The 555,290-nt window shown below is 40.4% G+C and overlaps 1 protein-coding gene and 1 non-coding gene across 4 annotated transcripts; both read right to left on the reverse strand.

Annotated features, from left to right (window-relative positions):
* Window positions 1-21,272: 21,272 nt before the first annotated feature.
* Window positions 21,273-478,407, reverse strand: st6galnac3 (ST6 N-acetylgalactosaminide alpha-2,6-sialyltransferase 3). 3 transcript variants are annotated; one of them, XM_008114114.3, is made up of 5 exons: window positions 478,138-478,402; window positions 287,590-287,784; window positions 201,326-201,735; window positions 37,988-38,095; window positions 21,273-35,499 (listed from the first exon to the last, which is right to left on the reverse strand). In XM_008114114.3, the coding sequence occupies exons 1-5, from the start codon at window positions 478,153-478,155 to the stop codon at window positions 35,313-35,315; spliced, it is 918 nt and encodes a 305-aa protein (XP_008112321.1). In that variant the 5' UTR covers window positions 478,156-478,402; the 3' UTR covers window positions 21,273-35,312. The 3 variants fall into 3 exon arrangements, with proteins under 3 accessions (XP_008112321.1, XP_062834204.1, XP_062834203.1); XM_062978134.1 differs by lacking the exon at window positions 287,590-287,784 and having other exon boundaries at window positions 478,138-478,407; XM_062978133.1 differs by lacking the exons at window positions 21,273-35,499; window positions 37,988-38,095; window positions 201,326-201,735; window positions 478,138-478,402 and adding an exon at window positions 272,858-284,558 and having other exon boundaries at window positions 287,590-287,710.
* Window positions 288,836-288,936, reverse strand: mir5428 (microRNA mir-5428). The gene has a single exon (NR_130028.1). It is a non-coding gene; the product is annotated as a microRNA mir-5428 (primary transcript).
* Window positions 478,408-555,290: the final 76,883 nt, after the last annotated feature.

Below are 555,290 nucleotides of genomic sequence, written 5' to 3' on the forward strand. Positions count from 1 at the left end.
ACTCGCTGGGATTTCTGGGAGTTAAAGTCCAAAACAACTGGAGGATCAAAGGCTGGGAATCACTGCTCTAGAGGGTAGGGGGCATTTTACCTGTTTTTGGCCTCACTCCCCCCCCACCCCCACCCCAGTATAAAGTGGCCCATAAAGTCCACAAAGTATAGTAAAATGCACCCCATACATCCAAGTCAACATTTTGGAGCAGTTCATGGCAAAAAATGGTAAAATGTTGCAGCTATTATTTTTTATCCTGACAACCCAGAGAGAGCCCAAATGTAGTGAGAATGCTATTCACACCCCCTAAAAAGGATTTGGGGCCAGTTTGGATCACAACAATGGAGAATCACAAAAATGGCCCAGGTGATGCATGTGATTTATAGGTTGCATTTTGTCCACCCCTATCCAACATCCTAGGACATCCATAGCATCCTGCCAGGACTCACCAGCACAGATATATAACCTAGTCACTCCCATACTAGTCAATTGAGACTCCAGACAGACTATAGACTTGTCTACACTGGCCAGAAATCCCATTTTGGCCCAGAAGTTTCTCTTGGATGTCCACACAACATCCATGGACTTCAAACCTATAATGTGGGGTACAACTGGTTAACCTTATTTTATTCTGTTTTAGCAGAAGTCAGAGAATGTTCCAGAATTTTGCCAAAATTCTAGAGTGGTCCTGGACTTAGGGGTTGGTGTGGACATCAGGGTCAGTTCCAGCTTGAACCCATCTAGTATCTACATGGCCCAATGCCACCATTTATTTTTCCTTGATACTCCCCTCCTTTCCCCAGGTTGTGCAGGCATGTTAGCTAATGTTAGCAAAGGCATCTGGTTATGGCCTCGAGTTCTTAGGAAGTTTTTGAGTAACTGTTGCAGCAGGAAAAGATGAACCTAGGAAAGGGAGACAATCAATGAAGACAAACCAGGTTTGGTCTGACTGGATAGTCTGGAGACCTTGGAGAGCCACATCTGCCCCTCCCACCATTCTTCTAGAGCAGTGGTTCCCAATCTTTGGCCCTCCAGGTGATTTGGACTTCACGTTAGCCCCATAGGAGACCTTGGAGAGCTACATCTGCCCCTCCCACCATTCTTCTAGAGCAGTGGTTCCCAATCTTTGGCCCTCCAGGTGATTTGGACTTCATGTTAGCCCCATAGGAGACCTTGGAGAGCCACATCTGCCCCTCCCACCATTCTTCTAGAGCAGTGGTTCCCAATCTTTGGCCCTCCAGGTGATTTGGACTTCAGCTCCAACAATTACTAACAGCTGGTAAACTCGCTAGGATTTCTGGTCTGACTGGATAGTCTGGACTCTGGTTCTGCCAGCTGGGGTGATCCAAAACAACAGTGTTCCAGAATGGCCTTAGATTTTGTGGCTTATGTAGATGAGCCCTATGTCAGATATGGACAAAATATTCTGGAGCATTGTGGGAAATTACAATGCTCACACGTACTTGCCATGAAAATGCTACTGCTATCAGTTAAGCATATGATCTAATGGTGCAGAGTTGGGTTCCCAGGATGTCTAATTTCCCTGTAAATCTCAAACCTGAAATGTGTCCTACATGTTAATAAAGCAATTTTCCTGAAGATAAATGTTCTGGATCTTGCCAGCATGAAATAAGAGATCTCTTGGGAATCTATTAATTTCACCCTGAACAAAGGAAAGATAGAGCATATACATTATGTTTTTAGTTCTATATTTTGACATTTAACTCTAATCCATTAATATGATAGTTACTATATTGCTAGTAACTGAGGAATGCTGACCAAAATTCGTCTTCTGATGTGGCTCCAGTGGCTTAATATCTCCATCACTGAGGGGGGTGGGAATCCTCTTCCAAGTGCCTCTATATATTCTAAATCAACACATAAAACACAATCATGACTTTTGTAAATTCAAGGAACAAATGATACTAGCAAGCAGTGGTGAGGTACAATCATACTATAATCACAATGCAATTGTACAAGTGTATTCAATGTGCGAGGAATGAGTCATCTTGCCCTGGTGCCCAATGATAGTATCAAGCATACAAATATGTCTTTTTAAATTGTGTGCAAATGACCTCCTATTATTGTCAGCAACCTTACCTCAAAAGAAGGGCAGAGCCACCTAGGGAAGGCCTTCTGAGAAAGGCAGAATAAACAAGATGGTAAGTTAATGAGATATGAAAAACATACTCTTCATTCAATATATTTCTATTTAAAAATCAGAATTTTTTTATTAACACCTGGAAACAAAATGGAAGTCTTTGCAGAACTTCCAGAACAGGAGATATGCATTAAATGAAAACATTTACATTCTCAATTATGTTGGGAATTTTCTAATAGAAAAGGTTATCTTTATTGAATTCAAATTATTTTTAACTAAAGGAATTGAAATATATTGGATTGTCGGGATTAATTTAATTCAAAATTTAGTAATTAAGTATACAAATGAGAGAATTCTAAAGAGCAGATGTATTTTAGTTTCTGGATGATTCTTTACTCAAACTATTGTTCTTTTGGATTTATTTTTTCTTTGTTTTTGTTTAATCAGTTCCCAGGTTTGCAGAATTACAGTGTTTAGGTTACAAGAGTTAAACCACATGCTTAAGAATAGTTCCAGTGAGATGAATTGTGGAAATGGCTTTTCCATTTAGCAGTTTCAGTAACGGATCCTCCCCTATCATGCCCCTTTTCTAACAATTAAAAAGGAACCATTTTACTGAAACCAGGCACTTCTTTGTGTCTGAAAAAATCTGGATGACTTTGCAAAGTAACAGAAATACTTGAAATCCATGTGAAGTAAAGGCTAGAGAAAAAAAAGCCAAAACCACAAGAAAATTTTAACAACTTTCTCCTCCAGTTAAGAAAACACTTTAGGGTTGGAATCAACCTACTAGAGAAGACTGATTGATGACCTTAAACCACACTAAATTTCCCCCAATTTCTTACGCTTGTATAACGGAGGTCTTCCCATGATGCACAGCCACTTTCGGTAGCTGTGCATGCAAATCTGTCTCACCAACATCTGAAGACGGAGAGAAAAGTCTATTTTCAGGAGTCGGTGTTCCCCTGCCCCCTGACTGAGGACAGTGGCAAGAAGCGGAGGAAAGCCAGAAGAGGATGGAGAAATGTCATGGGATGGTCCCTGAAGATGGATCTTGCTGGGCTAGGTCCATTATTAAGGATGCTTTCTCCTGCTTTCCTCCACTTCCCTTCTGCCTGTGGGATCCTGAATCAGAAACGTCCTGAATCAATTTCTATAAATCAGGGATGAGCAAAGTTTGTGCCTCTGGGGCCACATGAAACTCTTAAGGATGTCTTTGTGGCCCCCAGCCTCCCCTGCACGTTACCCAAAGTGAGCCTCCCTAAAAGCGAACTGACTCATCTGGGAGTCTCCAAAAGTAGGAATTCATATAGGTTGCAAGGCTTCTCAAAATATGTCATACAAAAATGCCTGTTTTTCAAAAGATTTCTCCCTACTTTGGGTTTTGATTGTTTTCCTTTTAGGTAATTTTCGGCAATCTATGCTGACCTCAAAGCCTCTTAGGAACAAAGAACAGGCCCTGGGTCCACTGCATTTGCTCACCCCTGTTGTAAGTCAGTAGTTATGTACTATTGATTCTACTGTATTTGGGATTAGCATATCTGCAAGAAGTAACAATTGTCTAATCATAATGAATCATTAAATTTTAGTGCTGTAAATACAAGAGAGTTTTACATTTTTCTAAAGTTGCAGTCAATACTAATTTAAATATTCCTGAATTATTAAAGTATGTTAATTTAACAGTTAGGCCTCTGTGTCAGAACCCTGCTACTAGAGCCTGTATGTGGCTCTGAGTTTCAGGGTCACTGACATTGATAAGACACCTGCGTCTCAGGACTCGGAGAAGAAACGGCTGCTGGACTTGGCGGGGAATTTGCGCGGGTTTTACTGAGCGGGAAGAGACTTTTCAAATGAGGGGGAGGGTATATAAAGGAGGGTTGGCCGGAGTCTCCCATTCTTGGCTTTTCTGATGTTTATGTTTCCTGCAGTAAAGTTTCTGGTGATATCACAGAGAGTCTCGTGTGTTCATTCAGGAGCGGCTGTGGTGAGCTGACACTAAGCCAAGAATATAGACACCATCCCGCTGTAGCGGTGAGGTGTAACATGCAAGTGGAGGATGAAGAGCTCTTGGGCGCAGGAGGAGGAAGGTCGGGAAGGGCCACTCCCGAGCCGGACGCTGAGTTCCACCAGCTGGCGGCCCTGGCGTCATCCACCGCTTATGCCCAGCCAAATGGGGTAACCCAGAGGCGTGGAGTGGTGCGGGGAGATAGCACCGGAGGAGAGGAAGGTTCACCTTCCCCAGGCCCACAAAGGATGGTGTTTCTGGAGGAGAGGATGTCGGCGATGGAGACCACCCTGGCAGTGATGTCGAGGGCGATGGAGCGCCTGGCGTTTTTGGCGGAGCCAGAGAGAGGAAGGGAACTTCGGGCTGGCTCAATGTGGGACGTGAGCGTGGGAAGCAGCCAGGGCTTTGCAGACCTTCCAGCACCGAAGGGAAGGGAAATGCGAAAGGAGCCCGGCGCCCGGCCCAAGACCCAAACAAGCCTGACGCGGGTGGAGGAGAGTGACGACGAAGGGGAAAAGCCTCCGAGAATCCCGGCTACGCTCCCAGCTGAGACCCTAGTGCCCCTGGCGAATGCCGGGCGTGGCACAGGGCAAAGAGAAACAGCAGCGGGGCCCACTGGTCCGCAAGGGGGCTTGCGACGGGCGGAGAATTGGGGATTGCCACCACAGGGACCCCTACCGAGACGAGAGGAACTAAGGATCGAGTTTGGGGGAGAGTCCTCTGAACTGGATTTTTTCCTTACCACGGTGAGGGGCTATATGGAGGACAATGCTCACACTTTTAGAACGGAATCCAGCCGGATACGGGCCATTGGTGCAGTGTTGAAGAGGGGAGCGGCTAGCTGGTACGTTCAGCTGCACGCGCGGCGCGACCCATGTCTGGGGTCAGTCCGACGCTTTATGGGGGCCCTGGAGACCCGTTTCCGAGATCCATTGGAGCAGATCCGGGCGAGGGAGAAATTGAAGACCGTCTCCCAGGGGCAGAGGTCGGTATCTGAGTATGCGGAGGAATTCCAATGCCTCGCCGAAAAGGTGCCGGAATGGTCTGCAGTGACAAAGATGGAACTCTTCAAGGAGGGGCTCAGGCGGGAGATCCTCTCCTGGGCGGTGCATCGTGATGAGCCTGACACACTGCGCGGATGGATTCAGCTGGCGGGGCGCGTCGAGACATCGCTGGCCCAGGCGAGGAGGCACCGAGGAGCGCTACAGCAACGGCCGCAGATGAAAGAGGGGAGCCGGAAGGAGGGATCAGCCCCAGCCGGGAGGAGAGCGGAGCCGACAGGGAACGTGAGCGCCAGCAGGAGTGGCTGCTTTGTGTGCGGCCGGTTGGGCCACAGAGCTGCCGAGTGCTGGCAGAGAAAAGGGGAAAGCGGAGGCCAGCCCAAACCCAGAGCCGTGGCAGGAAAACGCGCCGAGGAAGAACCACCGATGAGGCACCACTCGGGGGGGTTGGTAAGTCAGGACAAAGCTATGATAGTGGTCCCCATTCAGCTTGAAAATGGCAGCAAACAAGCAACCTGCAAAGCGTTTGTGGATTGTGGATGTTCCAGGAACATCATTTCCCCTGAATTAGCCGAGGGATTGGGATGCGAAAGAACGAACCTAGAATCCCCAATAGCATTTTCGCAGTTGGACGGATCCACAGCATCAGGATCGTTAGCTAGGTACAGTGCCGAAGATGTAAAGTGTAAGATAGGGAGTTGGGAAGGAAAGGTGTCATTTGTGATATCACAAATAGCCAGCTATAATGTTATACTAGGCATGCCGTGGCTGGGGCAGGCCAACCCGCAAATCAACTGGGAGGATAAGAGCATGATTTTCGGGATGAATTTGGAAGAAGGGAGCCAGGAAGTTGAGAGGGAGCCGGGGAAAAGGGGGGAGGAAGACTCTATCAGAATAGCAGAACTGGCAGATAAATTACCCCCAGAGTATCGGGATTTTGTGGACGTGTTTGACGAGAAGGAAGCAGACAATTTCCCACCGAAGCGGAGAGTTGAAGTGAAAATAGAGCTAGTCCCAGGAGCAGAGCTTCCCAAGGCAAAGATATACCCGATGTCGGCTAGGGAAAAGGAGGAACTGAGAAAGTACATTGATAAAAACCTAGCGAGGGGTTTCATAGAACCTTCGAACTCCCCTTTAGGGGCACCTGTGTTGTTTAGGCGGAAAAAGGACCAAACGCTGAGGCTCTGCATTGACTACAGGGGCCTGAATGCAAACAGTACTGTAAATAAATACCCCCTACCCTTAGTGAAGGACTTGATCGCCCAGTTATCGGAGGGACAGATATTCACTAAATTGGATTTAATTGAGGCTTACCATAAATTGCAGATCAAACCAGAGGACAGGTGGAAGACGGCCTTCTCCTGCGCCTTCGGATTATTCAATTATTGTGTGCTCCCATTCGGTTTATGCGGGGGAGGGGCCGCGTTCATGCAATTAATCAACGAAGTGTTGCATCCATAATTGTACAAGGGAGTCTTTATTTTTTTAGATGACATATTGATAATGTCTCGGACTAAGGAGCAACACGTAGAACTAGTCAGGGAAGTCCTACAAAAGTTGAGGGAAGCGAAGCTGTATGCGAAGCTTGCCAAGTGCGAGTTCAATAAAGACCAGATAGACTTTCTGGGGTATAGGATTTCCTCCCAGGGAGTGGCGATGGACCCTGCGAAGGTGGAAGACGTGAGGGGGTGGGAAGCCCCCAGAACACGGAAGCAGCTGCAATCCTTCCTGGGGTTCGCAAACTTCTATAGAACATTTATCAAGGACTTTGCGCGCCTCACTTTGCCGTTAACGGATTTGTTAAAGACTAAAGGCAGGGGAGAAACAGCCAAAGTGAAGGCCCCAGGGGCCAAACTGACCTGGACAATAGAATGCCAGGAAGCTTTCGAAGCCCTTAAAAAGCGTTTTACTGAGGAGCCTGTCCTACAGCACCCTGATATGTCTAAGGCCTTTGTACTACATTGCGATGCGTCAGACCGGGCATATGGGGCAGTTCTGCTGCAGAAAGACGAGGGGGGGAACCTGAAGCCATGTGGCTATCTGTCAAAAAAGTTTAGCGATACAGAAAAAAACTGGCCGATTTGGGAGAGAGAAGCCTTAGCGATTCTGAAAGCACTAGAGTGCTGGAGACACTTTCTGGAAGGAAGTGGAACACCGTTTGAGGTGTGGACTGATCATAGAAATTTACAGTATCTAAGATCCCCTCGTAAACTATCAGCGAAGCAGATTAGATGGGCCCAATATTTCAGCCGTTTTGATTTCAGACTCAAGTTCTTCCAGGGGAAACACAACATACTCGCTGACGCTCTCTCTCGGATGCCTCAGCACGGGGGAGGAATTCAGGAATCTGAGGGGAGCCTTTTCCTAGATAAGCAATGGGGCCTGGCAGTACTGACTCGAGCACAAGCGGCCAAAGAAAACAAACGTACTGCCATTTCCACGGGGGGAGGAGAAATATGGGAGGAAGAGTTGAAGCGAGCATATGGAATGGACAAATGGTTACAAACGAACAAAGAACAGGGAGAACTGTGTGGGGATTTGGTGTTTGTAAATAAGAAATTGTATATTCCTGAATGTTTAAGACAAGAAATGTTAAGGAAGTGCCACGATAACAAGGGTGCAGGTCATCTAGGCCCCACCAGGACTATTAAACTGTTGGCCAAACAATGCTGGTGGCCCGGAATGAGGAAAGACGCCAGGGGGTACGTCACGCAGTGTGAATTATGTGCAGAGGGAAAAACACCACCTGGGAAGCCCCAGGGGCTATTGCAGAAGGTGGTGGAGCCCATGAGGCCATGGGAATGCGTGGCAATGGATTTTGTAGGCGAACTACCCCCCAGCAGAGGCCACAGATACATTTGGACAATATTGGACCTATTCTCAAAACAGGCACACTTTGTGGCCCTGCCAAAGCTCCCCTCGGCTGAAAAGCTCGCTGATTTGTATGTGAAGCATGTATATCGCCTACATGGGTGTCCCGACAAAATAATTAGCGACCGGGGAGTCCAATTCACTGCAAAATTTTGGGGAAAATTCTTACAGCTGTTAGGAGCGGAAAGGAATCTGAGCTCGGCTTTTCATCCCGCAACCAACGGGGGGGTCGAACGTACCCAACAGACACTGTGCCAATTCTTGAGGATGTACACCAATTATAGACAGGACGATTGGGCGGACCTTCTTCCGTTTGCTGAGATGGCTTTTAACGGGGCCGTACATTCGGCCACAGGTCGTGCCCCATTCGAAATAGTATACGGACAGGAGGTGGCACCTTTCCCCCGGCTACCCGAGTGGAAGGAAGGAGAGGGCCAGACCGACAAGGAATGGCCGGCCAAAATTAAGCAAGGGTGGCAGACCGTGGTGGAGGCATTGCGGGAAACACAAAAGAAGTACAAGCTCTTTGCAGATCGTAGGCGCCGAGAGGGGGACAAATTGGGCGAAGGAGATCTGGTTTGGCTGAGCACAAAAAACCTGAAATTGGGGTTCCCATCTAAGAAATTGGCTCCACGCTATATAGGACCGTTCAGGGTAGCGAAAAGAATAAACGAAGTGACCTATGAGCTGAGGCTACCCAAGGACCTAGGAAAGGTACACCCGGTATTCCATTGCAGCCTGTTAAAAAAGTATAAAGGAACTCTGGACAGCGGAGAACAATAGTTGTGTTTAATCTTTTCCTTCCAGGACGAAGGGGAGGAGGACGCCATGTCAGAACCCTGCTACTAGAGCCTGTATGTGGCTCTGAGTTTCAGGGTCACTGACATTGATAAGACACCTGCGTCTCAGGACTCGGAGAAGAAACGGCTGCTGGACTTGGCGGGGAATTTGCGCGGGGTTTTACTGAGCGGGAAGAGACTTTTCAAATGAGGGGGAGGGTATATAAAGGAGGGTTGGCCGGAGTCTCCCATTCTTGGCTTTTCTGATGTTTATGTTTCCTGCAGTAAAGTTTCTGGTGATATCACAGAGAGTCTCGTGTGTTCATTCAGGAGCGGCTGTGGTGAGCTGACACCTCTGTATCCACAGATTCTTTGACCAAACATTCAAGCATCCATGGCTTCAAAATACTTAAATAAATAATCCAAAAGCAAATCTTGATTTTGCCATTTTGTATAAAGGACACAATTTTACTATGCCATCGTATGAAATGGGTGATGAACACCCACAGATTTTGGTATCCGCAGGTGTCCTGAAACAAAACCCTAACAGATACCAAGGTCTCACTGTACTTACTTTCCAAATAGTTTAATTAAACTATTGCAAGAAACTAATGTCAATAGGTATTGTTCAATATAAAAGTTCACAGAAGCTACATGATGTTGAACTTCTATAAAAATAGACCAAATATCAATATGCTGTATATCATCGAAGGTGCATGGTGTAAGACACACCTCTCTTTTAGAAGCTTCAAAAAGGGTGTGTGTGTGTGCACCTTACCTCCTCCTCTCTTGGAGGTAAGACTGTTTAAAGAAATCCCCAAAACCGGAGCCATTTGGGTTTGGCCCCCCCCCTTCTCTTCCTGCTCCTCCTTTTTTGGAGGTAAGACTATTTAACCCCCACTCCCCATCCTCAAAAACTGGATCCATTTTTGGGACTGAGACTCTTGCTCCTCCTCTTCTCTTGGAAGTTATACAGTTTGTTTTTAAAAAAATCCCAAAACTGGCTAATGTAAGGCGCGTTCAAATATAAGATGCACCATGTTTTTTGAGCCCCTAAAACAGGAAAAATGCACCTTACATTTGGTAAAATATGGTAATTAACATAAACTAACATCCTGCTTTACAGATGTCCACTTTACCTAACATTTTTTCTTGGAAGAATCTGAGGTGTTGCTCAGCTGAGACTTAATCATGTTATGTTTTTCTAAGTCTGATTGATAAAACCAGTGTAGCATTTACAGTTCCTCTATATTGTCAAGTGTTTCTAAGGAAGTCTGGTGATGCATGAACAACTAGTTTAAATTCGCAAGTAAAAATCACTGAGGATAGATTTTCATGCATAAGCATTGTAAGTTAGGCAGAGTGTTTGCAAAGATATCCATATTAATTCAAATATTTTCTTATTAAGGGGTTTTAGTGCCCCCATTAACACTTAACAGAGTGGAAGAAAAAGCTTTCATTAAGATACGATTCAGCAACAAAGAGACAAATACTCTGCAGAGATAAATGTTTCCAGAGTTTCACTACTACAAAGCTATATGCCTTTCCAGATCTTTATTTATTTATTTACAGTATTTATATCCCACCCTTCCCACCCCAAAGGGGACTCAGAGCAGCTTACAAGCAGGTAACAATTCAATGCTGCATAAACAAACAAAAATAAAATGAACATATACATTAAAAACCATAAGGTTAAAAACATCCAAACATTAAAAACAATTATTAAAACCACACAATCAAAAATCATAATCCAGACCCATTCCGGTCGTAATTGCACTTATTCTGTATCACTTATTGCACTGAAGTTTATTTTTATATAAAGTCTGATGACAAGTCATAAACTATACTGCAAATTGTATATCAATAATGCATAACTTTGTAAACTATTACTGTGTTCTAAGTCTAACCATTGGTCAACTTATAACTAACTTAGTTAATTTTTATTTCGTGTCAAAAGCATTAGCTAATGAAACAGTACTAGTTAAGCATAGTGTCTATGTTGGAATCACAGGGCCAGACTTAAAAGTGTCTTCAAAACAGAGTTTATTGAAACAAAAGAAAAAGAACGCAGGGATACTTAAATGCAGTTCCACTGGTCAAAAACTCAAAAACCAAACTAGACCTGGTCAAAAAGGTAAACAGATATGTAATCCAGATCAACTGGACACAAAAAGCCACAAGACAAACAAAGTGCTCTAAGGCAAAGCAAAAAGGCACAGTACACAAATGGTTAACAGAGGGAGTTGCAAGAAGAGAAGCGTTGTCAGCCGAAGTCCAAGGTCAAAGCAGGAGGAATCCAAGCAGCGTTGCTCCAATGACCGCAGAAGCAGAGTCTCCAGCCAAACCGTTTCAGGGCCAAACTGCAGATCTGAGTCCAACGCCGAACATGAAACAGGCAGTAGCAAGACTACAAGAAACTTTCCCAAAACACAGCACCCTGCACATGAACGTAAATCAACACCTTGCCTTCTGCAAAGACCCCTCACCCCTGGACCCACTTTTATCTACAAACCATCATCAGAAGATGGACTGACCACCGCCCCATCACCATCCCCCGCAGCTGCTCCCAGCTCTTCACGTGAATTCCCTTGACTCTCCCTCCAATTTCTCCATCTCCTGTCAAGAGTTAGATCCCCCAAGAATCAGTTGGATCCCCTGATTGCCAGTCTTCACTTCCAGAGAACCCCATAAAGGTATCACTAGTTGTTGGTGCCTCACAAATAGCTTCACTTCTCTTATCTTAGTCCAATCCACGGTGTCTCCTTCTCCTTCACTCATTGACCCATCATCCCCTGAGAATCCCTCAAACAACTCTTCATCTGTAGGTGCTGTAAGTATGTCCCGGATCCTCTTTCTCTGCTGCTCATCATCAGATTCCTGCTCCTGAGTAGCCCTTTTCTCCCTTCTGACACCCATGCTACTGTCTGCAACACCATCATCTCCAGAGAATCCTTCAAACGACTCCTCATCTGTAGATGCTGTAAGTATGTCCTGGATCCTCTTTCTCTGCTGCTCATCATCGCATTCCTGTTCCCAAGTAACCCTTTTTCCCCTTCTGGCACCCATACTACTGTTTGTAATGTTACTCACAGGCTATACTACAACACTCTAAGAGGCATTACTTCAGACTGCAGACTTTAGAGGGAGCCTTTTAGGTCATTTTGTCCAACTCCGTGCTTTATATATGTAAAGGAAACTAAGATCACCTTCAACGTATGTTCAACCTCTAACCAATGACACATTTGTGAGAACCTACAACTTTCCTGAGAAAGTAATTAAATCGTTAAATTTCCAAATTACACTGTCAAGAAGCTTCCCCTAGTGTTGCACTTAAGATTTATTTCTTCTCTGTAGAGAACAAACAGTACCCTCTTTTGTATTATAGTCTTGCGTGTATATGAAATCACTGTTGTGGACTCTGTTTTCTCTTCCGCAGGCTACACCATACATAAATAATGGCTAATTATTAACTAATACTATAAACAAAATAGAAGAACAACAAAAAACCATGTCCGTATCCATTCTCATGTCCATCTTTGTTGCCTCCCATCTGAACTTGTTTCAACTTGTATTCATCCTTTTTAGCATGTAGTGTCCATGACTGGATAAGTACTTTAGGAAGTCTTAGACTAGTGTGGAGTTGAAATGAAATTAAAGCTTTTTGTGATACAGAGTGCATCTTGACATGGCAGAAAAGGCAATGCAAATTGGGCATGATGACACTACACTCAAATCCCTGAGCCGTCTTGGGAGCTGGATGAAGGCTAAATTCCATGCCCCAAATCTATCTTGGTGGCTGGATGGTGACTGCACAACTGAGTAATGGTGGAACAGGTTTAACACTACTTGCCCATGACCCTTACCTTGCCTTGTTCCCCTTGATCTGTCATTTGTGGTACCCACTGGGAATGAAAATACACCTGGGCACTGCTTGGTCCAGAGTGATATGGCGATGCAAAAGAGGGAAGGAGCAATTGTTCCCCCCTCTCTCCACCCTTTCTTTGATCACCTTGGTGCTCTGGATATTGCCATTCCAGGCACGAAGCTGTGTTCAGCTCAATTTTTGTAGACAATGACTGATCGAGGAGGCAAAGTAGGTGCAATCCCCTGTCCCCAGACTTCCTGAGACTGGGGAAAGCCAACCAACTGTTGCCCAGATCAAGGGCTTCACAAAGTGTTTCCCCCTTACCGTAGGTGGAAGCCTTTATAGATTTTTTTCCATTGTGGTACAGACATGCTTGATTTCCTCTCAGAAAAGGTAGCAGAATGTATTATTAAGGGAGTAGAACTAGTTCAGACTTTTCCTTCAGTTATTGTCATTGCAATTAACAGCCTTTTGTGGTTAGCAAATAAAGTGAATGTGAATTAAATATGTAAATATCTATTAAAGTGTTCCTATATAAAACATAGCAACCCTTAGCAGGTTTTTTTTTCCTATTCCTGTATCAGTGTTCACCAACAGTATAGTCTCCATTTATGAATCTATATCTTTTTCCTGTCATTTTTATTCTCATGCATACAGTCTATGCATGTTTGTTAATTTGGAATATGTACCTCCCATCCCCTTCCAATACAGAAATCCGTTTCAATATGCTTTGTATAATACAACAGGAATCTGGCCTTGTGCCCTAAAACTACCTTTGCCCTCATGAGAATAGAGTATGTCAGTGATCCTTCCCAAAGACTATAATGCAAAACATGGCGGCCGCATTTTTTCTGACTTTAGCATATATAATTTAGAAGTATATTTATTAATTTTCTTCTTCTTTGCTCTTTCTTCTTTCTTTCTTTCTTTCTTTCTTTCTTTCTTTCTTTCTTTCTTTCTTTCTTTCTTTCTTCCTTCTTCCCTTAGAGGATATGCAGAAAAGACACACAGGCAAACTTCAAACTTCAAAGTGATGTCATGGAAAGACAAGTATAATCTTGACTTTGATGGTTTTTTTTTTTTTGCAAGCTTACATGGAAGGCATATTCACCAAATGGGACAGATGAGATCCTCCCCCCCCTCCCATGCATCTCATTGCCTGTTCTCTGAATTCATATTTAGGTTCTTCTTTAATAAGATATTATTCTGAGCTTGCGCTGGGGTGTGGCACTAGGGAGCATAAGTGGTTCCTTTTATGTCTGTTCAGCAAATACCTTTTTATCTGGTGCGTTTCCAGACTGATTGCAAGAGCGGAGTTTTTAATGCTTAGTGATGGTGAACACCAATGCCTTCAGCCACTCAGAAGAAGAGTAGATTATGTTGAGAGAGTTGCTGCTGTTTAATTATGCATTTTGTTTCGTGATGCATATAATCAGTCACCCTCCTCACCACAAATTCAATATTTCCCCCATGGCAAAAGTATTAAAGATTGGAATTTCTTTTTTTATTGCTTTCCTTCCTTATCAAAATGGAAGCACAAAGAGCAGTGATTTCAGCAGCAAATAGCCTGGGAAACATAATTGAGATCTGAGCACGCTTTCCCTGAAATTGTACAGCTGCATGTAGGAAATAGTTTACCTTCACAAACTGGCACCAGATTGGCTGCCTGGTGGCTAATTTTGTAACATCCAAGTGCATCAGGAAAGGGCAGGATAGCAATTGGAAGGGAATAGCTGGTGATAGACTTTAGTTCAGTACCTCAAGGTTTTTGCTTCTTGGCCCCAAAGCTTCCCAAAGCTGCTCCCTCAGTCTGGATGTCCGGTACATCCATTTCACAACATTACAATCGACTTCCATGAAGCCAGTGCTCAGCTGACAGGTATGCCTCTGTCCCTACTAATGGAGAGCACATAATAATACCTATGGTTAAGCTGGAAAGTTTAATAGACCAGAGGAGTGGAAGGAAGCAACCAACACCACAACCACAACCACCTCCATCTCAATCTCCTCCTCTTATTAAATAAGGGGCAGTATAGTGCTTTTATACCATCACATTTCAAAGTACTCATTACTTTAGAATATACAGCCTGGGGATATTTATATTAGTCACATAAATGTTTGCCTTAAAGCACTTTCATAAGGAGAATGGAAATCTCATTGTAAGATAATATTTTTTAATGAGGACTTAGATAAAATCTGAATCCATCTTCTCTGTGAATTTAGTTTTTTATGTAGAATAGAAAGGCTGATAGAAGGGTTTGTCTTGTAGGACCAATGGGAATAAACATCATTTTTATCTACAGAATCTTTGTAATAGGCTTGTATTAAATTTAATTCAAGGTACAGCCACTCTGAAATTTACACAGGATACCAATATTTGCATGTAAATACACTACTCAGTTAAAGGAAAGGAGGTGCAACAGAGCAAAAAATGAGATTGGCACATGGAAATAAGTACAACCCCCTTATCCACTGGGGAGATGTTCCATGGTGCATCCCCCCCCCATGGATACCTGTAACTGTGGATAATAGGTATTTTTGATGTATGTGTGTCTGACGTGAACATAGCCCTGTAGATATGGGAATATGTAGAGATGAATATATATATTTTAAAAATCTGATTTTCCAGTAAACCATCTCAAAATCAATTCAGTTATCATAGCAAAATTATACTTCATATCAGCAAAATTAATAAAGATGTTTTAGATAGCATCCATATAATAGAAATAAGCAATACCCATAATACATCCTTACATTTTCCCCTCTTTTTAGACTTTTGCAAGTATCCTGTCAAATCATTAAATACAGAAATATCCCTAATTACACCTGATGTTAGCATAATATAGAAATTATGCCTATAGAAATATAGAAATTGAAATATTTGTATTGATTATATCATGTGTTTTAGTTTTCTCAGAGAGACAGGGTGGGATATATACATATATGGAGTTCCCGGTGGCGCAGTGGGTTAAACCGCCAAGCTGCTGAACTTGCTGACCGAAAAGTTGGCGGTTCAAATATGGGGAGCGGGGTGGGCTCCACCTGTTTGCCGCAGCTTCTGCCAATCTAGCAGTTCGAAAACATACAAATGTGAGTAGATCAAGGTACTGCTCCGGTGGGAAGATAATGATGCTCCATGCAGTTATGCCGACCAAATGATCTTGCAGGTGTCTATGGACAACGCCGGCTCTTCAGCTTAGAAATGGTGATGAGCACCAACCCCCAGAGTCAGACATGACTAGACTTAATATCAGCGGAAAACCTAAACCTTTACGTATATATATATAGAACAAACTTTAAAAAATAATATATTACATATGTACTTAGTGTAGGGTATTTTCACTTAGCATTTCATCACCATCTAGTCTGAAGACTGCAACTCAGGGAGTACTACTTAGTGCATGGAGAAATCTGTTTAGAAAGAAAGCTTTTAAAACTGACAGAAAGGTCAAATCTCCATTGGGATAATTATATTGTTTTTCAATCTATGGCAATTGATGCTGAAAAGCACTTTTGTTCTATCATTCCTGTTCCTTGAGTCATCATGATAGATATTTGCTTCCCCTGACATTTAGGTAAATACTGTTCTCCTAGAAGGTGGGGGGGGGGGGGGGGGAAGAAGGATCCATGAAATGGTGGGAAACCAAACATAGTGCCCAGCATGGATCCACACCTCCTGCCAATTCGCAGATTGACAGTCTCTCTCCAGCCTAATTTACATTACATTAGATATTAGTAATCTAGTAAAGCAACCGGAGGATGTGTGTCATTTTTTTCAAGCACAGTAGGTTGTACAGCATGTTATGTAAGGGACTTGATCATCCACAGGTTTTGATGCTATGGGGAGTCCTAGAACCAAATTGCTCACTGGGCCAACTGTATATGCTCAGATATAATAGAAGTTCCATATATTTGCTCCAGCAGTGCTGATATTTAAATAAAACTAAAACACAAACATGTGAAATACGACATTTGAAGGCTGTTGCATCTATCCACCTTATCATTCTGATACCAGTCCTGAAATCCAAGCTGAGACAGAGAAATGTAATGAGCAGTATTTCTTTAAAACACATTAAATAACACTGTCAAAATGCATAATTTTTCATTAAGAATAAATGAGAGTGTTAAATATTCATGAATTGTTGCTCGCGATATATAATTAATCCCATGGTCTGTGTGTCCAAAAGCATTTAGAAGATAAAGAGTTGAGAAAATGCTGCGCCAGAATGATAATATTTTTAAAAGATGCTGTTCAAAGCCCTTCAGATCCCAAACTATTGCAGCAGCTTATAAAAACAATTATTTCTATATATACACACACTTGCATAAAATACTTCCAGGATGTGGATCCCCAGACTTGGTATATATGCAGTCCAGTTCCAGTTTATGCACAAATATAAAACTTAATTGTGGCATCAATGATAAACTTCTCTAAGGCTGCTCTGATGATAAAATGGGGAAACTTCACACATACACACAAAACTGTTGTGCTTTTGGAAGAAAGGTAGGTATATACACTAGATAAATAAAACTGGGCAGCATGACAATTAGAAATAGTTCTGCACCCACAACTGTGACTGAATTCCTATCAAGAAAGGACACTGATGCTGCCTTTGACTGTTGTTGATGACAATCTTATTATTTTGTATCTTTAACTATATTAAACTGTCAAACAGATTCCTCTTCAAACAAGTGTGACTCACAGAGAAATAGTAGCGTTTATTGTGTTATGGAGAGATAGTAACAACTTTTTTCTTTTATGTTTGGTGAACTTAGATTTCCCATCTTGAAGGTGAATATATTTTCTTCTGGGCTCATGCCTACATGCAGTGTTTGGACACAGTTCCTCGACTGTAATTAGGCCTCAACTAGCCTTAATATCAATTAATTTGGGGTCAGTTCTCATATTGTCAAGTAGTTGAGCTGGTACTTTTTGCAGAGGCAGATTCCCACAGAAAGGACAGAATTCTGCATTAACTGAAGTAAAGCATGTACTATCTTCTGTTCTATGATGCCACCTCATAAAAGAAGGTTGTATACACAATTACAGTGTTTTAAAAATATACGCATTTCAGTTAGACACACCGCTGGGGCCGTGATGGTGCAGCAGGTTAAACCACTAAGCGCTGAACTTGCTGATCTTGAAGCTTGGTGGTTCGAATCTTTGGGACGGGGTGAGGTCCCATTGTTAGCTCTAGCAGTTCGAAAACATGAAAATGTGAGTAGATCAATGGGTACCGTTTGGCAGGAAGGTAACGGTCCTCCATGCAGTCATGCCAGCCACATGACCTTGGAGGTGTTTATGGACAATGCTGGCTCTTCGTCTTAGAAATGGAGATGAGCACCAACCCCCAGAGCCGAAAACGACTAGATTTAATGTCAAGGGGAAACCTTTACCTTTACCTTTTACCACCTAACAATGATACAATATATTCCCAAATACCAATGAGGCACCAATGTGGGACTTTCTTGCAGAATTCTTCTAGATGTGTAGGTCAGTGGTTGCTGAAAGTCGAAGCTTAAATTCCTAAATCAAGATGAGAAGGGGATATTTTTTAGACCAGAGCAATCATAGCTCCTTCCTTCCCAACTCTTCTTCTCTTCCTGAAATGAAATTTGTATAAAAGGTAAAGGTAAAGGTTTCCCCCTGACATTAAGTCCAGTCATGTCTGACTCTGGGGGTTGGTGCTCATCTCCATTTCTAAGCCAAAGAGCCGGCATTATCCATAGACACCTCCAAGGTCATGTGGCTGGCATGACTGCATGCAGCGCTGTTACCTTCCCGCCGGAGTGGTACCTATTGATCTACTCACATTGGCATGTTTTCGAACTGCTAGGTTGGCAGGAGCTGGAGCTAACAGTGGCCGCTCCCGCCGCTCCCGGGGTTTGAACCTGGGAGTTTGAACCTTTCGGTCTCCAGCTCAGTGCTTTAACGCACTTCGCCACCCTTAAGGTTTACTCAACCTTTGGGACCTAACCAGCAACTTATATTGGTTACATTAATCAAGACCCCTATTGCTTTTGCAGCCTCATGGATAACCAGCAGAATAGTCCTCAATTGGTTAGCACAGCTGCTGATTGTTTAAGATGGTGGCAAAACTGCCACAATTGTTAATATGCAATGCAGTATCACCCCATTCCCCATGGATACATAATCTGTGGACCCTATATTTTGACTATGCATAGAATAGCACTGGAGGACCTAGAGAGCCCCCAACACTTCCAGGATGGTGTTTGAATCTGTGAGACGGAGTGAGCTCCCGTTGTTAGCCCCAGCTTCTGCCAACCTAGCAGAAAATTGGGAAATTGAAACCCTGGATATCAAGATTACACTACATTAGTGAATATGGAAGAATTATAACACTTAAATACCAGTTGAACTGCTATGGTTCTCCCATGGTCCCTTGGGATTTCAAAATTTGGTACTACAATTCTCTGGCAGAGAAGTCTGAATAGCTCACAAAATGATTCCATAGGCTGTAGCCATGGCAATTAAACTGGCATGATGAAATTGCTATCAATGAACCTGTTCTTCTTCATGTTCTGTTTCAGAAACTGAGCCTCCACTTATTATCTAGGATAATACCCTCCATAAAACAAATCACTGCAATGCTATCTAGAGCCCTGAGCAATTACAGTCAAACAGTTTGTGGGACGATGGATGAGAAAATGTGCCCAAATTCCTGAGCAGCACAAAAATGTTCAGGACCAACACGTTAAAAATGGAGGCTTTAATGCATGGTCATTATTCATGCACTTGAAATCCCGTGCCTGCTTGTATGATGGTTGCATTTCTGCCAGCTTGAATTTCTTTCAATAATTATTTCATTAATCTTTCTTATACAAATAATATGTGGATCCATATGGTATGATGGCCTATATCAACATTTATTCTCTTGTGTGCAGAAACTGCACAGATGAGGGAAGAAGACACCAAACTCACAGATAAACTTGGAAATGGTGAATATATAACTGAGCTGGAAAAGGATTAGTCTTCTCACATTCTTCCTGATACACTAATGATCTTGGAGGGAACTTAGAGAAAAAAAACTTTGAAAAACAATCCATATTTTTAATAGATTAACTGGCACACTAGAGCATGAAGAATCCTCAGAGTTGGGGTAATACATAAGCATGTCTAGAGAGTGGTTTACATTGCATTAAAGCAGTCAATAGATTGTTATATATTATTTATTTGAGACTCTATATTTTCTTTTGGAAGAATAGTTCCCATAGTTGTGTTACCCAGAAATAGCTTCACTGTTGAGCATTTAGTGCATAGCAAATGATGCTATTCTTCCATCAAGGATGAAATATATGAAAATGTCACTGTAAATGCATAGGAAAGCTGCATTTCAATGAGTGCTACACCTTTTAGTAGAAGCATGAAAAACCCATTGAGTGGAAGATTTTTGATAAAAGTGACATTCAGGATTCTTAAATTCTTCTAAGGAAACTTCAGTATTTTCCAAACTATTATGAACATTAACAATCCTATTTGCCTTCTTGAATAGCTTCACCTTGGCCACCATAGGAAATCCACAAGTCCACATGAGTTGCAAAGCAAGTTTTAAAAAAAACCAAACCAGTATATGGTTTTTGGGGTGCACTAGGTGACTAACTATATTCACTCATAATTTAAAGTCCTGCTGGCTTCATGAAATCAGTGGGTGAGTTAGCAGTGTTCTTGACATTTGCCTCGTTTCCTAACCGTTTTTGCTTTGAGGAATCCACATCAGCTTCAGAGCTGCCACAGATTTGCGGCTGTGGTTCTGCCTGAGTCTAGTACAGCTCTGAATCATATGGGACTTCCCTATCATACTCATTTCTACATAAAAGATCCAGGGATGAAGTTTTGTTTGGTGGCTGGGAAAGTGTTTCTGAGAACAGCTCTCTTTTACTAAAGTTGAAATTCTTTAAGATTGCTTTCCAAGGTTGCCTTAGAGGGCACGTTCGGTTATATCCTATGACGAGAGATTGGTAAATTTACTATTTTGGACTATAAGATCAGAAACCCATACCGTAGTGACCAAGTCTGTTGGCTGAAAGATCTTAGAAGCCAAAATCCGGAACCTACCTTTTTTTAATCTTCTGCTTTTGACCTTGGAATATCATCTCAGGCATCACAGTAGTATTAATAATCTCCCAACGTAACTGTTAATACATTCTTCATTGAGGGAACAGGCAGGGTATATTTGTTTGGTCATTGGAGTAGATCAGTGGTTCTCAACCTGTGGGCCCCCAGATGTTTTGTCCTTCAACTCCCAGAAATCGTAACAGCTGGTAAACTGGCTGGGATTTCTAGGAGTTGTAGGCCAAAACACCTGTGGACCCAAAGTTTGAGAACCACTGGCATAGATGAAGTAGTTTAGACCCATGTAATAGTGGCTTGAGCATTGGACTATGAGTCTAGAGATCAAAGCACATGGCCCTACTCAGCCCCTATAGAAACCCCCTGGGTGACCCCGGGCAAGTCATAGTTAGCATCAGAAGAAGGCAAATGTAAACTTCCTTTGAATATACCTTGCCAAGAAAATCCTGTGATATGTTTGCCTTAGGGTCACTAGAAATCAGAAAAGGGCTTGAAGGCGCACAACAACACCAAGTTCTTCATAACATTGCTTACAGAGAACAGAAAAAGGGAACTTCAGACACAAAATGGTAAACCTTGATTATTTAATCTTTAAAATATCCCAGGCACATTTTTTAAAAAATAAAATGAAAAACCAAACAAAAATTCATTAAAATCTTGAAATGGAAAGTGAAAGGCAAAACAACATACAGACAGAAAACAGTCAAATGGCAAAATGTCAATAATACATTTTAAAATGCCGATGGAATGTGACTTGAAACTCTGAAGGGAAATCTATTATGCGTACATCTGTCAGCACTATCAAAACTTCAAAGAAATGTAGGAACATAATTGAGACTTGTAAATAATTTCTGTTAACAATGCAGATTAGCAATTTAAAACACACACACATTGGGTTGCATATATAATGTATACACAAACAAAAGAAAGAAAATGGGATAGTAATAAACCCCAGAAATTAATGAGAGTTAAAATGACTATTACACAGTGTAGCTAAAAGGGCAATCTAATTTTCTGAAGTCACATGAATCTCTTTGAGTTCAACAGTAAGTATTTGCATGGGAAAGACAATAGACCTGCAGCATATCAGTAAAATCATCCCTCCCTTATTCGTTTCAACTGACTTTAACACCTGTTGCCTCAATTCAGTTATGACTACAGAGAGCCATTGTGGTGTAGTGGTTTTTGAGTACTGGACTAGTCAAACGCCCACTCCACCACGGAAACCCACTGGGTGACCTTGGATGAGTCAGATTCTTTTATTCTCCCCCACCCAAACCTCCACAACAGATTCACCTTAGTGTCACAATAAATTGGAAATTTAAAGGCACATGACATTGACAACAACATAGCTCCACATATTAAAAAGAAACTATTTTCCACTGTGTGAGAATGTTTAGCCACATTGAGTCTCTATATTGGGAGAAAGCTGGAATAAAAATATTTTTTAATATCATTTCTAGATTGAAATTGTCTATCTGTCCACCTTTCTTGGATGCACTTCCTTTTGATACAGCCACATGATGGAACCACCATGGCCTGTGCTATAAGTGTGATGAAGATGTGAGCAAGAGTGAGTCATGTATATCTCTGTTCTCTTGATCTTATGAGCTGTCTCCATTACCACTGCTTCCTCCTTACCTAGATCTAAGGTCCAAGAATCTAACTTTGGTGCTGGAGTAGAGTCGGAATAAAACATAAGGGCAGGTTTTAATGTTAAGGATGGGACAAAAAACAGTATCAAAAACAAGAAGGGAAAGCAAACATGGATTTTCATATCCATGGGGTGTATTGGAACCAAACCACAGCAGATACCAAGGGCCTACTGTGATGCTCACCATGAGGGAGACTCAGGATTTTTGCCCTTTCTGCCTAAAACAACCTTTTCTATATTGATGGATTACAGAGATGAAAGGCAAGGGAGAGGAGGAATTTTGGCTCCATCAGTTAAAATCTGATGCACCTGCTATATCTATGCATGGGGGTCACCATCTCCCACATTTTGTGAGACAATTACAGCAAAGGGCAACACCACCCCAGGGAAAGATGGCTTCATGGATAGCATTAGATGAGCCATCCAATCATAAGGCTCCTTCTCCTTGGAAAACATCATATTAATGCATGGTAAATGCCATTAGTTCTCCAGCTGCTGCTTCACATTTGTTTAGCACTGTGTTGGAAAAAGGCAAGGACAGATGGAAAGAAGATAAAAGCAGGCAACAGGGCTTCATGGAGCACCAGGGATAGGGTGGAAACAAATAGAGTCTAGCTATTTATTCATCAAGACCATCTTCAGGATGTTTAGAAGTCATATTAGCTTTGGATCCTTCAAGAAATAAAAGAGCAGAAAAAGATCTGCTGAAAAGGCAACACTTCCAGCTGTGACATCAAACTGTAGGGAGGATTTTTGTTCAAAAAAAGTCATGTCCATCTGTTACACCTCTTAATTAATTCATGGGGCAAAATAAGATAACATTTTAACCCAGGCTGGAATAGGTGGAACACTTTTAGCATCAAAGGTGCTTTATCTACAGGATAACAGTAATATATATATATTTAACTGAAGATTGGTTTTATAAATTCCTTTTGAGATTTATTTTCTTAAGAAAGGTCCACTTTATAATTTATAGGAGGCCTCTTTCTCTCGCCCTCCCCAAGTTTAAAAGCCATTCCTTTTTGATAAGCATCAATACCTTCTCATTTGTTTTATAGTTTTTTTCACAGTTCTCTCTGACTGTACTTAGGTCACAATCCAAAACAAATTCAAACAAAAGGGCAGAAATGTGCTCTTCTTCGTGTGTGATATGTAGCCAAAACCCTAAATAGACTTCCTTGGGAGAGGCATTGTCTTGGAAAAAGGGAAGCAATTTTGCCTTTTTTATCAGAATAAACCTTCACATAGCCATGCTATAAGCATCTGTATTGTCATATATTGGGAATTAGCAATAAGGAATGGTGTGGCCCTCATATCATGCTTGGAAATTTCCTATTCATGCTTGGAAAGTGAATACCTGTTGAATCAAATTAAATCCTCAAACCCTAAAATACAATCACATATTTGGTCATCTAGATATTTTGGATGGCATCTTTCACAATCCCTTCCCATTTGGTAATGTTAGTTAAGACTTCTGGTTATCTAGAAAGTGAAAGATGTTCTATCCTGCACTTCCCTCCCCAAACTGCTCATTTGCTATCAAATTTATTGCCACATTTAAAAGTAATCTAAGGAACAAGTTACTAATTAAAGACAGAGATGGGTGATTCAAACATTAAGCAGCAGCACAAAAAAGATATCGTTGGCTTCCATCAAAAGCAAGGATGTGAAAAGCTCTCAGACTTGATTATCCCTACATATCTTCTTGTTATGTACCTGGTAGTACGACTTCCCCTCTCCCTTACTTGGAAATCTGTGCATATTTTAGTAGTTATTTTTCCTTCTATGCCTTGCATATTATTTCATTTTTTTCCATGCCAGGAACGATTTGAGAAATTGCAAATTGCTTCTGGTGTGAGGAAATTGGCTGTCTGCAAGAACGTAGGCCAAGGGACGGCCGGATGTCTGATGTTTTACCTTCCTTATGGGAGGCTTCTCTCATGTCCTCAGGTGGGGATCTGGAGTGACAGAGGAAGCTCATCCACGCTCTCCCTGGATTCTAAAGGGCAACCTTCAGGTCAGCAACCCAACCTTCAAGTCAGCAGTCCTGCCAGCACAAGAGTTTAACCTATTGCACCACCGGGGGCATAATTTCATATTATTGCCATTAAACAAAACCTTATGAGCACATTTTTCACAAATGCGAATTTTAAGTGATGCACATGCATTTATCTGTGATTCAGAAAGGGGGGGGGGGCAGGAGAGGGAAAAAATATATGATGAGAGACCAAAAGCATTGTGAACACTTTAGTTTGAAGTCTCATTGATAACAAATTGAATGCATTTAAGAAAAATCAGTTCATATAATTTCCTCTTGTCTTTAGTCATTATTGGAATTGGAATGGGTGGGAGGAAAGAAGCAAAAGACACAAGGGCATTTTCCCAAGCAGCAGCCATCAGTGTGCAGCGAGCTTTCTTCCGTGGTATGCTTCAAAAAAGCACAGACACCAATGAAGCTAATCAGCTTTCATCCTAGGATCAAGCCAGGAAAGAACTTTAAGTTCATCCTCCACCATATTGATTTGGGGTTTTGGGATGCTTAAAAACTATGCCAGGACCCTTAAACCAGGGGCCAGGAATGTGGCCAGCTATGCTTTTCTCCTTCAGATATAATGCCCTGTGCTCTTTCTAAGGAGCAGCAGGTGACACTGTATGAAACCTGCAATCATAGATCCCCAGGAGTGTAGTTCTCATTTGCTGTACAATATTCATCCCCAGAATGCATTAAACATCATGCCCTGTATTTTTGAATCGGGATTTGTCTCTGTAGGAAGCCCTAGATGTGTGATTTTGCATATGCAACTCATATGCATAAATATACTATGCAGAATAGACCTACTGAGTCTTTCTGGAATAAGATAGGGAGGCAATAAAATCTTCTGTTGCAATCATACTATGTTATCCTGTCCCGCATTCTACTGCAGATTAACAACACACCTGCTGCCATACACAAAGCAATTGTTTTATTAAATCATTACACACACACGCCCACAACACACTTCTTTGTTCAGGTGCTATGAAAATCTATGCCGAATTTATGCTAAAGATGGACTAACTTAAAATAAGGGCACTGGCATACATTTCTTCCCTTGTGAAAAGAGCTTGGGGTTAGGTTTCTAAATGTAGCTTGCCTTCAGTTGGTATGAAAAACCTATGGGAAGGCAGCAAAATTCATTCATAGTTATACAGTGTTCACAGTTCAACTGCTACTTTCCCTCTTATTCATTTGTGTAGCTTTTAAAGAAAAAGAAACTGTTGCATCAGGATATTTTTAGTAATAGGTCATTGGAGGCATTACAATTTAACCACATTCCCATTTATTAGAAAGGGTTAAAGTTTCCAATCATTCTGTAATATGTGTATTTATTATATTATATTATATTATATTATATTATATTATATTATATTATATTACTAGCTGTGCCCGGCCACGCGTTGCTGTGGCAAAGTATGGTGGTATGGGAAATAAAGTACAGTAGAGTCTCACTTATCCAATGCTCACTTATCCAACGTTCTGGATTATCCAACGCATTTTTGTAGTCAATGTTTTCAATATATCGTGATATTTTAGTGCTAAATTCGTAAATACAATAATTACTACATAGCATTACTGCATATTGAACTACTTTTTCTGTCAAATTTGTTGTATAACATGATGTTTGGTGCTTAATTTGTAAAATCATAACCTATTTTGATGTTTAATAGGCTTTTTCTTAATCTCTCCTTATTATCCAACATATTTGCTTATCCAACATTCTGTCGGCCCGTTTAAGTTGGATAAGTGAGACTCTACTGTATTGAGGTATTGGTGGTAGTTAAGGTAAAGGGTAAAGGTTTCCCCCTAACGGAGCTTAGCCTTCTAACTGGCAGGAATTGGATAAAAACAATTATTCCTCTCCCTCTAATTAGGACTTTATTTTTTTCTTTTTGTTGTATGAACATAGAGGCATGGATGAGGGGTTGTGCTGCCAAGTTTAGTGTTTCTGGGATGTGTAGTTTTGTTGTTTTGTCCTAGGCCTAAATTTCATTACCCTTTTATATATATAGATATTATATAGGAGCCCACGGTGCTACTTTGAGTCTTGTGTGAGAGAAAAGCGGGTTATAAATAAAGATTTATTATTATTATTATTATTATTATTATTATTATTATTATTATTATCGAGCCCCTGATGGCGCAGTGGATTAAACCGCTGAGCTGTTGAACTTGCTGACCGAAAGGTTGGATGGTTCGAATACAGGAAGCGTAGTGAGCTCCCGCTGTCAGCCCCAGCCCCAATAGGTACTGCTCCAGTGAGAAGGTAATGGCACGCCATGAAGTCATGCCGGCCACATGACCTTGAAGACGTCTACGGACAACGTCAGCTCTTCGGCTCAGAAATGGAGATGAGCACCAACCCCCAGAGTCGGACTAGACTTAATGTTGGGAAACCTTTACCCTACACACACACACACACACATACACAGTTACTCTTATGCTGCTTTGAAATAATCCTCTGGTGCATTCTGTAATTTATTAATAACTGACTAGCATAAAATAGTATGATATCTCTCCTTAACAAGCATAGATAACACTAAACATTATACGATGCCTTAAAGACCGTAATCAGGTTCAGCAGTTGCAGAGCCAATATAGCTCAAGCAAATGTAAAACTTATAGACAGAACTGTCTCTTGCAAAAATTCCACCAGGAAATTTTGTAAAATGTTCATTACTTGAGTTTACATCAGTGTTATGCTCCTCAGCATAAATCAACTACCTTTTGTCCTTACTTGGATAGGCATAAAAGCAATCTTACCATCCTTTTTATTGAAGCCATTTAAAATTATCCCAACATCTCTCAACTCATTTCCTTCCTACTATTGCGAACTCTTGATGGCAATTGTGGTTCACCTGCGAGCTTTGGGGTTTGTTAACAATTTAAACAAAAGTCAGCAGCAGCCAGAGATGTTAGATACAGTGCATTTTCTATTTTGAGTTTCTCTGTTTGTGACAAAGACTGTATCTACAGCGGCAAAACAGTTTGATGCCATCTTAACTATTATAGCTCCAGCTTTCAGAATCCTGGGATTTGTAGTTTAGTGGTAAGAATTATCTCCTTTTTTCTGTCAGGAGCTACTTGAGAAATTGCAAATTGCTTCTGGTGTGAAGCTCCTTGTGGGAGACTTCTCTCATGTCCCCGCATGGAGCTGGAGCTGATAGAGGGAGCTAATCCGCACTCTCCCCGAGCTGGATTCGAACTGGCAATCTTCAGGTCAGAGTTTAACCCACTGCACCACCAGGGGCTCCTAGAGAGCTCTAGTGCTCTAATTCAGGGAATAGACCAGAGGATTCAAGGAAATAATTCTAAGTACCCCAATAAACTAAGGTCCTAAAACTATCCCAACAAACTAAAAATACTGCATTAAGTGCTATAAGGAATCTGCAATGGTCATAGCAAAATAACTTAGAACAATAGTAAAATAACAGAACAATCTTTTTCATATGTGTGTGTGTTACTGTTATTAGTGACAGATAAAATTCTTAAAACAGAGAAACACTACAACTGTGGCACTTACTTTGTAGTGGACTAAAATGGTAAGTGTTTAAAAATAACAACAAATCTTAAAAGAAACACTGTCTTAGCATCTAGTAGACTGTGATGCTTCAGTCCTCATTAGCATAGGATTGAGCAGAAAGCATAGTGGTATCTATTGATTAATATTCTGAATGATTTCCAGTGAATCACCAAGCATTTCTGAATCCCACTTTTTATTCTACTGCAGTATAGTCAACATGGATTTATCAAAAACAAGTCATGCCAGACTAATCTGATCTCTTTTTTTCAATAGAGTTACAGGCTGAGTAGATACAGAGAATGCCATGGATGTAGATTTCAGTAAGGCCTTCAACAAGGTCCCCTATGACCTTCTGGCAAACAAACTACTGTGGGCTAGGCAAAACTACCATTTAGGTGGATCTGTAATTGGTTAAGTGAACGAACCCAAAGGCTGCTCACCAATCTTCTTCTTCATCCTAGAAAGAAGTCATGAGTGGAGTGCTGCAGGGTTCCGCCCGGTTCTGCGCAACATCTTTATTAATGACTTAGACGAAGGGTTAGAAGGCACGATCAAGTTTGCAGATGACATCAAACTGGGATGGATAGCCAATACTCCAGAAGACAGGAGCAGAATCCAAAATTATCTTAACAGATTAGAGAGATGGGCCGAAACTAACAAAATGAAGTTCAACAGGGACAAATACAAGATACTCCACTTAGGCAGGAAAAATGGAATGCAAAGATACAGAATGGGGGACGCCTGGCTCGACAGCAGTATGCGTGAAAAAGATCTTGGGAGTCCTCGTGGACAACAAGTTAAACATAAGCCAATAATGTCATGTGGTGGCTAAAAAAGCCATTGGGATTTTGGCCTGCATCAATAGGAGTATACTGTTTAGATCCAGGGAAGTCATGCTACCTCTCTATTCTGCCTTAGTGAGACCACACCTGGAATACTGTATCCAATTCCGGGCACCACAATTGAGGGGACACAAGCTGGAATGTGTCCAGAGGATGGCAACTAAAATGATCAAGGGTTTGGAGAACAAGCCCTATGAGGAGTGGCTTAAAGAGTTGAGCATGTTTAGCCTGCAGAAAAGAAGGCTGAGAGGAGACATAATGTCTATGTATAAATATGTGAGGGGAATTCATAGGGAGGAGGGAGCAGGCTTGTTTTCTGCTGCCCTGGAGATTAGGACATAGAACAATGGCTTTGAACTACAGGAAAGGAGATTCCACCTGAACATTAGGAAGAACTATCTGTGAGAGCTGTTCAGTAGTGGAACTCTCTGCCCCAGACTGTGGTGGAGGCTCCTCTTTGGAGTCTTTTAAGCAGAGGCTCAATGACCATCTATCGGGGTGCTTTGAATGCGTTTTTCCTGCTTCTTGGCAGGGGGTTGGACTGGATGGCCCATGAGGTCTCTTCCAACTCTATAATTTTATGAGTCTATGACTAAGTTCTGATCGGAGGCACTCATTTCCCTCAGTTCCAAGGACATGTTGTTATCTCCTAGCCACTATTTTGTGATTGGACCTCAACGTTTTCACAAACTGAAGACTTCCAGCCTGCACCTTTTCTCTTGCATACATACCATAATGCAGGCATGTGGAGGATATACCGAATAGAACTACAATAGAAATGAAGAATCTGTTCATCATATAATTCCCATATGATGAAGCCATGACTATTAAAGTGGTATCAAATTGCTATAACTCTATAACTAAACACTACTCTTCTCAAGAGAAGCATATGCATAGACTTGCTCTTACATCTTAGAATTTTTTCTGCCTCATAGTAATTGGAAGTATTAGAAAGCTGAAGAGCATGCACAATTTCAATAATAGCTTCTTAACCATACTACCTTTAGTTACAAGGATCAAATTCCCTTTGCTTCACACATTGCTGATCTCAATTTTCATTGGAAGTTCCACATTTATTCTAAGAAATATAAAATTCCTAGATTAACTCTATGGCCTGAATTATTTAACTACCCTTTACAAGCTTCATGGGAGAAACTAATTAATACATAGTACCAATGTATTGATAGCACACCCTAGGCACAAATATTTGTACATAGTTTAACTAACAAAAGAGCATATTGACAACTATGGTCTCATCTACACTGCATTGAACTGCATTATATAAGTCTACACTGGTCATATAATGCAGTTTCAAAGTGCACTATATGGCCGTGTAGATGGGGCATATGTCCTATTTCTCCTCATTTAGGGAAGATGTTTCCCATCCAGGTAGCTGGCCATTTGTTATAACCTTCACAGATATAAACAATAGAATTGATTAATCAAAGTTCATCCCTCAACCAAATTTTCAGTGCTTTAAGAAATCTCATTTATTCATATCAAATGCTTTCTCAGCATCCACAATGAAAACAATTATAATTTTACAGTATTTCCCCTATAATAACAATAAACGTTCAGTTCTTACTCAACAATAATCTTGATCTATAGGATCCTGTTTGTAAGTCTCACTGAACAAGCTTACTTTGAGTATACAGTATTTATATAGAATTTCATTGTTAACAATTATCTTCTGCTTCATAAACTTTGCTTGTTCTGTTTCTTATTTTCCTACTATAGATTAACATTTTTATTTTAAGACAACTGAACTAATCATTTTTCAAGAATATTTCTGTATAATAATATTGTTTTAAGTATAACTACTGGAATTCTGTATCGCCTCTTACTAAACACAACTTCATGCACTCTCAGCAAAGTGGCAGAGGCATTAAGAAACACTGTTAGAGAATTGCAAAGATATGTATGGCTGCCCGATAGTCGTTGGTGCCATAGGAGCCCGCGGTGGCACAGTGGGCTAAACCCTTGTGCCGGAAGGACTGATGACTTGAAGGTTGGGTTGCTGACCTGAAGGTTGCCTGTTTGAATCCAACCTGGGGAGAGCATGGATGAGCTTCCTCTGTCAGCTCCAGCTCCATGCGGGGACATGAGAGAAGCCTCCCACAAGGATGGTAAAAACATTCAAAACATCTGGGCGTCCCCTGGGCAACATCCTTGCAGACGGGCAATTCTCTCACACCAGAAGTGACTTGCAGTTTCTCAAGTCGCTCCTGACATGAAAAAAAAAAATGGTGCCAATGCATATCAGTCCCATTGTACATTGGTGTTGTGCATCAGTCCCATTGCACAATGGTCACATTCCAGGCTTTGATACATAGTAATGTCAAAGTTGTTCTCTACTAGATCTGGAAATTACAAAACGCCCTATTTCACTTCCTGTATATGTGAATTGACTAACAAATACATAACTTCCATACGAAATCCAACCAATATTCTTCTAATATTTGTTTTATGTATAATGTTGATGTTGCTGTAGGTATCAGTTAGTTTTACATTAGCCTTGACGTTGTCCAATTTGTGTTTTAAAGTTTTCTATTATTTTTATCTCCTTTCCAGTTCTTGTATTTCTACTTCCAATTTCTGTAATTTAGTTTCTTTCTTTTCTCTCCCTAATGTCCACTTGCACTTAAAATTGCTTTTTCCTTTAAACTGTAAGTGTGCCCTAAATTAGTTTTGGTTGTCTCATTGATAGAAAAAAAGGAAAAGACAATGTCTTTATCTTTTCCATTTGTTCATTAAACAAAACAAAACAAAAAATGAAACTACTGAATTCCAACTTTAACCCTTGTCAGAAAAGATCTGTGTGTAGCTACACAGAGGTAACCCACTATGTTGACTGGGACTTCTTTCTAGGTAAGCGTGAATCTCAATTCCAAAGAGAGGTTATGGTTAGTGGTTTCTTAGGACCCTGTTATTTTATCTACAAACCAAGAGACACATTAATCCAAGAACACAATTGGTTCCTCCTTGAATACATAATAAAAGATTAGACCTAAGATCGTGTTTCCATAAATGGAAAGGCTCCTTCTATCTATTTTTAATCTAGCACAGCATTTTCTGCAATGGAAGGGTGGGGGGAAAGGGTTACAAATCCCCACAGATTTGTTCCCCTGCAGTCAACAACCCTCCCTTGAAAAGTTACTTTTAAAAGTAACTGGTAATAATCACTGCAGTTCACAGTCTCCCAAAGTGATTTATGTTTCAGTTATTAAAAGGAACACAATACTTTCTCATTTCCCAAAAGTAGAAAGTTCTATATATAGTAGTTACTTCTAAACCCATCATGATGCTGCAACCCATTGACCTGTGGCACAAATCATTCCTAAATAGTGAGTCACACATTTCACACAGCTATAAAATAATTGAAGTCATGGAACTGAGAGGACAGAAAAAGATTTTGTAAATGCACAGAGTTATAGACATCACAAAATAACAATAGCAAAATTACTGACTAAACCATGAGAAAGATCCAAGATGCACAAATCACATGTGGTCTCTGCTAATTTTTCGGTAACTAACCCACAATTGGGGAATCTTTTTATGTTGTAGTGTAGTCTGTTGAGTACTGCATGTTTCCAGGTGATAGTGGTAAATCCACTGGAATAAAGGAAGGACCAAAACTGATGCAGTTAGTTCTCCATATTCGTGGATTCTGCAGCAACAGATTCAATCATTTATAGAAATTCCAAAAAGTAAATCTTGATTTTGCCATTTTATATAAGAAACATCATTTTGCTATGCCATTGTATATACTGGGACTTGAGCATCCATAGATTTTGGTATCCATCAGGGTTCTGGAACCAAACCTCAGTGGATACCAAGGTCCTACTGTAATGCCTCACCCTTTTTAGTTAACCCATCTTCCCCTCCTTATCTTCTATCTCCATGACAGGCCTTTCACCCTCCCTACCTCCTTTCAATCACAGGAAGGGACAAAATACTCTTACTGAAAGATGGAGCCAATAATCTTTAAAGGGATTTTGAAATCAGGTGGATAAGAATACAATATTGGGCCAAAGGCTGCGTACAATCCTAGGACTGCAAGTTGTCAATTTCTGAATAAGATGAAATAGAAAATCAGACAACTAGTAAAATTAGGTAAATTTGTGGGACATCAAAATACATTTTATTTTATAAATGCCATTTATTTCGTGAGTACCAGTGAATGAACTACTGATTTAATACTGAAATGTCAAATTGGAGCTTTGGAAGCTTCAGATTCAAGGATTTTGCACTCTGTCGGCTAGAGAGTGATTTAACAGTCAGTCTTTCATCCCAAGACATTCAGGAAAGGTCAGCCAGGTTTTCTAAGGACCCTTCTACACTGCCATGTAAGATCCATATTATCTGCTTTGAACTGGATTATATGGCAGTGTAGAAGGGGCCTGTGAAAGCTTTCTTAGCATCCTGACCAAACTATAAGTTGACAGTCATGAACCCAAATCAGTATAAAATAGATATATGTTTGTTCTGTACATTTACCCCTATTTTGCTAAATCCCAGTGTGGTATCTTAATGGTATTCTTGGTCTGAGTGTCTTTCTACCAAGTGCAAGGCATACCTAGGTGGGGCTGAATCAGGAATAAAGAACAAAATGCCATTCTCTGGAAAGACCAGCAGAAATAGAGAACAATTCTAGAACTGACAAGCAAGAGAACTGTCTCAGAAGAAAGAACAGTGACTAATATATGGAACAGCAACAACAATAACAAAAGTAGAAAATTCAATCACACTGCTGGTGAGCGATGTTTTCCTTCCAAGGTTTGTGCATACTTTCTGTTATAACTCTTGCTTGCTGAACAAAGAAGAACTTTTGTGTTGGTTGTGAGGTAGTTATAAGCCCATAAATAAAAGAGAAGAGATAAGCAAGAACCTACTGGGGAGAAACGAGAGCTTACCTCTATTATATCTGCTTGGTGGTAAAGTGATATAACAGTACGTTGTGCACAAATCCATTCTAGAGGAAGGTGGCACTTAAATATGGTGGTGATGGAATGAAAATGTATACACTGTGAACATATAAAATATAGACCTCTATATACAAATATACAATATGAAATACAATCCTTATACAAATACTTACATGTAAAAATAGGATTTTGCTACTACCATTTCATGATTCAGTTGAGCAATGCAAAATGTCTGGTGGCTGTTCAGGCTCTTTGACAGTTGCACATTTGTAAGAGTCAATGAACGTATTTTCAAGTTTTAGCAGTATTGTTACAGTGTTTTAATTTTGATGTCCCATTTTCAAGGACCCCTTTGACATGATATAGAACAATATATCATTTATACTCTAAGCTTTGGACAATTGGTTTGAATATTAAGTTCTTCTGCTGTACTTCTTCTGATAGTTCAGAAGGACAGCAGAAATCTCATTTTCCAAACTTGTATTTGATACCTTTATTAGCCTTTCTCCTTAAATTTTTGTTCTTTTTCTTCATTGCAAACCTTACTGACCTCATTATCTAATGTTTCATAAGGTCCTGGTGTTGACTGAATCATGGATACTTTAGTTAGAAATGGGCCAGTACAAAATATTCCAGAGCTCTATTCACAGAAGGGATAATTTGGTGAGAAGAACCTTCAGAAGAAGTCTGTGAACGTGGAGTAGGAGTGAAGATAGTCAGTATTTGAAAGCACAAATTTCACACCATGGGTTCAAGGCTCCTCAAGTACAAAACACAAAGGGGGTGTCAGAATCCCATGAATAGGTACATGCAAAGGATCACGTATTGAAAAAGCACTGCAGATGCATTCCAACACCCTTGTGAGGTAGATGTAATCTCCATTTTTAAGCATGGAAAATTTGAGGCAGAGAATTGCGCCAAATTACTCTAGACCACACAGGATTCAGTGTTCAATACCAACTGAGAGGTATGAGGTTCTGGGCCTCTATTTCCAATCACACCTACACAGCAGCTAATAAAGGTTCTGCTCCAAAAACAGAGGGTGACTGAATACATCATTGGCATAATCTGAATTCTTCACTGCTATGGAAGCAGGTTGTCATTCACAGCATCTGAATCACCCCTGGGTTTCAGACATACACAGTCCTCTTATATAGAAATTAAGTGGAGTTCAGGAATCTTTCTTAGCCCATCTCTAATCTTTCCATGATGAATTTGTACAAATGCATACTTAAAAAAACAAAATCACACATGGAGCTGGTTCTTACAAACTAAATTCAAGTATTTATAGATATTCCCCAAGTATTTAGAATGTTAAGTCTGAATGGGGTTGTGTTTCCCCCCTCAAGAACATTTCCATCTAAAATTTAAACTGCTGTCATGTGGAATTAAAAAAGAATTATGCTGAGAAGAAAAATGCATTTTTCTATCTTAATCATAAAAGGCAGAATAAGCATTTTATATGTCTTCTGCATGTTGGTAGGTTTGTCCTAGATTGGAATCATGTGTTTATTTTCTGTGCCAGTGCCTAAGTTCAGAAAGTCAAGTCAGTTGCAAACATCACTGTAAACGAAGGTTTGCCTTGCATGGAACATGACACCACGAATGGCGGCCTGTGACAACCAACATCAAGACAATGTCCAGTTGGGATGTGTAAATATTATCGAATGCTTCTTAGCCCATTCTGCAAATACTTTCTTTTCTGTGATAAACCTGTGGCCTCCATAGGGTGCGTTTTCATGTAGGAAGTACTCGTCACATTCATCTCTTCCAGGCTCATAGTAGTGATAAGGAACCTTCCTAAAGCCTTCTGACCTAGAGCAAAGACAAAATTATGAAAATGAAATACATTGTTGGTAATGTCTAAATGAATTCATCACAGATTGGAAATTACTTTGCAGGGCCGCAATTCCTATAACCTCTCAGCATGTATGGCCAGTGATATTAAAACTACAATAACATTTTTGGAACAAAAAAAGAAAGCCAGGGGAACGATGGAGGAGAGAAAAGATGGAATGAGAGTAAAGGCTGTATTGTCAAAAATCAGGAAAATATTCAGAATATAACAATGAAGTTTAAGCCTACATAGTCACAGAACTCTTTTGAACATAACCTATAACTATATAGTTTTATGCACCACACTCAGGATATCTAACACATTTCATGTGTACAATCAGAGCTTGTGGTGGGGATCACTTGTTTGGACTCCTCCAAGAACCAGTACAGACTGATATCCATAGCAACTGTAATCCAAACAGGTTTTCCTCCCAAAAGTTCTGAACATAAATAAATGCAGAGAATAAAGGTGTGGGATGAGCTTCCTTTATCTAAAATGGTTTGCAGTAGAAGTGGTTAGATTTTTTGAAATGCCTGTATTTGTATATATGTGCATAATGAAATATCTTGGTGATGGGATGCAATTTTAAAGATAAAATTTATTTATGCTTCATATACACCTTGTGCTCATAGCCAAAAGATAACTTTATACACAGTATTTTAATTTTTTTTCATGAAACAAAGGTCGTGTTCACTGTTCCATCAAAAAGCAAAGGTGTCATTATCTCAGTCGCCCATGTGGACACTTTTGGATCTTGGAGGATTCTGATCTTTGGAATTCGGGATAAGGAATGCTTAATCTGCATCACATTGGAAAAATGGGTTATCAGATGGGTATATCACAGGCATGGGCTGTTAGGAATTGTGGGAAGTCCAAAACACCTGGAGGGCCCAAGTTTGCCCATTCCTGTGATACCATCAAGGTTTGTTGTCACATAATATGGGATTGTTGAGAACGTTTACAGCATAAGTGTACAGAACACAATGACGCCTTACCTAGCTTTTGCTACATAGAGTCGGTGTTATGAATTATACCTACAAACAACCACTTGATTGTGTTTTCCACAGTTAGTATCCATTCTATTACTCATGAATATTAAATGATTCAGATGCCCAGATTGTGGGGGTTGGACTGGATGGTCCATGAGGTCTCTTCCAACTCTATTATTTTGTGATTTGTTTCCTGCTTCTCCTGTCATTTTGTGTTACTTTTAGGCTACAAATCTCAGAAATCTCCAGCCCCCATGCTGCTGGAGATTTGTAGCTCAAAAATAATTCTAAGCTTTTTCTGAAACCCCCATGTTGTAAACCCATCAGGCTCTGGCTTTTGACTGGAAAGCTGAAAATACTGATTCCAATGGCTAGATCTGCTCCCTTATTTAGATCTGTCATTACCAAACTACAAGCAGAGAAATTTTTCAATATATTTTGGTATTTTTTTATTTGGGGAAATTTAAAATGCATACTGATGTATAAGTCTACATCATGTATACATCAAGGGTCAATCTGCGAAGAGGGCAAAAAACCTAATGCCACTTTAGCGGAGACAGTTGCCCCAGCTGTTGTATTCAAAAAGCCGCAGGGGATAAAAGTGGTTGGTGCTTCTTTTATGTTTACCAGGGATGGAATAAGCTCTCTCCTTTCACCACTCTACTTAGAGAAGAGTATAGTTCCCTCTGGGATAAGAGTTAAGTTCAGGAGATATGTCAGCCCATATTTGGGGTTGGATTTTTTTCTAAAATTTCTAGATTTATACATGAGTATATGGGGTAATTGCAGGCAGATATCTTCAGACAATTGCCCTGAGTCAGCACCCATTGACATTTTTCAAAAAAAAGTATTTCATCACTTGTGATAAACAGTGTCCAAATTGTGAGGCATCCAGTGGAAAGCAAAGCAATGCAATGCAAATGGAAAGTATTCACACTTGGGTGTTCATTCCAATGTGCATTTTAATATGCATCTGATTTATGCCTGTGGTTCTTGATCTTCTAAGTGATACAGTACATCAATAGAAGTCTGTCTGCTTATAGGGGTGGATGTGCTGAGCTGAATCAGGGCAAATCAGTTCATATTATTCTCATTTGTTTGCTGGATTCTGGGAGAAAATAAATTTGTTCTTCTTAGGTGGAACACTCTAGTAGTGCAAGAGGTATTCAAAAGCAAACAGGTAGGTTTTCTGTTTCCCCATTTCATTCCTCTTTGGCAGAAAGTCTTTGATTTTAAACGTTATTTGTGACATTTGACATTCAACTTTGCTAAATGCTTTTATTTAATCAATACCACATGCCACTGGGGAACTAAATACACTGACAATAAAGTGCCACATCAGTACCGATTACTGGGGTGCAGTGTGGGAAATGCTGTCCTAATCCATTTCTTGGATTTATGACATTAAAATGAATTGTGAAATTTTGACAAGGCATTCGAATTGTAGATGCGTGAAAATAATTTCCTGTGATCTTACTTGCAGTAGGTGTCATTTATCATCCCATAGACATGTATTCTGTAGCAAGCATCCATGGCCAGAATTAAGGTAAACCAACCGGTGCTGAGATAGGATCCTGACTGAATTCTGTAAAAGACACAGCAGACTGCATTGAGAAATTGCACCCGCTTTTTAAAAAAAAACACGTTGTCTGTGGCATGACACAAAATAGCATTCAGCAGCTTGAGAAATCAACAAAAATGTTATTTTGCATTATCTACATATGTTCTCTCACGCTGGCATGCACAGGCTCCCTGGGTTAGTTAGTTAGTAAAGAAATATCATATGCTACTTCTGTGGTCTTATTTAATATTCTGCATTTCTGCCATAACTGGTACTTGATGCCTCTAGCAGAAACAAAACTGAAATACAAGTAGAAATATAATTAAAATATAAGCACATGATTAAAATACATCAACAAACCTAGAGAACAATATCCAGCCAGCTAAAGCTTTTTTACTTCAGCCTGTAACTTCTCCCAAAGGTTTCATGCATATACAGGTATATAAAATGCCATGGAAGACAAGGAGGGATGCTGAAAGACACCATAAGCCCATGCTATTATCCTTGAATAGGAGTTTCCAAGCACCACTTTTTAAACCAGTGGTTCTCAACCTAGGGTCCTCAGATGTTTTTGGCCTACAGTTCTCAGAAATCCCAGCCAGTTTACCAGCTTCAAGGATTTCTGGGAGCTGAAGGCCAAAAACATCTGGGGACCCCAAGTTGAGCATTATTGTTGTAAATTGACCCCTCCAGGACAGACTGGAGTTTTTGAGGGGCCTAATATTTTTTCAAACAATAAAGTTTAGCACCTTAGATAGGTCCTTTGCACGTGCACTGCCCTCAATATGTAGCTGCCAACATTAGTATAAAAGGGCTCCTTTTATCTGCTTAGAGCAGTGGTTTTAAACCGGTCCCCAGATGTTTTGGCTGGTAAACTGGCTGGGATTTCTGGGATATTTATTTATTTATTTATGACATTTCTACCTTGCCTTTCTCAACCCCGGAGGGGACTCAAGGGGGCTTTACACATAGGCAACTATTTGATGCCTTAAAAACAGTATATCAAAACACCTGGGGACCCACAGGTTGAAGAAACACTGGCTTAGAGAATATTTCTTTTACAGGCAGTTCCCAAGTTACGAACAAGATCGGTTCTATAGGTTTGTTCTTAAATTTAATTTGTATGTAAGTTGAAAGAGGTACATTTTAAAGTGTAACTCCAGTAAAAAAAGTTTTTGATAGCAGAGGGAAGGGTTAATACCCCTGTTGTGTTTGTTTTGCTATCTGTGCCCCTGTTCAGAAGATTTCACCTCACCTTCTGTCTATGTGAGAATTGAAAAGTTTGGCTTGTTGTGGAAACAAGGATTGGTGAGAAAGCTTCAGTGAAGACACCTTTCCCCCATGATAACTCTTTCAAGAGTGAATTCCCCTTCCTAGAGGTAGATTTATATTACTTCCTGTTGCCTCACCTCTGTTCTTAACTATGGGTCATCTGTAAGTCAGATGTTTGTAACTTGGGGACTGCCTATACATGGGAGCAGTGTTGTGATTATAGATACACCCATTAGGATAAATCCTGTAGATTGAATCCTGAACTATGTTCCTAGACTCCCTCCTGATACTCCTTCTCCATCCGTATGATTGTTAGCAGTGTTTGTGAAATCAGGGCTATTACAACCCCAACCGAGAAGCCGCTGATGTGTATGGTGGTGTATCTGTGGCATGGCTTGCTTCCAGTACAGTACAAATAGGAAAACATTCCTTGAACCTTCTTTTTCATTGATTCAGATGACCCACAGTACATGCTTGAATATGGGCAGAAGTGGGATGGAAGAAATCAGAAGACTTGAACAAAGACAATTAGCATGGGCAGGATCAATTTTACCTTAGAAACTATAGCCTGATTTAGGGATTCCAATTTGCTTTAGGCAGTGAAGAACATAAGGATCACCATGATGGAGAAAAGTATCTGCAACACCGTAACTGGAGTATTAAAAACTATCTGCTTCAGCACTCTGTTCTCAGGGGACCAACTTGATGATTGTGGAAAGTTTACAACTAGAATATCAACCAAACAGCATCCTCCTGTTCAGGCCTTCTAGTAGTCAGTATTCAAAAGGATTAGAGACACAGAGCAGTGAGAAAACTTCACTGAATAGGTTGTAAAATGACAGCCCATTTTAGGACATCTTTTCCCAACCTGAGAGATGTATTGGGCCCATGCCATGCCTGGGTAACAATCATATTTTGGGTTTTGTATCTATCTGGAGGAGAAAAATTCAGTCTGGAAGAAGGTAAATTTGAAACGACAAAAAGAACACATTAGAAGGAATCCATACTAAAATGTAACCCTAAGACTCAATTGTGGAAACTGCCTTGCCATTCTCTGAAAAGAACTAACACCTTCGATAATGAGTTAATCAATGTTAGCTCAATGAATTAAACAAATTCAGATATTAGTGCTATTTCACAAATAAATTTCCATATCTTTGACATTCAGAATAATTGAATTCATTTGCAAAGCGAACATTTCAAGATCCGTAAAATATGGTAATTTGTACTTACCACCATACTGATCTTGATATAATCCATCTGTTATTGCCATGTTTCATTTTTAAAGCTATGCCTTGTTTCATGCTAAATTCTTGAATATGTATTTTTAGTTTCTTTGCCCACTCTAAAAATGTAGCTGTTCCTACAATCCTGCACCATCCTATCAAGAAGTACATCCTACTGAACACAATGGGGCTTACCTCCATGAAAACCTATAAAAGATTAGACTGCAGTGTCCTTCACTTTGATGTGAAAACTCTTAATAAAGTCACACGGAGGCTAAAATTTTCCTTAGTGCTTACAACTGCCAGCTTTGCACCATTCCTTTGATCCTCCTCTTTATTTATCCCTCCATTCCAGTTTCAATGGACACTCCGAAAAGCATTTCTGTCAGCCACCTGGAATACTTACTCCTAATTACATTTATAGTTCCTGGTTCATAGCTACTGCTTGACACAACTATATTTAAAGATATGATCTTAACCAGTTTCCATCCTTGGGAAGAGAAATATGCTACTATGGACTTTTAAAGCTACCAGTTTAGGATGGTAATAGGCATTTCCCCCCGGTACTATGGAGAAAGCAGATTCTTCTGATAATGGAGGTTTATTGGAAAGTGTTCTATTGACAATACCATCTAAAAACTGCTATACTTGGGAGCAAACTGGAATTTATAAAAAGAATTAATCATTATTTTATGTCTTGTTTTAACAGCATCTGACTTTAGTTCTCTCATCAATATACTTCATGGCAAGATAAATAGAAACCGACAACCAAATTCTCAGATATCTTCCCTGGGAAATGGAACTCTGGACAGAATACAAATTTTGTAGTTTAAAGCAAGTATTCCGCTTTCTATTACTTTACCTTTTTTCTAAAGATATTCCGCTAATGAAGGAATACAACAAAAGTAGGATGGTTTTTAACACCTTACAATACAATCTAATACTGAAAACTTGTTTATGACAAGCTAATGAAGGCTGTGCTGGAAGTGTGAAAACAATTTTAAACTCCCCCAAAAGATAATAAAGCCTCTAAGTATCATTGACTGCATCCTCCAAAAAACATATTATGAAATGGATAAGCAATAGATCTGCCACTCTTCAAAGCTATAATAATACTAGCACTGCTTATGATAGCACCGACCACTTTCATGAGACAATTTCCTCTAAGGACGACATGCCATCATAAGAAACTGTATTAAAACCAAGCCATGAGGGGGGGAAATGGCATGCACATCTATAATTGTGAGCGCATTCATGTCACCTGAAAATACCGTTATGTCGGATTCATGTGATCGCCCTGAATGGAAATATCTGTGCCATCTTCAAAGAAGTTCTTATCAGTGTGCACTGAAATTGTTTTTCCATGCATTTCTGCCCATCTAACTGCATGTGTATGACGTGACTGAAAATATGAGTAAGGTTGCATTTATATGACCATATACCCCAAGGTTGATCTGGAGTGGATTACTGCCAGCCTCTGTGCCATTGCAGTGGGAAGTCCACATTGTCCATTGGAGTTGAACCTGCTTCACTGTCCGGAGACATGGGATGGCACATACCAGGCCCATAGCCAGTTTTTTGATTCAAGAGGGGCTGGGATCTTGGTTTGGGGTGGGGGGTGGGGGGCTGAGTCTGAGTGGGAGAGGATCTACCCTAGCAAATATTTTGTATTGTTGTCCCAATACCCCCATGCATATGGGATATATTGAGCATGGTGATCAGATCATGATATGAATAAACATAACAGTTTAAATAATAAATGTAAGGCCTTCTTACGGACCACCTTGAGAATTTCGGGGGGGGGCTCAAACCCCTCAAGCCCCCCTCCCCCGTCTCCATGCCTGGCACATACGATCCCTCATTTCCCCCCTCCCGTCTCCAAGTCACACTAGTGCAAGTGCTGGCAAAGATGACGGGAAATGACTAGGAGTACTTTGGAGCTCTGTGGCCATTGCTGTGACAAGACAACAAACATTTGATGGCCATGAAAACAGTGCTGATAGTTTCTGAATTGGAACTGATCCAACTATTAACCCTGACACAAAATGTGGAGAAGGACTGGAGCCTAAGAAAAGTTCTCAGGCATTTCCCAACTTTGGCAAACATAGGAAAGACCCAAAGTCATGTCCTCCGTCCTGAACCAAAGCATAAATTATAACAGCAAACACTGCAATGAAAGAAAATAATCTAAATTGCTAAAAGTAAAAAAATGGAAATTTGAAGGGGATTACTGATGTTAAACATGTATCATGACAAAATTAAATAATAATCCCTCCCATGACCAATCAGAATCCATAGCATACAACTAGTGGCCAATTAATACACTGAATTGTGAAGTTGCAGCAGAACAACAATATGTGGGGTGGAAAGTAAGAAGTTTTATTATGAACAGATTCAAAGTGCAACCCTCAGTAGGAAGCCACGTGGCCTCCTTTCCACATGACAGTTCACTATAAGGGTTGTTTAATTTACTTAACTTTAAAGATAAAGAACCCTAAGGAGAGACAAAATAAACTGGAAGCTTCTGATCAGCAATTAGTACCTGAAAAGCAAACCTGGGGTCCTTTCACATTACAAAGTCAGTTCACTATGATTTCATTTTACTGTCACATCAATAACCTAGGGAATCATGGGGTATGTAGTTTGGGGCTCTTTTGCATGGTATAATTATAGTGCTATATTTCACTGTAACTGTCATGGCAGCATCCTATGGAATCCTCTGTTTGTAGTTCGTTGAGGCACTTCTCCTTACAGAATGGAATTACAGTATGGCCGTTAAAGTGAAATCATAACTGGGAACCATGGTCATAGCCTTCCACACTATGGCAAGATGTAAATTACAGCAATTATATGCATGTTGCAATATGCATATTTTAAGGAAATATATCCTGGCTTGCAAATAAATGTGTGTGTGATGCATTCTCTCTTTCAGTAATGAAGAAGTGGCTAGTCTAGGGTATAGTTACCCAACGCGGGCAGCAGTTTAACTGAAGGGATGAATCCCTTATACCAGCATCCTAATACTACTGCAAGTATGGATTAGTGGACAAAGCTAAGCCACATGGACTAGCAACCACCAATATCCAGGCCCCTTGGGCTACCTAGGCTAATGCTACAGACACCTCCTGTTTTCCCAGAATTTTAAATCTAAAGCATAATCTGACTTGGACATAGGAACCAGATCCAATGGATTGCAGAATCAGAAAGGTAATGAGCAATAGTGCTAATTGCTAGTTGCTCTGGTCTTATATGTAATAGCCCAGGAACTGAAACTCTTGTCAAATTATAAAGCATCTGAGGAAAGAAGAAGACTGAATGTGGAATCTATTTCCAGAAAGAGTACTAAAAATCACAATCTCACCACAGATTCCCGTTCTGATGGTTCCTCTTGAGAACTGTTAACTGTACATATGGAAGGACTGAAGGCACCATCCTACTGCTGCTATTGCCAACTATTATTAGTTTACTCAAAAAGGCAGAGTTAGAAACAGCAAGACTGCTTCAAGACATTGCTATAGGCATATCTTAGCCTGACCCATGCAAACAGGACAAACAAAAGGAGAAATGGGCACACATCTGACATCAGAACTGGGAATATTAAAACCAACAGGAAGACATTTCAGTTGTTCTGGACACTTTGTCACAATTGATCTTGAAATACTCCTGCTCCACCTGGAATTAATCCTTGGATGCCTCTACACTGTGGAATTAATAAAGTTCGACACCATTTTCATCGCCATGGCTCCATACTATGGAATCCTTGGTGAGGCACTAGCACTCTTTGGCAGAGAAGGCTAAAGATCTTGCACAACCACAATTCCTATGATTCTGTTGCACTGAACCATGGCAGTTAAAGTAGTGTCAAGCTGTATTAATTCTGCTGTGTAGATGCACTCACTGTAGAGGAAAGAAACTTTAAAAGATCATCTCACATTAGGAAGTTCTAGTTTATCAGCAGAGGTTATAATCAGGATAACAGGTTCTTATCATTATCTCATTATTATGTGTTACTCCTATGAACCTTTTATCAATTCCATATTAATATAGTTGTCATTGTCAGCAGTTTCTGCATTTAATTTTCCTCTGATCTCATTGTTTGCAGTCCAATGTTCAGCCATATGAACATGTGTTTTAGTGGCAATGAAGAAACAGTCATTTCTAGCAAGTTGACAGTGTTGGTTTACTCAAAGAATCCCCCCCCAAGCTCAAACACAAATACAGTTAAAATGTACTAGAAAAAAACTATTACAGGAGGAATAAACTGTAACAATGAGGAAAATACGGATTTGTCAAGATTAACTTGCCAAAGATCCACAGGCATAGCTGTCACAATATACAGTAGCATTTTACCAGCAACAATAGCTCAGAGTTTGAGAACAGAGATATTCTGTTCTGAAATAAATGAAACTCTATATTTATTGAAGAAAATATCTCAACATAACAAAAGAAAACAGTGTGCATTTTTTCAAAAGCTTTTTTCTCCCAATTCTCTTGAGACTTAGAACTCCACAAAGAAATGAATTTAGCTGACTCTAAAGCCTTTCATTTAACAAAAAGCTAAAGTACCTTCCCAAAGCAGAAGAAGCAATGTAATCACATCATGAAAGCAGATCTTACAAAAAGTCTGAGGAAACTGCAGCTAGGGTTGAGTGACTTATTTCATAGAAAATTTAGAAAAGTGCTTTCCTTGGAGTATAACTCCCAGAACTCGCTGGCCAACATGGTCACTATAGTCCAAAGACTGATGTTTCTTAACCTAGAGAAGTTTCAATACTGTGGAAGGAAAACATCTTTTATCTACTATTCTCAGAATCTCTGAGATAGCAAGGTTACGTGACCAGTTTAACTGGAGAGATTCCAAAAATTGCTTGGAGTACAACTCCCAGAACTCTGGCTATTTTTTTTCCGCATCAGGCATGACCTGAGAAACTGCAAGTCGCTTCTGGTGTGAGAGAATTGGCCATCTGCAAGGACATTGTCCAGGGGATGCCCAGATTTTTTTTTAATGTTTTTACCATCCTTGTGGGAGGCTTCTCTCATGTCCCTGCATGGAACTGGAACTGATAGAGGGACTCATCTGGGTTGGAATCGAACCAGCAGTCTTCAGGTCAGCAACCCAACCTTCAAGTCATTAGTCCTGCCAGCACAAGGGTTTAACCACGGCACTACCAGAGGCTGCTTCTGGCCAACATGGTCACTATAGTCCAAACAGTAATGTTTCATCACCTAGGGAAATTTCAATATTATGGAAGGAAAACACCTACTATTCTCTGAATCCCTGATTCTGAAAATTGCTGAAAAATTACTTTCCTGAGCTTCACTTTTGCCCAAGACACAGTTTCAAAACTTCATTTACTTGTCATGAAGACTTGTTCCATGTTAGCTGCTCACTGAAAAGCACTACTATACCGCCCTCTCAAAAGTGCCCTAAGCATTTCCCTAATCATTTCAGGCCCGCTGTGTGTAGCAGCTTAATCATGGATGTCATCCTATTAAATAAATTCTACAGATGTACTATTTGCAAACACTGGGAAATATTTATTAAAAACTTTGTAACAATTGTATGTACACTCTACCTTTTAAATGGTCAATATTTATACAAATCCTAGAATAAGAAATTGGTTAATTATTTATGTCGAATGCTTCCTTTTTCAGGAGAAGCAAAGGCTGTCATCAATGATGTGTGTGTGTGTGTATGAGAGAGAGAGAGAGAGAGAGAGAGAGAGAGAGAGAGAGAGAGAGAGAGAGAAATAACAGAAGTTTAAAGTTAGGCATGGTGTATGAGGGATATCTTTCCTTCCTAAATGGCAAATATTGAAAAATTCATCCATTCATCCAAAAATGACAAATATTGAAAAATTCAGGGCAGCACATCTTTCAGTGGAATTAATTACAATAACACATAGTAACTGCTACCGTCTTTGAGATTTTTAAAAGATCATTCAATGAATTCACAGATGAGAATGCTCTACCAATAACTGTTAGTCATCATGATAGTTATATGTAATATCCAGTATTTTATTGGGCTTGCATCTCAATATCAGTTCCCGGAGAACATAAGCAGGAGATAATTATTACATTCTCATCCTACTCAGGGTTTCCTATAGAACATAGTTAGTCAATACAGAAGAATACAAGACTAAGAAACTTATCAGACCGAAGTATTGAGAGGCATTGCTAAGCTAAGTAAAGAAAGGATTAGGAGCTGATCTTACCTTCCAGTCCTCCCTCCCTCATTTTCATTCATTCTCTTCTCATCAGACTTTTAGTGCTTCCCTGTAGGCACCTGGTATCTTCTACATCATACATAGGCAATAAGTCTCCACTTCCAGCTTTTTTTTCTTCATGCAAATCTGCCAGAATCGCTTTCTATGGGATGCAATAGTTCTGCAGCTAAGCCCACTTGACCCATGAGACAGGGATGCTGTTTTAAAACACTGCTTTCCATGGGATCCAATAGATCTGCAACTAAGCCCGTTGGGCTCTTGAGACAGGGATGCTATTTTAAACCATTGTTTTCCATGGGATCCAACTGTTCTGCATCAAAACCCATTGGTCCCTTGAAACAGGGATGCTGTTTTAAACCACTTTGTTCCATAGGAAATCATGCATTTCTATAAACAGGGGCAGCACACTGCTAAGTATAATACTATAATTAAAACAAACCAGCAAAGGAAAACTGCCTGTTCTCTGTTCTACAATGCCTCTATTACACTATATCTATCATTAATAATTTTAAAAAGAAATTTGCAAAGGGAAGGAGTTATTATGCACTTCTGTAAGGAGGGATGACAGCTCGCTGCTAAGGATCGCCCATCGGAACGCCCCTTTTCACCATGGCAAGCTCTGAAACAGAACGGAGACTGCCATGGACCCCATCACATGTTGTTTTGAGCCATAATAACGGGTCCTTAGTGCTATTTTGGCTCAATTCATGATTGCTCCTCATGATTACAGATCTGCCCAATTTCACTATTGCTCTGTAGTTCTGTGATCGGAAGCAGGAGCAATGACCGGAAGTCACCTGATGGAAGCCATGACTCCCAGTAAGTTTATGTGGCTGCTGCCCATAAAATTGGGGAAGGGGATTGTAACTGTGATGAGGTGGTAAATTGGTCTTTGATGTAATCTAGCTCAGATCTTGTTATGAAATGTTCCCTCACCTGCTTGGCTTAAAATAATAAGAGAAGCATAGACATTTTAAAGTTGACTTTTTATAAATAGATTCTAAAAGCAAGTTTATACCTTAACTGCAGATCCTGGAAAGAACATATCAAATGCTATTTAACTATGTATACTGTGAAAACCAATATCAGGCAAAACAGCTTCAACTACAGTCAGTTTCTGACAATCACAAGTAATAATTCCTTGGCCAAAGAAGAATTCAAGATGCATTTTCTTTTCCTTTCTTATTTTACCCCTCTGAGTCCTCTTAAAAAGGCATATTATAACAATTCTAAAAATAAATATTGATATTGTTAAATATTAAACAGCATCTTTAGGAACCTGCAAAAATATTGGTAATCTGAAATAGCTTAGAAGACAGAAACCATAAACTCTAAAACATGTGGAAATACCTCAATGTTGCCATTTTGTATAGATTTTTTTGCTGTTCTTTTACATAAAGTTGAGTTGACTTTTTTGTATTGAATACAATGTGAGTTTGTGTTTTGATTCCCCAGGCTGTGCAGCAAGGGAGAAAGCAAGCAACCAACCACAAATCAAAGTCAAGGGACTGGCTTCTGCTCCATATGGTTGCAGTTTCCCTTGTTTCTGATTCCTTGACCTGACTTTGAAGCATCCCTCTTCACTCATGAACTAAAACGACAAGAGGACACAATTATTTTAACCAGGTAAGTGGAGCAGAACACTTACCTGGTTAGAACAAATGCATAATGCTCAAACAGGAGGAAGAAGAAGAAACAATCAGAAAGGGCAAAAGAGACAGGGACAGAGAGAGAGCACTACCTTTTAAAAATCAAGAATAGCAACAGAGACCTGCTTTAAAAGCATAACACAAAGGAAGCAGTAAGAACATAATTCTTCATTCGTTTTTCCCAAAGAGAGTGACGAGTAAATTTAGAATTTTCTTTCTCCACATTTTTCAAAGCCTAGTTGCACTTACTTTGATACTTATTCTGTGCAAATTTCACACAAAATTCACCAAGATTATTGTCAGACCAGTAGGTCAGCTTATGAGGGTTCCTTGACACTTAAAATAAATTCAAATATTCTTTCCCTCCCTAGAAAGGAAGGCCGAAGCCATCTGATAAGCAGAAGTCTAGCATTTTATGGGGAAATTAAGAACAAAAAATGCAATCATTTGAATTTATTATGAGTAAAACAGAAGTTTCAGTTCAGGCATCCCATTGGTCCTCAGATATTTGTTACCATAGCCATGGAACATCTGTACTTTTTTTTTGCATTTTCAAATATAAATACTAAATTATAAGAACATGGGGACTTCATCTTTTTGATATAGATAAGATGTCTGTGCTTCTTATTTCCACATGGAGAGACTTTCGTGCTAACTATCTTTAATACAAAGTCTTCCTTATTTATCTCCTCCTCCCCCCTCTCTTTTACCCACTGTACCAGACAGAAGAAGACTATGAGAAGGTCACATGTCAGCATTTTGCATGTTTGAAATGATAAGCAAAAATCAGGCATATTCACTCTGAAGTAAGTTCTTTTGTGTTGGATGGACTTACTCCTAAGCAAGTGTCCACAGAGATCCTGGTTTAGTGAATGAAGTAAAAAAGCACTGATATGGAGTACACTAATGCTGCATAATAATTACTAAAAAAGAGAATTTCTTTGACCAACCCAAACACTGAATCAATTAATCATAGAGGGAATGGAATAAAAGTAATCCGGAGGGCATCCGCATCTTATTTCAGATAAAGTATGCAGAATGCTGTAATTGCTATTAGAAAATGTACTCCATGCATTCAAATGAGTTCCAAATCTTCATAAGTATGGCCAAATATAAAATAGGACAGGTTTCCTGTGCTTTTAATAACTGCGTAGAAGGCGATATTCAACAGGGGTTGACTTATTAAAGGAAAAGGAGTGTCTTTTGCTTCTGGCTGCACTATATGCTCTATATGGAAGACAATAAAGGATAGAAGGAAATTTCCTTTGAAACAAAGTTTGTGGGGAGTTCAGAATCAAAGAGGATAGTTCCACCTGGCAGGTATTTGGATCAAATAATGTATTTAGATGTAATCTTATATTTGTATCTAATTTTGCTGACAGATCAAAAGTACAATGTAGGTCCATATGTACTTACTATTGTAGGTACAATATCAAATGGTAACTTGTTTGCAAAAATAATGCACCTCAGATATAGAACTACATATAGAACTTTCATACTATTTCCAGATTTGTTTCAGTTATGATAAGCCCTCTATTTTTATGGGGCTGAGGAACACACAAAGTAAAAAATAGCCCGCAATAGTAAAAAAACAAAAACAAAACAAAAACAAATAAAAACCATTTTTTCATCTGAGAGAACACATCTCTAAGAATCTCTAGGGACTTCATCCCATGCAATAAAACCAGCATTTAAGAATCAGCAACCCACGGAGCCTATCACATGGTGCAAGCTTCAGCTGTGGGTTCTAGGTATTTTGCCCTTTCTAAAGTGTGTGTTTTTCTGATGATTCCTAAATTGATTGGTAATCGACTTCTTTTTCAATTCCCCACATGGAGCTGGGCAAAATGGCCAGTTTCCCCGTGTGATGTTAATCCCTGTTGCCCGCTTATAAATAAAACAAGGACGCCGTGCGTGGTAGGAGCTGAAATGCCAATTTCCCCAATTTTAAACCACTTTCTACAATCGCAAGTGTAGAGGCTTGGGGAAACATCAGGGTTAATTTAAAATCACTTCCTTCCTAGGTGGGAAGGAAAGCATCCCAAAGAAATATCTTAATACAGGGACCTGGGAAGGAAAACATCCCATAGAAATGTCTTAAGATTGAGACCTGCGAAGGAATGCAGCCCAATGCAGAGACTTGCTTAAACATGAGGGTTAATTTAAAACCACTTTCTATAATCTGGAGTTATTTTTTTAAAATATATTTAATCAAAATTGTACATTGGGAGGAAACAAAACCTCTACCGTGTGATGGCATATCAAATGGATACGTCTTAAAGAGACTGGAGGAAAGGAGATGTGATGGGGATAGGAATATCATCAGTTTAATTTAAAGACAGAACCCCATGAAACTCCACCCTTTCCCTGATTTCCCTCATTTTCTCCAGCTGAATGTGATGAAGTCCTAGGTCTTCCAGTGTAACTCTGTGGTCAATTTCCAGTAGAAGTTGACCTCAGAGAGTTGCCCTGTAGTACCTAGAGATTCCTAGAGATAACATATTAATCAAATCTGCAAGTAATCAAATCAGCAAATGATAAACATGCAAATGTGGAGGGCCAACAGTACTCAGTATATATACTGTTGTCACTGACAGTTGTCAAGTGCTGAGAAATTAAGGTGTAATGTGTAAACTGGCTCTCTGTAATCTGCCCCCATAAACTAACTGGGCAAAATGGGTATATATTAACCATGGTTGGCTTATGTGGCTTGCATGTTGATTGTATATTCGGTATCCACCAGTCTGGATAAAACTGCATGTAGGGTAATGTTTCTGGTAGGATAATATGGAGAATATTTAAATTCAGTAACCATGTCCATCCAAAAAAAAAAAGGGGGGGGGATGGGAAATGCTGAGAGTGTAAATGAAGCTCCTACACTACATTGGATTAGTTCACAAAATGCGATAAGGCAAAGTACTGTGAAGAGCCTGGCTGATGGATTACAAGCAACATGTTGGTGCATGTTGCCCTACTACTTCTGTTTACAGTGGGGTCAGCTAAATAATCCTCAAAGCTTTGTTCCATATTTTTATATATTGTCTGAATCTGAGCACAGTTGCTGCTTTGTTTGTTCTCACCAATAAACCAGAGAAGATCCACAGTTTGTTTTATATTTGTATCTAGACTCTTTTTCTAATGGATCATTTCTAAAGCTCTTCTCTGTTTTTTTGAGAGATAAGCAGATCAGAGCAGCAGCTGCCCAGCGATACTTGTGCTCAGATGATTCACTAAACCATGTAGCAAAGCAACATGGTTGCTTAGCCACTTATGCTGGAAGGAAGCAATTCAAGCCATAGGAATGGTCACACTCTTATCCATGGATAAGACACAATTATGTGAACTCTACGTTTACTGTTTCATTTGACCTTGTCTCAGTACTGATCATATGTACACTACATGTAGCACCATTGAAAGAAAATTATGCTAGATGTATGTACGTATTGAAATGCTGTAAAGGATAGATTTTTTCAAATATCTTTTGTAATCAATATATTAAAGCCTGTATTCAAAGTTGTATTAAGATGTGAAAGCATCACACACACACACACACAAATGTAATGTTTTCTTCAAATATATATTCAAGTCAATGCTTGCTTTTTTCGTGTCTTCTTGGGAATGTAAACTGAATAAAGCGCAGGTTAATCCAGGATCCCTTGAGAAAATTAATTAGGCATCTTTCCTCATGCACTCTTCCCACTCTTGTTTTTCCCTTCAAAATGAGAAGGACACTCACTGTACAGTTGCTAAGAGCATATTTTATTGAAAGCTATGGTACACAACCACAGGAGAAACATACCAGCTAACTCTTAACTGTGTCAAGGCTAGCTGTTGAAAAGGGTTCATATTCTCATGGGTAAAAGCCCGGAACTGTATTCATCATTCTTTTTCTTTCCCCATGAAGTAAGTTAATTAAATAAGTGAACAAATGAACAGGAAAGAGACAAATCTCTAGAGATACTCTGCTCATCTTTATAAAATAGTGTAGCTATAGAGAATGAAGAAACAGCTGAAATGTTCAGAAAAGGCAACAGTTATAAGAATGTATGTAGCAGAGTTTGTGCAGCAAAAAGTGTGTACATACATTAAATAAATATACACCTGTGTCAGAACACTATTGTTAAATTATTATGGTTGGAATTCTTGTGGTTAGTCCCAAACACAATATACCGACAGCTGAATGGTAAATTCATACATTGGCTAACCCAGATGAGTCAATGGCTGGACTCTACACAAGAAGATACAGAATGGTGGATGCCTGGTTCAACAGCAGTACGTGTGAAAAAGATCTTGGAGTCCTTGTGGACAATAAATTAAACATGCGCCAACAATGTGATGTGGCAGCTAAAAAAGCCAATGGGATTTTGGCCTGCATAAATAGGAGTATAGTATCTAGATCCAGAGAAGTTATACTACCCCTCTATTCTGCCTTGGTCAGACCACACCTGGAATACTGTGTCCAATTCTGGGCACCGCAATTGAAAGGAGATGTTGACAAGCTGGAATGTGTCCAGAGAATGGTGACTAAAATGATCAAGTGCTTGGAGAAAAAGCCCTATGAGGAGCAGCTTAAAGAACTGGGCAGGTTTAGCCTGCAGAAGAGAAGGCTGAGAGGAGACATGATGAGGGCCATGTATAAATATGTGAGGGGAAGTCATAGGGAGGAGGGAGCAAGCTTGTTTTTGGCTGCCTTGCAGACTAGGACGCGGAACAATGGCTTCAAACTACAGGAAAAGAGATTCCACCTGAACATTAGAAAGAACCTCCTCATTGTGAGAACTCTTCGGCAGTGTAACTCTCTGCCTCAGAGTGTGGTGGAGGCTCCTTCTTTGGAGGCTTTTAAGCAGAGGCTGGATGGCCATCTGTTGTTTTGACAGAAGCAGGAAAATCGCTTTGAATGCAATTTTTCTGCTTCTTGGCAGTGGGTTGGACTGGATGGCCCATGAGGTCTCTTCCAACTCTGATTTTATTATTCTAAGAAGGGCTAACAATAGGTTTCAAGTCGTAAATTTGTTTTATGCTTCCAAGATGCTAAGGCTGGATGTCTATCAAGACAATGATAAACTTTTCATGCAGTGGATCTACTCTGGCTGGGAGTAGAAGTTGAGTCCCACTGTTAGCTCCAGCTTCTGCCAACCTAGCAGTTTGAAAACATGCAAATGTGAATAGATCAATAGGTATTGCTCTGGTGGGAAGATAATGATGCTCCATGCAGTCATGCCGGCTATATGATCTTGGAGACATCTACAGACAACGCTGGATCTTTGTCTTAGAATTGGAGATGGGCATCAGTCCCCAGAGTCGAACATGACTAGACTTAATGTCAGGGGAAAACCTTTACCTTTACTTTACTTATCCCGCCCTTCTCACCCTGAAGGGTACTTAAGGCGGCTTATAACAAGGGCACAATTAAACGCCTTGAACACATGTCAACATAAACAACATATACTTTAAAATCACATCATTAAAATTTGTCAATTAAAACAACTGCTTAAAATCACACTATCTGAAAACATATGTCAGGAGACATTCCAATTGTCATCTGTAATTGTTCATTATTGCATTATTGCACTGTGCAAATGTTTGGTCCCACAACCAGGATTTAACTCTCTTCCTGAAGGTCAGGAGGGAGGGGGCTGATATAATTTCCCTGGGGAGGGAGTTCCATAGCTGAGGAGTCACCACCAAAAAGGCCCTGTCTCTTGTCCCCACCAGTAGCGCTTGCAAAGGGGATGGGATTGAGAGCAGAGCCTCCCCGGACAATCTTAATCTCCAAAATGGTTCATAGAAGGAGATACGTTCATAGTAGGAGATATGTTAGCCTCTTTTTGTCAAGAATAGGGCCATTGAATCATCTGGGTTAACCAATGTGTGAATTTACCATTCAACAATTTAATCAGTGGAGCAAGACACCATTTCTCATTGAGATCAACATTTCCAAAAATAATCCTGCACGTCTCTATTTCATGCACGCACGCACACGCACGCACACACACACACACACACACACACACACAAAAGTTCTCTTCTGGACACTGAAGAGCAGTGGAAAAAGCATTGTCATGGAAGTTGGATTTGCAGGGTCTGAATGTAGGCATTTTTTGATGAAAACAGATGGGAATATAATCCCCTCCACCCCCATTTATTCTGAATCAAGCAGAGACTTTCCAACAAAAATGTAAGAGGTGGTTGGTCTTGAATGGGCAAATGATGCTATTATATTGTACAAGGACCATTCTCTGTGGAGGCGAATGTTGCTACAATTTCTTTGTTGATATGAATGGACATTGTTTCCTGCAATTTTGGAGTTTACCTGTGGCCAGTTATAGTGGAACTATTATGATGATAAATGTTGCATCTAAGCAGAACAAATTATATGCACAAGTACAGACTGGAAAGTAGTACATGTGGAAAGGATTTAGGGATCTTAGTAAACCACAGTCTAAATTTGCAATGAGTACCTCTGCAAAAGAATAAATAGCCAATGAGATTCTAGACTGCATCAATAGAAGCAAAGTGTCCAGATCAACGGAAACCAGAGTACCATTCTATTCCACTTTAATCAGATCACACCTGAAAAACTGTGTCCAACCAGAACACAGTTTTAGAAGGATATTAACAAGCTCAAATGTTTAAAGGATGGTGACCAAGATGACCAAAGGTCTGGAAACAATGTCTTATGAGAAATGACTTCATGAGTAGTGTATGTTTAGCTTGTAGAAGAAAAGCTTAAGGATGGCATAATAGCCATCTTTAAATGTTTGAAGGGATATCATGTAGGTAAGTTAACTTGTTTTCTACTGCTTCAGAGATGAGAATGAGTACCAATGGATTTAAATAACAAGAAAATAAATCCCAACTCACATTAGGAAGAACCTCAGTACTACAAGTGACAGTGCAATAGACTGCCTTGGAAAGGGGAAGACTTTAACTCCTGGATACCTTTAAACAAAGATTGGATGGGCACCTTTAAGAGTGATATACAGTAGAGTCTCACTTATCCAACACTCGCTTATCCAACGTTCTGGATTATCCAACGCATTTTTGTATTCAATGTTTTCAATATATCATGATATTTTGGTGCTAAGTTTGTAAATACAGTAATTACTACATAGCATTACTGTGTATTGAACTACTTTTTCTGTAAAATGTGTTGTATAACATGATGTTTTGGTGCTTAATTTGTAAAATCATAACCTAATTTGATGTTTAATAGGCTTTTCCTTAATCTCTCCTTATTATCCAACATATTCGCTTATCCAACGTTCTGCCTGCCCGTTTACGTTGGATAAGTGAGACTCTACTGTAGTTTTGTTTTTCTGCATGGTAGGAAGTTAGACAAGATGGACCCAGAGATCCTTTCCAACTCTAGCATTCCGCGTTTCAATGAAAGCAAAAGAAAAACACTACATCAATTGCTACTTCAAAAAAGCTGTTGATAAGGGGCACTGTAGGCTACATGAGCATAGATCAGAGCCTGAAAATGTCATTTTTCTATCTACAGCTACTAGAATGATCCAGCCAGTATGACCTCTGTCTATGCCAGCTTTCAGTGGTAGAAAATAACATAAACCTTTTCAGTTTGCCTCGGATCTGAATTTAGCAGTCCTGACCATGTAGACAAAGCGATACCTACAAGAGCTGAATGGGAAACATTCACTGAAACAGGGTATCAAATTGACTTAATTCTAACATCCATTTTAGGATATATCTTTACTAGGCTAAGTCTCATGGGATTGTATGCAAATGTTTGGGTTATCCAGAGCACTTCCTCAAGAAAAGAAAAGGAAGAGGGAGGAAGATGGAAAAACAGTATGGTGATGTTGAAACCATGAAGTATGTAGTCACAGTCTTAGGATGGGATGTGGAAGGTTTTACTGTAACAATGATACACACTGCTATTTTTTTCTTTTTGAATAGAGTAAATCCAGGGTAAAATTTTATTCTTTTGCAAGCAATAGGGAATCAGGGTGTCCAAAAGATAAGAGAAGACATCCTAGATCAAACTAGTTTGTTTAGGATTATTTTCATTGCTTTATTGTATCTTATCCAGTGGGAGGACAGAATATGGCCCCCTTCCTTCAACAGGTTGATATAACATGAATCCAACCTAAAGTCACTGAATTCAGTGTAGCTTAATGTTGTTGCAACTAACAAATCCCATTCATTTTAATATGTCTACTCTAAATACGCTAACTCTGGATTGAGTCCTGAATGCGTAAATCAGAATGAGGTGATGCATTTTCAAATCCCAAAGCTAAACTACTACAGCTATTGTCGAATACTTACATCAAAAAGCTTTCTTCAGCTTTAGAATCCTTATCTACAGAGGGAAAGAGATGAAAGGGAATGCGTTTTCCAACAGAAGCTCAGAAAAAGGCAATTCCTGCTGGATATTATAAGTGGCATATAATGTTTCCCATGCTGTTTCAAACTTCAATCCAAACTTCATTGCCTTACTGACATGGGAGCCACTAGCTATCACTAGTTATTGGTTCAACATGAAGGACATATTGAACTCACTAGAAAACAACATTATGATTGGCAAGATAGGAGGTAGTAGGAAAAGAAGAAGGTCCTATTACTGGTAGCTAGACTCAACAAAGGAAGCCAAGGAAACCTGAGTTTGCAAGACCTGAGAAGGACTGTTGTTGACTGGGTGGACTGAAAGCCTCTCCATGAGGTCACTTGTAGAAGTCTAAGTCAACCTGATGACAGTTAACAACACAAAAATGAAAATCTTATTACAACTATCTTAATACATTTGAAAACCTTCAACTATGATCACATACAACTCTAATGGCAGAGTCTTTCATATATTTCTTTAAATTTCTGTTGTTTTTTTGTCTCTTTACATCAACTTTGCTGTATGGCAATCTATTGTATGGCGGGGTTTTGGCAAAATTTTCTTCAGTGCAGGTTTCCCATTGCCTTCTCTGAGGCTGAGTGAGTGTGAATTGGCCAAAATTACCCAGTGGATTTCCATGGCTGAGCGCTGATTTGATCCCCGGTCTCCTAGAGTTTTAGGGTGAATCTACACTGTAGATTTAATGCTGTTTGACACCAATTTAACTCAAAGTTATGGAATCCTTGGAGCTGTAGTTTGGCAAGGTACTGACCCTTTTTGGCAGAGAAGACTGAAGACCTTGACAAACTACAACTCTGAGGATTCAATAGCATTGATCCATGGCAGTTAAAGTGGTGCATTAATTCTACAGTGTGGGTGCACCATTAGTCCAACATTGAAATTGCCAAACCATTTATTTAAGTATATGTCTCTCAATTTCTTTAAGTAAATATTCATATGTACTTAGGTATATATTCATATATTTTTAAATGCATAATTTTAAAGACATATGGATACACACACATAGCGAGATTGTCAATTAATTTTTAAGGACAGTGAGGTGAAATCAGGATAGATAGCTGAAATGTGAAAGAGGCAGAATGCAGGCTAGAATCCTAATTCAGAAACTGAGAGCTTTAATGCAAATCATCAGTCACTCCCTTCAGAGGAGCCATTGACTCACTTAGCTAATATATGGCCATGCATCTTTTCTGCTCCTATAACTTTCCTCAGATTATTTATTTTAAAGTAGAAAAGAAATAGAACAAGGAGAACAGTTTCTGCCTCTCTCCACCCAAGTATTTGTAACTCAGTTTCTCAGCAGATATTGCTTCTTAATGGGGCAGCTTCATTTATCATAATCACAGAGCCATAAAGTTTGTGATAGTCAGTGCAGACATGCAGGGAGAAACACAACTTAACCTTTGCAGGGCTGTATCAGTTGAGATTGTGTTGTGCAGTGTTGTTTTCTGTCTATGTATGTAAGAAGGAGTGAGAAAAATACTTCTCAAATGGTGCAGCTACACTGTAGAATTAATACAGTTTGACACCACCATAAAATGCCATGGCTCAATGCTATGGAATAATGGGAGTCAAATTAATATTGCTATGAATGTGAAATAATATGGCACAAAAATTGTTCTGCTGAGAAAAAGAAAACCCCTGCCACTCTTCCACATCAGATTGTTTGAGAAGCAATGAGTTGGAATTTTCCTTCAGTTTATTTTTTACCCGAATTTATCAAAATTCAAATACAAGTGGAAGCTAACCTGACAAATATGTCTATCCTTACTCGAGATGGATGGAAATTTCTTTTCAGTTCATTTTTGATCAAAACTTAATGTCATTCATACAATTTGAATATGGGAGCTAGAGAAAATTCCCCATCTTGCCCTATATTATGTAGAAAGCTAGAAGTTCAGGCTTGAAATGTTTCCTCTGCACATTAAACACCTCAAAGAATATGATGAGAGGAAACATTCAAACATACAATTCCCAGGCTGCTTTCTGAAATGAAACATTTTTGTGCCATACAAACTATTCTGAATCATACTCTAATGGACCACTTCTCCAGGCATTCAGGGAATGTGCAACAACAACAACAAAAATGCAAGGAAAAATTACATATGAGAACTGCAACCAGAGCTTGAAAAGTTATCTGTGAATGAAGAAAGTTCCCTGTTATCAGGCCACATAGAGACATGGCTTACAGATTACAGTATTGAAAGGGAGTCATGGATGGTGAGATCAAACACTCCATTGGGGAAACAAAAAACACAATTTTACCCATGGAAGTAGGAGAATATTGGCCTGGCATTTGACCTGGATCCAGTGACTGGATAAAATGTTTGTCAACTGATGACTTATCTGGCCCCCATTCTTGTATGTCAAGGGTCAGCCAGAAAGGCATTGATGGAATTCATGTAGGTGAACAGCTACTATGTTGTACTCTATATGGGAAAGAGCAATGTATTCCAAGGTAGATTTGAACTCAGCCCCTTTCTCCTTTTTCTTGGTCATTTCTGCTGATTTCAGCATAGGGTCCTATGAAGGCCTGGAGTTCACAGTGACTGAGAGTGGCAACTCAGGCCCCTTCTACACTGCCATATTATCCAGATTATCAAAACAGATAATCCACCATTATCTGCTTTGAATTAGATTATATGAGTCTACATTGTCATATACTTCCGTTCGAAGCAGCTAATCTGGATTTTATATGGCAGTATAGAAGGAGCCTCAGAAGGTGAGATGATGGTCCAGTGGGCCAATACAGTTTTAGCTTGGCTGGACCACGTAGATGCCATCCAATCACAGTGGGTTTTGGAGGTGTGTGTGACTCTCTTTGTCCTCAGTCTGAGCCCCCGATGGCGTAGTGGACTAAAGCCTTATGACTTGAAGGTTGGGTTGCTGACCTGAAAGTTGCCAGGTTCGAATCCCACCCGGGGAGAGTGCGGATGAGCTCCCTCTATCAGCTCCAGCTCCATGCGGGGATAGGAGAGAAGCCTCCCACAAGGATGGTAAAAACATCAAAAACATCCAGGCGTCCCCCTGGGCAACATCCTTGCAGACAGCCAATTCTCTCACTCCAGAAGTGACTCAAGTTGCTCCTGACATGAAAAAAAAGTCTGAAGCATTTCTAGACTGATCCAGATTTATGGGACAGGACTACATATTTCTAAATAAATAGATAATGTAGGGTTGGCCATTGCAATTAGTCAATAACCCGTCTTTAATGAATTTATTGTAGCAAGGCCTCCCACATAGTGGTTACTCAGTAACTGTGTACAAGGTACACACACAGCAGGGGAACTGAACTTGAAAAAGACCTATCTTGCTGGTAGCCTTCAGAACCTTGGATAGCTCCTTTGAAGTCTGAAAATGTGAAACAGATTCATCATCTCTGTTGACATCAGAGCTGCCACCCAGAATACTAGGAACAGAACACTGTCCTTTAAGGTTGTTTGCATTCCCACTCTTCTAAAAAAATTGACCCAGAATGATCAACAGGACCATCTTTCTTGAGCCCTATCAAAAAAAGCCAATTATCTCACTGAATCCATCAATGAATTTGTTTAAATAGCTCAATACTTTAAATGACCGAAAGGCATTAGAACATAATGAAGCAGTGACACGTGTTGTAATACTGGAGAAGGGGAGTCTTTCATTTCTTGCAAAGAATAAATTCAATGGACACAAGTTTCTGTTAAGCAGAATAACCTGCACTAGGGCAATATGCAGATTTTTAAAATGTTCTATTGTGGGAGTATGTTTGCTGAAGTCTTTTAAAAAATATCTATAAAGAGATAATTACATCAAGACTGATGCACTATTTGTACTGTTCATGGACAAAGAGTGGACAGATGTTGGACAGATCTAGATGTGTTCCACATTATGGAAACAACCTATTAGAAGATCTGGAAGGAGGCAATTTCTTCATGTCTGTGAAGAACTTACATTTTTGAAATGAGATATTGTCCTTCTCCGAACCCCCACACTTTTACATATAACTGACACTTGGTTCTTTAAAGCTTCACAAAACTCCAAAGAGGATACTCATGGTGCACAAAGACAGGGATGGAACAGGGAATTTACTTCCTCAGAGATTTCCTGGTAGCCTTTACCTATCAGGGCAATTAGATTCTGGTCTAATTTATTAAACACTAGTGATAGATGTGGCTTTTTAAATTATTTATGGATTGTTTTCTACATCAGTGAGAAACAGCAGACACCGTGATTTATGGAGATGGAAATAACATTAATGCATTTATTTGTTTCCAGAATTAAAAAATGGGTTAAAACACCCATCCCAATACCGGCCCAGTGAGACTTTAGTATGCATTTCTCCTGGTATCTGATGTCCTGACATGTTGCAAAGGAGTTATGTGAAAAACACATGTTTTTGTGCAAAGGAGTGCACTGGACAGTAAACCCATTTTCTCAGTAGAAAATAGAATATTTGTACAAAAAGACTTATTTTTATCTGCAGTATAAGTGTTCATGTGCGGTACTGCAGCAAAGTTGCATTCATTTTTTCCAGCAGTTGAAAGAAACTACTTAAATTATTTGGTTATCCACAGGAGGATGAAATAGCCAGGGAAATAAATCCCTAGGGGCTTTGTTCTCAACTTCCTCTTCTGTTCATGTAAGGAAGCAATTTCTAACAACTCCTACTTCAATTGGCACCTCCTGCTGCATCAGCTCCTACTTCACTGCAAAGTTTTCTCACAGTCCTCAGGAGGAGATCAAGTGATGCTGGAGGGAGCTGCAGAGAGACAGGAGATTTTTGTGAATGTGAATGTTAATGTATGGAATATTAAGGCTGAAGCAAAAACTGGGAATACATTACATGTCCTGTGCACCGTGAGTATCTTCTTTGTAAACATTCTGATGAACTAAGTTCACGATGGCCAGAATCTACTAAGGTAGATTTAAATGCATAACTTGGAGCGATACATTGTTGACTTTTCATGTTCACAATCCCTAGTTTAAGGAACATCTAGGGACTTGGAAGATCCCCTAATCCTCTGTTATTTGGATCCTATCCTCCAGGCTACCAGGGACAGTATTGCCACTACTAGCCCTCAAGCCCACTAAGGCAATTCTGCCACTGAGAGCTAGAGGAGAAATATGCTGTTGCTGTCACTGTTAGGGCTGGAAGAGGAGTTGGAATTGGACTTTGAGCATGGGGCCCTACAGCAATTGTAGCACCAGCAATGGGTGAACTAGGAGGTGGCCTGAGCAATGTGGTGGTGATTGGGAGAGTGATCGTCCACTTGCTTCCTCATGAGCAAACCATCCCCTTTCCACACTGAGCAACCTAGAAGGTAAGGATCTTAGTCCATCCCAGAAGGAAAAACAGCAGCAATGAGAAAGAGCATCAAGGAAAAACAAAGTAAGTAATCAATATCTAGCATTATATCAGACCTTTTTGAATTTCTGGGTGGGAAAATGATGGTGGTGGCAACTAACAACAGCTGGCCCCTTTAGACAGCATTGGTGTTTTCCCTTCTCCTTGGAATCACCCTTGACTTTTATCCACAAGTAATATTAACATCCATAATTTTTACTCCCAAAACGGTCCTCGACTTACACATGAGGCTGACTTATAAACAAATATTTACAGTATTTATTAGAAGTGTTGTTCAAAGTAATATTGGACATGCTGCAGAACTGCCAACCATGAAAGCGATTTTTTCTGTATGTTCAGAATTAAGATGCTGAACTGAACTGGCAGAAAAACAAAGTTGGCTTTGGACGTCTACTTTTTCTTCATCTTTTTTCTTTTAAATTAAGCCTACATTTTGCTTTTAATTTTTTCCGCTCTAATGTAAAATGCCTGGTTTTTGTGAAATATCTTCAAAGAGCTTCTCAACCATAATCAAGCCTGCTAAATTCCAAAGTGAAAACTATTGCCCCCATAATTTAGTACTCAATGTTTTTGATAGATAGTCAAGGGAAGCACTAATGCAGACACCAGATTAAATATTAACCATTCAGTCACACAGGATACAAGCAGGGGCATCACAATTGACATTACGTAAACCCATTATTGTTTAGGTAGCTTTTTCCTAGTTTTCAAATCCTGTTTGCCTGATAAGCTTGTGCCAACAAAGGGATTGTGATAATTACAATTTACTACACAAACTGGAACAACAGATAAATTATTTATTGATTTCACCTTGTAGAAACAATCCTTCAATTTGTGTCTCAAACATACAGTTAAAGAAAACAACAAATGGAAGCCCAGGGCAGAGCATGGACATTTTCATGCAAAATTGTGCATTTACAAAGATGATGAAAACACCTACTCAAAAAAATGAGTAAAATTTTCAGTGCAGTTTTGAAATATATTCATCTCTTAAAATCTAGATCCCACTGAGCAAATATTCAATAGAACAAAAAGAAATACACCCATTACAAAATGAATGTAATACTATATGAAACTGCAATATCAACTTGCAAGTATAGAAGGGTTTTAATGAAAGGGTCTTTCAAAGGGTGCTATACTGGTTCAACTGTTCCAGTTTTGTACCAAACGTACCAATTTAAATTGTGTTTTATTATTTTAATTATATATTTTATTGGTTAATAACTTAATATTTTACTAGGGTAATTCAATGTTGATCTTACAGAAATTTCAGTTAGATATTATACTCATTTAATTTATAACATGACTTCACCTCAATTTTTAGTAAAAGCTGGGGTTCAAATAACTATGACGACGACAATCGCAACCATGTAAATAGCCACTAATTTGATTGCTTGTAGATTATTAACAACTACAATCAAGTACAGAAGAGTTACAATCTTTCTTTCTCTCATCTCTCATGCATACAGGCATTGATTAGAGCCAATTAACTATGAGCAAATTCAAATAAAATACTATGTGGGCTGGCATGTGGAGAATTTTGCTCTATGTAAGACTACCATCTATTAAAATGTGCCTGGGTCCAACTGCAAATTCTAGTGAAAGAGCAGATTGAAAACTATTGATAATTAGTGGTTGCAGTGCAGTTCATGTCACACTGACTTGGAAATTAACTTTGGAATTCTTAAAGGCCCATCTTGACTTTTAAGCACATGCCCAGCTTACCTTATTGCAGAGTGCTAAAAATAAAACAACCCCAAAATAAATAAATGGACCTTAAAGCAAATGAAGGCCCGGTTCTCACTGGAAATGAAGATGATCAAACTGTGGGTGCTATGCTTTAGAGAGATCACAAGATGATGAGACTCAATGGAAAAGGCAATCATGCTTGGTAATGTGGAAGGCAGGAGGAAAAGAGGAAGACTGTGTTGCAGGTGGAGTTGTTCAACCAAGGATGCTGTGGCCCAAAATTTGCAAGATCTGACCAGGGGTCTTGGAGGTATTTCATTCATAGAATAGCCAAAGGTCGGAGTTGAATTGACAGAAAATAACTACAATACAATCTGCATAGCTCCATTTCAATTTTGGATCAAAACTCTGAGTGGGAGCAAGATCCTGAGGTCCTTTCTCTTCCATCTCACCTGCCCTTCAACATCCATCTTACATCTCCCTGTCTTTCACTCTGAGGGCTTGCTCATTGATTATGCATGCTCAGTACACTCACCCGCCTAACATAGTTCACATGTTACGTCTCCTCATCTTCCCTGGCTGCCTCCTTCTGAAAGGTATCGCTTTTGTCCTAGGGACCTCAGAGGCTCTGACATGTTAATGTGGGAAGGAAAAGAAGAGAAATGAGATTTTGCATTCCCTCCAATGTAGGTGTCACAATTTGCATTGCAGACTGATTTAAGGAAAAGTCAATTTAAGCTTCTGATGTGTAAATGTCCTTAGTTTCCATAAAGAGGTTTTGAACAGTGTCTGATGGGGCAAGGTGTGCTGTGGTTTTGCAATAGGCAGAAGACAGAGCCCGATATACTTTTCACTTGGTACGAATAAATTTATTTTGACATTTGTGCCAGCCTCTGTTTATCAGGAATAATTTTTCTCACCTGACGAAACTAAAGCTAGTGACCTGGTTTGTGTAAGTGTTGCACAAACAGTTATTTTTGTTTGTTGTGACAAACATTGTTTTGTATTTTGTTTTACCCCTGTCCTATATTTTTAGTTTAAAAAAAGACAGGAGGCATGCAAACGTACCTGTGGTTTGTTGATCCGATGTGGTCTGACTGCCTTCTTGAACTATTACTATGCCTTCTGGAAAAATGTGGCATGCTTTTGTGTTAGGCTTCAAGGCTCTTAGTTTCAGTTTATCGGCTGCTTTTGTTCAAATGCATGTTCCCTTGCCTGATTACAGGTTCCTGAAAGCAGGAACTTCCCTAAACATGAATATGAACTGAGTTATGTAGAAACTAGGAAAATGTGGTCTCTCACAAAGAGAGCCATATGCCAAAATAGGCATACAATGCATTTGGACTACTCCTACACATCTCTTTCCCTTTTTGTACAAGACAACACCACATCTGGTATTGGATCTTGACTGGAGAAATTTGCAATTCTTACTAACATCTTCCCTTTGCTGGAAAACAATGGAACCCACATCCACGTGGAAGTCCATTTTCCATCTTGCCAAGCTAAAACTCAATTGATCTTCTGCCATCACTTTTAGTTCTGCCCTTGAAGAGCTGCAGCCATGTCCTTGAAGGCATATCTCAAGCTATATTAAGGCCACAGTGCTTCTGATTTTTTTAAATTGATACAATTTTAATTTTTGAACTGACATAACTGTTTGCCACTGAAAATTTGGTGGCTATCCACCAAAATTTCACTAAGAAAAGAATTTTATGATGTGATATTGACTATTTTGTTGGCTTTGATGTGCTCAGCTGTAAATGGCATAGCCAATTCTCATACTCAATATAATAGTCAATTGTCAATATCATTGCCAATACAATAATAAAGTCAATTTAAGTAATTTTAAAGTATATTGCGGTGGGCAGCCACATTGGAGTCAGTGTAATCCCTAACCTTGGGGGTCACATCACCACTGGAGGTGATGCAATTTCACTTTTGGTTTTGCCAAACCTTGAGCTTGTTTTCTTTGTATTTTGGGGTTTTTTTTTTATCGTATCAGAAGCGACTTGAGAACCTACTGCAAGTTGCTTCTGGTGTGAGAGAATTGGCCATCTACAGAGACGTTGCCCAGGAAATGCCTGGATGTGTTACCATCCCGTTGGGAGGCTTCTCTCATGTCCCCACAAGCTAGAGCTGACAGACGGGAGTTCACCCCATCTTCCAGATTCTAACTGGCAACCTTCAGGTCCGCAACCCAACCTTCAGGTCAGCAGTCCAGCCACCACAGGAGTTTAACCTTTTGCACCACCATGGGTCTTTGGGTAAAGGTTGGGGACAGAAACAAAATTTGCCAAATTTTACAATGATTTTGAGTATTCTTTTGACAATTTTGAGTCAAAATCATCAGATATATTTTTAAATGGTAGGGGAGTCTAATGGGAGGGCATCAACAGCCACAAAATGGAAAGGAGGGGCACATGATACAGTTTGGACCTTTTCACTTCTGAGATATATCTAAATATAAATTTAATCATAAATTAATTAAGGAAGAGTGGGGGATTTCCTCTATGTAAGAGGAAAATGCTCAATTACACACACACACACACACACACACACACATTTTGAAAAATTGCTAAGCTCCACTCCTTTTTATTAGGCTGCACATCTTATTTAACTATATGGTCATTGAGAACTTTACTCAGACAGAAAAATGCTCCTGGGTTCAGATACTACCTGTCTGGTGTTTCTAATAAATTGTAATACAACAACGTTTGGTTCCAGTGCAAGTTAGTTTGCATTGAGTCCCCTGTCTCAGATCTTCTCTGCTTCACAGCTCTGGAATTGGGTTTGGTCAACAAGTCTTCAATAGACACAAACTTTTGAATATTTCTTTGATGAGCAAAACTACAGTACAAAAATTATGAGAATGTCTTCTACCTTTATATCAGCATTTAAGTGTATACAACATGGGGTAAATAAACCATGCCTGAAGGAATCTCTCTTCTTAAATCAACCTGCCCATGTCTTAAGATCCTCTGTAAATCTTTTACTAAAGTTCAACTCCAAATGAAGAACCACTGCTTATTGGATCATAGAAATACAAAATATAAGATATTCTTGGTGGTGGTACCCTAACTTTGCCATGCTCTATCTAGAGAGATATACTTAACTCACAATTGATTTTTATTTGTTTGGCCTTTTTGTGTATAGAACCCTTCATTTTGTCTTGTAATATTTCTTTCCTAGATTATATTTTGCCCCATTTCTGTTAACATTTGGTTGCACTGTATTGTTTTTAAAAATAATTTATGGTCTTCAATTTTGTATACGATCTTGAAGTCTAATTTGATAAAGAACAGCTGGTTCTTCCCCCTCTCTGTGCTCACTTTCCTGGCAGGCAAATATCTTGTTGTTTAAGCAGGTTTTTAATGAGTAATTTCTTGCAGGGAGCCCTTTTAAGGCTGTGAGTGGGTACTCTAGTTTTAACTTTTGTCTGTTCTTGACACCATTTTATATTATTTTATGAATTGTTTTAACATGGCAATGTTTCAATTGTGTTTAATTCCATTACTATGTATTTACTTAATTTTGTTATTTTGTTTGTGACTTGCCTTGGATCCCACACTGGTAGAAAGTAGCATATACATTCTATAAATATATAAATAATAACACGAGTCCATCAGTTAATTAGCCAATTACTATCAGTTGAGACTGAAGTACAGAAGAGCTTTTAAAAGAACAAGATGTGGTACTAGCTCTATTAACAGAACCTGCAAGTACTTGCCTTTTCAAAAATTAATATTTTCAAGAAGCAAGATTTTTATACTGAAAATTGGATTTTTTTTCTTGTGTTTCACAAGCTAGTATTATCTGGATGGATTTTTTTCCCTGTGACTTCTTCAGGATTCAGACAGAGTGGAAAATATTTCTAATGATAATCCACAAGAACCATACTTCATATCTTGTACCTGGTGTGCATCTAACAGAAATCTTTTCATTTTTGTATTAAAGTATTCTTCATTCTACAAGCTGTCTGCTGGCTGACACACAATCTAACCCAAAGGCTATGGATCTTCAAGTAAATGCTGAAATTCTATTAGTTTTCAGACCTGTAGTTTACGCCTTTCATTTCAAATAAAATCAAAATCCTATACATGAGTAGGGAAAGCCTAGAGTACAGATCCTTTCCTATAACTTTCTAGTTACCTATTACCAGAACACAAAGAAGAAAGTGTTTTTGGCATTTTGCAGACAGCATATTTCCTGTGCTCAATGATTCTGCCAAGGAGAGCAAATACAAAACATAAAAGACATCTACTTGGAAGAAAAATTAAAAGCATAACAAATGGTATGCTAGAAATGAAAGTGCAGAGGTACAAATGACAGACACTAAACAACAGTGCTTTAATATTAACTCTATATATGAAGTGTGTAGTCATCTGAATTCCTTTTGTACCGCTGCCTTTAAAGGAGCAAGGACACCTGTTGGAAGACTTGAAGTTTTAATACCTCAAAAATAAGGGATTAGATAAGTGAGTGGCTTTTTCAAAAGACAGGAAAGCCCAGAAATGTCTACTGAAACAGTATACTTTCTCTAAGAAGATCCCTATTGAAGTTACAATCTTCTAAATTTTTGCAGTATAGGAAGTAAAGCCAATATCAGAGACCCCAGGAAGGAAGGAATAAACAGGATTTTGGAGCACTTCTTTATATTTTTAGGTAAAATAGGCATAGACTTGTTGCCTCTCCCTATCAGTGAATACACAATTGTTGTTTGGATTTCTATTTGCTACCAATATCCAGGTCAAATCCAATGCTATGAACTTTATTGCATAAAGCAAAACAGCATGCTGCCATGCCTGCATTTTCCCCATTATTATCCCATTCCTTGCTATTGATGAGTAAAACCTGTCAATAGCTCTCAATTCTGCAACATTCCCAACATCTATCTTTGTGTGATGGGTCCTTTCTGTTCCTCTGCCAATATGCTAACAGTAAAGTGATGTCACAGGGTAGAATTCTCTTCCTCTCCCTACTCCCTTTTGCTATTCTCAAATTAGCCAGACTTTTTTCTTTTATACTTTATAGCCCTTGTGTTTGGTTTTTAAATGCTGGAGTAGTACAATTGCACACATCATAATAATAATAATAATAATAATAATAATAATAATAATAATAATAATAATAATAATCACCAGTTGTGTATGAAGGCAGGGTTAGGAGGATGTATGAGAACATGATCTCAGAACCACAAACTGGTGATGATGAAGGATGAAAAAATTTCAAACTGCTTCCCCTAACATGTTCAAAAGTGCATTTGTTAGCTTTGTGTATGTTCGACCTTTTACCTTGAAGGACACATTGCTGAGTACTGGAAGACTGTCATTCTCTGATTGTTCTCAGCTTTTGAGCTAAAACTGTTTGTCATCATAGCAATATGATGTGGCAGGAATGTAAGGAGGACAGTGTGCTCATATGAGGCATCTGTCACCAGGCTGGATGACGGTTTCTGTCCTGACTTAAAAAGAATGTCACCTATTGAACTGTTTCCAAAAAGCATCCTGCATTTCCCTTGAGGATCTCTTATCCAAGTATTGACCAGGCTTGAAATGCTTTGCTTGCAAGATCTGATGAGATATGTAGGAAAAGTGAAGCACTGCATGCTTGTGATAAGCGTGTCGCTTAAAAGGAACTGAACAGTGTGCAGAATGAAGAAACAATTGAGTCATAAACACAAGGCTTATTACTTATACAGAACATCCAACTATATTGAAAAGGAATATGAACATTCTGCAATACGCGAGCTGTGCTTTGAACGTACTTTCCCTACCTTGAGAATAAAGCCATCTGATTATAGATAATAGCTATTTAGATCACTGTCCCAAAAGTGAAAAGCTTTCTCTGGTTTGACTCCTAATAAATCTTAGAACTCTGCTGTAAATTCCATATTGTAGAAGACACATAAATGAATGGGTATAAAGCATTTATGAACTTATGCTATACTACACAAGATTTAACCCATGTCTGCTATATTTAGACTAATTTTAGAAACAAGACTGACTATATCGTTGCAAGAATGAGCTCGGGCAAGCTTCAGGCTAACCCATGTCTCCCCTCTCCTCTTTCAGCACAGCTATGAGCCTACTATAAGCTTTTGCTTTGATTTTTGACTCACCAAAGGTTACTGAACCCTAAACTAATGACCATGAAAGCTTTATTTACTGCTTTATCCATCCACAGCTATTGAAAAAAAATCCAGACAAGCAGCTGTATTACTCTGCTGCAGATAAAACACACACACATGAAACAATTTAGTAAAATTGTAAAACTTAATATATTAATTATGGCATAAACTAGAATGCACTTGGTTAGGTATGTGCTGTTGGACATAGTTGGTAGAGATATGTATGCATCAGTGGAAAAGAAGAAGTAACATTGGGAGAACATTCTTTTTGATCCTATTAAAGGCCTAACTTGTCAGAGTTTTATATTATTTAGGTCATTTCTTATGTGAAAATGGATAAGTGTTTGTAAGAATCATGTCCTATCCATGTTTGACCAGCAGCAATCAAGACACCTGGTAAAGACTGAATGCTATTAATAGAGACTGAGTAAATCTTGAGTTAGTGAATGTGAATGTGAATGTGATGGTGTTGCTGTTGGAAAGCTGTTGGAGTGGAGCTGAAGAAAGCTTGAAGATAACATTTTGTTTCACCAGTTGAAAGCTGTTGATAAAAGCCAAGGACTGTTATGTTTGTATATATTTTCATATAAATCTTTCTTTACTAAAAGACAGTTTGTTTTGGGGTTTTCTCCTTGGACGAAGGGTGCAACTTCCGCAGAAGGGGTTGAATGTTTGGAATCCCAGTTTGATAGCTGCGACATAACTTACCTATAAATTAAATCAGCATCTACACATAAAACACAGGCCACAGCACAGGTCATAAGAAATATGTCTGCATTTATCTGATTTCTACTGATTAAGGCCTTGCCATTTTACTGATAGAGTATACATCATCCAGATACAATTATTATTAAACAACCTGATTTTCTATCATTTCAAGATGTCCTCTCCTCTTTTTATGGTATGAAACTAATGTAGCAGCTCTTGAATATTTTATTTAAAGACCCTAAAAATCCATTACCTAGATGACCCTTACTCAAAAATCTTGTTTTTCCATGAAAGTGTGAACAGGACATGTTCTGCCTGACATTTGCTCTTTGCTCACAATATAAGGTCATGCAAACTGCAGTAATGATTTGGCTGCCTGGATGATGTATACGTGGGATGAACTATGAACATGTCACCTGAGGATAGTGCATACGTGGAGCAAACTATGGACACTTCACCTGATGTGATGAGTAATAAGTTATGTAAGTTACAAGGCAACTACGCATGTCCAAAAGGATTATAATAGTCAGCAAATTCCATTGTCAGTTAGCTTTCTGCGCATGCTCTGTAAAATTGTATAAATTGGAAAGCCACTACAGGCAAGGTGTGGCATTGTGTTTTCTGGGCATTAGCTAACATTGTCACCTGCTCTTGGCCAAAAGTAAACTATCTTGAAGACAACTTTTGCTGTCAGTCTGCTTTCTTCACCCGCGTCCAAACGAAATTCCACAACAAAACAAGAAGCACAAGAAGCATATCATGACTGAGTATCCCTTATTCGAAATGCTTGGGACCAGGGCTTTTGGAGGGTGGGGTGGGGTGGGGTTTGGAATACCCATATTTCCATATACAGTAGAATCTCACTTATCCAACATAAACGGGCTGGCAGAACGTTGGATAAGCGAATATGTTGGATAATAAGGAGGGATTAAGGAAAAGCATATTAACATCAAATTAGGTTATAATTTTACAAATTAAGCACCAAAACATCATGTTTAACAAGAAATTTGACAGAAAAAGTAGTTCAATATGCAGTAATGCTACGTAGTAATTACTGTATTTACAATTTTAGTACCAAAACATCACAATGTATTGAAAACATTGACTACAAAAACATTGACCACTAAAAGGCAGACTGCGTTGGATAATCCAGAATGTTGGATAAGCAAATGTTGGATAAGTGAGACTCTATTGTACTTAGATAATACTTACAAAAATCTTGGAGATGAGATCCAAGCAGAAACACAAACTTCTTTTATGGTTCATGTACCTTTACACACAATGTGAAGGTAATTTTATACAATAACAGTGTTGTGCATTAAACAAAATTGGAATACAGTGAACCATCAGAAAGCAAGGGTGTCACTATCTCAGCCACCCATGTGGGCAGTTTTGGATTATTTCAGATTTTGGAATTTTAGATAAGGGATGCACAACCTTTGTTCTTTCAGGATAACTTTGCCTCAGGTTGTCTTATTTTTTCTAATTCCTTACACAAAATATATTTACATTTGTTTAAAAATGGTTTTCAAATGTCTTTTAATACAACATTCTGTTTCCTTTAGGGAGCCCCTGGTGACTCAGCAGGTTAAACTGCTGAGCTGCTGACCTTGTTGATCGAAAGGTTGGCGGTTCAAATCTGGGGAGCGGGGTAAGCTCCTGCTGTTAGCCCCAGCTTCTGCCAACCTAGCAGTTTGAAAACATGCAAATGTGAGTGGATCAATAGGTACCACTCCAGCGGGAAAGTAACAGAACTCCATGAAGTCATGGCAGCCACATGACCTTGGAGACATCTATGGACAATGCTGCCTCTTCTGCTTAGAAATGGAGATGAGCACCAATCCCCAGAATGAGACATGACTAGACTTAATGTCAGGGGAAAACTTTTACCTTTACCTTTACTATATGCTTTTAGATACACTCCTTGGAGATGCTATTAGCCTAAGGTATATAAATTCCTCTTTTAAAAAAGGAACACATATGTTTAATTTCAGTAGGAAATGATACGGTTGTAGCTCCCCCTCACCATACACAAGAAGGAAAAGGAAGAAACTGTAGAGAAAAAGAGAGGATAAAACAATGAATTATAAAAGGAAAGCAAAAAAAGTGTAAAACACTGCATTATATTTAAAATACAAGACAGTGACAGAAAGATGTTGTCCATGTATAGTCAATACTAGATGTCTGAAAGTAGATAGTACAAGTATACAGAGAAAAACAGCATGACCACGAAGAATCTAATCATCTGAAAGTCCTTATAAACAGACTGTGAATCAAAGTATTGTCAACAGCCTGTCTGCTCATTGGAAAATAAACAGCAACCGTGTGCTTGTGTTGTCTTTTCACAATTTTCTTCATTAAGTACCAGCTGCTGGGTTGACAATGTTGGTCTATGTGACAAATTTGCAGAAGGATATATCCTTGCAAAAGCATTTGTAAAATAACAGACCATCTAAATAAGAAGGGACCACCTAAAGGGAATTCTAGTCTCTAGTGAAAAAGCCTTGATAGAACTCATTTTGGAAACAAATACACCTTTTGGTGGTTTGAAAATTGTGCATGACTTGTGCAGGATGGCCAAACCACAATGTAGAACATGCTGGATTATTTCCATGCAATAATGTAGATTCTCAGACAAGTATGTATACAATTGTTATTATGCTTCAGAGGTGAGTGAAATGCAGACCTCTGTATTTTATAGTAATACAGTTTCCATCATCTGCTATCATAGGCTAATGGGAGTAGCGCTCCAACATCACACGGAGAGCCATATGTTCCCTGCACTGCTATAGACATTTCAGTAGAATATGCCTCCTAATGCAATTTACTATGTGAAGGCAAAAACGAATCTATTCCCTGACACACTTTACTACCCAAATGTGAGAGCAAATATATTGTTTCCGTTCCATGGTACAGAATTTCCAACTTGATGACACTTTACTCTTTTTTCTAACATTGAGCTTCACCGAAAAGCAGTTAAGCAGCCATCCAGAAAAACATAGCTCTCTAGCTTGAATACAAGTTTGAAATATTAGGAGGCTGAACACTCAGAATAGCATGTTTTATTTGACTCTATTCTTCAGAGAGCTGGCTTCTCTGTCATACATGGGCACCCGTCTCACAGTTGTTATTTATTTGTGTGTCTGCTTGGAAATAAATTTCAGAACAGTTGTCATCATGTCAGTGGACTATGAGATGGAATAGACCAATTAGGCCCATGCTTAGGCCTTTGCTCAAGCCAATTTCTTCACCGTTGCCTATTTCCCTCTGCTCTGTCCACTTCAATATTTCACATCCCCTGACTTGTCTAAAAGTTCCTTTTCCATAAAATGAACAAGAAATAAAATAAAAACCACAGCAGTCTAAATCAATAGCTGTAGCAAGGAGAAGTCTCTTACTTCCAAGGGCTGAAAAGGAACATTTTTCATTATATGATTATATCTATAAAATTTTAATGTTTTAATTTGGGCCAACATGGTATGAATTAGTTATCTGTGGGTTGTTTCAGTCCTACCTGTCATAGCTGAGTTCCTGTGAGAGGACAATGATCACATGCTTATATTTCCCATGCCATTTAAAAGAGAAGATTTATGGCCCAAGCCTGCCACAAGTTAATTTAATACCACTTGTGTTTCTTGGGCTTTGAACAGAGGTTCTTCAAGGCCTTTGCTATTAACTCTTTTAAAAAACTTTTTGGTTAAACCCCCAAAGGAAGAACCCAACTGAGCATTTCCCCTGCTGTATAGGCCTAATTTAAATGAAATTACACCGGCAAAGATCCATTCAATTGCTATTCCTACTGCACTCTAAAAAGGAACAATGATGGTAGCATATCTGAGAATACCAATGAATATAAAGTGGATGTCAGTAAGAGGGACCCAAATTTCCTTCTATGATATAGTATTCTCGTTTTGAAAAACAAATACAGGCAGTCCCCAAGTTATGAACCAGATAGGTTATGTAGGTTTGTTCTTAAGTTGAAATTGTTTGTATTTTAAAGTGTAGTGCCATCCAAATGTATAGGCTTTAGATAGTCCAGGGGAGTGTTAACACCCCTGTGTCATTAGTTTTGCTGTCTGTGCTCCTATTCAGAATACTTCACCTCATTTTCTGTTCCTATGATATTTGGATTTTGAAAAATGTGGTTTGTTGTGGAAACAAAGATGGGTGATAAATCTTCTGTGGAGACCCCTTTTCCCCATGATAACTGTTTCAGGAGTGAATTTCCCGTCCTAGGGGTAGATTTCTCTCACTCTCTGTTGCCTCACCCTCATTCTTAACCATTTGTAAGTTGGATGTTTGCAACTCAGGGACTGGCTGTAATGGCTGGTGTCTTCTTAATGATGTATGCACTAATGCATGTGAATAAATGTTTTGTGGCACTCTTGACCATCGCCTGCCCCACAGGATTCATTTTTTTGCTGTAATAACCCTCTCAAATGCTGGAATTTCTGTGTGTGGATATACTCACATGCATATGTGGCACTGGAGAACTATCTGGTTATGCACCATAGCCAGATCCATACCAAAGACATAATTTGTCAAGAACTTACCAGATCACAATAGAAGCTCTTGGTTGGAGTTTGGTAATGATGTCCCAACTGCCATTGCTTTGGTCATTAAGAGAAAAGAAGAGCAGAAAGGAATATCTCCATCATGTCTTAGCCCTGCACTGGAAGAGAAACTGAATTCCAACTGCCATTGCTGTAGCCTTTGAGAGATAAGAGTAGCCTGGATGGCCTCATCATGGCCGAAGAAAGATCCTCCATATTCTAATGTGGCACAGCTCCATCATACCCAGCCCTAGTAGCTGGTGAGGGCCCTTGCCTCCATTTGCCAACTGCCATTGCTCTGTCCTCTGAGAAAGGACAACAGCTAACATCTGATAAACTTAATCCCTTTGCCCACTCCCTTTCCTTGGATGTCTTGTCTTATTGAGGTACTAAGCATGAAAGCAGGTACCTGTCAAATTAATTATTTGGAAGCTGCATTGGCAGCCTTTTAAAAAATAAAGGGCAGGATATGAGTACTGTAACAAACAAACAAACAGCTTTCTTTTTTCAGGCAATATATATACACAGAGGCTTTTAATACACCCTAAAATAGTGTGGTAACCTGCGGGCTGCGGGCCGCATGCGGCCCACCAATTCATTTTTGTTGACCCTTGCCCTTCTTACTGGAAAAATATTTTAATTTAACATTTAAAAATTTTTTTTTACCCTTCTTACTGCTTTACGTTTTTGAATACAATATGTAATCCATTTTCTTTCTGAAATGTCTCTGGCCCTCACATTCCTATACTAAAATTTGATTGGCCCTTGTGTAACTAAAAGTTGGACCACACTGCCCTAAAACATAACTGTATGTTAAATCAAATGCATATCATTCCATATACATAAATACATATACACATACACACACACACACACACACACACATATGATTTGCTTGATGCAGAGATCTTGATAAATCTTGATATCTCAGGACATTTCAAAACCTATATTTCTAATATTTTATTAAACTGAGAAGAACTGGGGAAACGTTCTTGAACATTCGGCACTGTTATTAACTTAATTTTGAAGTGCAAGTACGATTATAATGAAATGACTAGGAAATCACTGAATAAAAAGAAATAGCAGGTAGGAACAGATTAAACGAATGCTAACCCATTCTCTTTTTTCAGTGTCACCTGCTACACCAGACACCACAAAGTTTCCATTGAACTGCTTAGCTATAATTCATAGTAAAATTATTATCCTCTTTCGAGAGTTGCTCCTGCTGGAGTTTCAGTGGGTGATAATTCAGTCCTAGAGAACTTTTGTCATGCTGAATGCAAAGCTGATTTGGAGTTGATTTTATTATTTTTTCCACTAACCATTTATCAATAACCAGGTGCTCTCCAAAGGTTTTGGACTACAATTTACAGCATTCCTGACCCCTGGGCATGCTGTCTGGGGGTGAGAGGGACTGAAGTTCCAAACCTCTTAAGGGTGACGTTTTGAAAAATACCATTTAGGGCTGCAATCTTATGCAGACTTACATGGGCATTAAGTCTCACTATATTCCATGGGGAATACTTCTGACACGTAGACATATTGCAGTGTTGTATCTTGTTTTCTGAAACAGGAAATGTGATCCTGTTGAGTGCGGTCTGACTTAAGACCTAAATTATGTTCCTGCTCACTATTTGGATCTTGATGCTCTACACTGTGTTCCTATTTACCATTTGTATAGGGCTTCAGCATCCTAAGTTTTTTTTTAATCAAAAAAGCCTGACATGAGAAGAAAGAGGAAAAATAGGTTTTACACTCTTCATTATAATGATAAAAGGATTCTCAGAGTCACTTGAATGGTTGTTATATATGATCAGGGGGTTAAGTGCTTCCAGATGGCATGGGACAGTCTTAAGCAGTGCCATGTGTAACGGAAAGCCTTATTTTATTGGGGATTTTTTGTCTATGTTATTTAATGTTGGTTTAATGGTAAAGATAGGTAGGAGTTAGCTACTTGTGATTGGCTGTGAGTTGCCATGGTAATGTAGCTGCTTCTGTAGAAATGTAACTATTTGGAGGTTAGCAAGAAAGGGGCGGAACCAGCTGGATGAAAAAGGAGGGAATGTTTTAAAAAGAGTTCAGTTATGAGAGTTTTCTAGTCGATGAGCTAGAAAGAAGATGTCTATAGTTCAGTCAGTTCAGTTGTGTGAAGTTCTAGTGAGGGAAGCTAGAAGAAAGACTTCTATGTGTTTAGCTTAGTTTCTAGCCTGTGTGCTAAAGGGTTGCTTTGCACCATGTATCTCTCTCTCTCTCTCTCCCTCTCTCCCTCTCCCTCTCCCCCCCCCCCCCCCATAATGGTAATCACTGTGGGTTAATGTATGCTTGATATTTACAAAATTGCTCAGAATAAATTCTAAATAGGATGTTATTATGAGTTCTTAAAATGGGTTAAGAACCCATTGGGGGACACAGTGACTTACCGGCTTCAACATTTCTGCTTGTTACTCTTGAATCTTTGTAACTAGAAGCCTGGCACATGGGGAGCACAGAACTGCACTCCTCAGAGACACCTGAATCCTGTTACCTCGGAAAAATGGAGTGTGGACTCCAATGCAGGGTTGCCTAGGAAAATTACTGAAATGATTGAGGTGATGGTGGCAGCCACAGAAATGCTAGCAGAGGCTTGTATGCTGGATGGTATTAGTAGTGGGGACAGGAGAAATGATAGTGCAAGAAACACTGCAAATATTTCCCAAACTTTATATTGCTGTTTCCTTGAAAAGTTCCTGCCTTAAGCAAACAAGTATCATCAGCAAGAAAGAAAAATGAGGAGGGGAAATTGATTAGACACCAGTGACAAGTAATTACTTTTACAAGAAACATTTCAAAAGAGAGATATATTCTTCAATCTATACTCAGTCACCCTAAAAGCCAGGGTAAGAACAATGCCCTTTTTCTTTATCTTTGATTTTTTTTTTTTACTTTATCACATCGAAACTACTCCAATGTGTTCCTAAGGCTTATAGCTCCCAATCATCCAAATGGCTTCTGGATCTCAGACAGCTTGGGATAATCCTAAAGGTGGAATAGCTTCCAAGTCAGGGTGAAAGTTATCCTACACCAAATTTTATTGGAATTGTTGAAGGTCCTAGTCCCTACTCCAAAAATTTGTTCAGAGCTTTGGATTGTTTCTTTAAAGTCTTACATAAATCCCAGCAGAGACACACTGCACTCATTACCCTTGTCTAAAGAAGATTTGCCATCCTATTGATATAGAAGCCAAGCCATCTGCCAACACGTTTTGCATCGCAACGCTTTAAAAAAAATGCTGGACAGCAGTTTGGGAAAACAGGCACTAGATCAGTGGTTCTCAGCCTGGGATCCCCAGATGTTTTTGGCCTACAACTCCAAGAAATCCCAGCCAGTTTATCAGCTGTTAGGATTTCTGGGAGTCAAAGGCTAAAAACATCTGGGGACCCCGGGTTGAGAACCATTGCACTAGATGAATTAGTTAGAGTTTGAGCAAGACCAAACCATTTGGGGGAAATATGGTAAGTCTATATATGATTCTACAGCAAATAGGGTGAGATGATATTGTAATTAAATTACATTTTTAAAAATGTTATTCATATTTCCACCTCCACCAAACTGCCTTACTGAAACTTCATAAGAATTGTCTGGGAGTTCAGAATATTGTTGTGATGGATGCAGCAAAGAAAGAAGAGCATTTTCACACTGCTGTTGGTCAATAAATATTAGTTTGTATTATCTGGCAATAGGATAAACATTCAGTTTGAAAATAACTTGACGAACACAGGAGATATGACACCAATTTTTTCAGCCATACTTCCTGCTTATTATGAGCAATTTTATGGAGGGGAGGCCTTCATTTAGCAATAGAAAACATAACAACAGAAGACTTATTTTCTACGAGTTTTCTTCTACAATAATACCCAAATTGTGAATAAACTTTAAAATGTACAGATGAAGAAAAATCACAGTACTATTATTTGTGAAGCTTACATTATATTGTAAATTTTACTTTTAAAGAAAGCTTACTTCATGTGGAAAAGTTTACTTCAAAAAACTTACTGTAATATTTAATAGCTAACTGAAAGCCTCTCCTCCTTACTCCAGAAACCAAAGAAATAATGTAAAACATGCCTGAATAAATTATATGGGAAAACTTGTTTTTAGTTGTGTATCCTTAGTTTATTGTCACTGAAATCTGCAGTGACGTTAATAACTGTATTTTATTTAGACAAATACCAAAGTGAAAATTCAAAAGCGAACCCTTTTTTTGATAATAGAAGGTAGAACAAAGCTGTTTTGAAAAAGGTTTCACTATTTAAGGCAACTATTAGGAACTGTGAAATGTTGTCATAAACCTGATCATAATAGCAGAATATCTATTCTTAAAGAAAAGGATAAAGGAAGATTTCATTTCTTTCAAGCTCGATGTCATGACATTAGAAGTAATTCTAAAAAACTGACATTGGGGAAAACAAATCTGCATTAAACTATATCCATCTATCCTCTCCCACGCTGAGCATTTGCAAGTGAAATTCAATACAATATTTCTCACTAGAAAATGCATTTGAGTTGGCGTGGCAAATGTATTTTTCTGACTTGGGAACCAAAAGGGTGGGGAAGACAGGCAAAAATCCCTACTGGGTTTCAGAAGATGTGCTCAGTCTTCATGAATACCACATTTCTAACATTTCATAACTGGTACAGGATGACTGATATTTTAAACAAGTACGTAAGCCCATGTAGAGAGGTGTACACCAAAACCACAAATCTTTTTAATTCAGGTGTCTGCTTGTGATGATTTCATATGCTGCTGTGCCTATCATTTGCAAATACTATATATATTCGAGTATAAGCCAACCCGAATATAAGCTGAGGCACCTAATTTTACCACAAAAAACTGGGCAAACTTATTGATCTGAGTATAAGACGAGGATGGGAAATGCAGCAGCTACTGGTAAATTTGAAAAATGAAAATAAAAATAGGTACCAATAAAATTACATAAATTGAGGCATCAGCAGGTTAAATGTTTTTGAATGTTTACATAAAACTGTAATTTAAAATAATAATAATATGACTTTAGTAAAATAACACTGTCAACTCTGATTACCTATATTCCCGAGTATAAACTGACCTGAATATAAGCCAGCCAGGACCCTCACTCAAATATACGCTGAGGGGGCTTTTTCAGCCCTAAAAAGGGCTAAAACCTGGCTTATACTCAAGTATATATAGTAAGTATCAAAGCTGCTTTTAAACCTATGTAAAAGGTTTGCATTATGCTAGGGAAATTAAACTTGATATATTTCACTCTTGAACAGAAGAATGAACATTCTCATAATTTTTCTCCTTGTTGGATGCAATTATAACAGTGCTTGCATTTTTTTTTAAAAAAAGAAAATGACTGCTCACACTGGAGACTTTTAAATGAACATTCCATTTGCATTCTTTTGTAAAAACTGCATTTTTCAGAAACACTACCTTTTGGATGATATGCAAAATTCTCTCTCTCTTTGTGCAGAAAACTGCCAATATCAAAAAACAAAAATAGTTTTTGCATTTTCCCTTAAGTATAACATCTCATGACAGCTGAATTGGTATTAATGAGATGCTCAGCATGAATTAAGAATGAGAAAAAAATATAAATATATTTCCAATATCATCATATTTATTTATATGGAATCATGAAGTTGTTGTTCAATAAGACACAAACAAAGAAAGCACTGTACTAGCAAGGAGAGTGTGTCAGGGGACATTGTGTGTCATCTTTACATTCACCGAAAAGAGGCTTAATTTTACACCCTTGCTTGCTAAGTTGATCATATGATCTAATTAGTTTGATAATAGGGGACACAGGAAGAGCCTTCTCGAAGATTGAGCAATCCAGTTGGGTGTCCCCTGGGCAACGTTTCTTGTAAACGGCCAATCTTTCCAACCCAAAAGCATTGCATCGCTTTTAAACATTTTTTTAACATTTTGAATGTGCTTTATCTCTCCACAAATTGATGAATACCAAAGGTCTTTATCAAGACCATTGCTAACGATTATGTCTATTAATATAGAAGGTTTGTCACTTGCTAAGGAAGAACTATTAGCCAAAATGTCCGAGGACATCTCGTGTGACATCTTACGTATACAGGAAACACACAGAGACATCACAATGAGAAAACCAAAAATTCTTGGAATGCAACTGGCAGTGGAACAACCTGACAGACAATATGGTAGTGCCATTTTTGTACGATCTGGTATAGCAATATCTGCAACCTCTCTCACAGAAGTGAACAAATTGAAATTCTATCTGTGGAACTGGATAGTTGCAGTGTATCATCACTCTATAAACCACATGGGGTTGATTTCTATTTTACGCCCCCAACCAATTGCCACAATAATGAAGCCCATTTTATTGTGGGAGATTTTAATAGCCATAGCTGTGTTTGGGGCTATGTTGAAGATGATAGAAATGGTGAAGCAGTTCTAACATGGGCTGACAATAGTAGAATGAGCCTCCTTCATGACAGTAAATTACCACCATCTTTTAATAGCGGCCAATGGAAGCGGGGTTATAACCCTGATCTGATTTTTGTAAATGAAAGAATAATCCATCAATGCATTAAAAGAGTATTAAACCTGATACCCAATACTCAACACAGACCAATATGCCGCGTACCATATGCAGCTGTAAGACCAAAAAGTGTCCCATTCCGCAGAAGATATAACTTCAATAAAGCTAACTGGACAAAGTTTATAGAGACCTTGGAAGCAGCTATTTCTGATATAGAACCTTCTATAGAAGGCTATGATATGTTTGTAGAAGCTATGAAAAGATCCTCGAGGCTCTCAATCCCTAGAGGCTGTCGCACAAGCTACCTATCAGGCCTAAATGAAGAATCGCTAAAACAGCTACAGGAATATCTCAGACTATTTCAAGATAATCCATAAAGCGATGAGACTATAGTAGCAGGCCAAAAACTATCTACAGCCATAGCTAATGCTAAGAAAGACTGCTGGATAGAGCTGCTTGAGAACCTTGATATGTCCAAGAGTAGCTGAAAAGCCTGGCAATTGCTGAGACGCCTGGATAGTCACCCTCTGGTCAACTATGGACAAGCAAATGTGACACCAGACTGGATAGCTCACCAGCTACTTCAGAATGGGAAAACCAACCGCAGTAAAGATGAAAATCAACAGGGTACCAGAACTTGAAACCCACTAGTTGTCAGCTTCTCTACATCTGACAGAACTCAGAGAAGCTATCAAGTGATGTAAAACTGGTTAAGCACCTGGCCTAGATGACTTAATGATGGAGAAAATCAAACATTTGGGGCCCAAAGCTGGAAAATGGCTTTTGAAATTCTACAATCAATGCTTGGCACACAAACAGATTCCCAGAGTATGGAGGAAAACTAAGATCATTGCCATTTTAAAACATGGTAAAGATGCCTCCAATGCCAGGAACTACCGACCAATCTCCCTCTTATGTCATCTATATAAAGTCTATGAGAGGATGCTATTAAATCAATTAGGACCTGTCATCGATCCTAAGCTTATTGCACAACAAGCAGGTTTCAGACCAGGGAAAAACTGTACAGGTCAAATTCTTCATCTGACTGAGCATATCGAGGAAGGCTATGAGAAAGGCTGCATTACGGGAACAGTTTTTGTGGACCTTACGGTAGCCTATGACACGGTGCAACGTAGAAAAATGCTGCATAAAGTCTACCATATTACCCGGGACTTTGACTTTACATAAACTGTCCAGACCCTCCTGGAAAACCGCAGCAAAAGGCAAAATAATGGTTTACCCCATGGAAGCGTTCTTGCACCGACCTTGTTTAACATCTTCACAAATGATCAGCCACTACCACCACTCACAAAGAGCTTTATATATGCTGATGACCTTGGCCTAACAACACAAGCAAAGGATTTTGAAACAGTTGAAAGCCAACTCACTAATGCCTTGAAAGATCTCTCCAGCTACTACAAAGATAACCATCTGAAGCCTAACCCTGCCAAGACACAAGTGTGTGCTTTCCACCTACATAACCGTGAAGCCAACAGGAAACTGAAAGTTACCTGGGAAGACCAAGAGCTCGAACACTGTTTCCATCCTAAATATCTTGGTGTCACCTTAGATTGAACACTAACATATAGGAAATACTGCATGAACACCAAGTACAAAGTAGCTGAACGCAATAACATCCTGTGGAAACTGACTGGCAGCTCATGGGGTGCAGACCCACAATTAATAAGAACATCAGCCCTGGCCTTGTCTTTCTCAACTGCAGAGTACGCCTGTCCTGTCTGGCACAAGTCTGTCCATGCGAAGCAGGTGGACACAGCACTGAATGAAACATGTAGAATAATCACAGGATGCCTTAAACCTACACCTGTTGATAAACTCTATAAGCTAGCTGGCATTGCCCCCCCCCCCAAATGTGTGACGGGAAGTTGCTGCTAACGGTGAGAGAAATAAGGTCGAACTTTGTGAAAGCCACCCACTGCATAACTATTAGCCTCCTCCCAGTAGACTCAGGTCAAGAAGGGGCTTCATGAGAACCACCACTCCTCTTGATGTTCCCCCAGCAACAGCAAGGGTGTTCCTCTGGGCAGCTAAACAAGGCAATCCCAACTGGATGCCCCCCCCATGAAGGTCTGCCTCCAGGGGCAAACCAAGAATGGGCAACTTGGAAGTCCTTAAATAGACTGAGAAGCGGAGTGGGCAGATCAAAAGACAACCTGGTAAGATGGCACTACCTGGAGGAATCCTCCACCTTGTGTGACTGTGGAGCACAACTCCTCATATGTATGCTTGCCCCAATGCCCTGCCTCATGCACGGAGGAGTTGTTGTTTAAAGCTACAGGCAATGCGATTGCTATTGCCCACTTTTGGTCTAAGACTATTTAGCTGTTTGTGATTCCTTTATTTTATCGCTTTTAAACTTATTTATTATGCAATGCTTTTGACACAAAATAAATAATTTTTTATAATATTTCATTTATAGTTTTTTCATTGCCTACAAGGTAGTTATTTTGTTAACTGCTTTCATTGTAATTTTTTATCATTGATGGAATTTGCCATCATGTTAGGTTCAATTTATATAGAAGAGAGGTTATCCAAGACACTCAATAATCAACCATCTTTCTCTAGTGTTAAAAAATCAGGGTCATGATTTCCTTTATAGAATCCATTCATCTGTAATGTAGTTTTTCTCTTTCCCTACTATCTTCTTCTTTACTGCATATTAGTGAGAGTTTCAATGATTTGTGTTATCTAAGAATGTGTCTGAAGTATGATAGCCTCAGTGCAGTCATTTTTGTTTTTAGTGACTGTTGAGGCTTAATTTGCTCTTAGACCCATGTATTTATCTCTTTGGTATCAGCTTTTTTTTTTTACAGTAGAGTCTCACTTATCCAACATAAACGGGCCAGCAGAATGTTGGATAAGTGAATATGTTGGATAATAAGGAGAGATTAAGAAAAAGCCTATTAAACATCAAAGTAGGTTATGATTTTACAAATTAAGCACCAAAACATCATGTTATACAACAAATTTGACAGAAAAAGTAGTTCATTACACATTAATGCTATGTAGTAATTACTGTACTTACGAATTTAGCACCAAAATATCATGATATATTGAAAACATTGACTACAAAAATGCGTTGAATAATCCAGAACGTTGGATAAGTGAGACTCTACTGTACTTCTAAAGATTTCAACCATACATAGAAATTGGAAATATGATGGCATGGATCATTCTGAATTTGGTACTAAACATTATATTTTTGTTGTCATCACTTTATCTAACTCATAATGTGCACCTTGCTTATCCACTATTGCAACCTCATTGTTTTTAAATTGATGTTTTAATACCACGTTGTGTTTTTTCGGTTGCTGTGTATATTATTATTGGTTTTTGTTATTGTTCTTTGATGTTTCATATTTTATTTTATCATTGTTTTGTATCTGATTTTGCTGTAAGCTGTCCTGAGTCCCCTTCGGGGGAGATGGAGGTGGGATATAAATAAACAACTTCTTCCTCTTCTTCTTCTTCTTCTTCTTCTTCTTCTTCTTCTTCTTCTTCTTCTTATTATTATTATTATTATTATTATTATTGTGTTGTGATATGTCTTGAAATTGTTTCCAACTTATGCTGACCCTAAGATCAATTTGTCATGTGGTTTTCCTGAAAATATTTGTTGAGAAGAGGTTTGCCTTTTCCTTCCACTGAGGCTGAGAGTTTTTAACTTGTCCAATGTCTCCCAGTAAATTTCCATGGCTGAATAGAGATTTAAACCCCAGTTTACCAGATTTCTTGTCCAACACTCAAACTGCTGTACTACAATATCTGTATCTACAGCATTTTATTTGTTAACTGAATCAAAGGCTAAAAAGTCTTTATTTTGATGCCTTTATCACTCCCTTTTAAGTTGTGAAAATCATCTCTTTTTTGTCTTTTATTACTATTCAACTGTAACCCTCCTTTTGCCCTTTCTTCTTTAACTTCTTTAACTTCTTTAATAATTGTTCTTTAACAATTGTCCTTGCAATTTTCTGGAAATAATACGGTGTTATTCAAGTCATGACATTGAATGGTGACATTCACTGATGAATGATGTCATTGAAAGATGGTATTCAGTTGATATGTAATCATTGTTATTATAATTATCTTTAATTATTGTTCTTATTTTAATGTAGTGTCTTCTAGGGTTTTTCTACTGTTTAATAAAAATGAACCCATGGGTGGGAGAAAACATATTTGCCAGTTTTGAACACCTCCTCGTCTTAAAACATTTCTGGATCTCCGATTGAACATGAATACTTCAGGTCAGATGCATCAAGTGTTAGAATGCTTGGTCAGCAGCAGAGAGTTCAGAAACTAACTGTAGCTATGTGGCAAATGAGCAAAAGTTTAGCTAAGTATAAGGCAGGTTTGCAGAGCTTAGATCAGTGGTTCTCAATCTTTCATCCTCCAATTTTTTTTTAATTTTACTTGTTAGAATCTGTGATCATTGGTCAAAAGAATCACTGATCTAGATCAGGGTTTCTCAAGAGCAGCCCCCCTCCCCCCCGAAATTACGCCTCCCCACCCCAAACTTACCTGCGGCGGCGGTGACCATTGGGTCACTCGCTGCTGAACAAGGAAGTACTTGATATTCTTGTGAGATTTCGCGAGATTTCTGTGAGGTCTTGCGATATTTTGCGAGATTTCTGCAAGATCTTGTGGTATTTCGCGAGATCTCGCGAAATCTTGTGAGAATACAAAATACTTCCTTGTTCCGCGGCGAGCGATCCAATGGTTGCCGCCGCTACCACTGCCGCCACCGCCGCTTCGAGTGCGCCCAAGAAGGGCTGCGCCCAAAGCAGCGGCCTCATGAGCCTCAACGAAGAACCGGGCCTGGGGTTTCTTAATCCTTTCCCACTGCAATCCTATTCCGCCCAATAAATGTTTACCCAACTCAAGACATATACCTATATAAAATAGGTATAAAAATCAAACATTTATTGGTAATAAATCAGCACTTGTGAGGCTTGCTAAACAGATTGATTTTTCTTTTTATGGAGTACAGTTGAAGCATTTTCTGTAGAGTCCACTCTAAAAACACTGCATGTTCTAGCTAACAGATTTGTGTAAATGTCTAAATCAGCCACTAGATTTACTGTTCCCAAACAAGCTAAAGGGACCCCATTTGGGGTCAATACCCACACTTTAAGTTGTAGTTGTATTATGGACACTGTTCCTTTAGCCCTTTAAAAAAAAACCCCACTGAATTCTTCACTTGCTCAAATATCATGTGTCCATGGTACTTAAGGGAATGTAAATCTTTTATGCGATATTGATTTATCACCGCACATAAGAATTCTAGAATTAAAAAAAACCTTTCAAACTAAGGATAAAATCATTAGTCAATGCTGGTTAATCACTACAGTCAATTAATCTGGAATTAAGTTAGGATTTACATACATTTTAACAAGACTTTCTCCTTAAAGAAATGTTTAGTGTAGTCTTCTTTTAAAAAATATCTAATACACCGTATGAAAAATAAATTGTCTGCTTTATTTAGTTTAAAAACCTATCATCATTAAATGGCTGCAAAATAGCAATTATATTTACATCAATCATTTAATAAAGCAATTAATCAGTTTAAAAGCAATGGATCGATTGAAAGCATCCAGAAAGAAGATAACTTCACTCATATTCTTATTCTGGGCATTTCCATAATCTTCTTACTAAAGTTAAACAACATTTTCTTACAGACGTAACCAATTACACTTTCCAAGAATTTTAAAGGTATTCAAGTTAGGAAGTTTTAGCTCAACTGCTGGATGCATTTAAGTAGATTCCATTTCAGTTCTGCTTGAATAAACTGTCTGAAAGATTCATTACTCATAGTTCAAAGCTCTGAACAAATCTGCATTAACTTAGGGAGTTCATTTTCCTAGGACAGATGTAGGGGGGGTTGCACACAGTTTTAATTTAAACTTATCACAGATAAGAATGTTTTGATTTGGATGGATTATAGGGAATACTAGGAAATTATAAAGCTATTTTAAAACAGTGTGGTCTCAATGCCCAGCAGCCTTCCCAGCATGGACTTGGGTAGAGGAGGACTGCAAAAGCTGATCCTTCTTTCTTATGATGTTTCTGCTGTACAGTGTTATGAGATTAGAGAGTTTCCTAGTCTATTTCTCTTCTGATACCAAGATTAGCATCTGGATTAGCACTTTTGAGTAAGTATCTCAGGACGCTCACTGCTACAGCTGGGTTGCAAGTTCCAGATATGAGCAGTAAGCTCAGGAAAGCTCACATACCCCACATTTAAGAAACATTGGCTTATATTTAAAATCTTTGAATAAATATGCATATAGATAGTGTAGTATAGCAGAACTTGAAAGAGGCCTCAGAACCATGAGTTTATTGCAGTGAAGAGGAGTCATATGACACATCTCAAGAGAATTGGAATTAATACCATATCACTTTAAGTTTCATTTTAAGTGAAGATCAGCTATTTGGGAGTTGGAGGGCCAATTTCGTCAATTGTCCTATTCTACAGCAATTTTGTGGTGATTGAGCTATTTTAAGGTGCAAAAAATGAGGGTTCTTTTGTAAAACCTTTTGGCACACAATATTTTCCTCTATTTTTTTGCTGATGCCAATGAAAAAGAAAACCAACTGGTCTTTTCAAGTAAAGACAAACAATTTCCCAAGGATGACAAAAAAGGGAATTAGAGAATAAGTAAATGTAGGAACATTCCTTCCATCTCTTGAGTTGTGATCCAGGTACTGTACTATTATCTGGGCAGAGGCCACAAGGGTGTGCTGAACAGCGAAGGAAATTCCATTTTACGAGGGAAAGTGGGTTGAAGGAGTTTCCCCTGTTTTCCTGTTATTCCCCTTACTCATGTTGCCATCGTCATCAAAACAACCATCATTTGTGATTTGGGAAGGGGGGGGGGATAACCAGCAAAAATGGTTCAACTCCCCCCCACACACAATAAAATGGACTATCCTTCTCTGTCTAGGCCCCCTTTTGGAGTCCGCCCAGATATTGGAATAGTACCATGATTCATAAAGATAACATTAATGATTAAGCTCTGGATCTTTCAGAACTGCCCCCTTCCTTTAAGAAAATATGCCATAGCTAATCTTTGTAAAAATCCTAGAAGTGATGAACATGGACAGATTGACTCAACTCTTAACAAGACATCAGGGATGACCTAAGAAGGTGATGGATTGGCAACCATTTAAAACATACATGAAGAGAGAAAACAAGACTTTAATCATATAATTAATATGAAGAAGACACGCTAATGGACTAAGACATAAATAGAAAGAGATGAGGAGGAAAAAGACTATCAAAAGATAAGAAGAATAAAAAACCCGGCAAAGAAGAAGAATGGAAGTTCAAAACCTTTTCCCCCTCCCTTCCTTTTTTTCTCTTTTTCTTCTTTTTCTCTTAACAATTATCTATATAAAATCTCAATAAATTATATATACATATATACAGTAGAGTCTCACTTATCCAACATAAACGGGCTGGCAGAATGTTGGATAAGTGAAAATGTTGGATAATAAGGAGGGATTAAGGAAAAACCTATTAAACGTCAAATTACATTATGATTTTAGAAATTAGGCATCAAAACATCATGTTTTACAAGAAACCTGACACTTGTTTGGGAGTGTGGCTGCACCTCTGTGGTTGTTGGGTGTGTTGGCCTGCTGTGTGTTCCTGCCTAGAGAAACAGCTGTGGATCCAGGCAGGAGGCAGACTGCGTTGGATAATACAGAATGTTGGATAAGTAAAGGTTGGATAAGCGAGTCTCTACTGTATAAGAAAATATGCCATAGATTGAAGCTGCCACTTGGAACATACAGAGTTTGTGCTCTGCCACTAAGATAGGTAGGTATCTCTGGCAGATTAGTGCACCAGACATGGGTAGCTATCCCTCAGCTGGCATTTGACAACCTTTTAAAGTGACAATCTGGATTTCCATCACATTGTTAGATATGTCATAGTATAGAAACACCATTAGCTTCTACATAAGACAGTAATGAATGCTGCAACAAGTATAATTATTGCTATTTTTTCTGCCAAATAGATTAATAGCATAATCTCTAGCCACATATAATACAAATAGGGTGAGGTTTGTGTGTGTGTGTGTTTTGGTCAGGTAATGAAGGAACGCTTTAATGACAAAGCTTCTTAACATGTCCCTCTGATGGTAGGATTGTTAGTTTTAAGTTCTCGGAAGAGTTGATTCCAGGTTTTAGTTGAAAGCAATTGGGGGCTGTAGTCTCTGGCAGCCATATTCATAAAGCGCTCTTGCTTGTCAAAACTTGACATTAATAAAGCTGCATTTGGTAAAGGAGGCAGCCTTTCAAGAAAAGAAAGGGAAAAAAGGGCAGGAGGGAGGAGAGCATTAGCATGCTTTTGTTTTGAACTTGTCATTTTGATTTCCATTGGTGCCTCTTTTGGATGTCCTGATGGGAGGGATGGCAGGAGGTCCCTCAGCAAAGCCTGGTTTCTGTGGGAGGCCGTGTCACACACAGATGTCTCCTGACCCTGATCTCAGCTTGCAGGGTGACCTGCCCCGCTTTGCTTCTGCCGCTTGCCCACTTAAGCCATTTTCAAGCTAATGATCAGCCGTATTGCTTTCCTCTCTTTTGCCTTGATGTGAATTGATATAGCATATTGTATACAAGACTCACACTACTTGTCAAAGAACAGACAAGCAACTAAGAGAAATAAACAAACGAAATAAGAGAGTGAGAAAGAGAAAAAATCTGTCATTTAATGTCATTCCCCCCCCCCCCCCAGTTCAATTGAAATGTATATCTGAGAGTAGTGTGGTGCCTCAAGCATTTCAAAAGAGAGTCTGTTTGAGAAACTCACAGCAACCTGTTATTTAATGCAGCAAGTTGGCAGGAATGATCCCTGACAAGAAGCCACTCATTAAAAGAACATCCGCTGGCTTAAGGAAGAGCCTTGCTTACTTCGGTAGTAAGCCAGGCCCTTGGAGAGATTTAAAAATCATTTGTTCTGGAAACGTGGCCATCCGGTCATTATTAAAGAAACCATGATGCATACATAAGCCTTTTATTGTAGGCTAGCGGAAATATCGGGTTGAGATACTTAAATACTCTTCTCAGTGAGATGTTCTATCTATTTTGTCTTGTCAAAGGTCAGGGAGTACCACTGTCAGCAAAGCTGGAGTTTGAGGTAAATGGCTCATTAATGCAGCTGCACACTAAGGCCAAATCACTGAGGTAGTAACCTGTATCCCAGGACACACCTACGGTGCCATATAATGCCATTTGAAACTGTAGATTCATATAATGCAGTTTAACCGAATTGAACTACATTACGAGTCTACACTGACCATATGAGGTTCATTCAAATGGCATTACGGGACACTGTAGATAGGGCCCGGGACTCAGCATGGGTGGAACCCATGTATACAGATCAAATGATGTGTAACTGTGTCAATTTACCTATGGAATAATTGGGCTACACTGTGACTGCTATGTCTCCTTCGGGATGAGAAGGGCAGAATATAAATACAGTAAATAGATAAATAAATAAATAAAAAACATTTTTTCCAAAGACTGCGGAAATCCTGACAATAATCCTGGGTTACAAGAATCTTTGCTCTTCAGAACTGTTTCCTATGGTTAATTTGGACAGAAGACAATATTTTCTGCACAAGAAACACCTTGTTCTGTGCAGCAAAATATTATTTCTGCATGAGAACGTTATTTTCTATGTGGAGAAAGTGATTTACAGTGCAGAAAATATTTCAGTTGTGAGGACATTCATGCAAAATTCCTACATGGTTGATTTGCACTGAAAAAAGCATTTTCTCCACAGGAAGCATACTTTTCTGTTCAGCAGAAACTATTGCCACACAGAATATGTTATCTTCTGCACACACCAACCACATGTGAGTTTTGCAGAGAATGACTCTCAAATTGCAAATAAGCTTGAAAAACTGTGTGGCTTTTGGAGCCTTTCTTTTTTGCAGCTGGAACAAAATTGCCTATTTAACTCATTGCTGCCTTCATTTTCTCTGAGTTTGGAAATAGTCATGTGGTTATTTGCCACCCACACTCTGAAATAATCAAGCTCCAATTAACATGAGAATGAGACCTAGGTAGGTAATATGGCTTTGTATCATTCTTTTGTGTACTGTTATGTTCCCTATGCTCCCCTTGTATACATCTGATCCTTTCATTTATCTGTAGTCTATCACCATCAAACTAAAAGAAAAGAATATTCTGGGCAGCTAGGTAAGTTACACACACACACACACACACACACACACACACACACACACACACACACAGGTTTGAAGCCATCTGATGATATGAGTTTGTCTTCCTGCAGAGAGATCCAAATTATGATGCAGTTTCAGCAAGTTTATAGACTCTGCTCATGCTGGGCAGGAGATGGACTGAGCAACTGAGCACACAAAACAGAGCAGTGCTCTTAATATAGCATATTTCCTCTGAATTTTACCTGACTGAACATACCTTACGGGCATTTTTGCCCCATCAGTCAATATGCCACAACCACACACTTTAGCCTTTGCACAGTAGCCTTGCAAGTCCCTTTGAGCAACAACATCCCACTGGTAAAATGAAAAAGAAAGACTAGCTTTGTTTTATGGAATACCTTTGCTGTCATTTCCTTCTTTTGCAGAAGAGGAAAACATTATATATAATCAAAGCACAGCACTGATCACTGTCTTTGAGATTAAAAACAACAACAGCAGCAATGCCAGAGAGAAGAGCCTCAAAATGGCCAGGCTTTGCTTGGGGCTTATCTTTGATCATGTTTGTTTCCCCCAAAATAAGGCCAGATAAATGGCTAGATAAATTTTATAGCTTGAAGTCTTTAGGAAAGGAGAGATAAATTGGGCACCTTGAAACCTACAAGGGTGGGCAGGAGGGATTAAAGTTTTCCAAACTGCTAGCCTTACGAATAAGCTATACCAAGAGGATACTGGAGAGAGAAAAATAAGAAAGTATCTTGTAGCAACCTAAAGCCTAACAAATATACTTTGACACAAGCTTTCATACAGACATCATTTCTGTGTGATACGGCAGTGAGAAGAAATGTTTTTCTAGGCACATATATTCCCCAGAAAGTTTACTGGAAAATTTGAGAGCTTCAGAAAAGAAGTACAAGCTTAAGGGGAGATGTGCAAGAGGGCTTTCACTTGGTCTTAGTGAAAATGATGAGGAGACATAGCTGGGATCGACAATAAAACCCTCCACACATGTATCCTATGCACTTTGATTTCCCCCATTATTGAGCAGCAAAGGTAAGGAAAATAATAGAGTTGTATATGGATCCATTTTAGCTATTTTACTTCGGCCAAACCGGGTTCTTTGGCTCTATCGAATAGCAAGGTCCCAGCAAGGACCCAGTTGGCATGCTTTCTCACCCATAACAGGACCATGTGGCAGCCGATGATGGCTTCTCCTCCCCTATTAGGCATCACAGTTATGTCCTGGCTTCAGTGTATTTTTTGGCTTGGCTTCTGGCTTGGCCTCTCTCTTGAATCTTTTGATTTTCCTTTATTTTCTTGATTCTTTTTATATAGTGGGACTGACTGTAGGCTTGTCCGATCGATGGAAAAAATGTTTCAATTCTCATTTATAAAGTAAGGGGTGCCGGCTCTTCGATGTAGAAATTATTTCTTAATGTTTCACCCAAAATTTTCGGATATTTCCGAAAATTCGTAATGTTTCTAAAATGTTTCTAAAATGGTGGACGCGCATGCGCAATCGCCAAAAAACAGGAAACCGGGGGGACTTTTCTGGGGGTCTCCCACCCTCATTTCTTGAGCTATTCTCATCAAATTTGGTACAGTGGGAGAACACATTCCACACTCTTTGCTCAACAAATTGCAGAATGTTTCCTGTCTCCTATGATTTTTGGTGAATTTTCATAACTTTTTATAATACACTATTTTTCAATATTTGAAGAAACCTGTTCCTGGTTTGAAAGTCTTATTTCCTGTTCAATTGGGTTCTTATCACTGTAAAAGTCCCTCTTCTACTTGTGTAGACTTTGGATTAGAAATGCAGCACACGCCAAGCAATGCCTTGGCAGGAGTGCCACTGTCCTTTGGAAACTATAAATTGCCTTTGAACCTTTTGATCAATGGTGCCACTGGCTGACCTTGTGATTGCAAAAATGAATTGCAGGATTGCAAAGAAGGGCTGATGTGGTGATTGCTAAATTCCAAAAAAGAAAACAGAAAGGCAAAAGGTCTCCCTCAGGAGTAGATGGAAAGCACCCCAAGCTCAGCACTAGCAGGGACGCAGATGTCCTTTGGAAAAAAAAAGTTTCCTAAAGCCAGCCACAGCAAGGACTCTGCCCCAAGCCCCCAGCCAATTTCCCCCCCCCCCAAAAAACACAATATTGAACCAGCAACAACAGAAACACTCTACCCCCGTCACTTAGCCCTCTCTCCCCCAAGCAAGCAAGCAGCTTCCCAGCGCGCGTGAAACACCCTCTCTCCTCGGTATCCCAACCCAGAATGGCTTGGCTCAGTTGGGGAGGGGATTTTTTTAGAGATCCTCCACGTGGATGTGGAGGACGCTAGCCCCCACCTTTTTCTGCCATCGTGGAAGTCTCTGATTGGCCAGGGAGCGGTAGCCATGTTAGGCTGCGCTAGGCTCCCATTGATGTTAGGTTGCAGAAACAAAAAAATATTTTAAAAAATATTTTAAAAAAATATTTAAAAAAATTTGGAAGGAAAAAATTTAACGAAAATTTTAAGAAACAATTAGAGAATGGGCCAACGATGGTTCGAATTACATTGCCAGTTGCGCCCAGGGAAAACGTTTCAATACTCGTTTAAAAAAACGAGAACAATCCGAAATAATTGCGAAACGAGAAACATAACGAATATTTGGACAACCCTAACTGACTGGGAGTTGGGAACATGCGGGACAGGTGGGTGGGGTGCACACATGCGTTTGGGCACTTGGAGAGTCAATCTCTTAGTATCTTTTCCTCCTCCCCTCCTCTCCTTCAGAAAATACTTCTAAAAGATAATAATAATAAATAATAGTAATCCCAGCAAACAAAAAGAAAAGCCTAATTCTCAGAAAACTACTACCATTTTGTTACCTTTACTCTAGAGTAGAAAGTAGAAACAGCTTTAAGGAAGCATTAAACCCAAAGCAGAAAGGCATGAGGGGGGAAAAGGCACCAGTCCAGAAGATACGAGCTAGTGGTACACCTTCTAGCATATTTGGTGTAGAATGTGTGTTTGGAACTGCTCCTATGTATCATGTGAACTTGAGGTTGGGGGAAAATCTCCTGTCTTTGGGTCTTTGTCCTCACCAGGAGCCATGTGGCTTGGGGGCTGGCACCTTCTGGCCAACCTTCCGGGTTATTAACTGGACCTAGGAGTCATCCTGCGTTTCAGAGATTCCTTTCAGGAGCTATTCTTGCAGCAAGTTGCTTCCTTCTATTAGTTCCCTTATCAACAAAAAATGGGAATTTGGATTATTATTGTCAAATAAAGCATCAGTATACAATTTAAAACATAAAAATATACAGATATTAAAACAGAATTAATCACAAATAGAACTAAAAAAAAATCAGTATCTTTAGTGTAGAAAAGAGACAAGATTCCAGGTTTGGAATTAAAAGAATTGCAGCCACCTCATGAACAGGCATGGCAGACACAGCAATATTCCAGAAACTTGAACAGGCCTGGTTAGAATGGAGAGAGAGGGAAGGAAATGAATATGAACTTTCAAACTTGGGATAAAATGGCTCCTATAAATTTAGTCAGATCGGCTTCAAAGAAGGATTATCAAGCTTTCTTTGCAGCTTGAGGCATACATAAACTAGATACACGGCAGGGGTTGAGAAGCATTTGGCTCTCCACATCTTTTGGCTCTAGGGGCTGTTGGAGTTCTATTGGTTCCTCTTGACTTCTCCTGCAAGAAAGGACTAGAGCCAAGCACAAATGGGCACATTTCCTCATTGCCTATCTGAGCTCATTATTACAATGTATTAAAAAGCCATTTAAACTCTTTTAGACTTTGAAGATCTTCACCAAAATTATTTGTGCTGGTTAATGTAATATTTTTTCACGCACATGCAGAAACTCCAAGAACCTCCCAAAGAGAAAACCCCAATTATTCCACTTTATCCCCTCTTAGCAAACACAAGGCATTGGTATGATTTAATTCTGCTGGGTCAGTAAGACTGAATTGCCATCTTAGCAATAATGAGTGAGGAAAGGGTTTCTTTTGCATTTGCATTTAACTATGGGTTGATTTTTTTCTCCCTTTAATAATAATAATAATAAGTTTATTTGTATCCCGCCTCCATCTCCCCCGAAGGGGACTCGGGGCGGCTTACAGCAAAATCAAAATACAAACAATGATAAAATATAAAACATCAGGACAAAAACAAAACCAATAAAAAATATACACAATAAGTTAAAAAACACAACGCAGAATTAAAACATCAGGTTAAAAACAATGAGGTTGCAATAGTGGATAAGCAAAGTGTACAGTGCACATTATGGGTAACAAATTCATAAATAGATAAAGTGTATTGGAATCATTTAAGGTCACATTAGGTACGGTAGGGAGGAGTCCTGAGTAATATCAATCAATCAGGAATCGGGAAGAGCGACCAGTGCAGAAGGTCGAGGAGCATAATAATTGTGATGGAAAGAAGATGATCTTAACCAAAGGCCTGAGTGAAAAGCCAAGTTTTCAGACTCTTCCGAAATGCCATCAAGGTGGGGGCTTGCCTGAACTCCCTAGGCAGCGAATTCCATAACCGGGGGGCCACTACAGAGAAGGCCCTGTCTGTGATGACTCATGGGCCTTGTAGTCCTGTTCCTAGTACTATTGTGACAGACGAAGAGGAAAACATGGGATTTTCGCCGGTTCAGCCAGAGCCGGAGCCTCTTCACCTGCAGGATGTTGATATTTCCCCACAAGAATCCAGCCAAACAGGCCTTGGACAGAACTCCCCCCCCCCCCCCGTTTTCCCGGAGGGACAATTATATCAAAGATAGGGGAGTCAGGGAGGCTAATCGCAGAAGCCTGAGAATCGCTGCCAAACAAATGGCTGATTAGCCCTGCTTCCCTTGGGAAATTCTAAGGAATCATGCATCTGGACAGAGTTGGGTTTCGCTTCTCGTTCTCTAGGGAAAGAGTTCTGTTGGCGGGAAAACGAGACCCAATATAGGTGCTTAGCGCCAGGGATACTTTGCGGAGTCAATTGATCAGCTTGAGGAGAGAGATCGTGTGTGGACTTCGTAATCCCAGTTCCTTGCTTCCCGGATCAAGTTTCAAGCCTTGCCTTGTCTCATGTTTTTACCACGGACTATGTTTCATGCTTCATGTTCATCTTGCCTCCAGTCAAGGATCTAGTCGAGAATCAAGTTTATTCCAGCCTTGTTGTCAAGCTTCATTGGACTTTAAAGACTCTGTTATTTCCCCACACTATTGCTTGGCAAAGTGTGTGTTTCGGTCAAGTGGATTAAAACTTTGAACTCTAATATCTTTTATTGGACAATACATTTCTGGACTATATTTGACCTTATCTGAAAGGTCTGCTTCTGAACTATATCCTTCACTTGTTTTTATTGTTTTTATATATTTCTTTAATAAAGATATTAGATAGAGTCTGGCCTCTGCGCATGGTTATTGGTGTTCTGCAGCCTGGGTCCTGACACTGTCCCTCGTCCCCACCAATCGCGCTTGCGATGCTGGCGGGAGCAAGAGGAGGGCCTCCCCCGATGACCGAAGAGACCGTACAGGTTCATAGGGGGAGAGATGATCCCGAAGGTAGATGGGTCCCAAACCGTTTTGAGCTTTATAGGTGATCACCAGCACTTTGAATTGGGTCCGGAAAATAAGTGGCAGCCAGTGGAGCTCCTTAAACAGGAGGGTTGACCGCTCTCTGTATTGGGCTCCCATTAGAATCAAGGCTGCTGAGCGTTGAACTAATTGAAGTTTCCGGGCCGTCTTCAAAGGCAGCCCCACGTAGAGCGCATTGCAATAATCCAATCTAGAGGTAACTAAGGCGTGAACCACCATGGCCAAGTCAGACTTCACGAGGTATGGTCGCAGCTGGCGCACAAGTTTTAGTTGTGCAAAGGCCCTCCCGGCCACCGCTGACACCTGAGCATCAAGTCCAGGAGGACCCCCAAGCTACGGACCTGCGCCTTCAGGGGGAGTGCGACCCCGTCAAGCACAGGTTGCCACCCAATACCCCGATCAGGCATGCGACTGACCTGGAGGACCTCTGTCTTGTCGGGATTAAGCTTCAGCTTATTCGCCCTCATCCAGCCCATCACAGCTGCCAAGCACTGGTTCAGTATCTGGGGGGCTTCCTTGGAGTTTGGTGGAAAAGAGTAGTAGAGTTGGGTGTCATCTGCGTAGAGATGGCACCGCACTCCAAAACTCCGGATGACCTCACCCAGCGGTTTCATGTAGATGTTAAAAAGCATGGGGGACAGAATGGAACCTTGCGGGACCCCACAGGTCAATGGCCAGGGGTCCGAGCAGGTGTCCCCCAGCTTCACCAACTGGGAACGGCCCTCCAGGAAGGACTGGAGCCACTGCAGAGCAGAACCCCCAAGGCCCAACCCGGAAAGCCGTCCCAGAAGGATACCATGGTCGATGGTATCGAAAGCCGCTGAGATGTCCAAGAGAACCAGCAGGGTCACACTCCCCCTGTCCAGCTCCCTGCGGAGGTCATCCACCAAGGCGACCAAAGCCGTCTCAGTACTGTGACCAGGTCTAAAGCCAGACTGCGATGGGTCTAGAAAATCAGTGTCATCCAGGAAACCCTGAAGCTGCGAGGCAACCGCCTGCTCCAGGACCTTGGCCAAGAAAGGGAGGTTTGAGATAGGTCTGTAATTGTTTAAAATGGTCGAATCAAGGGAGGCCTTCTTCAGGATTGGCTTCACTATGCCCTGTTTAAGGGAAGATGGAAATTTACCTTGATCCAAAGAGGAATTAATTATCCTCACAAACCAGTCTCGCAACCCACCTCTGGCTGATTTAATTAGCCAAGAAGGGCAAGGATCCATGGCACAGGTAGTTGGTCTCACCGCCTCAAGGATCCTGTCCACGTCATCTAGGTGAACAAGCTGAAACGAATCCCACAAGATAGGACAGACAGGTGCCTCGGTTAACTCACATGGCATTGCAGCAACGCTAACGTCCAAGTCATGACGGATCTGAGCGACTTTGTCTGCAAAATGGTGCGCGAACTCGCTGCACTGAGTTGCCGTGTCCTCGGGTGCCTCCCCACCCCCAGGAGGGTGGAGGAGCTCCCCGACGACACGGAACACCTCCGATGGTCTATTAGTTGCAGACGCTATGCGGGCAGTCGTGAAGGTCTTCCTGGCTGCCCGCAAAGCCGCGGAATAGGCACTAATAGCAGCACTAGCCCGTGCTCGGTCAGAGGCGTCCTGAGTCTTCCGCCAGCTGCACTCTAGTCCTCTTCTCTTGCGCTTCATCACTGCTAACTCCTCTGAGAACCAGGGAGCCGACCTGACTCTGCACAAAGAGAGGGGACGTTCGGGAGCAATCATGTCAATTGCCCTGGACATCTGGCTATTGTAGCGGTCTACCAGGGCATCGACAGGATCGCCAGCCTCCAAGACAGGAAACTCCCCAAGAGACCTCAGGAATCCATCAGGATCCATAAGTCTCCTGGGGCGGACCATCTTAATGGGTCCACCACCCCTGCAGAGGTTTGAGGTCACGGTAAGTCTTAAACTGATCAGGTGATGGTCAGACCATGACAACAGAAGAATATTTTGCTCTTCCACTCTGACACCACCATCCAAAGCAACAAAAACCAGGTCGAGTGTGTGACCAGCTTGATGGGTGGGACCAGATATCACTTGGGACAGCCCCATGGTCGTCATGGCAACCATGAAGTCCTGAGCTGCTCCTGTTAAGGCTACCTCAGCGTGGATGTTAAAGTCCCCCAGCACTACCAGATGCTGGGAGACCAACGCCACATCAGAGATCACCTCTGCTAGCTCAGGTAGGGAGACTGCTGTGTCGCGGGGTGGACGGTACACCAGCAGAATCCCCAAGCGGTCCCGGGAACCCACCTTAAGATGGACACACTCAAAACCTGTAGATTGCGGGACGGTGCACCTGACCAGGGAGATGGACTGCCGAAAGACCACCGCAACCCCACCTCCCTGCCCCCCGGATCTAGCCTGCTGTTGCACCCCGAAACCTGAAGGACACAGCTGGGTGAGATTTACCCCACCGAGCTCGTCCAACCAGGTTTCAGTGATGCAGGCCAAGTCCGCCGCCTCGTCCAGGATCAAATCCTGGATGATAGCAGATTTACCATTAACGGACCTGGCAATAAACAGCAAAAGCTTTAATCCGAGGGGGCTGTCATGGAGGCTACCACATCTAACCTTCTCCAGGGTCGCCAGAACTCTAGTGCGCTTCTCCCTGGGTCGATGGTGATTACTTCCCTTTCACTTAACAAAGTGCACAACAATAAGATGAATGTTTTCAACAAAATGATTGGTTTAGTTGGCATTGACGCTATTCATTATGGTTCCTTACGCTGCGTTCTGCCCTCAAAAAAGAAGAAGAAAAGAAATAAAGACAGAGTAGGTTTCTTTCAGCTTGTTTTATAAATAACTAGCTTGAGGAGCCAGCGATGCCTGCGTTATTTGAAAAGGGCATGATTTGTCTTTGAATGTTATGTATTCTGTTCGGAGTGGGTGAACTACAATTCCCAGAATCATGGGTGAATCCTCCCCAAACCCTGCCAGTATTCAAATTTGGCCATTTTGGGTCTGTGTACCAAGTGTGGTCCAGATCTGTCATTGGCTGGGTTCAGTGCTCTTTGGATGCAGATGAACTACAACTCTCAGAATCAAGGTCCATTCCCACAAACCCCTGCAGTATGTTCAGTTGGTCATGAGGCTTCTCTGTGTGAAGTTTGGTTCCAGTCCATTGTCGATGTGGGCCAGTTTCTCTGGATGCAGGTGAACTATAACTCCCTTTTCCACAAACTTGTCCAATATGTTCTATTAGTTATGGGGGCTCTATGTGCCAAGTTTGGTCCTGGTCCATCATCGGTGGGGTTCAAAGTGCTTATTCATTGCAGGTAAACTATAAATCCCAGTACCTACTACTCCCAAATGTCCAGGCCAATTCCGCTCAAAACCCACCAGTATTCAAATCTGGGCATATCGGGTATGCTTGGCAAGTTTGGCCCAGAGCCATCATTGTTTGGGTTCATAGTGTGTTCTGGGTGTAGGTGAACTAGAACTCCTCTACATTCCCCAGTAGGAGTCACAGTGCTCTGACTTGATGCATGGTGAACTACAACTTCCATCATGTGGAGTCAATTCCCTAAACTCTTCCTCTGATGTATTTGTTTTGAAAAACAGATTTGAAAGGGAAGGGCAGTAGGCGGGGTCATGCAAATTCCACACCAATGGAGAACCCTGGGATGCCTACCTGTGGTGGAGGAAAATGCAAAATCTAGGATGAAATGGTCCCCAAATGAAAGCATTCCTTGGTTGGTGGGCTGTAGTGTTTGGGAAGGACATTGGCAGGGTTTGGCCTACATGTTCACGGAGCTCGCTGTAACCGCAATGTCAGTGGAAAAGAGTAACTTGCTGGCTCCTCAGCACTGGGAACTATAGCCTGTTTGTGGAGGCCGGAGGCTGTCTGTGTGAGCAGACACCTGTGCCACATACATACATACATACATACATACATACGGGTTTTCACTTTTATTATGGATACAGATATAGACTAGATGAAAAATAAATTATAAAATGCTATCTGGTTGTTTTATAAATAATATATTGAACTTAAATGTGTAAATAATGCAGAAATGTGTAAATAATGCAGAAATAATTCTCTGTCAAACCAATCCAGTAAATGCAATTAACATATGTATAGGTTTCCATATGCAGAAAGCAACTATTGGTCCAATAATGCCTTCAGAAATAATTTCATTGCACAGAATCCATCAGAACAATGTGTAAATAACCTATTTCTTGTACTGTGAACTGGGACATACTTGTCCCACCGTCCCCAAAAAATGGAAAGAGATGAGCAACCTCTGGTCCCATCTGGTGTTGGGAAATACTCCTGTTATTGCTGATCACTGGTTGGTTATCAGAAGGAATTTAAAGTTATTCAAACTTTGAAGGCTTCACTCTTTGAAACAGGAGAGTAATTAATCTTGAAATACTTTCTGGATGATAGTATAAAGAACCGAGCTCTACTTTTTGTTTCTGGGTGCCTTCAAGCCATTTCAGATTCAGGGTAAAACTAAGGTGAACCTATCTCGTGGTTTTATTGGTAGCTTTTGTTTGCCATTGTCTCACCTGAGGCTGAGAGGTCCCCAAGGTCACCATGTGGATTTCCAGTGTGAATTCAAATCCTGGGCTCCAGTGTCCTGGTCCAACACGCAAATCCCTTCACCACATTGGCTCATGCCTTTTGTATCTATACTAGTAAGAATTATAAAGTAAAGGGAAAGGTTTTCCCCTGACGTTAAGTCTAGTCATGTCCGACTCTGATGGGTGGTGCTCATCTCCATTTCTAAGCAGAAGAGCAAGTGTTGTCCATAGACATCTCTTAGGTCATGTGACCAGCATGACTGCATGGAGCACTGTTACCTTTGCGCTGGATTGATCTACTCACATTTGCATGTTTTCGAACTGTTAGGTAGACAGAAACTGGGGCTAACAGCAGGAGCTCACCCCGCTCCCCGGATCTGAACTGCCGACGTTTCAGTCAGCAAGTTCAGCAGATCAGCAATTTAATCACTGCGCCACTGGGGGTTCCTTTGTAAGAATTACAGTATATCTGCCCTCAGCAGAGCCGGCCCTAGGTATTTTTCAAGTGTAGGTGAACAGAATTTTGGTGCCCCCCCCCCAAACCAATCACTGAAAAATAAAAGCGTTGGATAAGCGAAAATGTTGGATAATAAGGAGGGATTAAGAGAAAGCCTATTAAACATCAAATTACATTAAGATTTTACAAACTAAGCACCAAAACATCATGTTTTACAACAAATCAACAGAAAAAGCAGTCTCGACTGCGCCCCCGTATGTTTTGCGCCACAGGCGACTGCCTAATTCGCCTCATTGTTGGACCGCCTCTGGCCCTCAGTTTATTAGTTTTGACCCAGTACAACATTCTTCGTCCCACTTTCCTTAGTCTTACCTCCTGCATGAATGATGCCCCCAGAGATATTCAATGCAGTTCAGCACTGGCATATTTTTATGCTGCTTTGAATTGCATTTTGTGGCTATGCTTCTGCCCTTCCTCTTCTGCATGGAACCAAGCTTTTTATTTATTTTTTTAAAGGCTTTTGTCAATTCACTGGTTTCTACAGAAGGTTCTTTAATGGGTGTGTGTGATGTACTTTTATACTCATTCATACATTTCAAATATTTTTAAATTAATACTGTTTTCTATAATATACTTCATTTAATGATTTTAATGGTTTACTGTTTTGAATATAGCTCTTTACTATCATGAGTGGGATTTGGCTATATTTTTGTAACTATATTGTGAGCTGTTGATGTTGAATTTTATACTAAGAGAAAAATAGGGTATAATAAAACAAGAAAATGAATGAAATTACTCAGTGGTGTTAGATCAAAGATATTGGAAGTAATGATATTCAAGTGCATGTCCATATAATATTAAGAAACATTACAAACTGAGCATTACTTATTTGGAATTCCAAATTTCCAAATCCTTCAAAATTGTCCACATGGGTAGCTGAGATAGCAACCCCTTTGCTTTCTGATGGTCCAATGTACACAAACTTTGTTTCATGCAGAAAATTATTAAATATAAAATTACCTTCATGTGGTGTGTATGTGAAACATACTTGAATTTCATGTCTAAACTAGAGCCCAATCTTCATAATATCTCATTGTGGACATATATGCAAATGCAGGTATTCTAAAATCTGAGAAAATCCTCAATCCAAAACACATTTGATCCCAAATGTTTTGGATAAGGGGCCAAAACAATTAACCAACCATAACAATTAACATTCAGATCAAGAGACCTCTAAAGTAAATCTTGAAAGTTTGCAAGGGAATTTGGAGGCAAACAAGGCCAAATTCTTCTAGATTTCATGCGTGACTGCCACCTTCACTTCCTCAATGATCACTTTCTTATGAGAACTCACTTCTGTATTCTGAGGTATAGAGAAAAGCATGTTTTAGCCAGGGAATGGGACTGGGTCACTTATCCTTGGTGGGAAAGGACATTTGTTGCCATCATTTTGATATTGTTACAAGTTTGGTAGATGTAGGGAATGCTGTGGATGTGACATATCTTAATTTCAGTAAGGCCTTTGAAATGAGTATATGGATTCACCTGCATTAATATTATGAACCATTTCTTTCTATGTATATACATTCCAGATACCTGCTAATTTTCTTTATAGAGAAAAAAATGGCATCCAATGTTCCAGATAGAGAAGTGAAATTCCTATTATTGGCTGTTTTAGATGAAGTTGCACATATGGATAAGATATCATGTGGATATGCTGCTGACAACTTTCACTTCAACTACTATTGTAGTAAATGGTTTTATGAGCAAAACGCACTTAAAAGCAAAGTTGCAATTTAAAAAAAAAAAACAGTAGCCACTGTTATAGATCCACCCTAAAATATGCAATCATATTTTGATCAATAGGCATCATTCTTTCCTTTAAAATCCACCTTGCAATATGAAAAGTGAATTACTCCAATGCTTTCAACAATAATCAAAATCTCTGATGTTTCCATTCAATGCTTTTTCTCTAATTCTGAGCATCTTTCTCTCATGCACACCTTTTTTTACATTTCACTGAATACATCTTGGTAATATGTATTACGTCCATGGCACATTAAAACGTCTTTCATCTCGTATTATTTGAGTTAAAGAAATATTTACTTCATTTAAACAGGGCAGACCCCTGCCCCATCAGCTACCTTAAAGGTGTTACAATGTCATGATCTAATCCAATGTAGTATATTTTGAAGATGAGAAAGAGATAAAATGAGTGGACTAAACCAGGGAAAATGACACATGAAGATATTAATCTGATTAACTGACTTCATTCATGTCATGTCCCAGACTTCAAACTAATCAAGTCCTCACATCAACAAGTGAATACAGATTGGGGTCATCTTTTGGAAGGTGTACAGAATGAAGTTCTTTTCTAAATGAAGCAGTATACCTGTGTTAGGGCTGTAGCATTTCAGTTCACAGACAGGAAGGGTGATGCAACAGCATCCTCATTAAAATACATATAGAAAGATAGCACTGAAGAGAGGGAGGATGTCCTTCTTTTCTGCATAGAATGTTTGCGTTGTATTTGTTTTGGCATTGATGACAACTAAATTCAGTGGCTGGCATCTATACATTAACGTGGTACAGCTTATGCACAAGCACAACATAACTGAAGACCTTCATTCTCTTTTCTGCACAAGTACTCAACCAACAGCAACATACAATCTGCCCGATAAAAAAGTACACTCAACTATTTCCAGGCAAGAAAAATAGTGGACGATTCTTGTGAACATTTCACAACAAGGAGCAACTTCATGGCAAAAGTGGTGGTCAGATGGACCTCTGATTAGTGAAAATCTCCCTGGATCTAAAAAAAAGAGCAAGAGGATTGCAAACAAATATCAAGAATTCTCATTACCCATGTTTACTCATGAGATCCGGGGAGAGTTTTGCTTGTGAGAAAACACAGAACAAACAGAAAGTTACACCACAAAAAAAGCTGAAGCTTGCTGAAAAGAAATTACATTGAGGGAAACTGAAGACATTATTTTTCTGAAGATGATAAGATGAGCTCTCACTGGACAGTGGTGAAGGAACAGTTCAAGACCTCACTTTTTGACTTTTAATTGTATGATTGCTGGATTGAAGAAAGAAAGTTTTCTCAAGTTTTGTAAAGGCAGATTTTGGAGATTTTATTGCTAATAAATCAATAACTCCAAAATATGATGAAGAGATTGAGAGGTGATGCGAGAGAAGACCTGAGACAGGAAACAATTGGAATTTAAAAACTGAAGACCAGACTGCTGGAGGACAAAATGCAAGGGATGGGCAAGAAAGATGGGGCTAATCTGGAATGGATGTAAATGGAAAACTGCATGGAAAGGGCAGGGCCCGACTCACCGGGCCCTGCAGATTGCTGGGAAGGGCGCTCCCTCCCTCCCAGCATGGCGGCGGACTGGGGGGCTTCTTGTTCCCAGAAGCCCCCTCGGCGCGGCGGGAATGTTTCCCGCCGCCAGCACCCGCTGGCCAATGGCAGGCCAGCACTCCTGGGCTGCCATTGGTCAGCGCCCCTCCGTGGGCGGGGCCGCACCAGGCTCCGCCCCCGAGAGGCTCAACAGCAGCCATTCGGAGGTTGCAGCTTGAAGAGGAAGGACGCGGAGGAGCAGCGGAGCCAGGAAAAAGAAAGCCAGCGCGAGGGAGGAGAGCAAGGAAGGGCAGCGGACCCATAAGAGGGAGGCAGCCAGGAGCACCCATTCAGCAATCGGAGGCTGTAAGAATAAGGGGAAGGTGAGGGTGCACCCCTTGGGGGAGGGCGCAGCTCCGTTTTTTGCCCCGCGCTTGGCGGGCGATTTCGGGACATTTCCAACTTTCAGTGGCCAGCTCTCATGGGCAGCCCCACCTCCCTGCCATGCACCATCGCGGTGCTTCCCCTCCTCACTCTCTCTCCTCGGTGGTTTCTCCCTGCTCCCATTCCCCCCCCCCCCCCGCCGGGCTAACGCCTCCACACCGGGCCTCAGGCTTGTTCCAGGCACACGTTTTACTCATGCAGGCCAATTTTGGCTCGAGTGGCGTGCGGCGGGTGGTTGTGGGGGGCGGCGACGGGGGGGTCGAGCGGCTTCACCAGGCGCACCTGGATCTTGGCCAGGCCATCAAAACTGCGGACCGCTCGGCCTCCCCCGATAGGCCCAAGCGCTGGTTTTTGGGCCTACGCGGGCCAGGTCGGCGGCGGGAGGCACCGCCCCCCCCCTTGGGCTTCTCAGTTTGGCGCTCCGCAGGATGGACGGCCAGCGTGGACCGGCATGTCTCGGGGGGTGGCGCTGTTCCATGGGCCATGTGGGGCCCCTTCATTATATACTGCTGTGTCCCTGCTTCGGCAACAGGCTGGGCACGTTAGGCCAGGCTTCCTGCTGGGATCAGGCGTAAGGCATTGGGTTTTGGCTGGCTCACCGCTCCCCCCCCTCTCCTCCCCCCCCCAGCCAAGGGGCATAAATTCACGCGTTTCACGCGACTGGGTCATGCCTGGGCTCATATCAACTTGGAGGCAAGTTAGCCATGTCGGGCCTGGTCAGGACATGTATGGGAGACTAGATATGTATATATATATACAAGTATAATAATAAGAATTTTCTATCAATAATAATAATAATAATAATTATATAAAGGAAAGAAGGTGCATGGCAGGCCATGAGCCACCATCTGCGCACCGGTACCGGGGGCCCTTCTCTCTATATCACACAGCCCCGACCTCAAGGGGAAGTCGTTTTTCTTCCATTTTCCCATGCAGGGCAATGGCGCCAAAAAGGAACACCAGGGCGGCAGCAGGAATTGAAAAGGAGTTACCGGCTAGAACAATGAGGCCGCCCAGGAGCAAGGCAACTGCTGAGCGGGAGGCTAGAAGAAAAAAACCCAGTAAGGCGCCCACGCGCAAGGCGGCTCCCAAACGCGCTGGTAAGCAGGATGGGGGTGCGCTGGAGGGGATATCCCAGAATCTCGCCTGCCTGGTTGATAGAATGGGTAAACTTGAGTCGAGAGTTTACCAAAGGTCTGAGAGGGCATCAGCATCCCCGCAAAGGGACGCACCGAGGGGCAGGCGACGCACGAGAGACAAGGACGTTTCCAGGACACCCTCGATCAGTCCGGCATCCAGCGGCAATGACTCCATAGCAGCTACCGAGCGGACCGAACGGAGCGGTGGCAGCGCTCGCAAGAAGTCGCGCAGGTCCTCAAGGCGATGTTGCCAGACCACTACAGACAGCGACTCCGCGGAGAGTGAGTATGCCCGTGTTGACCTAGTTGACAGAGATAACTATTGGAGGACAGCATCCCTTGTGCCGGGACTCCCTGAATGGGCCATTAGGGACAGAACTGAGACAGCGGCAGCGTTGGGGGCCCCATGTGGCGCTTGGGGCAAGCGCAAGGCTCCTGCTCCGGCACTACCTGGCCCCTTTCAGGACAATGAAGACCCACCTGGCACTCACCTGTCTCCCCGCATCATCAGCAAGATACTAAAAGGCTATTACGTGGATGTTTTTTCACTTATAAAACCAGAGGGGGTGGAAGGTAGGGAACCCCATCAAAGAGGCAGGCGCAAAAAAGGGGAGAAGGATAGACCGGTGGAACAGAACTTTGTTAACTGGATGGCCGGTTTTTCCGAATACCTTGGGGTAGTGGCCACGTCCTTTCCAGACCGGGCGTGGCACCTTGCAAATCATCAAAAGACAGTTATTAAGGCTAGGAGGATGGCAGGCGAGGCAGCGGCCATTGCTTATGACGAGGCCTTCAGGAAAAGAGCGTCCCAGAGCGCCAGGGTTAGATGGGACCTCAAAAACCATGACATATGCCTCACCGAAGTCGGCCCCAGCATAAAAAGCAAGTCAGATGCGGGCAGGTCAGACCGTGGCTGGGGCAGAAAAGACAGCAGGCGGGCGGTGTGCTGGGAGTTCAACCTAGGAAAATGCCAACGGGCACGCTGCCGCTTCGACCATGTTTGTGAATACTGCTCGGGAAACCACACCAAGATGAGTTGCGGGAAGTACGGCAGCAACGGGCAGCCCTTTCGATCAGGCCGGACTGGTGCCCAGCCCGGTTTCAAAAGAGAAGGTGGAGCATCCAACGGGAGCAGCTCCGCTCGCACCAAGTAACTCCCGCGACTCTATTGAGACACTGGCTCTCACTCCAGTGCGCCTCACCGCCATGCAGCCATGGCTGAAGGCGTATCCCTTAAAGGCTGCAGCATCATTTTTACGTGAGGGTTTTTCCCGCGGCTTCCGCATACCGGCACAAGGTCCCAGAACCGCATTCACCTCAGGCAATTTAAAATCGGCAGCGCAAATGCCTGAGGTCCTTAGCAACAAAACTGCCAAGGAATTAGAGGCAGGCAGGATCGCAGGACCTTTCCAGGCGCCACCTCTCGAGAACTTTCAAGTTTCACTGCTAGGGGTGGTGCCCAAGAAGGCGCCGGGCGAATACCGCCTCATCCATCATCTATCTTACCCAAAGGGTTCATCTGTCAACGATGCCATCCCCCCTGAGCTCTGTTCAGTCAAATATGCCTCATTTGACCAAGCTGTCAACTTAGTACTCGAGAAAGGTCCACACGCCCTCATAGCAAAATGCGACATCCAGTCCGCATTCAGGCTACTCCCCGTCAACCCGGCGGACTTCAATTTGCTGGGATTCAAATTTAATGAGAAATGGTATTTTGATAAAGCAATGCCCATGGGCTGCGCAGTCAGCTGTGCTGCCTTTGAAACCTTCAGTTCCTTTTTGGAATGGGTGGCACGTACTTTTGCTCGTTCTAAGTTTATTACTCACTACCTTGATGATTTTCTTTTTGTGGGCGCCAGGGACAGTGACGAATGCGCACACCTTCTCCGGACTTTCAGGGCTATGGCCATGGTTTTTGGCATACCATTGGCGAAAGAAAAGACCGAGGGCCCCTCAACCAGCATCACCTACTTAGGTATACAATTAGATTCCATTCGGGGCATATCCCGCCTGCCTGAAGACAAACTGTCCAAGCTAAAAGGACTAGTGTGCGAGGCCATCGGCAAGAAAAAGGTCACGCTCAAAGAATTGCAGGCCATTTTAGGGCACCTCAACTTTGCCTGCAAAGTGGTGTCACCGGGGAGGCCTTTCTGTGCCCGTTTAGCGCGGGCCACCGCGGGGATCAGCGCCCCGCATCACCGTATCAGAATCACGCAAGGAATGCGGGACAACCTGAGGGTATGGTTGGAATTTTTGGACAGGTTCAACGGTATTGCCATTTGGCAGGAAAGATGGGAGCCAGGGAATGAACTCCAGGTTCACTCCGATGCGGCGGGCAGCAGCGGCTTCGGAGTATTTCTTCAGGGGCACTGGTGCGCGGCCAGGTGGCTGGACAGTTGGGCGGGAGGAAACATACTGCGGGACCTCACCTTCCTTGAGTTTTTTCCCATATTAGTGGCCATGCGAACCTGGACCAACCACTTCAGGAACAAGAGAGTACGATTTTGGTGTGACAATCAGGCCGTAGTCAGGGTCATCAACAAACAAACATCAAAATCTCCTAGGGTCATGAGGCTAGTAAGGCAATTTGTACTAACTTGCTTGGAAGCTAACATCACTTTCTTAGCCCAATATATTCCAGGTGTTCACAATGAAGTAGCGGATGCATTGTCCCGTTTCCAGGACGACAGGTTTCGGTCGCTAGCACCAGGAGCAGACCTCCAGCCCACCATTTTCCCACAGGAGCTGTGGACCCTTGGAGAGGAGAAGCCTGGTCAGAACTGATGCTAACCATTGCACCCGCGACCAGGAGGGCCTACCGTGCAGCTATGACTACATTCATCAAGTTCAGGCTGGAAGCGGGGTACGGCAGCAGATGGCCAACCAGCGAGGACGAAGTGCTACATTTCATCATTCATCAGAGGAGGGCCAACGTCTCAGCACACGCCATGCGGCGGCAACTGGCAGACATTGCCTTTCACAGCAAAGCGGCAGGATGGGGAGACCCATGCAATGACTACAGAACAAGGAAGTTATTGAGAGGATGGAGCAAGCGGGCGCCGAAGCAGAAAGATGGAAGACGCCCCCTCTCCTACAACACTCTTAGCAGGCTCATCTCGTCGCTGAAGGGAATCTGCGTTTCACGTTATGAGGTGAAACTTTTCACAGCAGCTTATACCACATCCTTCTTCGGGGCACTGAGACTGGGGGAGGTGGTGGCCGACTCCAAGTCCGATGGTTCTGGGAGGGCACTACAGCTCAGGGATGTTTCTATCGGGCATAATTCATTGGTCATTCGAATCAGGCAATCCAAGACTGATCAAGCGGGAAGAGGGGCATCCCTCAACATCCAAGGGTTAGAACCGGGGCGGTTATGTCCAGTCAGGGCACTCTCTGAATATTTACACATGCGTAAGTCATCCCCGGGAACGCTTTTCATCCATCGCAATGGTACCCCACTATCTAGGTACCAGTTCATGGCGATATTCCGCAGCGCCCTACTAGGCCTGGGCCTTCCCGCTGCGGAGTACGGAGGGCATTCATTCGGGATAGGAGCAGCCACCACTGCAGCGGTGGGAGGTGTGCCAGTGGACATCATAAAAGCCATGGGGAGGTGGAAATCGGCAGCTTACTCGTCATACATCAGACCCGGCCTTCTCCTGGAGGCTACGAGGTCTGCCGGCCCCTCTCCTCCTTTTCCTCAGGTGCGCCGCCGTGAGTTGAGGAGATCAGTCAAAGGGAGAGAGATGGTATCATCCAGCAGCGGTCGGTCGGGAGGAACTGAGCGCCGTGGCCGCCACAGGAAGGCAAAATTACTATCTAAGCACTGGACGGACTGATGAGGACTCTCGCATCAAGATGCGAGGTGGGAGAGGACTCAGGTCATCGGACAGCTGCATGGCAGCGCCTCGCGGCCCACCGTTGGGGCAAGCGGTATCCAGTTACACACATTGTTATTCACGTTATCGTTTTTGTTGGCTACGGAAGGTAGGGTTGGCGGCAAGGAGAGTGGGGGGTCCCCACCCTCCTTTTGTGGCATGTGACATGGGTCTCGGATCTCGTAAATTACTCCACCCCCCCTTTTCATTGGCATCAGGGGGGAGGGGATATTTTAGCTACCCCCAGGTGGCGCTGGAGACCGACTACTGGGCCAGGTGTCGGTTGCGCCGTGACTTGTTTGGATCAGGCAGCAAGGGGCTGTCAGATCTTTGATCCGGGACCCATGCAGGGCAGCCAACCCTTCATTCCTGTAACCAATAAAATGTTGTGGCCAGTTTACCCAAAACAGTTATTGTCAGTGTGTTTATTGTTCACCATCGTCCGGCGGAGACAGTCGACCATGCCCAGGCAAAGGGCAGGGCCCGACTCACCGGGCCCTGCAGATTGCTGGGAAGGGCGCTCCCTCCTTCCCAGCATGGCGGCGGACTGGGGGGCTTCTTGTTCCCAGAAGCCCCCTCGGCGCGGCGGGAATGTTTCCCGCCACCAGCACCTGCTGGCCAATGGCAGGCCAGCACTCCTGGGCTGCCATTGGTCAGCGCCCCTCTGTGGGCGGGGCTGCACCAGGCTCCGCCCCCGAGAGGCTCAACAGCAGCCATTCGGAGGTTGCAGGTTGCCATCCCGCCCACCCTGCTTGCTTTCATGTTTTCATTGTTTTGTCACAACTGTTGTTGGCGTGTGACATGGGTCTCGGATCTCGTAAAATACTCCACCCCCCCTTTTCATTGGCATCAGGGGGGAGGGGATATTTTAGCTACCGCTAGGTGGCGCTGGAGACCGACTACTGGGCCAGGTGTCGGTTGCACCGTGACTCGTTTGGATCAGGCAGCAAGGGGCTGTCAGATCTTTGATCTGGGACCCATGCAGGGCAGCCAACCCTTCATTCCTGTAACCAATAAAATGTTGTGGCCAGTTTACCCAAAACAGTTATTGTCAGTGTGTTTATTGTTCACCATCGTCCGGCGGAGACAGTCGACCATGCCCAGGCAAAATCAAACTAGAGTTGATTAAACAGAGTTAGCCTGTAAAATTGAGGACAGAAGGATTGAAGAACTTTCATAGGGTAAAAATGGGAATTACAGAGCAGGAGAAGGAGAGGGGGGAAAGGGTAGGTTAATTTGGAAATGGTGTGCATGGAATTTAGACATATGGAAGAACACACCCAAGTGGTTTTAATGAAATGATTAGTTTGTGAGATTGAGGAGAAAACAATTGAAAATTGAGATGAAATAACGATAAAAATGGAATGTATAATTTTCCAGGATAATTACTTTAAAACAGAAAATTGGAAGAAGATGGATAGAATAACATGATGAAAGGTTGATAGAAGACTGTGTGTGAGAAGATCATTGTCAGTATTGGTATGGAGAAAGGTAAGAATTAAATACAAAACATAACTGAAGGAAGTTGAAAGTTGGGTGAAGTTTATGAAATCTGGTCATAGAATATATGATCCTGAAGATTAAGTAAATAGACAGTTGTTTTATAAGATTAATTAATTGATAAAATTACCATTATGTAACCATGCTATAAAAAGGTGCTAGTATTAAGGATGGGAAAATTGAATACTACTTATTATAATAGATGCAATGGTTTAATTGCTCAATAGAATTATAGAAAGAGACTGGATGCTATTTTAATTTCAGACATATTAATTCAGGAAAGAAGGAAATATTTTCAGTTCATTGAGAAATAATGAGAATGAAATGTTGGATTTTTAATTTGCAAATAATTACAGTATAGTGTTATATAACCACTGAAAGAAAAATGGAAGCTCCCCTTTTCTTAGTTCTTTCATCTTGATTATTTTCTATTATCATATACATACACACACATACAGACACCTGTCTGTTTGTAAATTTTAATGTATGTTGAAACTTTAAATACAATGTTCAAACTAAAAAGGTTCATTCAAAACTCATTTTCCTGTCTATTTGAGTTGGAGAATTCCATTGAGCTCTAGAAGGGGATATCTGGACTAAGTTGTTGATCATTCTGAAGACATTCATTCTCCCTTCCAAGTATGAAGTCTCACATAGTTCTTGTAGTTCTCTGAATCAGGCCATTTCATTTGTTTACCATGCACAGCTCTTAAAATGATTTACTATCTTGCAAACAAGGAGCTTGAGGACTTGCTGTTCCAGATGGTGTACTTTGATATTGAACATGTCTATTGATATATACTGATCAAGGGCAATTCAAATACAAAAAAAGAGCAAAACATGCATGCACTTATTGATCTAAAACTGTCTATTGTTCAAAGTGCAGTTTGTTTCCCTCTCAATGAACAGAGCTCAGAAGCTTGGCCTGAAAGTGTAGGCTGCTGAACTGGAGAAGAAGTTGATTGATTTCCTATTTGTATCCAATCACAGTACTGTCGGCTGTATTTTATTATTAAGGAACACCTGTTAAAAGTTTAATGGAATTCTAAGAAGAAAAGGTAAAATCAGTTGCAAAACGCGGTTCGGTTTTGAGAGACAGTCACATCATGGTTAAGCAAAATGGTCAAAATGATTGATCTCAATTCTTCTGAAGAAATGTCACTCAAATCTAACACGTCTACTTGATTTGCATAAACAAGGAGGGAAAGAATAATAATTTATTTTGTTCTTGTGTCTCCTACTGCTTCCCCCCATTCCCTGTCTTTATCTCCAACTTTAACAACCACAACTTGTTTGCTCTGGCAGCATCGTGTGCAGTGGTGAATCCATAAGTACTGGCACAGGAATCATATATGAGCATTTGAAGTATTTTCAAGGTATGATAGTAGGTTGTGTTTGTCTCCCAGGAAAAGAGTTGTTCAATGTTTAATGGAATTTTCAAGACAACAACTGCTCCTTGCCTATAATTTAAACGATGGTTCAGTTCAGTCGGAGGTGAATCCTGATGCTGGGAGGGATTATTTTGAGGGGAACCATGTCCAATGGAGACAGGTTAAGCCTTTCATTCTCCATTTTCTCTCACTTGATATCCAGTTTCCAGAAGAAACCAACAAGAAGTAAACCAACCCCACAGAAAGTGAATGTATAATGGTTTGTCTCAAAATGTCTAAACAAACAGCTACAGTTAAAAATGGTGGGCTTAGCCTCCTGTGGACTTCTTAATTTTCTTGGTTGGTTTCCATTTTCACACATGCTACCTTCTATTCTGTGCTTTTGAGTTTTGCAGTCTGCTCCTTTCCACTAAACTAGCGTAACAGCTGGATATATCAGGCAGCTTAGCCTCTATATCGGTGATCTTATAATTCATTTGTTCGAATTCATTGTGAAAACCATGTCATAACACATAATATGTAATATAAATCACAATCGTATTTCAATAAAATGAGAGCAATAAAACAACCGATGTTATTTTTCATATGTGTGACACTCAGCTATGTTATTGTGCCTAAGGACTTTGGTGAACTTCTGCAACAGGAAATGCAAAAGAGGCCATTTTGACATTCTTGTCATTTAACAATTCAGACAAGGTGGTTCAGGATCAATCAGCAGCAGGGCTGGCCCTAGGTAATTTTCAAGTGTAAGTGAACAGAATTTTGGCGCCCCCCCCCCCCAAAACCAATCACTGAAAAATAAAAGCGTTGGATAAGCGAAAATGTTTGATAATAAGGAGGGATTAAGGAAAAGCCTATTAAACACCAAATTACATGATGATTTTACAAATTAAGCACCAAAACATCAGACAATGTTTGACTGCAATTCCCAGTAGTTCTAGCCTATGAGCCAGAAAGGAAGAATGCTTGGAGTTGGAACAATAACATCTGGAGGCCCACATAATTTTTATCTCTGTATTAGACTTAATAGACACAGTTCCTGGGGTCTGAAATCTCTGGAAAAGGCAAGTTCAAAAAATGGCACATATGAATTCTATTGCTAGAATACTTGAAATAAATCGCTCCACTTCTGGCTAAGAGAAACATCATATATACATGACTCACTGGTTGCTCTCCAGATGTCAGTGAACTGTAATTCCCATCAGTCCTAGCTAGTATAGCCAATGGTGAGGAGTTGTAGTTTTTTTTATTATGTCAGAAGCAACTTGAGAATATACTGCAAGTTGCTTCTGGTGTGAGAGAATTGGCTGTCTACAGAGACGTTGTCTAGGGGATACCCGGATGTGTTACCATTCTGCTGGGAGGCTTCTCTCATGTCCCCGCAAGCTAGAGCTGGCAGATGTGAGCTTACCCTGTCTTGCGAATTTGAACCGGCAAATCTTCAGGTCAGCAGTCCAGCTAGCACAACGGTATAACCCATTGTGCCACCATGGCTTCTTGAGGAGCTGCAATTCAACATTTGAAGGGTAAAATGGTACCCGTCTCTGAATAAATCAATTCTTGCTTGGGCAAACAGAACAGTGCCTTCATGAGGCTATTCCTAATCTTAGTTACTGAGATTGGCTAATGTTTCTAGAAACTCGGAAAGGTCCTCAATTATTATACACTGACAAAGGACTCTATCATCATTACTACCATTTTGCCATATGAGATTGGTCCCATTATTCCTAGTATAAGTGCAGAAAATTGGCTAACACCAAGACAAAAAAGCTTAAGCAAATATTGCCATGAACAAGAATAATGAAATCAAAGCAGTCCTTCCATGGAGGAAGCTACTGTTTCCCTTTTTTTTTTTACAGATCTCCACCAAAAATGGAATTATACAGAACAAACAAATGGCTGAGAATGTTATTCTAAGTAGAAGTACTAGGAAGTAAATCCAAAACAAATTCAACTTGGCTCTGCAAATGTGGCTGGGATCCTGCCGTAATATATACTGTATATATTAAATAATCCTCTGCAACCAACAGCCAATTGGTACAGCTTTTAAAAAATGTATCTGCATAATAAAATATCTAGCATATGATTCCTATAATCCTGTAGCCCCATAAAGATGACAACTCATTTATTGTGCCATGTAAACAAGAACTATGTTTGTCAGATGTATTTATTAACTTCAGCTGACTGTTAAATGCATGGGTAACTGGTGGGTCCAATAATGCTATGCCATACGAATCCCACATTATTTGAGTGTGGATTCAGATAACCCAGTTCAAAGCAGATATTGTGGGATTTTCTGCCTTGATATTCTGGTATATGGGCTGTGTGGAAGGGCCCTAGGTTATCTTAGTCCACATTGCCATAAATCTCGGTTCAAAGCAGATAATGTGGATTTTTTTTTCAGATATGTGGAAGGGGCCCTGCACACTCATACTGATGACATTTTAGGTCTTTCATGCGGCGGGGGGAATGTTCAGTCCCTCTGAAGAAGCAGCATCTCCTACCAATGCTTTCTGATTGACGGGTTGCAGGGAAGGAATTAGTTTCAGGAGCACTTAAATAATTAGCAAACTGCTATTAGCTGGGTATGCTAAATACTGCTCTCCCCATAGAGTGGCATTCACTTTTATGTACATGGATCTTGTATATGCAGACCACCCCTGGGATCTAGCTTGTATAATCGCATCACATCTCCATTAAAACACTACAAAGAATCAATTTAACAAGCTAAATTAGCACAAAATTGAACAGGATTAAGACAGAAGAATAGAAAGTGGCTGTTGCGTATGTAATGTTTCTTCTACTTCATGATACACACAAAAAAAACTTAAAGTGAATATATCTAGTCTGTGACTTCTAAACCTTACTATTTCTGATTATCTACCTTCTTATTTACAAAAAAGCAATTTGCTTTAGTGTTACAATGATATAGATAACAATGCACAGTTCATGGCCCATGGGCTACACATCTGCAACAGTCACACACTCAATCCGCTACCACATACTTGCTCCCCACCAGTCAGCACTGTCTCCATGCCACTAATGGTAAAGTAAAAGCATCAAAGTTTAGCTAAAGCACCGAGCATTTAAACCTCAGAGCCACTAGCAGTAGTGCTGAAAGGCCTATGCTCACTTGGGAATGCTAGGTGAGGAGGAAGGGTTCTTCCAGTCTCTCAGGCTGGATCTACACTGCCTTTTCCCAGGATCTGATCCCAGATTATCTGGAACTGGATCATACGAGTCTACATTGCCAGATAAACTGGGATAAGAAGATAACCTGGGCTTGGATCCTGGGATTTAGGCCCCTTCTACACTGCCATATAAAATCCAGATTATTTGCTTTGAACTGGATTATATAGCAGTGTAGACTCATATAATACAGTTCAAAGTAGATAATGTGGATTATCTGCTTTGATAATCTGGATTATATGGCAGTGTAGAAGGGGCCATAAGGCAGTGTAGATCCATTCTCAGTGATGACAACAAAGAAGGCTTGTGTGTTGCTGTGAGTTTTCCGGGCCATATAGCCCAGAAAACTCTCAGCAACCTAATGATTCTGGCCATGAAAGCCTTCGACAACACAAAGTCATCTTGTCTCTAACACAGGACTGCTGGGAAAGGGGAAAACTAAGTCCATCCCATCTCTCTCTCTCTCTCTCTCTCTCTCTCTCTCTCTCTCTGTGTGTGTGTGTGTGTGTGTGTGTGTGTGTGTGTGTGTGTGCGTGCGTGCACATGTGCATACATAAATCATTTCCCACTTACACCATATACAGACAGCCCTCAGTTAAAGGGATAAATCAATAAAAGTAAAACAATAACATATAACAATTGTTAATTGAAAGCTTACACATTCAAAATCCAAATGGACATACTTAAAAGCAGTTTGCAACAGCCAGTTTTTAAAGGTCTACTTTAAAAACAAAGTCAGGGTGAGAAAGCCACATATTGCTGAGTATGTTTTCCCAAGTTTAGTGCTATCAAAGAAAAGTAAAGTTACTTTATTTGTTTGTTTGTCTGTTTGGTTTATATGCTGACTTTCTCCCAGAGCTGTACCCAAGGTGGTTTCCAAAACAGTAAATTTAAAACATTTACAATAAAATTGAAGAACAAATAAAACCACAACATAAAACATTTTAAAATCTATTTGAAACATGCAAAAGTTTAAAAAGAGAAATAAAACATTCTCAATAAAATAACGCTACTCCTTACCTAAACATTAAAAGTTTGCTTTAAAATGTCTTTGCTGGCTGGCAAAAGGCAAATGGAATGGAGGCATGAAAGGCAAAAAAGAAAGGCAATTGAGACAGGAACAATTTCCTTTGCCTTCCATTCTAATCAAGGTTAATGATGGGCAAGTAAACAGGCCTCTGTGAATAATCTTACAATCCTAGGATGCTGTTATGGGTTGCAGGCAGAGCCGGCCCTAGGTATTTTTCAAGTGTAGGCAAACAGAATTTTGCCCCCCCCCCCCCAAAAAAAATCACTGAAAAATAAAAGCGTTGGATAAGCGAAAATGTTGGATAATAAGGAAGGATTAAGGAAAAGTCTATTAAACATCAAATTACATTAAGATTTTACAAATTAAGCACCAAAACATCATGTTTTACAAGAAATCAACAGAAAAAGCAATCTCAACTGCGCCCCCGTATGTTTTGCGCCCCAAGTGACTGCTTAATTCGCCTCATTGTTGGACCGGCTCTGGTTGCAGGCACCAATACTTAAAATAAATTTGTCCCAAGACATTTACAGGTGGCAATAGCACTTCAAATTGGGCCTAGAAATATAGCAGAAACCACATAGAATTGGTTCTGTCTTAATTGCATAGCCTTCAGCATCAGCCTGGGGCACCTTTGCACTGTATCAGCTGAAGCTCCTGAACTATAGTGTGAGATTATAATTGGAGTCAATAATTCCCTCCCTGTACAAAACTGTACTGAGAATGCACTTTTAAAAAAACACATCTGTCCCTGCAGTGAGCACTAGTTAAGGTAACCGTCTTTATCAAAGAAATGGGATTAGGAAAGTAATTCCTTATAAGCACGTGGACAATCAGAGTATCAGTTTAATGGACTGGAATGGTAAAATATTGTTTAGCTGTTGCAATAGGTTTAATATTATAGATATATGTGCTTCATTTTCTGAGTTTCTCATGAAAACTATTCACTGTCATTCCTGAAACATTGTAGGCATGATCTAAAAGTAGTCTTCTCTTTCAACAGGTTTACAACAGTTTTGATTAAAATAGTATGCCTATCTATGCATTCTACTCTATCTCACTTTCAATGATAGTACTGTAGCTTAATAAACTATAAACAAGCCTCTTGATCAGTGGTTCTCAACCTGTGAGTCCCCAGGTTTTGGCCTACAACTCCCAGAAATCTCAGCCAGTTTAGCAGCTGTTAGAATTTCTGGGAGTTGAAGACCAAAACATCTGGGGACCCTCAGGTTGAGAACCACTGTTCATATCTTACCCTACTAAACTGAAATATGATTACCAGAACCAACCAAGTGATTCACTCTTTAATGAGCACATCACATTATCAGATATCTACTGTTGTCATGTCATCCTATTCACTCTGTGAATCTTTTATTAATTTGAGTTGCCCATGTCAGGATGCATTAACTATAGGAGAAAATACATTGGCAAATACAAGAAACGGAATCAGGAATAATCTGAACTGGGAACAAACAGAATCAGAGGAGGAGGAACATTACTATTTTTACAATTGATGAGTTTGGGAGAGATTATTATACCTCATACCTGCAAACTCTGTTTTGAGCCAAAAACTTGAAACAGGATAAACAGATTTATAAAATGGACTTGTAGATGTCTGTTTTTTAAAAGAAAAAGAAAAGAAAAGTAGGGGTTGTATAAATCTTTTCACTGAATAATGTGCTGTTGTTATAGTAAATACCCGTTAAACCTTATTGTGATTTACTGCTCCCATTGGAAATCAAACTTTAAGGAACTGCTGGCAAGTTCAAATGACAAATGCAAAATTAATCCCAGCCATCAGCATGTGTAAATCCAGTTGTCTGCAGCACTTTAATGTAATTCCCTCTGCTCCTGGCCCAATAAGAAAATTGCAGATATTTCAAGATCCAGTGAGATGTGCTCTAAATACAATTCCTGTTCCTGAACAGCAAAAAAAAGTTGTGGAAATATTACTGTGAGCCACAGCTGGTGAATTGTGTCTCAAGGCACATAAAAGTACATTATAAGCAGCCATACGAGGGTACTTACAAGGCAGTGAAGGTAAGCAGAACTATTTTGTCATTTCCAGATTGTCTTTGTAGTTCCATGCTTAATATCAGAGAGCTTGCAGCTCTCTTTCATCTTCGCAGATCCACTGAAGTAGGTTTTACTACCTGACGCTCTCTGATAAGAGACACCCCACTCCCTCTTTCTTTTATCACATTTGAATTCTTGTGAAATTTCCTCTCTGCATTCAAGGTAAAGACAAAGTATAGACCAAAAAGCAATGTGTTTCTACAATATAAATGCAGATAAATGGGCTGCCTGGAAATGCAAGGAGGGACAGAAATTTTGTCAGGCTGGGTAGCCAAGCAACATTCAGTAAATGTACTTTAAACACACACAAAGTAGTAATCAATACATCTGCCATATTACTTTCAAAGAAGGGATATACTGTACTCCAAGGATCTCTTGTAGTGCAAAGTTAAGTGAATTATAGACACTCCTCCAATGATGCTGTAACCAACAATGCAACTGCTTTGTCAGTTTCAGAAGAAATATAGTTATTTGAACAGGCCTCCACCATCATTATCATCATTTTATATTGGTAAAAGCATCTAAGATATACTGGATACTGCACATCAATTAACCACCCTCCCCAATTCCCTGCTATTCACAATCTATATATAATTATTTTTAAAAATATGTTGGGAAAAAGACTTTGAAGGGGAAGGAAAATGTGCTGTTCACCATATAAGCTCAGAACAAATGGATGTATAGTCTAAAGGAAATCTATAAAAGGTTTATGCTAAAGATAGGGAAAGAATTAAAATGGAACATTAAGTGAGAGAAGGAAGTAATAGTTGGAAAGAAAAGTTCTATATATCAGACATCATGAGGCATCATGCAGATAGTAAGGAGTGGAGGAGAAATGAGGTTTAATGAGAAATATTTGGTGAATGCGGAAAGGAAGAACAGAATAGAATAGAAGGAGCTCCATTATACTGAATCAGATCACTGGTCTAGCTAAACTAGTATTGTCGACATTGACAGCTGTCCAGAATTTTAGACAGGACTTTTTCAACTCCACCTGGAAATGCTAGGAATTGAATCTGGGGAAATCTGCTTATAAAGTTTGTGAAGAGAATGAAATCAATAAGGGCAAATAGTTCAATAGGATTTATTCCCAAATAAGTCAGTATAAAATTACAGGTTAAAGGAGCATTGTATAGGATCATACCAGTTCTGCATCATTTATTTAGTAGTAAGATCTATTAGGATTCTGAACAGGCAGCTATTTTGTGGACACTATTTTTAGTTGGTATTATTTATTGTGGCATTAAATGAACAAAAAGGGAGTTAGCTGAAAGCATGGCTGTGCAAAGACCTTATAAATAGAAGAAATGGTTGTTTTCTTAGATAATTATGAGCAAATCTCAGCATGGTGAAATAGGGCACCTGTAAATAAGTAAGTAAATAAGTGACTGAATCAGCTATGAAAACAACATCCCAATAATCAGGGACATAGGACTTTGGAAAGGAACTGTTTATTGTGCTCAATTTTGTGTTTTTGTTTGTGCATTTAAATGCATGTGTGTATACATATGTGTGTGTTTGCATGCATGTGCATTAGAAAAGAAAAGACAGTTGAATAGCAAGAGACACAGAGAAGGAAGTCTGCAAAAATATTGTGTGTGTGTATGTATGCAGTGTAATGACATTTCTGAAAATCATTCCCAAGGCATTCTTAGAAGGCAAAGTAAAAAGAATGAGTTTACCAAGATCTGGAGAATAGACAGTAGAATGTGTTACAGTATGTGGTTAATGTAGATCTCTCTAATGTGGTGTTCTCCAAAATTTGGAGACTAGGTGATGTGGCCTTCTGGGATTTGTACATCTGGAAGATACTAGATTGGGAGAAAGCTGGGTAAATGTCTTGACACCAAATACCTTTTGGTGAGATTTCTTGGAGCAATCATCGTTCTTTGGGTCAGAGAGGTAAGAAACATTATTGAGCAATACTGTTGTTCCTATTTTGTACACTCCAAGAGAACTGAGAAATGAAATTAACCTTTCCAATGGCCTCAATCATTGATTACTGCTTGCTAAAGGAACCATACTCTGAATCACATGGGCAATCACATCCCTGACAGAACAATACTTGGGTGAACACAGAGCAAGGAATGAACAAGGGAAAATAAAGCTTTGCTTAGGATGTGTATATATATGTTTACAGACAGAGAGACAGACAGACAGACAGACCCTCCAAATATGTTTCTGCTTTGTTCCCTAGAGGCTAATGGTTTGGGAAGGATGACAGTTGCAGTCAAGGAAAGAGTTAAAGCAGGAATGTTTACTTTTTGTCTCCATTGACCCTCCTATCATTGGACACATGCCATTGAGTGAGAAGGCCGCAAATCATTTCACCCCTATCCCCCGTGTAAAGGTGACAGGCACACAACAACAACAAAGCCCAAGATATGTCTACATAAGTCATTTTTGTTATGGTTGTTTACTAACCTTCTGCAATGTTTGAATGCTACCCACATGCCTTTTCTGTGTTGCAGCCTTCCACTCCAACTATGTCAATTCATCGGCCAGTGGAGAATGGAGGTGGTAGCATATTTACTATGGTATTACCACATATTTACTCAAATATTATATTTACTCAAATCTAATGTGCCATTGAATCTAATGCACCACAATTTTCAAAATCTTAAAATCAAAATTAAAATTGCTGGGTCTGAGCCCTCTCAGCAGAACTCTGACCTTCAGAGAGCAGTTATGGGCTGACTGAGCTGGCCCTTGAGAAAAAATGGAAATCAAAGATACAGAATGGGGGACCCCTGGCTTGACAGCAGTGTGTGCGAAAAAGACCTTGGAGTCGTCGTGGACAACAAGTTAAACATGAGCCAACAATGTGATGCGGCAGCTAAAAAAGCCAACGGGATTCTGGCCTGCATCAATAGGGGTATAGTGTCTAGCTCCAGGGAAGTCATGCTCCCCCTCTATTCTGCCTTGGTCAGACCACACCTGGAATACTGTGTCCAATTCTGGGCACTGCAGTTTAAGGGAGATGTTAACAAGCTGGAAAGCGTCCAGAGGAGGACAACTAAAATGATTAAGGGTCTGGAGAACAAGCCCTATCAGGAGCGGCTTAAAGAGCTGGTCATGTTTAGCCTGCAGAAGAGAAGGCTAAGAGGAGACATGATAGCCATGTACAAATATGTGAAGGGAAGTCATAGGGAGGAGGGAGCAAGCTTGTTTTCTGCTGCCCTGCAGACTGTGATGACCCATGGGCCTTGTAGTCCTGCTCAGGACATTGTAATCCCTGTTGAAGATGAAAACTTGGGTTTTTTACCTTCCCAGTCTGAACTGGATTCCTCTCAGCCAGATCTTCCCCAGGCAGATCTGGGAACCTTGCACCTGCAAGAAAGTTGTGTCCCAGAAGTATGTCAAACAACCCCAGAGCCTACTTCTCCCGTGTTCTTGCGCCGGGAGTTTTGTAAACAACAGAGAAGTTTGGAATCAGCTTCGCGCAGGAGTGCGAGGATAGCAGCTAAGAATGTTGCCAATTAAGACTGTTTCTCGTGAGAATCTTTAAGGAGTTTAACATCTGGTCTCGGAGTTTGGCTTTCGTTTCTGTTTCCCAGAGAACGGCTTCGGTGAGAAAGTTAGACTCTATATAGGTGTTTTGCCCGCGTAGTAACTTCGCGGAGTCAATTCGTCAGCCTACGGAGCGAGTTGTGTCTGGACAGCGCGCTCCGATTCAAGCCTCGCTCCTGCCCAAGCCTTGCCTTGCTATCCAGCCTTCGCCTTGCTTCCCAGCCTTTGTTTATCTGCGGACCTTGCCTTGTTTCCCAGGATCAATCCTTGCCTTGTTCACGGATTTTACCAAGTTATCCCACGGACCTTGTTCTTGTTCCTAGTTACCTTGTTCCACGTTCAAGCCTTGTTTCAAGTATCAAGTTATTTCCTAGCCACGCTCAAGTTTTATGGACTAAAGGACCTTGTCATCTCCCCTCACTTTGCTTGGCAAAGTGAGTGTTTCGGTTATTGGATTACAACTTTGGACCTTAATATTTCCTATTGGACATTGCTTTTTTGGACTATTTCTGACCTTTCCTGAAAGGTCTATTTCTGGACTATTTTCTACACTTGTTCTTATTAACTTTATATATTCCTTCAATAAAGATATTAGTTAGATTCTGGCCTCTGTGTATGGTTATTGGTGCTCTGCAGCCTGGGTCGTGACACAGACTAGGACACGGAACAATGGCTTCAAACTACAGGAAAGGAGATTCCATCTGAACATCAGGAAGAACTTCCTCACTGTGAGAGCTGTTTGACAGTGGAACTCTCTCCCCGGGGCCGTGGTGGAGGCTCCTTCTTTGGAGGCTTTTAAGCAGAGGCTGGATGGCCATCTGTCGGGGGTGCTTTGAATGCGATTTCCTGCTTCTTAGCAGGGGGTTGGACTGGATGGCCCATGAGGTCTCTTCCAACTCTACTATTCTATGATTCTATGATTCCCTTTTCAAAACATTCCCTTGATTAAGAGCGAGGGAGGCTTTGCAAAAGAAAACACACTGATAAGGGAGGGTAAGAGAGAAATATATCATATATTGCAAGTAATAGCCTGCAGGCTCCGTTGCTGGCCTTGACCCCATTATAAGCCAAGGGAGGCTTTTTCAGTTTAAAAAAAAGGGCTGAAAAACTCATCTTATCTTCGAGTATATACGGTAATATGGTATGTTCTTGCCACATAATGTATTGTAGGGCTGTCACTCTCTGGAACCTCCAGAGCACCTCTGCGAAACTACAGAAGATACTCTGCAATTGTATGTCAGATAAATTAGGTACATACCCAGATTCTTCTCTGTCACCCTCCAGCTTCCTATCTATCTGGGTTGGTGGAGGTAGAACAGGTGAGCTTTGGGGATGGGTGACATAGTTCTGATCCAGAGTTTCAGAATGCTACAGAGAGACATAAAGAAGTCTATATCTATTTTTCATCTGTCTCTATACACATAGGAGAGAGGAGTGGGAGGTTATACATACATGTGCAAAATTATTTTTCTATATCAAGGCTGAAATCTTTCCTATTAAACCTATCTCTATAAATTGAAGAATGATTTTTCCTAAGAAGCTAATTAATTTTCTTAAATTATGTTCCTTCTGTAAAGTCAACTTATTCTCTTTACAGATCCTTCTGTATTCCTTTACTATTGGGAAATAATAGATGTTCTTGGAACCCTTTGTGTAAAACACCAATATATTTATGTTGGAAAGAAAACTTGATGGCTGATACATTATTATAGAGCCACAAGTTCAAAATGCAATTGTCTGTGAAACGAAAATATAGTCCTATGCTTATATTCAGTGATCTTTATGTGCAGAATGTAATCGTGTTATCACATCTATTGGGATTTGCTCACAGCTAAAGAACAAATGAAAGAATTCTTGGGAAAAATGTGGGAATTAGGGTTGCTAAGACAATAGAAAGCCATAATATTTTAGGAAATCTGGTGCTTTCTGCGAACTATGAGAGTGCCAAATTTCTCCTTATTTTAACAGATACTAGTCATTGGACACTATGAATATTGCTGATATGGGACATGCAACATATAGGCAAACCCCTTCAAACTTCCAGGGTAGTGAAGACAACACATAACACATCTTTTCTAAGACACTCTGAGAGTTTTCTCTTAACAAGTGGACTAAAGTGTTTCTAAACAGAGGGTTTATTTTGATGCATTTTAATGGAAATATTTTGACATTTATATTGGAAGATGACAGAAAACCATGGATTCAATTGAAATTTTCTTATGAACAGAACACTGATGCAACTGATCTTCACTAGAATATCTTAAAACATATACAGAATACATACTGAATCCATTTGCTGGATCAATACTGGATGTTTGCATGAGATGGCATATCCCTACTGAGTCCACTGAATCAGTAAGGTACTTTCCATCATTTTCTGAGTTGGGATCAATTAACTGTGGAATTTGAAGAAAGTGTAATCTCTACAGATTTATGGGTTGTCAGAAGTCTCTGGATAATCTCCATTGTGCAGTTAAGGAACTATGGACCTCCTTCACTCAAAATTAGATCATGAATCAAAGCCTCAGTTTTTAGACATAGCCTACTGTATTGCCTTTAGGTTCATAATATTGTCTCAACCATATACCATGAAGTCATTTCCAAACACATCTAGTTGATGCAAATTTGTGTAAATGATGATTTATATAAATTGCACTCCATCTCACTTGTAGGAGATAAAGTAACTTTGAAGTCTTTCCTCCGTGTTGATAAGCAAATACTACTGAGTAACCATGGTAGTGAGGGAAAAGGTTAGGGGAAGATTATTTTATTTGTAACCTCATCGTCTCTTAACAACTCTAGCCTTTCCTCAACCCTTGTTGGAGTGAAAGACAGGAAGATGTTATGACAAAGACAAGCACATGATGATTTTTCTGTGTCATTTTCCATGCTTTCTAGCAGATTATAGGGAAACCCCTAGAGTTACAAATTTTCTCCCATTGTTACCCTATTTACGAAAACACAATTTATGCTAATGAAAACCAAAGCTGTGGTAAAAACAGCAACACACACACACACAATAAGCCTAAACGACAAAAAATATTGAATCCCAATATAGTAGGTGTTACATGGGCTAGCAATTGTGACTTTTAGATGGGTAGCTATAACAGACAGATTGCCTTTCAAAACACACTTGCAAAGATACACTGAACAGGGTTGTTGTATGTCTTTCAGGCTGTGTGGCCATGTTCCAGAAGTATTCTCTCCTACGTTTCACCCACATCTATGGCAGGCATCCTCAAAGCCCTGACAGACCGTGCACAAAGAATCTGTGAACCTCGCCTCCTCCAAGGTGAACTAAACCACCTAAACTGGGCTCTACAGGCCAATGGATACTCCACCACAGACATCAGAAGAGCTGCAAGGCCAAGAACAAGCCATGAGAGTCAAGACAAAAGATCCACCCAGAGGAAAGGTGTTCTTACCATACATCATGGGAACCACTGACCGCATAGGCAAACTGATGAAGAAGCACAACCTACAAACTATCTACAGACCCACAAAGAAAATCCAACAAATGCTACGGTCAGCGAAGGACAAGAGGGATCCTCTCTCCTCTGCAAGAGTCTACCGGATACCATGTAGCTGTGGACAAGTATACATAGGGACCACCAAACGCAGCGCCCAAACAAGAGTCAAAGAACATGAAAGGCACTGCAGACTAATTCAACCAGAGAAATCAGCCATAGCAGAGCACTTGATGAACCAGCCTGGACACAGTATATTATTTGAGAACACAGAAATGCTGGACCATTCCAACAACTATCATGTCAGACTACACAGAGAAGCCCTTGAAATCCACAAGCATGTGGACAACTTCAACAGAAAGGAAGAAACCATGAAAATGAACAAAATCTGGCTACCAGTATTACAAAACTCTAAAATCAAAACAGTAGATGGGAACCAACACTCTGAGGGCAGAGGGCAGCTAATGACTGAACAAAGGATGCCCCCAGGCAAGAGACAAAAACCTTTCTAATGCTAATTAGGGTGATTAACTGAAACATTAATGCTGCCTTCCCAGTGACAAAGGACTCTTGCCACACCCTGGACTCTACACAGATATATATTCTTTCCTTTCATTGCTTAGTTTATCCATACCTCACAACCTCTGAGGATGCCTGCCATAGATGTGGGTGAAACATCAGGAGAGAATACTTCTGGAACATGGCCACACAGCCCGAAAGACATACAACAACCCTGTGACCCCGGCCATGAAAGCCTTCGACAACACATACACTGAACAGTTAGTTTTGGTGTGTGCCATTTTCTTATGTATTCTACATCTTCTCTGTCCTATTTCAAACTTAATCTGAGGAGGAAGGAGAAATGTAGTCCAAATTTATAGACACACCACCTTCACACTGACCCCAATAGCTTGTTAGCACTATCATGTGATTTCTTGTCCACTTTCCTCCATGATAGTAGAAAGCAACAATGGCTGTCTGTATATTTTGGGCTTTGAGTTCCCATAAACCCCTCAAAATTTGCTATAGCTGATGGGAACTGTAGTAAAAAGAAGTTTTATGGTCTACAGTGGCCTCACCTTGTAATGTTTTAATAATCTTCTTACAGTACAACCAATATTTTTTTCTGACATATTTGAATTTAATTGAATCTCATTTCTCATTGTGACAATGGCTGTTGGGAACTATGGAGAAAAGTGATATATAAAAACTCTCCCTAGCCTGTTGGTGGGAGACACTCATGAGAGTTGTCTAACAGCTCTTCCTGCTGCTGATCTATTCAGATGTTGCCTTAGTATCATTCCACACTGTTCTTATTTTATATTATATATCTATTATATATGTGGCTTTCCTCCTATATATAAGAAAGTCATTATTTACAAAGCAACCTTACTCTGCTCATGCTTAGAATCCCTGCTTGTTGAATTGTAACCTTCCTTGCTATAGGGTTGGATTTGATAGTGAATACTTTTTTCTGAGACAGAGCTAACAGATTCTGACTGAGTCCTCGATTGGTTGAAGCTCCATTAATAGGTAAATCCCAGCTTTTGTTCCAATATGCAACTTTCATAATTGGATTATGTCTATATGGATCAAGGTACACCAAATCCAAAGTTGGTTAATGTCAGTATACTTAAGCAAATGGCAAACACCTCTCCAATTTAAACATGTGAAGAATATGCAGAAGTTTTATCACAGCTATTAATAAAATGTGGTGTCATAAACAATAAAGTTTAATGAGTAACTGAAGTGTCTGCAGCAATTAAATATGAAGGAAGTCTACTGGAACACTGCAGGAGAGCTTATACTTATAAACAATTTAAATTGCAAATCAAGTTTGCTGAAAGTTTGTTGAACAAATTTGGGGGGGGGGTTGTCTTACTACAGGAATCGGAATATATTTTCCCAGCCAAATGGGGGGGTGCTACATAGATTGACAGAAGAGCTCTAGCTTTCTATCCTAAGACAACACAGAATTATTCTCCACCTCCTTTCCCATAATAGATTGCCCCGTGTAGTCTAATATATTAAACAGAGGACAGGTACTTTAGAGAGATGTGGCTGCAAAACATAATGACTCTGAATGAGTCATGTCAGTGATCAATGCTGTAAGCAAACCCAAAGCAAACAAGAAAAATCTCACAAATGTCAAAAATGGAATATTTCTGAGTAAAGCCTATCTGTGAAGTCTTGCTCACTCAAATGCAACTCTACTCAAGTCAAATGAAACATGTCACCTCCCAGCATGCCTTCTTATATGTGGTAGTCTTTAATGTCTCCTAGCAGTGGCTTTCATGCTCTATACTGTGGAAACTGCAGTTTTCTCAGACGTTTACCATGAAGATGGTAACATGATCTTCAACATGAAGATCAGCAAAGATTGAGCATCAGCTATAGTTGATACAGTACCTCTTCTTTTTCTACCTCTAAGAGTTTCTCCTGCTCTCAGTTGAACTCAGTCATTTGTTCACTCAATCATACACTAATAAATCAGTGTATGACCTTTGGGTAGTGTGCCCAAGGATTTCATTTAGTCTGATATGATTTAAATCTTAAACATTGTGAGGACCTTAGCACATTCATGTATCTAGTTCTACATTCCTCTGAATTTTGTGATATAGTTTTCAGGTAACTTTAAAACATTATATATTATGTCAGCTCACCACAGCCGCTCCTGAATGAACACACGAGACTCTCTGTGATATCACCAGAAACTTTACTGCAGGAAACATAAACATCAGAAAAGCCAAGAATGGGAGACTCCGGCCAACCATCCTTTATATACCCTCCCCCTCATTTGAAAAGTCTCTTCCCGCTCAGTAAAACCCCGCGCAAATTCCCCGCCAAGTCCAGCAGCCGTTTCTTCTCCGAGTCCTGAGACGCAGGTGTCTTATCAATGTCAGTGACCCTGAAACTCAGAGCCACATACAGGCTCTAGTAGCAGGGTTCTGACATGGCGTCCTCCTCCCCTTCGTCCTGGAAGGAAAAGATTAAACACAACTATTGTTCTCCGCTGTCCAGAGTTCCTTTATACTTTTTTAACAGGCTGCAATGGAATACCGGGTGTACCTTTCCTAGGTCCTTGGGTAGCCTCAGCTCATAGGTCACTTCGTTTATTCTTTTCGCTACCCTGAACGGCCCTATATAGCGTGGAGCCAATTTCTTAGATGGGAACCCCAATTTCAGGTTTTTTGTGCTCAGCCAAACCAGATCTCCTTCGCCCAATTTGTCCCCCTCTCGGCGCCTACGATCTGCAAAGAGCTTGTACTTCTTTTGTGTTTCCCGCAATGCCTCCACCACGGTCTGCCACCCTTGCTTAATTTTGGCCGGCCATTCCTTGTCGGTCTGGCCCTCTCCTTCCTTCCACTCGGGTAGCCTGGGGAAAGGTGCCACCTCCTGTCCGTATACTATTTCGAATGGGGCACGACCTGTGGCCGAATGTACGGCCCCGTTAAAAGCCATCTCAGCAAACGGAAGAAGGTCCGCCCAATCGTCCTGTCTATAATTGGTGTACATCCTCAAGAATTGGCACAGTGTCTGTTGGGTACGTTCGACCCCCCCGTTGGTTGCGGGATGAAAAGCCGAGCTCAGATTCCTTTCCGCTCCTAACAGCTGTAAGAATTTTCCCCAAAATTTTGCAGTGAATTGGACTCCCCGGTCGCTAATTATTTTGTCGGGACACCCATGTAGGCGATATACATGCTTCACATACAAATCAGCGAGCTTTTCAGCCGAGGGGAGTTTTGGCAGGGCCACAAAGTGTGCCTGTTTTGAGAATAGGTCCAATATTGTCCAAATGTATCTGTGGCCTCTGCTGGGGGGTAGTTCGCCTACAAAATCCATTGCCACGCATTCCCATGGCCTCATGGGCTCCACCACCTTCTGCAATAGCCCCTGGGGCTTCCCAGGTGGTGTTTTTCCCTCTGCACATAATTCACACTGCGTGACGTACCCCCTGGCGTCTTTCCTCATTCCGGGCCACCAGCATTGTTTGGCCAACAGTTTAATAGTCCTGGTGGGGCCTAGATGACCTGCACCCTTGTTATCGTGGCACTTCCTTAACATTTCTTGTCTTAAACATTCAGGAATATACAATTTCTTATTTACAAACACCAAATCCCCACACAGTTCTCCCTGTTCTTTGTTCGTTTGTAACCATTTGTCCATTCCATATGCTCGCTTCAACTCTTCCTCCCATATTTCTCCTCCCCCCGTGGAAATGGCAGTACGTTTGTTTTCTTTGGCCGCTTGTGCTCGAGTCAGTACTGCCAGGCCCCATTGCTTATCTAGGAAAAGGCTCCCCTCAGATTCCTGAATTCCTCCCCCGTGCTGAGGCATCCGAGAGAGAGCGTCAGCGAGTATGTTGTGTTTCCCCTGGAAGAACTTGAGTCTGAAATCAAAACGGCTGAAATATTGGGCCCATCTAATCTGCTTCGCTGATAGTTTACGAGGGGATCTTAGATACTGTAAATTTCTATGATCAGTCCACACCTCAAACGGTGTTCCACTTCCTTCCAGAAAGTGTCTCCAGCACTCTAGCGCTTTCAGAATCGCTAAGGCTTCTCTCTCCCAAATCGGCCAGTTTTTTTCTGTATCGCTAAACTTTTTTGACAGATAGCCACATGGCTTCAGGTTCCCCCCCTCGTCTTTCTGCAGCAGAACTGCCCCATATGCCCGGTCTGACGCATCGCAATGTAGTACAAAGGCCTTAGACATATCAGGGTGCTGTAGGACAGGCTCCTCAGTAAAACGCTTTTTAAGGGCTTCGAAAGCTTCCTGGCATTCTATTGTCCAGGTCAGTTTGGCCCCTGGGGCCTTCACTTTGGCTGTTTCTCCCCTGCCTTTAGTCTTTAACAAATCCGTTAACGGCAAAGTGAGGCACGCAAAGTCCTTGATAAATGTTCTATAGAAGTTTGCGAACCCCAGGAAGGATTGCAGCTGCTTCCGTGTTCTGGGGGCTTCCCACCCCCTCACGTCTTCCACCTTCGCAGGGTCCATCGCCAGTCCCTGGGAGGAAATCCTATACCCCAGAAAGTCTATCTGGTCTTTATTGAACTCGCACTTGGCAAGCTTCGCATACAGCTTCGCTTCCCTCAACTTTTGTAGGACTTCCCTGACTAGTTCTACGTGTTGCTCCTTAGTCCGAGACATTATCAATATGTCATCTAAAAAAATAAAGACTCCCTTGTACAATAATGGATGCAACACTTCGTTGATTAATTGCATGAACGCGGCCCCTCCCCCGCATAAACCGAATGGGAGCACACAGTAATTGAATAATCCGAAGGCGCAGGAGAAGGCCGTCTTCCACCTGTCCTCTGGTTTGATCTGCAATTTATGGTAAGCCTCAATTAAATCCAATTTAGTGAATATCTGTCCCTCCGATAACTGGGCGATCAAGTCCTTCACTAAGGGTAGGGGGTATTTATTTACAGTACTGATTGCATTCAGGCCCCTGTAGTCAATGCAGAGCCTCAGCGTTTGGTCCTTTTTCCGCCTAAACAACACAGGTGCCCCTAAAGGGGAGTTCGAAGGTTCTATGAAACCCCTCGCTAGGTTTTTATCAATGTACTTTCTCAGTTCCTCCTTTTCCCTAGCCGACATCGGGTATATCTTTGCCTTGGGAAGCTCTGCTCCTGGGACTAGCTCTATTTTCACTTCAACTCTCCGCTTCGGTGGGAAGTTGTCTGCTTCCTTCTCGTCAAACACGTCCACAAAATCCCGATACTCTGGGGGTAATTTATCTGCCAGTTCTGCTATTCTGATAGAGTCTTCCTCCCCCCTTTTCCCCGGCTCCCTCTCAACTTCCTGGCTCCCTTCTTCCAAATTCATCCCGAAAATCATGCTCTTATCCTCCCAGTTGATTTGCGGGTTGGCCTGCCCCAGCCACGGCATGCCTAGTATAACATTATAGCTGGCTATTTGTGATATCACAAATGACACCTTTCCTTCCCAACTCCCTATCTTACACTTTACATCTTCGGCACTGTACCTAGCTAACGATCCTGATGCTGTGGATCCGTCCAACTGCGAAAATGCTATTGGGGATTCTAGGTTCGTTCTTTCGCATCCCAATCCCTCGGCTAATTCAGGGGAAATGATGTTCCTGGAACATCCACAATCCACAAACGCTTTGCAAGTTGCTTGTTTGCTGCCATTTTCAAGCTGAATGGGGACCACTATCATAGCTTTGTCCTGACTTACCAACCCCCCCCGAATGGTGCCTCATCGGTGTTTCTTCCTCGGCGCGTTTTCCTGCCACGGCTCTTGGTTTGGGCTGGCCTCCGCTTTCCCCTTTTCTCTGCCAGCACTCGGCAGCTCTGTGGCCCAACCGGCCGCACACAAAGCAGCCACTCCTGCTGGCGCTCACGTTCCCTGTCGGCTCCGCTCTCCTCCCGGCTGGGGCTGATCCCTCCTTCCGGCTCCCCTCTTTCATCTGCGGCCGTTGCTGTAGCGCTCCTCGGTGCCTCCTCGCCTGGGCCAGCGATGTCTCGACGCGCCCCGCCAGCTGAATCCATCCGCGCAGTGTGTCAGGCTCATCACGATGCACCGCCCAGGAGAGGATCTCCCGCCTGAGCCCCTCTTTAAAGAGTTCCATCTTTGTCACTGCAGACCATTCCGGCACCTTTTCGGCGAGGCATTGGAACTCCTCCGCATACTCAGATACCGACCTCTGCCCCTGGGAGACGGTCTTCAATTTCTCCCTCGCCCGGATCTGCTCCAATGGATCTCGGAAACGGGTCTCCAGGGCCCCCATAAAGCGTCGGACTGACCCCAGACATGGGTCGCGCCGCGCGTGCAGCTGAACGTACCAGCTAGCCGCTCCCCTCTTCAACACTGCACCAATGGCCCGTATCCGGCTGGATTCCGTTCTAAAAGTGTGAGCATTGTCCTCCATATAGCCCCTCACCGTGGTAAGGAAAAAATCCAGTTCAGAGGACTCTCCCCCAAACTCGATCCTTAGTTCCTCTCGTCTCGGTAGGGGTCCCTGTGGTGGCAATCCCCAATTCTCCGCCCGTCGCAAGCCCCCTTGCGGACCATTGGGCCCCGCTGCTGTTTCTCTTTGCCCTGTGCCACGCCCGGCATTCGCCAGGGGCACTAGGGTCTCAGCTGGGAGCGTAGCCGGGATTCTCGGAGGCTTTTCCCCTTCGTCGTCACTCTCCTCCACCCGCGTCAGGCTTGTTTGGGTCTTGGGCCGGGCGCCGGGCTCCTTTCGCATTTCCCTTCCCTTCGGTGCTGGAAGGTCTGCAAAGCCCTGGCTGCTTCCCACGCTCACGTCCCACATTGAGCCAGCCCGAAGTTCCCTTCCTCTCTCTGGCTCCACCAAAAACGCCAGGCGCTCCATCGCCCTCGACATCACTGCCAGGGTGGTCTCCATCGCCGACATCCTCTCCTCCAGAAACACCATCCTTTGTGGGCCTGGGGAAGGTGAACCTTCCTCTCCTCCGGTGCTGTCTCCCCGCACCACTCCACGCCTCTGGGTTACCCCATTTGGCTGGGCATAAGCGGTGGATGACGCCAGGGCCGCCAGCTGGTGGAACTCAGCGTCCGGCTCGGGAGTGGCCCCTCCCGACCTTCCTCCTCCTGCGCCCAAGAGCTCTTCATCCTCCACTTGCATGTTACACCTCACCGCTACAGCGGGATGGTGTCTATATTCTTGGCTTAGTGTCAGCTCACCACAGCCGCTCCTGAATGAACACACGAGACTCTCTGTGATATCACCAGAAACTTTACTGCAGGAAACATAAACATCAGAAAAGCCAAGAATGGGAGACTCCGGCCAACCATCCTTTATATACCCTCCCCCTCATTTGAAAAGTCTCTTCCCGCTCAGTAAAACCCCGCGCAAATTCCCCGCCAAGTCCAGCAGCCGTTTCTTCTCCGAGTCCTGAGACGCAGGTGTCTTATCAATGTCAGTGACCCTGAAACTCAGAGCCACATACAGGCTCTAGTAGCAGGGTTCTGACACACATTGTGTATAATGATAAGATATTTATGATATACAGAGCCCCCAATGGCATAGCGGCTTAAACAGCTGAGCTGCTGAACTTGCTGACTTGAAAGGTCAGCGGTTTGAATCCGGGTGGGAGGGTGAGCTTCTGCTATTAGCCCCAGCTTCTGCCAACCTAGCAGTTTGAAAACATGTAAATGTGAGTATATCAATAGGGACCATTCTGGCAGGAATTTGTAATAGCGTTCCATGCAGCCATGCTAGCCACATGACCTAGGAGACATCTACAGACAATGTTGGCTCTTTGACTTAGAAATGGAGATGAGCACCAACCCCCAGAGCTGGACACAACTAGACTTAATGTCAGCAGAAAATCTTTACCTTTAACTATGTAGGATATGTATATTTTATTGCAATATGTACAAAATTACTATTAAATGTATTTCAATTTTTCAAACAGAACGCCCCCCTCCCCTGATGAATGAGGAAATGGGACTGAAAGAAGCCATGAGATGCTGACCAAAAGAAGTCTAGTCTTTCCATACTTCTCTGTGGGTCATTTCTTATGAATCCTTGTGGATCCCTTCTTGGAAAACGGTTCAGTCCTCGGTCTCTTCTCCAGAATGACAACTCCATAGAATGACACAACACAAAGGAGCACTAATCAGAATGAGCTTTGGTGAGATTACAACTTTGTGAGACCCACTGCAACACACCCTAAAGAATATCATACAAAATTCAATATTATTCCATGATATACCATAAAATGCTAGGGCAAAATATAATCAGTAGAGAAAAGGTCACTGAAGACGGTTATAATGCATGCCCGTCCACCCCAAGCCTTTAAACACTTTCCTTCCATACAAGTCACTTGAAAGACTTGCCTTTCAGGCCTAAAAGTATAACATTCTGAAAGGGCTTTGACCGCTTGAAGGCCTTGGACTTTTATTAAGCATAAAAAATCACTCCTGCCAACATTTTTCCACCCCAGGACTCATTTTTCTTTCATTCTCTCCCTTACCTTCTTTCCCAAATGTTCCTCTTTTTCTTCTTCACAAACCTTGCTCCTCTGGTCTGTCCTGGATTTGAGAAAGTTTCTTTCCACCCTTGCTCTCATTCCCCTTATGTCTTCCCAAAGAAGTTCTACAGATTAGCCCACATAACAATAGATCTTGGTGAGATATATATATATATATATATATATATATATATATACACATACACACACACACACACACACACATACATACATACACAGTAGAGTCTCACTTATCCAACATAAATGGGCCGGCAGAACGTTGGATAAGCGAATATGTTGGATAATAAGGAGGCATTAAGGAAAAGCCTATTAAACATCAAATTAGGTTATGATTTTACAAATTAAGCACCAAAACATCATGTTAGACAACAAATTTGACAGAAAAAGTAGTTCAATACGCAGTAATGCTATGTAGTAATTACTGTATTTACGAATTTAGCACCAAAATATCACGATATATTGAAAACTTTGACTACAAAAATGCGTTGGATAATCCAGAATGTTGGATAAGCGAGTGTTGGATAAGTGAGACTCTTGTGTGTGTGTGTGTGTGTGTATGTATGTGTGTGTGTGTGTGTGTAGGTAGAGATATATATATATATATATATATATATATATATATATATATATATATATTCTGTTCTTACATTTCTTCTTCTGAGATAGCAGGCCTTCTTGTTTTCCTGAATGTGACACAGGGAATAGCACCCACCTTTGTGACCTAATTTTATAAAGCACATTGTTAATTTCAGTGCTCTTTGAGGAATCTAATGAGTAATCAGTAGAAAAAACAAGACCCTTTTAACTAAGAACACAACATTTCTGCTTTTAACTTGTTATTCAGGAAGCTAGCAAAGGAAGCAGCTGGATTATTTGATAACAATGAAATCAGAAGAGTTCTGAAGGATAAGGAGATTGCAGGGAATGCAAATAAATTCTTTTCATATGTCCTTACAAAGATATAAGGGAAATACCCATGTACCTAGGAGGGAATAATGGGAAGATGAGGCAAATAGTAAAGGCAAAGCAGAATATTTGAGATATGGTTGACAAAATTGGAAACAATAATAATCATTGTGTTCAGATATCATCCATCCAAAAATTCTTAACTCAAAACTGAAAATGTTCATGAATTAAAATATGTAACATTTTATTAAGGCCAGTCTTTGTAGCAAAAGAGTGCAGAGTAAGAATCACAACACTACTATTTGAAAATGGGTCCAGGGAGATACAGGAAACTAAAATTCAATTAGTGAAACATTTAGACAAATGGCCAAGTCTATGGAAAAACAAGCCTAGCTGAAAAAAAAAAACAAAATCACTCCAAGAAAGAGTCATTTGAAAGAACATGTTGAGCATACCTTGTCTGAAACACAAAATCCTCCAAAATCCAAAAATATCCACATGGATAGCTCAGATAGTGATACTCTTGCTTTCTGATGGTTCACTGTATGCAACTTTTTCATGCACAAACATATTTAAAATATTATATAAAATGACATTCAGTCCATGTGTACAAGGTGCATATGAAACATAAACACATTTCATGTTTAACTTTGTGTCCCAGATGTGGGAAGATGTGAAATATATATAGAAAATTGTGCAGATGGTGTCCGATAGGACTCATCAGGATTACTGTTTGAAGCTTGCAAATAACACAAAAGAACACAGTGGATAACATCTTTGTGCTTCCACTTGTGGTAGTTTTAGCATGGAGCCTGGATCTAGTACATTGGGGGGGGGCAGGATTAAAATGCCCAGCATGCTTGGTTTGAGGGGTTTCTTAAAGGAATTTGGCAACCACATACTGACTTCTGCTCATGTTGAATTTGAAGTCTTTCATCCCATTTTGCCCAGACGGTGGTGTGCCGTCGCGCCTGGGGCTGTACTCTTAGTGAAAGAGGCATGGACGTGACATCTTTCCCCAGGGGATTGCTTCTTGCCCTCCTTTAGGGAAACTGGAACTCCCAAGGACCAAAACACTGTAGTTAACTCACAAACTGGGTTTATTGTTCACAAAGGGGATAAAAGAAAATATACATTACAGTCTTTGATTGTTTAAGTCCATGAAGCTTGTCCAGATCCCTCTTTCTCTGGCTGTGAATGCCGGAGCAAACTCAGCCTCAGTCCAATGACCTATATCTGAAGACAAGAGTCTTCCTCTGTTGCCAAAGGACTGATGTGAAGGCGCTTGAGACTCCTCAACGTTGTTCAGGTTGGCCCTGAACATGAAGTGTGAGTCCCAAGGGTAAGAACCTCAGAATTGGTGCTGAGAGGTAACTTTTGAAGGGCTTTTTGAGCCAAGCCTCTCTTTCACGTCCATCCGATAGAGAACTTGCTGATGGAATGAAAAGGAGGAAACACAGTCCTACTCCAGGAAGCCAAACAGTTTTGCTGAGTGAGCAATATAACAGGTACAAACAACATTGATTGACAGATATAAATAACCAATCCAACTACATTTACAGGGTAAGGGCAAAATCAGACATGATACAACAATTCAAATCTTGCAACTTATAGTTCAACATATAGATGGCGCCACTCGCACCGTCACAGGTGGGCTGAGTGCATTGGCATATAGTTGTCAATTTCTTAGTTCCAGGTTCATACTGGGGCCAAGCCTTGCTTGTTGTTAAGTCCAAAAAAAATCTCTCTTGTAATCAAGCAACTCTTAATGCAATTACTATAATTGTTTTTACTGAGTTTGTGCTTCATGGAAAGTCGCTATTCCTTTTCAGAGCTTATCTAGACATCAGGTTTTCTTTTCTTTCTTTTTCATAATGTCTGTGTAGTTTTAAGAAAGGTAAGTTAAGAATATAAATTTCTCTCTTTTCTAGATCAGTGGCTTTACTTCTATGGTTCTCTTTAATTGGTTATTGACCTGTTGCTCCATAGTCATTCATCAAATGTATACTTGACTGTAACCAGATGGCTGACTCTAAGACTCTGTATAAAGGGCTCGTCTGTTATGCCATTTTAGGTTCATCTGCAGAGGAATGAGGGTTAATACTGCTGAGTAAACCTTACAGGTGGGTCCGAAGGCTCAAAAATTACTTTCAGCCTACAGCTAATGAGACACTAAGAAAGGATGAAAGGTCTGTGAAGGCAAGGTCAAAACCTGAGGCTATAGAATTAGTTTTCTAACATTAAGGGTTTGTCTCCTCCTGCCAATAAATATGTCTTCTCCCTACTCCTATAAGAAATAATATTTATTTTATTTAGACCTTCAGATTTCTTACTTGATTTTTAAAAAGTGATTTACTGTGTTTCGGAGATTTTAAAGAGCCTTACTGTTCTTTTTATGGCTTTCGTCTTTGTTTTCTGAGCGTGGCTTTATAGGTATGGGTTTGAATGTAAATTTGAAGATTTGATTTGTACTCTGCTTGAGGCGCTTGCTGGAAATACTGCTTCTAAATCATGCAATCACCATTTTCCTCTCTCCATCTATATCGGGCACCAAGTACTGACAAATGCTTCAGCTAAAGGTATACTATACTAGGACTGTACCAAATTGACAAAGTATGTAGACCTTACCAGCCAATCGTTAGCCCACTTTCTTGAACCTTGGAGCAAATGTGAAAGCCCAAGGGCAAAAAAACTAAAACTACTCCCCTTAAAAAAACCCACAAAGAGCCTGTAAAGAATTTTAAATCTCCCCATTGAAAAAATAGATGGGATATCTCTTTTTAAAATTATAAATAACAAATGCACATATCTACTACCCTAAAATTATTTTTAAAAACTGTCAAGGTAATACAATTATATAAGACTACATACAGCATCAGCTCACTTACATTTAGTTTCCTTTCCTCAGTTCATTTTACACATATAGAGATAATAGATAGATAGATAGATTGAATTAATTTACTGCCATTGCAAACTCATTTTTACAGAAATGAGCTCATTATGTTTGCTTGACATTATGGAGAAATATTGATGCTTTATCCTGGTTTTATTGAGGGGAGCTTCCTGTCAAGACAGTAAAATTAGAGATTCCTCATAGTCTGGAAGTTCCTAACACTTAGGATTTTGTAGCCATGAGGGTTACTCCAAAAGTAGTAGACAACATTTTTTAAAATCCAGTTTTTATAGTACATCTTTGCTATTTGCTTAGGGCTTCTATTCAAATTTAATTCAACCCATTCCTGAATATGGTATTGTCATAGCACTCCTCCAAGACAGTTTGATATCCGTCAAAAGCAACATGCTGTAACTGAGTTCCTGATTTGTGAGAATGAGACAATGGAGAATATCCACAACAGGCTGAAGAAGGTGCATGGAAATGGCACTGACGATTGCAGTAATGTTAGTCACTGGGCACGCAGATTATCTGGTGAAAAAGGGCATGCCAATATTTTGGATGTTCCATGAAACGGCAGACCACACACTGCACAATTCTTGGCCGGGTATGAGAACAATGGAATCAAATATCTTTCAATAATCGTGATGGGAGATGAAACACGGTTATACCATTTTAAAGACTTCACTGCATATGGATTTCAGGGTTTCCTTGTGTGTATCTGTCCACCATGACCTTCTGGCAAGGAAACTAGTCCAATCTGGGCTAGGCAAAACTACGGATAGGTGGATCTGTAATTGGTTAAGCAAACGAACCCAAAGGCTGCTCACCAATGCGTCTTCTTCATCCTGGAAAGAAGTCATGAGTGAAGTGCTGCAGGGTTCTATCCTGGGCCTGGTTCTGCTCAACATCTTTATTAATGACTTAGATGAAGAGTTACAGTCATGATCATCAAGTTTGCCAACAACACCAAATTAGGAGGCCACTACTCCAGAAGACAGGAGCAGAATTCAAAACGATCTTAATAGATTAGAGAGATGGGCCGAAACTAACAAAATGAAGTTCAACAGGGACAAATGCAAGATACTCCACTTAGGCAGGAAAAACAAAATGCAAAGGTACAGAATGGTGGATGCCTGGCTCGACAGCAGTACCTGTGAAAATGATCTTGGAGTCCTCATGGACAACAAGTTAAGCATAAGCCAACAATGACATGTGGCGGCTAAAAAAGCCAACGGGATTCTGGCCTGCATCAATAGGGGAATAGCGTCTAGATCCAGGGAAGTCATGCTCCCCCTCTATTCTGCCTTGGTCAGACCACACCTGGAATACTGTGTCCAATTCTGGGCACTGCAGTTTAAGGGAGATGTTGACAAGCTGGAAAGTGTCCAGAGGAGGGCAACTAAAATAATTAAGGGGCTGGAGAACAAGCTGTATCAAGAGCAGCTTAAAGAGCTGAGCATGTTTAGCCTGCAGAAGAGAAGGCTAGCTTGTTTTCTGCCGCCCTGGAGACTAGGACACAGAACAATGGCTTCAAATTACGGGAAAGGAGATTCCACCTGAACATTAGGAAGAACTTCCTCACTGTGAGAGCTGTTCGGCAGTGGAACTCCCTGCCCCAGAGTGTGGTGGAGGCTCCTTCTTTGGAGGCTTTTAAGCAGAGGCTGGATGGCCATCTGTCAGGGGTGCTTTGAATGTGATTTTCCTGCTTCTTGGCAGGGGGTTGTACTGGATTGCCCATGAGGTCCCTTCCAACTCTATAATTCTATGATTCTCGGGACCCACCTTGTAGACACCTTTTTCAACTGCAACTGTTTCAGTATTCTGCTCACACTTACTTCCCCAATGCCCAGTTTGAGTGAGGTTTCTTTAACAATTACCATCCGTCAGCCTTAACCATGTGTTTCACACCCTCCACATTGTCAGTTGTTTGTGTGGTGTGTGGTCTGCCGCTCCATATTCAATAACACTACATACTCACAATGGCCTTATTGCCATAATCATAAATGACCACCCCAACCCACTCCAACAGCCAGCAGCTGCTTTGCTGCCAATCAGAATACAAGGAAGAGGATATTTCCAAATCCTCCAACTAACAAATGAGTCTGTGGCAATAAGGAGCGGAACTCCCGTTGCAATTAGGGATACGTGGAAATGTTATCCTCTTTGCACCCAGATAGGCACCTGGACAAATCTTCTTCATACTGTTGGTTGTTAAGGTTAAGGTTGGCTGTTAAGATGTCCAGGAATTAGACATCTCCATTGTTATTGCTTTCATCCTGTGAACACTGACGTTTTTGAAGAGATGAAGTTCCTGTTTGCACAGAGTCTTTCAACACAAGAAAAGCTCTGGTTTCCCAGTAGGGGATAAGAGATTTACATTTGTAATCCTATGAGTGTCTAATCAGGAAAGTTCTATTGAGTTAAATATTACTTAGGTGGCTGCGGAATCAGAAAAATAATTGAGATAGGAAAGAGGCCATTACACATTGTCAAAGACAGAACGCCACAAGATTCAAAGTAACAGAGTTTATTAGATTACAGAACTCAAAAATGCCCGTAAAAACACAAGGGCCAGGCAGTTTTTGCCTTTAGTAGCAAAAAGGGACAAAAGTAAATGTTCAAAAGATAAACCGGATTAAACCGGAGTTTAATCCGGGTAAAAACAAACTGCTTGCTTCAGCCTAGGTATTAACAGAACAAAAGCCAAGGAACAAAAGATACAAAGAATGCAACTAATTGGCAGCAGATTCCTCTCTGCTGCCAGCACTGTGCTTAGAGTAACTTGCGTCGCTCCCACACACACACAGTAGACAGGATCTCCAACACGAGCAATTCAGCCAAGGATTGCAGAAGTAGAGTAGACCAGTTCCGTTCCGTAGATCAAAGCCAGAAGCAGACGTTTGTAGTTTTTCCAAGTCCAAGAAGGGGGGAAGACAAGCCGTGGTCAGTTCAGTCCGGGTTCTCAAAGCAGGAGATGGCGTCCGTCAGAAAGACGACGGAAGGTCAAGCTAATAAGAGTAAGCACAGGTTTGCACAAACAAATGCCCACACAATCCCTCCCGCCGTCTGACCTTGGATTCCAATCAACTTACGTCTCAGCACAGGAAAGCACACAAGTCTTCAGGGAAGCGTCCCACACACACACGGATCCCAAGCGTTTGCCCAGATTACCTTGCCCGACGCAATTTGCAATTGCTCCCAAGCCCCATTTTATGCCAGTTACAAATCTTCATCACTGTCAGCTGTCCTCCTTAACCCGGGCGTTTCCTCATCACTTTCCTCGTCAGAGCTGGAACACCTCTGACTACGCCCAACAGCATCTCCAGCTGTGGATCCCGTCCCATCCCTCCAGCTAAGCCATGGGTCTAATCCTGAAGGTCCCCATTCATCTTCTGCCCCATCATGGCCAGTGGCCCCCAATTCCTCCCTTACCCGAGTCCAATCCATCTCATCCTCCTCTGAGCTAACCAGCCCCTCCTCCATTCTCTCCGTAAACCCTTCGAAAGATTCTTCGTCAGATGGTGCTGCAAATATGTCTCGCAGTCTTTTTCTCTCTCGCTCCTCGAGAGTATCTGACTCCCGAGGAGTCTTACGCCCACGTCTGTCAGTAACAGAGCCATGAGGCTCAATCATAACACTATCCCCTCTCACAAAGGCCTCCTCCCCCGATGGCGGAGAAGTGGCAGTGATACCCTCCGCTATAGCACCACGACGACTAGAGGTATCAAGTTTCAACAGTGAACGATGAAAGACTGGATGGACCTTTAAACTAGACGGTAAACGCAAACGAAACGCAACGGAAGAAATCTTTTTAACGATAGGAAAGGGACCCAAATACCGAGGCGCAAACTTTCCCCCAGCCTGTTTAATATGTTTGGAAGATAACCACACCAAATCCCCTTCTTCCAACTCCTCCCCTGCCTGCCTGTGGCGGTCAGCCTGAGTCTTCTGCGTTGCCTTAGCTTCCAGCAGTAAGCGACGGGCAACATCATGCAATGCAGCCATTTCCGTAGAGCGGTACACAGGGTCCGAAGAGACCACATTGGTCGACGGCGCCACACCTCCCCGTGGGTGAAAACCATAAGTTAGCTCAAACGGCGTATGCTGACTAGATGTGTGCACCGCATTGTTGTAAGCAAATTCCGCCACCGGTAGCCACTTCACCCAAGCCGTGGGTTGGTCTAAACAAAAACAACGCAGATATTGCTCTAAGAGCCCATTAACCCGTTCCGACTGTCCATCCGTTTGCGGATGAAAGGCTGAAGAAACGTTTAACTTAGTCCCCAAGCACTCATGGAAATGTTTCCAAAAGCGTGACACAAATTGCGGAGCCCTATCTGAAATAATCACCTCGGGTGCTCCGTGCAAACGATAGATGTGCTTAGTAAATAGTAAGGCCAACGTAGGGGCCGCCGGAATGGTTGAACAAGGAATAAAATGAGCCAGTTTACTAAATAAATCCACCACCACCCAAATACAAGTATAACCCCCAGACTTAGGCAAATCTGAAATGAAATCCATGGAAATGATTTGCCATGGCCTGTCCGGAACAGGTAAAGACGACAACAACCCTCTAGGGCGCCCAACAGGCGTCTTACTCTGCTGGCAAACGGCGCAGCTGTCACAAAAGCGCAGAATGTCTTGCCGCATCTTTGGCCACCAATAGCTCCTGGTAATGAGCTGCACAGTCTTGAATCTGCCAAAGTGCCCAGCCATGGGTTCGTCATGGTGGGCTCTAATCACCTCCAACCTGAGGGCCCCCACTGGTACGTAGACCTGCCCCCTGCGTACCAATACTCCGTCTTGATCTTGTAGATGCGGCAGTATGGTACGGTTACCTGCTGAGAGCAGCATCAGTTGCTCCTGTGTCCACACATCATCCCTCTGAGCCTCAAGGATCTGGTCATGTAACCCGAGCTCATTATCTACAACACACAGAGAGGCAGTAGGCAAGATGGTCTGACATACAACCTGCTCATTGGTCTTAAACTCCGGCTTGCGGGATAAAGCATCGGCCCGCAAGTTTGCCTTCCCCTCTACGAACTGCACCTTGAAGTTAAACCTGGAGAAAAACAAAGCCCATCGGATTTGACGCTGGTTTAACTTCTTTGCTGTTTGCAAGTGCTCTAAGTTCTTGTGATCAGATCTGACCACGATCTGGTGCCGTGCCCCTTCAAGCCAGTGCCGCCACACCTCAAACGCCACCTTAATCGCCAACAACTCCTTCTCCCATATGGTATAGTTCTGCTCGAAGGGTGTTAGTTGCCGCGAGTAAAATCCACAGGGACGCAAGGTCCCTGAGGAGTCCTTCTGAGACAATACAGCCCCCAACGCGTAGCTAGAAGCGTCCGCTTCTACCACGAACGGTTTGTCAACATCAGGATGGGTTAGTATGTTGTCCGATTGAAAACTAGACTTAAGTTGTAGAAACGCCTCGTGAGCTTCCCGCCCCCACACAAATGGCTGTTTCTTGCGCAGAAGCTGCGTCAAAGGTACCGTGAGCTTTGCAAAATTCGGAATAAACTCCCGGTAGTAATTAGCGAAACCTAAGAACCTTTGTACATCCTTCTTAGTTTTCAGCTCCTGCCATGAGTTGACGGCGTCAACCTTATGTGGGTCCATTTTAAGTTCCCTACCTGACACTACATGACCTAGGAACTCCACTTCAGGCACATGAAAGACGCATTTGGAAGCCTTGGCGAAAAGCCCATTAGCCCGCAGTCGGTGCAGAACCTGCTTGACATGTTGACGATGTTCTTTCTCGTCCTTAGAAAAAATCAAGATATCATCCAAATAAATCACTAAAAATTGGTCAATTAGGTCCCTGAACACATCGTTCATGAACCTCTGGAAGACCGCAGGAGCATTACAAAGCCCAAAAGGCATGACTCGGAACTCGTGGCATCCGAAACACGTGTTAAATGCCGTCTTCCATTCATCCCCTTCCCGTATACGGATTAAGTTATAGGCCCCCCGCAGATCAAGCTTGGTAAAGACCTTAGCCCCTTGCACCCTTGATAACAGTTCCGAGATTAAAGGGAGCGGGTACCTATCCCGAATGGTGTATTTGTTTAGGATCCGATAGTCGCAGACCAACCTAAGTTCCCCAGTCTTTTTGGCTACAAAGAATACTGGTGCCGCAGTTGGAGAACTAGATGGGCGAATAAACCCCTTGGCTAAATTTTCATCTAAAAACTCCCGCAAAGCTTGCCTTTCCGGTACAGTCAAGGCATACAGCCTCCCTGCTGGCAGTTTCGCACCTTCTGCCAGCTTGATGGCGCAATCATATGGCCTGTGCGGTGGTAATTTGTCCGCTTCTCTTTTACAAAATACATCAGAGAACTCCCCATACTCAGCAGGCACTCCCTCCATATCAGCATGAGTAACGTTTAAAGTGCAACAATCCTGCCTCTTTAAGATCACTTTACGTGTTGCCCAATCCACTTGTGGGTTTACTACAGCTAGCCAATCCATCCCCAGGATCACATCATATCTAGGCAAGCTCGTAATATCCCACACAAACGTTCCCGTTACTCCCTGCACCTCCCACGTTACTGCTGAGGTTTCCTGGTTAACCACCCCAGTCTCCAGCAGTCTCCCATCTGCTCCCTCCACCCACACGTCGCATGCCTTGCGCACTCTAGGAATGCCATGCTTCTTAGCAAACTCAATATCTATATAGGAGACCGTAGCTCCTGAGTCCAGCAGTGCCAGAGTAGAAACAAGTTCCCTTCCCCCAACAGATAATGTAATGGATACGAAAACATGCTTCCTCCCCTCAGTTGACTGCTTGAGGAGCCCTAGTGCGTTGGACTCACGTCGCACTAGGGCTGGCCTTTTCCCGAAAGCTGGGAAGGTTTCACATTACAATTTTTGGCAAAATGCCCAGCATTCCCACAGTACAAACACAAGCCCAGCTGCCTCCTACGGCTCTTTTCCTCTGTAGACAGTTTTTTAAAGACCCCAAGCTCCATGGGCTCTTCCCCCATCACCACAGGTGCCCTGGTTACATGCATGGGTGGCGCACACATTGCTTTTGAGTGTTTACGAGCCTCGAACCTTGCGTCTAAACGCAGCACCTTAGCTACTAAGGCGTCCCAGCTTTCAGCCGGCTCCAAGCGTGCTAATTCATCCTGGAGCATATCACTTAACCCGGCAGTAAATAAAAGCATGAATGCATTTTCCCCCCAATCCAGCTGGTGGCGATACAGGTTAAACTTATTTAAGTAATCCAAAACAGTCCCCTTTCCCTGTTTCAACCGATACAGAGCCCACCCAGCGTTCTCCGTGCGGAGAGGATCCCCAAAAGTATCAGTTAACAACTTTTTGAAATTATTCAAATTGTCCTTGACTGGGTCATTTCCCAAAATTAAATTAGTGGCCCATTGTCCTGCGGGACCGGTCAACAAACTCAAAATAAAAGCCACCTTACTAGTGTCAGTAGGAAAAGCATGAACACTGAGCTGTGAAAAATAAAGCTCCACTTGTGCCAAAAAGGTTGGCAACTTGCACCTGGTTCCGTCAAAGCGTTCAGGAGTCAAAACATGTCCTTTCACAGCAAAAGCTGTTTGGCTTACGGTAAAGGCCGTTTGCAATTGGTCTACTTTGGCTCTTAACTCATCCATCGTCTTCCTGACGGGTTTATTGCTGCAATAAACTTTTTATGGGCGTCGGGCAATCTGTCAAAGACAGAACGCCACAAGATTCAAAGTAACAGAGTTTATTAGATTACAGAACTCAAAAATGCCCGTAAAAACACAAGGGCCAGGCAGTTTTTGCCTTTAGTAGCAAAAAGGGACAAAAGTAAATGTTCAAAAGATAAACCGGATTAAACCGGAGTTTAATCCGGGTAAAAACAAACTGCTTGCTTCAGCCTAGGTATTAACAGAACAAAAGCCAAGGAACAAAAGATACAAAGAATGCAACTAATTGGCAGCAGATTCCTCTCTGCTGCCAGCACTGTGCTTAGAGTAACTTGCGTCGCTCCCACACACACACAGTAGACAGGATCTCCAACACGAGCAATTCAGCCAAGGATTGCAGAAGTAGAGTAGACCAGTTCCGTTCCGTAGATCAAAGCCAGAAGCAGACGTTTGTAGTTTTTCCAAGTCCAAGAAGGGGGGAAGACAAGCCGTGGTCAGTTCAGTCCGGGTTCTCAAAGCAGGAGATGGCGTCCGTCAGAAAGACGACGGAAGGTCAAGCTAATAAGAGTAAGCACAGGTTTGCACAAACAAATGCCCACACAATCCCTCCCGCCGTCTGACCTTGGATTCCAATCAACTTACGTCTCAGCACAGGAAAGCACACAAGTCTTCAGGGAAGCGTCCCACACACACACGGATCCCAAGCGTTTGCCCAGATTACCTTGCCCGACGCAATTTGCAATTGCTCCCAAGCCCCATTTTATGCCAGTTACAAATCTTCATCACTGTCAGCTGTCCTCCTTAACCCGGGCGTTTCCTCATCACTTTCCTCGTCAGAGCTGGAACACCTCTGACTACGCCCAACAGCATCTCCAGCTGTGGATCCCGTCCCATCCCTCCAGCTAAGCCATGGGTCTAATCCTGAAGGTCCCCATTCATCTTCTGCCCCATCATGGCCAGTGGCCCCCAATTCCTCCCTTACCCGAGTCCAATCCATCTCATCCTCCTCTGAGCTAACCAGCCCCTCCTCCATTCTCTCCGTAAACCCTTCGAAAGATTCTTCGTCAGATGGTGCTGCAAATATGTCTCGCAGTCTTTTTCTCTCTCGCTCCTCGAGAGTATCTGACTCCCGAGGAGTCTTACGCCCACGTCTGTCAGTAACAGAGCCATGAGGCTCAATCATAACACACATAATCATTTCTCTTTAGATTATTAGGAAAAATGCACATTTTTGTACAAAACACTTTGCTCCAGTTCTAGAATATGCACACTATAGCACCTTGTTTCCTAAAGCATATGTGTCTCCTTCTTGGAGGCTTTTAAACAGACTCTGGATCTGTCGGGTGTTTTGAATGTGATTTTCCTGCTTCTCGGCAGGGGATTGGACTGGATGGCCCACGAAGTCTCTTCCAACTCTATGATTCTATCATTCTATCTGTCACAGCATTTCCATACAATAATATCTTAACAATTTGAAATGTAAACATACTATGGTAAGTAGAATTAAAATGTAGGAAAACACAACAAAAAAACCATACTAAATGAATATATGATGAGGTCCTCACTGAGGTATTTTGGTAGCAAAAAACGGTGTCACTGTAGATTATTTCCACATTGCCTCAAGACGTTATGGAAGTACTGTCTACAGATGTCAACCTGATACTATCACACCTATAGTCATGACACCTGGCCATAGGGTTGGAGATTCTGGACTGGAAAACAAAGACATGAACAGGATAATCCTACCTAGCAGAACTTCTATATCCAGTGGGACCTATACAAAGAGAAGCTCTATTTAGGTTTTGATAATCTATTTTAAAGAACCATGTGTAGGAGGAGTACACTAATCCTATTTCTTCTGTCATTGCTTATGATAGTATGTAAACAATAGTCTGAAGCTCAGCAGTTTATGGAAGCTTGCTATGTGATTTCAAGGTTCCCAATTTTAAGGAAAGGCTTCATGCAGAGAGCATGTTTTCTTCGTCATGAGGAGAATAATGATTAAGGGAATAGGGCTAGTGTACTCCAATCCTCACACGTTTATTTAAAATAGATTGAATACCTTAATAGCGCTACAGAAAATCTCTCTGTGTTTATAATAATACGGCAAGTGGGCAATGTATAAATGGGGATACATCCTCCCAGTCAAGTGACATAATTGTGATAATCCACAAGAGTTCACCCAAAAGCACACTGATTTGTGCCTGATTTCTTGGACCTTAAAAAGGAGACAAAATCATGTTTTACACAAGAACAATTGAACAATAAAGATGCTTCACAGTTTCCCCAAAAATGTATCTGTATTGCAATGTTTGGGTTGATTGAACTATTTGAGAAGCTGTGAGGTGACCACTTTACATCCTGCCACCCGAAGACTGCTCAGCATGAGGAGCCATTTGTCACATACAGAAGCGACAATTTTTGTCACACCGCTGCAAGCCCAGCCAAATGTGGCTTTCCAACGGCGTGGAGAAAATTGGAGTTTTAACCTCTATCTCTTTCCACTTAAGTCAGTGGGTAAACAGTTGGAGAGAAGCTGACACACAGGAGGTCAAGCCCCGTTCCTTCCCTGCTGTCTGCAGGAAGACAGACTATGAAGACAAGTGCTGACACCTGAACTTTGCATTGCACTAAAATGCAGCTTCCTCACCAGCACTTTCAGTCTCACATGTACTATATCCCTTTTAAAAGGGGCTTTATGGTTTTAAAGCCATGCAGAAGGTGAAAGATTAATAACTGTGGCATATAATTCCCTCTATCTTTAGATCCACTTCCAGTATGTTATTAACTTATCCCCAGCCTCTCAATGTAATAAGCAGAGCTGCAGCTGGAGCAGAGCTGTGCCAAGCTGGCAGGATCAGGCTTCTCAAGGGACGGAAGAACGATGCAGCCTCCAGGTTTACGGAAGGCTCTCAGGAGCAAAAACTGCTCATTGAGCCCTGGTTGCCAAAATATATAGTATTGCATGAGGCCAAATGTGAATGCTCATTAACAATTTGACTATATTTTTAACAGCAAAACACATAGCATACATACAGGGCTATTTGTAACACCTGGCTAATCAGATATGAGTAGCACTATACATGTCTACTCAGAAGTAAAATCCAGTGAGTTTACTGAGACTGACTGCCAGGTAAGCAGACACAGAATTGCAGCTTCAGATAACAGGGAGTTATTTTCGTGGGCACAGCTGGGCAAAATTCTGCAATGCATAACTCTCACTGTGGAAGATGGTAATAGTAAGGACTTGTTTTTTTTTAAATAAGCTCAGTTACGTTGTGAACACATGTTTTGCCCATTTTCAAATAAGGACAGTATTGCCTAGGCCTTGGAAAAGTGAAAGCTTTGAAACGAGGCCTCTTCCACACAGCTGTATAAAATCCACATTGAACTGGATTATATGGCAGTGTGAATTCAGACAACCTAGTTCAAAGCAGACATTGTGTATTATCTGCCTTGATATTCTGGGTTATATGGCTGTGTGGATGGGCCCTGAGCTGCAAGTGGTGTCTTATCCCAGTTATTTCATTCTGATATGGAATAGTTGTTATTTGTTTTCCTGGACGAATTGTCCACAGATGTCATAAGCATCCCAATAAAGTTTCAAGCCACTGCAAAAAAGAAGCCATGTTACAATCAGGATTCATGGTGCTATCCGGATACAAACCTTGCCCTGACTTGTAGGTTGCATCTACTTTGGTACACTAATGGCTCAGGAGGAGTGAGCCACATAGAGATATGTAATATTGCCAGTGCAAAAGAATGGTCAGGGTGCAGTTACATTCAGGTATTGTGAGTGCCAGGGCAACTGGGTGTCCACTCTATGAACAGGATGTTGTCTAGGTTGTGTTGACTGTTTATTGTAAATGTTTTGTTTTGCACTTGTATATTTTGTATTTCACACCTTGAGTGTTCTTTGAGTCGCCCCAAAACTCTCTGGGAGATGGTGGCAGGATATTATTATTATTATTATTATTATTATTATTATTATTATTATTATTATTATTAGGCAGAACTTTTGTCTCATTAAACATGGCTTATGTTTTTAGGGATGAGTTTGAACAATGGCACTACTCAATGAAGGGCAAAGTCCTTCTTCTTTGTTTCCATCATGATGAAATAACAGAGCAGCTAGTTTAATTCCAGCTACCATCTGCCCAGGACATTTTTTGCTCTGTATGTGATGACTATGGCTAGTATGGGTTCATCCTTGAATTCTCTGGTGAAAGCACAGGGCCAAAATGTGATCAACCAGTAAGAACATAAGCCAACAAGTGGTTTGAAACTACTGTCAGCCCTTCATTTCCACAGATTCTCCATCCACAGAATCAACCAACCTTGATTCAAAAATATTCAGGGGGAAAAATCCAACCCCTTCCCCTAATTTTGCCATGCCCTTATGTAGCTTTCTGCCATTTCACAGTTTCTTGGGCTCTCTCTGGCACTTATTTGAGTTGCTCCCCATTTTATATGTGGGATTTGAGCATCCATGGATTTTGGCATCCCCAGTGGATATCTGGGTTCTACCTTATAAAAATATGAAAAAGATGAACTGGATCCAGCCATCTGCCCCATTTTTGCATGCCTATTGCATCATAAGGTAAAGGTAAAGGTTCCCTCTTGACATTAAGTGTTGACAGGTTTAACTCTGGGGATTGGTGCTCATCTCAATTTCTAAGCCGAAGAGCTGGCGTTGTCCATAGATGTCTCCTAGGTGATGTGGCCGGCATGACTGCATGGCATGCTGTTATCTTTCCATCAAGTGGTACCTATTGATCTACTCACATTTGCATGTTTTCGAACTGCTAGGTTGGCAGAAACTGGGGCTAACAGTGGAAGCTCACTCAGTCCCACAGATTCAAACCGCTGACCTTCTGGTCAGCAAGTTCTGCAGCTTAGCAATGTAACCTGCTTTCCACTGAGGCCCCATCCCATCACACCCCACTGTAAATTACAAGTGAAACCTCTGCTCTGGCTGTCTGTTTTCCTAAAGGTTCTCACTTCTGGCAGGTCAAAAATTGTGCTTTGGGCACTGCTTCAGTCTTGCAAAGGACTTCTTTAGATTAGATGGACATTAAAGAGTGACCAACATGTACAAACCTCCTTTAACAATGTAGAAGTAACTGCAAAGACATAAGTCAATTTACAGCTAGGAGAGGCATGGCTGGACAATGCTAATGCTCCAGGGCAGATCAACTAGCCATGCTGGTCTGTAAATCTCCTATGAGTGCAGTTAATCTATATTCCTTCAATATGGAGTGCATAATTCATGACTATTTCCTAATGGCATGGGGACAGAATTGGGAAATTATTCCTCAAACATCCTCCAGGGATTGCACTGTATGACTGCAATAAAGGTGTTTTTGACCTACTCTCTCATGTTAAAAGTAACCCTGCTTCTTAAAGCTGTTTCATATCTGTGTTTTCCCAGCCTGTTGAAGATTTGGCGCATTCCGGGATCTCAGTAACAGCAGCATGAATAATCTTGCTCCTTTTGCTTGAGTTTCTCATCAGTATTAGTATTAGTGTGGTGACGCCATGCAAGAGACATATGGGAGTGTTATTTGTTTCTCATTTAGCAAACAGATAGGAATATGGAAATAGTTTCAGTCCATTTGTTTGATGAGCTTCCTAAGCCAGTAATAAACAAATCAATACAATTAGTTTTGGCTCATCATCATTTAGAAACCTTCACTACTGGGACACAATTTAATTATACCTCTTGCACTACAGCAGCAGAAAACCGTTGAAAATGGGCTGCTTTACCATTTATTGAACCAAGTAAGAAGAGCACAGGGATACATCACAGACAACACTTATCTTCTAACTGGAGTGTGCAAGATCTAAAACATATTGTGCAATGCCATTTTCCTCAATAAAATGACAACATATTCCTATCATAAAGAGTTTGTGAGCAGCTCAGTATAAAGCCAGTGGCAAAGACGATGAGCCTAGACAACTTTCATGGAAATAGTTCAATTAATATAGGTGACATCGATCTCACTTAGAATTGATTATAAACCATGCTGACTTTAATGGGTTAAATGTGCTTTGGAATGAGATATACAACAGATGAAGAGAAAAACTGCCACATCGGCATTTCATTCACAAGATCAATCTCAGTGCCCCTCTTTTTCAGTCGAGCTTCTCTTTGGAATTAAGTTGATAACTCCTATGAATTACAAATTTTCTTAGATGCATGTTCCAGCTAAAAGAGACAATGTTAAGTGGTAGGTTAAGAGCTGAACTAGGGAGACCAGGTTTGAATCCTTGATCAGTCATGAAACACTGAGCGGCCTTGGCAAGTCCCACTCAGTTTCAGAAGAAAACAATCCCCACTGAACAAATCTTGCCAAGAAAACCCTATGATTGAGTCCCCTTAGGGTTGCCATAAGTTGTAAATGGCTTAAAGATACACAACAACAAGGTTGTAGCTACTCACTGGAAAGTTGTTCTTTGTTCAATTGTCTCTTATTTCTTTTAGAAGATAAAAAATGGAACCCTGAGTCTATTCCTTGAAAATGTGTTAAGGCAAGATGAACATAATACTCTAATAGCCACTCCCAAACAGGTTTGAAGTGACCGCAACTTTCACCAGTACCAGAAAGCATGGTCAAAAAACATGAATTATGGGATCTGTAATCCAAAATACCTGAATTGGGCCAAATTTATAGAAAGTGTGTTTGACTGATTAGTTAGGTCTTCTCATGCGCTGCTCAGTTTTCCCTTCCTTTTCAAAATTAATGTTCTAATTTAGTTGTATGTGGCATTTACCTGAACTATTTTTACTGGCAATTTCCAATGTTCTACTTTCAAGCGGCTTTATTTTTTAACTCTCAAAAACATTGGGGTGGGATCTTTGTCTCTTCTTTTTTTCATTTGTTCCAAGTTAGAGGGCTATGGTGAATCAGTGAAATTGTATTATTGACTAGAAGTCAAAGAAAAAAGTTAAAAAGGAAGGAGAAAATTTGTCCTTTAAACCACAGGATCAACTCAATAAACCACCCCCACCTCCATGTGAGAAAGAAAACCTGTACAAGAATCCTAGGACTTTATCCCACATTGCCTCCCCCCCCCCCAAATTCTAAACACTTTGAATCCATTGAGGGTATGATTTATGACAAAGCCCTACCCACAATGCAGGGCAACTTCCTGTCAATGTCTGCCTTGTTTCATTAGGGGAACAAGGGCCCCCCGGTGGTGCAATGGATTAAACCCTTATGCTGGCAGGACTGTTGACTTGAAGCTTGCCAGTTCAAATTCAGGGAGAGTGCAAATGAGCTCCTTCTGACAGCTCCAGCTCCCCATATGAGGACATGAGAGAAGTTTCCCACAAGGATGGTAAAATATCAAAACATCTGGGAATCCCCTGGGCAACATCCTTGCAGATGGCCAATTCTCTCACACCAGAAGCTATTTGCAGTTTCTCAAGTCGCTCCTGACACACACACACACACACACACACACACACACACACACAAATTAGGGGAATGTCGGAAACAATTTTTAAAAAGAGGGGGGAGAAGATGGTCAGATAATCTTTTGGACTCAGGAACTGGGATATAACTGGAGAAAACACCCCAAACCATGTGGAAAACAAGCTGTCAAATTTCCCCAGGTTGAATCGCTTCAGTGACATTGAGTAAGGGAGATTCCTATGGGCAGTCTGCTACCAAGCATTGACATTTCTCTCCCAAAATCCTGCTTCATGGGCCTGGCATGGTAATTTTTTAAAGTCAGGTTTCCCTTCAAGTGGTATCTTGGGTCTATTGTAGAGCTGCTGTATTGGAGGGGAAAGTCAGGTTTCTCTTTAGGTGGTCACATGTTTAAGATTGGCTGCTTGGGTCTACTCCAGATTAGTGGGATCTGAGAGTGAAGTCAAGTATCCTATAAGCTTTTTCCCCAAGGTTTTTTCTTTTAAAAATGGAGTGGGCGGGGACTACCCTGGCTCATGGGATACATCTGATAATTTTGGTAAAATTGGCAAGAAAAGGCAATGTGTGAAGAGGAATGTGAAAAGAAGGATGTTCCTTATAACACAATGGAACATAACGCCATAGTACTATGATGCACCCCCCCACACACACACACACATGGGATAAAGTCCCTAGTATAGGTCCAATCTAAATGGTTGCAAATAACACTGAAAAAGAATAAAATGAGCAGACATGGAAGAGACAACAACATGAAAAAACCCAAAGAGTATTAACACAAGAACTCATGTTTCTTCAGACCAATCTACAAAAATCCATAGTGGAACACTATCAAGTCTCACCTAAGCAGCACTCCTATTAAAAACACAATTTTCTCCACATCTATATGCACACAATATGTAACAGAAGAGGCTCACTATTTTTAAAAAATATATATTTTTAAAACTGAGTAATAAATCAAAACTTTTTCCGCATCTGATGGTCAGGGACTTTCAGTCATGGGCTTTTGGATGCTACACATATTTAAAATTCCACTTAATGAGTACAAACCCTTCCTGTTTGCCAAAACAAAAACAAAACCTAACTTTTAAAAATTGTTTTCTGGTAAGTACTGTGTAAATTATCTTATGAACTGTAGCATTGTGTTTAGATTGGCCTTTACAGCTGGCTAGCACAAAATAATGGTTGTTTACGAAGCTCTAGTACAATTTACTGGCTCAGATGATATGCTCTCCATACAGAGAGAAAGTCAGAAAGAAAAAGAGAGAGTAGGAGAGAAGGGAGGTTTCCTAATAATGGGTACACTTTATTGTTGTGGGCCTGGGGAAACTGGGGGTGGAAAAAGTATGTAAGTCAATATTTGATTCAAAGCAAGGAGAAATTCCATATCTACAATTCATATTGTTAAGGCTTCAGCCATGCCAGCCACATGGAATGGAAAGGGTGAGTGCATTGAGATGATTGGTGGCTTTAAATCACGCTGTATTTATCTTTGTTAGTATCCCAGATTCCAAGTCCCCCCCCCCCCCCCGAGAATGATGAGCTCCCTCTACTCTTGGCTTAGACCACAATCGGCCCATGAAGAGCTAGCCCTAGGTAATTTTCAAGTGTAGTCGAACAGAATTTTGCCCCCCCCCCAAACCAATCACTGAAAAATAAAAGTGTTGGATAAGCGAAAATGTTGGATAATAAGGAGGGATTAAGGAAAAGCCTATTACATTAAGATTTTACAAATTAAGCACCAAAACATCATGTTTTACAACAAATCAACAGAAAAAGCAGTTCAATACATGGTAATGTTATGTAGGAATTACTATATTTGTGAATTTAGCACCAAACATTGAACAGGGACATAGGGCAGTGTAGACTTAGATAACCCAGTTCAAAGCAGATATTGTGGGTTATTCTGCCTTGATATTCTGGGTTATATGGCTGTGTAGAAGAGCCCTGAGGGTCCTTCCATGCAGCCATATAACCCAGAATATCAAGGCAGATAATTAAAAGGCCACCGAAAGAGAATCTGGCCCCTGGTATTTAAAAAAAACCCTCTAAAATCAGGACAATAAATAAAGAACAACATTCTGAAAACAGAGGAAATCCAGACAATAAACAATCAGGGCCAGCTAACACCTCCCAACCAAGGATGCCCACAGGGAGGAAGCAGCCAGGCTTTGAATCTGTGAGGTCATTAAATGCTAATCAAGCTGGCCAATTGCAACATTCACACGAGTCTCAAACAGACAAGAGCTCTTTCTCCCACCCTGGACTTTCCACAGATATATAAACCCCACTTACCTAGCTTCCAACAGACCTCAGAACTTCTGAGGATGCCTGCCAAAGATGTGAGCCAAATGTCAGGAGATAATGCTTCTGGAACATGGCCATACAGCCCGAAAAACCCATAGCTACCCAGTGCACGTGAATTCTGGGAGTTGAAGTCAGAACGTGCCTGGAGGACCAAAAAGAGGGCACTGAGGAGGCCACGCCCCCGTACTCCTCATAGCCAAAAGCATATTACCGGCTCCCTGCTTGCAGGGGAAAGGGGCGGGATCTTCTTTGTGGCCCAACGACCAGGCTCCACTTCCTCCCGAAGCCTGGCTGGGAGTTGGAGGCGGCCTCCTCTTCCGCCGCTACTTCCATGCTGGTGCGTTGCTGAGACTAGGGCCAGGCAGCCCGAAGACCTCGCCGGAAGCGGTGGAGTGCCCGCTTGCTAGCCGCTTCACCTGGCGGGAGGCTGGTGAGTGTGCGCGCTGCCGCTTCTGGTGAGGTCTCCGGGCTGCCTGGCCCTAGTCTCAGCAGCGTGCCGGCGTGGAAGTAGCACCGGAAGAGGAGGCTGCCTCCAACTCCCAGCCAGGCTTTGGGAGGAAGTGGAGCCTGGTCGTTGGGCCGCAAAGAAGATCCCGCCACTTTCCCCTGCGAGCAGAGAGCTGATGCTATGCTTTTGGCTATGTGAAGTACGGGGGCGTGGCTTCCACAGCCTCCCACCGGAAGCGGCAGCGAGTGCCAACAAAAAATTGGCTTTAGGGCACTTGGAGGCATTTCCCAAATGATGGCACTCCAGGCAAGTGCCTAGATTGCCTTAAGGGTGAAGCGCCCCTGGGCCCATGACTGCTTTTAGTTAGACATGGGAGCATTCAGCACATCCCATTTATTGCTCCTCTTTTCCTGTTCTGCTTGGGCACTATTTCATCTAATCAGAGTCCCAACAGTTTGGGAAACTTTGGAAGCTGGACCCATCACTGCTATCCATTTAAACTTTTTGCCTTTGCTGTCCAATTATGCCATGGACAGAGGAATGTAACGCCACAGGTAGGTTTCACAAGAATGATTTTAGAATGCATGTCTTTGCAGAAAATGCCTACCATTTGTTTCCTCTAAGGTTTCTGCTTTCAAAGCAAAGAGAGCTGGAAAGAGGCTTATGATTACACATCTGTGTCACTGTGCAGATTTTCAAAATGGTGTTTGACAGGAATGCTTGTCTCGAGCCACCTCAGCAATGCCAGTGATGCTCTCAGCAAAGTAATACTGAAAGAGCAACTGACCATGCAAAACAGTCTTTAATGAGAAACCTCTAGCAAAATAACATTAGCTCAAATTAATGGTGAGATGTTGGTGCAATTCAAAGAATAATAAGTAATTTTATACAACAGAAGTGTCATCACCTTCGTAGGCATAATTTGTGAATTTTGTATGGCTCCACCCAGGTTGTTGGTGCCCTCCATGCTTTCTTTCTGCCTGCAGATGAAAATGTTTTTTATTCAGGCAGGCCTGAATAAAGTGCGTAAAATGCGTAAAATGAATAAAGTGCGTAGTGTGCGTAAAATGATGTGCTGTATTTAAAAATATGTATTGGAAACTGTGTTATATTTACATATAGTTTAAGCATTTTAACTGTTTTTTAACATTGTTATTCTTTTTAACTTTTGTAAATTAATATTGTATTTTTTTAAATTATTGAAAGATTATTTAAATTCCATCTTGGGAGAAAGATAGGCTATAAATTCAATAAATAAAGAATACACAAAATTAAATAGTTTCCTGTGTGGTTGTGTGTGTAAGTTGTTCTGGGAGTGGGAGAACATAGGGAAGAGCGGGCCCTTTGAAATGTGTTTCTGGAGCAGTTTAGTGATTACATTGCCCATGAAATGCAGACAACTTCTTAAGTGTCTAGCCATCTTAGACAGGGATACCTTATTTAGGAAGACCAAAGTGGATAGTGTTCTGCTACTGTTTGTGTCAGAAGTTTACAAAAGCTATTCAAGTCTGGAATTTACTTCTCATCGGAGTATAATCCTAAAGAGGAGTGCATAGAAAGAATGGCAGTAGCAATAGGGGTAGCAGAAAACATTAACAGGAAGAAGAAGAGTTTCTGTTGATAGATCTGGACATCTCAAAAATGAATGGTGAGCAATGGGAAAATTTTTTTTTAAAAAAAAGCAGAGAGCTGAAGTTTCTGTACATTCATATCATCTGGTTACAAGGGAAAGGGAACTTTCAGCCATGGCAACTAACTGTTCTGACCTACTTGGCATGCCATTTAAGGATTACCAAAAACTGGTTGATTTGGAGTGGGGCTGGAATCATCAAAATGATGTGACCTTTTTTTTCTACAGCCTTGAAAGGTAATCACTCAGCTGGTGCCACAAGGGATTTCTCCATGTACCAAGGGCTCATAGACCCAGGGTTCATGGATCCAGGGCCTCAGCAGCAGATAAAAGCAGATAAGCATGCTACTTTTCAACTTATACAACTCCCCCTCCTGGGAATTAAGCACTGCTATAAACAGTAGTCTTTGATCTGGCAACATAGTGGCTAAAGGTAGAGAACACTCTTTACTGGATCCACTGTTTTAAAAACTTGCTGCAAGGCAATCAAGCCACTGCTATTATTTATTTATTTCAATTACAGTAGAGTCTCACTTATCCAACACTCGCTTATCCAACGTTCTGGATTATCCAACACATTTTTGTAGTCAATGTTTTCAATACATCATGATATTTTGGTGCTAAATTTGTAAATACAGTAATTACTACATAGCATTACTGCGTGTTGAACTACTTTTTCTGTCAAATTTGTTGTTAAACATGATGTTTTAGTGCTTAATTTGTAAAATCATAACCTAATTTGATGTTTAATAGGCTTTTCCTCAATCCCTCCTTATTATCCAACATATTCGCTTATCCAACATTCTGCCGGCCCATTTATGTTGGATAAGTGGGACTCTACTGTATTTATACCCTACCCTTCTCACCCGAGGGGACTCAGGGCAGCTTACAAGTGGCAATTGATGCCGTTACACTGATATACAATGAACTAAAATGTTAAAACAGTTAAAACAGTCATAAAATACAATATACAAAGTTTAAAACAATGCAAAGTGCTATGCAGTCAAGCTCCTTCAGTCCATAGACAATCAAACCTATAGGCTGGACACAATTTAATTTGTGGAATAGTCACTTCATCAAAAACTTCTACTGGGTAATTTCTAGAGCAAAAGCGGCATTAGCCAGAATTAGGAAAGCAACAAAATCAAGAAGAACTCTTGTGGCATCTTAAACACATACAGACATATTGGGTCACACACTTTTCTTTGAGTTCACTTGGAGGCATGATACTGAGTTTGGGAAAGTGGGTTTTTTTTTGTTTTGTTTTATTACTAATTCCAGAAACCTCCATCTATTATGGTCAGCTGTGCTGAGTGGGAGACCTAGAGATTTGTGGCCCAAAAGGATAACTTTAACAAGTTCTCATCAACTGGGAGATGGAGCCCCTGGTGGCGTAGTGGGTTAAAGCCTTGTGACTTGACGGTTGGGTTGCTGACCTGAAGGCTGCCAGGTTCGAATCCAACCTGGGGAGAGCGCGGATGATCTCCCTCTATCAGCTCCAACTACACGCGGGGACATGAGAGAAGCCTCCCACAAGGATGGTAAAAACATCAAAACATCCGGGTGTCCCCTGGGCAATGTCCCTGCAGATGGCCAATTCTCTCACACCAGAAGCGACTTGCAGTTTCTCAAGTTGCTCATGACACAACCCCCCCCCCCAAAAAAAACTGGGAGATTATACACATATATATATACAAAGGGGATAAAGATTATATAATGCAAGAGGTTCAGTAGGATATGAAATTTCCAGGCAACTCCCAAAGGTGTGCAAGCTAAATACAGCAGAAGTAACTGAAGAAATATGACTTTGCAGCAAGTGCTAACAAAATGTAGCAGTCTTGACTAAGGATGACTTATAACGAACATTGCAAAAGGTTAGGTTCAGTGGAGGACTCTACCGCATTCAGCCACATATATGGCTTTTGCTGCACTACAATAGACCTTTCCTGGCAACATGGGGGACAGCTGGAGGGACAAAGACACTAGGCACATTTCCCTCAGCCTCCCACTCTCTCTGTTTTGTAACATCAGAAGAGTACTGAAAACTCTTGTCCTGCTGATAATGCTTGCCTGCCAACGGTTTAATTCCAGCCAACCGTCAAGGCCTGAGGTGCCAAGCCATTTCAGAGGGCTGCTTTGTTAACATTCTGTAAAGAAAGTTGTTGTTGTTGTTGTTGTTGTTGTTGTTGTTGTTGTTGTTGCAACTCACTGAAGACAAGTGGTTTTTGAGCAATTATATGAAGGGTAATTTACCTTTGAGGCAAATCAGTGCCATCTATTAATGTGTTGCTTTTAACTGCAGGTCCTGTTAATGCCTCCTAAAATAGCAAGCAATTTCCCTATAAAAGCCAAAAGAGGTGGGGAAGGCACAAGACGGTGTAGTGAACCCTCCTCTGAGAAGATGAATCACAGGCATTTACTCAAATGGCTTTAGTCTGAGTGGTGGCAGAACTATTCCCTCTTTAAAAAAAGCAGAAAGCAAGGCTGAGCAAATGAAAAACAGAAAGTGCCAAAGGATAGGCAGGATTATACCAGAAGTAGATTTGTGTCATATTGGATCCGTCAGATAGCACTATCTCTTCCCTGGTGGGACAATCAGTCATGGAACATTCCAGGACTTTCCCAATATAATGGTCTGTCATTTTTTTAAATTGTGTCAGAAGCAACTTGAGAACATACTGCCAGTCACTTCTTATGTGAGAGAATTGGCCATCTACAGAGACATTGCCCAGGGGACACCGAGATGTGTTTGCTGGGAGGCTCCTCTCATGTCCCCGCAAACTAGAGCTGAGAGATGGGAGCTCACCCCATCTCGCAGATTCAAACCGGAAACCTTCAGGTCAGCAACCCAACCTTCAGGTCAGCAGTTCTGCCGGCACAAGGGCTTAACCCGTTAGGAATGATATTTTTTCAAAAAATAAATATAAACTTTTTACAAATAAGTTATTTTATACTTTTAGAAATGAATCATCAAACTTTTCAGCTTTTCTCACATTATTTCTGGGAGCTGTACCTCATACAATAATTTTGATCAGAAAATTCACATACAGAGGGGAAGTAGACATATAGCCCTTTCTGCTGGACTCACGTTCCTATCAGTTCCATCCAGTACAGCCACTGGTCAAAGTGGATGGAAGTTGGCATCTACAGAACTAGAGATTCCCCAGTTCTTTTATATTTTGGAAGGCATCTTCTCCCAAAAATGGCTTTTTTAAAATCAGGGCATTTTGTTCAAAATGGAAGCATACTCATGGGCTGTTTCATTATCATTTGTATACATGGCAATGTTTTATTTGTGAGGGAAACTCCACAACCTTCTCTGTCTTGTGAGCATAGTAAGCCTCCCTCCCCACTTCTCTGAAGTAAGGTTTCAGCAAGTTGTCAGAGGTTAATTAATATTTGGAGGCTGTTTCATTTTCTACAATACAAATGAAGAATCTCATCCCAAATCTATTGGCTCAGCATTATTACTTTTATAATCTGTATATAATAAATATTATTTTCCCATTTGTACTGTTTAGCCTTTGATTTCTTTCTTTTCAGATATTTCAGCTCTAATCCATACTGATAGTTAATTTATCTCATACCATGTTTTCCATAATACATTGTGCTTAATTCTGCTCACAAGACAAATACAATCACATAATTATAATATACTGCAAGTTAAAACCAATGCCTTGATTACAGTGAAGGGACCCGTGGCACTACAAAAAATTACAACTTCTATTCGGCATACATTTTGTGGATTTATTTCTCATTTCATCAGTAGATTCAGATTATTTGGGCTGGTGCCCACAAATTTATTCAAGCCAAATAAATTTTGTTTCTCTTTAAAGTGAGACAAGACGCTATTGTTTTTGCTTTAAGAGACTAGCCTGGCTACTGTCCCTTGAGGCTTCTCAATTATAATTCATTTAAAACATATAAAATGTTTAAATTAGTAGAAGGCACGCCAATGAAATTAAAAGAAGGCGTACTTACAAAGCAGGTCTATTAATAATATCAAGTCCCAATAGAATCAACATTATACTCACACTAAGTAATTGACTAAACAGTTCATATTGTTATAACATGGCATTTCCCCTAAAATGACGGGAAATTGCTTTAAAAGACATGTTCAGTTGGCTGGGACAGACCTTCTTTTCACCTGGGTCTCATGTTCTTATAGGGTTAGAAGAGGAAAGACAGGGTAGGAAGCTTTTCACTGGGAAGAAGACTTCATTAAAGGTAGCAAAATAAATAAATAAATAACAGCAGTGTTTGAGAAGTGTCAGTTATTGTCTTCCTCATTGAAAGGGGTATTCAAGGTAAGGTGCCTTTTTAAAGCTGAAATATTCAGACAGAGAACAGGAGGAGTAAGACTGTCAGGAATCTACAGCTCCTGATGGCAGTGGTCTCTGAGCCCAAGAAGATGAGTCTGACACCCGGGGGAGGGAGGGAATGCTCAGTGTGAGATTCCATATGCTATTTATTTTTAGTGACAGAAGCAAATCGAGAGTACAAGTTGTAATGTATTTGAAAACACAAAATTTTAAAAAAACAACAACTTGGCATTATACTAAATGTCCTTTGATCAGTAGCTGGCCACTTGGGAGTGCCCCTGGTGTTGCTATAAATGGGTCCTCCATAGTGCATGTGGAGGGCTCAGACTGCAATGTAATAGGTGGTCTGTGGTTTCCTCTTATACACACTCGCATATCGTGGACTCCACTTTGTAGCCCCATTTCTTAAGGTTGGCTCTGCATCTCATGGTGCCAGAGTGCAGTCTGTTCAGCGCCTTCCAGGTCCCCCAGTGTTCTGTGTGCCCAGGAGGGAGTCTCTAATCCGGCGTCAGCCACTGATTGAGGTTCCGGGTTTTAGCCTGCCACTTTTGGACTTTTGCTTGCTGAAGTGTTCTTGAGAGTATCTCTGTAGATCTTTAAAAAACTATTTCTTGATTTAAGGTGTTGGCGTGCTGGCTGATATCTGAACAGGGGATGGGCCGGAGATGTCAGTGCCTTGGTCCTTTCATTGCTGGTTGCTACTTCCCGGCAGATGTCAGGTGGTGCAGTGCTGGCTAAACAGTATAATTTCTCCAGTGGTGTGGGGCATAGACATCCTATGATCATGAAGTGTTTCATTAAGAGCCACATCCACTGTTTTAATGTGTTGAGATGTATTCCACACTGGGCATGCATATTTAGCAGCAGAGTAGAAAAATGCAAGGGCGGATGTCTTCACTGTGTCTGGTTGTGATCCCTAGGTTGTGCCAGTCAGCTTTCGTACAATGCTATTTCTAGCACCCACTTTTTGCTTGATAGTCAAGCAGTGTTTCTTGTAAGTCAGGGCATGGTCTAGGGTAACTCTCAAGTATTTTAGTGTGTTGCAATGCTCCAGTGGGATTCCTTCCCAGGTAGTCCTCAGAGCTCAAGATGCTTGTTTGTTCTTTAGGTGAAAAGTACACATTTGTGTTTTAGATGGATTAGGAGTCAGCTGGTTTTCCCTGTAATAGGTGGTAAGATCACTGTCCCATATGCTGACAATGTATTGATATCATTCATTGAGAGGCAAAAAAGATTATATCAATCACAGCAGTAAGCGATGCTGATATAATTAGGCACCTGGTGCCTTGAGACAGCTGTCTATATATCTCCCAACCACTTCCTAACAGTTCTGTTACTTTCAATCAACCTTTTCTGGTGAATGGCAGTGATTTTCTACCTCCTTGTGTTTCCTGACCTTGGACTGGCTGCAATTAACTGCTTTGTATTACAATATGCTGACTTCACTTTTCTGGATGAATGACTTGTTATAAGAACTCCTGAACCCTTTGATGATCAGCCATTTGCTTTACCCTTCATGATTTTTGGATAACTTGTGACTGACCAAAACTGAATAAACTGCTTGACAACTCTTGCGCTCCAACCACCTGGCTTCTTGGTCACTTGCTAACCAGAGCATAAAAAAATAAAGTTTAGCTCCCTAGAAAGCTCCTTTTAAATTACAATTGAAACTTGGAGGGAATTCATCACGTCAATTATGTGGGAACCACCAGTCTTCACTGCTTATGAAAACTCCTCGGACTGAGGAAAAGGAGATGCTAGGCAGATGGAAACAGCAAAATCCTGATGGCAAAAGCATATTCTCTGTCTTTTCACAAAGCTGGACACCACTGGGCCAAACTTCTCCCTTGATCCTGAAGCAATGTCAAGGGGTTCTTAGTTGCTAAGCTAGGAATGAAGGAATTGTGCCAAATGTACCTTCAGTGGCAATGACGTCCACAAGTTCTTTTAGCGCACTTTAGATGATGGGAATTGAGGCACTGAGTTGCCTTCCTTCCTTTCTTCTTATCGTTGCCCTCCAGCAAGAGTCAATGCCGGCTAGTAATATCACTTAAATCATGCCTTGAGCACAAAGCCATTAAATGCTGTAGAGCTGATAAAAGCAGTAAAATGATGAGTGGGCTCTTGTAAAATTTATAATTTTATCCATTTCTATAACTACTGTCATTGTAGCCACTGCTGATACAGTTTAGGTTCAAAGTCAGAAGAAGACAATGAGACAAAGTTACTCATGGGTTATTAAAGGTCACCTCAAGGACATTTTAAGACTGTTTCAGAGACGTCTTCTTAAAAAAGAAAAAAATATGATAGCAACAGCTTTTGGCAGGTTTTATTCAATTTGGCTGTTAGCTAGCTACAGCATCTAGAGATTTGTTTAGAAAAGGTGAAAAATTGTAACCTGTGGGCTGCACATGATTTGCTGGGGTGATCGTTTGAGGCCACAGGAAACAAACATATGTCCTTGCAACTGTATTGTACCAGCCCCTGCCTGCCCGAGTTGAGTACTGATTACTCTCTCAGGCTATTGGTTTTTATTGAATAGTTGTTTTATGTTGTTTTTATAAATTTGTGTAATGTTTTTAACTATGATTGACCGGGCTTGTCCCCATGTAAGCCGCCCCGAGTCCCTTCGGGGAGATGGTGGTAAGATATAAAAATAAAGTAGTTATTATTATTATTACAGTAGAGTCTCACTTATCCAAGCCTCGCTTATCCAAGCCTCTGGATTATCCAAGCCATTTTTGTAGTCAATGTTTTCAATATATCGTGATATTTTGGTGCTAAATTCGTAAATACAGTAATTACAACATAACATTACTGCGCATTGAACTACTTTTTCTGTCAAATTTGTTGTTAAACATGATGTTTTGGTGCTTAATTTTTAAAATCATAACCTAATTTGATGTTTAATAGGCTTTTCCTTAATCCCTCCTTATTATCCAAGATATTTGCTTATCCAAGGTTCTGCCGGCCCGTTTATGTTGGATAAGTGAGACTCTACTGTACTTGAGGAGAAACATCCTGCTAATGCTCACTGGGCAAAATGTAATTTTAAAAATTAACATGTTGGAAATATATATGTGTATGAGTGTGTGTGTGTGTGTGTGTATTCTTTTTAAAAATAAGACTGAGTTGAATTGCCAGGCATGACATGGGAGATTTTAGTCTAGCATCTAAGTATTACTAATGAGGATGCCAGGCAGATCCTTTTTGGGAATGCATTCCATAAACATATGGAAGAATGCTACCAAGAAGGCACCCCTGGCAGCTCTGTAGAAAAGACCTCCTGAAGATGTTCCTTATGGAAGTAGGTGCTTCTTCATATAGACCAGCCATAAGCTGTTTGGGCTTTCAGGGTTAACTTGTAACTACAGTACCATGAAGTTTGTACAACAATAAGCTAATAGATTCAAAAGCACCAGAGCTGAGTGCATTGTATGAATACTAGATGTCTTTTGCTGCCTTCAGCCTGGATGTGATTTTGAGTACCGCCTATACTATGCCTATATTGGGGTGGGGTGGGTAAATGTTGAAAGCTAACTAGAAAGGACAACATGTTGACATGGTCCGTCATAGATTCAAGAGCCAGTCAGTGTAATTGTTTTGAAAACAATGTCCTGTTGAATTGTGAGGTTAGCTGTCAGCTTGGATGCATCTCTTTTTGTGAGGCACTGACATACTACTGATGGCCACAGAGATGGCTAAAAGCCCTTCCCCTGTGATCAGTTAGTTGCCAAAGGTCTGTCAAAACAAAAACAGGATTTGCCTTCTGCCAGAAGAACATTGTTGATGGTGCCAATTTGACCTTTTCAGGAAGGACATTCTAGAAACTAGGATCAATAACCAAGAAAGCCCCTTATCATGATAATAGTCCCGGGTTATTTACCTCTCCTCCAGTTTACATTTCTCACTATATGAACTTTCTTCTGGCCCAGTTAATTTTTATGAGCTTTCTTGGGTTTTTTGTCTAACTATGTTTTATTGTAAATTTGTTTTTAATATGTTTTATCGATTTGTTTTTACATTGTCATGTCTTTTACATTGTTTGTAAAACAATCTGGGCTTGGCCCTGTGTAAGCCGCCCCGAGTCCCTTCGGGGAGATGGAGGCGGGGTATAAAAATAGTTGTTGTTGTTATTATTATTATTATTATTATTATTATTATTATTATTATTATTATTATGCTATGTATCTGTGAAAGTGATAGGACAGAGAGGAGATCTAAAAACTCAGGCAGGCTTATATGCGCAAATACGGTACTTTAAATAACCTGGATCTGTGTCATATAATTATTATTATTATTATTATTATTATTATTATTATTATTATTATTATTTTATTTCTTACCCTCCTCTCCTCATGGCTTGAAAAAATATATAAAAATTACTGTGGTATAATAAAACAGAACAATATAATTTCTAAAATCAGGACAGTAAATAAAGAACAACACTCTGAAAACAGGGTAATTCCAGACAGGAAACAATCAGGGCCTGCTAACACGTCCCAACAAAGAATTCCCCCAGGGAGGAAGCTGAGGAGGGAGAAAAGTGGTGTGCATTATCATAGTCGTTATTATTATTATTATTATTATTATTATTATTATTATTATTATTATTTTGCTGTGAACCATGAAAATGAACACAATCTGTTCCAGTATTTAAAAACTCTAAAATCAGAACAGTAAATGAAGAACAACACTCTGAAAACAGGGGGATTCCAGAAACAATCAGGGCCAGCTAACACCTCCTAACAAAAGACTCTCCCAGGGAGGAAACAGCTAGGCTTTGAAGCTGAAAGGCCATTACATGCCAACCATTCTGGCTAATTGCAGCATTCATTCTTGCCTCCAACAGACAAAAAAAGGAACAACCAGAAATATTGTATATTCACAAGCTTTAGGAAATAACATATACTAACTACCACCAATTCCCAATACCTTATTTTCCTATCACCACAGTTTGCCACAGCAACGCATGGCCGGCCACAGCTAGTATTCTATAAATAGACATATTAAAATCTATTTCTACAAAAATACATATTAAAATCTATTTCTATAAAATACATATTAAAATATACATAACAGAGATTAAACACAAGACACGAGTTTAAAATTTATGCTTAAAACTGGCCTTGGTGTCAATAACTAGCCACTCAAAATTGTTCCTGGAAACAGACCAATAGGAATTGAATTATTTTAACAAGAAATCTGTATATATTTCTATAGGCAATGTTCTATTTGCTTGGTACTGGTTGCTATGTAAACAACCAAAATCAGCTAAATATTAATGATTATCTACAGATGAATATACCCCTCTTACTGACAGCATGCTTCTCTGAAATTTAATACTGCATGAATCAGAAAATTATTTGTTTTGGAGAACAAAATATCAGAGCAGCAGAAGGAGCAGAAGTGGCAACCTAATATAACAGTTGCAAAAATAAAAAACAAGACAAAGCAAAGTACAAAGACGAGAGAAAACTAATTTTAAAGGCATCTACTTTTAATAGTAAACCCAATGATTTACAGTGGAAATCGAGGGAACACTCCTCTCTTTTCACAACTGTGTACCTAAAAAAGGCAGTGTCTTCAAAGGCACTGTCATTAAGGTAAGGTTACTGAGTTTGGCTATGTTTCTTTTATTAAAAATCAGTTTTTTTGTAAAATCCTCCATATATCAATACAAAAATAGCAAATGGCTCGACTACCTTCCCATTCAAGCATAGGTGGAGGATTTGTGGTGATGCTTTCAGCATTCTGTCAGAGCTGTACAGATTCTGTATCCATAGATTCAACCACCCATACCTTGAAAATAAAATAACAAATCCAAAAAGCAAATCTATTTTATCTAAAAGTCACCACTTTACTACCCTGTTTCCCCTAAAATAAGACATCCCCAGAAAATAAGACCTAGTAGAGGTTTTGCTGAACTGCTAAATATAAAGCCTCCTCCGAAAGTAAGACCTAGCAAAGGTTTTGTTTGGAAGCATGCCCAACGAACAGAACACCAGGGCATGCAGGATCGGTAAATGTACGTACCATAAAGTGTTGTACATGGAAATATTGGTAGTAACAAGAAATTCTTGATAGGATTCACAGTTTGTCTGGTTATGCTGGTTTGTGATGACAACTACTGTACAGTATATAATAAATGTTCATTTTTTTTGTTCAACAATAAAAGTGAATTCTTCTTCATGGAAAAATAAGACATCCCCTGAAAATAAGACCTAGCGCATATTTGGGAGCAAAAATTAATATAAGACACTGTCTTATTTTTGGGGAAACACGGTAGGCTATTGCATATAATGGGATGCAAAAATCCACAGATTCTGGTATCTGTATGGATGCTGCAGCCATAGTCCAGCAGATACCAAAGCCCCCTGTACATGAGCTGCCCCAAATGTTGTGGCAAGATCAGAAACTTCTCAGATTTTATGCACTGATTGTGAAGGTTTATATAAGGCTTTGTTAACTGCTTTCATTTGAATACAATTACAGATCTGCCCTGATAATGGGAGTTCTGTAACAATATTCGACTGAATTTGATTACAGAATCTTACACATGTTGCTTAACAAATGAAGATCTGGGGAACTGTATGATATATAGCAACATTTGTGAGGCAGAGTGTATATATATGCCAGTGGTTCCCAAACTTTGGACCTCTAGGTGTTTTGGACTTCAGCTCCCATACTTCCTAACTGCTGATAAACTGGCAGGGATTTCTGAGAGTTGAAGTCCAAAACACCTGGAGGCTCAAAGGTTGGGAACCACTGGTATAGGCAAACCAATGTTCCTAAGCAGACAAATACCTACATAGGGGTACAAATAAATTCTTCAACCTAGCTGAGGCTTTTCCTTAAGTTTAGCAGGCAGTAGTGCGACTAGGAAGAAAGCATAGAAGGGAGGCAGAAAGAATGGTGAAGGCAAGAATTAACCTTTTTGCAGCTGAACTAAACATGTCATTATCAATTATTTGGAATCTCATTTCATACCAAGAAATTAGAATTTTGGTTATTACGAGAAAGACTTTCTTGACTTTCCAAAGTAAAATCATAATAGTAACAGGTGTGAAAAATGCAATGATATAAGAACTAAACCTGGGTCTCACACATGAAAGAGTGTCATAACATGGAGTGAGTCCAAACTGAATAGGTCCCTGCAATGAAGGGCACTGTAATACTAAAGAAACTCCTGGCAATGTAAGACTACAGGTAGATGACAGCTGAAAGGATGTATATAGGCTTTGAATTGTCAGCATCCAAAAGTGCTTTGCACTGTCATAGATATGTAACAACCGAACATTCATTGTAAATTAAGTTATTTAAACTGAGCAATTGATTCCACAGAGAAAACATGCTTCTTTCCCCAGCAATCATTACACATCCTTATTCTAGGTGAATTTCTGTATTTTGTATCTACATTAGATTAGTGCTAACAATCCTGCATATTTTATTTAAAAGACAGTGTTGGATATAACTTTAAATATCTTTATATATTTGCAGGTTTGTTTGTTTTTTTTAAAAAAAATCTCAGTCATAGTGCTGCATCTACAGAGTTTTTTACATTTAATATATGCATTAATTCAGTCTGTCACTTGAAAAGAACTGAAGATGAGATTAGGTTAGCCATACATGAGCATAGCACCTAATCAAAATCCTCAGTGACTATTATAGTCTTACTTTGGAAGGGGAAGAAAGTCTTTCGGATGATAACTCAAAATTCTAATTTCTCTGTAAAAAATGCAATTCCAAATAATTGAGAATAGCAGCTCTTATAGAAACCTATTTAGTTCGGCTGGCAGAAAGCTAATTTATGCCTTAATGGAAAACAAATTTTCCCCATTATTTCTACATCCCTTCAATGCTGAATGCAAACTGGTGGCACAAAAGGCTAACATCACAATGTCTTGGTTTAGAGATTTCATTTTAAATATCACATTTTATGAACCAAGGTGTGTCACGATAGCTTCTTTCAGAAAGGTGCGATAAAGCTACATTTAGCTCTATATTTTTGTGTCCTGTCCCCGCACTAGCTATTTATTTGGAAGGTGTCTGTGATGCAGGGAACAGATCGAATACTACACATTTGGAGTAAAAACATCAATTTATTAAAAAACAGATTTCTAACTTCCTCTCCTCCAGAGTTTTACTGCCAGTCTTTGTGAAGGGAGTTAACGTCCTTGAAGCACAACCACAGTTCTGACTGGATGTTATTTTAATATAGCTTCAATTGGATCTTAATCTGTTATATTTCTAATGTGGCTTTACTTTATGTCTTTACTTTTATATAGCTTTGATGTAACTTGTATGACGTGTGTGGCTTTGACGTGACGTTCTATTCTGTGGTTCTTCCATCTTCCTTACTCTTCTCCTTCCAATACCACACTGCCTGACTCACCAAGGAGCTACAAGGGACTTGGCTAACACTCCGCCCCTGAGAGGAGTCTTAAAGGGACAGGGCGAGGGAGGTTTCAAATACAAGGAGGAAGAGGCTATCTAGACTAACCCCACAAACTATACATAAAATGTGAATCCCCTTAAACTAAATGAGGGCTTAACAGGAGTAAACAGTGAGAAATCTTGCAAGAGGCATGACAATTTGTTTGGTTAGTCTTTGTCCATTGTCTACCTAGTCCAGTACTCTTATGAAATTGGGACCCTGGGATCTTAAACTACTCCTCAGTCAATATAGCATCATTCTTAGAAAAATGTTTTTAGGTACTGTCAAGTTGGGTTCCACTTATGACAGTTGTTTCATAAATCATCCAACCTTCAGGGTGGACACGAACAATTATGCCTACCAGAATTTTCTAAGTTCTTTGGCAGCATTTTCCTCTGCATCTTCCTTTGCAACCTTTGTTACTCCATGGGTATTCATAATTGGTTCTACTATAGTGAATAGTAAAATCTGTTTATGGCAAAGAAACTCAGGGAAAATTGGCAGGAATATCATGACAAGACAAAATTACACAATAGTGTTTGTGTATACAATTACAAATTCAAGAGAAAGATTGTAGTAGAATTGGGCCTTTCATTCTGAGACATCACAATCACATATCTTCATATGATTTGCTGAGTTTCAGTTGCAGAAATTAGTGCTTTTCCTTGAGAAAAAAGAGAATATTTCTACCAAGTACCAAGGATAATGATTTGATGTTGATTTTTTAAAAAAATTATTTAAAAAGAAGGACACACATAAAAGCATAATAATCGAATACATAATAATACATTGAAAACCATCCAATATTCCCATCTGGTTTTTCAACAAATACATTCTCTTGCTCTCTCTTCCATAAAATGAAAGGAGTGGTTTTTTTTAATCTGAAGGGGCCATGCCATTATTTATCCAACTAAAATTACATTTTGAAGGGTCAAAAAGTATCAATTGCTTGCAATAGATGGAAGAGAGAAAAATTTGAAGATGCCAAGAAATATTTTTTAATGATACTGAAAAGACGTGTGGTCCTCCTCAGATCAATGAAAACATTGCTAAAGCATATTTCCTTTCCTATTGCTATTTAATCTGTAAGTTACAACAAAGATATGTTCTTTAGGTTTGTTTTGTAAGTTGGAACAGGTACATTTTCAAGTGTAACCCCCAACAAATATCTATCTAATCTATGTATGTGTATATGTGTGTATATATGAGCTTATGTTAGCATAGGGAAGGGTTAACACCCCTGTGGTTTTTGCTTTGCTGTTTATGCACCTGTTCAGAAGATATCCCCTCACTTTCTGTCCCTGTGATAATTCGATTTTGAAAAATTTGGCTTGTTTTGGAAACAAGGATGGGTGAGAAAGCTTCAGTGCAGATACCTTTCCCCATGATAACTCTTTCAGGAGTTAATTTTCCTTCTCCCACTTCCTGTTGTCTCATCCCTGATCTTATCTATGAGTAGTTTGTAAGTTTGGATGTTTGTAACTCAGGGAATGCCTGTACATGGGAGCAGCATTGATGAGGCTGTATACACATTAAATAAAAATACAGTTGCATGTAATTCCTCCAAGTAGAAGCTAAATCTATGAAGCTAAAATAATCTCTATAAATAAGAACAATGAAGAAACCATTCTACTTCTCCCTCTTCAGTTAGCATGCAGCTACAGATACTCAAGAATTTCATTTGGTCTAAATTGATCTGATCTGCACTTCAAATTCAATTGAATGCAGTTATCTTTTGGTTATCACATTTATCCCAATTTTGCAACATAGTCCTTGGCAATAAAAAGGAGGAAGAAAAGGGGGGGGGGGGGAGAGGGAGAAGGGGAAAAATGACACAGAATTGAAATTGACTGATCTGTGTGTCTTTCCTGATAGCTGTGAATGAGTAATCATTGCTTGATTCAGAAAAGACTTCTAGGCCTTCAGTGGAAAAATCAACAACTGAAAGCTGGAATTATAGTTTGGGAATTTATTATTTCCTTCCTCTAGCATGAAATGGCAAAAGGATGTGTTCCCATTGAGGAATCAATATATAATTTGGTTAATGATGTATGTTATGTTTTTGTAAGCTTTTTGGCTGACCACTTCAGATCTTGAGAGATTCCAGATATAGATATACAGATTTTTCATGCATAGCAAGCCAAGTAATGTCAGGTATCTTATAAATCTGAACTAACTGTACACTGGGATAATCTGAAAGCCCAAAAACCAAGACCAGAGCTCACTATATTTTATTACGTCATTGCAGCAAAACAGACCACTGAATTCTTCCTGATGGGAGCAATCAGAAATACCTATCCCAGGTAAAGGTAAAAGTTTTCCCCTGGCATTAAGTCTATTTGTGTCTGACCCTGGGGGTTGGTGCTTATTTCCATTTCTAAGCCGAAGAGCCGGCATTGTCCATTGATGCCTCCAGCATGACTGCATGGAGTGCTGTTACCTTCCTGCTGGAATGGTACCTATTGATCTATTCACATTTGTATGCTTTCAAACTGCTAGGCTGGCAGAAGCTAGGGCTAATAGCAGGAGCTCACCACGCTCTCCAGATTCGAACTGGCAACCTTTGGGTCAGCAAGTTCAGCAGCTCAGTGGTTTAACCCACTGTGCCACCGGGGGCTCCTACTTAACACCAACATTGCCAGTAATACATTAATAACTGGTAGTACAATTAACAGTGTAATACTTTAGCTAAGCCAAGTTACCACCAGATCAATTATATGTGGTGTAAATGAACTAATACCATGAAAGAACTAGTGCCATCATTATAGATGTTTGAATAAAGCAAGTGCCATCAACGTTTACATTCGGGACATAGAAGCAAAGCTTAGAAATGTCATGCTTTTTGTAGTACAACGCTCAGAACATCCCAAACTTGCTTTCCTGGCAAGCAGGATTCTAAGAGTTTTAGTTTGAAATAGTAACTCTTCCATGCTCTGCATAGAAGTACGAATTGGATGTATGCAGTCATTAATTCATTTTATTATATGTAGGCAAAAACTTTAACAAGATTTTAAAAATTGTTTCAAAAACTGTGTTGTCAAAGGCTTTTATGGCCATAATCACGGGGTTGTTGTGAGTTTTCCAGCCCAGAAAAGTTACAGCAACCCTGTTTCAAAAACTATTTTCAAACCACACAGGAATGCAGTTTTTAAATAGGGCTTTAATTTTTTTCATGTTCAGATCTGGTTTTAGATAAGATCCTAGATATTTTAATTGCTTTTAATGGCTGCAGTCCTCCTTTTAAATTGATTTATCCATTCTCAGACAGCTGTTATTCTAGCCTGCATACTGTTTTATTCAACTGATGTTTTAATTCCTGTAATTGTAAAGATACATTTTTTCTTTTTAAAAAAAGAGTATTTGTACAGGTTGAGTACTTTTTTATTCAAAACACTCGAGACCATAAGTGTTCTGTACTTCAGATTTTTTCCCCAGATTTTGGAATATTTTCATATACATACGAAGATATCTAGGTCATAAGACCTAAATCCAAACAAAAACTCATTTATATGTCATATACATCTGACATACATAGTCTTAAGAGAATTATAGCACACTAATTTTAATGATTTTGTGCATGGAACAAAGTTTGTGTACATTGAACCACGTGAAAGTAAAGATGTCACTATCTCAGCCCCCGATGTGATCAGTTTTTGGATTCTAGAACATTTTGGATTTTCAAATTTCAAATAAGGAATGCCTAATCTGTATCCAAAATAAATTCTGTTTTAACTGCCTCAGCTATGCTGATAAAAGCAGCATAGACATACCTGATATAAATAATCATGAAATCACTTATTTATACATTTAGAAAGCCCTAAAAATGTCTCCAAGTTAAAACATTATTTCTAGGTTACAGTTAAATGTCCAGATCCCAAAGACACATGTTGACTCAATGAATTACATAATATCTTATGACATCATACCCAAATAATATCTTCAATGAGGGTTCATTGAGTACTACTTGTCGATGACAGTGTGATACATGTCAATACAATGCCACTGAAAACCATTATTATCCCTCATGTACCATAAGATGGTTTGTTTTGATCCACCTACAGTGTCCAGAATGTCTATAAGTATCACACGTTAACTGTACACTATCTCTCTGCTATATAATAATAATAATAATAATAATAATAATAATAATAATAATAATAATAATAATAATAATACTTTATTTATATACCGCCTTGTCTCCCCAATGAGACTTAGGGCGGTTTCACAGCAAATGATAAATATGCATCTTTATCATGTATCCAATGAAGACAAATGATGCTTCTGGCAAAGCCACCTATAGTGACAGCCTAAGCATTTGCTTGAGGAGACTTAATTTTTCCACTAAATGCACAAATAAAGTACTTCATCAATTCAGGTTTGTTTACAAGACCACAATTACCTGAGGGTGTGCATGGCTATGTGTAGTTCAAAAACGTTGACCTTTTCATTCTTTCAAGGGATCCTGGAGAGCTGCCCACAGAACTCCTGGAGTCAGACCAGGAGCTCTGTGAGTTGTTTCTATTGCACGTACAACTGATTGCAGTGCTCATGTCCTCCTTGCAGGTTTCCCCAAGTCAATCTATGGGTTCTCTGGAAAGCAGGATCCTTGACCAGATAGGAATTTCGGCATGACACCTTTTGATAATGGTTTTGCAGTGGTCCTGTTTACTTGTATATAAAACATTTCAGTGTTTAGAACACTAATAAAAAAAGACTAGCAATAATTATTAGTCTGACAGTCTGCAGTGAAACTGCAGTATTGGCATTGCTTACCAATGCATTTTTTCTTTAAATGTAGTGTTTTATTGAGGTATCTGTAGTTTATATTTGAAATTATAAACACACGACACAAGTTGCTGAATTGCGCTAAGTTTAGTCCCACAGAGAAAGCTCTGGGTTTGAAGCACTTGCTTTTTGTAGTGCTAATGCATTTTACATTAATGCTCAGTGTCAAAGATTCATAACCTATGGCATTAAAATAGCCTAAGCATTTTGTGTTTCCTAGCACTAAAATGAAAGCCACTCAAAACTCATCTGATTTATCATAACACTACACAGCAAAATATACTATATCCTCTATCAAGTGTAAGTAGAATCATTGTTACATTTTAAATCAATAACACTACTATCTCCAAATGCTCAAAGACCTCAGTAAGGGTCATATCTCAGGATCACAGCTCAGGAAAAAATCATATGCTTTGCATGCAGAAGTTCTAGATTCTAGCATTTCCAGGAAAGATTTAAAAAGTATTCTGTTAAGAGTTCACTATATGGGGCTAGATGGACAAATGGTCTGATTCAGAATAAAACATTTCCTATGGTCAGAATCCTATAGATGGTATAACTTGAACTGCCACTAGAGTCACTCTTTGGATAAAGTTGTGGAAGGAGTATCATGCACCTTGTGGAATGGGAAGTATCCAGTGCCTCCTTGAGTAAGTGCTTTGAGTGTCTCTTTCCAGGACAACCACAGCTTGATGATGCCATCTGGGCTCTATGGAGATGCTGGCTGTTCCTTTCTCTTGGCTGCACATGTGTGACCAGATGTTGCACAAACACCTCACCCTTGTGACCCCTTCCTGGATTCTACCTGGCCATGAGCATGTGCCCTGGGAACATCAAACTCAATGGCTAGGGAAGGAGGAACAGCCCAGTATAAATATGTTTCTGGATCTTTGTGTTGTATCAGATTTGTTCTTTGCATTGTTGAAATTATGTCATGTAAAATGCTGGGAAATATGTGCAAAATTCAATGATAGAAAATGATTGATTCAACACCAGAATTAAGATGATCGCAGGTTATTTCAATGCTCCACAACTGGAAACAAAAATTGATGCCTTAACAGATGTGTCACAGTGCCAGGAATGGCGTTGTCTAATGTCAGAAATTGTTCTTACCCTTAAATTATCCTCCACATACTATATTTTGGTCTTTTAGGCCAAATCAAGATTGGAGGTTTTCTGTACTTGCAAAAATGCACAACTTGTTCATCTCCTTATTTTCTTATTAAGTAGATACTGCTAGATGCATTGAACACTAGATGAAACCATGCATGTTTGATAGTATTTGCATTGGTTTAGGTTCTTTTCACACATAAACGTAAAGTGCCTGCTGGGTTTATGTCACTTCCAACAACCATGACAAATGGGAAATGGTGAGATTTATAGTCCAGTATATGTAAAAATACATATCACTGTTTATTATATCATATATTTAAGAGTGATTGTATACCCAGTCTCCCAAAAATGGAACTATCTCAGCAAAGAGCTGTATTATCACAGTGTTCCTCTTCAAACTATTGTATAATGTCATAATTTGTAATATTTGAGATCAGAGCACCAGGGACACTAATATTGGAAATATTGGTACACATGTCTAAATACTTATTTTCTTTATTCCAAGTATCTTTTGTAATATGCAGAAGGAATGCCAATCTTTAATCCCCCAGATATTTACATTGGGGTTTTTTAAAGTATTTCCATAATGTTTCACAAATAACAAAAACAGATACGAATCTTATATGTCTGTATTATCTTTTACTCAAAGCATCATAAGAATACTTCTTGTGGTGATATGGAAGCTAATGGTCTCTGGAGAATTCTATATTGTTCCTTCCCAATCTTTGCTTAAGTTGCAATGAAAAATAGGTTGTTTTATTTCCCATCAGATAACTGCTGATTTCCCTCCTTGCAATCACATCAGAGAACCCATTGCCAGAGCATCAGAGAACCCAAAAGATTCATGCCTTTATGATTCATCTTCCCCCCTCCCTTTGGGAACAAAATCAAAGAAACTGGGAGGCATGCAGAGAATGTATGCTTATTATTAGGAGAGAGTTGGCGATTCAGGTAGTCCAAGTCGGGTAATTTTGATTCCGATCAATTTCTAACATGGAAAGAGGGGCTTAACCATTATTTTCAGCCTGCAATCCAGGAGACTCCTTCAGCTGCAGACATGGCTTTCCAAAGTGTAAAACTGTAAAGCAATTTTAAGTTCAATTGGACTGAAAACAGTAACAACTCTCCACAGGAACTTCAAAAATCAATGATTGCATATTGGATACTTCAGATATTGCTTTCATCTGCGCCTTTCAAATCAGAAAGCAATAGAACTGCTCCTCCACATAAAGCTCTGAAGCTTTACGAGCTCATATGTAAATAACTTTTTGAGACTGATTTCCAAACATTTCTATTATATCCTAGTATAACCTGTATTTGCCAGTTTGTTTACCACATGTGTTTGTACATCTTACAGCTTTCACAAATCACATACTGAGGGGATACCATAGTACTTTCTACTTGAAAATTGCTAGTGGTTTGAAACTCCTGTCATTGTTACAGGAGAATTATTCTGAAGCATGAGTAGATGCTACAATGAGTTTCACACATAAGTCTTTTCATGTAGGAGGATTAAGAGAAAATTTACACCAGTTGCTTGTGTATGGGCAACACACCTCCGTATAGGGGAAGAACAACACACATACACTTTTTGAGTATAAAATAGGCCACAACTTTTTATTGGTTACAGAACGAGGGTTGACTGCCAAGAAAAGCTGTCTGACTGCCTATTTAGGCCTACCGGGAGGCCTAAAATGGGGCTGCTAGGTCAGCCCCTCAGTAGGCCTATCCAATCAGAAGGCGGGGCTGGGCCTGCCTCCCATTGGCCCAGGGGTCCTGGCGGCGGGAAAGTTTCCTGCCGCACAGGGGGCTTCTGGGAAGGAGAAGCTTCTAGCCGGCGCCATGACGGGGCCAGAGAGCGCCCCATGCAGCAACAGGCATAACCTGGTAAGTCAGGCCATGCATTTACAGCACACATTCTCATCAAAAGGGAAAAAGGAGGTCTTCCCTAAGTGAGCTTCATTCTAGTGACTCAAAGAGGATGATTGTTGATGACCATTCACAAACAGCTGAGAAGAAGAAAAAGAACATTTCAAGTGTGGCTACAGTTGATTATGGGATAATTTCTGCAGAAATCATCATCATGATTACAAACATGATGATTTTTTGTGTGGCAGAAACCATTCCAGCCTATTGGATCTTCAATTTGTTGATCTTTCCGAGTGCTACTTTCCCCAGCAGTCTTCTCTGTCTTACTTACGGTGCTGGTAGCTTCCTCCCACCTTGGCCGGCATGACTTTGGATGTCCAGATGTCAGTTGTCTCCGAGTCTCATCCCACTCACCCTCCATATGTTTGGGCTGATTTGTGTTATGTATATGTCACAATGTTGTGGGATTGGTTGGCATGGCTCATGGATCCAGGAATGGATGAGCAACAGCTATATGCCGCTGGAACAAGATGTCCCTCCCCCTGCCGGGGGACAAAGGGTGTGTGGTAGGGTAACAAGAATGGAGATGTTGTTCACATCCCCTGGTGGCTGTGTGACCATGTGAGACTTCTGCACAGCTGTTATTTCATGGATCATCCCATGGGATCCATCAATCAGGTTAAAGGTTGGTTGATGCCTGGATCCAGACCCATGCAGACATCATTCCTATTTGCAGCTTTAACCAAATAAAGTTGTGACCTATTTCTTTCTATTTGATGGTATTTGTCTGATCTGTGGTTTGATCATGTGGAACAGAAATCGCCCCAGTGCATCCAACAAGGTACAGCAAAGAGCAACACATTGGAAATTCGGAATTGCTTTCCCTTCATGGTCTGTGTGAGATGATTTTACAGCAGATCTGATAGACAGGTATTTCTATATATCACACAGTCCCACAGATAATGTGTATTAAAAAAGAAACATAACAAAGGTCAAGGCATACAGATATTATGGTCCTTGAAACAAACCTCTTGCTTAATGATCCCACTCTCTGAATATTAATAGCCCAATTAAAGTGGTGTGTATGTGTCTTTATGTCACTGGTCAACTTATGGTGACCCTACGAATTTGTATGTTCTCAGATGTGGTTCTGCTAGTTCTTTCCTCTGAAATGTAAGCTATTGGCACCTTGTATTCATTCTCAGCCCCATCCACGTACTAACAAGAGTTGACCCTGCTTAGCCTCCAAGATCTGATGCGTTTAAAGTATTCAGACTATTTCCCTGGTATATCAGTCTAAAATCTAGCTGAATAGAAGACAATATTTTTGATAAATTTCAGGGCTTCTCTGCTCATTTGTAGCATATTTGCTACTGAATTCCTGATAGCTAAATACCAGCAATAGGTATGGCATGTTATCTCTGTCAAAACAATTGTTCTCCCATTTATTTCCATTGCCATTTGTGAGAAAGCTTAGGTTGGCAGACATGAGGGATATGGCTTTCAGAATGGGGGTGCCATGTCTATTGATGTGCCTCACATATTTATTTATAGTTCTTTCCTATTAACAGGTTTATGATAGTGATACATGTTGTATTAGTTATTCTATTGGTTGGTGGTCATAGTTGTTATTGTTTGTTTTGAATTTATATGTTGGAGGCTAGCAGACTATAAATACATTCAATGTCTTTGAATGAATAAATATGGAACTCTTCAGCTGCCCATCTACAGTTGGAAGTGGAATAACCGAAGAACAAGATATGCCTGCTAGTCATAAAGGGGTTTTGTATTAACTCCAGTATCAGAGGCAACATACCTCTATATATCAGTTGCTGTAGAACAGGAGTAGAAGAATTCTGTTGTAATTATGTCCTGCTTGCAGGATTCTCTCTATATGTGTTTTAATAACTATGTGTGAAAGAAGAATGATGTGGTGGTAGTGGGAAGGATGGGTATCTGTGCATATAGTTGGAATTCTCATTAAAGCAGACCCAAGGAATCAATTATTATATGTTTTATTAGCACAGAGCAAAACCCAGTTGATCCAGTGAGTCTACTCTAGTTAAGACTAACCAATAGGATTTAGGTAGTTTGCAACATATAAATTATGCCTGATGGTGTAAGTGAAGCAATGGTTTGGACAAGTCTGGGAAGAACCAATCAATCACAGCCTTTGCAATGCTACAGTGAAGGAGGGTTTGGGAAAAAGAATATAAAGCAGAGAGTCATCTGTTGAACTAAAGTTGGGTAATGGCAGTTATAAATAATGATAGGGAGTGGAATAGATTAAAGCTTGAAAAGAGTTGAATAGGGCCAGTTTGGAAGAGGATAACTGAACAGGATTTTGGGAGTTGAGCGTGTGAAAAAATAATTTGTTTTATTAGGTGTATGGTGATTAGTGATGCAGATTCACTAATCACCATGATAACCCAGGGGAAAATGATACGTTACAATTCACTTGGGTGAGGAACTAGAAGAAGGCTAGATTTTGTTTAATTGTTACACAATAAATCTTTAATGTTTTTATATTCTATATATCTCTCAGGATTTTTAAATGTAACAATTAACAAGGAATACAGGCTTTACCGTGTTGGATCCAGCGTCCATTCTATCCACCTATCCAGTATAGTGGTCAAATTGAGGCCTGAGTACCAGATCCAAAGGGAGATCTTAAGGGCAAAAGAATATGATTAGTGATAGGAGTCCAAGTACTTAAATAGTGAGGCCAACCAAGAAAGATCCATTCTAGTGTGATTTGTTTAGGAGGAAGAACCCACCTCTGGCATCACTCACTACGAGGCCTAATCCTGATCACAAATATACAGCCCTGGATTGACTGTAAATTCTCTAATGTTTGACCACCTTTGCACTGCAGAATAATTTATTCAATATGTACAAACATTTAAAAACAGAGTTTGAGAAAGGAGCTTTTTTACTACAACTTTAAGCATGTTCAGCGAGTTGTAGTAAAAAAAAGGGAGCTTTTCCAAGCTTTGTTTTAAGACAGGTGATGTCAAGCAAGGACACCTCCAGGATCTTATAATTCCAACACTATGTCTGCATTCTTCCTGTGAAATCAGTTGAATGGAGAAAAAACAAAGAGGAAAGAACTGGCAGAGATAAGACCAACCACATGCAGAGACAATGTGTTTTATTAAATCATGCTAATATTTTAAAAACCTGCAGAGAGAGAAACAGAGAGTTGAGTAGCCAGTGGGATAAAAGTCCCCAGACTCCAAAAAGCTGTTTGAGGGGAAATTCTCAGGAATGGCAGCAGGCTTCTACTGCAAAACATTATTGTTAACAAATTTTGAGAACAAACGTAATCAAAAAGCCAGTTCATGTTTCTCCCATTCTTTCCCATCTCTCACTAATCTCTATTCCATCAGTAGATATTTTATTTGTAGTCCATTATTTAAAGTAAGTTCAGTGGCTGAGCATGTGTGAGAGGAGAAAATTGTTTGTCCTTCCTATTTCCTCTCCTTCTGCCACAGAATATCTTTGTTTGAATAATTTAGATCTGTTCCCTTTTAATTCCCCCTCAACCTCAAAAGTAATTTTATTCTGTGTAGAAAGTCCAACCTCTCTTCAGAAGATAGTTGTAAGAACATTTCAGTTTAAGTGTTTGATAAATCGTATTTCATTTACTTTCCATTTTTTTTCACTGGCACACTGTCAGTTTCCAAACTACACATTTTCCCCCAACTGCATCTTTTTCAGTTTTCAGCTGCACATTTTTTTTAAAAAAGACCTCAGTGTTGCAATCTATGTTGTTGCAATGTTGCAATTGATCTATTGTCCTGCAAATAAGGAGGAACACATTGCCAAGGTTGACAGATAGGTGATATTTAGGTATTCTCCGCAACAACAATCTGGTTCAGTAAAAATGCAGTTCCACCTACCATTAAATGTTACATACAAAAATATTAAGATGCTGTTGCCTGAAGCACATTTCTATCACAATAAATTAAGCAAACATCTAGCATCTGGTCTCAACACATCAATGATGAGAAAAAAATGTGATCAACTTCCTTCTCCTTCTTTTCCCACATCTGCTTCATCCTGAGTGAGTGGAGAGCTCTGTAGACAGAAAGATGAAGGCCTATGACTACAGTTAAACCAAGCAAAGATAATGCTTGCAAAAATCCAAAGGAACGAACAATTGTTGCTGACTCTCTTTCTGAATTGTTTGGCCACTTGAACACCCAACATAGACTTGAGATGCAAGCTCGCCAGAGAGATTAAAAACAATAAAAAGGGTTTTTAAAAAAGGTCTACCAGTAGAAGAAGGAAGAAAAAGGAAATGGTAGGTCCTCTGTGTGGAGAAGGTAGTAAAATCCTAACGGGATAGGGAAAAGGCAGAGCTGCCTAACACCTTCTTCACCTCAGTCTTCTCCCAAAAGCAGATTGGTCTTCAACCTGAGCAATATGGAACGGATGGGATAATATGGGAAATACAATCCAAAATAGTTAAGAAGTAGTCCAGGAATATCTGGCTACTCTAAAGGGCTGGGCTGTGGCGCAGGCTGGTTAGTAGCCAGCTGCGATAAATCACTATGGCCAAGAGGTTATGAGTTCAAGACCAGCCCTGTCAGAGTGAGAACCCGACGATTAAAATAAAAAATAGCGAAAAACTACTGGACATAAATGGGAGATAAAAGTGGAACTAACAAGTGTAATGTTACCGAGAATATGTGATTGGATGTGTATGTTGATGGATTTTGTTGTTGTTTCGCTGGTATCTACAATAAAAAACATATTAAAAAATAATAAAAAAAATAGCCCTGCTCGTTGTTGACCTAAGCAACCCGAAAGACAGTTGCATCTGTCAAGTAGGAAAATTGAACTCAAGTAGGAAAATGGAACTCTCTGCCTCAGAGTGTGGTGGAAGCTCCTTTCTTGGAAGCTTTTAAACAGAGGCTGCATGTTCTTCTCTCAGGGATGCTTTGATTGTGCTTTTCCTGCATGGCAGGGGGTTGGATTAAATGGCCCATGTTGTCTCTTCCAACTCTATTATTCTATGATCCTATGATTCTAGGAATCCAGTTCTTTTTGTTTATCTGTTTATATATGTTGAATTGTATCTAGAAATAACTGGGAAGTCAGCAAAGGAGAGTGTGGCTCCTTTATAAAAGAGTAGCATGCTCCTTTTACACAATCCCTAACGTTTATGCTGTTGCATTCTGAACTAATAAATGTTTCTGAATAGTCCTATGTGTCCCATGAAAGGCATGTGTCCCCTTGGTGACATCTGCATTTTCTAGGATTGGGTACAGTTGGTACATCATTTTGGGCAAAAGCATTCTTGTTCTAGGTGAGACCACATTCAATATCAAGGTGATGAATTCTCTAAATCAGTTTCTCAAACTGTGCTCCTCCAGATGTTTTGGACTTCAGCTCCCACAATTCCTAACAGCTGGTAAGCTGGCTGGAATTTCTGGGAGCTGAAGTTCAAAATGCCCGGAGGAGCACAGTTAGAGAAACACTGCTCTAAATGATGACTTAGATTTTTTTTAATCACTGTATTTTTGACCATACGTAGAAACAAATTCCACAACATAGTCTCATATTACTTATTCCTCTTTCCACTACCCACTTATGGGGTATATCTCTTATCATTGACTGCAACATCCATCAGGGTATTATATTCATTGTAAAATCTTTTTTCTTCAAAAAGGAGGCAGCAAAAATGGGGGCAGACATTTTTGTAGTTGATTACCACTTGGCAATCAGAGTAAGCTACACCTTGATTACCATGTTAGTTGTCTATTAATGAGCCCCCAGTTATTGCTTTGTAGGAGCACCAACTCTGAAGAAGTTGTTACTGAGCGCTGTACCAGCATAAAATCCTGAATGACATCACTGTGCATCCAAACAGCACTTGAGAATATCTGTGTGGAACAACAACACTTAAAAGCAGAAGCACTGTTAAACAAACTATGACATGTAATTCCACCCGTGTCATATATGTGATTGACAGCCAGTGTCCTAGATGCAACTTGCAATATGTTGGGAAAACTCCCACTGAGCTTCACACAAGATTGAGTAACCCTATATTAACAATTATTTTCAATGGTTGAAACAACCTGATGCAAAACATTTTTATTCTTCAGGACACAGCCTATACGCCATATTTCCAACAGAGAATTTCCAGGGAATTTCTGGGTCTTCAGGCTCAACATCTTGAGGCTGTGTGGCTTTAATTTAGAGGACATTATCACTTCTGCCTCCAGAGTCCATGCCTGGGATTGCTAAGTAGAATACAGTTACTGTTGGGTGCTACTTAGCAATTCCAACTGCCATCACCAAGGAAAGAAAGAAAGAGGCTGAAATGTCATAAAATGACTGGCTTTCAACCACTTCATTAAATATATTTCACATTTATGGTATCTGTCCAAAATCTAGGTTCTACCTGGAAATAGAGCTATTCAATTGTTTCATTCACCTACTATGTACTATCCTTCTATCTATTTGATTATCTTCATATAATATTATAAGGGAGCCAGCATAGTGCAATGGTTTGAGTGGAGAAGAGATTCTGAATCCCTGCTCAGCCATGAAAACCCATTGAATGATACTGGGTAAGTCACATATTCTCAGTCATGATAGATTCACCTTAGTGTCGTCATCATTCAGAAATGACTTGAAGGCAGGCAACAAATACTGTAAGTATCAAATATCTGTGCATGTGTATGAACACTAAATATTAAATGTGTCCATGTATAAGAGTACATTACTACATAAGATAATTAAATACAGACCACACACGAGTCAAACAAAAGAAGCACTGCCAAAGCCAAAGCCAATGTAAAAAAAAGTTGCTCAGGAATAGACCAAAAGAGCAATAGGTATAAAATATCTAATTGTTCTTCTCAGCTAATATGTGATTAAAAAGAAGGTACCGTACTGGTGTACTGATCAAAACCAACAGAACTGTTAAATGTGTTTTCAAAATAGAAGAAAAACATTTTTGCATTACTGAGTGATCAGTGTCACAATATATCACTGGTTGAACTGCCCTTTCTATAAAACTCAGGGTAAACCCTAACCTTAAAAAAAAGTGTGTGCGGGGTAATGAGTCTTCTAATGTTTATGGATGAAATCACTGTGGAGGAAGGGAGAAACTATTGCAAAGATCCAGCAAGAAGGGCAATCAGTGAATGCAATGGATTTCTTTGTATGGATTGCCCTTCAGAATGTGGTCATCAGCATGCGATAGGGAGGAAAGGACTTTGAACAGCCACTTTTGATGGGTTCCCTTCTCCTTCAATCAAGAAGTGATCACCACTGTCAAAGCTGATAGTGTCAATCATCAGCTATGTTGGGGATGATCCTTCTATAGCCAGCATCACATCGCTGGAATGAAAAGCACCTCCTTTCTATCTTAAAATCTAGTTCAGCTTTAAAAAAAAAACCCTCCCCCACAAAGATAGAGACAATGTTCCTCACTTTATAATCAGTCATTTACTTTGATAAATACATTTACAAGCTACCTCACAAGGGAAAAATGTCCCTAACTCATTTGGTTCTATAATACCACTTAAATACACATATAGGTGAACCTGTCATCCGATTAGAATGGAAGTCTTGCATTTTAGAAGTAAGTCTTTTCTGAAGTTCATATAATTACTTTAGGAAAATACAGTTCAAATCGCTTACCTCTAGTGGTTCGCTTTAATTAACATTAAGTTTTTTCCAAATGCCTTTATGCACATTTAGATACATAGTATTTTTCAAGTAGAGCGGCAGCCAGAACAAAAACACAATGGTAGCCGCAGGGTGTATAAATAATGAAACTCATATCTATCTATCTATAAACTCTTTAACAGCTAATAGTAGCTATGGTGATTATTTGAAAGCTAAGTAAATACATTTATATTGAAGCATACATATAATAACAATGATTTAATCGAAGTTACAAATTCCTTCTTAAAATACAATTTTATGTAAGGTGTTCAAATTGCTGTTCCTGCACAGCAATGTGCTGCTTATCGAAGAATAGAGTGGCAAACCTCACTAAAAGTTTCTCTTGTCATTTTGGAACACTTTTCTGTTAAAACAGATTCATCTCTCTCTCTCTCTCGCTCTCTCTCTCTCTCTCTCTCTCTCTCTGTATACATATATGGGTGGGGGGGTTGAGGGTGCAAAAAATGTCCACAAATATAAGCTGTCGTAGGTGTATACTTTTTGAGGAACACTTGTAAACCCCTAAAGGGAAGTAGGGAAAATATCCTTTTCAACTGTAACTTCAAATTTTACACTTCAAAGCATATAAGCTTTGGTGCTTAGAACAATATGTTTGATACTCTAGATCAGGGGTCCCCAAACTAAGGCCCGGGGGCCACATGCGGCCCATCGAAACCATTTATCCAGCCCCTGTGGCAGCAGCTCCCTCCTCCTCCACCGAGGAAGGTGCGTGCAGTCTTCTAATGTTTATGGATGAAATCACTATGGAGGAAGGGAGAAAGGCACACACCTTTCTCATCTCCTCCCTTGCCTGGTGCGTGCCTTCCAAAGCTTTGCTTGTTTATAATGGTATTTTAATTATTATTTAATTAACAATTTATTTTAAGGGTGCTTTGCTAGTGCTTTTGGTGCACAAAGGCAGAAGGAGGTTGGGCTAAATGGCCCGAGGGGTCTCTTCCAACCCTCTTTATTATTTTTATTATGATTATGATTAACATTGATGCTGTATTTATTCCTGTTTTGTTTTTTTTTTACTTCAAAATAAGATACATGCAGTGCGCACTGCACAGGAATTTGTTCATAGTTTTTTTTTTTTTAAAAAAACTATAGTCCGGCCCACCAACAGTCTGAGGGACCGTGAACTGGCCCCATGTTTAAAAAGTTTGGGGACCCTTGCTCTAGATCTTTCATGACTCCTGCTGGCTTTAATGCACTGAACAAGAAATTGTCTGACAAGTTACCAAAGGAAGTTTCCACACACCCTCTTCCCCATTGTTATCGCTGTAGCCATTTAGCCAGCCTAATGTGTTTGCAATCCAAGCAGCTTTAGTCTAATCTTCCAAGCCCTGCTGCAGTGGCACAGAGACCTTTGAATTGAGCATTGGATTTGTACCGCTAGAACATTTTAAGGATAAGCACACCATTATGTCATTATTCTTATTAACCATTTTGATTCCAGAAAATTGAATACTGAAGGAGAGAAAGAGGGGAGGGACAGAGAGATTACATAGTCTAAACTGTTTTAGGCAAAATCGCTTCCCTGCACAGATGTTCGGTCTTCAGTGATATCTCTGAGGCATCTTAAAAGGATAAAGCATAAGGGTGATGCAGAAAAGTTGTCCATTAAAACAAAAACAAAAATCAACATGTTTGTTGTCGCTGGTTAGAAAATAATTGCCATTTCTCTTTTACTCTGCAAAAACAACAGTCAAATATCTTGTTGCTACAAAGCCCATTGACTCATGCTACATTAATTTTTAAAATAATCAATGTTGTAATCTGTAGTTACGGTGTAGAGCAGTCATAATCATCACAGTGAAATCAGTTCATCCCATTATTAGGGAGGTCGTCACAGCACTATAAGCTACAGTGCTCACAGCTCGGAATTTATTGATATGTTGCCTTTAGTTATTCCAATATATTGTATGCTGTCCTTATGCATGAAGAAGGTTACAAGGTATTCCTCTTAACCCAGATTACAGAATCTATTTATGTGAACAGGCATAAAAATGTACTAAGCATAAGAATGAATGCAACAAGTAGAAGATGGATGAATGTATGCTGTACCTGGAAACACAAACATCAGCATTCAGGTCTTTTTCTGTGGCACATCTGATTGTAGAACTTCATGCCAATGGAAAATAAAATTGGCTCTATCTGTTCTGAAATTCCAACTTCAGAACTGAAGATACTGAACCACACTGGATCCTGTTCCTATCCGTCAGGGAGACCATATTCTATTTTCTGAGCAAGCTGCACAGCTTTCATGAAAAGCTACCCAACTTCTCATCATTGCAGATGGGGAGGGATTCTTTAATGTCTCAATCTGAAGGGTGGAGAAGTATTTCATTTTCATTGATATCTGCTGAGACTAGAAAGATTGGGATTTTCCATCCCTAGCTCTGTCTAAAGATGGAAACGATATTCATAACTGCTTATATCTTAGGTAAAAAAGGATTTTCTGAGTGTCAATGGGAATTCTGGGTGGAGCAGAATCTGCACAATCCATGATTTATTCTGTATGAAAAACATACTTGGCATTTTCTACTTTCTGCAAAGAAAACATAGTTTTCTGCACATAAAACATGTTCTTCTACAAACACATTTTTTCACAGAAAATGCTGTTTACGGCACAGAATATGGATCTGTATATTTGTCATAGGATAAATCCTAGAAATAGCCATTTTTGAAGACTGTCTTGCAACAACGTAATACTTAAGAAAAAAAGTAAAATAATGTATTCTTGCCTATGACAAGAAAATTAATAAAGACTTGCCTCACAACTCTCAGAGAAAACTTGAGCCTTGTATGAGATCTGGTTCACAGCACAACATGATAGTGGTTTTAGAAACAAAACTTAAGAACACTTTTCTGAAACATCTGAAGGCTCTATCATAATTGATGCCCTCTTGCTGGTGCCATCTGACCTCTGTAGAATTGTTTGCAATCAACACCAGGACTTCACGGTCATTTTGGAATGACAGGCCACAATAATAATGACACAAATTATTGTGTAATTTTCTGTTTCTCATTTATTCTGGGACTTCACATCAACATTATCTCAAGTGCATTTAATGGAATGCATTTCCAATTCATTTAATGGAAGAGAATCAGTTACAGTTGATTACAAAATGGTCACATTTCTGAATACATAACAAATGGCGTTGAGCTCCACTCCCTATGAATGCGCTATTCTAAGCTAAAGATCATCTTTCTAAAGAGCAGTCTTTCGTAATGTTGTTCAATTTAATTAGATATAATCTTTGCAGTTTTTGTTAGTTATTAACATTATGTAAAGATAAACTTAAGCATAATGAAGGCTTTCATTATCACATAATTGTTATATTAATAATTACATTATGAGCAATATAATACTCTACATATTTCTACTTTTTCACATTAGTGGGCAATTATTTCTTAAGCCTCCTGTAATAATCTGCCTGCCCACAGAGGCCAAATTATTAATGTTTCTGCATTATATCCATGACTATGGTGTGCATGCCAATACCATGGACACAGAAGGAGTTGTGAATTAATAAACGAGAGCATGTTTGTAACTTCAGCCAATTACAATCTCACTACAAACAAGGGAAGAAGAATTGAATTAAGCAGAGACCCTCATGATGATTTTGTGTCTGATTTTGTTGTAGTTTCGCCAAATGCACACTTTCATAAAAAAATTTAAGCACCAAAAATATTAATGACAGTCACCATAGACACTGCCATTATGTGATTATAGATTTGTCTTGTTTTTTTTTCTTTACGAATGCATTTCAATAATTCATACAAAACTGATATGATCACTTATCTTGAGTGGAAGCGAAAGAGATCAGAAACACTGGGAAAATAAATATTATTATTATAAAGAAAATATTACATGGTTGGAATTTGGACTAAGCGTTTTTACAATCTTAATATCAGTACAACAATTATCTTTATTACAGCCCATAGACCTATCACTAAACGAACATCAGCATTCATTAGATTTTCTCAGAAATAGCGAATGTCCTCCACTGTGTTTTATTTTACTGTAGCAAGGGATTAGGTCAGATGCAGGCTAAATGCTGGTCATGGACCACATGCCCCTGGATAATTTTTTTGGATAAAGTCCCTCACCAGTTCCCAAAGCCCCAACCATTATAAACACACAGAAAGAAGCTAGAAAGTATAAAGAGATGCAAAAACCACCCACTCTAACCACTGCAAGTACTCCAAAATCAATGCTATCCCCAAATACCTCTGTTTAACTCTACAATTCCTCTCACAATGATGATAGAAAGTCGCTTCCTGGCCATTGTTTTGAGAGAGACTGAAAAAGAAAAGAATTTGTGTTTGGTCTGTGCTGGTCCTTCTCCTGCTTTCCCTGAAGGGTAAAAAGTTTTGGGGGGAAATTGTTCCCTGATTCCCACAAACTTGCCCACCTTTGAAATGCTTACTGTCAGGAGGGTACCAGCTCCCTTCACCCATTTCGTGTTCCTGAGTAATAAATGATTGAGTATTCCTGATCTAAAACTCCTAAATGCTCCGAATCTGAAATTTTATACCATCAGCCACTTGCTTCTGCCTTCAAGTTGCCTGCAATGAAGTTTGTTGACAAGGCAGAAGTCAAAGGCTGGCAAGCTCCCCAAAGATCTCCAACACAATACTGCACTGTTCTCTTTGCTGTCTATAATTTTAGACCACTCCATGAATTTCATATAGTTCATCATAGGAAAGTAATGCTCATAGGTAATTTTTACCAGCCCTTATTATGAAATATAACTCACAGCACTTGGTATTCATCAATGGTCTTCTATTCAATCTCTAACCACATCTCTCCCTACTTAGCTCTGAAGATGGCTCTAGGGTACTGAGACCCTGTTATGCATATTAAATCTGAAATAAATCCCATTTTGTTTAAAGAGTCTGATTTACATGGAAGTATGCATAGGAATCCAACCTTATCTTTCCTGTCTATGAGGAAATGCAATACAAATCTGAAACACATGTAATAAGATATGGATGAATACAAATTATAAATGTATTATTTTTGGATTTTCATTCTGCACTAAAAGATCATACCTTTTCATATGCAACATGATTCCTATAACCATGGGATTAGTACCTGTAGTTTCACCTACTGGCATCCAATGTGTATTACATTTTCTGTAGGAATTTTCTTCCAGAGTGACTCTATGGTAACACTATGGTACTGCATTATATGCCCTTTTCTGAGCATGTAAACAGAATTCCAACTGCCTTATAGTGATGAATATCCATATTCATTATGAGCAACTTCTTTAAAAAACATAATTGTACCTAACCAGCCTGTTGAATATCTAACGCATTCCTGGATTAAGTTGAATGCTGAATGCCTCCCTCCTCACCAACAGACACATCATTATCTGGGAGTGTTACAGGATAGAGCTTAATTGTTTTATAATGAAAAATCTATTTATTTCATTAACATTTTGTGTTATATAGCCTTTGTTTGTTTAACCAATAAAGAACTCTTAGCTGACAAAGAGACTATTAGTCATTCTGTGAATGAAGATGGGCAAACCCATTAACCTTTCCTGAAGAAAACCCTTTTCAAAAAGAAAGAGCAGCTCAGCAAATATTCAAAGTAATGATGTGGGTATATAGTAGAACATGTCCAAACTATGAAATAAACAGAATTCTTCTCGCTTTCTCTCATGCACGCAAACACACCAAACACATTTAAGTTTGAATTATACACTTAAATATGCCCAGAGCATGGGAGTTACTTTCAGAAATTAGTTATGGGCTTCAAAGTTCTCTCAAAATAGGTAATCACACTCTAAAAAAAACCCACATGCTGTCATATTTCTCAAAAGTAATGGAAATAGTTCCATTTTAGCTGTAGTGAGCCCTTGGTATTGCCTCACTCATTGAATACAAACTGATGTTGTGAAGGAGGTGCCGCCAGTATGTCCTTCTATGGGTATTCTGAACACACGAATCAGGACATTAGGTTATGGATTTATTTATTTTTTGCAATTCTTCTGACATCTAAAACTACCTTGAAATTATGTTTCCAAAATCAATTATGTTGTCTAATAAATTGTATAATTGTATAGTGGCTTCAGCTACAGGAAATAAGAGAAAACAGATGCCATTATTAGTACTCAAAATGTCTTTTTTTTTAAAGTCCCTTGCTCGTAGCTAGATCTTTATTTCTTCCATTTCTGATAAGGTATGCCTGGAAGGGGATACTTTACCAAGAATCCTGATTTTTAGCATTCTGCTGATATATGTTAGCAATTGTTTAAAACTGCAAGGCTATGTGTTCAACTGCTGAAACACCTGAATTGAAAACAGTATTTTGATGTTTCCACAGGAAGCTTGTTTTCATCAAGATTGGAGAAGCCCTCATGCCAACAATTTCAAAGTTTAAGAAAGGGATAAGTATGCTCTTATATAGTCGGTTTCAAAAGCTCTCAACAAGTGATCAGTTTGAGCCTCCTCCGAGAACAATCTGGCCCTTTTTCCGAAATATCTTAGATGGGGAGGAAATGGAGTGAGAAAATGCCAGGAGTGAATGTGAGCTTCCACACTTTTAGCTCTGGTCCTATCCACCCCCAAATTCAGCTCTGCCAATGTGTCCATGTGTCCCACAACAGCTAAGTAGACAATGGCTTTGATAGAAAAAAAAGATGACCTATTTTAGTTTAAGGCATTGAACTGATACCCTGAAGAATCCCTTCCATGTTATCAGATCAGAAATTGCAAGGAATTGCTGTTCATGTCTTCATGTTCTCTTTACTTGGAGACTGGGAAAAAGAAATGTAGTTCTTATGATGGTATTGGGAACAGCAAATGCCGCTCTGAGGCATTGTCTAAAAGTCATAGTGCACCTATCTCTTGTTTCATTGCCTAACTTGGGGCGGGGGAGGGGGGCACAATCCAAAGGGTCCTTCCTCAAAACATGTTACTGTGGGTGATATGGCCAAAGACATCACCATGGTTGCTAAGACACATGGCAAAGGTTATGGGCCTTGTGGGCTCTTTGTTTTTTTTTAAAAAAATATTATTTATTTATTTTATCATAATTCAAAACATTTGCTATACAGCAGTCACATAATATTTAATACAATCTGTAATAATTTTTGCATCTACTGTTATTTTTACACATACATATTTTCTATCCCTCACCACCATGCTCCCTTCCCCTCGAGCCATTTCCTTTATATATCACCTGTCCAAAATTTCATTTCCTCTTGTGGAGGTAATTTTCCATCTTTCTTTTTGAATCCTCTTTTAATAAATTTTCTCCATACATCATCAAAATCATTATGTTTCCATATTCCTCTTTTAACTTTTAATTTACATGTCAGTTTATCATTTATTGACAATTTTCATACTTCCTTATACCACTCTTCTATTTGTATATTTATTCCCCTTTCCCAATTCCTTGCTATAAGCAGTCTTGCTATTGTTAATAAATTTGATATCACATCTTTTCCTCTTTTTTCAACTGTTTATTATTATATAATGATAATAAAACTATGCAATGACTTCTTTTTATTTTGATATCAATTATATCATCTATTTCTTTAAATATATTTCCCCAAAAATTACTTACATATTTACATTGTCACCACATATGTATATATGTACCCACTTCTTAGCATCCTCTCCAACAATTTTTGAATAGTTTTTGTTTATATTTGCTATTTTTATTGGTGTTAAATATCATTCCAGTATTCACTTATATTAATTTTCTTTAACTCATTTTGATACATTTTAAATGTCTCTGTCTCTATAACTGTGACTGCTCCGTTTCATTTATTTTCATCCCTAAATCTTATTCCCAAATCTCTTTGAGATTGTTGTTCTTTATTTTTCTTCATTTATTTCATTTAATATCTTATATATTTTGCTAGTTATCCCTTTCAGGTTTTTATTTTCCTCTTTATCTCTTCTATGTTGTATCAATTGTTCAAATTGATTAAGCTTGCTTCCATTTTTATTATTTTTACCCAGTTTTTGAACCATTGTTCTAGCTGTAAACAATAGAACCATGAAAATTTTATTTCCCAGAATTTCCTGGTAGGCTCTTTGGAGATTCTGATGATCTAGTGTCTCATTTTGAATGCTTCTCAGACTGAAATTGGTTGCTCTTGGTTGCTCTAGAAAGCATGTGGCATAGCAGGAAAGTAGGCAGTGACATTTTCCAGCATGCCCACATGTACAATACCTCACTTTAAGGAAAGACTCAGACTGGTCTCTGCTCCAAAGAGCTGCAGTATTTGATACAGTGGGAAAGTGGTCAACAGACCATTCACTTGCTGTGGTGACTTCTTCTTAGGCAGAAACAAGTGGCTGTCAGTGGTTAAGAGGTAATGCACCACCCTCCTGATCTACTGTTTGAGGATAGGAGTTTCTATAATAGGACTGGTACTGGCCTTACAATCATATGTTGAACCTAGAGCTCTATCTATTACAGAAGAAATTCAAGAGATCACAGTGAGGGAGATTCTGTTAGGTACAAAACACTAAACCAGAATTTGGCTGTCAATGAATGATTTATCACAGGATGACTCAATACATCACACTAAAGAAACCTAGGAAATAAATGTAGTAAAGTGATCACAGGGGAAGAAAGTGATCTATTTGTGGCAGTCTGGCTTTCACAAACTGCTGGAGTCTCAACTGAATAAAAAAGAACTAACACATGTTACTGAACCCCAACAAGGTTACGTTGGAATAAGCAGTTGTATGACCTGAATTATTTTGTTAAAAGCCAATACATGTATTGCCATGGCAACAAACCAATTACACTAATGTAGTTGACCAATGCTAAAGCATATCTTTCAAAGCCAAATATGCTGCACCATCTGGTATACATGTTGATGAAACTAAGGATCTGCAATATGAAGCACAAAACCAATTTGTTGCCTTGGGAGTTGTATAAGATGCCAAATACACTTCAGCTTACGAGGCAGATAACTTATTCTGTGGCTTTCTAGTTCATTTTATCCATGGTATGTAGAACTTGTCTTACATATATTGTATTACTAATTTTTAAAATAAAAATGCTACTGATCTTGGATTTATCTTGGCCCCAATAGTAAAAAGAAATCAATTACTTATATCCCTGGTAAATTGGCAGCAAGTCATAAATGACAACACTGGAATTTAATTCAAGGAAGTGAAGGGATAGTGTAACTGCTATATGACCATTTTTGTGATGAGGAAAACACAAAGAAAATAGGATATACAACTGACATCAGCAGTTATACTACCACCATGAGTGGTTGCTTGGGTTTTGAATCAGAAATAGCAACATAAATAATTTTGCATGTTATGAGTGACACAAGCAACTAGTTTTAAAGAAGGGGAGCAGAAAAAGGAGCAGTTTGACAATGTAAAGTTCTTTCTCAGGTCTGGTCCTGATATAAATATGATTATCTGAATGAGCAGTATCAACCTTATTTAGAAGTCATCAACTGGACAACAAATAGCAGGACAAAACATTATGGAGGATGCATCCTTTCATCAAAGAAAGAAGCACACAACACATCGAATCTTTCTTTGCTTATGACTCTAAGTGTACAACTCAAAATAGTTGTCAGACCACACCAAAATAAAAGGGCTTGATCAGATTAAGGCTGTTTATTTCCTACAGACATAGAATAGAGTAAGACAATGTCATTTTCCTTCATATGGATGTTGTTATTCTAATGCACCTGATATCCATATATTTGCTGTAAGATCGGTAAAGGAAAGATCCAAAAACATGGATTGGGTTTCTGTTATGCACAACAGCTAAAATCCTTTAAATGATTGTGGCAAACAATCTAGCAAATGCATAGATGGAGAATGTCAGGGGTCGGGATACTGACCTATACCTCTTCCAGCTCCACAATCTACATATGGAGATTGAAATATAAAAGGACTTCAGTTTCTGTTAGACATTTATTTTCGCATTCTGGCCTCTGTTCTTGTTATGTATTTTCAAGATAATATAATTTTATTCCCTTTCCATTTGTTTCTGTTCTTATCTATTCATATACTACCAACACATTTTTGGGAAAATTTAGCTGGGACTCAAGGAGGTAAATTGGTTAAAGTGTGGCACCAAACATTAATATCACATGCTGTGACTTTAATTAATAAGTGTGGTAGTAGATTAGTACAACTTGTTCCCCATATCACAGATTCTGCTTCCAGATTCCATTGCCCAGAACTTGAAAATATTCCCAAAAAAAGCAAATTTTGATTTTGACATTTATATAAGGGATACAATTTTATTATACCATTGTATAGAAAGGGACTAGATTTTGGTATCCACGAAGTTCCTGGAATCAAATCCCAGTAGATACCAAATGCCCACTATATCATGCTAAACTGTTGGTGTAAATGCCATTTATGAGACATGTTCACACAGCTGGGGTCTCCAATACACTGCTCTCATAAAGATTTTAGAATACTAGTCTAATTACTGTGCTGCCAGCATGATATTTTCCAACAGTTATGTTTAATGAACAGAAACTGAGTGAAGTCCTTTTGCATAACATGACATGCAGTATCTTAGGCCACATGTGTTGAGCGCTGACTTGGAAGTTATTGGATACAATCAATTGAAGACTGATGCAATCACTGAATGAAGGCTCACAATTCAAGGCACTGGTCCAGACAGTGGATTACCAAACACTCTTTGCTGAAGAGGCTGTGCACTTTGCACTGTTAATCTGTACAGGATAACAGAGTTGGTCTTTGAAAGTTGTCTTAGATGAGGCTTGACAAACAGTGCCATGTTGGGTGCACACTGCTAGCAGCACTTCTATGGAAGTGACTTCTGTTTTTGTTTTTAAAGGGCAAATGGTTTTCAAATGGAGCTTTGCAAATGTACCACTCCTTTCCTTTGCCTCACCTTCACTCCCTTCCTTTGCCTCACCTTCACGTAAAGTATGGGGCATTGATCTCTTTGCTACTAAACTTCATTAATTTTACACATCCCTGAGGGTGGAGCAAGCTTTGGTGCCAGCTAATTAAATGCTATTTTGAGTTCCTTTCGGTGCATTTTATCAGACCAGAATGAACCCTTTCTGTTTTAATGGAATCCACAAAGATTTTCCCCCTCCAGCTATTACTAATTAAATGATGCTGTAAGATGTTTTTGTATTAAGTTTTTAAATTTCAAGGCAACTGTGTGGCACGTCAGAGTTCAGGTAAACATATAAAAACAGAGGAAGCAAAATCGTTTTCACATTTAGCTATTGGCTGGCATCCCTTCAAATATAACTTAAATTCTCCTTTCATCTGATTCTGTGTACATAATACAGCTCCAAAAATGCTAATGATGTCTGGGAAGGAGCTGTCAGCTCTAGAGTACCTTCAGGATCATACAAACAGAGAGGCATTAGTATGAAAGAGCAAATGTCTGCCAAAGGATATTATTTATGCACAACAATTATTCAGAGAGGAGACTTCACACTATCTTAAACACATAAGTATTTCACTAATGAAGGTCTCAAGAAAGAACAAACCAGCCTACTCATTCCCACTGTTAGGGTGTCAGGAACAATCATTGGATGCTAGTAGTCCATTTTAGAAGCTATTTTGTATTCAGATAAGAAAAATATGGGTTTTATTTGGAAGTTGATGGTCATTAGCTCTTTCACAGAGGCTGGCTTTGACAGTCATCAGCTAATGTTCATGGCTGAATTTTAAAAGCAAGAGTTCTTTGCATCACAGTAATGGCTATAACATATACCTATTAACTATTCATCACCAACAGGCAATGCTGAATATAGATACTCAGGCGATAGGAATATTTAATTTCTCAGGTTCATCAAACATCAAAGTGTCATAGAGAACTGACAAAGGTTTGACAAGCTAGAAATCTGTTAAACATATTTCCATACATTGAAAGTATATAACATATGCACAGATAACATTTTGAGGAATAAACTCTCCATAATATCCACTTCCAATTAGAGCTGTACATTTTTCCACCATCTGATTGTCATTTGGCTTCACTCTAACTCAGTTTGCTGCTAAAAAAGAGCACTGTTTAAACTAACAGTAGACATAAAAGCTGCTATTTCTCTAAGGGTATGGTAGAGTATTCGGCTTAAATGACACAGCAAGAGATATGGAGAGATAGAAACAGAGAGCGCAGAAATGTCAAATGATATGGCTTTGTACACATGTCTGTTTCCCTCACATATGGAGCTCTGTTACTCTTTGATAGGCCAGCCAATGGCTCAGGTACAGATTACCCATCACTGTCATACGGAGACCCCTTGTTGAAGTAGAAACTGAAAATCTAACATAAGGAATAAAATGACAGGTTCAACATGACCTGGAGAACAATACAGTCTTAGATTTGTATGTCAAAATTGCCACAGTCTCACCAATTGGCCAACATTACATTGCTACACTAACTCTCAATTTCTTGTCCACACATAGGGAGGCTAATGACCAACACATAAGAAAAATGTGGATTAATGCTGTTTCTCTGCTTTAATTCTAACACTGCAAAAAGACATAGCTGAATTCTGAATGCTAAGGAGAACTAGAACTATCTATTGAAATATTTGGATGGTACGACACTCGATTTTAGTGAGGCAAGATTTTTATGTGCTGTGCAAGTTTCCAGTTTTTCTTATGTAAAAATCTGCTTAAGAGCCAGGGATATAAAATTTTGCTTAATTCCCAAATGCAAGAATGAATTAACTTTGGTAATTTTATTCTAATTCCACTGAAATTGATTTCGGGTTTTTTATATTTTGATGTTTTTGTCCTTTTTGTACTTTTCTGTGAATAATTCACATTTGCAAAGAAGAAGAACATGAAAATTGAGTGGAAATGAAATGGTTATGGTAGACAGCTGAAAATGTCTTTGTTTTGTGTCTCTTCTGTAGTAGCCTACATTTGTCATCAGTGTCAACCCAATCACTCCAACAGGAGTCAATGAAACTATTCTCCTCACATGTTTTCAATTTTCTCAGTAAACAAGGTTAGCCACATGCTTTTTCAAACAGTATCACACATAAATGCACTCTTCTTTCTCCTTGTGTAAAATGTCACTTTAATCAATGATAACTGAGCTAAAACACAACATATTCTGCTGAAAATGCTTCAGCTAACCAGCTCACAGATAGAACAAATGGTAATAGAGGTAGGAAAAATAGTGCTTGGCTGATGCCTCATTGAGTGCTCACAAAAGTCAAAAGCCTACAATAAGCCATTTAAAAAGTGGATCTTAGGCATTTACTTTGTAGTTGACATGTTTAACTCAGAAATACAGCAATATTGTTTTTGCCTAACTCAACTGCAATATTTTTTTAATTTTCAAAGCAGGACTTACCTATCTCTTCCTGTTTCCATTTTAAACACTTCATCACAATAGCTCATGCGCTTTTCTGTGGTCACATAGATTTTGGCTTCAGGATAGTTGTCCACAGTTTTCTTTAGCATGTTGTACACAATGCCACTGCCGTCTTTCCTCATGTTTCTAAAAGGTCCCCAGATGACATAGACTGTGTTGTTCGTTTCCTTGAAAAAATATTCAGAATTTTTAAGCAGAAGGGGGACGCTGGTGTGGGACACAACTCTTATTGTTGTCCGTTTCCCAACATCATCTTCATAGCCCCTGGTGGGAGCGTTGTTCATCCTCCATATACAGGATGACTGGTCAATTTCATATCCTACTTTCTGCTTGGTCATTTGTCCTGAATTTGAAATAATGGCACAGAGATCACAGTCCAGTTGTAGAGGCTATGGAGAAGAAAAGAAGTGAGAGAAAAGAAATAAGAGGCAATTCTTTTTCTATTAACAAATTAAACAACAACATCATTAGATATAGATGCTCAACCATGATTCAAAGGACAGAACAGTCTAAGAGATCACCATTTTAATGCAGAAAGGCCTCATCTGTGTTTGGACAGGTAGCAAAATTAGAGGAATTGGGGAGAATCACACACAAAAAATTCTAGGATGCCTTGATGGATACTAATTCTGATTCCTCTTTAAAGACCATACAAGTCAATGAAACCAATATAGCAATCAAACATCATAATCATCATATTTATTTATATCCCACCTTTCCTTCAATCTGTGAATCAAGGTGGCTTACAAAATAATTCACAATTGCAAAATGAATAGAGTTAAAAATTTACACCAAACAAATTTTTTTAAAATAATCAAACAATTAATAGCACTAAACTGTTAAAAACAGACCTGTACCTAGTAATCAATGAGTAACTAAGAATTTGCTTCTTTCTGAGTTCCCATGTGGATTCCTATATAGACAGAAACCTCTTGCACATACGATCATTCCTGACAGAAGCAACAATATCATAGAGAGAAAGGAAATTATATAAATGCAACAACCACTGCATTTTCTTAGCATATCAGACTATTGGACCATGTCACTTGTTGCTACTGAGCTTGTGTATAGCCTTGATATTTTTATTGTATTTTCTTTTTATTGGGCTATAATATTAATTTGCCTGCAGAAAATATGTGCATATTATCATCAAGGGATAAACAAGTGTTGAACTAGAAGCACTCAAGCAACTACTCAATCAGTTTTATGAGAATTTATCCAGCCTACCTTCAGTCTGGAAGAAATAAACAGATAGGCTTCAGACCATACATCGTTAAATGAATACTTAGCACCAGCATTTAAGTGATGAATATCAACGTTGTGATCCCCTTTGGCAAATACAGTTCTTAGGTGTATTCATAAATAAGGTTTCAATTTCATATTCTGAAGTCTTCCATGATACTCTGCTTGTATGCGACTGCCATCATGTACTATATTGATAACACATCGTACTTCCTCTCTATGCAATACATATTAATAGGGAGAAAAGGCTCAAATGAACCATCATAGCATAATAAATCCAAATGACTAAATAAATGGCGCAAGCTTACTAAACATTAGGGGTTTTTTTTCATGTCAGGAGCAACCGGAGTTGCTTCTGGAGTGAGAGAATTGGCCGTCTGCAAGGACGTTGCCCAGGGGACGCCCGGATGTTTTGATGTTTTACCATCCTTGTGGGAGGCTTCTCTCATGTCCCCGCATGGAGCTGGAGCTGATAGAGGGAGCTCACCTGCGCTCTCCCTGGGTGGGATTCGAACCTGGCAGCCTTCAAGTCAGCAACCCAATCTTCAAGTCACAAGGCTTTTATCCCCTAGGCCACCAGAGGCTCCTAAACATTAGGTCATAAGTGGATTATATTAAATCATGCAGTCAAACATCCTCAATCAGATCCAGTATTCCAGACCAATCCCACTGAAAGAAGTAGTGCCACAATGACGATTTCACTCTTAGGAGTTAGTCAAAGGCATTACTAAGTTTTTCTATGACAATAGATGTTGAACGCCTGAAGTCAAGACTCCAACAAATAAGCCTAGAAATGCTAGAGAACAAAGCTAAGAGCAGATCCAGTAATGTCCAAAAGTATTAGAGATAGGAAAATATTGTCCAGAAGGCTTCTAAAATGCTGGGACCATCAAGAGTAAAGATGAAAACAATTTCATAGATATAAACCCACTTTTTTGGATGCTCGGTCTTGAAAACAAGGGTTGAATCCCAAAAGAGGTAAATGAATAAAACTGGCTTTACTACTTAGGTGCTAAAATGGTAACATTACATAAAATCCATTTACAATCAGTACTTATTTTCATTGAAATAGACTTTGTTAGTTGTGTCTAGGGATGTGAAAGAATTTCATTTGGCCTACATTTTTAGGAGATCCTATAATATGCAAGAAGACTGTGTCTACGTCTTTATTTTTCTGACTGAGCTGATACGGATTATAAACAGAATTGAGTTTCCAGTCCCTAGCTGCATCTCCTTACATTATCCAAAACAGACAATGAATTCCTGTTAAGAAGAGGAGCTAAACTGATTATTTCCAAGCACTCAATGCCATTAATTCTTCAACATTTTGTTTGAACTTATGGCACAAACATAGTTTAGAACTGACAGTCAAACAAGGCACATTCCAGTGAGTCACAGATCCAACAGAGCCAGCAGAACTAAGAATTACGAAGAATGTGCTTACTTTTTAACCAGAAAACATAAAGAGTAGTGATACACTTTTGTATTTTGCAGTGTAAAGCTAAAGGTAGAGGTTTTCCCCTGACGTTAAGCCTAGTCGTGTCCAACTCTGGGGGTTGGTGTTCATCTCCATTTCTAAGCCAAAGAGCGGTCTTTGTCCCAAGGTCATGCAGCCGTTACCTTCCCGCTGGAGTGATATCTATTGATCTACTCACATTAGGATGTTTTCAAACTGCTAGGTTGGCAGAAGCTGGGGCTAACAGCAGGAGATTACCCCACTCCCCAGATCTGAACCGCCAACCTTTCGGTCAGCAAGTTCAGCAGCTCAGAAGTTTAACTCGCTGCACCACCGGGACTCCTTAGTATATGTAACTTGTTATTAGTAATCTAGCTGGTGGTTACTATTAGTTCCAATGGTGCATGCAACAATATGATTTACCATCTGCAAAGAACTGTTGGGAAGATAGGCTTAAAAGGGTTGTTGAAAATGGTAAATAAATATATTTTATGGGATTTTAAGATTCACAATGATACATAATGAGTACATAATATGCCAGATATAACTGTATTTAAGAAGAGGGAATCTTGGGTTACAGGTATTGCAATCCTAGGACACAGCAGAATTGAAGACAAAGAAAAAGAAAATATTATGAAGTATCAAGACCTACAAACTGAGATTCAGAGCTGTTAGGAAAAGAAAACAGCCATGGTGCTTCAAGAGCACCCAAATGGATTATGACAAGATATCTGAATGAAATTGCCGCAGATAGGATCACAGTAGCCCAAAAAATGATGTTACTAGGACAGGCCACATTATCTAACAGTACCAACTCTTATATTCTTGGATACAATATGAATCAAACTCCGGAGTTAATAACACTTGATAAACCCATCATTATCATCATCATCATCATCATCATCATCATCATCATCATCATCATCATCATCATCATCATCAAATGAAAGGAGCTATTATATCTGTGCAAAGTGAATAAATATGGCTCAGAATTTAGTAATCTTAATTATGAAGGAAATCCCTAAAGTCTGTGTATTGATGCCTTCCTGGTGCCTATCAACTTATGGCAACCCCATGAATTTCACAAAGTTTTCTTGTCTAAGTACTTTGATGGTCTCCCATCCAAGTACTAATCAGATGACTTTGTTTAGCTTCCTGATGGCATCTGGTGTCTTTATTTAGGCTTACATTAAAATTACTGAATATCTTTCTTCAGAGACAGTAATGATGGAAAGAGGCATTAAAGATGCTGTTGGTTTTATTTAACTTCCCTAAAGACTAAAAAGGCAAAATGTGCCTGCCACAAGAGAAGTACTCTGCAGTAAATTATTATGTATGCTTGCTTGCTTGCTTGAACCACTCATACAGATTTGAGCTTGTGTGATAAAATTATAGACTCCTCAACAAGATATGCTAGTATGGGCCCTTCTTCTAGTAAATAGTTCTTTTTTGTTCCTGTCTTTCCTGCTAACAAACCAAAAGCATCCAGACCTGCAAAAGCTAACCTGTCAGCAGCTTATAGTGAAACACTAAATTGCTAGAGGTGGCTTTGCATGATTTTCTTCCAGTCATTTTCTTGTGATTGTGGCTGGTAAAAAGATCTCCATAATTAGATGTTTCGACTCTGATTGACTCTGGATGTGTATCAAAAAGATCCATTATTTTTTATCATCACATATGACACTTGCAGAGAACTTACATTTTAATCTCTTCAAAACAACAATACATTTGACCTTTCCATTTTTCTACAAAAGCTTACGGTCAGGAGAAAGCATAATTAAAACGATGAATTAGGACTTAAAAAACAATGTGGTTTCTCTTGCAAAGAGAGAGCGCTGTAATAAAGGTCACTGATCAAGCAATCCCAATTATTAAATCTTTTTACTTAGCACTGAAGTGACTCCACAGAATCAAAGGTTATACTATTAAATAATGAAGGAGACCAAGCTGGAAAAGGTCATTGGGAAGGCTAACTAGTGTTTTCTAATGGCTGCCATTTGTTTAGATGTGTGTGTGGTTAAATGCAGGCAGGATTTAAATTTATGTTTCCCATGGCTGGGTTGGGGGGCGATGAATTTGGTCCCAAAGATTAACAGGAATCTCCACTATTGTCATTCCCTTGTTCACATATTGTTTGCCATTCTGAGTTTTGCATACAAAATTAGTCTCATGATGAGATGATGGGCATTCGGGAAATTCAAAATTATATCAGTTCAGCTGCTATCCTAATTTTGTTATTTTGAAACAATGTACTATTAATCCTTTTAATGTCTGAGAGGGGAAATTATTAGCAACTCACATCACACATTAATTTATTCATCTCATTTGAGCTTTTCTTGTAATTATCAAATATGCTTGAATTCTAGCAAAGCAGGTACTTAAGCTCTAGAGAAGCTTACTTCATTGTAGCGCTATTTATTCTCAAAGTCTTCCAGAATATCACCAGAGTTTTGTTTTTTTTCAAGGAATGCAACATGTTTAATGATACCAGATGGGAATAGCATTTTCCTAGATTTTTCCTTATGTTCTTTTAAGGTCTCTCAAATGAAAAATAGAAAGGAGCCATTAACTGTCTGGCATTACTTTTATTTCGAGCGTGTACCTTATACCTATGTACCGATGTCTTTGTTAAGGGTTTGTATATTTTGAGAGCCAATTTCACATCTATATCTTATATTTTATATCTCATATTTAAAAAGTATTTACTGCTTAAGTATTTTATGAGGCCTGATTGTCCATCTTCCCTGTGGGGTCTGTTTTATTTGTGTTTTTAATTTACTATTTATTTATTTATTTATTTATTATTAAAATAAATGTGTTATTATTTGTGTTTTTATGATTAAGTATGTGGCATTAAATGCTTGCCTTTTGCTCTGGAAGCCACCTTGAGTCCTTTCAGAGAGAGAGGGTGGTTTGAAATAAAATTTTATTATTATTTTATTATTATCATATGTAAACAAAAATGTATTTTAATTTTATTGTGTTCCAGGAAGAATTAGCCAAGCCCTTTCCACTCTCACGTGGTTACTTTTCACAGATCTCAACCTGGGAGCAAAGATTTTTACAGTATAGAAAATTCACCAAACTCAAAGAGAAGAAATAAAATGAGATGTTGTTATTTGCTTGAGTGTTCACAAAGCAGACATTCCAATTTAATGCAGCTCTCAGGAGCACTATATATAAATCACAACCTACAGCTAACATGAAGTTCATACACACACATACACCACAGAGAGTGAGCTGGATCTGATTACTTATGTTTGAATTTCATTCCTCCGTATCCTACATTTTTAAGCTACAAGAGAATTGGTTCAGGGCCCCACATTGCTAAAAGCATCCCTGCCTTCATAAAATGTAATGTTCATATTCATCAAAATTTTATTATTTGGAAATTATTTAATAATAACCAAATTGTCAGCATGGGTCTCCGTTTCCAAGAAAAATGCAATGTGATGGTTCTTTGCAAGGCAATTCCTAAAAAGTGAATAACCAGAAAACACATTGATATTTTGATGCTAACCATTGTATCTAATACTCCAAGCTTCATTCATACTACCTGGGATTTTGGAACAAGAATTCTGATGAGCCCACATTGGTTGAAGGAGAGGAAATTAAATCATAGACTGCTGCTGAAAGTATAATACAGTGGTTTGACAGGGAAAACACACCAGACAGCATGCCCATTTTCAATGCAAGTGGGTTTAAAAAAATCTAATGGGAAAAGAGAATCTGTTTGAAATATAGACAAAATGTGAAACCAACACAAGATACTAATGATATGTGTGTGTGTGTATACTCTTGATAATTGTTGGGATTTTAACAGCTTGGTAAAAGAAGCTTCACCAGATGTGGCCCAGATACACATTCCTTTTTCACAAATTATTTCATAGAATCATAGAGTTGGAAGAGACCTCATGGGCCATCCAGTCCAACCTCCTGCCAAGAAGCAGGAAAATCGCATTCAAAGCATTTGGATGTATGCTAATAGATAAAAAAAGTTATTGGGGGGTTTGTTCTGTTTTGTTGTGATACTATGACACAACTTTGGATTTCTTTAGAACTAGGAATCTAATATATTGAAATAACAAAAACAAGCAACAGTACAATGAGGAATGTAAGTGGTAAGTTTTTTTCGTGTCAGGAGCGACTTGCGAATCTGCAAGTCATTTCTGGTGTGAGAGAATTTGCCGGTTTTACCATCCTGTGGGAGGCTTCTCTTATGTCCACGCATGGGGAGCTGGAGCCTGACAGAGGAAGCTCATCCATGCTCTCCCTGGATTTGAACTGCTGACCTGTCGGTCAATAGTCCTGCCGACACAAAGGATTAACACATTGTGCCACCAGGGGCTCCAGTGTTTTCTGGTTATAGTCCCCAGCTCTTTCCAGCTCAATGCCAATAGCCGCTTTGGAGAAATGACTTTCAACAGGATCGCAAATGAAGGGAAAGAGGTAAACTTCATATTCTCACTATATGTGAGAAATCAGCTCTCAACCCACCTCATTAGAGATGCTATTGGCTTTTTAAAATAACACAAAAATTAAAGACACATTTAATGTCATGTATAGTTTGTTTCTCGACATCTTCAGAGATGACAACAATTAAGGATCTATACAGTCAATCTTCCATATCCACAGATTCTGCATTCATGGAGTCAACCATTCACGCCTTGAAAATATTCAAAAGTAAAATTACAAAAAGAAAATCTTGATTTTGCTGTTTTATATAAGGGTCACCATTTTACTATGTCATTGTATATAATGAGACTTGTGCATTCTTGGATTTTGATACCCACAGGGTATTCTGGAATCAAACCCTTGGGGATAACAAGGGCTAACTGTGCAATGACCATATTCAACAGATAAACAATAATATACTATGCACCTAATATTGCCTGTAAGATCAAGTATCTTTTCACTTTCTGACCAGACCTATAGTTTACATACTTAATAGTCCACATGCAAAACTTAGAAATAAGATGTAAATAATATTAATTAACCTTGTGTTGTTAAAGAAGCCCATCTAGTTGTTATGGACTTCATTTCTACTGATTTCTCCCCAGACTGCAGCAAAATACAAAAGACCAGAATCTGAGCAATGCATTCAGGTGTGTAGTTCATCTACAGCTGCTAGAGGGGATGAGTATGCATTTGGGAGACAAAAATGAAAGCCTGGCAACCTGTTTCTCTCCTTAAATTTAACAAACTGTTTCTTTTTCTAAAACAATCCCTAACTTTATTAGAAGATGTTTACTAAGGCATGGGGAAAAGCAGTGTTAGTTGAAGCTATTTGCAATATAAATGGAAATAGTAGACACAAGGCATTTGGAAAAGTCGCCAGTTTTAGTTCTAGAGCTGGGACTCGTTCCAAACAAAAGCTGCATGTTGAAGCCAAGAGGCCATTCATCTTAAAAAACCACCAGGCTGTTCACATGGCCCTCATTAGTATTGCATGTCTGTCAACAATAATACACCATTTGAACAAGAAGCACTTCTATCAAACTGTGGTACAACAGGCTACATAAAAACCAATCAGCCTTCCACATGGGACAGCCACTATCCCCGGAATGACTGAAAAGCTTTTTACAGACTTTCATTTATTTCTTCAGTAATAAAAAATACTAAAGTAACAAATTCAATAAAAATTAGCAATGCACTTTAAGATTAGGGGTTTTTTTTCAATATTACTCTTGCCTTGTGTGCTTATTAGCAACAGAATTATCTATACTTTAAGAAATAAGCAGGGCAGTTTTTTTTGCCCAAAGATTCTTTCCTTCCTGTGTCAGGCGTATTAGGTTGACAAACAGCCGAAAACACCAGGAGGTAAAATGTCAGTTACAGCTGAAGGGTACATGGTGAGAAGGAACATACTGTTAGTGTACGGGCTGAATTGTGAATTATTCTCAACAGGAGAGGACCAAAATAGTTTCTCTCTTCTAATATCTTGCAGTGCAGCATACACCATGTAATCCTTTCTTAAATAGTATACTGCACAACGGAGACCCAATGCCATCCTGAATTCTATCTGCCTCCACTCGCCAATAGCCAGCTAGATATGAACAGCACAAAGAACAGATGTTGTTTTATTGTGTGCAACAAAATACAGTTGAAGACTCCTTCTACTGTACAAACATCAATTATTCAGAACTTTCAATTACTCTAGTTCCTTTGTATTCTCAACTTGAACTTGGGACAAATGCATCCTATCACAGTTTTCCACCACAATCGTTTTGGATACCCCCCACACTGCACTCCCTGATTTGAATAATAAGATCACATTGCAAATGGTTTCTCAGTTGCTGCTGTTTAAAAGCCAGTAGTCCTAGAACTAAATTATCTTTCTTCTTAGAAAGTAGGATGCTCATTCTCTGGAAAACTAATAATAAAAGAGAAATGGGAACCTCAAATGGCTTCTTCTAGACAAGAAAACATGTCATATCAGCATGGATTAATAGAACTATCAACACAATGGCTTAAATTAGGATGAGTGACCATCGAGCATTTTCAGGGAGCCATTCCCCCCCCCCCCTCCGATCCCTGAGAACTGCAAAGGCCCCTTTCAACAAATGATTTTTAAAAGGTGGTAAGGGGAGGGGATTTGTTTGAGAAAAGAATAATTTGCTCTAAAACAGGGATGTAAAAATGACAAAGATCTTTTGTCCATTGGATAAGATTATAAGAAAAAAGAAGATTATAAGTAAAAAGAAAACAATCCTCGTGTTGGTGGTGGGAATTGTAAATGTTTTGTATGTCTACGGTATGTATTTTTTGTGTTTTAAAAAATAAAAATTTATAATAAAAAAAAGAATTTTTTTATTTTTTTCACATTTGGGCTTTTTTTGGGTGGGGTAGATAAAGCTTTTATTTGCTCAGCTGGAAAACCTGAAAGGCACAAACGAAAGAGGAAAGCGCTTCGGAAGACATGGACTTCATAGGGGTATCTCCAAGGTGCTGATCTCTGGACCCAAAAACCCGCAACGAGATACAGTTTGTCATTCAAAAGACAAGTCCATTGTCTGATCCTCTTCAGGGCCCGGTTGGAGGAAAGGAAGCGGAACCATTTACCTGGTGACGACTGTGCATCATGGACATAGAGGTCGTTGCAGACGGCATCCTGGCCTTTCCCGAGCATCTCCCCCCCCCCCGAAGATGACCACGAATGCCCCCACGATCAAGCAAGAGTGGTGCCGCAGACCCTTGGGAGGCTGCTCACAGGCCTTTTCGGCAGCCACCAAGCAAGAGAGCTGCTCTGTCAGGCCAGGAGCCGAGGCCAAGTCAACCTGAATCTGGCCACCACCCAGCGATATCGCAATCAACCAAGTCGCGGTCGCCAAAGACCACCAGCTTGCAGCCACAGATCTTGCTGGCCGGCCCCCCTTCAGGCAACATCATGGCCGAGTGGCCGGCCTGAGAAGCCGTCCTTGATTCCTCCTCTTTGTACCAATATGCCTTCCTGGCAGCGTCCAGATGCAAATTGAGGATGCTGGTGTAGTGCCTCTGTGTGCGCAGCCCGCCCTCACGGCCCACCACCTTGGCCTGGTGCTCTGAGACCTTGGTGCAGGTGTGGCTGCTGAGCCCCACAGGGGTCTGCCCGGCAGGGGGGCCCATGGCCCACGGCTCCCTGAGCAGGCACTCCACGTCGAAGGCCAAACACCTCCGAGATCTGACGCCCGCCGTCCCAGCCGCCCGCCGCGCACAGGTAGCGGTCGGATAGGACCAGGGCCTGGTGGTAGCTGTGCTGGCAGCTACCCCCTCCTTCCGGGGCCAGGCTGCACACTGTCTGGGTGTGGGTTTTTTCTGTAAGCACTCAATAACTACCATATATATTCATGTGTAAGTCAAAAGATCGACAAAAAAAACCCTCTATCCTCTGTGGAAGCTATCCTTGCACAGCTGCCCTCCCCAACAACACCCATTTCCACTCTAGTTTGGCCTTTATCTGCTGCCCCCTTAGTCTTGTCGTGTCTGGCAAGAGATTACTGAGCAACGGAAATCCCTATATTTTGATACCTATCGTCCTCCCAGGGAATATTCCAAAGATCCCATAAGATGACATCACTATTTCACACTGTCTGTTGGAACTTATTTAGTGATAATCCTCCTTGCCCGGCTGCCCCACTGACCTCCCACATAGCTATGTCCATCAGGTAGGAAAAACGTGGGAGCAGTCTCCATAAGTATTCCTTACTCCTTATGTCATTTTGAAGATTCAGGGAATGGGGGACAACAAACGAGCTTCAGGAGGATTATTCTCATCTGGGTTACCTGACACTTTAAAATCTCCTTTTTAATTTCCCTCTTAAAGTTCAAATGTTATTTTCATTCTTAGCTATGAGCAATGTATTCTACCTGTTTTAGAATTCAGTTTTAAAGAGGTTGTTAAAACATTTTATGGAGTGTTTTAAAACAATTTTTCATGTTTTATGTTATTCACTTAACCCATCTATGATGTTTGGAGAAAGCTAAAAATAAGGAAAACAGTTCCGCAAATACTCAGTGAATGAACTGCAAATGGAACCTCTGATTCAATTGAACTTCACTGTTGTTTAGTTGAATTATTTTGGAAAAACAACTAATAAATCATTTTCATGAACAGACAGAAAGGGATATGCAAAAACATTTAATTGTCCTTTTTTCTGAAATGAAATTAATTCAAATCAAGAATAATGATTGTTACAATAATAGTAATCCTGTACTGTCTTTTAAGAGCTATTTTGCGAAAAAGCAAACCTTACATTTGCTTGTTAAACGTTAGCCTCTTATTACAACTTAACAAGATGTTGAAATGTTATATTTTTCATTGCTAGATATTTCATCAGTTGAGAAAATACATCAATTCCTCTGATGGTGCATTTTTCTCTTTCCTTCAGGGTCACACAGGAAATGTTGATGTTGATGTGCCATGTATATACAGAAGACTTTAAAATCATGCTTTTCACAGATGCTCAATTTAGCTTTAGGATACATTTGTGTTTATACTCTAGACCTGAAAGTAAAATTACAGTAGACCTGCTTGTCACGCAAGCTAATTGAATGCAGTTTCAGTTGTATGCAAAGAAACATTCAATAACATAGACTTACTCTGGGGATATAGCTGCATTCTGGCCATGGTTTAAGCAGCCGGTGCAGATAAACCCATAGTCAGATGCAGGCCAGGGCTACAACAGGAAGTCTGTAAGTCTTCCTTTTATATTGGTTGAAGTTACAGAGACCCAGACTATGGAGTGGGGGGTCTGGAAAGGAGAACTGTATGAGGATGTGAAAGGACACAAAAAATTCCACTCATCTGTACTGGAATGGTGTAAAGCAGAACTTTCCAAACTGTGCGTGCGTCGTGACAAGTAAGTGTGTCGGCTACAGTGTTCAGGTATGTTGTATGAGAAACCTCTGAGTCTCTGTGAATTAAGCAATAAATCACACACAGACACACACACACACACACAAAGAGAGGGAGAGGGAGAGGGAGGGGGGAGAGGGGGGGAGAGAGAGATGTCCCCATACATTTGTTTATTACAATTTATGTGTGTCCATATCTCTTATAAGTGGTAAGTTGCACTTCTGGTTTGCTAGTAAAGCTGAATTACTGTGTCACAAAATGATACATGTCTAAAAAGTGAGCATCAACATGAAATGTTTGGAAAGCTCTGGTGTAAAGACTAAAATTATGAACTGCAGATGGAAGCCATTGAGACTTTGCACTGCTTTTAGTGTGAGCTAATAGAACCTGGTAAAAATTCTACTTAACATGAAATGGTAGTAATCACATGTCCTCCAACATTTCACAGATGTGACATGTGTGGCTAAGCAGCATCAAAGTGGGATGAAGACGACAACATTTTAAATGAGGAAGAACAGACAAGCGCGGAGAAGTTGCCCCTTACTAGGAAAAGCAACAGCCTGCCCTTCCATTGCACTGAAAAATGTTAATAGGACTCTCCTTCAAATCTGACTCCTTGGGCCACTACATTTGGATGGGAGGATCTACGTTATGCCACAATGCTTCCATGGAGTTTTGAGTAGTTGTAATGTGCAACAAGGTGACAAGCGTGAAGTCCTAAATGACTGCTGATTCGTTATAAATAATGAAGCAAAGATAATTTCACCCTGAAGTTAGGCAAAATGCCAAAATGAATCTATGGGAGGTTAATGTGAAAGGAAAATAAACAACACAAACTTTATGCCCTGAAAACACTACACTGCTGTTGGCTTGTTACTGAGTGTTTAAAATTAGGTTCTCTTTCTCACTATCTAAAAAAAGGGTAAGAGGTGAATCTTAAAGAGAAGTCAACACTATCAGAAATGTGTCCCTACATTTAAAAAAAGGCATACTGTAAACAGAAAATTAAGTTTGAATATAGTTTACACACTCATGAAGTTATAGATAAAATACAAAGTATGTTGTAGATATTTCATGTATGTACATGGGTAGCATCACTAATTGTATTCCATATAGTAAGACAAGGAACACTATATCAATGTATGTATTTTCTGCATATTCTTATGAAAGCGGCCTCTAGGCTGCATAACAAACACCAAATGCATGAACAGTTTGTGTGTGTGTAAAAATTTTAAATTTTCTAATGCTTCAAATTGTTAAAAAACAAGTTGGGCCTTTTAACACTATAGAATTATGAGACTTTGATTCCAGTTTGACTACCATGACAACATCCTATGGAATTGTTTGTGGTCTAGTGAAGAAGTAGAATTTTCTGGTGATATAGATATATAGGAGCCCCCGGTGGGGCAGCGAGGCAAACCACCGAGCTGCTGAACTTGCTGACCGGAAGGTTGCCGGTTTGAATCTGGGAGCAGAGTGAGCTCCCGCGGTTAACCCCAGCTTCTACCAACCTAGCAGTTCGAAAACATACAAATGTGAGTAGATCAATAGGTACTGCTCTGGCAGGAAGGTAACAGCGCTCCATGCTGTCATTCCGGCCACATGACCTAGGAGGTGTCTATGAACTATGCTGGCTCTTTGGCTTGGAAATGGAGATGAGTACCAACCTCCTGAGTTGGACACGCTGTTACCTTCCCACCGGAGCAGCACCTATTGATCTACTCACATTTGCATGTTTTCGAATTGTTAGGTTGGCAGAAGCTGGGGCTAACAGCGGGAGTTCACTCCGCTCCCTGGATTTGAACTGACGACCTTTCAGTCAGCAAATTCAGCAGCTCAGCATTTTAACTTGCTGCACCACTGGGACTCCCAGTGTAGGTACTGTACAGTACAATGCAAATACTCTACCTTAATTTTTATCAAAAATAAACCATCAGTAGTGAAAGATGAGAGCTTAAGTCTGTCCTATAAAAACCTAAAAGATGCACCAACTGCTCTACTCTCCACCATGACAGTGCTTCTGGCTTTTTTGAATATGTAAGAAAAAGGCAATGGTGACCATGGGTGGGTGGCTCCCCTCTATACAGAATGGTTCTCAACTTATCAATGAGTCTTTTAAAAATCCGTAATTTTGGTCCCGATACCTGCCCTCGACTTATACATGAAGTCAACTCATACATGGGTATATACGGTGTACATTGATACTGGGAACATATAATATAGAACTTAGTGCTTGTTTCTTCTGGCCTCCTTTAAACTGAGTATGAAAGTGTATGAAACCGAAATATGCCTTTCTAATTTATTCATGCCGTGTGTTCCTTTAGCGATTGCCAGCACCATACATGAGAGAGGGAGGTAGAAAGACTCCAAAAGCAAAACACATGGGTGAATGGCACAACATTGGGAGTAGGATGAAGGCTTTGCAGGATGTGAATATGTTCCTGCAGAGCCCCAGGAAGAGGATGAATCACTGCTTCTGACATCTGAAAAATATGGAAGCTTTGAAAAAGTATTTGCTTGCTTCCTTGCTTTCAACTTTGGTTGAATGACTCACTGAAATATATGCTGCATAGTCCCACCTGGCAAAGAGACAACTTTTCTGAAGTTATGTTATTAGCAGAAATATTATTCTCTGTAATTCTATATAGTAATAAGCAGCTGCATTCCCTGAATACGAAAGGCATCTTACATGAAATGATAGTGCTCTATTATGAATAACAGTCAGGACCCTCGTTGCATATGAGACTAGATGACAGCATGGCAAACTAGAAATGGTTTGACACTACAGAAGGTTGTGCTTGTCATAGGCATCCCTCAAGGCTAACCAGAATGATATATTAGGTGAGAAATCATATTTTACATGATTTCCTAATTGTTGTTAAAATAACGTTGTGGTGTTGTGGGGAGGCAAATCAAGTCCACAAGGCATATACAATCAGCCTGTTCTATCCATGGATTCTACATACAAATATCCAAAAAAAGCAAACCTTGATTTTGCCGTTTGATATAAGAGACATCATTTTACTACACCACTGTATATAATGGAACTTGAGCATCCACAGATTTTGATATCTATGCAGGATTCTGGAACCTAATTCCAGTGAATGCCAAGGAGTAGATTTCACTCACTCCCTGTTGTCTCACTCCTGTTCTTAATTATGAGCTGTTTGTAAGTCAGATATTTGTATACACTAGTCATGTGCATTCAGGACTTACCTTGTTCCGTTTCGTGTCCCAACTTTTGGCGAGGCTCTGATTCATTTTCATCTGACCACTCGAAATCGGAAGATCTGACATTTATTTTGTTTTTTGTTTTATTTTTTATTATTCGGAGGGGAGGGAGGCACTGGCCAAGGCCACAGCACCAGCCAGCTCAGCTCAAATGCCTGGTAAGGAGCTGGGCAAAGGGAGAGGGGGGGGAGGCGCAGGATGACCCAGCCACCCCCAACTCCCCCCCCCCCCCACCAGGCCTGTGTGCATAGACTCAAAGCCTGCACCCATAGGCCCGCGTGCCCAGGCCTGTGGGTGCAAGCTTTGGGACTATGCACCCTGCCAAGCCCGGATGCAGGCTGCCCAGCCAACGCGCCTAGGCCGGTCTTTACTCGGCAATTGGCTGTATGCTCTGTGAGGCCCGGCTAGGCACAGTTCAAAGCCTGCACCTAAAGGCCTGGGAGTTTTGGGCCTACAGGTGCAGGCTTTGGGCCTATGCACCCGGGCCTCTCAGAGCCTATAGCTGATCGATCCGAAAAGCAGGCTTGGAGACGATACTGGCTCCAGACTGCCTTTCGTTTCAAGTTAGTTTTTGTTTTATTGGAGGCCCTCTGAATGGATGGTACAAAATGGAAACACAAATGAAACAAATGGGACAAATACCACACACATCTCTAGTATACACACACACACACACACACACACACACAGAATCATAGAATCATAGAATGGTAGAGTTGGAAGAGACCCCATGGGCCATCCAGTCCAACCCCCTGCAAGAAGCAGGAAAATCTCATTCAAAGCATCCCAACAGACAGCCATCCAGTCTTTGCTTAAAACACACACGCACACAACATCATAATTCTATCAAAAATGACATAGCAACATCTTTCCTGTAACAGTATGGTATAGTTTAAAAACTACAGATGTTACATAACACCAGTCTTAAAAGAGATGCAGTTGCCAGATCATGTTTGGTCTGAATTCACATCTAAATGATGATGACATTTAAAGGCCCCAAATAACGGGATCTCTTGTTCAAGGACGAAGGTCTACAGGAAGAGCTCTCCTTTAGGTGTCACTAGTGAAGCTATAGATTGAGAGAGGACATGACACCCCGATTTATGGAATACCTTAAGTTCAAGGCCCAATTGTTGCCAATACTGGTGTCAATCCAGGACCAAGTGAAAACATTGCATGTTATTCAACTATTGGGGAATAATTTATTTTAAGTGTCCATGCATATGGTCTTAATGTTGTAGCCTTTTGAGATGTTTTATCTTGTTGCCATGTTTAATGCATTGATTTAAATTGTGTATTGTTTTATTGGTATGCTATCTTGAAACCCCACAATACAGGAGAAGGTACACATATTTAAATAAATAAAGTGGGTCAGAGGATATGCAATAAGTACAGTGTTCCATCACTACTTCGTGGCTCACTTTTCGCGGATTTGCTGTTTTGCGGTTTTTCAATAAACTCTAAAAGACTATTATAAATTACAAAAAATTACAATTTACACCCTAAGGAAGGGAAGAAGGAGAAGCCAAAGGGAGAGAAAAGGAACCCAAGCGGCAACGGGAGGAGAAGGAGGCGATTTATCAACACACGATTGGTTGATAAAGACTTAAAATAGTGTATAACTACTAAAATAATGTATAAATATTAAAATAAATATAACATCCTTACTTCGTGGATTTTCACTTATTGCGGGTGGTCCTGGAACCTAACCCCAGCGATAAGTGAGGGAATACTGTACTGGGAAATAAGTACTAATGCCTACTATCCTCTTCCTGCCCTGCTCAGTTGATTGAGTGAAAATACCTTTTCACTTTGAAATCAGTTTGAAACAACTAATATAAGCTGAGGGCAAAGGAGGAAAGTGGAGCAGGGATAAAGAAATTGGAACGGTTTAAACCTGATGGAAGCGTCATTCACCCATGCTCCAAAATCCTGGTCAAATGAACCTCCTTCTCTTCATGCCACTGTGGTGTGGTAAAGTGGATGGCAGTGCGGGGATACAATTGTGCCAATTAAACTACTTTCAACCTTGTCACATGGGCCATAGTGGTGTGTGGGGAAGTCATCGCCCCATGCCTTGCATTGCCCAGCTTGGCAGGAAGCTGATTCCACAGGGGGAAGCGTTGACCGCATGACTTTCCCTCCACAACACAAAAAGCCTTCTGTGTTGCTGCCACAGTGGCATATGCCAGCTCTGCTCTAGATGACCCACAGAGCCCCGACAGAAGTACACATATGTTGTGAGATGGTAGCCAGTGGGCTCCGTAGGTTAACTAGGGCTGAACTGGAGTATGCTGCCAAAAACAGCCACATCTGATGAGGGTGTTGGTCACAACTGTGGCATTATTGTTACAATTATAATACTTCAAGTCCACCCATCATTAGGACATGCACACAGTTTGGACTAAACAAGTGTATTCAGTACAAAACTAGAATGTGGCGTATATCACTGAGAAAAGACAGAAAAATATATTCTATGGAATGAGAACAGTGAAACTGCAAACACAAATGCAGTAGATTGTTATGAAGGATTGTGAAAAGGAACTGATCTTGAATGGCAATATATTGCAAATATATCCACCTCTCCCTTGCAGCAAATACACTCAGGCAGCAGAAATATTGCCAACTCTACCAAGCTTTTCTCATGGATTGGTGTAGTATTTTCTCTTCTGCCTTGCCTTGCCTTGCCTTGCCTTGCCTTGCCTTGCCTTGCCTTGCCTTGCCTTGCCTTGCCTTGCCTTTCCTTTCCTTTCCTTTCCTTTCCTTTCCTTTCCTTGCCCTTCCTTACTTCCTTTCATTCTTCTCCAAAAGAGCAACAATGAAAAAAATATAAACTCCTGTGGTGCCTTTCCCACTGTTGGTCCTACTTACACATTCATAGCACAGCATGAAGGTTATTAAAATCCCATATGTGAAAACCACTCATAGCACGAAGAGATATGAATTGGCATTCCATAGAGATAATGCTATCTAATGGCCAAAACAAGTCGCATGGTTTTATTCTTATTCCGAGTACATTTGAAAAGGGCAAAGCACCCAGCAGTTGCTCTTAGCGACCTGATCAGTCAAAGGCCTGTTTCCCTGTTCTACCTATGCATTAATAAGCTAAATGCAGAGAGCATGGTCCTTATCTTGGCAGAGCTGCCTATTCCCATGATACTTTTCCCTTGTACCCATTTGACACAAACTGGATTAAATGTTGTTTGGGCTATACAGATAGGATGACAAACAATTCCCCATGTTGCTTTTCTATCCCTGCTCATTTGTATGTATTTCAAATCAAAATTTAATTAGCTGCCGCTATCGCTGGGACATTCCAGTGAATGTACCACAGAGCGTGCCATATTTGAAAGAGATAATTGTGGCCATAATTACTTAACCATCATTTCTATGAATGAAAAGGGAAAATACCTAAAATATGATTTACTTTGCTTATGGAAAGCGATTTTCTCAGAGAAGGCAAGAGAACAGACAATATTACTACTTTGTTTCAAGCTGTGTGGAAAACACTCTCGATTACAATAATGGTTTGATGCTGGAAAAGGTCAATATCAGGAGTGGAGCTGAGTGTGACATGGAAACATCATTGCTCTTTGCAGCAGAGAAGAAAAGAGAGGTAAAATGACTTGGGGAATAGGAAAAACCAACAGTTATTGGAATGCAGGGGAAGCCAGTAGAATAATGCACCATGGCTACGATGAATACATGTGAGAATGAAAAACAGCAGATTATGTACAGTGCCAACAATAAAGGAAAGAACAGGATGAAGGGTGTGATGGTGAAGCTATCAAAACAATATTGAAAGGAATGGAAACTCCTTTCTGTATTAATATTACTATGCTGTGGACCTGCCACCTTTTTGGACCTGCCACCAAATTTTGGACTCTGGCCAAAATTTCAACCAACCTATTCTAAGAGTTCAAGTTCAAGTTCACTTTATTATGGTCAGTGACCAGGTCATAAGAAGAGGGCCCAGTCTTTCCAGCCTTTTGGCTAAGATCAGGAACTCAAGGAGTTGTCTCTGGGTTTTAATCCTGCCATCTACTCTATGAGCCACTAAAAATGCTTTTTATGCCATCTACAACATAGACTAACAAAAAATATTTCTTGGTGTCCTGGTTTTTAGTCCTGTTCTTGGGGTTATTTGTAGCACTGATTCAGAAAATCGAATTGGATAGATTACATTTGCTCTAGTTTCTGACTACCTCATCAGACAAGTGGTTTTCCTTATCTCTGTGCACTGCCAGCATGCTGCTGGGACGGAGTCTGCCAGAGCCCATCGAATGATGCAGGGCTACTTCCAGTGAGGATTCATTGAGCTCCATGCCAGCAGCGTGCTGGCAATGCAATGAAAGAAGAGCCGTCCTTAGGTAATTTTCTGGAGTAGGCAAACTGAATTTTTGCGCCCCCCAGGAGGCGGGGCCACACAGGATGGGAGGCAGGGCTGCACGGGGAGGGAGGCGGGGCTGCACGTGGCGGGAGGCGGGGTGGGAAGGAAGACATTCCTGGGCACTTTGCTGAGGAGAAAAGCGGTGCCCGCTTCTCTCTTCAGCAAGGCACCCAGGAACGTTTGCCTTCTCACTAGGACGACGTTCCTGGGCGCTTTGCTGAGGAGAAAAGCGGCACCCACTTCTCTCTTCAGCAAAGCACCCAGGAACGTTTGCCTTCTCACTAGGATGACGTTCCTGGGCACTTTGCTAAGGAGAAAAGCGGCACCCGCTTCTCTCTTCAGCAAAGCACCCAGGAACGTTTGCCTTCTTGCTAGGAAGACGTTCCTGGGCGCTTTGCTGAGGAGAAAAGCGAAGCCCGCTTCTCTCTTTAGGAATTTTTTCCTTCTCCGAGGCGTGGCCAGACCGCACGGGCAGCATGGCGGCAAGGCCCGTCCCCAAGGTGAAGGAGGCGGGGGGGGCACCACCCTCCCAGGGATGTCATGTGATGGCAGCCCATGACCCACAACAATAAGGGAACTGAACTGAGCACTGCCTCACGTTTCCTATGCTGTCTCCCACTGTCCCCAAGGATCTGGACCTCAATGTGATGAGGTCCTTAGATGTGGTTATCATAGTTTTCTATGGGCAAACAGATGGCAACTGCTATTTGGCACACAAGTGTTTTACCTGAAAATGGAAGGCATAAACACACATACACATTGCCCTGGAATTTTCTTTTGGAAATTACACATTCCTTAATATATTACATGTAATGTTTGTGCAGTTGATAAAGGTATAAGAAATCAACATACGAGTATGATAGTTTGTTGTCATAAGGGTATAAGAATAGCATTGCTGTATCCAACCAAAGGTCCAAGTATTTTCACAGTCTACCTCCCACAGCAGCCAACCCATAAAAGCTACATGCCACTTAGAAGCTGGATTATAAGGCAATGTTCTGCTCCCTTTATTGCAGCCATAGGTATACTGAGAGGTATACGGACTCTGAAAACTGGAAGATGAATCACATCTTTAGTCAGTTATAGCCTTTTGTGCCTTAATTTGTCTAATCCCTTTTAAAAGCTATCCATGTTAACAGCTATTGCTGCATCTTGGGGCAGCAAATATATGGACTGCCCAAAGACATGAAGATGGCTACAAGCTTTAAATGGAATTAGACAAATTAATGGATGAAAAGTTTTTCATGCTTTCTAGTCTTGATAGATGGATGCAATTAGCATTTTCATCACATTTATGGATCCACATAGTACTTCTGTATACTAGGTGTCCAGCTCATACAAAACAGGGTGGCATGGCTTTACTTATATTGCTGATATTGTAAATTATTTCTCTTTTCCATTTTGGTAAAGTGGGAACCAACAGTGGGTGGGATCCATTGCTTTCAGTATGAAAATTGAACTTTTTCTACAGATACCTCTTTTCATTGGATCATCCCCTTCCTATGGCACTGACAAAACCTTTTATAGGTTTCAGAACCAGCTACAGGCCAGTGAAACAGCATACCTTACTGATGTCCTGATTTGGCAGGGACCATCCCAGTTAATCTTCTAACTCAGTAATATAGACTGTGCACCCCTTATCAGGAATTCCAAAATCGAAAATTGTCCATGTGAGTGGTAGAGACAGTGACATCTTTGCTTTCTGATCATTCCGTGTATACAAACTTTGTTGGTTGAGGAAAAAAAAAACAATTTTGTGCATAAACTTGTACTGTAAATGCATCCATAAAGTTTTCATTTGGAATGAGGTTTGGTTTTTTCTCTCCCAATACCTCACTGCCTAAATCAGACATGACAGAGAGGGAAGTGGACTTCAGTGAGTACCTACTTGAACATGGCCATTCCGTAGTCAGACAGTTCTTTTTCCAGGGTGTTTGGATTGGGCCTTGTGCTAATAACCAATGCTGCCATCATGGCAATGTGACATCCCTTAGCTTTCAAATGCCTGCTGTCTTAGATCCTACAGAATAAAAGTGGTCATTTCTTTTTCTATGTGTGATTTTTTTATTTGAACTTTTTAACTTCAATCACAGCTTAGAAACTTCAATCTACACTGAAAATAAAAGACTTTTTCTCCTCCTCCCCCCGCCGGCCCTGACTTTTTCTCCTTGACTGATATAAATAGGTTATAAAACATGAGGAAACTGTTTAAAAGTTCTCTTTCAACTTTTATTTTAATGGAGAGAAAGTGGTTGCTATGTCTTTCACATCACACATGAGAATCAGTCAAAAACACTGGATATTGTCAACATGCTTTGTTCTCCTTGAACTGAAAAAAACTTTTAGAAAATTTCATTTCACTTTGTGAGTTGAATCACATTTAGAAGTAGCATCCCACAAAGTGTAGAAACCCTAAATCTCATCAGTAATTTAAGGGAAGCTTGGGGAGGCATCGTAATTTATAGATCAGAAGTTAGTGTTGGCTTGCACTGTATCTTGCATTTTACTTCAGTTTGATGGAAAGCCATCTCCTTGACAGGCATCTTATTTAGCTCAAGGAAATTATTTTGACACAAATGCCATGATGATACAGAAGACTTTCTAAAAGAAAGATATCAGATTAATTGATAATGACTACTAATTGTAGAAGCTACACTGAGTTAGTGAACATTCATGTTGAGGGATAAGCATACCAGAAAGAGGCAACAGGATGGTGATGCTGTTGGTTTTTTAACTTCTAAACATCCCAGAAGCATCCCATAAATAGCAGCTTCCATTGCTGTTATTTTTAACAGAGTACTGGACTAGAAAAAAAGATTGTTTAATTCAACAGAGCTGCTCTTAGAAACGGTAGGAATCACAAACCCTGCTAAAGTATTTTGCCCAAGCCAGGCATATCAACATATGCAAGGCGTATGAGGCCACATTGGCTAAGCCTGCCTCAAACTTTCACTTTCCCATTTCCTTGTTCTTTCAGAAGAATTCATGCAATGCTTTATTAAGGTGTGATCTATCTGCTTTCCAAGCTCTCCCTCCCGCCCAGTTCCAAACATTTGGGTTTCTGTCACTTGCTTTTCCCTTTCAATGCTCAATATCCCTCCTAGGGATCCCTACATGGACATTTGCATGTGTTCAGTGAATTCACTATAGTAAGTGTGACCAGACTCCTTATCAAAACCTGACAGGAGCAGCCAGGCACTTTTGTAAAAGAGAATAAACAAGTGAAAGTTTATTAATACACAATTAGATCACATATATTGAGCCCTGGGCTATTTAATCAGTTACAGCTCTCCAAAACCTTATTAATTTCTTTCCCCAGCTGATCAGTGTTACAACTTTCCCCTATATGCCATCTTTCATCTATCTGTCTCTTTGCACTTTGTCCTCTAACTCTAGGCCATCTGTCCCCTATTTCTCTCTTTCTCCAACCTTTCTCTCTCTCTGCACTCTTCCTCCTATCTCTCTTTGTAATCTTTCTCCAATCTCTCTGCAATCTTTTAATTCCCTATAGATTACACTATGTAATAAAATTTGAAAACTTTTATGTTCCTAATCTGAAAGTGTTATTCCTGTTTCATTATTAATTGTGTGGTACTTACTTTGACAGTAGTTGTTATACTCCAGAAACTTTGTTTTTGTGGCTACCACAAACTATGTTGAATTGAGATGCAGTGGGATATTCATTGAAAAACTACAGCAAAATGTGCTGCAGGATGTCCCACAAAACATTTTTTTCAGTTTAATAAACTTTTTTCATGTTTTATGATAGAACCAATTAGGAAATGACATCTGTAGCCCAGCAACAAAAATGTGTTACATAGTGTAATCTTTTCCCCCATCTGTATTTTGCAGAGACAAGACTCAATTTTGCATTCAAAGGTCCTCTTCCCCGAACTTTCCCAGCTCCTCTCCCCACTTAAGGATTATGCCTATATGGAGGAACTTCTAATGAATGTAAGAAAAAAAACCCCATTCAGACTTTGAACTTCAAAACAGGAAGGCTGGGAATTGAGAAGACAGGAACAATATGGACAGAAAAATGCACCACCAAACTCTGTTTGTGCATGAAACCTGAACAGGGTAACACTTTTTACTATTAATTCTTGTTCAGTCCTGGAAGTGAAAAAACATCAATAATGTTATCAATTAATCAAAGGAATGATGGAATGGGCAGGTAAATAGTCCCTGGTGTTTTCCCCATCGACTCTTCTTGGTTCTTTGTGAGGATTGATACCCTTGGGCTTTCGCTTCCTGTTTGCTTTGAGACCACTATTTCCTTCTTCAAAATTTCTTTATTCCCTTTGTCCCAGAAATGGGACAACCCTGTGGGATCCTATTCTCAGTGATGGATGCCAGTCTACCTTGTGCAAAGGAGCCAACTACAACCAATTCTAGCTTAATTATTTTATCTCCAGTCCTCTTCTTCTTCCCAATGCTAATTAGAAAACACGTAATACAAAGTCTTTATCAGTGTGCTCTTTTATAAGAAAAAAACCTCTTGGCAGACTAAAAAAAAAGCCCAAGTCATGTTAACTGTACCTTCCCCTCCCTTTTCCATTACCAATACTCAAAGGATCTCAGTAGTATGGCATTTTCCCTTTTAATTATTATACGTTTCAGGAATTATGAGTAGAATCAACAACTCCTAAGAGGTATGCTTTGTCTCCATCTGCACTCATCTCCTGCCATACTCACTCTGAAGTTTTAAAATGGCATTTTCTTAAAAAGAAAAAAACCCTATTTTTCTGTGGCAAGATACGTATCACCTACTCACAGATGATCTTCAGTAATATATACCAGGTTAACGTTCAGCAGCCATCTGCTTTCAGCCTCCAGCCCAGAATAATCCTTCCATCCAAGTCAAATCATAATTCTATAGTACATTTCTGAATGTGACCTCTGTTTTTGTTTTTTCACCATCTGTCAAAATTCCCCCCCCCCCCCCCCCCCGTCCTCTCTGCTGAGTGGCAAAAACAAGGTTGTCAGCCCTTTTTTTCCTGGCAGGACTCCTGAACTGTTGCACAAAACATGGGAGAAGAAAATATGGGAGCAGAAGCTTTGTCCATTACTATGCCTTTATTCTGCAGAAAATGCAATAGTTTCCAATACAGCACAGCATACACACACAAAACAAATGATGGCGGATGTGCTTCTTAGTGGTTTGTAATCCTTCATAATCTGCCACTAGGCTACCATCCTTCCCTCGAGAATCCAGTGTTCAGATAAGGTGTGTATTTTTTTACTAACTTAATGTATAACCTTAATCCTTTAATGCAGTTAATGCCTAATGCATTTTATCCTTTAATGCATATTCTTCAGTTAGTCCAGTTGTCAATGGCATAGTGCCAATGTTACAACAGCAAAACCCTTAAATCAGGGTGCTACCATTGAAAGAATTGCTTAATAAGAAGGAGGCGAAAAGGACAGACCCGTAGCTCTAGCAGAGAGAATTTGACAGTCTTGAAGAAAGTAGCCTTTTCACACCTCTCAAGACTTGTTGCAAAGGGAAGCACTCCTTGCCTCTAGAATTCACTCATTTGCCAGGCTTTCAAAGGGCATTTTAAGGGAATAAAGTACACTCAAAACAAAAAAGTGTAATGTAAGCTGAGGAGGGCTAAAACTGGTGTAACTGAAATAAATACACACAAACATAGTTTAGACAATTATTTTGGTCAGGGCAAAGGGGGTGAGAATCAGTAAACTGGGTAAATTTGATTTTTAAATAGCCATAAATGGATGGACCTACCCAGTTCAAGGCAAAGGAAAGCATAGCCAGATACAATCAAGACTAAGTCATGGTTCTTTAACAAGCCTGATTTAATGATATAAGACTTGTAATGGATACTACTCTGCACATCATACTCTACATCTCAAAATATGTCTGTATATTTCAAAGACAAGTTTTCATAGATTAAGTCTACTCCCTCAGATACATGAGTGCACTTTGCTCCATGCATCTGAGGAAGTGGATTTAGTCTATGAAACTTTATGCTACCAACTTTGTTCTCTCAGGACCCTCCCAGAAATGAATAAATCCCAGGAGGAACTGGGATATTATGTCCCAGTTCCTCCTGGGATTTAATATGCACACACCCCAAACCTCGGGCTTTCCCTGGGGTGGTTGGCTCCATGCCCTCCTGGATCAACCAGAGGCATGGAGCCAGCCTGCCATTTCCCCCAAAATGTATTCATGCTCATACCCGAGGTATCTGGCTGCATGCTCAGGTCCCTCCATGGAAAACTCTATGGAAATGACACATTGGGAGGAGTTAGGGATAATAATAGCAAGTTTCAAATCACAATAATACACATATGGTAATACGAGATTTCCCTCCTGTCCCCTCCCAACGTAACATTTTGACATACCAGGAGCTTTCCACAGAGCAGACTGAGCATGTAGCCAGGGCCCTCGGGTAAGTTTTTTTGGGGAAACAAAGGGCTGGGAGGGAAGGGTGGGGGTGCTATTCCACTCCTTCAGGCTTCAGGAGCCCAAAGGACCCAGGATTGCTGTGGGGATTGACCCCAGGATCACAGAACGTGGTTCTAGAAGCCAATCTCCACAGGTCCAGCACCTAAGCAGATCTGGATCTTTCAGTAAGGTCTGGATTTGTTGAGATGTCAAATTAATCTGGGTTTACCTGAGGCAGCTCAGGTAAACCTGTGACCCATCACAGGTTTTAAGGCCTGTGTAGAAGGGATCTCAGTTAGAATCTAAGGTGCTACAGGATCCCTTTGCATGTGTGTGTGTGTGTGTGTGTGTATGTGTGTGTTCATGAAGAAAAGACAACATTAAAGCTGGCCATTATTAAATTCCTTAACTATAAATAAAATGTGACAAAAATGCAGACGGTTTTTCTACCTTAGCTGGGCTTAATGTCTTTCTTCCTATGCTGCTTGAAGGATGGTTTTATAAGATCCCCAATCAAGAGTGTTTATGCTTCTGCAACACAGGTGTTGTGAGAATTATGACACATGTATTTATTGTATGTGATTATTATTGTGATTTGAATCTTGCTATTATTATTCCAATTCTCTAGAAACATACAAAGAGAGCTGACATGTTCTATGTTGACTATATATTATCAGACCTAAATTTTCAGGCTACACACAAAATGGCAACGTTTTGGGCATCTGCTATTACTTGTAGGAAAGTGATTGTGAATAGTAAATATTTTGAATAGTAATATAGTAATATATTTATTACTGTGTATTTATTTTGTTTTAAATGTTATGTTTTTATCTATCTCATATTCCATATTATTGCATATAGTTCTGTTGTTCGTAAACTAATGCTGCTCTAAAATGTATCAGTGTACCCTTGCTTTCAATTTTCAGCCTTTTTCTTGGAGTGACATTTATACACATATGCAGGAGAGAAATAGTATTTTCCAGGAGTGCTCTTTCTATGTAGAGGAGGAGGCTTACTGTAAAAATCTTGCTACACTCACAAAATACCCACAAATCTTTTGGTTTCTATTGGCTTTATCTTGATCACTCTCAAACCTCTTTTGGTGTGATGGTCATCATCAGGCTTCAAAACTATCAATTGGTTCAGAAGGCTTTACTCCTACTGAAATGTCAGATAGAAAAGATTCAGTTGGCATTTAGGCATGGAAACACAATGGTGTAGGAAGAGGCGTTTTTTGTTACAAATAAGAGAGCTAAAATATTTTGAGTGAACAAGAAACAAGAAGGTGACCAGTATGACAAACAACTGACAAGCTGTCATTTTCTTTTGCTTCCTAGCATCCTGAGAATTATGTTTTTGCCTCCATGTGATAGTAAAAGGTCACTCAAGGGGATCTTTTGATGGGGGGGGGGGGGACCAAGATCCTCCAGTTGGCAACTACGGTGAGCAGCTTTAGTGGCAAACAGAGAGTTCTGTTCCTTAAGTTTGACATAAGTTGATTCCTTCCCTCAATCAATGAGGCGTTAAGATAGAAGCTGTTTCAGCTCAAGTTTAAGTCATTGCTCTGGTACACATTATCCCCCAAGAAATTAGGAGTCAATCCTGTCTTAAGATTTTCTTTCTCCTTTCTTTAATTTCACAGACAGCATAAGCAAATCCATAAGCTAGCTAAACACTATGGTTATGGAAAGAAAATGTTGGACACACATCTTCAAATGCTAGTATATCTTCATCTTATGCTACAGAAAGTGCAGCACATTAATCCCATTAGTACAGTAGTCCAAACAAACAGTGTTGCAGTGTGCCTTCAAGTCATTTCCAATGTATGGCAATCCCAAAATAAATCTATCACAGGGGTTTCTTGGCAAGATTTGTTCAAAGGGTCCCCCCCCCCACTGCCTTCTTCTGAGACTGAAAGAGTGTAAGTCCCCAAGGTCACCTGGTGAGTTTCCATGGCCAAGTAGGGATTCAAATACAAAACACTACACCACACTGGCTCTGACATATTTAGCCTTGGAAATAAGACACATGCAATGGAGGAAGCAATGGTCCTCACAGGGCATGAGTGAATACTGTCTAGAAAGCAGTCTATTTCTCTCCTACAAAATCGGTGGGAATTCTATATGATCACACAGTGACTGTGTGAATGGGAGACTGCAGTGTATCTAATGGGAAGGCATGTGGATGGGTAATACTATTCTCCATTATTCACTGAATTCCTAATGAGTGCCGTCATAGGAACCATCTGTTGCAATTGCAAATCATTGCTCATTACCATCCCTATGTTCTTCCTGTCTCTCCTCCACCCCCAGCCCCAGCCAACTGTGCAGCCATTAAGCTATGAGGTGAAATGTGATCTTCACCCACTCCTTTGTGTCATGTAGAGTGACAGCAAGGACTCTAGAATTACTTGTGTGCAATAGAAACACAGCTGTTCATCTCTATGGTTGCCACCATTCTGTTATCAAGCTTAGTATGTATGTGGACTTAATATAAGTTCACTGAAAATAATGGTTTAGAGCAGGCATGGGCAAACTTTGACCCTCAAGATGTTCTGGACTTCAACTCCCACAATTCCTAACAGCCTACCAGCAGTTAGGAATTGTGCGAGTTGAAGTCCAAAACACCTGGAGGGCCAAAGTTTGCCCATGCCTGGTTTAGAGTGATACCATAATACTGTACATCATACTGGATCAGACAATACCTCAGTGAATGAAATATGTGTTCCTGGACATTACTACTAGAACATAAGATTTGGTACCTGATGCAGAAATAACATGGCAAAAATAGGGATACATTGAGAAATGTTTATCTAAAAAATTAGTCTAAACACCTGGGTCAACTTGACCACAGGCCAATGTTTATTTATTTATTTTGTGTCAAAAGCATTGCATAATAAATAAGTTTAAAAGTGATTAAAAAAGGAATCACAATCAGCTAAATAGTTTTAGACCAAAAGCGGGCAACAGTGACCGCGTTGTCTGTAGCATTAAACAACAACTTCTCTGTACAATGAGGCAGGACATTGTGGGCAAGCATACAGATGTGGAGTTGTTTGTTCTGCTCCACAGTCACACAAGGTGGAGGATTCCTCCAGGTAGTGCCATCTTGCCAGGTTGTCTTTTGATGTGCCCACTCCGCTTCTGTTTAGGGACTTCCAGGTTGCCCATTCTTGGTTTGCCCTGGAGGAAGACCCTCATTGGGGGGGGGGGGCATTCAGTTGGAATTGCCTGGTTTAGCTGCACAGAGGGGTACTCTTCCTGTTGCTGGAGGAACATTAAAAGGAGTGGTGGTTCTCATGAAGCTTTTCCTTCATTTGAGTTTACTGGGAGGAGGCTGATAGTCATGCAGTGGATGGCTTTCACAATGTTCAACCTTATTTCTCTCACAGCAGCAACTTCCCGTCGCACATCGGGGGGGGGGGGGGCAATGCCAGCTAACTTGTAGAGTTTATCAACAGGTGTGGGTTTAAGGCATCCTGTGATTATTCTGCATGTTTCGTTCAGTGCTATGTTCACCTGCTTCGCATGGGCAGACTTGTGCCAGACAGGACAGGCATACTCAGCAGTTGAGTAAGACAAGGCCAATGTTGGAAATAGATGATGATGATGATGATGATGATGATGATGATGATGCCTACTTGATGAGATCTGGAGGAGAGTGGTCATAGCATCAAGAGTCAACTAGCTACCTTGTCTTTCCTCTCTCCCCACTACTTTGTCCCTTTACCAGTTTGTACCCCAACCGTGATGCTACTTGGAAGTATATAGCCTAGTTACAGTCTTCCACAGAAGGATGTCTTTGAAGATAGTATGGGAATGTCTGCTAGCATACATCAGACATGATCAATGTATAACCATGATCCAGTCTTGCATTTATTTATTTATTTACAATATTTATATTCCACCCTTCTCACCCGAGGGGATTCAGGGCGGCTTACAAAAATTGGCAAAATTTAGTGCCCAAAATGCAATCATAAAAACAAAACAATATAACCAGATCCATTAATAACATTGTTAAAACACATTATAAAAACCTTAAAAACGTATATATAATTAATTCCATTCGTCCGAGATCCTCATGCTTCATCCTTAAATCAGGCCATGTCAACTTTGTCATTTAATAGGCTTAAACAGAAGTTTTCAAGTATATTCTCTTTCACAGGCTCTGAAAATAAAATAAAATTTTTCTGTGGTGTCCCTGTCATACATTGAGAAGGTTGCCTAGCACACACATTGCTACCTCTTCAATGCCATTTCTCTGTCATGACATTTTTAACTCTAGCACCTGATGGTGGTTTTAGTTTTGTATCTGCATTCTTTTTTATCTTGTGTTGAACTTTGTCCCTTTGCTAACATTTGGTTTTTAGCTGAACTGAAAACTTTTGACAAATTTACCAAAAAAAGTTTTTTAAATGGAAGGACAAGTAGGAGTTTCCCATCAGTTCAAAACACAGCTTTTTTAAAAATATTAGGCCCTACACCATTCAGCTTGAAACTTCCTCTCTTAACCCATTCTGTTGTGCCATTGTATATAATAGAGCTTAAGCAGCCACAGATGTTGAAATCCATGAGGAGACCTAGAACCAAACCCCCTACGGATACCAAAGGCCCACTGCATAGGGTCATTTCTTAGGGAAAATCATGAATTGACATTTGTACATGCAAAAGTTAATTCCGTTTCTCCTCAGGTTGCCTATATAGTTTACAGTTGTACATTTGGTTCCATGCCCAAAAGACATATCTCTATGTAAGCATATCTCTTACATTTGTTTGTAATAAGAATGATCTATGCTATATCTCTTTGTAAATCTTCCCACGTTCGCTTACTGGAACAAAGAAAAAAATGATAGCAAAATTAATCCTATGTTATTAATTGCTTTTTGAAAATGGAGTCATAAAGGTCACTTCTTCAACATTTTTGAGTGGGGAATGTCACCCTCTGTATTGTATCTGCATGGCAGGTTTCTCTTAAAATTGTTAGTTTTTGTTTGCATTCTAATGTCAGACTCCAGGTATATGTGGGCTGGAAAATGTCATTTGGCAGTTAATGCATCAAATGTGTTAATGAACAATGGTGCAGCTTTGAGCCTTTTAATATCACCAAGTAACTCTGCCACTTGACCTACAAAATGTAGATGAGAGATTACATTTGCATTCACACATTGTTTGTTTTTTGGGCTGTTGATATTTGATATGCAAAACCATTAGATTGCTACATGAAGTAATAAATAAGAATGCCATTAAAGCAGGTACGCATTTGTTCTGCTTTTCTAAAGATTCAGAATTATGAAAGTATTTTGGAAAATAATCACAAATATAGATTAAATATCACAACTGTCTTTCCCACCAATTCAAGATTGTTCTTTTATGACTCCATAAAACTCTTCAGGGGTTCAACTAACTTTGTCAGGTGTCATTTGCAATAACATTTAAGATGGACTGCTTACATGTGTCCATTTATCTGCTTCTACAGAGTGTTTCAAAATGACAGACCTAATTTCAAAGTAGTATATTAGATGATGGCAACATGTTACCATTACACAAAAATTTACGTACAGTTTAATGAGTTATCAAGTTATCAAGTTTTACTAACCATTTTGAGCCAGAAACAAATTTAAAATGTGATACTGTAAATGTTAAATATTTTATTTGGCTTCATGTTGTGGGATCACTGTCTTGGGAAATGTAGTTTAGGGCAGGACCAATTTGCCTGTCATACACTGCTTCCTCTCCACATTCATTAGACAAAGCACAGGGACTTTTGGCTGGACCCCGTGCTGAAAAAAAAGAGGAAGTGGTGCATACCGCCACGGTGGCAATACGAGAACCTTTCCATATTGCCTTACCTGCCACAGAGGGAAGCTAGGCAGCAACACTTCCCCCCATAGGATCCCCATCCCAGGAACTCTTAAATTCTAGACAAGTAAAAACATGGTAGCAAAAGTAGGTGGTAATAACTAAGGCCTCATCTAAATGGCCATATAATGTAGTTTGAAACTGCATTATTTGGCAGTGTAAATCTAGACTAATACAACAACCATATTTTTCTTCTGAAGATATCTAATGTTTCCTAGTTTCTACTCCTTTCACAAAAAGCATTTATAGCCACCTATTTTTGTTTTAAAAAGTGAAATGCAGGCCCTTTATGCAGAAGTCCAAGGTGCTTAAAAAGAAAAACTGGTGTACATGTGAATGTAAGTTTCCAAAATAATCAGTAGTATTTCTGTAATCACAAGAGCTTCTCTCTCTCTCTCTCTCTCTCTCTCTCTCTCTCTCTCTCCCTCCCTCCCTCCCTCTCCCTCTCTCTCTCTCTCTCTCTCTCTCCCCCCCCCCCGTTGTAAAAGTAAGGCTCTTCCAGACACTTTTAAGGTCTTATGAACTACATTGCTACATCAGTACAATGAAATGTAATTTCACTAAATTTTACTGTGTAATAATACTTAATAGGTTTGAGAGCCAGATTCCACTGACCTTCCTTCTGTATTAATTTTAGCAGGACTGCCCCAATGAAAAATATGAAGATACAGATCTGCCAAAATATATAGCTTCCTGAAATATATGAGTCTATTAATACCACTATGTGTGTAGTGCTGGTAATGGGGGTGAATTTGATAAAAGCTGAAGTAACTTCTAGCACTAACACAACAAATCTAAATGATTTAATCTTACGCCAGTGGATTAATTATCATTATCAATTACTGATAGGGATTCTAAAACATCCATAACATGTTAGGGTTCCCAGTTGCAATGAACTGTAATAGCTATTAGCTCCAGTCAATAGGGCCAATAACTGTGCATCATGTGGGATGTTTAATCCTACACCAAGAAATGTTTCTTCTACCTGAGTTACACTGATGATATCTTCATAATTTGACCTCATGGAGAGAATTCGCTCAAGACACCCCACCAAAATTTCAACAACTTCCACCTTCCCATCAATCTCTGCCTGGAACTGTAAAGACAACCAATTTACTTTCTAGACACCACCAGATAGCTATGTAGCTGAACACTAGAGGTGTGCATTTTTTGTTTGCCTCGTAATTCAGATCAAATTTATTGAATTTTGTACTTATAAGGTAATATCCTATATATGGGCGTGACCCATGCCAAAAATTTAAGAATCAAAACTTACCCCATACTTTTTTGTTTTTGTTTTGTATAATCTCGGAAAATTCCCAAAGTCAGTTTCCTTTTTAGCGCAAGGAAGCAAAGCAAAGCCAAAAAGGCTGCCTTAGTGCCTTGTGTTGCCTTTTCTCTAAATTAATGGAGTATCAGCATTAGGAGCAGGAAAAAGAGGGAGCAGTGTTTGCTAGGAACAGCACAGAACTCTGGGAAATATAGTTTGGAAATGAAAGGGCTCTATGCCAGAGTATTGAAAAGGTCGTGCCCTAAACTACATTTCCCAGAATGTAACAGCATCAGAAAGCACGAATCAGGCTAGCAGAAAGAGATTTCTCTCTGTCTCCCCCTAACAGCAGCCACTAAGAGTTCCAATGAATAGTTGAATCTGCAAAGAGGAGGACTGATGGATACTTCTAGTAAATAAATTTTTGTACTGGGCTGAGAAGAAATACCTAAATGTATGGCTCCCATACTAAAAGGGAAGCATATTCATTTAGAGACTGGATGTCCATCTGTCAGTAGAGTTTTGATTATGCCCTTCTGTCTGGAAGAAGGAGGTTGGACTAGATGGCTGTTGGGGGTCCCCTCCAACTCTAGGATTCAATGAAAATGTAGAATGGGTTAATATTGGTTTCTATTGCTTAATATGAGAGATATTCAATGAGATAACTGTTGTGGCTTTAAAAAACATTTTGTCTAAACCTTTTAAAAATCCCTAAAATCAGTAGATGTATGAATATTTCTGAAAGTTGGGGGGGGGGGGAATGATCCCCTGTTATCTCCTGTCATTGTATAGAAAATTCAAGGAGATAGCTCTTGCGGGTTGTTAAAAATATTGTTTATAAAAACTTTGAAAATTCCCCAAAAATCCATGAATAAGTGAAACATTCTGAAATTTGGTGGGCTAACAGTGGTAAATTTGTGCTACCATTGTAGCAAGTTTCACCCCAATAGCTTTAAAAATGGGGAAGAAAGGAGTCCTGAAGTTTCCCCAATTATAGTAATTCATGTGCAATTACTGTAACAAAATAGTAACAAAATGTCATTACTCTCAACATACTAATGAATTTTTCACTAACTATACACTAGAAACGCTTTAGAAACAAAATGCCAGTGCCCCCAGTTTTCTAATGACTTTTGAACCATTTTTATGCATCACACATCCCTATTGAACACCATGCTATATCAAAAAACCCATTGTCTGCTACTTACATGCCTACAGTTTTTACCCTGAACACAGTGCCAAATCCATAATTTACAATCAAGCTCTCAAACACAATCACATCTACCTAGACCTACAAGATTGGGGTGCCAAATTCATGAAATTGCATCATGCATTCCTCAATTCCACCGCTTTCCCCAAATTACAGAAATGAGAGCAGGAAATCCGTAAGAGTTCAAAGGGTGCTGAAGACATGATGTGATATTTAACACTCGATCCCATACATAAAGTTTTCCCACTAACTGTCCCAATTTGGCAGAGACAGTTCTGATTAATCCAAAAAAGTTGCCAGCTTTTTATAGAGTTTAAGATGAGATTACGTAGAATCAAACTACAATAAATATAAAGAAAGGCAAGTGATTCTCTGAACATACAGCACAGTGACTAATGCTGAGGGACTCGTGTCATAGTTGGTTCAACAATAGAGCACATTTCCCCCTCCTTCCTTGTTTCTCTAAAGCAGTGAGAAAGTCAAGGTAGAAACTGACCTTCATACATGGATTCTTGAGGAAATGGTTCTGCCTTCAATTGCTTCAGTAAGCTTTCTAACATTGTCAGCACTATTGAACAGTGTTCCTTTTATTCAACCTGCCCTGTGGTCTGAAAGAATCCTTACCATTGTCCAATCAAAAAAGCAAAAGACAAAGTGAATTTTTCACTTTCTTAGCAAGGGCAGAGTTGGTGTACCATGTAAAGGGTGCTGAAAGGGAGGAAGCTATCTGAATTGCAAGCAATGGTTTCTCTCAACCACTGGCTCTATTTCAGGTTATACTATGCGGTGAGACAACAATTCGTTTCATATAACTGCACCAAAAGAATCTGTCATTTTTACAGATGCTCAAGGTTAAATTTGTGGTGGGGGAAGAAGCAGTATTATATTATCTAATATTTTATTGTTGCTGCATTTATTTATTTTTGAAGGGGAGCTGTAGGCCTGTGGTTGCAGACCCTATGTTTTGCATGCAACAGGTCCTAGGTTCAATGCAGGCAAATCTGAGAAAGGCCTATGTCCAAAACCTTTGCCGCTCAATATATACAATGTTGAGCTCGATGAACCCATAGCTTAACATGGTATACTGAAGTTTCCTATCATGTTATATTATTTTAATGGAAAATGTTGTAAGACGGCCTGAAAGAAAATGAAGTTGTGATATGCATGCATAAACAAACCTATAATTTCCACACAAAACTCCCCTACCCCTTAAAATTATAAGAATGTAGACCTTTCGCATACACTCATGTTACATGCTATATGTCATCTCTTATTTTTGAAAACCTTAGTGTTTTCTTTGTAAAGCTTTCTTCATAAGACATTTGCCATTGCCTTCTTTTTAATCTTGAGAGTGGGTGGCTTGCCCAAGATCACCCAATGAGCTTCCCTGGCTGTCAGACCCCTGGCTGCTGGGCACCAATAACCTTACACGGAGGCCAATCTCTATCTAATATCTTTATTAAGGAAATATATAAAAGCAATAAAAACAAGTGAGGAATATAGTTCAGAAGCAGACCTTTCAAATGAGGTCAAATATAGTCCAAAAATGTATTGTCCAATAAATGATATTAGAGTTCAAAGTTCTCAATCCAATACCGAAACACACACTTTTGCCAAGCAAAAGTGTGGGGAAATGTCAGAGTCTTAGAGTCCAAGGTAGCTTGACAACAAGGCTAGAACAAGGCTGGAATTAACTTGGTTCTTAACAAGGTTCGTGGCTAAAATACAAGGCAACCGGTGAAATCCTGGAACGAGGTCCGTGGTTAAAAGCAAGGCGAGACGAAGGCTTGAATGCTTGATCCGGGAAGCAAGGAACTGGGGTTACGAAGTCCACACACGATCTCACTCCTGAAGCTGATCTGTGGACTCCGCAAAGAATCTCCCGCGTCAAACACCTATATTGGGTCTCGTTTTCCCGCCAACAATCTCTTTCCCTAGAGAACAAGAAGCGAAACCCAACTCTGTCCAGATGCAAGACTCCTTAGAATTTCCCAAGGGAAGCAGGCCTAATCAGCCTGTTGTTTGGCAGCGATCCGTAAACTCCTCCGATTTGCTTCTCTGACTCCTCTGTCTCTAGAGTAAGATTCCTTCCTGGGAAACGGAGGCGAAGAATGCCCAAGGTCTGGTTTACTGAAGTCTTGAGGACAAACATCAACATCCGGCACGTGAAAGGACTCCAGCTCTTGTTGAACCGGCGAAAACCCCATGTTTTCATCTTCATCTGTGTGATGAGTCATGGGCCATGTAGTCCCATTCCTGGCACTGTAGTGCCAGATGAGGAGGAAAACTTGGGTTTTTCACCGTCTCAGTCAGATTTGGAACTTTCCCAGCCAGATTTGGGAACCTTGCACCTGCAAGAGATTTGTCTTCCAGAAGTCTGTCAAACAAGCCCTGAGCCTAAATCTCCTGTGTTTTCTCGCCACGAGTTTTGTAAACAACAGAGGGGAGTTCAAGCAGCGTCTCGCAGGAGTGCTAGGATAGCTGCTAAGTATTCAGCTGATTAAGCCTGCTTTCCATGGGAAACTTTAAGGAGTCATGCATCTGGACTCAGAGATTAGCTTTCGTTTCTGGTTCCCCAGAGAACTGCTCTTTGGTGGGAAAACTAGACCCTATTTAGGTGTTTTGCCCACAAAGGGTTCTTGCGGAGTCAATTCGTCAGCTACGGGAGTAAGTTGTGTGTGGACAGCGCGCTCCTGTTTCCAAGCCTTCGTTCCTGTTTCCAAGCCTTCGTTCCCGTTTTCAGCCTTGTTTACCTCCACGGATCTTGCCTTGTTTCCTAGGACTTAGCCTTGTTTTTCCAGGACTCAGCCTTGCCTTGTTTCCCGGATTTTGCCAAGTAATTCCACGGATCTTGTCCTTGCTTCTCGTTCCTTTGCTGCCTTGTACCAAGCCTTGTTTCAAGTTACTCCATAGCCTCGCTCAAGTTCGTGGACTAAAGGACCTTGTCATCTCCCCTCACTTTGCCTGGCAAAGTGAGTGTTTCGGTTATTGGATTACAACTTTGGACCTTAATATTTCATATTGGACATTGTTTCTTTGGACTAATTTTGACCTTTCCTGAAAGGTCTAATTCTGGACTATTTTCTACACTTGTTTTTATTAACTTTATATACTCCTTCAATAAAGATATTAGATAGATTCTGGCCTCTGTGTATGGTTATTGGTGCTCTGCAGCCTGGGTCTTGACAGTTTGACTCCGCCACCCTAAGCACCAATTAACCTAGGCCAGAATGTCTACCGGAGCCGGACCGGGAGGTCAGCCACTCAGCTACACCATCGACAAGGAGGAAGTGGACCGCATCCGTGATAAGCTCAATGCGCAGGAGGGAGAAATAAAAGGGTTGAAGGAACGCGGAATCCGTCTCCCGGCCTTGGCATTGCCAACCAAGTTTTCCGGAGAAGCTTCTAAGGTTCATGTTTTCCGTCGCCAATGCCAGGCTTATCTAGAGGCCCGCAATGCCGAGTTTCCCCAAGAAGACATCAAAGTGGCGTGGATCTACAGCCTTTTAGACGGGCCAGCGGCCAACTGGGCGACGGCACTGTTCGACCAAGTTTCCCCGCATCTAAGATCAGCGCAACACTTCTTGGATCACATTAAGGCGACTTGGGGGATCGAAGACAATTTGGAGGCAGCCGGCCATAAACTCCGGCGCCTCTCTCAGGGGGACAGACCCTTGTCCCAGTACATAGCCGAGTTCCGAGTGCTGGCCCACAGCACCGGATGGAATGATATAGCCGTCAGAGGACAATTCCGGGAGGGTCTCAACATCGAGATGTTGGAGGAAATTTCCAAGGTGGATCCCCCCCACTCTCTTGAAGTACTCATTGATCAATGTTTACGAGCTGAAGTCATGCTGGCCAACAGAAAACAATGGGTCCGGGGCCAGAGCGGTAGAGCTGGGGTGAAACCTCCCGCTCCCGCCAGCGTCCAGCCGCGTCCAGCATGGAGACCCCCACCACCAGCCCCATACCCCAGAGGGAGCGAGGAGGTGCCGATGCAGTTGGGCAATGTGCGTCCCAGGTTAGACGCCGCCGAGAAGGCCCGCCGCCAACGCCTAAATCTCTGTTGGTACTGCGGAAACGGGGGCCACTTCGCCAGAGAGTGCCCAGCCAAAGGGAAGCCCGCTGCCCGTCTGGCGGCGGCGTCCTCCACGGAGACGAAGACGTCTGAGGCGGCTGGCGCACAGCCGGCGGGGGAAGCCAGCGACCGGGAGTAGAGAGGCTCACCAACCCGGTCAAAAAACCCACTCAAGAGCCGCCAACTGGGGTCCTGTTTCTTCTAGTGGTCACCTTGTGGTCAGCAAAAAAAGGACCCGTCATGGTCCATGCCATGATAGACTCAGGAGCCACAAACAATTTCATTGATAGAGAGTATGCCGACTCTCTGGGATTACAATATCATGACTTCAAGAACGCCCGTGTGGTGCAAGCCATCGATGGCCGCCCCCTCAAGACGGGCCCCGTAAGCCAGTGGTCGGAACCCACCAGAATGTGGATAAGGGAACATATGGAAGAGATTTCCTTCTTTGTTACCGAGGTTCCCCATTTCCCTGTGATTTTGGGTATTCCATGGCTGACACTTCACGACCCAAGCATCTCCTGGTCCAACAGGGAACTGCAGTTTGCTTCAAAATTTTGCCAAAACCGTTGCCTTGTAGCCAAGGTCTGCCATGCCACAGACACTGAACCCATTATCACCTTGCCCAAGAAGTACTCAGAATATTGGGATGTATTCAATGAAAAAGAGGCCGAGAGATTACCCCCACATAGACCTTATGACTGTGCCATTGACTTGGTGGAGGGGGCCCCGATCCCGCGAGGACATCTCTACTCCCTGACTGAACCGGAGCAAGAAGCTCTCAGGGAGTTCATAGAGTCAAACCTTCGCAAGGGATTCATCAGACCCTCTCAATCCCCAGCCGCTTCCCCAGTGATGTTTGTGAAAAAGAAGTCAGGGGAATTACGCTTGGTGGTGGACTATAGAGCGTTGAACAATATCACTAAGCGGAACAGCTATCCCCTGCCCTTAATCTCGGACCTACTAGACCGACTTCGAGGAGCCAAGGTCTACACCAAGCTGGATCTTCGGGGGGCGTATAATCTAGTTCGCATCAGAGAAGGGGACGAGTGGAAGACCGCCTTCCAGACTAAATTCGGATTATTCGAGTCCCGAGTTATGAATTATGGATTATGTGGAGCTCCCGCAACGTTCCAGCATTTTGTCAATGACATCTTTCAGGATTATCTAGATCGGTTCTTGATCATCTACCTGGACGATTTTTTGGTGTTTTCTAGATCACAATCAGAACATGAGAACCACGTCAGAATGGTGTTACAACGATTGCGGGATCATGGACTTTATGCCAAGATGGAAAAATGTGCTTTTGATCTACAAGAGGTAGATTTCCTGGGGTACCGCGTCTCGCCACTAGGGCTCTCCATGGACCCGGCAAAGGTTTCAGCAGTATTGGAATGGCGGGCGCCCACCAACAAGAAAGAGGTGCAACGATTCTTGGGGTTCGCGAACTACTACCGCAAGTTCATTCCAGACTTTGCCCGCTGGTCTGACCCAATCACCAGCTGCATCCGTGGGAAACAGCCCTTCCGCTGGACAGATCAAGCAGAGAAAGGGTTCCAGCAACTAAAGAAATTATTCACGTCCCAGCCAATCCTTCAGCATCCAGATCCTGAAACCCTTTTTGTCGTGCAGGCGGACGCCTCCGATGTGGCAATTGGGGCTGTACTCCTACAACCGGTGGGAGATCATCTTCATCCTTGTGCCTTTTATTCCCGTCAATTGACCGCACCAGAGAGAAACTACACCATTTGGGAAAAGGAACTATTGGCCATAAAGGCAGCCTTTGAAACTTGGAGACATTGGTTAGAAGGGGCCAAATTTCCCATTGAAGTCCATACTGATCATCGGAATCTAGAGCATCTAAGAACTGCCCGCAAGCTAAATCAGAGACAACAACGCTGGGCTTTATTCTTTGAACGTTTTACCTTCCAAATTCATTATGTAACCCCAGCCCAGACCAAACAAGCAGATGCTCTGTCACGGAAACCGGAATACGCTGCAGGGCGCAAGGAGACCTTTGAGTCCCAGCTGCTACAACCCGAGAACTTTGCCACGCTCACAGTGGGAAACACCAAATCCACTCCCATTGAATCAACCCCCTCTACTCCAGGGCCCCTTTGTGCTCAAGAAATCAGGGCTAGTCAGCAAGTAGATGCCTGGGCGCAGGACCAACTTCGCCAAGGACTACATTTTCCCTTTTCGCTTAAGGATGGGCTACTTTGCTATAGAAATCATGTTTACATCCCCCCAGGACCGGGCAGGGAAAAGGCACTTCGTTTGTGTCATGACTGCAAGCCAGCAGGGCATTTCGGGCTATTTAAAACTATGCATTTGATCCTAAGAGATTTCTGGTGGCCCAAGATCCGCAAGGATGTGGAAAAATATGTCAACACCTGCCCAGTATGCCAGCGCTCCAAGACAAGAAGGGAAAAGCCCTCAGGGCTTCTACATCCCCTCCCTACTCCATCCCACCCATGGGAAATAATCTCTGCGGATTTTATAACTGATCTACCACCTTCCTGTGGATTCACCACGATCCTAGTGGTGGTGGACCTTTTCACCAAGTTAGCCCATTTTATTCCCTGTGAAGGCCTTCCCACGGCCAAAGAGACTGCAGATCTATTCCTCCAACATGTTTTCAGATTGCATGGATTGCCCAAGAGTTTGGTCACAGACCGTGGGTCCCAATTCACCTCTCGTTTCTGGAAAGCACTACAAAAACTATTGGGCATAGACTCTCGTTTATCTTCGGCTCATCATCCCCAAACAGATGGGCAAACTGAGCGCACCAATGCCACTTTGGAACAATACCTTCGCTGTTATGTGAACTACCAGCAGGACAATTGGGCTTCCCTGTTATCGCTGTCAGAGTTTGCCTACAACAATGGGGTCCAGGCTTCTACTAAAGAAACCCCGTTCTTTGCAAACTACGGCTTCCATCCACGTTTCTTTCCTCCTGTCATTGAAACCTCAGAAGTTCCCGCAGCAGAGGACTGGCTGCAGGAACTCGCAGCGGTGCAACAACTCTTGCTCCAGCAACTAGACCAAGCCAAAGAGGACTATAAACGTCACGCGGACAAACATCGCCAGCCGGGCCCCGAAATCAAGGTAGGAGACCGGGTTCTTCTGTCCACTCGCTTTTTGCCCTCCCATCGCCCTTGCCGGAAGTTAGATGCCCGTTTCATTGGTCCCTATCCAGTGGTGGCGCAACTTAACCCCGTGACTTTCAAACTCCAACTTCCACGCTCTATGCGCATTCATCCAGTGTTCCATCGCTCCCTGCTCCTTCCGGCGGATGGTGTGCGCCCTGATACAGACCGGCCGGCCCCCCCTCCTGTTTGGGTGAATGGGGAGGAGGAGTTTGAGGTTCAAGACATTTTGGATTCTCGCTTTCACCGCCGCCGCCTACAATATCTCATTGACTGGGTGGGTTTTGGCCCCGAAGAACGCTCTTGGGAAGACGCTTCCACAGTCCATGCTCCTGATCTAACCCGCCGCTTCCATCAGACCTATCCCGCCAAGCCGCGGCCTCGCGCCTCGGGGAGAGGGTCCCAGTTTGAGAGGGGGCTTGAGGAGGGGGATAGTGTGATGAGTCATGGGCCATGTAGTCCCATTCCTGGCACTGTAGTGCCAGATGAGGAGGAAAACTTGGGTTTTTCACCGTCTCAGTCAGATTTGGAACTTTCCCAGCCAGATTTGGGAACCTTGCACCTGCAAGAGATTTGTCTTCCAGAAGTCTGTCAAACAAGCCCTGAGCCTAAATCTCCTGTGTTTTCTCGCCACGAGTTTTGTAAACAACAGAGGGGAGTTCAAGCAGCGTCTCGCAGGAGTGCTAGGATAGCTGCTAAGTATTCAGCTGATTAAGCCTGCTTTCCATGGGAAACTTTAAGGAGTCATGCATCTGGACTCAGAGATTAGCTTTCGTTTCTGGTTCCCCAGAGAACTGCTCTTTGGTGGGAAAACTAGACCCTATTTAGGTGTTTTGCCCACAAAGGGTTCTTGCGGAGTCAATTCGTCAGCTACGGGAGTAAGTTGTGTGTGGACAGCGCGCTCCTGTTTCCAAGCCTTCGTTCCTGTTTCCAAGCCTTCGTTCCCGTTTTCAGCCTTGTTTACCTCCACGGATCTTGCCTTGTTTCCTAGGACTTAGCCTTGTTTTTCCAGGACTCAGCCTTGCCTTGTTTCCCGGATTTTGCCAAGTAATTCCACGGATCTTGTCCTTGCTTCTCGTTCCTTTGCTGCCTTGTACCAAGCCTTGTTTCAAGTTACTCCATAGCCTCGCTCAAGTTCGTGGACTAAAGGACCTTGTCATCTCCCCTCACTTTGCCTGGCAAAGTGAGTGTTTCGGTTATTGGATTACAACTTTGGACCTTAATATTTCATATTGGACATTGTTTCTTTGGACTAATTTTGACCTTTCCTGAAAGGTCTAATTCTGGACTATTTTCTACACTTGTTTTTATTAACTTTATATACTCCTTCAATAAAGATATTAGATAGATTCTGGCCTCTGTGTATGGTTATTGGTGCTCTGCAGCCTGGGTCTTGACAATCTGCCACGATAGTACTAGGAACTACAAGGCCCATGAGGCATCACACTGGCTCACTGGCAATTTGAAACCCGACCCTAGTCCTTAGTCCAACATTTATACCATGCTGGCTAATTTACACACATATTAATATACTGAAATATATTCAATTATTTATAACATTATAATTCTGTATAACAATTGTTAGCTAGTAAATAGGCAGAACAAATAAGCATGTGATACATGTGGGGAGCATTGCATGTCTCCGTCACATGTTTTTCGTCTGTTTTTTGCCTGTCTTCTCTTTTGGTTGAGCTAGCTTGGACAACGAAATACAAATTTTCCTTCAACTTTGCTTACTCAGGTTCCCACCTCCGTATGAAAGCAACAGAAGGATCATTATAGCACTGTACAGGACTGAATATAGGAACATGGAAGAAGGAAAGAGAAAATGGGAAAAATTAACTCCAGTCTGGCATGTGTTCAATCACAATAAATCAGAGTTGTTTCAAAAGCCAGACCTAGAGTGCTTACAAACTTTTAATTTCAGTACAGAATCTTAATACAGAATTGTATGGTGTGAATTTGCATTCCCAGCCTGCTGCCTTCCAGATATCTTGGACTACAACTCTCTTCATCACTAGGTATCATGTCCAAGTAACATTTGCCCTAGTAACATCAGGTGGAGGGAGGGTAATATAGAAGCTAATCCAGAGGCCAAGAGGTCAAGACTATACTTCATAACAATTCCTTTGAATCTCATGGCCCTTCCCACCCATTCAAGCACCCTTGATTCTTCTGAGACACTTATCATATCCGAGGTTCTTCTTCAGAGCTGTCAAGATGATAAAGCATTATGGTATCAGTCAGCAGTCAAGGGTCACCGAGAATAGGTTATTTAAAGGAAGATTGTGCACAACTGCATTTCTTGAGTGCACCTCCACACTGGTAGAAAAGTGAACATAATTTATCTGGATTTCAGGAAAAGATTTTACACTGTTTCACCTACTCGATTGATTTATAATAAAAGAAAGCATGGCATTGAAGAAGAGGCCAAGCCAAATGCACTGTAAATCATCTCACAAAATGAAGAAACAGAAGCTGTCTGGGGGAAAAATACCTCAAGGATTGAGCAGAAAAACAGGTTGCATCACAAAGATCTAGCCGCAACCACTTAATGTCAAATAGTGTTGGTTGTTGTTAATAAATAAAAAGGTTAAGGTATGGTATAGAAATGTTAAATGTGAAAGCTGCAGGACATAATAGTGATTGACTGACTATTTTTAATAAAGGCAAAAGTTATCAGTATTTTTTGGGTTTTTAGGTTGACAATTTCAGATACTATTGACTACTGGTTGTATGTATATTGTGTTCATATCAGAAGGAGAGAAGCAGTATCAGGGTTAAATATGAAACTTATACAGTACAGTGAAGTAAGGGACATATAGCCTTAGTGTATCCAGTTAAGACAGGCAGACAAGTTTTGAACAAGATTGGTTCTGTAGGTTTGTTCTTAAGTTGAATTTGTATGTAAGTTGGAACATGTACATTTTTAAGTGTAACTCCAGCCAAATATATATAAGCTTTGGATAACATAGGGAGGGGTTAACACCCCTGTTGTGTTTGTTTTGCCATCTGTACCTGTTGAGAAGATTTTACCTCATTTTCTGACCTGGAGTTAATTGGATTTTGAAAACTTTGACTTGTTGTGGAAACAAGGATTGGTGAGAAAGCTTCACTGAAGACACATTTTCCCCATGATAACAACTCTTTCAGGAGTGAAATTCCCTTCTGGGTGGTAGATTTCTCTCACTTCCTGTTGTCTTACCCTGGTTCTTAACTGCATATGCCCTTACTCCCCAAAAAAAAGACCCAAGGAAGTTCACAGTATGATGGAATGGAAAAAAAAGATAGTTCAATTATCAAAACACAATTAAATTTAAATTTAAAAAACTTCAATAAAGTTATGCAGAAAATACAGAACCAGTTTAGCAGAAACTTCCTTCCTCAACTATCAATTGCCAAATGGTCTTGGTATAAGATACTAATCCAAGATTTGTCATTGACTCATTCTGAAACATAAAACCAAGATTTAATCTATTTTCATAATATTAATATTATACTTAACTATACAATTAGTCCCCAATATAGGTTCTGTAGGTTTGTTCTTAAGCTGAATGTGTATGTATGTCAGAAAAGGGACATTTTCCCATGATTACTCTTTCAGGAATGAATTTCCCTTCTTAGGGGTCAATTTCTCTCTCTTCCTATTTTCTCAACCCTGTTCTTAATTTTGAGTTATTTGTCAGTCAGATGTTTGTTACTTGAGGAATGCCTGTCCTGTGATTAAAAATCATTAAAAGAATTATTGATTTTCAATGTAAAACAGAATGTGGATTTGCTTAGGTACTGTCACAAAGTGATAGCATGACATTTTGGAAGAATAACACATTTTTTCAAACAAATACAGCCTGTCTGACATACCACAAAAGCTGGAAAATGTTGGTTAAGTTAGGTGCATTCAAGCTTACTGCGATAAAAAAAACTAAGGCTACAATCCAATTGGTACACCAAGGTCACCGAGCAAAGGTTTGGATTTTAGTGAATTTTGTATCCCCCTTCCAACAGTTAGGTTTGCAAGGTTTTTCAAACAGCCACATGGGAGAGACCTTGCTGTTGCTTGGTCAATTCAAGACACTATGCAGGTGCTAATATAAATGAGGAGGTCCTATACAATGCCCCTCTCAAGTGGTGTGAGAAGGTTACAAGATTAAAGCTTTTTCAGAAACTTGAACTCTTGTAAGCAGGTACTCTTATAGGATTTGAGACTTGAGACTTGGTGGTTGCTCCCAGACCTTGGGAGTCCCTCTCTAAGGAAGTCAAATGGCTTGGCCTTTGTTCTCCTTTTTCTGGCAATATATCCTTATGCCATTAGCTTTTAGAAATCAACCAATATGTGTTTTTGACGATGTCCTTACTGTTTCGTACTTTGTATATCATATTTTAATAATTTTAATGTTTTTACATCAAAATCATTGTAAACTAACTTTTATATGTATACTTTAATTGATGATTTTGTATCATTTTTATCTGGATCTTTCGGAAAAATATTATAAACTACACAAGTAACATTATGCAAAGAAATGTGTAAGACAAATGAATGAAGTAATACAATAATAATAATAAATCAGTCTGTCTTGTGTGTTACTTAGCTCAGTCACCAGTGCTTGTAGATCTGAGAATGCAAAGAGCGGACATCAGCCACATTCACGATAAATGGATCTGCACAACATTTGATATGTAGTTTGAGAACCAGGAGAAGATGAAAGGCTCGCCCCTCTATTCCATATGCCACTGCTTCAGCCATGAAGAGAGTGAACAGGCAAGCACTCTTTCATCACATCTCAGTCCAAAAGTAAATGAAAAGTGCTCCCTCTATTCCATCTGCCCCTGTCCTGGCCTTGGATGGAAATAAAAAGCAGTATCTGCTGGGCTGAATCCTTTCCTGCTTTCTTTTTGTGTCAGATTATAAACCTGAGGGCAGGGAACTAGGGTTTCTAAGTTGGTCCTTTACTTAGAAAATTCAATGTGCAGTGATGAAGCTAGAGAGACTGAGGCCACTTCTACACTGCCATATAATCCAGTTCAAAGTGGATAACCTGGATTTTATATGGCAGTCTAAAAGGGGCCAGAGAGAGCAAGGTGTGCACCTGACCCTTTCTTCTCTTCCTGCTTCCACTATATCAAAAATAAAGGATTGAGACCTGCTGTTCTCCAAGGACCAATGTATGGAACACATTGAGGTCATGGTCCTATATTTCAGATCTCTGGACCCACCATCCCATAAGCCATGAAAAAAAAATAACAGAATACCAAAATAATTTTAGCTAAAGGCTATAATCCTATCCATTTGTTTGAGATTAAGGCCCCTTCCACACAGCTGTATAAAATCCACATTGGATATGGCAGTGTGGACTCAGATAACCCAGTTCAAAGCAGATATTGTGGATTATCTACCTTGATATTCTGGGTGGAAGGGCCCTAAGACACACTGCATTCAATGGGACATCAATGTTGAGGTGAATAGGTTTGCCCTAAGATTGCTTAATTATGTGTTGAAATGCTTAATTGCTTTTGATATGAGGTAGACAAAAGTGGTTTATTAATATAGCATATTATCTGTGAAGTACTTTGTGTGCCTCAATATTCCTTATCGTGTGATCTGTAAAGGATTTGTATTTACAGTGGCTGTGTAGAAACAGAACTTCGCAAGGATTATTGCCATTTTGCAGACAAGAAAAAGATAACATCAAGCAACTGTCTCAGGGGAATGCAAAGCAGTCTTGGGCTAAATGAAGAGATTACATTGTCTGATGGATGCTAGTTAAGCAACTTTCCTCTTGCTGTAGTTCCAAAAGAAGAAGGACACATTTTAGAAAGTACAACAGAGGGGTTATTGTCCTCAGCTGATCATTGCATTCAGTGTACGCTGAATAAAAATGATGGTTAGAAGAATCCAGGCTTGCCTTTCTGTGCACAAACGTTCTTCCTATTCATAGGATTCAAAAACTAGCACTAGGTGAAGTGAGGAGGCAATTTTATTTGCTTCTTCTTGTGTAGATCTAGCACTATCTCCCATGGTCTACCAGATGGCTCCAGAATCCTACAGAGCAGCTCCTCGGGGATTGAGTTGCTACAGAAGAAAGCCTGCAGCGAAAAAGCTCTTTTCATGCACTGAAGCATCCATGTAATGGAGTTCTGCTTCCTGCATGTTTGCAAATGCCAAGTGTTTAAACAGATGAAGAATGCTCTTAATTCTGCAACCAACTGCTAGTTTAAAATTGCTACAACAACACTAAACAGAAGAGTCCATGAAGAAAAATTCTTAGGTTTCATGAAGCCCCTAAGGAGAAGGATCAGTGGAAAGGTAACTGAGATGCCACAATTACCTTGGGTGTAATTGTCTTGAAGAATGCAGTGGAAGATAGTGCAAGTACATTGGTCCATGCAATTTCGGTTGAAATCAGATCTTTAAAATGTGCCCAAGAGATGACCAGGAGTTAGGATAGACATCAGTGCCTATATGTTCTCCATGAAAAGTTGAGTCATGGAATTCAGCATTAGCTGAAGCTCCTATACCTCTGAGTGTGGGAGGAACATCTACATCACTACAAGGAAGCAGGAAGACAGACAAAGAGGATTCCCAGGCAGATGATCCAAATATTCAGTTGTGTCACCTGCTCCGTGTTTACTGATGACACACGTGTCTTCGTAGTCCTAGCATTAGGACATAAATAATAAGTTACTAAAGAACTTCAGCCATTCAATACAGGTACAAATAATAGTTAGTTGAAATGTTCCACTCAACGCAATGAAGTGATGGAGTAATACCCTATTGAACTCTTTCATCAAATTAACACAGATAGCTACAGGTGACTTCCCTGCGCTTCAGTGACCTATTCCACAAATTAAAATCTACACAACAATACAGCATTGCACAATCATAAATCTCTGCACTAATGCCTTCTAAGCTGCAGCCTTCCTCTAAAATCCAATATGTAAAATCTGCTTCTTACATAGCACTCATTTCTAAATTACATGTGTCACTGTGCCAAGCTGGGATACAGAAAAGCACAGCACTTTAGTACACATAACTCATGTCTTAATAAATGACTTTTGTAGAGCAATATAGGAGATTGTAAGCAAGGCAGAGGGGCAATAACAATCATATAAGCTCAAACATTAAAAAAGAAAGGATGAACAATAGAGTGCCCTTAGCAGTGGGAAGACTCAGTAGTGATCATGAATTATACATCAAAACCATCTGCACAATGCGTTATACATTACAAAACCATCTGTACCATGTATCTTTAGCAGAAGCTGAAGTCTGACTTTCAAAGGCATGACTCAGAACTCCACTTGGATTGGTGTCATGTGTAATTTTATTCCATGTTTGTTGGAAAGTCAACCAAAATTACATTGGAGCTTGGAATGAGAATAAATTATGGCAAAAGTAAGCAAAACTACACATTTTCCCCCATCTCTTTGTTCTTTGAAGTTCTGATTCAACAAAGCATCTGTGCACATAAACATTAGCCTCTCAAATAATCGGGGGGGGGGGGGGGGGGAGAGATCTACTCAGAAGCTGGATTGGCAGAATATGATCCATCACTTCCTAAAGAGAAGAAGAAAAACAAAAATCATGGTGGCTTGGTCTAGCCTGAATAATTACCTATCCTCAGGCATGCTAGAGTCCTAAAGATAACCTGGGGTAATCAAAAGCTTTCCCAGAGTAATCTGTACTTACACATAAAGCATTCCACAGCACCTGGTATAGCTCTAAAATAAAGAGTACATTGCAAGATATAATTATAAGACAGTATGACTTCACTGATTTTACCAGAAACATTTGGTAGTCATGAGAGAGTTCATTCTCTGAAAATCTTCACGAGGGAAACAAAAACTTTTTTACATCATGCATAGAAGCGGCCAACACATATTTTGGTGGCTCAAATGTTAGCCCCTTTTCTGGGTATATTTGACCTGCTGATTCTAAAAAATGTCACCAGTTATCCCCTATCAACTCTAGTTTTTGAGATACAGAACATATGCCATATACCAGTTGCTACCTGCTCACCCATGAAGAACCATGATAACCATATCTAAGAAACTAGAGCTATCCAATAGAGTAGGGCCCGAATCCTGTTTCACCTGTTTTTTTCATGGTTTTGTACTGTTCTGTCCATTTGGATGGCATGGAACGGTACAACCCCCTAAGAATAAAAAAAGGGAAGTGGTAGCTGTTTGGTCAGCTGATTTTCAGTGCTCAGCTGTAGGCCCTGGCTGGCAGGCCCTGGTGCTTTGCTGCCCAAGACCAGAAAAATCTTTGGTTTTTCTGGACCTTAGACGAAAACACCCATTTGTATAGGCTCCTGTTTCCATCCGCCGCTTACGAATGGTACAAATAGAAATGGGCAGCGATTCCATACAAATTCACAAGACGACTATCCAATGCAATTTTCTGAACAAGACCCTCAAATAACCCCAGAAACAGACCAAAAAAGCAGGACACATAGTAAACAGGATCTTGTTGAGCTGTGTAATCTTTATGTCCACAGACTTCAACTTTTTTTCTCATGATAATTAAATAATTTAACTATATGCATAACCATTCAACAGATTGATATGCATGGACATGCAACAAAGCATTCATGTACACATGTGTGAATATATAAATGTACTGTTCGCTTGTAGGACCGAGTTAACAACAAAACCCCAAGACCCAATAACACCAAATTTGACAATAACACCAAAAATGCCTGACTACCTAATGACTAACCACCACAAAGAAAAAAAACATACACAGAAAAAAGGAATTTAAAACCCCAAAAAACAAACAACAACATGCAGCTCATGCGCTGCCTCAAGCCCCACATCCCTCCAGCATGCAGGAGGGAAAAAAACCCACAGAGGAAGAAAAAGTGTTAAAAATAAGGCAGGCACTGCATCCCCTAAGAAATGTCCTTGCCTTGTGGCCTCCACACACGCCTCCTGAGGTAGCCCACTCTCACACACCATCTAGCCACCACTACACTCCTTCCTTCTCTCAAATCCTGCTGCTCACTATCACTACCGCAATCCTTCCTCCTCCTCCTCCTCCTTCAAACTCTACATAACAAAATGGCTAATCCCTTCTATCATCTTGAAAGCTCTCCCAATCCCGCCTTCTATGAGGGGGCACCCAGCTGCTCACTGGCCTGCTGCTCCCTCTCGGCGACTCTTTCTTCCTCCTCCTCTCACACTGAAAAAAGATGGCACAAGCCCCTATTACCATCTTGGAAGTGGCCAATGCTGGCCATCTCATATAACATTATAATATATATCAAGCATGTGCAAATTTGGGCCCTCTAGGTGTTTTGGACTTCAACTCCCACAATCCCAAAAAGCCTACCGGCTGTTAGGAATTATGGGAGTTGAAGTCCAAAACACCTAGAGGACCCAACAAGATGGTGCAAGCCCCTACCATCTCACATAATATTATAATATATACCAGACATGGGTAAACCTGGGCCCTCTAGGTGTTTTGGACTTCAACTCCCATGATTCCAAACAGGCAACCAGCTGTTAGAAATTATGGGAGTTGAAGTCCAAAACACCTAGGAGGCCCAAGTTTGCCCATGCCTGATATATATACAAATAAAATACACACACAACACAAACCACTGGAGGAATTACAGTAATAGCATTATGAGAAAGTGTTAGTCAAGCTGGCCTAGGAATCATGGGAGTTGAAGTTCAAAGCGCCTAGAGGGCCCAAGTTTGCCCATGTTGGATATATACAGATAAAATATACACACAAAACAAACCACTGGAGGAACTACATTAATAGCGTTATGAGAAAGTGTTGGTCAAACTGGTCAACCAAGGATTCCCCAAGGTAGGAAACAGCCAGGCTTAGAAGCTACAAGGCTATTCTGTGGTACTCGACCTGGCCAACAAAGTCTACCCCTAGGTAGAAAGTGCCCAGGCTTTGAAGCTACAAGGCTATTTACTGCTATTTGAGCTAGCCAACCAAGGATTCCTCTAGGAAGGAAGTAGCAAGGCTTCAAAGCGGCAAGACTATTCAGTGCTATTCCAGCTCGCAAAACATGCATTCCCCTAGGTAGGAAACAGCCAGGCTTTGAGATGCAAGACTATTCAGTACTATTCCAGCTGGCCAACAAAAAATTACAAATGATTCCTATGTATATGCCACTACAGTTCATCAGGCTTCAGTCCCCTATTTGTCTGGCTTTTGCAATCACAAACAAAAAAACACAAGGACAATCATTAAAACTTTGTGTGGCATAGATCTAGACACAGAATGATTCTCACATGTTCAGTTATACGTTGCATGTTCCAGAGTAGGAACACCACAAAATTTACGCATGACGATCTCGGATGAATGGACTCAAATATATACATGTTTTCAAATTTTGTATTATATTATATGTTTTTATTCTATATTGTTATTTTGAAGCTGTTTGTTTTAGTGCACTGTTTTTGGTCATTGAATTTTGCCAATTTATGTAAGCCGCCTTGAGTCCCCTTGGGTAAGAAAGGCGGGGTAAAAATGCTGTAAATAAATAAATAAATAAAATCTTTTCATCCGCACTGAAAATGGAACAACCAAAAATATAGTATATCCACAAGCTTTGGGACATAACATATACTAAATAACACCACTTCCTCAATACTTTCTTTCATATAACACCAGACTATGCTATTGGAGATGTTTGAGATGAATGACTCACCATAGTGGGAGTTCAAGTTTACTCTACAGCCAGAGACCACACTGAACCCCAGAAATACTGCATCTAGACCAAACTTGCCCAACATATCAGACTTTACTGATAGAGTTTGTGGGCGTTAACCAGGCATTATGTGAGTTGCAGTTCACACACAACCTTATGCATGCTGTACATATCTACAAGCATATAACATATATTAAATATCACCACTTTCTCGTTCCTTTTTTTTTTTCAAAACCAGCAGACTACGTCACAGCAACGTGTGGCCGGGCACAGCTAATGTCTTAATAAAAATAAATGGATATGATTTCAAATCACATAGAAAACACATGGGACGGGATCCAAAGAGGCTTGTCAGTATATATATAATGGAGGGGTACCTCAAAATCCTTTCCAACATTTGAGAATAACTTTGAGAAGACAGGCAGAGGAAATGTGAAGCTCAAAAGCCTATGTGCATTAACAAAAATGCTAATATCCATTCTTTTACATGCTGGGCATGAGCTTGAAAGCAGGAAAGAGGCTGTTATAACAAAAAAAAGGAACTATGAAATGAGTGCTTTAACAAAGGCTTCTTCTGTGCTTTTTGTTCCTTTTACTACCCAGAGTTTGCTGCCAGCTGGACATCTCTATGTGTTATTTCAACACATTTCCCATCCTAATTCACATGAACAGCATGTGACACCAATGTGTGAGCTCATAAACCCCTCACACAGTTCTAAAAGAAGAGGGGGAAAATAGGACTGCTCGAAATAGGACTGCCACATATATCAAAATAATAGAGTGAGTGAAAAATGCTTCTGAAGTCTACATATCATTCCGAGATTGTCACATCCTATATCACTGCAATCCTGGGGAGGGGAAAAACATCCTGCAAGGTGCTAACATTTTACACTTCATGAGAGAAAAAACAATAATTTTAAGACAAGTAGAATGCAATTCGTTGTCAAATGACTTCAAACCGACGTCGAGTCATTTCTAAAGTAAAGAACATGTCTTCTTTAATAAAAAGTCTGCTATAACAGAGTTAAAATACAGATGATAAAAGAATCAGTGCAATTCATTTTTGCTGCCTACAAATAACTTGCAGAGGAATGCAGGTTTTAGTCTGGCAGAACAAACGTTATTAGTAAGTGACAAATAATTAATAGCAAGTACAGCTGAAAAAGACGACAATAGATTTTTCAATCAATGACATGAAAAAAGATGCTGTCAAGTTATTCTTCATCATCTGAAACATTATTTTATCCATGGTTACTCAGGTGAAATGCTGAAATGAAACATAGTCTTGTGTGGATGAGGCCTTTGCTTTATCTATCATGCACTTGTACTGTTTTGACTGTATTTCTCTGTGTCTGAAAATGTAACATGCATTAATGTATTCAATCATAGCTTTAGATGACAATCCATTAAAAATTGAATGCACAACCAACAAAATTAGTAGCATAACTTGGGGATCAAACAGTGATTTTGGAGGATAAGCAGGGTTAGGCCTAGTACTCAGATAGGACACTGCCAATGAATACCAGGTGCTTTAGGTTGTACTTCAAAGGAAGGAAATGGCAAACCCACTTCTGAGTATTCCTTGCCAAAGAAAAGTCTATGTCCATAAGTCGATAGGTGACTTGAAAGCACAGACATAGATACACATCACCTTGTGATTCACATGTGTTCCCTCCAGCATTAGGAGATAGGTAAAGGTAAAGGTTTTCCCCTGACGTTAAGTCCAATCGTGACCGACTCTCGGGGTTGGTGCTCATCTCCATTTCTAAGCCGAAGAGCCGGCGTTGTCCATAGACACCTCCAAGGTCATGTGGCCGGCATGACTGCATGGAGCGCCGTTACCTTCCTGCCGGAGCGGTACCTATTGATCTACTCACATTTGCATGTTTTAAAACTGTTAGGTTGGCAGGAGCTGGGGCTAGCAGAAGGCGCTCATTTCACTCCCGGAATTTGAACGTGGGACCTTTAGGTCTGCAAGTTCAGCAGCTCAGCGCTTTAACACACTGCGCCACCACCAGGGGCCCGCATTAGAAGATAGCTGCTGCAAAATCTATAATCCAAACCTGTTTGCCTTCCAGAGACCGAGGGTGCATCCACACCAAGCCATCACAACCTGTGGCCCTCCAGATGATTTGGATTTCTGCTCCCATAATTCCTGACCATTGGACAAGCTGGCTAGAGCTTCTGCAAGCTGGGAGTCCCAAACACCTGGAGGCCTGATCTACAATATAAAAATTAATGCAGTTTGAAGTCACTAACTGCTGTGGTTCAATGCTATGGAATTATGGGAACTGTAGTTTTACTGAAGAGAGCTGATACCTCACCAAACTAGAAATCCCAGGATTCCACAGCATTTAGCCCTGGCAGTTAAAGTGTTATCAAATTGCATTAATTTGGCAGTGTCGTTGCAACATTAGTCTATGGATGAGAGAGTACAAAATCAAGTTGCTAAACATTTGTAAACCTATCCTATAGTGACTGCAACATTATGTTACACCACAGAAAAGTTATTTTTAAGCTACGGTCCTCCAAAATTCCAAGCTAGCATGGCCACTGCGGATTCTAGGAACTGTGGTCTAAAACAGTCTTTCTCCCCACCATCCCCAATCCACGATTTTAACAAAATTCAGAGTGTAATTCTGGTTTCCTAGAACCACTCCTCAAGTACTCCTTTCTGTTCCTAACATTCATAATTCTGTACTTGTTTGGAATATAATTATTAACAGTTCTATATTTAGTCTTGTTGGTATCCGTCTAAAAGCAAATTTAGTATGGATATCTGATCCTGCATCATAAATAGGTTGCCAGTGATAATAGCAATTGGAGCAATGCCTGATGGCACAAAAACAGCTTCAAGCTGCAAATTGACTGATTTCTTTTGTGAGCATCTGCCACTCTATAAAGTATAGCCAGGATGCATACTTCGTTTTACATCTATAATACTAGATGCCACAAGGCTCTGGTGTGGCTAGTGTTCCTAAAGAGCGACTTACAGACATCCATCATATGTCTACACTGGAAATATCGGTGAACATACATCTCACAATTAAATATGACATATAAAACACCTAATTAGAGCTGAGTAAGACAGTACAATCCCCTTCTCCATGGGAGAAACATTCTTGATTTTACTGTGGAAACTGGATACCATGGATAATAGCAATAGCGTATTGAAATGAATTTATTTATTTATTTCGTGTCAAAAGCATTGGCACAGCAAATACATTTCAAATAATGGAAATAAAATAGAAAAGAAAAGAAATCACAAGCAACTAAATAGTTTTGGACCAAAAGCAGGCAATAGCAACCGCATTGTCTGTAGCTTTAAACAACTCCTCCTCCGTGCATGAGGCAGGGCATTGTGGGCAAGCGTACATATGCTGAGTTGTTTGTTCAGCTCCACAGTCACACAAGGTGGAGGATTCCTCCAGGTAGTGCCACCTTGCCAAGTTGTCTTTGGATCTGCCCACTCCACTTCTGAGTCTGTTCAGGGACTTCCAAGTTGCCCATTCCTGGTTTGCCCCTGGAGGAAGACCCTCTTGGAGGGCCATCCAGTTAGAATTGCCAGGTTTAGCTGCCCAGAGGGACACCCTTGCTGCTGCTGGAGGAACATCAAGAGGAGTGGTGGTTCTCATGAAGCCCTTCCTTGATTTGAGTCTGGTGGGAGGAGGGTGATAGCCATGCAGTGGGTGGCTTTCACAATGTTCAACCTTTTTTCTCTCACCGTTAGCAGCAACTTCCCGTTGCACGTCAGGAGGGGAATGCCAGCTAACTTGTAGAGTTTATCAACAGGTGTAGGTTTAAGGCATCCTGTGATGATTCTGCATGTTTCATTCAGTGCTATGTCCACCTGCTTTGCATGGGCAGACTTGTGCCAAACAGGACAGGCATACTCTGCAGTTGAGAAAGACAAGGCCAGGGCTGATGTTCTTATTACTTGTGGGTCTGCTCCCCATGCGCTGCCAGTCAGTTTCCGCAGGATGTTATTGCGTGCAGCTACTTTGTGCTTGGTGTTCATGCAGTGTTTCCTATATGTTAGTGCTCGGTCTAAGGTGACACCAAGGTATTTAGGATGGAAACAGTGTTCGAGCTCTTGGCCTTCCCAAGTAACTTTCCGTTTCCTGTTTGCTTCGCGGTTACGTAGGTGGAAAGCACACACTTGTGTCTTGGCAGGGTTAGGCTTCAGGTGGTTCTCTTTGTAGTAGCTGGAGAGATCTTTCAAGGCATTGGTGAGTTGCTTTTCAACTGTTTCAAAATCTTTTGCTTGTGTTGTAAGGCCAAGGTCATCAGCATATATAAAGCTCTTTGTGAGTGGTGGTTGTGGCTGATCGTTCGTGAAATAAGGTCGGTGCAAGAACACTGCCTTGGGGTAAACCATTCTTTTGCCTCCTCCATCTGCTTTTCTGGCCCTGAAACTCCACATAGAAGCTGCGATTTTCTAAGAGGGTCTGGACAGTTTTTGTAAAGTCAAAGTCCCGGGTGATATGGTAGACTTTATGCAGCATTTTTCTATGTTGCACCGTGTCATAGGCTGCCGTAAGGTCCACAAAAACTGTTCCCGTGATGCAGCCTTTCTCATAGCCTTCCTCGATATGTTCAGTCAGATGAAGAATTTGACCTGTACAGTTTTTCCCTGGTCTGAAACCTGCTTGTTGTGCAATAAGCTTGGGTTCGATAACAGGTCCTAGTCGATTTAATAGCATTCTCTCATAGACTTTATATAGATGACATAAGTGGGAGATTGGTCGATAGTTCCTGGCATTGGAGGCATCTTTACCAGGTTTTAAGATGGCAATTATCTTGGTTTTCCTCCATGCTCTGGGAATCTGTTTGTGTGCCAGGCATTGATTGTAGAATTTCAAAAGCCAATTTTCAGCTTTGGGGCCCAAGTGTTTGATTTGCTCCATCATCAGGTCATCTAGGCCAGGTGCTTTACCAGTCTCACATCGCTTGATGGCTTCTCTGAGTTCTTTCAGGTTTAGAGGAGAAGACAACTGGTGGGTTTCAAGTTCTGGCACCCTGTTGATTTTCATCTTTCTTCTGCTGCAGTTGGTTTTCCCATTCTGAATTAGCTGGTGATTGGATGAATGGATTGAAATGAATGACTTCTACAGACATTACCACAGAGTCATGAGGAGAACCTAGACAATTCTAGGGAGGTAGGTCCTCCAAATTGACTCTGTGCTAATCATTGAATCAGTCACTTAGGCCCCAACTACATTAACCATTTAATGAAGATCGAACTGCATTATATGATCAGTGTTGACTTATATAATGTAGCTCAATGCAGTTAAAATTGCATTATATTGGGGCGCCTCCAGACAGAGCGTAAACCTATGATGAAGCTGGTTTAAGAAACCCACTTCATTATGGGTTTAAGTCCCCACATGTGCTAAAAGAACCAGGCATTCCCGGTGGGGTGTCCCCATGCCATCGCAGTAACTTCCACAATGGCATGGGATCACCCCAACCCTCTCCCCAAAGCCCTTAAAATAAGTAAAAACTTACCAGGCTGCCATGATGCCTCTCCAAAGGCTTCTTAGGGCATAGAAATGATGTGCTAGGAGATGGAAGGCAGGAGCGATTCCCCCCCCCCCCTTTGTGGTGCATCATTAATTCGCTTTTACCAAAGGTGTCATTTGGACGCCTCTGGTAAAAGTTCGACAGGGCTCACATTTTGGGCCCTGTCTGGATGGGCCCTAAGTCTACACCGACCACAGAATGCAGTTTGATCTGGATTAAATGGTCAGTGTAAATGGAGCCCTGGAGGACCTAGAAAATTCCTAGAGAAGGCATACTTTGTCAGAGTGGCTCGCTAGGCACATGCAGCAGAAGTCTCTGACTAGGAAGCTCTGGATGAATAACAACGCTGCAGTCTTCGGTTATCTATCAAAATGTTTACTTACAAACGGAATCCTCACAAGACAATACACAGCTCTCATGCAGGCACACATGGGAAGGGGCAGAGATAGAAAGTAGAGGCTATTTATCTCATCCTCTGCTGTCTGATGCAATACAAGCTTAACCCTTTACACACTGGTATAGCAAGTAGCACACAGTGTATGATGCAATCCTCAGCACACATTGCATACATGACTCAATTACATTTAAACAACTCTATATACAATCATTCTCACTTCAACATACTTTGCTAGATGTGTTAGTTGAAACCGGATGTGGTCCTGCAAGCAAAGTGGTCATATTGTAGTTTTCATATGTTATAACATGCTGCTCTCTGAATCATGAGAAGCAATGCTGTTATATTTTTCACACTGAAAAAGCTCTATTTTTTGCATAACAAATAACACTCATTTTTGAAGAAATGATAGGGAAATTTTGTTGGCTTTTCACATTTTGTACAAAATTCAGTAATAATGGTTTACTTAACTCATTCACAATTAGTGAATAGAGTGTTCCTTTTGGAATAATGTTTCTAAGCATGGTACATAAGCATAAGTAATTGCTTAGAATACTGCAATGTTTGAAAAAAGTCTAAATGGGCAGTAAGACAGTTGATAGCTTGTGAATATTAAAAAATCAGATTAAGTCAGTGCTTTGTCACATACACAGAGTTTCAGCTTGCTTCAGACTACAGGTGTAAACCATCAAGGTTCCGAATTACTAGAAAATCCGTTTCATGAATGGTCAATCTCCTCCCAGAAACTTTTCCTTGAAATCATATTCTAAGAACCAGTTCTTGAAGTATTTGATGAATGAGGTGTGACAAGTAGCTATCAGTGGATGGTTCTATTTATTGGTGATTTTCAAATTATGGAAGATTCCTTGCAGAAATGGCTCATCTTTCAGTTGTGTTATGAGCTTTTCAGCATCAGGTCAAGACCTTGTATTTTATAAGGCTTTCAATCTTAAAATCTTGTTTGTGATTTTCATAGTCTGAAATGCTTTTTGTGAAGTACAGTTGACTCTCCATCTCTACCAAATTTGAATCCACAGGTTCAACCTTTTTTTTAAAAAAAAAACCAAAAAGAAAACCTTGATTTCATGATTTTATATAAAGAATATCCTCTGAATATTTTAGAAATTTAAAGATCTGTTTTGTCAGATTTAGTTCATCTATGGTACCTAAATCTTTTGTCTAAACTTTTATTGTAGGATTACAGACAACCTGTGATATCATACTATATATGGGCATTGTAAACAAGCAAATAAAAACAAATTGCATCTTTGAAGGTGGGTTATTCTTGTCTCCATGGATTGGCAGAAAATCATTTAAAGTATAGATTTATCCTAGACCCCCTTCCCCCTTCACAACCAAGTTAGTAGAGCAATAGCTTTGACCCACTGGCCTTTTGGATTTCAAGAAACTAGAAGACAGAAGAGGAGGATGATTCCTTAGGCCTGTAATTTAAATTAATTAAATGGCTTTGGGTCTATTAGGTATATATCAAATGACTCTATTCCCTGTAAACTGTTTTAGTTTCCCAATGTCCATAGCTGCACTACTAAGAGATGAGGCTTGGGGTGATATATAATATGTAGTGCAGTCATTGCCTAGGATATATAGACAGACATGCTAGAAATTAGGTATAGAAAATTCCAAATACCATTGAAAATTGCCTCTCTGTCTTTTAAAAATAGATCCATTTGGCTACTCAAGATTATTAAAACAGCCACCCACAGTGTCAGGGAAATAAAATTAACTTGGCTACAAATGCTTCCTTGTATTGATTGTTGTCATTTTAGAAGAATGCTGAAGGAGCAACAGGAATAAACATATTGATAATCAGCAAAACCCGTCTCTGCCGAAAGGCTATTTTCTCTTTTTATGCTGCAAAATGTATTAATCCTAGAAGAGTGATATTTCCTTGCAGCTTTGCATAGCAGTGTGTACAAATAAAAATGTTAACTGCCAACAAATAATTTCCAGCCTGCTTGTTTTAGTTAAGATGTGTGTTTTCTGTGTGAAGCGCAGCTGTTCGTGTTTTTGAACATGAGCTGTAAAGTTGTAAATATCTTATCCACCAAGGTTTAGACATTAGAATCACTGCATGGAGAATCACTGCATGGATCATGTTGAACTTGATTCATGCTGATTTGCCTTTCTGGATATAGAAAACTAGTTACCAAAATAAATAGCTCATAAAATGAATTAATGCATTTTTTGCATGAAATAAAGTATCTATGTCCTTTGCTGATTCACACAAGCATATACATGCATTGTTCACTTAACATTCACAAATAGCCCATGTAGAATCATAGAATCATAGAGTTGGAAGAGACCTCGTGGGCCATTCAGTCCAGCTCCCTGCCAAGAAGCAGGAAAATCGCATTCAAAACACCCCCGATAGATGGCTATCCAGCCTCTGATTAAAAGCCTCCAAAGATGGAGCCTCCTACACTACTGGGCAGAGAGTTCCACTGCCGAACAGCTCTCACAGTTAGGACATTCTTCCTAATGTTCAGGTGGTATTCTCCTTTCCTATAGTTTGAAGCCATTGTTCCACATCCTAGGCTCCAAGGCAGCAGAAAACAAGCCTGCTTCCTCCTTATGATTTCCCCTCACATATTTATACATAGCCATCATGCCTCCTCTCAGCCTTCTGTTCTGGAGGCTAAACATGCCCAGCTCTTTAAGCTGCTCCTCATAGGGCTTGTTCTCCAGACCCTTGGTTATTTTAGTTGTCCACCTCTGGACACATTCCAGTTTGTCAACTGCGGTGCCCAGAATTGCATACAGTATTCCAGGTGTGGTCTGACCAACGCAGAATAGAGGGGGACCATGACTTCCCTGGATCTAGACACTATACTCCTATTGATGCAGGCCAAAATCCATTGGCTTTTTCATCTGCTACATCTCATTGTTGGCTCATGTTTAACTTGTTGTCCACGAGGACTCCAAGATCTTTTTCACACGTACTGCTGTCGAGCCAGGCATACCTCATTCTGTATCTTTGCATTTCATTTTTTCTGCCTAAGTGGAGTTTCTTCCATTTGTCCCTGTTGAACTTCATTTAGTTTAGTTTTGGCACATCTCTCTAATCCATTAAGATTGTTTTGAATTCTGCTCCTATCTTTTTGGAGTATTGTCTAATTCTCCCAATTTGGTGTCATCTGCAAACTGGATGATAGAGCCTTCTAACCCTTAATCTAAATCATTAATAAAGATGTTGAACAGAACCAGGCCCAAGATGGAACTCTGTGGCACTCCACTCGTCACTTCTTCCAGGATGGTGAGGAAGCACTGGTGTTGAAGAGGAAGCACTGGTGTACCCACACACACTTATATACCAATTAATGTTCCTGCTTTCTACAGTTTCACCTTCCTCTCAATCTTCAAGGTAGAAGCAAGGAACCTCTGGTGCTTCAGGTACTGTTACATTTCCCATCAGTTTTAGCCAATATGGTGACTGGGCAGAGAAGAAGGGCTCATCCATCCATCAACACGCCTGCATTTCTCCAGCCTCAACATCTTTTATGGATGGGCCAAGGAACATATTGCTCTATCTTCCATAGCTAATGGTTCGGGAAAGGGGGACTTTTAAACTAACAATATATGGAGGGCTGCACGATCATCACTCCTGCTTTAAGGAGAAAGATCCACAGTTCAGAGATAGGGTTGAATGGAATGCTACAATCAATCAACATATGTAATAACAAGCTTGTTGGACACAGAACACATACAAAGTATGGCAGAAAAGTACTGAGACTGGCAATACTATGCACAAACCAACAATACTGCTACCTTCCTTTTTGCACAGCAGTTAGGTATGACCCCTGTCATAAACTCAGTACAAGTTTGAACTTGCTAAAGTTGCTATGCAATTGTTACGTTGTTTTTATGAGGTGTGTTATGAAATGGATAGCAGAAAGGAAATGGTTCCAAAAAACCTCATGACTGAGCAGAAGGTCAATAGGAATTTTACTGAAGGAATTTCCTAAAATGATATACCAGGTTAACCAATTTGGACTACTTCCTGGACTTTCAATCAATTTACGCAAAACAAAAATATTAGCAGCATAGCTAAATAGCAAAGAAAAAAAATGCTAAAATGGGCCAAAATATTGGCTGTACGATTAGTCTAGATGAGTGGGAATGCCTCTAGAAAATAAAAAAATAAAATAAAAATATTCAGTAATTACTTACAATATTTATTTATTTATTTATTTATTTATTTATTTATTTACAGCCTTTTTTACCCCACCTTTCTTACCCAAGGGGACTTAATGTTCTATCAATATTGCATGACACCTGCAAAAATAGCCAAAATGCAGCCACAATTGAAAAATACCTGTTAGAAATGTAAACAAGCAATGGATTGAGATCCATAAAACTATAGAAAAAAAGCATTTAAACTAAAAATACCCATTTATTCAGAGGCATTCTTACTAGGCACATTTAAGCAGGAATGCCTATATGAGGCAGCAGTGGGATTTAAAGTAGGTTGAGAGGGAGGCTTTGGGTGCTGCACAAGAAGAGAGAAAAACCAACCTCTGTTGTGTTTTCACAAACATATCAATACACATAAGAGATGTGTACATGTACAGATGTCCCAATCAGAAATGTAGCTCTAGTGCTTATACTGCGGCCATGAATTGTCCAGTTATTAGCCTGCACGAGTTCTGTGGAAGCAAAATAAGGTTTATATGACTAAGAGCAACAGAAAAATAAATTATTCAGGTTTCTCATTCACACACAGATGTTCTATATATTGAAGTGGGGAACTACAAACAGGGATTAGAGACTTTTTTCCCATGAACACACAGACCTAAAGATGTACTTCGATATTATCCGTCCTTGCCATTACACTGTTTGTTTGAAAATGGTGTAACTTTCAAAGACATTCCTGAAAATTACAGTTCTGGATGGTCTTCTCACAGTGAAAAGTACCACACTTTCACTGTTTGCCTGCTCTTCCAAACAGTCACACAGTCATACGGGGGAATAGGAGAAAGCATATGCACATCATTGTTCAGGACCTTTAGAGCACCCCTGAAGGTCAATGAGTATGATGTTGTCATAGTGTATTTCCTATAGGAATATAGCCAGATGACAATCCTCAACTGCCTCACATCATCCCCCAGACAATGCATGTTCCCATCAAACAGCAGGAGGAAAACAGGACTGTGGTGGGCAGGAAAATCCTTTGGGAACATTTGAAGACTTGTGAGGAAGAAAAGGGGACTTCATCTTCCCAGGCTTTCCCAACTACAGAAGTACACTCTTTTCAGTTTTGTTTCTCATCTTCCAATAGTCTTCATCACCACATGTACCACTGAGAGGCCACAATTCTGGATTCATTTTGGCCCATTTTTTCCTGCTTTTTGTGTGCTTTCAGCAAATCAGGACTTTGTGATGAATTTGAGCATTTGAAGGCAAAAAAAATTGGCTCATAAGTTTAGGGCTATAAAAAGGGGTCAGGAGACTACTCTTTTCCTATCCCTTCTATGGGCTATTCATGCACCTCATTTACATGCCAACAGAAGCAGGTTGGCACACCCACTTACTTTGGCATTCATCCTTTGGCTGAACTACCAACTGTGCTGCCAATTTAAGTCGTTATGAGCCAAAATGATGTTTGGTGTTTTGTTTCCTTGGCCATGGCTTAGTAAACAAAAAACTGTTCACTCTTGCTTTTTATAGCACTGTAGAATGAGAAATCACAGCAGCATACTAAAGCAAGGGGGCATCAAGACTAATTTTATTTAAAAAACCTATAACTTATTTAGTTGCTATGGGAAACATGCAAAAAATATGTATGTATGTTCATTGTGTTTAAATCCAATTATCTTCTCAATTACAAAAATAACTTCTACTGAAAGCCCTGCACACAGCTCACAGGATTATGAGCTCTTCATCAAAACACCCAAGTTGTGCATTCTGTACCAAGTTATGAATCATGCCCTGTGCCAACAGAAAGGAACATCTGTCCCTCCAGATGTTTTGGGAATGTAGATCCCAACAGCCCCAGCCTGCACAGCCAAAGGTGAAACATGATGGGCATTGCCATCCAATAATACTGGAGCGCGATACATTCCTCATATCTGTCTAGAGCCCAAGATTCAATAGAGCCATGCACTTAGAATAGTTCATCTTCCAAGGCTGAACTGCCATAGTCATACCAATTCATCACTATGATATCTCTTGCCATGGACATTTGAGTTTGGGTGTTTTGGGGGAGGAGAAGCAAATTTGAATCTGAGAGGCAGATATTTTCTTTGACACATTTGATACTAAATGTAGTATTCATTCTGTTTAGTCAGCAACTAGATTAGATAAATATCTCAGATAAACATTTCTCTTCCGAAACTGTCTCTTTTCATTGATTCCTTTTCCACTGATTTTGGAATGGAATTAAAAATCAATAGATTTGATAAACATGGCATTTGAGCCTTATTATTTTTCTTCATTTTAATCCCTCAAATTTCTTTCCCAGACTATGAAGGTGGGACCAGGAGGATTCAAAAAGGAACAGCAAAAACAACTCAGATAATTAGGACATTTTCCTCACTGCCTCTTTTTTAAAATTAAAAAAAATTAAAAAATGAGCCAACACAAACATCAGAAGACATGTACCAGGTCTTTCCAAATACAGAAATACAATAGGTAGAACTTTATATTATGATTTTTTTGGTAATGCAATGCACCAAAGATCTGGTTCTCTAATCTGAAAGGTTATATAATGTCATCAGAGAATTAGCGATACATACCTTAGCAACAACTGTTTTACCCAGGAATAGAATTTCAATTTTCACCACATTTTTGTTTAAAGCCATATAAGATTGGTCTATAATACAGCCCAACAAAAATAATATTTTTTTTCTTGGTGTCTTCATTTTTAGACCTATGACTGTGGATATTTGGGGTGCTGATTCAGAAAACTGCATTGGATAGACCGCATCAGCCCTAGTTTCTTGGATATAGCTATCAGATGAAGACTGGTATATGGCATATCTTCTCCATTTCAAAGTAGTGTGATGCTGGCAGAAAGAAGATGCAATAGATGAAGTAAGATAAAGATAACAAGGTCATTTGGATTAAAACTATATACTTAATGCAATGTATGGGACTGAAATCTGAGCTGTACAGGTAACTGCTATGTGGCATTAGCCAAAAAATATCTGTATCCTGTATAAATCACAGCGGTTGCCACAAAAATTAAATTATTCATGACTTTTTTAGAGAAGGATATTTTCTAAAACTGATAATGTCTACACTGATATTGCTATTACCACTGAATAATCGACTAAATAACATGTGCTACCTTTCATAGTGAGATAAAAATTTTCATAAGCCTTTAATCATATGGGAAGATGTAATTGTAAATTCAGCAAGATATTAGTGCATTTCATAATAAACTATTCAATAGCCTTCAGATGTGTTAAGATCAAACATATGTGTTAAGATCAAATATATCTTTAGAAGACAGGTTGAATTTCTAGATAGCTCTCAGTGCAACAGCTTCGCATATTAAAGTTCCATTGAAAGCAACATGGAGTAAGCCTTCAGGAACCTATTTTACAAGGATCAAAGCTGACACCAACTTTATTTAGAGATTTAAAATTAAATCAGGCATCAAATAGCACTTGAGGATCTACATTAACATTACTACTGATCTTGAATAATCAGGAGATAAATAGTGAATTTCAAATCTAATGACAAGTAGTAAATGTGACTACAATTCAAATGGACGTTCCCTCCTCTTGTTATCCAAACTGAAAACATTTATAATATCACAAATTTAGAAAGCACGAAACCATTAACTATGGGATTATAGGACATGTAAAGCACCAGTTAAATTGGTGAGCTGCTGAACTTGCTGACCAAAAGGTTGGTGATTCAAATCCAGGGAGCGAGGTGAGCTCCCACTGTTAGCCCTAGCTTCTGCCAACCTAGCTGCTCGTAAACATGCAAATGTGAGTAGATTAATAGGTACCACTCCGGTGGGAAGGTAATGGCGCTCCATGCAATCATGCCGGCCACATGACCTTGGAGGAGTCTATGGACAACACCAGCTCTTCGGCTTAGAAATAGAGATGAGCACCAAGCCCCAGAGTCGGACATGACTCTGGTGGCTGGACATGACTGGGAGTCAGACATGACTAGACTTAATGTCAGGGGAAAACCTTTACTTTAAATCACATTGTGTAATAAATTGATATAATTAAATTCCCTAGTTAGATATAGAATCAGGGACAACAATTGGAGCTACACAAGGACAGTCCTTTAAAATATACAGTAGAGTCTCACTTATCCAACGTAAACGGGCCGGCAGAACGTTGGATAAGCGAATATGTTGGATAATAAGGAGGGGTTAAATAAAAGCCTATTAAACATCAAATTACATTATGATTTTACAAATTATGCACCAAAACATCATATTAGACAACAAATCCTCAGAAAAAGCAGTTCAATACATGGTAATGTTATGTAATAATTACTGTATTTATTAATTTAGCACCAAAACATCATGTTTTATAACAAATCCACAGAAAAAGCAGTTCAATAAATAGTAACGTTACATAGAAATTACTGTATTTATCAATTTAGCAGCAAAACATTGCAATTTATTGAAAACATTGACTGCAAAAACATTGACTACTAATAAATTGACTACAAATAAAGATAGAATTGCATAAAATAAATGTACAGTTACAACATTGTCAAAAATTAAATCAATAAAAAGTTCAGTCCTGGGAAGATTTAAAAAAATCTGTGATCTTTGCCTGCTTTTCCGATGAGTGCCGTTTCTTTGCTGCCAAGTCTCTCCATCTTTGCAGCATCATTATGTCAATCCCCGTAGCTTCATCTTGTTGCTCGATGTATGTCATTGCGGATTCTAGAATCCTAACCCCCTCCTTGTGTGAGATTTTGAGAGGCTCGACAGTTGATGCTTGATCATCAATTTCGTCGCCATCGTTATTGAGAAAAGCGACAATTTCTTCATCAGTTATTTCATACTGATCATCTTCGTTCATCCAACTTTCAACTTCTTGTGAAGACACATTCTCACACCCAGGGACACGTTGTACTAAGGGTAGAATGCTTTCTTCAGTTTCATCTGTGCTTTCCCTTTCCATATTTTCATCTTTATCTTTGCCTAACAACTTCTTCCATGATCTGGCAATTGTTGGAGCCCTAACGTCAGTCCAGGCCCTTGCAACCCAATAAGCAACTTCTTTTACATTGATATATTTCAATTTTTCAATCATGTCTTGCCCTTCTTCAATTTCTTCTATTATTGTTGACAGTAGCTTCCTGCGATAGTTCCTTTTTAGCGTTTCCAAAACGCCCTGATCCATCGGTTGGCATATGGCTGTTACATTAGGTGGCAGAAACATCGCCTTAATGTCCCCATCTTGAAGCTCCTCTGCATCAGGGTGCGTCGGGGCATTGTCTAGCAACAAAACTGCTTTTCTGGGCAGGTCCTTTTCTTTCAAAAATTTCTCAGTGGAAGGAACAAATTCCTTAAAAAACCAGTCTTTGAAAATTTCACTGGTCATCCATGCACTTTTTTGATTGTAATATTTTACAGGAAGAGCATTTTTTGAAATTGTTTTAAAGGCTCTTGGATTTTTGGACTTCCCAATCATTGCAAGGTCCATTTTGTGGTTTGCTGTAGCATTGCTGCATGCTAAAATGGTCAGCCTTTCTTTACTACGCTTATAGCCAGGGGCTGCTGCTTCGGTTTTGGCTGCAAGACTCCTACTGGGTAACATTTTGTAATTGAGGCCGGTCTCATCACAATTGAAAATCTGATCACCTGTTAGGTTTTCAGTTTTAACAAAGTCTTGAAATTTTTTCTTGAATGCCTCCATTTCTTGATAATTTGATGAAAGCTTCTCACCACAAACACTTAACTGACGGATTCCATAACGTTTCTTCCACCTGTTCAGCCAGCCAACGCTTGCTGTAAAATCTGGTTCCCCTTCATTAAATTCCTTTTGAAAATACAATGCCTTTTGCTGTAAAATAGGCCCTGAAATAGGCACACCTTTGTCTCTGAACTGTGTAAACCAAACATACAAAGCTTCACTAACTTTTTCATAGTCACACTTTTTCATCGTTTTCCTCTCTTTTAGTGCACCATCAGTAACTCTGGAGGAACACCATTTTTCTATCTCCAATCGATTCCTTTTCCAATCTCCTACTGTTACCCGTCCAACACCATAGTCATCGGCAACCTTCTGCATCAGCTCTCCTTTATCCAATCTCTTGATTGCCTCAAGTTTTTGTTCCATTGATACAACAATCTTCTTTCTTTTAGTTGCCATAAGGACGTGCATAGATTGGTTGTGGGAGGGGTCTACCACTTGTTTGGAAGCGTGGCTGCACTTGTGTTATTGTTGGGTGTGTTGTTGTTTTTCTAGGCAGCAAAACAAATGATGTTTTTAGTTGTTTGTAATTTGTGTAGTTGATTTCATTAAAATATAAGTGATCATCTCTGCAATGTGAAAAGAACAGAATGTGCTGTCATTATATACTGTAAATAGAAGTGATTTGATCATGTTCACATTACTCTCCTGGAGGGTGGCATTTCCCTATTCCCCTTTAGGGCCTCTGGAAGTGTAAGGAGTCAGATATGGAGAAATAAAGCAGCATTAACTCAACAGTTTTTCTTCAGGTTCAGTCCTACTTTGTGAGCATACTGTAGTTTTAATCTCATCTGCTTTCCCACTGCCCTGGGGTACTTGAGTGCTTAGGATATGAATGCCTGACCATAAAGCAGAACCAAAATAAAGGACAGGTATTATTTCTCTAAAAGGGAAAGAAGCAATATTATGTGAACACTAGAGTGAAAACAGCCATCCCTTCCTATAAGATGAATGCAATAATGTTTTGCAGCTCATTCAGGGCTCTCACCATTTCCTGTTCAGCGCCTGGCAAATGGAGCAGCCGACTAAGTGTTGCTGCTTAGAGAAGTTTCTCTATGCAGTAACATGCAGAGCCCCCCCCCCCCGCCCCCCTCCTCCTCCTGGCGAGTGGAGTAGCTGGCTGCGTGTTGCTTGGCAACAACATGCAGATGGCCTTCCACTCCTCCCAGCGACCGGGGAAGCCAAGTGTTGCTGCTTAGGGAAGTTTCTCTATGCAGTAACATGCAGGGAGCCCTCCGCTCCCAGCGACTGGAAAAGCCGAAAGTTTTGCTGCTTAGAGAAGTTTCTCTAAGAAGTAACATGCAGATTCCCCCCCCCTCCGCGCCTCCCGGGGAGTGGAGCAGCTGACTGCGGGTTGCTAGGCAACAACATGCAGACGGCCTTCCACTCCTCCTGGCCACCGGAGAAGCCGAAAGTGTTGCTGCTTAGAGAAGTTTCTCTAAGCAGCAACATGCAGAGGGCCCCCCGCTCCTCCCAGCGAGCAGAGCAGCTGATTGAGTATCAGCAACATGCAGAGGTCCTCCCGCCCTACCCGACGAGTGGAGAAGCCCGCTGCATTTTGCCAGGAAGGGCGAGACGCGGCAGTGCAGGCTAGATGCTCCGATGGGAGAGGCCTGCTGTGCTAGAGCAACCACTGAGCTGACTTGCGTCGGATAATACGGTACGTCGGATAAGCGGAAGTCGGATAAGCGGGACTCTACTGTACTTAAATTTATTCTGTGAGGAAAAACAAAAAGGTGGGTTCAGTTTATTTTGTGATCCCCTCTTTTGCCAAATATTTATCTTTCTCCTATGCACCTACTTTGCTATCTTCCTAAATGTCCCCCCTTCCTCAGCCCCAGCCCTTTACACTTATCCACTGTTGTTCAAGTCCCAGCTATATTTGGCAGAAAGTTAACACAGAATCTTGAGACACCTTTAGATTTATTAGAATTTGAACTTTATGTATAACCCACTTCTCCAAATACACATGCAATCTTATAGCAAGGTGGGAAACTATCTAGCATCATGGGGATACATATATTTGTAGCTGGTTGTCCCCACTGTATCAGCCAGCCATCAATTTTTTAAAAAACTGTTTAGTATTTTTTAGTCAATATGTCCTCAAAAGAAAAAAATTCAGTTTACTTCCCTCTTGGTCATAATATATATGGTGAATTAACCACACAGACTCTCCAATTAGAGAAGATTTTGTATACTTTTTTCAAAAAAGAAATGTCTTTGGGGAACTTCAGAATGGCTTTTCCCACAGACACGTAAAAACAGAGAGGCTTTTGAAGACATATCTGGATGGTTGATCCTCTTGGATTAACAGACCCCAGACAATATGTCAAGAAATAAAGAATTCATGGACCACACAAAAACTGAAGCAAGGATGTTACATCTATCAAGGAAAAATACAAAACTTCAAATAGAACCATGCTTTGAAATGAGCTTTTTCAATCTCACTGCAAAAGAAACACAAGTGTCAACAATATTTGATGCAAATGTCAAAAACACTCCCTATAGCAAATCATTCAAACATATTCGTGTTAATAAAAAAAGATGTTGCTCAACTGTTTAAGTATAAAAATAATAGAAAGGGAAACTTGATTTATCATCGGATGTCTGTATTTGGGGAAGGTTAAGAACACAAGACCCTTGTTGGATCAGGCTATTAAATCAACATCCAGTTCCTCACAATAACCTACCAGATGCCTAAGGGAAGCCTGCAAGCAGAATAAGAGGGCAGTAACCTCTTATTCACAAGATGCTCTCCTCCACTAACTGATGTTCAGAGACACAATATGGCTGATACTGAAGGCAATAACCATCTCAGTCAGTAGCCACGGATGGACAACTTTTACTGCCTAAGAAGTTGTCAAATGTCATTAAATCCAGGTAAGGTAGTGGTCATTGCCAGAATGTAAAATTCTCATTTGCCTTGTTTTTGCATGTCAGGATAAGAGACAGGCATTTTGGAGGAGTTAATTGGTCTCAAGAAAGAGTCCACATTAGTGTAACATATTCTGTACAAATTGAGTAAGTTGGGCAAAGTGCATAAACTTCATAGGCTGCTGCCTTGTTGTGTGATTTTTAAAATAATAATAATAATAAAAGCACCAAATTGCCTGTTTGCATCTTTTTTGATCAAAAAGGCCATTCTTTGATTTCTCCTATATATGTGCTTTTTTATTTTTTACAAGCGTTGTGTCTTATCACTTTGAACAAAAAAGTTCCTCTTCTGTCATTCTTGAAGTGAGAAGTTTCATGGATGTTTTTGCTCAGGCTGTCCTAAAGTGTTGAGATTTTATGGCTTCTGCCATAAAAAAACAAGAGATAATAATAATAATAATAATAATAATAATAATAATAATAATAATAATAACAACAACAACAACAACAACAACAACAACAACAACTTTATTTTTATCTCACCCTATCTCTCAAAGGTGATTCAGGGTGGTTTACAATAAAAAGATTGGCAATCATTCAATGCCGACAAAATATAGCAAAATAGACAAATAAAATAAACAACATTGAAGGGTACTGATAAAACAACACAAAAATAACACAATTGAAATTAGGATTTTTAGACTATTCCTAAATCCTGAGAAAGCTGGTTCTTTCAGGCAACTATGCACGATAATAATAATAATAATAATAATAATAATAATAATAATAATAATAATAATACATCACACAGTCCTAGAAACTTGGGAAGTGTTCGACTTGTGATTTTGTGAAACGAAATCCAGCATATCTATCTTGTTTGCTGTGTCATACAATAAAATAATAACTTCATTCTTATAACCCGCCTCCATCTCCCCGAAGGGACTCGGGGTGGCATACATGGGGACCAAGCCTAGAAAACAAGTGTACAAGATATAAACTAAAACACATAATAACAATATAATTGAAAAGAATTAAAACCACAGAATAAAATACATCAGTGAGCATCAAAAGACCGAAAAGTGGAATAAATAAAATTGCAAGGGAAAGGGCAGGGCTTGTGCAAAACACAGGACAATAGGACCAGGAATGGGAATAGAGTGCTGGAAGCCAGGACAGTAAACAACTTGGACTGGGCAGTGATAAATTACAAGCTGACCTGTTGTTCAAAGGCAAGTTGAAACATCAGTGTCTTCAAGTCTTTATGGAATGTGGACAGGGAGGGGGCTAGTCTGATTTCCCTGGAGGGAAAGGTCCAAAGCTGGGGGGTCACCACCACCACAAAGTATATCCTTTTTCCTGTTCTGAATGTCCTAATATTCACCTCCACTGAATGGACTCCAAGGGTTAGTAATATGGCAGACAAAATTCTCTATTCACTTTAACCATATCATGCATAATTTTGTAATCTGTCACATCATCTATTTCCCCTCTTATCACTGCTTAATGAATAATTTAAACTGTTTCTTCATAATGGCATTGCTCAAGTGCCCCCCATGACTTTGTTTTCAATTTCCCCATTCTTATAACATTGTACAGATCAATCCTCTAAACAGCGATCCAAAGGTGAACACTGTATAATTTTGTGCTATACAATAATGTAAGACATGAAATATTCTTTTTCCTGGAAACAAGGTTTGGTGCACACAAAATGTAATCATATAGATATGATGTAGTGAGAAACTGCTTATCAGTCTATGTCTGATAAAACACCCTTGACTAGAAAAGGTAGTGAGTTTTCTCCTTAACCATGTATTTCTTTTCAGCTGAAATCACTTATTGGGAAAATAATGCCCATTATATCCCCCATAATATAAATGGCTTCAGCCAGAGCTTCTCCCTCTGACTCCCACAAAACAACCATAACTCTTTTGCTACTGATGCATTACTTTTTCTGTCTCCCTAATCAGGAATTGGCTTTCATGGTACCAACACCTTTGGGAGACTATACTGCCTCCTCCCTCCTCTTCCTCTCAGTTGATGAAGGAAAAGTGGGAAAGAAATGTTTAGGTGATGGGAACAACTGACTCCCTTGGGGTGTTTGCTTGATTGAAAGTGAGGAACAATTATACCACTTTAACAGGGCTCAATGCTACAGAATTGTAGTTTGTTGCAGCACCAGAGCTCTCTGACAGAGAAGCCTAAATATTTCACAAGTCTACAAATCACAGAATTCTACAGCATTGAGTCATAATAGTCAATGTGTTGTCAAATTGCTTTAATTCTTTAGTGGGGCTACATTCTTGCTTTGCATCATGCAATACAGAGTTTGAATCCTCTTTCACATATGAAAACGTACTGGGTGTCTTAAGCTTCGAGGTGGGTCGTAGCGGGAGACACGTTTGGACAGTTAAGCTGGGCCGGAACCATTTAGAGCTTTATAGGCTAAAGCCAGCACCTTGAATTGTGCTCGGTAGCTAATCGGCAGCCAGTGGAGCTGGCGTAACAGAGGAGTAGTACGCTCATAGAATCATAGAATCATAGAATAGTAGAGTTGGAAGAGACCTCATGGGCCATCCAGTCCAACCCCCTGCCAAGAAGCAGGAAATCGCATTCAAAGCACCCCCGACAGATGGCCATCCAGCCTCTGCTTAAAAGCCTCCAAGGAAGGAGCCTCCACCACAGCCCGGGGGAGAGAGTTCCACTGTCGAACAGCCCTCACAGTGAGGAAGTTCTTCCTGATGTTCAGGTGGAATCTCCTTTCCTGTAGTTTGAAGCCATTGTTCCATGTCCTAGTCTGCAGGGCAGCAGAAAACAAGCTTGCTCCCTCCTCCCTATGACTTCCCTTCACATATTTGTACATGGCTATCATGTCTCCTCTCAGCCTTCTCTTCTGCAGGCTAAACATGCCCAGCTCTTTAAGCCGCTCCTCATAGGGCTTGTTCTCCAGACCCTTAAACATTTTAGTCGCCCTCCTCTGGACGCTTTCCAGCTTGTCGACATCTCCCTTCAACTGTGGTGCCCAGAATTGGACGCAGTATTCCAGGTGTGGTCTGACCAAGGCAGAATAGAGGGGGAGCATGACTTCCCTGGATCTAGACGCTATATCCCTATTGATGCAGGCCAGAATCCCGTTGGCTTTTTTAGCTGCTACATCACATTGTTGGCTCATGTTTAACTTGTTGTCCACGAGGACTCCAAGGTCCTTTTCGCACACACTGCTGTCAAGCCAGGCGTCCCCCATTCTGTATCTTTGATTTCCATTTTTTCTGCCGAAGTGAAGTATCTTGCATTTGTCCCTGTTGAACTTCATTTTGTTAGTTTCAGCCCATCTCTCTAGTCTGTCAAGATCGTTTTGAATTCTGCTCCTGTCTTCTGGAGTGTTAGCTATCCCTCCCAGTTTTGTGTCGTCTGCAAACTTGATGATCGTGCCTTCTAACCCTTCGTCTAAGTCGTTAATAAAGATGTTGAACAGAACCGGGCCCAGGACGGAGCCCTGCGGCACTCCACTTGTCACTTCTTTCCATGATGAAGATGACGCATTGGTGAGCACCCTTTGGGTTCGTTCGCTTAGCCAATTGCAGATCCACCTAACCGTAATTTTGTCTAGCCCACATTTTACTAGTTTATTTGCCAGAAGGTCGTGGGGGACTTTGTCGAAGGCCTTACTGAAATCCAGGTACGCTACATCCACAGCATTCCCTGTATCGACCCAACTCGTAACTCTATCGAAAAAAGAGATCAGATTAGTCTGGCATGACTTGTTTTTGGTAAATCCGTGTTGACTATTAGCAATGGCCGCATTTGTTTCTAAGTGTTCGCAGACCACTTCCTTGATGATCTTTTCCAGAATCTTGCCTGGTATCGATGTGAGGCTGACCGGACGGTAATTGTTTGGGTCGTTCTTTTTTCCCTTCTTGAAGATAGGGACCACATTCGCCCTCCTCCAATCTGCTGGGACTTCTCCCGTTCTCCAAGAACTCTCGAAGATAATTGCTAGTGGTTCTGAAATAACTTCCGCTAATTCCTTCAATACTCTTGGATGTAGCTGATCTGGCCCTGGGGACTTGAATTCGTTTAGAGAGGCCAGGTGTTCCTGGACAACTTGTTTCCCCATTTGGGGTTGGATTTCCCCCAATCCTTCGTCCATTCCATGTTGCTGAGGTTGAAGATGGCTTTCTTTTTGTGAGAAGACCGAGGCAAAGAAGGCATTGAGCAGTTCTGCCTTTTCCCTGTCCCCTGTCGCCATCACCCCATCTTCTCCTTGCAGAGGCCCTATCGCCTCCTTTTTCTTCCTTTTTCTACCAACGTAAGCAAAAAAGCCTTTTTTGTTGTTTTTTATGTCCCTGGCAAGCCTGAGCTCATTTTGTGCTTTAGCCTTGCGAACCTTTTCCCTACAGGTGTTGGCTATATGTTTGAATTCTTCTTTGGTGATTTCTCCCCTTTTCCACTTCTTGTGCATGTCACTTTTGAGCTTTAGCTCAGTTAGAAGTTCTTTGGACATCCATTCTGGCTTCTTTGCACTTGTCTTATTTTTCTTCTTTGTTGGCACTGTTTGCATTTGCGCCTTGAGTATTTCACTTTTGAAAAACTCCCATCCATCCTTAACTCCCTTGTTTTTTAATATTGGTGTCCATGGAATGCCTCTCAGTAATTCCTTCATTTTTTGGAAGTCAGCTCTCTTAAAGTTGAGAATGCGTGTTTGACTTGTCTTAGTTTCAGCATTCCTTTGTATTGCAAACTCCAGGAGCACATGGTCACTTGCCCCTAAGGATCCAACCACTTCAACTGTATTGATCAGGTCTTCCACATTTGTTAAGATTAGATCAAGAGTTGCTGATCCTCTTGTTGCCTCTTCTACCTTCTGGACCATAAAATTGTCTGCAAGGCAAGTGAGGAATTTGTTGGACTTTGTACTCTTGGCTGAGTTTGTTTTCCAGCAGATATCGGAATAATTGAAATCACCCATGACTACTATATCTCTTCTTTGTGCCTGTTTGGTCAGCTGTTGACAGAAGGCTTCATCAAGTCCTTCATCCTGACTCGGAGGTCTGTAGTAGACACCCACGACAAGATCTTTTTGAGTCCCGGTTCCCTTGATTCTTATCCAGATGCTTTCTAGCTGGTTTCCCGGATTACAGTCTTGCATTTCTTCTGCAACGTAACTGTTTTTGACATATAAAGCTACTCCCCCTACTCTCCCTTTTGTTCTATTTCTGTGAAAGAGGTTATAGCCCTCAATGGCTACATTCCAGTGATGGGAGTCATCCCACCAGGTTTCAGTGATGCCTATGACATCGTATGTGTGGTACTGTGCTAAGAGTTGGAGTTCGTCTTGCTTATTTCCCATGCTCTGAGCGTTGGTGTAAAGACATGTAAGCCCCTGTGACCTCCCCTTGAGCTGTTTATTTGGGATTATTGTGCTCTCCGTACTTGGTCCTTGCTGTGTTTGTGCAGCCCTCCGTTTAGCCTTTTGGCAGTTCCCTGTGGTCGTGGGTAATATAGTGTTCGCCAGGCTGTTGTTCCCCTCCCCCACCGCTCCCTGAACGCCGCTCCTGTTATTACCCTGGCAGCCTCCCGTTGGACTAATTGAAGCTTCCGAACAGTCTTCAAAGGCAGCCCCACGTAGAGTGCATTGCAGTAGTCTAAACGGGATGTAACAAGAGCGTGGACCACCGTGGCCAAGTCCGGCTTCCCAAGGTACAGTCGCAGCTGGTGCACAAGTTTTAACTATGCGAAGACTCCCCTAGCCACCGCTGAGACCTGGGGCTCCAGGCTCAATGATGAGTCTAGGATCACCCGGAGACTACGAACCTGCGCCTTCAGGGGGAGTGTGCCCCCATCCAGCACAGGCTGTAGCCCTATACCCTGTTCGGCCTTCCGACTGACCAGGAGGACCTCAGTCTTGTCTGTATTCAATTTCAATTTGTTGGCCCTCATCCAGACCGACACAGCGGCCAAGCACCAGTTCAGGACCTGAACAGCCTCCTTAGTGACAAGTGGAAAGGAGTGACAGAGCTGGACATCATCTGTGTACAGATGACACTGGACCTACATTTATGACACAGTGGAGATGAGAAGCCCAGACAGCAGTGCAGTCTTCTGGAAATGCTTTTTGTACATTAAAGTGTACAGAAGACATACAAAAGCACAGCTGTTGGTTACCAGCAGCCTTTGTTGTATATCAGGCCATGAGTAGTGATTCAGAAACCTATTAGAGCTATCAGAGCTTTTTATGTTGTTGATGAACAAGAAAAACAAATATTGATTTATCTAGTCTTCAAGAAGGTTCCCTTTTATCTTTCAGGGAGATCCTTTTAGGTACCTTTTTATGAATCCCTTTCATGAGAGACGCACAACGCTTCTTGACTCCTCTCTTCACTGCAAATTATAAGAGACTATTTCTTTTTTCGAACCTGTTCCTTCTAACATTCTCTTGATACATGAAAACAAACTGTATCTGAGATGAGGAACATGTCAAATGTCAGTATTTAACAATGGTCTCAGAAGGGAGATGTGATTTTGCTCCTTGTTCCATTCAGTGCTTTCATGGGCCAATTGCAAGATTTTTTTTAAAAAATCCACTGTTAACAGGCTTGTGCTATCCTCTTATTAGATTTTATTCTCAAAACAAATGTAATTACGCTGCATGGGGCTCCCTATTTGATGGGCAAGTTTCAGGCTTGCTGCAGAGCCGCTTGAACTCCACTGAGCTTGACAGGCTAATTTACCCTTAAATTAAACATCTCCAGTGTTATTTATTAAGACTCGCTCCACACCATGCAGTACACTTTGCTCTCACCCATATCTATGCAAGTCATGAAGCATTCAGGGGACTACATTTAGTGGAATGTTATACAATGTACAGTTCTGACTCAATTATAATAATACAGAAATTTCTGAAGACAAAGCAATGTGACGGGAGAACAACGCAAACTAGACATGCCTTAGGGATGGGAGGTTAAATTATAAAAGATAATAAATTATGAAAGATGATTTTCCACTTCAGTAAAAATGTGTGAGAGTTCTTAAAGAGCAACAGAGATAAAACATTTATAAGAAAGGGAGTGATTGATGTCAGCAAAGTGTTCCAGGTATTATTATTATTCAGCCAGTCCTCTGTAATAACATGTCTGTATCGATTATACGAATTGTCTAAAGAGCCTGCCCTTCACAATTACACAGTGAGATGGAGATGTCATTCCAATTAAGTCATTTTGAGATACATGTAAAATGGAATATAAAGTGCAAAATTTTGTTTTTAATTAGTAAGTTGTATGTAAATCATAACTTTTGTATATACAAACAAATATTAAGAAACACAAGGGGAGGCCATGCAAAAATCTTAAGATTCAAAATACTTACCTATGACTTTCGGATGAATGTTGTAACTCTTGTAAATGGCTCCAGGTCTCCATTGCAGGTGCCAGTTCTTGCCCAAGGAAGAACTGGCAAGGAAGAAGTCCCTCCACATATGGCTGGCCCACAGAGAGAGCTAGAGACCACACTCACGTTGAGGCTTTCATGTGGGAAGTGAGCAGAGATCTGGGAAATGTAGTTTAGGGCAGGTCCTTCTGAATCCTCTGGCGCTGCTGATCTGAAGGCAATCCAGCACCTCGATTTTAAAAGTAACTTCTCCAATTTGGAAAGAGAAAACTCATGCTCTTCAATGTGGGAAGTGAGCAGAATTCTGGGAAATGTAGTTCAGGATGGGGCCTTTTGAGTCCTCACCTTCCCAAACTTGATTTCCCAGAATTCTGCTTACCGCCTTGTGCTGCCTCCTCCTCCTCCTCCATGTTCATTCTCAAAAGGGATTTTCAGATAAAAGAAAAGGATTGTTCGGAGTTGAATCAACCCTGTGAGCTAGGCAAAGTTGAGAGAAAGTAACTCCAAAGTTTACCTAGTAGGTTTCCTATTATTGTTATTGTTGTTGCAAAAGCTGGATGGCATCTACTGGGGGTGGTTTGACTGTGCTTTTCCTGACTGGCAAAATAAAGGGGGTTGGACTCCCCCCTTGTGCAATTACTTAACAAAAGTAACAAAGAATTCATTATATCTTTATAGTTACATTACAGACTCCTAACAATATTTTAGAAACAGTTTAGAAATGATTCTCTGGGCCCCCTAATTTCGTAATGAGTATTGAAACATTTTTTCATTGATTGCACAAGCCTAGTATATGTTTTTGTTTAACAAACCTAAATCTTAAGCTATCGCTGTGGAACATGCCTTTCACATCAATGTAGGTCTTGTAATTGCTATTGTTATCAACAGCTGATGTCGATTTCTACACTATGGATTAACTTGACATCTACATATATCCACCAGGTTCAATAATAGGATATTTGTAATTACTAGTACAGAGGAGGAACAGTAAGAAAAGCCTGTTTCTTGCATGCCCTGTCTAGCTGGATGTTGGACTAAGCAGGTCATTGGTTTAATTCAGCATCTTCTTACGTACCTTCTGTTTAGTCCCGCATGTCATTCTCCACTCCTGAGGACATCCATTCCCCAGGGGAGAGAAGATGGAATCTCTCAAGTAGAGACAGGCAAGGAGTCTGACTACCTCAACAGACACAATCCTCAAGAGTACGTTTTTCTGCTTTTTCTATGGTAGCAAAATCCTCGAGGACACTAAGTGCAGATTAAACTGTCAAGTAATGCAATCACAGCACAAAGGGCAACACAAGGAGGTTGAATAACTTCTTATAGCCAATTGAGGCTGAGGCTGGCTAGCTGAATAAAATCCCACATTATTTGCTTTGAACTGGGATATATGGCAGTTTGGACTCAGATAACCAAGTTCAAAGCAGATATTGCAGAATTTTCTGCCTTGATATTCTGGGATCAGGGCCGGCCCTAGGTAATTTTCAAGTGTAAGCAAACAGAATTTTGCCCCCCCCCCCAACCAATCACTGAAAAATAAAAGCATTGGATAAGCGAAAATGTTGGAAAATAAGGAGGGATTAAGGAAAACCCTATTAAACATCAAATTACAGTATGATTTTACAAATTAAGCACCAAAACATCATGTTTTACAACAAATCAACAGAAAAAGCAGTTCAATACATGGTAATGTTATGTAGGAATTGCTATATTTGTGAATTTAGCACCAAACATAGAACTGGGATATAGGGCAGTGTGGACTCAGATAACCCAGTTCAAAGCAGATATTGTGGGTTATTCTGCTTTGATATTCTGGGTTATATGGCTGTGTGGAAGAGCCCTGAGGGTCCTTCCACACAGTCATAAATCCCAGAATATCAAGGCAGATAATCCACATCTGCTTTGAACTGGATTATATGGCAGTGTGGACTCAGATAAACCAGATCAAGGCAGATGTTGTGGGTTATTCTGCTTTGATATTCTGGGTTATATGGCTGTGTGGAAGAGCACTGAGAGTTCTTCCACATAGCCATATAACCCAGAATTTCAAGGAAGATAATCCAGGCTCTGGATTGCTGTGAGTTTTCTGGGCTGTATAGCCATGTTTATTTATTTATTTACAGCATTTATATTCCGCCCTTCTCACCCCGAAGGGGACTCAGGGCAGATCACATTACACATATAGGCAAATATTCAATGCCTTTTAACATAGAACAAAGACAAACAAACATATGCTCCAAGCGGCCTCGAACTCATGACCTCCTGGTTAGAGTGATTCACTGCAGTTAATTACAGCTGGCTTGCTCTCCCGCCTGCGCCACAGCTTGTTCCAGAAGCATTCTTTCCTAACGTTTCACCCACATCTATGGCAGGCATCCTCAGAAGCTGTGGTGTTGGTAACTAGGCAAGTGGGGTTTATATATCTATATAATGTCCAGGGTGGAAGAAAGAACTCTTATCTGTTGGCAGTAAGTGTGAATGTTGCCATTGGCCAGCTTGATTAGCATTGAATGGCCTTGTACCTTCAAAGCCTGGCTGCTTCCTGCCTGGGGGAAATACTTTGTTGGGAGGTGTTAACTGGCCCTGATTGTTTCCTGTCTGGAACTCCCCCTTTTTAAGTGTTGTTCTTTATTTACTGTCCTGATTCTCGAGTTTTTAAATACCGGTAGCCAGATTTTGTTCATTCTCATGGTTTCCTCCTTTCTGTTGAAATTGTCCACATGCTTATGGATTTCAATGGCTTCTTTGTGTAGTCTGACATCACATCAACCCAGTGATTCCGGCCATGAAAGCATCCGACAACACATAGAACCTATTTTGTTCTAAGTTGGGGGCTGCCTGTACCTGGAAAAGGGCCTTCTGGCCCACAGCTACCTCTGGAAGAGCAGTGATGGTGGTGGTGAAGGCGTTGCGGCCTAGAGCGGGCTGAGGGTCCCGGCCGTGAATGAAGGTGGGAGGGGGAGGACTGCTCGTGTACTCGCAGCCAGAGGGATAACTCCGGCTGCCAGTGCACGAGCACGAGCAGGCCTCCCCCTCCCACCTTCCTTCCCAGCCGTGAGCGAAGATGAGAGGGGGAGGCCTGCTCACACACTCCTGGGGCCAGAGGGAAAACTCCAATCGCCAGTGCACAAGCACGAGCAGGCCTTCCCCTCCCACCTTCCTTCCCAGCCATGAGCAAGTGTGCGCTTGCTTACCTGTGGGTGCCCACACGGGTGGGGAGGAGTAGAGGGTGAGGAAGCAGCCCAATGGCACCTGTTCTAATGCAGGAGGGGGAAGGTGAAGTGCACCTGGAGGGTGTGCCCCCTCCCAGTGGGGAGGGGAAAAAAGAAAAAAGACAAAAAAGAAGCTGCTCATTAGCCTTAGGGCACTTGGAGGCGCCTCAACTGCGCCCCCCAGAGGATGGTGCCTTCAACAACCACGTAGTTTGCCTACCGGTTGAACCGCCCCTGTCTGGGATATAGGGCTGTGTGGAAGGGCCCTGAAGCAACAGCAAGAGATTTTATGTGCCCCAAAAGAGAAGCAAATTGATGTTTAATTTATTACTATTGTGTCATTTTAAAAAATACAAGAATAGAAAAAGTGTTGCAAATGCCAGAATAATAACCTTTGTGTGGGGTACTATGATTTGTGGGAAAGCTACGTGTGCCATTTTCTATACTACATCCAGGGGCCTTTTCACACAGCCCTATATCCCAGAATATCAAGGCAGAAAATCCCACAATATCTGCTTTGAACTGGGTTATCTGAGTCCACACTCAGATAATGTGGGATTTTCTGCTTAATATTCTGGAATATAAGGCTGTGTGCAAGGGCCCCAAGCTGGACCCCTAACAAGCTGGACACCTAAAACAAATACCTGAATGCCAGACTTTTTACATCCCTCCTACTTTGCATGGGACCTAAAATATCCACAAGTGAAATGTGCGATTTATAGTCCTCTACGCTTTTACAGAAAATGGAGAAGTACATCTATTAGTTTTATACGAAGTACTTTAACTCACACTGTAGAGATAATATTTTATCTTTTTTTAAAAAAATCTTCCAAACAGAACCCATAGGAATCTTCTCAACTTCAACTGGCTTGATCTCTAGACCTATGCTCAGATTATCAAACAATTCTGCTGACATCAGCCTCTCTTAATTTCAAGAGAGAATGACCAAATGGCTTAAAATACAGATATTGATTCATCGTATTGTATTCTATAAATCAGCACCTCAAAGTGCCACTAAATTGCACTCTCTTAAGTGCTACATACATCTCATGTGAGATATACAATATCTGGGGAAGTACTAAGTGTTCCACAGTTATTTATTAAGCATCTCGGAATTAAGAGATTCTGTTGTTAAAGAAAAACATTAGTATTCCCAGATTGGTCATAAAAAAAGGCTATGTCTAAAAACCAACATAGCTTGAAGATGCTGTGTGAAATGAAGCAGACCTTCCTGCCACAATGATCACTGTTTAATTGATGGTGAAGGAGATGGTCTCATATGATATGATCAAGCAGTCTTTTCACCAAGCCATTGCCACAGAGATATGTGTGGATTGAAGCACAGAAACGCAAAAAGTGATCCCTGTTGGAAAGAACAAATTCCCAGTGTCCTCCTTTCCCAGACATCTCTCATTGCTGTGAATTGTATCCATGCTCTGCGCTTTCTATAGCCACAAGACAGATGTTTCTGAGGGAATCACATGAAGTGTTGTCCTCACCATTCTCAGTCTGCCCCTATTTTCTATTGCAGTCACAAGTCAACATTTTGAATTACAGTAGGCCCTTCGTATCCACTAGTGTTTTGTTCCAGGAATCCCTTGAATACCAGCATCTGTGGATGGTCAAATACCATTATACACAATAGTATAGTAAAATTATGTTCCTTTTATAAAATGGCACAATCAAGGCTTGCTTTGGAGATTTTTTAGAAATGTTTTTAAGACATGGAGGATTGAATCTGTGGATACGGAATCTGTGCATATAGGTTCAACTTTATTGAGTTAGGCCTCTTTCAACTGCCTCCCTCACTTGGCTTTTCAATGTTCTTGTTCGGTTTCATGCTGGAGATAATTCTATAAACATTAGCCATTTCTTACAAAATGGCCACTAATTCAGACAAAAACTAATACTGTATTGAAAGAAAATTGTGAAATGATTGTGAAAAAAAAGACTTTTTCTTCTTTCCCACATAACAAATTTAGACAACTAAGCAACAACAACAACAACAACAGTTCTCTCAATTTTGGGAGAGGTTTTCATTTGAATACTCAAATGTATGTCACTAAAGGCAAAAAAAGAGGTGATAGAGATAAATATAGAGGTGTTTTATACTCAGAAACCAGTGGTACAAAGCAAATCTTTAATCATTCTAAAAGCATTCTATTGGAAGACCTGGATGTCACATAATTTTTGCATTTATGGGACAGTGAGAAAATTATGGTGTGATGAGGAATAATCAACAGATCAGTAAACATGGTGATAAAGTGGTATTAAAGGCAATAAAAACAAGGGAAGACTGAGAGAGAGATGGGTATGTTCAGCCTAGGAAATAAGACATGGGAGGGAAGAATAATGATCTGGTCATAATAAACAAAATAATTCTATATTATCACAGAACAGAGAGAGGATATTTAGTCATTCTGTACTTTCTAAAGGGGTGGGCAACAATGAGATTAAATTACACGTGCATTTCTTTTCTATTATCCCTTCTCTAAAGGGAGTGTGTACAGAATTTAGTTCAATTTTGCACATCTGTGCAAATAATTGACCTTTCCTGATTTTTTAAAAACATACTCAAGGAAGTAATGGCCATGTGAACTGAGCCAAAGGAAAAACATTCTTTCTTATTTGCGCTCAGTTATCCACATCCATGTCAAGTCCAGACCAGATCTACAGGTTTGCCATAGTCTCATCAGAGGGCACATGGCACAACATTTAGCTAGATCTAGTGCCTTACATACATAAATAGAAGCCCAGGTACACCTTGTTTTTTATGCTTAATTAAAAGTCAGGTTATAAATAGAGCTTGATATATAAACAAAGATCAAATTTTCAGTATTTAGACAATTAAATAAAAGACTCTCCAAATTCTAGATAGACATAGGAAACTAACCATACCAAAATAATTATCTTCCTTTATATCTAAACTATGTTACAAAATTCATTCCTAACACAAAAAAATAGCAGATCAAGTACAAAGTCTGTCCCAAACATGTAGTACTTTGGGATTTTATTTCCCACCTTAAGAGGTAAGCAGAGGTATGCCCAATAGTTCCAGTGCCCTACAATTACTAATCCATAGACTTTCCCCAACACTTCATTATTAGAAATCTGCATGTTTCCATGTAACACAATGGGAACAATAAATATTCTGCTTTGGCAGAATGGGTTTTTTCCTTTCTTTTTTGCAATAATGGTTTTTTAAAAAATTACATATAGTTTTTAATTCAAGAAAGAATCAATTGGTATTTTTATCATTTTAAAAGATAATTCACAGTACATTTATTTCAAACATCGTATCATATGCTAAAGTTATATCATCAGAAGAAATGACTGCACATTTACAATCTCAATTTTTGAGCTACAAATTATCCAATTATTAACCCAGTTATTAATTCCAACTAAAGCAGATCCATTGAATCCATGGGGTTTACATAAGTGTTGACACAAAGACTAGAGGCATCCATTGATTTAAACTTCAAAAGTCAGAGGGCGAAAGTGCCGCCTACAGGAACCCAAAGCTCCCCACAAACTCCTAAAATTATTTTCATTTGGCACAATTTGGAGGCAACAATCTTCTCAAATATGCTCTAAGTCCCCCAACACAAAACAAATGTGCTGATCAAACCTCTCCAACCTCTCAGAATCCCAGTCAATATCTTTTTTTCCCTTTCCCACTCCAAAAATGGCAAAATAAATTACTTTGAGGTCATAACAAGAGAGAAAATGTTTCAGTGTAGGCTATATTTCAGAGGAAGGGGCTAGCAAAATGGCCTCTGAGTGATCCTTACCTAAGAGCATTCTACAAAATTCATGAGGTCACCATAAGTTGACGGGTGACTTGAAGATACATGTACGAGGGGCTGTTAATAGCAGGGAGCTGGAAGGAGAAATTGGTCCTGGTCCACTATGATAAAGAGCTTTGTTCAAAGTTAACTAATAAACTGTACATCTTTTGTCTTCTGCAGTTTCCATCAATCATGAATGAGAACACTATGAATTGCACTTTGTCGTGAATTGTTTTTAATAGAGAGAAGCAGTGGTGTCACTAGGGAATGCAAGGGATGTGAATGACACCAGGTGACACCGACAGAGAAGGTTACACTTTTGTTAACACTGTTTCAATAACAACTTATATTTCAGTAGAAATATCTCTATAGTTAGATATAACCACAAAGTCATTTTCACAAGCCCAGTTAACTGTATCAATATACCTACAAGACTAAAACTCAACATTTATTTTTAATGTTCCAAAATGCCTCTACTCTTTATATATAGTTGCTGTTTTTCACATTTTCTGCTATTTCAATATTAATATTGTCTTGTTTTTGATGTCTGAATACAACTGAAAGTTTAGATATTCTAACTTAAGCATGTATGAGATCCTTGATGGGATCTGTGAGATTGAAAATACCCGCAAGACCCATTTATATTGCCACTACTGGCTTTGAACCTTGTAAAATGAGAGCTAACAATCTATGTAATCATCAGATTAATCATTCTCTCATATCACTAGCTAGTTAGCATTACTGCCACAGGACAAGTCAAAATAACCATGTTTGCAACACAGTTTTAAAATATGTGAATCATCTCCACTGATACTATATTTGCTTTATGAAAGATACTATAATACAAAGTCTTACCTCTTCTGTTTTCACATTAATATATCCATAGTGTGTTCTTAGAGGACGTCTTTGTGTATAAGAAAATGGCATCAATTTGACACTGGCTTGTCCAAAGCAGCTGAGTATCAGAGGAAAGTTGACTTCATTTGTAAGGCGGGCAATGATCAGGAGTAGAAATGCTGCTATAAAGCCTACCACCATTATTGCCTTGCGCTGTAAATGGGAAAGAAAATTGAGGGAATTAAACTAGAAATATGAGCTTTTCAGCGTAATCAATTTTCTGCTATGTGTTTTGACATTTTTAGAGAACTCCGAATTGGTGGTGGGGGGGTCCATCTTCTGATAATTTCAGTACAAGAACCATATTTTCCAAGCCAATATATGAACAAATTGTAATTGTATGTGGATGCCACTTAATGCGGGGGGTTTCATGCAGGCATTCCAGTGGTAACCAGTATTTCAAAATACTAATTGGTAGTAGATGCTTCTGAAACTATATGGTTACATAAATGTGTATGTCAATGAATTTTCACTAAGAATGGTAATCCTAATTCAAAGAAGTGGTGACTCTAGGAAAATTAGGATCAGATACAAGCCCCTGTTAGCATTAATGCTATTGTAACCCTCTTCTGCCCAGAGACTTTCTGATGGAACAGTCTGCCAACAGAACTGCTTTTTTGACTGAGATCTGCTGGCAGGAAAGCTAACAAAAAGAGCAGAGATGGGGTAGGGCAATGAAAAAACTAAATTCTGCTAGAGCCAAACCTTCTCCAATCTAAAAAAAATAAGGATGCAAAGAACACTGCCATATTTTTTCATGTTTACCAGGAAAGGCTGGTTAATCAAATGAAAATACTCCCAGGGGAGTGGGGTGGGTGACAACTGCCAGGGAAGGTTATACCTTTTGGGACAGTTGTTCCAATTTTTGCATAGAATTCTATTATCTTGCAAAATACACTGTGCAAAAACAATTAACAATACGTTAATAAAATTTCACCCAAAAGACAAAAGCATATAAAACCATTACATATACAATCCATCAACAGATGCTTTAAAAACATAATTTAAAAATAATGTAGTTAGCATCCAAAAGAAAGTGTTTTTCAGAGACAGAATACGATAGCAGACTACTGGCTTCTCCCCCAGGAATCTCTCAAAGGAGAAGTCACAACCTGCAGATAACCACCAGTTCTGAGATATTTTGGGATAAGTGGAGACGCCCATCCAGCCAAGGGAGAAGCTTTCAGAAAACCCAGTTTCTGCCTCTGATGATGCCCCTTTCGTGACCCCTAACTAGCCACCAGCTGCCAAGGCAAAACAAGTGGCAGCTGGAGGCTAGTTAGAAGTCAAGAAAGGGAACCTGCCCCAGTGTGGTCACTGTGACTCACAGCAAAAAGAACTCCAAACTGCTGCTTTTGAAGAATAAACTAAAGATTTTACCTGGCGAAATTAATTATTGTTTGCTAGATAATTAAACACCCATTTGCATTATCTTCTATTGGAGATGCAAATAATATAATTTTTAAATCTAGAGCTAAATGGAATGCAAATAACAGACAAAGCTGCTGCAAACTCTCCCACAGAGTTGTTGGACTCTTAAGAAAGACTGTTAGGAAATGCTAATGCGAGGTAGGATGATTGTAACAGCTAATAGCTTACACACCCAATAAAGGGTTAAAGTTTTGCTGTCCTCTGAAGCCAAAATAGGGAATTTCCCAGGATGAAAACATATAGGAAATAAACATCTGAACCCTTTGGAGTATAATGTCTCCCCTCTTTGGGGAAATCTAGTAACTTAGTAATAGCAAGACAGAACAAGAAATACAGTAGGTCTCACTTATCCAACATAAACGGGCCGGCAGAATGTTGGATAAGCTAATATGTTGGATAATAAGGAGGGATTAAGGAAAAGCCTATTAAACATCAAATTAGGTTATGATTTTACAAATTAAGCACCAAAAAATCATGTCATAAAACATTTTTGATAGAAAATGTAGTTCAATACGCAGTAATGCTATGTAGTAATTACTGTATTTACGAATTTAGCACCAAAATATCACAATGCATTGAAAACATTGACTACAAAAATGTGTTGGATAATCCAGAATGTTGGATAAGTGAGACTCTACTGTAGTACTCTATTCCCACCCTGCATTCAGCTACAATAACAAACCTTTTTATAAGGTGATAAACTAAAAAATAAATAAATGAACATCTATATTCCACAAAGGAAATAGAACAATTTCATATTGCAATCATTGCGCATTTAAGCAAAACTACTGTAAGAAAATAATTGATATTTCAGATCAATTGATCAATTAAATGACTCTAAGGCAAATGGCTATTGAAAGAACATTTGTAGATTATCCTGAACCAATTGGACTAACCCAAATTTTGATGAGAACTGAGATGGATGATAAAAGAAATTCCAGTGGCAATGAAAGAAATGCATAATTATTTGGCAAAACTGACTGGAGCTGGATCTACGCTGCCCTATATCCCAGGATCTGATCCCAGATTATTAGCTTTGAACTGGATTATATGTGTCTCCACTGCCATATAATCTGGGATAAGAAGATAGAATGGGATCAGATCCTGGGAAATAAGGCAGTGTAGAAAGGGCCTGGGGAGCCAAATCAAAAATTGATGGAATCGGAATTCATGATCCAGAAGCTGATAGAAATATTGAAGGAAACTGCTTTGGAAGTTCTACATAAAGACTTTAGCAAATAGATTAATAAATTCTATCAACAAGTTTTGTATGAGGCCAATCAGAAAATCTGCATAGAGAAGCATTGGATGTCAATAAATGATAAATTTGTGATGGGGCTTTCTACCAGCTGACTGCACTGAGGAAGACATGCCATAAGAAAAACAATACACCTCAAAGGGGAAGTGAAGGACAGAAGGACAAACTACTGTATATGGAATACTATAGGTTGAAAAACAGTAGTTGAAAGATTATAATGGTTGACAAAGATTCATTAATTATTTGAGATGGACAAATTGACTAGGCTGACAGAGTAGAAATTTGTGTTCAAGTTTAAGAGAGATTTGAATTGATTAATATATTGTAACAATAGTAGTGGTATTCATTAATTGTGGGATTTATGAACTAGCATTATGTTATTAAATGTTTAAATGTGATTATGCAACATTACTTAAAGGGAATAGATGTGACAGTGAACAGCCCATAAATTTGTTTTTCTGTTTGATGGTTGGTTTTGTTTTTGTGCGAAAGCTTTGTTGTATGTCTGGGTATTTGTTTTATTCTTGTGTTTGATTTTGTTTTGTTATTTGTAGTAACTATTTAGTAGTGCTGTAGTAATATTAGTTAGAAGGTATTTTCTTTAAAAAATATAACCTTATTATCTGTTTGCTCATTTTATTGTTGTACAATGATTTTTTTGCTTTTAAATAAAAATATTATTTTAAAACGTGTACAGTAGAGTCTCACTTATCCAACATTCACTTATCCAACATTCTGGATTATCCAATGCATTTTTGTAGTCAATGTTTTCAATATATCATGATATTTTGGTGCTAAATTCGTAAATACAGCAATTACTACATAGCATTATTTCATATTGAACTACTTTTTCTGTCAAATTTGTTGTATAACATGATGTTTGGGTGCTTAATTTATAAAATCATAACCTAATTTGATGTTTAATAGGCTTTTCCTTAATCCCTCCTAATAATCCAACATATTTGCTTATCCAACGTTCTGCTGGCCTGTTTATGTTGGATAAGTGAGACTCTACTGTGTTCCTTTTAAAAGGAACATCCCAAGTTTCCCATTCATCTTGCATTTTTATGGTTGGCTGAATAATCTGTTACGGTCAAGAGAATTATTTATCATAATGATTGTGCATTACGATAGCTTCAGTCTGCTGACTGACAGCTATTCATACACTTCTGCAGGTCAGAACCAGAAAACAGCGGTGGTATGTGGAGAATAGTTGAGCCTTTCCGTGTGGCTTAGGGAGGGCTACCAAGAGGCCTGCAACTGCCACCAGCTGCAGGAGAACAACGTGATATTAAGTGGCAGAGGGAGAATGCAAAAGAAGGCGTGTAAATTATATGTGCATATTTTTCAAGCCTGGGTCAGTTGGCAACATTGCATTGCCAGATATTTAATCACTGGTCTGAAAATAATTCTATAATTGCAAACAACAGTAGGGAAGCGACTCCAGTAAAGGAAAATAAATTAATGAGTTTGAAAAATCCCAGTGTTCTTTAAAGTGCATATTATATTTTAATGATGGCTTCTGAAGCTTGACCTTCAGCCACTACATGCAATTACTACTGAAGCAACATCTTTACTAGTTTGGCACATCCGTTATTAGTAGCTACATCCATAGCATGGATGCAATAATCGGAGTGGGAAAAATGAAAGGACAGAACTGGTAGGGCTGAGAAGTAATTCTAATGCTTTGGTATCTAAATATTTCATGTGGCCGCTGCATAGCTTGTACTCAACAGAAAAAAGTATTGGTGGGATTGAGGGCAGCACAAGCACAGGTAATACATGGACTGGGAAAAAGGCTTCCCTTGACTATGAAGAATGGCAACCTACCCATTTAGTCTAGGAGTAATCACTGAGAACAAGTGAAGCTTACATGGCCACATTTTAAAATCTGACTTTAGTAAACCAGTGATGCAGAGCCAAATAAGAACATTTTTTGTGCCTGAAGCAAAGGATAAATTGGTGGCTCCCAACATCTGGCATGCAAAGGCCAACAAGAATTCTAGCCCAGTCTTCAACAATAGTTTTTGGTACAATGAAAGACAGCAGTCTATCTTGGTAGGTGCTCTTCAGGCTGTGTACCAACCACATTGGATCAATAAAGCCTTCCCATGGCCCCTGCCCATTGGCCAGAATCTCCTGTTCGATGGTCGGGGTACTGTAGTTCTGTCAAGCCATGAACAGAGGCATACATTGTTCACTGCAATTCAATGGGAATGTGTGTATCCTTACTTCCTCAACAAGATGACATCAAATACAAATGTTGCTCCCAATTAAAACAGATTTTTCTTCAAATGATCCTAGTGCATATTTAAAATGTATTATTCAATGTTAGTCCTAGGTCTGTGTGCATAAAAATCCAGAAAACTAATCACTTAGAACATTGCAAAACCAATACATATAGTCACTAATGTGGATGAGGGTCCACTTTGTGTGAATGAGAACTGTGAAATAGCTCACAAGGGATACCAGCTTTAATGCTCCATTAAAATGAATGGGAGTTGTACAATAACATAGCTGGTACAAGAATAGGATAGACATTAACCACAATGCAACTACCATTTAATTTCAATGGAGCTCTTACACAGGGAGAGCTCGCTGTAATTGTGCCCATATTTTACAAAAACTACTGCTGCCAAGAAGGCACTGTAAAATCCCTCATTGAGACTTCTTTTAACAGATTAATAGCTTGAAGAGTTGCAAATGACAATAATTTTCAAATGGTCTGATTCTCTAACATATATCACTATTAGATCCATTAAAATAAAGTTATTATGTTTATAGAAGAACTGGTGAGAGGTGTGAGCTGTTTCTTAATTTACTGGGGGAGGGGAATTATCTGTGCTAAATAATTGAAGCAGACATTGAGAATTCCTTTGTCTAATCTGTTACATATGATAAAACTTGATAAACAGGAGGTTGTTTAATATATATCACATCATAACTAGCATCTAGTATCTCTTGTCAATCCATGTGGACTTTGCTATTTTCTAACCATTTTAAAAAATCTATCTCAATAATAAGCTAATTCGGATTCTTCTCTCACTTAGTTTTAAGCAATCAGAACCACTCTGCCTGGCAGATAGACCAAAATCAATAAGTAGCAGGCATGATGAATTACTCTTGTGAGGATTAAATTTATGAGTTTTACAGACAGAGAACAAAGTAGTCAAAATGTGGCCTAGTACTTTCAAAGAAAGCTGAGGCCTAAATCCAATTGTTAGCTCCTATTAGAATAAATTCCACTGAATTAACAGAAAACCTTGCAAATCAGCATTTACGTACTTTCTGTTGCTTCAGTGAGTTTACGTTGGTTGGGACTAATGACTGGATGTTGATCAAAGTGAGATTTTTCCAAGTACTCCACCTAAAGGTTGGACTGGGTCAGTGGTTCTCAACCTGAGGACCCCAGATGTTTTTGGCCTTCAACTCCCAGAAATTCTAACAGCTGGTAAACTGACTGGGATTTCTGGGAGTTGTAGGCCAAAAACATCTGGGGACCCGAGGTTGAGAACCACTGGACTAGGTGGTCCCTGTAGTTTCGTCTAACTCTATGATTCTGTATATACACATAAACAGTTAGGAACCACAGGTACAAATGGCTGTAATGCAATACAGTATGTGAGCCTTTCCTTGATATCCCTTGCTAGTTTCAAGTTGAGTAGACTAGTCAAAAAATAATCCATTGTATTGTTTACACATCATAGGATGTATTTATGTGTAGCCCAGATTGTTGTACAAAATGTTATAACTTTAATATTTTATGTTTCATAATAAGTAATGGAAATAAAGAGAAATAGTCTCAAGAAAAAGTAAAAGAAACCAAACAATTATGTCAATCAGCAGTTTGCGGGGGATTTAATGTACTTTCCCACCATTTTCTTTTTCAAGTACTCTAATTGTTACAATTAATAGTTTTCTGATTGGACTGTGTGTAGGTATGGCTTATTCAGGGCCAAGAAAAAGCAATAATGTAATATCTTCTGAGCTTGGAAAGTAACTATATTAGATGAAGAAGAAAAGAAATTTCAGAAGGCCATGCTATCTGAGAGATTCTGAGAGATATAAGTTACAAAGGTAACTATTCTAAGCCCTGCAAAGTTTTAGCATTACTTTTAAACCATCAGGACTAAAAATCCAAAGTTTGTTTGATAGCCTCACTAGAACTTTGTAACAAATAACACACCTAAAATATGTCAAAATGATTCCAAAATCTCATAACCTTCATTATAGTACAGTTAATTCAATCTTATTCTGAATGCTTTGCAGAGCTACATTGATGTGGTTACTGCTAGCAATCAATCAAAATAGTTTATTGTACAAGCCCAAGGCGCACAATAGTACTGTTACTGCTAGTAATTTTTATCTGTGTCATGAATTTGCCAAATGGTCTGGGTGAGGAACTTCCTAAGGTCTTGTGATTATATCTGGAACCTGGGAATTCAAGGGCCATGCCTGGAATGCAGATGTCATTTTTCTCCCTTTTGGGCTGCATCCTAGTTTATTTTAGGCCAGTGGGACCTCGTCCCACTCTCCCTCAAACCAGATGTGACTATCCTGGTTTGAGATGAGAATGAGTGTAGAGAGGGCAAAGAGTGTGGAGGCCAAACCGGGCCAATGGATCACACTTTGTCCCCTTTAGTTTAGATCTTCTACCATGCACCTCCATTTCTAGGGAGGATTGAGAAAGACTGTACACTAAGAGTTTGCATATCTGGAGCAAGTCAACATAGGTTGTCCTTCAGGTCAGTCCTATCATTAGGCAGGGTGAGGCATCTTGGGCAGTAGTAGTGCAATAAGAGAGGACAGTGTTGTGAGTGCCTCATGGCCTGTCCAATATTCCTTTCTTTATTGATATAAAATGTTATGGAGGATATTGTTCCACCACTAATACTTAGGTCAGGCTTTTCTCAACCTGGTTCTGGTTTAGGAAGGATCTACTGAATGCAGATTGACTGCATTGATCTGGATTATATGGCACTGTAGACCCATATAATCCAGCTCAACACATTTAATCTGCATTCTAAAATTAGATTATATGGCAGTATAGATCCAGCCTTAGACAACTCATTTGAAGTGTGGATTAACACCAAGAACAAAGTCACTGCTAAGCTGTGGATAAAATGGAAATGATCAGAGCCATTTATACTACATGAGGCTCATTGGAGGAAAAAGCAAGCAAACAAACAATTTCCAGCCAACTAATACTGTATCAGTGAGGAAGGAACAGGAAAATGAGAATATTGTTTTAGACAAAGAATGGCCCATAAGAGTTATTTTTCATAATCTTTTCCCCTTGTTGTGCCTGCGTGTTAGCAGCTACAATCTCTCCAAAGGGAGTTTTACATGCTATGCAGAAATTATTAGTATTGGAAGCATGCTGCAGGTGCATCCACAAATGAGATGGTTTTTATGGCCCTTCTTTTATCTGCTGTTTTCCTGAATGTAAGATAACAGCAAATGCAGAAGGACAATTCAAAGGTAAAGATTAATGCAAAAGGTTTTAGTCTCTGAGATGACATGATGTGGTATAATATTGTACTGGTTTCACAATATCTATTTTTACGACTGTAATGAAGAACTCAATCACTTTTTAATACTCCTGCACATTTATGGTACTTTTATTATCAACCTGCTACAGGTTTTCAGGCTTCATTTGATTTTTACTCATGTGTAATATCCATTGAAAACAATAATGGCTGCACTTAGTAAATTTGTTTCATTTTAAGAACTGCTCTATGTAAAACTTACTTTATTTAATTTTCTCCTTTAGTATTCTCTTATCCCAATGCTACCATGTATCACAGTGTTTTTTCCAGTATGAAATGAAATGGCATCATAAAGGAACACATTTTCTTCACTGTACCATTTTTCATCTTATGGATAAATCCAATTGCTAGTTCCAACTTGACTAATCCATTGAATCAATTCTAAAACAACATACACAAATTCCATTGCTTCGATGGGTATACTTTTACTTGAAGCACCAATTAGATTTGGGTTTAAATGTGCAGATATTTAGTCACATATATATCCTGATCCATTCCGAACTCAGGAGAAGGTGAAAAAGTGGAGGAGAGCATCTACTTAAGGTATGTTGAAGAAGGTTTCATCATGTTTAAGTATCATGGATATTTATGTCAGAGGTGGGCAAATATCTGAGGGCCATTTTTCTATCTCCAGAAGATGGAAGAGTGGTTATTCCAATGTCAGTTGTATGCTGGATCCATACCTGGTTTTAGTCTGAATGTTAGACTAAGGACCTCATCACATTGAGGTCAAAATTGCAGGGGGGGGGGGGAGATTTGCCATGCATCATGGCAAATCCGGCAGGCAGCTTGGAGAACCTGGCACCCCATGCCCCATATTGCCCATATCACTCCTTACTTACGCCATGGGGGAAGGGTTGCCACCTAGCTTCCCCCCATTCTTCTCAATGAGAACATGGAAATCCTCCCGTGTTTTCCTTGCTCCCTCTTGTTATCGAGCAATATAAACTATCTTCTATTTGGGGGTCACTCTCGACTACACTCTTATGACATTTTCATCTCTGTTCAGGGATAGAGCCCTGCCAGAAGTAGATCTCCGTTGTCTGATGAGATCTGGCAGGTTCCATCCTTGAACCGAAGTGTCGTAGAATATGCCATTTTGCCTGTGTGATGAGATTGTAAAACAACTTTAATCTCGCTTTCCAAGGTGTGGATTATTCTGCCTTAAACAATGTCTTTCAAGGGTATATTATAATCTAGAACAAATTCACTGCTGAACTGACACTGCCTGGATCCTTCCAGAAATCATACCAGCCATTGTATAGAAAACTGGAATTGACAATTATTTAATCAATTTGGGAAGGAACCAGATTTTGTACTGAAAGCAAGGTGTAGAGGACATAGATGAGATGAGAATTCTGCCCACAAGAAGCAACATTTCTCCATAATTGAGGGAGGACTGTCCTATTTTTGCTCAGGGTGGTCATACCTGGTGCAGTAATGACCTTTAAGGTACTCGGTGTCCGTTCTTGGTTTATATACAGTAGAGTCTTACTTATCCAAGCCTCGCTCATCCAAGGTTCTGGATTATCCAAGCCATTTTTGTAGTCAATGTTTTTAATATATTGTGACATTTTGGTATTAAATTCGTAAATACAGTAATTACAATGTAACATTACTGCGTATTGAACTACTTTTTCTGTCAAATTTGTTGTATATCATGATGTTTTGGTGCTTAATTTGTAAAATCATAAGCTAATTTGATGTTTAATAGGCTTTTCCTTAATCCCTCCTTATTATTCAAGATATTCGCTTATCCAAGCTTCTGCCGGCCCGTTTAGCTTGAATAAGTGAGACTCTACTGTATTTATTTATTTCATAACCTACCTTTTCTCTAAGGCAGTGTATGAGACTCTTTTTCTCTCTGTAATGTTATCCTCACAGCAATTTACATGGCCGGTTAGGAGGAAAGAGAACATATGGTTCAAGATCACCCTGTGAATGTAATGGTCTTCTGAGGACTTTAATCTGGATCCTCTTGTCCAGTGCAGCACTCTAATTGCTACTCTACATTGGCCTGATACCATTTTGCCAATTCAACCCCAACTATCAAGTACAGCTCAGGCTAGTGCTAAGTCAAAATATTCATCTGAGAAACTTTGACAAGGGTTTACATATAGAGGAGAAAACAGTCCCTGAAGAACTGAATAGCAATTATTAAGTTTGGGGGCTTAAAGCACTTTTGTCATATTTTTCAGGAAGCAGGGAAGGTTTGCTGGGATCGAAAGGATGAGTTCTAGACAGGGTTGCCAAATGGAAACCTGGAGAGAGCTCCTGTTTCTTCAACAGGTGTGTGGAAGAGGAATTTTAGCAGGTGTTGCTTGTTACCTGGCTGTGTGATAAACAGTCCTGTTGAAATTCCATCATTTATACAACCATTAAAAGAACAAGAAATCTTCCCAATTTTCAGTCTGGAAGCCCTGTACTGCAGCTAGCCTTTATTTTACACGTAAAAATGAAGAAGATTTTCTGTCTTTACTGATCATAGCCAGGCTACAGCATTCTTCACTGAATTATTTCCTTTTTAAAACCAAAATACACTGCAATCCTTTACCACCTCTTGCCTATTATGATAAACTTTCCATCACTATCATTAGAATTGCAAACCCTCCAAAAGTGTCTGGAAATATGTTGCAAAAATAGTGGAAAAACATTTTTGGCTGAGGCTGAGATCAAATAGGTCTTTCCACAATTCAAGTGTTTCAGTTTAGCACACCTAAGAAGTGGGCTTTATCGCTTTGGAAGAACTGTGCCTGTGGTGTCTCTACTTGCTGCATGTTGATTCCCATTAAAACCTTACTTACCACTTCATCACAAAGGGCTAAAATCAGCGGCAGGCACGGATTTTAGCCCAGGTCACCCACACAGGTGGTTGCCTCCCATCAGGCGCCACCAGCACAGCTCCATGGGTGAAGTAGGACAGAGCCGGCGCATGCCGTCACCAGGGCAATACAGGAGGCCTCCTGTGTTGCCAAAGAATCTATGGGGGGGGGGGAAGCCCTCACAATTCCCCCCTTCCGATCACCCTCACCTGGATCCAGGCGATGTGGAACATGGGGTACTGGATTCCCCATGCCCCTCTATGGAGTAACACTGGCGGCTGTCTGACAAAGTTGTTAATAAGACTACTCGACTGGGGACAAATCAATTGAATTCAGTCCCATGCCCCCAGCATGATTTCTGTTTTGCTGCTAAAGCTTTATTCCCCATCACAAATGTGACTGGTTTCTAGCTCCTATCATTTCTTACTCATGTCTGATGCATCTGATGGGAGCTGGAAGCTAACAATATCCAGAAGGCTGTAAGACAACCTTTCTGGATATCCTCTGTGAATCTCAGATGATGTTATGCTTGGTTTGAAAGAAATACATTGGGCAGAAACACTGAGCTTTCCAGGTTTAAAAACTACTTCCTCAATTTATGCCTAAAATAAAACCATATTCTCTTATGTATGTGCTCCAATATAGATGCTGAACAAGCAGCACATGAATTATTTTACTTCCATAAGTTCATAATAGGAATTGTTCTTCTCTGATGATACAACCAACAGACATTCTAGTCATTGCAGCATACCAGAAGAAATGGTGTCCAGTTAACAGTTTCTTAGTTGACCCAAATGTAGTGAGAAAATATTTTTGGCCAAGGAAGCGCCTTCTGGCTACATCTAGTTTGTACTTGCTGTATGGGAAAAGAAAGTGAAGAAAAGCAAAAGTCTTGAACAAATGAAATTCAATTGCCTATTGCCAGCTGGACAAGATTGCTTTTCCTTTAAATATGCTGGATACGCTTACTAGCAGGCATGTCTGATTTGTAGCTAACAATAGAAACCGGCTTTCCACTTCATTCTCTTTTTAAAAGCCACTCAAGAATAAGAAGAGCTTTCATAGCCTGTTGTTTTGCAAGATACTTGGACACACTTTTTCTTTCACCAGTCCCCAAAAGTGGCACAAGCAAGAACAAGCAGAAACCACAACGCCTGCCTTGACTTTGGGAAGTCGGCACTTGTAGAAGGTTAATAGCAAGGTCACACAAGCGACAGCCAGAAATCTTGAATGTGTGGTCAACAGTGAACCTTTCTTTATATTGGGAAGAAAATTACTAAAATTACTTATTCTTTAAGAATGAAAAGTATGAAGAATTGCATCTTTAACATGCTGCATGCCAGGCTGCATTTTGTATTATTTGTTCCCATGCACATGAATTGTAGCATAAAGTTTGGTTAGACCAGTCTGTTCACATGTATTTATTTAAGGTCTGTTCCAACCTGTTTTTGCATCATCAGTCACTTTGCTTTATAAATGTAGCATGAGTCAAATTATGTTGGCCATTTCATATGCATTTAACTTTAAAATATAAAACTTCTTATACTTTTTATTATGTATACATTGGGGGGATTGTAACTATACAACCAGATTTTGAAAACATGCAAAAATGGAAGGATAATTTTGTTCCAAACCATATATTTTTCCAGCAAACAGGTTGGTTTACTTAAAAATAAGGCAAAATGAGATCCTGAAGTGTCTGCAGTATATGGGCAGACAAAGGTCTGATACTCTACCACATTCTATGTGTGGGAACTAAGCCTAATAAGTGTTCTTTCCTAGCAATTACAATGAACACCTACCATCTGGTCCCACTGGAAAAAAGAGAGAGGAAAGTGATCATTCTTCCTATTTTTTCTTATGACTTTCCTATCCCTCAGTCAACACCACTCTTGCTAAGTAGAGTTTTACAGGTCCATCAGATTAGCAGCTTTGCTCTCAAAGATGAGGAAAAGAAAGCGGTTCTTTCAGCAAGCACCCTTGACTTGAAAGAAGAAATAAAACAAAAAAGATTATTATGGCTTCAAAAAGAATTGGCAGAGCCATATTTCTCTGACAGACAACCAGATTTACTAGACATTTGAGGATAAAAGCTGCCATATTTTGCTTGAATTATAGACACTCTCTTCTATTCTTTTCCTTTTCCCTCTTTGCCTCCCTCTGTGCACACAATACACACACAAATGCATACACACATCCAAGGACATTTCATCTTCCTGGTCTGACAGCAGCCACACTTTGGGTCCATCTGCTAAACTCATAATTTAAAGCTTGAACAACATGATATTTATAGCAAAGTGGCAAGTGAAGCTGCTGTTCATGCAAGGTTTGCATTTTTCATGCTATCTGCTACTGGTGTAATATTCATCAAGGATTGCAGGAAATAAACAGATAATGGGTAAACATGTTAATGTTCGCTTTTTTCTTCTTCTGAATTTTTTCCTCCCTTTGACAACTGTTAGGGTTCCAATCTTTTGTATAGTTCTTTTGAAGTAAGCCCCATTACTGTCAATGACAGTTGCTTCTAAACCATTCATAGCAACTGTGTTATAAAACAGAGATTGGCATGAAAAGAACACTGGCCAGCTGTATTATGACTTCAAAGATTATAGTTGTTTAGGGGATGGAACATTTCATAGAAGCATCACATGGTAGCCCTTACAACAGTGGTTCTCAACCTGTGGGTCCCCAGATGTTTTGGCCTTCAACTCCCAAAAATCCTAACAGTTGGTAAACTGGCTGGGATTTCTGGGAGTTGTAGGCCAAAACATCTGGGGACCCACAGGTTGAGAACCACTGCCTTAGAAGCTTCAACAGCTCCAAGGGAAGCGTATGTGCTTAGGCCTTTCCCTACCAACTACCCACATCTAATACATGGCATCTGTAGGAATGGCCAAAAAATCAGAGGTACATCAGCAATACACACTGTTGTTCCTTGATGAAATAGGTACTCACTCATGCATGCTGTGAGAAACCTAGATTCACATTAGAAGGCACAAAAATGAGCAAAATTATCCTTTCTGGTGACATGCATATAGAAATAATGTCACCATTTTTTTTCTAATGGCATAACAAAAGCCAAGGGAACATCTTTATTTTAAAAGAAAATATTAAATCTCTGAAAGGTACATTTTCTGCTCTGTTCCATCTTTTGATAACAGTTTAGTAATGTAATATAATTATGGTCATATTGGTATCTACACTACGGGAAGTAGAACCCTGTTTCTCCAGTAGCCACTACTTGTGCATAATCACACTTCTCTAGGGGAGGAATTGTGTAGCATTCTGGATATGTTGAACTACAACTCATAACACCCCTCACCAAAGGCTGTGCTGGTTAAGGTTGCTAAGACTTGTAGTCCAAGGACATATAAAAGCCCGACAAGCCCCACCTTTGCTTGTCATTATTACATGTTTCAACTTTAAAGACAATGATTCCACAACATGTATTTTCACCCTATGATTCAAATAAAAATTTAAAATTGCTTCTAACATGGTTGGATAAATAGACATTCCTTCTAAGTTGTATGGCACTCCCTCGCAATGGGAGGACAGGCTGTCCCCTTCTCAGTTGTCTTTTCACAGATGGACCAAAACCCTTTTCTTTAGTAGGGCTTTGGGCAATTCACTTATTACTATGGGAGGAGGTGTTCTACTGGCAGGTTGTATTTTCCTCACTGATTTGCTTTAAGGGGAGTTTTTAATGTCATTGTTTTTAAAATATGTTGACTATGCTTTATTTTTTAATTATATTTTTCTATTCAGTTTGAGCCACAATGAGACCCATTTTAGGGAGAACAGGGATATTTTTTATCAATATCTATATTCTTGTATATAGATAGATGGTAGTGATAGACAACAGATGGATAGCTAGATGAGGAAGAGGGCCTTCTTAGTTATGACCCCTGACTCTGAAATACCCTCACCAGGGAGATTATACAGGCATCCACCCTCACAGCATTCAGGAGGGACTTGAAGACCTGGGTATTTAAACAGGCTTTTGATAGTGACTAGTCAATCTCTAGGATATGGATTTATGATAGCAAGCTCCTTTTAGCTTATAGAAATGACTGTATTTTATCTTAATGCTCATAATTGTATTGTTAATTTTTGTATTTGATTGTGCTGTATTTTGTGTTTTGTATTTATTGATGTGTTATTAATGTTTATTCCATTTTCTGTGTTTTATTTTATTGCACTTATTGTTTTATTTATGTTGTAAGCTGCCTCGAGTGGAATATAAATAAACATCATCATAATCATAATAATCATCATCATCATCATCAGATGAGTACATGGATGTAAAATCTTGTGGAGAGAAACAACAAAAGAAAAGAGTGCCTTCCCCCTGTATACAACCCCTTTGTAAAATCACACTTAAGAATAAAGACGTTCACAAATATGCCACTTATGTGTTGTGATTTTCAGATGCATTGTTGGTGACTCAACTGATAGTATATATACATAACCTCCAACTGGTGATTAAACCAGCCCACATTTGGAAACTACCCTCTCAGCAGTACAATTGGGATGCATTTGTCATATGGTGTACATGGGCAGAAAGAGATCGAGAGGGAAAGAGAGAGTGAGGTTGGATGTGAAAGGAAGATACATTTCAGTGAATTATAAATCCACAGCTTGAGGTCATCTGTCAAGCTGTATCTGCAGGCAAGTAGTTTTTTAATGTATTGTGTCCACTAACACTTTGTCCAGAACTGACAGGCTTGGGAAAACTGCTTACTGAATCACCAATTCCTGAGGCTTCCACGAATTCCCCAGTGGTTGGCTGTTATGTACTGACATGACTTGACCTCCTTAACTTGTAATAGCCAATATAATCACCACAGTAGGAAGCCATAACTGTAGAAGTGCAACACCTCCTTTTCTGCTTTTTGAGCATAACCTCCTTCATTTCACATTTTAAAATCTACCCATTTTTCATTTTCAGAAGGTTTGGTTTAAATGTTATCACTAGCTACCTCAAGAAAGACTCTCCATAGATTCATTTTGTTTTTAATGTACAGAAAAATGGCAGCTAGACATTTCTGTTGTAACTGATGCTATAGCATTCCTTCTGGAAGAAAGCCCAAGAGAACAAAAAAGCAGAGGTACAGTATGTTTTAGCAGTAGGTGTGAGCCAAATAATGCCCGGCATATTACACATATCTAATAACCTCTTGTCAAGTCTCAATGACTTTATGCTTATGTTATGTTGACCTGATATTACAGACATTAGGTTTTCCCTTTGCCTCAGGGGATACATGTCCTTATCAGCAGTAAACCTCTTAAACATTTGGGGCATTTGGCGGAAAAGAAAATTGACCTTTCCACTCAAGTCAAGGTGTTTAATATGCAAAATCCAGCCATGTTGTTTTGGCACAAGAGCTGAGAAATCCCAGAAGTATCTCTTCTCAGCTGAACAGCAAAAGTGCCGTAACATTAAAATAAATGCCAGGAGCCAGTGTGCTGTAATAGTTTGAGAGCTGGATTCTGGAGACCAGAGTCCAAATCCCTCCTTAGTCATGAAATCAACTGGGTGACTTTGGATATGTCACACACCTTCAGTCTCAGAGGAAGGTAAAGGCAAATCTCTTTTGAACATATCTTGCAAAAAAAAAAAACCTGTGATAGGTTCCCCTTAGAGTCACCATAGGTAGGAAATATTTGAAGGCACACAACAGGAAAAACCATGTTCTGTCCTAGTCAACTGCCCGAGGCAGTCTCTCCACAGGCAACTGCAATCTGAAAGGAAATTCACAGCATGACCCGAAGTCCAAAACCATGTCAAAAGAGATATACCTGCAACCAAAGAAAATGTCAGGAACAAAGCAGAATTAATATGATTTTATGGACTCACAAGGAAAAGCAAATTAAACATGTTTAAGGCCATTCTGAGCCTATTATCAAGTAATCGGTGGTAGTGGAGGAGGAGGAGGAGGAGGAGGAGGAGGAGGAGGAGGAGGAGGAGGAGGAGGAGGAGGAGGAAATAATTTCTTGGTAGTTGTTTGGTAACTTTTCATTAGGACTTAATGAATGCTGTTAATGATTGAGTCATACACAAACACATACACACAGAGGGGGGATTTTGAAAACGGATGTAAATAGTAAAGTAAGTTTGCTTCAGGGCCAGATAGCACAGTCTGAATACTAAACTGTGAACTAGTGCTGTGAAATAAATGGCTATATTCATTTCACTAATGCCTCCATTTTTGAACCCTAGCTGGGGTCATTTTCCCTGACAAGGCTCTGTATAAGGAAAGCATGCTTCTAGCACTAGTATGAGTGAGGCAGGGTGACCATTTTGTAGAGTCCCCCATTAGATACCAAAATGAATGCTAACTAATTATCATTGTTTATTTACTTACTTACTTACTTACTTACTTGCTGTGTTTATACCCCACCTTTCTCTACCCCGCAGGGGACTTAAGGCAGCTTACATAGAGGCAATTAATTACTAATAAACCAATGACACCAGCACTCACATAGAGAAAGCAAGATAGAGCTCAAAAATAGGTAATAATCATAATCATAATACATTTTGTTTGTTATCCACCTCTCCTAATTAATTAAGCAAAAAAGGAGAGGGAAATCTCTACATTCCCTGCTTGCTAGAATTAACATTCCCATCAAAAATTGCATTCACAGCAACCTGTGTATAGAAGGTGTTTTATATTATGTCATCTTTGAACATGACAAAATGTGAGAGACAGAAAAAGAAAGGCAAGGAGCCTATTCTTTCTACTTATGCAGTTCTGGACTTTTGGGCTGTACACTGCAGAATTATCGCAGTTTAATACTATGTGTTGTTGAAGGCTTTCATGGCTGGGATCACAGGGTTCTTGTATGTTTTCCAGGCTGTATGGCCATGTTCCAGAAGTATTCTCTCCTGACACCTCTGAGGATGCCTGCCATAGACATGGGCTAAACATCAGGAGAGAATACTTCTGAAACATGGCCATACAGCCCAGAAAACATACAACAACCCAGTTTAACGCTAGGTTGACTGACATGGCTCAGTGCTATGGAATTCTGGGATTTGTATTTGTCTGTCCAATGGCTCTGGTGCTACAACAAACTACAAACCCCAGGATCCTATTAGATGGCGCTATGGCAATTAAAGTGATGCCAAACTGTTATAATTCTGCAATGTAGATGGGAGGCTGGTCTACTTTATAAGAGGAACATGTCTTCAGATGTGAAAATAAGATAAGATGTTGTAATATACTTAGGATGACCGTTGGTCCATCTTTTTCAGTGTTGTCTGGACTCTCTACAATGATGGGCCACTGTTTTTCTTGAGGATGGGAGTACAGAAATAAACTTTTACTCACTCCAGCTCTTTCTGAAAATGTCAGAGATTGAACTTGTAACCTACTGAATGTAAAGTATGTTTTCCACCACTGAACTATATTCTTCTCCTCATAGATCAGTGGTTCTCAACCTGTGGGTTCCCAGGTGTTTTGGCCTACAACTCCCAGAAATCCCAGCCAATTTACCAGCTTTTAGGATTTCTGGGAGTGAATGCCAAAACATTTGGGGACCCACAGGGTGCGAACCACTGTCATAGATGGAAGGTCACTTCATGGGCTTTTAGTGGGAGGCCTCCAGATATGATGAAGGCAACCCTACTTATGGAATCACAGACCCAGAGGGAAAAAGTCGAAACGTTGCTCATCCAAAAGCCAATATTTAAACTTTCTATAATAGCCTGACAACTAGCCTGACAAATAGTATTTGGCTAGTGAACAGGAAACGTCTTAAACCGTCAAACCATCAACCACATTCTAAATGGTTTGTTTTCACCAGTTAGTCTCCTTTTTTGTTATGCTACAAGTTTTGCTAGCATAAGAAACAATAAAGTTTAGAATGTACATCAAAATTCTTCATTCTCGTTTGTTTTAATAGGTGGTATATAAGCATATTTCCCCTTCATTATTATTTATTAGTTTCGTGTTTTTGAAATAATGACAACAGCCCAAAGGCTCAAATCAATTTAAGATGCCAACAGGCCAGAAAGAGAGCAAAGCAGGATTTCATTATTCCTATAATGATTTCCATAGAACAAGAGAAAACTCGACATTTAATAGAGTTTTTCCCAGAGAAACTCCTCCAGGTCCTGGCGGCTAATTTCTCACAACTCCTCACAGAGCAGCAGAGAGCTAGTAACATATGTATCTCACCTAAACACATATTCGATCATCATATCACACCACAGTCCTTCCAGGCGAGCTAACTGAATTGAACTCGACCTTCAAAGCCCTTGGAATGCAACAAAACATCTCTGTTTCCTGACATTTATGGGTGGCTTTTCTGCATGGCTGCCTTTATTGCCTGGAAAGTAATGGTGAAAGCTGTGTGTTTACAAACCTGCTATAAACTCTGACAAACCGCGGAAAGGGAAGACAGATTTATTCAATGTGGGTTACCACAAAACTAATCTAATCAGATGTAAAATTTACATTTCCCTTTTCTAAAGGAAACCACAGCCTCCTGGGAAGTTTCAGTATCCCAGAGCAGACTTGCTCTAATGTTTTGTTTATTTATTTGCTTACTTTCAGAAACTGAATTAGAATCAACAAAAGAAAAATGAGTTCATTGGCACAGGATGATCACTTGGTTCTCCTCTGCCCACATTCTTCCATCGAGCCCAACGTTTTGTCTAAAGTACCATAATTAGTCATGTATAAGTCTACATTGTGTATAAATTGAAGCCAGGTTTCTGATCCCAAATTGTTCGTTCCTGGAATGCGGCCTATGGACTGTAATTTGCTATGACTCATGGCTATGTCAAGGGTAAAACTAAGGGGTATGTGACAAAGCAATCTTTTCCCTCTTCTTTTAAAATGAATTTTAAAATGCTATACAGGCACTCCCCGAGTTAGACTTACAAACGATTCATAATTACAAATGATAGTGAGACAACAGGAAATGAGAGAAATCTACCCCATGGAAGGAAATTCACTCTCAAAAGGGTTATTATGGGGAAAAGGTGTTGCAACTGAAGCTTTTTCACCAATCCTTTCCACAACAAGCCACATTTTTCAAAATTCAAAGGGACAGAAAGTGAGGTGCAATTTTCTGAAAAGGGGCACAGGCAACAAAACAAACACCACAGGGGTGTTAACTCTTCCCTGTGTTATTCAAAGCTTATAGATAGATAGATGACTGGAGTTACACTTTAAAAATGTACCTGTTTTAATTTACTTACAAATTCAACTTAAGAAACCAATCTTTGTTTGTAACTTGGAGACTGCCTGTACTTAGAGGGTCCATTGGGCCATCTTTTTCAATATTGTCTGGGCTCTCTACAATGATGGGCCACTGTTTTTCCCATATGGTTTGTTTTTCAGAGACTGAATTTGTGGCCTAAAATGAGGCTAAAATGAAGCTTATCTGAGGGGTTACAATGAGTGGAGTATACATTTTAATATTCAATGTAATGTTTTAAAATGTTTATATGTATTAATTTTAATCCAATTTAGTTTAAGTCTAATGTTTTTATGGCATTGAATAATTGCCATATGTGAGCCACCATGTGTCCCCTTTGGGGTAGAAAAAGGCAGGGTAAAATAGGACAAATAAATAAATAATTTCAATTGCTGATCTTAAAATATCAAAATCTATACAAATACAGATAGGAAAAGGTATATAAATGAGGGGAAAATGAGATGGAGGAGAAGAGCAAGGAAACCAGCTTACCTCGGTTAGGAAAATCTTATAAGAAATTGACACCAAAGGAATGCGGATAAACATGAGGCACCGAATACACAGTGAAATATATTGAGTCTACACATCTCTAACCCCCGCTAATACTTGACTTCACTCAAGAATGCAAAATATATTTTAACATTACCACTGTTAGATCAAGCTGGACCTTGTGGGCTGTGCTGCTTTTCTCTTCCTTGATTGTGTCTTCCAAGTTACCCTTCTGGGCTATTGCTAGCTCATATGACACATCTGCAAATGTGGACATCTCATTAGCATATTATGCAAATTAAGCATAATTAAGCAGATCCCTGAAGATGCCAGTCAGGACATGCAGGCAAAAAATCAGGAGAAAATGCTGCTAGAATATGGACATACAGCCAGGAAACCACACAACACTCCATTGATTCTGGCCATTAAAGCCTTCAACAATACATTAAGCACATTCATTTTTGTATTCCTTTCTTCCTCTATGTTTCAGCCTTCAGTCCACTCTTTTATAATCACAACTGAACCTAGTAATGTTTAAAGTGCTGGACTTCAAACAGAAAGATGAAAGTTCAAATCTCTCCCTGGTTAGATCTTAATCCACCAATACCTCTAATCCCACCTACCCTTGTTTTGGGAATTACTATAGAGAGGGGAACCATATAAAGTAGACATATACAATACATTCCTAGTCAATATAACATTTTTAAAACCCTAGCAATATATGGATAACCCTACATTAATGTAGTAGATATATTTTTGGGCATGACTACATCGACAGAAAATTGGGAACTAGAAGCAGAACTCACATGGAAAAATAAGAATAGGTTCCTATCTCACAAAATAGAACAATACAACAACATTTTTATCCACTAGCAATATGCATGTGTGAAATGAAACAACCAGGTCAGGTTAGTGTTGCATAAGAGAAATGTTTTTTAATACTTGAAGGCTTCTTCTAAAATATAAGAATGTCTGCCTTTCTTCTTTTATTACATAGCATTCCACTGTTGCAATTTAAATATGCACAATTCTCCAAGGCTCATGTTGAAAGACTCAAGTTGATTCACCAAAAACTTGAACATGAAGAGTTAAATTATAATTCATTTAACTGGGAGGCAGTTTGGAGAATGTCTCACAATCACTTACTCTTTCTCTATTCATCTGAGTCTCAAAATAGATATGTTTTAGTTTCACTAAAGTTTACTGACTAAACCATTGCAAGTTATCGTAGGAGTCTGTCTCTCCTCGAATCCATTTCCAGAGCCGATTCATCAATTCAGTTTCAAGAGTGGCAGTTTAGCTGGCACCACTGGGATATCTTTCTTTTCCACCATGTGGGAAGCATGGAAAGGAACCCGCTTTCAATAGTGTGCACCCAAAAACCTTTGTAAATGAAACCATTCATAGAGGTTTCATTAACCATTTTTTTTTAAAAAAAAAATACTGACAGCTCATCATAAAGAACCACTCCCAGATAACTACAGCCAACCCTCCACATTTGTTGTTTTCATAGAGACATAGAATCATAACGTTGGAAGAGACCTCATGGACCATCCAGTCCTAGCCCCTCTCAAGAAGAAGGAAAATTGCATTCAAAGCACTGGTCACCCAGCATCTGTTTAAAAGTCAATAAAAACTGCAACATTTTGATTCACATATTTTGACTTTTATGGGGGTCCTGTGCCCCTAATCCCAACAAATGTGGAGGGCTGACTACATTTACATAATAGAGGTCCATGAAAATGCCACAAATGCCCAAGAATAACTGCTATCTGATTCACAAAGTACAGAAGAAAGTGGGGACAAACAAGTTACTGAAGGGTGAAAGCACTTTCTGATTTATTTCAGAGATCCAGATTAAATATTATAACTAAAAACAGTGTACAGTCTTTTAACTTTCTGTGACTTATTTTACTTTTAATCAAAATGTAGATGTAGCCCATCTATTCTAAGATTTCTGTGTTCCCATCCCATCATTGATTTTTACATTTCCATTCCTTCCTATCTCACTAATTATATCCTCTCAACCCAAACACATATACACACATCTGCAAAATAAACCTTGTTAACCTGTAAGGGTAGACATTGGTGGATACATAAGAGTAGGCACAGGGTTCAATTATTTCGTTGCAAAAGACTAGCACAAATAATTTCCTGAAGACTTTGAAGGGCATTTCTCTTCAGGGAAAAATATTAAAAATAAGTTGCAATATAAAGCTACAGGTATATTCTTGCCCACACCTCCAACAACATCCTTGTTCATATATGGTAAATCCCTTCTACATCCTCTCTCTGGTAACTGTTGTTTTGTATTCACCTAGAAGTGAATGGTGATCCTAATAAATATAATCATAGTCAATCCTTTGCATTTGACTTTTTGCAAATTTGAATAAAATGTTGGCTTTAGGAATCTCTAGCTAATCCAGTGTCAACTTCCTCCAGTCATTTTGGAGGATCTAGAGATTTCTGGAGATAACTGCACTCTAAAAATCTCTAGGTTCTCCAGTGTGATTCTATTGTAAGTGTGGCATTGCACTTTCTCATAAAGAAAAATATCGTAATACAACAAGCTCTCAGTATTGCCAGGGTTTGGCTCCAGGTTGCTCAAGGTTCATTCTATTCAGTGGTATAGTAAAATAGGGTCCCTTATATAAAAAGGGAGAAATCAAGGTGCTTTTTGAAATATTTTGAGCATGGTTGGTTGAATCTGTGGATGTAGAATACATGGATATGGAGGACCACCTGTTGTACCTCTAGGTTTAAGATCATCTGGGGAGGCCCTGCTCTCGATCCCACCTGCCTCACAGGTGCAACTGACGGGGACGAGAGACAGGGCCTTCTCGGTGGTGGCTCCTCGGCAGTGGAACTCCCTCCCTAGTGACATCCGGCAGGCTCCATGTCTTTTGAGTTTTAGAAAGAACTAGCTGTGCCCGGCCACGCGTTGCTGTGGCTTTTTTTTAGTGATGTTGGTCAATCTACATTGGGTTTTATTTTTGTTGTGACTGTCAACAAAAATTATACAGTATTATTTATTCATTTATTACATCAAAGACATATGATAGGATATTACGCTATAACATATACGACTATTTCACAATATTAGTAGTAATATATATATATATATATATATATATATATATATATATTGTTTTGTTTTGTTATTAGTATTATATTGTAGTGTATTATAATATTATTAGCAGTATTATATGTATATACAATGTATTGTATTATATATGTATTGTATTATTATATATATTAATATATTGCAAATTGGCCCCAGAGTACGGAATGGCCTTGTAGTTTCAAAGTTTGGGTGGTTCCGTGTGTTAGAGGGGGGGAATGCTTTGTTGGGAGGTGCTAGGTGGTCCTGATTGTTTCCTGGATGGAATTTGTGTGTTTTCAGACTGTTGTTGTTTATTTACTGTGCTGAGATGAGAGAGTGATGAGTACGGAATGGCCTTGTAGGTTCAAAGTGTGGGTGGTTTCCTGTGTGAAGGGGGGAATCCTTTGGTGGGAGGTGTTAGATGGCCCTGATTGTTTCCTGGATGGAATAGCTGTGTTTTTAGAGTGTTGATCTTTATTTACTGTCCTGAGATGATATTGTTGTGTATTATTGTACCACAGTAATTATTTCATATTACAGTAGAATCTCACCCAACATTCGTTTATGCAATGTTCTGGATTATGCAATGGAGTCTGCCTTTTAATAGTCAATGTTTTTGGAGTGAGTGTTTTTAATGTATTGTGATATTTTGGTGGTAAATTTGCAAATACAGTAATTACTACATAGCATTACTGCGCATGGAACTACTTTTTGTGTCAAATTTGTTGTATAACATGATGTTTTGGTGTTTAATTTGTATAATGATGACCTAATTCGATGTGTAATTGGTTTTCCTGAATCCCTTCTTATTATCCAACATATTTATTTATGCAACGTTCTGCCGGCTTGTTTATGTTGGATAAGTGAGATTCTAGTGTATATTTATAATGTGATATTATTTGTTTAGAAGTGGATTATATGAGGCGCCTTCTGTTATAACAATAATAATTATGATAGTCTTGAATGATTATCATTGTGATAAAAATAATAACTACTTATTATTAGTTGTTATTATATTGTTGAATGATTATCAATGTTATAATAATAATTATTAATTTGTGAATGATTATTACTATAATAATAATAATAATTTTCTATTATTACGATTTGTTAATACATTGTTGAATGATTGTCAGTGTTATAATAATAAGAACTGACTATTATTATGAATTATTATGTTCTCGAATGATTATCAGTATTATACTAATAATAAATTAGTATTATTATTGGTGATTATTACATTCTTAACTGATGATCAGTTATTATATTAATAATTATTACAGGGAAGGGAAAGGTGAGGGCGATAGGGTTTGAGAGGGGAAAAAGGGGGGCTTCTGAGGCATTGGAGGGGTTGTCATTTGTGGGTGAGAACAACAACAACAATAACAACAACAGAAAAGGGGGAAGCTCAGCCTGGGCCAACTGGGGCCTTCCCTTGACTTGTTTTGGGCGCCAACTTCCACCCTTCCTGGCCTGAGGCTCTTTCCTTTTCCCCATCAGCCGTTTAACCGGGTGAGGGGGAAAAGGAAGGGCCCTGAGGCCGGGAAGGGCGGGGGTTGGCGCCCCAAACAACTCGAGGGGAGGTCCAGGCCTGCTCGAGGGCCGTGCCCTCCTCTTCCCCCCTCACCTTGAAGAGCTTGAAGACCTCCGAGAAGAACCGAGAAGGGAGGAGGAGGAGAGAGGGTGAGGCGGGGGGGGCTCCGCGGGGCCTTCCTCGCATTGGGGGGAGGGGAGAGGGGCGGGAGGAGGGGGCCTGAACGGCAACCGGGGCCCTCCATGGGCCCTGAGGGGGGGGGAGGTTGAGGGGGAGAGGGCAGAGAGCGACGTGAGGCCCGCACGCCTCCCAGCGCGGCCTCCTCCATCCCGCGCCCAGCAAGGAATCGGCCTTCCTGCCTTCCTTCCTTCAGCTCTGAGGCGAGGTGTGTGTGTGCGCACGCGGGAAGGGATGGGGGGGTGCGCGCAGGCGCACATCGCCTGTTGCAGTTTTTGGCCGTTTGTGGCCCTGTGATTGTGTTTGTCCTATAAATCTTACTGGAGCCGCGCGAGCACCATAAAGGTTTGAAGCATGGTGTTTTTGCGCATGCGTACTTAGTTTTGGCATTTTTTTGGTGTTGTGATAGTGTTTTATGTGTAAATTTGTTGTATCTTACTGGAGGCGGGGATGATGGATTGCGTTGCCAATTTTCGAGTTTGGGGGGGCTGTCGATTTGTTGTTTTGTCCATCGCCGTGATGCCATCACTCTTTTATATATATAGAAGTGAAGACCTGGCTATGCGAGCAAGCGTTCAAAGAATAAGTTTTGTTAGCTTCAACTCAGTCTGGATTAAGGTTTATGTACAAGGTTTTGTGGATGAATGGCTCAAGTATTTTGTATTGTATTAAATCTGTATATTGCATATTGCTAATTTATTTAACTGTTTTTAACTGCTTATGTTTTATTCCTTTGTGTTGTTGTGTATTGGCATCGAATTCTGCCAGTTTTGTAAGCCGCCCTGAGCCCCTTTGGGTGAGAAGGGCGGGACAGAAATGATGGAAATAAAATAAATAAATAGGCACCTCAAAACCACACTGGAGCCCCAGAATATAAGCAAGTAAGCTGTTTATTGAATATTATATGCAAGCAATAACACATTAACGTTCAGAGTCAATAAAATGGGTTTAAATCCACAAGAACAAAGTACTTGAGAAACTTGAAGCAAAAGTCTATAAAAATCACTCAAAGAACATAGTCCAAACTGGCTATCAAAGTAAGTCCCACGAAAGATATCACTAATAGTCCAAACAAGAGTTTCAAGAATTAATCCAAAGCATGAATCAAACTGGAAACACAGGAAAGTACACTGGAATGCAGGAACAAGACTCCAAATTTAGTTTACGGTACAGAATCCAAGCTGGAACACACAACAAGGGTCTTGGCTGGAACACAAGGCAAAGGTCTTGGCTGGAACAAAGATCCAAACTGCAAAATCAACTAAAAACACGAAATAAGCAAGGCTGGAACTTGAAACAAGATACAAGGCCGCAGACATACACATGAAGCAAAGATCTTCCTTCTTGAATTTGCAATGTTACCACCTCTGGCTGGTCAGAGAAAGCAAGGCTTCTTATGTGAAATTCAAGGTCCCATATTGTGAGAAGGTAGCTCATTATTTCATTTCAAAATCAGGCGCCTACTCCAACTACAGTAGAGTCTCACTTATCCAAGCCTCTGGATAATCCAAGCCATTTTTGTAGTGAATGTTTTCAATATATCATGATATTTTGGTGCTAAATTCGTAAATACAGTAATTACAACATAACATTACTGCGTATTGAACTACTTTTTCTGTCAAATTTGTTGTATAATATGAAGTTTTGGTGCTTAATTTGTAAAATCATAACCTAATTTGATGTTTAATAGGCTTTTCCTTAATCCCTCCTTATTATCCAAGATATTTGCTTATCCAAGCTTCTGCTGGCCTGTTTAGCTTGGATAAGTGAGACTCTACTGTAATACATTCCTTTTCTTTTCTCAACTGAGTTATCTCTCTCCTCCTGTCAAGCTCATTATTCCTCCCCACTTTATTCAGTTCCTTCCTACATCCAAACTAGAATGTCCATCTGACACCTGGAGATCCGACCTTGACTGCTGTGAGGAATGTGGTTCAAACTGCCTGCTTGCAACCATTCTGGCTCTGGTCCCAGAATCCACTGGAACAAACCCTGGCTGCACCTCTGACAAAACAGGTGCTGGGACAATCACAGGCTGGATGGGGCCACCCTTAGGCTCACCTAACAGCTTAGATGGAGGCTGGGCTACAATACCATCTGTACAAGGAGCAAAAGAACTTTTCAAATACCCAACATATAAAGCACCAAATATTTTATTCTGCTTCTCTGAAACGACTGGGTTTTTTAAAAGAGGTTAAAAACAAAAATCAGAAAAGATGGGTCCTCTTTCAGCTTATATCCGAGTACTGTTGGGATTTTTTCACTGTGAAAGCAAAAAACAAAAACAAAATGGGGAGTGGAGGAGGTCCTGATTTTCAGCATATTTAATTTCAAGCTAAAAAGATAGATCTAATGAAAAGGGAAAGGCCTCATTAATTTTGGACATCTCAAGTAAATGAAAAATGATCTGCTGATGAGCGATATGCAATTTGTTCTCTAACTTCTCCAATAATGTGTGAATGTCACATTACGTAACAGTTACAATGATTAAAACTTGTGATGAAATAAGATAGGATAGATCTTGTGTTTTTCTCCTTGACTAGGGGCAACTTTTCTCATTAATCTCTCTCAGGGGACCAGTCTTAAATTAAATAAACAGCATTATTGCTTGAGAGGTATGGCTAAAGAGAAATGTCTAGATTCACTAAGAATTTTTTTACTGGGGGGGGGGGGGGTTGGCCATGGAAGATGGTTTTTGCAGATTTTTGCTGATACAATCCAACAATTCAAACTAATCTAGCTGGTCATTAGTGCCTCTTTCCTTCTGATTGAATTGATTGAAATGTTAATTTGGGAACAGAACTGAATCTGGGAAATTGCTAATGCTTGTATTTACAGGATGTTAAAGAGCTTGCTTCCCTGTTTAAATATATTTTCTTATCAGCAGATTCCACTGCATGATAGCTATGTTAATGATTTGCTAAAATGGAGACATTTTGTTGTGTTTTAAAGATTACTAATAAAAGTTGCCAATGCTGCCATCTTCTATGCAGTAACCTAGAAGTAATGGGACTTCCTTCTGAAAAAAATATGCAAACTGGGACAGGAAAATGTATGCATTTAACTATTTTTACCCTCCCTGTACCTAAAATAAAACCAAGCTGTCCTATTTATAGGAGTGTAAAAATGATTTTTCTAGACTAGAAACATATTAAACAATGGAAAAGGTTATTAAAACTGATTAAAACTGTTGGTTTAAAATGATTACAGACTAGGTTCAAGTGAAGTTTGTGTAAAACTTATTCAGTCCTAAAGGCTTTATCACATCTCCAAATTTTCACTCTGGGCCATTCTACACTTAGCTAAAACCCAGGAGCAAGCAGGTTAAAATAACCTGCTTCCTCCTGGATTTCAGTCCCCACCCCCTCGCATAACCCTGGGCTTTCCCTCAGGGGGATTGCTAGATGCCATCCCAGGCCAACCGACGGCATCCAGCCACCTCCCGGGTCAACCGATGGAATCCAGCCACCTCCCGGCCCCCATTCTCACCCACCTTCTGATGCATCATTTTCAAGAATCCGGAGGACTGTGCAGAGGGGCCTGTGCTGCCTACTAGCCCCTCTGGTAAGTTTTGGGAAGGAATGGGGGGGGGGCTAGGGGAAGGTGGGCACCCTCCTGCTTCTTCGAACTCTAGGAACCCAAAGAACCAGGATGGCTGTGGGGATTGACCCCCAGGATCACGGAATTTGGTCCCGGGAGTCAATCTCCAAAGGTCCAACACCTCAGCAGATCCGGACCTTTTAGTAAGATCTGTTGAGGTGTTTTATTAATCTGAAGGAAACTGGGAAAACCCAGTTTACTTTGGATTAATCCAGGTTTACCTGACGTATCGTTTGGCTGCTTCAAGTAAACCCATTACCTATCATGGGTTTTGGGTTTGTGTAGAAGGGCCCCCAGTGTCAGAATGAAGGAAACATTGACACCAATCAAGGAGAAAGCATCCCATAGTTGCAATGTCACAACTGAGAATGCCCTCTCCTATGTCCTTCTAGGGTATGAAGAGACAAGCAGGGAGGCCTTACCAGCAGATCCCAGTCCTTGGGCAAACATATAATTCAGCAAGCATTATGTCTAAGTTAATGAAATATAGTTGGCCCTCCACATTCAAGGGTTTGAATGTAGCAGATGTGGTTATTCATGGATTTGTTACCAGCCCTCCTAAGCACTCACATCCCCTCCTGAGACCCAAGGCTGCCATGTGCACATTTGCATGGTGGCTTCTGTGTGACTGCATGTTCAGTGGCCTCAGACTTTGGATGAGTAGGAAATTAGCCATCTCCCTCGCCAACTGCCTTCAGAAGCCAGCAGTACATAGGCTTCAGGAGGTAGTTGGCAATGGCCATCACTGTTGTTCCACCCTTCATATGGCTTCATGCTGGTGGTGGTGATGGGAGGGGGTGAAGCAATAGTAAACATCTTCCTAAAGAGTGGGGCTGCTATGTAATGATATTCATGCAGGCCAAGCTTCAGGAGATGGAATGGGTGGTTGTGAGCACTCATCCACTCTTTTGTGCTGAGGTGTGGAGCTACTGTGTGAACATGCAAGGAAGTACTGCCCCACTTTCACTGTATTAACAGTTTTTCCACTTTCATGAGGTTCCTATACCCCTAATGCTACCACTCTCACCCCCCAATATAGGCTGTATATGTATTTTTTTTAAAAAGCACCAGAGGCAGAAATGACACTACAAGTATAGGGACAGAATTCTACACCATTAAAAACATGTTTTAAAGAACTTCTTCTTCACAACTCAAGACATGCGCATGTGAAATGAGACAACCAGGTTAGGTAAGCCTTGCATGAGTAAACCAAAACATTTCTAATTTTATAGAAACAGTTTCAAACGTTCTTCCAAAATACACTCAAGGATGATTTCAGAAGCATACAGCTAAGGCCTTATAATCTCTTGAAATCCATTGGAGTCTTCAAGAGATCTCAGTGAATAAAGTAATCATTTTTAGTCTGACTACAGGAACGTACAATGAGATGCTTCTCTGATCTGATCTTCTTCTTCCTCAGGCACAAATAATCATGTGTAAAGGGTTTCAGCAACTCTACTGTCACTCTGAAAAAAGAGCTTTGATTGGGACAAAGAGAGGGAGGGAATACCAACTGCTAACCAAAAACAAGCACATGCAGGTGTACATTTAATCTACATGTCCATAAAACTGTTCATATGCCTACTGACAACTCCTGGTCTCTATTTAGTGGCCTATATAAAAGGGGCATACTCATTACTAGATAAGACATCCTTGTTGCAGTCTTGAGAAATCTGTGCCTCAAAAAGTTTTTAATGCATTTTCTCAATCTCTATCCACTTCTCTCACTCACATTCACACAAAACACACACACACAAAGCCTCAAAAAAGTACCTGCCCTTAAATATTTCATTGTTTTAGAAAATACTTTGAAAACACATCTTGTCACTGTCTACATTCAAGCGGCATTACTCTGAAAATCTCCAGGGGAAACTACTCATGCAGAAACTTCAGTGGAATAGTATTGTTCATGGCAAATTATATAACCTTCTTTTCAGTTGCTGTGCAGTATGTTAAAAGACAAAAGTCCACACTAAATGATTTATCTTCTTTGTCAATCGGTGAGTTTTAAGCAGTTTTTAAGTTTATACACATGTTCATCCTCTTTTTGAAGACTTCCAGAGACATCTTTTTCATCATCATAATCACCCCATATTGGTGCTGTTACCCACTCCCAACACCGATCAAGAATAATTGATCTCCATACAATTGTTGGTTTTTGGACCACATCAGCTATGAGTTCTAGTCAGCATAGGGAGTTGTAGATAATATAAGTACAAGTTTGACAAGATCTGGAGAGGGCATAGAATCCTCTATACAATTTCATTTTGACTTTTCTAGAGCTCATGTCATAATAAGTATCTTCATGTGTGGTCAGCAGGACCAAGGGACACATGGAAAATCTGAGATGGAAACATCAGGCACTGTTCCTCCTTTCATACACAAGTCATGCACATGAAGAAAGAGTCAATGGCAACACCCCTTTTGTCTCTTCACATTTAGCTTTGTGTGTTCAACATACAAAGCTGAAATCCCATTATTAATAATCACATATTTCTCTAAAGGTTATGGAAGCAAGAAGGAAACTGCAGCAGGAAGGAACAGGTAAGATTTCTAGCCTTTTCTCTCATACATCAATTATTTGGAAACTCAGGAGGTATGCCCATTTTTTGCTTTATATTTCCTGATTATCATTATTATTATTTTTTTGCCTGTAATGGAGGTGTTAAACCCTGCTGTGGAGGAAAAGGGTTGGCAACCCTACCCTCAACTCTTATTTTCAAGGCTAAATTAAAGCATGAACAATGCTTTAATTATGATATTCCCTCATAATTAATGGCATGGGAGCCATTCATCTTTAATGTCTTTTCCCTAAATATAAACCTTCAAACTTCAGCGGAATGAGATTTTAAAGTAATTACCATTCCATCAAAGTAGTTTTCAATACCCAGCTGAGATTTAATTTGAACATACTCCTCTAACCAGAACAATGTTATATAGAGTCACACAGTATATTATAATATATTGTCAATCCCAGCTGATTTTTTATGAAGACATTAATAACCATAGCACCCATCTGAAACAAATGGAAGCATTCATGTTTAGCATCAAACAAGATTTCTGTCTTCTCCCACGGTCTCTTGGGAATGATTTCAGGAAAATGATCAGAATATTTCCACAGCAGAGAAGGTCTACGTATGCATGTACTGGGCTTCTTTCCAGTAAGTACCTTTTTTCTAAATATAGAGAGTTCCTTCATTCACACACACTTGTGCTGATGTTACCCTAAGATATAAGAATTTGAGTCTATTGTATTTTTGGTTTGTTCAGCTGTTCCAGACCTTTTAGGCATTTCTAAAGCAGGTTCAGCCCTGGTTAGTACTTGGTTGGAAACACCAGGTGCTGTAGGCTATATTTCACAAATTTTATGAAATTAGGGGTTGCCATAAGTCAACAAGTAACTTGAATGCACATACATACTCAAAGTAGACATTACAAGATGGCCTGGTTTATACAAGCTGTTTGGCATTATTTTCTTGACAATCGAGAAAAACACCCTCTCACCAGGCAACCAATATTTAATAATACAGGCAGTCCCTGAGTTACAAACATCCAGCTTACAAATGACTCATAGGTACAAATGGGGATGAGACAACAGGAAGTGAGAGAAATCTGCCCCTAGGAAAGGAAATTCATTCCTGAGGGAAAAGTTTATCATAGGGAAAAGATTTCTGAGCTAAAGTTTTATTGCCAATTCTTGCTCCCACAAGTCAATTTTTGCAAAATTGAATTATCACAGGGACAGAAAATGAGGTGAAATATTCTAAAGAGGGGCACAGAACAGCAAAACAAACACCACAGGAGTGTTAAACTTTCCCTATGTTATCCAAAGCTAATAGCCATTCCAACTTACATGCAAATTCAACTTATGAACAATCTTACAAAATCTTCCTTGTTTGTAACTTGGGAACTGCTTGTATATATTTAGAAAAGATACTCTGGGGCAGTTACAACTACCAGAATCCATGCTGGCTGTGGGATTTTGGGAGAGGTGGTTGTTGTCGACCGCGTTTTAGGGGATCAGGCCCTTAAGGAGAGACCCGACCCGGTCCTGAGAGAACGGACCTTGGCGGAGCCAATAGGAAAATATGAGCCGCAATACAACCTGAAGCCGAAATGAAGAAGGTCCGCCAAAGTTGAAGGAAAATCCGCCAAGGAGTCTTTATTGAGCGATTCAGCTGAAAAGGACTCTAGTAGTGATCATTCAGTCTACTAGGGTACCATATAATCAAAATAAAGCCATATTTATACAAAGTTTCAGTCTGACAGCCCTTTGAATTTCCCGCCCCGCTCCCCCGCCCATCTGATCGCTGATAGGCTAGAAGGTTGAACGAGGCGGGCTTTCGTTTCCCGCCTTGCTCTGTTGGCCCAATAGGGAGCTGCTTTTTGTCTCTACTCGAACCAATCAGGAAGGAGAAGGCGGGAGTTATTGAAACACTGGAGTGACAGGGCAGGAAAGATCGGATTAATTCCTGCCAGGCCGATTTCTAAAGGGATTAATGACAGCAATCAAGGATGTCCGAGTTTCTGTCACGTATACAGATTTTAGATATGCCTTGGGGTGTCAGGGGTGGAAGTAGAGATGGGTGGTGATGGGCCATAATTGACAGGCTCTGCAGGGCGCCTTCCTGAGGTGTCCTGGTTTTTCCTTTGGAGGGGATATGACAATGTTTGCCTTGGGGGCGAATCACCTTTAGGTCAATACTCCGAATTCAGCGACTCAAGCCCTATATTGTCCATGCAATCTGAATTTGATTGGGTTAAGCGGTGGCGGATTATCCTTTTGTTTTTGGGAAGGGAAGCCTGGGTCATAGGAACTGGGATGGGTTCCGGGGTTCAGGTTGAGTTCAAAATATTTCCTATTTGATTTCATGACTTGACAATTATATGAAATAAAATGAAAAATAAAATAAAGTTGGAATATAAACCCTGCTGGGAAAAATACATAATTTCCGGGGATCCCAAAGAGTACAAATACATATAGGCAGATAGATAGATTTCAGGGAAATAAGGGAGAATCCATAAAGGTGGGTTACATTGCATAAAGGGGAATCATGAATGATATAAACAATTGAAAACATTTGATAAGAACGAAGTTCACAACATCTGGGGAACCCAATATGGAAATTCATAAAAGTGGAGTTTTAGCAGCATGATTTTACAATTCATGAAGTTAGCCCAACGATTAGAAATTCATACAGCACTGATTCATGAGGGTGTCCAGGTACATAGAATATGAAAATTCACGGATAGATTGGGAAAAGAGTTCATCTGTGGTGGAAGGAATTCATAGAAATAGCATGGGGAAGAGGTACATGTGGTTTGCAGTCTTTGGAAATATAGGATTTCATAAGTTCAGGGGTAGGTCTGGGAAGAGTGTTCTTCTCATTCATAAAAGTATGAAGGTGTGAATGAAACGTGGAGGGCGCCCGTCCAGGCACCCTCCTGGCAGCTGTAGAGAGGGTGAAGGTCCTTGGAGAACTATGTCTCCCCAGCGGGAGAGCGATCCCCCATCCACAGTTCACAGAAAGGGACCAGTGATCTCTTAAAAACCATCCCGCGGGTCGCGGGGATAGGAAAGTCCGGGATAAGGCTGGAAGAGAGCAGTCCGGCTTGAAAAGAGCAGTCGGTTCCGTTTGACAGTCAGCTGATGAGGTGCCAAGAACTGGACCGATTTTGGTTCCGCTGGTGGTCCTTGAGTCAGGAGCCTTAGGAAGGGTTAGGACTAAAAGAGGAATGTGCTAGGGGTAATTTTGATAAAGATATGAGCCAATTTGTATCGCCCGCCGTATTAATCTATGGCGGAGGAGCCTCAGCCAGAGTTAAAAGGACGGACGTGTTAGATAGAGAGAGAGAGAGAGATTGCGTGCAAAAGAAGGAGTCAGGGAAAGACACAAAATAACCAGGTAGAGAGTGTTACTGTTAAAAATGAATGCTACTTTTATTGGGGGGATTTGTTACATAGTTCAGGGAAGGGGAAAGTGAAGAAGAAAAGATCTTTTAATAATAGTCTGCTGCGGTCCCGCTCCGTCCCTTTGGTGATGGATCTGCGGAACTCTCCGCTGCGGGTTCAAATCAATTTGAAAGCTGGCGCCACGGTCATCATGGTCAAAAGAAGAGACTTTTCCTACTCTGATTTTAGGTCTTGACATGAAGTCTACATGTACAAATGTATATTTTCCCACTTCCTAACAGCTTCTAGTAGCCCTGGCAATACATGCTGTCCTCACTTTGTTCAGTAGTAGGGTTTTCTATTGAAAGACTAAGAGCAATCTCAATGTTATGGCCCCACAAGTTCTGTATCACTGCTTGATCCAGTTTAAAGTGCAGCACAAGGCCAAACTCTTCCATCCTATCTCAGTAAATGATTTTTCCGGGGGGGCATTAAATTGGAGGCTTGTTAGAGATAAATAACAAGTCATGTGTATGGACTGGTCTTCCAAGAAGCAGTTTTGGAAGAAAAGCACAAATCAAGCAGAATATTGGCAGAATATTCTTTTCACTTTATATTTTAAAACCAGTCCCCTTTATGGTTATAATAGGCTAGGTTGTGTGATATATGTTGTAAGCCAACATGGTGTTTTGGTTTGATTGTTGGACTGGGGTTCTGGGGAAACAATGTTCAAATCTCTGTGCAGCTGTGGAAACCCATCATGGGAAATTTATATTTTCTCAGTTTAAGAGGAAGGTAATAGCAAGACTCCTCTAAATGAATCTAAGAAAATCTTGTGATAGGATAGCCATGTTGAGCTGGAGTCAACCTGAAGGCACATAACAATAACACACTATTAAGCATAAATTGGCTCAATTGTCCCCGGATTTCAATAGGTGGTTCAATTTAAAAGAGCTTGAAGAATTACTGTGATGGCATACTGAACTCTTATATATGGACACAGGTAGGCTAACAGTATGCATCTCAGACCATCATCCTATTACTGTTGTGGATGACTTTAGCCATTATTATATTTATTCTTCTTTGAAGGAAGTCTCCAATTTCAGCTTCAGTTGGACAGCAGCCAATGTCTGTAATGAGTCAAAGTCAACTTCAAGGCACTTTACAGCAGCAACAACAATTCTGTCTGGATTCTTTCTAAAGCTATACTTCGTAAGCCACTTTAAGTGGGGTGGGATAAGGGACTCTGCTGACTAAATAAATATAGTTTTAATGTCCCTAGTCTGAAATGCTTGAGATCAGATGTTTTTCCCATTTTGTAACACCTCTTTTTCCATATGTGTACAAAAGGAGAAACTGTATCTTGGAGATGGGATCAAAATCTAACCATGGAATTTCTTTATGCTTTATTTATTTATTTATTTGCCCCATTTATACCCCATCTTTCTCATCCCGAAGGGGACTCAAGGCAGCTTACACATGGCACAATTAAATGCCCCAAAACACATATAAAATTACAGCTTAAAATATTAAATATTTAAAATTTAAAACATAAACATGTAAACATTACAACTATATATATAGCTTATGCACATAGCTGAAGGTAATTTTACACAATATTTTAATAGCTTTGTGCATGAAATAATGTTTGTATACATTAAACCATCAGAATGTTTTTACCATCACTGATTTTTTTTATTTTAAAGTATTTCAGAGTTCCAGAAAAGGGATGCTCATTTAGGCAACTTAAAGCCATCCCCCCATTAGTATCTTCCCCACCACAAAACACACATACACACAATTCCCTCTGTGCATTATATATCCCACCTTCATTGAACAGATTTCATTCCAGTTTTGGGAACAAAAATTGTGCTGATTTCAAGCACAAAATTGCCAGGCAAACACAATTTCTAACCTGAAAATATAGGTTCCTTTAACCTTGCAATTGGTTGGAATTTCTTAGTTATGAAGGGATAATACTTTGCACCAATCTAAAGGTGCTTTATTTCCCTGCAACATCAATATCAATAATCTTGAATTAATCATCACAATCTAAAAGTGAGTTTTGTGCCAAGGTAAAATATTTTCTTTCCTCTCGCCACACATTCCATTTGAGAGCCACACATTCCATTTGGAACCCTCATAAAGGCAGATTGAAATGGTTTTCATCCAGATGCAGGGTCTCATCTGTTCAAAGACAGAAGCTAAAAAGCTGTACAGTATTGCAATATTTTTTATGATGTGTTTATTGAGCATTCTCAGCAATATTCATTTTTATGTGAAACCACAACAATCCAGGGCATGTAGTCAATACCTGGACCTTTTAAACCAAGTTCTGCTTGTCTTTTGGCCACTGGCTTTTACTGTGACCAAAAAACTCCCTTGCATAAAAATGAGGGAATGGGAAACATGTGCTGCAGAATACTAGCAGCATCCTGTCAGTTACATCAAATTGTAAAACTAGTTCAGTGTATCAGGATGTTTTGGTCTGCAGCTCTTCCCACTTTCCGTTGACCCAATTCTGGGCTGCAACCCATGGATCAAGAATCCTGGCCTAAGGCTTGCTTTTAATTCTATCCCCCAGGAGGGTGTAATGCTAAGCAAGCTGTTTCTGTTTCCATTCTATACAGAAGGGCTGAGGGAAAGGAGTACACAGATCATTATTTTTAAAACTCAAAACCCCAACAGATGTCTAACATTACCAAAAAAAAATCAAATACCTACTCCATTACACTGTATTTTCTCTAGCAAATGTGCATATATCAATGTCACTTTGGAAAAGGATATATGATGTTTACTTAACAGATATGAAATATGCAATGGAAGTATTATAAATATTTACTGTCCTGAGTGCTGGTGGTTATGAAGTAACAGAAACAAGTTGTGTTTGATTCATTCTGGTGAGCAGTATTCCCACCACCTCGAAAGAAATCAAGCTGCCTTGTAAAATACACTAAGTTAAGGAACTGTAATCATGGATATGTAGTCAGGGTGATGCATTTCGATTGGAATAAACGAGTGGGAGAGAAAAGGAGAACAAAGGAAAAGAAGTCAAAGCTCTTGTAAAGGTTCCAAAAAACATTCACATAGGTATGAGGACATAGGAGGCTACCTTGAATCAGCTCAGTCCACTGGTTCATTTAGTTCACTATTGTCCATATTGCCAGAGCCAGCAGCAAAACTCCAGGGTAGTTCCTAGCATCTAACTGGAGATGCCAGGAAACTGGATGCATGCAAATATGCCTTCTGCATACAAGCAAGCCCAGTTCACCCATAGGCAATGACACACCTTGAAAAGTTTCTCTTAAACAATTATAGTGGCCTTCATAGGTCCAAAGTCCCTAGAAAGTAGTTATCTGTGGCTTATCTCAGCTTTAACTGAAGACCTCAGGAATGACATCATTAAGCCAGATTCTTGTATTTTATACACATTTTCCCCTCTGTCTTTACTACCTTGTCTGATGAAAACGTCTGCATAACGAAAAAACCTTGCACACAATTGTAGAATTGTTATTGATCCTGATAACAGTTTGTTCACTTGTGGAATTAAAATTGTTCTATGTCTTGCTTTTCCATTTCTCAAAAGAAGAACTATATGCAGTACTTTAAAAAAAAGACGAAACTTTTGAATACTACAAGCTGTTTGTATACACCACACACTCTTCCTCTTCTCCTTGGGTGCATCTACACTGTCAAAATAATGCCGCTTAACATCATTTAAACTGCCATGGCCCAATGCTATGCAATCATGGGAGTTGCAGTTTGATGAGGTGTCAGCGTTCTTTGGCAGAGAAGGCTAAAGGCCTTGTAAAAACTACAACTTTCATGCTCTCATAGCATCAAGCCTTAAAGTGGTGTGGAATTGCATTAACACTACAGTATAGATGTACCTTTGTGATCATCTAAACATCAATGATAGCAGAAGGCAGAAGCACAAGAATTACGTGATATTCCTTCTCCACTGTTTACTCAGGGCACTATCTATAATTATAAAAGCAACCAGAAAGCTACAATGTGAGAGAAATGAAGTCATCACTACGTAACATGAAACAACAAAGTAATGGAGTGATTAGACAGCTTTCCATATCCATGGGACACATGGTCTCATCTGTTGAAATGCAAAAACTAAAAACCTATATTGCAATATTTTAATGAAGCATTTCTGCGGACTCACAGCAAGACCTGTTATTATTTTATTTTGACAGTGCTCCATAATTCAAATAGGGGAAGTAAGAAGCTAATTCAAGCACAAACAGCGAGAAGTTTTGTTTTTGTTTTTTGAAGTTTGCTGTTATTGCCAATATGGAACATTTGCAAAATCCAGCTGGCTCCCTCCCTATAGGTGGAAACCTTCAGAAATTGCTGAAATCATGACAAACACTCAACAATGTCCTTACTTTTCTTTAAAATTAGGCTTACATAAAGAAAGTGGTGTTGGCTTCTAAAATTGATTCCCGCTCCGTTTTAGGGGAAACAATCTGAAACAAAATGCTATTTGATTTCTCTGAAATGAAATGTGGAGCTTTAGTAGTGGCTGCTCTGTAACAAAAACTTTCTTGAAAATCAGCTTTATACGTGCCCACAGTCGTATGCTTCACGGCTTTTCTTATAGTTGAAATGGGGGTCAGGTAGATTAAGATGTGGTATTTTGCCTCAGGCTGCCCTGTCTATAAGGCAGACTGTATAGCAATTGTTCAAAGAGATGTGTAGGCATATACAGGTGTTACTTGAGAGAATTGCTGGTGTGCTACAAAAGAAAGCCTCTAGGAAATGTACAACTGCATAATATTGAACACGTTTCCCAATTTGTCACATAGGTTGCAATCTCACTCCCAATGAACTCAATGGGATTTCCATCCAAGTAAACAGAACCAGACTGCATTTTCAGTGCCTTTTGATATAGTCTTGAAACAGCTGTTATGTTGTCCAGATACCCTATGCAGTGGTGTGACTATATTTAATAAATAAAAGGATAAATAAAGTGTGTGTTTACTCATATACTAAACTACTCCAACATTATTATGCATAATGTATTTTATTTCCACAAAGTAAATCTTTTCAGAAATTCAGTGAGAAGTACATCTCTACATTTCAAAACCTCCAGAGATATGAGCCTCCACAATTCAAGGGGGAAAGACTAGCATGCCACAACTTAATATAACTTTGGAAAATATAGTCAGATAAAGTATGCTTAGATTGTTAAGTTCATGCTCATTTGAAAACTATGACTATGCTAGGATTTAGATATTCCAGTTGCAGGAATATAACAATTAAGATATTTGGTCAAAATTATTACCCGTATTTACTCAAGTCTAATGCGCACTTCAATTTTCAAAACCCTGAAACCAAAGGATGTATTTGTGGCCAAATGTAATGTGCAGTGGCTAAAATTGTAATCTTTGTAATTTGACCCAAAAAGCTGCACATTACTGTTGCTGCGTCATTATAATTCCTTTTTTAGAAATGAAAGTGTTAAGAGCACCAAAACTTCCAGCAGTGGAAAAGAAAACCTTGGGGTCCATCTATGCTGTAGAATGAATCCACTTTAATTGCCTTGATTGAATACTTTGGAATCCTGGTGGCTGCAGTCTGACAAGGTTTTGAGCCTTCTCTGCCAAAGAATTCTGATACCTCACCAAATGACAAATCCCAGGATTTCACAGCATTGAGCTATGGCCATTTAATTACAGATGGCATCCCTAAAAGAGGAACTCCTGAAGCAGCTTCCACTTTTGCTTTCACTCAACACCAAGATTACCATATGACGCGAACCTAATGCGCAGCCCAATTTTGGTGAGATAATTTCCCCAAAAAGGTGAGCATTAGATTTGAGTTAACATTGTATATATATATATCAACTCTAACTGTGGATGTATCAAGATGTTCTGTAACTTTTTAACCCCAGAAAGAATTGTTGTTGGGTTCTAATCATGTTTGCATGAATGTGAGGTATTGATTTCAGTGGCACTTTATGACCATGTAAGCGTAACCAGGGATATTGTTGTAAAACATTAGGGAAAAATATTTGTTTTGTAATCTTTAAATTAAAGCCAAACAAGCATACATTGAACGGACCACTTCGATATTCCCATGGATGCTCTAAATGCATTTTCAAGGCAATAATGTGTTTACAAATGCCTGGTGCATTAAAATGTTTTGAGAAGGGTAGCTGATATAATTCAAACAAGAGAGAAATGAGAACGGTACAATTGTTGACTATTGAATTAATGAAAGAGAAACAAGAGTCAATTCACATGGGGCAACTGTTATGTATTACCCAGCTTCAGCTAGCAGGTTTCTTAAAAGCTCTCACTGTGAAGACTAATTTAAAGTGAATGAAATGGGAACAGGAGAGCCTGATGCTCCTCAATTAGCATCTGTGTGTAGAAAACTCTTGGAATAGTTGGGTTTAAATTGCATGTGGTGGAAAGCATGCTCATAATTGCTTTGGTATGTTCTCAAAATATTGGCTGATTATGCCTGGGCCTAGAAGATTGAGAAAGCTGTCTTAAAGGATTACAACCTGTGGGCTTACATATCCGATTTGTACAACTGCTGAAGGGCATCGAGTAAAAACATTTTGTGAAGATACAATACAGTATATGAATCTCAAGTACTCCTTCTCAGCATGCACAAAAGCAGCAATCTGGCCTTAGTGTATAACAAACCAGGACAAGGGTCTTTTCAGAGAAGAAAACACTTTTTCATTCTAAAGCTTCTGTGGGGAAAAAGCCCTGTTCCTCAGGAACCAAAAGGCTTGTTCTGATAAAGGATTTTGATTGATAACTGTGCAGGCCCTCTGAAGACCACAGCACTGAGACTCACAGATGGTGAAGATAATGAAAAAGATTTTCCCTGTTTTGTAAAGAATGGTGTACTTCAATGTGGCATTGCACAGATCCTTTTCTTTACAAAAATGAATCTGCTCTGTTTTGAGGATTATTTTCATATGGACAATTGTATGTTTGCTTTCATCCCAACTGTCAACAGCCAGAATAAGATGTGAAAACAACCCCCCCCAAAGGGGGGGGGGCAAGCAATTATTATAACTACCTGACTTAGGGGTGTCTTCCAATTACTATTGATATATGTAATCATCAGTATATTTAAAAATAAGACTACTACCATTTGTGCCATGTCATTCAAAGCTTTGCTGCCATTTGAGGTCAACTGTGTCCATGAGCAATGGATCAAACAAAACAGGAATGTTATGTACTCTTGTAACTGAATTACCAGATAAGCAAATGAAGGCCAGTTCTATCATTATGCATATGGATTTCTTGTAATATTAGTGAGTTGTAATCAGAACTCAGAAGAAACATCTTCATTACTTGTGATCATTGACTATTGGAAGTGATAAAGAAGAAGAATGCGTTTTAAAAAAAAAACCACAATTTGGGAAGCAGCATGATTTGTACAGTATATGCTTATTTATAAGTCAACAAAATTGAGGGCAGCTTTTGGGGTCAAAATTGTGGATTTTGATATGACGTGTGGATTTTGATCTGACCTGTGAATAAGTTGAGGGTCATTTGAGACCAATACTACTTTAGGAGGGCAGCCAGCCTGAATTCTTCTGCCATTTCCTGTTCATACATTTAAATAGACCAGAAGTGGCATTGTGTCACACAGAGCTGTGGGGGTTGGTGCTTCTTTTAGGATCTTTTTGCGATAGCCTAAGTGCATGCCTTTCACCACCTTAATCAGAGAAGGGGATGTTTCCCTTTTTAAGTGAAAAAGTGCAGTACTTACCTGTCAACCCAAATTATTTGGATTTTTTTCTAAACTTATAGACTTTCTAGACTTATACATAAGTATATAAAGTAATTGTTCCTCCTTTTAGGGCTGGAAGAGTGATGTTGTGTCTCTTCTTCAAGGTACAGTAGAGTCTCGCTTATTCAACCTTCGCTTATCTGACATTCCATCTTATCCGACGCCCCCTTTTTCTCTAGCATTTCTCCTTCTATTAAAGGGGCACTCCCCAACTCTCTCTCCATTCGCACTAAGTGAAAAAGGCAAGACGAGGAGGAGGAGGAGGAGGGAGGAAAGGGGGAAAAGAGGAGGGGCCGGAAGCGGAAGCATCCTCCCTCCTTCCCTCTGTGATTTCCACACTCCTCTTCCACATACAAGCACTTCCTAATGGACCGTGTTGCCTTGCCTTAACCCTTTGAGTCCCTGTTGTTAGTATTCTAGGTGTCTAGCGTTGCATCGGATGGGTAACAGTAGGACACTCTGTATTATTGACATTTTTGGTTATCCACTGTCCTGCTGGCTCAGTTATGTTGGATAAGTGAGACTCTACTGTATAGAAAGTAGCCAGAAAGATCTTATCCTACCTGCCACCTTTCCTGATTTGGTTGGGGCAGTCCAGATTAATCTTCTGCCATCTTACTTTTTCAGCTATTTCTAAAATGTCCCAGTTTCCACCTCCTACTTCCCTCCTTTATCCTCAACATACTTCAATTGCTGCAACCTGAGTTCCGAATGCAAAAGTAAGTTGCACTTAGTTAACTCAGCAAGGAGAAGAGGAGTGAAGTGAAGGTGATCTTACACTTCCCTGGAGGTCCAAGAAAAAGCAGACTGTTGTATTTTCTCGTCACTAATATGTTCTTCCTTCTTCATAATTTTTCCATCTTGATGTCACTTGGCCTTACATAGCCTGGCTTTCATCCATAAAATGCTGAACAGTGTATTTGCATATTTTTTCAGCTATTAAAAAGTCTGTCAGCAACACCACTTACTATTAGTTAAAAATGAGCATCAGAACAATGATGCAATCCAAGAAGTACAAGAGTTGCCAACCATACTTCCTGTAAAGTAGATGGTGCATTGCTTCATTTAACCAATGCTCCAGACACTCTCCAAATACGTGTGGCTAGCAGCCACCAAACTTCTTGATGTATCACTCTGTTGCTGACTATTTGGGATTGGAAGCAAGCATCAAGGTCCTGCACTGCCCTAAAGTACAAATTTATTGAAAAGTTTAAAAAATATATCCTCTTCTGCCACTGTATAGATCATTAAAAGGCTAAACTCTATTCCACCCAATAGCTAATATAAAACACAGCTTACATGCAAACCACATCTGACAAGTGTGTTGTTGTCTTTTTTATGTTCAGTGTATATATGCAAGGGGGAGGTTCACATTTTATTAATAGGAATTTAGTCCTGGGATCGGAGCACCCCATGGCACAGTTGGTTAAACCACTGAGGTGGTGAACTTGCTGACTTAAAGGTTGGCAGTTCAAATCCAAGGAGCAGGATGAGTTCCCGCTGTTAGTGTCAGCTTCTGCCAACCTAGCAGTTCAAAACATGCAAATGCGAGTAGCTCGATAGGTACCGCTCAGGCAGGAAGATAACGGCGCTCTATGCAGTCATGCCAGCCACATGATCTAGGAGGCATCTATGGACAACACTGGCTCTTCGGCTTAGAGTAACAACCCCCAGAGTCAGACACAACTAGACTTAATGTCAGGGGGAAACCTTTACCTTTACCTAATCCTGGGATCTAGTAAAGATATCCTGGAAGAGTGTATATATGCTGATATCTACATATATGACATTAGATTTATCTAGTAGCTGGGTGTGTGTGCGTTGTGTATTACATTTTATTGGACACAATGGGGATTTAATTCCAGGTTCTTGTAAAGATTTCAGGACATACTTCTTCCCCATATACTTGGAGAGGAGTGATTCAAACTGTCTCGGGCACATCTGTCTAGCTAAGGGTCTAAAGGAAAACATGAATGTCCTATGCTTCTGCCCTACCATTAATCAACAGAGAAGCAATTTCAATTGAGTTCGGTGAGATTACTTCCAGGTAAGAGTAGTAATCTACAGTCCGTTTTGGAGAATAAATTGCTTTGGATCCAGGGAGAAATAGTCAATGAAACATTAGGAGAACTGGGCTGTAATTTTTGCTGGATTTGGTCCAATGGGTTTACAAATTTTATGTTCCATGATTCTGTTAATTTTTAGGGAAGTTCATGTAGGGAACTTCAAATGCTGTGGTCAAAATATGAACGAGAATGCATTGAATTATCTTGACAGAAACACACCAGCTCACAGAGGTTCTAAATCAGGTCTGAAAGAACCCCATATCCTTCAGCTCCCTTCCCTCAAAACCTAACCCTTAAAGTTTAGCAAGTCATCAAAACTATCCTACCATCAGTGATAAGAGATAACAATGGGGAAAATTAGCTCTTGTCTCTGATCACTGACTGGAAATCACAGTAGTGATTCCATTTGTGTGTCACTCAATTTCTCAAATGGACTAGCTGAGGAACTCTGTGAGGTGTTCTAAAAATAAAGTCACTTTCTTAACCTCTGGAGCAAGGCAAATGAAGCACAATGTAACTCAGTCCTAGATAAATGTACAGGAATGTAGTGTCACAGTAACTCAATCAATTTAGTGCCCTCCAGATATTTTGAACTACAGGTGAGCCCAGGCCAGCATAAACACTAGGATTTGGAAAGCTGAAGGTGCAACTTTGGAGAGCATTAACTGGCTAGCCCTTGCCCTAGACCTTGCTATTTCCAGTATCTTACAGGTTGTGAACATATTCTTTATAGGCCAGTGTTGCTGATTTTAAACCAAGCCCATGCTTCAGTGAATTCAACTCTGGGAATACTTTCTATACAATATTATTATGGTAAGTAACTAAGCATGATGTTCCTGAAACTCATCTTCAGGCATAACACCGTCAGAGTCTATTTTCCCTGCATTTTTATTACCAGTTGGGTATTTGCTTTCAAACTACATCAAAATGCCTATATAGTCCTACAATAAAAATCTCAACGGGTAGCAGTGCTAATTTTAAGAATATCAGCAGAAAAAAATGTGAATAGCAGAATGTGAAAGGGATTTGCAGCAAGAGGTAGCTGACGTAGGCCTCTTTTTTATTCAGTATTTGATCCTTGTACATTATTTATTATCACCATCAAGAGTTCTAGTCCTTAAGGCATCATTCCCCATGCAGTCCCCTTGTCCTTAAGCACCCCAGGTAGCTTGATTCTAATAGTCACATGAATTTTTAACTTTTTCATTTCCAAATATGACATGAATTGCCTAGAGCTCAAAACTTTGCACTCCTCAATAACTTTTAGATTCAGCTTTTTCTCAAGAGTGGTGCCAAGGGACATGTGCTTTGAAGAGTGCCCAGGAGAAAAGGGATTTTGTAATATGGAAAAGAGTCTCAATGCCCCTCCTTTCTTCACACAAATTATCAGAGAAATGCAGATTTAGTTTTGTCACAAGCAGACCTTGGAGAAAGCATCTTTTGGGACTATGACTCCCAGAATCCCCTAGTTAGAATGGCTATGGATTCTGGGAAATATAATAAAACAAAAGGATGATTCTGAAATGTAGGATTTTCATTCTATTAACTTAAAAAATCTAACATTTGAATACACACCTAACTATAGGACCCATCCAAAATTCATAATTATAGCTCTATTATTCCAATTTAACTAACATAAATTCATCCTATGGAATGATGAGTTTGTTGTTTGGTGAGGTCCTTGAATTCTATGAGTGAGAATACTAAATGCTCCTCCTTAAACTGCCAATCCCAATATTCCATATGAAGGAACTATAGCACTTTATGTGGAATAATTATTATGTTATGTGGGTGGGCAGATGTAAAGACAGATTTTTTAAATCAAAGAAAACTTGGAGTTATGACATACCTTTCCCAATAGAAGTATTGGTTTATGAGAGTTTCACTTGTCATATTACTTCCTTCACTGTCACACGAAGTGCTGCTTGAAGGGTTAATAATCTTTGAAGGGATAATAATCCCCTTCTTCGGTGAATTCACAACTTTCATTTATCCTTCACAAACTACTAGGTATTTTTCCAATATGATTTCATTATATGTATTCAGAACTTTCTTGCTTTTTAATCAGAATGGGTTCATGAAGCAGCACTCTTTTTTCAACCACATTGAACCAAAGTCAAAGAATAGACTGCAAATGTTAGCAATTCAACAGACCAGCAAAGCTCAGGACCAAAGTAGGTAAATGTTACTGAGTTAGAACAATGTTTAGCTATCATGGCTCACTTTTGTTGTTGTTCTGAAAGTCGGAATCCGTTCCCAAATATACAACAATCAAAATTCTTGTCATATGCCCTCCCCCCACTCACACCCTAACTCTTAAGTAACATAACTTCATCCCAATGGCGATTTCACATGGCTTGAGAAAAGGAGGATTAGTGGAGATGCATCCAGTTATTTTTATTTAACTCAATGAACTCAATCCTGAGATCCCCAGATGTTTAGCTACAGAGTGGTTGTCATCCCTCCACTCTCCAATGTCATGATATGGGTTGCCATCTCTCAAAAGGTGAGCTGGGAAATAGTACCTATTGAAACACAGTTATATTCTGATATAAGATTCCAGCCAACATATTTAGCTGAAACATGGAAGGGGTACCGCCAGCCCTCTGCATTCTGATTCTTCATCCTTCTGATTTAATCATCCATTGCTTGAAAATATATATTTTTTACAACTCCAGAAGCAAACTTTGATTTTGCTCATCTTATTCAAGGGGCACTATTTTACTACACTATATATCATGGGATATAAGCACTCATAGATATCAGTATCCATAGGAGGTTTGACAATCTAACCTCAGTGAAATCAAGGGTCCATTGTATTTCCTCAAGGGGTAAAAGAAATCTGTTTATTATAAAATCATTGAATCTTAGAGCTGAAAGAGACCACAAGGGGTATTCAGTCCAACCCCCTGCCATTCAAGAACACACAATCAAAGTATTCTTGATAGAATAGCCATCCAGTCTCTGATTAAAAACCTCCAGAGAAGGAGATTCCACCAAACTCTGAGGTACCATATTCCACTGCCACCAGGAAGTCCTCCCTATGGACCCTCGTTTCTTGAAATTTGAATCTATTGCTCTGTGTCTTAGTCTCTAGAGCTACAGAACCAAGCCTGCCCCCTCCTCAGTGTGACATCCTTTCAAATATTTAAACATGACTCTTTGGCCATTTTCAGCCACCTTTTCTCCAAGCTTCCAGGATTTCCATCATGGAACTCCTTACAGGTGTAAACATCCTTGATAAACAATGGTACTCCTCCTTTCCTGTTTGGTTTATTTTTCAGAAATAAGTTATAAATCTCTATTACTACATTACATGAAACTTATCCCTCCAGGTTGCAGTGATACGAACTGTATTGTATTTCTTTTGTTGTATTAAGAGTTCAAGTTCATCTTGTTTATTGACCATGCTTTATGCATTAGTGTAGAGCTGATTTGGGCAAACTTCTGCCTTCTGACTGAGGGGGTTGCGCCAGGAGGGAGGGTGGTTGGGCACATGCTGGGTGGAACGGGCCCGGGAGGGAGAGGGCCTATGAAAAGGTGGGGCCAGGAGGGATAGGGCAAGGCAGGGCCCAGGCCAACCTCATGTTGTCCTCCTGGCAAGGAAGGGGCTGCTCATCCCATCCTTTTGCCAGGAGGAAAACGAGACATGCAACGACTGCCCCAATCCTCCTCCTCAGGTCTTCAGGCTGTCCTATCAGCATTATACCATGAGGAGGGTGAGATAGGTGACAGCCAGGAGTGCTCCGGGGGGGGGGGGGGGATCTCAGCCACTGTGTGCCTTCCTCAGTTCCTCAGTGTGCCGGGAGGAGGGGGAGACATGCGGTGGCTGAGAACACTCCAGAGGGCTCTCAGCTGCTGTGTGCCTTCCTCAGTTCTCACTGGAAAATAAACAATCTTGAAAGCCTGGTTGCTGAGGCATTTATTTCTGAGGAAATCTCATTGTGGAAGAAAAACTAATTTATCATAGGGAGTAACCACTCTCTTTAAGAATGATTTTGAGCTCCAGTTGAGCATGAACATCCTTTCAAATAAAACTCTCTGTGCCCACTGTCTAAAAACAAAGAGTGCTTTGAAGCACCTTAGGGAGAACGTTCCACAACTTTTGGCTGGCTTTTAAAATGTCTGGTCACATATTGTCACCCTGTGCTGCTCTAGTTGAGATGGTTTGAATTTGGATGATACTCCCATCTGATTGATTTAAATTAGTTAATTAATATTTTATTACTGGGTTCTAGGTATTATACTTTTCTTGGCCTGACCAGACAGCATCTCTTGATTCTAAAATATTTCTATCTGGGTCTACATTGAAATTCAACAAGCAAATTTTCTCTGCTTTCATAGGAAGATTTAAAATATGTCATCTGCTGAATTTCTACTTGCTTTACAGAGAAAACTGATAATCTAGTTTCTGTATTGTTCTTGTGAAACATCACCTGATTCTCTCTGACATGCCTATTTTGATTAATTTGTAAAATATCTGCTATGATATTTTCTTTTTCTTTGGTTAGTTCCAGTTTATCCTTAGAAACCCAATGATTTCTCTCTCTCTCAGACCTTGCCTCTGGAGGCCCTTTCTGATTATTTTAAATCCTTAAAAGAGAACCTCTCCTTCCCTATTCCTAGACATTTCCCTCCTCCTCTGTCTTGGTTTGGCTCATTATATGCCTGACAGTTCTTTTATTACAAGATTTCATTTTGAATCTAGTTTTCCCCTTTCTCATTATGTGCTCTCGTGAGCTTCATGTCTCCAGTTTGTTCTCTTTCCTTTTTCCTGTCTGACAGTTCGCTTATTAGTAGATTTGATTCTGCCTTTTGTTATATGTTTTCTGGCCTTATTCTCCGGTGAATTTTTTTCTGCCTGCTCTCTCCATCCCAAAACTTCCACCTTCCCAGATAACAAATCTTGGTTCTTTTCTCAAATTACAGGTATTTTGATGCTTTTCCCCAGCAGCAGTACTGCTCACCAGCAGATGAATCTGAATTTCATTCTAAAATCCTTTACTGCTGATCATTTTAATATTACTTTTAGTCTTGCAAATTTTTACTGCCTCAACTACCGTGTGAGGCAATATATTTTTATTTCTGCTTTACCTACTGAAAAATGAGATGTGCTCCATACTAGAACTGGGATATGTATTATTAATATTTCCTATTCCCTCCCCTCCTCCCTTGTAATTAGCACCTCCCCTTCTTTGGTTTCCTCAAACATACTGAGGGTGCATCTACACCGTAGAAATATCAGTTTGACACAACTTTAACAACCATGGCTCAATGCTATGGAATCATGGGAGCTGTAGTTTTACAAGGTCTTTAGCCTTCTCTGCCAAAGAGTGCTGGTGCCTCACCAAATGACAAATCCCAGAAATCCATAGCATTGAGCCATGGCACTTGAAGTGGTATCAAATTGCTTGAATTCTACCATGGAGATGCACCCTGAGTTGAATCCAGAGCAAATTAATTGTGCTTAGGTCCTACCCAACTCAGCCCAGACTTAGTCAGAACTGACCCAAGCGAAATCAATGGGACAAATTAGATGTGACTGAAGGCTCGCCAAATGCAACATAAACAAGTTTAATTAATTTAGTGTGCACACAACCCTATGGGTGTATATCTATTCCCTAGGTAATAAAGCTCACTTCTGGACCAGTTTCCAGAGTTTAAACAAATGGCCATATGCCTCCTCTGAATTCACATACTGACTCAGTCATGCGTGTAGCTACTTTAGAGACTGGCAAACAGAATTTGCTTCATATATCAAGTCATTTATATGAAATGATCACTAAGACCCTTCTTTCTTTCTGGTGTTGAACGTCCCAGGAGAACATCCCATAGGCGTAGGATATAGTGGACCTGGCTTCCCATTACACCTGAAGAAGATCTGCAGGCAAAAGTGGAGGTTCACCATCAGAGATAACATCTGCTGCCAGCCTTCTAGCACTGTAACATCATATGTGACAGTCTGGTGAAGGGAAGCTCTCAGATCTTCAAGATATCAAAGCTCTTCTGTGTTCCTGACACACTTCCAACAAGGCAGGACAAACTAGAAAAACTGTGGGGTGGAGGGAAGAAGGGGGGCTTAAACGCCATACAATCGAGTTCAAAGCAGATAATCTGGATTTTATACAGCTATGTAGAAGGGGACTAAGTCATTGCCTAAGCTCATTGAAGACATGGGGCCAGAGACCCAGCTTGTCATCTAGTTTTTCAGTCTAACTTTATTTGCCATTGCCAGAACTTTTGATCCATTTTTTAAAATGGCATTTTCGCAGTATCTGTGAAGGGCCTTCCTCAAAGCTCTCAAAAGCTCAGTGAAAATTACTTCTGACTGCTTTCTAGGTCTTCCCTCTCGGTCTTGTAAAGTGAGAATTAAGACAACCTTCACACAGCTTGGCAGGAGGGGCGAGAGGAAGAATCACAGCAGCCTGAAAGAAAGCCTGAACCATAATCACTTTTTACTAAATGCCAGAGCCAGTATTTCTTTGCTGGATTGCTTCATTTGTATTCAGTGCAACAGCCATCAGCAAAAGTCAAAACCAGCTTAAATGTAATGTATGCATATGTCAGGCATAGGTTAGAAACACACTCTCCTGCTACTTAATGGAGTCAAGTGCCAGGAAATTTTTAAAACTGATTGTACACAAGTTTTGAAAGGCTGATCAAAAGTAGCCAGATTATTGTACAACCCTGAAATCCATGCAGAGGATATATTCCTGGACATCACATAGATATGTAAAACCATGGATAATAATGAACCCTATCATTTTCAATAGAACCAATGGCAGAGATACTGAGAAGAGGGTAAGGTTTGTACAGGAAATCCTAAGTGAACAAGTGAATCTGTGGATAAATGAAACTGAGCACATTGGTTCAACAGATCATACAGGATTTCACTTGAGGAAATATAGAGACGAAGATTTTGAAACTTCAGCTTGCCTTAAAGAAGTCAAAACCAGAAAACATTCCAGTAAAGTGTCATATACAGGTTGAGTATTCCTTATCCTGCATGGTGGAGTGCTTTGAACCCCCCCCTCCCCCCAGATAAAATGGTATTTTGTTGTTGTTGTTTTAGGATCACATAAATCAGAAACTACTTGAAGGAACACAAAAACAAGCCCTTATCCAAAAATGTGAAATCCAAATTTGTGCACATGGGGGGTTTAGATAGTGACACTTTTGCTTACTGATGGTTCAGTATATACAAACTTTGTTTCATGTCCACAAATATGAAAAAATACTGTGCATAGAATTACTTTGATACCATGTTTATAAAATACATACGAAACATAAATTAATTTTGTGTTAAGACTTGGGTCTCATCTCCAAAATATCACATTATAAATAAGCAAATATTCCAAAATCCATTAAAACCCAAAATCCAAGCACTTTTATTCCAAGCATTCCAGAGAACCTATGCACTCAACCTGTATTTAAGTTTAAAGCAGGGGTAGACAAATACCAGCCTAAAACTTCAATGCAGGTCCTAGACTACACCTATCACTGTTTTGAGAGGAATTGAAAAGAAGATATTTGCTCTACCTGTGAGCAATGCAGCCTGCATTGGGGAAAAGGTCTGGGAAACTTCGCCCTCACCTGCCATAGATGCCCATCCCTGTTTAAAGCAACATGTAGTTCTCTTCAACTTTTGTTCCTATTACCTCTCAACACTCTCTTTGCTGATTGGGGTTGATAGGAGCAGCAGCGCAACACATGGCTTAACCTTCAACAATCTGGTTGGAGTCCACATATTATAATGATTTAGTTAGAGAACAGGAACTGGTAGCCTAGGTTACAAGTATCCTTTTGCCAACTAATCCTGGTATAATTTCGGTGGAGAAATGAAAGCCTCCAAGCGCTTAACTAAAATGTCAAATATTATATTGCTCTTGTTGTAATTTAGGGGTCTCATGGCCTCCAGACATTTTAAGACTACTGTCCTTGTAATCCCTCATCATTGACCATACTTGGTAGGAGTTAACAGTCCAAAATATCTTGAGAGCATAGGATTATCTAGCCCCACTGTAATCCAAAACTACCTAAGGCTACGGCATGAAGAAACTTTTGCTATGTTAGTTCCTAGTAACCTCCATGTGATTCCTGGAATTTGCAGTTTGTGAGGTACTTACTTAGGCTTCTACTGTCATAGGTCAGAGAGGTGGACTAGAGTTCTTAAATAGAGAAATCTACTAGAAATCCCAGGATTCTACAGGATGAAGACATGATGGTTGACCTCTGTGCATCAAATACTATGTAAACAAATATTCTTGTTGCTCTTCAGGATATGTCAAATAGGTCTGTTGTCCTAGAATAGTTTCTGGCAATTCCCAGCACCAGTTACAACATTTTATTCTCTCCTTCAAATTGATTTCTTTTTCATTCCAACATGTTTCAAAATATCAAGAAAGAGCTGTAGTACCATGGCACATCAGTGAAATGGCAATTTTGCACTATAAAAACATTTTAAAATCCAAAGAGGAATACATTGGCCCTTCAAACAATAAGACTGCCTCAGTAAACTACAGCACTGCTTTCCTTTAAAAAAAAGGCTTTGGAAGAGCTTTTGTTCAATGAATTGCTATGAACAGCTCTTTTCCTAACAATGGAAAAAATGAAATAGAGAAGAGAACCATTGCTCCTGATCATCAAAACTGGGCAAATTTCAAGTAGATATCACTAGACCTCATGCTTCTTTAGACCAATTTGGAAGAGCCCTTTAGGTACCAGATGCTGGAAAAACAAACTGTCAGACTCTGAGATATTAAACTTCATGTTATGCTAGCAAGCTTCAATTGACAAATGAATGCCTATTTTTCGCTAACAGAAAAGAGTGTAACGTGCTCAAAGGAAAGTGCAGTGAGAAAAATACAGAAGAAAAAGGAAGAAACCAAGGGGTTAAGGAACAAGTATCTGGAGGGAAGGCACAAACAGTCTGAGTGGCACTGGAGACAGAGAATCACCAAAGCAAAGAGAACCTGCCTCTGGATGTGTCAGTCTCTCCAATACCTGGGAGAAATCAAAAGAGAGGCGGCTCTTTCACCTTCATTTCATGTTTTTCAAACTACTAAAGATTTTGCTCAGTCTACATTTTAAAGTGAATGGACCTGAATGCAGACTTTTCAACTCTTTTGATTTGTCAGGGACCACTTCGATTAATCCTCTGTCGTACCAACTTTTCAGCTCCTTTTAAAATATCCAAGTTTGTCTCTCCTCATTTTACTTTCCTCCATTGTCTCCTGCTTACTTCCGTTGCTGAGAAATGAATTCAAAGAGCCCTTCCATGTAGACATGGACAAAAACAAATTGCTATAGCCTCTTCTAGACTATCTGTTCTTAATTAACAACTTTTGCCATTTATTTATTTATTATTCAGACTTATATGCCACCATTCCCCTAGGGCTCGGGGCGGCTTACAAGAACAGGCTAAAATCAACAGTTTAAAAACATCTTAAAAACATCCTAAAAGCACCTTTTAAAACATCAATAACAGAACTCAAAAGCCTGCCGAAACAGGTGTGTCTTACATGCCCTGCGGAAGGCCGACAAGTCCCGCAAGGCACGAACTTCAGGTGGCAAGGTGTGGGTCATTTGGGTCACATGTATTCCCATTTTCACCTGTGAAATGTTAAGAGGGTATGTGATACAGACTAATGTGAAGGCTGGAGTAGAGTTCTTCCTTTTTTTAACTTCTCCACAGTTTGCAATTTTCCGAAAATTTGCAATACAGTTTTTGACTCAAAAAAATCAATCAAAATGGATTTCAAAGACACATTTGAGGTTACAGAGCATAATCAACTTCAGTGAGATAAAAATACATACAACAATGTGTCTCTTTTTATAAAATGTACAAACTAAAGTATATTTTGTCAAAAACAAATGCTGAAAATTACAGATTTTTTCCCCCAAAATAAACCACAAATGCAGGACAGAAAGATTTCTAAATGAACACGTGGCAAAACAACATGAATTTGAAAAGGACTGGTCCATCTATACCTATTCCAAGTGCTGAATCTGCCTGAAATTGGGGGGGGGGGGGGTTGACTAGCCAGTTAGGTATAATGGGTGTTGCTATTTTTAGAACATAAGAGAGAAGGAAATGCTTTTAAAGAAGAATTTCACTTTTCTTGATACCCAGAAAATGTTTTTATTTTTTATAGAATCTATGTAGTCTTCTCCTCAGCCTTTCATATTCACATCTGTGTAGTCTTCCATTAAAAAGCAGCAACTTGTTATCTACTAACGTCATTATTATGTTTATTTTATTGCCAAGGAGCAGGGAGATGTTTGCAAGATTTTCTGTCTCAGATGCCAACGTATTTTGGTTGACCTATGAAGTACTATTTTGTTGCCTCAGGCAGCAAAACATCTTGGCCCTGTCAGTTTACCTTCACAATAAAGAAAACAGATTTATCAGGATTTATGCTTCCCATTCCCAAGAATTTTTGGTTTTGTGACAATGTCACTGAACTGTGAACAAACAATTCAAAAAAGGAGGGCAATCTGTCATACACAGAAATATTTGTCTTCTAAATATTCAGGATGCACTCAACAAGTGAGAACCAACCAAGGGTGGTAGATGAGCACTTCTAAAGCCACAATGGATACTCTTGCCAGGTTAAATAACTCAGATGTGGAAAATCGCACTTCCTTACTAAATAGTATTACACAACTAGAGTCAAGCATGGAGCTTTTCAGGGATCAGCCACACCTCACAAACTCATCATATTGTTGTAATAATAATAATAATAACTTTATTCTTATACCCCGCCACCATCTCCCAAACAGGACTTGGCGCGGCTTACATATAGGGCGGCTTACATATAGGACAATGACCATAGACACAAATACAAATGATCGATCAATGTAAAAAATAGGTAAAATAAAACAATAAGAATAGCAAAACAGTTAAACACAATTTCAATAAAACATGAGAATGTCAAACAGCCATGTAAACAATGCTTCATGAAACCAATTGTAATGACTGCATTTTCACTTAATGTTGAAATCTTTCCACAAATGCAAAACCTGGACTCTTCCAAAGCTTTCTCTCTTCTTGATATTCATATGCATCTTGAGATCAACCTGTATCAGGGGTCTCCAAACAAAGGCATGTGGGCCAGATGCAGCCCTCCAAAGCCATTTACCTGGCCCCCACCCTAAACTTTAGATTTAGGGTTGCCCTATATTTGAAACAACTTGAAGGCACAACAACAATCCTAATTAACTTTACTATGGGTTTCCAGACAGCATCATAATTCGGATCAAAGAAGTGGGACAAAAAATCACTGTACCTGGCAGCAAGTCTAAACACAGAGCTGTCAGCCCCGGTAAATACTCCCCCGGCATCCTGACACCTTTGTTTGAAGTGGATTTTAGAAATACACATGATGGATGGGATACATCCAGCGGAAATTTACTTTTAATTTTTCAAAATTGACTCTCCAAGATGTGCTGGACCTTCTATGTGCTGATTTGGATATCTAAATGTGCACACAAGCAAATTTTTTATTATCTCTCATCACCCTCCTGTAAATTTAAGCTCTGGTTAATTTCATAAACATCAGAACAAAGGAATGGTTGCAGAGAGTTTTCATGGGAATTGCTTTCCAACTGTGCTTCAATTTAACTGCCTGTGTGTCTGTGTCTCAGTTTGTTTACAGCCCTCATCAGCTGTTTTGGGATTTTAAAACATGCACATGTACTGAAACAGTCCACACCAAATGAAGTCACATGTTTTTCTTGACTGCGTGAATATACAGTGATGAGAATATGCACCTTTTTTACACGTTTTTAGCTGTTAATGTGAATCAGCCTGCATTTTTCTTAAACATCATTTAACCACTGCCCCCTTTATCCTGATTTCTTCCGTATTTTGGGACCTGTGTAGAAGGTCCTAAAACACCAGAACTAGATCCACACATCCCATTGAAATGCTGGTAAGTTTATGTTGGCTAAAATTGTTCTTCCTTTTAAATATTGCACTGTTCTTTCATGTTTTTTCCACAAAAAATAAGATATATGCAGTGTGCATAGGAATTCATTCATTTTTTAAAAAAACTATAGTCTGCCCTCCCCCCCCCCCCCAAAAAAAGGTCTGAGGGACCATGAACTAGCCCTGTTTGAAAAATGTGCGGACCTCGACTTATATAATGACTAGCATCCTACTAGTTGACATATGCAGTGATACATCCATCTCATACTTTAATATTGTGTGTGTGGGGGGGGGGGAAGGGGTGTTGTCTTTCACTTTCCAAAAAGAACAAAGGCAGTTGTAGGATGATTACATCATACACTTCAACATACCTTGTTTATAAAGCCATTGTCCTCCCAACCCTGCTCTACGCCTGCAAAACGTGGACTGTGTATAGACGTCACACCAAACTCCTGGAGCATTTCCATCAGCGTTGCCTCAGGAAAATCCTGCAAATCTCTTGGGAAGACAGGCGGATAAATGTCAGAATGCTTGAGAAAGCAAAGACCACCAGCATTGAGGCGATGCTCCTACGCCATCAACTCCACTGGACTGGCCACGTTGTCCGAATGCCCGATCACCGGCTCCCAAAGCAGCTACTTTACTCCGAACTCAAGAATGGGAAATGGAATGTTGGTGGGCAGGAAAAGAGATTTAAAGATGGGCTCAAAGCCAACCTTAAAAACTGTGGCATAGACACTGAGAACTGGGAAGCCCTGGCCCTTGAGCGCTCTAATTGGAGGTCAGCTGTGACCAGCAGTGCTGCGGAGTTCGAAGAGGCACGAACGGAGGGCTTAAGGGAGAAACGTGCCAAGAGGAAGGAGCGTCAAGCTAACCCTGACCGGGACCGCCTTCCACCTGGAAACCAATGTCCTCACTGCGGGAGAATATGCGGGTCAAGAATCGGTCTCTTCAGCCACCTAAGAACACACACCCAAGATGGAAGACAATCGTCCTCGAGCTATGAGGGATCGCCTAAGTAAGTAAGTAACACTTCAACATCTGGAAAATCCCAGTGGATCTCAAAGAAAATGTTATTGGTTTAGGACAGGCCTGCACAACCTGTGGTCCTCCAAGTATTTTGGATTTCAGCTCCCAGAATTCCTGACTATTGGACAAACTGGCCAGGGCTTCTGGAAGTTTGAGTCTCAAACACTTGGAGGACCACAGGTTGTGCAGACCTGGTTTAGGAGGATACGAACAGGTGCTTCTCTGATTCCTAGGTTCTTCATTAATGATGAATGGCCATGGGGCACTCCACCAGTGAAATGGTGGGTCAAGGGGTTAGATTAAAAGGAGAAATGTAGCATAATTGTGCCCATGGAACTACTACTGTACACTATACCAAACAAGATCTCAGTCATTATGTTACTGAATAAAAATAATGCCTTAAAAGTAGCATCTTCAAAGGGAAATTGCACTTATGTATGCAAAAAACAGTTGTGAGATGAGGAAGAATATTTTCAGGAGAAAACAAGAATGGGACCCAACCTGGATTGGGATTCCACATTAAAGTCCCATTGATGCCCATTTCCCAAGAAACACAAATAAGTTCAGTTTTAAGCACTTTTAAAAATAAAAATGTGAATTGAATGTTTCCTCATTTCCAGGTCACAATTGGCTACCAGACTGATGACATCTTTGAGAGCCCGTCATGAAACACAGGGATTAAAAAAATCAAATCATACCTGTCCAACATCCACAAAGTTACTTGAGATGCTATGTTTTTTACCACTACTATCAGTATACGTGCTAAATGCACATGATTGAAGAGATGTGACTGGCTGTGGTGTACCTCATATTACCTATCAACAGTTAAATAGGAACATGTTAATTACACATATTGTATAATGTGACAAGGTTGCATGTTTGCGTTTTCCTGTAGACCAGGGATCTCGATATTTTTTAAAAAACCCATCTGCTATGAAATGGCCCACTGCTCATAAACTATTGATAGGAATTTTGAGTTCCATGGAAGATTCCAAAATGCAGTGATACACTTAGCACTAGTCATTATAAAGCAAAACACCAACAGTGAGAAGCAAACCATCTCCCTTGCTCTCCTGTGTTAGAGTTTATTTTAAGACTTTTAAGAATTTACATTCTAGTGGCTAATACTTATTTCACAGCTAAAGAAAGATGTTACAGCTTCCCAAAGTACCAATCAGGTCAAGGTGCTAGTGGTATGAAAGTAGAATTATCAGCTCTAATTAAGAAGAGAATCTATTTTTAACAGTTCAATCAAACCATGGGTTACTTAATTTCACTGATTAACTGATTAGTGTTTTCAGGCCAGGTTTCTAACTATTGGACTATTTCCATATTCAATTAGGCAATGCCCATAAATACAAATGAACGGCTCTTCATTTCCAGCATTTTTGACTGCTTACCAGTACTACTTTTTTCACTTCTACTACTGTTGCTGTTGTGCACCTTCAAACTGTTTCCAACTTAGGGTTGCCTTAAGATGAAACTATCATGAAGCTTTCTTGGCAAAATTTGTTCAGAGAGTGTTTGCCTTTGCCTTCCTCTAACGCAGTGGTTCTCGACCTGGGGTCCCCAGATAGTTTTGGCCTTCAACTCCTAGAAATCCTAACAGCTGGTAAACTGGCTGGGATTTCTTGGAGTTGTAGGCCGAAAAATCTGGGGTCTCCAGGTTGAGAAAAACTGCTCTAACGCTCAGCAAGTGAACTGCTAAAAGTCACCCAGTAACTTTCCATGGTTGGAAAGTCACTCTAGAGTAACAGTCCAATGCTCCAATCACTACACCATGCTGACTAGGCACAAATCTTTTCAGCTGAGATATTGAACAAAAGAGCAGTTGTTATCCTTATTAAGTTCCACTTTGTTACAGCTGATGGCTAAAACAAACACAATTTCTAAAACATTGAACAAGCTCTACAAAAATTTATCTATTCACATTTTAATTTCCCTTCGGTCTCCCTCATCAAATGAACTCTGAACATATAAAAACTCCATAGAATAATGGAATAGTGGAATATTCATTATTTACAAATTGGATACTTGGGTGAGGAACTAGTCTTTATAGAGAATTTTTATTAGGCATTGATACCTCTGTTCCCAGAAAATAAAATAAAAGTCTAGTTGTTTATTATATACCATTACCCTAATTATTTGTTAAAAAGAGATTGAATTTTGTTCAAACTACCATCTGGTTGATTTTAGGCAATCTTCATTTCTCAAGGGATTATTATTCAAACTTTAGATTCAAAACAATGCTGCTTCTGAAACTATATATATATATATATATAGAGAGAGAGAGAGAGAGCTAGCTACTTAACTCTTAGCTCACAAGAGGGAACTGCAATGAAAGATAATTCCAGGAATAAAATGTGCTTAAGAGTTCTAAGGAGAGGGTAAAAGATGGACAAGATCTATTGGTGAAATGCTACCCAATTTCTAGTGAACTTCCTAGCACCCTACTGGGATTTTTACATAGCATCTGGACTTGGTTTCACTTGATCTGACCATACAAAATATTACTCACAGCTTTAATTAGAGGACATATCTAGAACAAAGCAGGGCACAGACATGCCTAAAATTAATATACATAAAGTTATGTATCTAAAATGATTAAGTCTTAATGTGTCATTGTCAACAAAACCTAACATCTTTGATATTGTGTGTCTTTAAATTCTTTCTGTTTTTCTTGGCAAGATTGCATCAGAGTAGATTTCCCACTGTGCATGGAGATGAGTGACATTCTAGTCTCCAAAACTTAAACCATTATAGCACACTGGCTCTTAATCTAGGAGAGGAGTCTAACCTACGAGGGAACATATGTGTCATCAGGTCAATGGGTTTGTTCTTGTCAATGGGTTTGTTATCTTTGAGATGGTGGCAATGACATCTCTATACTGAGAAAATCATCAATACAGACTGCTTTAAAAATGGAAAAGAAATTAAGAAAGTACTAAAGATTAGGTGTTGAGAATTTTTAACAGGGGGTGGCCTAATAGCCCGTCAAAGATTAAATAAAGAAGCACACGTTAGAACCAGAATCAATTATAATTTCAATTTGTACTTTGCCTTCACATATTTTGTTTCAGAAATTGTTGTAAGAGAACTATGAAGCATGTGTGAAAGTACTAATATCTTAATATTAGATGTAGAGGACTGAGAAAAAATAATAATGGCTCAGGCTATTGACTTAACAAATAAGTGAGCTGATCTTAAGGTTCATGTCCTGGGAGATCAATAATACGTGCCTGGTTTTTGGTACCTAGCAATTTTTAGAACATCCACTTATTATAATACTATACATACTATGCAAACAAAACTAACAAGAAATGAATCCACTTGCAGGCACCATGCAAATTAACCTTTGGTATTAAAACTTTCGACTTTATGAAAATGTTGGCTGCAGAACCATGCACAATTTTCTAAGAGTACATCCAGTGAATCCACATATGCATTGGAAAACTAATTATTCCAAAAGCAATTTGAGATACACAGAAAAGGAGGATTACAATCTAAGCCATTGTTGGAAGCTACTCACACTCTTTTTGAGATATATTATTAGTATACATGCTCCACATGATTAACAATCTCACTGTAAGCCTGGTGTTCATATTCAAAATGTCCTTGCTTCCAGTAGCACAGGAGACTGATTACCCATTCACAGGATTGGGAATCCATCAGCAAATCCACTTGCAACAGCTCCACATAAAACATCAGCATAAAACACATGCATAAGTGGAACAAATAATAATAATAATAATAAAACTTTATTTATACCCCGCCACCATCTCCCCAACGGGGACTCGGGGCGGCTTACATGGGGCCATGCCCAGAACAATACAATATAGCAAAATATAAAAACAACATATCATAATACAATTACAACAATACAAAAATAATCATGTACAGTACAACACAAAATCAAAAAAGCAATATAACAGGGCGGGCCGCATGAACACTCAGTTAAAACTTGGGGTGAGAAAAAGATAAGAATAAAACCACGGGGAGCAGAGACATAAGATAGCAAACAGTCTGGAGGATAGATGATGGGGGGAGTAACAAAAAAGTGTGTAACAGTTACTCTCCAAAAGCACACCGGAAGAGCCATGTTTTTAAATCTTTCCTAAAGGCTAAAAGAGTGGGGGCTTGCCTGATTTCAATGGGCAGTGAGTTCCACAAACGGGGGGCCACAGCAGAAAAGGCCCTCTCCCTTGTTCCCACAAGGCGGATCTGGGATACAGGCAGTGGCGACAGGAGGGCCTCCCCTGACGATCGAAGAGATCGGGCAGGTTTATGGTAGGAGATACGGTCACGAAGGTAGGTGGGTCCCAAACCATTTAGGGCTTTATATATGATGGTCTGCACCTTGAATTGGGATCGGAAAATGAACGGTAGCCAGTGGAGCTCCTTAAACAGGGGAGTAGATCTCTCCCTGTAACTCGCCCCCGTTATTAATCTGGCAGCTGAGCGTTGGACCAGTTGTAATTTCCGAGCCGTCTTCAAGGGAAGCCCCACGTAGAGCGCATTACAGTAGTCCAGTCTAGAGGTAACTAGGGCATGGACCACCGTGGTCAAGTCAGACTTCACGAGGTATGGTCGCAGTTGGCGCACAAGTTTGAGTTGTGCGAAAGCCCTCCCGGCCACCTCCGACACCTGAGCCTCAAGCGTCAACGCTGAATCCAGGAGGACCCCCAAACTGCGGACCTGTGATTTCAGGGGGAGTGCAACCCCGTCCAGCACAGGTTGCCACCCAATACCCCGATCTGACGAGCGACTGACCAGGAGGGCCTCTGTCTTGTCAGGATTGATCCTCAGCTTGTTCCTCCTCATCCAGTCCGCCACAGTGGCCAGGCACTGGTTCAGCATCCGAGGGGCTTCCTTGGAGTTAGATGGAAACGAGTAGTGGATTTGTGTGTCATCTGCGTAGAGATGGCAACACCCTCCAAAACTCCGGATGACCTCTCCCAGCGGTTTCATGTAGATGTTAAATAGCATGGGGGATAGGATAGACCCTTGCGGGACCCCACAGGTCAATGGCCAGGGGTCCGAGCAAGTATCCCCCAGCTTCACCATCTGGGAACGACCCTCCAGGAAGGACTGAAGCCACAGCAGAACTGTGCCACCGAGTCCCATCCCGGCGAGCCTCCCCAGAAGGATACCATGGTCGATGGTATCGAAAGCCGCTGAGATGTCCAAGAGAACCAGCAGGGTCACACTCCCCCTGTCCAGCTCCCTGCGGAGGTCATCCACCAAGGCGACCAAGGCTGACTCGGTGCTGTGCCCAGGCCTGAAGCCAGACTGCGAGCAGTCCAGAAAATCAGTGTCATCGAGGAACTCCTGGAGCTGCGTAGCAACCACCCGCTCCAGAACCTTGCCCAGGAATGGGAGGTTGGAGATTGGCCTGTAGTTGTTACATACAGATGGGTCTAACGAGGTCTTTTTTAATAACAGTTTTACTACCGCCTGCTTAAAGCAGGATGGAACTGACCCCTGAACCAGGGAGGCATTTATAATAACCACAAACCAATCCAACAACCCATATTTGGCCAGCTTAACCAGCCAAGAAGGACAAGGATCCAGAGCACAGGTGGTCGCCCTCACAGACCCAAGAATCTCCTCCACGTCATCAGGAAGGACAAGCCGGAAAGAATCCCATAAGATCGCACAGACAGGTACCCCGGTTACCTCCGCTGGAACTACAGTTAAGCTGGAGTCCAACTCACGGCGTATCAAACAAGTTATAGATCTTGGGCATCTTCTCTATGGTGAGCTGCATAAGATCTACCTACATCTGAATAACATGACGGTTGTCACAGAATGATTCAAATGTCCTCCCTTCTGTTCAGTACACTGTAATGCAGGAGTGGGGAAAGTGCATTTTTTGCTCCTCAATGCCCCCATTGTGTAGGGGGCATTTCGGTCTATTTAAGACCAGGAAAGAGTAAGTGACTTCTGCTCATTTTCTGTTGTCAAAAGGGACACTTTGGGGCCTAAAATAATCCAGGAAGCAGAGGCGGTTCAACCGCCAGGCCAACTAGGTACTTGCCTGTGGCACCATCTTGCAGGGGGTGCCGTTGAGGTGCTCCCGGGTGTGTGCGCATGCATGCGTGCATGCATATTGAGACGCATGCGGGAGCACCTCAACAGCGCCCCCTACAAGATGGTGCCACCTTCCGGCCAGCCTGGGCCCTCCGGGCAGCAAGCGCACTCTCCAGCCACTGTAACCAGTGGAAGGAAGCTTCACAGCTCTGCTCGCCATGGGCCTGCCTTCCAGGCGGCATGCGCACTCTCAACCGGGGGAAGGAAGCTTCCTTCCGCCAGTTACAGTGGCTAGAGAGCATGCTTGCCACCCGGAAGGCAGGCCCATGCCAGCTTTGGCCTGCCCTGTGTGCAGGCGTGGGCCCGCCTTCCGGGCAGTGTGCGCGCCTCACCTGCAACTGCTGCAGCTGCCGCATGGCAGCGTGGGCCCGCCTTCCAGGTGGCGTGCACCGCCTTGCCCACAGCCGCCACAGGCGCTGTCGCCTCCTCCTCCTCCTCTGTAGACTGTAGGAAGTCTAGGAAGCAAGGCAAGTGGGGTTTATTTGTGGAATAATGTCCAGGGTGGGAGAAAGAGCTCTTGTTTGTTTGAGGCTAGTGTTAATGTTGCAATTGGCCAGCTTTATTAGCATTTAATGGCCTTGCAGCTTCAAAGCCTGGCTGCTTCCTCCCTGGGGGCATCCTAGGTTGGGGGTGTTAGTTGGCCCTGATTGCTTCCTGTCTGGATTTCCCGTTTTCAGAGTCTTGTTCTTTATTTAGGCTTTTCATTAATCCCTCCTTATTATCCAACATTTTCGCTTATCCAACGCTTTTATTTTTCAGTGATTGGTTTTTTTTTGGGGGGGGGGCAAAATTTCTGTTCGCCTACACTTCAAAATTACCTTGGACCTGCCCTGCCAGAAGCCATAAATATATGGTGAAAATGATCCCTGAGTGCTAAATATATTGTTGGGGGTGGGTGGGTTTTAATTCTTCTTTCTTTTCTATTTTCTTTTTTTGGTGGGAGCAGGTGCAGCAAGGGATACAGTCCAACAAGAGGGGGAGCAATTCACCTCCTTACTCTTTCAATGTCTTATTCCTGCTCTAAAGTAATACTAAACACTCTCATCTCACCCCTTGCCAGCTCAACAAACATGACAGTGCTATGCTTAGTTTTTTGTGCTTTGTGTTGACCCTTCTTGTTGCACCGCAAGGCAGCACAAGCACCCAAAAACCAGACTGGAGCCAATATAACACACAAGCTGTTTATTGAAGCAGAATATATATATCTATGCGCATTTAAGGTGGAAAGTCAGAGTAAGAAATAATCCATAATATTTCTATCTCTAGTAAAAAAATTCCTTCCGACTAAACATCTCATCTTTACCCAGGTCAACACCATCTGGTGTGGGTAATGATGAAGAGACTTCAGAATGTCTGCCAATTAGTGCTTCTTCTGAAATCACCATCTCAGGCATTTGCAAGATCATGGGGCCTCGGCTTGAAGCAGAAGTGTCTGCAAAATCCTCAGCCTCATCTCTTTCCAACTCCAACCCTTGATAGAATACAGGCCATGATGGCTGATCTACAACACTTCTTCTATTTCAAATGCATAATTTTCATATTATAAGCTTTATGAATTATTTATCTTTAAAATCATCTTTAAGCTCAAACCGGATCTCATGCATGTGGTGTATGATATTGTTGTCGAAACCAGCTACCACCACTCATAATAAAATAAGTACTATGGATGGGATCTATGGTGTCCCAAAGGCCAGGGGCTGGAATGAATTGCCAAGGTGCCCTTCCCTTCATGTGAACTCTTCACACAACCCGACCAGGAACAGCACACACACACTTCCACAGATCCCACATTTTCCCCACATTCTGGCAGATAATGATTTGAGCCAGACTGAACAAAATACATGTTGGAGTTCCTGGAATCAGGCTAAGTCATAGAGGGTTGGCATAAAGGGCTATTTCTCAAGGAATCCAGCAGCTGAACTGGCTTGGACAAAGCCCCTGGGGCAGAACCACTATGGGTCCCACAGAGCTGGGGGTTCCCAGGGTCCAGCCCGAGACCTGAATGGACTTGGACAAAGTCTAGACTTGTGGGGTCTCAAAGACCATGGTAGGACTGAGGGAGGATTGACAAGAGTATCTGCCCATTAGCAAACTCATTACAATCAAGCCTCTTCCATTAAAAATACTGTTTCCCCAGTATAGCCTAATAAAAGATAACATGTAGCCCTCACCATGGGTCTCCTCCAACAATGTTTCAATCTCACTGCTCCGTTGTTTCCATTTCCTCTCCGAAAGCCAGTACCTGGAGCCGAGTTGTCAAGCAAAGATCCCCTTTCCAATCTCTCTTTCCCTCCTGAGCCAAAGCAGCCATTCCCCCTTTCCTCTTCTAACCTCTCACTGTTCCTCAGTCTCATGACTATAGAACACACAATCAATTATTTTCTTTATAATATTTTATCTTTATTTTTACTTAAATCTTCCTGAAGCAAATCCAAGAGGCTCCGGTTTGACGCTTCCACCCCCCCCCCCCCGGTTGGAACAACATTCCAGGGATTCTTCCCAACGCACTTAATCCATGAGATTACTTAATCCACAATACATGCTGCTTCCCCAAAGACATCAAGGGTACCCTGTTTCACAAAAAGGACAAGATTGCTGAACCAACATCCAGATACTCAAATCTTTGTTTGCTGTCTGGGAACAGAGACTGGACAATCAAAACCCATTGTGACATATTCAAGCGCCAAAGGGGTGCAGCCATCAAGGATCTTCTCCGCCTCTCAGCGATGCCTCCACCAGTTGATTGGCGACCTCTAGGCACTGACAACCAGCTGGGAGGGAATCCCTCGCCTCATCGCCAGAGCCAGAGCCCAAGCCAATCAGTGTGTGTGTCAGTCACAGCCCGCCCCTCAGCCAATCAAAAGTGAAGAAGGCACTGGCTTGCTTTTGGATGGACCAATCGGGAACGAGGGAAGGAAACTTTGAATGGGGCAATGCAAGTGAATGGGAAACTGCTGTATAAAAAGGCCTGTTTTTGACCCTGTGTTTATGTTTGTACATTTTAGCATTTCATTGTGGTACCAGCATCCAATCTGAAGACTGTAATAAACCTCTGTCGGTTTGCCTTCAACCTGGTGCGGTTCTCTTATTGGGCTGAAATCATTCATGGTTAATGAACCCTCGCCAGGCTATTCCCCCGCTCTTCATGCAAAACTGTAATTTTTGGCTACAATATTAAATTCACTGTTGCATCTAGTTGATTTTATTGGCTAGATATGTTCTTACTGGACTGAATACTGGTTAATTCTTTAAAATAATAAATGCAATTGCTTTGGAATTATAACACGCATTATTCCACTGACACAGTGCTCTAAGGATTAAGGGAACGAAGAAAGTCTTTTTCGATAGATCTCGTTGGCATTTATCACAGCTAGATAATTCAGTTCAGAGTGCAAGTTGCATGATTTTTAAGAACCTACACAGTTTTCCAGAATTATAACATACATTTTAAACTTGTAAGTATGGTGAATGCTGGTAAGTTCCTTTTGCAAAGAGAAAAGGCCCAACTTCACAGAGTAAAAACATACAGTCTGCTAAAGCAGTCACTACAGGAATCTATGATCTTAAAATCTAGTAGCTTTAGCTTCTTCTAGCAATGCATAGAGGTAAAAGGTTAAAAGGGGGCAGAATAATTCAAAGGCCTGCAGTTTTCTGGGCTCACAATGGAATAAATTTTGTGGCAATCACCAAAGAAGGAACACTGATAAGAGAAAAAAAAACATGAATAAGTGTGCCATCTATTTTCCTAAATTCAGCTATTTCATAATTCAGTTAAGTATAAATCCACATGTATAGCCAATACGTTTACAGGGCATCTGTGTCATGAGGGAAAAAGGAAAAAAAATCCATACAACAGAGATATGCCTTATCAGGACAATACTACACTCCCCATACTGCAGGGGAAAAGCAAAGAATCATAAACAATATGTTAGAGTCTAATCACTAGAAACACCTTTTCGTTGTCTCAACTAATCATGATTAAAGCCGATTTAGGATATGCTAAATAGTCACTTGGGCAGTGAATATATATATTCCCTGAGTACAGAGAGAAGAAAATGTAATCTGATCTAAGTAGTATCTGTGTGACCTACTCTCAATTACTTATCTCTAGTCATTATGAAACAATATAGCCATCTCAATAGCTTAAGTATACCCAAAGAATGAATAATTGCAAATTAGCCAGCTAAAAATTGGTTTAAAATTCAATGTTTTAATCAACTTCTAATAAATGCCCACTTTACCCTAGCATCTCCATTTGAATCTTTGTTGTTATTGTTGTTGAGTATCATGGCCCTGGAATTAAATGTTTAATGTTAGTCAGATGAGATTATGGACTCTGAGGTGGTGACAGGGGAAAGAAGGAATTAGACTTAGCAATAACCCATGATAATTCCACTGCCCCACTCTGGGATAAGTCCCAAAGCTATTTGGGGTCCTCTATGTCCTAATCTCCTGGAGTGGTCTGAGGAGGTTGTAATGCTTTCCTCAAAACCCAAGAATTGCAGCAAAGAAGCAAAAGGAGACTCAATCCAGGGCCCTTTTACACACAGTTTTGACACTATGATCTCAATGGTTTTACAAGTTGGGGAGGCAATAAAGCTCTCTGGCAGAGAATTCTAAATACCCCTACCCAAAATGCACATCCTAGGATTCCTCAATAGGTCTCAATGCCAATCGAAGCAGAATCACAATACTATTATTGTGTAGCACTAGTCAGTGGTTACTAAATGAATTAAATTGTCCTTTTAGAGGCAAAAGCAGATACTCAGATTAGCACTATTTGACTCTTAAGAGTGATGCTAACTGAAGCAATTTTCTTCTACTCATATGGGGTTATAGCCTGGCCTCCATCGGGAATTGGCCAAGGTGCTTAAATCTTCCCCCGGTGGCGCAGCAGATTAAACTGCTGAGCTGCTGAATTTGCTGACTGAAAGGTTGGCAGTTCAAATCCAGGGAGCAGAGTGAGCTCCCACTATTAGCCCCAGCTTCTGTCAACCTAGCTGTTTGAAAACATGCAAATGTGAGCAGATCAAGAAGCAGCTTCTGCGAGAAGGTAACAGTGCTCCATGCAGTCATGCTGGCCACATGAAATGGGAGGTATCTATGAACAACGCCGGCTCTTCAGCTTAGAAATGGAGATGAGAACCAACCCCCAGAGTTGGACACGACTGGACTTAACGTCAGGGAAACCTTTACCTTTTACTTAAAATCTTCACCTGTGTGCAACCATTACTAGAATGAAACATTGGTTGCATTGAGGTCAGGGTTGGTGGCGGGGGGAGCTGGGATCTGGCATGGGCCCTGGATCTGGCTTGCTTAACCCCCCCCCCCCCCCCAAAAAAAATTGGCTTAGCAGGAGTGCTGTGGCTTAGGAGGGATGCGGCAGTAACCGTGTCCTGGTATTGTGCCAATTGGCCAACAGCTGCACTCCCTGCCATGGTTAAGTGGTATCAGCCAGCAGTGGTGTTGCACCCCAAGGCTGCCTGAGCACCTCGAAAACCACACTGGCACCCGGATTGTAAGCAATCAAGCAGTTTATTGAAGAATATACAGTGGAGTCTCACTTATCCAACATAAACAGGCTGGCAGAATGTTGGATAAGCAAATATGTTGGATAATAAGGAGGGCTTAAGGAAAAGCCTATTAAACATCAAGTTAGATTATGATTTTACAAATGAAGCACCAAAACATCATGTTAGACAACAAAATTGACAGAAAAAGTAGTTCAATACGCAGTAATGCTATGTAGTAATTACTGTACTTACTAATTTAGCACCAAAATATCACGATGTATTGAAAACATTGACTACAAAGATGCATTGGATAATCCAGAACGTTGGATAAGTGAGACTCTACTGTATATATAAGTGCAAGCCAATAAAGTTCAAAGTCAATAAAGTGGAAGATCCACAGAGTAGAGTACTTAACTGTCTTAAATGATAGTCCAATAAAGTCTCTCGATGTTGTAATCCACAACTGGAGGTATGCTAGCCCCACGAAGTTCCAGGAATAGACCACAAAGAAATCACCGTCCAAACAGGAACAGTCAAGAGTCACAAGGAACAAGAACCCAAAACCCAGGTAGTCCAAGAACTGTAATCCACACAGTAAGGAAGCAACAAGGTTCCACTGAAGACAAGGTAAAACAAGGCAAGAGATACTCAGAATCCACAAAGCAAAGTTTCGGCAGGGAAGTCACGGAGCAGGAGCACGGAAACAAGGATTCTTCTCACATGGATAGCAAAGTTGACACCACACAGGGAAAAGGGAGCAAGGCATCTTTAAAGAGATTTCAAGGCTACAGTGCAATGAGAACTAGGGAAGGCTAGTCTTCTCATGTGAAAGTTCCTCATTAGTGCGTCTGAGAGCCAAAGGCTGACTTCTTCTCAAGCCCTTCCTTCTTCTCCTCTCTCTCATAAGCATCCCTCTTCGGTCAAAATCAACACACTCCTCCAAGCTGACAACCCCATTTGGCTGAATCGGCCTTGACTGACCATTATAATGTTCCCCAATTACCAGATCCTCTGTAACAACTACTTCAGGCATCTGCAAATTTACAGGGCTTCGGTCAAAGTCTTGAATGGGCCTGAAATCTGATTTGAACTCAACCTCAGGCTGAAGAGCAGGCTGAGTCACAGCAAGTGGGCTGTCTGATACCTGATATATGGTGGCCAACCCTGTTTCTCATTTGTAGTCAATAAACAAGTTGTGGTCTTTTATTATCCCAACACTGAGTGTTGGTCGTTCTTGGGTTCTGTGATGAGAGGTAGGTAATTGCCCATGCCTATGCAATTGGCTAAGGTGCTTAAATCCTCACCTGTGTATAACTATTACTAGAATGAAGCATTGGGTGCTAGTAATACATACAACCACTAACTTAGGGCTAAATAAGACATGATATTACATTAAAAATAATAATAACACCAAGCCAAAATATATCAAATCAAACCAATAGCATTGAGACAAAGTAACTTTAACCTTTGGTCTCTATTCAATTTTCTTCCATTCCCAATTGCATCCATACAGAGGGGACTATTCCAGTTAGTTGTCATGTGAGGAAAGGATTCCCCAATGCTATGATTTACTTTTCAAAAATAAAGCATGCCACTGCTAAAGTATTAGTGCCATTTTAAATTAGCCTTTTGCTGATCACCTCATGCATCTGATGAAGTGACCTCTGCCACATCAAGGTGTTGAGATTCAGTTCTGCCGCAAGAGAGTATTCTCCAGACAACGAACGGTTCAGTGGATTTTCCTTAATAAACTGCTTAGTTCAGAATATAAACTTTCAGTTTCTGATATGATTTTCCTAAATTAAGCAGACCACATCGGTTCCCCACAGCATTGGTTTCTTACGTTCTTCCTGTTATGTTCTAATGTAATGGTTACATACCAACAGCATTTCTTATTACTATACTAAGCATTTGACATGAACTTATATGCAAAAATACTGCATATCAATGTTCACAGAATAGATTGAGGAAAAATTTATTTGGCCTGTCTATTCTGCTGCTCTGACACAACCAGCTAATTTTGAAGTGTAAAATGTGCAGTCTAGCAAAGAATATCTGGGAGTACAAATTACCTTTTGGAATTACAATTCCCAAACACACACAACCAGTATTACCATTGGCCATGCTGACTGGGAGATTCTAGGACTACAGTCCAAAATAATACCTTTTTCAAATACGGGGTGGTATCATCACTCTGGATTATACTTAGACTAATGCAGCCAGTGAACTAGAATCCACATTAATTTATCTGTGCAGAAACCATGGTTTAGATTCACATTATTTGTATGTGTTATTATAACATTTTTTTTAATATCAGGATTTAAGCAGAGATTACAGAGGCTTAGTCTTCTCTGGATTTCCGCGGAACAAGGAAAATGTAATATGTGTTTTTTCGTTTTCAAATTTTTGTATTTGTTCTGACCTAATGTTTAAAATCTACATTCATCCTTTAATCAACAATCCAGAAATAACTTCAATTATAAGTGTGTCTTAGCCATTATTTGTTCAAACAGAAGAAACTGCTAAAAAGATAATTTAATAGTATTCTTATGGAAATTGAAAACAGAGGATGAAGTTTAGAATACGTGTGCTTATGGCATGCAGAGAATGCTAACTAAAAGAATCAGCCGAAATGGTTGGTATGAAACATCATGGTTACTACAGTAGGTCCCGTTATATGTTCTGGGGTTAGGGGTGCAAGACCACCACCGAAATTGGAGAACCCATTTTTTATTTTTTATTTTTTTAAAAACCACTATTTTTATTTAAGAAAACACTTCTCTAGAAACCTCTACATCCTCTAATGAAAAAATATGGACAGCTTCCACTGGAGTCTGATGATATAGTTGTGCTGGATGACCTACAGAGCTAGAAAAACCATACTAATAAAATTCATGAACAATCAAATGTACAAAGGACAACCTGGCATATACGGAAGGTTGAATGTATATTTATTTTTTTAACCAGTATTCTTCCCAGTGCATTTTCAATAGTTAACCAAAGTGTGTAGATCAGGGGTCCCCAAACTAAGGCCCGGGGGCCACATGTGGCCCATAGAAGCCATTTATCCGGCCCCCACGGTGGCGGCTCCCTCCTCTTCTATTGAGGAAGGCGTGTGTGTACCTTCCAAAGCTTTACTTGTTTATAACGGCACTTTAATCATTATTATTTATTTAATAATTAATTATTATGGGGTGCTTTGCTAGTGCTTTTGGTGCACAAAGGCAGAAGGGGTTGGACTAAATGGGCCAAGGGGTTGCTTCCAACCCTCTTTATTATTATTACTATTGACACAAAGACACAGTATAACACAGCAAACAAGATAGATATGCTGGATTTCATATCACAAAATCACAAGTCAAACACTTCCCAAGTGTTTAGGACTGTGTAATATTATTATTATTATTAACAATATTGAAGCTGGGAGGCCATCTGTCAGGGGTGCTTTGCTTGTGCTTTTGGAGCACAAAGGCAGAAAGGGGTTGGATTAAATGGCCCAAGGGGTCTCTTCCAACCTTCTTTATCATTTTTATTATAATAATGGTGATGATATGATGATTATTATTATTATTAACATTGAGGCTGTATTTGTTCCCGTTTTGTTTGTTTACTTCAAAATAAGGTATGTGCAATGTGCATAGGAATTTGTTCACACTTTTTGTAAAACTATCGTCTGGCCCTCCAACGGCCTGTGGGGCCATGAACTGGCCCCCTATTATAAAAAGTTTGGGGACCCCTGGTGTAGATTATAACAGGACAAGGAGTTGCAGCTATATCGCTGAGGACCTTAGCCCAATTCAATTTCTCTAATGGTGAAATAATCTGCAGCTATTTTAGCCTTCAGGGCAACATAATAGAATGTAGAGACTACCTTGGTAATACTAAAAATCCATAAAGGTTTGTTATTTAATCCTGGCTATTCTTACCATTTTTAATTGCTTATGAATTGTTGCTTTTATATGTTTTCTGCTATTCACTATAAATGGGAATCTCTGGTTTGCTGGAGGAAAGTCAGGTACATATTTATATATATGCAAAGAAATACCCCAAGTGCCATTAGCGGTTTGGGGAAAAATTAAGGTTACTCTTTAGCAAATGTCTCAGTTTCAAACATAATGCCTCATGAAGGGGACCCAAATGCTTAATATTCAGCAACTAATCTTTTATTCCCCCCAGCATTAGAACAGTGAAAATGAACAGGACATAGGTTAGCCAGTTGATGTTTAGCACACATTTTAAAAAGCTAATTACTTGCTCTGCCTCTTTCTTTGCAAAGACATTCATTAGGCTTTCCGCTATCTGCTTTTTAGAAAAGGTTTTACCCCACTGATCCTTGCCTCGCTGGAGAGGCACATGCGGCATTGTTATTTTCCATTCTTATCACAAACAAAAGGAGTACATTGTCTGAATCTCAATTTCTCAATGTATTCACTGACATTTAGTCAAGAGCTTTATTACTCTGGCCTTTGCTCTTCTTCCTCCTCTTCTTTTTTTAATTTCCAATGCCCTGTCATCTTTTCTTTCACCCACAGGTCAGAGATGTTGCAAATGAGGAGACTGTCACATTACTACTTGAACTTGAAGAACATGTTTTTTTTAAAAAAAAAATTCTTACTACACTGCTTTTCAAATAATTATTATGAACCATTTAATAAGAACTCATTTAAACATTTGTCACATTACCTAGATTTCTAGTGTATGCAGAAACCTTCTGGCCTAATTTATGGAGTTCTAAAACCTTTAGTAGAATGAAAGATTACAAGTATCATCTTGTTGGATCTTGCCAGTTCAACATCTTTTTTCTAATGTCTTAAGTCTCACCAGCAAGACCTAAGTTGACAATTGTCCAGCTGTACCCAGCACCTACTTCTTCTTACTACACACACACACACACACACACATCTATCTATATATATAAATATAATGTGCATTTTCCTCATGGAGTAAACAACAAAACCACTGAACCAAATCACACCAAATTTGGCCACAAAAGACATAGTCATCCAATCTATGTCTTCCAATCAAATATAAAGTCCATATTAAAAAAATCAGAACAGTAAATAAAGAACAACACTCTGAAAATGGGGGAATTCCAGACATAAAACAATCAGGGCCAGCTTACACCTCCCAACAAAGGATTTCCACAGGCAGCAAGTTGAGGGGGAAGAGAAGTAGTGTGTATTTTCAGAGTCATTATTATTACTATTATTATTAATATTATTATTATGTTCCTGTGAACCGTGACAATGAACACAATCTGGTTCCGAGTATTAAAAAAATTCTAAAATCAGAATAGTAAATAAATCACAACACTCTGAAAACAGGGATATTCCAGACAGGAAACCATCAGGGCTAGCTAACACCTCCCAACAAAGGATTCCTTCAGGGAGGAAGCAGCCAGGCTTTGAAGCTGAAAGGCCATTAAATCCTAACTATTCTGGCTACTTGCAGCATTCATACTTGCCTCCAACAGACAAGATTTCTTTCTCCCACCTGGACATTATTCCACAGTGATATAAACCCCACTAGGGGAATCCATTGTTGGCCAGTATGAATAGCACTGAATAGCCTTGCATCATCAAAGCCTGGCAAATCCTGTTTTCTGAGGGCCATAGCCTCTCTTTTTGAGTGTGTGCACTCAAGAACTGCATATGGGTACTTCTTCATCTACACATACAGTAGAAGAACAGAAAATATTGCAAGGAACAACACTCTGAAAACAGGGGAATTTCAGACAAAAAACAATCAGGGCCAGCTAACACCTCCCAACAAAGGATTCCCCCAGGGAGGAGGCAGCCAGGCTTTGAAACTGAAAGGCCATTACATGCTAATCATTCTGGCTAATTGCAGCATTCATACTTGTCTCCTACAGACAAAAAAAGGAACAACCAGAAATACTGTATATCCACAAGTTTTAAGATATAACATATACTAACTACCTCAATACACACACACACACACACACACATATATATATATATATAAAAATATGGACCTCATTACATTGATGATGTCCTGTGGGATTATTTTAGTTGCCCTCCTGTGGACATGTTCCAGCTTGTCAATATCTCTTTTAAACTGTGTTGCCCAGAAGTGGACAGAGTATTCCAGGTGAGATCTAACCAAAGTAGGATAGGGAGACACCATCACTTCCCTTGATCTAGACACTATACCCCTTTTGAGACAGCCCAAAATCCCAATGGCTTTCCTAGCTGCTACATCACCCTGTTGGCTCATGTTCAACTTGTTGTCCATGAAGATTCAAAAATCTTTTTCACATGGACTGCTCTCGAGCCAGGCGTCACCCCTTCTGTATCTTTGCATTTCATTTTTTCTGCCTAAGTGTAGTATCTTACATTTGTTCTTGTTAAAATTCTTTTTGTTAGTTTTGGCCCAGCTCTCTAATCTGTTAAAGTCATTTTGAATTCAGATCCTGTCCTCTGGAGTATTAGCTATCCCTCCTAATTTGGTGTAATTTGCAAACTTGATAAGTAGGCCCTATAAACCTTCATCTAAGTCAGGGGTCCCCAAACCTTTTATGCAGAGGGCCAGTCCACAATCCTGTTGAGGGGCCAAATTATCATTTGGAAAAAAATACAAACAAATTCCGATGCACCCTACACATGTCTTATTTGTAGTGCAAAAACAACAACAAGTACAAGAACAATGAAATAACAATAAAAGAGCAATACAATATTTAAAAATAAAAACAATTTTAACCAACATACATTTATCAGGATTTCAATGGGAAGTGTGGGCCTTCTTATGGCCAATGAGATAGTCAAGTTAATTAGGATTGTTGTTGTTGTTGTTGTTGTTTTTGTTGTTGTGTGCCTTCAAGTCATTTCAGACTTTGGGCGAGCCTAAGTCTAAAATTTATTTATTTATTTACTATATTTATTTACTACATTTGTATCACACCCTTCTCACCCCAAAGGGGACTCAGATTGGCTTACAAATTATATGTACATACAATATGTTATATTATTAGCATAGCACACTATTAGCATTATATATTACTAAATTGAACTATACCACTATACTGTAATATTATTAGTAATATTATTAGTAATATATAATTAATACTATTATATGTTATTATTATTATTAGTGTTATATTGTATTACATTATAATATTATTATCAATATTATATGTATATACAATATATTATATTATAAAACTGAGGGCGGGGGCCAGGTAAATGACCTTGGAGGGCCGCATCCGGCCCCCGGGCCTTAGTTTGGGGACCCCTGATCTAAGTCATTAATAAATATGTTGAACAGTACTGGGCCCAAGACCGAACCCTCTTTATGGCACTCCACTAGTCACTTCTTTCCAGGATGAAGTGGAACCTTTGGTGAGCACCCTTTGGGTTCAGTCACTTAACCAATTATAGATCCACTTAATAGTAGCATTGACCACATTTGACAAGTTTGTTTGCAAGAAGGTCATGGGGGACCTTGTCAAAGGTCTTACTGAAATCAAGATATGCTACATCCACAGTATTTCCTGCATCAACCAAGCTTGTAACTATTGAAAAAAGAGATAAGATTAGTCTGGCATGACTATCATGCAGAGGCGGTCCAACCATAAGGCGAAATAGGCATTTGCCTGTGGCGCCATCGTCCCGGGGGCACCATCGTCCTGGGAGGAGGGCACCACTCTCCACCTCCTTCTCTTTCGGGCCTTCCAGCGACCGCGCTGGGCCTTCCGGCCGGCGCAGACCCACCTTCGCACCACACAAGCCCACCTTTGGGGCCTTCAGAGATTGTGAGGTCTGTAGGAACTTGGAAGCTAGGTATGTGGGGTTTATATATCTGTAGAAGGTCCAGGGTGGGAGAAAGAACTTTTCTTTGAAGCAGGTGTGAATGTTGTAATTAATCACCTTGATTAGCATTTAATGGCCCTGTGGCTTCAAGGCCTGGCTTCTTCTTGCCTGGGAGAATCTTTTTTTGGGAGGAGTTAGCTGTCCCTGATTGTTTACTGTCTGGATTTCTTCTGTTTTCAGAGTGTTGTTCTTTATTTATTGTCCTGATTTTAGAGTGTTTTTTTTAATACTGAGGGCTATCTGGGTTATCTAAGTCCACACTGCCCTATATCCCTGTTTAATGTTTAGTGCTAAATTTGCAAATATAGTAATTCCTACATAACATTACCATGTATTGAACTGCTTTTTCTATTGATTTGTTGTAAAACATGATGTTTTGGTGCTTAATTTTTAAAATAATAATGTAATTTGATGTTTTATAGGCTTTTCCTTTATACTTCCTTATTATCCAACATTTTCGCTTATCCAACGCTTTTATTTTTCAGTGATTAGTTTGGAGGGGCGCCAAAATTCTGTTCGCCTACACTTGAAAAATACCTAGGGCCGGCTCTGCTATCATGTCATAGCATTTTCTTGCTAAGATTTATTTAACTAAAGCAATTGCCTTCCTCTAAGCCTGAGAGAGTATGACTTGATCAGGATCATCTGGGAATTTCAACAGAAATGCATGCTTTGCCATGAATCTAATTGCAAATTCCAGCTATATAGATCCATTGAATGAATTGCTGAATGTTATCTGAACACTTACACAAATACAATTGAGTCAATTCCTTATAGAACTGGCACATCAATGTAGGCCAGTGCTATCTGCAGGTAAGAATATCAAAAGAACAGTATCATTTTTTAAAGATATAAACTGAGAATCCCTTATCTAGAATTTCAAAATCTGAAATATCCTAAAATCTAAAATTGTCCACATGGGTGGCTGAGACAGTGACCTTTGCTTTCCAAAAGTTCAGTGTACACATGCACAAAATTATTTAAAATATTGTATAAGGTGTATATGAAGCACAACTGAAATTCATGTTTAGACTTGGAGCCCATCTCCAAGATACCTAGGTGTGTGTGTGTGTGTGTGTGTGTGTGATACTAAAAAAAATCCAAAACACTTTGAATAAGAAAAACAACTTTCATTTAGAAGTACATCCCTTGTAAATATAGTCCATTTCAGCAGACAGAGCATTCAAACAGCGTTGTTTTCAATTAAGTAGCCTTTAATATTTTGTTCTAGCTCAGGCATGGGCAAACTTCGGTCCTCCAGGTATTTGGACTTCAACTCCCACAATTCTTAACAGCCTACAGGCTGTTAGGAATTGTGGAAATGGAAGTCCAAAACACCTGGAGGGCCAAAGTTTGCCCACACCTGATCTAGCTGCATGGATGAATGAGATGTTTGTTAGGTGGAAACCAATAGCACAGTGCTATAGATAGAGAAACATTTTAAAGTTTGATGTTTTTTCCATAGAAGAGATTTTCCTTCCCATTGATCTAAAAAAAACCATTTTGTGGTTTATCCTGAGGTTAATGTTTTTATGAGACATATTTAGGGGGGAAATAAATCCTATTAATCCAATTCAAAATTAGTTTAAAATCACCATTGCCTGTCAGGCTGGGAGTAAATACCCTATTGTGATGGTTTTCTCCATTATTCTTGTGTACATGATTTACTCTATTGAAAGAATTCAGCTATCACAGTGGAAAACATAAATGTCAGAGCAGCCATAATATATTTGCACCAATGAAGTCATCTGTTCTGCTTTTATACCAGCAAATGGAAAAGGAACTTGATTAGCTTTTCAAAGGGATTAAATATAGATGCTCAGAAATGGAGATAATTGTTTTTTAAATTTTTATTTATATAATTAATTGTTGACAAATAACAATAAACATGGAAGTACAAAAACCATAACAATTCATCTTACCAGACAAGGGGGTCCTTCACACTACTCAATTATAGTTTTATGATTTCCCCTTTAACTGCTGTGGCTCCATCCCATAGAATTCTTAGACTTCCAGTTTAAGGAATGGTTCTTAGAATTTTCAACAAGAAAACTCCAGTTCCTCACTAAACTACAAAACCCAGCAGAATCATAGTGTAAAACACTATAGTTTGAAAGGGTCTAATGATTCATTGAAGTAATCTTCAACTGGGTCAACATAAAATAGCTTTTTTTTGTGGAGAAGTCAGAAAAAAAAGACCATGCAGAAAACTTTGAAACTATAGTTAGGTTATGTCTAACAGTGAGCTGTTTCATGGTTTGGTAGAGTCTAGTTTCTTGCGTCCACACATAAAACAAACCTTAATTTATTTGCTAGGGCAAGCCAGAACAAGAAGGCACAGTTTTGCTAATGACATTAGGCTTTATTAGGCTATAGGATGTCATTATCCCTGAAGCTGAAACCGTAACCTGGCAAAAGCTTGTTTCTCCAATTGCCCATTCTGAAACAGGAACTGAGAAAAGGTACAACAGACAAACATGGAAATGGGGAAATAAATGGTGGTTTGTGTGGCTCTCTATCAGTTCCATAGCTAAAACAACAAACCATTGCTAATACAAGCCATGGTTTAGCACTGGGGTGAGCAACTTGCTGCCATATATGAATCCAAGATCATTTTGTTCTCCTCCCTGAAAAAACAATCCATGTTGTTATAATGCCGGGGGGGGGGGGGGGGTGTCTTTCAGCTGAATTTCAGTGGCAAATTGCAAATACAATTAAAAACCTTTCCTGAATTCACTTTGAAAGAGCAAAGTTCTCACCTAGTTTAAGGACCTTTTCTGAGTTGTCACCAAAATTTGATCCACCAAATTTTGGTATCTTTTTTGGAAAGGCCCTGGGGCCAATAGAAATGCTCCACAATAGTTCATAAGGAGGCAAAACTGGCTCCTGAAGCCAATGAAAATCTCCACTCTGGCTTAGTAAGACAAGCCAATGTATGGCTTGAGTAGGTCCTAAATCTGCCTTTTTGCCCGTGTTCTTTTTTCCCCTTTTAATATCAGCTTTTTCATTCTTTATTATAATGCAACAGTAATAATACAAGAGCAAAATGTTATGAAGGAGAATGCTGCCCTTTTTATATATTCATCTGAAGAATGGTTTTGTATCATATTGTAGCATTAAAATGGTAATAACAGAGCTTTGCACACGAAAAGAAATCCATGTCATCTGTTCCCTCAAAATGTCAAAAGAAAATAATTTCTTGCTCCTTTTTCATATTTTGCATACTCTGCTTTTTGTTTAAAGAGACACACCTATGGGGGGGGGGGGGGAAGATTGAAGCCTCTCAATATATACGGTATTTGATCATTTTGGTTGTGTCTGCATATAAATCTTCCATATAGATATTTTTGATGCCTTCAAACAAAGGAGCTTTGACCTGAAACAACACAACTGTCTGTGCCAGATGGGCACATTTAATCCGTATGAGAAAGCTGTACCAAATAGGAAATAATATACAATGTGCATGCTGTACAATGCCGTACTGGTGTCATTTCGTTTCCCATTCAGTGAATACTGTCCATTCTCACTTGATGAGTAGCCCATTGTAATGCTGGTCTGTGTGGTATTCTGACATCAGGATCTTCACATGTAAAGGACATGGACACCAATCAAAGGGTATCAGTGCTTTGTATCTATAGCTGTGTTTGGTATAAGTTTTCGTGTGTGTGTGTATTTGTGTTTATCTATGTAATTTAGTAATTCATTGTATTTTTATGTTCACTTGTTTCTGAATTTGTTGTACCCCGCCTCAAGACATCAGGAGAAGCAAGTGATAAATAAAATTTTATTATTATTGACACAAAGACATAGTATGACACAACAAACGAGATATATATGCTGGATTTCGTATTACAAAGTCACAAGTCAAACACTTTCCAAGTGCTGGTTTATACCAGAGCCTTTGCAATTCATTCCTGAGGTCCTGATAACAGCCGAGTTTTTCCTGTTGCTTTTCATCAATTCAACTGTCACTTGGTATAGCGACATCAATAATCCAAACTTTTTTATTTTCCACAACCGTGCGGTCTGGTGTGTTGTGTTTTATTATAATAATTTTATTATAATTTATAATTTTATTATAATATTTTTATTATTATTTTATTATGTCACAGCAAACAAGATAGATATGCTGGATTTCGTATCACAAAATCACAAGTCGAACTCTTCCCAAGTGTCTAGGACTGTGTGATGTATTTTCGGATGATGCGCACAGATCCCAGCAGGGTGGCCTTTTGCAGTTGGCAGATCATAATTTTGTCAATGTCTATTGTTTCCAAATGCCGGCTGAGATCTTTTGGAACGGCACCCAGTGTACCCATCACCTGCACTGGTTTCTGCCAGAGTCTTTGAAGTTCAATCTTAAGGTCCTGATAGCGGCTGAGTTTTTCCTGTTGTTTTTCGTCAGTGCGACTGTCACCTGAGAGGGCGACATCAATGATCCAAACCTTTTTCTTTTCCACAACTGTGATGTCTGGTACGTTGTGTTCCAGAACTTTGTCAGTCTGGATTCGGAAGTCCCACAGTATCTTTGCGTGCTCATTTTCCAATATTTTTGCAGGTTTGTGATCCCACCAGTTCTTTGCTGCTGGGAGGTGGTACTTGAGGCATAAGTTCCAATGGATCATTTGGGCCACATGGTTGTGCCTCTGTTTGTAGTCTGTCTGTGCGATTTTCCTACAGCAGTTGAGGATATGATCAATGGTTTCATCGGTTTCCTTGCACAGTCTGCATTTTGGGTTATCAGCTGATTTTTCGATCTTGGCCTTAATTGCATTTGTTCTGATGGCTTGCTCCTGGGCTGCAAGGACCAGGCCTTCTGTCTCCTTCTTCAGGGTCCCATTTGTGAGCCAGAGCCAGGTCTTATCAGCTTTTCCTTCAATTTTGTCAAGGAACTTTCCATGCAATGTTTTATTGTGCCAGCTGTCAGCTCTAGTTTGTAGTGCAGTTTTCTTGTACTGGTTTTTTGTCTGCTGTGCTTTGAGGAGTTTCTGATTTTTGACTTCAATCAAAGCAGGTTCTTCACTTTGCTTTACATATTCTGCCAGGGCATGTTCTTCTTCTTTGACTGCTTGTTTTACTTATAAGAGTCTTCTGCCCCCTGATTTTCTAGGCAGATATAGCTGGTCAACATCATTGCGAGGGTGCAGCGAATGATGAATGGTCATGAGTTTTCTTGTTTTTCTGTCCAAATTGTCCAGTTCCACCTGTGTCCAATTTATAATACCAGAAGTATATCTTATGACAGGTATGGCCCAGGTGTTTATGGCCTTGATGGTGTTGCCTCCATTGAGCTTGCTTTTGAGAATTTTTCTGACTCTTTGTGTGTATTCTTTGCTGACCACAGTTTTCACATGTTCATGCTTGATGTTGTCCAGCTGTAATATGCCCAGATATTTATAGGCCTCTGGTTGGTGACACTTTATTGTTTGGCCATTAGGCATATTTATGCCCTCACTTTCAATGATCTTTCCTTTCTTCAATGCCACTGTCGAACATTTGTCCAAACCAAACTCCATGCTGATATCAGTGCTATCAATGATATCAGTGGTTGATATCAGTGATATCAACCACCTGTACTGGTTTATGCCAGAGCCTTTGCAGTTCGATCTTGAGGTCCTGATAACAACCGAGTTTTTCCTGTTGCTTTTCATCAATTCGACTGTCATCTGGTATAGCGACATCAATAATCCAAACTTTTTTCTTTTCCACAACCGTGAGGTCTGGTGTGTTGTGTTTTATTATAATAATTTTATTATAATTTATAAGTTTATATTATTATTATTATTATTATTATTATTATTATTATTATTATTATTATTATTATTATTACACAGCGATCAGCTGGTGATAATGGAGCAGGGGGAAAGCCTCTAATAGAGAGGAGTGGTGAGAGCATAAACTAGGGAGTGCATGAGCACAGAAAAGGGAGTCCACTTTCATCCCTAACACCCCCACTCCTCTCAGTGTTCTTTTAACAGTATAAGATATACAAAATATATAATAAAAATGATTTTTGTTCTGCATATGCATGTAGCAAGACATCTGAGAAAGAAATCCAAAGCACAATTATTACTTTAATAGGTAAGTCAATATTTTTGTATGAAAATATATATAATTAATTATCACCAGCAAGAAAATAAATGTCAGGTGACAGGATATTCTCGCATATTCTCACCAAATACAAACAATGAAGTTGGGCATTGAAGTTACCCTGAATTTGATGCAGATTATTCAAATTAATTCATTCTTTTATTTTTCTCTTTCATGAATGCCATGTTCTTTGGAAGCTTGCTTAGACCAAGCTAATGGCCTTTTAGGCTTCCTCCCCATGAATACATAGGAGTTCACTTTTTTAATAAGAAGAATTATATGTCACTGGGAAGGGGGTGGTGATCAAGAGTTTCAGAAATGCTTAGAGGATCACTGCATTTGAGGAAAGGAGCTGGAAGGAGTGACTTCATTAACTTTCCCCATCTCTTTGCAGTCCTTATATCATCTTTCATTTTCTTCTACAAGGCATACACACACATAAGCACTTTGCAAAATTAGGTGTTTAAGAAGCCAAGGTGATTGCTGGAACATTATAAAGATTTTTGTAAATGCTCCTGTTTATGTGGACGAATGGATTAAGTATTTTTATTGTACTGTTTTAAATGTATTTATTGGATTATTCTAAATTGATTGTTTTAATTGCTATGCTTTATTTTTGTACTGTATACTGGCATTGAATTTGCCAGATTGTGAGCCGCCCTGAGTCCCTTCGGGTGAGAAGGGCGGCATAGAAATGATGGAAATAAATAAATAAATAAATTTAAGTAAACCTCACATATAAATTGTGGACAGGTTTGGGGGTCAAAATTATGGTTGATATGACTTGTGGATAAGTTGATGGTTGTTCTGCAAAGAGGGAAAAGTAGCAATGCCACCTCAGGGGGCCACCTCCCCCTGCCATTTCCCACCCAGGCATTCAAAAAGGGCAAAAGTGGTGCCACGTGGAAAGAGACAAGGAGAATCAGTGCTCCTTTTAGGTTTTCCCAGGATGAATTGAGCTCTTCTCTTTCATCACTCTACTAAAAGAAGGGGGTGGCTCCTTTTTTGATAAAAGTCAAGATAAATTAGTCACACTGACCCATGGATAAGTCAACCCAGTTTTGGGCGATTTGGAGAAAGTATGTAGGGTACTCCTCTGCCCCCTTTTATCTAGCACTAGGTGTTATTCTGCATTCGGCTCAATATTCTAAGGAGAAAGATGTAGTGACACTTTCAAAAGTAAACCTCATTTCACATCTGAAACTCTGTTATTGTTATTATAGGATGATAGAAAGTATCTACTAAAAAAAATGGAATGAATCAGTACCAGAAGTGTAGTAGTTGCTGATGATGTAGGAACCAGCATGCCAGAAATGGACAAACAGTATAACAGGGTGCATCTATACTTTAGAATTAATGCAATTTGCATGACTTCAATTGCCATGGCTCAATGTTATGAAATTCTGAATTGCATTTTAGTGAGGCACCATCATTCTTTGGCAGAGAAAGCTAAAGATCTTATAAAATGATGACTTTTATCGAAACCTTGATGAGGGCAATTCTGGACTGAGGTTGCTTCTACACTGTAGACTTAAGGCAGTTTAAAACCACCTTGCCATGGCTTAATGCCAAGAAAAATTGGATTTATGGTTTTTACAAGGTCTTTAGCCTTCTCCGCCTAAGTACGCTGGTGCCTCACCAAGCTACAACTCCTAGGATTCTGTAGCATTGAACCATGGCAGTTAAAGTAGTGTCAAATTACTTTATTGATTCTGATGTCTTGATAATTTAGACTATACAGGCATCCCCTAAGTTACAAACATCCGACTTACATATGACTCCTAGTTAACAGGGGAAAGTCACTCCTGGAAAAGGGGGAAAGGGGTCTCCTGAAGCTTTTATTATTACAACATTTATATCCCACCCTTCTCACCCAACAGGGGACTCAGGGCGGCTTACAATAAAACACACATATAAAACCTGTACAATACACTATAAATCAGTTAAACATTAACTTACATAAAACATTCATAAAACGCATTATAAAATACAGATAGGCGTGTTCAAGTTTAAAAGACTGGGTCTGTCAATTGAGTTTCAGCGTACATAATAGTAATTAATGCTGCTGATTCTTATTCAAAAGCCTGGCCCCACAACCAAGTTTTAACCTTCCAACGGAAGGATAGGAGGGAGGGAGCCTGCCTGACTTCAATGGGGAGGGCTTGCTCACCAATCCTTGTTTCTACAAGCCAATATTTTCAAAATCCAATTATCACAGGGACAGAAAGTAAGGTGAAATCTTCCCAGCAGGAACAGAGATAGCAAAAAAAAAACCCCAAAAAAAAACCACAGAGGTGATATAGGGTGGAGTCACTGTCCCATGGATCTGCATTCATGCCCTGTGAAGAAAGTTACACAAAATATCAAATTGCAAAGAGCAACCAGTGTCTCTAAGGATCTTTAGTTGCTCTTTATTTCATGGAAGTGTTGATCTAATCAGCTTGGACAGGTGAAAACAGCCAGTGAAACAGTGTTATGAGATAACTCACAGCTTATAACAGACCAATCTTTCTTCCTTATAAATCAATCAGAACACTGCAATTAATTTTAGTTGAGCAGGTTAAGAACCCAACAATTCCTTTTTCTGGAACACTATCCATCATTTCTGGCACACAAGATCAGGAAGATCCTTCTGTTTCATGAAAGACCACACAAAAAGTTTGGTTTACAGAAAATGACTGCTGAGAACCAGGGGAAAAATATTGTTTTGCCATAGGGAGTAATGATAACAGCAGAACATAATGCTTAGAGAACTATTTGGGGTTTTTTTTTAAAAAAAAAAACTTTTTGAAAATACCACCTAGTTAGATGAAAATTGAAGCACAGTTTAAACTACAATCCTATCAATTTAATGTTTACATAAGGGACATGGATTTAAGATTGCATCCATCTCAAAGAAGTGCTGAAGAAAAGTGGGGTAATGAATTTTCTATTCTTGTAGAAGACATATATTCTCATGGACAAAGGAACACAGACTGCTAGATTCATCACTGATCAAAAATATTTCCCGTTGCAAGCAATCTTCTTAGAAAAACTCATTCCATTCATGTTTCTTTTTCTCCCAGCCCCATTTATATTGCCATCTACAGTACAGTCTCACTTATCCAATGTTCTGGATTATCCAACGCATTTTTGTAGTCAATGTTTTCAATACATCGTGATATTTTGGTGCTAAATTCGTAAATACAGTCATTACTACATAGCATTATTGCGTATTGAACTACTTTTTCTGTCAAATTTGTTGTTAAACATGATGTTTTGGTGCATAATTTATAAAATCATAACCTAATTTGATGTTTAACAAGCTTTTCCTTAATCCCTCCATATTATCCAACATATTCGCTTATCCAATATTCTGCCGGCCAGTTTATGTTAGATAAGTGAGACTCTACTGTATTTCTTTGCTTACTATTTAAATTTTTAATTTAGGTATTAGAGACAACACAGGGCCACTTTACAAGACCAAAAGGCATATATTTCCCATTAAGATATATGACAGAGCAACCGCAGGGAACCTCTTTCTAGAAGCAAGTACTAAATTCAAAATAGATACATCCTCAGAGGACATTTTAGAGATGGGTGAGGCAAAATGTAAAAGAGTGGTAGTCAAATGTTCAGCATACTGGATAGAAAGAGTGGGCAACTCTATTCTCCTCTCCCAAAGCCATCTTTTTGGTGGCTTCCTACAATTTCTCTCCTATATTCAAAAAGGCTGGAATTCATTCCCAATGTTTAGTTACTGTCAGAAAGGGGTAGGATTTAAGCCTTCTTTTGCATTATAGTCCTGATTCAGATGGACTAAACTATTTATTGTACCAAATCTACTAAAGACACTGAATATCTTGGAGTATATTTTGCAAGGAGCCCCCAGAGATAGTGGTGAGCTCCCACTATTAGCCCCAGCTTCTGCCAACCTAGATGTTTGAAAACATGCAAATGTGTGTAGATCAATAGGTACTGCTCCGGCAGGAAGGTAACGGGACTCCATACAGTCATGCCAGTCACACGACGCCAGCTCTTTGGCTTAGAAATGGAGATGAGCACCAATCCCCAGAGCCGGACACGACTAGACTTAATGTCAGGGGAAAACCTTTACCTTTACTATCTTTATGTACCCACATCCTGCAATTACTCTAGAATGGAACAAATAATAATATGCAGCTATTGGGTACATTTTTCAAGTAATGTCTGCTTGAAAGGCATCCTCACAACCTGTGAGAATGCTTGCCATGGATGTGGGTGAAACGTCAGGAGAGAATGCTTCTGGAACATGGCCATACGGAAAACTCACAGCAACCCAATGTCTGCTTTGCTTCTCATTTACATAATAACAGGCAAGTGGGCTTCAGATGGTATCTCATCTTCTTTGTTTCTGCCACCTCTTCCATCTTTTTGTATACCAAAAATAGTCTACTAAAGAAGAAAAAAAGATTTCAAAGCTGAGCACTCAAAACCTTCCTTCTGGAAATATTCTCCAATCTGGATACAACCCAATGCGACCATTTTAAATGTTCACTCTGTCCCAGGATATTACATTAAAAAACGTGTGGAAATTTCAACACAGCATTATGGATGCCAAGCAGACATCTGTTTCTGAAATGTAAAACTCAGACAAGATGTCTGGAAAATGACATTTTGGTCTGATGTATGGGACTTAGATGGTCATATCTTTTTTATTATTATTTTACTTCAGGCCCTAAAGCAACAAAACTTTAAACAAACATTTGTGCCCAGCTGTAATGTCTCTTCATATCAGTTTCCAATCATTCCCCCATCCCATGTAGCAAATTATGAGTCTTCCACTAGTAATTAGGTACATTATTAGAGAACAACAAAATGTTTGCATCCCTTATCTCAGAAGCCAAACCTGCCAGAGGCACAAGGTAAGCTATTATAAAATCATAAACGTAAAGAAAATGTCATTAAATTAGAGACAAGAAATGAATAATTGGACATGAACCACCCAAGAGAAGGCTTTACTGGGCACAGAACAGCCTATTAAGGAATAGATTAATTTTTAAAATTATGACAGAGTGGAGACATTTAAAGGCCATCATATGCCACTGCTTTTACACCTATAGCTTCCATCATCATTCCTTTTGGTTTATGGATGGGGACTGTCACTCACTTCAGTCTTGCAGCACTGACGGTAGAATTCACAAAAACTGTCCTGCAAATTGGTTAGAAGAAAAAGAGCTTGGAGGATTAACCCTTGCTGCATATGTTAACAAAGTTGATGATGAATCCAAAACTATCTTAACAGATTAGAGAGATGGGCCAAAACTAACAAAATGAAGTTCAACAGGGACAAATGCAAGATACTCCACTTAGGCAGAAAAAATGAAATGCAAAGATACAGAATGGGGGACTCCTGGCTCGACAGCAGTACGTGTGAAAAAGATCTTGGAGTCCTCATGAACAACAAGTTAAACATGAGCCAACAATGTGATGCGATGGCAAAAAAAGGCAATGGAATTTTGGCCTTCATCAAAAGGAGTCTAGTGTCTAGATCCAGGGAAGTCATGCTACCCCTCTATGCTGCATTGATCAGACCACACCTGGAATACTGTGTCCAATTCTGGGCACCACAATTTAAGAGGGATGTCGACAAGCTGGAATGTGTCCAGGGAAGGGTGACTAAAATGATCAAGGATCTGGAGAAAAAGCCCTATGAGGAGTGGCTTAAAAGGCTGAGCATGTTTAGCCTGCAGAAGAGAAGGCTAAGAGGAGACATGATGGCCATGTATAAATATGTGAGGGAGCAAGCTTGTTTTCTGATGCCCTGGAAACTAGGGCATGGAACAGTGGCTTCAAATTACGGGAAAGGAGATTCCACCTGAACATCAGGAAGAACTTCCTCACTGTGAGAGCTGTTCAGCAGTGGAACTCTCTCCCCCGGACTGTGGTGGAGGCTCCTTCTTTGGAGGCTTTTAAGCAGAGGCTGGATGGCCATCTGTTGGGGGTGCTTTGAATGCAGTTTTCCGCAGGGAGTTGGACTGGATGACCCACAAGGTCTCTTCCAACTCTATGATTCTATGATTCTATGTCTTCCCAGGCATAATTTCTTTAAAGTAAAATTCCATATTGAAGGAAGAAAGAACAAGGAACGAATGGAAATATTTGTTTCCAGCACCAAACACGAAAAGCTGTTCAAAATATTTCAGCAAACTTCTTCAAAAGTTTGGAGGAGGAGGGGGGGGGAGGGGGAGAAGGAAGGAAGGAAGGAAGGTAGGTAAAGGTGAAGAAATGTCTAGATAGTGTGATAAGACTTCTTCCAAAATACATACAGGGATGACTTTTTATTTCCCCAATTCCACTTTTCTTATGTTTCCCATTTTGGAATATGGATCTATGGAGTCGTTTTATTTTTTAAAAATATTGGAAGTAGCCAAGGAGTCATACTTATCTAATCTCCCTTTCCTCTCCATTTTGCTGTTAATTCATGCTCTGAAAGGGCTTCTAGCAACAGTTGCTATTTACCTTTCCTTCTGTAGACAGGCCCATAGGGATATAGTAGTATCAGTGATGGAAGAATCCAACTATTTCACAGCTCATGTTTTATCATATTATTTAACTTGGACATATGCTGAAACCCAGCCCCAAACACCTGAGTTTCTCCAGCCCTCCTTCACCATTTTCCAATGCCAATATTGCCCAAAATTAGAAAGTGGACAAGACAAAAAAGGTAGCTGAGGAAGGACTAAAAAGATTTTTAAGGAGTTTCACTGATAGAGGCTTTGTTAACGGAGATATTCCTTTACATCTAAATCGACCATCATAAACAGACCCATATAGTTTTCACCTCCAGGCCATTTCTACCGCAAAGCCAAATATTCCTTAACAGTGCTTACCTTTTCACAATTTAAATCAAATCCGTATGTTTTATTGAAGGTCACATTAGGACGTTACTCCTCAGTGGTCACAGCAGGAACATCTATTTCCATTACCCCTAATTTATCCACTGCCACAATTTCAGCAATATAAACTCATATCTAAATCACCTCTTCAAATATGGTCATAGCACCTTGTGGTTTTCATAAAAGCTCTAAGGATGCCCATAAATTGTCACAAACACAGAGCAACACCCACTAACAAACATTATTTTCATTTGATATATGCGTGTTCAATCACTTACATTTATAGGTTACTAGATGAATGGCACAGAATCAGATTTACCTTTTAATATTCCCAGTGCCGTGTGGCTGATGAACTGAAATGGAGGCAATATGGCAGAATGGAGAGACAATTAGATACAATGAAGAGATCCATTTAGGATGCCTTTCAATTCCCACGATGCTTTCAGTTCAATATTCTTTCTATCTTTCGGTCACCTTGGATAAACAGTTTTTCAATCTATCCTTAAAACACAATGATTTCAAGCACATTTTGCTTTCTATTTTAGGATTGCATTTTCCTAGAAATAAGTCCTGGATAACTGCCACTCTAAAATTTGTGGGCCTTACTCCTTGATATACCTGTATTGGTATGCACTGTAAATAATGACTTATGGCACTACAGCTTCCAAGGCAATATGTCAAGCCTCCTTTCTGCAAAAAATAGTTTTCTACCACATAGTTTTTAACAGTTGGTTATTATTTTTGTATGCTAGTGCTTGCTTTATTTTAATCTCTCTCTCCTTTTCTCCTTCCCTCTTTCTTTCCACCTACACATATATACACATATATACACACACACAATACAATACCATCGTCTATGAATAGCCAGAAGGCAATCCTGAACATAACAAGATAGTGGCTTATCGCTTATGAGAATAACAGAAAGACTTTCTCATTATTGAAATGCATTTGAAATTAAAAAAAATGGCTATTTTGATTTTGGAATCCCACGGGGTGAGTACAGAGGAAACACAACAACTTGGAAAAGTTACTTTTGTGAGGTAATTGCAGAAAAAATGTAAACAAGAATCTGATAACAGCAGTTCCCCTAAAAGAGTTGATTTTCTAAGATGGAGACTGACTACAAACATCTCACATTTTCTTAATTTAGAACTATTAAAATGTTAGAAGGACATCATCCTTGTGTATATGGGTTGGTTTCCTGGTCAGAAAGTTCTTTTCAGACTGCAAAATAAAAGAATCTGTCTCCTCAAGCAATACTGAAAACTCCCTTATGACAAGAACATGGTCTCTTACTCCCTAAATGTTAATACGCACCTCACTCAGTGGTTGGCTCAGAACTGGGGGAGTTTAATCTGACATTTTTCACTATGGTCATGAGAGGTTTAGGAAATGACAAATACTTTGAGGAAGCAATGATTCATAAGCACAGTTCTCGGTAGTAATCACAGTTGCCTGGTCTGCCATTATCAAAGTTGTAAATACTGGCATGACAGAAAAGGAACTCTATGGGGAACTTAGGCAGAATTTATCACTTTTCCGATAATAGGTCAGTGTTTCTTAGAATCTGATAAAATCAGGTTGAAGTCTTTCTTGCACCTCTTACAGTTATTCCAATTGCAGGAAAGAAAGAAAGAAAGAAAGAAAGGAAGGAAGGAAGGAAGGAAGGAAGGAAGGAAGGAAGGAAGGAAGGAAGGAAGGAAGGAAGGAAGGAAGGAAGGAAGGAAGAAAGCAAGCAAGCTATTTTATGCATGAGAGGGTGCAAAAGTATGTTTGCTTCAATTAGTAGTGCTATTATATTTGGGGAGTGGTGTGTCCCATTTTTAAAGGTCAGCAAGCAGGGATTTGTGCCCATTTTGCTTATCTGAAGAGCATGGCTTGTTTCCACACCTTTGAGGAATTTCAAAAAATGGTGACATATAAGTCACAATAAAATATATCTGTTGTGTATCAGTACTGGCCACATTAGCTTTGGTAAACTAACTGGCTCCAATCCAGAGATTCTCAAATGCAGCTCCAAGCTGTTCGCAGGCTGATAAATCCAGGGCCCTTCCCTTACTCACTAAATCGATGAATGATGCCGCTAACAGTCACATCAACAGTTCCTGTAAGAAAGGAGGAGATGTTCCCTCACAACTTTTCAAATAGGTGATATTTATCACAGTCAAACACATGGAAGCTGGAATTTTACATGAATTTTTATTTATCCTATTTATATCCCACCTTTTTCTTCTGAGGGTCAGGGAGGAAGAACTACATGGGCTATAACTGTGAGCTGGATCATATTTCCAAAAATTATAATTGCTTAATATTGTAATGATAATCCTTGAAGCTGTCATCTATAAAATCAATGTAATAGAGAGTAAGATCTTCTGACTGCAAAAAGGTGGATATTGAATCTTCTTTTTTCAAACCTCGGAATACATAGGAGGCTTTCAGCAGTGCTAAAAATGCTATTCCTTGTAAAAATATAGGGAGAATATCCCTTACCCATCATCCCAAAATCCAAATTACTCCAAAATCCAAAATTGTTTGCATAGATGGCTGAGACAGTGACACCTTTGTTTTCTGAATGTTCAGTGTACACTGGTTCATGCAAAAAAATACAAATATTTTGTATATACCATATATACTCGAGTATAAGCCGTGTGTTTCAGCCCTTTTTTGGGCTGAAAAAGTCCCCCTCAGCTTATACTTGAGTACAGTAGAACCTCGGTTATCCAATTTAAACGGGCGGACCAAAACTCAGATACCCAGTTTAATCGGATAACCAAATCTGTAGGCCTAGGCGCCTAGCACAGGGAAGAAACTTCTCCCTCCGGCAGGCGCTTGGACCCAGGGAAGCGCGAGGCGTGCCGCTGCCTAGTGACATGCTTTGCGCTTCTCTAAAGGCCCAGGTGCCGGCCGAAGGGAGAAGTTTCCTCCCTTTGGCCGGCGCTTGGACCCAGGGAAACGTGAAGCATGTCGCTGCCTAGCAACACGCTTTGCGCTTCTCTAAAGGTCCAAGTGCCGGCCGAAGGGAGGAAACTTCTCCCTTTGGCAGGCACCCCAGCCCAGGGAAGCAGGCCACGATCACAGGCCGCTTCCGGGGTGCTTCCTCCTGCCTCTCCCTCCTCTTATGAGAAGGAGCTCCTTCTTGCAAGAGGAGAGGAAGAGGAAGGAGGAAGCTCCCCACCTCTTCCTCTCCTCTTGCATGACGGAGCTTCTTCTCATGAGAGGAAAGGGAGAGGCCGGAGCACTCATGGCCTACTTCCCTGGGTCGAGCCCTCCCCCCTTGGGAAGCAGCCCATGAGCACTGCTAGAGCAGCGGCGCTCGTGGGCTCCTTCCAAGGGGTGAGGGTTCCTTTGGGAGAGGAGACGGAGAGGGAGGGGCGCCCCCAGAGGCCCCTCGGATAATGCAGCGGGTCGGTTAACCAGGGCTCGGTTAACCGGAGTTCTACTGTATATAGGTAATCAGAGTTGGATAGTCTGAACATATAAAAGTCTTATTATTATCTTAAATTACAGTTATGTAAGTATTCAAAAACATTTAACCTACTGATGCCTCAATTAATGTAATTTTATTGGTATCTATTATTATTTTTGAAATTTACCAGTAGCTGCTGCATTTCCCACCCTCATCTTATACTCAAGTCAATAAGTTTTCCCAGTTTTTATGATAAAATTAGGTGCCTCAGCTTATATTCAGGTTGGCTTATACTTGAGTATATATGGTAATTATCATCAAGTTTAGGAAATTTTCCCCTTCATATGTCCAAGTTAAACAGTGAGACCTTCATTGGAACTACTTCCCTTTTAAAATCTTTATATTGTGGTGGAAGGAGAGGAACTGGATAGAAAAGATTTAGCTTCCCCTTCCCCAGAGATGTTGATCCTGATTCTGATGAAGAGACATATGCTTACTTGAAATGAGAATTAGAAGTGTCCCCAAGTCAGGTAAAAGCCACAAATATGACCCAATAAATGGCTTAAAACACCACCTGGGGTTATGCAGTGAGATGTAAACAAGCAATCCCTCCAAACCCTTACAAACTTACTTTAGGTAAGATTACGCATTTAGGCATACATACATACAGAGAGAAAGAAAGAATTCCGAATTTTAGGTCACTATTAAGGACTCCTTTACACTATCCTTCCAAACACCCCAAATGTGTCTGAACTATAAACTCATAATCCTGATCCACCATTTAGAGTCAGCCAGGATGGGAATGCTGCTTTTTGTTATTTCATGGTGTAAACCTGCCCTGCTGAACAGCTGCCCATTGCTTGGCAGTACCATAATTAATAAGTGCAATTTTAAAATATTTTGTTTAATTAATCCCTTATGCTAATTGTGACTTGGCTATTGGTTGGTTAAGTATGTTGTTACTGTATTTTATATGCTTTGTTTTTATATGTTTACATGTTTTAAATGCATTTTGATATTGTATTTTATGCTGTATTCAGGCTTGGTCCCCATGTGAGCCGCCCCGGGTCTCTTTGGGGAGATGGGGCGGGATACAAAAAATAAAGTTATTATTATATTATTATTATTATCTATTCCCCATCTCTTCCCTGAAATTAAGACTTAGGGCATTTCACAACCTGAGTGCAAACAAATACAACAAAAAAATGGAATGTGTTATAATAAACACAACAAAATGGTGAAAGAGTAACATGTTCTCCTGGAGTGTGTGCTTTTTAATTGTTGCATCCATGCTCTCCATTTTCATTCTGCCTCATGATGTTAAATATAATTACAAAAGTTTCATTCACTTCTCCTAACAGAAGAGAAATCAAAATTTATCCTATTATTGCACATTAAGAAATAACCAAACCATCTCGTGTGGTTTATTGATTGCACAACCTTAAGCCTGCCCAAAAATTTTGTATCAGTAGAGAGCACTGAGGGTAACATAAGATGTCAAAGTGCATTACCTCAAATGGATGGATATCTGAGCAGGACAGAATGAACTGCATAACAAAGTTGGCTTTGATTTTTACGTATGTGTGAAACATAAGGCAACTTCATTCAGAACTTTGATTGGCATTAATACAGACATCGGCACTTCTAATCTACTTTGGAATCCCTTGTGCTTAATCTGTCAGTCACCCCATACAGATTTAGGTCTTACTGCTAGTTTTAATTCCCAACTCTTTCAAGCATAAAATACATCGTGATTGGACATATTAACTAGAGAAATGTTCCTTTTATATGCCTTTCCTCCTTCCATAGGGATTTAATTTCAGATTTGTAGTAATAACTTTGCCTCTCAATCACAGAAAGAAAGTTTTTTTTTTCAAGTGATTGCCCTTTTTGCAGCAGAAGTACGCCTACTTTTTGGAAAGTCCAAAATCACCTTGTGGACCATTTCTAGAGATGAAAACTGTCTTTCAACACCAATAAAAAATCCTAAAATAGGATTGCCATGGCATAATGCTATTGAAGTTGGACTGCCAGATTTTAGGACCATATTCAGGAGGCATCTGCAAGTGGGAGACAAAGAGATGCACATTCTCCAGTTCTGCTGGTTTCAGCTGCATTCGAGAGGAAAGGGCTCCAGACCAGTTAGTAGAGCTGCAGCTATGCTGTAATTTGCAAAGTGTAATAATATGTTGCCGTATCCCGCAAAGACTCTCCAGTAGAGTCATGTATACAGTACTATTTATCTAAGTAAAATCCCCATTCTCTCTCACTCATTGAAGTGCCAGGGCTCACTCTCCATTAAGTTCTGCACCCACCTTCCAATTAGAACAGGGATGTCAAATCCATTTTAATCGAGGGCCACATCAGCCTCATGGTTGTCTTCAAAGTACCATTGAATCCATGGATGAAGACTCCATGGATACAGAAAGCCAACTATAATTTGTTTACATAGTGGTTGGCACTCTTTAGTTTTTTTTTCCCCAGTTTGGGTCTCCAGATGTTATGGAATGACAACTCCCATCACTTTTAATTATCCATCAGGTAGACTGGGGATTATAAGAATTGCAACCTAACAGCAGTTGTGACTCTGAGGTTGGGGAAAGGATAAAGAACATTTTAAAGTCAGGCATCACAAGCCTTGCATCTAAATTCAACCCCCAGTATCCTGTCTAAACAGAACAAACTACAGCCTTAATTAATAATTACTGTTATTATTTATTTATTTATTTATTTAATTTACCGCTCTTCTCCCCCAGTGGGACCCAGAGCCATCTTACACAATGGCAGAATTTGATGCCACATATAATACAAAATGTAGTAAAACCAACAGTCGTAAAACACAATTAAAAGCTGCTATCCAAATCCAATTAAAAATAAAAATAAAAACAACCTGTGTGACCATTACAACAGAGGCAGTAGAATTGAGCCAAAGTCAGAGCCAGTCCATGTTCAACTTCATATTAATCCAAAGAATCCATCAGGTCACATCAACCCATATCCTAGGATGGGCCAAAGGCTTGGTCCCACATCCAGGTCTTCATCTGCTTTCTAAAAGACATGAGTGAGGGGGTTTCCCTAATCTGCCTTGGCAAGGAGTTCTACAGCCGTATCAGAACTCCCATTAGCTCTAGTCATGAGGAATACAGGAGTTAGAATCAAGCATCTGAAGGGCCACATAAAATGACATGTGGGTTAGAAAAAAGTAAGTTAGATTAAATGTTCTTTATCTCATCTTCCTGGGTAAGAAAGAATCCCCCTAATTCACCTTGATATGGAACAGCTCCTTTAGTTAAGATTTCTCTCTTACTCTTCAAACAGGAAAATATGTTTTGTTTGTACACTTGAATGATAAACTGTGTGTACCTGTGGTGTATGACAGTCCCAGGGCCATTCCTATTTCTCAGGTTCTGGCTTTGAAACTTCAGAACCTAAAACTGGCTCCAGACTAAAAGACCTGATAGAATGTCATGACTGCTTCTGTTACTCCACGTTGTTCATACAACTAACTCCCCTTTTACACTATGCAATTATATCACTGTAATTCCACTTTACCTGACCTGGCAACATTCTAAGAAATACTACTGGTTTGTGGGTGGGAGAATCAAAAGTTTATCTCAGATTTACTTTCACATAACATTTAATTACGCCTTACATTTGTTTTCCCTTTTTCTACAATGCATTTATGGCAGGTTAACTCACTTTATTATTGCTGTACTCCATAGTGTTGGATTAAGGTCAAGAGGCCCTGGAACATAGACAATAAACTTCATGACTGAGCAGAATTTTAACAAGGTTTTCCAGCCAAAGCCCAGAATTTTCCCCATTTCACTACTATACTATGTTGGAACTAGGGACCTGAAATATTACCTTATATTTGGCCAGACTATTTATCCACCTTGTATAACATAATCTACCTTCCTTTTATGGACTACAATTTTCAGAACCCTAGAAACAGCATGACAATCACTTCCAAATAGTAACTTTTTCAAACTCTGGTCTGCCCTGACAGGAGCTCTCCAGAGCCTCATGGAAAATTCCTCCATATCATCTACTACATATATTTTTTTTAACTGGAGGCACTAGGGATTAACATGGAATTTCCTACAAAGGAAGTGCTTTGTCACTGAAATGTGATTCTTTCCCAAATGCTAGAACCATAACATGAAAGTTAAAAATGTAAGAGGGAAAATATTCTAAATATCTGGGGTACTATTGGTGATATTCTGAACAGCATGTATTATCCTTTGAAGTCTACAGCTCAAAACTAGATAAATGCCAGCATTCCCTAACTTGCCTACCTTATAACTAAAATTTAGATATACAGTATAACCCCCATATCTATATGAGATATGTCCCTGGACTTCATGCAGATACAGGAAACTATTGAAATGAAGGACTTCTGTCCCAATAGTACCACACAATCACTTTGGAAGACTTAGAAAATGTCTACAGAGGACATATTTTGTCAGAGGGACACATCTCACAGTAGAGTTTTGCTTATCCAACTTTTGCTTATCCAACATTCTGTATTATCCAATGCAGTCTGCCTCCCATCCAGATCCACAGCTGTTTTTTCTAGACAGAAACACGCAATGGGGCAACACGTCCAACAAGTACAGCCATGATCCCAAACAAGGGGCAGACTTGTTGTAAGACATAGTGCTTTGGTGCTTAATTATAATTTGTAAAATCATAATGTAATTTGATGATTAATACACTTTTCCTTAATCCCTCCTTATTATCCAACATTTTTGCTTATCCAACATTGTGCCAGCCCGTTTATGTTGGATAAGTGAGACTCTACTGTACTATATATTTTGTTCAGATAAAGCAGGCCTGCACAACCTATAGCCCTCCAGGTGTTTGGAACTCCAACTCCCAAAATCCCTTGCCAGCTTGTCTATTGGAGAGGAGCTTAAGTCCAAAACACATGGAGGGCCACAGGTTATGCAGTCCTAAGACAAAGGGTATGAAACCTTAAGCCTTTCAGAATTTTTTGGATTGAAATTCCTAACACTTGTTACCATTCACAAAGGCTGGATCTATACTGCCCTATATCCCAGGATCTGACCCCAGATTATCTGCTTTGAACTGAATTATATGAGTCTACACTGCCCTATAATCTGTGATAAGAAGATAATCACAAGATGCAGGGAGACTTCCAGCTGTCATCCATCACACTTTGTTAGGGAAGTGTTTTAAAAGTGTGAAGGAACGAGAAGAGGAGAAGAGAAGAACTTATATCTTGAGCTCATGATTCAAGTAGAAATGGGAGAAAGTGGGAACACACACATGGGTTGGGATGGGATCTGTCAAATTTGCCTGTGTTGCATCACTTCCGTGACATGGAGTAATCTGTCTTTTTAATGTTGATTCTGTTTAGATTTTAAGTCGTCTTATTGTACTGAAAAATGAAAATGCAATACAATAGAAAACTTTAAAATGTACTGCACCCTGGAATCCTTTTTGGAATGGAGACGTGATATCACTTTTTGAAAAAAAGCCACAAACCATCTTTGGTTGATCACACTGGGACTGACAATGTGCAACAGTCTCCTTCCAAAGTAGGCATGAATAAGATGACAGTGTGCATTCCACCAAGGCTTGCAGTGATGTTAAACCCAGCTACAAAACCAGACTGACCCAAACCTTCTATTCAGCCCATCATGTAGTCATTGTATCGTAAACAATGAATGTACCAATAGCCATGGAAACAGATTTGATAAAGAGCCAGTCTTGGTGTGAGATCCAAGCCTTTTCTTTCAAAGTGGCTTGGTGAAAGCAGTGTTGTGGGTGATCAGCTGGAGCCACTGTCTCACAATGAGGAAATGGCCTATGGGTAAAGTGTCTTATGACAATGCCTTGTGGTTCTGTAACAATTTCCTTTTTCTGTCAGGTGCTGGAAAAGAATGGGTCCATTTTTATGTGGAGGAAAAGGAGGGGGCATCCTACTTTCTTTAGCTAGGCTGGACAGTAGCATGATTTGTTTTGGCAGCTACTGCTGGAGACAGTTATAATTACTACCACTGCTTTCTCAACACAGTGTGGGCCCCCATTAATTGGAATGGCAGCTCTTGTATTGAAAAAATGTTTTTGCATTTCATAGAGAGAGAGAAATTTTCAGAAAGGGTACTCCCCACGTGCTACTATTCTGTCCACAATGTTTGCCAAGCAGCTGCTCTTACAAATGACAGCCATAATTACCTTGTAGCTTCAGTTCAAACAAATGATAATAATTCCATGGTTGCCTTTCCCCCCCTTAATGACCCAGCTCTGCATAGGGTAGGATATCATAAAGGCAATTTACTCAAGCTCTGGATTATAGTGTTATTTCTCATGCTAGACAATCACTTTAGAAAGGTCAGTCTTTGGAGGAATTGACAAATCTGAGGCTAATGTCTTCACAATATTAAAATATTTCAGGGAATATAGTCTCCAATGTCCCAAACTGGTAGGAACAGCCCTGATTAGTCCTCTGACAGCCCACTTTTAAAGTTGTGTGATGTCATAGATTTTTGTTTGAAAATGATTTAAAGATTGAATCTTAGGGTATAAGGGGAGGAGCTGTTGGAAGGGGGAACAGAATGTTGGGATGTATGCTGATTGGTAGAATGTTTAAGGAAATTTGCATGCAGCTAGTGAATCTCAGCTGGTGAGTAATGAGTGAGTTAGACAAAGAGATTCAACAAGAGTTGGAGTGAGAGAAGAAAGTTGGGTTGGGTTGGTACGAGAGTGAGAGGAGCATTACAGTTTGTTTGTGTTGTTTGAAATGTAATAAATATTTACTAGCTCAAAGTACAAAAGACGTTTGACTCAACTCAATGGATGGGAAGACTAAGAGGAAGCAGAATCTTCCCCTTTCTTGTACAACCAGGCAAAAGCAAATTACTAGAACTTTTCCTAGCTTCAGTAATAACTTTTTGCCACACGTGTCTCATCCATAAAATATTGGGGGATAAGGGAGATGAATCAATAATTAGTAGAGAATCTAGGGCAGTGGTTCTCAATCTGTGGATCCACAGATGTTTTGGCCTTCAACTCCCAGAAATCCTAACAGCTGGTAAACAGGCTGGGATTTCTGGGAGTTGTAGGCTAAAACACCTAGGGACCCACAGGTTGAGGATCACTGATCTAGGGATTCAAAAGAAGGTGGCTTCTTCACTCTACCACTTGTGACCTTGCCCTCTATCTCCTAGTTCTTTATGTACTAGCAAATCCTGGACTAAAGGTTGCCCTAACAAAAAGAATGCAAATTCTGCACACGATCCAGTTGATACTTACTTGGGAGGCATAACTAATGAATTTGATCTCCAGTGACTTCAAAAAGAAAATATGCTAAGTGAAAAATTGTGGTTAAGATCAGAGTAAGCACTTAATGGAACACTGGTTAATGAAATGTTAGTTAATGCATTGCACTTTCATACTTGGAAAAATGCTTCAACTAAAGCAATTTTTAAAAATAAATAACTAGTGCATGTGAGAGTTTCAGATTATAAAATGCCTCCAGGGGCGAGTAGCTTATTAGGAAGACCTCTGCAGCTAATATTCTCCTAATGATTGTCCTTTATGAGCATGTCATGTGGAGTTCACCTAAAAGAATCTATCCAGTCTTGTAGAACCGTGTCTTGGCTCTAAGCTACATTCCTGGGCTCTGAGGGAAAGCTATTTTGAATGGTCCAGCCACTACTTATTCCTATTGGATCCCAAATAAATGTTCAGTTTACTTTTTCTTCTCTTGATCATCTGGATATATTATGGAAAGTACGAGACATCAAGTAAAGTACAGCATTTTTACAGAAAGAAACTAAACCTTATTTGAATGTGGGCCTAGAAATGTGCTATTTAAAATGCAAAGCATGAATTTTGTGAGGAGATAAAATAATAAAATTAACAAAAAACAGAAGAAAACATTGGGAAAAATATAATAGAAGCACAAGAGGTGGTCGAGTATATGAAGGTGTGTTTGTACTTTTGTTAGCTGATGGTAGTGAGATGAACATCAGTAGTATACATATATGATTACTAAGAGAAAGCGTGGCATGGAAAACCTTCATTCCTTAACTAATCGGTCAGTCTCCTCAGTAGATATTATTGTTCACCAGTACACCATGGTGCTCAACTGACTCAGCACAAGTTATTAACTTGGATCCTGAATCAGCATGCATTCAGTACACAACTGAATTATAGTAGAGGTCAACATGTATATGTAATCCAAAAATAAATTACTGAACGAAGATGAAAAAGCAGAAAAGGAAGATGGATGGTTCTATTACATCCCATTGAAAAGTGTGTTATTTTAAACACAAGAAACATTAGAGCTAAGAACACTGACACTTGGCAATAATGATCATAAGGTAGTGATCTTGGACCTGTCATTCTGTCCCAGACAGAGTCTGGGAAAATCATTTTGTTTACTTAAACACCCAAAACGCTCCAGACAGGTTGCCCAGGTCTACCTGGGGGATACTGGGAACTGCAATTTAAAAAAAACTTGGTAGATCTGCGACCTCATCAAATGGGCTAAAATTGGTGGCATACACCGGTTCCTCTCCATTTGCCCCATGGAGCCCCCAGCTCCCATCCCACAACGTAGAGCTACTTCTGGCGGGGCTCCACGGTGCAAATGGAAAGGAACCAGTGAATGCTGCCACTGCAGCAACACAGGAGACTTCCTGTGTTGCATAGAGATCAACGGGAGGAAGCCGGGCGACGGATGCTTCCCGCGTGGGATGAGCTAAATGTGGGGCGTGGGGTGACAGGTTCCCCACCCCCCACTAAGTATTGCCAAATTTGCCACAATCTGTGGTGATTCCAGCAGCCTATGTGATAAGGTTGATAATGTGACATCTCGCCCCATAAGATCTCCATTGAGCATTCATGGAGCATCAAATATTTAATCAGTGGGAAATCTATGTCACACTCACCCAAATGTCCACTATATACTGGGGGAAACAGCTAATTGTGTTAGATTCATTAAAGCTCAGAGTGCACACTTGCTGGGGGAGGGGGCCTTAGCCACTGCCTAAATAAGGCCAAACTGCTTCCTAATTTACAGGAGTTGTAGATTGTTTCGTTTCCAAAGCTATGATGCATCTGTGGTCCTTCCACTTCCATTCAGGGCCCAAAGCTCTCCATGCATCATCCAATAGGTGTATTGAAAAGGATAGATTTATGCGGCTCCTCTGCCACAAATAAGACACATGGGTGATTGATGGAAGAGCAAATTAAAGAGCCTCCTTGGCCTGAAGGTCATCACTTCAGATATTTCACTTGAGTATCGGGATTTAACATGCTTTATGAAGGAGAGCTGCCAAAAGTAGCTACAGAATACTAAATACAAATCAGTTGTTCAACACAGAATGGATGTGAAATAGAACTTCTCTTTGTCCAAGGAGTAAATTCAACATTAAAATATCTATATCTCACCATTATTAACCTGATGTAAGCTCTGTTGTGCAGGGATAATAATCATACACTCACTCACTCACTCACTCACACACACACACACACACACACACACACACACAGAGAGAGAGAGAGAGAGAGAGAGAGAGAGAGAGAGATTGATTGTTGAATGACAACTTCCAACATCCCTCAGAAATGTGGCTATGTTCTCTGGAATTTCTGGGAGTTGAAGTTTAATATCCTAGGTATAATGTACATTATGTTAGGACTTGGCAAATAATATTTCAGTTCAAAATGCTGTTTTATTATGCAACACTTTGAAACCATGTTCCACAACCATTTTTCTGCCTGCCTGCTTCACAGGACATTTGTAAGATGAAATCAGCAAACCAACCTCTTGCAGGAAAGGTGGGATAAATTAAGATCAAGACTGGGAATAATAGGCCCTTCCTTCAATCCCATAACCGTCACAGGCATGATTGGAGCGGATGCATAATAGGAATTTCTCAGTGGGCTCTGGAAATCCCTTCCTTCAGGGAGCTGGATAGGCCCCTCCCTTGCTGTCCTTCCATCAGTAGGGAAAGACTTAATGATTCTTACAGGCTATTGAAAACGGAAAATATTGCAAGGGAAATGACTTTTAAGAGTGTGTTGGATTGTTTTAACTGAAGTATTTGTCAATTGCTTTTTAATAGTTTAATTATATGTTTTTAATTGCTGTTAGTGCTGTTACAGTTTAATACTTCTCACTGTTGATTTCTCGGAGTTTTTAATTATGTCATCTCAGTTTTAATTTGTAAGCTTCCTTGATGCCCCGTTTTGGGACAAGGTAGAGTATAAATAGTGATGATACTAATTATGACACCAATGACCACAACAATGGTGAAAGATACTGGAATTTGAAGTCCAACAACTTCTGGAGAGCCACATGGCTCCCATCCATGCTTTAATATCTTTGGGAGAAATGATTGGAGTGCAAGATAAAAAGATTAGGAAGGAAAGTCTGGCATTCCTTCCCATTTCTACTATCACACACAGAAAAGGGAAAAAAATATTAGATCCATTTCAATCTGGTCAAGGGAAAGAGACAGCTTTCATCACCTTGGTGGATGAACTATGCAGAGAACTAGACAGGGAGAAGGTGTCCCTGTTGGTTATCCGGGTCCTTTCAACGTCTTTAGGTACCATCGAGAATGGTAACCTTCTGAGTCGCCTTTCTGGGATGGGGCTTGGAGGTACTGTTCTTCCGTTGCTCAGTTTTTTGGTTGGACTTAGTTGGACTACTGTAATGCACTCTTTGTGGAGCAGCTAGACTGCTAACTAGGGCAGGCTAAAGGCAGCATACAACTCCTCTGTCGCAACAACTCTGCTGGCTAACAAATCTCTGGGCACAATTCAAAGTGCTGGTTTTGACCTACAAAGTCCTATATGGCACCGGTCTAAGTTATCTGAAGGACTGTTTCTCTTTCTATGAACTTGTTAGACATCTACAATCATCTGGGGAGGGCCTTCTCTCTGTCCCACCACCTGCTCAAGCACATTTGATGGGAACATGTGAGAGGGACTTTTTGGTGGCTGCTCACAGACAGTGGAACTCCCTTCCGAGAGAGACCAGGATGGCCCCATCCTTGCTGGCCTTCCACAGGAAAGTCAAGACAATTCTTTGCCATCAGGCATTTAGGGAAGAATAAAGGGCATGCTGCTGGGGAAGTGTGGGTGGGATTCTGGGAGGGGGGATTTTGAAAGCTATTTTAAGTGTATTTAATATATTTTAATCTGTTCTTTACTTTAATCCACACTGTATTATTTAATTTTTTTAATTTTTGTCTTGTGGTTTTAGAACTCCAACCAAAGTGTGGGATTTTGAGCTGTCTTGAGTCCCTATGAGAAGAAAGGCAGGGTACAAATAAAGTAAATGAATAAATAAATGAATAAATATTGAGAAGGAGAGTCACACTCAGATAACAGATTAATCAATAGTCAAATCCCAATTTTATTGGTACCCCTTGATGCCATTTCACTGTAAATCACTAAAAACATTACTGACATTACCTAAGTTGGGGACCTCTCTTTTCCCAAGGTTTTAAAAGATACTATCAGTAACATAAGTAACACATACAAAATGTTTTATTGCTCCAATCTTCCTTTGTTTGGCTGTACGGCTACTAGAATACCACCATAAAATCTCTGCCAGTTCTCCCTTCAATGGCATTTGCTTTATGACAGAAAATGAGAAAAATTATCTTTTGAAGAAATTTCTAACTGACCTTTACGGGATAATTAGGAGAGAGAAAAGGGGATCAATAAGCAAAAGATGTGATGTTTTTCTGCATTTGTCAAATGCAAGAGATAACAGACAAGATGACAGAGTCTGTGGAATGAGAGAGAGAGAAAAACAGTATAAGCTGAGGGCTTATGTGGATGATCGTGTCATAATGACACAAAGTCCATTGGACTCAATGAAGGGAAATATTAGTCATTTGGGATATGCTCCAAGTTTTAAAGTTAAAAAAAGTGTTGACTTTAGAAGAAGAAAATGAATTAATTGCTCTTACCTATTTAAAGGGGGGGGAGGTGTTATAGTTATGGAGGAAAATAGTCATTCTACATCCAAGCAATTGATTGCTATCATAGGGAATGGAATACTCTTTCTGTAATAGTGGAAAGAAACATCTAGGTTTGATGTTAAGGATAAAGGTGGCCTAGGAATTCTAAATATTAAATTGTATTATCACACCTTGTTTCATATGGTTGAAGGAATGGATATTACTTAGAGATGATAGACTCTTGGAACTTCCAGGTCATGCTTTAAGATTTGGGTGGCATAGTTATTTTTGGCATGATAAAGTGAAGGCATATGCTCAATTTAAAAATCACTGTATTAGAAAATTTCTTCTACTGGGAGATTGGTTGATATCAATATAGCCAGAGGGTTACTGTGCATTTTTCGGGCTGTATGACCATGTTTTAGTAGTATTCTCGCCTGACATTTTGACTGCATCTGTGGCAATCCTCCTCAGAACAAGACACTGGAAGTTTAAATCAAGAGAGATGCTTCTTAAGGAAGGCAAAGATGTATATGTAACTAGCTGTGCCCGGCTACATGTTGCTGTGGCTTAGTATGATGGTGTTGGTCAGTCTACATTAGGTTGTATTTATGCTGTGACCTCCACCCTTCTTTATACTCACATTAGTAGTAGCCTTTGAAGTCTGTTACCTTCTTCAATGTTTGTGTTGATTGATAATTGCTTGAGATCCCTGTTGTCTTTGGTTTGTTGTTAATCGTAATGTCTGATTCTGCTGAGTGCGGTTTATATTTTTATTGTGGCACAATAGCCTTTTTTTTTGCCTGTGTAGGTGTTTATTATTGTTGTTGTTGTAGTGGTCATGAAGGTTGGATAAGTTAGATGCTACTGTATTGTTTTTTTGGAGGCCCAGTGTAGCACTGACTGGCCTCTCAGCCTCAGTGCCTAGCTGCTTCTTACCTGTGGTGGTGTTGATTCTTATTGTTGTTGTTGTCATTGTTATTATTGTAATAGCAAAGCCAAGTGTGAATGTAGGGATTGGGGAGGTGGATGAGCACTGAATGGCCTTGTAGCCTCAGTGCATGGCGGATTCTTGCCTGTGTAGGTGTTTTTTCTTAGTGGGTGAGTGGACGGGTAGATGAGTGGATGGATAGATAGAGTGGGTGCTCTCCTTGTTTCCTTTATTCCTGTGCTGTTCCCTTTCTCTGCTCCAATCCTGAGCTCGCTGATAAGAACACACTGGTCAGAAAGGAGGGTAAATATAACTGGATCAATGGTCTCCCTTTTGCTCTTGGCCTTTCGGGCAGAGAGGGAGGGCTCTTGTCCTTGGCGTTCCTTCGCTTCCCTTCCCTCCCTCCTTCCTTCGTTCTATCCGTCCCAGCATTTCCTGCCTGTGGAGCCATGGAACTGGGTCAGTGGGTTGGATGGTGGGGAAAGGGAGAAGGAAGAGGCCTCTAATTGAAATGCATGGACTCCATGCCATGGGGTACTGGGATTTGTAGTTTGTATCCAGTCAAACTACTTTCTTTTTGTCATGGAGGAAGACCCCACCCAAACCCCTCAGACAGATGGCCATCCAGTTTAGTTGTGTTGTTATAGTCACAATGCATTGTTGTGAGTTTTGTGGGTACGGATTGTGGTTTTGTGGTGTGGTTGTGTTGTTACAACCGGGAGGCAAGGCTTTTGCGTTGTGTTGTCAAGTTTTATATTTCTGGGGTGTTTAGTTGTGTGCCAAGTTTCATATTTCTGGGGCGTTTAGTTGTGTTGTTATAGTCACGATGCGCTGTTGTGAATTTTGTGGGTACGGATTGTGGTTTTGTGGTGTGGTTGTGTTGTTACAACTGAGAGGGAAGGCTTTTGCGTTGTGTTGCCAAGTTTCGTATTTCTGGGGCGTTTTGTTTTTTTTTATGTCACAACCGGGAAGCAAGGCTTTTGCGTATTTCTGGGACGTTTAGTTTTGTTGTTATAGTCACTATGCAAACAACTTTATCGTTTTATATATATCGATTTAAAGATAGATTTGCTCCAGGTATGAGCAATCTGACCACAGAGGTCAGAGAAAATGAGTTTTATTTAGAGGTCTGTAAAGATTATGACCATGAGACTAAAAATGTAAAAACTACCTTTTGAAACTAGAGACACGAATCTATAAAAGAGTACATGATAAGGTGAGCCAAAAATTTGGGCAAAATATTCAAATGGATGGGGAAATGTGGCCAACAGATATAAAATTGTAATATTAAAAAAGACACGTATAAGATGTAAAAAAAAGTCTAAGAATACAGGCAGTCCCCGAGTTACAAACATCCAATTTACAAACAACTTATAGTTAAGAACTGGGGTGAGACAACAGGAAGTGAGAGAAATCTACCCCCAGGAAGGGAAATTCATTCCTAGAAGAGTTATCATGGAAAAAAGGTGTTTCCACTGAAGTTTTATTACAAATTGTTCGTAACTTAGGGACTGCATGTATTTTAAATCAGTGTTGGGGAAACAGACTGAAACACTGAAGAGTGAATGGTTAAATTTGCTAAATTAGCCCAGATTGCCAAACGTGGATTGTAAATGATAAACCAACTGAAGATCTTTTTAAAAAACTGGAAACTATTTATGGACTTTTTGACCATAAAGAAATGTTTAACCAATAAGAAATTTATCAATGCAATTATCTATGGCTGTCACTCCCAGTATTTATGGTAGGATTATTTAGCTGGATCTGTAATGGTGGAATCATCTATTTTCTTTCTTTCTTTCTTTACAGTTTGGATTAGGTTGTCATAGCTATTCTGCATTTTAGTTAGTTTGTGATTAATATTTTAGTAAATGTTCAGAGTTTTAGTCCAGTGCTTCAGCACTGTCTTTTAGTTTAGTTGTTGTTACATTTTTCTTTTTTTCTTTGCCCTGAATATATATTACTTTGATTGCAAATTAGATTGTTTGTATAATAATAAATATTTTTAAAAGATAAGGTTTAAATAGCAATTTAATTGCATGTTCTGAAAAAGTGCTGTAATATTGTTATTTAGCTCACAATTGATAGACAAAGCATTGTGTCAATTACTATCCTTCTTTAAAAATGGAGGATGCATGTTAAAAGGAAGCAAACAATAAATGCCATGTTTTGCAAAAATTTAATCCACAAAGATCTTCTCAGATTGACAGAAAATAGCATTAACTCATCAATTGTCTTTCTGGTGATTACCTAAAATATTAATAATTAATTATAACTAGCTTGGGGACCCGGCGATGCCCGGGTCATTTGAGAAAGGCAATATTTGTCTTTGAATGTTAGGTATTCTCAGTTTGGAGTGGGTGAACTACAATTTCCAGAATCGTGGGTCAATCCTTCCCAAACCTGCCAGTATTCAAAGTTGGCCATTTTATTTTCTGTGTACCAATTGTGGTCCAGATTCGTCGTTGGCTGGGTTCAGTGCTCTTTGGATGCGGGTGAACTACAACTCCCAGAATCAAGGCCCATTCCCACAAACCCCAACAGTATGTTCAGTTGGTCATCAGGCTTCTCTGTGTGAAATTGGTCCCATTCCATTGTCGGTGGGGATCACTGTTTCTCTGGATGCAGGTAAACTATAACTCCCTTTTCCCCAAACTTGTCCAATATGTTCTGTTGGTTATGGGGGCTCTGTGTGCCAAGTTTGGTCCTGGTCCATCATCGGTGGAGTTCAAAGTGCTCATTCATTGCAGTTGAACTATAAAACCCAGTACCGAGTACTCCCAAATGTCCATGCCAATTCCCCTCCAAACCCACCAGTATTCAAATCTGGGCATATCGGGTATGCATGGCAAGTTTGGTCCAGAGCCATCATTGTTTGGGTTCATAGTGCATTCTGGGTGTAGGTGAACTACAACTCCTCTACATTCCCCAGTAGGAGTCACAGTGCTCTGACTTGATGCAGGATGAACTACAACTTCCACCATGTGGAGTCAATCCCCCAAACTCCTCCATTAAGTTAAGTTGCTGTTAAGTTCTGCTGTGTTTGTTATGCAGACGAATTTGAAAGGGAAGGGCAGTAGGCGGAGTCATGCAAATTCCACACCAATGGAGAACCCTGGGATGCCCACCTGTGGTGGAGGAAAATGCAAAGTCTAGGATGAAATGGTCCCCAAATGAAAGCATTTCTTGGGTGGTGGGTCGTAGCGTTTGGGGAGAACATTGGAAGGTTTGGGCTGTATGTTCATGGAGCTCACTGTAAGCACAATGTCAATGGAGGGGAGTGTCTTGTTGGCTCCTCAGCACTGGGAACTGTAGCCTGTTTGTGGAGGCCAGGGGCTGTCTGTGTGAGCGGACACCCATGCCACATAAACACATAAGGGTTTTCACTTTTATTATGGATATAGAAGATATATAGATATAGATATAGATTGAACCAAAAAAAAAATACAGCACATGAAACTTTCTTTCAAAAGTCACACAGATAGCCATAAACAACTATATAACTAGGACTTGGAAAACAACCACAGTATTTTAGCTAAAAAGGTTGAGGTTTTTGTAATATAAAACATATTCATCTATCATTTGTTATCATGAAAAGCAGTAATTAAGTCAAAGAATATTCACTCTGAACCCATTTTTAGATATAATAGCCACTACAAGAATATTCAAATTATTGCTAAATGACTATAATTTGTTACAAAGTGCAGCTAAAACATCAATATGACTAAAGTATTAGACTTCACTATTCTTCCTGGATTTTTGGTGCTGAAGCAATGCTGGTTTCTTCCAAATTACTCAACATGGAATCGTAACGTTGGAAGGGACTGCAAGGCTAACTAGTCCAGCCTCCAGCCATGCAGAAATACACAGCTAAATCACTCCAGAGAGATCTGCATCCAACTACTGTTTAAAGAATGAGATGCACTTTATTCCACTTGTCTAACCCCTTGTATTGTCATTACATACTTCCAAATGGGATCTCTTTTCTTGTCATTTGAGTCCATTGGCTTATGTTCTTCTCTGTGAAACAACAGAAAACAAACTGGCTCCATCTTCTGCATAACACCCCTTAGATATTTAAAGTTAGTTATTGTTTTCCCTTTTAGGAGGCACACAATGTTCTAATATTGTTGTTGAAGGCTTTAATGGCAGGAATCACTAGGTTGCTGTGAGTTTTCGGGGCTGTATAGCCAGTCATGTTCCAGATGCTTTTGAAACATGGCCTGGAAAACTCATAGCAACCCACTGTTCTAATTTTCTTTCATCAGAAAGGAATGGAAGGATAAGAAACTATGGAGAAGTGCCATGCAGAGAACATCTGAAGGAAAACTCTGAATCCCTTGTTTGGGACTTTGAAGTAGGAAGCAGTTTATCAAAAATAACAAAATGAAAGTGTGATGCCTTATGGAGCCTTTCACATATTTATGTGTTGTCTTTACTACTTAAACAGAAGACCAGATTAGTGCAAGTGGCTGCCATAAATGTTGTGGGAATCAGATTGGTTGAATTAGAAAGCTAAGTCTAATATGTATACATGGAAAAATATGGGAGATACAGTAGAGTCTCACTCGCTTATCCAACGTTCTGGATTATCCAACGCATTTTTGTAGTCAATGTTTTCAATATATCGTGATATTTTGGTGCTAAATTCATAAATACAGTAATTACTAGGTAGCATTACTGCATATTGAACTACTTTTTCTGTCAAATTTGTTGTGTAACATGATGTTTTGGTGCTTAATTTGTAAAATCATAACCTACTTTGATGTTTAATAGGCTTCTCCTTAATCTCTCCTTATTATCCAACATATTCGCTTATCCAACGTTCTGCCGGCCCGTTTATGTTGGATAAGTGAGACTCTACTGTACTTGCATTTTTGAGCCTCCTGTGTGGCAAGGAAGCCAAATAGACAAACTGGAATTGTTTTTAAGGTGTTTGCGTGTGTAAAGGGGTCTACATTTAGGAGATGAGATTATTATTAATTTTGCCTAATTTGAGGTACTTGCCAGGGGAACAAAAATATGATTTAAGCATACTTAAATATGTCCTAACAAGCACAATATGTACTTAAAGTGCCATCCAACCATCAAGTGTATGTGTGTGCATGCAAAGAACAGATTGCAGACAGCTTTTATTATTCCTGAGAGAATTTAGAAACAACTAATGCCTAATTTTTCAGGGCTTGATCATTTAGTGCACTGTGATTGATAGATAATGCCTGAGGAATCTCAACTAAATAGGCATCTGGGTCATTCCATTGTCAACAGAACAAAGAGGCATGTTTCAGGCTAGCTCAAATGTTTAGCCCAAAGTATGTACCTGGAAGGTCATCTTGAACAAACAGGGTGATGACATCCCATTTTTATTTTTTATTTTGTTGCCATTGTCAAATACATAAGACCTACTGAAACATACTCTGAAGAAGCCTGGTAGATCAGATCAAGAGCTATATTTCACCAAAGCGTATTAAGGGAGACATGAGTTATCATCTAGAGTATTTATTGCATGATATATGGTGGCAGAGTAATCACACTAAGTACACTGAGAGTGGTTGTCACAACCATAAAACATACTCCAACTTAGAATGCTTTGGATTCTCTCATTTTTCATGGCAAACTAGGACCAAGTATTTAGTTGTGCCTATAAACTTGAAAAGAAAGCTTCATCTGAGCTGAAAAAATGCGGCTGACACCCTTCAAATACCAGTAGTTTAATTTTCACATCAACCAACTCAGCTCAATCTGCCCTTGTTGGTTAGGAGATTCTGGAATTTATAGTTTAAAAATGCAAGCTTTATATTAGTGACATAACTAGCTACCAATACAAGGTTATGATCACTAATATATAAGTAAATGAAAGTTATTCGACAGCTTGATTCAAAGCAATGATCTCCTATGGCACAAACACAAGTTATCTTCCATTTAGGCATTTCCTCTGGAACAATTGCAGGCACAGGTCTCGCAAAGTACATCAACTAGGTTTGTTCACCATGGGGACAGCTTGACACAACAGAGCTCAAAGCTAGAAACTTTCAAGTGAAGTGCTGGTTCTCTACCACCACAGGAGTGAGAGAAGAGAACTTGTCAGAGGACAAAAATAGAGGTGATTCAAGACATTATTAAAACATCACAGGACAGAAATCTTTCTTTAGGTATGAAGGAAGCACACAGAATTTCAATTCCATCCTACAGAAACTTGTCACAAAACTTGCTGTACTTCCTCAGAAAGGTTATGACTTGTTGCCAAAGGAAGACATTACACTTCTACTTTGTTATGCTTTGAATTAGACTTCCACCCTCCATTGCATTCTTTTCTTCCCATATGAGCTTCCTAATTCCCTTGTTTATTGTACCTTTCTGTCCCAGAAACTTTGTCTCCTGATTGGATAACATCTTCACTCCACTCCATCTCTTCTACTTCTATGTATCCTGCAGCTTCATTGCCCTTCAGGCCAAGGATAGACAACATCAGGCCATCCAGATGTTGATGAAATGCACCTCCCATCAATCCTAGTCAATCCAGCCAATGGTGAGTGATCATAGGATTTGCAATCTAAGACCCTCTGGAGAGCCATCCATTCTCCATCCTTCATTGGATTCATTCTCTATTGACATAACAAAATGTTAGATTTTGTGGGTTTTTACGTCTCTTTTTCTGCAGGCAATGTAAGATGAGTTTAGCTACTAATGTTTATGTCAAACCATCATCAATCCACCTGCCACAAAAGAATGGGAATTGTTACCAATATTACTCTGTATTTATGCTATTACTGCCAACACTAAGTAAACCTTAAAAAAAAAACCCTATTGATTTAATCCAAGGTGGAACAAAGCTCCTAATACTCAAAATTCTATTCAGTTACCAAGGTGGTTTTCAGATTTCAAAGGTTAATTTTCATCTCCTCTCTGTATATCTATGTAAAAAAGTGACTGACATTTCAGCTTCCAGAATAATAGCACTTTATCCATTCAAAGTGCTGTTCAAAATTTAACTAATCAGCCCACACAATGCCAGTGCAATGCTACAGCGAACCTCCTTTTGAAAACACACACACACCGTTGGGCATATTAAGGAGCAATGAGCTGTTCAAGGTCATACATCAAATCAGCGTCCAGGTTGCTACTCCAGAGCAGAAAGACAGCTCTCCTGCTGCCATTCACCATGTTGAAGGAGGGGGTCACATCTGAACAATTCCTTTCCATACCAAAGGAAAATAGTACATTTTCACAAGACATTTGAATTTTATACTTCCAAAAGGTATTGGCGGCCCCTGGTATGACCTGAAGAATAAAGAGGAAAGGGAATGCCACAGGGAGCGGTGTAAAATAAACAGACTCTGTTGTTGTTATTGTGTGCTTTTCAAGTCATTTCCGACCTATGATGACCCTAAGGTGAATTTATCATGGGGTTTTCTTGGCATGATTTGTTCAGTAGAGGTTTGCCATTGCTTTCCTCAAAGGAACTGGGCTATCTATCCACCTATAAAACCAGATCAGGTAACCTCCTTGTTCTCAAGATTAAATTGTAAACTGTCTTCATTGACTGGTGGTGCATGCACATTATTTCCTATGGGAAATAAAATACATACCCTTTTTGCCCTCCTGTTAGTTGAGTAACTTCCTTCTTCATACAAGAGTCTCTATGGGGCATGTGAAGTGGACCAAACCTAATAGCTTTTTTAAGCTTTAAAGAAGGAAATAATGAACATACAACTCCCCATGGCTGCTTTAGTGGCCTTTGGCCTCCCTAGACTCCACAGGGTATCCTTTTTCTAACATCAAAAGGAAAGGGTAAACTGTCTTTTCTGCACGTAACCAGGAGTGGCAATTCATTTCCTCAAATGTTTGTAGGGCTTCTGTGAACTTTATTGTTATGTGCCTGCAAGCCTACTCAAACCACTACACCATACTGGCTCCCAGCACTGTTTCCTATTGTAAAAATTTACCCATTTTCAAAATGAGGAGACATCTAGCCATTTTCTTTTTCTGGAAGTCTTCTTGCTCCCTTTCTTTGTCTCTTTTTGTTTTTATTTATTATCTTTTTGGCAATCCATGTAGCCTTAGAGCAGTGGTTCCCAACCTTTTTTTTGACCAGGGACCAATTTGACCTGGGACCACTCTCCAACATTAGTACCAAAAGGGTTATGAATCAGTTTTTGGTCAATTTTAGATTTGGTTTGGTTATTTGGGGTGCTGCTTCAAAAAACTATATGATTGCAGATAGTGTGAATAATCGTGAAAGTAATGTTTTAAAATGTTTTCATGTGTTTTAAATTCTTTTTAATATGTTTATTTTAATTGTACATTGTTTTTAAGGCATCAAATAGTTGCCTATGTGTAAAGCTGTCTTGAGTCTCCTTCAGGGTTGAGAAAGGTGGGGTATAAATATGGAAAATTAAATAAATAAATGAAATTGCATTTGATAGACCACATCAACTCTAGTTTCCGATACAGAACATATACCATCCAGTAGTCGCCATCTGTTTGCCCACAGAAAACCATATTTAATTATCTAGAGCTGATGTGGTCTACCCAATGCAATTTTCTGAATCAGCACGCCAAATAACCCCAGGAACAGGCCTAAAAGCAAAGACAGCAAAGCACCCTTGCTTCCAGGCACCACATGGAACAACTCTGCTCAGGGGAGGGAGGAGGAGCAGCAGCAGTCAGGAGGCTTGCAGTTGCACCTTTTGTGGGTAGTTAGCCTCTCCCCTCCCGACATCCCCATTGCCTCGGCACTATAAGACAGTTTTGTGAGACCAGTTGCTCTCGTTGCAACGGTGTAGTAACAGTGAGGCTGTGGACCATATTTTAGTTTTTGGGACCACTGGTGGTCCACGGATCACAGGTCGGGAACCACTGCCTTAGAGGATCCTGGGACAGAAAAAACTGGCTAGTCGTTTCTGGACTGACTAGTTTAATCCTGAGCCTTGTTAATATATCAGTATGGTTTAAAAAAAAATCTCAGACCTCTAAGCAACAGACTCTGGAAGTTCAAAAGATTATTTTAAAGGAGTTGTCATATGCTTCACTACAGTGTATTTTCCTACTTCTCCTTGACTTTATGCTGAGTAGATATGGGCTGGTTTCATTTCACACCACTCTATTATCTATAAATCACCTATGGCTATAGAAAGTCACCAGGCTATTTGTCTAATAGATTTTCTATTTTAAGACAATTTTAGAAACCTTTATAAAAATAAAAGAAAGACATGCAGTACTTTCTGATTTTTTTCCCGAATGAGAGATTTAGCTACAGGAGACACAAAATGAGGACATCTCCCCTCCTTAGGAATTCTGCTGGCCCAAATGAAATTCTCCTTCATGCCCCAAATTCCCAGCTTTGCAGCAGCCTAAAACTTCAATTCAGCATTTAGAAATACTGTTTAGACATCGAAAGAAAATGAGCAGGCAAAGTTATCAAGGGAATGCAAATACAGCAATTATATATGAGTTCAGTGTCTTACTTTCTATAATGCTAGAAATGTGGTGTCTGAAAGAAAATAGGAATGGAAGTTCAGAATTCTTGCTTGAGTGGCAATGCCATCTCTCCCCTTCCATCCCCAATAGCTACAACCCTGTAATTCATTCTGAAAATATAGATGCCTATCTTTTCATACTACTCCCATTCATAGTCAAACATGTACCTCCAGTAAGTTTGTACCTGCCTTCCAGCCGCCCATTGACATATGGTGAAACTATAATTTCACAAAGTTTTGCTTGCTAAGAAATACTCGATGTAGTTTTGCCTGTTTCTTCAGACAGGAATTGCTGCCCTTAGAATATTTAGGAAGGCTTAACTCATATACATTGTCATTTGCCTTCAAAATGTTTCTGACTTATGACAATCCTAAGACAAAGGTGAGATTTTTTTCAGTGTGGGTTTGCATTTGTCTTCCTCTGAAGCTGAGAGGGTGTGACTTGCCCAAGGATTCAAACCTCTGTGTCCAGAGTCATCGTTTAGCACTCAAACCTTCACACCATTCTGGTTCATCGACTCAAACCTATTAATGAAAAGATGAAATGAAGTGGGAGCAGACAAAAGTACTGAAATGAAGCTTTGGAACAAATAAGGGGGAGCAGACATCACTGGAAAAAATATAGATGCTGCCTTTGTAATGTAATATCACCTAACATGCCCAAAATATGGGGGTGAGAGAGGGATTTTCCACCTTTCTCCCATATTGGGATTTATGAAAGCATACAATCCTGATGTCACAGCAGGTTAGACTGCTGAGCTGCTGAACTTGCTGACTGAAGGGTCGGTGGTTTTAATCCAGAGAGCGGGGTGAGCTCCTGCTTTTAGTCCCAGCTTCTGCCAACCTAGCAGTTCAAAAACATGCAAATGCAAGTAGATCAATAGGTACTGCTCTGATGGGAAGGTAACAGAGCTCCATGCCAGCCATATGACCGGTGTCTATGGACAATGCTGGCTCCTTGGCTTAGAAATGGAGATGGGCACCAACCCCCAGAGTTGGAAAAGACTAGACTTAATATCAGGAGAAAAGCTTTACCTTTACCTACAACTTTTTAAAAGCACAATAAAACTAAAAGACCCTTTGTATAAAAGTTAAAACACAGTTAAAACAAATTTCTATTTTAAAACACACAGGTTAAAATGCAAGTTAAAAGATGTTTTTTCAAAGACATTTAAAATGTAATAAAATAAAAACACAAAAAGCTTCATCTAATGCAACATATTAAAAACAAAAGTGTTTTTTTAAAAATACAAGGTCTTTACATGTCAGCAGAAAGTGAGCAAGGAAGGGAGTTCAATGACCTGGGAGCAGTTCTCAATTCTGTACTCAATAAGTCCCAAATATACATTCTCTCAAAAAAAAAATTATAAAGAAGAAAGCAGCAGCTCAAATATGTTGTGACTCTTCTTTTGGGAAATCTTTCTATATCTTCTACAAGAGCTAACCACTATGCTATTAATTATACTACTCATATGGAATGAAAGTAGATAAATGATGGATGGATGGATGGATGGATGGATGGATGGATGGATGGATGGATGGATGGATGGATGGGTGGGTGGGTGGGTGGGTGGGTGGATGGATGGATGGATGGATAGATAGATAGATAGATAGATAGATAGATAGATAGATAGATAGATAGATAGATAGATTTTTTTTTCTTGTCAACCTGAGAAACTGTAAGTCACTTCTGGTGTGAGAGAATTGGCCGTCTGCAAGGACATTGCCCAGGGGATGCCCGGATGTTGGATGTTTTACCATCCTTCTGAGAGGCTTCTCTCATGTCCCCATATGGGTTGCTGGAGCTGACAGAGAGAACTCACCCTGCTGTCTCCAGATTCGAACCACTGACCTGTCGGATAGCAGTCCTCCTGGTACAAGGGTTTAACCGATTGCGCCACTGGGGACTCCAGTAGCGCAATAATAGATAGATGATAGATAGATGATAGATAGAGGCTTATTGCTTGTTACGACATATGGAATGGCTATTGGCTACTTTTAAAAGCACACCTAACTTATTCCAGTGTTTTCAAATGTCATTTGATTGGTGGTTCACTGATATAGTTTAACTGTGGAGCCATCCCAGAGCACACCATACTTTTTCATTGACTGATACTGACACCAGATACTAGGCCTGTAGCCAGGATTTTGATTCAGGAGGAGCTGGGATTTTGGTTAGGGGGTGGGGAACCGAATCTGAGTGGGAGAGGATCTCCTCTAGCAAACCTTTTGTATCATCCCAGTACCCCCATGCATATGGGATATATTGAGCATGATGATCAGATCATGATATGAATAAACATAACAGTTTAAATAATAAATGTAAGGCCTTCTTGCGGACCACCCTGAGAATTTGGGGGGGGGGGGCTAAAGCCCCTCAAGCCCCCCCCCCCCGGCTACATGCCTGCCAGATACCATTCCTTCAAGAGAAACTGACATGCATTTGTTTCAGCCCATATAAAGAGTGGGTGTCCTTCACACAAGAACATACTGTCATTTCTATCATAGTTCACCTCCACAATGTATCAAGTAGAGTTCCCTAAATTCTGCTCTATGGAAATTTTATATGAAGAGGGGACAGCTATCTATAGTACTAGAATAGCTTTCAAACTTTTCACAATCTAGAACCATCATGACCTGTTGGAGCACAGCTTCCATTATCTACAGCCATCACGTTCACTGGTTGGTATGGCTGGGAGTGGTGGAAATTGTAGTACAAAACATTTGGAGGCCACCAGTTGCAAAATAAGAGGCAGACACAATTGGAGAATGCTAATCGAAGGAGAGCCAACATAGTGTAGTAGTTTGAGCATTAGACTGCGACTGTGGAGACAGGGGTTTCAATATGGTAATACATTCCGTCACAGTTGCAATGAAAAGACAAAAGAAAACTCCCTCTGAACAAATCTTACCCAGAAAACTCTGTGCTAGGGTTGCTATTCATTGGAAATTACTTAAAGGCACACAACAACCAAGCGGCAGAATGCTAACTGATGCAGACTGTGAATCTACAAGCATGTGTTTTATATGTCACTGTTCGTCAAAATTCCACCTGTTTCTTCAAAAAGTCACAAAAATATAGCATAGAATCCACCTGGTACCTTTAGCAACTCTGCTCTATTCTGTTCTGACAGATTAAGGTGATGGCATGTACACCACATTCACTGAGCCACAGACAAAATTCTGGTACATCAGAAATTGGACATCCATTTCAAGGAAAAAGGAAACTACATATACAAATGTATGCCTTATTTTCCCAATGACAACAAAGGCTATGCCAGAGCCATACCTCTCTAAGAGTGCAAGATTAGAGTGCAAAACATCCATTATGCTTTTCTTTGGCCCATTATACCATAATGAGACACCACTGAGTTACTCTCAGTACTACACAACAGTACACTTGCCAGTGCTATCACCATACAAGTGGTTTCCAGCTGGAAATACAGCCACACATTTAGAAGATGAAAAACTAATTGTGATTCAATCGAACCGATACCAAAACTACTAACACAGAAGGGTCCGATGGAAATACCTGTGTGAAAGTCACACCATTTCTATCCTTCAATGGACTTCTGGAGTTAAAATGGAAATTACGATAAGTCCCTCAGTGAAATTGAATTTGACATCTCTTTTCTACTGAGATTAGGAATTATCCTGAAAATCTGTACTTTGGGGCATCAGTGTCAACCTGTCTGGAATATAATTTAGCCTTTTTTCCCCCAGTAACAAAATGCTGCCTCTTCTCTAGTCATTAGTGGCTGGCATAAAATAGCTGACAGAATTATAAATGAAGGTGCCGACACTTTGCAAGACACATCCAATATTTCAACATTAGCTCTGAACCTTTCTGTCAAAGCAAATGGGGAAGGGGGGAGGTCTCGGTTCAAGTCTACATATTTCTATAACCAACTCTTTTGTCTTCCCTTGTTTAAAAAAGTAACTGTTTCAAAAGAACAACTGTATTATATTAAAATATGGAATGAGATGTGTTCAAACAGATTTGCATTGGTGATAAACTCCAGATGAATAAGAGCATACTACTTCTGAGAAAGAAAAAAAATGAACCAAGTGTCCCCACTGAATTAAAGCATACAAGTCATCTACTTCCTGGAATCTTGTAACCATCCAATGCTAATGGACTACAACTCCCAGCATTCATCGACAATCCTGGATTAGGTTCTTGGGCATGGTAGTCAAGCTAAATCTACTTTTTCCTCTTAGGTGAACGTACAACAATGGTTAAAATTCATTCCAAGATATAGCAATAGGGCATCACCTAACTATGGGAGCAGATACAAAATGCAACCTTTAGGCAGTACTATTTAGACTGCAGAAATTTATAGGCACCCAGTATTCTCAGTGTAATTGCTGCCAAGGGAAATGGCTGTGGGCTAGTTAAAAATGGAAGAGACCAACAATTCAGGGAAAAGCTTAGTGCATCTATCTACCTCCAAATGACATTGCCAGTGTTATTTCCTGCAATAGATACATGGATTGACAGTTCAGCCTTGGAACACGAATCTTCATAAATTTCATCTTCAGAGGTATGAACAAATTATTTTGACATTTTTTCTCCTTGCTATGAAAAATTAATCAAAAACTGAAGTTTTGAAAGACTATCTGCAGTTTGGGATTTCTTTTTGCAAAAAAAAAAATCAGTGGGGTGGTGTTGCACAGAAAACAACACAGTTTATACAGAAAACAGTGTTAACTGTTAACACTGGCAATGTCATTTGGAGGTGCTGGGAACTTGGTTTCTACTCAGAAAATGTGGTTATGAACACACAAACACAAATTTGAAACTGTGAAGATTGTTGCCTGTCTAAAATTCTCCTTGTTGGGATTTCTCAACCCTTGAGAAACACATTATTTTACCATTTTAGAAAAGTATATCAATCCTTTGTTATATCTTACAATCCCTAATGGCAAAATACATTCATAGCACCAACCTCCAGTAGGAAGAGGACCCCATCTTTGTCAGAGATCTCCTGTGCCTGCAGCCATAATCCCACCCCCCCACCCCAGATAGAGCGGGAAGAATTGGCATCAGCTAGACCCTTTAAGCATTCTTCAAAGAACACCCTCTAGGGCAGGAATAAGTAAGCCAAATGTCATATGACTCCCAGCTTCCCTGAAGGTCTAAAGAACCAGAGCCAAACATCCTCTCGGCCAGAAATTTTGTATAAGATGTTCTGCAAGAAAGAGATCCGTGGATCTCACAATAGACATTGAGGAAAAACATTAAGTGAATTTCATTTCCAGTTTCATGTCCCCATAATCAATGCACAATTATATTGTGAAATATTCAGAGAAGAAACTTAGGCATTTACCACACACATGCATTTGACCAGGAACTACTCAAGGTTTTTCAACTCATGCCAAAATGCATCCTTCCCCTACTTCGTGGATGGTTGTCGCATAAAAAACCTGTGATTTGGATCGGGGCTTCTCAAACTTTTCCACTCATGACCGCTTTCAACCTGAGAAATGTTATATGATTCGAGGTATATAAAACAAGTATGAAAATTTAAAAAAATACTGATAACAAATCAGAATTTGCAAGGCTTGCTAAACAGGATGATTTTCCTTTTTATCAAGTACAGCTGAAGCACCTTCTGCAGAGTCCACTCTAAACACTGCACTTTGTTGCTAACAGATCTGTGAAAATGGGTGTGTTCAGAAACCTTTTACTATTGTCATTTTTTTGGGACAGTGCCCCATTTTGGGTTGGGACCCACGGTTTAAGAATCCGTGCTCTAAGTGTAGTTGGATTGTAACTCCTATCAGCCCCTAGCCAGCATAAATAATGGTGGGGAATATTGTAAGTTGCTGACACTTTCAGCACCACAAGCTACCAACTCCCAGTTTAGAATATGCTTTGCAACTCAAAGCTGCTTTGAGGCCACAGCACAGCAAAGAGCAGACATCATAAAACCAACCCACATCTTCCGAAATGTCTGCTACTTTTCTCTATCTGAATGTTATACTAATATAATAATAAATCAGAAAGTGGCTTAGAGTTTCTGCATAGATTTACTAGTGTCAGACAGCAGCAAAGCCAATACAATACAATCAGTTTGCTTCCACAGCCCTTGTGAACCATTTTCAGATTTCGGTTTGGAGCTCCAAGAGCGCCCTCTACTGTGAACAAATGTCACGATCGCTCACTCACAGGAGCGTTTTGACAATAAAAGAGTTTACACTGTTTTCTGTATGTCACTTCCCATTTCACATCTTCACCTGTTTCTGACATGCTACTCTAGCTGATTTCTATTCTATTTTAGTTGAGTTTGTTCCACTGTATTTTCACGTTCTCGACAAAATGTGAATGCATTACAGGGAGAAGTCAGAGGCAAACAACTGTGGAGACATTTATTCCGTGTCATTTTCCCTTCCTGACAGCAGAAGACTTCATCAAGGTTCCCCAGCTGAGTTTTGTGCCCTGGGAGCCGGTGTTCCTGGAGACAGAAACGGCGAGATTCGCCAGGGTCTCAAGGAAAAGCAAAACAAATCTCCTCTACAAACAGGGGGATATCTTAGGCAATAGAATTAAAGTGAAAAGCTTCCCCGCTCTTCGCAGCCCGTCTTCAGTTCAGACAGGTTTCAGTGGACGATTTCCAGAGGATAATGGCCTATTTACTCAGAGATGTCTGAAGAGAGCATCATTTGGCACAAAGGAAAATAAAAACTGAAAGGCTCAGCAGCAGTAGCCCTGGGGTAACATATTGACTAATGCCATGGATTTCAAAACTGCAGGTGTTCATTAGCCCTCGCAACTGTTACCAGGAAAAGCAAAGCCAGATTCACAGAGGCAGGTGCACATATTTCAGTGGAAGTTCCTCTAATTACAAAGGCAGAAGGACTGGAAGTGAAGATAGCCCAAGAAAAGGAGGGGGAAGACCTTTATAAAACTAATTTAATGAAGAATATAGAAAATATCTAACAATAAAATATGGTCACCACTGATCCTGACAACCCGCAGCTAGAATTGCACCCAATGACCATCTGAACAGATAGGAAGTAGCTATTCATTGCACAAATAAATATTTTATATTAATGTAGCAGTAACTCATATTGCAGTCCAATTCTTCATTTATAACCCCTCTATACTGAAATGGCATGCTAGTAGTACAGTCTAAAATTTGACTGAAGCACAATCAACACATGATTTTAAAGCAGTGGTTTCAAAACTCTCTGCCTATTGATGATGTTGAGTTACAACTACGGGAATGCCTGATTTATTGGGGCACTGCTCTAAAGACATAGAGCAAAATCCAATATTAATCCCAACTAGAGAGAAGCAGTGAAATGAACAGGACTTGGTAGCCATCGCTTATATAAATCCCACTGACTTTGGTGAGTCTACTTTCTAGGATCAACAATGGATCTAAACCAGCGGTTCCCAACCTTTGAGCCTCCAGGTGTTTTGGACTTCAGCTCCCACAGTTCCTAACATTGTTAAGCTGGCTAGGATTTCCATCTGGAGGTCCAAAAGTTGGGAACCATTGATCTAAAGCAGTGGTTCTCAACCTGTGGGTCCCCAGGTGTTTTAGCCTACAACTCCCAGAAATCCCAGCCAGTTTACCAGCTGTTAGGATTTCTGGGAGTTGAAGGCCAAAACATCTGGGGACCCACAGTTTGAGAACCATTAATCTAAACCATGATTCCCAAATATATAGTTTTTCTTTTGGCATTCCTAAGGAAGACTGATTGTTGGCTTTGGGATCCTAGCATAGACGTATGCTAGGCACCTAAAGGACAATGGTAAATCCTGCACTACTGTCTCCTATCCAAGTACTAACCAGAATTGACCCTGCTTAGCTTCCAAGATCAGATGTGATCTGGTGCCTTTAGGGAGTAAAAGGGATAAATCCTATACTTATGTTGTTGTCCCAGTAAGAATCAAAACATTTTCTAAGCTCTGGTCTGCTCACTGTAAAAATTATTTTGCCCAGTAGCTCTTGCAAATATGTGGGTAAAGGATGGTAAGTGGAATTGGTTCTTTGTTTACATAAATGTAACATGTTTTTTACCAACTACAACTCCATTTCCATTCTCCTGCACCATGTCCCATACCCAACTTTTAGAAAACATACATTTTTGAAGCAGAACTCTCCAAGTGGCCATCTGTCGGGGGTGCTTTGAATGCAATTTTCAAGCATCTTGGCAGGGGGTTGGACTGGACGGCCCACGGGGTCTCTTCCACCTCTATGATTCTATTATTCTTAGTCCAGACAATATAGGCCCAATTTCTGCTCATACTATACCAGGTGAGGTTTTACACTATGATTGCACTTCAACTCCCATGGCAACATCCAAGGAAATCATAGCCTTAATAGTTTGAGGAGGCAGTAGTGCTCTCATGCTGAGAATTCCAAGTACTCCTTCCTAAACTGCAGATCCCAGGATTCCATAGGATGGAACAATAACCGTTAAAATGGAATCATAGTGGTATAATTGTCTAGTGGGACCAGGTATGTGTGGGAGTGAAGTACAAAATCCCCATTCTATTAAAGTGAACTTGGTGTTATTCACATGATCTGAGCCAGTATCCTTATCAAAAGTATCTTCTTACAATGATTAAAATGAAGCATAATGCCAGATGGATTCCAATGCCATCCTCTTGCTAAATATTGCCCAGACAAGATTTATCAGATATAGATGTTTTTCAACCTCTGGTGAAGCAACTGGCAGTTTTATTCGAGTGCCCTATTTTATGCACTTTATCTAAACAGAAATTGGGAAAACCACTCTACTTTATTCCTTTATTATGTTACAGGGGATGAATGGCCCGAAGCTTAATCGTTTCTCTACTGTTAGGAGTTGCCTAGTTACCAGCATGTTCTTCTTCCTCTTTGAAAACAAAGAATAATAATTAGCTACTGCTATTACCATAAAGGCCACAACATCAATGGAGAAAAGGTTTTACTCATAACAGAATAGAACTAGAAAACCAAGAAAACTTTTAAAAATAAACCCATTCTATAGTCATACTTTTAATAAACCAAATAAGTTGTTCTATGTATTTTAAAACTATCCATAAATTATATTCCCAGTTAATTTTCCAAAAGAATATATTTCTGAAAATTTAATAAGCTGCCATAAAATCAAATGCAGCATGAAACATTCTTGAGGATTAAGATGGCATGTGAAATGCTCAGGCGGTTGTGTATATTTTGAATCCTTGCTTGATGTCAAAGGGGCAATGTGATAGAGATAAGGCAGCCCTATCTTGAAAGTGAGACCCACAACTAGGAGATTACTGCCAAACTTTGCTCTCCTCATCCTATAAAGATTATGCATCTCATGATATTTTCATTCAGTCTCCAAATTTCTGCCACTGCAATAACTTTTAAAACTTAAGTTGGGCTTTTGAAACTACAGTTTAAAAAAAGGAGACAGAGTTGTAGAGAAAATATAAACACACCAAAACTAGGCATTCTAGGTGTGAATGATTTTCAATTTCCCCCTCCCTACAATACTTGAAATTTGATGTCTGAAAGACAATTTCATTTTAGTGGCAGAATTCTTATTTGGGATGCTATGCCCCCATTTTGTCCCACTGGATGTCTCACCCCTGCATTCATTCCAGTAGTCTCATCCAGACAGCTAGGATACCTGTAGGAGCCCCTGTACTGAAGATCTGGATTTACTGAATAACATTTTTTGGACAAACTCCCACAATCATCCAAACACTGGCCATACTGACTGTTTGGGAGGTACAGTCCAATAAGTAATGTTGCCAAGCTCTTTCCATAATTTGGTGGAGGGAGGTGGAAACTGGGAAACTTTCAAGAGGGTGATAAATTCCAGCTCCCAGCATTCTTCACCAATGGCTGTGCTGGAAAGAACACTACCCATCAGCTCCTGGAAAACTGCACAATTTCATCCCTGATTTACTAATGGGTTTCTTATTGTTATCATGTACCTTCAAGTTAACTTCATCTTACCCTCTTATAAGGTTTTATTGACAAAATTTATTGAGAAGCTGTTTCTACAAGCAGGCCCCAATGTGAGCTTTCAAACAGGATTAAGATATTTATTATTTATTTACAGTATTTATATTCCGCCCTTCTCACCCCGAAGGGGACTCAGGGCGGATCACATTATAACACACATAGGGCAAACATTCAATGCCCATAAACACATCAAACAGAGACTGAGAGACACACGCAGAGGCAAGTTAACGTTCTTCTGAGGGGATGTTCGATTCTGGCCACAGGGGGGAGCAGCTGCTTCATCATCCACACTGACGGCACTTCCTCATACCAGGTCGTAAATTAGTTAATCTTGCCTCCCCACTTTTTATAAGTGGTACCTTATCTCCTACTTGATAGATGCAACTATCTTTCGGGTTGCTAGGTCAGCAACGAGCAGGGGCTATTTTTTATTTTTAATTGACGGGTGCTCACCCCGCCACGGGCTGGCCTCGAACTCATGACCTCATGGTCAGAGTGATTTAAGGCAGCTGCTCAACAGCTGCGCCACAGCCCGGCCCCGGTTATATAGGTTGAATATTTCTTAGAATATATGTTAGATGTCATAATTTCTTCGTCATACATTTTTTAAAATTTTGACTGATATGAGGCAATAGGACACAAATATGTGATCACTAGCCAGTCACTTTAGTTCAAAGTTCGGTGCTTCCACGTGAAGAATGAAGAGCCAGATATTTGCATAGACTTTATAACTAACCAAGAGGCTGCACAGGTGATTGGAGAACAAAGAAGTGAACTGTCTGGGCCAGTGGTTCTCAACCTGTGGGTACCCAAGTGTTTTGGGCCAGCTGATAGGATTTCTGGGAGCTGAAGGCCAAGACATACGGGGACCCACAGGTTGAGAACCACTGGCCTGGGGTTTCCTATGTAATTATTTCTATATTTATATTTGTGCAATTGAGACTCAATCTTTACCATCTTTAAAAAGGCAACATAGTCAATATACAAGTGCCTTACTCAATATGTAAAAGCCATAAAAATTGATCAACAAAACACATTTACAATATGCACAAACTAGCCACAGAAACATAAAGACAAAGAACTCACAGTCAATGTAACACATATAGCAAACACAGAGTTCTGTGGTTGTTTAAAAAGAAATATACTGTCAAGGACAGAACGCCACGAGATTCAAAGTAACAGAGTTTATTAGGTTACAGAACTCAAAACAAGCCCGTAAAACACAAGGGCCAGGCAGTATTTGCCTTTAGGAGCAAAAAGGGGCAAAATAAATGTTCAAAAGATAAACCGGATTAAACCGGAGTTTAATCCGGGTAAAAAACAAACTGCTTGCTTCAGCCTGAATATAAACAAAACGAGAGCCAAGAACAAAAGATACAAAGAATGCAGCTAATTGGCAGCAGATTCCTCTCTGCTGCCAACACAGTGTTTACAGTAACTTGCGTCTCAGCACAGGAAAGCACACAAGTCTTCAGGGAAGCGTCCCACACACACACGGATCCCAAGCGTTTGCCCAGATTACCTTGCCCAACGCAATTTGCAATTGCTCTCAAGCCCCATTTTATGCCAGTTACAAATCTTCATCACTGTCAGCTGTCCTCCTTAACCCGGGCGTTTCCTCATCACTTTCCTCGTCAGAGCTAGAACACCTCTGACTACGCCCAGCAGCATCTCCAGCTGTGGATCCCGTCCCATCCCTCCAGCTAAGCCATGGATCTGATCCTGAAGGTCCCCATTCATCTTCTGCCCCATCATGGCCAGTGGCACCCAATTCCTCCCTTACCCGAGTCCAATCCATCTCATCCTCCTCCGAGCTAACCTGCCCCTCCTCCATTCTCTCCGTAAACCCCTCGAAAGACTCTTCATCAGATGGTGCTGCAAATATGTCTCGCAGTCTTTTTCTCTCTCGCTCCTCGAGAGTATCTGACTCTCGAGGAGTCTTACGCCCACGCCTGTCAGTAACAGAGCCACGAGGCTCAATCATAACACTATCCCCTCTCACAAAGGCCTCCTCCCCCGATGGTGGAGAAGTGGCAGTGATACCCTCTGCTATAGCACCACGACGACTAGAGGTATCAAGTTTCAACAACGAACGATGAAAGACTGGATGGACCTTTAAACTAGACGGTAAACGCAAACGAAACGCAACGGAAGAAATCTTTTTAACGATAGGAAAGGGACCCAAAAACCGAGGCGCAAACTTTCCCCCAGCCTGCTTAATATATTTGGAAGATAACCACACCAAATCCCCTTCTTCCAACTCCTCCCCTGCCTGCCTGTGGCGGTCAGCCTGAGTCTTCTGCGTTGCCTTAGCTTCCAACAGTAAGCGACGGGCAACATCGTGCAATGCAGCCATTTCCGTAGAGCGGTACACAGGGTCCGAAGAGACCACATTGGTCGACGGCGCCACACCTCCCCGTGGGTGAAAACCATAAGTAAGCTCAAATGGCGTATGCTGACTAGACGTGTGCACCGCATTGTTGTAAGCAAATTCCGCCACCGGTAACCACTTTACCCAAGCCGTGGGTTGATCTAAACAAAAACAACGCAAATACTGCTCTAAGAGCCCATTAACCCGTTCCGACTGTCCATCCGTTTGCGGATGGAAGGCTGAAGACACGTTTAACTTAGTCCCCAAACACTCATGGAAGTGTTTCCAAAAGCGTGACACAAATTGCGGAGCCCTATCTGAAATAATCACCTCGGGTGCTCCGTGCAAACGATAGATGTGCTTTGTAAATAGTAAGGCCAACGTAGGGGCCGCCGGAATGGTTGAACAAGGAATAAAATGAGCCAGTTTACTAAATAAATCCACCACCACCCAAATACAAGTATAACCCCCAGACTTAGGCAAATCTGAAATAAAATCCATGGAAATGATTTGCCATGGCCTCTCCGGAACAGGTAAAGACGATAACAACCCTCTAGGGCGCCCAACAGGCGTCTTACTCTGCTGACAAACGGCGCAGCTGTCACAAAAGCGCAGAATGTCTTGCCGCATCTTTGGCCACCAGTAGCTCCTGGTGATAAGCTGTACGGTCTTGAACCTGCCAAAGTGCCCAGCCATGGGTTCGTCATGGTGGGCTCTAATCACCTCCAACCTGAGGGCCCCCACTGGTACGTAAACCTGCCCCCTACGCACCAATACCCCGTCTTGATCCTGGAGATGCGGCAGTATGGTACGGTTACCTGCAGAGAGCAGCATCAGTTGCTCCTGAGTCCACACATCATCCTTCTGAGCCTCAAGGATCTGGTCATGTAACCCAAGCTCATTATGTACAACACACAGAGAGGCAGTAGGCAAGATGGTCTGACATACTACCTGCTCATTGGTCTTAAATTCCGGCTTGCGGGATAAAGCATCGGCCCGCAAGTTTGCCTTCCCCTCCACGAACTGCACCTTGAAGTTAAACCTGGAGAAAAACAAAGCCCAGCGGATTTGACGCTGGTTTAACTTCTTTGCTGTTTGCAAGTGCTCTAAGTTCTTGTGATCAGACCTGACCACGATCTGGTGCCGTGCCCCTTCAAGCCAGTGCCGCCACACCTCAAACGCCACCTTAATCGCCAACAACTCCTTCTCCCATATGGTATAGTTCTGCTCGAAGGGTGTTAGTTGCCGCGAGTAAAATCCACAGGGACGCAAGGTCCCTGAGGAATCCTTCTGAGACAATACAGCCCCCAACGCGTAGCTAGAAGCGTCCGCTTCTACCACGAACGATTTGTCAACATCAGGATGGGTTAGTATGTTGTCCGATTGAAAACTAGACTTAAGTCGTAGAAACGCCTCGTGAGCTTCCCGCCCCCACACAAATGGCTGTTTCTTGCGCAGAAGCTGCGTCAAAGGTACCGTGAGCTTTGCAAAGTTCGGAATAAATTCCCGGTAGTAATTAGCGAAACCTAAGAACCTTTGTACATCCTTCTTAGTCTTTAGCTCTTGCCATGAGTTGACGGCGTCAACCTTATGTGGGTCCATCTTAAGTTCCCTACCTGACACTACATGACCTAGGAACTCCACTTCAGGCACATGAAAGACGCACTTGGAAGCCTTGGCGAAGAGCCCATTAGCCCGCAGACGGTGCAGAACCTGCTTGACATGTTGACGGTGTTCTTTCTCGTCCTTAGAAAAAATCAAGATATCATCCAAATAAATCACTAAAAATTGGTCAATTAGGTCCCTAAACACATCGTTCATGAACCTCTGGAAGACCGCGGGAGCATTACAAAGCCCAAAAGGCATGACTCGGAACTCGTGGCATCCGAAGCACGTATTAAATGCCGTCTTCCACTCATCCCCTTCCCGTATACGGATTAAGTTATAGGCCCCCCGCAGGTCAAGCTTGGTAAAGACCTTAGCCCCTTGCACCCTTGATAACAGTTCCGAGATTAAGGGTAGTGGGTACCTATCCCGAATGGTGTATTTGTTTAGGATCCGATAGTCGCAGACCAGCCTAAGTTCCCCAGTCTTTTTGGCTACAAAGAATACTGGTGCCGCAGTTGGAGAACTAGATGGGCGAATAAACCCCTTGGCTAAATTTTCATCTAGAAACTCCCGCAAAGCTTGCCTTTCCGGTACAGTCAAGGCATATAGCCTCCCTGCTGGCAATTTCGCACCTTCTGCCAACTTGATGGCGCAATCATAAGGCCTGTGCGGTGGTAATTTGTCCGCATCCCTTTTACAAAATACATCAGAGAACTCCCCATACTCAGCAGGCACTCCTTCCATATCAGAGTGAGTAACATTTAGAGTGCAACAATCCTGCCTCTTTAAGATCACCTTACGTGTAGCCCAATCTACTTGTGGGTTTACTACAGCTAGCCAATCCATCCCCAGGATCACATCATATCTAGGCAAGCTTGTAATATCCCACACAAACGTTCCCGTTACTCCCTGCACCTCCCACGTTACTGCTGAGGTTTCATGGTTAACCACCCCAGTCTCCAGCAGTCTCCCATCTGCTCCTTCCACCCACACGTCGCATGCCTTGCGCACTCTAGGAATGCCATGCTTCTTAGCAAACTCAATATCTACATAAGAGACCGTAGCCCCTGAGTCCAGCAGTGCCAAAGTAGAAACAAGTTCCCTTCCCCCAACAGATAATGTAATGGGTACGAAAACATGCTTCCTCCCCTCAGTTGACTGCTTGAGGAGCCCTAGTGCGTTGGACTCACGTCGCACTAGGGCTGGCCTTTTCCCGAAAGCTGGGAAGGTTTCACATTACAGTTTTTGGCAAAATGCCCAGCATTCCCACAGTACAAACACAAGCCCAGCTGCCTCCTACGGCTCTTTTCCTCGGTAGACAGCTTTTTAAAGACCCCAAGCTCCATAGGCTCTTCCCCCATCACCACAGGTGCCCTGGTTACATGCATAGATGGCGCACACATTGCTTTTGAGTGTTTACGAGCCTCGAACCTTGCGTCTAAGCGCAGCACCTTGGCAACTAAGGCGTCCCAACTTTCAGCCGGCTCCAAGCGTGCTAATTCATCCTGGAGCATATCACTTAACCCAGCAGTAAATAAAAGCATGAATGCATTTTCCCCCCAATCCAGCTGGTGGCGATACATGTTAAACTTATTTAAGTAATCCAAAACAGTCCCCTTTCCCTGTTTTAACCGATACAAAGCCCACCCAGCATTCTCTGTGCGGAGAGGATCCCCAAAAGTATCAGTTAACAACTTTTTGAAATCATTCAAATTGTCCTTGACTGGGTCATTGCCCAAAATTAAATTAGTGGCCCATTGTCCTGCGGGACCGGTCAACAAACTCAAAATAAAGGCCACCTTACTAGTGTCTGTAGGAAAAGCATGAACGCTGAGCTGAGAAAAATAAAGCTCCACTTGTGCCAAAAAGATTGGCAACTTGCACCTGGTTCCGTCAAAGCGTTCAGGAGTCAAAACATGTCCTTTCACAGCAAAAGCTGTTTGGCTTACGGTAAAAGCCGTTTGCAGTTGGTCAAACTTGGCCCTTAATTCATCCATCGTCTTCCTGACGGGTTTATTGCTGCAATAAACTTTTTATGGGCGTTGGGCAATCTGTCAAGGACAGAACGCCACGAGATTCAAAGTAACAGAGTTTATTAGGTTACAGAACTCAAAACAAGCCCGTAAAACACAAGGGCCAGGCAGTATTTGCCTTTAGGAGCAAAAAGGGGCAAAATAAATGTTCAAAAGATAAACCGGATTAAACCGGAGTTTAATCCGGGTAAAAAACAAACTGCTTGCTTCAGCCTGAATATAAACAAAACGAGAGCCAAGAACAAAAGATACAAAGAATGCAGCTAATTGGCAGCAGATTCCTCTCTGCTGCCAACACAGTGTTTACAGTAACTTGCGTCTCAGCACAGGAAAGCACACAAGTCTTCAGGGAAGCGTCCCACACACACACGGATCCCAAGCGTTTGCCCAGATTACCTTGCCCAACGCAATTTGCAATTGCTCTCAAGCCCCATTTTATGCCAGTTACAAATCTTCATCACTGTCAGCTGTCCTCCTTAACCCGGGCGTTTCCTCATCACTTTCCTCGTCAGAGCTAGAACACCTCTGACTACGCCCAGCAGCATCTCCAGCTGTGGATCCCGTCCCATCCCTCCAGCTAAGCCATGGATCTGATCCTGAAGGTCCCCATTCATCTTCTGCCCCATCATGGCCAGTGGCACCCAATTCCTCCCTTACCCGAGTCCAATCCATCTCATCCTCCTCCGAGCTAACCTGCCCCTCCTCCATTCTCTCCGTAAACCCCTCGAAAGACTCTTCATCAGATGGTGCTGCAAATATGTCTCGCAGTCTTTTTCTCTCTCGCTCCTCGAGAGTATCTGACTCTCGAGGAGTCTTACGCCCACGCCTGTCAGTAACAGAGCCACGAGGCTCAATCATAACATATATCCTATTGTTGGTTAAAACACAGAAAAAGTGGAAGATGACCTGATTTCTCAGGGCAAGTAGATTTAGATAAAACACTCACTAAGTAACAAGGCATGGCAACTCCATACAGTGGCTGCAAACATTTTTGCTAAGTGAACGATTATTAAACCATCTGAAATTATAGGGATTGAACTGGTTTGACAATGATTTCTGCTAATATTACCCACTGGGTCTTAGTGAGCTTACCTATTACAAAATGCCCAATGTTAAGGGCAGAGTCCAATCATTGGGACAATCTGATATAGACATAGATTGTTGCAAATTTGATAATGATTTTATATAAAAAGACTACAACCAGTTTAAATAAAAAAAATGAATGCAGACCATCTGTTACACAAAAAGGAAAAGTGGGGAGACAGCTAGATATGGCAACAATTACTCAGAAACATCCAATGCATGACAGCTTTTTTTGAGGCTGAAGTCCATTATAAAATCTCTCATATTTTGCCCCAGAAGTTGTTTTCAACTGGTCTACTGTGAAAAGCATTCTGAAACAGCCATCAGCCCTGCAGTTTAATGCAGGATCCTGGATTACATATACCTACCACGTTCCTCAGGAATAAATATGTGACTCATTCATTTAGAGCACTGCTTCTTTTAAACTGTAGGTCCTGACTGCAAATCAGGACCTGACCCTTGGTTCAATGTTGGAGTCCTGATAAATGTGGCAACAGTAAAAGGTTCTTGGATGCCGCCTAGTGGCTGTTTTAGACATTTGCACAGATCTGTTTTGCAGAGTTTAAAGTAGACTCTTCATCTGTACTTCATAAAAAGGAAAATCTGTTTCACAAGCCTTGCAAATGCTAATTTTTCATCAGTAAATGTTTGATTTTATACCTATTTCATACATCTTCACACCCAGGATCACACAAACATTTATTGGATCGAAAGGTGTTGCAAGTGGGAAATTTTAAGAAGCCCTGATCTAGAGAACTTTTCACTGCCCTTTCCACAACTCACAGTGTGCTGAGGTGGCAAATTGTTCAAGCATTCATTGTGGCCTCCCCCTTAACCAGGCCCTTAGGAACAGCCCAAAAATGTCAGCAGTTGTTTTAATGGATCTCATCACGTCCATTAATGTTCTTAATTGGCCATTCAAAACCAAACCATGTCAAAATAAACTTCCTTGGAGAACTCACATAAACCTGTGATTACTGGGACAATTCATTCTTGTCCTTACAGCTATTATAAGGACTGCTCTAATTTCAGAAGGAAGAAGAGAACCTGAGATGGGTGACAGATGATGTCACTGTCCCCTGATGACTCAAAAGTCTTGACAATCCAATCAAAAGAGACCTGACTCCACTCTATCCATATTACCAAAGGAGACGAACAGAGGCATCAGCAAGAGACAATTCTTCCACTTTATAGAAGGATTTAATTGTTCAAGATGTCTGGGAATGTCTGAGATACATATTTTAATGAAAAATTCATTATACGAATGGAATTTCTAAGTATGTTGTTAGGGCAAGATTATAAGATACTCTGGACAAATACAATAAATTTGGAGCTTTAACAATAATAATCAGAAAACTATTTTTCTTTTAAAAGCAAAATAAAAATAGCACTTAATGACAGCAATGGTTGTCTCCCAACTATAATATCCATCCACAACAATTTATCTTTGAACGAGACCAAAAAACCACATTAAAAAACCTCAAGGCATTAGATCCCATCTCATTTTGGAGGCAAAGTAAGGTCAGCCCTGGTTAGTACTTGGATGGAAGACTGACAATGAATACCAGGTTCTGTATGCTATATTTCAGAAGTAGAAACTGGCAAAAACGTATCTGAGGGTGGCTTGCCTAATAAAACCCTATGAGATGAAAACCTTAAGAAATCACCATAAGTTGACAGGTGACCAGTCACTGCTGACCATTAGCCTGGAGTTATGCGAACTGTATTCTAAAATATCTTACTACTTCCAACTTAAAATCACTCATTTCTGATCAAACAAGAACACTCTCGCTCTTCTATGTTGGTTTGAGTCAAACATCAGCATTAACAAAATGTCAGTTCCAGCAACCGTGCCCTTTGAATTTCTTACAGCACAACTCAGTCCTCAGGAAAAGTATTTTTATCCTGCAAATCTCCACGTCTCCAAGAACTTACACCAAAACCCCAAAGTTACCTTTGAAAAGCAGTGGAAGGACAAAAGCCTCCGCTACTTAAAAAAAGAAGAAGCACACATAATTGCGAATTGGATTTGTGAAGAGAGCTCTCCATGCCTGATGAAAAGAAAACAAAAAGCTTGTCAAGTCACCTGAGTCTGATTCCCATAACAAAAATGTCTACAAGGAAATAAAAGAATACTCATCTTTCTATCATAAAGGATGAAATTTAGGGCTTTAACAGAGAACAGCTTAGCTCACCCCAGCTATCAGGCACAGCCAGAAAAATCTAGGTCAGTACAAGCATATGGAATTTTGAGGATTCGAAAAATAAGACATTTGGCCACTAAGTCTTAAAGAAGAGCTTAAGATGAGGTCAGAAGCAGAGGTCATATTAAAGCCACCAAGTGTAATCACACTGTAGTAAAAAAAAAATAATTCTGGTAGTGTTATAGTTGTGGTTTCTCCTAGAGGATTTGCAAGGTTTCTTCAGTTCTCCAGCAACACTAATATTGCGTTTTTTAGATGCAGAGCATATTCTGTCCACTAGAGTTGACTTATATTCCCATCCATCATTAATGGCAGTCACAATGATTTTGCTATTCATGTCATCTAATGTATATTTCTACTGGATATCACCAGTTGTCATCAAGTGAGAGGGATTTGATAGGAAACTGGGAAGATTATTTTTTTGCCCCATTATGTTGATACTTATTATCAATTTTAAACTGCAGATCCCAAAGTGTACAATGGTGCTGAGTGCCATCCTTTGTTTGCAAGTTCAAGCACACAGAATCTGAACAGCTATATCCAAGTACTCAAATGTTACAAGATTTCATGGAGACAAGCTTCATCTTAGAATATTAGCCTTTTTCAATATCACAACTAAGTTGCCTATTTCAAATATTTGCTCTTAGCAGCACAACAGAATTTCACAAGCCTCTACCATCATCCCATATTCCAATGTTCATTTTCCCAATAAGATAGGCCCTTAAGAATAGTATGCATCAGAGTTCAAATTGTTTATATCGTCATAGAAGAATTTTCCCAGCAGAGTAAAGACAGATTGCATTATTTCAGTGGTTTTGAGTGCTAATCTTAACTTCAGAACTGATCTATTATAAAAATGACAGTTCTTGAAACAGACGACATTTAATGGGGAGAGACTCAACATGTGTTTAAATATTGTTTCCTACATAAATAGCCTGCAGGGTTCCTTCTAGGATTTTTTGTTCAAATTCTTGTCAATCCTAGCTGCAGTGCTGAATCGCAGCTTGCAAATTGTTGCAAGGGAAGTTGTGGCAAGGTGACCCACAGTTTCTCTCTGCCAACTGATTAATAGATGAGGAGGCTGGAGAGCCTATCAAGGCTGACCTACCTACCTACAAGGCTGAAACCCTGGAGGGAGAATAATGAGAGAGAACACATTCATGTTCAACAGCCTCTGGAATCAATTAGGAGTCAATATCCCTCAGAGAAGAGACTGCAAAAACCTGACCGTGTTTCTGCCAAGAGGACAAAATATGGATATGCTACTGGCTTCAAAAATCTCAAGACTGCTAAGAAATCCACAGTGTTGGGATGGGACTTGGAAGCATTAGCAGAATTCTTTCAACCCCCATTTCTACAAAGGAAGCTGTTCTGTTCAAAACCGGCCATTTATTCACTATCATCCCAGATGAATTAGGAAGCAAACTTCCCAATGCAGAAATAGCAGCACAAGGTTTACAATGCAACAAGATCATTAGGAGGATGCATAATTTGGGTTTCATTATATATATATATAATTTTGGGATACCTGTATTTATTTACACAAATTAAAATAATGAAATATCTTGAAAATGGGAGCCAATTCTAAATGTAAAATTTGTTTATTCTGCATATATATCTTAAACATAGACTGAAGTTATTGTATACAATGTTTTTAATAGTTTTGTGCATGAAATCACATCTGTGTACACTGAACCATCAGAAAGCAAAGGTGTCACTATATCTCAGCCATCCATGTGGACAATTTTAGATATTGGGGTTTCAGATAAGGGTGTTCAACCTGTAGTACCCATTCTACTATCCAAGAGGAATTCTATTTTCACTTTCTTTTCCTTCCTTCTTTTCTTCATGATGGCTGAGGTAGGGAACATGTGGTCCTCCTGATCTTTCACTCAATACATGAAGCTTTGAATATATCTCTAAGGGCAACACTGGATTGTAACACTGCACAAACAATTCTCTAGACCACTGCTTCTTAAACGGTGGGTCGCAGCCCCAAATGTGGTCACCTTAGCTCAATGTTGGGGTCCCAAAAACTTTGGCAACAGTAAAAATTTTCTGAACGTCACCTAGTGGCTGTTTTACACATTTACATGAATGTTGTGCAGTGTTTACAGTGAACTCTGCAGAAGATGCTTCAGCTGTACTTCATATAAAGGAAAATCAGCCATTTAGCAAACCTTGCACATGCTGATTTGTTATTAGTAGACATTTTATTTCCATGCCTATTTTATATACCTACATATCTGGTGGCATGTAAAAATGTCTCAGGTCAAAAGAGGTTCCAAGTGGAAAAGTTTTAAAAGCCTTGCTGTAGACCAGAGCTTCTTAAATGTTGGGTTGGAACCCCAAATGGTGTCACCATAACTGTATGGTTGGGTTGCCTTCCCTTCTCACCCACACATGCATGTGTGCATCTCCCTGCTTATTCCTTTCTCCTGCATGCACACACCCCATCTCTTTGCCTTTTGTTGTCTCCTGAACATGTGTGTCTCTCTCTGCCTTTCCTTTTCTCCTGTGAGTGTCTCCCTGCCTAGTGACTACCTTTTCTTCACAAACACGTGTCTCTCTCTTTGCCTTTCCTTCTATCCCGCACATGTGTGTGCACATGTCTCTTTCCCCTTCCTATCTCCTCTGTCCTTTATATACCTGAGGTCACATAAGCATCTCTTGGGTAAAAAGGGGTTGCAAGTTGAAAAAGGTTAAGAAGTTCTACTCCAGACCATAAGTGGGAACCAAGTCTTCTAGACAGTATAGGATTGCAACTCCAAGCATTCATCACCATCAAAATGCTTGCTTAGGGTCCTGAGACTTACAATTCAACGCAGTTGTGCCGGCCACATGACCTTGGAGGTGTCTACGGACAACGCCGGCTCTTCGGCTTAAAAATGGAGACGAGCACCAACCCCCAGAGTCAGACATGACTGGACTTAACGTCAGGGGAAACCTTCACCTTTACCTACCTACTTTAGATTTTAGTGCCATAATGAAGTCTTGAACTTGACAGATGGTGGCAAGAGGCAAACCCTTGACTCTGTAATACTATGACATCCTGAGGACATGCAAAGACTTCTCCACCCTCACTTTCTCTCACAGAACAGGCAAATCACTTTTGGATGTGCAGGAGCAACTTCAAAAATAGGGGAAGCATTCCTTCCCCTACTGTTCAAACTTTTTTGGTTTCTTCTGCAGTGATAGTGATATCCTTGCTAAATGCTAGAGGAAGAATGTCTGTGGAATTCTATGAATTATATCCTTAAAAGGTCATTGTACACACTCCATTGGAATTATGTTCCTAGATGGTTGTAAAACTTCTACTTCATTTTAATCAATTGTTTCAGATTTCCCTAATCCAAAGCCTTTCATGTTATTGGTAAGAACATAGGCTGCTGACAAGAATAGAGTGGATCTGACCAAATGCTGACATTAAACAACTCAAGAAGTTCTAAAAGGAAAGTTAATGCTTTATCACTGATCTACTGCTTCTTCCTAAAGTAATGCCATCAGCCAAGATCTATAATCCAGTTATGATTCTGGCCAGTGGCATTTCTTTTTATTACCCCAAAGAGTAGAGATCATATATGGAAAATGTGAAGTAGTACAAATATATAATAGAGCCTCTGCATCTCCTTAGAACTAATTACTCTTTAAATATTAACAGCATCAAAAGCAATGTCATGCATGTAAAATAGTAGTGCTTCCAAATGACCACCAAAACAACCCAAATTGCTCCAGTACAGAGAGTACCTTGCTTCTAGTCAAGGTAGATTAAGTTCAATCATGATTTAATTTTGCAAGGAAAAAAATGATGCAAATCACTGACACACATTTCAAGTTTCCTTAACATATTTCATTACTAAGCAGCTCATCCATATTTTAAACATTTAGATGTCGAATGCATGCAAAGGGTGTGGGATTGCAACTCTCAGCATTCTTCACCATTGGCAATGCTTGCTGATCTGCTGAGACATACAATTCATTATGTCATTTTGTGGAATTTGAAATCTCAGAATCCTTCCATCATCACAGGCCATGACAACTAAAGTTGTGCATGGAATTTGTTTCTCCCGTTTCTTATGTTTCTTCGGGAGCTCCAAGCCTACTTTCATTTCACCTGCAGCCAAACGCCTCCCAGAACTTGTCTCTTTGCATGCAGGCCCAGGAAGCGACTATGCCTACCAGTACCTGCAGCTGAGCATCTTTTACTCTAGAGTAAGAGGTGCTCAGTTGCAGGCACTGGAGAGTGTGTGTGTGGCATGGCATGCTCTTTTTTTTCAGTGTCCCAGCTTACCTTCTTCGCTATCCCATGGGGAAAGAGAAGACTCTTTCCAAGGTGAGTGCATGTTTGGTGTGGCATGCAAGCCTGGAAAGCACACGCGCTTGCTAGTGCCTGCAGCTGAATGCCTTTTACTCTAGAGTAGAAACAGCAGTTAAGAAGTCTTCTTAAAGCACATGCCAGAAAGGGGAGCCTGGGTGTGGTGTCCCCCCGCCCCAAAAAAATGGTCCGATAGAAAATTGATATTTCGGGGCTCCATGCTGAAAACAGGTATCTGCCCTCCCGATTTCAGGAGGCTCCCAAAAAATGGATCGGGGCCCCCACCGAAAGCCAAGACATGAAAAGGGTCAAGCTTTACCCCAAATGCACAACCGTAATGACAACTGGGAATTGTAGTGCAAAAAATAACTTTTCCAAGCTCTGTTTTAACACAGGAATCTGTAGTTTAGAAAAAAACACTCACCCAATAGTTTGTTATTTTCTGTTATTTTCACTATTGCAAGTGAACGCTGACACTGAAGGAAGAAAGAGAAGCACATGCATATTTGAAAGATAAGTGTGTTTTTTATTGTGTAGTTTAATACTATTTTATCTATCCAAAATAAGCAGTAATGGACAACATTGATTTAGTCCCCACACCATTTGGCACTTTCATTTCATTAATTGATACAATTGAACCAATAGGCAATGCATTGGGAATGGCAGAACTATTTTTTATTTTTTAAAGGATTTGATTTCATCCTAGTGCTGGAACAAGAAAAACTGTCATTGTCTTTCCTTGATAAAATATAGATCTAAATTACACCTATGACTTTAAAAACCTCAATTTCCTTATTGCTGTGTATTCAGATCTATACCTAAAACCAGCTAATTTCCTTCTTGAGGAAAATTGCCAGTATAAAATACAATGGACAATATGGAAAACATACACAGTCAATTTTCAGATTCTGTCGTCTATTTACAATGAAAGAAATGAATAGGTAGTGGATGTTTACAAAGCATCATGTATCATTTTCGTATTGCCTATCATTTACTATGGTGTAAGAGGTTATATGCTGTTCTTCTTGCAAACAATGAGTTGTAAATTGGAGCCAAACGGGAATTCTTATATATATTTAAAGAGCGACAAGTGGAACTTGAAAATACCTCAACATGGCCTTCTTCCCCCTAAACCTCCAGCCCTTGTATACTTTCCCCACCATTTTTAGAATTCATGGGTACTAATTGTTCCATTTAATTCAAGCCATTTCCTGAAATTGGAAAAAGTTAGTCTTTTAGACTAAATCTCCCAGAATCCCTAATAGCTAGGCTGGCTTGGGATATATGATATTGTAGTCCCAAAAAAAAAGGTTTTTTTCCCTAAGCAATGTCCATGTCACCCTGTCTATCCATGGAGGTCTTCTGATCCCTATCGTCTGCTGGTGTACATATGACCAGTGACCACAGTTCAGAATTTGGCTTTAATGTTTGTGGCATCTGAACATTGGAATACTCTCTTCATTGAAGTACCCTAGAAACCAAATCTGGTGATGTTTTTGCGTCTGTTAAAATGTATTATCTAACTAAATATTTATTTGCTAATCTTAACACCTGGTTAGGGCCCTTCCACACAGTCATATCACCAAGAATATCAAGGCAGAAAATCCCACAATATCTGTTTTGAACTGGGTTATCTGATTCCACACTGCCATATATTCCAGTTCAAAGCAGATAATGTGAGATTTCATTCAGCTGTGTGGAAGAGCCCTAAGTGAGTTCTTTGATTTTTTTTCCTTGTCAATTTAATTACTGTTGTAATGAATTTCTTGCACATTCTTGTAATTGGTTAATATAAAGATATCAATATTTTAACTAAAGAAAAGTGCCACATGGTCTGGAGATTAAATAAATACCATCCTCTATTGCTTGCTTTGATTAGATAAAATAATTTTAAACTAACTGGATCTTTTAAATGTCAGTTGGATGGTGAGTCCATTCTTGATTTTAAATGAACATTACTGGAGCCCAGCAAAGTGTTGAATCCTATCCCACAGATAAGCTTGAGCACTTTAAAAAAATTCCTTTCAAGAACAGGGAAAAACAGAGCAGATTCACTGCCCCACTGACACCAGTGTTCCTAGGCACATTTACAGTCCAACCTTCTCAAATATTGAGATGACATTTCCCTACTTTTAACAGTTTGTTTATGTAATAATCAGAAGGTAGAATCTTTTGCACATGTTCTCTTGCTTTGTAATTGTAAAGTTGGAGCTCAGCAGTTAACTGAATGGCTTCTTCAACAAATACACTAGTTTTATATTAAATGTCTTCTTTGTATCCTTGAGTAACATTCAGCTGTGCTCAAATTTTGATCAATAACAAGGACAAGAAATGAACTACTCAATATATCTGTGGGGAGGAGGAAGGCTCTTTAGTGTTTTGCATTTCTGCTATTTTTGTCTTTCAATATCTACTTCTCTCACACACAATGGACATTGAGATATAGTGTTGCGTTCAACCCTGGAACTGCGATAGACTTGTTACCATTTTGTGTGCATCAGATACTCAACACACCGAAGGTGCAAATTAGTTTTTGTTGTAGAACAGTGGTTCCCAACCTTTTTTTTAACAGGGACTACTTTGACCAGGGTCCACTCTCCAACAAAAGTACTAAAAAGGATTACAAATCAGTTTTTGGTCAACTTTAGATTCGGTTTGGTTCTGGGGTGCTGGTTCAGAAAATTGCATTGGATAGACCACATCAACTCTAGTTTATAATACAGAAAATATGCCACTCAGTAGTCACCATCTACTCGCCCACAGAAAACCATATTTAATAATCTAGAGCTGATGTGGTCTATCCAATGCAATTTTCTGAATCGGCACCCCAAATAACCCCAGGAACAGCCCTAAAAATGAAGACACCAAGGCGCCCCCACTTCCAAGTGCCACGTGAAATGGCTCCACCAAGGGAGAGGGAAAAGGAGAAGGAGAAGGAGAAGGAGAAGAAGCAGCAGTCAGGAGGCTTGTTATTGCGCGATTTGTGGGTAGTCAGCCTCTCCCCTCCCGACATCCCAGTTGCCTCAGCACTATATGAGGGTTCCGCGAGACCAGTCTCTCTAGTTGCAGTGGTGTAGTAACAGTGAGGCCACGGACCATATTTCAATTTTTGGGGACCACTGGTCGGGAACCACTGTCGTAAAACAACCTATAATTTTAAAAAAATGAACTGGCACTTATTGAGGCAACTGGCTCTACAAAAAAACCAGAACATTTGGCTTTCCATATATACAAATTCTGTATCTATAGATTAAGCCATCGATGGCTTGAATATGTATTATATATATATATATGTATGTATGTATGTATGTATGTATAAAAATCCAGAAAGCAAAGCTTGATTTTGCCATTTTAACATACCACCGCATAAACTGAGACTTGAGCATTCATGGATTTAAGTATCTAAGCAGAGTCCTGAAACCAATTCCCTACAGAAAGCAAGTGTACTCTTCATAAAACCAAGTATCCTCCATGGGGGATTCAGGGACTGATACGGCATTTAGAACATGTGCTTTCACCAGGCCCATGACACCCTAAAAACACTGGGTTTTTTTTAATATGGCTACATAATTATAAATAACTTCTAAATCATTTATCAGGCCCTGATTGTGATGCACCTGATAAATGATATTATACATCATTCATAATCATGTAGCCATATGAGACAAATGTGCCAGTGTTTTTAGGGTATCATGGAAAATGGTTTCTCACTCCTTCATACCCACATGATTAATGGATGCTCTGGGTCTATAGGTAAGAAATGGGTAAATGCACCCCAGTCTTTGTCTCTTGCTTATATAAACAAAATCCAGACACATTTCATGTCAAATGTGATCAATGAACTACCGGCATGATGATCAAAGAATTAGGTTTCTTATATCTCTACTTTGTGTACTCTCTACTCCCACCATGTCTAATATTTAGGTTGTTGTGAGTTTTCCGGGCTGTATGGCTATGTTCCAGAAGCAAATAGGAGAGAATGCTTCTGGAACATAGCCATACAGCCCAGAAAATTCACAGCAACTCAGTGATTCTGGCCATGAAGGCCTTCGACAACACTTCTAATATTTATTCATTTTTATTTTATGGTTAAATAGGGTTTAAAGCGACTGCCATACCATTGATGTATACTCTTCTGAAAAACTCTAATTGTGACATTTCACAAAAACCAAATTACTATGGCCCCAGTTCCCAAGCCCTCTCGTGGAGTGTAAGACTGCTATGGTGCAAGTAAGAGCACAACTATATGTGTTTTAAGAATTATGAAATAATGAGTGCTAAAGATCTGACAATAAACAAGCACTTTTAGATGATGCACAGCAAATTGCCTAGCACAGTGCTAGCAATTTCCAAAGTATTTATAATATCAATCACTGCTAGAAATGCATTATTTTAAAGGCAACCCATCTCTCTCAAGTAGCTGTATAGATGTTCAATAAGTCACTTATAATGAAGTAGACAGCCCTTGGAATTTTAGTGAATGCCGTAAATTCATTTACAAAGCAGTTATTGATCAACAGCTTAATGAAGCATTCATAAAACAGACTATGCATAGATTATATATACAGACCATTCTTTAGAAAATTGTTTACTGTGGAAATAAGCAATGTTTCATAAAAACTATCCCTAGGCAAGATTCTAAGTGCTACTGATGGGCCTGTATGGTTAAATCTAATATATGATTAAATATTTATTCCAAAGTGCACATTAACAGATGTAATGACAAAATATGCTATTAAGAAAAAATCTGTTGATGGGAATTTTTTACACAGTATATTTAGAGCTTGGAAAAGTTACTTCTTTAGGCTAGAGTTTCTGGGATTCCCTGGCCAACATCTGGAGGTTGGTTGCAACCCCCCCCCCAAAAGTAACTTTTTATACATACATAGATTTTGCTTCTCCCTATATGTGGTCTCTGAGTGGGTTCATCAGTCCTCGAGTCTTTCAGTACCACCTATGTAGTGGAGCCTTGCTAGCGCAATGGGTTAAACCCTTGTGCCCGCAGGACTGCTGACCGACAAGTCAGCGGTTCGAATCCAGGGAGAGCGGGGTGAGCTCCCCTCTGTCAGCTCCAGCTTTCCAAGCAGGGACATGAGAGAGGCCTCCCACAGGATGGTATAAAATCAAACATCTTGGCGTTCTCTGGGCAATGTGCTTGCAGATAGCCAACTCTCTCACACTAGAAGTGACTTGCAGTTTCTCAAGTCACTCCTGACATTTAAAAAAACCGATGTAGCATTGATACCCACCTCTATTAGCTTAACCTAAAACCTAACCTGTCTTTCCTATCCCATATTTTAGTTGTATCTCCAATTTTTCTATTCAGTGTGCAAGAGAAGCATGACCATGATCAATTCTGGGAGTCATAATCTGGTGAGGTACCAGTATTCTTTGATAGAGTAGGTTAAAAACCTGTAAAACCGCAACTTCCATTATTCCATAATACTGAGCCATGGCAACTGAAGTGGTGTCAAACTGCATTATACAGTGTAGATGCACCTTAGGATATGCATTCAGTAATAGTCTTCTGCTTGTGTTGCCAAACAACTGGTGTACAGAAACAGATTGTCTCTGATACTGAAAGTCATATTGCAACCATCTTGATCAGTAGCTTTATCTTCAGTGAACAAAAGCTGCTTTGTTCTAACTGTTTAGTTGATGAAACAGGTTTACTTTTTTTTTAAAAACTATTCATTCTAATATGTTTGAGTTGACATGTTATACAGTGTTCCCTCACTTATTGCGGGGATTACGTTCCAGGACCACCCGCAAAAAGTGAAAATCCGCGAAGTAGGGTTGCTATATTTGTGTTGTTTACAGTCTCTGTCTGCCGCTGCCTTTTGAGGTGAAAACAAAGCTACTTCAGCCTCCTTTTCTATCCCTTCAGCTTCTTCCTCCTTCCTTCCTTAGGCTTCTCCTTAGGAAGGAAGTAGAAAGAGGGATTTATAATATTATTTTATGATTTATACTATTATTTTAGTGTTTATTAAAAACCGCGAAACAGCTAATCCACTAAAAGTGAACTGCAAAATAGCAAGGGAACACTGTGCTTCATTTTGTATAACTGAAAGTTATGCATGTGTAGTAACACCAGATGCCACAGCTGAGCAACAAGTTGCATGAGTGCCACAGTCTTGAGCTCACCCATATGACAATATTGAATTATCTTTTCACCTACTGAGTCAAAAATGTAATGCATGCACTTGTGGAAAGCCAGGCTGCACTAGAGGAAGCACTTATACAATAATGTAGAAAAGTCAATAGGTTTCTAGACTCCATTTTGTTCCCATCTATATTGAAGGAATGGAAAACACATCTGCAAGGAGCATGAAACTCCCTTCTTATAATCACAAACCCTGTCATTTTATATTTCAGACCTCAGACTTGATTGGATGCAGTCTTCTCTGTTTCTCTGTGCTGCCGAAACAGAGTCCCATGGAGGCCATCACATGACACAAGACCACTTCCAGTTTTTGTTTTTTTTCATGTCAGAAGTGACTTGAGAACATACTGCGAGTCACTTCTGGTGTGAGAGAATTGGCCGTCTACAGAGACATTGCCCAGGGGATGCCTGGATGTGTTAGTTGGTAGGCTGCACTCATGTCCCACCACTTCCGCTGATTGCCCAAGGGGAACGGAGAGAGATTGCCACCCAACTCCCAATGACAGAAACTGGAAAGAAGCTGGAGAGAAGCAGGGAAAGGAGGGGAGAGGATGTGGAATAGCTGCTATCCCTGAAGATAGAAAGTCACTGGACCGCAATGGTAGGGAACAAAATAAGATGATCCCTCCACTTTTCCTCGCTTACCCTGATTTCATATGATGAGGTCCCTCAACTCTACGATTCCTGGGGGTTTTTACCTACTATTCATCTTCTCAGTTTTCCATGCTGAAAATTCTGAGTACCCTTCTCGAAACTGCAAATCTAAGGATTCCATAGGAGGTTGTCATGACAGATAAAATGGAACCACAGTGCAGTGTGGTGTGAAAGGGTCCTGAGACTCATCCCTTTAATCACCTTTTCGTGCCCCTATGGACCACTTCACTGCCTTTTTATACAGTGTTTCAATTCTTTCATCTTTTCTTCCAGGGTTGTTTGCAAACGTTGATGTTTTGTGGCAACAGAACAACAGAGCAGCCATCTCTGTCTCAATTGCTTTACAACATTCACTAGGAGGTTGGGGACTGATATGGTCTGCTTTGCCCTGGCATTTAGATGAGTAAGGCAGCTAGTGAGACTTGTACCCTCACTATCCAGACACAAAGTATTTAAAGCCCCATCTCAGTTTTAAAGGCTCTATTGTTGCACATTTTATAGCATTGCAATGTGTTCCAGTATATATAAATCTCCTAGTCTGTTTGTAAAAGCCTCCACACAGAGTTAGGATAATCTGTTCTGAATACCAAAATGCACTGCTCCTGTTTCTGCATATCCCCTGAACCATCTTCTTTTGTTTCCATTTGAACTGAATTTGTTGTTTCTTTTTTTCCTTGAAAGAAACATGGACTTTACAAAAGAAAAACGGGGACATCAAATATCCTCATAACTTTCAGACCTGCTGCAATGAATTAAAGCAAAAAATTGTGTATGTCTCTGTGTCCAAACAAGTAGTTGTGTGGTTACTAAAGATATAGGCATCATATGTGTGTATGTGTGTGTGTTGCCTTTTCAGCATAACAACCCCAGGCCTCTTCTTTAGGTACAACAATTCTTGCTTGTGAATAATTTTGCATAGCCATTTCCAGCTGCTGTGTCACTTTTACGATGAATGCAATTATTTTTGAACAGTAGTAGAAGAAAAAAGATAGCCTGCACTATGCTGCTGCCAGAAAAGGGACATTTATTTTACAAGAAACAAGATACTCTCTTACATACAAGAAAAGCCAAGTCTCACAGAAGAAGCTAATTAATTCCATATGAGCCAGACTAAATCTAACCTATAAAGACATATAGAACCTAAGGAAAAAAATGATATCAAACCGAGTAACATTTGGAATGCTCACAATTCCATGGAGGCTTAACATTATTCTAGATCTCCAGCTTTTACAATGTGGGCTGTAAACTGGGAAGCTCTAGAATAGCAGTGCAATTACTGTGGTCCCTTCCACACAGCTGTATAAAATCCACATTGAATCGGATTATATGGCAATATGGACTCAGATAATCCAGTTCAAAGCAGATATCATGGATTATCTACCTTGATATTCTGGGTTATATGGTTGTGTGGAAGGGCCCTAGGTTAGAACATTGTCACAGCCAAAGTATAGCAATAACAGTTATGCAAAAAGTCTACCCAAGACCGTGGGCCAAAATCAAACAAAATGAATAATTCTGGGCTACATAGAACAATGACCTGCTTTGGCAAAAAGAATGTTCATATGTTCATTCTTCAGACAAACCCACCCATTTGTGGAGATCCCTAGAGAAATCTTTTCATATGGGTTACTTATGTGCCTCTGCATCACCAGAAAGTTTAGGCTGCATCAGGAAGATGCCCAGCTTGTGTGTTTTGTTTTTTCCTATTGGGAAACAGCCATAATGTCTTTAAAGTAAGTACTGATTCTCCACAAGCCAGTGTTGAGTTATGCCCAAAGGTATCTTGCAGGATAATCACATTTCTCCAGTGTTTGCTTTCTATTTTGTTCTCTCATACAATATAAAATACCAGAAGACAAGACTTGTGGTTAGCTTTTTATTAAGGCTGATTATCAACTTAATATGTTGTACATGTACCAGCTGGCAACCATCAGTTGGCTCCTGTTAAACGTGGACATATTGCTAACCACATTCTCTTTGGATTTAAATGTTTTCATACAAGAAAATCTATAAGTGTCAATTTAGAATTATTGGTTAGTGATTTCTTACCCTCTGCCTCTTTCCTGCTAGAGTGAGAGGGTTATTTACTAGGCAATAATAACAGTAACAACCACCACAAATACAATGAGAGCACATAGTGTACTGCTTTGATTGTTGGACTAGATCATGGTTTGAATCTTTGCTTCGCCAGGGAAATTCAGTGAGTAATCGTGGACAAGTAATGTTTTCTCCGGCTTAGAAGATGATAATGGCAAGTAAATCTTGCAAATATATATATATATATCTCAGGGCAGGATCACCAGAAAACAAAATTGAAGACACATAACAATTATTATTGACACAACAACATTGTTGTTGTTGTTGTTATTCTAATATGATTGTCCCCCTTTTTAGTGAATGAAATATCATAGAAGAAGGATACTGAAATTAAGGAGAAAATATTAAAGGGCTCATTGATTTTGGTATAAAAATTCATGAACCAACTGATTTCTCAGTCCTTAAAGTGCCAAAAGACTCTTGGGTTTTTTTCTGTCACAGATTAACCAAGATTCCACTCAGAAAATGAAAAATAAACATTTAGATAAAGTGATCCAAGAAAGGGGAGACAACAAGTAAATTTCAAATAGAAAGGTCACTTGATAGCTTTGTTTTTAATGTGACTGTACAAAGTGAGACAGTAAGGCCCCTTCCACACAGCTGTATAAAATCCACATTGAACTGGATTATATGGCAGTGTGGACTCATTAAGGTTGGAAGAAACATTAACAACCTTAGGTATGCAGATGATACCACTCTGATGGCCGAAAGCGAGGAGGAGCTGAGAAGCCTTATCACCAAGGTGAAAGAAGAAAGCGCAAAAGCTGGGTTGCAGTTAAACGTCAGGAAAACCAAGATCATGGCAACTACACCTATTGATAACTGGCAAATAGAGGGAGAAAACATGGAGGCAGTGACAGACTTTATATTTCTAGGCGCAAAGATCACTGCAGATGCAGACTGTAGCCAGGAAATCAGAAGACGTTTACTTCTTGAGAGGAGAGCAATGGCCAACCTTGACAAAAAAGTGAAGAGCAGAGATATCACACTGGCAACAAAGGTCCGCATAGTCAAAGCAATGGTATTTCCCATAGTAACCTATGGATGCGAGAGCTGGACTATAAGGAAGGCTGAGCGAAGGAGGATAGACGCTTTTGAACTCTGGTGCTGGAGGAAAATCCTGAGAGTGCCTTGGACCGCAAGAAGATCCAACCAGTCCATCCTCCAGGAAATAATGCCCGGCTGCTCACTGGAGGGAAGGATATTAGAGGCAAAGCTGAAGTATTTTGGCCACATCATGAGGAGACAGGAAAGCTTGGAAAAGATCACGATGCTGGGGAAAATGGAAGGAAAAAGGAAGAGAGGCCACCAAGGGCAAGATGGATGGACGGTATCCTTGAAGTGACTGGGCTGACCTTGAAGGAACTGGGGGCAGTGACAGCCAACAGGGAGCTCTGGCGTGGACTGGTCCATGAGGTCACAAAGAGTCGGAGACGACTAAATGATTGAGCAGCAGGACTCAGAGCCAAGCTCAAAAAAGATATTGTGGATTATCTGCCTCAACATTCTGGTTACATGGCTGTTTGGAAGGGCCCTAAGAAACAACAAAAGCTAACTTTCTAATTTAAACTGGACTAATCAAAGGCAGAAAGACATTTAGAGTGCTAGATTCAGACTCTAAGCCACTGTGGTACAAATACCTTGCTCAGCCATGGAAACCCACTGGGTCATCTTAGGCAAGTTATATTCTCTCAGGGCCTTTCCACACAGCCATATTGTTGTATCCCAGAGGTATACCTCTCTGACCATAAGACACTACACCAGCTGAATATTATCAGCAAGCAGTTTATTGAAGAATATATATAAAAGCTAATCAATAAAAAGGATTAAAAAGTAAAGTCTGAAAAGGTTTCTTCAAAACTTCAGCAATAGTCCACCACTTCAAAGGTACAAGAATAAAACACAAGATATAGGTTGTAAAATCGAAAAACACAAGGTAGAATAAATTCCAAAAGACAAGGCATGAACTTGGTAAACTGGAACCAGGAAAGAATACACTTGGATTCAAAGTGCAAAAACTTGGCATGACAGGAACCATGAAGCAAAATCCATATAGGAAACTTAGAGCATGAACGGGCATGACTGACTTGAAGCACCAACGTTGACCCCAATGAAGTAACAGGCTTTTCCCTTTGCTTTAATAAACCTTCTCCCCTGAGAAAAACACATCTCATTTCACTTTCTCAGCAGATAATTTATCAGCTCTTTTTTGTCGAAGACGAACTGACTGACGAAGGAGCTGGGAATTCTCTGTTTACAAAAGTCTCGCTTCCTATCTGCCAGCTTATTAACCTCTCCAGCTGCATCTGTATCTGATGAATCTCCCTCAGAAAAGTAGCCCCTTTCAGGAATTTGGCCTTTAGGCTCCGGTCTCTGTTCTGCAGAAACCTCTGGCTTTAAGGCAAGTTTGTCAAGATCATCAACCCTATTGCAATCAGACACAGGCCCTGAATCAGACACAGCCCAGAAACCTCGTTAACATCAGATATCAACACAGGTAACACAGGCTGAACTACAACACATATAACCAGAATATCAACACAGATAATCCACAATATCCGCTTTGAACTGGGTTATCTGAGTCCATACTGTCACATAATCCAGTTCAATGTGGATTTTATGCAGCTGTGTGGAAGAGGCCTCAAGAAAGCAATGGCAAACCTGCTCTGAATAAATCTTGCAAAGCCAACTCTAGAACAGAATCACTATAAACTTGAGTTGACTTGAAGGCATATAAGGCAACGAAATATGGGCTGCAAATTCCGATATCCAATCCTAATATTACTATTTCATTTATATTTAAAATAAATAGATTTTAGTGGACCAGTTTACCCAGAAACACCTACAATAGGTTCCCTTTATTCTCTAGTATTGTGGACTGCAAGGCTGGATATTAATTTAACTAGAAGACTGGCAGCAGTCAGTGCAACGGCATTCACTGGGAATTACGCATTTGACCTCATCAGATACTGTGTTCTCGCCATTCTATACACTTAATAAACATAGTCCCACTGAGCACATCAGACAACGCAAGAGCATTCCACGGATTGCCCAAGTGACTCCGTTTTGGAAGTGTACAGAAATGGAAGGTTTAATCTGCTTCAGTGATCTCCCTGCACATAGAAATGTGGATAATTTAATGTGGGATGGGAAGTGTTGTATTTCTCCATCTTCAGTCCATTAAGATGATTGCTCATCTACAAACTATAGAAGGCAATCCCGTGTGATGGGGGTGAGTAAATTCCCAGGCTCCTTTAAGGTGGAAAGCCATGGAACACCACGCAAAGAAGACGATCCCAAATACTTCCCTCTCCCCTGTGGAGAAGTCATAGTTATTGTGTTTAATTTTTGTCTGTTGGAGTGTGTATTTGTGTTTTAGTTAACAGTAGCCATTTTGGAACATGAGTAAAGCAGCGGACATTTTGTTTCATTTCACAGTGGTTGGGTTGCCATGGAGATGAAGCTGGTTAGCTCATGAGAGAGAAGTGGGCGGAGCCAAGGAAAGGAGAGCGGTTTTTAAAAAAAAAGAAGAGAAGCCAGTTCAGTTGGGAGTTGAGAGTTGGGAGTTGAGAGGGGAGAGTGTGTGGGAGAGAAGGAGAGGGTGTGTGTGTGCATGGCTGTAGGCTTGTTCAGTCAGAAAGTACTGAAAAGATAGGCCTGGCACAGAAACCTTTAGTCAGGACAGACTAAAGGGAATCTAGTAAGATCTCTAGTGGGGAAAAATCTAGGGATCTGAGATTTGATCGGTATTGGATCAAATTATTAGTCTTATTGTAGTGGGGACATTGTCCACGAAGGAACTCGACTGTGGTTAGGGTTCGCTACAATTTGGTAACATCAGTAAGAAAGTGGAAGAAGATTTACACCAAAGACTACGGTTATAGAGTTATTAAGCCACTTGTCTATTTAGAGTTATATAAGTTAATCATCCAAACCCGCAACTAAGCTTTGTACAAATAAATTTGTTGTTATTTGTTAATATCTGTCTCATCTCATTCCATTTGCGTCTGTGGAGCCAAGTTTCATCAGTATTAATTCAAAAAAAAAAAACCTCACATTGGTGGCAGTTAATTGAATAAATCACACACACAGTATATAATTGGTGGCAGCGTATAGAGATTTAGTGTAACACTTAAGTTTAGTTTACATCATTTCAAATTGGTGATAGGGGTGGGATCTGAAAGGATTCCCCTCTGTCTGACACCTTTTTTCACATCCCCCTTGTGGGATGAGTTCCATAGGCAAGCTTTGGGTAATTGTCTTAGCCCAACCCAGTAGCTACAAATGCGTGCAGAGTAGTGGAAAAGGGAGAACCATCATATGCTATGTAAGCACCTTTTTAATAGTATTATTTGTAGAATTTAAGTAAAAGTAGCCTGTAATGAAAATTAGATGCAGTAGATCAAATCTATAAATAAAGATGTTGGTCTTTGAACAGGTTCCATTTCAGATAAAATATTACTGATTTATATGTATTGTCTTGGCTATAAATATGTATCTTAGAAGATAGGTTATCCAAAATAATGGAGCATAATTTCTAAAATAACAGTATTCAGATATCCCTGCAAGTCACAATTCAGAATAAGTAACACAGTAAATACTAAGTAGTAAAAACATTCTATACACCCTCAAACTTTCTTGCTTCTATATTAAGAAATACCTTCCCAATACCCTGCATTTTGCTCTGGTCACACCTCATGGCATATTCCATTCCTGTCTGGCTGAATCTATGCACAACTTGTCCAACGCTTCGTTCTTGCACTCTCTTTCTCTGCAAAGCTCATCCACATCCTTCTGAGCTTGCCTTCTTGATCACACCAGAGCTCACCCACTAATACCTTGGTTGATCCTGCCCATGGGAAAACTTAATTCCTGATCTCGTTCTCCCCATGACTCATTCCATCTCCAATCTTTTTGTTTCTTCTGCAACTAATCTAACCACTGAATACTCATCCACTCTCAAATCCTTTGGCTTAATGCCTTGAGCTCAAAGTGCTTGTTCCAGGAGTGATATTGCTCACTGGAGGATTGAGGTGACTATTTGCAAGGCAATTTTATAAGGTATTTTAAAGTAATGGTTGTCTGTCCAAATGGACCCCAGGACCCCATATAGGTGAGCTATATGATTCACACACCTTCTACAATGTCACTGTACACCAAACATAAACATTTCCCCAAATATATTTCCTTTGCAACCAGTTGTGTTTTAACCCGTATCTCTAAGATTTGATAGGGAAAGGTGTATTGTTTTAGGAATTTTTCTTATTGTTTATTCAGGTATTTTTGATATTGTGCTGAGAAATAAAAATTGCTAGGATGTTGATTTGTGTAAGTGTGTTTGCGACTCTGTGCAATCTTACTCCATTCTTTTAAAAATATCTTCTAACATAATTTTAATATCAAGATTGTATGTCAATGAGAAGTTTCCATTCACTTCTGAATGAGAATACAGACACCCAGAAACACCCAGAACAACTTTCAGCCAGCAGGGGAGCTCTTATGCTGCCCCGAGCACCTTTCCCTCCCTTGCCTTTGTTGCCTTTCCTGGTGGCTGGTCTCAGAAAACATCTTGCAAATCTATACTAAACTAGGTAGGAATATACAAGCATTTGGCCCCATCTCTGTTGAACCCACTCAGGGCCCCACCACCTGGCAACCAGCTGGCACCAATATAGTTTGCTTCCTTTTTAAGGAAAAGTGTCAATGTTTTAACGCAGCCAGCATCTTTATTTGAGGGCAAGTTCTCAAGAAAGCAATTTCCTCAGATTGCAGCCATCTGATCTTTTTCCAGTTTTGCAATATATAAAATATGTTTTTGAAGATATCTCAGTGAAGACTTGAGTTCCAAGTACAAGTTTTTTATTGTGTCAGAGGCGAATTGAAAATATACTGCAAGTAGCTTCTGGTGTGAGAGAATCAGCCATCTACAGAGATGTTGCCCAGGGGACACCCGGATGTTTGATGTATTACCATCCTTGTGGGAGGCTTCTCTCATGTCCCTGCATGGGAAGGGGCTGACAGACAGGAGCTCACCCAGTCCCATGGATTTGAACAGCCAACCTTCAAATCTTCAGGTCAGCGGTTCAGCCGTCACAAGGGCTTAACCCATTGTGCCACCGCAGCTCTAAGTACCAGTGCCATGTAGGGTATCACTCTCCAAAACATTACTTTGGATAAAATGAAACTGGGCTGCTCATTTTCATGCCACCTGCCCTGATGGTGTCACCCAGTGCAGTTTGCATCCCCAGCATGCCCCTAATGAAGCCACTGCTATATATAGACACATACACATATACACACTCTTGCTTTATTTCTACTCTATCTTTCTCCCCATGGGGATACAACTCCTGATTCAAATGTGCAGGATATGTGTTAACAAACACCTAAAAGTGTCAAATATGTTGTTTGTTACTGGGGTAAAAAGACTTGCAACGGTCAAGTAGTTTCTTAAAGGCAAAACTCAATAGAGTTTGAGCAAAAACTTGCAAGATGAACTAGAGGTATTTATATCCCTTGAAATGTCTCAGACTTTGTGAGCTCATAGGCATAGCTTTCATAGGGGCAGACAGCTGGATCCAATCATCCTAGCTCATCACATTCTATTTTAATAAGGATCACACTCATAAGCAAATCCCTTAGTCATTGCTTTATATTTAAGCAACATCACGGAAATGGTCTACCAGTAATGAACTACACACCTCCCTCATGTAATGTCCCTGTTGTGCAATTTCACAAAGCTATCTTCTCTTGATGAGAAAGTTAATCAACCTGAATATGGACTTTAAATAGAGCCCAGGGGAAAGTCAAGGCTGCGTACCGCTGCAAATCATTGAGCCAAGTCCAAAGAAAGCAGTCTCTTTGCTCACAGAGATTCCATCACCTCATTTCAGAGAGGTGATGGAGGGATGAAACAGCATCATGCCCAACAAACAGAACAGCATGTTAATTTGGAGATTCAAACAGATAATTTGGAACAGCTTTTCCCTTATTCTGAAATGATCACATATGTCTGAAAGTGAGGAAGAGAATATGGGCTCCAACATGATGCATAAAGATAACATACCAAGTTACCATTCCAACCCATTAAAGTTGCTAAAAACAGAGTTAAGACAAAAACCTATTTACCAGCTAAAGTGTTGTGGGATTTTTTTTTCATATTCTATGCCAAGGATTGAGGCCTCCCTTGATGTCTGCTTTTTACAGAGTCTTTGTAATCAAGTCGCAGGACCCAGACTCCAGTCTCTCATTCCTGCCGTTTTAGCTCTGACCATATGTACTGGGCTCAGCTACTGGTATCAGTTGTTGTTGTGTTTATGATTTTATGATGTTTTACATGTTTTCATGGGATTATGCCTTGTAAGGTAAATGTATTTTATGGTGATACAGTATATTTTAATTTTTGTTCCACTGGGCTTGGTCCCCGTGTAAGCTGTCCCAAGTCCTCGGGGAGATGGGGGAGGATTTAAGAATAAAGTTATTATTATTGTTCCCCTTCACTCACCAAAGCAAGAGCACCTTGAGAAAAACTCTATTGGCACTGAATGTGTAGTTAGCCCCCTTTCTGCAAAGGCAAAAGTGACAGCATCAGCCAAAAGATTTCAGCTTTTGGAGTCTAAAAATTTTGAGATTTCTGGAAAAATTTACCAAAAGTAATGATGACATCATTATAGTCAAAAAGCCTCTTGTTCTTAGATAAGCCCAATGCTTGCATTCCCTTTAATTAATAACCTAGTCTTGAGAATCTTCTAGCCTTTTAACGGCAGACTTCACTCATGGCAGAGCAGGCTGGCAGCTCTGGTCTCATTCACAACATGGTCATCTGACTGACTGGAGGGAGGGTTTACAGACTATTTTAGAGGTTCCCCTGGGCTCCCTTTGATCCAGGGAACATTTTTTGCCAGTCCAAAGTTTCTTTGACTGGCACTCACTGTATGAAGTGTCTTCTCTTTTCCAGACCTGTGCAAACAGCAACAGATGGTGGGGAAGAACATTTAATCACGAAAATTGCCAAGATGTGTTTTAGGCTTTAGGAAACTTCAGTTAAATTTCTCAGTCCTTGTTGCGTAATGTATTGCCTGCCCTTCCTGGTTTACTAATCCAAAAGGTTTATAATGGCTTTGTGCGAAACATAATAAGAGGAAGAGTCAAGGTGGATAAATAAATCATTGTTCTGGGCAGCATACCTACCATTTCTCCCATCTGAAACTAGAGGGGGGAAATGAGCACATTCTGATGTACATTCTCAGACCATCAAGAGCATCTTAATGAAACATTGTTGCCTGGGATGAAGGCCCAAGTTTTACCACTCGTCTGTGTGTGTATTGATTTGAACGCTGAGTTACAATTAGAAAAATCAGAGTTCAAATCCATACTCAGCCATTGAAACCCACTGGGTGACTCAGAGGAAGGCAAATCTAAAATGCTGCTATAAACAAAATAAAACCTTGTGATACGTTCACTTTAGCATTGCCATAAGTCAGAAATGACTTGAGGGCACACAACTACAGCAACAGCAATAACATTCCATGTGCAAAAGTCCCTCAGCTTAGCACTTAGTTTTTCTTTTACATTAACAGTAGGACTATTTTTGTGTGGGAGCTTATAGCAAGATACCTTAGACAGCACAGGCTGGCAGTATGGCACACACAACTCTGCGTAGTCACTAACATTTGCAACTGCCACCTAAGGCTGCTGCCTCACTCTCCCGAATGGTTGAGCTGGCCCTTAAGTTCATAGATAATGTGAAAATGGAGACTCAGCAGGGTTCTGTAGATCCACATCCACTCAAAAAAATCTCCACATCTCTCAAAAATCATTAATCAATGTAGAAATAATTCCCGGAGAAACAAATTTAAAGTCCGCTGTTCTAACTAAAGGTTCTTTGGAACTTCTAAAGTTCCAAAAAATAAAATAAATGTATCAGATGGGATTCAATATTTTTCATCAACTCTAAAGATGAATATTGAAGTTAACTTTGGACATAGCAGGGGGTTGGGGTACAGTGTTCCCTCACTACTTCACAGTTCACTTTTTGTGGATTTGCTGTTTTGCAGTTTTTCAGTAAACTCTAAAAGACTATTATAAATCATAAAAAATTACAATTTACAGTCTAAGGAAGGGAGGAAGGAAAAGCCAACGGGAGAGAAAAGGAGCCCAAGCAGCAACAGGAGAAGGAGGCGATTTATCAACACACAATTGGTTGATAAAGACTTAAAATAGTGTATAACTACTAAAATAAGGTATAAATATTAAAATAAATATAGCATCCCTATTTCGCGGATTTTAACTTATTGCAGGTGGTCCTCGAACCTAACCCCAGTGATAAGTGAGGGAATACTGTATTGGAGTAAAACTCCCAGAATCCCTTAGTTAACATGGTCATGAAGTGTAATTCAAAAAAAGCAACTTATTTCAATTCTGGCACTGAATTCATAACAGGCATTTTGCATCATTGCAGTTTCAGGTCTATGCTAAAAGAATGTCTGCTTGAATTCATCTTGCAAAGAATTATGTGGTAAAGATGCTCTGAAATCCACCAAACAAGATGCAAATATTACAGATGTTTCACATCCAAACTAGAAACAAAAAGAAATCTGTGAATTTCCCTGTTTACCACAAAATCAGAAGTAGTTTAGATTCTTTAGATCATGTTGCCTGAAATTCTGAAGTCTCTTAACACTGCGATAAGCACAAAATCTCTTTACACCTGTCAAGCAGCAGTTTCTATATAAAAGTAATTTGATTTCCTCCTAATTAGTGCCATTTCTCCAGCCTTCTAAATGTGAAAACTGATCTACTCCAGATGCTAAAGATGCTTCATGTAATAGGATTCTTCTATAAGAGCATCTCCAGGAGGACTTTATTCAGACACCCAATTCTGAAACAGATGACAGGAACGTAGTTATGGCAAAGGATGCTCATCTCCTTTATTATCTTGAGATTGAAAAACATGTAATAAGTCAGAAAATTGAAGTAGCAGGTGAAACCCATTACAAACATCAATATAAACGCTGAGACTCAATGGGGGCTAGGCAGGCATTCTTGTAGTTAAACCATATAAATTAAACAAAGACTTTGAAGTTCATTATCTGTTCTTCCAAAGACTTAAGAAGGATATTTTAGCCACAAGCCTTTTCCCCCCTAAAAGTGGTATTAATTATGGATTTTTGAAGCCAGAGTTTCAAAACATATGTTGCCTTAAACGTGCTTCACTGCAATGCTTTGAACCTGCCATTATGCTTCAAAGAGCATCAGCCAAATTAAATTACTTCCTCTTACATTTTCAGAAAGAGAATGACAACTATTATATTTCATTACCTCCTTTTGTGGCTTGCCTGGGAAAGGTTGAAATTAAAAGAAAAGCACATTATTTTTGCGAAACCAACCAAGAAAGTTTCACATGTATGTGAAAGTATGCACAGTAATAAAGAAACAACCACGTCAGTGGTCTTGAAACTTCGAAAGCTGCTACTCTGCCAAAAAATCCCTGCTACCCAAGACTCTACTGTTGTTGAGACAACTCACAAATATGGCTATATCTCAGTGAATGATGTGTCCCTAGGCATTAATTTAGCCTCAAAAATGGTATCAGAGGCAGAAATAACATAAAAGTAATACCGCAAGGTTGCTAAACTAGTAAAAGGCAGTTCAACATTCTGAACTTGGACTCTTCATTCAAAATGCATCCAGCGATGAATTTTTATTTCATCAACTACTTTTGCTATACTGTAATTCTGATTTTGATGGCCATGCATGCAAATCTATGTTTTTTAACATGCTTGAGAGCTGGTGTGGCAGGCTTACCTGCTTCCCCTTTTTTATATTTTGCTGTTTACACACACACATCAAGGTATTCTAGGGTCAGCTGCTGTTTTTCTTGGCTCTTGTAGGCAGCCACACACAGCTAAAGGAGAATCTTCCTCAGTTCAAGCTTTATTGCATTATTTATTGTAGGCACTCCTGCAACCTGACACTTCTCTAGCCCTTTTTCCTTTTCTTCCCAATGTTAATGCTTCTTTAAAAAAAACCTTCCAGTTTGACTGAGGATAAGCAAGGGAACCATGGAGAGCTGGACACACACAAAAAGAATGTATAAAAAGTACAATCTTTGTTCAAGGCATTGCTAACTGTGCCTGTACAATGGGGCTCAGAAAAAAATTAGGATGATGACACACTTGATGGGAGATTCTGAGAGTTGTATTCCAAAAAGGTAAGCAAAGATTATTTTGAGTTGCTATGGAGCTGTAGCAAGGAAGTGCTGGACAAAATCTCAGCACTGATGGATACTCATGTAAGAAGTGGGTGATGTTGTTTGCCTATCTGTCAGTGCTAGGACTGGACATGGACTATCTGTAAAGGGCACAGAGGGGTAAAATCTGGATAAAAATAACACCTCAAGGCCATAACATTCATACAGGATTCTGCAATAGCATTTTGTTTGTATCGGGGGCGGGGGGGGGGGGTGTATTTCTTTTTAATTAGCTTTGACACAACACTAAACGACATTTGAACTGCAGCATTTAGTTGATTTCTGCAGAAAAATATTGGGCAGTACAAAGGATTCACTGTGTAGAGCAGGGGTCCTCAAACTTTTAAAGCAGAGGGCCGGTCCACAATCCTTCAGACTGTTGAGGGGCCGAATTATCATTTGAAAAAAAAAATCCAACAAATTCCTATGCACACTGCAAATGTCTTATTTGTAATGCAAAACAACAACAACAATGAAAGAACAATACAATATTTAAAAATGAAAACAATTGTAACCAACATAAACCTATCAGGATTACAATGGGAAGTGTGGGCCTGCTTCTAGCCAATGAGATAGTCAAGTTAATTAGGATTGTTGTTGTTGTTATGTGCCTTCAAGTCATATCAGACTTTGGGCGAGCCTAAGTCAAAAATTATTTATTTATTCGTTTACTACATTTATTTACTACATTTATATCCTACCCTTCTCACCCTGAAGGGGACTCGGAGCAGCTGTATGTACATACAATATATTATATTATTAGCATAGCACAATATTAGCATTATATATCATCATATTGAACTATACCACTATACTGTAATATTATATGTATTATATAACATATATTTAATATTATTATATGGTATTATTAGTATTATATTGTATAACATGATAATATTATTATCAATATTATATGTATATACAATATATTATATTGTTAAAACTGATATAAAAATATAATATTATAAAACTGAGGGCAGGGGCCAGGTAAATGACCTTGGAGGGCCGCATCCGGCCCCCGGGCCTTAGTTTGGGGACCCCTGGTGTAGAGCCTGGAAATAGTTATGTTTGAAGTACAACTCCTAAAACCCCCTGCAAGCATGCTGGCAGAGGATTCTGGGCACTATACCGCCCAAACTAACTTTTCCTAACAATGCCCCTGTGGATATGAACTGCTGTTTCATGTAGGTAGAACACACAACTTGAACAGGGAGAAGCAAAAAAACTCACTGGAACAGAAGACATTTTCCCACCTCCTGGGGACCTGAATTACAAGTAACTAATGAAACCACTGAAAGCCTATGTCGGTTTCATTTTACATTCAAGATCCTCACAGTAAATGACAGCCTTTGGAAAGCACACCTGTTGCTATTGCTAAGAAACCTACAATTGTGGATCCAACAAATGGCCTTGTTCTCTAGTTTAAAGGCAGAAACAAAGTAACCAAATGCCCAGTTAGGTTTGCCAACTGCTTTGCTCTTATGCCTTTTAACAGCAATTTAATTCACAGCAACCAACAGGTAAAGTTAATAGCTATTAGTAAAAGGGAAAATCTGCAAATGGCACAGAAGCCAGAAAAAAATAAGAGGTAACATTATTCCTAGCAGGTAGCAGTGGCTAATTTGGTATGTGGAGGAATATAGCATGGTGTAGGCAAGTACCTTCTCCCTCAGAATGTCCTTCTGCTGCTATTTGGGCTGTGTAGCTTGTACCAGACCCTTTCAGAACTGTAGATATCCAGGAGGCTCAGTGTAGATCAAAGTACCGTAACTATCATTCAGAAGAGGAAGTGAAGTTATAGGCATAAAGCCAAAAGTACTTTAGATGCTTCAAGCTACATAACCAGGGACTAAGTTCTACAGTTCCTTAAAGGGATCACACAGGATTGTGTATAGTTGTGCACACCCACAGATACACATACATTCAAATGATCTAAAATAATAATAATAATAATAATAATAATAATAATAATAATAATAATAAAAAAACTTTATTTATATACCGCCCTATCTCCCGGATGGGACTCAGGGCAGTTTTCAGTCATAAAAGCAAACACAAACATTACATAACAACATAATACACATTACTAAACAAAGTAAAATAATACAATTATAACAATAAATCACACTTACATGACCAGATCAAGGGAATGGGAACCATAAAACCAATATATTAAAATGTATCATTTTAGGCTAGGGAAATCTTGTGCAATATATTCAGGCCCAGAAATCGACGGTAGTCCAATGTAATTACTCAAAAACCTGCCGACACCACCAGGTCTTCAGTTCCTTACGGAAATTGGATAATGTAGGGGATTGCCTGATCTCTTTTGGCAGTGCATTCCAGAGCCGGAGGGCCACTGCCAAGAAGGCTTGTTCCCTCGTCCCCACCAGCCGCACTTGAGACGGTGGTGGGAGCGCGAGAAGAGCCCCCCCGGAAGATCTCAAGGTCCGCACTGGCTCATAGGAGGAGATGCAATCACGGAGATAGGTAGGGCCCGAACCTTCATATTCATAGGGTAAGCGACTTTGGAAATATAAGGCTTTAGTGTGATGAGACCGCTATCCTTCTCTATTCTCTATTCTCTATGTGATGAGACCTCTATCCTTCTCTATTCTCTATTCTCTAGTGTGATAAGATCTCTATCCTTCCCCAAATCCCACCAAACACTCTGTAGTGGGTGAAGTCGCACTGCACTATGATTTTAGGTCTCCTTGGGCCATCTGTGGCACAGGAAAGGTCTTTTTAAACAACAGGAAGGGAATTGAAGTTTAGCCTCAGACGGTCAACAGGCCATACTTCCTTGTGTTATACAGTATATAACCTGATAAGAAAAAAACAAATTTTATCTGTCTTTAATGAGGTTCAGAACATTCACTAAAAATGCAGGGCACAATAGACCACTCCCCGGTCTATTTATATCCTGTTCTGACTCCATTGCCAGCAAACCTAAGTGAAAAAAAAAAAGAAAACAAAAATATCTGCCTTGACAAAATATGCCATAATACAAACTCATGGAAACATGCTTTTATACACATTTTCATCATCACTGCTTCTACTGCCCTAGCTTCCCAATAGTGTCACAATTGACTATGGGTTTTGCTCCCATTTGCTGGTTTGTTTTATGCTCTGAATGGGTCTTGCCAACAACAAAACCAAAATAAATTGGATTTTATAGGTGCCAATTTTTTGTTTTTGTATACCTTAGTTGTTTTTTACTTATGGCAACTCTATTACAGGGTTTTCTGGGGAAAAATGTATTCAAATGAGGTTTGCCTTTGCCGTTCTGAAGCTAAGAGAGTGTGCCTTGCCCGAGGTTATCACTGGGTTTTATGGCTAAGTGGAAATCCAAACCTTGGTCTCCAAAGTCATCGTTCAGGGCTCAAACCACTACACTATGCTGATTCTCAAAAGTAATCAAAATCAAAACAAAAGGTATTTGCAATGTTATCAGTCAAGCGTGCTTTCTTGAGAATCACTGGCAGAAAAACTAACTCTAATCCTTTTCACATAAATATTAGTCCAGTTCAGTATGAAAAGCAATCTTGTAGTACCTTGGAGATTAACTGTTAGTCTCAAAAGTGCTACAAAATCCTATACCAGCCAGCTCAAAAGTGAGTTTTACTGCATTTTATTTATTTATTTTATTTGTGGCATTTATATCCCGCCCTTCTCACCCTGAAGGGGACTCAGGGCAGCTTACAAGTTATATGTACATACAATATATTATATTATTAGCATAGCACAATATAAGCATTATGCATTAATATATTGTACTATACCACTATATTACAATATTATTAGAAATATTACATGTAATATATACATAATTATAATAGTGTATTACAATAGAGTCTTGCTTATCCAACATAAATCTATTTTAATTTTTATCAATATTTGTATGTATGTATTTTTATCCTTTACAATTTTATCTTGTAAATCGCCTAGAGCATCGTGGATGGAGGGCGATTAATAAGTAATTAAATGATGATGATGATGATGATGATGATGATGATGATGATGATGATGATGATAAACAGGCCGGCAGAATGTTGAAGAAGCAAAAATGTTGGATAATAAGGAGGGATTAAGGAAGTACATTCAGAGTGAAGGTTAGTTCTTTGAAAGTATGTTCAATAATGTACAGAAATAACATCATTATACATAACATCATGCATAGATTTGCCCAGTTATATTCTTTTTTCATCTATTCAAGCTACACAATCCTGGCATTACAAAAACAGGAGAGGGAGTCTGGATAGCTTCAGAATGTTACAACTTTTTGGTATCTGCTTTTTCCTGAGCTACATCTGGACTACTGGTGTGTTTTCCATTTGCTTCCCTCTACAAAGAAAACATCTTTTCATAACTGGATTAAACTTCACCATGACATGCTCCCTACTTCCACTCAGGCAATGCCTCGCAAGGCCCTTTTTCAGATAAAGCTGGAGTGATAAGTGTTAATAGAGCCATTAGGAGGGCATGGCCAGCCACAGTTCTTTGCATCACTGGGATGCATCACCAGCTTTGCCCTGGGCCTTGCTGACAAATGGAGAGAAAGACTCTTTGCCAGACATTAGAAGTAGAGGAGAACTGTTTCATTTTCTCTTTCTACTTTCACACTTGACATTTCCATGCTGCTCTTGAAAGCAGGCAGACTCCATTTCCTGAGGCCCACAACCTACTGGGAACAGAGGGTGACTAAGAAGACAGAGTCCATGCTTCATCATTTTGTTTTGAGATTTCAAACCAAGCAGAGAGGAAAAGGTAAAACATACAGAGGCTCATTTGACATATCTTATCGTAATTCATTCAAAATGAAAACAATTGAAGAGATGTTGATTGTTTTTTCTCTCTCACATTACAAATTATCTGTGTGTGAGAGGCGGAGAGATGGAAGGGTAGAGATTTAAGGAAACAATGACGTATGACCACAACAGAAGAATAACACACTTTCTAGACGATTAACACGTTCATCAACACACGCAAGAGATAGTCACCACAGGTGCAAACAAAGCAGATTGAATGTCAGTACAAAAGCCTCAGGTTTAATGCACACTGCAGAAAATGAAACCTTGCTCTCCCAAATGAACTCTCTTGGTTACTGACCCAATTACCAAGAAACTGTTAGCGCTGACATTAGAGACAGCCATTTCAATTCTATGCTTTCCCTCTGTCCAAATGTTGCTCCTAGTTACTGACACTAACAATATTGATGTTACCGTACAACAACAATTTCAAAGAGTGATCATGGCTATAAAAGCCTGGTAATGTACAGTTCACCTCCAAATCTGATAATATGCTATGTTGACATGATGAAGCCACAACAATATAGGTAAAGATGGGCCATGAACACAACAAAGAAAGAAACTAGAAAGTGTGTACATGCCTGTCAAAAGACACAGATCCAATGAAAAGGTTCAGATGCTGAATCTAATGACCTCGTGTTCAATGTTTAAATGAACAAAGCAACGCAGTGCCACAAAGTGATATGCTCCATCTAAGCGGCATTGAACATCAGATGTTCAAGCAATGTCGTCTTTGCTTTGAGTTCACTGCATTGTCCAAGCTCTGGCATACACATAAAAGATCTGGGGTATATAACTAGCTATAATAACTGAGTGTAAAAAAAGATGAGGAGTCAACGGGAAACTTGTGGCATACTATTTTTAAATAGTGTCATTCCCAGAACTAAAGCTACCTTTTACCTGACAAATTATGGCGATCCAAACATTCACAGAATCAGACAGAGCAAAGTGATTTCCAAAGGCTCCTTGTAGCAGTTGTATGATTAGCCTTGTCACATGCTATTTGGCTATTTTAATTATTAAACATGGAGATGGAGAAATTGTAATTAATCCCTGAGGGCCATTATAGGCCTTCTTGTACTACACACAGTGCCACGATTCATAACAGTCATAAGAAAAGACAGCAGTGATGTGTCTGTTACATTCCCATAAGAAAAGCTACAACGCAATGATATATAGTTGTTGTTGCTGTGTGCCTTCAAGTTATGTATGGGAACGCTAAGGTAAACACACAGAGCACTGGGCTACAACAAGAGATCTAGGTTCAAATCCCTGCTTAGCAATGGAAACTCTTTGAGTGACCTCGAGCCAGTCACATTCTCTCAGCCTCTAAGACAGGCAAAAGCAAACTCCATTTGAACAAGTCTTATCAAGAAAACCTCATGATATGTTCACCTTAGGGTTGGCATAAGTCAGAAAGTGTGTGAAGACACACAACAATAACAACAACATTTTTTTTGTTTGCTGCTGCTTCTAATGGATTGAGATGGGGGGGTGATAACAGATTAAAATTCAACACATAAGTTCAGTGAAAAATACTGAAACCAGTTTGAAACACATAACATCAGCTTGAAAGAATGTATGACACCAATACATATTAAAACAATCAGTCCATGCTTGAAAATTCATAAATTAAAATTTGAAATTTAAAAATCATCTGCATAGGCCTACTAGAAGAAATTGTCTTTAATACTATTTTATGTTCCAACACTGTATTCAGCTCTTTAATCTCTTTCGCAGGTCATTCCACAATCTAGGGATGTCTAAAGAAAGACCATCACGAACTTAGCCCCGGATGACTTGGGCCCTATTTATACTGCCATATAATGCAGTTTAAAACTGCATTATATGATCAGTGCGAACTCATATAATGCAGTTTAACTGCATTGAACTGCGTTATATTGACCATATAATGCAGTTTGAAACTGCATTATGTGGCAGTGTAGATGGGGCCTAATTACATGTCCCCCAGAGGACTTGGTTTATGGGATGGATCATACAGGAGAAAGTGATCCTGTATGCAACCGGGACTCAAACCATAGGGAACTATAAAGGTAACAATCAACTTTATACCTTGCTCGGAAACTAACAGGCAACTAGTAGAGTGATTGGTTCAATACAATCACTCCAAGATGTACCGGTAATCAATATGGGTACTGTGTTTTGAACTCACTGGAGTTTCCAAACTTGATACAGAGATAGTCCAATGTACAATGCTTTGCAGTATAAGATTTGAGGTTACTAGTACATGCAGTGCCATATTTTGATCTTTCAGTTCTAGAAAGGGGTGAAGCTGGCTTTTAGGTACTTCTGTTACATCTTTCTGAGCTGGCATTTGAAGTGATGGATCCAGAAGCAAGCAACCAAGGAGAACAGAGCTCAAGAGGAGACTTTGTTTTCCTTACTGGTCCTACCAGTTTGCCCTCATCTCTGCTACTCACTAACTGAACCTGATTCAGTGTAATCCTACCCACATAGTTGCTGGACCTCCATCATCACAGCCTGCGAAGAAACCATTGGATACCAAACTAAGAAACATCAAGACTGGTTTAACGATAACGACAAAGAGATCCAACAGCTAATTGATAACAAAAGGAAAGCCTTCCAAACATGGCAGAGAAACACCAACTGTGCTGCCAAGAAAAAGATCTATGCCAGTGCAAAAGCTGAGGTCCAAAGAAGAACCAGAGAACTCAAGAACATCTGGTGGACAAAGAAGGCTGAAGAAATCCAACACCTTGCAGATACCCATGATGCTCAGGGATTTTTCAAAGCCACAAAGATCATTTACGGACCAAGAAACCATGGCATACAGCCCCTACGCTCATCAGATGGAACCAAAATTCTGAAGTACAAAACATCAATTGCACTACGTTGGAAAGAGCACTACCAGAACCTACTGAATCACAGTTCCAATGTGGCCGAAGAGACCCTCTCACAAATCCCGCAACAACAAACCAGGGATGATCTTGCAGCACTGCCTAGTTTGGAAGAAGTTAGCAATGCCATCAGCCAACAAAAAAACAACAAAGCCAGCGGACCTGATGGGATCCCTGCTGAAATCTTCAAAGCGGGTGGACCTAAGCTGATACAACAACTCCAGCAGCTCATTGAAAAGGTGTGGGTGACCGAGAAAATCTCAGCAGACTTCAAGGATGTCACCATCATCACCCTTTTCAAGAAAGGGGATAGAACAGACTGCGGGATCTATCGCGGTATCTCCCTTCTAACCTCCACTAGGAAAATCCTCGCAATAATCCTTGCAAACCGCCTTCTCCCTGTCTCAGAAGACACCCTCCCAGAATCCCAGAATGGCTTCCGTCCCTCCAGAGGAACAGTGGACATGATCTTCACTGCACGACAGCTGCAAGAAAAATGCAGGGAACAAAATCAACCTCTGTACATGGCATTCATTGACCTTGCAAAGGCATTCGACACAGTGAATCGCAGCGCTCTCTGGACCATCCTCCAAAAAATCAGGTGCCCTGACAAATTTGTGAACATCATGCGGTTCCTCCATGATAACATGATGGCAACAGTCTTGGACAGCAACGGCTCCCAAAGTGACCCATTTAAGGTGGAATCAGGTGTCAAGCAGGGATGTGTTACTGCCCCTACCTTATTTTCCATCTTCATCGCTATGATACTTCACCTTGTCGATGGGAAGCTCCCCACTGAAGTGGAAATCATCTATTGGAAAGATGGCAAGCTATTTAACCTCAGCAGACTGAAAGCCAAAACCAAGGTCACCACAATATCTGTTATAGAACTCCAATATGCCGATGACAACGTAGTCTGTGCACATTCAGAAGAAGACCTACAAGCCACTCTAAACACCTTCGCAGAAGCATACGAGAAGCTCGGCCTCTCACTGAACATCGAGAAAACCAAAGTGCTCTTCCAACAGGCACCAGCTAACCCCTCTGCAATGCCAGGGATACAGCTTAATGGTGTAACATTAGAAAATGTTGACCATTTCCGCTACCTTGGCAGCCACCTCTCCACAAAAGTCAACATCGACACTGAAATATAACACCGCCTGAGCTCTGCGAGTGCAGCATTTTTCAGAATGAAGCAGAGAGTGTTTGATGATCGGGACATCCATAGAGATACCAAGGTGCTTGTTTACAAAGCCATTGTCCTCCCAACCCTGCTCTATGCCTGCGAAACGTGGACGATCTACAGACATCACACCCAACTCCTGGAGCGTTTCCATCAGTGTTGCCTCAGAAAAATCCTGAAAATCTCTTGGGAAGACAGACGGACAAATGTCAGCGTGCTTGAGGAAGCAAAGACCACTAGCATTGAAGCGATGCTCCTACGCCATCAACTCCGCTGGACTGGCCACATTGTCCGAATGCCCGTCTCCCAAAACAGATACTCTACTCCGAACTCAAGAACGGGAAACGGAATGTTGGTGGGCAGGAAAAGAGATTTAAAGATGGACTTAAAGCTAACCTTAAAAACTGTGGCATAGACACTGAGAATTGGGAAGCCCTGGCCCTTGAGCGCTCTAATTGGAGGTCAGCTGTGACCAGCAGTGCTGTGGAGTTCGAAGAGGCACGAATGGAGGGCTTAAGGGAGAAACGTGCCAAGAGGAAGGCCCGTCAAGCCAACCCTGACCGAGACCGCCTTCCACCTGGAAACCGATGTCCTCACTGCGGGAGAACATGCAGATCAAGAATAGGTCTACGGATCCATCCCCAAGATAGCGAAGACAGAGGACCATCATCCTCGAACTACGAGGGATCACCTAAGTAAATAAGTAAGTAAAGTTGCTGGACAACCCACTGTCAACTTTTTATATAACAATATTATCTAGGTTGACACTTATCCAAGAGATGTTATCTATGAAATGGTCATTAAAGGTTAGTTATTTATTTACTGTGTCAAAAGCGAATTGAGAATACAGTTATAATGTAGAGAAAAACCACAAAGTTAAAAATTTGGCATTATAGAATAGGATTTAGCAGTAAAGTGCTTAAGTTCGACTCCTCACTATCCTGAATCATTCAATTGGATGCAAATGTGTCTAGAGAACTTACCATGAACTTTCTGAACTTACCATGAAAACAGGAATAATAGATAGATAATAGTGAACTCTATTGAAATGAATGACTTCCAGCAGAAGTCTTGTTGGAGGACCTAGAAAATCCCTAGAGAAAAACCTCTCTAGGAATTTGCTAGTTCCTCTAGCATGTCTCTATGATAATTTTGGGGAGAAACATACCATAGAAATGCCCAAATGACCTGGAAAATTCCTAGAGATTACATACTTTGTCAGATACAGGTAGGTGGATCCAGCCCCACAGGTAAAGGTATTTGTTCAATTATAATAGCTATGGGATGTTATTTGAAGATAAAACCGAATGAATTAAATGTATAATGGTACTGAGTAAACATGCATAGGCTTACACTTTTACTTGCCACACTTTAGAGTTGAGCTGTGTAGAAAAAGCTGTTGAGTTCAAGCAACAAATGCTCAAGATAAACATGTGTCAAATGAATGTTCCCAATGGAATGAGCCAAAGCAAGATGTCTAATTGAGGAATGAGGCAGATGTGCAGTTAGGAAGCCAAGATCCACAACGGTTCCAATAAGGCAATCCAAACATCAGGGCCAAGTGGAATAGTTAATGGAACTCACATACTCAACTGATCTCAAAATCTCCTCCACTGTACTCATAACATCTTGTTCAATAAAAGTGCAAATTTACATGAAAGAAGGGAACAATCTTACGTAGTGTCAGGAATCAACTTAGAGGAGCCAAGGCGACATCTGGCTTTTCAACAAACAGGCAGCAAGTGGCTCCAGAAACTGTGTTCCAGGTCATCACCATATTGGATTATGGTCTTGCTATTTTCTTATTATTTTGCTTGCTGCTGTTCCATATTTTTTTCAGAACACTTCCATTTCAAACTTATTTTTAAAACTAAAGGCAAGATTGATCAGTGATTCTTCATACACAACTCAAAAACACTATGGGCAATTTAAATCTGTAATCATTTTTTTAGTTCACAGGTTCCAGAACATGGATAAACGTGAATTGTCAACAGGGGTCTTATATAATAATGTTATACATGTCAACTCGGAGGTAAGGCCCACTGAATTCTACTGGATATAATAATATGCTCCCATATGATTGCTTATTACAGGGATAGAAAGCCTTCTGCATCCAGTTGTCATGGACTGAAGTTCCCTAAATGCTCCACCCAGCATGGACAATAGTAAGGAACTGTAGTAGTTCCAAATATCCAGAGCCAACCCTCCCCCCAATCCCTGGGACTGAGAGTGTGTGACATGTCCCAATAGGTAAGCTGTGATTCAAACCCTGATCTCCAGAGTCATAGAACAATACTCAAACAACTACACCATGCTGACTCTCTTAAATTAGATTAGTTTGAATTTAATATAATGTATTTATTTTATCTATTCTTTTATAAAACAATAAATACTGTACTTGCCATGATACTGTAAAATAAACTCATATACCTTTACCAAAACAAAATACAATATATCTCATCTTCTAGCTTTTCCGCCGTATAACTATTTGCAGAAGCATTTAAAATCAAAGTGTAAAAACCAGTGCAGATTGTCAGAAATGAGTGCATGTTATACAATTGGCTGCATCCACAGAATCAGCTATCCATGGCTTGAAAATATTCCCCAAAACAAAACAAAATTCAAAAAGCAAACCCTGATTTTACCATTTATATAAGAGACACTGCACCACTGTATATAACAGGACTTGAGCTTCCATGGATTTTGGTATCCACGAGGGGTATTGGAACCAAACCTCAGAGGATACCAAGGACCTTCTGTACTAAAGACTTTGTTCCTTGAAAATACAGTAGAGTCTCACTTATCCAACATAAATGGGCCAGCAGAACGTTGGATAAGCGAATAAGTTGGATAATAAGGAAGGATTAAGGAAAAGCCTATTAAACATTAAATTAGGTTATGATTTTACCAATTAAGCACCAAAACATCATGTTTTACAACAAATTTGACAGAAAAAGTAGTTCAATACACAGCAGTGTTGTGTAGCAATTACCGTATTTATGAATTTAGCACCAAAACATCACGATATATTGAAAACATTGACTACAAAAATGCGTCGGATAATCCAGAATGTTGGATAAGCGAATGTTGGATAAGTGAGACTCCACTGTACTGAGAAACCCTTTGGCTCCAGAGAGTTTTGTTTGTCTTGTTTTTGAAAGATGAATCCAGTAGAGAAAGGGCCATGTTGTTTTTTGGTTTACATACTGTTCCCATGCTTATCTCAAGTAAACAGGCATGTGTCATAGTGCTTTCACTACAAATCTAGAGTGACACTGGGAGAAAAGGAAATGAGTATATGCATCATGGGTAATGATGTCTGTCATGCCACCCTTAGCTCTCTTTAAAACTATTTTCTATCTCCGACATACAGCTTTCAAGCTCATATAATAATCGCAAACCCCTGGAGAGAGGGAAATGATGAGACTTTTATTCCAGTAATAGTGTTATGAGCAATTAGCAGCTTTCTTGGGAAGAGGCAGCAATCATGAAAAGAATCAAGAGACCCTTTCCCCCCACAATTTCTGTCCTCTCACTCATCCCAGTTGAAATATGTTCTGCAAAAGAGCTGACTTCCCTCAAGACTGCAAACTGATTTCCTTCATCCTACTAAAAGAAAAGAAAAAAACATTTTACTTCATCTTCTTCCTGCTAAATTCCATGATGGCACAAAGTTTTGTTTTTTTAAAGAGCCTTTTGTTTTGCAGAGAGAATGGTGAAATTTAAGGACTATGTGGGAAGGAAAATACACTCTCATAGTTTTCCACATCACAAAAGTATGTCATTATCATTATGATTAAAAATACTCCGGAGTGATTTTATAAGGCTATTAATGCACGCCTGGGGAAGCTTCACAATCATATTAGAATGCACAATAATGAGCCAATAAAACATATTTTATCATTTCTTGATATGATATTAGTCCATCATTCTGGCAATGAAATGCTTTTACATTTAAAAAGACTGCAGAGTTAGAAGCATGTAATAGTTGTGCTTCAATTGACTGGGCAGTGGCAGAAAACAAGTCAAGATATAACCACCACCATTCCTCAGTGCTAGAAAATCAGATGGTCATCTGCAAAAAGGAGCAAGCTATCGCTTTTTGTTATTTGTTGTGTGCCTTCATATCGTTTTCATTGTATAGCAAACCTATCATTGGATTTTCTGAGACTGAAAGTGTATGACTCACCCAAAGTAGACTTGTTGTCGAACTTTTCTGTGGGACCTCCACAACCCCACAACAGGTCAATAGCAACTAATACCCCTAAAAGCCTATTTTCCATTTGTATATATTTTTATTAAAGATTTGTACATGTGCTGATTTGTACCAGCACATGTACGAAGGTGTGAAACAGCAGATCTCCCAAAAAGGCAAAAAAACTTTTGATTTATTATAAAAGTGTATCCTTCTCATTGATACAGTGTATCCCTGCTTGTCCTATTCCCCCACACATATCTCTATTTATAAAAAAAAATGTATTAATTATGATTTCTACATAAAACCAGTCACAGAGGTCATCGCTCTTTGCTGACCCCGCTGAGTAAATTCCTGAAACATCTGGGATGGGCAAGATCAATTACAAAGGTGACAATCAAGACCCATTATGTCAGTGTACAAAACAACAGGCCATTTCCTCTGCAAAATCTGATAACTGCCAGCCGATACTTGCTTCAGTTGAACGGGGGGGGGGGGGGGGTGCACACATATTGGATCTCTTTGTTAGACACCCAAAGTCTGATTGAAGAAGATCATCACCTTTTATCTCAAGGTCCCTCACCCATATCTTTCCCAGGAAACTTCCTCATCACCCAACATTAGAACAATTAAACCAACCAAGGACTCATTTGCATTCCCCAAAGTAAACTTGTGATTTCCGGGGCTCACTTCCTCCCAAGAGAGCTGCCCTTTGAACAGCTGATTGGCCCTTCTTGGGCCAATCACTTCCATCTCCTCCCCTCTGCCAGGGAATCCCTGCCTGGAGGTGGCAACATCATCAAGATGAGAACCGATGGGGGCACGGATCCAAACCAGTCCCTCTTTTGATCAATAAGGGAAGGGAGTGAGCGAGGTGGGGAGGTTTGAATAGCTGTCAAGTGTATAAAGTCTTGTGTCTCTTTATTTGTGGTATATGTGTACTTTTGGCTCTAGCCTTACATATATCCCTTCTCTATTGCTGTTTTTAACCTTGGTGAGTGTGCTTTTCAATTTGGGAAAATCAGGTTTAGCATAATGCTCGCCATGCATGACCTCCATAATCGTGGTCCTTATTCTAAATTCAACCACATACCTGTGGGTTTTCTTGGCCAAGCAGGGAATTGAACCCTGGTCTCCAGAGTCATAATTCAATGGTCAAGCTACAGGATACCAACTCTCTTTGCAAAACTTGGTATTTATAAGCATAAAAAATGTTTTACTTAGTTCAAAGGCTTCTGGCCCTACAAAATTCAGAATAAAAGATGTGAGAAATTGTGGGCCACCATTATACTTCCTTATACAGGAAGTTTGGAAATGTTACTCTTTGGACTACAACAGCCATGGAAAATAGCTGAAAATAGAGCAATGCAAGTAGGGTTGTAAGGCGCATCAAATCCCTTCTGGGAGAAAGAATGGGGCATAAACAAAGCCTATTATTATTATTATTGACACAACAACATTGTATGACACAGCAAACAAGATAGATATGATGGATTTCGTTTCACAAAATCACAAATCAAACACTTCCCAAGTGTCTAGGACTGTGTGATGTATTTTCGGATGATCCCAGTAGGGTGGCCTTTTGAAGTTGGCAGATCGTAATTTTGTCAATGTCTATTGTTTCCAAATGCCGCCTGAGATCTTTTGGCACGGCACCCAATGTCCCGATCACCACCGGGACCACCTGTACTGGTTTCTGCCAGAGTCTTTGAAGTTCAATCTTGAGGTCCTGTTAGCGGATTATTATTATTATTATTATTATTATTATTATTATTATTATTATTATTATTATTATTATCATCATCATTATTAGTCTATGTCAAACAATTATACAATTTTCCCCTAGTACATTTATGGAGGAAGAGGCTAAGGGGCAAAGGGACTGGTATAGAGAGGTTGTGTTGACTTTTACGGATATTGTTGTGCTCAAATGATCAAGACACTATAATACAGTCAGGGGCTTTGTCCTTTAGAACACCTCTCCCCTTTCTCCCTTTCCTTCCTTGTTTGAAATAATTTTGACACTGTTTCCTTCAGCTACCAAGCCATTCCACCTCACAGGGTGTGGGAGGAAATATCAGGAAGTATAAAAAAAAAGTCCTTGGATGTACTGTAGGACAAGATGGCCTCTGACCCAGGAGGAATGCTGCCATGACAGGAAAATATGCAGCTAAAACTATTTGAGAGAGAAAAAGCCCTCTAACTGGCTATCTCTGGCTGCTAAAAATCCGAGTTTCCCAATCTGTGAATCATCTAAAGTGAAGGAGGATTGTTGCCACATTGAGAAAACAGCAGCAAAAGCTGTCAGGGAAGGAGGCTGTCATGCCACTTTTTGACTGATGAAAATGTCCCACGCTTGCCAGAAAAGATCATCAGAATTTCCTCGGCTCAGTGTCTCATGCACAGGAAGTGGCTCACCACCTTTACAGCTCAAGAACAGAGCTGAAAAAGCCAGGAGGCATTTTCTGACAGCATACGGGTTATGTTGAACATAAAATCAATGATACATTATGATACACTGACAGAGTACTATTGTATTTAATGCAAAATAAATTATGTATCATAAAACAAGAACAAGGAGAGGGGACCAAGATGTATGCAGAATATGAAGCTGTCCCCCTGCCCATTACTACTTAGGGTGGGCACAGATTTTAAACCAAGAGAATCAAACAAAACTGTTCCTGAAAATGCCATTGCTGGATCAGACCCATCTGCTTCTTCAATCCAATCCTCTACTTTTTAACACTGGCCAACCAACCAGCTCTGGGTACTCATAAATAGTATCAAGATAAAGGGATTCCACTTTGGTTTCATCTGGCTCCAAGTAGTTGTAACAACATACATCATTCCTTGCCATTGTGCTATAGTCGAGAACAATGAATTGCACCAAGATTGAAGAAGTTTGTTTTGCTCTCTAGACCTTTGTCACAAACCTAGATGTTCTTCCTCTCCTCTCACCTAGTGACAGCACCTCTCTTACAAGCTTTGGTCCAATTCAAGAAGAGAAAAAGTTAAAGTCTAGATTGGGACTGAGAAAAGTATCAACCACCCACCCCCAACCCAGGCCTTTTGGGGTGTTTCTTTGTTTGCTGGGTGTTTTTGTTTTGTGCCCCAGGCTTTCTTATAATGTCCTTTTTTTGGCCAAAAAGAAAAAAGACTGCTGTCCTTTCTTTTCAGACAGTGTTGTGGACTTTCAACTATTTCCAGTTTTGCTTTTATTTTTCTTCTGATTTTTAATTTGCTTTTTCCGCACTTGATGTTCTCCCAGAGGATCCCGAGTATGGCAAATTGACCTCTAGACTTGCCAAGGTTTTCACCCCTGTTTTAGAGGTGGTGGACTATTATAATCAGAAGGCAAAAGAAAACGGAAATGTTATAATTATGCACAATAAGAATGACCTAAGCAACAGCAATTTAACAAACAAAAATCAAAAGCTTACATAAAGACTGCTGAATAAAAGAGATGATTAACACATGTTGTTTAGTAAAAATCAAGCCACAGGAAACAAAACTGAACTTCTTCACAAACGTCTTGGCTCCTTCAAGGACAGATTGCAACAAGGTGGAGGACAAACTCATAAGCCACTGATAGTGCCAAGGACTTGCCATACAGGACATTTTGTCTAAAGAATTATCACAAACTCACTCGTTTCAATGCCTAGAAATATAAAACAAGTACTGAATGCCACAAATAGTGTATTAGTATATTCAGAAATACACATCCCTCCTATAGTAATATGTATTCCTATATCTCCCTTTTTCCCTCCTTCCAAATTTATTTCCTCTCTTGCCTTCCCTTCTGGTTTTGGGGTAGTGCGAAATCATTCTCCTCAAGTCTATTTTTCTTCCTGCTGCATTAGGATCTGTGTGAACAAACTAGATAAAAGCAATTAAAGACTCTCTCTCTCTCTCTCTCTCTCTCTCTCTCTCTCTCTATATATATATATATATATATATATATATATATACACACATACATACATACATACATATACATACAGTAGAGTCTCACTTATCCAACATAAACGGGCCAGCAGAATGTTGGATAAGCGAATATATTGGATAACAAGGAGGGATTAAGGAAAAGCCTATTAAACATCAAATTAGGTTATGATTTTACAAATTAAGCTCCAAAACATCATGTTATACAACAAATTTGACAGAAAAAATAGTTCAGTACGCAGTAATGATATGTAGTAATTACTGTATTTACAAATTTAGCAGCAAAATATCATGATGTATTGAAAACATTGACTACAAAAATGCGTTGGATAATCCAGAATGTTGGATAAGCGAGTGTTGGATAAGTGAGACTCTACTGTATGTATATATAAAAAGGTAAAGATTTCCCCTGACGTTAAGTCCAGTCATGTCTGACTCTGGGGTGTGGTGCTCATCTCCATTTCTAAGCCGAAGAGCCGGCGTTGTCTGTAGACATCTCCAAGGTCATGTGGCCGGCATGACTGCATGGAGCGCTGTTACCTTCCCACCGGAGCAGTACCTATTGATCTACTCACATTGGCATGTTTTCAAACTGCTAGGTTGGCAGGAGCTGGAGCTAACAGCGGCCGCTCATGCCACTCCCGGGGTTTGAACCTGGGACCTTTTGGTCTGCAGCTCAGCGCTTTAATGCATGTCGCCACCAGGGCTCTGTGTGTGTGTGTGTGTATCCACCACATCCCTCTCTTTCTCTCTCTCTAAAACAAGCACATATGGCATCCAGGCCAACATGATTTAAAGATCTCTGCAAAAAATTAGAGAGATGTTCAGCGTGTCAGTTTTGTATAGACCAGTGGTTCTCAACTTGTGGTCCCCAGGTGTTTTGGCCTACAATTCCCAGAAATCCCAGCTAGTTTATCAGCTGTTAGGATTTCTGGGAGTTGAAGGCCAAAACATCTGGGGACCCACAGGTTGAGAACCACTGGTATAGACCGAGAGTCACCACACTCCTCTATTGTGGTTTCATAGCCCAGATGGGGAAGAATCCACTGGTGAGCAAAGAAAGACAGTTGCCATGATCACCGGTTGTGCTGATTGGGGGATACTGTGAGCTACAGTAAGAAAAGTACCCCTACCTTTTCAGGTCTGTATTTCAAATACCAAGACTGAAACTTCTGGAAAACTATACCCGATTTGGCTATGCCATTTTAAGAATCCTGCAGTGTTGTGACTTTTGGGAAATGTACTATCACACTGCTTGGGGAGGCACACAAGCAAAGCAAGGCTTCTCCCAGGACATGCTTAAATCAGGCCAACAGCTCTCTTTTCAGCTGCACGGTTTAGAGTGGACTTTTTGATACTGCAGCAATGGCTTAAAAACAAAACCAAACCTTGGGCTGTGCAAAACACTGCAGCTCCACAAATGACCTTCCAGGAGCACAGTTTGATCTTCCTCTTGCAGTGAATGGACCACTGGACATCAAGGGGTCAAAAGAAATCTGTTACAGCCACCAGGAGAATATAAGGAAAGAGAGCAACATTCCTGATGGGCAGCTGCTCTGGAGGACAGTCCCAAAACTGTTGCCACAAAACCAAAAGACACCAGGAAGAAGGGGGCTGAAAGGGAAGCGCCTCCCATCTTGGCTGATGATCACAAGAGGGAGGGAGATAGAGAAGAAGTGGGCATGTTGATCAGGCTGATATTGTCCAGGATTGAAGCTCCATTGCTACCACCCTAACATGGCTACCTGCTCTTCCCAAACATCCTCCTGATCAGATCTGCCTTGAAGAGCCCATGAGTCCTATTTGCACAGTATGTAGCCATTAAGATACTTAGGATGGATCTATACTGCCTTATATCTCAGGGCCTGGTTCCAGATTATTTTCTTATCCCTGATTATCTGGCAGTGTAGACTCACATAATCCAGTTCAAAGCATATAATTTGGGATCAGATTCTGGGATATAGGGCCTAAGGGACCTGGGTGGAAGCTGCCTTCCAAAAAAGTAAGGGGTCAGTAACTTCCTATGACTCTAGATAAGTGCAGCCCTACAACACACAGTGAGACCAAATCCAAAATTTGATGGAAACATATTTCCAAATCCTGTTTTTCCTCCTGCTTATCTCAATTTTCAAGATCAGATGCTAATCAATGAACAATCCAGTGCTGTATTTTGATGGAATGCCTGACACCAGGAAAAGGAGAAATTTGATTGAGAAGAGAAGCTGCTTGCCTTCAAAAGGAAGTGCATAATCTATGAAGAATGGTCTCATTATATCCAGACAATACCATGCCAGCTGGGTTTCTTTATCACATAAGTACCATCATTTACTTTGGCTAAATCTATTTTCAGCAAGAAAGAGCAGCATCCAACACAAACATGTTTTTAAGCAGTCATTTTTGCTTTCCCATATTATGACTTGGTTTCAAGCACAGGGGATGTGGGGAAAAGGTAACAAGATTATTCTGAAAAGGGGCAACCGCGATGGCCTGGTACAGCAAAAAAAAATTACAAACTAAGAAATGTTATTTTCCATAAGCTTTTGTGGACTGAAGCCTACTTCACCGAATAGGCACAGTACTGTCTTAATTGGCAGATTATTATACACATGCTTGGATAAATTGAGGACTGTTTTTGCTTCTTTTCTTTTCTTTTGCCAGACTCTGCCAGACCCTCAAGTACCACAAGATTACTTATGTTTCAATGACACATGAGTTCAAAAGGGACTTTGTAAAAATTACTTTTTTTTGGAGTACCCCACCAAATTACCCGGGGGATGTGATTTATACACCAAATAACCCCAAATGTTTCTAAGATCTAGTTCAAGGCAACATACATGGCTCTCTGCCACCCACTGTATCATCTTAACAACACTCCAAAGACAGTATGTTAACAGACTGAAAAAGTGAGTGGCCCCAGGTCATCATTGTGTTTCATGGCTCCAGTTGGGACTAAAACATGGTCTCTCCAAGCCTCTGCCCAGAGCAATGAGCGTTTACCATTTACTATTTGTTAAGAAATCAATGGAATATGCCTCAATGTGATTCAGAAAAATAACTAAGTGTACAAGGAGTAGAGGGGAGGTCTATTATTATTATTATTATTATTATTATTATTATTATTATTATTATTATTTATTTGTATCCCACCCTATCTCCCCGAGGGGACTCAGGGCATTTTCCAACAAAAGTAACAAAATGGCAAACATTCAATGCCGAAAACAGAAAATGATAAATCAAATCAAAACAGTGAATAAAACAATCTCAAAATCTATATATATAAAAGAGTGATGGCATCACGGCAGTGGACAAAACAGCAAAAGTAAACACCCCACAACCTCGAAAATTGACAGCACAACCCCTCATCCATGCCTCTAGGTTGATACAACAAAAAGAAAAGAAAAATAAAGTCCTAATTAGAGAGAGAGGAATAATTGCTTTTATCCAATTGCTGCCAGTTAGAAGGCTAAGCTCCTCCAACTTGGTCTCCTAGCAACCCAATAAAAATAATTAAAAAAACACTAAAAAAATTAATACAATAAAATACTATAATAACAGAAAATAACTAAAAACAATACAAGAAAATAATAAAATATAATAAATAAAAATATAACTTACAATAAAATTAATTAAAAAATGCAAATAAAGTCAAATAAAAATTACACAACAATTTTTAACCAATACCACCACCACTTTGCCACAGCAACGTGTGGCCGGGCACAGCTAGTAAACTTATAAAACTAAATAAAAAAATAATACATAATTGAAAATGGCAAAATCACAGCAATCATACATGATTTATAAATGGTAGAAAGGTATGGAAGATTATTTGAAGGTAACCACTGTGGGGGATACTGCACAGGGAAGCAACTGAGAGTATAGGTGCATAATTCAACATTAATGTGTCCTCCAACATACAGTTCACCAAAGCTGCTAACACTAGTCTCAAAGACGGCATCACTGACTATATCTATTGAAATGATCTCATAAGCCATAAAAGTGTTTAAAGAGCCAAATGGCTTTTACCAAATCTGCTGTCCTTCTATAAAACTCAGAACACAGTACACTTAGAAGCAGATGTTAACTGTCTAGAGTGTATGACTCAGATCTTCACTAATTTCCAGTCCCATGAATAAACCCTAACGTCATTCAAAGGGCCAAATTTGTCATTCTATTTTACTTGTTTTGAAAATAGATTCGGGGAACTGGCCACAAATGCTTATATTTATAATGTGAGAGTACATGTCCTGCGAGGAGTGGAGTAAAACTTCATTTCAGGAGGCATAATGGATGTAGATATAAAACTGTTTTCCCAGAACGCTGGAGATGTTATGACAGTGGAATTGCCAGAGCCTGAGAAAGCGTATGTTTCTGACTACAACTCCATCTGGCTATGCCTGGCTTGGGAACGCTGAAAGTCATAGTCCAAAAAAGCCTTTCAAAATACCTGTTGTGTACACATTTAACTCACAACTGGTCTATGAAAAAGTAGTACATACTTTAGGATTTAGGGGTGGAAGGTGGTCATTTTTCAAAAGTTTTCAAAGTCAGTCCTTCCATCAATGACAGTGAACAAATGAAACATCTATTTACCAAGGGCAAAAAAGAACTTCTATCATCATATGTTCAATGCTCTGAAACACTATTATTTGTTTCTTGCTTGAGATGTGTGAACAGGGAGGGAAACTGTGTGAGCAGGGAGTGTCATTTGTTTGGATTTTCTTTGTTACCAGCTACAGAGCTCAACCCAAATTTAGCTTTTCATTCAGCTACAGCCATTTATCTACATACATACATTTTCATGACGCAAGTAAAGAAACAACCCAAGAAATGATCACAAAATATGCTTATTTTCTGGTCAAGGGATAAGCTGAACTGCTTCATGCAGGTTCCAACATTATTCCAATTACAGTAGATTCTCACTTATCCAACATAAATGGGCCGGCAGAACATTGGATAAGCAAAAATGCCTATTAAACATCAAATTACGTTATGATTTTACGAATTAAGCACAAAAATATCATGTTTTACAACAGAAAAAGCAGTTCAACACATGATAATGTTATGTAATAATTACTGTATTTACGAATTTAGCACCAAAACTTTGCAATGCATTGAAAATTTGACTACAAAAACATTGACTACTAAAAGGCAAACTGCGTTGGATAATCCAGAACATTGGATAAGCAGATGTTGGATAAGTGAGACTCTACTGTACTCAATAAGTCTATGTGAAGAACTTGTATCCACATGTATTCATAATGTAAAAGTATTACTCAATCTTCCAGTTGTGGTACAGATTCATCTGGCAACTCCACAGAAGAGAAGAGCTGCCTATGTCAAATTTTTATCGGTTTGGTCATAGCATGTGGTCATGTGCCAGAAAGAAAACAATTCCTGCACAGCATTGGTCAACTCACTGTACACAATCCAGAGACAGCAAGCATATGTTAAAATAAAATAATCAATTTAAGCACATAAAAGCATGCTTCTCCCCCATTAGGTTACATAGATCACAAAATTACATATCTTTGCACAAAAAGACAAGTAATTAACAGGCTGCACACAACAGCCTAAATCCAGTGTAAGGTAAGTGGATGAGGACAGTGTATTAGCAGAGTTCTGTCACTTCCCCCAATAATACAAGCAAGGTATGCTGCCCCATGTACAGTAGAGTCTCACTTATCCAACATAAATGGGCCAGCAGAACGTTGGATAAGCGAAAATGTTGGATAATAAGGAGGGATTAAGGAAAAGCCTATTAAATGTCAAATTGCGTTATGATTTTACAAATTAAGCACCAAAGACATCATGTTTTACAACAAATCAACAGAAAAAGCAGCCCAAAGCACAGTAACGTTATGTAGCAATTACTGTATTTATGAATTTATCACCAAAACATCGCAATATATTGAAAACATTGACTACAAAAACATTGGCTACTAACAAATTGACTACAAATAAAGATAGAATTGCATAAAATGAACTTACAGTAGCAACATTATCAGAAATTAAATCCATAAAAAGTTCAATCCTTGCTGCCTAGAGAAACAGCTGTGGATCGGGGCAGGAGGCAAACTGTGTTGGATAATCCAGAATGTTGGATAAGTGAATGTTGGATAAGTGAGACTCTACTGTATAACTGTTGTGCTATTCCTTCCCCAATAGGAAATGGCATTGGAAGCCTTTCCATGCTACATAGTTACTGTATATTGAAAGGTCTTTGCATTTAAGGCCTTTCCACACCACACGGCTATGCTACTATAATTCCATTTTTTCGCTTTGGCAATTTCTTGTGGAATCCCAGGATTTGCCATTCAGGGAGAGGCATTTCGGGTTCTTGCCCAGAAAGCTCTAGCATCTCATCAAATTACAAATCCCAGAATTCCACATCCTACCAAGGCTGTTAAAGTGGAATTACATTTGTATGGTGTAAAAGAGCCTGTAATATCAAGCTAGGTGTCTATCAGGACAACATTTTTTGCATTGCATATGACTTTCAAATATTTTTTTATTTAAAATTTGCACAATTAATAAAAACAATAAAAGTTCTGAACAGATACTCTCCCTCTCCCCCTCTTTTTCTTTTGAGCAATGGCTCCTAATATCCATATAGTAATTATGTATACAGATATATGTATTGTCTATATGCAGCAGTTTGCTGTATTTTGTTAGCCGCCCCGGGTCCCTTCGGGGAGATAGTGGCGAGGTAGAAATAAAGTTCTTTATTATTATTATTATTATTGACACAACGACGTTGTATGACACAGCAAACATGATAGATATGCTGGATTTCGTTTCACAAAACCACAAGTCGAACACTTCCCAAGTGTCTAGGACTGTGTGATGTATTTTCGGATGATGCGTGCAGATCCCAGCAGGGTGGCCTTTTGCAGTTGGCAGATCGTAATTTTGTCAATGTCTATTGTTTCCAAATGCCGGCTGAGATCTTTTGGCACGGCACCCAGTGTGCCCATCACCACCGGGACCACCTGCACTGGTTTCTACCAGAGCCTTTGAAGTTCAATCTTGAGGTCCTGATAGCAGCTGAGTTTTTCCTGTTGTTTTTCATCAATGCGACTGTCACCTGGGATGGCAACATCAATTATCCAAACCTTGTTCTTTTCCACAACTGTGATGTCTGGTGTGTTGTGTTCCAGAACTTTGTCAGTCTGGATTCGGAAGTCCCACAGTATCTTTGCGTGTTCATTTTCCACGACCTTTGCTGGTTTGTGATCCCACCAGTTCTTTGCTGCTGGGAGGTGGTACTTGAGGGATAAGTTCCAATGGATCATTTGGGCCACACAGTTGTGCCTCTGTTTGTAGTCTGTCTGTGCAATTTTCTTACAGCAGCTGAGGATATGATCAATGGTTTCGTCGGTTTCCTTGCACAGTCTGCATTTTGGGTCATCAGCTGATTTTTCAATCTTGGCCTTAATTGCATTTGTTCTGATGGCTTGCTCCTGGGCTGCAAGGATCAGGCCTTCTGTCTCCTTCTTTAGGGTCCCATTCGTGAGCCAGAGCCAGGTCTTCTCCTTATCAGCTTTTCCTTCAATTTTGTCAAGGAACTTTCCATGCAGTGTTTTGTTGTGCCAGCTGTCAGCTCTAGTTTGTAGTGCAGTTTTCTTGTACTGGTTTTTTGTCTGTTGTGTTTTGAGGAGTTTCTGATTTTTGACTTCAATCAAAGCAGGTTCTTCACTTTGCTTTATATATTCTGCCAGGGCATGTTCTTCTTCTTTGACTGCTTGTTTGACTTGTAAGAGTCCTCTGCCCCCTGATCTTCTAGGCAGATAGAGCCGGTCAACATCACTGCGAGCGTGCAGTGAATGATGAATGGTCATGAGTTTTCTTGTTTTTCTGTCCAAATTGTCCAGTTCCGCCTGTGTCCAATTTATAATGCCAGCAGTATATCTTATGACAGGTATGGCCCAGGTGTTTATGGCCTTGATGGTGTTGCCTCCATTGAGCTTGCTTTTGAGAATTTTTCTGACCCTTTGTGTGTATTCTTTGCTGACCACAGTTTTCACATGTTCATGCTTATTATTATTATTATTATTATTATTATTATTTGTTCCCCATTATACTATTCGCTTTTTTCACCCATCCCATTGTAGTGAACTCCCGTTCCTTGAGTCAAAGACATTCATATACAGCCCTGACCTTCCTGGTGAAGCATTTCCATCATTGCAAAAAACTTTCACTGTCCATTTTATTTTATTTTTCTCTCTCCTTCACCATAATCTTCATTTGCAGATTAATGTCATTTATTGACTTGGTGCCGGATTATTGACTACAGATATAAAGTGACAGACATACTACCAAAGATGGTTAGAATGGTGCTTGGGTTATTCTACAACTCTCAGCCATATCTATCAAAATACTCTTCCCTTCCCTGGACAATATCTTTGCAGACAGCCAATTCTCTCACACTAGAAGTGACTTGCAGAAGTCGCTCCTGACGCACACAAAAACCCCCAACTATCATTCTGTGAATTTCTTCCCCTTTAAATTGGTTTGCCTCAAAAGTTTAATGGAAACACAAAAGTAAGTAATTACTGCCAATCACCATTTCTGTCTTTCCCTTAACACTTGTCCTCAAGGACGACAATAAATAAGTACTGAAGATGTGGTTATATTTCATTTGATTGGTATTCACTTTTCATTAGGGAGAAAAGACTAATAAAACTGGTTTCTTCCATCTATATCAAGCATCCAGCATCAATAAAGGCACCTAGTAAAACCTAGTAAAATCTTGTAAAGTCATCATCATGTGGAGGCAATCTGTCTTTAACCACCTCCTTTTTGTGTACATTTGAAACTGTCAAAACACCTTGACAATAACAAGAGTTTTCTTGTTATTGGAGCTTTCCTCCCCTTGTGAGATGTTTAGCGGGAAGTATGAAGCTTGCCTTATGGTCTGGCTAATCTCCCCATCTCTCTTCCTCTTTGTATCCTCACACTTTCTTACATTAACAAGATTAAGCATTAGCCTAGACAAGGCTATTTGATTAGACAATTCCCACTTTTTTCTTTTTAAACTAAAGGAAAGTAACAGAGCAGAACAACTTGGACTTAGCCTTATCTGTGATTTAACGATACCTTTCACTTTTCTTGTTTTATAAAGGAAGGAAATACTTTTCAACTATAACATTTCCAAATAGGCCTCATTTTTTTCTAAATTCTACATATTTTCATTAGCAACTTTTTATTAAAAATTCACCGATATAAAATTATCAGCATTTTGGCTAGTGGATTCAGAGAGGAATAATGATAGTGATAATGATGTAACCTTTTCCAACTTTAAAAATTCAGAGAATACTTTATAATGATAATAATAATTATTATAAAGTATTCTCTGAATTTTTAAAGTTGGAAAAGGTTACTTATGCCTCAAGAACCACCCCCCAGCAGCAAAGAACTGGTGGGATCACAAACCTGCAAAAGTATTGGAAAATGAGCACGCAAAGATACTGTGGGACTTCCGAATTCAGACTGACAAAGTTCTGGAACACAACACACCAGTCATCACAGGTTTGGATCACTGATGTCGCCATCTCAGGTGACAGTCGCATTGACGAGAAACAACAGGAAAAACTCAGCCGCTATCAGGACCTCAAGATTGAACTTCAAAGACTCTGGCAGAAACCAGTGCAGGTGGTCCCGGTGGTGATTGGCACACTGGATGCCATGCCAAAAGATCTCAGCCAGCATTTGGAAACAATAGACATTGACAAAATTACGATCTGCCAACTGCTAAAGGCCACCCTACTGGGATCTGCGCGCATCATCTGAAAATATATCACACAGTCCAAAACACTTGGGAAGTGTTTGACTTGTGATTTTGTGATATGAAATCCAGCATATCTATCTTGTTTGCTGTGTCATACAATAATAATAATAATAATTTATTTCTAACTCGCCCTCTCTCCCTGAAGGGACTCAGGGCAATTTACACATACAAAATGCAAATATTTGGTGCCATATACAATAATAAAAACAGAAGCAAATGTACATAAAAACGTAACACGATAAAATGATAAAATACAGATCATAATTAAAAGCATAGAATCATAGAATCATAGAGTTGGAAAAGACCTCATAGGCCATCCAGTCCAACCCCCTCTCAAGAAGCAGGAAAATCGCATTCAAAGCACCCTCGACAGATGGCCATCCAGCCCACACTTGAGGGCAGAGAGTTCCACTGCTGAACAGCTCTGGAATAATCCAAGCAGGCATCTGATGGAGAAAATTCCACAAGTACTTCTACCCTTTCATCAAAGTAAAAATACAGTGATGATCAATTTTAGCTGTCCTGTCATGATCCCCAAAATGAACTGCACAAGGGTAGGGGCAGCTTGGTAGTTTACCGGTAAGTATCTTTCTGAACCCCCTGGCGGCACAGCAGATTAAACCACTGAGCTGAACTTGCTAACCAAAAGGTCGGTGGTTTGAATCTGGGGAGTGGGATGAATTCTGCTGCTAACCCAGCTCCTGCCAACCTAGCAGTTCGAAAACATGCAAATGTGAGTAAATCAATAGGTACTGCTTCTGCAGGAAAGTAAGGGCACTCCATTTAGTCATGCTGGCTACATGACCTTGGAGGCGTCTACGGACAACTCCAGCTCTTAGACTTAGAAATGGAGATGAGCACCACCCCCCAGAGTCGGACTCGACTAGACTTAATGTCAAGGGTAAATCTTTATTATCTTTCTGAAAAGGCACTGTATCAATAGGGTATTTAGATAATGCATCCACAGTTTCTGCATTCACAGATTTTACCATCCATGGGTTGAAAATACCCTCTTCTCCAACAATTCTAAAAAACAAACATTTGTTTTACTGTTTTATACAAGAGACATCATCATTATATGAGGACCCAAGCATCCAAACCCCAGCAGATACCAAGGACTCAATGTACATACTTGCTTAGCTTCCAAAAGTTATTTTATAGACTACAGTTCCCTAGTTCCCCAGTCTGTATGATACTGTTGTTGGAATACAGAAAAGGAAGCTTTCCCAACCTATGGTATGTTTATCTTACTTAGTACAGAATAATACAGGGGAAGGGGGGGTGCAGGGAGTATCTCCACACCTTTGAGATTAACTTATTTATTTTAGCATGGCCTTTCAAGCATATCAGTGTACTTCTTCATCAGTGCATCTGAAGGGCATGGGAAAACCTCTATTTACAACTCTGTAGCAAAACTGTCAGCCAGTGAAGATAACGCTGAGAAAAATAAACCAAAAGGACTGACTTTTTATGATGTAGGTATTGGCATAAACAGAAGCCCATTGCTCAATGATTAATTTTCACAAACCTAGCCATAATAGTAGTAGTAGTAATAATAATAATAATAATAATAATAATGTAACCCGCCCTATCTCCCTGAGTAGACTCTAAGAGATCATACATGAAAACAATACATGGAGAAGTCACCTTTTGGGCTATCAATGTGACCAGTGGGGATTTGGAATATGATAATCCCAAAAAGTAATGTTTCCTAAGTAAATAAAGTTCTGCCTAAGTTGTGAGTTGTGAACTGAGTTCTGTCTCTGACTGCCCAAATGTTACAATCCACACAAAAGAGGAATCTATACATCAAGTTATGGAAAATGCAAGATTTGCAGGAGGACAAACATATTTTTAAAAAGGGTTTTCAAATTTTCCAACATGCGCAGATTGTTTGAGATGCTGTTGAAAGGGGGAAATGGAATGGAGCTAATAGAGGCCTGAGTACAATGACTTCATACTTGCAATGTATTCGAGATTAAGGGCAGGAGAGAAAGTAGGCACAGCTTTACCCTGTGGCAACACATTGTGAAAAAGAGGACAACTCCAAATCATGCAAAACAGATGCCCTGAAACAGAGTTGCCAGCAACACCTGTAGTCTAGCGCTTTCCTTTCTGGAGGGCACTTCCAAGTGTTTTGGACTTCCTCCCACATTGCAGATGGATACATTTCAGCCAACAACTCAGCCAAAAACTCAGAGTCAGGGTTTCCTGGAGGGGGAGAAGAGCAAGAACTGCTTGGAAGAGAAGGAGAGAACTATGTTGGCTTCAGGCTGCACATCTTTTTCTAGATAAGGGAATAAAAGGGAGGGTGAGTGATTCAGAAATAGCTCCACTGAGATATCTTTGTGGTCTGGGAGAGTTGTGAAATGTGTGAGTCAGGAGGGGAGAAGAGGGCTGGGAAGAAATCTTGATCTGCCCCAAAAGAAGGGGATCAAACAGAGAGAGGTCCTGGGTTGCTGTGAGTTTTCCAGGATGTATGGCCATGTTCCGTAAACATTCTTTCCTGACGTTTCGCCCACATCTATGGCAGGTATACTCAAGAGGTTGTGAGGTGTTGAAAACTAGACAAGTGGGGTTTATATATCTGTGGAATGTTCAGGGTGGGAGAAAGAACTCTTGTCTGGCTGAGGCAAGTCTGAATCTTTCAATTGGCCAGCTTGATTAGCATTGAATAGCCTGGCAGCTTCAAAGATTGGTTGTTTCCTGCCTAGGGGAATCCTTTGTAGGGAGGTTGATAAACCAACCTACCTGGACACAGCATATTTGAGAACGCAGAAATGCTGGACCACTCAACAACCACCATGTCAGATTCCACAGAAAAGCCATTGAAATCCACAAGCATGTGGACAAAGTCAATGGAAAGAAGGAAACCATGAAAATGAACAAAATCTGTCCACCAGTATTTAAAAAAACCCTCTAAAATCAGAACAGTAGATAAAGAACAACACTCTGAAGACAGGGCAATTCCAGACAAGAAACAATCAGGGCCCAACAAAGGATTCCCCGAGGCAGGAAACAGCCAGGCTTTGAAGCTGCCAGGCTATTCAATGCTAATCAAGGTAGCCAGTTGCAGCATTCACACTTGCCTCAGGCAGACAAGAGTTCTTTCTCCCACCCTGGAGACATGCCACTTGCCTAGTTTCCAACACTTTACAACAGGTATGAGCAAACTTTGGCCCTCCAGGTGTTTTGAACTACAGCTCCCACAATGCCTAACAGCCTACCAGCTGTTAGGAATTGTGGGAGTTGTAGTCCAAAACACCTGGAGGGCCAAAGTTTGCCCATGCCTGACTTCCAATCTCTGAAGATGCCTGCCACAGATGTAGGTGAAACGTCAGGAGAGAATGCTTCTGGAACATGGCCATACACCTTGGAGAACTCACAGCAATCCAGTGCTTCTGGCCATGAAAGCCTTGGACAACACAGAGAGAGGTCCAGCCTGGAGGCCAGTAGAAGCCAAAGGCGCATGAGATGCTTTGAGGGGTAGAGTTGGCTCCTTCTCAAAACAGAGGTGCCCAAACATGTGTTCGCCTTGTGTCTGTGTGTGCTTGTGGAGCCACTTGGAGGCTTGGCTTTCGCCCACCTTGAAAGCACCCTGAAGTTGAGCACTGCAGGTCCCAAAGAGGGAAAAGGGATAGGGTTAGGGTTAGGGGAGGGAAGCCGCCTCCAGAGTCTCCTGGGCATCACTGGGGGCCCCTCCAGGAAAGGGAAGCAGCCCAGAAGGAAAAGGCGGCCCTCCCTCGCTCCCCACCATGGGGTCGCCTGCAGTTCCCTCAGTGCAGGCAAAGAGGAGGCAGGGAGGGGAGAGGAGAGGAGAGGAGGGGAGATGCATTCGAGGAGAGGAGAGAGGGAGAACGACCATCGCAACCGAGATGCAGCAACGGAGATCCCTCCTCTCCTCCCTCCCTCTCTCTCTTTTTGGTCCTTTCCTTTTCAACAATCCATTCAAGCAACCGAGAGAGATTTACCTTCAAGACGCAGGCCATGGTCTCTCCTTGCTACCCCCAAAAAAGCAGCGGGAAGGGATCTCTCTCTCTCTTTCTCTCTCTCTCTCCCAGATCTAGCCTGGAGCCGACTGCCTTACATTCCTCGGATCCGTTAGTCCTGTCCGCCTCGGCTCCCTCCGTTTCCCTTCCTCCTTTTGGTGCCCGGTCTGTTCCACCCATCAGCTCCTCTCTGCCACTGGCCAGGCGCCAGCCCCGCACCTCCCCTCCCTCACGTGACCGGGCTTGATTCATGGGCCTCGCGCCTCTCTCTCTCTCTCTCTCTCTCTCTCTCTCTCTCTCTCTCTCTCTCTGCCTGTGTGTTCCTCTCCACAGGCGCTCCGGCTGGCGTTTTAAGGCCCATCCAAAATTACAATTGCTGCTGTTGTGCGTTTGAAGATCCTCCCCCCCCCTCCCAGCCTTCTCCCCAAACTTGTCATCTGAGACGAGATATCGTATGCCACGCTGCAAGCTTTCCCTGCCCAAAGAAGAAACTTTCCTTTGTCCAAAGACTGCCCGCAATTGCTGGCAGTGGGAAAGGAAAAGCCAGAGTGACCCAAAAGCACAGACAGAGAGACAGAGAGAGGGCCGAGCCACAGCTTTGTCCTGTTGGGAATACTTCCCATCTGCCCGCAGGGTTTGGAGTTTCCTGGAAGCCAAAAAATCCCTGGACTCTACAGGCCAATGGAAACGCCACCACAGACATCAGAAGAGCTGCAAGACCAAGAACAAGCCAAGAATAAAGACAAAAATCCACCCAGAGGAAAAGTGGGCTTACCATAAAAGGTAAAGGTTTCCCCTGACATTAAGTCAAGTCATGTCTGACTCTGGGGGTTGGTGCTCATCTCCAAAGCCAAAGAGCCAGCGTTGTCCATAGACACCTCCAAGGTCATGTGGCCGGCATGGAGCGCCATTACCTTCCCGCCGGAGCGACACCTTTTGATCTACTCACATTGGCATGTTTTTGAACTGCTAGGTTACCATACATGCTGGAAGAAGCAAAGACCACCAACATTGAAGCAATGCTCCTATGCCATCAACTCCGCTGGACTAGCCACGTCGTCCAAATGCCTGATCACCGTCTCCCAAAGCAGTTACTTTACTTCCAACTCAAGAACGGAAAACAGAATGTTGGTGGACAGGAAAAGAGATTTAAAGATGCTTCTTTTTCCTGCTTCTTGCAGGGGATTGGACTGGATGGCCTGTGAGGTCTCTTCCAACTCTACCATTCTATAATTCTATGGGCTTAAAGCTAACCTCAAAAACTGTGGCATAGACACCGAGAACTGGGAAGCCCTGGCCCTTGAGTACTCTAAATGGAGGTCAGCTGTGACCAGCAATGCAGGGGAATTTGAAGAGGTACAAATGGAGGGCTTAAGGGAGAGACATGCCAAGAGAAAGGCATGTCAAGCCAACCCTGAGCGGGACCATCTTCCATCTGAAATCCAATGCCCACACTGTGGAAGAACATGCAGGTCAAGAATAGGACTCCACAGTGACCTACGTACCCACTGCCAAAGCACTACACTTGGAGGACCATCATACTCGGATAATAAGGGATCGCCTAAGTAAGTAATATGAGTACCTCCAGCTACCAAGCTGAATTGGAGGCTGGCTGTACAGACTCCTTCAGGGCTGATTTGGAAAACCTGACTCTGGATCAGCTCTGGCATAAGCAGCATGTAAAGACTCCACAGAATACCTCCTGATCATTAATAAGACGTTTTGAAGTCATGGTAGATAGTTCAGGTTTTATTGTGTGTGTGTGTGTGTGTGTGTCAGGAGTGACTTGAGAAACTGCAAGTCACTTCTGGTCTGAGAGAATTGACTGCCTGCAAGGACATTGCCCAGGGGACGCCCAGATGTTTAGACATTTTTACCATCCTTGTGAGAGGCTTCTCTCATGTCCCCGTATGGAGCTGGAGCTGATAGAGGGAGGTCGTCCGCACTCTCCCTGGGTTGGATTCAAACCAGCAACCTTCAGGTCAGCAACTCAACGTTCAAGGCATCAGTCCTGCCATCACAAAGGTTTAACCACTGCGCCACTAGGAAGCAGATGAAGAAAAGCAACATACAAATGATCTATAGGCCCAATAAGTAAATCAAACGAATGCTGTGTTCATCAAAGGACAGGAGAGATCCTCCCACCTCTGCAGGAGTCTACCACATACCACGCAGCTGTGGACAAGTCTACATAGGAACCACTAAATGCAGCATTGCCCAAACACGAATCCAGGAACATGAAAGGCACAGCAAACTAATTCAACCAGAGAAGTCAGCCATGGCGGAGCAATTGATGAACCAACCTGGACACAGCATATTATTTGAGAACAGAGATGCTGGACCACCCTAACAACCACCATGTCAGACTATACAGAGAAGCCACTGAAATCCCAGCCACAATACAAGATAAAATTGTTAAAGTACCATAGTCGGTATCAATGTTATATATTGACACCTGGCACTGCCTGGGTATCATCCTTCCCTCCTTTTCTTTCTTCTTCCTTTCTCCCTCCCTTCCCTATTCCTTCCTTTCCCTTCTTTTTGTCTTTCTTGCCTTTCTTCCCCCCTTTCTCCCTTCCTACCTCACCATGGCAACATGGCTCTCTTTCCTTCCTTTCTCCCTCCCTCCCTCCCTCCCTCAAATAATGTCAACTTTCTTTCCCAGTGACATCTCAGAGGGCCACTTCACCTAGCAGTGGCCTTTGTGATGCAAACAGACAAGTGGCCTGTTTATGTTGGATAAGTGAGACTCTACTGTATATATATTCAATAGGCTGTATCAGACTAGTGCTTTAAAGCGGGCAGCTCTGCATCTTTGGCATCTTCTGTCACAGAATTCTGGGAAATGTAGTTTGGGAAGGTGAGGACCTCTGTAGCTGAGAATTTCAAAGGCCCCACCCTAAACTACATTTCCCAGAATTTTGCAGGTAGCAGAAGACACCAAAAATGCAGGGCTGCCCACTTTAAAGCACTAGCCTGATACAGCCCATTGAATATACAGTCAAGTCTTACTTATCCAACATAAACAGGCCAGCAGAACGTTGGATAAGCGAAAATGTTGGATAATAAGGAGGGATTAAGGAACAGTCTATTAAACAACAAATTACATTATGATTTTACACATTAAGCACCAAAACGTCATGTTTTTCAACAAATAGACAGAAAAAGCAGTTCAATACATGGTAATGTTATGTAGTAATTACAGTATTTACGAATTTAGCACCAAAGCATCGCAATGTATTGAAAACATTAACTACAAAAGCACTGACTACTAAAAGGCAGACTGCGTTGGATAATGCAGAACGTTGGATAAGCGAAGGTTGGATAAGCGAGACTCTATATATGTACACATACACACATACACATGCATACTTTGACTTTTAAATATAGAGATTATTTTATATTATCGAGACTTCCATATGCCATTCAGCTTTGCCCTCTCTCTCCAAAGCATTCTGTGTTTTTTGGTTTTTTCTTTTTGGTTCTCATTGCTTCAGGGTTATTTGTGGACCTTGGGGAAAGTTACTTTTTGGACTATTAATTCCAGACTCCCTCACAAGTCGGGTTTCCTGGAAGGAAGTATACTCTCCCCAAAAGGCATACCACCCCCACCTTCCAGCAATGGTATATTTTTTGCTATCTATTGTTTTCAATCCTCATATCCAGAAGAATTCTGTTGCAGCTACAGAGCAATGTGCTGTCAATGAGGAATTGGCTGGTGGAGCACGTCCAAGAGCATTCTCACACAGACATATACATTGGACAAGTTCCAAAGCGTGACTCTGGGGCTGCACAAATGCTTCAGCAGGCTTATTTCAAAGATGGAAAGAAGAGAATGTACGAGAATGTGCAAAAATATACAGACAAAAGAGAGAAAACTTAAATTCCTGAGGATAGTAAAGCTATCAAATATTAGAAGCGATGAGGAAGGCAGACTCTTACAGCACAAGATTTATAGGCATTTCCTTTTGACACATTGCTTTCTTCCTTCTTCATACTCTTGCTTGTAGAATATTTCTACACATACAGATGCAGCACTTTGAACAAAATGGGAGAGAGGATAAATGTGAGTCCCTTTGTTCCAAAGTAGAATTGATGAGCCACAGGCCAAACGTCCTCTGACATCCTGAACGAGTAGTCTCATTATCCAGAAAACAGCCTCAGCTCCTTGCAATCTCATGCACATAGGTCTGAATCTGATTGCACTCCACCTTTAAGAACCACATGGAATGCAGTTGGGAACTACTTAGTCGTTGGACTGAATTTTGTGGCAGCCTCAACCAGCATAGCTAACGGTGGGGAAAGTTGTGAGTTGCTATAAAACAGCACCCTGAAGAAAAAGTGACATGCCCGTGCTATGTTGGGAATGGGAAAAAGAACCCAATAGACAGCACAATATGGCCATACTCAGATTTAAATACAGTACATCATAGACAATAACTACTTTAGCTGAAATCTTCTTTAGCTAACATAGAATTAGGCATCTTTCAGTAATCCACTGGAGCCTCCGGTGGCCTAGGGGATAAAAGCCTTGTGGCTTGAAGGTTGGGTTGCTCACCTGAAGGCTGCCAGGTTCAAAGCCCACACGGGGAGAGCACGGATGAGCTCCCTCTATCAGCTCCAGCTCCATGCGGGGACATGAGAGAAGCCTCCCACAAGGATGGTAAAACATCTGGGCATCCCCTGGGCAATGTCTTTGCAGAAGGCCAATTCTCTCACTCCAGAAGCAACTCCGGTTGCTCGTGACACGAAAAAAAGCAGTCCACTGACTGAAGGCTGAAATCCAGATTTTTTGAGGATTTTTTGCAGGGGCCTAAATACGCAGTGTGTTAAAGCGCTGAGCTGCTGAACTTGTGGACCAAAGGTCACAGGTTCGAATCCGGGGAGCAGAATGAGCGCCCACTGTTAGCCCCAGCTTCTGCCAACCTAGCAGTTCAAAAACATGCAAATGTGAGTAGATCAATAGGTACCGCTCCGGTGGAAAGGTAACGGCGCTCCATGCCGACCACATGACCTTGGGGGTGTCTACGGACAATGCCGGCTCTTCGGTTTAGAAATGGAGATGAGCACCAATCCCCAGAGTCGGACACGACTAGACTTAACGTCAGGGGAAACCTTTACCTTACCTAAATAAATACTCTAAATGCATTGGTTACTATCTAATCTTGGAAACTATATCGTTTCACTCCTGCTTAATACTTGGATGGGTGGCCATCAGTGAACACCAGTTGCTGTAAGAAGAAATTGGCAAAATCACCTCTGAGTATTCCTTTTAAAAAACCCAATTAAATTCATGGGTTTGCCATAAATCAGTGGACAACATTAAGGCACATACAGACAAACATTTAAGACCCTTTCTACACTGCCATATAATCCAGATTATCAAAGCAGATAATCTGGATTTTATATGTCACTGTTGAAGGGGCCTAAGCCTTTGCAGGGTAAGGTAGTAGTGTGCCTCCATTTTCCAACCACTCCACTGCACTACAGTTTCCCTGCCTGAGCTAGTGAGAATGATCTGGAGCTTGGCATTGAAGTCCCAATGGCTCATTGTGCTGGGGGACTTCAATGTCCATGCCAAGATCATCCTATCAGGGGCTGCTCAGGACTTCATGGCCACCATGGCAACTATGGGGCTGTCCCAATTAGTATCTGGTCCTACCCACAAAACAGGGCATACACTTGACTTGGTTTTCTGGTAGATATGGGAAGAAGGTGGTGGTGTGGAGGAGCTGACCATTGCTCCGTTGCCATGGACTAACCATCACCTGATCAGGTTTAGGCTTACCGCGCCCACAAACCTCTGCAAGGTGGAGGACATATTAAAATGGTCCACCCCAGAAGGCTTATGGATTTGGATGGATTCCTGACAGCTCTTGCGGAATTTCCCGCCACCTCGATAGGTGATCCTGCTGATGCTCTGGTCTCTGTCTGGAATGGGGAGATGACTAGAGCAATAGACACGATTGCTCCAGAACGTCCCCTCTCGAATAGCCGAGCTAAACCAGTTCCTTGCTTCAACAAGTAGCTGGCAGCGATGAAGTGAAAGAAGACGGGACTAGAGTGTGTGTGGCGTTTAAAGCGTAGCGAATCAGACTGAACATGGCTGTGTTCCTATCTAAGGGCATATGCCCCAGCAATAGATGCTGCAAAGAAATCTTTCTTTGTGGCTAATATTGCATCTGCTAAGAACTATCCAGCGGAGCTATTTCAAGTTGTCAGAGGTTGTTATATCCCGTCTCCCAAGATGCAATCCTTGACATGGAACTGAAACAGCCTTGGTTGCCTTAGTGGATGATCTACGCAGGGAACTGGACAGGGGGAGTGTATACCTGTTGGTTCTGCTGGACCTCTCAGCGGCCTTCGGTACTGCAGACCATGGTATCCTTCTGGAGCGCCTTGTGCAAATGGGCCTTGGAGGTACTGTTTAGCAGTGGCACCAGTCCTTCCTCGAGGGTAACTCCCAGAAGGTGTTGTTGGGAGACACCTGCTCGGCCCCACAACATTTGTCCTGTGGGGTCCTGCAGGGTTCAATACTGTCTCCCATGTTGTTTAACATCTACATGAAGCTGTTGGGAGAGATCATCCAGAGTTTTGGAGTTCGATGTCATCTGTACGCAGATGACATTCAGCTCTATCACTCCTTTCCGCCTGCTACTAAGGAGGCTGTTCAGGCTTGGCCACTGTGATGGTCTGGATGAGAGTGAACAAATTGAAACTGAATCCAAACAAGACAGAGGTACTCCTGGTCAGACACAAGGCTGAACAGGGCATAGGGTTACAGCTTGTGTTGGACAGAGTTACACTCCCCCTGAAGATGCAGGTTCGCATCTTGGGAGTTCTTCTGGACTCATTGCTAAGCCTGGAACCCCAGGTTTTGGCGGTAGCCAGGGTAGCTTTCGCACAATTAAAACTTGTATGCCAGTTGTGCCTGTACCTTGAGAAGTCTGACTTGGCCATGGTAGTCCATGCTCTGGCTACATCTCAAACAGATTACTGCAATGCACTCTACATGGGGTTACCTTTGAAGACTGTTTGGAAGCTGCAACTGGCCCTACAAGTGGCAGCCAGATTGATCACTGCATACAGGGAGCATACAACCTCCCCCCTGTTGCACCAGCACCACTGGCTGCCAATCTGCTACCAAGCACAATTCAAAGTGCTGGCTTTAGCCTATAAAGCCCTAAATGGTTCTGGCCCAGCTTACTTGTCCAAACATATCTCCCTCTATGAACCATCCCGGAGTTTAAGATCATCTGGAGAGGCCCTGTTCTCGGCTCCACTTCTTCGCAGGCACAATTGGTGGAGATGAGAGACAGAGCCTTCTCGGTGGTGACCCCTTGGTTATGGAACTCCCTCCATATTAAATATTTTTGATTTAGATATGTGATGTATTTTTATACATATGTGAGGCATTGCATTTTGCCATTTATTATGTTGTAAACTGCTTTGAGTCCCCCCAGAGGTGAGAAAAGCGGTATAGAAATTCAGATAATAATAATAATAATAATAATAATAATAATAATAATAATAATAATAATAATAAAAAATTCTCAAAAGCAAGCTCAATGGAGGCAACACCATCAAGGCCATAAACACCTGGGCCATACCTGTCATAAGATATACTGCTGGCATTATAAATTGGACACAGGTGGAACTGGACAATTTGGACAGAAAAACAAGAAAACTCATGACCATTCATCATTCCCTGCACCCTCGCAGTGATGTTGACTGGCTCTATCTGCCTAGAAGATCAGGGGGCAGAGGACTCTTACAAGTAAAACAAGCAGTCAAAGAAGAAGAACATGCCCTGGCAGAATATGTCAAGCAAAGTGAAGAACCTGCTTTGATTGAAGTCAAAAATCAGAAACTCCTCAAAACACAGCAGACAAAAAACCAGTACAAGAAAACCGCACTACAAACTAGAGCTGACAGCTGGCACAACAAAACACTGCATGGAAAGTTCCTTGACAAAATTGAAGGAAAAGCTGATAAGGAGAAGACCTGGCTATGGCTCACGAATGGGACCCTGAAGAAGGAGACAGAAGGCCTGATCCTTGCAGCCCAGGAGCAAGCCATCAGAACAAATGCAATTAAGGCCAAGATTGAAAAATCAGCTGATGACCCAAAATGCAGACTGTGCAAGGAAACCGACGAAACCATTGATCATATCCTCAGCTGCTGTAAGAAAATCGCACAGACAGACTACAAACAGAGGCACAACTATGTGGCCCAAATGATTCATTGGAACTTATGCCTCAAGTACCACCTCCCAGCAGAAAAGAACTGGTGGGATCACAAACCTGCAAAACTATTGTAAAATGAGCACGCAAAGATACTGTGGGACTTCCGAATCCAGACTGACAAAGTTCTGGAACACAACACACCAGACATCACAGTTGTGGAAAAGAACAAGGTTTGGATCATTGATGTTGCCATCCCAGGTGACAGTCGCATAGATGAAAAACAACAGGAAAAACTCAGCCGCTATCAGGACCTCAAGATTGAACTTCAAAGGCTCTGGCAGAAACCAGTACAGGTGGTCCCGGTGGTGATGGGCACACTGGGTGCTGTGCCAAAAGATCTCAGCCGGCATTTGGAAATAATAGACATTGACAAAATCACCATCTGCCAACTGCAAAAGGCCACCCTACTGGGATCTGCACACATCATCAGAAAATACATCACACAGTCCTAGACACTTGGGAAGTGTTCGACTTGTGGTTTTGCGAAACGAAATCCAGCATATCTATCTTGTTTGCTGTGCCATACAACGTCGTTGTGTTGATAATAATAATAATAATAATAAGCAACACTCTGAAAGCAGGGGAGATTGGGAATTCCAGAAAGGAAACAATCAGAGCCAGCTAAGACCTCCCAACAAAGGATTCCCCCAGGCAGGAAGCAGACAGGTTTTGAAGCTGCAAGGCCATTAAATGCTATTCATGGTGCCTAATTGCAGCATTCATACCTGCCACACCGAGACTATTAATTGCTATTCAAACTGGCCAACCAAGATTTCCCCTAGATGGAAAATGCCCAGTCTTTGAAGCCATGAGCCTGCTCCATCCCATTCAACCTGGCCTAGCAAGGATGCCCTATGTAGAAAGCAGCCAGGCTTTTAAACTGCAAGACTATTCAGTGCAATTCAAGCTAGCCAAACAAGGATTCCCCTACAAAGGAAGTAGCCAGGCTTCACAGTGGCTCTTTGATTGAGGGTGCTACTCCAGCTACTCCAGAAAATGGCCAGGTGTTGAGGCTGCAAGGGTATTCACTGCTATTCCAACTGGCCAACAAATGATTCCCATAAGCGACAGCAATGTGTGGCTGGGCACAGCTAGTAAATAATAAATGAATAAGCCTTTGCAGGGTAAGGTAGTCTTGTGCCTCCATTTTCCCACAAAAAGTGCACAGAAAATGACATAATTTTGCCTTCAATTCCCCCATCAGTTGCATATCAGAAGCTCAAGACCAGGGTTACATGCAGTTTACAAGCTACACTTTGCTCATTCCTGAATAAGCGTGAACAATTAAGAGCTTGAAGGCATCTTAAGAAATGCATTATACCATGATTTCCTAGCAGGCTGTTATTCCCAAATGGTGAATATCTGTGATTTCTGAAGTATTTTCTATAGGCCAGTATATATTCAGAGATACACACATATATATGGGGTCTTTTCACCCTGGCAATAGAACATCTTATCTGGTTGGTGCCAGTATATCACACCTGCTCTGTGTCTCCGTGGACCATTAATTTTGCACAAAGGATCAGACACATACACAATAATCACTCTGTAGGGAATCACTTGGTTGTAAAATGCTTCAGTTACAAAAACATATTCGTTCTTAAAGAAAATTAATTAGCCCAAGGGCAATGAATAATCTTTGTATACAGTAAGTATGCAGAACATAGAATTAAATTAACATAGTTAAAAACCCATATACCAGGCTTCATTCGGGGAGATTAAATTTGTAAAGCATGCTTGCTAACACCTTCAACACAGCTGAATAAAATCCCACATTTTCTGCTTTGAACCGGAATATATGGCGGTGTGGACTCAGATAACCCAGTTCAAAGCAGGTATTGTGGGATTTTCTGTCTTGATATTCTTAGTTAAATAGTTATGTGGAAGGGCCCTGGGTGTCCATTTATTGGCTTCTGCAGAGCAGGGGAACAGCAGAAGCATCTAATTATGTTCTATAGCAGTTGCTAACAATTGTCATTATCTGCTGAAACTTTTGGACACACAAAAGAATCTTAACGGAAGATGCTCTGTGGCCCCTTCCACACAGCTGAATAAAATCCCACATTTTCTCTTTGAACTGGAATATATGGAAGTGTGGACTCAGATATCCCAGTTCAAAGCACATATTGTGGGATTTTCTGACTCGATATTCTGGGTTATATGGCTGTGTGGAAGGGCATAGCCAGAACATCTCTGATCATTCCCCACCTCCAGCTCAGCAACAGTCAAAGAAGGCGGGGGGGGGGGGGGGTAACTACAAAAACTTTAGTCTTAGGGATGGTGAACCAAAGCAGATGTCTGCCTGCAATCCTTACAGCAAACCTATGTGAATTGCTGTGCTATTCAGACATTGCCATTGTCCATTCTTCCTGATAATTTTTCTTTAATTAAAAAAGCAAGTGGAAAAAGCTCTTCAGGGTGCTATAGATCCTAATAGTTCTTTTAAAAACTCTCCATAAACACAAATGGAAACTATTTGTAGCTTTATTAGTGTCCCTTTACTGAAATTTAATAAGATTGCCCAAGGCATGGTAAGACATACTATCGGCTAGAAACTCATTGCCACATTTTATGAAGCAATCCAAAAGAAACCTTCCAAAACAAACACATCTCCCCAAATGCAACTGTTCATAAATTATTTCTTTGGAATGTGGTTCCAAAGAAAAAAAGGCACAACGTACAGAAATATTCATGTGAACACAGCCTAACAATTAAGGCCACTGATTTTTGTGATGACCAAAGAAATTATGTCCAATTAATCAGACATCTCGCACAGTTCTGAAATCAGATAATTTCTTTACACTTGTTGCATGTTTAGATTTTTGAAGGCGTAAGTAAGCTATGAACAAGCAAACAGCTCTTTGGGAGAAATCTCAACATTGCAATGATCCCATCTGTTGCATTATCATGGAAATTCAGTCCAGACATCAGATCATATTGGGGTTGATTTAGCTGGTAATTAAGTTCCTTTAATCCCTAAAAACAGCTATCCTTTCTTCATATAAAAGAAGAAAGACATCATCATTTTGAAAATACATTCTCTGGTGCCTATATTTCAGATCAACCTTGAGGCAAATAGACTGTAGGGATTGCCTTTTAATTACAGCTAGCAGCTGGCAAAACAGAGTAATTCCCAGGATTCCTTCCCTACCTCATGCCAGTCCATAAATACAAATCCCCAATGGAATCTTCTCAATGTAAATTTATATTTTATTTAAGAGGTTGGTTAGAACCACCCATTCAATGGAGGTTTGCAGTTATGTGAGATATTTAAGATAATCTGAAAGACTGCTCTAATCCCCACTCCCAAAGTATATATCCTTGCCTTTCATGGGCTGTAGCCATGGCTGTTAAAATGGAAGCATTGTGATCTGTTCTCTTGGCATAGTGGCATAGAATTTATGTTTTGCATTTAAATAAATCATCAGGATAATTTTTCCAGTTTATTTGTAGCAAAATCTTTAATATTGGGATGGGCAATTGTGTCCCTCCCCATTGTTGTGGCCTTTGCCACTAGCTGTGCCAGCTAAGACTGATGAGAGTTTCAGTCCAACGTTATTTGGAGGACTCCAGTTGCCCAGCCTGCTTTAAAATAACAACGAAAGAAATAATTATGGTCAAAATATGCTTGGGGCGAGAGATGTTTATAATCCATAGTGTTATCTCTTTTTCCACCAATAGTTCAGTCTTTATGTGGTGAGAGCAGTACACACACGGAAATAATTCAGGCCCCTTCCACACTAGTTGCATCATGAACATGAGTTATTGTTATCCCCACCAACTTAGGGTGAGGGTGGAAGGACTGAAAAAGGGTCTCTCCTAATCTCAAAGCCCAGTCCAGTTCATATAGGGAGATATGATCTGCCAAATAGCACGAACCTGAGCTGTATAGGGTTTTATAGGTCATAAACAAAACAGCACTTTGAATTGTGCCTGGAAAAAAACTGAAGCCAGTGGAGCTGTTCCAGCCAAGGAGTTGTGCGATTCCTGCAGCCAGCCCTAGTTAGCCATCTGGCTGAAGTTCTTTAGATCAGCAAGTTTACAAATACTCTTCAAAGGCAGTATTACAGTAATTCAAACAGGATGTAACAAGTAGATTGCATTTCAGTAATTCAAACAGGATGTAACTAACATGGAATGTTGGATACTGGCTGATAGTTATTCCTTATAGAAGGGTCCAGGGATTTCTTTTTTCAATATAGATCTCACAACTGCTTCCTCTAGACAAGTTGGATCTCTGTCTCGCTGTAAGGAGGCATTAACTATACCCTTCACGCACTCAGCCAGTTCCATTCTGCCCTCTTTGATATGCCAGGAAGAACAAGGATCTAGAACACATGTAGTCAGTATTTTCTAGCTCAGTCATACCATCTCATGATGTGTCCAAAGTATGGCAGTTTAGCCATCTTCTATGGTAAGGAGAGTTCAGACCTGATTTGCCCATCACTCATGTATTTATGCTGAGGATATTTGTGGAACTCTCATCCAGCATCACATTTCAAATGAATCAGTCCTCTTCCTACCACCTTTACCATACAGCTTTCATAACCAAAAATAGAAACTGAAAATACAATGGCATGCATAATATTGATTTTGGAATCCAATTATACATCTTTACACTTTGAAATATAACTTCATAGCTGCCTCTCCAAGTCCTAGTCTTCTGATTCCTTGACTGCAGTCCCTATTTTGAATAATGATTGAGTGAAAATATAAGGGAGGGGGGAAGCTCTTCATATTTGATGGTATCAAATATCTATTTTCAGAGCTTATCGTCTCATATCAGGTTTTGAACTTAATGGAAAGTTTGAAAAGGGCAGAAACATATATGCTGTATAGAAACAAAGACAATCCATGCTCTCTCTGCAGCGTATTTGGTTAGTCCTAGAGCTAGACAGAGGGCGAGGAAGAAAAAGGGGGCTGGGAAAGTGTAAAACCTTTTTTTAAATATGAGCTTCTCTGTCAGAGGCTTTGTTGACTGATAAATGACTGTACAAGAAATCTGGAGATCATGGGATACAGTTGGAGAGCACCAGGTAGAAGCTGCATTATGGACAACCCAGGTTTTCTGCTATTTATTTATTTAAAACATTTATATTCTGTCCTTCTCACTCCAAAGGGGACTCAGGGTAGAGCCCAACATATATATGGCAAGCATTCCATACCGGTACATAAAATAATTATAAATATACACAAACATTAAAACATTAAACATTAAACATCAAACATTAAAATCAGTTATATCTACTTTAAAATTAGCTGTTTAAACCAACTCAGGAACACCATGCTGGCTCCGGTCAGCGGAGTAGGTTTCCTATTATTGCCTCATTGTACTGCCCCAAAGGCCTGGTCCCACAGCCAGGTCTTGACCATCTTTCTGAAGGACAGGAGGGAGGGGGCTGACCTAATCTCTCCAGGGAGGGAGTTCCATAGCCATGTAATGTATGTAGCTAAAGACTTTCTATCACAGTGGTGAGCAGAAGCTAAATTGGGACTGAACTATGGACAAAGCATGAGGAAGAACGGATCTGATTTTATGTTTGAAATGTATATTTTTAATTCATAATGTATTTTAATAGTTTTAACTGTTTTATGTGCTGTTTTATATTGGTTTGTATGGGCATCTAATTGTTGTCACTGTTGTAAGCTGCCCTGAGTCCCTTCGGGTGAGAAGGGCAGGATATAAATGTGAGAAACAAACAAATAAATAATAAATCTGTCTCTGGGCATGTCTCTGGCATATATCAACAGGAATTCCTTGATTTCCAAATGATCTCCAGAGTAAATTATACTCTTGTCATGGAGAAAGCTAAGGAGATGGGTAACCAAAAGCATTTTTTGCATGGAAGGATATGAGCTCAGTCCTGGTAATCAGACCAAATTCATAGATCCATAATTCTTGGATTGTTGAGCTCTGCTTAATGAACCTTAAGGATCTAAAAAAACAACAACACAAAACCAAGGTAGACCCTAACCCAGTGGTTCCCAACCTGGAGTCCCCAGATGTTTTTGGCCTACAACTCCCAGAAATCCGAGCCAGTTTACCAGCTGTTAGGATTTGTGGGAGTTGAAGGCCAAAAACATCTGGGGACCCCAGGTTGAGAACCACTGCCCTAACTGTATCCTCTCATAGCACCCTAATGAAAAGTATCTACAGTAAGACTCTGGTACCTATGGGCGATACATTCCCAGCAGGTCCACATTTATCTGTGACTGCAAATATGACCAAATGCAATTAAATTATTTGAGTTCTGATCCTAGCATTGATAGCAGAGACCCCCGCTTTTAAACTCATCTGACCTGCGGCGGGGAGTTCCACAGATCCGGATCGCCAGCAAAGCGGGAAAATGTTCTGACTGCAACAAATTATTATTAAAATTCTTTTCATTACTTTCCCCAGCCCTGACATTGTAACTAATCCTTAAATAAAAAGTACCCTTTCCTTTAACTTGAAATTCTCTCAAGTGGTTATTTTGTATCTCTTTTCTGGCTCCCTCACATGAAATCCCCTCTCCTTCCCTCCATTAACCTCGCCGCGCTCTCCCTGTCATTGAATAACATGGCGGACGGGACAATTTGACCTATAACTTCATAAAAAACACTCCAAGCATGCCTATCTTTTATATTTAACACTTTTTGAGGCTCCTGGTTCTGGGACAACCAACAGCGCCCGAATCGGTCCAGTTTGAAGCTCCGAATCAGCTGATTGTCAGAAAGCCGGTTCCGTTTGCCTCTTTCTCTGCTACAGCCGCTTCTCGGCTTCCGTGGCTGGCGGGCTGTCTCCAAAGAACATAGGCTTCTCTCCAGGGCTGCTGGTGGTGGACTGCCACCCTCCCTGAGAGAGAGATGTAGTTTCTCCAAGGACCAGCTGTGATTTATACGGCGGCAAGAAATCCCGGATGGATTTCTTCGGTTCATTCATTCGTTTTTATGAATGAACGGATTCCTCATTCATATACTCTTGCTGGACTCCCAAGGACAGAAATCAACCTGAATTCTTTCACTTTATTGTATCTATGAACCTCCAGATGCCTGAGCTGCTTATGAACTTTTCATGAACTGTATGCTTATATGTTTATGAAATATTAGAATCAATTCTTTATTAACTGTTTAGCCAGATGTAACTTGGTCTATGGGTTCCCTGGAAGACCCCCAGACTCATATATTTCCCCTTTATATATGTTATATTACAGAAAAACCTGGGTTTTTCCTTCCCTTTAAAACCGGAGGGAATCTGAACTCCCTCCCTGTCCTCAGACAAACCGCGATATTGCCGAATTGCCGAATTGCCTATTCCCAGCATGCATTTTCATTCATAACTCACTCAGTTTTACACCAAGAATCACCCCTTTTCATATTTATGACTAGAATCACCTAATCTTTAAAATACAACCAATGGAGATCATTTTGACCCTTTTTTCTCTGATCATCAGCTGATTGTCAAACTGCGTTCTTTGCATAAATAGCCTCCCGCCTTGCGCTATTAGCGTAGGAATGGAAAATAAGCTATAAATGTTAATATTTAGTACTTTTTCGATAATTTTGGGTGGAAATGGCTAGAATATGATTCTCTATATTCCCTAGTATATTTTGATCGATGAAGGCATAGCCTGAACTCTAGTTGACCCCAAAATTCCCGCCTTCCTTCACCCTATATTCTGGGCTTCACACACAAAAGGGGATAAACTGTCACCATAAAGTTTAATCTATTTTGCATCTGCATGGCCCATAGCAGGAGATCAAGCCACCCCAGATCGGAGCAGCCCCACGGGTGATTGAATCTCATATGGTAATGTTGACCATTAATTCATCCGGACCCCTGGGGAGCCGTAGGAAGGCTTCCCGCTGGTCCTGCCACCATAATCCCATAGTGTCAATATTTACTGTCATCTCCGCCACACCTTAAGGTGTTCATGAACTGTGTATGTGCGTAAAACCCCGGACATTCCAAATGGCCCTATTCAAAACAGCAATAATCTTAAGATTATCTTAGAAGGCGCTAGCCTCGGGTAATCGCTTTGCATAAGATAACTCCAAATGATTCATTCACCAGAACCCATTGTCTAGCTGATTCCCGCCTTCCCCAACCTGATTGGCCCTGGCAGAGGTGAAGGTTGTTCCTCATTGGCCAAGGCGCGGGGCGGGAAACCAAGCTCCCGCCTAGTGCGGCGCCCTCCAACTATCAGCAGCCAGATGGGCGGAGGGACGGGGCGGGAGATTCAAGCAGACTTCAAACTTAGAAATGTATAAAATGGCTTTATTTTCATCAAAATGTTACATCTTGCATGTCGAATTATCGCTGCCTGATGCCCTTTTCAGCTGAATTGCTTTAATAAATGCTTTGGCAGTTTTTCCTTCAACTTGGCAGAGTCTTTTCCTTTCGGTCTCAGGTAAATTTATATTCCGGGTTATTTTCTGCTTCCCTGACGGCTCGCCAAGGTTCGTTCCCTCATCAGAGGAAGTGATCGGATCTCCCTCACAGGGCAGATCCTGGCTAAATCGCGGTCTCGATAACAGCATACCATAGAGAAGTGACTATCGTAACTTCTGGGGAGAAACATACCATAGAATCACTTGAAGGACTTAGGATATTCATAGAGACTATTTCTTCTCCTGGGTGTAAGTAACTGAAATTCAGGATACAGGCCTAGAAATATCAAAGATGATCCAGTAAGATCAATGACACATTTGTCAGGAATAATTTACATCCCATCTATTTTAGTGGGATTTTTAATAATAGGTTTGCATTTGGGTCCCACTAAGGGACATTCCATATTGATGTGTGTTGAATTAGAAATGTTACACATTTGTGCAGAAGGGTGAGAATACAGCCCTTGAAAAAAATAATGATTTCTGCTCCTAATGTGCAGGATTAGGATTCTCAATTATTTCTACACTCAGCACTCATGATTTATTATTAACAAAATCAGTTACCCGAAGTTGCTTCATAAGCTGGGAACTATCAAATATAAGTTTAAAAATAGCCTGCAATTTTCTGTAAGCACTCAAGCGCAGCTAAATAAGCTACTCTTATTATTTCTGAAACATCCAAGTATTTCTCTTATCAAAATCTGACAGCAGTATGCTTAATGATGGAGAGATGTTTTTGTTTTTGTTCTTTTACGCTGCTATACAGCATACACATGCTATCATTTGAGATGTGCCTTCAGATCATTAGAATTGCTGTGCTGATTAAAATAAAGTTTTAAATGATTATTTTTGAAGTAGCATTTGGAGAAGTATGACATCTGCAGAATGTTAAGCCTTGCTAATAAAATAAAGACAAATGTTGCCTGAAAGGCAGATACTTACAGAGAGATCTTGCCTGTGGCTTTAAAATCTTTAGGGAGCCAAAATAACATGAAGCATGAACATTTCCTACATTCAATGCTTAATTAATCTATCCTTCTCCCTCCTAACCATATCAACTACTAGACAGGTAGTGTGACATAGTGGTCAATTTTGGGTGGGTACTTTGGGGGTTAAAAACCCTCTTGAACCACGAAACTCAGCTAATGGGTGACCTTGCACCAGTTATTCTCTCCTAGTCTGATCTGCCTGATTGAGGATAAAAGGGCTTGAGGGAAGCCATGGGTTTGCTCCCTTCAACTCAGAGAGGAAAGACAGGATATAAATTATCTAATCATGAAAAAGAAATGAATAAACAAACCGTACAAACATGGTCACTGAAGCATAGTTGGTTGTAAGAGGAGGGAGGATGGGATATCTCCCTTCCTTGAATTTCACAAAGAACATTATTGCACAAAGCCATAGCATGTGTTCATCCAATGACCCCAAAATTTACCAGGATCATTATCTTCATTACTACACTTCTCAGTGATGCACCAATGATGCTTTGCTGCCCATGATCCCACAGCAGGTCTTCCTTTTGGGGAGGGAACACCACTCTCCCACAATTCCAAATCTCAGTAAGGTTTAAAAATAATTTTAGGAAACTGTGCAGTTCCATGAAATTAAGTAAAAAACCATTATATTAGGAAGTTAGACTTGGCCATAGTAGTCCACATTCTGGTTACATCCTGAATAGATTACTGCAACACACTCTAAGTGGGGTTGCCTTTGAAGACTGTTTGGAGCTTCAGATGTCCCAATGGGCAGGAGTCAGATTTCTCACCAGAGAGGGCTACAGGAGCACACAACTTCCCCTGTTACGGCTGCTTCACTGGCTGCCAGTCACCTACCAAGCACAATTCCAAGTACTGGTTTTAGCCTATAAAGCCCTAAATGGTTCCGGCCCAGCTTACCTGTCCGAACATATCTCCCTCTATGAACCACCTCAGAGATTAAGATCTATGGGGAGGCCTTGCTCTTGGTCCCACCTCCTTTGCAGGCGCGATTGGTAGGGACGAGAGACAGGACTTTCTCAGTGGTGGTCCCTCAACTATGGAACTCCCTTCCCAGTGAGATCAGATCTGCCTCCTCTCTCCTGACATTCAGGAAAAACTCAAGACATGGCATAGGGACCAAGCTTTTGACAAATAATTGGAGCAGTGCAATATGTAACTATAAAACAATGTGATTGACAAATGAAACAGCCCTGGATTATGTTTTGGATGGTGTGATTTTAATTGATGTTTTAATTGATGTTTTTATAATTAATGTTTTAATTATTGGTTTTAATTGTAATTGCTTACTTGATATATATGTGCATGGCATTAAATTGCTGCCTGTTGTAAGGCCTTTGGGGATGAGAAAGGCAGGATATAAATATGGTAAATAAATAAATAAATGATTACTGGGAGAGGGAGTATGGGACAGAGCCAGACAATCCTGTCCCCTGATGTTACTTCTATGCTGGTATTCTGGCATAGAAGCACCCAGACGTCATCACATTCCAAAACTATGGCATGATCAGAGGCTATTAATGAGTTTCATCCATCAATAACTAGGGATGGCTTTCTTGTGGGGAGGTGATAGATGTTGTGAGACAGGGATCCTGCTTCTATGCTGGCTTGTCAACTCTGTGTGAAATTATCTTATATTAAAATCCCAAGCCCTTGTATTTGATCAGTTTTGTAATATTTTATAATTTATGCTGCACTCTCTTTAGAAGAGCTATAATGTGTAAAGATCAATTAGCAAAACTTTGAACAAATCCATGAATAGGAAGTAAATAATAATAATTTTATTTCTTACTCTCATCTCCTAGTGGCTCGAGGCGGGTTACAACATAGCTAAAACACATAATCAAAATAAACATTATATAAAATACACATATTATAACATATTTCTACAAATATATATATTAAAAAACACAGAACAAAGACGTAAGTTTAAAATTCATGATTTAAACTGCCTGAGTAGGCCAGAAGAGATAGGTCTTTAGATGTGTTTTAAATTCTGATAGCTTATTTAGCTGTTGGAGCTCTTTCAACAGGTTGTATCACAATCTTGGGATGGCCAATGAAAAGATCCTCTGAGTGACGCTCACCAGTTAAGTTGTGGCTGATTGGAGTAGCTGCCCCAAGAGGATCAGGGCAGATTGTACAGGAGAAGATACTCCTTATAGGTAACCTGGATCCAAACCACGTAGGGCAGTGGTTCTCAACCTGTGTGTCCCCAGATGTTTTGGCCTTCAACTCCCAGAAATCCTAACAGCTAGTAAACTGGCTAAGATTTCTGGGAGTTGTAGGCCAAAGCACCTGGGGATCCACAAGTTGAGAACCACTGACACAGGGCTTTACATGAGTCTTTTGAACAGCTAGTTTTAAAAAGGTATGTTGTTGCATACAGAACCTTTTTGTCATCACTCCTTCTGACAGAGAAATCTAGTCCTGGCAGGATTATAGGGAATTTCTGGGGGATTCTGGAGTTATTCATGCAAAAGTCCAATTATTTATTCAAAAACTTCAGAGGAGCCATAAAAATATAAACAATTGAAAACTCAGGTTACTCACTACTCACAGAATGTAGGTTGATAGAAAAGAAAAATGTGACTTGGAGAAGATTCTGCTAAAAGGACATGGCTGACAGGAATACCATGTTTTGAAAAGAATATCCTGCAACATTTTGTTCCTGTCCCCCATGCTCTGTATATTTGATTTAAAACATTTTATGCTTCTTTGACTAGAAGCCATCATGAGATGGGGAAAAGATAAATACATGTGTGTAGCCCCAAGCAGTAATAGCTCTACATGCAGCCTTTAAGTGTCAAGAACACTATCATCTCTGAAATAATACCTTATTATGTTGGACAGAACTTTGCTTCAGGCATTTTTCTTCAAGGACTTCCTGGTCTCATCGATGTGGCCTTTGGGTAAATGTCTGTACACTCATTCCCTTGCAACTGTTTCTGCACTTATTAACCTGAATTCACATCTCTGTCATCGGAAGAATTTGTAGTGCAAGTGGACTGTGTTAGGTAAGGAGTTCAAGTGTAACTGTGCATTTCCATAAGAGTGAATTATTCTGATAATGCATTGTGTATACTAGAAGAGCCATTAATAGCGAGATATATATATATATATATATATATATATATATATATATATATATATGCTCTAATCAACAGCCAACTTTTAATGTTGGTTTAGAAGTACATATGATCAAGTCATGTCTCAACATTCTCTGAACTAAGTTTAAGATATTAGTCTCTAGTTGTTCCAGTTATCATATTAATATGCCCAGTTTAGACAGAATGGCAGACTACAGTATCACGCTAAATTGGATTTTGGAGGAACTGAAGTGCCTGAGAGTGACTATGGTACTAGTTTACATTCTTTTTCAGGTTTATATTTGTATGAAGTAATACATTTTTACTAACTTTTCAGCTAGAAAATATTTATTAGCTCTGTCTTCTTTTACAATCTCCAAATAGTCAGAAAATAGACAACCGTCTGAGAAAATAAGGACCCTTCTTCACAATGAGGTATTTGAGAAATTGCTGAAAATACAGCTGTTGTTTAACCCCATCTCAGTTCATGTCCCATTACTGTTTATTCCTTTAAAAATCCCAGGATACACACAAAAGAAGTGTCAACAATTTGTCCAAGGAAAAACCTGTGAAAGTAAACAATAGAGAAATCAGCTGACTGACATCTGATTTAACCAGAACGGCATCAAGATGGAATTGATGGATGAAAAGCTGAGACATTTTGTCTGATCTCATTTGCAACTCAAGAAAGAAATAGCAAGCAACTTCTCCTAAATTGTAATATTGTTGTTTTAATGCCACCGGAGAGAAGGCGCCTGAGGAATGTAAACACAGACCTGTGAATCGTCAAAGCTGACTCTCAACCCTGAGTGACTTCAATGACATTTACATTTCTGTTGTGTTTAATTTCTGTTTATTTTTCAAGAAAAGGCTTTGAATCTCATTGAACAGAGCATTTTATCTACCTATTATAACCACCAGTTGTAAATATAAGATGTACCAAGCTTCTAGCAGAAAGCAAGTTAATGTCAAGCAGTGATCAATTCAGACCTGATGATAGTGGTGATGGATGAAAAATGATGGTGATGATGATATACACTAAAGGTCACTCTGGCTGTGCAAGCCACCTAAATAGCAGCTTGCACATGCCATGTTTTTAAAGGTTGCCACAGAACGGTTGTGGGTGTGAGGACCCAGCAGCATCAGAAGGGCAAGACCAGGTCCGACATGGTCCAACCAGAGGGTGTGAAAATGAGGCATGCAGTGTTTTACCATACTTAGCCTCCCTTTATCCTAACTACTACAAGCCTGGCAATGAAGGGAGACAAAAAGAGGCAAGCATAGCTGCACCATGTCCAGGTATGGGGAAAAAATGAAGACGGAAGGCTTTTCCTCCATCTCAACTACTACTGCTATGGCTTTGGAGAAGGAGAAGAAGAGGCAGGTACAGCTAAGGTTCAGATAAAGATGAAGCCGCGCTTCCACCCCAACTGTCCAGGTCTAAAAGGGAGAGAATAAAATATTTGCTGCAGGTAATCAACTCCCACACTGCCATACCTTTTCCTTGTGTGCCTTATCTTTAGGATGTAAGCCTGAAGGCAGGGGACAGCAGGAGGAGGAGGAGGAGGAAAAGGAAGAGGAAGAGGAAGAGGAAGAGGAAGGAGACCACCATCATCACAAACCAGGTGATACAGTTGCTTAGGGGACCAACATAATATTTGCCAGGTGCGTGGACTAGATCTTGAGATAAACTTCATAGAATTGGTACCATTTGCTCCAATGTCTCACTGTACAACATTGCCTGGCATTTCTTCCACAATTTTGCATCCAAATGTAATTATTTTGCACATGTAAATTGACTAGACAGTCACTCCTTCTCCACTGGGAACTTAGGGAATTGCTGGGGGGGGGGGGGGGGGGTTGAGAATTTTCCACACTTTCTGCAAACTATAATCTCCAGGAGGTATGTGTTTTTTTACTCCCTTTTTTAGGAGTGACAGTTATTGGTGGAGAAAACCAATGGCCATTTAGATATACCCTTATGCCTTTTTGAAAGGCATCTCGAGGAATACAGAATATAGTTTTTCAATTAAATGGGGCTATCATTAGTACTTTGAAGAAGCAGGCTCAACCAGTAAATTTTTCTAAGGTTTCATTAACTTATGATATACTACTTTGCATTCAATTAAAGAGGCCCCATTCTGTGTCAAAGTTTTACTTTGAAGTCTCCTCTAGTTTGCTTCTTTTCAGACTTGGTTAACTGAGCAAGGCAGCACAGCACGTCACATCCTTCAATGGGAGCCCCAGAGACACTGCCAAAAAGCTTCACTTGCATTCACAAAAAAGGAATAAGGCCACTGTTTTTTTGAAATACATTCCAAGCATAAATTTATTTTGGATCAGAATTCAACCTCAGTTATAGAAACTCTGAAGACTCAGTAGCTAACACTAAATATTTCATTGAACATCTTCAGTGAAGGTATTGTAAATGTGGGGTATCTTGTTCAGTGAAGTGAGGGTGGCTTATTCGGTTGGATTTTTCACTGGTAAGGTAGGACAGAACTATAGAACAAACCTTTCTAGATGCCACAACCAGAAAATGCAGTTTTGATCTAGATAACATTTAAAATGAATCTTCTGTGTAGCTGAGGAATGTAAGATAGAATTATTCAGAACATAACTGTGTTGTTCATCTCTTCTAAGAGAAATACTCAAAATCCAAACTGTGGTTGAAATAATGATAGTTATATACATCTCATATCAAATCTATGTGAGCAGTAATTTGATGACTAATTCTCAAGATAATTCAAATAGCTTTTATTGATCTAAAACTGGGCAACATTCTAGACAATTTAATGATTTCACTAATGCCGTTTATAGTTTGTAACAAACTTTTGTTATTCTTGCATTCATAAGGCCAATCTATTTGAGATCTGCCGCAGGCTAGACATTGTTTTGTTTACCCCATATTTTATATAGCTTTTATGTAGATGTCTAAAATAGCCACTAGGTGGCAAGCTATACAATTTTTCTGTGACTCCCATATTCAGTTAGGAGATCTCAAATGGGGTCACAACCCACAGTTTCAAAAGTTTTGCTCTAGATCAATGGTTCTCAACCTGTGGATCCCCAGGTGTTTTGGCCTTCAACTCCCAAAAATCCTAACAACTGGTAAACTGACTGGGATTTCTGGGAGTTGTAGAACAAAACACCTGGGGATCCACAGATTGAGAACCACTGCTCTAGATGTTCATCCAGACGTTAAAGTATTTAACCCTTCCCACAAATACATTCAGCACCTTGGATAGGTCCTTTAATATCCAGACTATTCTATTCCAAATTTAGACCATCACCGATAGTAGCAACATGCCAGAATAACCACAATTGCTATCATACATCTCTGAATTCATGCAACTGTACCGATTCACTGATCCAAGATCCCTTGATTGTACTCATACTTCTACATAACCTAGTAACTCTGCTCTCCTGTTCTCACTTCCATTGCTCTGTGTTTTTTAAAATATATTTTCTCGCAATATCACAATTCAAACTAAAGTTATTTTTAAACATTTAAATAGAACTAAAAATCACAAAATTACTACCTTGGGGATTGTGAGGAGGAGGGAGGAGAGGAGAGTGAGAGAATCCCCCTCAATGATATGATTTCAGTGCCAGCATGCCGGCACAGAAACAGAAAAATCCCATCATGCTCGATAGGCAAATGGAATGTGGGTGTAATTTGCAGCTCTTGATAGTTTCCCCATCAATAGTGGAAGATAGGTTTATCATAAGGGGTGGAAGCAGACCAACAATTAGATACATTTGGCATCATGTGATAGGGCCTGTCACTGCCTCAGTGCCGGGTTTGTGTCTTTCCTATGATAAAGTTTGCTATCCTGATGACATGTAAAGCACTAGGCACCACTGAGTATTTGCACAGACAATATTCACCAAGAGACTGCAGTCTCCTACCAACAATATTAGGATTGGCAAGAAAGCTGTATAATTGTGTCTTAAGCAAAAATCCATAAAAGCTCATGCTGAAATAGACCAGTTAGATTCAAATATGCTTCTAGATTCCTTCAACCTCTCACCTGTTTTATATTGAAGGTCCATGAGATTTATAATCTATGAGAAATTATTTTGCAGCAAAGAGTAAAATATAAATTGTAAGGGCTTCAACCTGCAGGCCTTTCTGCTCCAATGATTAAGCAGCTAGTCTCTGTATGATTTCATTACATTACATGGTACAATTCAATTCCTACTTTCATTTTCATGAAAGGACCATGCTGGGTGGATTTATATAACAAAAATGAAAAGGAATGAAGGAGAAGAATACAAAGAGCAGGTGCTAGTCGCAACTCTTAATGCATTTCTTGAAGGCTCTTCACCTGAGTACCAGTGACAGACAGATAAAGGATTTTCTCCCACCCCCATGAACTACTGCCATTTGTAGTTACTGTTATCACTGAATTAAGTATGGAGATAGAAACAGTCTCTCAGGGAATTGATTGGAATGCAGCTGGGAAGAGAGACTGAAGCTTCAAATACTAAAAAGTATCTTGTCTCGATTAAAAATAGTTAATAGTTATCCCTTCCCTTGTAAAACCTGTTACACTTAAGGAAAATGAGGGAGCAAAAGAAATAGTCGCATTTTCTATCCCCCCCTTTTTTGGCCAAAAAAAGAAAAGAAGAAGTGCAACAATTAAGTGGTGAAAAAAAATCATGTGGCTGAGCTGGTGTTCTCATTCTCTTCAACCCAGTCTTTCAGGCTCTGCTACATGAAGCTCCATAACTGAAAGGTGAAGCTGTTTGTATAGTGAAACAAGACACGTGGAGAGAGAAGCCTAACTAGACTGTTTACAGGGAGAGGCTGTCTTTGTCTGCTGGCTACATGGTAGCTGGTTGCATGTCAGCAGTACTTGGGGGTCATGCATCACAGCTGTGACTATTATGTGATGAAAGCAAAAATACCAATTGGGGAGGGCAAAAAAGCAGGTGTTACTATTACACAGTGAAATACCATAGCTTTCTTGCTTGGATATATGAAGTTGCATTAACCAAGGCAAAATGGTGGTTTCAACAACTGAGATAATGGACAGAAGTACCTTAGTTGTCTGATAAATTTCCTGTCTTTGGCTTCCAAAATGATGGATAAAAGTGGAACACAAGATATGAGCATTTTTCAAAAATAAATGTAAAAAAATGAACAGGCAAAAGGAGATGGACTTCATTTTTTGAGCTTTGCAGTCCCTCTGCCTCAGAATTGATCACATAGTAGAATTTTCTTTTTACACGACAGAGCAGATTTTGCTTTGACAGTTTGAGACACACCTTCTTCCTTTTCAAAGACACCAAGGAGTTGATGCTCATCCCTCTTCATGACCCATCATATCTAATAGCTGCAACACTTCAGTTTCTCTTGCCTTCTCATCAAAAGCTGCTCACTATTTTTTCCTCTAATGAGTATCAGAGGAAGGGACGAATAAAACCACCTCTAAGTATTTCTTCTCTAAGAAAACCCTATGAAATTCATCAGGTCACCATAAGTTAACAGGCAAGTCAAAGGCACAGAGATATACATAATATTTCATTCAGATGGAGGCATAGCTTCCCTTGCTATAACTTATATTCTGAATAAGTTTGATGCCATTTTTCATAACTCCTAACAGTGTTTGTTTAAGTAGTGCAAAGTAACCAGCAACATAATTAACTACTTACTTTTCAACCACTGGTGAACACTACAATGACTAATGAGAAGACATTACTTTCCAGAAATAACTTTGAAAGTTCTACATATTGTATACATGACATTTTCTCAACACCTGACTTCCATTAGCAAAAATAAATCTAAGTTTTCCTTCCACTGCTTATTTCAGCAATCCTATCACATCTGTATTGTTGGCAGTTAGTTCACACAAATGAACAAGCACTGTGGTGAGGAAACAGGAGTGGTACGGTTTCATGCTGGTTACTGCTGTTGTTTATTATATTTGCCCATCATTCAAATACATTCCTTTAGTGGAGGAAAAAAACCAACTTTACACCCAGTAAGCATTTTTCATGCACTCGCTCCAAAAATAATCATGGTCTCATAAGCAAATGTTGGTTTCTTTTACAATCCTCTTATGGCATTCCAGTCTCACGATTTATTGCAGGGATTTCTCAGCTTAAGTACAATAAAACATCATTAAAGAATATGAGAAAACTTTTGTTCTGACAAAACTAATAAAGAATTTTTTTAAAAAAAACATGCACTGGTTAAATTAATTCTGGAACTAACCCATAATGAGGTGTCATATTTACCACCAAAACATGTGAACAGCTGAAGCTGTAAGGGAAAGGTTCTGAATTTAGATCATTCACATTTGATGTTTTCCTGAGGATTCCTATCACCCTTTTTCTTCTGCAATCTCTGGATTTCCTTGAACATCCCTTTCCTGGCCAAAAGATGCAAGAAATTATAATTCACATAGAAACTGGACTCAGAAGGTCTCTCTGCATGCACACACACATTTTTTTTCAAAAATAGAAGTAGACTTTTCCCATTTCTTTTCTTTTTTTCAGCTTTGGCATTTTTGGCATTGAGCAGTGGTTTGAGTGTCGAACTAGGATGCTGTTTGACTACAGAAGCCCATTGGTTGATGTTAGGTAAGTCACACTCTCAGCCTCAGAGAAAGATAATAGCAAACCCTTTCAGAATAAATTTTGTCAAGAGAAGGCTGTGTTAGGTTCAGCTTAGGGTCTCCATCAGTTGGAAATGATATGAAATGACAACAACTGAAGATCTTGAGATAACAAAACTACTGCATTAACTATGTAATGTAACTCAGACAGGCTGAGGCAATGCTAATAGTGAATCTTCCTCTTCCACAATGAGGATTTCTCAGCCAATGAATACTATTGCCTCACCAAACTACAAATCATAGGATTCCGCAGGATGCAGCTATGGCAGTTAGATAAAATTAGGTTGTGTGAAAGTGACCTTATTACATGCTGAACAATCTTAAAGTTGTAAAACAAAAGAAGTTCCAGTACCAAACTCTTTTTTCATTCCCCGTCCTCTATTATTTCTTGAAATGTGTATTATTTCTCAATCTGGCATCACTGTTATATTTAAGTAGATTATATCTTGGCCTTTTACAAAACCACAACATGTCTTTAAAAAACAACTTTGAGGCTGAAAATTAGCCATATTCCGTGTTCCAATCAAAAACCATCTCATCCTCAACATATGCATGTCTGTTTCAGTTATTCCTAATGGGAAAAATCCTCTGGGATATCGCACTTCAAAATGTAATGGAGTAAATCCGGCCACAACATGCCAAAATAGAGGAAACTGTCAGTTCAAGGACATAGCTTCTATATTTTGCCTCCAACTCAACTATTAAATACAAAGAAAACATCAACAAAATCCAGCTTTTTTCAAAATTTGGTGTTCCATTTGGTGTCAACGGGACATTTTTTGGGGGGCCTCAAATCCTGGAAGGTAAGGAAGCTCAGTCCTAGTACAGGGATGAGAAACCACTGATATATACGAGTGCTCTAGGATATATTTCAGAGGAAGGAATAAGTAATATCACCCTTGAGAATTCCTTGCCTAAGAAAACACTATGAAATTCGGAGGATTGCCTTGAGTTGAGAGGTAACTTGATTTACTTATCTGCCGTTCCAGGACAGAGTAGTCTTGTGCCCCATTTTACTACAAAAACTCTATAGAAAATGATACCATGATTTCATTGTATTCCATCAGTTAGGCATCAGAGGCTCAAGACTTGGACTCAAAGCATCAGACTGGGTAACATGCAACCTTCAAGCCACACTTTGCTCATTCATGAATATGCATGGGCAATAAGGAGCCTGAAGACATTTTGAAAAATGCATGGTGCCATGAGTTTTCAGCGGACTATTAACCCCACTTAGCAAATGTGTTTGTTCTGTTGGCTAGTGCTTTCTATATGCTGATGTATATTCAAAGATAAAAACATGTAAGGGGTCTTTTATCTTGCCTATACATTTTCTTGCTAAGAAAACACTATGAAATTCATGAATCAAAAGGCAACTTGAAGGCACATACACACTAACATAAACTAGACTAATTAAAGATTCTTAGTAGTTTTGTTTTGCAGGATGTTAAGATGTTTCTTTTGAGAGCAACATTTTGGCTTTAAATTGGATATCTGATTTCCTGATGATTCAAATGGTGGCTCTAGTTATTCTTTATCATAAAGCATTTTCATTTGAACCACACTATTCATTCTTTATGGAGCCCCTGATGGCGCAGCGAGTTAAACCGCTGAGCTGTTGAACTTGCTGACTATAAGACTGGTGGTGTTGCACCCCAAGGCTGCAGGAGCACTCTGAGAAACAGACAGGAGACCAGTATAACACACAAGCGGTTTATTAAAGCATATATATATGTCTATGCGCAGTTAGCAAAATAAATCAGTATTAAAAGTAGTCCTTAATATAAAGTCTTTTGAGATTTCAAACAAGTTCAGCAAAGTCCTTTCTGTAATCCACCAGTGAAACTTGATAGTTTCACCCAAAAGTTCTTAAACCAAAACCAAGAACCAAACGCTGCAAACTGCATCTGTAATCCAATTGAACAACGAAAGCAACATAAATAAGCAAAGTCAGTCCCAATCCAGGAACAAGGATGGCAGGGTACAAGGCGAAGTCAGTCTCGACTCAGGAACAAGGAAAGCAAGGTAACAAGGCAAGGTCTACTCAGAAGTAGTGGCACGGCGCGGCTTGCAAGGAACTGGAAACCTGGCTTGGTTTCCAAACAGGAATCAAGGCTGGGAACTGGATACTGGAACCTCTTCTGAGGAAAGGCAAAGTTGACACCGCAATGAGGAACACAAAGGGGAACACTTTTAAGGAGATTCCAAGGTTGTGAGATTAAGGGAGTGCAGGACCCACAAAACTTCCCATGGGAAACAGTCATTATTGAGTCTCAGAGTTAACCTCTTGCTTCTTCGAACCCCCTCTTTCTTGCTCCTATCTCTCGTAAAACACTCCCTTCGATTGAAAAACCCGTCTTCGCCCAGAACAACACCATCTGGTGTAGGCAAGATTGCTGAGGCATCGGAATGTTCTCCAGTTATCGGATCCTCCTGTGTAATAATATCAGGCAGCTGCAAGGCCAAGGGGCCTCGTTCTGGGCTGGGATCTGTAGCATAGTCTGTTTCCAACTCCAACTCTTGATAGCCCGCGATGGCTGAGCCACAACAGGTGGTTTGAATCTGGGCAGTGGGGGTGAGCACCTGCTGTTAGCCCCAGCTTGTGTCAACCTAGCAGTTCGAAAACATGCAAATGTGAGTAGATCAAAAGGTACCGCTCCGGCGGGAAGGTAATGGTGCTCCATGCAGTCATACCAGCCACATGACCTTGGAGGCATCTACGGACAACACCGATTCTTCGGCTTAGAAATAGAGGTGAGCACCAACCCCTAGAGTCAGACACAACTAGACTTAACGTCAGGAGAAACCTTTACCTTTACTTACTCATTATTCACTTTGGTTCAGAGTAGATTTGGTCTCTGGGAAAGTGTCAAATTTGTATTTGTGTGTATATTTGCACACTTGTAAGGGCAACAGCTAAACACACATCATTGCCCCATATTATATTCTGATATTCCAAATTTAAGAATGCTTAAATGCAGTGTTGATGTTAACTCTGCCTGTCTAGTTTTCCTCACCTTCTAAGTGAAAGCACAATATATGGAAACCACAGACAAATTTAGGAACCAAGCTTTAGAAGTGTCTTTGTACATATTCATATTTCTGAAGCTGCCAAGCAGACACTCATTTCATTAGGCATAATGGGCAACGCATAAAAAGGTATGCTAAATTTCAGAACAAAAGACACTTTGAATTGTCTCCAAGGAATAAAAGTTCTAGTTGGAAGACAGAAACATCTGGAGCATTATTCAGAAGACAAGCTTCATAGATGAAGTACCTAATAATATGAAACCACAAATGTGTCTGGAGGGAAAGCAGCTGTTCTGGAATTTCTGGCAGCAACAAAATTATGTATGTTTTATTGTCCTAAGAGAAAGCTCTGAAATCCATTCTCCTATTTGTGTAAAGGCTTACAATATCCTTGTTGTGACCCATGTCACCACTAGAACCTAATTTCTCTCTGGGATTTGAGGCATTGGTCTCATTTTTGCGCTTTGAATTCTTAAATCCAATTCAGCCAGCATTATTCTTTGGTCTCCTGTAGTCTTGAAGCTGTCTCTAGTATATAAGTTCATCTCCAGTTCACCAGAGTGACCTCAGGGAGCATATTCAATATTTCATTGTTAACTTCATTTTAGACTGGAAGCTAGGAAACTCAATTCGACAGCAGTGAGCGAAACGAGTTGCAAAGCAGCACTATACCTTACAGGTAACCTTGGGCTTTCTGTGGCTTTCTGGGAAAGAGAAGAAGATCAATGTTTTTCTTCAATGCTGCTGTATTTCGTTAGCCTTAGAATCAGATCAAGTGCAAAGCCAATTATCTGTCTGTAGCCTTTCATAGAAAACCTCTATATTACAGTTCTGTGTTATAGAAGACAAACAGTCTCAGCCATAGGGCCATATAGAGTGGTCTGAGATAATAAAGTTGCAAAGTCTGATAATAGCTTTGACCACTGAAGTGTTGGCAGATCTGCAAATACAGTAAACTCCCAGGGCACTTCCATACAGCACCTAAAATGCAAAAGTTACCGGGTTAAAAAGGGAAGTGGTTAAATGACGCTAGCACTGAATCTGCACTTATTCACATCAACAGAGGAAAAAACATGGTAAAAAGGTTTTAATAAGCCTGAAACAAGCTGATTAGCTGATCGGGTTGTCAAACAGACACACACATGCATCAAAAAAGGCACAAATCGAAAGCAATTAGAACTCTCTGAAACTCTTTATTTCATGATTTATATTAAACAGAGGTTGGGAGAAGAGAGAGATAAGAAATGTGCTTGTGTGTACATTCACACATTTGCGTATGTGCATATGAGGTCCAGTGCATGACATAACTATTTTTACAAAAACAAAAACCTTCCACCAGATGTCCCCTGTCCATCCTCCATCTTGTTCCGATACAAAGGAAGCCTGTGAGGATGGCGGGGGACCCAATCCTGGGACTAATTGGTCTGTGTGGGGACCTGTAGTCAGGTCCCAGGATTTTTTACCCCTCATTTTAAAACTGGATTTTGGCTCTGTCTGGAAGTGCCTTCAGTTTACCAGAACTCGAGCCACCAAAATGTTCAAGCAAGAAGAAATAATGCTTTAAATTAAAATTAAAATACAGAAAATCAATTTTAGTAGAAATAATATTTACAATAATTTTGTCTTTATTTGCTTTTAATTACTATATTTCAATATTTATATGAAATCATTACAGAGTTTATGGTATGGGGTATAGTATTAGTTAGGCTTATTTTTAATAGTAACTCTCAAGCAACTAGAAACTACATTTATCCAGCATCTACCAATCTGGACAAGTCTACTGTACAATAATTGCTCCGTGGAGCCACTGTAAAGTGCCATTTACGACAGGTATCTGCTTCCAGAAGTTGCCCAGCAAATCCCACTGGGAAACTTGACTGAGAAATCTGAACATCTATCAGGCTTGGCTTTAACATTAGGCAGAGTGTGGTGACCACCATAAGTAGTAGGTTTTAGTTGATCCCAAACAGTAGCTCTTCACTAGTTGTTTAATTTACTATTGCATTTTTATTCTCAAGAATTAGGAGCAGCCCTTGTGTGAATTTCTGCTTTGATAACCAAAGTAATGTAGTTTGCTTTGGGTATTATACACCTTGATTGTAGAAGGGGACAATATGATGCTCCACCTCATCATGCCATTGTTTTGGATCAACACTGCTATCCACTGTTTCCTATTTCTATTATGCAATCAGATAGATTTCTGACTCTCAGGATTCTTCTGTTTCTGGCAAATATGATCAACAGCCATTTATTTACAGGGTCTTATAGTTTGTGTGCTTGAACTCTACAGGGATGAATATTAAAGCCACATGACTCTGCTACTTCTAATAGGAGAAACTGACTGAAGCCATGAATAATTTCTACAAAATGCATTCCATCAGCTATATTGAGATCCAAACACCAAAGTGGGGTATTGTTTCCAAGCTTATAGTAGTATAGGAACAGCTAAGAACAAATGTGCTGTCTGCTCAAAGAAATACGATGATTGCATTTCAGCTAATTGAACTATGATTTCTTTGTGCTTAAGCCACAGCTCAGTTAGGAATATAAGCCTTCAAAACCTCTCATAAGAAATACGAGGATAGTAGAAAATGTATTTTTAAAACTGAGCATAAGAAAGACAAATTAATCACTTTTTAAAAGGTAAAATGCATAAATAAGCATTTATTTTCCTATATGATGATGTAGAATGTCAGGATACTATGCCTCCTCTGCCATGTTGCATTTCCAATTCTATTATACTTTTATCTATTTATTTTTCTATTATTACATGATGATGGAATTGCAATATCAACAGAAAATTAAAGATCACACTTTTCCTCAAGTATTCACCATAAAATGTTTTTAGTATAAATAACGGTGGCCACAATATTTAAAAAATATATAACACAATGTTGTTTTTGCATTTAAATTGAGTCAATCACACATTTACTCTGCTGCTAAAATATTTCCATTTTGGACAGTATCAGGCTTAATGGAATTTTTTCTACATTGCAGTCAGGACATATGTTACAATTGTTTATTACTTTCATGTGCTGAGCTAATTTACGCTATTTCTGACAAAGGATGCATTTCCATGAAATAAATCAATATTGTGCAATGCATCCTTTAAGTCAGAAGTTAGGAGCAGCAAAAGAAAACTCAACCCCCCCCCCCCCCCCCCTATATTTTAGTATATATTCTCCTGGTTGCTGCAAAGTACAACTTTATGGATGTACACTACTGCCCTCTTTCTGTTCTGGATAAGCTTGCAGATTTAGTAAATGGATGGCATTATAAGATTTCTAACAAAAGGTAGTATATAGGCATGCTACTTAGAACAATATCTGTGGCATATCAATTGCATTCATTGATGCTTGCTCCCATATCACGGAAAGTCACTGATGTCATTACAATCCTGAACTAGAGGATATAAGGGAATTTCAGTCAAATGCCTGTATATTACCAAATAATGAGAAATATAGCACAAAGGGCTAAAGAAAATACTTCCAGTTTTTGTGGATAGCTGTAAAAGATGGACAGCAAAGAAAGCTAACAGGAAGAATATGAATTCATTTGAAATGTGGTGTGATAGAAGAGTTCTATAGAAACCATGGATTATTAAAAAGACAAATGAACGGGTCTTAGATCGCATTACACCTTAATGCTCACTAGAAATGAAAATTACTAAATGGTGGCTGTTGTACTTTGAACATATCATGAAATTACATGATTCACTGTAGTAAACAATGCTTGATAAAGGTAGTAGGAGGCACTTATACAAGCAGATTGATATGATCAAGAAAGCCACAGCCCAGATTTGAGTTGCTTAGAACAACTAAAAATGGAAGGTCTTGAATCCTCATCAAACTAGAGGGAGAAAAATCTACTAGGCAGGGAAGAATTTGTGTTTTGGAAAGCTGTGGCCAACCAAGACATAAGCCTTTGATAGTGTAGAGAGAAAGGAAAAATACTTGCTTTAAATTACAATATAAGACTAGCTTTCAAGGTTCTTGAATTCAGACAGTGGTGCTCTCATATGAAGGTAACACGGTTTGCAGTAATTCTCAGTGATCTCCTTCTATGTGTTGCAGCAATCTCCAGGCATACGGGTGCTGCCAGTTGGCTGTTCCCTGCATTGTCATCAGTTGTGGAGACAAGGGAGGGGGAAAAGGAGGAATCACTTCCCCCTTTTTCCTCCCTTCCCAGAACAGGCTTTTAAACAGAGGCTGGATGGCCATCTGTCAGGGGTGCTTTTCTTGCATGGCAGGGGTTTGAATTAGATGACCCATGTCGTCTCTTCCAACTCTATGATTCTAACAGGAGGGGACAGTATATGCTATCCAGTGCCCCTGAGCCACACAAGCTCAGCCAGTAGCTGCAGCTGGTTCAACTGTTTACATCAGGAGTCCCCAAACTAAGGCCCGGGGGCCAGATGTGGCCCTCCAAGGTCATTTACCTGGCCCCTGCCCTCAGTTTTATAATATAATATTTTATATCATTTTAAATAATATAATATATTGTATATACATATAATATTGATAATAATATTATAATGTTGTACAATATAATACTAATAATACCATATAATAATAATAATTATATGATATATATTACATATAATATTACAGTATAGTGGTATAGTTCAATATAGTAATATATAATGCTAATATTTTGCTATGCTAATAATATAATATATTGTATGTACATACAGCTGCTCTGAGTCCCCTTCAGGGTGAGAAGGGCGGGATATAAATGTAATAAATAAATGTAGTAAATGAATAAATAAATAAATAATTTTAGACTTAGGCTCGCCCAAAGTCTGAAATGACTTGAAGGCACACAACAACAACAATCCTAATTAACTTGACTATCTCATTGGCAAGAAGCAGGCCCACACTTCCCATTGAAATCCTGATAGGTTTATGTTGGTTACAATTGTTTTCATTGTTGTTGTTTTGCACTACAAATAAGACATGTGCAGTATGCATATGAATTTATTCGGTTTTTCCCCTCCAAATGATAATTCAGCCCCTCCACAGTCTGAAGGATTGTGAACCGACCCTCTGCTTTAAAAGTTTGAGGACCCCTGGTTTACATGGTCCAAAATCATGGGTTCCTCCAAATTCTGGGCCAGATTCAGAGTATCACACAACTTTGGTTAATGCGAGTGAAGGATGCATTATGGTGGTCTTGCCCCACAATATCCGGGATGTGTTTTGTATGATGTTTGGCCCTAGACAATAACTAAACTCTAAACAGCAAATGTGAGGACCCTTCATATTAAGTAGCCAGTGTGGATATGGCCTTCGATTGCTATGATTCAAATCAAATCCAGTGCAGACGATCTTGTGAAAATGGTTCTTGTAGCCTTATTATTATTATTATTATTATTATTATTATTATTATTATTATTATTATTATTATTATTATTTTATGACACAGCAAACATGATAGATATGCTGGATTTCGTATCACAAAATCACAAGTTGAACACTTCCCAAGTGTTTAGGACTGTGTGATGTATTTTCGGATGATGCGTGCAGATTCCAGTAGGGTGGCCTTTTGCAATTGGCAGATCGTAATTTTGTCAATGTCTATTGTTTCCAAATGCCTGCTGAGATCTTTTGGCAAGGCACCCAATGTGCTGATCACCACTGAGACCACCTGTACTGGTTTCTGCCACAGTCTCTGAAGTTCAATCTTGAGGTCTTGATAGCGGCTGAGTTTTTCCTGTTGTTTTTCATCAATGTGACTGTCACCTGGGATGGAGACATCAATGATCCAAACCTTTTTCTTTTCCACAACTGTGATGTGTTCCAGAATTTGTCAGTCTGGATTCGGAAGTCCCACAGTATCTTTACGTGTTCATTTTCCATTATCTTTGCAGGTTTGTGATCCCACCAGTTCTTTACTGCTGGGAGATGGTACTTGAGACATAAGTTCCAATGAATCATTTGGGCCACATAATTGTGCCTCTGTTTGTAGTCTGTCTGTGTGATTTTCTTACAGCAGCTGAGGATATGATCAATGGTTTCGTCAGCTTCCTTGCACAGTCTGCATTTTGGGTCATCAGCTGATTTTTCGATCTTGGACTTAATTGCATTTGTTCTGATGGCTTGCTCCTGGGCTGCAAGGATCAGGCCTTCTGTCTCCTTCTTCAGGGTCCCATTCGTGAGCCATAGCCAGGTCTTCTCCTTGTCACCTTTTCCTTCAATTTTGTCAAGGAACTTTCCATGCAATGTTTTGTTGTGCCAGCTGTCAGCTCTAGTTTGTAGTGTGGCTTTCTTGTACTGGTTTTTTGTCTGCTGTGCTTTGAGGAGTTTCTGATTTTTGACTTCAATCATTTTGCTTTATATATTCTGCCAGGGCATGTTCTTCTTCTTTGACTGCTTGTTTTACTTGTAGGAGTCCTCTGCTTTTGAGAATTATTCTGACCCTTTGTGTGTATTCTTTGCTGACCACAGTTTTCACATGTTCATGCTTGATGTTGTCCAGCTGTAATATGCCCAGATATTTATAAGCCTCTGGCTGGTGACACTTGATCATTTGGCCATTAGGCATATTTAAGCCCTCACTTTCAATGATTTTTCCCTTCTTCAATGCCACTGTCAAACATTTGTCCAAACTAAATTCCATGCTGATATCAGTGCTAAAAATTCGGACAGTGTTAGTCAGAGACTGGATTTCAGTTTCCATTTTCCCATACAGTTTCAGGACATCCATGTGCATCAGATGCGAAATTTTGTGAGATTTCTTAGATGTTTGATAGCCGAGATTTGTTTTTTGTAAGATTGTTGACAGAGGGATCATGACAATAATAAAAAGCAGAGGGACAATGAGTCTCCCTGGAAAATTCCTCTTCTGATGTTGACAAGTCCATAGCTTTCACAGTTCAGTCTTCCAGTGCTCCATCATGTTTTCAATAAAGGTGCCAATGTTTTTACTAATTCCAATGGCATCCAGGCACTTGATGATCCAGCTGTTTGGGAGTGAGTCAAAGGCCTTTTTGTAGTCAATCCACATCATGTGAAGATTAGCTTTTCGGCTTTTACATTTCTCCAGAATCATTTTGTCAATTAATAACTGGTCTTTTGTGCCCCTGCTTTTCCTTTTGTTGCCTTTCTGTTCATCTGGCAAGATGGTTTTTTTTTCAAAGTCTTGAATTCTGTCAGCTATGATGCCAGTCAGTAGTTTAAACATAGTGGGCAAAAACGTTATTGGCCTGTAGTTTCCTGGTGCTGCTCCTTTTGCTGGATCCTTTTGTATCAGGTATGTTCTTCCAGTTGTTAGCCATTCACTGATACTTCCTTTCTGCAGAATCTCATTGAATTGTTGGGCCATTTTTCCATGTAAACTAATCAGATATTTGAGCCAAAATCCATGAAGTTGATCACTACCAGGCAATGTCCAGTTCTTGACTTTTTGCACTCGTTTGCTGATCATTTCAGTTGTTATTTCCATCTGTTCCATTTTGTCCTGTGCGAATTTTCCTTCAAACTCTTTTATCCACCCAGCATTTTTGTTGTAGTTCTTATTATTTTCCCAAAGTTCTTTCCAGAACTTTGTTGTTGCAGTTTTCTCTGGCTTTATGGTTACTGTGTCCATTGTTTGGTTCAGATTCTGGTAGAATCATCTTTGGTCTGATTGAAACAGTTGATTTTGTCTGTACTGGATGATTCTGGCTTCATATCTTTCAATTTTTCTGGCTGTTGCTGTAATTTGTTCTTTCACAATTTCCAAAGCTTCTTCAATTTTTCTGGTGTTCAGCCAGTACTTTCTGATCAGGTATTGCTTGATTTTGTCATTCTTCAGTTTCTTCTCTTTCATATTTTTCATGTTACTTGCATCTGATCTAAGATTTTTGATTTTCAACTCTAGCCTTACCTTCCACTTTGGTTTTCCAGTCGATTTTCTTTGGGGCTGCCTTGGTTGTAGGAGCCCAAGCTCTTCTTTTACTATCAGTGCTGCACTGTAGGCAAACTGGTTTGTTTGTTCAATTGATGTTATTTGGACAGTGGAGAGTACTGCATTCACATCTTTCATGAGAGGTGCCAGGTGTCTCTTGGGCACTATTTTTAGAGTTGGGAGCCGCTTTCTTACTGCATTTTCTGCAGCCATGATTTTATCCTTGAACTCTTGTTGTCTTGCTGTCAAGGTTCCTGGTGGTTCAACAAGTGCTTCAAGTGTTGGTTCTTCAAATTCTTGCAAAAGCTCCACACTTTCTTCTGGTTCAATCTGTTCCACCATTTCAAGTGTTGCTGGAGACTCTGTTGCTGTTTGTGCTGTGGTGTGATGGTAATTTGCTTTGCAGATTTTCTGAATTTCTTCAAGTTCAACTTCACTGAACACTTTGTTTCTGATTATGAATCTTCGTTGGTCAGCCAGTCAGGGTTCTGTTATCTGTGAGTCAGGGTACTCACAGTTGATGCATCCTTTTTTGGTAGCCGCGCTTTTGAGGTTCAAATTTGTAATAGCATTTCATAACTGTGCGGTTTTCTGGCATTGTATATTTCTGCTGCTTCTGTGACTGTTCATTTGTATTTTGATTCTGTAGCCCACTTGTCCAGAATTGGCAGCATCCACCGCGGTCCTTTTTATCCTGAGTGACGACCGAGCCAGTATAGACTTCATTTTGGTTTGATTCTCCATAATGCTAATGGGTTAGGTGCTCTTCGTTCCACTCCTCAGCTGAGACCTCTCTGGCTTGGTTGGACCTGCCGGTAGTTACACTACTGCCAGCACAGCTCTCAGCGTCCTTGGAACAGTTAAGCCCCACCACCACGACAAGGTGGCACCTACGGGGGGCATTATTATTATTATTATTAACTTTATTTATACCTCGCCTTCCTCTCCAAGGGGACTCAAGGCAGCTAACAGTCACACACTTTGATCAATTTAAAACAAAGCAAATACAAAAATTAAAAACCCAATTAAACTGTATTGTGTGTCAGGTTAAAAATACAGTTAAAATACAATAAATACATTTAAAATGCATTTTAAAACACCCAATTCCCCCCTCACCAAATCCCACCCACAACTTTCCTAGCCCTTATCTAGTGTTAAACTGTTGTATGATCCATATATTTAGATTAAACCAAATGTGGAAAAGAGACCAAACTCCCCCATCAAGGGCAACAGTGTAGAGCTTTAGAGCAAAAAAAAAAAAAAAAACCCTCTACTAATAGGCAAAAAGTCTAAGTTTAGCTTTCAGTCCAATCTCAGCATAAATTTTCTTTTAAGGGAAAAATGTTCTGTTGTGACAAGTATGAATCATATACATAAGCAGGATTTAAAAGAAACGAAACTGTTCCAATATAAAAGGAATGACTTTGGAATTATGGTTGGATAGAAGCATTATTTTTATGGTTCTGCTACTTACCTATTTCCATTCTTGCTTGAATGTCATAAAGAATTTTACAGTAAATTATTTTGTTTAGTGGCTATACATATGACAATGAATAACAGAGCCTTAATTAGATGGGATTCCAAGTCCTAGCTTGTGAAATAAATTAATAATTATCTAGCTACCGGTGATTACAGCTTTTGTAAACAGAGCCAGCAGCTGCCTAATGTTGACAACACTCCCTGAATTTCATTCATCATATTTATGTGTGCCCCCCCCCCCAATTGTTTATTCTTTTAGGAGCTTACAAAACACCAGTCTATTTTCTGATGCCTTCTGCAAATACACTAAATATAATTTCTGGTTATTCAATGTAGGGTCTTCTCAATAATTATACTTTATAAAGAGTTTTCTTCAAAGAAATAAAATTTAACTACCAGTACTCTTACTTATAAATGGCCTGTTTGTTGTCTAAGGCAAGTCTATGAGCATTTGGAAAGAACATAGTACAGTACTAACTAAATAGGCACAAACCCATATCTTTGACTTCAGACTACTGCAGTCAAATAAAATATCTTTAAGCTAAAGATCTTCTTTGCTACTGCTGGAGATGAATTTAAATATACCCAAATACACCCATGCAAAAGACAGCCAACATGATGCAATGGGTTGAGTATGGGATTAGCAGTTTGGGAGGCAAGGTTTTGAGTCTGTTCTCAGCCATGGAAACCCAATGAGTAGCCTTGGACACGTCATGTTTTCTCAATGTCATAAAAAGGTAAAAAGCGATTTCCTTCTGAACTAATCTTGCTAAGAAAACCCTGTGACAGATTCGTCTTACAGTTGGCATGAGTCAGAAATGACTTGAAGGCATACAGGAACAATATTGTGCTGTAAACATCATTAATAAGATTCATTCTTGTAAATTACATTTATCATTAAATACCTTGAATAAAAATAAGCACTTGGGTAACAATTACTTGCAGTGCCACCCACATTTTCAGAGTATATGATATCATGCTTTTAAGAAATTAATTGACATTACATTTCACTCCTTTTTTTGCATCTTGTATCATTAACAATAGTTTTTAGACTCTAAATCTAAAACAATTGTAGTCTCTTACTCTTCCATCTAGTGAATAGGAAGTAAATGAATACAATGAAAGCTGTAAGGTAAATTGTTCTCTAGCACAACCACTGTAACAGTCATTTCAAATGGCAAGGGAAGGAACATTTTCCAAAAGAACAATATGTTTGTTTCAAGGGTGTTAAAAGATCACTTTCTCCACATGCAAACATTTTGGAATCTTCCAATAATCGGGACAACAGTGGTTTCATTTCTATGCATATCATCTTGGAAGTACATCCCTTTGACCTTTAAATAGATAGATTCTCAGTACTGTATTATGAGGATCAACATGATATAATTTGTTTGAGTGTTGGACTAGCACTCTGGGAATAGGATAGAGGAATATGTTGCTGCCTGGTATTCTGGTGGAGCCTCCTTCTCTGGAGGTTTTTAAGAAAAGCGTGGATGGTCCTTTTCAGGAGACTTTTGAACATGTCTTCCTGCCTGGCAGAAGGGAATTGGTCTTGATGGCCCTTGGGATCACTCCCAACTCTAGGATTCTATGGGCCCTTCCAAACAGGCCCTATATCCCAGGATCCGATCCCAGGTTTTCTTCTTTAAACTAGATTATATGAATCTGCACTGCCAGATAATCTGGGATAAACAGAAAACCTGGGACCAGATCCTGGGATATAGGGAAGGGCCCTGAGAAACATACCTGTCAGTAAGAAACATTTCTTAGTATTTCCTATTTATTTTTTTAGGAATCCACTCACCTCCTCAGGAACCCTGTGCAGGTCATTAGGTTTAGATCTACAGCTCATCTCATCTCACATTCCTCCAAATATAGCTGAGGACATCTCACCATTAAAAAGGAAGCCTGGGGCACTGTTATTCAAAATAACAGCATTTTGTTACCACTTCAATTCTGATGGCTCCATTGTATGAGATCATGGGATTTATAGTTCTGTGAATTCCACAGTTCTAACCCATTGTTTCCTGGAATGTACTTTGTCCCTTTTACTTTTGATCCCTCCTTAAATCAGATGCTCAGGCTTAAAGCTGCAGATAATAGGAGACAAATGGCTGTATTTCCCAGTGGGTGGAATGTGGCAAGTGTGGCCAGTTTTCCCTTTTAGTTCTTAAATGGAACAGACACACATGTAGGAAACAAAACAGAGAGAGATTTATTACAGAGCCAGTGTGATATGCAACCTTATCAGAAAGGCCAGGCTAAGCATCCCACTGGGCCTGGCTTCTGGCAAGGAAAGGGAACAGCAGGGCAAGTCCTCACGTGACACTTTCTCAATCACATGGGGAAAGCATTGCCCTCAGAGGGAGGCCCCGTGCTCCATTGGAGCCAGCACAGCACAACACTGGAAGACTTCCGTATTGGGGTGAAAGTGTCTGGCAACACTAAGCCTACGCCACACAATGTCATGTGATGTCCAGTGTTGGCCTCCATCCCGCAAATGGGGTAAAACGTCATAGGACACTGATTTCACACCATCTGAGGAGGTTGATAGTGATTTGTGTGTTGGACAAGAGTTTGAATCCCTGTTCAGACAAGAAAACCCACTGGGACAGCTTTGGATGAGTCACATACTCAGCCCCATAACATCTTGAGACTGGATCACCTAGCAAACTAGAGTTGTCTTTACTGGGCATATTTTACTATACTATAATCAAAATGTGATATATATTCCACTTACAATGTGATATTTATTCCAAACATTGCCAAGTGTGTCTAACGGAACCACTTTTCAAAGTTTGGATTAAAGAACTGACAAAATTCATTTGGAAAAATAAAAAAACTAGAATTAAAATGAAAAATTTGCAAGACGTGAGTGAGAGAGGCATAATAGCATTACCCAATTTGGGACTATATTGTGATGCAGCAGCCTGGATTTGGATAAAAGAATGGATTTTAAAAAAATAAAAAATGAAAGACTACTTAACTTAGAAGGATCTGACTTAAAATATAGATGGCATGCATACTTTATCTATGATTAAATGAAAGTAGATTCCAATTTTAAGAAACATAAGATAAGAAATTTACCACTAAGTCTGGAATAAGTATAAGAAAGTCTTCTACAGAGAAATACCCGAATGGGCTAAACAGCAAGATGCATTTCCACAATTAAGAACAGCTGGGAGAAAACATTTGACTTACAAACAATTATTAGAAAAAGGAACAGTAAAGAAACTCAAAACATTACAAGAGTTACAAAAAGAAGATTCAACAATGAATTGGTTCCACTACAGTCAAATACAACAGAGATGGCAATTAGATTTAAAAAAGAGAAATACAAGAGCTGGAGAATCAATTGAATTTATTTTGCAGACTAAAACCAAACAAATCAGAAAAATATATTAATTCATTTTTTAAAAAATATACAATTGACGAACAAGTAAAGGGGTATATGATTCAATGACCAAAATATAGGATGAGCAATAAACCTAGAAGAATGGGAACAATGATGGAAGAAATTATTACAATTTACAAGAAGTTATACTGTAAAAGAAAACTTTTACAAAATGATGTATAGATGGTACATAACCCCAGAAAAACTTGCCAAGTTATGTAAAAGTTTGGATTTATTTTGGAAATGTAAACAGAAGAAAGGAGCCTTTTACCACATGTGTTGTACCTGCCCAAAAACTAAAGATTTCTGGATAAATATTCATCATTGCAAAATTGTGGAAACAACAAACTACACCAATGACAGTGGACTGCATTACAAGAGTCTTTGAAATGGTGGAGATGGAGATGGACAAACTAACTTTAGCCTTACAGCAAACTAATCTGTAGAATCTACAAGAAGAATGGAAACTTTTTATAGACTGTGAAAAATGAAAAGATGATGACCACGACAGGATTTGATAACTAAAAATAAGATAAATAATATGTTTATCTTCTGTATTTGGTAATGTTAAAACTTAAGAGATGGGTGCTATCTGATGGGTTAATTGTTAAGAAATTATAGAAAAATAGAAAAAATGCATAATATCAATGACATAGAAATTATAGAAGCACATACATAAATATATATATAGGTACACATATGAATATGTTTATGCATGTCCAATACAGAAAGAGAGTGAGAGTGTAACAGATTGATGTAAAAAGAAGGTTAGACAGGTTAATGGGGGGGGGGGGAAACTTTGAGAAAAAGAAGTTTGAGATCTCTGAGAAAGTGCTTTAAAATGGATTATAAGAATACTGTATTATCATAGAATTATAGATGGAAAATACAGTTGATGTAAATACAGAAAGAGTGACAGCATGATAATGATGAAATGATAAAAACAATTACTAACAATCTAAATGAAAATTGTAGAATTTTCTTTGTAGATATTAATAATAAATAATTTAAGAAAAGTGTTAATGTGAAACAATATTCTATGAAAAATTCAGTTTAATTTCCATTGAAGAAACTAGAAAAGGATATATGAAGACCAGGAGACAATGTGAGAAGATAGAAGAAGATACAACCAATGAACTTCAAATTAAAATTGGTAGAATCCTCAGTATATTATGTAAAGTGTGTTAAAGAAATAGATGAAGACTTGTAACAATGATAATGTTGTAAAAGAACTCCTCTTTCCTCAACAACCTTCACCCTCTTTGTTTTCTCTTTGCGACATACCAGACATTTGTAAAAATGCAATTAACCAATAATTAATCTATCATCCCCAAATTTCTCCTTTTCCTTTCCTTGTCCCCCCATCCCCTACTTTACTAGTAAATGTTTAATGAAAAATTATATGGAAAAAAAGAAAAGAAATTGGATCACCAAGAGATGAAAATGACTTTAAGGCATCACCAACAACAGAGATTTGTTGCCTTTGTTTCTGACTTATGGTGACCTGAAGGTAACAATAATAATAATAAAGTTTTTTCTTAGAACAAAGATTAAAACACAGGGTGCAGGTTTAAAATTCCTGATTCAATTCCTGATTGGGCAGGCCTGCCAAAAGAGATAGGTCTTTAAATGGATATTAAATTCTGACAGCTCATTTAGCTGTGGGAGCTCTTGCAGCAGGTCATTTCATAGTCTTGGGGTGGCCAATGAAAACGTCCTCTGGGTGATGGCTGCCAGTCAAGTTCTGGCAGGCCAGAGCAGCCACTCCCAGAGGACCTAGGTGTCAGGGTGGATTGTATGGAATAAGGCAATCCTGTAGGTAACTTGGACCCAAACTATGTAGGGGTTTAAAGGTCAAAACCAACACCTTGCACTTTGCGCAGAAATGATCTGGCAGCCAGTAGAGTGACTCTGATTGATTCATGTCTGGAATTCCTCTGATTTTAGAGTGTTGTTCCTTAATTACTGTTCTGATTTTAGAGGTTTTTTTAATACTGGAAGCCAGATTTGGTTCATTTTCATGGTTTCCTCCTTTCTGTTGAAATTGTCCACATGCTTGTGGATTTCAGTGGCTTCCCTGTGTAGTCTGACATGGTGGATGTGAGAGTGATCCAGCATTTCTGTGTTCTCAAATAATATACAGTGTCCAGGTTGGTTCATCAAGTGCTCTGCTATGGCTGACTTCTCTGGTTGAATCAGTCTGCAGTGCCTTCCATGTACCTTGATTCGTGTTTGGGAGCTGCATTTGGTTGTCCCTATGTAGACTTGTCCACAGCTGCATGGTATACGTTAGACTCCTACAGAGGTGAGAGGATTCCTCTTGTCCTTCACTGAAAATAGCATTTGTTGGATTTTTTTAGTGGGTCTGTAGATAGTTTGTCGGCTGTGTTTTCTTCATCAGCTTGCCTATGTGGTCAGTAGTTCCCTTGATGTCTGGTAAGAACACTTTTCCTCTGGGTGGATCTTTGTCTTTACTCTCATGGCTTGTTCTTGGCCTTACAGATCTTCTGATGTCTGTGGTGGAGTATCCATTGGCCTGTAGAGGGCAGTTTAAGTGGTTTAGTTCACCTTGGAGGATGTGAGGTTCTCAGATTCTTTGTGCACGGTCTGCCAGGGCTTTGATTGTGCTTCTTTTTTTGACTTGGGTAATGGTTGGAGCTTTTATGATGGTATCTATCGGTGTGTGTAGTTTTTCTGTGAACTGTGAAGCCCAATTGTTGATTGGGTTTGCAGATGGCTAGAACATCTAGAAATTGCAGTTTTCCTTCATTTTCTTTTTCCATGGTGAATTGGATGTTTGGGTGGATGCTGTTGAGGTGGTCCAGGAACTTGTTGAGTTCTTCTTCTTTTGTCTTATTGTTTCTGATTTCTTTTGAGGAAATAATAGAGATATATTTCTCCTTAGGCCCCTACTACACTGCCATATAATCCAGATTAACAAATCAGATAATCTACGCTATCTGCTTTGCACTAGATTATATGAGTCTACACTGCCATATAATCCAGTTCAAAGCAGATAATCTGGATTATATATGGCAGTATAGGAGGAGCCTTAAATTTTCTTCCTTAGTTTCCCAAATGTCTTCTTTAATTTGTATTCTCCTGGTAGGAATGATCATTTGACCCTTTGGCCTTGGTCCCCTTCCACCAATGGATTTGGGCCACCGTTAAATCTTCCAATGTGGACCCTTGGCCAGAATTTGGGGCAAACGATCATTCTTCTTAAAGCATTTTAAAGGGCCAAATAAACAGTTGGAGTGCAGATCACCAGGAATGTTGTGTGACAGGATAACAGACAATATGAGGACAGCATGATGTATTTCACCAATATAGACAGCAGTCGCCCAGTACAAGATATGGAGGAAGGATTTGCAACTTCCACATAAGAGATTTGAAGTAATGAGTTTCTATAACCCAGAGCAGTCACAAAATAGATCTACAGGAAGGATTTGCAATTACCAAGCTAGAGAAACACAGGCAGGAGTTTCTTGAACACACAGCAATAATTGGGTGGAAGATCTGCAGGAAGGATTTCCAAAAGCCATGTTAGAAGGTTCTGAAGGTACTAACATCTTGAGCGTATAGCAGTCACCAAGTAGAAAATCGGCAGGCAGGATTTGCAATGACCAGGCCAGAAATATGAAGGGAGGGGTTTCTTGAACCCATTGCAGTCCCCAGGATTTGCAACTTCCAGATAAGAGTTGATAAGGCATGAGTTTCTTCAATCCACAGCAGTAATCAAGTAGAAGATCTGCAAAAAGAATTAGCAATTACCAGGCAAGTGATTCTAAGGAATGAATTTCTTGAACCCACAGCAGTCCCTAAGCAGAAGATCTGCAGGAAGGATTTGCAATTTCCAGGTAAGAGTTTTGAAGGAATGAGTTTCTTCAAGCCAAAGCAGTCACCAAGTAGAAGATCTGCAGGAAGAATCTGCAATGACAGTTCTTATTTTTTCTTCTTCTTTATATAAAACTGGCTATACCATAAGGAAGAAGAGGAAAAAGAGGAAAGGGAAGAAAAAAAGGGGAGAAAAGGAGGGGAAAAAACGAGAGGAATGTGACAAACGAGTAGTTGTTGACTTCCAATCTTACCCAGTAGACCTTACCCAGTCTACTTTTACAACCTCTCCATTTTAATCCATGTTTTTATTAGCTCTTGTCATTTGTTTTTACTGGCTAATGTTTAAATTTTTATAATTGTGCATGTTTTTTGTCTATTGTTGTGTTTTATATTGCTATTGTTTTTATTCGGGCTTGGCCCCATGTAAGCCGCCCTGAGCCCCCTTTGGGGAGAAAGAGGCGGGGTATAAAAATAAAGTTATTATTATTATTCTAATCTCTTCCTCTTGGAATAGATCTCTAATAATTTTCCTCCCTTACATAGTCCTCTTTTGTTAATTTATGTTTAATCAAATGAAAATTTTGCTATTGTCTGAGTTTATATATTCTTTCAAACATGTCCAGTCTGTTTTATTAATTGGAGTAACTTGGTATTTTTTTAGATGGTATGTTAAAATATCCATGTTCATAATATCCATGATTTTTATAATCCAATCTTCCATACTGGATGTTTCTTTGATTTTCCATTTTTTTTGCATATTCTCTTCTAGTTGCCATTGTAAAATATGTGAATAATTTATCTTGATTTTTATTAAATGTTAAATCTGTTATATCTAATAAAAAGTATTCTGATCTCATAGGAAACTTCATTTTTTTAAAAAAAATTCTTTTGTGTATATTCTTCCAAAACTTATTTGCTTCTTCGAACGTCCACCATATATGGTAAAAAGTACCTATATGCTTTTCACATTTCCAACAGTTCGGTTGTATATTCTTATAACATTTCTCCAATTTATGTGGTGTCATATACCAACTATATTGCATCTTGTACCAATTTTCCTTTAAATAATAGAAATAAGTATTTTTTAATTTCTTATTCCAGCATTTTTCCCAGTCTTCCAATTTTACATTGTCCAATATTGGCGGCCCATTTAATCATGCAGTCCTTTACTTGGTCAGTTTCTGTTGACCATTGCAATAGAATTTTATGTATTTTTGTAATCAATTTCGTATTCGTCCTTAATATCTTATTCCATACTGAATCCTTGTCTGAGAAGCCTAATTGTTTATCTTTGTTGAAATAGTCCTTTAATTATATATATTGGAACCAGGATACATTTTTTATATTTCAAATTTATTTCCCCTTGGGATTTTAAAGATTAAATATCTGGTTGTTTTTTAAGAATATCCTCGTAAGTCGGCTAGTTATTCCACCCCCAGTAGAAGATCTGTAGGAAGGATTTGCAACTTCCCGGTAAGAGTTTTGAAGGAATAAGTTTCTCGAACCCGCAGCAGTCACCAAGTAGAAGATCCGCAGGAAGGATTTGCAACTTTTAGGTAAGAGTTTTGAAGGAATGAGTTTCTTAAACCCACAGCAGGCACCAAGTAGAAGATCTGTAGGAAGGACTTGCAACTTTCATGTAAGAGTTTTGAAGGCATGGCTTTCTTGAACCCACGGCAGTCCCCAAGTAGAAGATCTGTAGGAAGGATTTGCAACTTCCAGATAAGAGTTTTGAAAGAATTGTTTTCTTGAACCCACAGCAGGCACCAAGCTGAAGATCTGTAGGAAGGACTTGCAACTTCCCGGTAAGAGTTTTGAAGGAGTAAGTTTCTCGAACCCGCAGCAGTCCCCAAGTAGAAGATCCGCAGGAAGGATTTGCAACTTTCAGGTAAGAGTTTTGAAGGAATTAGTTTCTTAAACCCACAGCAGTCACCAAGTAGAAGATCTGTAGGAAGGATTTGCAATTTCCAGGTAAGAGTTTCGAAGGAATGAGTTTTTTGAACCCAGAATGAGTTTCTATTCTGCCTTGGTCAGACCACACCTGGAATACTGTGTCCAATTTTGGGCACTGCAGTTGAAGGGAGATGTTGACAAGCTGGAAAGCATCCAGAGGAGGGCGACTAAAATGATTAAGGGTCTGGAGAACAAGCCCTATGAGGCGCGGCTTAAAGAGCTGGGCATGTTTAGCCTGCAGAAGAGAAGGCTGAGAGGAGACATGATAGCCATGTACAAATACGTGAAGGGAAGTCATAGGGAGGAGGGAGCAAGCTTGTTTTCTGCTGCCCTGCACACTAGGACACGGAACAATGGCTTCAAACTACAGGAAAGGAGATTCCACCTGAACATCAGGAAGAACTTCCTCACTGTGAGAGCTGTTCGACAGTGGAACTCTCTCCCCCGCGCCGTGGTGGAGGCTCCTTCTTTGGAGGCTTTTAAGCAGAGGCTGGATGGCCATCTGTCGGGGGTGCTTTGAATGCGATTTCCTGCTTCTTAGCAGGGGGTTGGACTGGATGGCCCATGAGGTCTCTTCCAACTCTACTATTCTATGATTCTATGATTCACAGCAGGCACCAAGTAGAAGATCTGTAGGAAGGACTTGCAACTTTCATGTAAGAGTTTTGAAGGCATGGCTTTCTTGAACCCACGGCAGTCCCTGTGATGAGTCATGGGCCATGTAGTCCCGTTCAAGGCACTGTAGTCCCAGATGAAGAGGAGAACTTGGGTTTTTCACCGCCTCAGTCAGAATTGGAACCTTCCCAGCCAGATTTGGGAACCTTGCACCTGCAAGAGATTTGTCTTCCAGAAATCTGTCAAACAAACCCTGGGTCTAAATCTCCTGTGTTTTCTCGCCACGAGTTTTGTAAACATCAGAGAGCTGTTCAAGCGGCCTCTCGTAGGAGTGCTAGGATAGCTGCTAAGAATTCAGCTGATTAAGCCTGCTTTCCATGGGAAACCTTAAGGAGTCATGCATCTGGACTCAGAGATTAGCTTTCGTTTCTAGTTCCCCAGAGAACTGCTCTTTGGTGGGAAAACTAGACCCTATTTAGGTGTTTTACCCACAAAGACATCTTGCGGAGTCAATTCGTCAGCTACTGGAGTAAGTTGTGTGTGGACAGCGCGCTCCGTTTCCAAGCCTCGTTCCTGTTTCAAGCCTTGTCCCTGATTCCAAGCCTTCGCTCCTGTTTCCAGCCTTGTTTACCTTCGCGGACCTTGCCTTGTTTTCCAGGATTCAGCCTCGCTTTGCTTCCCGGATTTTACCAAGTAATTCCACGGATCTTGTTCCTGCTCCTCGTTACCTTGTTGTCTTGAATCAAGCCTTGTGTTCCAAGTATCAAGTTATTTCCTAGCCTTGCTCAAGTTCATGGACTAAAAAGGACCTTGTCATCTCCCCTCACTTGCTTGGCAAGTGAGTGTTTCGGTTATTGGATTACAACTTTGGACCTTAATATTTCATATTGGACATTGTTTCTTTGGACTAATTTTGACCTTTCCTGAAAGGTCTAACTCTGGACTATTTTCTACACTTGTTTTTATTAACTTTATATACTCCTTCAATAAAGATATTAGATAGATTCTGGCCTCTGTGTATGGTTATTGGTGCCCTGCTGCCTGGGTCCTGACAGTTTGACTCCGCCACCCTAAGCACCAATTAACCTAGGCCAGAATGTCTACCGGAACCGTGCCGGGTGGCCAGCCACTTAGCTACACCATCGACAAGGAGGAAGTGGACCGCATCCGTGATAAGCTCAATGCGCAGGAGGGAGAAATAAAGGGATTGAAGGAACGCGGAATCCGTCTCCCAGCCTTGGCATTGCCAACCAAGTTTTCTGGAGAAGCTTCTAAGGTTCATGTTTTCCGTCGCCAATGCCAAGCTTATCTAGAGGCCCGCAATGCCGAGTTTCCCCAAGAAGACATCAAAGTGGCGTGGATCTATAGCCTTTTAGACGGGCCAGCGGCCAACTGGGCGACGGCGCTGTTCGACCAAGGTTCCCCACACCTAAGATCAGCGCAACATTTCTTGGATCACATTAAGGCGACTTGGGGGATCGAAGACAATTTGGAGGCAGCCGGCCATAAACTCCGGCGCCTCTCTCAGGGGGACAGACCCCTGTCCCAGTACATAGCCGAGTTCCGAGTGCTGGCCCACAGCACCGGATGGAATGATATAGCCCTCAGAGGACAATTTCGGGAGGGTCTCAACATCGAGATGTTGGAAGAAATTTCCAAAGTGGATCCCCCCCATTCTCTTGAAGCACTCATTGATCAATGTTTACGAGCTGAAGTCATGCTTGCCAACAGAAAACAATGGGTCCGAGGCCAGAGCGGTAGAGCTGGGGTGAAACCTCCCGCTCCCACCAGCGTCCAGCCGCGTCCAGTATGGAGACCCCCGCCACCAGCCCCATACCCCAGGGGGAACGAGGAGGTGCCGATGCAGTTGGGCAACGTGCGTCCCAGGTTAGATGCCGCCGAGAAGGCCCGCCGCCAACGCCTAAATCTCTGTTGGTACTGCGGAAACGGGGGCCACTTCGCTAGAGAGTGCCCAGCCAAAGGGAAGCCCCCCACCCGTCTGGCGGCGGCGTCCTCCACGGAGACGAAGACGTCTGAGGCGGCTGGCACACAGCCGGCGGGGGAAGCCAGCGACCGGGCGTAGAGAGGCTCGCCAACCCGGTCAAAAAACCCACTCAAGAGCCGCCAACCGGAGTCCTATTTCTTCTAGTGGTCACCTTGTGGTCAGCTAAAAAGGGGCCAGTCATGGTCCATGCCATGATAGACTCAGGAGCTACAAACAATTTCATTGATAGAGAGTATGCCGACTCTCTGGGATTACAATACCATGACTTCAAGAATGCCCGTGTGGTGCAAGCCATCGATGGCCGCCCCCTCAAGACGGGTCCCGTAAGCCAGTGGTCGGAACCCACCAGAATGTGGATAAGGGAACATATGGAAGAAATTTCCTTCTTTGTTACCGAGGTTCCCCATTTCCCTGTAATTTTGGGAATTCCATGGCTGACACTTCACGACCCAAGCATCTCCTGGTCCAACAGAGAACTGCAGTTTGCTTCAAAATATTGCCAAAACCATTGCCTTGTAGCCAAGGTCTGCCATGCCACAGACACTGAACCCATTATCACCTTGCCCAAGAAGTACTCAGAATATTGGGATGTATTCAATGAAAAAGAAGCCGAGAGATTACCCCCACATAGACCTTATGACTGTGCCATTGACTTGGTGGAGGGGGCCCCGATCCCGCGAGGACATCTCTACTCCCTGACTGAACCGGAGCAAGAAGCTCTCAGGGAGTTCATAGAGTCAAACCTTCGCAAGGGATTCATCAGACCCTCTCAATCCCCAGCCGCTTCCCCAGTGATGTTTGTGAAAAAGAAATCAGGGGACTTACGCTTGGTGGTGGACTATAGAGCATTGAACAATATCACTAAGCGGAACAGCTATCCCCTGCCCTTGATCTCGGACCTACTAGACCGACTTCGGGGAGCCAAGGTCTACACCAAGCTGGATCTTCGGGGGGCTTATAATCTAGTTCGCATCAGAGAAGGGGACGAGTGGAAGACCGCCTTCCAGACTAAATTCGGATTATTCGAGTCCCGAGTTATGAATTATGGATTATGTGGAGCTCCCGCAACGTTCCAGCATTTTGTCAATGACATCTTTCAGGATTATCTAGATCGGTTCTTGATCATCTACCTGGACGATTTTTTGGTGTTTTCTAGATCACAATCAGAGCATGAGAACCACGTAAGAATGGTGTTACAACGATTGCGGGATCATGGACTTTATGCCAAGCTGGAAAAATGTGCTTTTGATCTACAAGAGGTAGATTTCCTGGGATACCGCGTCTCACCACTAGGGCTCTCCATGGACCCGGCAAAGGTTTCAGCAGTATTGGAATGGCGGGCGCCAACCAACAAGAAAGAGGTGCAACGATTCTTGGGGTTCGCGAACTATTACCGCAAGTTCATTCCAGATTTTGCCCGCTGGTCTGACCCAATCACCAGCTGCATCCGTGGGAAACAGCCTTTCCGCTGGACAGATCAAGCAGAGAAAGGGTTCCAGCAACTAAAGAAATTATTCACGTCCCAGCCAATCCTTCAGCATCCAGATCCTGAAACCCCTTTCGTTGTGCAGGCGGATGCCTCCGATGTGGCAATTGGGGCTGTACTCCTACAACCAGTGGGAGACCATCTTCATCCTTGTGCCTTTTATTCCCGTCAATTGACCGCGCCAGAGAGAAATTACACCATTTGGGAAAAGGAACTATTGGCCATAAAGGCAGCCTTTGAAACTTGGAGACATTGGCTAGAAGGAGCCAAATTTCCCATTGAAGTCCATACTGATCATCGAAATCTAGAGCATCTAAGAACTGCCCGCAAGCTAAATCAAAGGCAACAACGCTGGGCTTTATTCTTTGAACGTTTTAACTTTCAAATTCATTATGTAACCCCAGCCCAGACCAAGCAAGCAGATGCTCTGTCACGAAAACCGGAATACGCTGCAGGGCGCAAGGAGTCCTTTGAGTCCCAGCTGCTACAACCCGAAAACTTTGCCACGCTCACAGTGGGAAACACCAAATCCACTTCCATGGAATCAACTTCCCCTACTCCAGGACCCCTTTGTGCTCAGGAAATCAGGGCTAGTCAGCAAGCAGACGCCTGGGCACAGGACCAACTTCGCCAAGGACTACGTTTTCCCTTTTCGCTTAAGGATGGGCTACTTTGCTATAGAAATCATGTTTACATCCCCCCAGGACCGGGCAGGGAAAAAACACTTCGTCTGTGTCATGACTGCAAGCCAGCAGGGCATTTCGGGCTATTTAAAACCATGCATTTGATCCTAAGAGATTTCTGGTGGCCCAAGATCCGCAAGGATGTGGAAAAATATGTCAACACCTGCCCAGTATGCCAGCGCTCCAAGACAAGAAGAGAAAAGCCCTCAGGGCTCCTGCATCCCCTCCCTACACCATCCTGCCCATGGGAAATAATCTCTGCGGATTTTATCACTGATCTACCACCTTCCTGTGGATTCACCACGATCCTAGTGGTGGTGGACCTTTTCACCAAGTTAGCCCATTTCATTCCCTGTGATGGCTTTCCCACGGCCAAAGAAACTGCAGATCTATTCCTCCAACATGTTTTCAGATTGCATGGATTGCCCAAGAGTTTGGTCACAGACCGGGGGTCCCAATTCACCTCTCGTTTCTGGAAGGCACTACAAAAACTATTGGGCATAGACTCTCGTTTATCTTCGGCTCATCATCCCCAAACAGATGGGCAAACTGAGTGCACCAATGCCACTTTGGAACAATACCTTCGCTGTTATGTGAACTACCAGCAAGACAATTGGGCTTCCCTGTTATCGCTGTCAGAGTTTGCCTACAACAATGGGGTCCAGGCTTCTACTAAAGAAACGCCGTTCTTTGCAAACTATGGCTTCCATCCACGTTTCTTTCCCCCTGTCATTGAAACCTCAGAAGTTCCCGCAGCAGAGGACTGGCTGCAGGAACTCGCAGCGGTGCAGCAACTCTTGCTCCAGCAATTAAACCAAGCCAAGGAGGACTATAAACGTCACGCGGACAAACATCGCCAACCGGGCCCCGAAATCAAGGTAGGAGACCGGGTTCTTCTGTCCACTCGCTTTTTGCCCTCCCATCGCCCTTGCCGGAAGTTAGATGCCCGTTTCATTGGCCCCTATCCAGTGGTGGCGCAACTTAACCCCGTGACTTTCAAACTCCAACTTCCGCGCTCAATGCGCATTCATCCGGTGTTCCACCGCTCCCTACTCCTTCCGGCGGATGGTGTGCGTCCTGATACAGACCGACCGGCCCCCCCTCCTGTTTTGATGAATGGGGAGGAGGAGTTCGAGGTTGAGGACATTTTGGATTCTCGCTTTCACCGCCGCCGCCTACAATATCTCATTGACTGGGTGGGTTTTGGCCCCGAGGAACGCTCTTGGGAAGACGCTTCTACAGTCCATGCTCCTGATCTAACCCGCCGCTTCCATCAGACCTATCCCGCCAAGCCGCGGCCCCGCGCCTCGGGGAGAGAGTCCCGGTTTGAGAGGGGGCTTGAGGAGGGGGATAGTGTGATGAGTCATGGGCCATGTAGTCCTGTTCAAGGCACTGTAGTCCCAGATGAAGAGGAGAACTTGGGTTTTTCACCGCCTCAGTCAGAATTGGAACCTTCCCAGCCAGATTTGGGAACCTTGCACCTGCAAGAGATTTGTCTTCCAGAAATCTGTCAAACAAACCCTGGGTCTAAATCTCCTGTGTTTTCTCGCCACGAGTTTTGTAAACATCAGAGAGCTGTTCAAGCGGCCTCTCGTAGGAGTGCTAGGATAGCTGCTAAGAATTCAGCTGATTAAGCCTGCTTTCCATGGGAAACCTTAAGGAGTCATGCATCTGGACTCAGAGATTAGCTTTCGTTTCTAGTTCCCCAGAGAACTGCTCTTTGGTGGGAAAACTAGACCCTATTTAGGTGTTTTACCCACAAAGACATCTTGCGGAGTCAATTCGTCAGCTACTGGAGTAAGTTGTGTGTGGACAGCGCGCTCCGTTTCCAAGCCTCGTTCCTGTTTCAAGCCTTGTCCCTGATTCCAAGCCTTCGCTCCTGTTTCCAGCCTTGTTTACCTTCGCGGACCTTGCCTTGTTTTCCAGGATTCAGCCTCGCTTTGCTTCCCGGATTTTACCAAGTAATTCCACGGATCTTGTTCCTGCTCCTCGTTACCTTGTTGTCTTGAATCAAGCCTTGTGTTCCAAGTATCAAGTTATTTCCTAGCCTTGCTCAAGTTCATGGACTAAAAAGGACCTTGTCATCTCCCCTCACTTGCTTGGCAAGTGAGTGTTTCGGTTATTGGATTACAACTTTGGACCTTAATATTTCATATTGGACATTGTTTCTTTGGACTAATTTTGACCTTTCCTGAAAGGTCTAACTCTGGACTATTTTCTACACTTGTTTTTATTAACTTTATATACTCCTTCAATAAAGATATTAGATAGATTCTGGCCTCTGTGTATGGTTATTGGTGCCCTGCTGCCTGGGTCCTGACAGTCCCCAAGTAGAAGATCTGTAGGAAGGACTTGCAACTTTCATGTAAGAGTTTTGAAGGCATGGCTTTTTTGAACCCACGGCAGTCCCCAAGTAGAAGATCTGTAGGAAGGATTTGCAACTTCCAGGTAAGAGTTTTGAAAGAATTGTTTTCTTGAACCCACAGCAGGCACCAAGCTGAAGATCTGTAGGAAGGACTTGCAACTTCCCGGTAAGAGTTTTGAAGGAATGAGTTTCTTAAACCCACAGCAGTCACCAAGTGGAAGATCTGTAGGAAGGATTTGCAATTTCCAGGTAAGAGTTTCGAAGGAATGAGTTTCTTGAACCCACAGCAGGCACCAAGTAGAAGATCTGTAGGAAGGATTTGCAACTTCCCCGTAAGAGTTTTGAAGGCATGGCTTTCTTGAACCCACAGCAGGCACCAAGCTGAAGATCTATAGGAAGGACTTGCAACTTCCTGGTAAGAGTTTTGAAGGAATAAGTTTCTCGAACCCGCAGCAGTCCCCAAGTAGAAGATCTGCAGGAAGGATTTGCAACTTTCAGGTAAGAGTTTTGAAGGAATGAGTTTCTTAAACCCATAGCAGTCACCAAGTAGAAGATCTGTAGGAAGGATTTGCAACTTTCAGGTAAGAGTTTCGAAGGAATGAGTTTATTGAACCCACAGCAGGAACCAAGTAGAAGATCTGTAGGAAGGACTTGCAACTTTCATGTAAGAGTTTTGAAGGCATGGCTTTCTTGAACCCACAGCAGTCACCAAGTAGAAGATCTGCAGGAAGGATCTGCACCAACGAGGTAATAGATTTGAAGTAATGAGCTTCTTGAATCCACAGCAGTCCCCAAATAGAAGATCTGCAGGAAGAATGTGCAAAAATCATATTAGAGGGTTGAAATCATGAACTTCTTAAGTTTGTAGAGTATTTTGGGGGTTTTTGGGGGTGGCTAGACACCTCACCGGTGTGGTGAGGGGGGGGGGGGGGTGGATTTAAACCCACGCCAAAGCAGGGTTTTTAAACTCACTTCAGTGTGCATTTAAACCATGTTTGAAAATGCCCCCAGAAACAGCAGGAATTAATTTCATTGTGCCAATCTGCACTTCTGAAGTGCTTTTTTTGCTGCAACAATGCTCGATTCTTGAGTAGTTTATTATATTTGTTTCACTTACTGTTTAGACATCTTGAAACACTGTTTAAATAGTTCAGAAATTCTGGCCTGATACATTCACTATGTAAGTATTTCTGGGCTGCCTGCTTTTTAAAGACATTTTGGCAGCTTGGGGCGTTCAGCTCTGGCCATAAAGACACTGAACATGCGTATTCTGGGGAGAAGGAGGACAGAGATACAATGACTATCAACCATCTGAGAAATATTTTTAGCTATTTTACTATGTCCCTGATATGCTCATATGCCATCAAGGGAAAGGTTTATTATTTGTGTCTGTTCTATTATTTATCTAATATTTCTAATATTTGTGTCTATTTTAATCTTTGAAATCATTCTTGCTAGAGAACAGGAATATTTTCTTAAGTTCTCCAGAGACCCACAGTCTGGTAGCAATCATACACATACATACAGGCCTGTAGCAAAGGGGGGGGGGGTTAGGGGTTCAACCCCCCCCCCCCCAGAAATTTTTCAGGTTAAAAAAAACCTGGTTTACTCATGAATTTTAACTGGTTAACCAAATCCACATGCTAAGTCTATGAGACACAAAACATTAAGAGTCCCTCCAGGCACTATCTCAAGCAGATATTGACAGGCCTGTAGCCGGGGGAGGGGGTGCTAGGGGTTCAAACCCTCCCCCCCCCCTGAAATTTTCAATACCCCTCCCGAATTTTTTTTTCTGGCTACGGCCCTGCATACATACACAGACACACACACACACATTTAATCATTCATATTGCTGATATTTCTGATTTTCTCCTTCTTTATCTCTAATGCTAACATGTACTAACAGTGACTTAGGGGTCAATGAATATGCTCAGACAGAAGCAAACTGCTTCCAAGCAGTCCATTGCTCTAATAAATTTGAAAGCTGTGAGTGTCTAAATGGCGGTTGCAGAGAAACAGGGGTAGATATGATTGCTACTTCAATATTCTTCTCCCCTTTGGAGGCACCGCCTTCAAACTGCTGCTTTCAAAATGGCAGTTGGGGCATACCAGGAGAGATAGCCTACCGCAATTTTCTTCTTAACTTTGAAGCCATTGACTTTGAGCTCCAGTTTCCGAAATGGCTGTTTTCAAATGGGCTACTTTCAAAATGTCAGTTGGTGCTTACCAGCAGTGACATAATGGCTACTGCAATGTTCTTCTCCGCATTGGAGCCATTGTCTTCAAGATGCTGTTTTCAAAATAGCAGTTGCAGCTTTCTGGGAGAGATATGATCACTACGGCAATGTTGTTCTCCACTTTGGCGGCATTGCCTTTGAGTTATAGTTTTCAAAACGGTCATTGCAGCTTGCCAGGAGACATATCATTGCTTATATTTCCTTATTTACTCCTTGCTATTTATCCTAACTAGCATCCTTGCCTTCTTGTTAGAGAAGGACTAATATGACCAGTTGGCTAGGCTAAATAGAAAAAAAAACTGTTGGAGAAGGGGCAGGGACTTACTGGCTCAACTGAAAAAGAATCTTGGATCCTGCCATTCTGATTGGAGCACAGGGTAAAACCCAGTTGTCGTGGATTGCTCCTCCTGCCCATCTTGAGAATTAGCTTCATCCTATAGTAGTCACTGAGTAAAAGACCTACAGGCAGGATTTGCAATGACCAGGTAAGAGATATGAAGCCATGAGCTTCTTGAACCCGCAGCAATCATCAGGTAGGATATGCAGGAAGGATTTGCAAAAACCATGTTAGAGGGTTGAAGGCATGAACTTCTTGAACACATAGCAGTTCCCAAGTAGAAGATCTGCAGGAAGGACCTGCAACGACCAGGTAAGAGATTTGAAGTAATGAGCTTCTTCATCTCACCTTAATCTTCTTGCAAAGTTGGGCTTGCAATAGAATGAGCCCTCTAAATCTACAAATTCAGTCATTCATAGCTTGAATATCTATCACAAATGCCTTTGTCATTCTATTTAAGGGACTTTATTGTACAACACCCTTGTATATCATAGGATTTAAGCATCCACAGGTTTTGGTATCCATTGTGTGTCCTGGAACCAAACCCCAGCAAATACTGAGGGCAGATGCTATATTTTACTTTAGGGGGTTGGTTTTTATGTACGTGAAAGTTAGGCATGCCCTAATTTTTATTGGTGTGGTATAATTTATCCTCCATATCCATGGATTTAACCATCCAATATATAATGTATATCTAACTATATACATTAAAACTATTGGGCCAACAGGGGTCAGAAAAAAGTTTAAGAAGCCATGCTCTAGAAGACATAAAACCCTTCCCAATTTTTTAATTTTTTTATTGAAATATAAATTTTCTACAGAATAAAATGCTTTGACAGAACAATCAAAAAAATCAACACACACAAAAAATAGGTTTTTGTACTTCCAATCTTCAATGTGGTTACATGACAGTCTTTAAAGCTCCCCTCTTCATTCATCTTCTATGAAGGACAATTCTTAAATGCTGATTGGATAAATCATCATATTCCATTTCTCTTTAATCATGTACTCTGAATGGTAACCAGTCAATTGTTTTCTTCAGTTTACCTGACTAATTTGGTTGGTTTATCCATGTTCATAATACCCAATACTTTTGTTAACCATTGATCTATTGAAAGTATTTCCTTAACCCTCCAAGTTCTAGCATATACAATTCTGGCTGCCGTTATTAAGTAGTTAAACAGTCTATCTTTGTTTATGTCCATCTCCGTATCTGTAATTCCCAATAAAAATATTCTGGTTTAAGCTGTATTTTCATATTTAATATTTTCTGAATTATTTCTTGGACTTCTTTCCAGTAAACATTGGCCTTACAGCAGGTCCACATATGGAAAAAGGAACCTTGTGTTTTCCATTTCCAGCATTTGTTGTTCATATTTTTATAATATTTGGCTAATTTTTGTGGAGTTATGTACCACTGGTTCATCATTTTATACCAATTTTCTTTCAAGTCATACGCATATTTATATTTCAACTTATGGTCCATAGCTTTTCCCATTCTTCTATTTTTATTGACCTTCCTATATTTTTTGCCCATTTTATCGTACAGTCCTTAATTTGTTCAGTTTCCATATTCCATTCTAATAATTTCTTGTATATTTTTGCCACAATCCTTCCAAAAAGTTTGAGCTCTAGAATGTTTTGGGATAGACTATGTGTAGCACAGAGCATCCAGTATGGGTGATGAAGATTTTCCCCTCTCTTCAAATCAAACCTCAGCTTTGCCTGGGCACCAAATTCCTATCAGTTTGTTCAGCATTGTCTTTACTTGTATAGATTCTGAAATGTTAACATGCTTGCATGAGGTACTTTGTTCAACCAACGCCCCCCCCCTCCCCCCTCTGAAATGGTTTGCAACCCAGTGCCTGATCTGGTGAGTTCTGTGCTAGACACAGTGGAGTTAACAAAATATTTACACAGTATGAACACCTTGAGCCACTCTTCCATGAACAATTTCCCATTATATGCCAAGGAACCAGAAAGCTAGCAAGGCAAATACAGCTATTCTTATGTCTACTGCTGTTAAACTGGGCGCACTCCCAAAGATGGATCCTTCTTGTTCTGAGTAATCAAGGCATTGCCAATGAAGAGCAAGGTCTCACACTCAACACTTTAATGCTGGTTGGCAATTTCTTGGCCCTGCCTGTAGTTTCTGTCAAAAGGCGTTCCAGAAACCTTGTTAATTCCAAATTCCCTCAAATGCCACTGTCAAATAAATGTGCATGGCATACAACATTTATCCGACATTCCTGGTATTTCTCTTTTACTTGTCTTACTCATGCATCTGTACAGCTCCAGGTGTATGTCACACTCTCTGGAAGGCCATGAAGGAACCTAGTGACAGGTAGACAAGAAACATTACACTGTAGGAGGTAGCTTTGGGCCTTATTAATGGAAAACATCTGGTACACAGGGATAGTAGAGAGCAGGTTGGATTTTATACATTAACTTGATGCAAATTACCAGCTCAGTGTAACAAATAGACTCAATCAACTATGTTGTCCCCAGGAATTTCTGGCAGACAGGTAATGGATATTTAATGTTTAGTGGCTATGGGCCATGAAACAAAATATAATGATAATATGGAGGGAAATTTTAGGTTCCCCCACTTCCTTTATCACAGGCATGGGCAAACTTCACCCCGCCAGGCATTTGGACTTCAACTCCCACAATTTCTAACAGCTGGTAAGCCGGCTAAGATTTCTGGGAGTTGAAGTCCAAAACACCCGATGGGCCAAAGTTTTCCCATGCCTGCTCTATCACCTACACATTTATAAAATGCAGATATACATCTTAATCATAGATTGGGGTGATCTATCTCCAGATGCTGTTGGACTACAACTCCCACCAGCCCTATCTGGCACAGGCAACAGTAAGTATGCTGGGGGTTGGTTGCTGTCCAGCAGCTGCTTGAAGGCCATACTTTGCCCATCCCTCTCTTAGATGAAACAAATAGCTTTTTGTTTTCTATGTCCTTGTCCAAATATCAAAAGTGTGGCTTTCAATTCTGCTTAGTTGTTATTTACTATCAAGTTGACTTCAATTTAGGATGAACCTATGAATGAAACACCTCCAAGAACCCTGATTAGGAAGTGCCTTGCTCAGGTCTTGACACCTCTGGGCTTAGTTTGACTGAGGACCTAATCACACAGTAAGATGTTATTACGCACTTTATTTATTAACCTATTCTGTATTGATGCACTCAGTCTACCCACCTATGAAGAGAATTGAAATTGTGTTTGGTTGCTGGTTGATATTAATTACTACCTATTGTGATAACACTGTTGTTTCATATCATTTATGCTGTGAATTGTTTTTATGTATTGCTATTTTAACTGTGTTGTTGGGCCTTGCCCCATGTGAGCCGTCCCGAGTCCCCTTGGGGAGATGGTGATGGGATATAAAAATAAAGTTGTTGTCATTATTATTATTATTATTATTATTATTATTATTATTATTATTATTATTATTATTATATGTCCCATGTCTGATGTCCTTTAAATAATGGCTTCTATGGGTCCCATCACATGACGAAGGGTCTGTTTTGTAGGTAACCTGTAGAACACATTTACTGTGTTTCCCTTTTGTTTTGTTTTTCAATGAAATTGCACACCTCTGCAGGATCAAGAAGATGTTACTACATTTCTTCATTTGGATGGAGGTCAGGAAGTTGCATGCAAGATCTGCCAAAAAAAAATCAAAAGGTGGTATTGGGGTGTGTGTGAGAGAGAGAGACGTCAAAGGTGTATTATTTTATTGGATACAGAAAGGAGAGATTGTGGTGTGATGGATGGGGAAGTATCCAGTATGTATCAAGTTCTCATTGAGCCTTCTTAAAACATGGGTGTCTACACAAAAGATGTTTAGTTCGGTGTATGATAAGGTCCTGAGTCTATTCATTTTTAATTTAGATTTCTTCTTTTCTTGTTATCTTCCACTTTACCAAGCATTATTATGTTTTTGTAATAAGCAGTCAGTGCCATACTATATAAATCATGTATCTTTCAGAAATATACCAGCACTTGAAATTTATAACAGAATTTTGAAAAATAAAAATTTTAGTTAAGGCATTATGTACTCAAGCAAAAACTAAGATTTTTGGATTTAAGGCAATATTCCAAGACTTCACAGAATTTCCATAAAAAGTTAATGTAGCAATAACAAAGTGCAAATGCAGGCAGTCCCTGAGTTACAAACATTCGACTTACAAACGACTCATAGTTAAGAACGGGGTTGAGACAACAGGAAGTGAGAGAAATCTACCTCCAGGAAGGGAAATAGACTCCTGAAAGTTATCATAAGGAAAAGGTGTCTCAACTGAAGATCTCACCAATCCTTGTTTCTACAAACCAAATTTGCAAAACAAACACAAAAGGGTTGTTAACCCTTTCTTATGCTATCCAAAGTATATGTGTATGTATGTATATGTGTGTGTGTAGTTGGAGGCACACTTAAAATGTACCCTTCTGACTTACATTCAAAATTGACTTAAGAACAAACCTACAGAACCTATCTTCATCGTAACTTGGGGACTGCCTGTACAAAACAATACAAGGGGAAGGGGAGGGTCAGAGAGTTATTAAGAATATATTCATAACCTGTTAGGATTATGATACCAATATGGTTAGATATTGGTGCAGAGTAGCAAAAACGTAGAAGACTAGGGGTTTATTTGAGCAGAGGTGAGAAAAAGCAAAATAGCCAGCCTCCCTTTCCCTTTATAGAGTCATGCGCATAAAATAAGCATCAGAGACATCAAAAGTAAAATAGTAAAAATATGTTTACTCACAATTTTGTATGATGATGCTCATACAGGCAAAAACATCTTAGTTCCAAAAGAATATAGTTCAGGATACTACATATCTCTTAACAAGGAGGCAACATCAGCATGGCGTGGCAGGATCAAGAAACAGGAGAGAGAACAAATGAAAGTCTCTCCTTTTATGCCCCATATTCTAAAGGCATACGTCACTTCCTGTAAGTCTCCAGGAAGTATACTCCCATTTCCCACATCACATGTAAAATCCCAAAATGGTGCCATCAACTTTAGAATGCAGCTTTGGCTTCCGTTACTAAGCAACAAACAAAACTAACTACAGTAGAGTCTTACTTATCCAAGTCTCGCTTATCCAAGTTTCTGGATTATCCAAGCCATTTTTGTAGTCAATGTTTTCAATATATCATGATATTTTGGTGCTAAATTCGTAAATACAGTAATTACAACAGGTTGCTCCTGACACGGAAAAAAAAAAACAACCTGCATTTTCTGTCAAATTTGTTGTATAACATTATGTTTTGGTGCTTAATTTGTAAAATCATAACCTAATTTGATGTTTAATAGGCGTTTCCTTAATCCCTCCTTATTATCCAAGATATTCGCTTAACCAAGCTTCTGCCGGCCCGTTTAGCTTGGATAAGTGAGACTCTACTGTACATAAAACCACATTGAAAATGCATGCATGATTGCTAAATAACCCAACAAGAGTATCTCCACACCTTTGAGACTTATTTATTTTAGCATGGCCGTTCATTGATATCAGTGTACTTCTTCATCAGTGCATCTGAAGGGCATGGGAAAATCCCTGTCTACAACTCTGTAGCAAAACTGTCAGCCAGTGCAGATAACACTGAGACAAATGAATAAAAAAAACTGGACTTTTTATGATATAGTTACTGGCATAAACAGAAGGTCATTTCTCAATGACTGATTTTCGCTTGGGGACTGCCTGTATAACATAGTTGCCTTTCCGATATATATTACGTCTGATTCAAAAGCATTGGGACTTACAATTTGAACACCACAATGTTCACTGGAGGAATTGCTTTCTCTGGCACTGAAATTTCCACATAATTTATTTAGGATTAAGGAAATTAGTGATTTATACAAAAAGACAAAAGGTGACTTCATATAAAGCATGATTGTGTGATTCAATCATTCCCAAAAACAGATAGAAAAGTACTGCTTCTCCTGAAACAAGACTGATTTGAAAGATCTACACCAGAGTTTCTCAAATTGTGCTCCTCCAGATGTTTTGGACTTCAGCTCCCACGGTTAGCCATTTCACCTTTATGAGACTATTGTACCAGTTACATTCGGACTCCATATTTCTGAATGCTTTTGATCCTGTTATTACATCTCCAGACAGCTTTAAAAGATATTTGAAGGACAAGGACATTAAAATTTGATTATCATGCCTTCCGACTATTGCTATTTAAACATATTTTTAAAAGGCAACTGAGACAGTCAATTTTTCATTATTTGGTAACCTTGCAAATTTTATGACCTCATTAGGCGTGTGGTACATTGAATAAATTCATTGTCAAAAGTAATATATTTCCTTTGTAACTGCAGATGCTATTGAAATTGTTTGTCCCTTGGATAATTGTTTTGTTGTAATCAAGGATGTAGATAGTATTTATCAAAGCTATTGTTTTTTTTTTTGAAAAAAAAAACCAAATACAATTTTAAACAATAAGGCCATTTTACATGTGCTAAGGAGGCCAAATCCTCAGCTTTCATAAAGAACATATTGTTCTTTGTGAGATACCTAGATACAATGAGCCTTTGGTATTTGCTGGGTTTTGGTTCCAAGACCCTCAAAACCTTCTACACTGCCATATAATTCAGATTATCAAAGAAGATAATCCACATTATCTGCTTTGAACTGGATTATATGAGTCTACACTGCAAAGCAGATTATCTAGATATTATATGACAGTGTAGAAGGGGGCCTCAGTGGATATCAAAATCAGTACTGAATGATATTCAGTAGTGCAGTAAAATGGTATCCCCTACATAAATGGCAAAATCAAGCTTTGATTTTAAACTTATTTTCAAGCAGTGGATGGTTGAATCCATGGATATGAAGGGCCGACTGTATAGCTACACTTTTCCAGCCACAGCTATGAAAAGGTAGGCTTACCTAGTTACACATTCTTTTGACTTCTTTCTAAGGACAGAAAAGGGAGGCAGTAATATCCCATTTCTCTAAATCAACTTTTAAAAATAACAGAAGTTAGTTTTGTAATTACTGAATTTGGTCATAGCTATTCTGAATGAAATAATGGTTTTTTATGGCGAGGCTAATGCCTTTCATGCTTATGTCAGTTGCCTGTTAGGACAAGGAAACTAAATGTTAATATCATACATCTGTTTCAATTTGTTAAGGTGGATTTTCATGCTACATTAAAGCTTCTGCATAGAGATTCTGATTTGGGCTCACAATTTTGTGTATAAGGGGATGCCACCCATGAAGCACCTGTTGATAAACAAGTGAAAAATCAAACCCTGGTTTCCAGAGTCATAATCCAATGCTCAAACCACTATATCACTGTCTCTCTAAACCAGTTTCTCAACCTGTGGGTCCCCAGATATTTTGACCTTCAACTCCTAGAAATTCTAACAGCTGGTAAACTGGCTGGGATTTCTGGGAGTTGTAAGCCAAAACACCTGGGGACCCACAGGTTAAGAAAACCACTGCTCTAAAGTATTATTATAAGGAACATTACATAATTATAAGGCTGATGTTAGTACAAGCAAATTCATGTAATCACCATCTACAATAAAAAGTTAATATAATGCGCCTATGTAGAATACATCCCTAGGAAAATTAGAGTGGTATTATGCCAGGAAAATGAATATTGATTAATAAATTTGGCCAGCTGGAAGAAAAGGAATATATTCCACATCCTGGTAATTTGTAGAAACAAGCTTGAAATAATGAGACCAACAAAAGCCCATTGAAATTCCAGGTTTTCAAACATAATCCAAATAATTTAAATGCTTCTGCATGCTAATAACACCATCACTTAAGTTTAGTATTACAAGACAATTCATGGTCACGCACCAGCTTAATAGCTAATGAGGACATACCAATGTCAGTTGGAAAGATGGTGTTATTAGGTTTCATTGCCATGTTCTCATAATGCTACATCATTTCATCACTTAAGACAGGGATTTGTTTGATCTATTTAGGAGGCATTGAATTCATGGTCACAACCCTTTTAAAATGCAGGAACAATGGAATTTCCCCCATCTTTTCTAGAGGAGTCCTGGGTTGCTGGAATGGCTAACAATTCCATAGCTTTTAAAATGCTTACAAAACGGTCACCTTGAAATTTTGCCAAAAGTAAAACAGAAAAGTCATACTGTGTGAAATGGAACAGCTGAGGATAAGGCCTTTACTGGCTGAAATTGTGCTCTTCTTTCAGTATTCACATTAGATCATCCATCTGGTAACTGTACAAACATTTTTTTTCAAGTTGGTCTAAGGTTTCCAGTTCAGAAGCATCCCAGAGATAGTTCCACCTCACTTATTTAAGAAATGGAATGACAGACATTTATTGTAGCTTAATTGCTTCCTTGAGGTGACTGATTGGCTTGTCCTTGAAGGAGCTGGGAGTGGCGACAGGGAGCTCTGGCATGGGCTGGTCCATGAGGTCACGAAGAGTCGGAAGCGACTGAATGAATAAACAACAATTGCTTCTTGTCGAAAAGTGGATACTGAGCAGAGAAGAGGATGAGTCCTGGCACCATATTGGGCAGGAAGGAAGGAGGAAACTGTATATAGATTCCCTGGAGAATCTTTACAAGTTGTAGAACCAATCAATTCAAGTCTTGGAAATTGTAGCAGACTGCTACTCTCCTATGGTTGTGCACATAACCATTTCCTCTTGGAACCCATCAAAACTGGAGAATTACGCATATCATCTTCGTCTTCTACCTGGAGCTGTTCCAAGAAAACTGGAGAATCTGGCAATGCTACTTTGGTTTAATGTAGTACAGTCCTTCTTAATGGGAAAAAGGATACAGAAAACATTTATGAACATTGTAATTATTTGAATTACGAAACTATTATTTTTCTTAGGAAAAAATAGCACTGCTGGATTTTATGATAACAGGCATTTCAAAAGTGAATCAAAACAGAGGTTAAATTACCAGATATGTATATTGAATAGTAAATGGCACCTATAATTCCCTCTTATGCATGAAGAATGGACAGAATACCTTTCTTGTCACTGTATTCAAAAATACAATCAGAACCATCTGTTTGTACTTCTTGTTAAAAGGAAACCTCTTAGTGGTAAATGGAAGAGGCACTACTCCTTCATAATCTGAAACATTAGATAAAGACTGATAGATTCTGAAGTCCATTCAGCATTCTTGATTACCAAGATCCCAGCATAGTCTGAAACATGATACAATTTTCTTCTGAAAGCTAAGTATATTTGTGTTTCATCTTTCTTTCTTTTTTTTTGAGGGGGGGGGGTGGCCTGCCTGAGTTAATTATTGTGACAGATTCCTTCTCCCAGGTTGCGCCAGAAGTTCCAACCCTTGGAATCCTGCCATTTACCTTGCCCTCATTTCCCCAGTTAATTCCTTTTTGAATTAGGCTTCTTCAATGTGGACCTGTGACTATGCAGCTGTTTGGGCTCTTTATAATAGGCATGGCCTGAATCCAATGCAAGCTTTATTGAAATGAACACAGACAGTTTTAAAACATCATGAATATGTTTAGTAAACTGAGTAGAACATATTATAATAGTATTTTCTTTTAGGCTTCCAGAAACAATAGTTGGTTCTTCCTTCCGACTGGCCTATTTCTCCTTAATCCAACTCTTTTCTTTCAAATCCAAAACCCTATCTCTAATCAGTTTCAAGTCTCACAGACAAACATATCTGCTTTTGTTACATCATGTTCACCTACACAGCATCACTTTCACAGTCTCCCAGAAAGAACCATGACTGGTCGTCTTCAAGCCAAGGCTGTCCATCACCTCTTTCACAGTTATTATTACACTTATTTTTGGTGCCCTGAATAGCCCTACCAGCAATCATAAACTCAGATATCAGGTACATTTTTCAAAGCTGTTATTAAAAGGTGTTCAACTCACCACATTCAAAAACTGTACAACTGAAGCTAGGCTCCTTCTAGAATCTGAAATGGAGGTTTATTCCATCACCATTGTGTTAATATTCCTTTGGTCAAAACAAACTAACTAACAAAAACAATGCAATCTAACCCACACAGGAAGGTTCCATAATTGTTTTTCTCCTTTGTGACTTATCATTCAAACCCTACCCATTTATTTACACTTGGTTTCTCACTTTCAAACTTCAGTATTTCCAGCCTTTGCTTGCTTTGTGTCTTGATTTCATTCTTGTCTGCTCCTGACTGTGCTTGTTTATATTTGTTTACAAAACTGATTTCCATTTATCTGTTGGGTTTCAAATGGAATTCTAGACAGGATACTTGTGCTAATTGATTCTATTATTGCCTTCCTTACTATCTTCCCCTCACAAGTCTCATTCTCAATTATTACCATTATATATCTTTTACATACTAAGATAATTGTGCGGGATTTTAAAATTCAAACACTGTTTTGATGATGAGGGCAGAACCTTTGGAAAATGCAGGACTGCAACATGCGCTAGGTCCTCCTTTCTACTGGCTCATTATAAAGGCCAGGATGGGACTGGCTGAATGGGTAAAGGAAGTGGTTTTTGCCTCTTTACAGTAAGATGGGGTTTCAACATACCTCAAAACAGTAGTTGTAAGGTATCTATTGAAAAAAGCCTTCCTAGCATCCCACTACATTACATAATTATTGACCAATATCAATATTCTATTTCTGATCAATGCACTGATACATGTAGCATCACATCTCCAGGAATTTCTAGATTAAACAGATTACTAAGTGTAATGGAGTGTGACAGGGAGGAATCTTTTATTTCCCACCACACACAGTTACCACCAATTATAAAGATGTCTTGATGATGATTTTAATTATATTGTTATATATTTAACTATCTTCGCTGCCACCAAATGGAGATGTCAGGCAGATGGCACTTTTTCTTTTTTATGCTTTCTTTATTTATTTTACCTCAGATGGTGATGTTGCTTAACTTAGAATATGAGTATGACAGAGACTTAGATGGAATAAAAATCAAAACAAGTTTATTGCATGTACAGAGCTTAGTGGTTTCAATAACTTCTTAAAGGCACTTAGATTAACGGTTACAAATAGATATGAGGTGTTACAACTTTCAAAATACTTCTTTCTCTCAGAACTAACTAAAACCTGATCCTCTTGGATCCACTGGGATTAATTTCCCTTCTCCACAGCCTCTACAAATGACCCTAAACAAGTCACCTAACTTGCTTAGTCTGGCCTAATAGAGGTCTGCCTCCCTGGTTTCCTTAACCTGAAACCAGTCTGTTCCCTGTGACTAGAAATCACAGACTGAAACTGGGTTTTAAAACATTCCCTCTTTTCCTTTCCAAACGGCGGTTGGCTCCGCCCCCGTTGGCATGGTAACCTGTCTTCTAATGCTGAGCTGGTTACCTCCTGGTATTATCAGCTCTAATACTCACCATTTTAAACTTAACCAAACCTGACTGTTTAAACAAAATCAAATAAACATGTCATCTATAAACGAAATAAAATCACACACTTCTTTACACTAAGGTTCATTTCAAAATGACTGATCATAGAGCAGATATGGCTTTGATTATCTTGATGAATGACCAATGCTTAGAACTGAAGGAGTTTGTTCCCGTTGGGCCTTCTGGACCTCTTGATGTGTATTGATACTGTCTGGACTTCTTCACTGAGATGGGACTTCACAGTCCTACAGTGGTGGCATTCCTTTTTTGGAGGGAAGAGCTAAGAAGGACAGGTTGCTTACCTGTAACCATGTTTCTTCGAGTGTACTCTGTGAATTCACACTAATGGAGAAGCTGCGCCTGCGCAGGTTCCGACGGAAACTCTTCCAAGCTGAAGTTCAAATTTTGGCGGTAACCACGCCCCCCTTCCCAAGGGGCATATAAGGCAGCCCCAGGCACCCGCTCTCCAGTTCCTACGCCGCCAAGGCAACGAGAAAGGGAGAGGTTTGCCAGAGGGGAAGGAAGGGCGGGTTTGTGTGAATTCACAGAGTACACTCGAAGAAACATGGTTACAGGTAAGCAACCTGTCCTTTTTCTTCGTGTACTCTGTGAATGCACACTAATGGAGACTGACACGCTAAGGTCCCGGATGGTGGGACAAGGCAAACTCGACAACCAGTGAATGTCCAAACATAAGTTTATTAGGACACATTGAGATAACAGTCCCAAGAGACCAGTGCAAAAGTTGTCCGAAAGGACCAGTGCAATGCAAACATGAGCATAGTAGAAGAGAAAACATAACATATAGAAAAATATTCAATAAACATAATAGAAACACGCAATTGCGTATAGTGCATATAAACGCTCTCCCAGGGGGGAGAGGGGAAAGAACATCATGCCCTTTGACATACCCGCCAGGGTCAATAAGGCGTTACAAAGCAACAGAGCAACTGCTCAACACAATCAGGGAAAAACATATCCCCAGAGGTAGGTATGGGGAGAAAAACTGGCCCATAACTTGAAGGAGAGGTATAGGGAGTCACCTGCAGGTGAGTATAGTCAGGATAGGCAAGATGAGAGTACTGATCTTGCGAAGGCCGAGTCCTTTAGGGCTTTATTGTCTAGCCTGTAGTGAGAGACAAATGTAAGAGGGTTCAACCAGATTGCCGCTTTACATATGGAGTCAAGCGGAATACCTCTAAGGAAGGCGGTCGAAGCCGAGAGGCCTCTAGTCGACCTCGGACGGATGGATGGAGGAGGAGGGCGCTTGGCTAGTTCGTAGGCCAACTCAATGGCCTGCGCAATCCAATGGGACAACCTTTGGGAAGAGATGGGGTTACCCAACTTGTCCGGGGCATAGGCGACAAAGAGTCTTTGAGTCTTACGGATGTCCTTGGTACGGTCCCTGTAGAAGAGGAGTGCCCTGCGAACGTCGAGAAGGTGCAGTTTTTGCTCGAGAGGAGAGGAGGGGTTAGAGAAGAAAGCTGGTAGGACAATGTCCTGATTGAGGTGGAAAGCTAACACCACCTTAGGGAGAAAGGTAATGTCCGGGCGAAGAACAGCGCGGTCATGGTGGAAACGTAGGTAAGGCTCATCGACCCTGAGAGCAGCAAGCTCGGATGGCCGTCGTGCCGACGTGATTGCCACTAGAAAGGCCAGCTTCCACAACAGCAATCGGAGATCGGTCGAGGCAAGCGGTTCGAAGGGAGCAGAAGTGAGTTGAGAAAGTACAAGTTCGAGGTTCCAGCCCGGCGTAGGTGGTAGCGACGGTGGGCAGATGTTGTTGTAGCCTCGGAGAAATGTTTTAATCAAGTGGTGAGAGAAGAGAGATGGCTGACCATGGCGTTGAAAAGACCAGGAAAGAGCTGCGAGATAAGCCTTAATAGAAGCGAGAGAGAGTTTCTTCTCGACGAGGGTCATAAGGAAGTCGAGGACCACCGATACCGAGGTTGGAAAGGTGTCGACGTTACGGGATCGAAGGAAGGCGTGAAAGCGAGAGAGTTTGTAGGTATAAGCCTTGGTAGTAGACGGCTTATGGGCTGCTCGAAGAACATCTTGCAGGTTCTGCGGAAGGGAGGCTAGGTAAGAATCCTCCATGCAGTGAGATGAAGGGAAGGAAGGTCCGGGTGAAGAATTTGGCCGTCCTCTCTCGAGAGAAGGTGCGGCGAAGGAGGTAGAGGGCGAAACGTTCCTCTGGAGAGACGAAGAAGGGCTGGATACCACGGTTGGCGGGGCCAGGCCGGAGCTATGAGAATCGCTGTGACCGAGATCGGGAGGAGTCTTTCGAGAACCTTCGGTATGAGGGGAATCGGTGGAAAAAGATAAAGCATCTCCGCTGACCAGTCCAGCAGAAAGGCGTCCCCTAGACAGCCGGGGAAGGAGTTCGGGGGAAGTCTCGCTCCGTAGCGGGGTAGCTGAGCGTTCCGGGGAGACGCGAAGAGATCCAGAGTAGGCCGTCCCCAGTGTAGGAACAGATCGTCGAGGATCTCGGGATCGAGCTTCCACTCGTGAGAGGAAGATGTCATCCTGCTGAGGGCATCCGCCAAGTCGTTCTGGGCACCCGGAAGGTGAATCGCGGAGGCCTGTACGTCGTGGGCTAGGCACCAAAACCAGAGACGGGAGGAGAGGTGCATCAACTTCCTCGAGCCCGTACCGCCCTGTTTGTTGATGTAGAATACTGCTACCAGATTGTCCGATTGAATGAGGATGGACTTGTGACAGATGAGGCGGGAGAAAGCTTTCAGAGCTTTGAGAATGGCGAGAAGCTCGAGGAAGTTTATGTGGTTGGTCCTCTCGGATGGGGATCAAAGATCCTGGACCGTTAGACCGCTCATGTGGGCTCCCCAAGCGTAGGTGGAGGAGTCCGTGGTTATGGTTAGCGAGGGCTGGGTTGGATGAAATGGAAGGCCCCTGCACACGTTCCGGTGAGACGTCCACCATGAAAGGGACTGGCGGACGATCGACGGTACCGACAAGTACTTGGAGTTGTGGTGGTAGAACGGCTTGAAAGTGTCTATAAACCACCTTTGTAGGACCTGAAGATGCAGCCTGGCAAAGGGGGTCGTGAGAACCGTGGAGGCCATGTGGCCTAGAAGGACTTGAATGGCACGGGCTCTGACCCTCCGGGCGGATCGACATAGGGTGATCTGGTGGCGGAGAGCTAGGAATCTGTCGAGCGGTAGTGAAACAGTCTCTGCGACGGAGTCGAAGAGGGCTCCGATGAACCGGATTTGGGTCGACGGGGAGAGATTTGACTTCTCGGCGTTGAGTTGGAGGCCGAGAGATTTTAGAAGACGCAGCGTGAAGGAGACGTGGCTTTCGAGAAGAACAGGGTCGGGCCCGACCAGAAGCCAGTCGTCCAGATAAGGAAAGACCGTGATGCCATGTAGCCTGAGGTGGGCCGCTACGGCGGCGACGACCTTGGTAAAGACCCTTGGAGCCGTGACAAGACCGAAGGGTAAAACGGTAAATTGGTAGGTTTGGTCGAGAACTTTGAAACAGAGGAACCGTCTGTGAGCCTCCCGTATCGCCACGTGGAAGTAGGCGTCTCGTAAGTCTATGGAGGCAAAGTAGTCTCCCCGCTGCAGCATCGGGAGGATAGAGGCAATAGAGACCATCCTGAATTTGGAAGGGCGAATGAATATATTGAGGGCCCTTAGGTCCAGAATGGGGCGTAGCCCGCCCCCCCTTTTTGGGACTGTAAAGTATCTGGAGAAGAAACTTAGAGGATCCAGTTCGGGAGGGGAGGGACGGGTGGCCCCTTTGGCCAATAAGGCATCGATTTCGGCCAGTATCTCTGGAGAAGGAGTTGAACAGAGAATGCGACCTGTAGGTGGGAGCTCTGTGAACTCTAAGGCGTAGCCGTCTTGGACAATGCGAAGAACCCATGCATCTGAAGTAATGGATTCCCACCGACTGTAAAAGGGGGCCAGGCGGTCGGCGAAGGCACAGGAGGGTCGAGGTAGCGTGGGCTCTACATCGGTAGCGGACGAGGAGCTTTGGAAGGGGATGGCGTCAGGCACGCCGGTTAGCCTGCGGAGGAGCGGGGGTGGTTTGACCGCGTTGCTTTTGCGGATGAGGTCCCCGACGAGGTTGGTGATGGCTTTGATTGTTCGAGCCCGAGGGCCGCTTGAAAGAGTGGTGTCGGAAAGATTGTGGCAGGAAGCGGCGGAAGCGGTGAGGGAACCAGCGGGTGCGCTGTGGTTGCGGTTGGTCGCCACATTTAGACGCAAGAATTTTAAAGTCATGATTAGACTTGAGCTTGTCGTCGGTACCGGAGTTAAATAGTCCGAGTGCATCAAAGGGAAGGTCCTCAATGACCTGTCTGGAAGATGAAGAGAGACCCGAAGACCTCAGCCAGGCGTGACGACGGATAGATATCGCGTGAGCAATCATCTTGCCCGCAGTATCGCCTGTATGCTTCGCCATCTGTATTTGGTGGTGGGCAAGCGAGTCAGCTTCCTGTTGGAGGGTAGTAAGGACGGAGCGGTCTTCGTCCGACAGCTTAGTGAAGAAGGGCTGTGCCTTCTCCCAGATAATTTGTTGGTAGGCGCCCATGCAAGCTGCATAGTTTGCCATCCGGCAAAGCAAAAGGGCTCCAGAGTAAAGTTTTCGACCCACGGCGTCGAAGCGCTTCCCTTCTCTGTCGGCCGGAGTGTTCGACTGACGACCTGAGGATTGAGAGGCCTTGACGACCAGGGAGTTGGGGTCGGGGTGGTGTTTGAGCCACTCCAAGGTATCATCGTCGGTACGGTACCAAGTCTCGATCCTCTTCGAGGTCGGAGGAATGGAGGAAGGGGTTTTCCAGGAGGCCTGGATAACATCCAAGAGATAAGGCAGGAAGGGGAGTAGTGTGGCCGGCGGAGCTTGGGCCTGCACCCTTTTGAAAACTGGATCAGACACTGCCTTAGAAGTCTGTTTGATCTCCAAACCCAGGGCGTCGGCCATTCTGACCATTTGATCAGAGAAAGCACGAATATTGTCAGTAGGAGAAGGCGGACCGCCTCATACGCATCGTGAGGAGGAGAGAGGTCGAGACCGAGAGAGACTACCGAAGCAGAGAGAACAGAGTCTGGGCGGTCAATGTCAGCATCTTCCTCCTCAGGCCCTTGGGGGGACTGAGGGGGAGAAGAAAGCACAGTCTCAGGGGGAGGCATGGCCTCGCGAGAAGAGAGTGCCGGGAGCCGAGAATCCTTAGAGGCTGAGGCCTGGGCCGCCCGAGCCAGGCGAGCCGTTTGTCTACTACGCTCCGGTGTCGAGGTGGGAGGGAAGAGCTGTTGGCGGGAAGAGTGAGGCGGCGCAGGCGGCTCCGGTACCGGCACCCTGACCACCGTTTGGGTAGAGTGGTGGGGTGAGTCCTGCAGCTCCCCGTCGGATAGGGGGTGCAACGGAGATTGAGAAACGTCTCTAGGCCTCTGGGCTGGTACGATAGGAGAAGACCTTCTCGAGGAGGTTGCCGAGGAGGACAGCGGGTCTCTCCTTGAGGAGGCCGAGGAGGAGGAGCGCTGAGTCAGCCGTTTTTTTGTCGGCGGTTGCTTGGATGCAACCCTCAAGGACTTGCCAGGTGTGGGAGGAACCACAGCTGAGTCAGATTGCGCTCGACGAGACTCCTCGTGAGCCCTCTTAAAGGCTATCTTAATGGCAGAGGAGGAAGGCGGGGAGCCGATACGAGAGCGGATCGACGTCACCGAAGCCAGAGAGCTCGACGTCGAGGAAGGCCCCACCTTCCCGGAACGGGTCGATACAGTAGCCGTCGTCACAGTACACAGCGGTTTTGCCGGTTTAGCAGTCCTGGAAGTCCTGGACGCCCTGGACGAGACCGAGGAGGCTTTAGTTGTCGGAGGCTTGGCTGTTGGCGCCGACATCGCTCTCAGAGCTGAAGAAGACGACGCACCCGACGTCGACGGAGTCGGTTCTGGCGCGAGAGACCTTTCGTAGAGCGCCGCTCTAAGCCTAGCGGCTCTGTTCTTTCTGGCCTGAGCTGTGAGAGCTAGGCAGAAACGGCAGGTACCGACCACATGAGCCTCGCCAAGACAGAAGAGGCACTTGGCGTGGCCGTCCGAATCAGGAATTTTAGCAGCACACTGCGTGCAGCGCTTGAAACGAGTAGTAGACATGCGAAGAGTCCGAAGTGAACCTTGCGGCGGAAAAAAAGGAACTGGAGAGCGGGCGCCTGGGGCTGCCTTATATGCCCCTTGGGAAGGGGGGCGTGGTTACCGCCAAAATTTGAACTTCAGCTTGGAAGAGTTTCCGTCGGAACCTGCGCAGGCGCAGCTTCTCCATTAGTGTGCATTCACAGAGTACACGAAGAAAAATGTGGTATTTAACTTCTTGGCCATTGGCCTGTGGAGATCTACCTTGTGGTCAAGCTATTTAGCACTAGCATGAAACCACAGGGAGACACTCAAAGGCCATCACTGAGTGGATAACACCCAGTCCCATTTGTTGTCTCCCATCTGTCAGGTTAGTGAGTTTTGTTTATGTAACACAAAGCCATATATGATTTGCTCCCTGCTCTTCTGTAGGACATCTTTGGATATGAATCTATCAGAACCTTGAGATCTTTGGGAGAGGTCACAGATATGGCTGGTGGAAATATGGAAAAGAATCCCATAGATTTGGCTGGTAGAAATATGGAAAAGGATCCCAGCGGCTGTGCCAAGGCTCTGGAACTTTCATCCTAGGAGAGACCTCTCCTTATTGATCCCCTATCAGCAGCTGCATGAATAGTATGCTGTTCCACTGAGTTTTATTTATTTTAATTAATCGCAAAATAGAATTATAGAGTTGGAAGAAACCACAAGGGCCATCCAGTCCAACCCCCTGCCATCCAAGATGCAATACAGACCTACCTAGTCAATTTTAACTATGAATTTTAAACTCACATCTTGTGTTTACTGTATTTTAATGTTTGTTTTATAGACATATGTGTATTTTATACAATGTTTTATGATGATTATTTTTAGCTATGTTGTGCCCCACCTTGAGCCACAAGGTGGGTAATAAATTGTTGTTGTTATTATAAATAATTTTAAAGCTATAATAGCATTTTATCTTGTTATATGTTTACATAAAGTTATTTCTGTACCTACAATCATCATAAAGAGGAAAA

Source organism: Anolis carolinensis, chromosome 4 (genome assembly GCF_035594765.1).
Source record: "Anolis carolinensis isolate JA03-04 chromosome 4, rAnoCar3.1.pri, whole genome shotgun sequence".
Lineage (NCBI taxonomy): Eukaryota > Metazoa > Chordata > Lepidosauria > Squamata > Dactyloidae > Anolis > Anolis carolinensis.

What these genes read in the sequence shown, in the direction of transcription:
- st6galnac3 (XM_062978133.1), bottom strand. Translation starts at nt 277,698, where the DNA reads ATGGGAAATAAGCAAGACGAACTCCAACTCTTAGCACAGTACCACACA.